This window comes from Tursiops truncatus, chromosome 10 (genome assembly GCF_011762595.2).
Source record: "Tursiops truncatus isolate mTurTru1 chromosome 10, mTurTru1.mat.Y, whole genome shotgun sequence".
Taxonomy (NCBI): Eukaryota; Metazoa; Chordata; class Mammalia; order Artiodactyla; family Delphinidae; genus Tursiops; species Tursiops truncatus.
The window spans coordinates 15,010,696-15,587,411 of NC_047043.1; the positions used below are offsets into that span (position 1 = coordinate 15,010,696).

General features: G+C 39.3%; 1 protein-coding gene, 2 long non-coding RNA genes and 1 pseudogene across 4 annotated transcripts; 2 read left to right on the forward strand and 2 right to left on the reverse strand.

Moving 5' to 3' along the window:
• Positions 1-13,252: 13,252 nt before the first annotated feature.
• LOC109551580 (uncharacterized) lies at positions 13,253-395,556 on the reverse strand. The gene is made up of 13 exons (XR_004528378.2): positions 393,882-395,556; positions 375,654-379,224; positions 372,925-372,986; positions 371,608-372,332; positions 359,722-360,334; positions 354,601-354,715; positions 345,592-345,719; positions 342,854-342,926; positions 335,517-335,577; positions 307,329-307,535; positions 268,900-268,965; positions 267,343-267,451; positions 13,253-13,347 (listed from the first exon to the last, which is right to left on the reverse strand). It is a non-coding gene; the product is annotated as an uncharacterized lncRNA (long non-coding RNA).
• On the reverse strand, positions 175,778-176,314 carry LOC101329722 (translationally-controlled tumor protein-like; annotated as a pseudogene).
• Positions 304,039-318,979, forward strand: LOC141279692 (uncharacterized). Its single transcript, XR_012334358.1, has 3 exons — positions 304,039-304,209; positions 312,338-312,413; positions 314,464-318,979. It is a non-coding gene; the product is annotated as an uncharacterized lncRNA (long non-coding RNA).
• A 316-nt stretch (positions 395,557-395,872) lies between the features above and the next one.
• On the forward strand, positions 395,873-399,239 carry ID4 (inhibitor of DNA binding 4). Of its 2 annotated transcripts, XM_019945211.3 has the most exons (3): positions 395,883-396,736; positions 397,127-397,185; positions 397,752-399,239. In XM_019945211.3, the coding sequence occupies exons 1-2, from the start codon at positions 396,296-396,298 to the stop codon at positions 397,169-397,171; spliced, it is 486 nt and encodes a 161-aa protein (XP_019800770.2). In that variant the 5' UTR covers positions 395,883-396,295; the 3' UTR covers positions 397,172-397,185; positions 397,752-399,239. The 2 variants fall into 2 exon arrangements, with proteins under 2 accessions (XP_019800769.2, XP_019800770.2); XM_019945210.3 differs by lacking the exon at positions 397,127-397,185 and having other exon boundaries at positions 395,873-396,736.
• The last annotated feature ends 177,477 nt before the right edge of the window (positions 399,240-576,716 follow it).

The window sequence follows — 576,716 nt, forward strand, 5'->3', positions numbered from 1 at the left end:
TTGCTTTTTTATCTTCCCCTTTTCACTACCTGGCATTCCGCCGTATCCCTGAGAAAGCCTGTCACAAAGATAGAACAAATAAAAGTAAGACAGTATTCATATTCCAGAGGGAGATGGAGAGCGGCCTGCCGCACAGTTTCTGGGAGACTAGTTTATCCCCCTGAAGCAGCAGCATCTGAATACACCAGCTGTCTGGGTCTGAATAGTCTTCTCCCCATGAATCAAAAGACTTATAGGTGCCGATGTACACACTTCCTGCAAGGTCTGAAAAATGACCCATTTCCCACAGGGAACTCAATCTCATTCATCACCCACAGGCCTCTCAGTTAAATATTTTTTATCTTCGGCATTTGAGAGATGCTTAGTTTCTCTGTTAAGGTGGAGTGGAGGTAACTCAGGTTCAACTTTTACTACACCCAACCAGGTACACAGTTCCAAAGAAATCTATTAAAGCAGTTATCTTTAGGCTTAGAATCTGTAAGGATGTGGGTCTCGTTACAATGAAGATTCCCAAATTCCTCCAAGAGAGGAATTTGTTACTCATTTTTAAATGAATAAGAGACTCCTTTGGCCATGGCCTCGAATCAACTTCAAGAAGTCTTGAAAGTGTAAAGTAAATCATGTACTTGAATAGTGACGGCCCCTCCAAAGAGCAGCAGTCCTGTTCTCCATGAAACCTGGGGAACTGCTGACTCGCAGGTGAAGACGAGAACACCAAATTTTGACCCCGATATGGGCAGCTAACATGCAAGCTAAAGCAAGATTATCACTGCCACATTTTCATGAGTTACCATTTATCCAGTTATTATTAATATTTGATAATACTCAGAGTTAAGAGCTAACATTTACTGTGTCCATTATGACTTAAAATAATTCTGTATTCCTCTTTTGCTTCCACTCTCGTATTTAATCTAATAGCAAGACCGGTCTACTCTGCATCCAAAATATATCTCAAAACCATCTACTTCTTTCCATATCCATTAGTTTAAGTCCTTAATTCCTCACCTGGGAGGTCAGAGTAGCTGCAGCAGAATGCGTGGGAGGCAGCTGGAAGTTCAAATCTGTGCGATAGCCAAGGACCAGGTTAAGTAGGGCCTTGTAAGCCTTCAACTTTGGATTTTATTCTAAATATGATGGGAAGTCACTCAAGTGTTGAGATGTCATGATCATCAAGATCTGACTCACCCTTTTAAAAGATTCATTCTGACAGCTCAATGGAATATAAGCTGTAAGAATGTATATAAAAATAAGTCCATTGTGAGATTAAATTCTGAAGTCACAGGACAGGATTTTCGAAAGGTACCCTAGCCCATTGTTAATTGCAAAATAAACATATATCCAAAGGGAGTGAGGAAGAGGTCTTCTTCTTTTGCAATTCTTTTGCAATTCATGGGCTACTTCTGACATGATTCTACCTAATCTTTATGCTATAATAATGCAATTTTTGATACATACTTTGAATTATATTTCCAATGATCACAAAGGTTTAGTTATCTTTTCTCTCCCTGTATTTTTTGAGAGAGTCTAGCAATGAGCTGCATAGTTAGATAAGATGGAATAACCACATAATTTGTGGGAGGATATTAAGTTAACCCCACAGAGTTTGTGGTAGACATCTATCATCATAAACTCCTATCATCCTAGGCTACCAAGGCAGAAGTTTTCATTAGTGGCAGGCCACTCACTTTCCAACCCATCCATTTTTTTAAAAACTGAGGGAGCTGGGAGAGGAAAGAGGAGCATAGACTATTCACAGGTCATTGGAGGAAGGCTCGACTCTCTTCTGTGATGACTGGACCTCGTCATAAGAGTACAGGGGCTAAAATTACACACGGATGGAATAAATGGGCCTCTCTTAAATAAAAATAGAGAAGATCAAATATTTCACTTCAAGTTAAAAGAGCAGAAGAAGATAACGGAGTCTACAATTCTATTTTGTAGTGACCCAGTTGTACCGATGACCCGGGGCTCCGTGTCAATTTACAAGTGTGCACAAATTTCAAACACAGCTTTCCAGCTGTACATGGACAAGTTAAATAAACCCTAACAGTCCTATTCTGAATGTAGCATTTCCCTGAAAGTTTTGCTTCTGTGGCAGATACTTTAGACCTTGAGGTTGTTCTTGGTTAGCTTCCAATTCAAACTCTTAATAATACACAAGACCAAATGTATATGTTGAAATATCCAAGAAATTGCCATTTTCTTTTGAGTTGGATTTCCTGGAAATCTCTCATGGATTTTAATGCATGTGCTATAAATGCACCAGCTTTTGCGTATTGTTAGGACAACTGCTTAAGCCCTGGGCTGCTATCTTTCTCCGAAGGATAGGTTATGGCCATATATATTAAGACACAACTCCTTTTAACCTTCTTAGATTCCCTCAGTACTGGATTTTAATAAAACACCACACCATGGGGTGCAGTATCAGCTTCTAGAGAAGTGGTGGAAGGCCCAGATGACACAGCCTAGAAGACAGAGTTAGCTCCTCATGGGGTAGAACCTGGCCAGTTGGAAATGGAAGATAGGAGAGAGCCGGACAAATAAGTTTCCCCTTCTTTTTGTGAGTTATTCTGGGGTGAAGTTTCTTTGCATAAACCTTCTAGAATATCCCCATGTACAAAATTAATGATGCTACTAAGTAATCTGCTATGGCTTGTTATAAAGTGATAATACATTGCTTCCATTTCACCTTGCTTTCCTTATCTTTTGCTCTCACCTTCACTGCCCTGGACATGTACCTCCAAGGAAAGTGTTAGCATCAGTTCCTTGTCTCAGGATCTGTCTTTTAGAGAACTCAAGCTAAGACACAAAGTTTTCTATAGATGTGGAGGAGGAAGGGAGCCCAACCAGCTTGCCGCAGCCATTAGGATCCTTAACTCCGAGTGAGCATCAGAGTGACTCGTTTATTAATAATGCAGTCCCTCTCACCACCTCCTCTGCTCAAGCCAACCTGAGACCTACTCGGTTTCTAAAGGTGGGGCACTCACAGACTGAAAAATCTCCTCCAGTAATTCTGATGTGATCATAGGTTGCCTTCAGTCTAGAGAACCAATACTACTCAGACCTCTGAAAAATTAAGGAAAATAGGAATGGGGACTAAGGAGTCCAGGAGACTGTTACATTCTTTCCCCACTAGAACCAGTCAGCTAGACAGGCTTTAGAAGTTTAGACTGAAACGCAAATATACCTAAGAGAACAACATATACCCTTCACAGAGTAATATACCATGTCAAAAATGTAATAAAACTAAAAAGTTAATTAATCTCATTTGCCTTTCTGACTAGAGAAACCCAGAGAAGTGGCTTCCTAAATATGACTTACATGCTTAGTAACAGACTTGAAACTAGAGGCTGCCTCACTATTTTTCAGGCTAAGTTCCCACTCTACTCCCCACTAGGATGACAAGTCTGGGATAAGAGATGGGTTGCCATAAAAGCTTGAGTTGAAGAAAGAGTAAGGTCAGAATGGAGAAAACTGGCAGCAAAATGGAGGATGAGACCCTTCCAAAGCTACACTTTTCTTATGTCATCTTTGGGTCTGGAGTTGGCTTGAATGTCACATCTCCTTAGTAGAGCCAGGTGACCGCCACACTCCTGGGCTTAATTTGACCTCTGACGCACAAGTTGTAGACCTCTCATAAGGAGAGAAAGACTGAATAACAGCAAACATTTATTTTTATCTCACTATCTATGGGACCAAGAAGAAGAAAGTTGGGTAACTTTTATGTGTCTAGGTTTCTTCTTTTGTGAGCTGTAGAGCAAAAACTGGAACTTTGATATAATAGATTTCACTAAGAACAAAATCTGGCATTAGATAAATTCATTCACCTTGGAGATTAAGATGAAATATTTTTCACAGAGTTCATCGTATCAGCAAGACTCCATTAGAATATATAGCTATCTATGAGGGTATTAAAAGAGTAAGGGTTAATGAGAATCCAAGAAATAGCTTGAGCATCAGGAAACAAAATGGAATTACGATACATAATGCGATTGCATGCCCACTATGCCATATCTACCGTTCTACACATTTCATATGCTTTCGATCATTTAATCACTGATACAATCCTATGATGAAGGTATTATTATCCTAATTTTGTAGATGAAGAATAAAGGTAGGTTGGGTAGTTAAGAAGTTAAGGAGTTGGATTTGGGATTCAGCTCCAACTCCAAAGTCCATTTTCTTCCTTTTATACTGTAAGGACTATGGGGTTATTTTAAATGTGAGATACATTTTTTTAATTTTAATTTTTTGGCCGCACTGCACAGCATGCTGGATCTTAGTTCCCCAACCAGGGATTGAACCCGCGCCCCCTGCAGTGGAAGCGCAGAGTCCTAACCAGTGGGCTGCCAGGGAAGTCCAAATGTGAGATACATTTTGACAACTTAAGTTACATATAAAATGGTATAATTAAGTAAATTCCTTAATTTAGAGATCTGGAAAAAGAGGTTTGTTTTTTGTTTTTCTTTGGTTTTGTTTGGTTTTGATTTTTGCAGACTATCACATAGATGGTAGATTTGCTCCTCATGTAGGAAAAAAAATAACTGGGGATGCATTCAGTCTTCTTAGAGTCATTTTCAGTTGCTTTTCCTGGCCAACTATAATACACAACCATAAATGGCTGTTATCCTTGTCCCACTAAAACTCGCTTTGTTTGAGTCTTGTCATGAAAAAGCCATTAGACATGAATTAGGCAAAGTAAGTAGAACACAGATCACTTAAAAATGAAGAGACTTCTTCCTCCACCAAGAAGCTGTGCAACAGATGTGACGTGGTCACCAGTTCCAAAGCACATCGATCACAGAGCAGTTATTAGAGAGTAGTCTGAAGCACATGTTCCATTATTAATCCGTGTTTAGGGGAAGAGCTTTCTCTATGCTCAGTCCCACTCTCTTCTCTATGGCATCAATTACAATGAACTATCACCTCCCCTTAGTAGTTCTCCCCACTGATGTTACAATATCCTGGCTTTCTTATCAGTGGACTGTCTTCCAATATCTTTTACCCAAACAAAATACACCAAAAGATACAAAAATAAATTGTTTTGTGTGTTTTAGTCAAACTTTACTGCTAATAATATAACAACTAAAACTTACTGAGCACTTAAGTGTGAACAGGCACATTACATACATTTCCTTCGTCAAATTGCTCAGTAATCTATGCATTTGCCATACATGACTTTTCTTTCTCTTCCCCTCCCCTCCATTCATTTCTCCTTCCCTCTCTTCCTCCTTCTTCCCTTTCTCTTAAAAATGTTGAAACTGAGCCCCACCAAGTTAATTTTTCTGTATTTGATGACACATGCACATGTAGGAATCATGCCTGCCTGATTTCTACCCCAGCTCCTTGTCACTATAAGAGAACATCCAAAGGGGGCTGGGTAGAATACATACGGCTGTGGTTCAAAGAAAACGGATTCATTTGGCTACTTGGAGGGTGATGGTGGTGGTAATTCTGTATTCTATGTTCCAGAAATAATTGACCTGACTTTAGGTTTCTTGAGGATTTGGGTAAGACAGTCAGGTTCTCTCTTTTTCTCACAAAATAAAACTAAAACATAAAGCAACAGAAAATTAAAACTTTTAAAAATTTGCAACCAAATGGATTAAGTGACCTAAAAGGGCTTGGCTGGATCTTTTTTCTCCAGATCATTTCAGATGGATTTTTTTTTTAAAAGAAAAAAGCACCTTTTGATAAATATTAATTATTAGTGAATAATGTTAGATTCCATTTTGTCTTATTATATTGAGTCTACCTGAAAGAAGTTTCCATGATCCTGAGCAATTACATCTTCCCTCTGTACTCTGGATCCTTTGGTGTATACAGTCTTTTGTAGCATTTGTCAAGTTGCACCCATTAAGGAAAAGTTAAAAGATTTTTTCAGAATTTTGGAAGCACGTTAGTGTCTGGGGTGTCATTACCCTCTCTCTGTTTGGCTTGCATCGCCTGTCTGGCACCTTGAGATAAACATATATGATAGAAGTAAGTCCTTCTATTTCCATGGGGTAAAACTCTGTCACTATAAGAATCTGCTACCAGTTAGAGCTCTGCATTCTCCTTGAAGACAGTTTAGGGACTTCTGATATTCACTCAGAGCTCCAGGAAGGAAGCTCAAAACAAGAGACCTCATGAAGGACTGGGAATGAAAACTAATATATATGAGAGTATTAGTCTAATTTCAGCCCAGGAAGAAGGGAGGGAAGGAAGGAAGAAAGGAAGGAAGGAAGGAAGGGAGGAAGGGGGGAAGGAGGAAGGAAGAATCAAAAAGAAAAAATGTTTTTGATAGGTTTTCTGTAGCTAGATCTACACAAACAAAGCAAGGTAAAGAGTTGAAATTAACTAGGTGAGTAAATAAGAAGATAAGACTGTAACAGATGCAGAGAGCTCTGCAATATCCGCTATCACGTTAGTATGGCTCAGAATATATATGACTGCTTTGGTCTAAAAAGCAGTGGGAGAAGGAGTGGTTAGAGTTGGGGAGTGTGGCTGGGAGGAGTTAAGGTGCAAATATCAATGGGGAGGGGAGGTTGAGAAAGAGAAAGTATGGAGGAAAAAAAATCAAACAAACAGGGGCTGAGTAGGGAGAAAGCCCACAAGGAGAGTAAAAACTACTCAAACTAAGAAATCCTTTCTTATAAGCTTAGCAATACTTTGAATCTCCTAAGTAGCTGTAGTGACAACTTCTTCATTATTGTTCGTATAAGACTTCATGGATCATAAACTTTCTAAGACCATCATCTAGGTCTCATCTATCTCTTCAAGTTCTTCTCCAAAAATTATAACTAAGTTATTTATTTAATGATGATCAATGTGTTGCTATGATCTAAGGATATGACTTGGTATCCCAAAGTATTAAACTTAACACAAATTTCTCTGTGGCATTAATAAGGAAAATATCACATCAAGTCTATATATATATTTTTTAATTAATTTATTTATTTAGTTATTTTTGTGGTACGTGGGCCTCTCACTGCCGTGGCCTCTCCTGCCGCGGAGCACAGGCTCCGGATGCACAGGCTCAGCAGCCATGGCCCACGGGCCCAGCCGCTCCACGGCACGCGGGATCCTCCCAGACCGGGGCACGAACCCGCGTCCCCTGCATCGGCAGGCAGACTCTCAACCACTGCGCCACCAGGGAAGCCCTAATTAATTACTTTTATTTTTTTATTTTTGGCTGCATTGGGTCTTCGTTGCTGTGTGTGAACTTTACACCTTTACATTTTCTCAGACAATCTGTAACTATCAATAACATTCTCACACGCTTATTTAGAATTAGGTAGGAAAGTTTTGTTGTCTGTTGTCTCAGAATAACAAATCTATAACTTTAAATATGAAACCCCAAATCATCCAAATGCATACATTATTGAAAATCTGGTCATGCTAAAGTTATGTTTTTGCATGTTCTGTGTGCCTATTATATGAAACAGAGTAAAACAGGCACCAAATCTAAAAGAATACTTAATGAAAAGAAAATAAATTTAAAATTTGACAGGTACTTTATTATCAGTGTATAGTACATGACAAAATTAAAATTCTTACCAAGGCCTAGTCACTGTGAAAATCTAAATTTATTGTAATTGTTTAAGCAACTGCTTTTAACCCAAATGGACAGGGCCTTAGTTTCATTTTCATGCTTACTATAAATGTGTCCATCTCTTTGTAACCAGTGATAAATGATACTGACTTGATTGTGTGACATATCATTTGAAATAAGAATAATGTCCTATACTTGCATATACTTTCCTCTTTACAAAACACTTTTAAACATTTTTCTAATTCTTATACCTATGAGTTAAATTGCTTTGCCCATATTACAGAAAATAAAACTAACGGTTAGAGTTACAAAGTGATTTGCCAAGGTTCACAAAGGTAGTTAAGTAGTAGATCAAGATTACAACCCTCTTTACCTGAGTCTCAGCCCAAGCAGCATCCTATCCTCTACAGAAGAGCTAGCTCCTTCCAGGTACTAAAAATGTACATAGATACTGATTCTTACCTTCGAGAATCTGTGAACCCAGCTGGCTCAGAGAACTGTTTAATCTAGACCAAGTCACCTGATCTCTTTCTCTTTCTGTTATCTCTTCTGTACCTGCCTTCATTTAAAGGTAAACAATAGTATCCAGGAAATAGAACCAGGAAATGGTTCACAACCCTTCAAGCAAATTGGCCTGTGAAAAGAATTAGTTCATATGTACTACATTAGAAGCATAGCAATTGGATTTATGCCTTATACTTTTCAGCCAACAATGGATTAAAAATGGCTGTTCCCTTTCCAAAGCTTCCAACCTTAAAACAAGGGATATTCTTCTGCTTCAAAGTTACCTTTCGGAGATTTTTCTCTGAACAGATAAATAAATATAAAGTTGAATTTGAGCTTTCGCATGATTCTTTGAACTGTTTTCCTTGAAAGGTCAATTTTTTTTTTACATGTAACATAACCAAATGAGGAAAAATATCAAGATTTAAAATTGGCACAAGGTTACTAGACCTCCAGAAACGTTTTTACTTAACAAATTTCTCAGTTAAAACATTATTTCCTGAAGATTACAAAATGCTTCTTTGCCTTAGAAAAGCTTAATATAAATCTGTACTTTTACCTCTTTCCAGACAATGCAAAGTCCTAAAAACATTTTAATTTCATTTAGCCCCCTCCCATCTTGTATGCTATTATTATTATGTATTTTAATTCTACATATTGTAAAATTCCATAAGACATTGTTATTATCTCATATAATCAATACCAATTTAGATTTAGCTGCATATTTACCCTTTTTGTTGCTCTCCATACCTATTTATTTATTTATATTTATTCGTATATATTTATTTTAATTTTCTAATTTTATTGTGATAAGACATTTAACATGAAATCTATTCTCTAAACAAATTTTAACTGTTGACTATGGATAACTGTTGACTATCTGTACAGCAGATCTCCAAAGCTTATTCGTCTTACTTAAATGAAACTTTATGCCTATTGATTAATAACTCTCCATTTCCACCCCTCCCCTCACCCCCAGACCCTAGTAACCACCATTCCAGTGTTTGATTTTATGAATCTATGTTAGAAATATGTGTATGGCTATAGGAGAAAAAAAAAAAAAACCTCTAAAATCAAGGCATTCTTCTCTGGTTTTCATTCTTCTCCCTGGTTTTGACTCTAATTCCTCACTACGTTGTTAGTTTTCTAACGCATCAGTAAAATATATTCTATACTTCGTCCAGGTTTTCTAGTTGGTCTGAGAAAATGAGTTAGTCATAATTTCCTAATCCATCATAAATGAAGAGGGATTCTGTATTGTTTTAAGAGAAAAATAAACCAATAGTAATGATGTGTCTATGGTGCATGGGAACTTTACATTTGTAGCTAAAAAGGAATTGAGAAATAATCACTTAATTTAACTCTCTTGTTTTACAGGTGACCAAAATAAGATAGCTGGTTAGTCAATCAAAGATAGTTGAAGTATCTCATTCCCAGTCCAGTAATTTTCCCCCTTTATAATGAAAAATAATAGATAACTAGAAACAAAAATGATTGACACTCTATTCACCCCTTTCCTCAGTATCAGGGAAATGGATATACTATTGTACAATTATATTGTACGTAATAGAATAAGATATAAGGGAAGAGATAGTGACCTCAATGCAGTATTAATCTGATTTACTTAAATCAGATAGAGAGCCAACTATCTATGTTTTTTCTTAAAGATCTCTAGGAAAGGAGATTCACCTAGGTATCTAGACTCATTATTTGAGAAGAAACAGGAAACATTATCTTAAATTCAATATAACCACTACTGTTGTAGCCATTTCTAATTTTTCTGCTCTCTTTGGAAAAGGAAACGCGTGTTTTTTTTCTTCCACTGAATGATATCTCAAACACATGAAAACTATTTTTAGGCCAGCTCACTGGAAACTTTGCTTTAGAACAATGGATTTTAAATCCTTTATACACTTTGTTCTTTATACTGTATTTCTGTGTCAAGACTTGACAAAGTATGCTCTTTTTCACTGTCATCACTGTTTGCCGAAATGTCTTTTTAGAGCCTCTACGTATGACCACACATGCTGCCAATTGAACAACTCCAGGGGGTCCCATTTACATAACCTATGTTGTTTTATAGACAAATCTGTGGCTTATGACCCTTCGAGTTACACATAGTTGTGGTTCTGTGGCCCTTCAAGTGAGTTTCTCTTTTTGTTTTCTAAAATAAATTGCTTAAGTAGTCCCATTAATTTGAGTCCAGACATCCTTCTTCCAACCCACTCTCCATAAGACTGCCAGAATGAGTTTCCTGAAATGTGTATGTACAACCAGAAAGACTAGAGTGGGCCCCAAGCTCTCTACATGTCCTTCCCAGAATGTGTAAATGCGCGTGTAAGGGACGTGAGGAAGCTCAGCAACAAGTAACAGCAAGAGAAGAATAGCAAACTTCCTTACATTTAAGTGTAACCCAACCCACATACCTTTACATTGGTTAAAGGTGGAAGCTTTACCGACTAAAAGCATTTAAGCACAACCTCTGACCAATTATTAATGGACACTATTATACAGACCGTAGAAAGCTACACTTAACTATAAAAACAATGATTAAAAAAAAAAACTGAGCAGAGACATCAGTGGCTGTACTCTGTGATGCGACAGATTCCACAAATTATTCCAAGCAAGTCATAAAACAAGGAAACAAATAAGCAAGCAAAAAAAAAAAAAAAAAAAAAAAGCCAAAGATGGACTGTGTATCTCTCTGTTTCTATATAAAAGAACACCAAGTTTCTACTACTTCCACTCCATTCGATGTCTGTTATTCTCTAGTTGGAATTAGCGAGTAGCAGGTACAAGTTTTGGGATTAGGGGCACGGGAGGGACTTTAGGAGTACGCTAAAGCTAATAACAAAACTAAAGGGAAAACTACATTAACAATTTACATATATATGTAATATACATTTTAAATATATATATTTCAGGAAAAGGCCTCTTTGTTATTGTAATTTCAGAACAGCAGCAAAGACTCTAGAGCCCAGGATTTCAAGCACTTCCCTGCTGGGTTAGTGACTTAATTTATTTCTTTAATTTGTTATAACCCACAAAAAAACGATATTCTTTGGAGACCACAGTAGCCTGAGTTCTGCACGTATTATTTGCTGTAAGAGATTAATGAGATAGCAGAGGCAATTTCTAATGGAGTCCCTTGGTTTTCATCTCCCGCCTACCCACCCCCGCCTTCAAACTCAGTTGCCAGTTCAGCATTATGAATCTACTAAGTGTTTTTGGCATGTCTGGTGGGGAAAGGGAGAGATGGTATAAACTGCTGGCTAAAAATATAAAAAACCCTTTCCTCCCTACCCTCCCTCTGCATCTGTTAGCTGCAATGCAATAACTGACTCTCTCATCTTACATAAGACATGTATGTTCACATTTAGCTCGAAATCTTCAGTCTTCCAAGACTTGTAATCTGGGGTTTTGGACATTTCTAGGGTCTGATTCGAGTCCCATCTTTCTGTAGAATACCTAACCCACCAGATTATGAAAGTCACCATTATTGCCCTTTCTTGATAATGTTACCTTTCGTATATTACAGTATTTCTGGTATTAAGACATACTTTTTAATCATAATAACTGAAAGAAAAGTAAAAGGTAATTCAAAGCATGGACATAAGAGTTTTGTGTTTTATTTACGAGTGTTTGAGGGGAAAGTTAAAGATAAGTCTGCTGCTGATGAGCTACAGGACACCCTATTTCCACTACAGAGAATAGCCCTGTGGATTCCCCACTGGCTAATAGCGCTACTAACTCTGTAGAATAAGTGACAGCCAGGTGATAAGAGCCAAGAGAATTTTTTGACAAAAGCAGTATTTCTCATAACAGCTGCGGAAAGGCTGCTACAAAAGAAAATTTAGGGATTCAAAACTTTCTCTGACTCTCATTGCAAATTTAAATGGTTACTTTGGCATAAGGTAAATTGGGCCCTAGAAATGTTCCTTGGTTGGAAAAATGTTTACTACATGATATTCAGTGAAAAAGAGAAAAATACGAAACTGAATGGTTTGAACTCAAATTTGGAAAAGGGCAGAAACAAAGACAAAGTAAAACAATGTGTGTGTATGCGTGTGTGTTTGAAAAGAGAATAAAAGTAATTAGACCAAAATATTAATAATGAGTATTAAGATTATCTATGGTTAGTTTTAATACTAATGTTTTAAAAAACATCTTTTTTGTATTTACCAGAAAATACAAAATACATATTTAAACACATTTTAAGTAGGGAAAAAAAAAAAACCTCTAAGGAATTGAAGCCTTAACTGGGTTAACATATTAACACTGCACCTTCTACATTTGCAACACCTTTCTATGAATCATTTTCTTGTCCACCAAAGTTTTCATCTAGCTTTTCAGAGGCTGAAAAATGAAGGCACTAATGATTCAAATGATCCGCCAAATATCACATAAGTGTATCAGAGTTAAGATTAATGAAAACTTTTGAATGCTTATTAAGGACAAAGTATCAGAGCTGGAAACCAGAGTTTCTGGGAGAGTAAAGGACTGACTATGCCATTAGGAAAACAGAGGTTAGAAAGGAGTGTTTCATGGTAAAAACAAAATTTAAAAGAGACCATAATCTGGGAGAAAATAAGCAGGGTAAATTAAATATCCACAGCTCTCACATTAGAGGTTGGGTCTCTGAGGATCGATCGACTCTCTGTTCCTCTTGGAACATGATCCACAATATATATTTTTTAACCAAGAGAAAACCTAAAACATGTACTCCGTGAGTAATAATTATTACTAATATTATTGTTTGCATACCATGTACCAAATATTCAGAAAACCTGTGATATGGTATTTTATAATATTATCATATTTATTTCTCCCCAAATACCCTATTTTTGTCATAAGATGAAATCATGGTTTAGAGATTAGCCTACCTATTCAATGTCACATAACTAAAAAGTATGTAATTTACACTTGAACCCAAGTCTGCCTGACCTTAGGGCCTATGCTTTTTCCAACATTCTATACCATCTTACATAGTATAATGGGAACACAGTACACTGTTGAAAAAGCTGGTTGCACTAAGGTAAAGCTAGTCTTCCTTTTAGGGAGAGAAATTTACCCTTGGTTAGGAAGCCACTTTAATGGGTATGTTTGGTGAGGAAGGTTAAATTAGTTAGGATATGACAATAGCAATTCAGTGATTTAAGGATATAGAAATTTATTTCTCGCTCACATGATCTAGGATGTTCAGAGCATGGCTCTCTTCCACTTGATTATTCATGAACGCAGGCTAAGGTCATCTCTTCCATCTGCAAAATGTGGCTTCTGATATAGTTCTTGTTGTAGCCATTCCTACCCTTGGGAAGAAGGAAAAGGCACAGAGGAGGACACACATATGAGTATCTCTAGGTCACGCTTGGAAGAGGCACCTGTCAATTCCACCCACCTTCCACTGGGGAGAACTCAGTTATGTGCCCATACCTCTAGAAAGAGGACTTGAGTTGAAGAAACACAGTGCAGAGCACAGATTCAGAAGGCATTAGAAACAAAAAACTGGAGCTAGAGCCAAAAGGGAAGGCCTTCATCAGTCTTGGAGATATTCTGGTATGCGTGGTGCCTAGAGTTTGGGATTGGGGGCATCCAGCCATTTTATTGAAATATTCACTGAAGGTAATCTCAGAAAGCATGAAACTTTGAGAATATTTCAGGTACAAATGGGATAGCTGTGGTAGAGAAGAAAGATCACTGGACTTAGAAGCAGAAATCGAGGAATCTTAATCCAGACCTTGCTACTAACCAGTTCTTTGATTTGGGGTAAATCTCTCCATCACTTCAACTCTCAACTTTCTTTTTTTTAATTGAAGTATAGTTGACTTACAATATTATATTAGTTTCAGGTGTACACTGCACTCAAAGTTATTAAAAAATGTTGACTGTATTCCCTGCGCTGTATATAACATCTTTGTAACTTGTTTCCAACCCTCAACTATCTATGCAGTTAAATAGGGAAATAATATTGTCCCACAGTGTTGTTGATCAATGAAATAAGATAATGTATGTGAAAAGCATTTGAACCTGTAAAGTACTATACAAATATAAGGTAAAACTATATCACTGGCCTGGAAAATGTACAGAATATGAACATTTCACATTTTCTGGGCTATGTGGTCACTTTGGTTAGTGATGGGATAGAAGAGCAAGGGCTGAAAAACACCATGAGGTTTAACCCTGTGACAAAAGAACTATTTGGAGTTAGGAGAAGATTCTGGTGCAAAAAAAAATCAGATGTCAGAATCAGTCTTACGTTTCAAAGGAATTTTGCCAACATTGTATGAAGCTCTTCTATAATATTTGGTACTTTGGGCCAATGAAAAGACCAAGATAATTAGAAGTGCAATGCACAAAAGAAATTGAGCACATTTCAAATTTAAAATCCAGTCAGCTACAAATTTTGCACGTGTATGTATGTGTGTGTCCGCGCAAGTGGGCGTGTGTGCATTTAAATGATGCTTTCTAATAGCTGTGATTGCTGTTTTTCCTTTAGAAATGGATTTTATTTGCCTTATGTTCTGTAGAGTTAATTAAATACCAGAGAAATATGTTTACTGTCTCAACTTCCACATACTTGTGAGGATTTTGTCGTTGACTTTGGTCCAAACAGAACACCTTTAGAAACGTAGCAACACTTAGCTGCTCTTGGGAAAACCTAATGAGTCATTAACGTATCAATACTGCTATTTTCTGCCTTAATATCCCATCTTCCTCCTTCACCCAGTCTCATTAAATACATATTTTATATATTTTATAAAATTATGTATATTCCTTAACACTAGGAAATTAATTCCTAGGTAATTTTAAAATATATCTCCCCTTGTAGGGTGCACAGAAAATCCCTCTACGTTTCTCTGCAACTTCCTGTGAATCTGTAATTGCTTTAAAAAATAATTATTTTCCCTAAATATTTGCAATACGTAAAAGAGCACAGGAAGTTTGTTTGGAGCTCTGGTTAAAATATTTCTATTGCCTTCCAAACCCACCAGATCGGGGTGCAAGAGGATTTTCCATTTATATGCCATCCAATTATAATAACGCAAAAAGGATTTCTTAAAAGTGAGGTTTCTTAGTAGAAGGCATCCCTTGATTTAGAAGAAGCCACCATGGGGAAAAAAATTACAGGAGTTAGAGCTGAGTCCTTATTTTTGACAAAACCTCTTAAGAGAAAAACGAATATTCTGCAGAATCATAAAAGTCTTTGGATGGGACTTCTCAAAGTATCAAGAGTCAACCAGAACACTGTTATTTGGCATTTTAACACTTCAAAAATATTTACTGAACACTTTTTATGTGAGAGCTACTGTGCTAGGCTTGTAGAAAAAGTCAAAGATGAAGATGTCATCAATACCCACCCAGTCATTGAACTCACACCCCCATCCCTTCATCCTTCTCTGCATCTGAATCCATCCTAAGGGCTATAGATTCTACCTTCTCAGTAACTCCACACCATTCTCTCATTTTCCTCTCTAATCCCAACAATACTTTTTAGTCATAAGACCAGCTTGTTCCTGGACTGCAAAAACTGTACTTCAGACTTGTCTCTCTCCAATTCTTTTCTAACCGCACCATCAACGCAATTCTTTTTTCAAATTAAAAAAAATTATCATGTTGCTCTTCAAATCCTTTACGGCTCACCATTACCTATGTTCACAATTTTTAATTCCTATCTTGTACAGGTGGGATACTGTTTGAAAACAAAATATTACCTCAAAGTAGTAAGTATTTGAAACTGATTAAGTATTAAGTATTGAAACAGGAATTTATTTTATGAATTCCAACTAGTTGGTTATTAGGTCAATCAATGAGAACATTGAGATTATTAAGATTACTACCAAAATTTAAAATCAGGTTTGTGAATAAAGTTTTAGTTGTGAATAAAATTTTACTCTTACATCAAGTTCGATGTCCAGTTTTATTTCTGTGTTTGGTTTAGAATTTTAAGAAATTCTGTTTTAAATCCTAATTCACACTGATAAGTACTTGAAATTAGGAACTGGTTTTTAATAGCTACTCTTGCAGTCTCATGATATCTTTCAATTAAATGGAAATGACAGGAGAAGCTTTATTTGAAAGCTGTGCAAAAGGATGTGAACGTGGCAGCACAGGTTCATTGTGTTGGCCATCTCTGGTGTGTTCAAATGTAGGGTTTTTTTTTTTACATATTTTTACATATCTTTTTTCTAATTAAGGCCCTTTATTCTTTTTTACTGATTTATTTATTTATTCATTTATTTATTTTTGGCTGCACTGGGTCTTTGTTGCTGCACGCGGACTTTCTCCAGTTGCAGCAATTGCAGGCTACTCTTCGCTGTGGTGTGAGGGCTTCTCGTTGCGGTGGCTTCTCTTGTGTATATATATATATATATATATATATATATGTATATATATATATATATGTAATATATATACTATATCACTTCCACCCTCAACTTTCTTTTTAATTGAAGCATAGTTGACTTACAATATTATATTAGTTTCAGGTGTACACTGCACCTGAGCATGGGCTCTAGGCACGCAGGCTCAGTAGGTGTGGCACGCGGGCTCAGTAGTTGTGGCTCACAGGCTCTAGAGCGCAGGCTCAGTTGTTGTGGCTCACAGGCTTAGTTGCTCCACGGCACGTGGGGTCTTCCCGGACCAGGGCTTGAACTTGTGTCCCCTGCATTGGCAGTTGGATTCTTAACCACTGCATCACCAGGGAAGTCCTGGGGTTTTCTTCTTTGATTAGTTATTAAAATAGTTTTACATATCACAATATAAAACTCAAATCAACAACCACGAAGCAGAAGCAAGTCCAAACTTCTTGCACCTTAGCATGGTCTATGAAATCCTCCATAATCTTGTCCTTTGTTTTTTTCTCCAATTGTTTATCTCCTCATCTTTATCCCCAGGCTTAGCCCAACCGTTTCCGATTTTTGAAAGTATCGTGATTGTTCAGCCCTTGGTTTTCTATCTCTTGCTTTTTCCTCTGCCTGTGATGCTCTTGGAGTTTTCTTCTCCATGAAATCTCCACTTCTCTCCAGGGAACTTGGCCGCTCCCTCTATGCCCCATCTACTCTAGAAAAGGAAATCTGTATTTTACCTTTTGAGACATTTATTTGGTTTTGGTTTTTTCCCTTCATCCCTCCAGACTTGAGGGAAAGACCCTATGTTACTCGTATTTGGGGTAGATGTGCACTTGGTCACATTAGCTTAGCTGAAACTGTGGTTCCAAGATCCCCTCTACTGGCCAGCAGAGAAGATAGTGTGAGAGTTTGTGGCAGAAGTAAATCAGCAACCATCCATCTCTGAAGGTTGGTGTCGGGCACCAATGGCTGCTGCAGCTCACAGGCATCCTCACTGATGCTGTGGTGGGAGAGCAGCTGAGCTCACAGCTCCTCCAATTCCTGCCAGATTTCCCCCCGTCACTTCTCATCCGGGTCCAGGCACTTTTGCAGCTCCATGGCAAAGGACAGCCCTTCTTCTGCAGGTTATGCATGTCATTGATTTCATGTGTTTCAGGTTGTTGTTTACAAGTTCCAGTTTGTCTTCACTCTCCTCTGCTTCATATGCATGTTTTCTTCCCAACTGCTGGCCTTGATGACCTGCCATGATTTCAGACTCATCACCAGATTCAGAAGTAATAGCCTTTCAAAGGCTTCTTCACCAGCACCTACAGTTGGTTAAGGCATAGTCCCTAGAATAAATTCCTTACTCTGTATCACTTGAAGTGTCTTTACTTTATGGGGCAAGACTTATCTTACAAAGTATTATACCCTAGAGCTTATTTCAATTCTTGGTCCTCAGCAGGTACGCATTCAATAAATACTGTTGCCCTCATTAACAATCAGCACTGGTCTATCTGGTGGCAAGAGTAGGGACAGGTGTGAACTGGAGGAGAATTAACAAGGACTTTAAGGTTTAGTGTTACAGCCGTCAAAATTAGAGGTCACTTTAGATAAGATTATGTTCAACGTGACTTGAGGGAAGATAAATGTGTATAAGACAGTGTCTGCACATTTTTCTGGGGAGACCGTGGGTCCACAGCTTTTAACATATCCCAGAAGAACTGGTGTTGTAGGATACTCCATTTTATAAACGTGAAGCTGGGGAATCCCACAAACGGTAATAACGGAATTCAGACAAGAACCAGGGTTTCTGATCTTAAGTCTTGTTTTCTCTCTATTCCAGCATGAAAAATTAGAGAAAACAAAGTTGTTAATGATAGAAGTGCTGTAGCAGAAGAGAGAGAATGAAAGAGACCAGGAATACTTCTGAGGTCTCTGCTGCATCAGCCTCACTAGTCCTTGTGGGTGCCCACTGACAACTGCACTCATCTGTCTGTCTAGCTTCTGCAAGCACGTGGGCACAGAGAAGAGTGTAAAGCACAGATGGATCTCAAGGAGCAATTCTGAATATGCTCAGAGGTTCCAAATGTTCACTGCCACCTTAGAAATGCCCTTCAGATGGCACAGTTCTCCAACATATTCTGCCAACTCAGACTTCCCACAATAATAAATGTTGTGCTATTTCTCTGGTAACTTGACCCTACTCTTCTGCCTGTCGTATAGCCCTCTTCACTGCCCCCATGCCATATATGGAGTATTAGTACCCGTGTATATAAGATGGAAAAAACATAAATGTTTTTGACTTTCTCCTTTTAGAAAGGGAAATTTAAATTAAGAAGGTTTATTGAGTTCTCACAGGACCAATACCCATGGGAAAGGGGAGGAAGTGGGATTGAGTACAGGGAAATATTGAACATCAACGATGTTGCTGCAAGAAAGGTCTCAGCTGATTGCCGAGGGAGCTCTGAAGCTGGAATGACCCTTCAGCATTGTCCTGAATTGAGGTAAAAAGTCAGACCTTTGTACCACCTATATCGACTAGTCATTGGATGCAGGCCTAGTCTTGAGAAAGGCAACTCCCATCAGCCAACGATTAATTCCGGGCAGGGATTCTTCTACGATCTATCAGCCACCAGCACTCCTGGCAGGTGGAAGAATGAGCGCCTGGGTCCTGAAGGGGGTTGTACAGTTCACCACAGTGCATCAAGAACCCACTGCTTGTGCCACTCAGATCAACTTGCTTTGTATATTAAGTTTATCCCATCTGGGAGCAGCCCCTTCAGAATTTCTGATGGTCTTGTGTTGTGGGGAAACTTACAGGAGGAAGGTCAGTGAGGTGAACCAGAGCCCCCACTGCTGCAGTGGGTCCTCAACCTCTGTATCACTCCCAATGCTCCTCTACTTCCCACCCAAGTGTCCCACCCTCCACTAACATCACTGCCAAGGTAGCTCTGTGATTCCTCTTCTTTAAGCATTGGTCATTGCAACATCCAAGCTCTACAAGCCATCCCAGCGGCATTTCTTTGGGCTTTACAAGGCTGTTAAATCCTGTGTCACAGAAGAGTGCTCCCATATCAGTACGCTCTCCCTTAACTAATTTTACGTCCTAACCCTGTGGTCTAGAACCCTCAGGATTCAGTTCCACGATACTCACCTCGCTCTTGCCAGTGTATGTTAATTAGGTTCTATGACCCTTTCAGAGTATAGTTCTGTCCTTCCCTACCAAGCCCAGCACTTCCCAGCATGTTATATAAAGACTTGGCCCTAATTTCTGGTCTAGTGGCCAGGAAAACAGAGGAGGGGTAGATTCTAACATGATTGAATGCTGTCCTGCAAGACAGAAGTGTCCTCATTGTCTTCAAGAAAGAAGGGAGTGTTGGTGCTTAATAGGGAGGAGTAGGCCACTTCTGCAGGTCCCAAGTTTTGTAAGTATCTGGGATTTTCATATTTTTGGGTGCATTGATTTAGATACTTCAGGGTTAACTCTTTCTCAACAAGGGCTCTGACCTTGGGAAAGCAGATTTCCCAGAGTTGAGAATGTAACCTTTCTGGAGCTTTGTTATCCTTATAATTAAGTCTTGGGGCTGATCTTTGGCCTGCTCTGCCCTCTGGCTCTAGGAGATAAGAGTCCCTTTATGTGTTGCCAGAGACCCTTTGACTTTCACACTTCGCCTTCAGTTGGTGATTAATCACTCTCACCTTTCACTGTCTCTCCAGTGCAAGAATTTCACTCAGCAACAGCCTTCGGATTCCTTTGTCTTTGTAATACTACTGCTCCATCCTCTCACATGCCTGAGATATTGCACCTGCCATTGCACCCCTTCCATCAATATCCCATCCCAGTTTACCATCAGTGGAATGTTAACAATCGCACAGCTGCCGCATGCCAGGGAGTGTGAGCGCTTCACCTACCACCCATGATAGGGTCCCCATCCCCAGCCAGCCCATACATAATCCAGCTTCAAAATCCCATTTTAGAATCCCACAGAACACTCCTGACACCAACTGTCTCAGATCAGGTTCCCTGAAAGATGACCATGAGATGGAGAGTTTCACTGCAGGAAGATAATCAAGGAAATGTGGTGACCATGGTGATGTCACTCAGATCTACCCACAGAACAACCAGCTACAAGGAGAGAAGTTGGATGAGAACCTCTAGATGACATGACTTTTTTTTTTCTTTTGTGCAGCGTTCACACTGTAACCATGGTCTCCCTGGGGTCCTCCAGGCCAGTTACTTACCATAGCAGGGGTACTAGAGCTAGAATATTTCTGCCCAACTCAGGACTCCTCTTATGGGCAGTCATTGCTCTGGGACCCCTCCTCAGCCTCGCTAAGACTTTTTGAGAATTATACTACAGTTTGAGGCTTTTCCTACTCAATCCTACTTCCTTTCTTCTCTCCTTCCGTAGGTGTCAGGCCTACAGCCCACACTGAAGGCCCTCCTGCTTCCTCCTGCTTCTTCTGCTCTTTCTCTTTCACAAGCATGTCTAATTCTAGTTTGGCATCTTCTTCTTGGAGGACATTAACTGACACTTGAGTGCTCTTGGAACAGCTCCTATCAGTGACTCAAGGAAGGAAAAGTTGGACCGCAAAGCAGTTCCAATAAAGGGATCCTCTGATTTCATGGGGAGTTCTGGGCCTGGGATGGCCCTTCAGAGTAGTCCCATATTGAGACAAGAGGGCTAAACCTCATACCCTGCATCCATGAGTCATTGGATAAAGGCTGCCACAAGAAATGGACATAACCTTGGGGGAATCAGCTCCTGTTGGCTGAAAGGCCCAGGGAAAGACTCAGCTGTGAGCCATTAGCAGCAGACACTCCTGGCAGGCTGAGGGAAGCAGTACCTTGGTCCCCAAGGGGATAATCTGGGTAGCACATAGCTTCTACTTCAAAGACGAAACTGAAAACTGTTGTTCTGATTAAAGGACAATGGTAATCCTTTCTGCCCTCTTTGTAAAGGGAGGATATCACATTTTATAAAACTCTGTAGATGAGCAGAGCATATTTCTGGGATTAGTTTTGGGGTCAGGAAGAGAATCCCATAAGCAGAGTAGTGTTGAGCAAGAGATACACCACATGCTGATGAAGTGAATTTTGTATGGATTGTATTTCTTCCTGATGTTCTGTGCTTCTGCGGCACATTGGGAAATGCTTCTTCCTCTTTTCCTTGTAAAGAGGACAGGAAAGATACCATCAGTTATTCAGCCATGCTAAAGTTATCCACAAGGACAGGCTGAAGGGAGTCTCTACTCTTTTTAGTGCCTATAAAGTATTTTCTCCCAACAAATAGAAACAGCAATATCTACAACAACAGCTAACCGAGTGTCTACTAAGAAACAGGATCCCACATGGTGCTTGCCACACCAAGTCACCTAGTCCCCAGAAAACCCTACAAAGTAGACATCACTATCTCCATTTAATGGCTGAGCCAACCGCTGGTTGGAAGGTTGATATTTTCCCCCAGCGTCACACAGCCAAGGATCAGTAAACCTGGGGTAAAACCCTGGTTCTCCCTGGTTCTAAGAGCAATTTTCTTTGCACTTTCCCATGCTTTCAAATCCACTTGGAAATCAGAATTCCAACTGTAAGTGCTTTTATTCTCCGTCACAACTCTCAATGTAAAGGAAAGGCAAAAGTCAAAGCCTCAGAGCCTCTGGACTGTCACGATCAAATCCATTGATAACTACGATCGAGAGATAATTGCACAGGTGTTTGGTAGCAGCACTAGCAGATTTCATCTAAAGATTAGGAAGTTATTCTGTGAGTTGTGTGCTTTTGTCTCACAGTACCTCCATTCTCCCACTGATTATTTTCCCCTCGTTTGGCCGTCCTCAGCGTAGGGGCTGCTGCGTGCATGTACACACACACGTGCACATGCACACAAAGATTCTCCTGCTCTTCAATGACCAGGATGCAGCAGGCTGCTAGGCTCTTTCATTCCTTTTCCATATTCAACCTTTTGATGTGTTGCCTGTACCGTTCTTCCCTGTGAGCTAACAAGGCTGTCTGCGACGAGAGTTTCACGGGCAGCCAATTATAGCAATGATGTGAATGTGATCAGAATAGTGCAGCCTGCTGGGAGACTGTCATTTACAGAAATAAAGGCAACGCAATCATTACTAAAGGGTTTAGTTTGGACAGGAGCTATAACCTTCCAGCCACACATCCAGTCATCTGAATTTGATGGGTTGTTTTTGTGTGTTTCAGGTTGTTTAATTTTTTTTTCTGTTTTGTAAGCAACGTATTTGTAAGCTCATATTTTAAAATACCTAAGAGTAATGGTAATCTCTTTGCAATAAAATATGGATGAAGGTAGCCTGCTGCATAAAATGCAATGCTGTGAAAAGAATCCAACAACCATTTGAATATATATATGTAAATGAATGAGAGTTGTGAATAGAATTTCAACATGCAAATGAAGAAAATGGAAGAAAATTGTGCCATTCTCTGTGTATAAAAGCCAGGGGTGATGCCATATTACAGTTGTAAATTTAGGGGCTCCCAAATAAGAATACGTAACATTTAAGTTTACAATAACCCAGCTAAGTCTCTATGATAGTATGTACTGTCCTCAAATGTACATAATCAGAGCACCCATGTTATTCTATAGATTGATGGCAAAATGGCGGAACAGAGTGAAAAAGAGTCTCTTTTATGGCTCAATGTATCCACAGTGAGAAATCAATCCTTATTTTTCTTAATTTACTTTAGTCGTGACAGGAAAGCTGACCTGATTTCTCTTAAGGAATAAGAAAAGCATAGAAAGAGAAATAGCAGAGGAGGGGCAAGAGAAAGGGTGACTGTCTACCTGCCACCCACCAACCCAACAAGTGATGGGCTCATCCAACCGCACCCCCCATTCACCTCAGCCATCGTCCCTAAGTGACCTAAGTGATGCTGGATTGTGCCTGCGACGATTTCCATCAATTATTAAGGAAGACACATACAGGCTTGACACATTCAAGTGTGTTTTCTGACCATGTTGAAACACGAACAGAAGAGTTGTGTGTTTAACCAACATAAGCAGATGTCAAGGAGTGCAAAAATATGCCTCTTTTCAAGTCAGTATGTCTGCGTATTTGTGCCGGCATATGCCCAGAACGTGTGTATTTTGAGTGGTAAACGTGACAAGGAACGAGGAAAGGAACAACAGCGCTCTTTCAAAAAATAAAAAAAAAAGCCTGTTGTAATGTCAGTAAGTTGAGAGCATTTTAATATCACAAGATTTTTACATCTATTCAGGAGGGTGGGAGATGGGCAGGTTGATGTGGGTACCGAAGGGAGAACCCTGAGAGAACGTGGGGATGTGGGCAGAGTTGGTGGCCTGAGTCACAGGTTCACTCTTTTGCTGGAAGGTGACATCAACTTTCCCTGATATAAACATGAGCTGATCTCAAGAAATATCCCTCCAGGGTAGAAAAGAAAGGTAGAAATGGGCTAAACTTGGAAAGAGACTTCGAAATAGGAGAAGATAGAATTCAGTTAGGAATCTACTAACGTAAAGCAGATAGTTCTGGATATTACCTTGGAAAGGAGGATGAGGTGAAATTCCTTATAAAAAGGATAAGAAACAGACTTAACAATGGACCAGGGGAATATTCTTCAGGCGACCTGAGCAAGGGAGGGCACCAGAAACTAATATTTAAATAGTTGCTTTGTGCCAGGTGCTGTACTAGGCACTTCCTACATGTATTATTTAAACTGCATAACAACCTTCTTGAGGAAGGGACAATAGTTCCCATTTTGCCAATGGAAAATCTATGGTGACACAGCTCAAATGCTTTTCCGAGGCTCACATCACTCAACTAATATTCAAGTCAAGCTCTGCCTGACTTCTGGGAGCTAGGACCTAAGAGAGCTTCAGGTACAGTCAACACACCTGCACGAGGTTGGGGGCGGACAACCTGGAAGTTGTCTTTGGGGGGTGATAATAGAATGTCCTAATAAGAAACAGAGATTAGGATGCAGATTCTTGAAGGCACTGAGAATTCTCCAGACTTTACAGTAGTGCCAACCTAAATCTAATGCAGACAGTCTGAGAAACTTGGACTTTATCAAAAGAAGATTAGATGGGGTAGACCCCAAATGGCTCTGAGAAGACTTCTGCAGGTCTTTGGTGAGCCACTGGGAACTCCCTTGAAGTGAGGAACTGCTGTGAGTAGAGTCAGCTGACCACCTCCAGTGCCACACCCTCAGGATCCGCAGAGGCACTCGCGTAGAGGTCCCATTCTTCCCAAATATTTGAGCTGATGTCTGAGCACGTTGAGAGTGCTCAAGTCAGGCCACTTCTGCCACTGCAGAAATGTTCTATTAGGCAGTCATGGCTCTCGGGCTCCCATCAGCTTGGCCGTGACTTTCTCAGAGCTGCAGTCCGAGGTTCTTTCTACTCAGTGTTCCATCGTCCTCTTGTTCTTTTAAGAGGTGTCAGCCCTCTGCCTCGTGGTCTAAGGCTCTTCTTGCCCACCTCTGTTCACTCTGCCGTTACTTTTCACAGACAGTCCTCCTTAAAAATCTCTTGTACTTTTAATTCAGTCTTGGCAACTGCTTCCCAGGGAGCTCAAAATGACTCAGTCAGCACTGGTTACGGTTTGAGAAAGCCAATGATAAAATGGGATGGGTGTTTTATGCTAAAGTCAGAGTCCTGCCTGGGAAACCAGGGCCCCTGCACCATGGAATAGGGTTACCCGACTGGATGCCTTGATGACTGTGTCTGCAGACTCACCTGTCCTCTCAGGATCCACAAGCGTGCCCCATCCCTCCCTGTTAAGAGTTAGCACTTTCCATGTGGAGGAAGACACCGCAGAGGTCTCTCCCCTAGAAGCAACAGGTGTCCCCTCAGGACGTGTCACCTCCTCTTCTGGCTGCCAAACTGATCATGACAGTTAAATCCCAGCATGACCCTTCTGGGGGATCGCTTAGACTGATAAGTGAGCAAGGAGACTGCACCTCAAAGAAGCTGAAAGAATTATCAGAAGCCGTTGTTGGATTTTACAGGTACCTGTTCAAAGGAACCAGGATGTGAAAAGCAAGAATTTATTGATTTGGGAGCACTTTCTTGGGACACAGGATACAATACTTTGGAAAGAATCCCCAGGACTGATGGCTCTTAGAAGCCCAAAGAAAGCAGTATTTGTCCCTGTTGAGCAAAGATGAAATGTCTGAGTTGCCATAACAAAAGGCACATGAAGGAATAAGAAACCTGAGAGCATGGGCACACTGGGGTGGATAGATCATGTAAGGTCAGGAGACCCACCAGAGCTGTAGCTCCCCTGGAGGACCCAGTGCACACACCATCCACTAAGATCATTGGGAATGTGGCAACGAGAGGCACCGCATCACTAAGAAGGTCAGTGGTAACACTTCTCTGCAGCTCAGGGCTGACAGTAGATGTGTTCACAGATCTTGGCAACGGGAGAGACAGAGGCTTGTACGAGCTGTGGAGGAGCTGCTACCCAAATGTGTATGAAGAGGTGGATCTGAGTGGTGCCCTGGATGGGCTGGTCTAGCCCTGGACGTGAGCTGCTCCCATCACCCACGAAGAGAAGACTGTTGTGAGTAGTGCGGCTGGTGGACGGTCTGCAACTGCTACACCTGCATGACCTACCTTAGTGTTCACTTCAGGGTCAAGCTTTTCTGCTCAGTGACCAAGCATGATGGGGTGGAGGAGGGAGGCATACCATCAGCAGCCATGTGCCCCGTGTGGGACTCGAACAAGGCGATCCTTGTGGCAGGCACACCCACTGGTCTGGTAGAGATGTTTTTGGAGCTGACTGCCATCTGAGGCTTTTTCTACTCAATCCTCCTTCGTTTCCCCTCTTCTTTCACAGATGTCACACCTGCATCATGATCTGAAAGGCCAGCCTTATTCCTGTTCCTCTTGCCCTTTATACTTTACAGTCATTTCCCTCAATAAATCTCTTAAATTTCTAATTCTGTCTTAGTGTCTTTTTCCCATAGAACCCAAAGTGAATAGATAAAGGAGATGTGGTACATATATACAGTGGAATATTACTCAGCCATAAAAGGAATGAAACAGTGCCATTTGCAGAGATGTGGATAGACCCAGAGACTGTCATACAGAGTGAAGTCAGAAAGAGAAAAATAAATATCATATATTAATGCATATATGTGGAACCTAGAAAAATGGTACAGATGAACTGGTTTGCAGGGCAGAAATAGAGACACAGATGTAGAGAACAAATGTATGGACACCAAGGGGGGGAAAGTGGCTGGGGGGCGGGTGGTGATGGGATGAATTGGGAGATTGGGATTGACATGTATACACTAATATGTATAAAATAGATAACTAATAAGAACCTGCTGTATAAAAAAAATAAAATAAAATTCAAAAATTTTTAAAATAAAATAATCTAATTTTTATCATTGCTATATTTTTGATTAACTAAAATTTCTGTTAGGTTTTTCACATACTGAAAATGTGACAAATTATGTCTGTCTGTGCTTTATTATCTTTATCATCTCGCTGCATCTGATCTCAATATCCAGGCTTTTCCCACAACACTAAGAGATGGTCTTGCCTCATTATAACCAGTTAAGTTACTTAACTTCCCTGAGTCTTCATTTGCTTGTCCATGAATCAATACTTGGAATGCATCTCATAGTGCTGTTTATGAAGACACAGAGAAAATGTATGTGCAAGTCTTTTGTAGTTTCTTGCATACAGTAGATGCTCAATATGTTATAATTATTATTAGTAGTAGTAGTTGTAGTAGTAGTAGACACCCTGGCATCAGGTACTGAAACGTGACATACCCTAAAATCCTTATAGGAGACTTGGAAAATACACAAAACTTAAGTCACTTAAGGAACAAGATGACTAATCTTGGTCATTTATTTGAGCCCACCTGAGGTAAACTGAGCACAGTCCAGACAAGAAGAACCACCAAACCCACTCATAGACCTGTGAGAAATATTTAATGATTGTTTTTAAGCCATTAAGTATGGGGGAATTTGTGAGGTATCAATTGCTAATGGATACACAGAATAATGTCATAAAATTTTGATAGACTACATTTTATATTGACGTTTTGTTACGGATTTTTAAAAAAATAATCTTTTCATTTTGCAAATTTTTTCATCTCTACTATTTACTTTTTCCAATCCCATCAAAATTAACAGCCTGATATATATCCTTTTCACAACTTTCTCCATGCTTTTAGAATCACATGTGCACTGATTTATTGGGTTTTTTCTAAAGGTTTTGTTTAAGGAATCATAGTGTATATAGTTTTCTTTGTCTTGCTCTCCTAACAGTGCAGTCTGGCAACAATTCCAGTCAATAAATATAGATATAGCCTATTCTTTTTAAAAGCTCCATATGAACATGCCACAGTTTATTCAACCATTTCCCTAATCGTGATTATTCAGGTTTACACCAATTTCTTGTCACTATAAACAAGGCTATAATAACCATCCTTTTATCTATCTAAACATCTTAGCTTTAAACTAATTCTCTCTAAATTATTTCTAAACTTCTAATATCCATATATACAGGTGCTTTTATTTCTAGGACATGACGAAGACCCAGAAGAGATAGCTAGGTCAATAGGTATGTGTATTTTTTTAAACAGATGTTTCTATAATAGTTTTCCATAAGCGTGAAGAAATTGACATTACCACCAGCAACGTGGGCTATGCCCTTCTCTCCAAAATTCACCCCTGCCACCATCTCCTCCAACTCTAGGTCTTATCATTGCATCTGAATTTTGCATAACCATACACATGGGGCCCGGATTCTCGCTCCAGGAACACCAGCATGAGACAAAAGTTCTCTGCTTCCCAAGCTCTTCTTTCTTGCTCCTGACATTAGGGAAGGGCTCTCTGACCACATCAATGGTCCATTCAGCCTAGCCTGCTGTGCTCCAATCTGGCTGTTGCCTCCCACGTGTGAGATCCACACATTCCACCTTCTCTGTCCTCTGGCAGGCTTGAGCAGTCCTCTCCCCAAAGAGGAGAATTGCCCTTCACCTCCACTTTCCTGGGACTTCTTGAGTTCCCAATATCTTAACAGATATTTATGGAATTCTTTGTTTCTCCTTTTAATTCTCTCTGCTTTTATTATCCAGAGTCTTCTCTACCTAAAGCTCTTTGGGAAAAAATCTGCAGGGCAGGACTTGAAGACGATCTGAACACTATACAAAAGCCCTATGTACTTAAAATACTCCTTTATTTCACTTGCTGCACATTGACTATGTTCTGGGGAAAAGCTTCCTAGATCATTCTTTTCCTTTAGGGTCCATGGTCTTAGCCCATAACTGAGATGTTTGGATTTGTAGTGTCCACAGTCTGGGATCCCCTTTAGAGCCAGAAAAGGTCATCCTTATGTATGGGTGCCAAGGAGGAGTGGCTTTTCTTCATTATCTGTTCTTCTCTAACAGGAATTTTCAATATTGACTAAAGAATGGTCCTCATACTAACATTATCTGATCCTATCCTACAAATGAGCACATGGTCAATTGTAAGAGAAACCTAGAAAAGCCTAAAAGAAAAAAAAAAAGATAAACTTGGAAAAACGTGAATAGTTTTTGCTTCTTCTTTCAAATATGATTTCTTTTTTTCTGGAAGACAGGGTAGAGAGGATGAAGAAGGTGGAATTTCAAAGCAGCATCTGCAGTGATACGCATATGAGTACAGGCTGTGGTCACGTTCTCTAGCCTCTATGACATTGGCAGTGGCAAGAGAAAATGTGTGTAACTGAGGCTAGAATAAGCCTTCTTCCTTTCAATCTGTCTTTGACCCTGAATTATTTACTATTCTTAGAAGAACAATACAGATCAATGTGACTGACATCACAAGAACCGAAGATTTTACTTTCATGGAAACCTTTCAAAAAGTCACAGTGGATGAGCTAACCCAGCTGGGGACACAGGTACAATTTTCCTCTCTCTGTATCATCTTTTCTGACTAGGCAGGCAGCTGAATGGCTCCGTAAGTGAGAGACCATTGTGATAGGAAACAAGGTGACGATTTGTCTCAAACAGGATGAATTGACACACGATCACCTTGTAGAGATTTAAGTGCCAAAAACACAGTTGGAATTTTGATGAGTAATAATTATTAAATCTGAATAATTGAGTATATCTATTCTTAGGGATTATTTGACCCAATAATTATTACCCAGGAAAATTAAGTGTGTGTTTGAAATCCACATTTTATCACCAATGATGAGCCTGTCAATTCCATCCCATTAGCCAGTTTTTCTCACAGGCTAATGTTAATATTTAAAAAGTCACTGGAAATCACAGTTTATAACCATATATACTTACAGGGTCTGTGGATTATAAACTATCAAAATAATTTACTACTTACGTACAGAACATCTAACAACCTAATTCATTTGAAAACAAATATAATCTAACCAGATAGCATTTCACACTTCTCATTCCAACATCTTCACTACAAGAAAGGAAAAAGACAAGGAAACAAGTCAACATTTCCCCTAAATTCTCACAACCATTTTATTCTTAGCCCTTGGTTATGAGTAAGATGAAGATTTGAGAAATAAAGACCCTTGCCCAGTTCACTGAGCTGATCAATGATACAGGCAGGATGGAACCCAGATCTGAGTCAGAGTCACTAGCCCAGGCTCTTCCTGTGTTTTCCAACATAAGGGATCTGCTTCACTAGGAGAGTTGACCAGAGTGCCAGGGACAAGGGCACCCATGACATAATTCAATAAAAGAAAAGAAAAACAAACCAAACCAAAATTAAGCCATTAAACTAATATTTCATTTCAAGCTATATGTAGAGTAGAATCCAGCAGTCACATGGATTTTTCAAAATAAACTGATATTTCAGTGATATTTCTTGCTTGTGACAGCTACTTTATGTTGTGTTTCCCCATTCACTGGAGTTAAAAAAATTTTCTGTTATTGCTACAAGGAACTTTCAAAGGAAAATTGAGAAGAGCACCAAGCTGGGGCAGAAACAGACAAGTCACTGGGCAGAGGCAGAAGCTTAGGAATAACCAAAAGCTGGCATGATGCTGGAAACAGCTGCAGCACCTTTCATTTTATTCAGTTCATCGTATTTCAGCCATCAAACCAGGTGGGCTAGAGGAACTGAAACAGAGTCCCCCCAAACCTGAATTCCCCTGCCAAGGTTACGTTTAATCTCTCTATCGAAAACTTTATTCCTTTCTTGTCCTGCCCCTCTTCCCCTCAGAATTAAGGAGTATCAAAGAAAAGGGGGGACTGAAACCAAGCAGGACCCCACCAGGCCTTCCCAGGTACAAATACCCCTCCATGTTCTCTGTTTCATTTTTGTAGGAAAAAGGCTTAGTCTCCTAGGCCGTCACCAGTTCCAAAGAGCAGACTCAAGCTCTAACTATTAGAACAATAGACTCTAGTTCCTCCTGAAGCGATATACATAACAATCTGACACGTATCTTTGAGTTGTTCTGCAGAAACTAAGACCCCCACTCAGGGGAGGATGGTAACTACATCCTGACCACAAGCATGTAGACCCCAGACTGGCTGGAACCAGAAGGCTGATGACTGAGATTCCCAAAACATCACCCTGTTACCTCACAACCAACTGATCAGAAGAAGGTCTATGAGCTGAACACGCATCTTACAGCCCCCCTCTCCTAAGACTGTCTTTAAAAACCCTTGCTTGAAAGCCACCGGGGAGTTCAGGTCTTTGGTGCGTGAGATGCCCAGTCTCCTTGCTTGGTGCCCTGCAAATAACCCCTGACTTTGCTGCAAATACCTGCACTGCAGGAACATGAGCCCTTGCTCAGCAACAGAACAAATAAAGTGTAAAGTTATCTTCAGGATTTTGCCAAATGTTTCTCTCAAGAAAAGATGATTCAGACCTGTTATATCATTGTGTTACTCACAAGGTCAAGATACAAAGGCAGCCCTTGGTGACATGTCAGACCAAGTACTAAGACTAGGGGTCCTGGACTGACGGCATGGACAACTTTCAGGTAAGCACCCTAAGTGGGTTCTGCTTGGCACCATGAATTTTATTAGAAATTAGCCCATGGGCTTCCCTGGTGGCGCAGTGGTTAAGAATCTACCTGCCAATGCAGGGACACGGGTTCAAGCCCTGGTCCGGGAAGACCCTATATTCCATGGAGCAACTGGGCCCGTGTGCCACAACTGCTAAGCCTGCGCTCTAGAGCCCGCGAGCCATAACTACTGAGCTTGTGCATCGCAACTACTGAAGCCCGCGCACCTGGACCCTGTGCTCCGCAGCGAGAGAAGCCACTGCAATGAGGAGCCCATGCACTGCAGTGAAGAGTAGCCGCTGCTCGCCACAACTAGAGAAAGCCCGCACACAGCAACAAAGACCCAACACAGCCAAAAATAAAATAAATTAATTAAAAAAAACATTAAAAAAAAGAAGAAATCAGTCCATGGTAAAGAACATGTAGATTTAAACTCCAAAACACTCAGAGACAATATTTATGTATAAGCAGTAAAAATAGATCACAGAGATTTTATTTAGGATGACCAGATAGAAATACAAGGCAAAAAAGGAAAAGTTCCAAATTCTAATTTTTTTGTCTTCAATACAGGTCTATTAGCATTTGTTTTTCAAATCACCAGTCATATCGTTCATCTAGTGGCACTGTCAACTATTATTTTAAAATAAAATAGAATAGAAAATAGTAGAGTATATTGCCCATAGTCAAAATAAGTATTGTTGTGGTAAAGTTTTACTTGTCATACATGTAAATGTGGAAGTAAATTTTTTAGTACTGGGTCAAACTCTCTAAGATTTCTTAGTGTGTGTTACAACAAAATTTGAAGGTTATGGACCTAGATGACATCTAAGGTGACTTTCAGCTCTGAAAACCACGATTCTGCTTTTGTCCAAATTGGTGGCATCCAGTTCAACTTTTTGCAAACCCTGAGTTTCCTGGAGGGTGGTTACAAGTGGCCTCAGAGGGACTGATATATCAGAGCTCTAATCCAACAAATCCAGGGCAGCTCCACTTTCTTCTCAGGCATATCTCATATTATTAAGCAAGATATGCATTGAAGAACAACACAGCTCCTAGAACAAAAAATATAACTCAAGACGTGTGTTCTGGGCATATGCCCCAAAATCTGGAGTCAGTGATCTCCCACGCAAACAGGGGAAGATGCTGAAATGTACTGAACTCCCACGATCGGCCAAATACATTATATATCCTATGTATTACAAGTTATACATATTATTTTATTTTCACAACCCTTTTAATTGATTATTATGTCTCTCCTCCCTCTTTTCATAGTTGTATAAAATAATCCTTAGAAAAGTAAATGAATAAGTTGTTTAAGATTATGGACTTGGATCGGGTGGATTTGAACCAGGTCCGTCTAATTGTAAAGCTTATGTACTTTCCACTGCACTGCTGTCTCCACAAACTAACATATTCCCCTCATCACCAATGCTGAGAGAAACAAATGATGCCAAATGCTTTTAGAAAATGCAATTTGAATTTTCTTTAAGATGACTAAGGGTTTTGGAAGCTGGGTTGAACCAAATACTACAGTTGGAAAATTTTTAAATGAGAAGTGGAAGAGAAAAGGCAAGAATGTAGAGAGAATTATAGACAGATAAGGTCCCTGATACCAGACACATCCTTTTAAAACTACACTCTGAAAAACAAAGTTTAAAAAAAAAGGCAGGGGGGGTGTGTGTGAAATGCTGAATTCAGCTTCACAAAGTAATGAACAGCTGGAGTGTTTCTGCATGATTTCCCCTAATGTAACAAGTTTGGAATTTTTAAGTTTTGGGGAGGAGAGATGAGATGAAGTTCATGTTAGTTCTTGGTTATCTTTGTAGCAGTTACCTTTTGACACCTAGAAATCTTCACCTTGAAAGTCTAGATAATTGCGAGTCATCCCCAGGGCTTAGAGCATTAATAGTCCCACCTCAGGACCCGTTACCCATGGAAAGTAGAGGCATGTCTTGGCTCCCCGGGCACAGCCCACACCTCTTCACCAAGCATTTCAATAAGGACAAGTTCACGGGAGACCTTCCTCAAACACTGAGCTTCTGGTTCATTCAAATTTCTATTAGGCGCTGCTGGAAGACACTGTGGAGACAGGACAGAGGCGCCAGCAAACCATGAACATCTGAAGAGTTTAGCTGAGTGCATCAGGATCTGCTCCAGAGGTATGATGACCTCTTCTCATTTGCAGTGACAGAAACTTCTATTTCAAGACTGGCAGGGGCCCCACCAATCTACCAGGTCACGTTTCTAGGCAAAAGATGAACGGTACTGTTACAGTCTTGCCACGTTTTAAAGAACATTGCTCAGGCAGTAAATTGGCTTGAGTAAAATATGAAGCTCCTGACTCTGATTCCAGTGTCCCCGTGAGATAGCTTCAGCGCCCATGGGGGGTGGTAAAGAGGGTGCGATTCTCCCCAGTCGAGTGACTAAATAGCAGCTGTTCCCATAGGCAAGCAATACAAATGACTCTGCTTCTGAGATAGGCTTACAACAAATCCAAGCTAATCTTTGTGAGACTGTGCCCTAAATGAGTAGTGTTAACAAGCATTTACTAAGACAGTTGCATTATTTTCTCTCCTCGGGATTTCAGAGCCCAGCAAACCCCTCTCACCCGCCCGTCTCCTTATTTTGTCATTCCATTGCAGCATCTTTTTTTCACTTCTACAAAGAAAATAATGCCAGGAATCTGCACAAAGATGTGGCTGTTAGAAGAAAGAAAGAAACCGTTCATTCTTATTCAGGGCATGGACTGTAGATTCTACCTAATTATTTAGTACAAATCAGTAGATGACTTTGATACACAGGAGTTATGTAGGCACACCAAATCCCTGAGTCCATCACCTCTTTAACATTCAGGAGGTGAGAGAATGAGCTAGAAAGTCCAACTCAAGGTCTCATGCTGCCTGTAAGATTTCTCTTCTTTCTGCCAGTGGCCTTCTAATTCAAATAGAGCTGCTTTCCTGAAGGGTTCCTGCCATTACCCAATTCAGTATTCAGGATTGCTTCCCCCAGCTTCCAGCTTCTACCTGATCCAAATCAGGCCCAACTTGGTCACTCTTGTAAGCTGATAAAGAATTAGGTATAGGCTGTGACAAATGACTGATAAAAGAAACAAAGAGGTACCAGTTATCTGCTCAAATAATATTGGAGAAGTATTGAGACACTGTGGCTATTATTTTTATCTCGCTTCCATAATATATATATATATATATATATATATATATATTTTTTTTTTTTTTTTTTGGTGACAACTTCCTGGTTGGGAAAGGAGGAAAACAGTACTTGCAGGAGCAGAAGACCATCAGAATGAAGTTTTGACCATCTTGATGAGGGAGAAAGGTTAGTTAAGAGCCTAGAACTGCAGAGGTTGGATGAATTACTGTGTGGAAAATGTACCCGCTCTCTTTTCCTTACATATTCCTTAGATGTCTGCCAATACTCCTTACTCTCATTCTGTTGCTCTTATGTTCTTTTCCTCTTCTCCCCACAAGCAAACAAATAAATTTTAAAAAGACAACTCAATGTCAGGGTCCCAACAAGAAATATATCAGAAAGTAGTACAATCTGAAAAGAGCAGGAAGTTGAGTGAGGTAAGGTGCCTGAGCTGGCATCCTGGCTGGGCCATTGTGACAGAGCTGCTATGTGAGCTCCTAAGTAATTAGAGATAATAATTTTTTGTTCAGTACGCCCTTCCTCCCCGCCAGTTTGGCACTATACCTACATATATGGTTGCCTCTGTCAAGAGAAATAGGGACAATAAAATGGTTTGCAGTGATCAAACAACAAAACATGGTATGATTTTTATCTCTTAGTTTCAAGGCAAGTATCAGTACAACGTAAACCTGGGCTGCTTCACTCATTGATTTCTCCTATTGAATGAATCTCTTTCATTCATTCCTTGGGGTTTGCTTCATCTCTTTTGACTTAATTTTGTGCCTACGCAGCGCTTCTCTGCATTTCACAAATTCTTTAGGCATGTCTCCCTATCTGCAGTTTTTGAATCAAGAGCAACCTGATGGGGACTTCCCTGGTGGTGCAGTGGTTAAGAATCCGCCTGCCAATGCAGGGGACATGGGTTCAAGCCCTGGCCCAGGAAGATCCCACATGCTGCAGAGCAGCTAAGCCCGTGCGCCACAACTACTGAGCCTGCGCTCTACAGCCCGCCAGCCACAACTACTGAAGCCCACGCACCTAGAGCCCGTGCTCTGCAACAAGAGAAGCCACCGCAGTGAGAAGCCCGCGCACCGCAGCGAAGAGTAGCCCCCGCTCGCCGCAACTAGAGAAAGCCCACGTGCAGCAACGAAGACCCAACACAGCCAAGAATAAAATAAATTAACTAATTTAAAAAAAACAAAAAAAATGAGCAACCTGATGGCTCTATTCACAAATGCTCTGACTTTTCTGAAAGGTTCAAGTACAGGGTTTCAACCAATTCCCTTTTACATTGAAATTGCTCCGGAGAGATCACGCTCCTGGGAGCTAAGACTCAGAGCAAGAGACAGACACAAGACTATGTTTGTATGACATAGAACCAGTCACCTTTTAATTAACTGTTCATCAAGAAAAATATTCTAGCCAGTGAAGATGTCTGTCAAAAAAGTTGTTTGGCAAATTATATGAAAAAAACCCCATCATGTATGTTAATTTTTTATTATTTGTCCTAGTAGATGTAGACTTAGAAATATAGACATTAGTTAGAGATATGTAGAAGAAATAACAGATAAAAGAAATTCACTGATTATTTCTCGGGATCTAGAAAAAATGTGTTTTCAGTGAACACTCTATGGAACACTCTGTTTTTTACTCTATGTAGTGAGTAAAAAATTATGTATTTGATATACATATTTCTTAATGAGATTTCAACAAAAGGAACAAGACATAAGAAAATTGACAGCTTTTTCTTTAAAAGTGAAAATTAGGTTTTCATTTATTTTTATTATTTGTCTATGATTTCCCTGTTTCTTCCTTTGCTTTTTGCCTCTAAAGGGCAAAGTAGCAAAATTCCAGAGTCCAGCTGTACTCTTTAAACTCATTCACTTAGCCCTTCCTGACACAGACTCCAATGTACAGGTAAACACCAGCTTTGTTTTTTCCAAGTTCTGTCCTTAATCTACCTTCATTTAAAATGTTCAAGGACTGATGATCCAAAGAGTGAAGTGTGCAGGGTTTGTAAATGTCCTCCCCCTTCCCTTTATTCCTAACTTTTACCCATTTTTTTTTCTCATTAGCACTGCACTCGGACCACAAATGAAGGAAGAGACAGTAAAATCTGTTCAGTGTTTTGGTAGGAAGATCAGCTGTATTAGAAATTAAAAGGCGTGTCTCAAATAAGGTATGGGATTCTCTGTGGTTTTGCATATTCGTGATTAAGAGTTAGCTGTATTCCACCATAACCACCAGCCGAATGAAAGCATAAGAACTAAGTCTCTGAGCTGCAACATCTAATTTAATTCTGGGGATACTCCAAAAAGGGCCACTGTGTAAAGCAATAAACCAGGGTCTTCTGTTTTCTCCTTTCTCCCCACCCACCTCTAATGAAGGGGTAGCCCCTCCACGTAAATTTTAAAAGCAAATTTGAATGTTCTTCCTCTGCTAATAAGCACCCAGATGATCAAATACAGACATTACTCACACAATATCAGCACTGCTGAAACTACAAACACATCATTTTCTATTGCAAGCTGAGCAAGAAACAGCTATTTTTACGAATCTGCCGAGTGGTTTGTTTGTGTACATAGGGAGAGAGTGAAAATCACACCAGACTGAAAATCGTATTACACACGAGGAAGATGACTTAACAGTCTGTGCACAAGTGTTAGATATGGAATGAAGTTCATCTGAGCCCTTAACAGCAGCAATAGACTCTAGGACTTTTCAATGGAAAGGTATTGTTAAGGAACAACTATTTTGTTGTTGATGTCATGATGATGATTTTTTTGTCTTGGTTTTCTGTATTATTTTAGATCAATTGGTATTGGGGCTTTGTCAAGAAACGTATTTGAGTAACTAATAACTGGTGACTACTCTTCTAGGAGTTAGTCCCCCTCTTATAGAAGCAAAAGCAGAATTTTATATATAACCACGTCCTTGGTATGGTCCACATTCATTATGGTATTTGAAAAGGTTAGAGAAACCCACGGGGTGTTGTTTTTAGAATTAAATGAAATAACGTCAAATAAATTAGAAGTGATGGGCACATATTAGTGTTCTATAAATGTTAGCTATAAAGGATAATATATTTCCAAAGTCTGATGTTTCTTCTTCCTAAATGGAATGTTCCCACATTTGCTTCTCCATCATTCCTCATTCAGTGACATTGGGATGAGTAATTAATTGGTCCAGCCCCTTTCAATTTTTGTCCATCAGTCTGTCTCTCTCTGTGTCACTTTCCATATACAAAATGCAAAATATAAAGTTCAAAATGAAAAAAAGAAGTTTACTAGTTAGAGAAGAACAATTTCTCAAGATTCTTGTCAGAGAAAAATACACTTACCTTTTTAGTTTTTTTGTTTGACTTATTAAATTTTTAATCATGTTTGGTGAAAGGGGGGGAGGGGCAAAAATAGAAAATTAAACCCTAGGCGTTTTGCATGGGCAAACCTCTCTCTGAGTTAAAATAACCAACAAGTTAGTCATTAAGATAAAATGAACTTAACTTCAGACACTGTAATCTCCACTATCTCAGTGTCCTCCATTTGCTTATGGCAATAAAACTGTGTTAAATATGTATTATTGGGGAAAACTCATATTTATCTTATATAGTGTGATTTTCGACTCAGGGGTGCCTAGATATCAATGATAAATGAAAAATATCTCGTATCTTTCTAATATACCCACATGTCTTTGCTAACACAAATGATCTGACAGAAAGCGATCATTTTAATATTTCAGGAGATTAGGTTTAGCTTTGCACGTGCATATATATGTACACATACACACACATGCACACACACATATATAAATATATGCATATATCCACATATACCTACACAAACACATATGTGCAAAGGAAGAAAGTTATACCAAAAATATAATGTCCTTTTAAAAAAATTAATATTTATCACAGATCTCACAGTTGATGTTTTTGGCAGTCCTATCTAAGCATGCAGATACCATCCAAACAAGTTATAGAACATTTCCATCACTAGAAAAGTACCCTTGAGTGCCTTTCCAAATTCCCATTCTCCAGAGACAACTTACTTTCTAAGTTCTATCACTGCAGATTAGTTTTGCCTGTCCTTGAAATTCAAATGAATGGAAAAATACAGTATGTTTTCGGCTTCTTTTACTCAACATAATGATCATTTTATGTTGTTGAGTTTATCATAATTTGTTCCTTTTTATTGGCATACTATATGAATAATCCACAAATTATTTACCCATGTTTCTGTTGATAAATATGTATTTTTTTATTTTCTGGCTATTCACAATGAAGCTCATATCAACACCTTATAAAAGATGTTGTATGGACATATGTTTTTAGTTTTCTTCTATAAATATCTAGGATTGAAATTACAGGATTAAGGGTAAATATATGTCTAACTTTGTAAGAAGTTGCCAAACTGTTTCCAGTATGATTGGATCACTCCTATCAGCAGAGTATTAGAGTTCCAAATGTTCCACATTCTTGCAAATATTTGGAATTGCTAGTCTTTTTATTTGGTCAACATAATTGATGTAAAATAGTATCTCATTATGGATTTAATTTGTTTTTCCCTTACAACTAATGATGTTGAGTATATATTAATGTTTATTGACCTTTTTTGAGAAGTATATTTTTAAGCCTTTTAATGATTTTATATTGGGTTTTTTTTGCCTTTTATTGTTGTTTTGTAGAAGTTCTTTATATATTTTAGATACAATTCTTTTGTGAAATATATACATTACAAGTATGTTTTTCTAGTCTTAGGCTTGCATTTCCATGTTTAATTGAGTGTACAGTAAGAAGAATATTTTAATTTGGATGAATTCCAATTTATCAATTTGTATTTTCTTTGTATTTTTTCTAAGAAATCTTTGCCTATCTTAAAATCACAAAAATACTCTCCTATGTTTTCTGTGAAAAAGCTAAATGATCAAAAATTAGTTATCTGTATGTGGGTGACCCTATTCCTGGACTCTCTACTGTGTTACATTGATCCATTTTTCTATCTGAATACAAATACCACACTGCCTTGATTACTGCAGCTTAATGTAAGTTTTGAAATTATATAATGTTAATCCTCCAACTTTGTTCTTTTTCAAAAGTGTTTTGGCTACTCAAGTTACTTTGAATTTCGTATGAAATTTAGAATCAACTTATCAATGTTAATCTCTAACAAAAAAACCCATAACTTCTGGAATACTGATAGGGTTGCACTTATACTATAGATGAACTTAGGGAGAACTGACAGTTTAAAAATATTGAGATTTTTGACCTGTGTACAAGGTATATCGTTCCATCTACTTAGACCCTCTTTAATTTTTCTCAGGAATGTTTTGTAGTTTTTAGTGTACAAACCTTGAAAATCTTAGGTCAAATCTCTCCTTTCACATTTTTGATGCTATTGTAAATGGTATTGTTTTTCTCATTTTCTATTTCCATTTGCTTATTGATAGTATATAAAAGTATAATTGATTTTTATACATCAATCTTGTATCATGCAAGGTTGTGAAACTCCCTTGTTCTAGTGGCTTTATATAAATTCCACTGGATTTTCTACATAGACAATTATGTCATCTGTGAGCAAAGACAGTTTTACTTCTTTCTTTGTCTTTTATTTCCTTTTCTTGCCTAAATGCACTGGCTAGACCCTTATGGACAATGTTGAGTGAAAATGATGAGAGCAAGCATTTTTATTTGTTGTCTGTTCCTCATTTTAGGAAGGAAGCATTCAGTGTTTCACTATTAAGTATCATGTTAGTTGTATGCTTTTCCTAGATGCTCTTTATTGGGTTGAGGATGTTCCATTCTATTCCTAGTTGGCTGAGGTTTTATAGAAATAGAGAAATAAGTGTTGGATTTTGTCAAACGCTTTTTCTGTGCTTACTGAAATGACCATATGAATTTGTTAATATGTTCAAGTACATTTAGTAATTGATTTTCAAGTATGAAAGCAACCTTGCATTCCTGGGATAAACTCCACTTGGTCCTGATGTGTTATTATCTTTTTAACATATTGTTGAATTCATTTGGTAAAAATTTGTTTAGAAATGTCACATCTATGTTCATGAGAAATATTGGTCTGTAGTTTTCTTTTCTTGTGTTTGTCTGCCTTTGGTAACAGAGTACGTCTGGCTCATAGAATGAGTTGGGAAGTATTCCCTCCTTTTCAATTGTCTGAAAAAGTTTGTGTAGTATTGCTATTAATTCCTTTCTTCTTTCTTTAGGTTTAATTTGTTGCTCTTTTCTTAGTTTCTTAAGGTAAAGGCTAAAGTCATTGATTTGTGAATTTTCTTCATTTAATAACAGGCATTTAATGTTGTAAACATTCCTCTTAATGAATGCTGCATTAGCTAGATCTCACAAATTTTAATATGTTAAATAATTTACTTTTAATAATTGCAATATTTTATCATACTTATGCAGTCTTGATTTAATGATTTCAGTTTTCTGTGCTCTTAGTGGTTTTTGAATAAATTTCTATGTAGATTATAATTGATTTGCTTCTAATTTTTTGTAGAGATTTGTTATTGCTTTTATAATTTTTAGCAGTTCTAAGACCATTTAAAAATCATTCTATTTCCAAATAAAGTAAAAGAATGAAACCTATTACTTAACCATTTTAAAATCATTCTATCTCTAAATATTAAAGGCAAGAATGAAACCTTTAACACACTTTTAGTTCCCATGCTTCCATTTAATAGTGCTTGGATGCATTATCTACAACTTTAAATACTATTTTTATGTATAGCATGAATACCTACTCTTTCAACAGTTGTTTTTTGACATTTAGATTTGTAATATTTATAAAACATTTACAAAAATTATTTTCACTTACCTTCACACTTAGCTGGCTTAATTAATCAATTCTTTACTATGATGATTTGCTCATTTTATGTTTTCTCTTTTGAATCATTTCTCAGGTAACTAGAGTAAGTCTTAAATAATTTTATTTCTAAAAAGTTCACTAAGGTAGTACATTTTAAGGCCTGTTTCTATAGCAAAAAATTTTTAAAAATCAATATATTTCTATTGCCTTCACAAGAGAAAAACTTTGCTTTTAAATTATTTAACCAAAACTTTTCCCCTCAAAACTCTGTAGATGGTCTAGAGAAATCCTTCACTGCTTTCCAATTACTCTTACACTAAAAGTTTTAGAAGAGATATCTAAAGTCAACCATGTTTAAAGAATTTTTTTAGATAACCAATTTATCTTTCTATCAGAATACATGTAAAATTTTTGCTCTTAATTTTCACATTTCAAAATTTTGCCAAGATGGGTTTTAGCTTGGCTCCTTTTAATTTTGCTTGGAATGTAAGGAGCCACTTTGATTTGAAGACACTGGTCATTTTTTCCCAGAGTATCTTCTTGGATAAATAATTGATTATTGCATCTATTCCTTTTTTCTTCTCTTTTTCAGGAATACCAATATTCTATGGGTATGACATAAGTCCTTTTTCCTCAATGTCTATCATCTTTCTAACCGTCTGTCCTATTATCTGTATTCTTAGAGGGTTTCTCTGGTTTGTTTGAAGATCAAAACATTCAGTCTCCTGACTATTCATTTGGTTCCTTACTCTCTTTGATGAAGATTTTTATTTCTGCTCTTGTGCTGACTGTGTCCTTGCGATTCTTTTTTCAAATCTCACAGCTTTTTCTCCATCACAATACATTTTGCTCAGTTCTTTGGTCTTTTTCTCACATGTTTCCTTCTGCATTCCACTGAGGCCATCCAGGGTTTTCTAAAACCATATTCTGGCTTCTCTAGAAAATAACATTAAAAGATGTGCTGGTGTTTTGAATGTTTGTAACGATGCTTGCTTTTTCTTTATTTGCCGTGCGTTTTTTGCATACCAGCCATCCTGTAATGAGATTTCTAGCCAGAAATAATATTTTTTAATAAAAATGGTTTGTAGACTTCTCTTGGTCCCACTCAGTGTCTTCTTGAGTATTGGTAAAATCCTTTTTGGAATTTGAGTCTGGAAAATATTCATGGTCACTCTTCCTAGTAAAAGTTCCAGAACCTAGTCCGCATTGAACTCATGTTATTCTGCTAAATTACTTGGAGTTAATTCTATCTGTGCTATTTCTTTCACACCCTGAACCTACTGAATACATGCAAAAAAAAACCCAAAAGTGCCAAATTTCCACTCTCAATGCTCTTTTTGTCTATATGCTAATCAGTGTGGTATACTTCTTGGAATCATACCTCTCGGGACACAATATACTATGATATACTGTTTCCCATCCACCCCGATTGCTGCCTCCTTACATGTTGTTCTCTGGGAATTGTTTCAAAGTGTACACACAAGACAAGATGCCAGTGGGCAAGGGGACACGTAGAAGTACTCTGCCTCAGATGCAGTGCTCACAAAGCAAACTACTTGCTTTCATTTGGTACAAACCCAGAGCCTCTGAATCAATGTCCTACTTTTACAGGCTGGCAGTCTTGGTTTCTAAAGAAGAGTTCACGGCATTCCCTGTTAAACTCCACAGTTATTTTAGTAAGTGGAATTTGCTCTCAGATTTGGCAAAAGTGGCCTTACAGTTTTTGTTTTTATTTTTAGGTTTTTGTTTGTTTTTTCCTATATCTTTCGGGAATTTTAGGGAAAATTCAGAAATGCTGTGTCACTGTTGGTGGGAATGTAAATTGATACAGTCACTATGGAGAACAGGATGGAGGTTCCTTAAAAAACTAAAAATAGAACTACCATACGATCCAGCAATCCCACTACTGGGCATATATCTTGAGAAAACCATCATTCAAAAAGCGTCATGTACCACAATGTTCATTGCAGCTCTATTTACAATAGCCAGGACATGGAAGCAACCTAAGTTTCCATCAACAAATGAATGGATAAAGAAGATGTGGCACATATAAACAATGGAATATTACTCAGCCATAAAAAGAAATGAAATTGAGTTATTTGTAGTGAGGTGGATGGACCTAGAGACTGTCATACAGAATGAAGTAAGTCAGAAAAAGAAAAACAAATACTGTACGTTTACACATATATATGGAATCTAAAAAAAAAAAAAGGTTCTGAAGAACGTAGGGGCAGGACAGGAATAAAGACGCAGATGTAGAGAATGGACTTAAGGACAAGGGGAGGGGGAAGGGTAAGCTGGGACGAAGTGAGAGAGTGGCATGGACATATATACACTACCAAATGTAAAATAGATAGCTAGTGGGAAGCAGCCACATAGCACAGGGATATCAGCTAGGTGCTTTGTGTCCACCTAGAGGGGTGGGATAGGGAGGGTGGGAGGGAGACGCAAGAGGGAGGAGATATGGGGATATATGTATATATATATAACTGATTCACTTTGTTATATAGCAGAAACTAACACACTATTGTAAAGCAATTATACTCCAATAAAGATGTTAAAAAAAAAAAAAGAAATGCTGTGTGAAGGACAGCTTATCAGAAAGCATTTTAAACTGGAAGACCTTTAAAGTCCTTCTTTGTGGCCATTTAAAGCCATCATTCATTCATTTCACATTAATCTGTCAGCAGCCACCTACATAACATGACTCTGTGACCCTGCCTTATTCCCATCTTCAGTGCTAAGTCTAATTAATCACTGTTTCTGAATAAGCTAGTTTCTGAAACTTTACTCAACTTACCACTGCAGAAGTCTTATAGGAAGAATACGACCTCTAAAACCATTTCACTAAAGTCAGAGAAAGAGAAAACTCATTCTGCAATTTTTGAGTGGGCTAAAATTGTAAATTTTCTCTTTATTATCTTTTCACTGTTTTTAGCATTGCCAGTAGAGACCTCTTGCCACCTTAATGAGGGATGAAAGGAACTAGCATGGAAGACTCAAAATGACATTGACTTAGGATTCTTGAAATTTAGGTTCTAATCCTGATTCTGTAACTAACAAGCTTTGTGACCTCGGTCAAGTCACTTAATCCCACTGGATCTTCGTTTCTTCATCTGTACAATCAATGTCTTTTTCAACTCTTTCATTCTACAATGAGAGAAAAACTTTACACAAACTTCCATGAAGTGAAAGCCATTGACAAGATACCTCAGAGTACCCAATTGTCTCACATGGCTCCACATTTCATAGTTTATATAACTTCCACCTTCGAGATCAACCTTTTCCTTCATCTGGTAGAATTCCTCTGAAGTCAGAGGCTACACACTGAATCAGACTAATCTCCCTTTTTCATGATGACACTATAGTGCACTTCTGGTTACCAGATTCTTTTCTTGACGTTTTCAGCCAATCACTGCCTGAATCATTTTTCTGTTCCCACAACCAGAGTCAGCTTCACGGACACTCAACCTGTGTGGTTGCCTGGTGTCCCACATTTGGCACACCAGTGCTCTGAGGCTGGAGTCCTTGTGGTCAGTCCTGCTACCTGCTGGTTGATGTCCCTTAAAACTGGACCTCTGACTCTTCTCAGGTCATTCCAATGTGACCTTCACCTTGCCAGTCACCTTCAGCTTCTGGGATGGTTATGTACCATTTTCCTACGTACAGAGTCTGCTTAGTCATCAGCTCCTGGACTTTGTAGCAATCAGCCCTCAATGAATTGGGCTCCAGTGTTTTATGTGGTCAGGGACACACAGTAGAAAAGACCCATTTGTTCTTTGAAACTGATTTTTGCTCATTTTATATTTTTTGAAGACAGAATAACTCAGAGCAAATTCAGATGTTACTAGTTTCAAGTACAACCCCGATTCCACCTTTTCAATAGACAGGCTATAACATCTCATCGAGTTAGCCCTGAAACAAAGGTCAAGCACATTAACATGTAATTCCTTTAGGTACTGATGAGCAAATGGACCCCCGGGGAGGATACGGGACCTGCCTATTATCACACAGCTAGGTAGTAACGGAACTGGAACTAGGATCTTCTGACTCCTAATATTTCTTCCACTACAGGTGATGTTTCTGATTGGGATTATAATATAGAAAGGGTTCAACCTCAGGTATCTAGGAGGGGTGGGGCAGAAAGGTATCAGTGTCATTTCAGAGCCCGTGCTTCTCAGACAACCACAACCATCACTACCAGACCTGGTGTTATTTCCTTTACCAACCCCTCAGCGCCCACAGCCAAATAATAGTCCAGGTCCCGGCCAGCATCTGCATCACCAGGTGCTGTTAGAAAAGCAGACCCTTAGGCCCCACCACCAACAGGCAGAATCAGAATCTGCATTTTAACAGGACCCCAAGGTGATTTGAAAAAACTTTAAAGTTTGAGAAGCATCCACCTCAATTAAAAATGCTATTTAAATGGAGGGAGAAAGAGAGAAAGAGAAAGACAGAGAGACAGAGACAGAGGAAGGAAGGAAGGAAGGAAGGAAGGAAGGAAGGGAAGGGAGGGAGGAAGGGAAAGAAAAGAAAAGAAAAGAAAAGAAAAGAAAAGAAAAGAAAAGAAAGAAAGAAAAACAAAGAAAGAAAGAAAGAAAGAAAGAAAAAGAAAGAAAGGAAAGAAGGAAGGAAGGAAGGAAGAAAGAAAGAAAAGAGAAGGAAAGAAAAGTGCCACTAAAATGTTCTCATTCCGTTCACGTTTAGTATGAAGCCAGGGACTTTGCTCCATTGTTTCCTTTCCTCTTCTTCTTTTTCCTCTTTTTTTCCCCAAGGCTCTCTGTTGCTGTTGCTGTTATTATACTGAAGAGCTACATGAGACACAAAGTTTGGCAGCCTTCCCAAAATCCTCAGCATGTGGGAATAGCAAGTAACAAAGTGTTAGCCCCTGCCAACTGGTGGTTCCGTGTAAATGTCTCTGTTAACAACCAACACTGCTGCTAGCAGCCATCAGAGCAAAGCGGCAAATCTGTTCCTCTCTACGATGTGGAAAACACCACCGGAAGAGTCACCTAATTACTTGATTAAGATGTATCAATCCTGGAAATTGTTGATCTAGAACACTGAGTGTCTGACATTTAGCTCATTCTTGATTAAACAGAATAGTTTCATCTTGACTCGTATGTATCGTCTCCCAGTACTACCTGTCATGCAGAGAATGATTACAGTGGGAACCTTTTTATGGGGGAGAAGAAAAACAGTTTGGGGCCAAATCCTGTCTGCTGTCTCAAGTCAACCCTTCAATAAGTCCTTGTGGCAAAAATGAGAAAAGATGGATGGTCCTGGAAAGATCAGGATTCCAGAAATCACTGATAATTCTAATTCTATCTGGTCCAAATTCTATTTTGAAAAACACTGAGAATTTGCACCCATACCTAAGATACAAAGACCCCACCTCACCTCTAGCCTGTTTAAACGCATTGTTAAGGACAACTCTACCTGTACAGCCTCACACCCAAATCCCTCTCAAGTTCTCTCCTCCCACCCCCCCACCCCCCAAGATGCAGTTTATCTGGTTCAATCATTACCTACTTGGGGCAGGAGTAGATGGAATTTAGTGACAAGATGCTTCTTTCGGTCATGCTGTCACATCATCACTTTAAGAGCAGCAGGTGGTCCACCTTAGGGGATCACCGGCACCAGGAGCTGAACAATAACGAAAATAATTCTTCCAAAAGATTGAATTTTCTTTGAAAGCTAAGGTGAGAGGAAAGAAGAACAAGATAACACCCCCAGGAAGTCATATCATGGCCAGTTATTTTAAAGAAATACTTTCTACTTTTAGCTGAAATAAATGGGTCCCACTTCCCTCCGAGAAACACCTTCCTTGATTTAAAAAGGATGGAAATTTGCTTTTATTATCAGCTTCCTGTTGACATTCCAGTAGAGTCATTTGCCGTAATTTCATGGTATCTTTTTCATATTACTACCTGGCCGTCGTCACATGTATAGAAACACAGGAATGACTACCTAGAATGATGGCAGTCTTCCTTCTGCTTCACAAACATGAAGAAATGAAACAGGTGGCAAGACAATATTCTTTGTGGCTACATGTACTTCCAGAAAAGTAACCCTGCCACCCAATGCTAACGCACTGCAACCAAGCCATTCATATGACCTCAGGTGTTAAAGAGAACGGAGTTGGCCTATTTGGTGTCATCAGAGTCTAAGAACTAGGATCCAGCATGAGGAAGAGGCTTCAGTGGCTCACTTTTAGCACCATAAGTACACAAATTTGTCTCTGCCGCCACACAGATGGATGTGCAAGCTGGAATAATTCCCATTTTGCCAAAACAATAGGTAGAATTTCCGGAGTCAGGCTCCCCTGTCCCACATGGAAATGACATGACAACAAGGTTTACTGTATCTTGACCAACACTGAGCAAAATCGAAGACACTCTCCACTTTAAATATTGTATCCTATTATCATCGTCTGTGCTCTTAACTATTGCAATATCACCTCCCTGTCTCCATAAATATTGAAAAGGTCTTAAGTGTCTAAAATACATTTCCTAGTCTGCCTCTCACAGTGAAAAATGACTCAACGTCCTCTTACAATGTGTTCTTATTTTGGCTTCAGAAAGGTCGTCATGGTATATAGGTCACTGGAAAAATAGCTGCTTGTCCTTTGCGGCAGTTCCACCGTATTTAAACAACAACAACAAACACAATCCATCCATTCCTAGGGATGGCAGCTGATAACTGCTGGTAAGAGGAAACATATAAAGTACATCCATCTGAATGGACATTGGATGGGAAATTACTGATGATTCTGAAACAAGGCAATTAGCTTCCAGATTTCCAAAGCTATTCCTGGCTATCTCTTCAGATCAAAAGCTCTATCCAGTCCAGGTAGGTCCTCATGGCTAGATCTGTGTCACTTGGCTGACCTCTGTCTATGAAGTAAGAACTAACCACCTACTGGGGGCAAGTTGTCTGGGAAATTCCTAGAAGAGTATTTTTTCCCCCAAGTTGTGTGTATTCCTTTCCTAGTAGAGGATTATTTACAGTAAAGGAAGATGCACAAAATAGAATCCAGGGGAGGAAACATATCTCCGAGCTTTAGTGTGATTTATAGCCCAGGAGATCATTCTTACACAGAAGCAAGGACAATGGAAGCTTTAAGTAAACCTCACACACCTGACTGCTCTCTATCGTTCTGACCTTTTTGTTTCCTTTCTTCTCCAGGGCTCTTCTCTTAATTCTCTTACCACATTTTTAACTCTCATATGTTAGACTCCTTTTCTCTACCCAGATACAGTACCGTTCTCTAGCATTTCATCTTTTAATCTCTTCTCTTCTATTTGCTCTCCTTGGACAATTTAATTTACTCTCGTTCAAATATACAGCATCAATTCCATTCTAGATCAGACCTCTCATTCATCTACACACGTACGAAAACCAAACGCAAAATCTCATTGTCCTTAAGCTTTCATCTCTCCGTCCCTATGTTTCTAAGCACAATCAACAGCATCTATATCCGAACTAGAAACCTGGGATCATTCAGGCTTCTCTACTAGACTCTAAGAGGCGTAGCTGACAGGACTTTGTTAGTAACCCTTGTACACCCAGTGCATAGCAAAGTACCCAGCACATTGCAGGTGCTTAGTAAATATCTAATCAATAGATTAATAAATTCTTGATTCATTCTTTTCCCCTGCTCTTATTATCCATTTGGTTACCAAATTGTGTAGTTCTATGCCAGAAGCATTGCTGGAGCTCATCCTCTTTTCTACATTTCTAGTGTCTCTGCCTTGGACCTTTCTTTTCTCGGTTTCTTACGTCCTCTCATGGTAGACCATCCTCCACATTGCCATAAGGGTTATCTTTCCAAAACAAATTCTGACCATGTCACTCACCCATGGGAAAGCTCCTGTTGGCCTTCCACACTCTTCAGCCCAAGAGCTTCTGACCATCTGCAATTTCTTCATGATAAACCTTCTGCCCTAGCCAATTGGACTTGCTTCCATTCTTAACCACAATGCTCATTTCCCCCTTTCCCATAGATTCACTCAGGCCTTCTTGTTTGCTTGGAATACTCTTCCACTCCTCTCGTCTCATGGCAGGGCAACTCAACACCATCTCTTCTGTGACGTTTTCTATGATCCCCATGGATGGCTCTGTGTGTGCACATTGCAATTTGTCCAGCATTCTCTCAAATAATTTTTATATTTTATAATGTCCATTTTGCCTGCTGCATGGTGAGTTCCTTAAAGGAATAATCCTGCTAAATTCGTTTTTCCTGTCCCCACTTTCAAACAGGAGTGTAGCATACAGTGGTCATTCAGCACATGTTTCAAAGTGAGCCCTTGTCTGGAACATTGAGAACAGACACTCTAAGTCTGAATTGACTAAGGAGTAGAAGGATGTTTTCACCAAATTCTGGAAGACTTTAATATACTATAAAAAACTAGTGATCAAAGCATTGTTACTATTAAAACCCAGGTCCACAATGGAACAGGGCAAAAGGCTGAGAGAAGAGACAGAGAGAGAGAAGTTAAGAGTTTGTTTTTATATCTGTGAGAATTACTTGGACAATTTTACTTTTCTGACCTTGAACCATAAGCTTCCAAGAAGTCCACCTACACATGCTTCCCTGATGAGGTCAGCATGAGGCACACTCAGAGTGCTTGCCACAGTTGTTTATCTAAGCAGGAACAAGTAACAACTGGTACAGTTTCAACACTACAGTTAAATGAAAAATGATTTGGCACAGACTTCAAACTATGTTACCATAATTGAGCACTTGGGTAGGGGTAGGGACAAACTTTATTCTACTTTTCTTCCTGGAAATTATTTACTTTTTCTCTATTGACGGTGTATCACAATCCTCTGAACAGGTAGTAATAGATAGGTGTATATATTCAGAATGTGTCATTATGTACATCTATCTATATTTCCTTCATTCCATCAGCAAAATAATTAAAAAGTTTCATTTCCAGGGGACTTCTCTGGCGGTTCAGTGGTTAAGACTCCGCGCTTCCACTGCAGGGGGGCAGGGGTTCGAGGCCTGGTCGGGGAACTAAGATCCTACATGCCATGCGGCACAGACAAAAATAAAATTAAATTAAAAAAAAAAAGTTTCATTTCCAATTGAATGAAAGTCAAATTGTTCTCAAAAATTGAAAATAGTGTAGTCTGCTTGAAATAATCCTATGTCTTCTGAAGATCTTTGAATTGAGCCTTTGTATACAGACAACAAAGGGTCATAGTTGTGTTTTTACAATTTTAACTCACTTCTGTTATCCTTTACATTGAGCCCCTCATGGTATACTATATCTAACATAACGAATACCTTGCTTGTATACATACATCAACTTGTATGCTTCCTTCAGAAGGAACTAATAAAGAACTCTATTATTTGATCTGAAAATGACCTGTGAAAAGAGCATTGCATTCACTAGATACATAGTACATTTCTTCTATTTGAATGAATGAATGACATAAAGAGACCTAGCATCTTTCATTGGGGATCTGGGGCTCAACAGTCACATGGGAGCCTTGAGGCACTGCTAAGCCACAGTACTTCTGCCATATTAGGATTGGGGAGGAGTCTCTCAGGTTCCATCAAGACCAGTCCTCTCAGCATTCATAGATATGGATCTCTGCCAGAGGTAATCTCTCCCCACTAATGGCCCTGATAGGACTTAAATTTGAGTCCTTCAGTTTGAGACAGATATCATCCTCTCACAACTGGAGAAAGATGTAAAACGCAACTGAGAAAAGAGCACATTGATTTAACATTATGATAAGTAGGAATTAGTAAACAGGGATCAGAGCTTTCCATAAAGACCTTTTTTTTTGGATGAGTAATATCAGGGAAAGTGAGAGTAAGAAGGAATAAAGAGAAAAACAAATAACCATATGCTAACACATATGTATGGAATCTAAAAAAAAAAGAAAAAAATGGTTCTGAAGAACCTAGGGGCAGGACAGGAATAAAGACACAGACGTAGAGAATGGACTTAAGGACATGGGGAGGGGGAAGGGTAAGCTGGGACGGAGTGAGAGAGTGGCATGGACATATGTACACTACCAAACGTAAGGTAGATAGCTAGTGGGAAGCAGCCACATAGCACAGGGAGACCAGCTCGGTGCTTTGTGATCACCTAGAGGGATGGGATAGGGAGGGTGGGAGGGAGATGCAGAGGGAGGGGATATGGGATATGTGTATACGTACAGCTGATTCACTTTGTTATAGAGCAGAAACTAACACACCACTGTAAAGCAATTATACGCCAATAAAGATGTTAAAAAAAAAAAAGAAGGAATAAACCTAGAAAGGATAGAGAAATTCCAACCTGAAGAGGGACAGTGCAATGAAAGAAGACTTAAACAAATGAAAATAAACTTTCATCTGTTTAAACCCTTTTCTCGTGTCTGATATAAATGATAAACATAATAATAGTGATAGCAATAATAATTGAGTGTTATTATATGTCATACACTGTGCTAACCGTTTTTCATAGGGTTATCTGATTTACTGCTCTTAAAAGCATCCTGGGGGGCAGGTAATACTATAGTCATTTCACAAATAAATAAAGGTTATAGATGTTAATTAACTTGCCCAAGGTCACGTAGTTAAGAAGTGGTGCAACTGGGACTGAAACTCAGGTCTGTCAGCTTCCAAATCCCACGCTCTTTACACAATGCTATGTTTATGTAGTGTTCTCCACATAGAAAGTTCTTCAATGTAGCCTCTCCTACTCCAATTACCACTATAAAGCATAATAAAATTTAATGACGATTGTGGCAAGGCTGGACACAAGCCAGAAACGAGTTTGGTCTTAAAGATTTTATAGAAAATAACACTTTGCTTATCTGATACCTAAGAGCACACTACCAGCTTGTGGTCATAATGAGGCACTTTATATGAACTCAGTGGACAGGGCAAATTGGAAATTTGCTTTGTGATTGGCTGCAGCTCCATTGGCCAGTTGACTTCAGCAAAGGAAATCAGTGACCCTAACTGTGAATTGGATGTGGCTTAGAGGTGCTTAACAAGCACCTTCCCTCAGCTAGCGAATTTTTCTAATTAGATTTGTATTTAATATTATCAACTACAACCACTCTGTCTGTAATAAGGATATAACAGGTAGGAGACTACCTCTTCAAACATCCCATGGAATAGAGCTGCCCATCAAATAATCTAGAAATCCTAAAGTTGCTTCTTTTATTCTTCCAAGATCATTGATTATTAATTGCACATTCATGAGTTTTGAAGAAAGAAACGCTATTAATTTGGCTTTGTGGGGGAACTTATAAAATTGTGGAAGAGTCAGAGAGACTGATGAGAGGAAAAGATTAATATCCATGTAGTGCCAAGAGGGTGACTAATGGGATTACTTTCTTATGAATCTGTAGCTCTCAAACTGTTGATTCTAATTTTAACAAAACAAAGCAGATTTGAAGCCCATGCATTGACTTTCTGCCCAAGAATATTTGAATATTGTTTTTACTGGAATTAGAAACTTTGTTCCAGTAATGAGGAGAGCTTTCCCTACACAGAATTAGATAATTATCATACTTGTGAGCAAATTGGCCTCTAGCCACAATGAATAATACATATGGGCACAGAGACTAAAATGTTACTACACAGTACTTTTCATTGAGTATTGAAATACTAATCAACCAGAAGTATAAAAGCATAAGGAATTCGTTTGTTATTGCAATTTCTCCATATTTATAATATTATAGTAATGAGTGTGTTTTGTGGTACTTACTTTGCTTCCTTTATTTGGATTCAGTGTGTCTGCATTGCTTTCATTTTTATTTTTTTGTCTTTTGTTTCTGTCTTCCTGACCTAAACACAAATATATATCTATTTATACCTATCTAATAATGAGAATACATTATTCAATTAATTTATCCCCAGTAACCCTCATTAGGGTTTCCTTTTAAATATAGCAGGAATTACATCTCCACTTCACTAAAATAAGCCTTTCATTTTGAATCGAAGATATATCTAACAATGTCTTTCAGCTCCTCCTAAGGGAACCCACCTGTCAATCTTCAATACAGTTAGAAGGATTCCAAGAGAAAAATGGAGAAGTATGAAAACAGAGTTACCCTTATACGACTGACAGGATAGACAAAGACTCATTTGAATGTATAATAAAATAGGCATTTAAAAAAAAAACCCTGATATCATTAGCTGTGTAACAACCATTCTAACACTTAAAGGTATTATTAACTCTCACATTTCTGTGAGTTGACTGGGCACAACTGAATGGTTCTTGCGTGGGGTCTCTTAGGCTGTTGCTCTCAGACTCATTTGGGCTGAATGACCAAGATGGCTCACTCCCATGGCTGGGAATTGATGCTGGCTGTTGGCTGGGAGCATATGTAGGGCTTTTCCATGTATCTTAGTCTTCTCACATCATGGCAGCTGGGTTTTAAAAGCAAGTGTTCCAAAAGACCCAAAGTAAAAATATATTAGTTATCTATTGCTGCATAACAAATTACCACAAACTTGGTATATAAAAAGCACCCATTTATCATCTCACAGTTTCTGTAGGTCAGAAGTCTGGACACATCTTACTTAGCTGGGTCCTCTGCTCAGGCTCTCAGAAGGTTGCAATCAAGGTGTCAGCCAGGACTACAGTCTCATCTGAGGCCCAGGGTCCTTTTCTAAGCTTGATGGTTGTTGGTAAAATTCATTTCCTGTAGAACTAATGGCAGCTTACTTCTTCAAGTCCAACAGGGAGTGTATTTGAGTTCAGGGAAGGTCTCAACTAATATTTTTTTCAAAGAACAGCTTTATTGAAATATAATTCACATCCCATGCATTTCACTCATTTAAGGTGCGTAATTCAATGGTTTTTAATATATTCACAGAGCTGTTCAACTATCACTACAATCTAATTTTAGAACATCTTTGTCATCCCCAAAGAAACTGCTCCCAATAGCAGTGACTCTCCATTCCAGCCTTATCTCCAGCCCTACACATCTGCTAATCTGTTTTGGTCTATAGATCTTCCTGTTCTGGCCATATTAATGGAATCATCCATTATGTGGTTTTTATGACTGGTTTCTTTAACTTAGCAAAATGTTTTCAAGGTTTGTCCATGTTGTATCCTGTATTAGTACTTCAATCCTTTTTAATGCTGAATAATATTCTTTTTTATGGATATACCCCATTTTATTCATCTGTTCATCAATTGATGTACATTTGGTTTGCTTTAGTTTTTGGCCGTACCATGCAGCTTGTGGGATCTTTGTTCCCCAACCAGGGATTGAACCTGGGCCACAGCAGTGAAAGCGCTGGATCCTAACCACTAGACCACCAGGGAACTCCTGGATTGCTTCTACTTTTGAGCTATGGTAAATAATTCTTCTGTGAACACTCATGTAGAAGATTTTCTGTGCATATACGTTTCCCTTTCTCAGGGTTTTATAACTAGGGGCGGAATTGCTGGGTTCTATGGGAACTCTAAGTTGAACAGTGTCAGGAACTGGTAAACATTTTCCAAAGTCTCTGTATCATTTTACATTCCCACTAGCAACGTACGAGCATTCCTATTTCTCCTCATCCTCGTCAACACTTGTTGTTGTCTGTCTTTTTTATTATACCCATCCCAGTGGGTGGGTAGAATCTCACTGTAGTTTTGTGTCTCATTTCCCTAATGACTATCGATGCTGAGCATCTTTTCATGTTTATCTTCATTGGGAAAAATGTCTATTCAAACTCTTTGCCCTTTTTTTTAGTTGGGTGATTTATATTTTTATTATTGATTTGTAAATGTTTTTTTATATATATTATGAACACAAGTCCTCTATCAGATATACAATCTGTGAATATGCTTCCCATTCTGTGAGTTGATTTTTCACTTTCTTGATTATGACCTTTGAATCACAAGGTTTTGATTTAGATGAAGTACTGTTTGTCTGTTATGTCTTTTGCCACTTGTACTTTCAAAGCTGTATCTGAGAAATTAATGCCTAATCCAAACTCATGAAGATTTACTCCTACGTTTTCTATGGGTTTTATACTTTTAACACTTACAATGATGTCTGTTATCCATTTTGAGTTAATTTTTGCGTATGGTGTGAAGAGGGATCCACCTTCACTCATTTGTATGGATATACAGTTGTTTCAGCACCATTTATTGGAAAGGCGGAGCCTCTTTTAAAAAGCCTACCTGATTAAGGCTGACCTAACCAGGATAACTTCCCTTTAACTCAACGCCAACTCATTAGGAACTTTAATTACATCTGCAAGTCAGTTTACCTTTTCCACATATGGTGAGATCTTGCATAGTCACAGATCCCACCCACAATCAAGAGGAGGGTGTAGCATAGGGCATGTACTCTAAGGGGTGAGAATTTTGGAGGACGTCTAAGAATTCCATCTGCCACAGGAAACTAGCATTGTCTTAAGGCTTGGACTTGGAAACTGACAGAGCATCATTTCCTTTATATTCTATTGGTCAAGCAGTCACAGAGCCCACCCAAAGGCAAAGGAGAAATCATATACTCCACCTCTTAATGAGAGGAGAGTCTAATCACCTGTGCCTGTCTTTCATTTACTACCACCTGCTGCCATAATAAGCGGCACTAGACAAGGTTATTTATTAAAAGATTTTACTTTTAGTTTTCCTTCTTCCGTCTCAAGATTCTAAAGAACTCTGAAAAGCAAGAAGATAGCATCTGATAAAGAAAAATTTGGAACAGAATACAATAACTACCTAAGTTCACTTACCTAGGAGGAAATAAAAACCCAGTTCTAATGGGAATTGAGCATGATTCTCTATCAGTGTGTACTTAGTCTGTGCCTAGATGAATCACCTTGGCTGTCCCATGTAGTACATGTTCTCCTTTGTGAGAAGCAGGTGGCCCATGACTGACCTTGGAAAGATGATTCAAATCAGTTTTCTCAGAATTAAGAATTCCAAAAAGACTTGATTAGAGCTGAAGGAGGTCTCATTCTGATTCTTGAGGAAACATTTATTAATCCACGTTTATTTCTGTGGCTCCAAGATCTCAGCTAGTGCTACCAACAACACTGTCCCTGCCAACGTTACAGTTTCTTCCCTCTCTCAGGTTACCTCTAATGATGTAATCTTTGCCAATTTTTGTTAAAGTATCCAGGAAAAATGAGACCTATAACAATATGTGAATTTCACAGTTATAAGCAGTCTTAATGGCCAAGGTATTGGACAAAGTTTGTCCTCGTGTAAGAGGATAATCAAAGTTTTCCTTTGCTTCAAGTAAAATCTCTGTATTACTCCATTTCTGTAGCATGTGACTAGGCCTATCTTGGATATATAAGAAATATACTATGGAAATATATGAAAAGCAACTTCCTCTCTCTCTCTCTCTCTCTCTCTCTCTCTCTCTGATTCAAAAGAAAAACTAAAGTGGAAATCTGGACATCTGAGGCAGGTTGGTAGAATGAGGAATAATTAGGGCATTAAAGTAGTTGTAGATTTTGCTTTTTTGTTTGGCAAGAACATACCATTGCATTTTTAACCTAGGCGGGAATGACGGTAAACTACCATCACAAGGTAAAAAGAAGTAAACCTAAGACTCAGAAAAGACCTAGCTGAATTCCAGAGCAGTTTCGGAAATTTATCCTGAATAGTAACCTGAGAAAGTTACTCCACATTTCTGAGCTTACATCCTTGTTTTTTAAAAATAATCATATCAGTCCTACCTACCTCACAGAGCTATATTGTAAGAATCCAGCAAAATATGCCTGTATATCATTAAGATGCTTTTGAGCAGCTTTGAGAAACCCAAACTTAAACTGGCTTGAAGAGTCAGATAACTTCTTGTCATGTGACTTCCAGAGGTAAGGCTAACTTCTGGGTTGACTGCTTCAGTAACCCCCTGACAGGAACACGTGTTCTTTTCAATGATCTTTTATGTTGTCAACAGATTTCGCTTAATCCATGGGCTTATTCTTCTACTTATTGTTATAAGAAAATCCTTACCTCTTTTGTTTATATCCAGAGAGAAAATAAAAGTCTTTCACTCTAAGCTGATACTCATTTGTGGACCAATAACAATGATCAGCAAACAGTGCTATGACTGACTTATACCTGAATTCCTGAAAGGTTCTGGCTTTGATCCATTAGGACCCATTCCTAAAGCTAAAAAAGGAGATTCTGATGAGTTGCAAGGGCTTTGTGTGGGACTTGAAGACACATGAACAGAACTGGGGGTTTTTTGAAGAGGAAACACAAGGAGGGAATGGAGGATGAGTAGACAATCAACAGTGTTCAATATAAACTGAGAAATCACTTTTTAAAAGCATGCTTTTACAAATATACACGTTAGTCATCAAATCACAAGATTAGAGAACAAAAGAGGAAAGGAAGAAAAAAATACATACAAAAACAAATCCGAAACAATTAACAAAATGGCAATAAGAACATACATAACGATAATTACGTTAAACATAAATGGATTAAATGCTCCAACCAAAAGACAGACTGGCTGAATGGATACAAAAATAAGACCTGTACATATGCTGTCTACAAGAGACCCACTTCAGATCTAGGGACACATACAGACTGAAAGTGAGGGGATGGAAAAAGGTATTCCATGCAAATGGAAATCAAAAGAAAGCTGGAGTAGCAATACTCATATCACACAAAACAGACTTTAAAATGAAGACTATTAGAAGAGATGAAGAAGGACACTACATAATGATCAAGCGATCAGTACAAATATACAAGAAAATGTTTCAAAATTCTATTTTCTTCAAACACATCTTCATCTTCCCCTAGTACTACACTGAAGTTCTCCTGAACACCTTGATGATGGTTGCACAACAATCTGAATGTAGACAATACAACTAAACTGTACACTTAAAAATGGTTAGGAGGATAAATTTTGTTATGTATACTTTACCACAGTTTTTTAAAAAACATGTACAGAAATGCTTAGTTTTAATATTTTAATCCTCAATTTTCTAAAATGTATTACATCTGTAACAAGAAAAACACTAATTTAATACAAATATCTAGCTCATGTGTTATCTGGTACCTCTTAAGATCTTCAGAAGGGTGCTTGAATTCCTATTCCACATCTGGTGGAATTCGAAAGTTCTTGCTGAGATTTCTACCAATTTTTAGGAGTGGAGTTTGTTTCTAGTTTTCAGTTCCATATTGTGTTGAATTATTCCATGTTAAGAATTTTTTTACACACTCTCAAGAAAGCTATGTCCCTCGACATTGTATCTACCTAGACTCTGCTCAATTTCACAAAAGCAAGATAAAGCATTAAAATGCCTCATAGACATGTGTATTTAGAGAGTTAACTGAAGTTGTGGCGAGATAGAAAGTGGGGCTTGTTTATATTCACCACTCAAACAAGTTCAAGTTGAATATTAGGCACCCAGCTCTTCATTAACTCATTTCAGTCTCTCCATCCTGGTTGCTTCACACCTGTAACAACCCCACCTCACACCACATCCAGCTCATACTAGATCTTCTCGATTTTTCCACACACTCTCTCCCACATTGTCTCTCCCTCAAGATTCCAAATTATTCTTTATCCTATAAGCAGTTTAGACCTCTTCTAGCCCCCACCCCTAAATCTAGCTATAAAACCCCCATGGCATCAGCAGAACTAAAGGACCCTTCATACACATCTTCCCCTTTTTAACAGGCAGCTGTGATCATGACAGGCATTTGTCCCTCCTTTCCAAACAAAAGGATCTGTCCTTTCTATACCATCCCATCTTTTTTCTCACCTAATTCACTATGGTTGGATTCACCTCCTTGAAAACAGTGGGCCATTCTTCTCTGTGGCTCCCTGCAGAGAATAACATTCATCTGACACTAGTCACCTTAAGGTCTGCTTGTAGAACTCTGGAAACCCCCAATTTTGAGGGCAACTTGTGGAATCCATTTACTAGGTCCTGCTCATATGTGCTGGGACTAATTGTTGGCATAAACCCACTGCAATGGAGTCTACTGGGAATTGCAAGATATTCTTCTTCCTCTTGCATCCCACAAAGGAATTCTATGGTGCTTGCTCAAGCCTTGAAAATGCAGAGGAAATAAGAGAAGAAAGATCTCACATTTAGCTGAACAAATTACTGTATAAAGCAAGATTCATTCATCTCAGGTGTGTAGGTTCTGTGAGGGCTTAGTAGTTAGTATTTATTGTGTATTTTAAAAGGAAAAATAACTCCACGTGTAGGAAATAATGTTTTAAAAATGAAGGCACAAAACATTTTGAGTTTCTATACAATACTGGGCTGGCTTGGCTTTTACTAATCAGTTACTCTGAAGAAACTTCAAAAATGTTTTAAGTGATATTTTTTAAGTTGGTGTAAATAGATGATTGCTGATCTCTTAATACAATATTTTAAGTTCCTTAGCCATCTAGCAACAAGAACAACAAAAAACACCCACTGTGTTACTCTGATAATGTAAGAGAATTACTTGTAAAAGAGTTTGAATCGCTGAGAGGGGGAAGATGACGGAAGAGTAAGAGGCGGAGATCACCTTCCTCCCCACAGATACACCAGAAATACATCTACATGTGGAACAACTCCTACAGAACACCTACTGAACGCTGGCAGAAGACCTCAGACCTCCCAAAAGGCAAGAAGCTCCCCACATACCTGGGTAGCGCAAAAAAAAAAGAATAAACAGAGACAAAAGAATTAGGGACGAGACCTGCACCAGTGGGAAGGAGCCGTGAAAGAGGAAAGGTCTCCACACACTAGAAAGCCCCTTCGCGGGCGGAGACTGCGGGTGGCGGAGGGGGGAAGCTTCGGAGCCGCGGAGAAGACCGCAGCAACAGGGGTGCGGAGGGCAAAGCGGGGAGATTCCCGCACAGAGGATCAGTGCTGACCGGCACTCACCTGACCGAAAGGCTTGTCTGCTCACTCGCCGGGGCGGGCGGGGCTGGGAGCTGAGGCTTGGGCTTCGGTCAGAGCGCAGGGAGAGGACTGGGGTTGGCAGCGTGAACACAGCCTGCAGGGGGTTAGTGCACCAGGGCTACCCGGGAGGGAATCCAGAAAAAGGTCTGGACCTGCCGAAGAGGCAAGAGACTTTTTCTTCCCTCTTTGTTTCCTGCTGCGCGAGGAGAGGGGATTCAGAGCGCTGCTTAAAGGAGCTCCAGAGACGGGCGCGAGCCACGGCTAACAGCGCGGACCCCAGAGACGGGCACGAGACGCTGAGGCTGCTGCTGCCGCCACCAAGAAGCCCCTGTGCGAGCACAGGTACTATCCACACCTCCCTTCCGGGGAGCCTGTGCGACCCGCCACTGCCAGGGTCCCGGGATCCAGGGACAACTTCCCGGGAAGAACGCACGGCGCGCCTCAGGCTGGTGCAATGTCACGCCGGGCTCTGCTGCCGCAGGCCCACCCCTCACTCCGTGCCCCTCCCCACGGCCTGAGTGAGCCAGAGCCCCCGAAGCAGCTGCTCCTTTAACCCCGTCCTGTCTGAGCGAAGAACAGACGCCCTCAGGCGACCTACACGCAGAGGCGGGGCCAAATCCAAAGCTGAAACCGGGGAGCTGTGCGAACAGAGAAGAGAAAGGGAAATCTCTCCCAGCAGCCTCAGGAGCAGCGGATTAAAGCTCCACAATCAACTTGATGTACCTGCATCTGTGGAATACCTGAATAGACAACGAATCATCCCAAATTGAGGAGGTGGACTTTGGTGGATTTTTTCCCCTTTTGCTCTTTTTGTGAGTGTGTATGTGTATACTTCTGTCTGAGATTTTGTCTGTATAGCTTTGCTTTCACCATTTGTCCTAGGGTTCTATCCGTCCGTTTTTTTGGTTTGTTTTTTCACTTTTTGAAAAAATTTTTTTTCTTAATAATTATTTTTTATTTTAATAACTTTATTTTTTCTTACTTTATTTTACTTTATCCTCTTCCTTCCTTTCTTTCTTTCTTCCTTTCTTTCTACTTTTTCTCCCTTTTATTCTGAGCCACGTGGATGAAAGGCTCTCGGTGCTGCAGCCAGGACTCAGTGCTGTGCCTCTGAGGTGGGAGAGCCAACTTCAGGACACTGGTCCAGAGGAGACCTCCCAGCTCCACATAATATCAAACAGCGAAAATCGCCCAGAGATCTCCATCTCAACACCAACACCCAGCTTCACTCAACGACCAGCAAGCTACAGTGCTGGACACCCTATGCCAAACAACTAGCAAGACAGGAACACAACCCAACCCATTAGCAGAGAGGCTGCCTAAAGTCATAATAAGTCCACAGACACCCCAAAACACACCACCAGACGTGATCCTGCCCACCAGAAAGACAAGATCCATCCTCATCCACCAGAACACAGGTACTAGTCCCCTCCACCAGGAAGTCTACACAACACACTGAACCAACTTTAGCCACTGGGGACAGACACCAAAAACAAGAGGAACTATGAACCTGCAGCCTGCAAAAACGAGACCCCAAACACAATAACATAAGCAAAATGAGAAGACAGAAGAACACACAGCAGATGAAGGAGCAAGATAAAAACCCACCAGACCTAAAAAATGAAAAGGAAATAGGCAGTCCACCTAAAAAAGAATTCAGAATAATGATAGTAAAGATGGTCCAAAATCTTGGAAATAGAATGAGAAAATGCAAGAAACATTTAACAAGGACCTAGAAGAACTAAAGATGAAACAAGCAATGATGAACAACAAAATAAATGAAATTAAAAATACTCTAGAAGGAATCAATAGCAGAATAACTGAGGCAGGAGAACGGATAAGTGACCTGGAAGATAAAATAGTGGAAATAACTACTGCAAAGCAGAATAAAGAAAAAAGAATCAAAAAAACTGAGGACAGTCTCAGAGACCTCTGGGACAACATTAAATGCACACCAACATTCGAATTATAGGGGTTCCAGAAGAAGAAGAGAAAAAGAAAGGGACTGAGAAAATATTTGAAGAGATTACAGTTGAAAACTTCCCTAATATGGGAAAGGAAATAGTTAATCAAGTCCAGGAAGCACAGAGAGTCCCATACAGGATAAATCCAAGGAGAAACACGCCAAGAAACAAACTAATCAAACTGTCAAAAATTAAATACAAAGAAAACAAAAGAAGCAAGGGAAAAACAACAAATAACACACAAGGGAATCCCCATAAGGTTAACAGCTGATCTTTCAGGAGAAACTCTGCAAGCCAGAAGGGACTGGCAGGACATATTTAAAGTGATGAAGGAGGAAAACCTACAACCAAGATTACCCAGAAAGGATCTCATTCAGATTTGATAGAGAAATTAAAACCTTTACAGACAAGCAAAAGCTGAGAGAGTTAAGCACCACCAAACCAGCTTTACAACAAATACTAAAGGAACTTCTCTAGGCAAGAAACACAAGAGAAGGAAAAGACCTACAATAATGAACCCAAAACAATTAAGAAAATGGGAACAGGAACATACATATCGATAATTACCTTCAATGTAAATGGATTAAATGCTCCCACCAAAAGACACAGGTTGGCTGAATGGATACAAAAACAAGACCCATATATATGCTGTCTACAAGAGACCCACTTCAGACCTATAGACACATACAGACTGAAAGTGAGGGGATAGAAAAAGATATTCCATGCAAATGGAAACCAAAAGAAAGCTGGAGTAGCAATTCTCATATCAGACAAAATAGACTTTAAAATAAAGACTATTAGAAGAGACAAAGAAGGACACTACATAATGATCAAGGGATCGATTCAAGAAGAAGATGTAACAATTGTAAATATTTATGCACCCAACATAGGAGCAGCTCAATAAATAAGACAAATACTAACAGCCATAAAAGGGGAAATTGACAGTACCCCAGTCATAGTAGGGGACTTTAACACCACACTTTCACCAATGGACAGATCATCCAAAATAGAAATAAATAAGGAGGCACAAGCTTTAAATGATACATTAAACAAGATGGACTTAATTGATATTTATAGGACATTCCATCCAAAAACAACAGAATACTCATTTTTCTCAAGTGCTCATGGAACATTCTCCAGGATAGATCATATCTTGGGTCACAAATCAAGCCTTGGTAAATTTAAGAAAATTGAAATTGTATCAAGTATCTTTTCTGACCACAACGCTATGAGACTAGATATCAATTACAGGAATAGATCTGTAAAAAATACAAACACATGGAGGCTGAACAATACACTACTTATTAACGAAGCGATCACTGAAGAAATCAAAGAGGAAATCAAAAAATACCTAGAAAAAAAGGACAATGGAGATAAGAGGACCCAAATACTATGGGATGCAGCAAAAGCAGTTCTAAGAGGGAAGTTTATAGCAATACAACCCTACCTTAAGAAACAGGAAACATCTTGAATAAACAACCTAACCTTGCACATAAAGCAATTAGAGAAAGAAGAACAAAAATACCCCAAAGTTAGCAGAAGGAAAGAAATCATAAAGATCAGATCAGAAATAAATGAAAAATAAATGAAGGAAACGATAGCAAAGATCAATAAAACTAAAAGCTGGTTCTTTGAGAAGATAAACAAAATCATTAGCCAGACTCATCAAGAAAAAAAGGGAGAAGACTCAAATCAATAGAATTAGAAATGAAAAATGAGAAGTAACAACTGACACTGCAGAAATACAAGATATCATGAGAGATTACTACAAGCAACTCTATGTCAATAAAATGGACAACCTGGAAGAAATGGACAAATTCTTAGAAATGCACAACCTGCCAAGACTGAATCAGGAAGAAATAAATATATGAACAGACCAATCACAAGCACTGAAATTGAAACTGTGATTAAAAATCTTCCAACAAACAAAAGCCCAGGACCAGATGGCTTCACAGGTGAATTCTATCAAACATTTAGAGAAGAGCTAACACCTATCCTTCTCAAACTCTTCCAAAATACAGCAGAGGGAGGAACACTCCAAAACTTATTCTAAGAGGCCACCATCACCCTGATACCAAAACCAGACAAGGATGTCACAAAGAAAGAAAACTACAGGCCAATATCACTGATGAACACAGATGCAAAAATCTTCAACAAAATTCTAGCAAAGGGAATATAACAGCACATTAAAAGGATCATACACCATGATCAAGTGGGGTTTATTCCAGGAATGCAAGGATTCTTCAATATACGCAAATCAATCAATGTGATACACCATATTAACAAATAGAAGGAGAAAAACCATATGATCATCTCAAAAGATGCAGAAAAAGCTTTTGACAAAATTCAACACCCATTTATGATAAAAACCCTGCAGAAAGTAGGCATAGAGGGAACTTTCCTCAACATAATAAAGGCCATATATGACAAACTCACAGCCAACATCATCCTCAATGGTGAAAAACTGAAAGCATTTCCACTAAGATCAGGAACAAGACAAGGTTTCCCACTCTCACCACTCTTATTCCACAAAGTTTTGGAAGTTTTAGCCACAGCAATCAGAGAAGAAAAGGAAATAAAAGGAATCCAAATCGGAAAAGAAGAAGTAAAGCTGTCACTGTTTGCAGATGACAGGATACTATACATAGAGAATCCTAAAGATGCTACCAGAAAACTACTAGAGCTAATCAATGAATTTGGTAAAGTAGCAGGATACAAAATTAATGCACAGAAATCTCTGGCATTCCTATACACTAATGATGAAATATCTGAAAGTGAAATTAAGAAAACACTCCCATTTACCACTGCAACAAAAAGAATAAAATATGTAGGAATAAACCTACCTAAGGGGACAAAAACCTGAATGCAGAAAAGTATAAGACACTGATGAAAGAAATTAAAGGTGATACAGATAGATGGAGAGATATACCATGTTCTTGGATTGGAAGAATCAACATTGTGAAAATGACTCTACTACCCAAAGCAATCTACAGATTCAATGCAATTCCTATCAAACTACCACTGGCATTTTTCACAGAACTACAGCAAAAAATTTCACAATTTGTATGGAAACACAAAAGACCCCAAATAGCCAAAGCAATCTTGAGAACGAAAAACAAAGCTGGAGGAATCAGGCTCCCTGACTCCAGACTATACTACAAATCTACAGTAATCAAGACAGTATGGTACTGGCACAGAAACAGAAATATAGATCAATGGCCAGGATAGAAAGCCCAGAGATAAACCCACGCACATATAGTCACCTTATTTTGATAAAGGAGGTAGGAATGTACAGTGGAGAAAGGACAGCCTCTTCAATAATTGGTGCTGGAAAAACTGGACAGGTACATGTAAAAGTCTGAGATTAGAACTCTCCCTAACACCATACACAAGAATAAGCTCAAAATGGATTAAAGACCTAAATGTAAGGCCAGAAACTATCAAACTCTTAGAGGAAAACATAGCTAGAACACTCTATGACATAAATCACAGCCAGATCCTTTTTGACCCACTTCCTAGAGTAATGGAAATAAAAACAAAAATAAACAAATGGGACCTAATGAAACGTCAAAGCTTTTGCACAGCAAAGGAAACCATAAACAAGACTAAAAGAAAACCCTCAGAATGGGAGAAAATATTTGCAAATGAAGCAGGTGAGAAAGGATTAATCTCTAAAATTTACAAGCAGCTCATGCAGCTCAATAAGAAAAAAACAAACAACCCAATCCAAAAATGGGCAGAAGACCTAAATAGACATTTCTCCAAAGAAGATATACAGACTGCCAACAAACACATGAAAGAATGCTCAACATCATTAATCATTAGAGAAATGCAAATCAAAACTACAGTGAGATATCATCTCACACTAGTCAGAATGGTCATCATCAAAATATCTAGAAACAATAAATGCTGGACAGGGTGTGGAGAAAAGGGAACACTCTTGCACTGCTGGTGGGAATATGAATTGGTACAGCCACTATGGAGAACAGTATGGAGGTTCCTTAAAAAACTACAAATAGAACTACCATATGACCCAGCAATCCCACTACTGGGCATATACCCTGAGAAAACCAAAATTCAAAAAGAGTCATGTACCAAAATGTTCATTGCAGCTCTATTTACAATAGCCAGGAGATGGAAACAACCTATTTGTCCATCATCGGATGAATGGATAAAGAAGATGTGGCACATATATACAATGGAATATTACTCAGCCATAAAAAGAAACGAAATTGAGTCATTTGTAGTGAGGTGGATGGACCTAGAGTCTGTCATACAGAGTGAAGTAAGTCAGAAAGAGAAAGACAAATACCATATGCTAACACATATATATGGAATCTAAGAAAAAAAAATGTTATGAAGAACCCAGGGGTAAGACAAGAATAAAGACACAGACCTACTAGACAATGGACTTGAGGATATGGGGAGGGGGAAGGGTAAGCTGTGACAAAGTGAGAGAGTGGCATGGACATATATACACTACCAAACGTAAAATAGATAGCTAGTGGGAAGCAGCCACATAGTACGGGGAGATCAGCTCGGTGCTTTGTGACCACCTAGAGGGGTGGGATAGGGAGGATGGGAGGGAGGAAGACGTGAGGGGGAAAGGATATGGGAACATATGTGTGTGTGTGACTGATTCACTTTGTTATGAAGCAGAAACTAGCACACCATTGTAAAGCAATTATACTCCAATAAAGATGTAAAAAAAAAAGAGTTTGAATCAATCATTTATTATTTTCTGAAATCTTTTCTGTTTATTCCTCTGTCCATAAATTGAGTGATTCATCTGTTTCCTTTTGCTCACTGTCATAACAATCCAAAGCTATACACATAATGTTGTAGTGTACGCAAGACAGGGCAAGAGGAATGTAAAGGTAAATGGTAGAAATCACCAGAATGGTGAATGGAAGAGATTCTAAGATTCATCAGCATAAGAAATCAGAAAAAGAACACACCATCCAAAAATAGCCAAATGGATCATTCTGAATGAGATGTTGATATGAAGCTGTTAAGCTTTCAAACCAGAAAAGAGACAAGAATTTAAGAACGGAGGAGAAATTATCTAAGTGTATGTAACTTTTGTGTTTTGGCAGCCAGAAGAATAGCAATATTTTTCCTAATGTTGTCAGCAGTTAGCAGTATAAAGTCTCTCTACCTGGGATTTCCCTGGTGGTCTAGTTGTTAAGAATCCACCTGCCAATGCAGGGGACACAGGTTCAATCCCTGGTTCAGGAAGATCCCATATGCTGCAGGGCAACTAAGCCCATGCGCCACAACTACTGAGCCCTTGTGCCACAACTACTGAAACCCCCATGCTCTAGACCCTGTGCTTCACAAGAGAAGCCACCTCAATGAGAAACCTGTGCACCACAACAAAGAGTAACCCCTGCTTGCTGCAACTAGAGAAAGCCCATGTGCAGCAATGAAGACCCAGTGCAGCCAAAATAAAAAAAGACTCTCTACTTGCATTCAGCAAAATGGACTCTACTTTATGGAAGTGCTCAAAACAGTATGATCAGCTCTGAAAATGACTGAGCTAGGTGCCAGGAAACTAGATTCTAAGATGAAGGTTGTCATGAACTTATCAAGAGACTTCAGGTCAGAGTCACTCACAGCCATCCATTCTTTCTTGTGTTCATTCAACAAGTATTTCTTGAAATGTTTATTAGTATGTGCTAACAAAAATGATAAGTTATAGATTGTAAGAATTAATTAGAAATGGCCAGTAGCCTCAAATATTTCCCAGTCTAGAAGGAAAGACAAATAACAGAAGTGTTTGTTGAACATCTTTCGTTTCAGGGTAGCACTACCTACCAGTATTGCTGAAGCAAGGAGGGAATCTTGCCTCACATTCCTCACTGTCCAAGGAAGTATCAGTGGAACTATTCCACTCAAGCATTTCAGTCACGATGCAAATACACCATTGAAGATGAAGTTTGGGGTAAGACACCAGACTACCCAGCCTGCTGGAGTAGAAGAAGAGTCTCCAGATTCATTCTCAGGCTGCCATGTCTGGTAGCTACCACAGCTACAACATGCAACCATGAACTTTTCAAGAGCCTACAAAACAGTTTGCACCCTGAAAAAGACAAAAAGCAAAAGACTATGTGGTGTACAATTTTTTTAAATTATAAAATCAAAAATTATAATTAAGTTCTAAAGCCAGAAAGTTATTTCAACTTATCAGTTGCAACATAATATATAAATAAAGTTTGAAGTGAGCTGTGTATTTTAACATATTTGAAATAATGTGGGCTGGGGTAAGAGTACCCAGGACTCACAAAGGTCTTTTGGATAGTCACTGTAGAACTGGGCATGGATTCAAATCCTGGCTCAGTCACTGGCTGGTTGGGGACTTGAAAAACTGCCTTCAATGTCTTAAGCTTTAGTTTACTTTCTATAACAGGGGATAATGATATCAAACTTAAAGCATTATAATGAGTAACAAATGATTTACTACGTAGAAATTGCCTAGCATAATGCTGACACATACTGGTTTTTCAATAACCATTGTTTCTGTTTTCTTCTATTTCGGGGAGGCGCTGCTGTTTATACAGTTCTGAACATGTATTTGTGGGTAAGGATGTTTGGAATCAGTCACCAAATAATACTTTAACACACGGTTGATCCATTCATACTAATGTTTGCTTCACTCTGTATATGTGATGGTTGCTATCCTCTCAAACATTGGGCCCTAAGGAGCTTGTTAGGAAAATAACGATCTATCTATAGATGTCTTGACTTCCCAAGGTGGTGCTAACGTAGTAATAAAAAAAAAGAGCTTTTGCCCGGCTGGGTGCTGTTTACTCAAGGGATACTCTGTCGTCTCTTCAGAGAATTTCTCAACGAGCTTCTCCCATTCTTTCCTTTTCTTTCTTTTGCTGAAACTCCGTGGGAAAATAATAGAATTTGCTTTTGAAAAAGTCATCCATCTTCACGAGAGATACACTTGACCGTATGATTTCTTTTGAAAATGATGAAGCCTTGAGTCATTTTCAGGGTTCACTTTTATTTTTATATTTGGTAGCTACAGTCCTGAAAAAAATCCCATCTCTGGAGAGATACGTGATGAGGAATTGAGTGAAATTTTCATAATTCAGCCTGCATTTTTCTTTCTTCCCCAAAGTTCCATAATTAGAGAATAAGATATTGAAGATTCATGCAATTTCATAATCTGTTTATTAAAATGACTGGTGATATATGTGTGATCATGGAGGTCACAGGGCAGCCAATGGGTATAGGTGTATATTGGGGGAAGGGAGGACAGATAACTAAACTCCAAATTGAAGACCTTTACTTGAATAACACCTTTATTTGAACAACAAGGTGAGCTTGTTGGAGTTGTGTCCCTAAGTTTCCATAAGTGGGAAAACTCATACCACCTCTCTCCACACACCCAACTACATTGGAATATAGCATGAGGAAGAAAAACCCTTGTTAGGTTAAGTCACCAAGATTTCAGAGTTTGTTATCCTGGTATAACTTAGCCCATCCTCGTTGATACTGTAATCCTGAGGCACTTGTGGCTTTTTGTTTTTGTGCGTTTTCTGCAATAAGAAGAAAACCAGAATTGGCAATCTACCTGCTTCACAAGTTGTCATGAGGAATTAGTCCTGGGATAATTATTTTGTAAATCCCTTATATGTAGATTGGAAAATGCACTGCAGGACTATATATGTGAACATTAGAGTTTCTATAGATAGAATCACTCAGAAAAATGTTAGATATTTTTAATGTAAGAGTAGAGATGGTCTGTTATTGTCTCAGTATTGCGCTAGCTCTTACTAATCAGAATAATAAACTCCAACAAGCTCACCTGATTTCTCTTTTTAGCATCATATGAATGTCCTTTTACTTGCCAATGAAATAAATATTTGTTGTCTTAAAATCCCCTCCCTGCATACAAGAAAAAAAAAAAAAGCTTTTAGTTTCAGAATTCCTTCTGGAAACTTATAAATATATTCCAGATTTCTCAGATAATAATTATGGCTCATCTCAAAATAGGCAAAAATAAATAACTAAATAAAATTAATTTCAAATCTACACAATGACTATCTTAGTGTCCTAAACCAATATCTGATGTCTAAACAAAAACCCTTTATGTGGAAATATAGCCCACTAAATACATTTTAGTTTTAGTCATAAATAATAAAATGATTGTTGGTTTAAAACCCCTCTTTGGAACTTGACGTTATTTCTCCAATGATTTATATGCATCTTTGCAATTTTCACACTGAATATCTAGTTCTTTTATGTAGTTCCTTTAAATATATAATGCATATATCCAAATTATAACCTGGCTGTATCCTCAAAGTTTGTCTAGGTAGGCAGCTTGACACCCAGAATATATTTTTGTCATAGAAACAATGCTGTAAGTTTTTGAGAGGTTCCCAGGGTAATATACAAATAAATACCTATTTGCCTTGTGGACGGAGCTCACAGCACTTGCAAAACTAGAAGGCTGTTTGGGACCCTGAGACTTGAGATGCGGGAGTGACGAAAACCCCAATAAAGGGCTTTAAATTAAAGAGAAAGAAGGGAAAGCTAAATGGTGTGAAGAAAATGGACACGAGCTGGAGACAGAAAGGTGAAGAAAACACGGGGAATGGTGAGGAAGGGAAAGAGAATAAGACAGCAAAAAGGAGAGTCTGGATGCTGTTTCCAATTTCACTTTCACTTTAACCCTCTAGAGGTTAGTGAAGAATGAAATAAAGGTCAGGATGAGAAGCTGGAGGTGAAGGAGAGCTTTCTCTTTTCCCCTCCCATCCTCCCCTCCCAGAATCAGCCCGTTCAACCCCCCTCCGCCGCCCGCCCGCCCCCAATTCTCTCAATCTGGCCACAATATGGTGAGACAAAAAACTGTACACAAATTAAAAAAGACTTCAAAAATAAAGGCTGCCCAGTGAATTTTTATGTAGATAATTATAATATTGGCCGCTGTCTTTCAGAACAATTCCATGCTGTGGTTACACAGCTATAATGAAGAGATCACACTGTGAAGTGAAAAGTCTCCTTATCCTCTGGGATTAGATTCAGATTTGCCTTCTTCCAGAAGGGTTTCCGAACGCGAGGAGAAGAGAAACAGCATAAAGAAGCAACAGAAAGAATTGTCTTGATCTCTGTTTTGCGAGCCTGGAGAAAAGGTGCCTTTGCAGGAAACTGGGTTTGCAAACAAGGAACATCTTTTGTGTTGCTTTTTGGCAAAGTAATTGATTCTAGTCAGAGATTGGCTGGGTGCCACCATGCAAGTAGTCTGTCTTTCTTATTCTGAAGACTACAGTAGGAAGAGCTGCAACTGAGGCTTTTTTATTCTTTTCTTATTATAGCCGACGTTACATACTTTCTTCCTGCTACCCCCTCTACTGTAACCAATGGTATGCAATTCATAGGTCACATTTTATAATATTTTTAAAAATTATAGAGAACAAAATAAAGCTTTTAAGACATTAAAAAAAAATAAGCTGGAAGAAGACAATTTCTTATAACCAGTATCCTCTCCCTTCCCCCACTCCGATTGGGATTTATGTTTACCTTTTCCATCCTAAGAAAGAAACCAAACCAAAACATTGTACTATGAGCAGAAAGGTAACAGGAATTTATTCAAACTTTATAAAGCTGATGCAGATAATACAAAGATGGATTTCACTGTGAGAACCGTACCAGGGGAGTATTCAGGGATGCAACCATTACATTTCTATTAGATTTGCTTTAATAAAAGTAAAAATTACTTAATATTAAGTTTTAATTAAATTTTGTTCTATTAAGAAAGAGATGGACATCTACCACTGATATTTCGTTTAGTAGCTTCTTCTGTTTAAGGGAACTTGGACATTTTATTATGACCATGAAAGGTATTATACAAATGATTTAATATTAAACAGTATCTAATAATAGGCTTTGGTGTAATTGACACTTTGAAAGCAACAGGAGTTGAGACCTTGCAGATGACCACAGAGAGGCTGAAGCCCAGAAGCGTGGCTTCCCTCCTCTCACAAAAGGGGCCACCACCAAGTTGGGGAGGGGCTGGGTAAATCCACTTCCCAGACACTCCTGCTTTCTTTCTTGAGCTGGGATCTGGGACCAGCTTTAAGCAATGTCCATTTTGAGGACCCACTTGGCTTGGGCTTGGAAGACGAATCCCATGTCTAGAAAAGAGGGAGCAGAAGTAAGCCACCTCCCCTAGATCTGGGAGGAGGCAGTTTGTCTGATTTCACACAGCGAAGGAAACATAAATGCTTCTCCTCTGTGACAGTAAAATGGGTTCTGCGAAATAAACATCCCAGCTTATTTTTCAAAATGCAATCCAGCAACAGATGCTACAAATCCAAACAAGAGGCCAAGCAGAAAAGGCTCTGATCATTGTTAGACTGATTAATTGTTGTCAAAGCCAAGGGTGAAAGAAGAGCCCTTCATTTTAGCAAATATCCTGATGGCAACAGAGGAATCTGTTAAAGGATTATTATGTGTATTTTATTAAAATTTCCTGGGACTTCCTTGGTGGCGCAGTGGTTAAGAATCCACCTGCCAATGCAGGGGACACAGGTTAGAGGAAGATCCCACATGATGCGGAGCAACTAAGCCCATGCACCACAACTACTGAGTCTGCGCTCTGGAGCCCACAAGCCACAACTACTGAGCCCGCAAGCCACAACTACTGAGCCCACAAGCCACAACTACTGAGCTCACGCGCCTAAGCCTGTGCTCCACACCAAGAGAAGCCACCACAATGAGAAGACCGCGCTCTGCAACGAAGAGTAGCCCCCACTCGGCAAAACTAGAGAAAGCCCGCATGCAGCAACGAAGACCCAATTCAGCCAAAAAAAATTTTAATTAATTAATATTTTAAATTTCATAAAATGTTTTGAAAATCTGGTATTAATCGAAATAGTTTTTAACCACAGGGTTATCAGATCATTGTTACACCTTAAAGAATTAAAGAATTGAAAACAAAGTGATCCCACTACATTCTACTGAAAATTTTAATTTAACTATCCAGGAATACACATCTGTAAAACATTCTTGACAGAAATAAGAAAGCAGTTTAGGGCAAAGAGATGAAATCACTCTGTGACTCAAATTTTACTCCTCAATAGGAAAACAGGAAGCTGAAGGAATTAATATTTTTTTTAATTTAAATAACACAGAGTCGTAACAACTTAATTAGGACTACTCAGAAGTAACTGATAGCTAAGCTTATTGACTTACTCTTCCTTTTATATGTGTGTATATATGGTAATGCATTTAACCTCTTTTTTAAAGGTTGATTTGTTTTCATTGTAAAAGAATACATGCTCATTAAAAAAAGGAAGTAAAGTAGAATAAGAAAAAAATGACCCATAGGTTTGGCACTTGAAGATGCTAAACATTTTAGCCAATTTCCTTTTATTTTTATTTCTTTACGTACATATATTTGTTCATATTTATGATATATTCATCTACAGGCACACACAATTTTGTTTCTCTGCTTTTTGATCCTTTCATACCTTTTCTCTTTAAACATTAAAGTGCATTTAATAAGACATTTTCTTTTTTTGATGATAATGGTAACCTTCATTATTTCCTAAAAACTATGGAAAGGATATATTAAAAAGATTAAAATCACCATCAATTCTATGACAGTGGACATAACCACATTCTGGTGTTTGTCCTTTTCACCCATAGTCCATGTACATCCATTCATTCATTTATTCAGATACACTTTTGGAGGAGCTATTATATTCCAGGCTCTGTTCTTTGTGCTAGGAACACAGCAGCGTATGAAACAAAAATCCCTACCTACATGGAGCTTATACTCTAGGCAAAGGAAACGGAAAATAAATAAATAAAATGCGCATTTGTCAGATGGTGAGAGGGTAAACTAGGAAAAAGACATGGGATGAATAGGATGATTTGCAATTTTAAATAAGGTGGTCAGGAAAGGACTCGCCAAGACTAGGACATTTGAGCCAAGACAGGAAAGCAGTGAAGAAGGAGAAAGATTGAATATCTGACAGAAGAGCAAGCGCAAAGGTCCTGAGGTAGGAGATTGGCCAGTGAATTCTAGGAATAGCAAGCAGCTGGAGCCCAGAGAACTGACAGTATAATGGTGAGATCCAAAGGCAAGGGGAGAGAGATTCCCTTTCTTTATCTGAGTGATATGGGAAGCCATTGGAGAATGTTGAGCAAAGACTTGACCTGACCTAGTGTATGTTTTAAACAGTTCATTCTACAATGGGCACAGAGATCAGTAAGAAGTTGTTGCAATAAACCGTGTGAGAGATGTTGGTGGCTTGGACTAGAGTTAGTGCTGAAGGTGATATAAAGTGTTTACATGACTTTTGAAGGTTCAGACAACAGGATCTGCCGATGGGGGATCTGAGAGAAATAGAAAGTTAAAGGTGAATCCTTCCGTCTTAATCCTTTAATCCTTTAGTCCTTAACTTTAGTCTGAGCATCTGGTAGAATGTTGTTGCATTTACTGAGATGAGGACTAAGGGAGGGACAGGTTTGTGGGGCAAACAAGGAATTTGGTCTCAGACACGTTAATTGAAAGGGATATGTGAGTCTACAACTGAGGGAAGTGGTCCAGTCAGTCTGGAGATAAAATTTTGGTAAATGTCAGAATATTTATAGTATTTAAAGACGTGATAGGATGACATCTCAGGAGGGCTTGGTGGAGGAGTTTCTCTTGGGCAGAGAAACGAACAAGAGAGGTTAACAACATAAGATCGGAGTGATGAGAAGGATTTTATTCAATCATGGGTTGGCCTAAAGGAGTGAAAAACCTTGTGACTTTGGATTTTTTCAGAAAATAACCCTAACCTGTCTAGATAATATAGTAGTGGTCTCCAATATAGTACACAGACCTCTGGAAGTGCCTCAAATAATCCACTGAGGAATGGGAAGAAAGCATTAGACATCACTCTTACAAGAAGTTAAAATTTAATATATTGTTATATTATGGGCTTTATAGGAATACACATGTATATGTACGGATGTCTATATTTTAGAGATGAGAGATCAAAAATGCTCAGAAAAGACTGTACTCTAGTGCTAGAATCAGCAGAAAGATGCAAAGGGCTTTTGGCCCTTTTTGTTATGGATCATATGGGAACATAGCGCCATCCCCCGTGCTTGGATGTGTGGTTAAAAAGGCCACTAAGGGTTCAACTGCGTGGCCCTGGCAAGGGTAGGCTCTGTCCTGTCAGCATCGATGTTGTTATCTCACGGGGTCCTCTCCCCCCTCGGAGGCCCCGAAGATTCGGATGCAGACTCGGATTCCACGCCAGTTCACACACTTCTTGACAGGATCCCGCAGTGCCGTGTTGGGCCTCAGCCGCCTCGGAGAGGAATATCGGTGGCAGAGTGAAATCGGAGGGCTTGAGAATATCGCCCTGCTTCCCTTTGTTGTGTTTTTCTGCAATTATTTCATCTGAGAGAGAGCCTCTAGGGTTCCTGCATTTGTCCTCTGAGGAGGGGGCCCAGCCCAGCAAAGTCTGGAGGCTGCTTAAAAACCCCGCATGCGGCACTGTGATCATTTCTCGCCGTTTATTCTTGTGGAAGCTGTGTACCTTTGATTAAACCTGGCACAGCACTTTAGAAGCCACTGATAGACATCAAAGAAGTTAGCTCTCTGATATCAAAATAGACTGAAGGTTTGGACCTAGACCAGCACTGTGTGAACACTGAGAACAGTCCACAGTGGGAGGCAATGGCTTTTGGACAAGAATCAGAAAAGAACCAAATGGATTTCCTCTATTTCTCCCTTCATTAGCTGCACGGCAAATGCCTTCATCCCATCAGAAGAGAAATCTTTGTTGGATTTTTATCCAAAATCCTGCGTGGGGGGGGGGGGGAGTAAAATTTGAGGTGAAAAATTTAAACAACCTCCTCAATTATTAAAGTTTGTTAAAAAGGTAGATATAATTTATGTCTGAGGAGTAGAAAAATTACCTTGATTGTTCCCTTTATTTTATATGCAATTGTAGGTGGAGCACAAATGTGTTTGAAGAATGTGGATTTACTTTGTCTTCACTTAATGATCTGGGAACAATTAAAAGGAGCACATAGATGCATCATAAGTAGACCAAGTGTAAAAAATTATACATGTAGATGTGCTTTTGAGAACTTTTTCCCAAAGGTATTTTGTGAGAATGAAGGAGCTGCATTTTTATACACTCTACCTTCAGGGATGAGTACCTGGTTTATTGGAGACATCTAATAAGTATGTGTATAAATGCTTTTAAATGTCTATTTCTAAATCATAACTAATATATATCAATTTATTAAATAGATCATATATCATCTACTTAAAAATAAACTCAAATTGGTAGAAGGACAATTACAGCTATCGGAACAAAATAACTAATAATCAGTAATTCTTTTTTTAACAACTAATAACTAATAATTCTGTTTGGTTTTTTTTTTAATAATGAGATTTCCAAATGCTGAGAGATTAACGACCTCATTTGTTCTTCACAATAGCTCTATGATGTGGACACTGTTATTGATCCCTGTCTACAGATGAAGCCACTGAGACTCTGAGAGTAGATTAATGCGCCTGGGATCAATCAACGGTTTGAATCAGGGAACAGCACGTTTCTTCTGTAAAGGGCCAAACAGTAAATATTTTAGGCTCTGTGGGCCGTCTGGCTGCTGTTGCAACTGCTCAACTCTGCCACGGCAGCAGGGAAGCAGCCATAGAGCATGCGTGAATGAATAAGTGTGACTGTATTTCAGGGCATTTTACTTATGGACACTGAAATTTGAACTGTATATAATTTTCATGTCATGAAATGTTGTTCTTCTTTTGATTTTCTTCCCCAAATGTTTAAAAATGTAAAAATTTTAAACCACAAGCAATTAGGACCAAAAAAGGTGGTGGGCTGGATTTGGTCCTCCAGCAGTAGTTTGCTGATCCCTGGTAGAAAGTGAGGGGGTCAGGGTGTCAACCTAGATCTTCTACCACAGCCCATATTCTTTCCACTACACCATGTGGGTTTGTTTCATCATTGAGGAGAGACCCTACTCAGAGACTTGAAATCTGGAGAGTTTTACTGCTGTTCGTACTTTTGAAATTAAGTACAAGACTCAAACATATTAAGCTTCTGCATCCAAAGAGAGAGAGAGAGTAATCACCGGCAGCAGAGCAATTAGCAAAGAGCGAGCCAATAGCAAGCCCAGCGAACACTTCATTGTCAGCTAGAGGGTTTGGCTAAAAGTAAATTTAATACTCATTAAAAAATGAATGCTGCTTTAATGCCACTTCAGAGGCTGGCAAATTGTAGCTAACTCTAAGCAATTCAGGAAGCAGTCCCATTGCTTCAAGGCTGACAAACAAATCCTTCATAAGACAGGAAGATTCGGAGAAGCCCCATCTTGGAAAGGTTAGGCGTCCCCTGAAACAGCAGACTTCGAATTCTGCTCCCTACGAAGTGCAGTGGGCATGGTCCCAAGCAGAAGAGAGAGTAGGCATTGATCCTGCTGGTATGCCGGCATGCAAACTTCATAAAGTACAACCCTACCGAGAAAAAGTTTTAAGAATTGCACCTGCCTAGGAAAATAGTGATTAAAAGCACACTCTTATCAAGGTTCATTTCATCATTTTTACATGTGTTCTCCTCCTCCCGTACCATGATTTACAGCAACCCCTCTGAAGCATGAGGCTGAAATCTGTCTCCTTAAACCTCTTCTTCCCTGAGTGCTTTTGCTGGGATAGAGTTGTTCCTGAGGGCTGGGCAATTGCTGCTGTGCTATGGAATAAAACTGTCAGTGTGATTTAAAAATACATATTGCAGAAAATAAGAAAATGCATTTGAAAAATCTTGTCATTTTGTCTTCTATGGAAACAAAGGCAGTGACACAGAGAGTTCAAAATAATGAAAAGTCTTTGTTAACTGGGAGGCATTTACAACCTCCAAATCACATCAGTGCCAGCAGAGCTAGCAGGTATTCAGGTGTCTCAGATCTAAAATAACAGGAGCTAATTGCCCCTGTGATAGACGACTTCAGAGAAATGTACCTGAATAAGTAAATTAGTGAAGGAAGAAAGGAAATGAGTGACTAACTACACCTATGTACATACATAGACTTTTTGGATATTTTTGGATTTTGGATGGAGTCGATTGATCATCTTTTATGCTGCCCATTTTCCTTTTGCTCTGGTTGCGTTTATGACATCACAGAATTAACCAAGAAACTCAGAAATTAACCTACAATGCTCGGCTTGGCTTTAAATTGCTGTTAGTTTTATATTCACCTACAGTCTATACTTGGAGAACGTCCTCAGCTCTGGAGGTTTGTATATGCACACATATGGGCTTGTGGGACATTCTTTCATCAGAATGGCATTAACATATCTTGTGTCTCATAATGAATGTTCTACTCTGTACTACGCTTTGAAGGAGAAATGCATATTCATGTGCTTGCGAGTGGGTAAGAGAGGAGAGGAAAAAGGAAGTATGCAGAAGGGAGATGATTTTACCCCCACCGTCTAGATAGACGGAGAGAAGATAGCTAGGTATTTAAGTACATCCTTTAAGCATAGACACAGATATTTGGAATTTTATAAGTGAGTTTTTCCCAGCCTCTTTTTTCCCATGAAGCACATAGAAAATGATAGTATTTTTAAAATATACTGTGGCAAATGGGAAGGAATTTGAGAATATCTATTTGGGGTTTGGTTAAAAATATTCTTTTATTTTAGTTATAAAATTGAGGTAAGAGAAAAAATGGAAAGTATTAGGAAAGATTAATTATTTTTTATAAAACCTAATAATATATCATAATATTTAAAGAGAAATTTGAGCTTGCTTCTGTGAATATATCCTTTTTATATCAGGTTTTAAGCTTGAAGTGGCTTTACATAAATTCTAGCTAAGGCTTTGCAATGATGGTTTCTCCAAATTCTTGCTATTTATGATCTATGAAATACTTCCATATGACTAAATAATGTATTTTTTAAAAATGTCTTTAAAACCTTTCAGCCATTTACAACAGTTGATTTTCTTAAAGGATCTAATCGTTCTTTTTCTTAAATTATCAACTATACTGAAATTTCTTGAGGTTGGATTTCAAACCCAAGTGGGCTTTTTAAATATCAGTTATGTCAGAAATAATGAAGCTCCGATTTGCACAACACGCATGCATCTGTGAGGGCAGTCACCCGCAGCCAGCTTGTGCGCCAACAGAAGGCGCGTCCGGCAAATGGATGTAAGTGTACAATATATGTACATACACATAAGGATTCAGGGTCTTTTCAGAAATGTACCCACCAGTAGCTCCCCCTCCTCTCATCCCCCGATTCCCTATTTCCCACCTACAGGACTCATTTGGGGATGAGTGCCACATACTCTGGCACTTGATACACTGGTTCTAAAAGACCGTGGTTCCTTGGTGACTAATGGGCAACCACAGATTCTGCAGCTGGTACAAATGCACATGTCTAGTGCTTCAGCATCTCCTTGGCTATGCTCAGCTGTTGCACTGGGCAAGGGTGCCATCTTGCTCATGGTCTTCTTTATTAGGGCCTCTGCAAGTGGACCTTGAAACAGCTCCACTGGAGGGTCCACGGAGGCGAGAAAGTGGTTGCCTGTGCTTTCCCACACCCAGCCAGGGCTCCATCTATGTCCCTCAACTTTCCAATCTCCCAACCAAAAGAGCCAATGGCCCGTCTTAGAGTACCCCTTCCCAACCTCAGATAAACCGGAACTCTGAGAATCTAGAGGCCACCTGAAAGTTTCTGTTAAAGAGATATTCTACCAAACTCTCTGAGTAACCGACATTAATAGCGGAGGTGTTTTCTGTGCAGCCCTGGGACCAGCACCTCTTTCGGTGCAGGAGGAAGTCAACTCCTTACCAGCCATTACAACTCAAGTTTTCCCCAGGAGACCACACTCTCAATCAAGGAAGCTATGGTTGCCTATTTCTGGGCTATTTTCCCTGCTTCCCCTGAACATGGGGCAATTGTGAAAACAGAGCCTGATCAACATCAGATACACAGTTGAAAGGTTCCAAAATTAGTTTTTGTTTTACATGTTGCTAATGGTTAAAAAAAGGCTTTTCTGTATATCAAAGAATATTTTTTGATTTGCTGATATTATAAAAATTGCAATCTTGGTGAATTCACTGAATTACAAATAACTCAAAAAATATATCTCTTAAATAATTACATCTCTTGCCGGAATTTTACCTTACCCAGAGATTGTTCATAGAAATTTTACTTTGATCTTGGTCAACGTGTTAAGTGTAGCATTAACATTAAAAAGGTATGTTTTGCATGAGGTAAAAATTAGATCACTAGTAATTCCAGTTTCAGAATTTTTTTTAGTATTTTTGTAATAATCATAAATACATGTGAAGTACTTGTTAAAAATAGTCTCCATTCTGGGGCTTCCCTGGTGGCACAGTGGTTGAGAATCTTCCTGCTAATGCAGGGAACACGGGTTCGAGCCCTGGAAGATCCCACTTGCCGCAGAGCAACTGGGCCCGTGAGCCACAACTACTGAGCCTGCGCGTCTGGAGCCTGTGCTCCGCAACAAGAGAGGGCGCGATAGTGAGAGGCCCACGCAGCGCGATGAAGAGTGGCCCCCGCTTGCCACAATTAGAGAAAGCCCTCCCACAGAAACGAAGACCCAATACAGTCAAAATAAATAAATAAATAAATAAATTTTTAAAAAAAGTCTCCATTCTTTATGTGCTCAAAAAATCTAAATATTCTTTTTTTATTGAAGTATAGTTGATTTACAATGTTTCAGGTCTACAGCAAAGTGATTACATTATATATATATATATATATATATATACACACACACACACAGAATGTATATATATTCTTTTTCAGATTTTTTCCATTATAGGTTATTACAAGATGTTGAATAAGTTCCCTGTCCTCTACAGTAGGTCCTTGATGTTTATTTTATATATAGTAGTGTGTATCCATCTCAAAAATCTAAATACTCTGATGGAAGGAAATTTAGGGTCAGTTTGACAGTATGAGATTTTAAGTCTGATTCTATGAGCCCAGGACAATTTGAGGGCATCAAATCAAGTGTTACAAAGCTGCTATCAGTGGACAGCTACTTGTCACGTCTGGGTAGTCATCCCAGGTACCACCAAAAATAGCTGAAGGAGCCAAGACTGCAAGGCTACACTCTAGTTATCTGGATTCCTACAGGCAGCCACAGTCCAGTAATTTAAGCAGCAGTATTTAATAAAAGAGAAAGCAAATTAAAAATGAGTTGTATTGATAAATGTGATTAACCCAATTTAAATTGCAAGGCTTTAATATTTTAATAGGTTTAGTCTTTTGTTCTTTGTCACATGCATAATTACTTTTCCTCATTCTCTTGAATTAATAACAGAAAAATCTGAATAATCTTTGTAGAAAAATGTTCTGTGGGAAAAACTGATCTGAGTGAGTACAAATGTTATCAGAGTCCTGTAGTGACATTGTATATCACCGAGGGGGGGAAAAAAAACCTTTATAATCACATTGATCATGGTTAGAAATATATAAATATGCTGTTTTCTCCAAGTATAATTACGATGGAGCAAGACGTTTTATTGAAATGATTTACTGCTGTCAAAGTTTCTCAATAAAAGCAAATCAAAATCGCCAGAAGAGTCACTTCAAAATACATATTTTAGTGCAGATAAATTAGGCAAATAAATAAATAACAAACTCACCCTTCCTCAGTCCACTCTAGTTTGGTGACCTCTTAAAGAGACCAGTAAAGAAATACTATTTATCCAGGGGTATTTTGAAGTTGTGTGTGTGTGTACACATACATGTATATATAAACATATAAAATCAGCTTCTCACCCTAGACCTCAGAGCCAGAACTGCCTGATTTGACTTTGGAAGCACTCGATTTCTGCAGACATCACCACTCCCTGCCTTTATTCTGGAAGGCATGGTTACGATGGGAATTTGCCAAGCATCCGTACTTCAGTTTCCACTTGAGGTATTATCGCTCTGACCACGCTTTCCTCCCTGCCATGGAGCTTATCAGGGCCCTGACTGGCAAAGCCAGGACCAGCATTTGCCCACAATAATTTAAGGGATTCTGTGACCTCCTTCAAAAACCTCAAGACATTCATGGAGTGGATGACAGGGAGGGGCCGAGATTTCTAGGAGCTGCTTTTCCTAGAAGCATAGGTGTCTAAACATTAGAAATAGCCACTCGGTCTTAATAATGTCTCCTATTTGTGGACAAATTCTGCAGATTTGTGTCAAGAAGAATACAGTCTGTGAATACTTAATTATTATGTAATTATTCTTTTCTGTTCTTCCCGCCCCCCCTCTTTCTTTTAATCTAACACTTTCCTCTAGGGAAATCAATTATACCAAACAAGCATTTACTAATGTGGTCTTCAAGCACTTTGAGATCACCCAGAGAGCTTTTCAAAATATAGGGGCCTGGGTCCCACTCCCAGAGGTTTTACTGTGATCGTCTGGGGTGCACCTGGGCACCAGGATTTTTTTTTTTTTTTTTTTTTGGTATGCGGGCCTCTCACTGTTGTGGCCTCTCCGGTTGCGGAGCACAGGCTCCGGACGCGCAGGCTCAGTGGCCATGGCTCACGGGCCCAGCCGCTCTGCGGCATGTGGGATCTTCCCGGACCGGGGCACGAACCCGCGTCCCCTGCATCGGCAGGCGGACTCAACCACTGTGCCACCAGGGAAGCCCTGGGCACCAGTATTTTTACAAACTCCCCCAAGTGATTGTTAATGTGCAGCCAAGATTGAGAATCACTGCTCTTCGGAGGAGAAAACCCTAGGCTGGGAGGGAGAGGACTTAAAAAATTGGAGGAAATCAATATGATCCAATGCTCCCAAAGAGAAAGACACCATTGCTGTAGGGGTAAATGATAGGCCAGCCACCTAATCCAGAATTTGCAGCTTTGTTCACTATTTTACAGTCTCTGTGTTATTAATTTTCTGTTTCATAAAACTGACAAACATAATTGTTAATTACATACCATACACTCCACCCTCCCAGTAATGGTTTCTCTCCACACCCTCACCTGATATAAAGCTATAGCACAATGCCCCACTATATTAAATTTCAATTTAATTATCTTTATTATAGCATCACCTCCTTGGAGGAAATGATTAACTCTGAGATGGACTTGAAGAGAAGAGAAAGATATTGCGGCGAGCTTTGCCCTAAAGCCCTGTGCTGCTATACAGGCTTCATTCGCAGGCACGAGAGCAACAATAAAATGGCTGAAAAATTAGCTTCTCTTCCATTTCCTCGGATCCCTGTGATGTGATCCCTCAAAGGTCCCTAGTGGCACACACAAAAGTGAATGGTATAAGAAAGGGGACTTTAATGCATAACTTCCTGTGTGTGTGTGTGTGCGTGTGTGTGTGTGTGTGTGTGTCTGTGTCTGTGTGTGTGTGTGTGTGCCTATAGGTGCACTTCGGTTAAAAGCAAAGAATGATTCTCAAATAATTAGCACAGGACAGAATAGTTAGTAGCCCACGGACAGTACATGTTCACTACTTAATAACTGACCTTCTGGAAGTTAAACTTTATTTAGTACCATGTAACTTTTTAAAAATCTCAGGGTGTTTTACTTTTAAACATTACTTGAGGTGACTCTTTCAAAGAATCTCTTTAACCTTGGTTTGCAAATTAAAAGAGCTAGAAGCTCGTGAGTTTATCAGAAGTAATTGTTTCCCTAAATTAACACTAAGGGGCTTGTATCCCACGCCACTACGATATTAGATGACTGAGAAGAAACCAACTGGAAAATGGGACCACAGGGCTTTGAGACTCCATGGTATTGCAGCAAAACAGTGAAAGGACTTTCATTATCACTAATTAAGCATTTATACAGCAAGTATTTACAGAAAGCACTTTGAGATCACCTGCTGTCAGGAGTGGACGAGCACCGTTCCACATACATGTATCCTCGCTCCCATTTTTGTGCTCTTTAAACATGTTTAGGAAATTCAGGTACAGGCTAATTGTCTTGTCCAAATCTCAAACAATGGGGTCTAACCTATGTGCAGATAATACCACAGAAACTTGAACTCTTCAGTAAATTGGGGTATTAGCATGTACTAGGGCTCCAGGTTGAACTCACTAGAGGATATTGACACATTTGGTGTGATGGGGGATGCAGGAAGGAGAGGTAGACAGCCAGGAAGCTTCTTTGGTAAGAACAAATGTTGAGGGAGAACATGCTGAGACATGGAAGGGAATAGCATAGCCATTCCCAGGAGAGAGAGCGTTTTGAGTACACCCTCCACCCCAGGAAGGAGTTGCAATAAAGAATAAAACTTGAAATATATATGTTACTAAAATTGCTGCAGTGGATTGGGGTGAGAGATCTACTGGGGGTTCTAACAAAGTGAAAGATGTGTTTCCAGAATTCGCAGATATTGGTCGCTAGAGGAGGAAGGAAGAGGCTTCGTAACATTGTGGCGGGCCTGCTTTTCACACGTGTTAATGTAGCTGATGGAATAAGACAGTGGGAAGTGCTGAGTATCAGGCAGTCACTCCGGGTGCTGTACAAATGGAGAAGAAAGGTGAAGGCCTAGAAGTGCTTATTTTTACCATTAAACTGGTGTGACCTGAGTAAAGATAAATAAGTAGTATCCAAATAAAATTGTTTTTGCATTATACATTGGCAGACTATATAGTCAAAATGCACTCTCTTTATATTCTTTGTCCTCCACGAACTTTGTACAGTGTGTTACCTTTGGAAGTTTCATAATATTTGCTTATTAACTGAGACCTTCATGAACAATCAAGGTCCCAGGATACAAGATGCATCGGTCAAGGCTCAGACAGGAACACAGAAACAACTTTAAGCATTTAAATTTAAATGGAGGAAACAATACAGGAAATCGGTTACTAAACATTGGAAGGGCTAAAGGAATTTAAAAAAAAAAAAAAGGAGGGTGTAATTGGTAATTGCAAGACGATAATTCCACCCCATTAGCAGGAAAGATAAAAGGGAAAATACTATCTATGAGCCCGTGACCTCTGTTATTAAACCTGTTGCATAATCTCTTGCTGCTGGTGGAGCTACCACCACTGGCACGACTTTGCAAGACCATAGGCGTACTCTAATTCTTTTGCTCCTGCTGCCAGAAGTGCTGCCTGAAACCAAAAAGAAAGAAAATGTTCTATCTCTTATTCCTACCTTATTATCTCTTAATCTCCTGGAGGGTTTCCTGCTAGAAGAATATAAGGAAGCTCCTTGGCAAGGGTGACTGTTAAATTAAGTTTGCAGACTTCCAACCTGTTTAAAAGAGAAGAACACAGATGCATGGAAATGGACCTGAGAGCCAACAGACAAGTCATTAGTACTGGCTAATCTAACTCAAATGCAAGAAGGAAGCTGACAAGACTGTGGTAACCTGATAGATTAAATTCCATCACCAAAGGGAATTTTTGATAGAAATTATACAGTGATTGTCTGCCACAGAGTATAACAGGAAAACCATCCATTTCTTCCTTTTGTTTTGTGATGGATAGATTTAGCTTAAAAACACTTACTTCTCTTTACTAAAATATAGGCTGGAAACCATTTATAAAAACAATAATATGCACCCTATATTACAATACGTAATATATAACCAACATAAACAACGGACATTTATTAGACCCTTAATTGGCACACGGTTACCTGTAAACACTTAGAAAGACAATGCAACAAAGGAAATTTAATGCCTGACACAGGGCCAAATACAGCATCTGAGGATGAGATTTGATGGAAATAGCTTATGAAAATTCACTCCCATTAGAGAATGGCTTTTTTATGTCGGCTCAATAACTTCCAGGAAATAAATGAAGCCATTTAAAAAATCAAAGTGATAGAATCATGTAAGTGGAGCCTTATAAAAATTGATAATGGCACAGCATACCAGCTCCAAAGTATGACAACATTTACCACATCAGGAGAAAGTAATGAATTGTAATAAGTCTGGAAACAAGCTAAGAAGTAATTAATATCTCTGAATCAGTTTCGTGAAGCTATTATCTTAATTTTGTGGTATTTTGAATAGAATGAAAAATATTGAGTAACAAAAGCAAGACATTAACTAAACGATGGTGATTTCTGAGGCTTTTGTTGATACACTTACTATGTCTTTCCTTGTCATTGGAGACTGAAGTGTTACATTTCATCTATATAAGGAAAGTAAATGTTTAAAGCAAGTCAGCAAATAGAACTTGAATGACAAATACCAGATTTCCTCAAAGGTTGTACCTACAGACAACATGTGTCCTACCAAGGAAGCGTCAAGTGCAAATTACTGTAATGTTATTTCACAGTGATAGCCTTTGCCATTCACTAGCAGACACTTCAAAACAAACGCCGCATCACTGGTCTTGAGGTTCTCGTCCTCCTTTATTTCTAAGAACTGTCTCCTGTTCTTAGACCAAGGATCCCAGCTATTCCCTGTGAAGAAGCTAATGTCAATCTCCCAAGCCCCAGAGATGGTTTGGTAGAGAAGTCAATCACTGAGCAGGCAAGACAGGTAGCTCCCAGATGCACTCCTCTCCCCAAGGCCGGGGAACAGCCACCAGGAGTGCCGCCCTAACGTCAATCTCGTGAAATTTAAGAACTTTGGCCAATCACTGTCATTTAGATGCCTATAAAAAAAAAAGGCAGCAGAAACTGAAGAGAAGGAGGAACTGTAATGGGAATAGGATATTGGATATGTGTGCCGAGCGTAGGCACAAGTAATATGTTTGTAATTCTAGGACAGCCTCTGGCCAAAGAATGTCTTAAAGCTTGGTGCCTGCCCATCTTCCATTTCCCTTCAGGTGGCCCATCTCAGCAGCGATCCTGATTTCCCCTTAAGAGAATATATGTGACTATTCTTCACAATATTTGTTTAGTTTATGAAAGACACGGGTGCAAGTTATATATTTCATGAATGAGAGGTATGTTTGTATTAATGGGGTAGTCTTACACTAATAATCTCTCTGAAATCAGGATGTGTCTTACTGTCAAAATGAATTCATAATTTAAAGTGGTAATGTTTCTTTCTGTCTTGTTGGTACATAAAGAAATGGTACAGTTTATAATCTTCGGTGTTAGAGATTACGTAAAATATAGCACTTAGTGAATGAAGAATATTGGATGCATTTCAGATTCCTAGTCTGTAAAATGTGAAGGCCACCACTTAACTAGAATGATCTCTTAATGTTTCTTCCCCCTTGCTGACTGGATTCTCAGCAAGGATGATTTGGTAAAGGAAATAAGTTGTTATTGACGAATGGTCTTGGAAGGAAACTGAGCTGTTGCCCAAAGTTAATAAGTAGGGAACAGTTTACTTGAGGACGAGACCACACCCCCTAAAAGGGAGAAGACCAAGAAGCCCAGAATAGGACTGCACATACAGTATTTAACGTTTTCCTATTTCTTAAACACTCTCTTGCCTGCTCTACTGGAGCACAGAGTAGCAACCACAAACCCTCTCCGTAGCTAATATTTTAAAGGGTCAGGAAGCTGTCTTCACAATTTATAAGTTAGAAAATTTCTGATGGGAAGAAAAGAGAATGAATTATTCCACACCAAAGGGGGGGAAAAAAAAAAGGCTGACAGTTTCTAATATGGAAGTGGCCCCAGAGAAACCTCCTAAGCCACTTATCTGCTGAAGGTATAATTATTTTTGATTCTATAAACTGTATTGAAATTTGAGTGTATTATATGGATGGTGACGACATGCCCTGTCCCCTTAGCCTTTTGAAGGTGAGTACATACATGCAGAAGGCCCCCTGGATGCATTACAGGGACACATCAGGCGTCCTGCCACCAGAAGATTTCCACTTTGATCTCCCAACAAGCAGCTTATGACAGTGTCCCCACAGAGCGGAAGTCACCGCACAGGAGGGTCTTTTAACTAACGTGCACAGAAGGAAAAATTTATGAGGTTCTTATGAAGTGGTTTGTTTTAGCTCTGAATAGAGGAAAAGACGGAGAGAGAAATAGGGGCAGAGTTTTGTGACATAAAGGTCCACTCGAGCCTGGTGTGATTTTTATCATCTTAAAACACGTCTGAGAAGACTAACCTCAAAGCATAAGACTGTTCTCAATACGGCACGTAAGCAATGGAAGGCAGAAAGTAGCTGGTCTGTAGACAACCCACAAAGCAAATTACCGGTTGATATTTCCTGCACTAAAATTCTTTGAGTTACAGTGGGAACCGCTTCTCAGTATACAAAGAGCATAAGTCCTCTCTTTGGTTCCAACGGGGCTTTGTCATGACTTGTAATAAGCTGAACATTGTAATGCATGTTCTAAAAAAAAAAAGTTGTCTATTACTGTGTGTGCAAAAAAACACAATGCCCATGCACCAGGATGTTAACAAAACAGCACCTGCACAAACTAAGATTGCAACTCTATTCTCAGCTTATCTTTGCTTTTCACTCACAGGGATCATTTCTGTTTCAATGGGAAAGGAAAGCCGCACATGCAAGCATAATTCATACGTTAAACTGGAGCGACCACTTTTGTATGAATCAGCGCTCTGTAAACAAAACAAAAATCTGAAAAATGTTTAAATCCAAATATTCTTTGTCAGATAAATATAACAAGCTTCCATGATGACAATGGTAACCGCGGTAGACTACAGGTAACGCAGGCTTTTAAAATTGGGATTGGAATTTAGGGAGCTACTTCGTAATTTTGGACTACTTAAAGAATTTTAAATTAACTATACTCTTAAAAAAGGAATAATTCAAACTTTATGTAAAGCCGTTCTTTAAAATAACTTGATTCACAGAATTATAGAATTAAGGTACAGATAGGTGAAAGGACATAAATAGCAATAATGATTATATGTATGCATCCTTTTAAAAATGCCAAGAATTAACAAAGCTCTCAAAATCAAATCCATCATCCATCTGTGGCGGGCAAGTGACAGATTCGCTGACTAATTGAAAACAGACAACCCGGGTGAATAGTAAAAACTACCACAACCAACAGGTATTGAATATTTATCATTATATTCCCTAAAGTGTCATGCCTTACACTAAATACTTAATTTTCTTATTTAGTCCTTCCAGCAGCCCTATTAGGTAGGTACTCGTTATGCTTTGAATCTAGCAGGTGAGCAACCTGAGGTTTGGGATTCATGAACCTTGCTCGTGTCAAACTGCCAGCCAATGGCAGAGCTCGGCAGCTGGGCTCTAGATTTGAGCCTCAGCCCCTCACTCCTCCCTCTGGGTCTAGTTATCACAGATTTCTGTTACTGTTGCTATCAAAGGGTCAGATGGCATCAAGATTGCTGTGACCTGGGAAAATGCACATTTTCAAATTGCAGGAGGGAGAGAGCTGACTACAAGAAGAAAAGCTGGAGGTGAAGAGTGAGCTTCCATAATATGAATCATTACCACCTTACAAAAGCCAGACTTAATACAACCACAGCACCTTAAACTGGGAGGTGATTTGAGAGAGTATTGTATTCCATCCAACACAGGGATTCTATCCACTGCATTCTTAGCAGATGGTCATCTAGTCTCTGCTTGAACACTTCCAGTGATGGGGTGCTCACCACCTATCAGGCAGTCTATTCCAATTTTGAATGATTTTTAGAAGGGGCATCCTTATATGGAGCCAAAAATCAGAGGTGCTAGCACTTCAAGGAATTCCTTTCACAACAAATCATACTCAAGTCTGTATCATGTGACGGTTAAAAGGGATACTGTTTCATTGTAAAATATGGAATGTGAAGTGGAGCTCAAAGGGCAGCGTAATTTCATAAATGGTGTGTCAAGGTTTGAATCCATTTCTTTCGATTGAGTCAAGGCCAGTAAAATCCAGTGGCAAGCCCAGATTACAGTGCATAACACTATATAGAATTTTCCAATAAGCCGAGGGCATTACATGTCACGAAACCATTGTGCTTTGTTGTACCAGCTTTGTACCGGGATTGTGTTGGTAAATATACACCTAATACCTGGTTGAACCAAGATTCAGAACTGAGCAAAGCAGCAGGTATACACGGTGGGTCTGTGAATAGGTAATTCCCACTAAAAATCCACTGAGAGAGGATTGTAGGAGGACTTGAGTATTCATGCTGATGGAGGGGATGATGGAGGACACAAGGACAGGCTGAAGGGTGGCCGTGGCTCTCCCACGACCAGGCTTCCTAGAGGGCAGGGCTTCTGATGGAAAGAACCAGGCACGGTGACCCGCTTCCCATGCCCACCTTGCACATCCAGCCAAACAGACTTAACTTCAGGGAAAATATTTGTTCTCAGAGCAAGCAGAATAAGAATACACTTTAATCTGTTCTATAGATACACAGCACTGCCTCTTAGCCAAATACCTTACTCCTGAGCTGTTCACTGCCCTCTGTAAACCAAATGTCAGACAGGACAGGAAAGTGTAACTCCTTCATTTCTAGAGGGAAGCATAAGATTGGCTATCACCTAATATTTTATATCCATTTTTGTCTAAAATGAAAACTTAGCAGCGACCCAGTCTAGATTTATTCTAAGTATTGAATAGGTGCTACATCAGAAGAATTGAGGAGTTTGGCACTACTGCCTTCCCCTGCCCCAATCTCCAAGAAAAGCTCCAACTGACCTCCAGAATTAGCCAAATTCTGTGGTCTCCGTCTGAAATGAAAAACGTGTTGCCGGTTGTACAGAATTTTCAGTTGTGCGATCTGTGTGTGAACGCGTTGACTGATTTTTAGGAGCAGGCATGGTAGTCTTTTTTAACCTTTTTTTTTAAGCTTTATTAACTTCAGATGCAAAAGTCCTACAAACTTACAAAGAACACTCTTTGTAATATTTATGGTTCCCTTTCTTTTCACTTATGCAGTTTTGCAAATTTTTATAATTTTTTTCATTTTAATCTTTTTCCAGTTCCTCATACTGAAGATGGTACACACCGGTTAAAAACATAACACGAAAAGATTATTCAAGATTCACGAAATTGCATACATATAAAGGAACAGAAGTAATTAATATTTCAAAAGATTATCATAAGGTAGCACATTTCTACTTCTGAAGTAATTAAGTATAAATGAACTGAGGTTTTTGAGACACACTGTAGGATGGCTACTGAGTTATGCTACATCTTGTGAGAAGACAGCAAGTAAAATGCCATCTTTGTATGTGTGCTTCTTTGCTCACTGCCTGACAATGAGCAGATATAATATAGAAAGAGGATTCTTGCCTTTAAGATGTCACTTTCCCTTTGTGAATGTGTACATGCCTACCTCGGAGATATTGTAATTTTTTGGTTTCTCAGTGCGTATAACGGTTATGTTTACACTATACTATAGTCTATTATGTGTGCCGTAGCCTTATGTTTTTAAAAAAAATACATACTTTAATTAAAAAATACTTTATTTCTAAAAAATTCTAACCACCATCTGAGCCTTCAGCGAGTTGTAATCTTTTTGCTAGTGGAAGGTTTCAAATATTGCAAGAATTATCAAAATGTGACACAGACACACAAAGTGAGCAAATGCTATTGGAAAAATGGCGCCTATAGTGCTCGATGCAACCTTCAATTTGTAAAAAATGCAGTATGTGTATAGCACCATGAAGCAAAGCACAATAAAACGAGGTACGCCTGAAAATGAATGGGGGGGCGTTTAGAAAGAGCATCTTCTCCGAGGAAGACTCCCGACCTCTGCCCCCATGGCACGTGACTGAAATTTGGAGAACATTTCACCCATCATGCAACTATAGAATCTAATCATAGTGAAAATGAGGAGGTTAAGAAGAGATTTTCTTTCTTTCTTTTTTTTTTTTTTTTGCGGTACGCGGGCCTCTCACTGTTGTGGCCTCTCCCACTGCGGAGCACAGTCTCTGGACGCACAGGCTCAGCGGCCATGGCTCACGGGCCCAGCCGCTCCGCGGCATGTGGGATCCTCCCGGACCGGGGCACGAACCCGTGTTCCCTGCATTGGCAGGCGGACTCTCAACCACTGCGCCACCAGGGAAGCCCAAGAAGGGATTTTCTTGATTGAACTTTCAAAATTGAAGCTGGCAATGAGCCTGTTTTGAGAAATTGTGCATATGTGCAGACTTGATTTGCTCTTTCCACTCCCTAGACTGGAAAAATACAGGAAAGTTGAACACTATGCTCCAATTTTCATTCCTGTTCTTTAGATCATTCCGCTTGCCCCTCCACTTCCCAATTTCCCTACAGGACATTGAATGTCACCACTACAGAAAAATCTAACTAGATTGTGAGGAAACCAAATTAGGCTTTATCACTCAACCAAAATGGGATAATGATCTTCTAGCCTAATCACAATGACTTATTTTGTGAACAAGGAAAACAGAGAGAACAGAGTTTTATCACACTGTGTTGAACTTATCTTGGCTAAAACTCCTCCCAGTAGATACTTTGTCTAACACACTGTTTAGATGGCATACGTTTAATTTCATTTCTCCCCCATACACTGAAAGCTACTTGAAGGTAGAGACCATATCTATTCATTGTTCTGTCAATGGCACAGAGCTGGCACATGGATGTAACCCACAGATGCTTAACTAAACGGAACTATGGAGATAGTACAAATTCTTACACAACAGCAAGATATTAAAGCATGCTCATCTTTGGCTTCCTGTCGATACTGGGTTGGATTAACAAACAAGGGTTCCTTTATAATAAAAGGATGATACTGTGTTCTAATGCTTGACAGACATGAGAACAAAGTCTAGGAAAGGAATGAGATTACCCCGTTCAAATTTTTAAAGGGAAAGATGGCAGACAAAGGACAAAGTGTGTTGAAACAAGTCTGGAAAATAGTCCAGAACAATGGGCAACTCAGAAGAGAACATGAAGAGATTACAGTGGGACTGGGACTTGGAACCACTTATCAATGTTGCTTTAAGTATATTAATTTTTGTGCAAAGAGCGTCTGATATCCTCATCCACCATCTCCATAAAAGACTGCAGTATCAGACACGGCTACCCCATGTAGATTTTGTTTCCCAGTCAGCTTTCTCACAAATGTCTCTGTATTTTCTGACAAAAGAATGTAACGTGTTCATTTGAACGAGAAGGGCTGATTGTCTCTATCTGTCTCTGGCTTGTTTGCTTCCTTTGCGGGGTGGGGGGGCTTCATGAAAAAGCAACATTTGGGCAGGAGGGAAAGGGCCTTGGAGTTGTCAAGAACCTCTAGTTAAAAAGCTTCAAACTGTTCTGCTGCTGTGTAACTGCTGTGGAAGAAAATGCTTGAAAACAAGACATACATTTTTAGTAAACAGAGACCTAAAAAATTATTTTTATTTTATCTGAGCCTGACATCGTTCTGTGCTTCTAAATCCCTTTTGGAAACACTAAAACTTTCAGTTCCCATGTTGTCTTCAAAGTGCTTTGAGGAATGTGACTATGGTGTAATTATCTTTTGAAAGAATGGAAAGTAAATGTTATTTTTTTAAAAAGAATAACCGCTCCTCAATCTTAAATATGCAAGAAACGCCTCATTTGTCACTTCTTTACCTGACACACTGAAACAGCACCAAGAATTTTCTAGGCTTCTTGCAGACATTCTCTGCCCCTCACACTATATTCAGAAGTTTCAGAAGTGTTCCTTACTTGAAGTTTAAATCGCTCTGAGTTAACTAGGTAAATTGGAGACTTCTTTGTTTGCAATTCTCTCTCAGTCTTCCGCCCCTAAATCATGGAACTGAATGTATTTAGAGACGCCCATCATTTTATAGATGCTACAGCTGAGATATAGAATGCCTGATATTTAAATGTCTAAGACCATCCAACTGGTTCCAAAGACCCCAAACACTGATTCTTCAGATTATCCACTCTTTCTTCTGGGCTATAATAAAATATACACTATAAAAAGGGGCTGCTGTTTCGGAGGCACTTTGCTAGATGCCTTAAATGTATTAAGTTCGTTTTCCTTGTAGGAAGATAATCCTACAAGGGTGTTACTGTTCTCTCCATTTAAATGAGAAAGCCGAGACCCAGAAAGGTTACATAACTCAGCTGACGTTTAAAAGCTGGCAAAACCTGGCCAAGAATATTGCTCAGACTGACTCCAAAGCCATAAAGGCTAAGCTAACTTATCCCTAAACCTCAAAGTCAAGTTAAAATCTGAATATGGAAATGGATACGGAGGAAGGGGTTTTCCTGAGTACCGTGACAAGAAAAAATTGTGAAAATCAAGCTGTTTCTTGACGTAATGGGAGGAAATCTAACCTAGATGTGGAAGACCCAGTCCCCGCTCCATCAGTCACTAAGTGATGGAACACTGGCAAAACCCAGCCCCACGGAGCCTCGATGTCCTGCTCGCTGAGACCTGGACTAACGTCCTCTCCACCTCCTTCACGAGGCTGCGGAGAGGATCAAGTGAGAATAATAAATAGGAAAAAACATCTGAATATTTATCAGCGAATTATCATCTTAAATTCTAAGCCCTGTGGAAAGTGTTTCAAATCTCTGCATTTGTCTTCATTATGTGGAGAAAAAATAAGTAGATAGATGACGAATCAAAAATTAAAAATGAACACTTCTCCACCACATTGTTCAGGGGGAAAAAATCACTGAAAAGATCTGCACCTGCCATTCAAGAAACTGCAGCTGTTTACATCGTTCTAAGAAACACGGAAAGCGAGTGACGGTGTAGTGGGTTGCATGTTACCTCCCCACATCCCACCAATCTTGTCCACTTGGAACCTCAGAATGGGAACTTACCGAGCTATAGGACTTTGGCGTAACTAGTTAAAGATTTTGAGATGTAGTCATTGTGGATTTAGGGTGAGCCCTAACACCAATGACTGATGTCCCTACAAGAAGAGGAGAGGACACTGCACACACAGGGAAGAAGGTCACATGACAGTGAAGACAGAGATTGGAGTGATGCTGCTATAAGCCAGGGAATGCCAGGCGCCACCAGAAGCTGGAAGAGGCAAGGAAAGATTCTTTCCTAGAGGCTTCAGAGGAGCCTGAACCTGTTGACACATTTATTTGGGGCCTTTAACCTCCAGAACTGTGAGAGAATAAATTTCTGTTGTTGTAAGCCACCTAGTTGTGGTTACTTGTTAGGGCGGCCCTAGGAAGCCCACAGAGAGGGCAATGTGCCTCCCTCAATTGTGCTCTATGCCATCAGCAAGACCCCCTCTCCTCCATCCCCACCCCCAGATGCTTCCTTGCGTGGGTGAGTTTCAGCAGGTGGCATACGTCAGGCTGTACCAGTTGTTTGTCGCCAACCTCCACTGCCATTGATCAGGGCTCGGCTGCCAAACAGGATACATACCTTCAGTATTATCCCTGCTCACAGGTATTATAGGGCAACGATATTCAGTTGCAAATATAAGATTCAGTCAAGCTGCTTATCTATTATTATGTTTGATATAATTTTGTGTTTAGAGCTTTTCATGAATAGACTGATGCTGGATGGAACCAGCATCCCATCTGGGTCGAGAATAAAAATGTGAGTGATAAGAATTACACATTAAAGATTTGGATATAGCTTACGGTCTCAGCAGAAAAGGTCCCGGTGGGTGATAATTACTTTTACTTCTCACCTTTGCTACAAAAAGAATGTGAAAGACAGGAAATAGGAAAGGGCTGTTTTGGTTTATAAAAGGATGTGAGTTTTTTTTTTGTTTTTTTTTTACCTCTGTTTATATAATAAAGGGATTGAGATCAGGGCCATGGTTCAAAGAGTCTGCAGAGGACATTATGCATGGGAGGCCCTCAATTAATATTTGATGGAAGAACAATAATAAATGATTTTTTACACACCTCTTATTAAAATTATTATGTGTTATACTGGAGTATGTTAAATTATAAAACATTTATTAGTATATAGGGGAGTTGGAGGTGGAAATTTCTTAGGGAGGGTCAGCTCCAGGGATCTTCTGCCCCTTTCTTCCTAATTCCTCCCATGTCACCAGTATTAACAACACCTAACAAGAGGCATAAAAGGTCTAAAGAACCATGTGGGGCTGTTGAGAAGACCAATAGCGCTCAGCTGTAATAAAATCCTAATGTTCAAGGCTCTTCACCTCGCTGATCTTGCAAATATAACCTAAGGCCCCACCCCACATATGTCATACCCAGCGATAATGCAGGCAGAAGAAATGGAAACAGGTGTTCCCCATAAAGGCCTGGCCCCTTCAGGCACCACCTGTGTCCACATAAATCCAAGGCAAACAGTATCCAGCTAAGTTGTGAGCAAGGTTATAGGATTCATCACATTCCCCTGCCAAGGCAGGAGGACACGGACAGGTAATTCGGCCCTTGGATGCCTCAAAGACACACTGCCAAACACAGAGAAGGGGACAAAATTCTCTTCTCTCCTGACATTCTTCAGGAAAGAAGTGGGACTCTTGGCCAACACAAAATGAAACCTTGGAAGATGCACTGAAAATATCAAAAGGTTCTCAGAGTTCAAGTGACTCTACTTCACCACTCATCTCATTCACAAGAATACGCCAAATTATACACATCAGGAACTGAGGACACTACCAGCTCCAGAAACGGGCAAAGCAGGCTGCTGGTTGGGAGTCAGAGTTCATCAGAGTTCATGATCATATCTCACTTTCTTTGGCAAAAGACCTGCTGGAGAGGTGACAGGTCAAGTGTAACTTGTATTTCTAGCTCCAGGGACCCAGCATGGAGACGTGGCAAAGTCTGCTCTTTTTCTGATCTTAACTTGCAGCCTGAAGCAGCCCCAGACGTGAATATCTAAGAGCAGGGGAGACATCTAGGGAAGACTGGCCAATGGGGCCACGGGGTGAACTGTGCCTGATCTGCCCCAACAAACTTCTCAGCATCATCAGGAACCACTTCCTCTCCCAGAGCAGACACACACTATTAAAATGCGATATTCCTCCCAGTATTCTGGAAAATCACGTTTACGTGCCCAACTTCCTGAGAGATTTTGCCTTCGCAGGACAAAAGCGAGACCTACTGTATTCCAGCTTGCCTGCTGAGTGGGTTGCTGCAAAGCTGAGAGCCTAGAAGAGGGATTATTACTTTAATGTGGAGAGAGTGCAGGACAAATCTAGACACGCCAGAAGAGGCAGTTAGAAATGGCACACACAGAGCCAGAGCCTCGCTGAGAACGCTCAGTCTTGGCTTTGCTGGATTCTGGCTACTACAGGTTACAGTGATAATTTCCCAGGGGCAATGTTTCTTATGAAATCTGTTAGTTCCTGGGTATTTTTGCATGGTGGATTTTATTGATGTAATGCTGGACCCAACACCTGGGCCTCATCAACTGCATTGCTAGTAATAATTGTGAATGCTTTGTGGTCTTTGGGCACATAAAGGAGCACTTCTGGGCAGGCTTTCCCTGTACCATCACATCCTCAGTGCAAGATCATCAGTATGTGGGGAATTCCTGGAGCCTCTCCCCCAGGTGCTTCATAACTTAATAAGACTTGTTGTTGTGAAATAAGAAAAGAATGCCCAAACTAGAGATACCATTTTAAAACTTTATTAAAGCTCAAATCTGTATTTATACATAAAATATTTCACGCACTCTGTTCATTAAATTTGGTTTAATGAATATTTCATTCGGGAATATTTCATTCTTTTAGGCAAAGATCAATATTTTGGGTTTACAAAATCCCCTTGAAACATGAATAGTCACAGTTTGATTCTTTTTTTAAATGAATTTGTTTATTTATGGCTGTGTTGGGTCTTCGTTGCTACGCGCGGGCTTTCTCTCTAGTTGTGGTGAACGGGGGCTACTCTTCATTGTGGTGCGCAGGCCTCTCATTGCGGTGGCTTCTCTTGTTGCAGAGCACGGGCTCTAGGCGCACGGGCTTCAGTAGTTGCAGCACATGGGCTCAGTAGTTGTGGCTCACGGGGCTCTAGAGTGCAGGTTCAGTAGTTGTGGCGCATGGGCTTAGTTGCTCCACGGCATGTGGGATCTTCCCGGACCAGGGCTCGGACCCGTGTCTCCTGCATTTGCCAGCGGATTCTTAACGACTGTGCAACCAGGGAAGTCTCCACACAGTTTGATTCTTACAGAATGAACAGCACAGTTAAAATATCTATTGTCATTTTCCCTGGATTTTCAGACATTTCTTTCCCATAACCAGGATGTCATCACATAAAACGAGCAGGTCAATGGTTTTCAAAGGTTCTCTCTTCAAGACTATAAATGATTTCCAGTAGCACTTTCAAAGCAAAAAGGATACTTGGATGATGATTTCCACAGCACATAAAATTTACTTTGTAAAATGTGTGCAGATTAAGAAACTAAAAGGAAAACGTGCTGGCCGAAAGCATCACTGAATACTGCAGAAATTCCATGTGCAAGAAATTCAAGGCACTTCATATAATCACGTGGCAAGTGCGGTTTGTCTGCCCCACTCCCACAGACGAAATGGCTAAAGTTCCTGTTTTGCAAATCTGATTTCTTGCCCAGAATGCTGCTAATAATTGGTTCCTAGGCTGGCATGCCCATTGAGATGTATGAAGTGGCTCTTGTTGATATTTTGATGTCAAAAAGGGTCTGTCAGATTTTTCTTTCCTGTAACCACTCACTTTGTCTTTGCCTCTTGTCACTTCCCCCCCACCCCCTGCTCATTTTACCCACATTAAAGCTGTAAGTAAATAAATGACAGGCTGTGGCCTATCAGCAGGTGACAGATCATCCTTCACTGGCTGTGAAGAACGGAGATGTTGTCATCTGTCTGGTCCCCCTCACATTCCCTGTCAGCCTCACCGCATCCGGGTGGCATGTCACAGTCATCGGAGCAAGATGAATGCAGCAGTGTAAACATCAGCTTGAGAGCGGAGTCAATCAAAACTACGACTCTGCACAGAAGCCCTTCTGCTGCCGGAAAAGAAAAACTTGCTGAGAGAAAGAAATGCCTTTTAGTGGCCTGCTTCTGCTGCTGGTAGTTATTACTTAATTGAATTTAACAGGATTTGTTTTGTTTTGTTTTCAAATTGAGGGGGGAAAGTCATATTTTTCCCCCATTGAGAGTGGGAGGCACAATACAAAATCTCTCCGTTCTAGAGCTGATCAATAGTTATTGGATTTCCCTAGTCATCCAATGAGACCTCTTCAGGACCGTGATGTTAAGGTCTCACAGAGCTTCACACCCTTACCCGTGATACAAGTGACAACAGAGGAGATGATGAAACATCTCACTGGTGAAGCTGAAGTGGCATTTGGAAGAATTTTTTGGAGGGCTGTTCCAAAACAAATAATGAGCCATGTATTAAAATAAACAAAGTCATAAAAATGTCAGGAGGAATGCCAGAATAATAATGACTTCCCACTGTGAGAAGAAATTCAAAGAAGGATAATGAAACTCCTTCCCAAATGAGAACAGCTGGCTCCGACCATCCTCGTGGATTTTCCATCTCCCTCCTGTTACTGTTTAAGAAGCTTTTTGGTGCTGCCACTTTAGAAGACCTTGTTCATGGCACATGAGGGAAAAAAAATTAATGTTCCATTAAAAAAAATCACTGTCAGCTACCATGTGGCTCTCTCGTAGTAGCTGGGGGTGAATGCGGGACAATTAATACCACAGCCAGCTTCTGCCATGATTTCTTGGACGTCAAACACTCCAACCCTCATGTTGAGAGCAGCCATTGACAGAACTTCCACCATTTGAGGCCATTTAGTCAAGCACTGATGATTTCTGAAAACTAGGTAGTTTTGTTGTTTATCAAAAGCCCTTATGTAGCTCTTCAGCAGTATAAAGCACTAAGCAATATTGCCAACAACTCTGCAATTTTCCCAAACCCTTAGTGATCTGAAGAAAGGAAACTTGCAGATTCTATCCATAGCATCAAATTAAAAGCCACTGAACATTGACTATTGATATCTCTACATTCTTTGATCTACTATTAAAGGCTCTGCAAATTCTGGTCCTATCCTAACTTTTCAGCTATATTTCTTTAACTTTTATTACTTTCCTGCTATGGTCTGAATGTTCGTGTTCCCTAAAAATTCATATGTTGAAACCCTAACCCCCAATGTGATGGTATTTGGAGGTGGGTCCTTTAGGAGGTGATTAGGTCATGAGGGCTCTGCCCTCATGAATGGGATTAGTGCTCTTATTAAAGAGATCCCATAGAACCCCCTAGCTCCTTCCACCATGTGAGGAGACAGCAAAAAGGCCCCAACTATGACCCAAGAAGAGGGCTTTCACCAGACACTGAATCTTCCAGCTCCTGATCTTAGACTTTCCAGGCTCTAGTACCATGAGAAATAAATTTCTGTTGTTTATAAGCCACCTAGTTTGTGCTATTTTTGTTACAGCAGCCCAGCAGGGCTTATACATTCCCCTATACCCTATTCTCCAAGCAAACCATATTACCCATTTCAGCCCATCCCCAGTGGCCTGTACTCTCCCATGTCTAAACTATTGTTTACATTATCTCCACCCCTGGAATATATCTTGTGCTTCTATGTATCCATTAAAAATATACAGATGGGGCTTCCCTGGTGGTGCAGTGGTTGAGAGTCCGCCTGCCGATGCAGGGGACACGGGTTCATGCCCTGGTCCGGGAAGATCCCACATGCCGCGGAGCGGCTAGGCCCATGAGCCATGGCCGCTGAGCCTGCGCGTCTGGAGCCTGTGCTCTGCAATGGGAGAGGCCACAACAGTGAGAGGCCCGTTTACCGCAAAAAAAAAAAAAAAAATACAGATGCATTGACCTGGAATTTCTACTTCAAGACATTCATCACTAAGAGAATGAATTCACTTCAAGGATTTCTTTCAGCATGTTTGTAATAGAATTAAAAAAACCCTCCAAATTCCAATATTATGGGATTAATTAAATAAATCATAATACATCTATATACAACATAGTATTCAGGCAATAAAAAGTGATGCTGTAGATTAATACTGATTTCCATGAATGATATCCATGGTATGTTGTTTGGTGGAAAAAAACATCATATACAAAATGTTTATGTTTTTATAAAAATAAACATATCTGGGCTTCCCTGGTGGCGCAGTGGTTGAGAGTCCGCTTGCCGATGCAGGGGACACAGGTTCGTGCCCCGGTCCGGGAAGACCCCACATGCCGCGGAGTGGCTGGGCCCGTGAGCCATGGCCGCTGAGCCTGCACGTCCGGAGCCTGTGCTCCTCAACGGGAGAGGCCACAACAGTGAGAGGCCCGCGTACCGCAAAATAAATAAATAAATAAATAAATAAACATATCTAATTATGTATATATTCATGTATAATTGTATCCCTGTTTTATATATCCATATTCATATTTATATCAAGAGAGAATCTGGAAATACACACCTATGTATACATGTGGATTATTTATGGATCAGGGAATCATTTTGTGTGTATCTGTGTGTGTGTATGTGTTAAGATTATCTGTACTTTATAATCTTTCAAAAGTAAACATGGATTGCCTTGGTATTGTTGACTGAAAAAAATGCACAACCTAAAAGTTGAGAATTACGTTCTTTTTGGTGGCCTTTCTGAGGACTTCAAGCCCGTGAGGCAGCATCTCAGACAGCTCTGAGGGACAGCTCCGCAGAGGTAAGAGAAGAGCCAGGATACATAGGAGTTTTGCAACCAAAACCAGGTAGTCAGAACATCAAAAGATTACTGTTAATTAGAGAACCAGACATCTCCAGTTAATGAATTTAGCACTTTCCTATGGATGGGAAGATGCAAGAGTCCGGACACACTGAAATCATTCCTTTGATATGCACCTTAGCTCTCTAGGGCCAGTATCCTGTGCTTTACCATCCTGAACGCCCTCAGGGTGCACCGTTGGAGGCCGCGGTAGTGGCTGATGCCTTGGTGGCTGCAGCGTCCTTTGTTTGCTGATATGGCAGGCAACATTTTTCATCCACGTATCAGAAATAATTTCAGTGTGAACCGTCTTCAAACTCCAGCTCGAATGCTTTTTCCACACAAAGTTTTTCTTGAAATTTCATCAGCAAGTTCTTTGTCTCAGTTGTATCTGTATCTATTTCATGTTGTTTAAATTTCATTGGGTTAAAAACATTTGTCTATTATTAGAATATAAACTACACGAGAATAGCAGTCCTTCTAATTTATCCTTGAATGCAAGCTTGTAGCAAGTGTTTAACAAATATCTTTGTATGAATCAATGTTATTGGCCTGATCAGTAATTAAAAATTCGAAAGCATACCAGAATCATTTGGAATGTACTTTTTTAAAAAATCTATTTATTTATTTTTATTTTTGGCTTCGTTGGGCCTTCATTGCTGCGTGCGGGCTTTCTCTAGTTGCGGTGAGCGGGGGCTACTCTTCGTTGCGGTGCGGGGGCTTCTCGATGCAGTGGCTTCTCTTGTTGCGAAGCATGGGTTCTAGGTGCGTGAGCTTCAGTAGTTGTGGCGCACGGGCTCAGCTGCTCCACGGCATGTGGGATCTTCCCGGACCAGGGCTCGAACCTGTGTCCCCTGCATTGGCAGGCGGATTCTTAACCACTGCGCCACCAGGGAAGTCCCGGAATGTACTTTTTAAAGGTACAGATTCCTGGGTCCATCCATTCTGTGAGCAATGCAGCCAGCCTCGCTTTTAGGTCAGAAGTGGAGAACTGCAGTCCTAAGGCTACTCCTAGACGATTCCTAGTTTAATCTAAGCAGTTCTCCTTCAGCCAGGTGTGGTCATTCTATCCACAGATTTGGGTTTGGGGCTGTTAATGCCCTGAATTAATCCCTGCCCTTGCAAAAAGTGTAGAAACAATCGTTAACTGATCAGACTTCACAATCAAGGTGCCAGAAACATTGTAAATGTTTAATACATGTTTGCTGCAGAATGGTCATATTCTCCCGTCATGTCCCTAACCTTCAGAGCCTGTAGATCCCCTGATGCCTGACTCCTGCAGGAAGTTCTCTAACTGCCCTGACTTGCCCTTTTTCTGTTTCTCCAGTACTCATCTAATTGTCTTGAGAGCTGATTCCCCTCTTAGCCCGATCATAAAATTTTTGCAAAGACAGATGTTTCAGCTGGCCTGGCACAGGAAAAGTAGACAAATGTGCACAACGGGGAAGCTTCAAGATCAGGATGAGAGGTTTTTGGGTGGGGAATGGGATCCACAGTTGTGAGTATTTGGTAGTGGGTTTAACCCGTGATCTCAGAGGTGAGCCCGGGCAGACAGGAGCAGGTAATGAGAATCATTATCAGGCAGCAGGGAGATGGGAGGGAAAGAAATCCAAACAAGGATATTCCTAAAGCATTAATTCAGGAAGAAGGCTACACAGTAGGCCGGTGGGAATTCCATTAAGAAGATTAAAGCAGGGAGATAGTTCAAAGAGTTCTGCCAGATACCTTCTGTACCCAGTACAAGGCAGCTAAGTGTTGGTCACTGTCACCTGTTGTCACTGCTGCGTATCAGCTTTGTTCTTTATTCACTGTTTCTCCTAACCTCTCAGTTGCCAGGTCCGAAATCCCAGCCACACATCAGTCTCCATAATTACGAGTCAGGGTCCACTCTGGGAGTGACTGTGTGTCTGACCAAAGAGATGAATATTGAGGAAGAGGGTAGGGACAGAAAGAGAAACAAATGTAGAACGGAACATGACTTGGCCATTTAGACTACTGCATGGCTGGAAACCACCCTTTATCTGTGTCATCATTATATTTAAACAATATAGCATATTGAATAACATAGACTGCAATGTTATCAGACTGCAAATCCTTCTTCACAGAGGTCAAATTTACCTTTTCTGCCTTCTCAGGAATTATAGGTTTTAAAAGCCCATTAGCACATATTGAGAGCTACTGTTTCAATCTTTCTATCTGAAACCAATATCTATGGTTAAAATAAAAAAGTTACAGTCTTTATTCAGTGGCAATGAACAGGATAATTTGGTAATTAGAATGTGTGTGAATGTGTGCTAATATCACTAGCACATTTTTTACTTTCTAAAAATCCCGTTTTTAATTGAAATGAAACAACTATCACACACTTTGGAAATCACTTTATAATACTTTTAAAGACATTTGTTCATAGAAGAAAACTGAGGCTTATTATCATACGATTTAAATATTTAAAATTAATTCTAGTAATTTTCAGAGAAATGAAGTAATTTGACATTTGGAGAGCCTCTCTCTCCATAAGCAGGTTATCTAAGGAATAATGTGTATAGAATACCATTTCTGATACTTTTTACTTTTTTTTGTAATTAATAGAAAGATGTGAGTTTTTCTTTTTTTTTTTTTTTTTTTGCGGTACGCGGGCCTCTCACTGTTGTGGCCTCTCCCTTTGCGGAGCACAGGCTCTGGACGCGCAGGCTCAGCGGCCACGGCTCACGGACCCAGCTGCTCTGCGGCATGTGGGATCTTCCCGGACCGGGGCACGAACCCGCGTCCCCTGCATCGGCAGGCGGACTCTCAACCACTGCACCACCAGGGAAGCCCCAAGATGTGAGATTTTCCCTTAAAAATCCATATATTTATCTAAAGTTATCCTCTGATACTTTCACTCTAGACCTTTCTTTTCTTCTTACCAAGCATCTGACCTGTGGTGCTCTCTCCCCCAACCCAAGTCTCAGTTTGACTTACAGTTACCCTGTGGGGATTTACCTGTGATTTCAGTTTTCATAGTAAACATACTGATACCTTGTTTTCTTTATATGGATTGTAATTTATAAAAGCCTTGAATTTTCTCAAATTTGCCCACCAGCTTCCCCTTTTCCCTCACACCAAGATAGAAAATACAATGAATCCGTGGAAACAACATCCATGATGATTATAAATTTATAATTCCTCTCCTTCTTAGGTGAAAGAGGAGCTCACAGAAAAAATGTCCCTTTAGCCTGTGCTGCTTGCGTGGTTTTTTTTTGTTGTTGTTGTTTGTTTGTTTGTTTGCGGTACGCGGGCCTCTCACTGTTGCGGCCTCTCCCATTGCGGAGCACAGGCCCCGGACGCGCAGGCTCAGTGGCCATGGCTCACGGGCCCAGCCGCTCCGCGGCATGTGGGATCCTCGCGGACCGGGGCACGAACCTGCGTCCCCTGCATCGGCAGGCGGACTCTCAACCACTGCGCCACCAGGGAAGCCCCTGCTTGCGTGGTTTGAGCCAACAGCTGAGCAGCTATGGTACACAACTGAGGTCATATGGGAGAAGAGTGTGTGTGGGTGTGTGACGGAGAAACAGAGAGAGACACACGTGACATAGGGAGGGAGAGAAAGACAAGGAGAGAGAAACAGAGAGAGAGAGAAAAACAGAGAATGACAAAAATGGAGAAAGAGGATGTAGCTACCTATGAACATTAAATCCAGAGGTCACCCTGAGAAATACGCGATTAACAGCAGTCCATTCTGAGGCCTGGAGTCCAAAAAAGGAAGCCCATGAGACTGATGGTCAGTGAAATGATGTTTGTACAACTATAGAGAGACTGGCTGTAACCTTTCAACAAATGTTTTCCTTTCTCCTGCATACCCCTCCCTGGCCTCCATCCATCCACACACACACATACACACACACACACACACACACACACACACACACACACACACTCACACATAGACTTAACACTCCAGAATAACAGAATGCACCCCTGCATTCAGCCTTTTAGCAAGATCTGTTGCAGAATTCCTCTAAGTAGCAAATACCATTGACACTTAAAACAACATTTCACTTAAAAACCATTTTTATCAAAACAATCCCAGCTTCACAAATCCAGGCACAGTTTTCCAGCTTTTTGGAGCACCTTCGTTTTCAAACCATACTTTTTTCTAATTTTATACAAAACTATGAAAAAATGAACTCCAGTGAGAATTATACCTATTCTTGTAAAGATTTGCAAAAGTCTGCTCCAGGTAAGTACTTTGGCTCTAATCTGCCATACTGTCTTCTACTTCCATCCTATGTAAAGATACAAAAGGTTACTCTGAGAATTAACATACTTAAGAGGAAAGAGGAATTTTAAGGAATTCTCCTCAGGAGTAGCAGACACATCTCTTCCGATAAACCCCTTAATGAATGTTCCACATTGTGCTAAAATTAACTAACATGAACTTTCAAAATGAAGCCTGTGCAGCGTGGATGCTGCTTCTCCGTGTTGACATGCAAAATGGAGCCTGCATCTGCCTCCATTCAAAAATTCCATCAATGGGCATGTGAATTTGGCTTGTCCCATAAGCAATTCAGAAGGTGGAACAGCGAAAAGATGAGGGTTCATTAAGTGATTAGAGTCACTGGAATCAAGAATTTTTTTTATCATGGAAGATTTCATGGAGAAAGTGAGATTTTAGGGACATTTGGATATATAGTCTTTAACTTTGCAGGGAAGGGAGAGGGTGCTGTTAAATTAAGGGAGATTCTCAAATATCAGTGTGGTCAGCCAAGATTCTTTTTTACGTGAAGATTTCCAAAACCTCCTGGGTTTCCTATGAAACCCTCCAAAGGGACGAAGGTGGCTTTGGGGCGAATCATTTGATCCAAGATGACCAGAATGAACTAGAATAAAAAAGGGAGATGAAGGCTTCCCCAGCCTCTGTTTGGATGCAGAACTTGTATCACGTTACCAAGGAATCATGCATGGCCCGGAAGGACAGTGCTTTTGAACTTGACAAAACGTATTTTCATGCAGTGTGTCTTCTCCCTCTGGCAACCTATCTGTACTTCCAAACACTTATCATCACCAACAGGAGAGAAGCCTCCTCCATCAGGGCAGCAAAGGATAGAAACAGGACGTTGAGAGGGGAGACGTCGTCAGTGACTCCTGCACAGAACATAAAGGGCTGGACATGGAACCAAGTATCTCAATGTTTACCGACCCACAAGTACATTTATACCCAAATCTCAGTGCCTCTGAGCTTTCCTTTCCTTAAGGAAGTCTATTACTTTAACAGATATTCCTAATATGTTTCTAGGAACATCCCCCCACAGGGCTCTACGAGTCATGCATCAGATCCATCTTTTGTGTACAGGTCTGATTGGCCAAGTCAGGGCTCTACTGCCTCAAGATGCAAGAGTTTTCCAAGGAGGCTGGGCTGTGCTGGGATTTCTCCCTCACTGCCTGAGGTGTTGTCATCACCTCTGAGTAGATGAGGAGAAGCTAGACCCTTACCATCACTCCAGCTGATGAACCTGACTTCAAATGCCCCAAGCCCACGATGAGTCAGAACATCGCTACAGCTTGGTGCTAGTGAGCCAAATGATAGAAATCTGTATCTTTGCTTTTGTAAAATAAAGAGTGCATTTCCTCTGTTACAATCAGTAGGAGACCCAGAAAAACTGCTCAAGCCCTTAAACATTACAGAAATCTTAGTTACACAATAATTTTGTCCCTGGGGTGCAAAATGCTCTTAGAAAGGCAGAGCCAGAAAAATTTTATTTTTTAATCACCATACCTAGTACCACCACACCACTACCCTCCAACAGAGGGTAGGCGGGGGGGGGGGGGGAGAAATATATATATATGGCAATAAACTCAGTAGACTGGAGTTCAGAAATAGTGCTCAACATTTACACTGATAAATTTTTTTTAAATAGGATATCAACCACACAGATAAATTATCTGGAAAGAGTCTAGGCAGAGAAACGAGGCAAAAGAGACCATGTGACTTGGACTTTGTTCTGAGTCCAGCCCTGCAGTTCCCAAATTACGTGCTGAGGTACCCTTCGTGCTGCAGAACATGCACGTAGACCGTTCAGCATATCTTCCATTTTAGAGGGAAGCATACCGTCATTGACCAAATACCACGTGAGCTATGACTTTTAAGCTGCTTGGACCTGAATGAACTTAATTTAAAAATTGGTTTGTACATAAACTAAATTAAATGGAACTGCTCTTTCTTTTGACCTAAGAACACTTTGAAAATTTACTGAGACACTAAGGGTGCTGTGAATAGTGTAAGTTTGGGAACCTCTGGTCTAGCCAGTTGATGATGGCTGGCATTCCTGTGCAAGAAAGCCAAATACAGCAAAGTCCTAGTCTTTGCGATGGTTTGGAAATAAGGTAATGCTTTTGCAAAACCTGATGTTGCTTAATATAAGAAATTTTGATTTGCCTGCATACTTACATTGAAAAATATTTATTTTCTAGTTTCACATAGACGGGAAATACACTCAACCAGTGCATCTTCCTTTTTTCTTACTCAGTGTGTTAGAACTCAGAAAAATTCAGAGTTCGCATATTGCCTAAATATCTTCTTTTGCCCATCTCTCCAAAACTGGTGGCTTTATAAGATGGTGGTATGAAAAAGACATGTACACTCACGGGAAATCATGTTGCTTTATATGACAGGCCATGACAGGAAGAGATGTCCTGGAGCATATAATACAGACTACTCAGAGTCGCCTACGTGAAAATTTGACTTTAAATATTTACTGCACTAAAGTCTTCGATACTTTGAGAGCCATCCGTCAATGATGAACTGTATAAAGATTGAAAGCTATAGGGTTTCAGTCAAGGCATTCCTTAAAGACTGTTGAACATATTCTAAAATCTTACTATTATTTCTTTCTAAGATACATCTTTATAAGACATTCTTTTTTATTCTAGGGGGTGATAAGACAGAGTAGAGATATTATTTTCCTATAGAATGTCTCTGTTCTCTCTGTTAAATACCATGGGAGTTTGTAATGGGTCAACTTGGATAAGCTGGAACTTCATTTCCTAGACGGCTCTTCCCTGCATGGCTCTGAGTTAAAGCTGGCCCAAGGAGGAACTCACATGAGATTTGGAAGCAGAAGTGAAAGAGCAGCCACTACTCCCTGAATGAAGGTCATCATGATTAGAAGTGGTGACAGAAGATGCAGAGATGCTGGCAGGTGCCAGCACATCCTCACTCTCCTCCACTCTGCGTCTCGTGAGTCTGTTTGAGCTGACCCTATTCACCACTGGAAGCCCGGGTCCACCACCTGACACCTGGCAGCAAACTCACAGAGGCAGCTACTACACAGAGGCACAGCTCCCCAAAGCCCTCCATGACCTTTCCCTTCCCCATCCACCTGGGTGACCGGCCGCGCTTGGCTTCTGACTCACGGCTTCTCCAATTCCCGCCTGGACCTCCACATCCCCCCACATCATGGAAGCTCCAATTCCTGTAATAAATCCCTTATCCCCTAACTCACAGTGGTTGGGCTTCCCTGACTGATGCAAGTATATACTATAGACATACCAAGTGACAAAGAAAACATGAGAAATGATTCTCCAGTAAGTATAATTTTTTTCTGGTAAATGATTTCCTTATGGAGACGTTGGACTGGAATACAAAGTATCTGTCATTCATCAGTTCTGTTTTTAGAACATCCTAGACTGTTGCTCTTGAAATCCTTAATACTTAAAGAAGGCTTGGGAATGAACCATACATGGACGGCTAGATTGTCTAAAAGGCATTAAAGTTACTCAAGTTTCTCATGGACCATTCCCTCTGAGGAAGAAGAAAATGTTTCCACAGTCAGGGAAACAGGTTGATTTGGTGTAACTTTCTCTTTCAGTCAGCCAGTTTCTCTCCAGATTTAATAAACAGCTTTCAAAAGGGGTATAAAAGTATCTGCTCAAAAGCCTGCAGTCTGTTATTTGTGGAAGTGTCTGTGGATTCGCAGACCTGTTTCCAAAGGAGTGGATTATCATCTTGTGATCACTCACAGCACAGCACTGAGTAATACAGTTCTGTGGGCAAACAAAACAGCCATTCTCTTTTGGTGACAAAGGATGAAGCTAGTTATTAGCAATTCGATACAAAAGAAGTAAAAAGGACTGAAAATGAGGAGTCAAGCCAAGTTTGGCATCTGTTATTCACACAATACCTTCTAGTAATGACAACTACCCAAATCGCAGAAAAATCCCATTCAGAGGATCCATTCTCTTGCTTCGCTGTCAAAAGTGTAGATGATAGATAACTTCCAATGACTGTCAAAATTAAAATCAAATCAATTTTAATGAAAGAAAATAGACTATTTCTGTTTGTTGGTTCCAGAGAAAATGTGTGATGATGAATTTCTGAAGTCTTTAATTTATCATTCCACCCTGAAAAGAATCTATTTTTTCAAACAATACTTCTCTATATGGTTGACATCCTTTTTTTTTTTTTTTAATAAAAAGTGTATTGGCTTAAATGTTGAGCACTATATATGAACTCCAGTCTACTGAGTTTTTCCCAGAGATAATTTTTTCTATATTATCTCATAGTTGCAGGCTTCATCAAAGGTCATCAAATCCACTGATTTTTGTCAAACATCCCCATGTTATTTCATCTGATAAATTATAATTTGTGATTGGCCTTTGGAAATTTCAAAGGATAGCACACAATAGATTTTTTTTTTAAATAAAGAACAACTGCAAATAAAAAGTAAACTCAAACAAATAAAAATCAAAAGGAAAATATTAGCAAATTCACAATTCAGAAGGCTTAATCACATGTAATAATTTTTCTGAGTTTCTTTTTATTTATTTTTCAAATGCACATGAAACCCAATTCTCATTTCCATAAATGCTAACACAATGGGAACAAAAGAGCACAGTGTGACAATTTCCAACTGAAGTTAATATTTGAAACGTGAATTTACCTCATAACACAGGAATCACACACTGTTCACAAACCTGGAAAACCAAAGCCAACCACGACTCTTAGCTAGACGTTATTTTAGTATTCTTTTAAAACAGTACTTATGCTTAATTGTATAACACTATTATGGTCCTTAAGAACTCTTAAGGGCATGAAAATATAATGCATTTTTCTGTTCTTTAAAATACGTTGAAAACGAAACAATAGGATCAGTTGGAATTGGATGGCTGAAACATCTCTTTGTGAGATGTGTCTTACACGCTAATCTGAAGCCTAAGAAGCATTTTATTTATTAGGTATCAATATATTACTTAGGGTAGTTCAACTCCGAGGCCAATAATCTAATGCCTTCATACTTCCACAATATATAAGTAACCAGCATGGTTTTTACCACATGATAGTTAGTCAATGTACATATGGGCTAAAAGAATGAATCAGAGAGATGAAGCAACCGAAATAAACTAATTTGACTAACACCCCGCATTGCACTGAACCATCTCAACGTCAGGTTTTTTCAAGGGTTTGTACCATGTTTATGGATAACTACATTCTATGCCTAAATTTCCTCTTTCCCCGAAGCTTCCGACAACAGACTGTGAGCACATGGCTTACATTAAAGATGTAGCAAAATGCTTGACTAAAAGTTTGTCTGAATCAGCTATTTTAGAAACAATTTATGAGTAAATATCTACTCTAATGTACATGGAATAAAAATATTTTTTTACTTGTTAGGAGTCTACCAAGGGCGTCAATGTTAGTGATGTAAAGACTTGAGCTTCAGAAAGCTCCTATAAATCTGTAAGAATGACACCAGCACTTCAGTAGGAAAAAGGGCAAAGGGTATTCATTAATGGATCAGTTGCTCAGCGGTAAAAATTACAATAGAGTTTCCCTATTATTTTTCTGTGTAGAAGGTACATATAAAATGAAACATAGTCATTTTTCCCAGTAATCAAAATAATAACCAAAATCATGATATAATTATTGAATAAGAAAATAGGAAAGTTCTTCATTTTTCCTTTCTCCTCCCTTCCTTTAATTTTTTTTTCATTCTTTTTTATTGGTAGAGGGAAATTAATATGATCTAAATTTTCTGAACAATCACTTAGCAGCATAAACCCAAAGCTTTTAAATGTCCATATTTGATGTGAAACTGGACATTCTAATACACCATTAGTGGGGAGTATAACTTGTAAAACTTTCCAAAGGACAATTTGAAAATAAATTTTAGCATTTATAATGTTTATGCCTCTTGCCTGAGCATTTCCACTTATAGAAGTTTACCTAAAAAAATAATCTCACAAATGTGTCTATACACATATGGAGAAAACATCATAACAATCTCAACTTCTATCAGTAAAGGAAGTATTAAACTATAGTTCATCTATAGAATGGAATAGTAGGCAGGCATTACAAAAATGAGATAACTGAGTACCTTGGTGGGAAAGTTGTCCAATACATGATGGCAAGTAGAAAAATAAAAAGTAAATTACATAACAGTATGCTAAGTATTGTCTATTTAAAAATTTTAATATTATTGATAATATATAGTAGCATATCTTTTCTGTAACATTTAAAATCTTAGCAAACTTATATTTTATTTATGATCTGGAGAAAAATATACATGTGTAAATGTGTAGACTTTGGCTCAGAAATTCCATTTCTAGAAATGTTTCCCAATACTGGATAAAATGCTACTAATTCAAAGAATGATTTAAGTAGGGAATGGGTTGAATATTGTACGCATATACACAACTAAATTTATTCAGTAAACTGAAAAGATATTTAAAGGTATATATTTTAATTGAAAATGTTTATATTTTCAAGTTTAGATGGATTATAAGCATCATGTACGGTACAACCTCACTTTGCAAACAACTTTTAAAAATGGTCCTTATGGGGCTTCCCTGGTGGTGCAGTGGTTGGAAGTCCGCCTGCCAATGCAGGGGACACGGGTTCGTGCCCCAGTCCAGGAGGATCCCACATGCCGCGGAGCGGCTGGGCCCGTGAGCCATGGCCGCTGAGCCTGCGCGTCCGGAGCCTGTGCTCCACAATGGGGGAGGCCACAACAGTGAGAGGCCCGCGTACAGCAAAAAAAAAAAGAAATGTTCCTTATGTTTGTAAGCAAAATATACGAATGAACACAAATGTATACACATATGCAAAGCAAAATGTCTGGCAGTATGTTAACAGTGGTTAGTGTTGTATTGTTTATGAGTGTTTATTTCTCTTTTTGTTTAATCATAATTCTAGTTTTTTCCTCAGAAGGCATATACAGCTTGAGAAGATAAAAGATATCTTTTAAAAAACCATATATATAAAAACTGACAATCACAGTAGCAAAATATATATGTCCAATAAACAAAAAGGTTTAGACTTACTAGGATAATCAAGGAAATATAAATTTAAGACAATAATGAACGCAAATTTTCACTGGCAAAGATTTTTAAGAGAACATTCACCGGAGGCAAGAGGTGAGAGATTACTCCTTCATTGTTCATGAAGGTATGTTTGTGTGACCTTTCTGGAAAACAATTCAGCTATAGTTAAGAACCTTAAAAGTGCTCATAAGTTGGACCAGTAACTTAGCTTCTAAGAATATACCTTAAGAACGTAATCAGAATTGTGGGTAAAGATGTGTGTCATTTGGCCATTTATACAAAAAGGCAGGAAAAAAAGCCAAGTACTCAATCATGGGGAAAATAATTAAACCATATTAATAATCATGTCTGAAGTATTGTGAAGCCATTGAATATTACAATTTCAAATAAATTAGTGAGCAATCATGCTACAGTGTGAAGTGGAAAGAAAAGAGAATCAGGATGCCACATGATATAAATAGCATAATTCCAAAGAGGAAAAGACTACGAGAAAATACATAAACATAATATTTTCTCACTCTTTGAGGGAGAATTGCAAGTAATTTGCATGCTCATCTTTATATGTCTTTCTGTTTTTAAAAATTATATCTTCAAAAATTACTGGAACATCCATTGAATGAGAGGCACGAACAAATACACCAACTGGCGTGTGAGTCAGGATCCAAGAAACAGACAGGTGGGGGAATTCCATGACTACACTGGCCCCCGTGCAGAGCACCCCACATATTTAGAGGAGTTGTGAAGGGCAGGATCACCCAATCAAGTAGGACGAACCTGAAGTTGACTGTTTACAGCCTGCTCAGTGGTTCTCAAAGTGTGGTCCCTGGACCAGGAATATCAGCATCATGGAAGGACTTAGAAATACAAATGTTCAGGTCCCAGCCCTGACTTAATTGAATCAGGTGTTCTGAGGGTGAGGGCCAGCAACCTGTGCTTTAACGAGCTTCGTGGAGAGTCTGAGGCATACTGAAGTTTGGGAACCACAGGTCTTTTAGATGCAAGAAATCTCCAGGCTTCAGATGCCAATCACTGGAAATTATGCATATCCTAACGGGTTTGGCTGCACGCGTTGAAGCCAGAGGACCCGAAAGGAAGTCTGGGATCATCGACTGTGGCTGGTCTTTGCCAAAAATACCATAGCCTCCAATGGTTTTGAAACCACAGGCAGAGAGCTGCTGATTGTGTTTACAGAGCTCCGGTTCTGAAACGGAATTTGGAAGTGGTCGGATCTCCACATTTTTGAAGATGAGAAGAAGACACTCAGTAAAATGAAGTGATTTGATGGGGCCCCACTATCAGTCAGAATCCGACTGACATCAGCCACCAGTCCACCAGGTTTACAACACGCGCTATTGTCTACCAAGCAAAAAGTCATAATGAGAGTCTCAAATTTATTCTGGAAAAAAGTCAATATTCTTTTATATCTCCAACGAACAAATAGGAACATTTACTCCATTTAATAACATCCCCAGTGTATCCTCCAGGCCTGCCATCAAACATCTGTGTATTTTGAATAGCCTTGGGAAATTATCGACTAGAAACAGAGCTAAACAGATTTTGTGAGTTGGGAGGAAACTGGGAGGCCAAATAATTCATCGTTTAGGAGGCTAAAATACATAGATATTATTAAATGATATTAATATTTTAAAATTGTGAGCCCTCGAGGCTCTTGTTAACCTTCATGTGGTCAGCGGTACAGGCAGCATCTGTGTCACCTGGGAGCTTTTTGAAAACATAATCTCAGGCCCCACCCAAACCTACTGCATCAGAATCTGCATTTTAACAAGATCTCTATATGATTCTTATGCACATTGACGTTTAAGAAATATTGCTCTAGGAGTTTCCCATTTGTCTTTAATGATGGGAAATTATTGTTTCTTTGGGGAAAATATAGTGCTTTCAATAGAACTGGCGAAGTTTTTACAAGGGCATTAATATCCAAGAAGAAAAAGTATCAGGGAGTCTGATGTGCATGTATTATATGCAGATTTGGGAGATACTACAGAAGGAGAGTAGAACTTATTCATTGGGATACATAACAGGGTTTTCTGGTCTGCAAGCAACGGAGTAACAAATCAATCTGTCCTACACAATAATAAAATTTCTTGCCTCATAGAGGTAGAAGAAGTCCAGGGTAGGATAGGATCCAGACATTATGCAATCAACAACTCAACCATGTCTTCAAGAATTGAAGTTCTTTTAGTCTCTCCACTTCCCAGACCTCAGGATCAGGGTCATCCTAAGACGGGTGTCCCTCATATTTTCAAGATGACTATAAACAGGGCTAAATGAATTTTTGTTTATATTCAGCGGGAGAGAGAAAGAAAGAAAATGTCTCCCCCAAGTATGGTTTATAATAAGAAAGAACATACAGAGGCACACCTCAAGAGATATTACAAGTTCGGTTCCAGACCACCACAATAAAGCAAATATTGCAATAAAGCAAGTCACATGATTTTTTGGTTCCCAGTGCATGTAAAAGTTATATTTTCATTATACTATAATCTACTAAGTGTGCAATAGCATTGTCTTAAAAAACAATGTACATACTTTAACTAAAAAATACTTTATTGATAAAAAATGCTAACCATAATCTGAGCCTTCAGCGAGTTATAGTCGTAACATCAAAGATCACTGATCACAGATACCGTGACAAAAAGCATAATAATGAAAAAGGTTGAAATATTGTGAGAATTACCAAAATGTGACACAGAGACATGAAATGAGCAAATGCTGTTGGAAAAATGGTGCCGAATAGACTCACTTGACGCAGAGTTGCTACAAATGTTCAATCTGTAGAAACACAATATCTGTGAACGCACTAAAGCAAAGTGCAATAAAACGAGGTATGCCTCTAATTTATTTTACAAACCACAATGCTTTTAAGAATGAAAGGGGGCAGTATTTATAGTCACATCAAGAAAAAAGGCAAACACCTGGGCTGCTTCAGACAAGCCAAGACATATGGTCACATGTCACCCTATGCATTAGATCTTTAAGTCTTTTCATTATCTGTAAGTCTTTTCATTCGATCAAATTAGGTCACATGCCTATCTTTTGGGCATGTAAATAGCAACTAGGGGAATATCATAATATAATTGCATTAGACTAAATCTGAATCCCATTCTATAACTGGAAGCAGAGTGGATACATAACTTTTAAAAATGGGAGAGAACTCCTATTAGGAAAGAAAAAAAGGAGGGAATTAGGTACTGGGCATACAACTGACAATGTCAATTATAGGAGGCCACTATGACTACAAGTGCAGGTGGAACCTTGCTGTTCAGTATCCACAGCACCATAAGCCAGGTGCCCTCAGGCATGCGATGATGCTCTGTGTTCATCACTAACACCCTGGTTGCCTCTGATGCATCATTAGGTATAATTTTTGGCGTTGAAATGGCCTTTTGTTTTGGAAAAGACTGTAATAGTAGACGGTGGATGCATTACCTTTCTTACTTGCAAATGTGAAAGCTAGCCCTCCTATGTCAGCTGTTCACATTTTTGTTTATAGTTTCATTGACTTGACATTTCAGTCTGGGTACAATGTTATAGGGCTTGATGATAACTTGGTCTTGTCTCAAATAAAGTATTTACTATTAACATTATTATTGTGAAACTTTTTCCAACTACTGATAGCACTATTAAAGAGGTTTCAAAAGTGAAAAATAAATCATGTCAACTTCCTGCCACTATCATAATAAATAATTTCACCTTGGGGATATTCCCTTCCAGGCTTTGCTCACACGCATACATATTTTAACACAGACGTAATCATGGCATAACTGTAATTTTGAATTCTGTTTTATCACTTTAGCACCATATTGTATACTTTGCAATTTGCATGCCATTCCTACAAGAAGTGCTCAGGTGAAAGATGTTAAAGAAATGAAACCCTTGAAAGGAACCGACAGCTACATGAAAATTTTCTGTTCAAACCTGTATATTCCAAATCATTATGGAATTGGAGAAACGGTTCCTTTTGCTTTAACTCTAGTTTTTATTGACAATCCAAAATCAGTAATCATAGACTGAAGCCCCTAAAAAATATGGCGCTGATTATCAAAGAGAAGATGCGAGAAGCAAGAGGCAACTGGGCCTTTTGGCTAAAGACAAAATTCTCCTAATTTTTTGCTCTTATTAGGGATTTTGTGATTACAACTCCCTCTGCTATTTGGTGATGTTTCATGGATCTGTAGAAACATTTGACATCTTACGATAAGTTCAGGCATGTGTTCATACGTACCATTTTTAAACGGAAAAAAGTTGCCAAGTGACAATGTCCTGTCGCTCCAATAGATGGCCTTGGGGGAGAGATAAGCAGTAAATAAGAGACTTGATGTTCCTCTTTCTGTGCTCACAAGAGGACAGAGCACATCTCCACCAGGATATACGTGGAGGAAAGAGCCTAATGTACCTGGTGAGGATTCTGCTGCCAGGTTCCTGAGTCTACTCTTCACATGTCCATTCCCCCATTAGACTGTGAGCTCCTAAATCAGATGTGAAGGTTTTATTCTTTCCTACACTCCGAACTCCAGGTATAGTTCCAGGCGCAATAAATATTGACTGAATGTCTAAACTAATCATGAAATAAATTCCGTGGTACTTTTTAAAGACAACAGTGTTCATGGCATTGTTTCTTTTTAAAGCTGTGCTCTCTATCTACTCAACCTCTCCAAGATGCTTCCTTTATATTTAGGGCATATTTATAAATTTCCTCTCTGATTCAGTGGGGCAATTTGTTAAAGCAGAAGAACACATTGCGACCCCTGGGGCATCATTTTATAAACTGCCCCTCTGCTTCTGCTATGGAAGCTTCAATGCACCTACTTACAGGCATCACAAAGCACCAAGTGTGTGACTGCATCAGGGAACTGTACCATTGTTTCAAACTAACTAGTCTGGATTAAGTGTTGTGTGATAGGGATGGAGGAAACATTTTCTGGGAAGCAGACACTTTCCTATACTGATGATGAGAATGTCTATAGGTACAACCTTTCTGAGGAAGCCGGCAATTTGCACAAAAAGATTTTGGCATAAAATTCCACTTCCAGGAATTTATTCTCAAGGATAATTGTGGAGGGACATAAGATCTTTTAAATAATATTTTTGGTACTGTAATGTGCATGTCTTCACTTATGAAATATGGAGACCATTTTTTTTAATATATGCCAGATACTGAGCTTCCCATAATCACAGAACTTTGATGGGATGAAGCCTGTGCCTTTTCTAACCTAAAGGGGATGCAACTGTATATTGGCCCACACCTGTAAGTATGGTTTACGAAGCCTAAAATATTTACTATCTGGTCTCTTTCAGAAAAAGTTCGTCAGTCCCTGCCTAGAGGAGCACATCTTGTATATAAAACAGCAGATTATTTTAGCCCAGTAGAAAAGAAGGAAGAAAATCCTACAGTCCTGTTCTGAACTCTGATCATCCCACAGGGTGCAGACAGTTGTTGACTCAAGAGGTGTAGCTCTCCTGGTCCATAAGCCTGTTTCACTCTGCTCTACCATCTTTGGAAAACCATCAGGCAATTATAGATGAGTCAAGCCATGCCACTTATACCAGATATGGAACTGCAGTCAAGAAAATCCTTGATTACTTCCCAGTTTCATGAAAAAAGCCCTTCAAAGAAATCAAGGTGGTTAAAACATTGCCATACGAAAAATTCACTTGAGACCTAAAGGGATTTCACCAACTTCAGAATGGTTTGTGGGTCACATTGTCTACTTTTCTATATTAGATATTTCCCTCTTATTATTCTCACTTTTCGCATTCTCTCCATCGTCTCTTCTTCTCAATGTGCTATTTTTCCCTTAATTATCCTCACCACTGCCTCTCCCCAAAGTCAATTCCTACACTTCAGTTTTCCCACATGTCACATTCATGTTATCTTCCCCACTCACCTCCCCATCTCCAGACACAATTATAAAAATTAGTGAATTAGAAAATGCAACAGCCAAGCTCTATTCCGGGCTTTGCCACTATCTAGCTTGGTATCTTAGGGGTGTCTTTTTATTCTACAAGTGTTAATATTAACCTGTAACTGAGTAGATTGACCCAGGACCTCTAAGACAGAAATTTGTGGGTAAGATAAAATTAAAGCTTATTTGTTTCTCAGCAATAAAAGTAACAATTACTCCAATAAAGATGTTAAAATAAATAAATAAATAATTTTTAAAAAAGTAACAGTAACAGGTGTTTTAGAAGCTATAAGTGCAACATTTCACAGCAATACACCAGATGTATATGGCCAGATTATCTGCAGAGCTGCCAAGAAGATGCACAAAGACATCTCCGTCAAGGACTACAAACCATGCACTAACCTCTTCTAGCCCTACTGCCAGACATGCTTGTAGGACCAAGAAAATTGGGTCTGATTTAACATAGCCGTCATCCTTATTTTCTAAGAAAATATATTCTGTAGAGTGGATATAAATAATTTTATATTATTATTATTGAATATAATATACAATTATACAATATACCACACCAATTCTATACTGTTTTGTTTTCAGTTCGCCCCATATCTGGCACCTGAGTCGTCCCCATCCACTTCCACACTAGACCCAGCTTCCTGAAGTCCAGCCGGGCCACAAATCAAGGCTCGCCCATTAGCTGGAGAGAAGTTCAGATAAATTCTGCAATAGCCCATGAAAAACATTTGTCAGATTTAATTCTATCAAAAGTAATAGAATGCTTGTGTAATACTAAAATTCTGTAGTGAAACAACCCTATGCTCACTGACTTTCAAGGATCCCTCGTTCCATTCATTCACGACTGAGAGAATAGAAAAATTTTATTTCGTGTCTCCATAGGTAACTGGAGAAGTTGAAGGTAATACAGGACTGGACTACAGTGCTGGCAATGGAAACGTAAAGGAAAACATAGAAACGAGAAAAGCTGGGGATGAAAATGTGATAAGGAACTACCTGTCATCTAAATCTCAAGGGCAAGGAAGATAAATATTTTGGTGATGATGCAATATTTCCAGCTTGAATGACTGAATTCCACTGGCAAATAGACAAGTGAAGAGGAGATAAAGCATAGAAAGAATTAATAGAGCCTATTATTTTAAAAGTAAAATAAATAACCAAATATATACTAAATTGTGTGTTTTTTAACCTATAAAGAATCTGAAAAATAATAGATATATATGTATGCATAACTGAATCACTTTGCTGTACCCCTGAAACTGACACAACATTGTAAATCAACTACACTTCCATTTAAAATAAATAAACAATTAATTTAAAAATTAATGTGGGTCTTAAAAAAAATTAATGTGGGAGTAGTCAGAGATGAATGGACAGATTTTACAATTTTCCTAATTTATTGAAAATTTCCCCCTCTAACTCCTACCATAAAACTTCCCTGACACTCCCAGACTGCAGCTCATATTTTAACCTATAATCCTTGGGCGTGGTTACCAGGAGAGAAAAAAAAAAAACAAGAAATGAAACGGAAAAGAAATGTTCAATGACTTAAAATAACCAAGCAAGTTCCATGTCATGGAAGCCAAAATATGAAAAAAAACCTCAAGGAGAGAGTGGAAAATAGTTCGATATGCTAAAGATTTTAAGAAGCAGAACTGAGAAAAGGTGATTGTTTTGTAATTAGGAGAATATTGGATAGCCAATAATTAAATACAGCAGGAGAAGGGAAAATGTGCTATTATTATAACACAAGAACTGACTGCCTCTGCTTTTTCATTCCATGGTGATGGGACAATTCAGATTTGGGAGAAGGTTCTATGTTTATAGGAAAGAAGAAAGAAAGAACCCTAGGGCCAAGGTAGGGGTTCTAAGAAGAGAGGAAGACAACATTCTATTCTCAGAAATGACTGAGGAATTCGTGAGGCTGTAATATTGTAACAGGGAAGCGCCAAATCTCACTACATGTTGGATCTGTTTATTTTACTTTAACCTTTGCTTTCTGCTGCTTTTGTTCACTAAAAGGATACTGTCTATACATAATGGCCTGCCTCAGGGAACCCTGCCCAAAGTGCCTTTGCTCAGTGAAGCATCCTGCCCCTATCCACCTGGGGATGGCTGTAAGAAAGAAGAAACTATCACATCCCCTCCCTGAGGCTGGCCATTCAAGGGGATATTTGCAAAACTTATGGCCTTTTTACTTTACTTCCTCATCTCCTCCCCATCTCCGTTCTAGAAAAGAAACTGGCATCCAAACCCCGATAAGATGGTTTTTTGGAGACACTGGTCTGCCATCTTCTCGGTCTGCCGGCTTTCCAAATAAAGTCATGTTCCTTGCCTCCACACCTCATCTCCGGATTTACTGTCCTGCCATGCGGCAAGCAGAGCAAGCTTGGACTCAGTAACAAATTTTAGTATTAAATTTAAGTTGATATCTACATGGTACTATATTTATAATCGCCCACCATTATTTCAAACCTTTGGAAATAGTCTGCTGTACACAAGACCATTACTGTAGTTATTCATGAGGGAATGAAGAAATCAGGATGGTGTCCATCATGGAGGAGAGTGGGCCAGGAAGAGAAAAAGAAAACCTAGGAAGAGCAAGTGATGTTTAAAAAGTGAATTACTTTGTGGGCCAATCAAGAGATTTCTATCCCCCTGAAATCCACAGAAATTATAAGGATATTTTCATCCTGACATGAGACGGAGTCTCAAGTTGCCATATTTAAATATTAAAACGAAGGGTGGGGATATCCCTGGTGAACATGATTGAATTTAAGCCATAGGAAAAGAAGGTGATACTAACAGTGTGAGTCATCAGGCACTTGGCATTGTGATAACTCAATCCTAGAATCTGACTATATACTTTCCTGGATTTTGAAGCTAGTCTCTGTTTAGTTCATAGACAACCCATCCAAATATAGTCAACTCTTCAGTAATGACATTCAGAGGATGGGCTTTGAGACTCATCCAAGAAGGAGAGGGTCACATTGTCTTCATAGTTTCATTTCTCACCTGTTTATTTGCTCTGAATAAAGTCTGTAGGGTTAGAAGAGAAATCACTTACTCTCTCCCAAAGAAGTTTTTTCAGCTACAGCAATACGTCTGAGCTCTCATCTTGAATTTTAATGATTATTAACTTCTCTATGATCTTCTATGTTGGTCTGAATCCTCTCCACGGAGAAAAGTAAGTTAAAATTTTTTAAGCAATGACAAAACTACTGCTTACAATACGTGTGAGCAAAGTATAACCCGCGGTCCAAATCTGCCCTCTTGCCTCTTTTTATAGGTTTTATTAGACCGCAGAAATGCTTATTGTTTACATACCGATTGTGGCTGTTTCCACACTACAACAGCGGTACTGAGCAGTTGTAACAGAGATCATATGGCCTTTGAAGCCAAAAATAGTTACTCTCTAGCCCTTTATAGAAAAAGTTTGCAGACTCCTGACTCTGCAGCATTACATCTTCCAGTACAGGTCTCCTTAAATTGGTATAGTTCTTTTCCATCAATCGTGCTTAACTGGTTTCCTGCTAAAAGGACATCAGTAACACGGGGGCTAGCTGAAGCATAGAGTAAAAATAAATATTTGGGGACTTCCCTGGTGGCACAGGGGTTAAGAATCCGCCTGCCAATGCAGGGGACACGAGTTCGAGCCCTGGTCCGGGAAGATCCCACATGCCACAGAGCAACTAAGCCCGTGTGCCACAACTACTGAGCCTGCGCTCTAGAGCCCACGAGCCTGAGCCCGCATGCCACAACTACTGAGCTCACATGCCACAACTACTAAAGCCCGGGTGCCTAGAGCCCGTGCTCCGCAACAAGAGAAGCCACCGCAGTAAGAAGCCCACGCACCACAACGAAGAGTAGCCCCAGCTCACTGCAACTAGAGAAAGACAGCGTGCAGCAACGAAGACCCAACGCAACCAAAAATAAATAAATTTATGAAAAAAAGAAAACTAACTAACTAACTAAATAAATATTTGAAGGATCCTCAAAGCTGCATGTACCACAGTCAGCTTGGCGATTCTTTTACGTCCTTTGACCATTCTGAACAGAGCACAGGGCTTCCAGAAATCTACAGATCTTCAGTGGAGTGTGTTCCAAACATTACACAAGCTCTTCAAAGGGTTTCAACTATTCCTGAGCCAGCTTGAAGCAACACATCGTTATGAGGAAGAATTTTGACTCATGAAGTAGTGCAGCAGAGCAAAAGGTATTAGTCACATCCGCACCGCAAGAGGTATTTATAACATCACCCCTATTGGCCCCCAAATGTCAAAACCTTTCAAACCACTTTAGCCTAGAGAGCATTTCAAATGCACTTTTAACTAAAGACCAACATTCAAAAGAACTTTAAAAAAACACATAAATTAGAGGACAATTCCAACCCTCTGGATTAGTATAAATATGGCATCTTTATACCTCCAATTATGCTTGATAGTCTCAGACGTTCTCATTCATTTAATATTTCCTAGGAGCAGCTCCCTTGATCACAATCTGAAATCTTCCCACAAAGTAAAAAAGAGTAATAGTCTTAAAAATAACATTCCTCTTTAAGAACAGAAACAAGGTTGGAGTATTTTGAGTATGAGATAAATAAAATTTGGAAAATGTTCTCATATTCCAGTTGACAGAATTCTCTAAGGTTTTTAGTCCCCTTCATCTGAAATTTTAATACCAAGACTTCACTCAAGACAGGCACTTCTGTGTCTGACTTTTTCTTAAGTTCTCATGTCTGTTTTTGACTTGTTTCTAAAGGCTATTTCAGACCAATATTAATGTGTGAGACAGCCCAGAGTTTGTAATTTTTGTACTCATTATATGTTGTATCAAATATTTTGTGAGGCTTAAACATCCAGAATTGCTTAAAAGTCTAAGAAACTCATTTTAAAATAATTTACAAGCACTAAGTTTAGAGAACCTTTAATTAGATGTATCTAGCCTATCTAAATGTAGCAAACTATAAAAGCGCAGTTCCCACTGGTTCCAAAGATGAGCTAGTCCAGAGTTGGCTGTCTTTCCAAGGTGATATGCCAAATCCTAATGTTTTCACTCCCTGCCTTAGGGGAGTTTGTTATTAGAGTTTGAGGAGGATTTTTGTGTTTAAGAACCTCCTTTCGACTGGTGCAAAGCACTAATTTTGGATGTGGCAGAAACGGTTTAGTGTTGATCTACGAAGTTCTTCTGCATATATTATCTCATTCATTATAGAGAAGAGGGTATTGTTATGACCCCTGTTTTCACAGATGTGGAATGTGAGTTCCAAGAGGCTAAGTTACGGGTTCTGCAGCTGGAAGGATACAAAGTTAGAATTCGAACCTATGTCTTCGAACTCCAAGATCAGGTCTTACAAACAGAAAAAAAAAGTCGTTAGAGTTTAGACAGATATCAGAAGTCAAAGCCAAAGAAGCAAGCTGTGCTCACCTTGACTAAATTTGGGGTATAACTGCTGCAAAGGCAGGTTACACTGTAGATTTAAAACTAGGAAGAAAGACACACATCATTACAATATAAATACTAGGAAAGAGGACTTCCCTGGTGGCGCAGTGGATAAGACTCCTCACTCCCAATGCAGGGGGCCCAGGTTCAATCCCTGGTCAGGGAACTAGATCCCACAGGCATGCCGCAACTATGAGTTCACGTGTCACAACTAATGAGCCCTGGAGCCTCAACTAAGAAGCCCGCCTGTCGCAACTAAGACTCGGTGCAACCAAATAAATGAATATTTTTAAATAAATAAATACTAGGAGATACAGTAAAACAGAAGACTCAATATATAGTGGGGAAATCAGGGAACCCTCAGAAGTTAGAAGTAAAAACAAAGTTGATGACCGAAAGTCCTAGAAGAGATGCAGCAATCAGAAAGTTACAGGAACTGGGAGAGCAAGGGAAAGCCACAGAAAATCTTCGACTCCTAAGCTTTCGTGGACTATTTTATTGCAGGCGCATTGCTTGGTACTGAGAATACATTAACAAAACACTGTCCTGGCCCTTCACCATTTCATAGTATCGTAGGAAAGATAGAAATATAGACAAGTAATTACCATATGATGTTATAAACCTTAGAGAAGCCATATACAAAGTACTGTGGAAGCACAGGGAAGAAATTATATAATGACACAACGATAAGAGATAATCTTAATGACTGCCTCATGTTAGAGGCTTTCGTCTCATCCTCACCTGTGTAGAATGAGGAGACAGTGGCTTCACTGAGGTTTGTGGAGCAAAATGGTTGAGAACTCTCAGCTGGTCTGAGGATGAAGAAGGCCAACAGGAATCTAGTTGCACCAACATTTAACAGCAACAAGTTAATAACCAGCTGAGACAGAATAAGTGAGGAAAACACAGAAGTTAAAAGACCCAGGGGTCAGAAAATTATGCTCCCAGGAACATCCCTCCTGGAGATGGTCTGAAAGATGATTCAAGAAAGGCCCGAAGACAAGCTCTCCCACTTTACAATTTTGCCTCAGATCAATTTTGGTGTTAATGAATTGGGAGGGCTATATAATATGTTGACTAAGCCTGGAGTAGAGAAGAAAATGAAGATCTACTGATAATTATCCAGGGAAACTGGGATAAATGGTCATCTTAGATCAGATCTGACTCCGCCAGGCCGGTGGGAATGTGGGCAAGCTATCTTTCTGAGCTTTCATTTAAGTGGGAGTGATAATATCTAACTTTAGAGTTGTAAGCTCTTGGAAGGAGGGGAGGGAGGGAGGGAGGGAGGAAGGAAAAAAGGGAGGAAACCATGTAAAGTGCCTGGTTTATTATAGGCAACTCAACAAAGCTAGGATCTGTCCCAATTCCAACTTTGGCCTTACATCAGTACACATTAACTGAAAGTAGAGACGACGAGAGTAATCATGACTTTTAGAAGCTTGAGAAATGAGTTGAGGAACACGCTAGTGTGAGAACATCCTTCATACATTTCTGCCTGCCGGGGGTGCTGAAACATACCTAGGCTTCTGCGGCAGCCAACACAACACTGTAGGGCTTTGTATTAAAAACAGAGGTCATCCTAGTGGAGTTATCTCAGACACAAAGCCAGACCAAGCAGACATGTCACGAAATAGCTTTATGTTCAGGTGAAACACCAAGCAATCTGTAAGTCCTTAGGTCTGAGCATCACAAGTGATCCCTTTTTCCGTGTAATCTTTCCTGTCATCTGTGCTTAGTATTTATAATGGCTGTCTGGACACAGAGAGCACCTGTTCCAAAGGAGCAGATCTAATGTTTGCTTCTCTCTTGTTTTATCAGAGCTGCCAAGTAAAAGCTGCAAAACTATACCAAGAAGCAGGCAGACAGTTCAGCAAAAATAGGGAAGAATATTATTTTCACTATTGTAGGTGATGATCAGGTACTTGGGAGGCATTCTAGGGACAAGTGGAAAATGTGTGCCCACCTCCTTTTTGATTTGTAGGGTTTGCACAGCTCAGTTTACAATAATGGGTCTAGGGCAGAAGGCACAGGTGCGGGAGAAGACAACAGTAATTGTCTCAGTCTGGGGTGGTCCTAAAAGCCCACACATGCAGCCCAAATTGACGACGATTTTCATGCAGGCTTCTCTCATTTTATGTATATATTGTTATTATAGGTTCTGCTACTGGGTGTCTCTTGAACTTGACCTTGACCTTGAATTTCTTGACCTCACAGTGTCTTTATGTGCTCCTGCCTAACAGCAACCGTATTTTTCCTGCTCTCTAGAACCAGTGTTATAAACAGTGTTTATAAACAGCTTAAAAAAAAAAAGAAAAAAAAAACCTTACAAGAATAAAAAATGGTAATAAAGGAGACCAGAAACAGGTTTCAAGTCTTATTTCTCCCATTAAATAGCTACATGGCCTTGGACAAGCCACATTGTATTTCTCATCTGTGAAATGAAGAGATTGGGCCAAATGGGTCCTAAAATCCCTTCTAGTTCTAATGTTCTAGGATTCCATCATTCTGAAGCCAAGCCCCTCAGACAATCAGAGTGCGGGGTAGAGGTATGCATTGCTTATACCCTGCAGAAATTTTTAAGAAAAAAAGAAAAATAAATATAGTACTTTATTCCTAAAATTACTAGTGGGCCTTTGGGAAACCAGAACTGGGAAGATTTCCTCCCTTTTGTAACAAAAATTTTTCCCTTTTTTTGAGGTTCAGAAAGATGTCATGTTCCTTTCTTGGATAAGCACTTCATTTCCAGAATTAGAATTGATCTCAATAAAATGAAACATTCATCACAAGTGATAAAACTCCAATGTATTTGTCACAGCTTTAATAACATATGGCTACATGTAAAGCACCTCTATTAACCTGGCAGTGACTTGGTGCCACTCTGCACAAACACAGAAAGTTTCCAAAGCAATAAGAAAACACTTTTGCTTTATACTCCAGAGGCAAATTTAATCCAAAAAATAATAATAATAAAAAGGAGGGGATCAAAGGTAACTATACATCACTAGGTAAATTAAAAAAAAAAAACCTCAAGAGAAAAAAATGTAAAAAACTTTATGCCGTACACATTTTGAAGAATTTCCATTTTGATACAGTAAATATGATTTCAAATTTTGTAAAGGTATACTTCTTAGTTTCAATTATCCAGAGTTGGAAGAAGCCTCCAGAATCTTTAACTTGATTTCTTACTTCTGAGAACCACCCCAGAGTTTGCTGAACAGAAATGACCTTAGTGCTGGTGATTAGAAATTGGGGTTCTTGTCTGGGTAGCAGCCAACTGACTTGAGGGAAAATCAGACTTATTTTCTGATCTGTAAAGCAACAAGTTCGAATGCCCCAAATCCTGTATTCTTTAAGTCATTCCAAATGGGTAGATATCTTTCCTTTGCTGAAACAACTATAGCCTCGAAAGGGCTGGGAACGAGAGCAAGAGGCATCTAAAAAAGCATATTCTATAAAACATGGCATCCGTAACGGACTGACTCAGGGAGAAAGGACTTTCTTAAACCTGATTCTAATCCATCCCTTTAGTTAAAGTCCATTTCTGTCCTCAAAGAAGACATATTTGCTAGTTCTCCTTATCTTATGCCAGGGTTTTCCATATACACAAAGACAGTTATTCATCTTAGCTGCCCTTCATCTGCTTCTACTGTCAAGTAGAAAGAATATAGAAAAAAAGTCACACTTCCCTGCATAGGGATGGAAGGCAGGGGAATTATAGTTTCTAGAAACACTTTTTTTTTTTGGCCATGCCACACGGCTTGTGGGATTTTAGTTCCCTGACCAGGGATTGAACCCGGTCCCTCAGCAGTGAAAGCGCCAAGTCCTAAGCACTGGACCACCAGTGAATTCCCTAGAAATACTTTCTGTATTTCCAACAGAACATTCTTAGAAATTCTAAACTGAGTCTAGATAAGAAAGCAAATGAATATCCTAATAAACCAGAAACAGGTAACCGAACGGATGAGATCATTTTCAGATATAAAAATCTGGTTTTGGTTCATCTGTTTCCCAGGGTTTTCTGGACAGTTCATGCTGGATCCCTTGTGCAGTGCTATCCTACAGTTTCTGGGATCATCTGTCTATAGATCCCTTTCCTTTCCTACTATTGCTATTTGGCCAGCAGTTAAAAGGCAAGCAAGCACTTTTCCTCTGGAAGAAATAAATAAAATTTAAAAAAAGAAGAAGCTAACAGCTAACATGATCCTGCTCTGTTATATCCAAAACTTCCACTGTGGCTCTGCCCTAAGACACTGAGTAGATGACATCAGTTCCACAAAAGGAGGAGTGAATTGGTGACATAACTAGGTAGAAAACAACTCCAACATTCCTGTCTCACCCAATCCACACACAAATCCATCTGACGCAGAGATGACACAGGACAAATATTTTTAAAAATGAAAGAAGTTTTCCCAAACTTTGCTGCCAAGAAGGGATCCACACCCTTTAGTTAAAATCAAGCAAGTGATCAAACAAAACTCGCTCTCCCTACAAAGCGGCGAAGTGAAGAAATCTAATGGTTACATCAAGCAGGAAGGTGATGTCTTCCTAAACACAAAGTTGTGGATATTTCTGGATGCTGGAAACATGTGATTACCTGGAAACACAATAACGCCATATGTGGGTCCTAGGATCACTGAACGAGAAGGCTGTGTAAGGCCTACAACTGTGAGATTTTAAGTTATTTGAACAGAATCTACATAATTATGTCATCATAAGCCTGCATGAACAGACATTACAGCCAACATCTTTACATCATGCACACATGTCTAACATCTCACTAACGCTTGTGAGCAGGAGAATAAAGCCTTTGTGTAACAACAAAAGGATCATACTGTTTCATTCATACAACACCCACATTGGAGTAACCAAACCGTCCAACACCGAAGCTTGTAATAAGATACTGCCCACAAATTAAAAGGGATTCTGCAATTCCATCACTAGACAAGAATGTGATTTCAGCATCACAAGGGTAAATAAAATAGTAATCCTACTTTATAAATTATGCATCTTTCATCTCAAAGGACAATAAATAAAGCATCTTTCATCCCTATGAATCCCAAAGCAGTTAACAATTTATAAACCAGCACATGGGAATCACTTGATTCATCTCTGAAAGGCATCCTGCCCTGGGATGCTGTGGTATTTTTTTTAATAGCACACACACAACTGTATTGAAAGATGAGAAGCAAGGAAATACTATGCCAGTGGCCTAGATTTGAGTTGAGGAGATAGGAATCTGATTGAAATCCATTTAGAACAGAAGTTCTTCTCTCCCATTTAACTCAAGGAGATGTTAGTTTTGAGACTTCCCAGACATACAGGTATAACTCTCCAAAGTCCTTGCTGACGTGCCCATTTCTTCTCACCAGGGTTATTACAATAGGCTTGTTTGAAGCAAATATTCGGCACATCCTTCACTTGTTGACAAAGCTTGTCACTTGCCTTGCCTAGCATGATGTGCCCAAACTTCTTAGAATAGCATGAAGGATCCTCCGACATCTAGTCATCCCACCTCACTTGGAGAGAAACACTCACATCAAAATAATTTGATTAAGGTGACTAACACTTGATGTGAGTGTTAGTACAAGGAGGAAGTAGATAATGTCTGTCCTTACATCACCATTACTTCAATGACCATACTAAACCATGCGGAAGTTAGATTGACTTATCCAAATTCAGATAGCCATATACAGACAAAGTCGGCATGATCCTGGAGGAGTTATTCCCAACTGGTGGGAGATTAGGATCCAGGTTAAAGAGACAGTGACCATCTTTCATCATTCAAACTAGGACACACATGAGAATAAAAGAGGCATACACTAATATTTTCACCAAGACAACAAGAATAAACTGGAACTGTCCAAGGCAAACCAGACTATGGCTCCCCAAGTTAAGGAAACCATATTAGTATTTCCAGAAGGTTGGTGCAGGGAGTCATAAGCAGTTTGATGAAGCATAATTCATACACTTAGTGCCTTTGTAATGGAGAATCTACAGCTGGTCAATATGTATTTGGCTGGCCTGGCTTTTCTAGAAGATAGAATGAGAAAGCATTATAGGAGCTTTGAATTCTGGAAAGCTGAGTAACACTGCTCTAGAGCCAACATGGCAAAATTCCTTCTGAGAGCCCACCACACTCTGTGAGCTGCATTTGAAGCCATGTGTTCTCAGTTCAGTGGGCTAGGGGGTATTCCTGAAGAGAGCTGACATATTCAGAAAGAGAAACTCTTCTCCCAAGCCCTCGTCTTCCGTACCAAAGGCTTTACAAAGGTTGTGTTTTCCTTATTGACACATTTGAGATATAACATTACGAGTGATTATTATTACCAAGGGTCACATTTTCACCTGCCAAATACAGCATCTCTTTAATGAACTAGTCATCTCTACTCCACATTTTAGACCCTGAAATTCATTATGATCAAATAGGACAAATATCATCTACCCAGCTATTAACATCACTATACAAATATTTATGGTTTTCTTAAAAAGGTATCTTTTCAATACACATTTGATGCTGAGATCTTATAATACCAGAATCCAGGGCAGCAGGCTGGATTGGCTTCTTAGAAGTGCTTTGTATCATTTTTTCCCCAGTTTTGAGCGCCGTCTGTGCGCTAGTTTGTTTGATTTGGCTTTTTTTTTTAACATAAACTCAACTTGAGCTGCACTATAAGGTACCTGAACGTATACACCTACATAAAGTAAGCTTCCTCCAAGTTTCCGAGTCTTAGACTTTGCAAATATTGACAATGTCAGCCCTATAAGGGCCTTTACACATGTAAGCATTCAATCAATACATGGACTGATACTTAGGATGTGATCTAGAGGCAGTTAAAAAGAGCCGTGTTTGAGAACAGTGAGGGGGAAAGACTTGATTTCTGAACACACTGCAGAGCTCAGAAAAGGGTAGGTGTTCAATAAATATTTGTGAGTTAGTGCTGAAAGAATGCCTCTAAATCTTTCTCTTCTCACAATGACTCAAACATATAAAGTAGAATGATAGCCCTTGGGCTAGGAAGGTTGGCCTTTGAGATCTCCCCATTTGCCTGCCTGATTCCGGGTGGTGACAAAGCACCTTGGATGCCTCTGCTTCAACCTCAAGCTCTCAGCTTTCCTACAGCCTTGTTAGATAACTCATCTTTTCTTCACTCTAAACAGATTCAGATACAGATGCCTATCCCACAGTGAAAAAGTAAGATTCTATTCTTGGGAAAGACACAGCTGTAAAGAACAGCCGTGGACCAGGAGAGACCAGGTGATTCCCAATACTTACCCTTCTCTGAACCTAACTAACCCACGAAAGCAGATTTTAAATGAAAAGAGATTCTGCTCTTAAACACTGGGCCTGTCTCTGTAAATGAATTCCAGGCTGGGACCACCACCTATTCTGCATTACAAAGTCATGCTGCCCCTATCCATTCACTTAAAGCTTTTCTTGCTCAGGTGGAACGAAACTCAGATCCCTAAGAGTACACAAATGACCAGGAGCTACGATTACCCACTGGAAGACCAAGCGACATTAGCTGAGGACAAAGCAGGTCCTTATGCATCTGGCATTATTTGGGGACAAGCTGTTCCACGTTTATGAATTTGCCAGATAAATGGTTTAGGAAATGGAAGACTCTTCATGCAGATCATATGCAAGGGACCACATGGCTCATGATCTGAATTAAAGTGTGCAAGAAGAAAGTAGGGGTCATAGAAGGCAAAGAAAACTAAATCCTCAAGAATTCCTAAAGAGCCTGTGGGGGAATTCTGGGTTTCCTACAACATGCAGAGATTTGAGCAAATACTGTGTGACTCAAATGAAGAGGGGACTTCCGGATGACACTGGAGATGAAGACAGTTGCAAATGTGGGACAAGAATCCAGGTGTTTTCAACCAGTCAGTGGCTCTTTCCAAAAATCATTTTACTCTTCACTATAGAAAAATGTGCTCCTTGAATTTGTCCAAGATTGAGAGGAATTTTAAAATGTAAGTGTATAAAGGGCAGGAGTTGTGTTTTATACATACATGCTTTACATAATGCACAGCACGGCTGGCTTTCCTTCCTTCTGCATGATCATGGCTAATCAGAGCCCTTTCACAGCACAGGCAGCCGGGGAAGAAGGACCATTCAGGGCCAAACCCAGCTTGTTCCCACTTGCCACACAGGTGAGGGGAAGTCACACTGCCAGCTGCCCTGACAGTGACTCTGTTTGCCCTGCTCCCCACCATTGCCCCAGGCCATGCCCACACCTCTCCAAGCCCAGCTGTAGGCCTTCTTAAAGGACCCTGAGGCCCCAGCGTTACCTGGCAACCACGCACCTGTGAGTTAGGTCAGCCAGGCGTGCTAACCTGTGTGTTGGGGCTTGCTGGCTCCCGATGTATTCTTATCCTCCCTTATTATAGCTCACTCCCCCAGCTCAGACAGGAGAACAGAGCTGATTGTTTTCCTTCTCGGTTTCCTAGAGACAACAGATCCTCTGATTAGCTCTCTGTTGAATGTGCAAAAAGGTATACACCACAGCAGTAACCTTGAAAATGTAGCTTTTAAGCAAGTGTCCAGTTTTATTTTGGGAACTATATCTCTGCTAGGAAACTAGCTCCTTAACCTGGAAAATTTAAGAAAAGAACTCTGAATAATAAATTATAATAAAAATTTTAAGAGAAAAAATTATTTAACAAGTGGGATTTTTTTTTTGTTTGTTTTGTTTTGCTTTAATCTCTGTTTCTCTCAGCCTCTTCCCACCAGAAGGGGTTGGTGTTGTCAAAAGTCCAAGGGAGACTTAAGGAGAGGCTCCGGGACTAGCCTTTCTGACCATTTCAATGAACTGCATTGGGGTTTGAGCAGCAGTAACCCTCCTACGTACCCAGAGCTCCTGTTCCTGGCATGGAAACCTGACATCGACCTCACTTCCTGTCTGCTGACCACCCTCCTCTAGGACACCATTTTCTGGAAGCAGATGAGCACCTGTAAGGACAGAGAACTAGGCTGTTACAGTGCCTCCTCCTTCCACTGCCCCAAGGGGAGTAAATCTGGGTAGGGAAGGACCTAGCCAGATGTGGATGTCTGCGTGCTGCTGGGGCAACCTCAATAAATATTTTGTAAAGTTTCTCCAGTCCCCCTTAGTGCATTAAGAAAAGGCACTGTTCTTACTTTTCTACGTACCATACCCCTAGCTTTGTAGTTTTAGGCGTGGATTAGGATTTAGTAAAATTTGACTTCCTTTGTGATCTAGTTTTCTTTTCCCTGACTTTTTCCCCCACTTGTTTCTCTCCTGTCTCATTCTCTTCGCATGTGACTTCTCATCTTATCCCATTTCTCATTGTTCTGCTCTTTCCTCCATCCCATCCATCCTTATCCCATTCTACAGCCATTGACTACTTGGCCTGAAAATGGCCAAGTTAAGGTGTTTAAGCTTCCATGAAAGGTGTTTTCTGAATCATCCTTTTTGATCAAAAAGTTGCAATGTAAAGGAAGCCAAAATGTGAAGTAAGCCAGCAATCCAGTGGCTTCCAAAGACTTCTTTTTAGGATCAGGCAAGCCTCATTGTGAAGAGGCAACACCTGGTTGCTAGTGCTCTAACCAGTTTTCATTTCTTCTATTAGTGGGGCCATTTCTGAATCACTCTTAAATCTTTTGTTGTTAAACTTTGCCCCCAAGAGTGTTTGTTTCCCAGCTACTTTATAGATACCACCTCCAGGTTTAATCCTCATAGGCTTTGAGCTGCTAGAACAGAAGGTGTGTTACTCCTCAGGGCTCCTTTACAAATAACTGAGCGCAAAGATGTAGAGGTCAGGTGACTCTGAGTTTCCTTCCTTTTCTTCCTTCCTGCTTTCTCACAAAGACTCAGACATTTTCTTCTAGTCAAGAAAACTGTTATGTTGCTATTGATGATTTTTCAAAAGTGTTACTTTTTAAAAAAAAATTTAAGTGTAGGAATGGAATACCAAACAAGCTGTTTTTTAAGAAAACTAAATCTCTCCCTTTAGGGGTCTTTTATAATTTACTTTGTTTTCCAACAATGGTATTTTACAAACCTCTTTCTCTCTTGCAATCTCACTTGGAAAAAAATTTCCTGTTCTTTTTGTTTTTTCCCTTGCTGATAGGGTTACGTTTTGAGTTTTCTTGTTTTAATGAGAAACATTTACATGTTTTATGTGCTGTGTGTATATATATATATATATATATATGTATATATGTATATATATATAATCATTAGCAGTGTCCAAAGTTAATAGCCTAAGAATGCATAGCATAATATACTGCAGTGTCACTGATAGAGTGAAAAAGATTTAACATAGGACTCAGGGGGAGAAAGTATAAATGGAATGAAACCATTACCACTCCAATTAGTTCTGAAAGAGCTCAATGTGAAACCAACCAGCAAATGATCATCCCACAACTATAAATATAAAGCACTAAAAAAGACAAAAGCTCTCTGGCATCGTGAAAAATCCAGAAAGACAAAGCACCCCCAAAAGCATTTGCTGGAAAAAGTATTTAGTGTGGTAATAAAAAAGAGTATTTGTTTTCTTTATATTAAGTGATTTTTTTATGGAATCTGTACAATTAAACACTATATAAGAACATAAGACTTGCGGGATATGTTTGGGACCTAGTTGAGAATAGAATCGGGAAGATGCAGCATCTGAAGAGGTTATGTCCCTTTACACTGTAGAGTCAAGGTTATCTGTAATGTCTTGTTAAATGAAAAGTGCTCCACACTGAAAAAAATTCATTCTTTGAACATACACATATACATATATACACATCAACATACAATATAAAACAGGGCTCTCTTGTACGGCTTTTATTTTGCACACAAATGTTTGAGTATATGCAGAGTAGCATTTTGAGGTAGAGATCTGCACTCCAAGAGATAATTCTATCAGGCCAATCTTCATATCAAATATATTTAAGGAATATATTATTATATCATTTTATTTTGTTGCTATTCATTAGGCTACATAAGAAAGAATGTCTTTTTTAAAAACAGAGTTACCTGTTGTCAGCTAAAAGAAAATCACAGTAGTCCCAAGCACTAAGCATTTAGAACCAAAAAGTAGAGAATTAAAGAATAAACTTAACAAACTACGCGTAATAAATATCATCTTGATTCACCCAGTCAAAAACTTCCAAGTCTCAGTCAGACATTAGGGATCATGGTATTAATAATGAAGCTAATAGTGAAGTAATAATAAAAGTAATTTTGCCTTGTGTATGTTTTGAACTTCCATGAGTCCAAGTGACTGAAGTGTATGGACCAGCTGCTTCACTCCTCACATTCACTCTGTGGGAGACAGAGGTTACCAGAGTATCCTGATTGGCAGGATGCTGGAAATGAAGACAAAGCAACAGAGGCTGGCATAACCTTAGCCTCCACCCCAGTATCCTTAGCAAAAGAATTGCTAATGCAGGGTCAAGTGGAATCATGTCCCATTCCAATGTCTGGACTGCCCTGGGGCAATCTGAAAGGGAAGGATCACCACTATTAGTCTGGACCATTTGCAGTTTCCAATAATTGCCTGAAAAAACCCCACAAGAATAGCAATTTCATATGGATTTAAACTAATAGTTTATAGACAGTACAGAACTTGATCCATTGAGAATAGTTTGCTGCAAAAGAGAGGTTCTCAGCTGGTCCAAACCTACTTGTTTTCACAAGTCTCTTCCCTCTGAGAGTGAGAACTATTGAGGAACTATATGCCTTCTTATCACAAAGATTCAATCAAGGGATGTCACTTCAGAATTTGTCAATAACTTACATATTACACATAGTAGCCTCTGTAACCCCCATAACAAGCCTTTGAGAAAGGTATCGCTGTCCTCTCTTTATAGACAGGAAACTGAGGCAAAGAGAGTTCAGCAACTTGCCAGAGGTTACAGAGGCACTAAGTGGTAAAGCCAGGACTCAAGTTCAAGTCTTCTGTTTCCAAATCTAGTCTTCTCACGCTATTCCAGTGCCTATCTCAGGAACCAAAAATGTCCTTTACACAACTGTAGTGTGGAAAATACTATGATCTACAATGATTCTCCAAGGAGGGAGGTAGATCAGGGAAGATTTAAAGCTGATTCCAAGGTTTCAAAGCTACACAGCCAGGAGGATTGTTCCTATATTAACAAAAATAGAAAACTCTTGGGGAGAAGCAGGGTTTGGAGGGAAAGATGATAGGTGTATTTGTAAGCTCAGTGTTCAAATTTTTGTACATTATGTACACAGTTGGAGGTGGTCAACAGAGAGTTCAGAAAAGAGGGTGAGAATTAGGCTGAGGTTCCCACAAGAAGTTGGATGAGATCCACCAAGGGAACAATTACAAATGGATAAGGGCTGTGAGTAGAATCTCAGGGAAACACGGCAGGTGGGGGAAGAACACATCTCTTCAGAAAGATGGGGAAAGTAAAGTCTCATGTCAAAGAACGGAAAAATTAGCCTTAACATGGAGAAAGATCTCTACTTCCTCAAAGATAAAAATGAAACAGAATGTAGTAAAAGCATAAAGAAATTGTGAAGTGCAAGGAGGAAGAATTAAGACAGTACATGTCTGAATAATCCCAATGTTCCCATTAAAGATAAATCAAAGAGCTGGGTAATGTTCTCAAAAGTAAAATTTTGGGGCTTCCCTGGTGGCGCAGTGGTTGAGAGTCCGCCTGCCGATGCAGGGGACACGGGTTCGTGCCCCGGTCCGGGAAGACCCCACATGCCGCGGAGTGGCTGGGCCCGTGAGCCACGGCCGCTGAGCCTGCGCATCCGGAGCCTGTGCTCCGCAACGGGAGAGGCCACAACAGTGAGAAGCCCGCGTACCGCAAAAAAAAAAAAAAAAAGTAAAATTTTGGGACAGCTACTGTGGGGAAGTTAGAAGAGAGGAACTAGAGCTGAATAAAAGTGAAGCTGATCTACAGGGAGGACCCAAGTGCTGTCAGACGAATTGAACATGTAGTGGGAAAATCATCATTGCTACCAGAATTTCTCTGGAGAGCAGAGAAATAGAAGAATTTAACCAGGAACTAACAAGAAACATATGCTGTAAGGTCAGAAGAATGAGAGGGATTTTAACATGATGTGAGAAGTTAGCTAAAATGGCTAAACATAGAGTCTAGGCTATATATGAAAGAGGGAATGGAACTAAAGAAGGAAAGATCACAATAAACATGGACAGCAGGTTGGCTGAGGGCGAAGAAGCAGAAGGATGCAGAGAAATACAATCTGTGTGCTGATCTGGTAGGCTGAACACAGAATCTCAAAACCACCGGGTTTTTAACACTTCTACTTCCATTTTCAACCATTTACTTTACCTGCCCATCCCTTGAGAACATTTGAGTTTGTAATCATCTGTCAAAATTTTCTATCTCCATTCTTTATATCCATTTGCTCCTGAATGCCCTTTGGATTCATTTCCTGCAGCAGCTATAACAAATCGACACGAAGAGTGTGGCTCAAAGGACAGAAATTGATTCTTTCAAAGCTCCGGAGAAGTCCATCAGCAAGGCCACATTCCTTCTGGAGGCTCTAGGGGAGAGTCTGTTCCTCACCTTTTTGAGCCTCTGAGGGCTGCCATGTGGACATATCTTTGGAGCCACCATTCAGTCCACTACATACTTCAACCTACCTTCTACTCACATCCACTCCAAGGCGTGTGTGCACACACACACACACACACTCCTCCTCCACTTAGCCAACTGTCACTAATAGCACTGATGGATGACCTCCTATTTTTTAGGTCTCGAGGTCAGTTTTCAAGAGATTTTCTACAATATGAGGCATTCTTAACAGCTGTGGACTTCTCCACCCTCCCTGCTGAACTTCTAGGATTCCATTTTCCTGATTCCCACTCTTCTCACCATTGCTTTAAAGGTTCATCTGCCGGTACCACTCCTCCTCCATTCACCTCTTAAAGTTTGGTACACTCCAGAGAACTTCCTCTTCTCTCCTTCCCTTTTTTTTTTTTTTTTTTCTCCTATTTCTTGGCTGCGCTCCTCGGCCTGAAGGATCTTATTTCCCTGACGAGGGATCAAACCCGCACCCTCTGCAGTGGAAGCATGGAGTCTTAACCACTGGAACGCCAGGGGAGTGCCCTCCTTACCTCTTACTCTCTCTGGGTGAGGCTATCCACTCACAGAACTTCACCTAAGTTTATGTGTTTGTTTCTGAGTCGGGTCCTTGGACCTTTTAATCAATAGAAATTGATGAAAGACCAGACAAGGAATTCAGGCAAGGCTTTATCAGGACTCATGCTGCAGCATGAGGGAGCGAAAACAAGTAACAGGTTCCCTTGCTCACTCACTGAGGGGGAGCTAGCTGGTTCCTTAAATCGGGTGAGAGTAGGGACAGATTGGTGGGTCGGGTGGGAGGGGCGGCTTAGTTGGTCTGCCCACCCCCTTGGTGGTGCTGTGCGCAGCAGTCATGCACAGTACCCTGCTTTTGCTCTCAGCACCTCAGAAATGACAGTTGGTTTGTGGCCTTTTTGTATCTTACTGTGCATAATTGCCCCAACTGCGCAGGCATGCAGTTATTTTTAGTCCCTTATAGTTTCTTTGTATTCTGTTGCTCTAGGAGAGGTCTGTCCAGGTGCAGGTGCGAGCACTCCAGTAAAGGGTCCCACGCCCCAGATCCCAGGATATCTCTTGTTGAGTATACGCCCATCTGTAACTCCATCCTGACTTCTGGCCGGATTTCCACACCAGCATTGTCCAGTGAAATTTTCGGCTACCGTGGACATATTCCATACCTACACTGCCCCACACAGTAGCCACTGGCCAGATGAGGCTACTGAGTACTTAAAATGTGGTTGGCTACTAAGGAACTAAATTTTAAATTCTTTTCCTTTTAATAAATTTCAATTTACAGAATGACTTTTTTTTTTTTTTTTTTTTTTTTTTTGCGGTACGCGGGCCTCTCACTGCTGCGGCCCCTCCCGTTGCGGAACACAGGCTCCGGACATGCAGGCTCAGTGGCCATGGCTCACGGGCCCAGCCGCTCCGTGGCATGTGAGATCTTCCTGGCCCAGGGCACGAACCCGCGTCCCCTGCATCGGCAGGCAGACTCTCAACCACTGCACCACCGGGGAAGCCCCAATAAATTTCAATTTAAATAGCCACATGTGGTACTAGCTACCTCATTGGATGGTACAAATCTAAAATCCCCTCTCCGCTGTGTGACAATCCTAGTGAACTTGTTCATTCACACAGTATGTTTTTCTACTGGGTGACTACCTTTCAGGACTCCGCTGTCACCTCCTCTGTAAAGTTTTTCAACAACTCCAGGTTAAATTATTTGATTCCACTTTTGTCTTTCCATAACTCATTTTCAATTATATTATTGTATATAATATTATATTCATATATCATAATAAAAATATAACATATGCTATATATTATATTTTATATAAATATATAATTTTATAGTTTTATATGCTTGTGTCACAAACTCCTTGAAAATAACGACTATATCTTATTTCATTCTGTAGTCTTTATAAGCCAACACAGGACCTGGTACCTGCCCATTGAATCAATGAAAAAAATGAGTGACTGTATGTTGCTTGGAGGTCACCTTGTATTATGAGAGACAGAGCTTAACAAGGTGCAGGCTCGAAAAAAACAAGCTTCTGCTTCCTTTCACAATCCCCTCATGAGAATGGCCAAATCCAATAATTCAGGAAGGTTTTACATCCATACAGTGGATGATCGATAATCTTGTTTTTTGTTTGTCTGGTTTGGTTTTGGTTTTGGTTTTTAATGAGTTGCAGGTTTAGCCATAAACACTGGAAGCTAACACGGTTGACTGGGTACCTGAACCATTTGGCTGTCACCCTCTGTGCTTAAAGTACAACTCATTCTAAGAATCACTCTTCTCTGAAATCTGAAATACGGTGATTTGGAGAATTCCAAATAGTGGTGCATAATTTTTCAAAACTGTAGTTAAAAGGAAAAAAGAGTTGATATTTTTGCTAAAGGAGAGAAAAAGCAAAACACATCCCTGATTTTGGCTATCGGATGTACATGGGTGCATGCAACTGTTAATGGAGTAAAGGACGGCGTTAGTAAAGGGTTAGGCAGGCATACAGGTTGCGGGGAAGGAGACTCATGGAGGTTTTTTCTGGTCTCGTGCGTTCAGCCCAGCCTTCATTGCCTGTGGCTGCTCTTTTTATGAGAACTGGCGCACATTTAACTGCTATAGCTGTTGGCTTCTAGGCTTACTTTTACCCACAGAGGAGGCATTCATTCACATTTTAGCTATCATTTCCATTAAACCATGAAAGTATTAATGGTACCTAATCTAACTGGATAAGGCACAACCAAATAAATATATCCCCTAAATACCCTAATTATAAGGTATCTAGAAACACAGTGGTGGCACTTATTGAAAATAAGCACATTAACTGGAAACTTAAAATTTTCCTTCCTAAGTATATGGAAAAACCAAATAATCTTTGTAAAGAAGGCAGGGAGTAGCAATTCCATTAAGATATTTCATGGGGAAAAAAAAGAAAGCACTAGTCCCATTTTGTCTATTTCAAGCTCCATTTTGCTCATACTGTAACTTATAGAATCATTCAGAGAGACAGAGTGGGGGGAAGAATATGAGGTACATTTCGTTGGAACCTTAGATACATTTTTCTTTCCTGTTTTATCTGAGCATGCAGGCGACATCTTCTTAATGAGGGTCTTCAAACTTCTCTGCCTTTTAGAAGTGTCTCTGGTGTGCCCGGGGACAACAGTCTCTGATTTTAGCTTTTAAATATGCTCATGATATAGAGTAATTTTTTTTCTTAGCGCTATGCATTGTTTTACCTGCCTCAGTGGGAATTATGGATTTGATTAATGGGCTGAAAGATTTGGTCCTTTTTAGGCTCCTTATCTCTATTCCTTCCTGATGTATGGTGCTTCCAACAGTCTCTGAATACTTGGGAAACATATCTGCAAGAGGAGTTTAAAATAAAAGTAAAAATAAGAGCAGGATGGTTTATCTATGATCCTGGCATTTGCGATGACCATTTACATTAAATATATTCATACATACATGTATCAATATATGTTTAGTTATATTTATTTATTCACTCAGCGGACTATTCTGCATCAGGCATTATGCTTGGCACTGGGAAGAACCTGTAGTGATTTTAGGTTCTACTAAATTAAAATGAGATGGTGGCCAACCATGGAGCTCTATTTTGAATGCGTCCATGGCTATGACAATGCAAATGGATATGCAAAGAGAAAGTAACTATAGCAAGGCTTGTTTATTCTGTTTTAATTTTGGTCACTATGCTAATCAAATAGCTAATCAGGAAACACTTCTGTTCAGTGAGTTAAAAATGTATGACACATGCTCCTGATGAAACAAACTACCCATCCTGGAATCCACAGGTGCTGCAAAAATAACTGCAAATAACCAGGCAACTAATCCCTCATCACTGGGAGTGGAAGCTTTGAGTCAAATGTGCATACTTATCACCCCAGGTAGCTCTTAAACGTGAACTAATGCTTATAGGTTTACTAAAGGTCTTGCAGAAGAAGGATTATCTAAGAACACAAAGTATTTGGGTGTGGGGAGTTAAAATACAAGATTTCAGTGAGACTTCTCCTTGATTTTTCTAACCAATAGAAATGTGCTGCTTGGGCACATGCACACCTTCACAGGCATGTACAAAACCAAACAAGTGTGTAATCCTTGGGGTGATCAGATAAAATAACAGTCTAGCACTAGAATGGTACTAACAGCCCCTCTTTGGAAAATAGTGTATTTTTTCTCCATTTGCGGAACATATGAGTAAGTTCACTAAAATAAGCTGGAAAATATTCCTGACTCGTTCAAATGCAATCTGTGAGCTCCAAAAATAAGTAAAGATTGCTCCTAAGAAGTCTAGAACATGATATGATGCAGAGCAGTGGTAACAGATTAAGTGCTCTCATGCTCCCAAACATCTGAATCAGCCAGTTCTGCCTGGTTAACATGAAAATAAGATGTGTGCAGAGATCTTAAATTATAACTTTTCTCACAGGTCCTCAGATCTGGAATTTTAAAAATGCATTTGATGAAACATAAGTGGTGGTGATAAAAGTGTGTGTGTATCCACTCTAAAATTAACATAAGCGCAAATTATTTCATACTTACTCATGGGCATAGGGAGCAGAGAACAGCACTGCTATTATAGAAAAAGTTCAATATTCTGCTTAATTATAAGATAAATACATTTCGCTTAATCATACACACACAAGCTCAAATTCCCCCCCACCCCGTGCCAAAACATCTCCTATGATCTTTAGTAAAGAAGAATTCAAACACAAATGAGAGTGGGTATGAAGTTGATGACAAAGCAAAACCGTGAGATGATGCAGCCAGCCAGGGAAGATGTAAATGTATTTCACAGGAAGTATGATGTCATTCATGTTTCTGCCCAAAGGAGGAGACGTTTTCAGATCAACTCTAACCAGGAAGTTACGCTTTGTGCCAAAAGAACATGCTTTATACGTGGCTGGGTGGACATACAGTGTTCAGACTCCAGAGAACTAGAGCAGAGGGGCCTTACCGTTCTGAGAGATGAGCACCATTTCTGTGATGATAAGTACTTCCTGGTAAAGGATTTTATCAGATGGCTCTGAAAGAGGAAAAGGACACCCAAAGCATATTATTAACAATGGACTTTGAGTGGATACGAAAGCTGAGCCTTGCCATTTTGTGGAAATAGTAACCAAAGTCTGATAGAAGAGCATAACCATCCCAGTACATGATGTGTAGAGCATTACTGTTATTACAGGAGGGGATGCAATAAGGAATAGACGGAAAGAGGACTCATGGCCCCAGTTCCTCACCCTTCCCTTTACCATCACTCTTTACGGCATTTCCTCCCCACCACCCAAAAAAAAAAAAAAAGAGGCAGAATTCCTCACTTTGGGTTTGATCCTGGGGTATACTTTCACCAATGGAATGTAAAGGGGAGTGATATGACCAAAGGCTTCTAAAGAGGTTTGAGTGACTGGGCGTTCTTCTGCCATTGCTGGAGAACTCAGCAGAAGAAGAACTTGCCCAGGCTGGAGGATGAGAGATAATGTGGGCCTATATCCTCTAACAGCAGCCGCAATCAGCCAAACTCCTGCCTACTCTTAGACCGGGGAGAATGAACTCTTATTTTGTGTGTCACCAAGAATTCTGAGGTTATTTGTTCCTAGGTAATACCTAACTGATAGAAAGAGAGTAATTCTCTTCAAGTGTATGAAGACATTTTCTTTCTTTACCTGGAAAGAGAAACTACTAGAAGAGATTCAGGTTAAAAATAGTATTGTTAGCACCTTTTTTTAAAAAAAGAGTTTCATGAATGGGAAAGATAAATGCTGAAGCCTCGATTAGCCTCTAGAAGAAACAAACCAAGTGATCTTTGCTCCTTCATACTTATTTGATCCCAGGCATAAAATCACAGATAAGCCAATAGAAAATAGAAATTTCACCTGATTAAAAACAGGCTTGGGCTTCCCTGGTGGCACAGTGGTTGAGAGTCTGCCTGCCGATGCAGGGGATGCAGGTTCGTACCCTGGTCCGGGAGGATCCCACATGCCGCGGAGCGGCTGGGCCCGTGAGCCATGGCCACTGAGCCTGCGCGTCCGGAGCCTGTGCTCCGCAACGGGAGAGGCCACAACACTGAGAGGCCCGCGTATCGCAAAAAAAAAACAAAAACAAAAAAACAAAAAAAAACAGGCTCTATAGCAGTTTCTTGAAATAGATAAGAAATCTTTCTTTTATGCTGACCTACTCTACATGATATAGAGGGTCAATCTATTACTTTTGTTAAGACATATGGTTTGTCTTGGTCCTCATTAACTTGAATCTAGTTTATCAGAACAAATGCTCTCTTGAGAATTTAAATAACAGAGAAACATGTCAAAACTAAAAACAAGAGAAAAATCGTTTAGTTAAACTAAACTTTGAGTTAAATTAGAAGTTTTTATTTTATTAAATTACAAGTTGATGACAACCAAGAAATTTCAAGAGAAACTTTATTTTCTTTTTTTAATTTTTAATGGAGTATAGTTGATTTACAATGTGGCATTAGTTTCAGGTGCACAGCAAAGTGAATCCGTTATACATATACATATATCCACTCTTTTTTAGGTAGGTCATTACAGAGTATTGAGTAGAGTTCCCTGTGCTATACAGTAGGTTCTTATTAGTTATTTATTTTATATATAGTAGTGTGTATATGTCAATACCAATCTTCCAATTTATCCTCCCCCCACCCCTTATTTAAGTTTTTTTTTTTTTTGGCCGGGCTGCGTGGCATGCAGGATCTTAGTTCCCAGACCAGGGATCAAACCTGCGCCCCCTGCAGCGGAAGCACAGAGTCTTAACCACTGGACCACCAAGGAAGTCCCAAGGGAAACTTTAGATGAATTTGCTTATGTGCAAATATCGAGTATAGTTGTTAAAAGTTCTTACTCTAGGGTCACACACATATAGTTACAGATCTCAGCTCTGACACTTAATACCTATGTGACCTTTGGTAGGAAGTTAGTTTCTGAGCCTGGTTGCCTATGGAGTAAGAAACTTATGCACAGAGTAAGTGTGCCCCTGCCACCATCATCATCAAAACCATCATCAATATCAAAATCATCATCATCAAAATCATCATCATCATCATTATCATGAAGAGTTTGGGGGAAGAAAGAATATGATCCAAGCTGTGCCTTGAGATGAATTTGGCAGGAATGCACAGAATGAATTGGAGAGGTCAAGCAAACTGAAAACACTAATGGTTTTATTTAGAATGTCTCTAACCTTTCCATCACCCTCTTGCAATATCCCATACACCCGCACACACCAGAGTTAGAGCAGAAAACCTAATACTAAAACACAAATAAGGTAAGGCTGGCATTGCTGCCTGAAGCGAGTTATAGGCAAGGATCCAGACAGAAGTATTTCCTATCCCCACTTTGCTCAGGAGCTCAGGACTAAATAACGGACAGACAGACTCCAGGCTTATGCCTAGAGATCTCGCCCTCAGCACTCTCATGCATGCTCCTCCACGGTCTCTGCTGCCTACACTGCTGGCCATCTGTTACAATGGCATCGTGCCAGCTTACAGGATAGCTTGCTGGCTTTGCAGAAGCCCGGAGGCCAAGAAATGGTTTCAACAAGAAGCCCTTATGAAACTCACAAGCGTGCCTGGAGAGAATTCCTGATTGCCTCTCCTTCTCCCCACACAGCACTGCTGATGGTGATTTTTGCTTCGCGACATTTTATCTCACCTGTTGATTAAACTAGTTGGGTCTCCCATTCAGTCTCTCCATCTAAAAACATGAACCATGTGTAGGTACCTGTGGCTGCCAAACAGACAGGTGGTGTTATTGCCTGCTTCCTGGCAGGGCTAATGGGAAGCAGCAGGGTTTCCATCAATACTCTCCTAGCGCCTCCTCTAATTCCCCAGGATTCTCTTCTATCCCCCAAGATACCTCCCTCTTTTTCCCAGTCCTTACACTATCTGTGAGATTTAGCAAATATTGCTTTGTTTTGCTTGTGTTCCACCTGTGTTCACATCAATTTAAATGGAAAGTATTAAAATATGTACATTTAAGTTATTCTCATAAGACACAAAGAAAGATATTTAAATACATCTGGTGTTTTAAACTAATGCTTATGCGTGACTATAACGTTTTATCATTACATTAAAGAACATATATCCTTTGGCAACCAGAAGAGTAAGTGTCACAATTTTAAGTTAATAAAATAAAAACCTTCAACCTAATGACCAAGAGCATTTTCAGTTTACATTCCGTTAGGTATTAGCGGGTTTTTTTAAAAAATAGAGAATGCATTCAAATATCTAGAGCATGTGGTAATAAGTACAACAAAAACACGTTAGTCCTTAACAGTAGGTATTTGCACCTGTTAGGGAGAAAGTGCAGAGGTAAGTCACCTGATGATGATGAAAAGGATGTTGATTTCCTAGGCTTGATTTCCACTCATTCATTCATTCAATAACTCTGGGTCAGGCATTGGGCTTAAGGTTAATATGCAGAAAGCAGGTCAGCCAGAATACCTCAGGTCAAGAATTTCACCATCTAGGTCATATGTGTATATGTGACCAGACAAACATAAAATAAAACAGAAATTCAGTGATGGGGACACACACAGGTATTACGAGAGTACTTACTCCAGCCTGGAAAGAAGTAGGGAAAGCTTCCTGGAAGAGCCCCAAAGCACGTTTCATTAAAAGTTTGGGTTCATAAAGTATAAGAAGAATTAGATCATCACTTGTCGTTATTTAACAGGTTGGATGATTCTACACATCTATTCATTACTCAAATCTGGCAAAAATTTCTGGGTTAGATTAAAAAGAATCTACGAAATGGGACTAATTCTTGTTCTCTGTCACCAGAGGGTGGATATAAGAATCCACAGAGATAAAGTATACAGCATTGTATAAATGAAAATTATTATCATTTATCTCTGGTATTCTTTTTCATCTACGGAAGGATCAAAAAAAACCCAAGAAAAATAAGAAAAAACTACAAGAAATATAATTAGTCTTTGCTCATTCATTTCAGAGATGAAGTTTTCTAGATGATCATGGAATCTTAGCACCAACAAAGGCTCTATGGGGGTCTGTTTGTCCACCTCTCTGGCTTCTGAGGGAGGACAGAAGCCCCAAATGGTGAGCAACCTTGCCCATTCCTTCCAGCACTACTAAGACTGTCTTCCTTTCTAGAAACGTCCTCCTCGTTAGGATGCCTCCTTGGTTACATTATGGGTGGGATATAGGATATGGGGAAAGCTGCAGATGCTGACAACTGCACTGAGTCCTCAAGAAACGAGCAAACAAAACAGACTAAATTTCTAATTCTTCTTTATAGATCATTACCATTGATATGTTTTCTTCCAAATAACTCAAGGTGCCTCGTGACACTCAGTTTATAGTAAAAGAAGGAGCTGTTTTGAAAATGTGCCTCGTCCCTGTCTGAGCAAAAGCAACTCGAAGGCTTAGAGTGAGTGACAGAAAAGAAATGGACAAAATGGGAAAAAGTGGCAATATTGGATAATACATTACCACTGGCCAGAAGAACAGAACCTGAATTCCAGCCCCAACCTTGTCCCTGCTTTACTCTGAGAATATCCACCAGGCATATGGTGGCAAATGAAGACCTTCATTTCTTCATCTAGTACATAAGGGAGTCGACCAAGCAATTCCCTGGCTTCCTTCCAGCTCTCAGCCAATCGAAATCTTGAACCAAGAAACTCCCCCCATAAGCTCCATCCACAGTACTAATGGTTTCTTCCACTATGCTCCTGGCACCGTGGAGACTTACTAATGTATATGAGAAGCCCATAACAGACTATAAACTTCTACGGGTCAAATGACAACTTTGTAGTTTCCCTTATTTATAACCTTTTAGGTAACTCCTCATAGATAAAGGATCTTATTTAAACGTGGTCAAGAGGTAAAATGATTAACTTTCCTAATATTTCCGGTGTTTGATTCTTTCTGTTACTGCCCAGTATTATTTGTATTGATATTTCAGAAGCAAAATAATGAAACATGATTTTTTCTTTCATTTTTTTTTTTTAGAGTGTCCAAGAAGAGTTAAATTCTAGGATTTTATTTGAGTCAACATTATAAGATTAGCTATCTCCCAGAAGGTGGGAGGGCAGGAGAGGAGGTGATATTTCAACATCTAAATATTTGAAATGAAAAACGTGTGTATATATCCACGTATACGTATATATCATCCCCAAGTATGTATGTATATTCTCCCCTGATATACAATCTCAGTAAAATATCAGAGAGAAAAAATGTCAGACATACATAGCATAGCAATCAAGGGCTAATGAAGATCCAGGTATTAAATCAATTAAGAAGTATCAAAAGCTACCTAATCATCAAGGAACGAAATTGGCACCACAATATGTAGTGAGTATGGGAAAGCCTAATTTACTAAACATACCCTGCAGTCACATAATTGCATGTAATTTTACCAGCATAATTAACTAATTTAATTACCACTTCTCAAGTGCATCAATTATTGACATTACAGAGTTTTCAGACAGCAGAATTACTGTGTGGTACATCCAGAGAATGCAAAATGCTTTGTATGCCGATTTTCCCAGTCACAGTCAACTACTGAAGAAGAATGTGGAGTTGGACGGACAAAATTTCTGTTGGGCAAGGCTCCGTTGGGCAGGTTGAAAGAGGGAGCTCCCCCAATGTGTCTGGCACGAGGCGGAGAAGGGGAGGAAGCCCCAAGGCTACGCTCCTCAAGGCAGTTCTTTGCCAGGGTGCAGAAAAAATGCACAGAACCCAGGCAGGGAAAGGCTACAATTTTTTTAAAAAGATGATGCAACAGCAATTCAAAATGCCTAAGAAGACTACTGGCAAGAAGGAGGGGAAATAAAGGAAACAGAAGTTGAACATTTCATTGAAGAATCGAAGCCAGCCTTTGAGAATAAGGTTTTTCTTTCATATATAGTGATAAAAAAGGCTACTATTGATTACATTTCTATGATATCCCAGGACATCTGGGAAGCCCCCTACATCTGTTATCTCATTTCTCCAAATGGTCCTGTGAGGCAGATATTACAGATAACATATATGTGTTTGTTACCCTACTTGTCAAATCAGTAAGATGTTGTATTTCACTCTCAGATGGGTCATAGCTTTACAGCTGTTTAGAAGAAACAGGCGTCATCAGTTGAGCCTGTTCTCACGTCATGAACTTTGTGAACAGAGATGGCTGGAACTCCAGGAGCTCTGGAAGAATTGTGTGTTTCTTTTACATTGCTCGTCTGCAGCTGACCTTTGCACAGCTGCTTCATACTATCCAGAGGTGGCTGAACTGTGAAATAGTGCTCACATTAGCAGAGTATTTTAATGAGACCATTTAATGTGGAGTAAGGGATGTGAGACTAGCATGCCTTTCTTACCTTTTGAGTCCTTGGATAGGTACATTGTCTTTGGATTAAAAAGGAGGTAACTCCTTTATTGGCTCTGGAAATAAGAAAGGAAGCCTTTACTACTTCTATCTTTAGGAGTTGATTTATTGCTTCCCTTGTAAGTGACTTAGTCAAGCAATTCAAAAATTAACTCAAAGAAAAGGAAAATATGTTTTCACTCACATGGTTGAAAATCAGATTACAGTCTAAAGATCTGAACCTTCTATTGGGGAAAAACTTTCAGAGCCTGGGAATAACTGGTTGCAAATTTACTGGGCCAGCTTTTACAGAGAGTCAGTTTCTGAGAATCATGTTTATTTACTTTATGTAATAAACTTTTTGGAACTGAGAGCTGGAGACCTAGAATTATTACCTCATCCTTGGTGTGTATCACTAAGCAGGGCAAAGTTGTCACGAGCATGAAGTTTCCTTCGGAGCTTTCACCAGCCCCTGTATACAGTGTTTTTAATAATATATAATGCTTTTTCCTCCCGCCACCATCTTGCAAAGTCACACAGCTCCTTTCTGTCTTCTTCTACCCTCTATCTTAAAGTGGCTTAAATTTAAGTCAATGTATTATCTCTATACATTGCATGACCTCTAATAGGGGTATTTAATGTAAGCTTCCTCTGTGATTTTCTATGCAAAGTTTTAGATCTTTTAAAACTATTAAAACTTTGTAATATGAATTCTAATGTTAATAATCAAGTGAGAAATGGTACTGGGGGCTTAGGGAGATGGGTGGGTAAAGAGTCTGTCCTGTGCTCCTAAAACCACAAAAGATTAGTAGCACTTCTTCCTCCATGAAAGGTTGTTTCCGGGATCCAGACACACTCCTGTGACTCAAGCCCACTGAATTTTTCAGTTCTAATCTAATTCTCTCTGAAATGTATTAATACAACCCATAGAAGAGTCAATAAAATATGTTCTGCATGAGAAAAGCCTTTCCATTTCAGGAATGCCTGTTATGAGAAGTTTATTAACTTAAGTCTATGTGTCTGTCTAGAGGAAGTCTGTACTAATTAGGCTTTAAATTAACCCCAGTCCTCAATTCACCCAAGCTAAAGATATTGACTCTTCACTTCCTGTTACCATTACCCACATGTATTGTGCTTTTGGTAACGTGGGTCCATGTGGGCAAGGGCTCAGGAAGACCAGTTAAAAAGGAAGAAAGAGGTCACTCTAGTTAGCTGGTGCTAAAATAATGCAGTTAGACCAAAAACACCCCTTACCATCATTAAGAAAAAGATATAGAAATAAAGACCCCATGGAAAGATGCAAGAGCTCCCGTAGAGAGAGCAAATACGTGTAAGGCATAGTCCTTCCAATGGCACTCATAATCTCGCCAGGCATTCGGAGCAGTCCATAAATAAGAATAGTACAAGAATGAATCAATATGCTAGAAGAGCCAGAAGGAGAGAACTGTTAAGAAGCGTATTCAAGGAAGTCTTCATGGGAGACATAAAATTTAAATAAATCTCAAAGGAAAGTTAGGATTTAACACAGAGGGTTAAGAGAAGAGTGTAGAACGAGCATAGGAAACACCACGATCAAAAGCACAGAGGTGGGAAGTTTGTGAGGAGACAGGCGGTATCCAGGTGGCCAGAAGCACAGTGGCCACGTACAATATCAGGAAGTGGCAGTGGGAGGAGGGGAAAGAAGATATGTGAGTGAGGTCCCAAAGCTCTAGTAAAGTCCCAGCCTTACTACTGAGTAGTCACAAGACCCAGAAAAGCTACTTCACCTTTCCAGATGTAAAATGAACAGGTTTAGTTGAACAATCTCTGTGCTCCTTCCCAAGTCTATACAAATCCTATGAGTTGACATTGAAGTTTGCCATTTTACATGCTTATAAATATTTCTTTGTTTTTCATCTTTGGCACACCTTCCTGGTCTTCTCCATAGCTACTACAATCTCTCATTGTAGTTTAGTTCCCATGCAGGACCAATTCATTTTATAGCAATCAAACTTATAATACCGCTTTCAACCACATTTTGGGGATGGGATTAGAGGACTCCCTACAGAGGATCCCCAAATAGCAGTCAGCTGAGTCAGGGAAGCCTGCAGATTGCTTCGGCCATCTAGGTCCTTTCTTTTCTGCCAATGCTTTTCAAGCAAGTGATCTGCCCACCTGGTCACCATATCTTCACAATCATAGTTTCACTCCTTATACTCGGAATTGGCTTCTGCCACCACGCAATTTAAAAGAACCTTATTTTACAAGATTACTGGCAACCTTCTATGTGAATTCTCTGCAGCACTGTTGATGTATGGCTATGGGCAGGGACCTTCGTAGCTAAGAGTCAGATATATGCTTCAGTTGGTCAGGACAGATTGCTGAGAATGGTGAATTCCCAGAACTGATTAATATTATTGATCAAGCTCAGCACCCTCCAGGACCACAGAGAGATTTTTTTTTTTCTCCTGACACCAAATATGTGGTGTCTTTGCAAAACACCCATCAATTCTCCGATTCTCTGACACCAACTGGGTGTACAACATTCAACTCAATTTTGGCATTAAATACCTGGAGTTATTATCAGACCCCAAAGGTTAAGGGCTCAGTCCTACAAGACTACTCTCACTTCCGACACGAGCAGCAAGGGGTTACCCAGGCTACTCACACTTCTTGACTGGCTACAAATTCAAGGATTCCCACCATCACCCTCTCAGGTTCGATAATTCACTTGAATTACTCATAGAATTCAGGAAAGTGCTTTATAATGAATACTGGTTCATTATAAAGGATGCAACTCAGGAACGGTCAAAACGAAGAAATGCACCTGGCAAGGTATGAGGCGGGGATGGACAGTGCGTGGCTTTCATGCCCTCTCCAGACACTCCATCCTCCTAGCAATCTGATGAGTTCACCAGCCCAAGAGCTCTCCAAACTCTTGTTTAGAAGTTTTCGTGGAGCTTTCATTATGTAGGCTTAATTGATTAAATTGTTGGCCTTTGATGACTGACTTCAATCTTCAGCTCCCTCTCCTTCCAGAGATGGGGGTTAGGAGAAAGCACTGAAATATCCAACCTTCTAATCATGCCTTGGTTCTGGTGACCAGTCCCCATGCAGAAGGTATCTAGGAGTCCCTGCCAGCAGTCATCTCATTAGCATAGGAAAAGCACTGTTGTCACTCAGGAGATTTGCAGTGTTTTAGGAGCTCTGTGCCAGGAACCAGGACAAAGATCAAATATTTATTTTTTATTATACCACAGCCACCTTATCTAATATTATCAGGGCATGTCATGATTCTACCTCCTGGCTCTTAAATAAGCATTTCTCTCTTTTGGCCCAGAAAGAAAATCCAGGATGACCTGGGAGAAATATTTCTTATGGTGATTCCTCTGTCCAGGACCGTATTCATTAGCTACTTGAAGTGTACAGAGACATAACATAGGCTAAAGGTGGCACCTCTGGAATATTGAGGATCGATCAGAAAGAGGATAATTATTCATCAAGAATTCACAGTTGTTTGGACAACATTCAGTCCTCAGCCCTCTCTGCTCATTTCACTCTCTGTATTTCCTTCAGATATTATCTCACAGCAAGGTTTCCACTGTGGAAATGGTGATCTGTATGAAAAACAACTCTCCAAGCCACATCTCTAACCCTCTGTCCTGAACCCAGGCCTTCAACATCAACTGACAACTGTGTTACCTACTGAATATTACAATATCATTTCCTTCTCAACACCCCAAACTACGCCTATCATCTCCCCCTGAAATAAAATTCCTCCCAATTGCTCTGTACTTCTTTTTTGTGGTAGGACTACTATGCACTCTCGAATTCTCAAGGTCAAAATCTGAACACAAACTTTAACCTTTCCTTTTCCCCAAATCTCACATCCAAGCAATTATCACTCTTGTCAATTATTTTTCAGTAGGCATTCTTATAGAAAAAGACACATACTGTACGATCTCACTTATATGTGGAATCTAAAAACAAAGCAAAATGAAACAGCTAGCTCATAGATACAGAGAACAGATTGGTGGTTGCCAGAGGTGGGAGTTGGGGATGGGGTGGGGAAAGATGGTCAAAAGTTACTAAATTCCAGCTATAAAATAAATAAGTCATGGAAATGTAATGTATATTATGGCAAGTATAGTTAATAATGCTGTAATGCATGTTTGAAAGTTGCTAACAGAGTAGATCTTATAAGTTCTTATAAGAAAAAATAATTTGTAACTAGGTATGGTAATGGAGGTTAACTAGACTTATTGTGATGATCATTTCATAATATATACAAATATCGAATCATTATGTTTTACACTTGAAACTGATATAATGTTATGTCAAGTATACCTCAATTTAAAAATAAATAAATAAAACGGAAAGGCAAGAAAACAAAAAAAACAAGAAGCACATATCATAATAAATATATTAATAAACTATAATTACTTTCTTAATAAACAGCATTATAGTACATGCCAAAAAAAAGAAAAAACAACACCATTCTTATATTTGTTCCTTTTTTCCCACTTCTGTGGCAACCTCTAGCCCTGAAGGTCAATTCAATGTTGGAATAAACTGAGTTGTCACCTTGTGATGGGATAGTGGCTGATCTGTTGCCAACAATTTCTCTGTCTTGAGCTCACTATGCCTACCATCACAGGATTAATTTCATTAATATAGTGCTCTCTTTACTAAGATTCCTCCCTTCAGAATGTAATGGTACCCATTCCCAAATTTCTTAACCTACTCTTCAAGAGTTTGCATAGCCTTACCCTTAACGAACTCTTTAGATACTTCTTCTACTTCTCTTATACATGAAACCCTCGCTCCAATTAGATTGCTCTACTCTGATATACTTGAAATCAGAAGTTCAAGTCCTGCCTCAGCCACCTTATTGCTGCGAGACTTTGAAAACTCATTTCCCTCTCTGAAAGTATGTTCATCAAAAAATGGGGGTAATAAATACCATCATCTTAAGGTTGTATTGATTATGTAATTAAACATCAAATACAAGAAGAGTTTCATCTGCTCCCCGCAACGAAAAATCTCTCATGCCGCAACAAAGATCCCGCGTGCCGCAGCTAAGACCTGACACAGCCAAATAAATAAGTAAATAGATAAATAAACAAATTTTGTTTAAAAGTTTAAAAAAATAAAGTAAGCTCTAAAAAAACAGTTTCATAAACCCTTCCATACCATACAAATTAATTATCTTTATTAGTTATTATTGAATCAGGAAATAGGAACTGTGCCTCACTCATTGCTTTATATCTAGCACTTGGCATAGTGCCTAATGCATAGGCCCTCAATAAATATTAGCTGAGTAAATGGATAAATGAATAATATTATAATTGTCTTTGCTATATCCTGAAGACTCACGAAGAACTTTAACACCATAACTTCCTTCCTCAGAATCTTATGTATTTATGGTCTGTAAAATGTTAGCTGTACTCTTACATGAGTTTGATTTGTCTTCCCAGCTAGATCATAGTTGAATTGAAGGTTGGGATTTCATTATATCTCTTTGTATTCCTGCAGAGTACCTATCATCTTAACAATAACTTTAAATCTCTTAGCAATACACAAACATTGTCAGTTTCCCTAATACAATTCTTTAAATTATCATGGAGGAGTGTGTGTGTATGTGTGTAGTTGTATGTACCAAATCTAAGTACGCCAGAGAGCTCAAGTCACTTCTGAATTAATTGGACTCTGAAACCAAACATCTCACCCTTATTAGCAAGTATTTCCACATGCAGTGTCTCTCTCTGCTACTAATTTGAGGAAAATGCCTTCCACTAACAAACCTTCATTCTCCCCATCAAAATGATGTCTAGGATGACATCCTTAGACAAATATGCTCCTCATTAGAATTTTCTACTTGCTATGTTTCCTTTAGTTTATTTTTATTCCTAAACATCTGAAATATTTAGTTGTACAGAAACATGAGCAGCTCTTATGCATAGATCACAGATTTATTTATTTATTTGTTTGTTTAAAACTAAAACCATTTGGAAGAGATAAGTGACAGAACATCCAAATAGCCATTCTTTGCAGTTTTAGGGTAATGAGAAAAAGAAAAAAGCTCTCTGGGCTTAGAGAATAAGGTTAACAACAATCAATCTTCCATCTCACAAATTGAAAATTTCATCCATACAACTGACTTCCTCACTTTAGCTTTTTACCATCACGATGACAGATCTTGCAGCAGAATCAGAACAATTTACAACATCTTGTGTCATTGTAGCAGCTTTTCATTCTGTTGGGGTTGAGACTGGGAGAAGCCTGAGAGTTAACTTTAATAAGACTAATCAGCCCGTCTTGACAATAGAGGGGAAGGAACAGGGACAGGTAGATGACTGTATGTTTTGACATCAAGGCCGTTAACATGCAAATCATATGCAAAATCACATGCTAACAAGTTTGAGCCTTTGTTTGTGGTTGGACACTTTTTCCCCCCAAATGGACAACAGCCCTGATTCAATTTTATACAGGAAGGCACTTCGCAAGTCACTTGCTGTGCAGGAGAAAAATATAAAATGCTCTTTGAGCACTTGTTCTGACCTCTTTGGAAGAGCAGGATTCCTTTAAATCTGACTTTATTGCCTGCTCACAGTAAGGAAGCACCGAAGCATGGCAAGGAACAGAAGCCCACGTAATGCCTGTGCTCACTGCACACAGTAAATAACACACAGTGAGAACACAGGGCAGCCAACGCAGACAGCGTCCTTCACATCACCCAGAGGGCACTGCAGAGCCCCCAGGGACAAGAAGCATTAATTATGGACTAATGATGCCATTTGCATGCACATTTTTAAAAATAGTAGTGAACATAACCCTAATAATTGAGGATGAGTGAGATGAGGCTGCATTAATGCTCTACTGAGTCTCTTATCTCATTTTAAAGAAAGACCTCTATCACCTTGGTGCTCATCAGTACACATTAACGTTGGATAACCATGAGACATGGAATGTTATGCTGGTTCTGTACAGATACAATTGCTTCATCAACCAGTTTTTGAAGTGTTTCCTCTATATATAATCTCTTATGATTATCAACTCAAGATTCTGGTGATGGGTAACAATAAAATATAATAACTTCTGATGTGAGTGAGAAGACAAAATAAAATATAAGAAATTTTGATGCAGGTGGAAAGATAAGGGTTACATAAATCATAAATCGGGCATCATTTTGTACGTATATTAGGATTATGTTCTGGAACAATCAAGTACCATTTGGTGTGATCCAGACAATTATCAAATTGGAGGACAAGAGGGGAAAAATCAGTTCAGGAAAGTGGCTCAAAGCCATGGAGGGTCTTGGTATTGTTATAGGCTCAAGAGTAAACTTTGTGCCCTCAGAGGAGGGCACCAGCCAAAGCAGGAGCTGAAGCTTTGCAGCTTAGGAAGGCCAGAGACCACGGAAGCCTGAGCTGAACTTGGTTTCCATAGGATTTCTCTGTCCACTGACGAAAGAGTTGCTGGTCAGCTAGGTCTTTTGTGCCAAGCTCTTTGTGTTCTGAATTGAGAAGAGTCAGGCAGATGGGCAGCTTGAGATCCCTTTAAAGTTTCTCCTTTTCAGAAATTTATTTTATAAAACACATTATATGCACCCTTTTAATTTCATTTGATTCACACTCATATGTTGTACAGAACCATTTGAAACAAACAAAAGTGTTGATTCTAAGCCCATTTGGGCAGCATCTCTCACTCTGACTTTCTACTTCCCACAATTCCTTTATAATAATACTATTTTTTTGAAATATTTCTCTCACAAAATAAAATTAAACCTCACTTAGCCAAAAGAAAAACTGATACCCCCTCGTTTTCCTCATAACAAATATCAATATTTTAATGTCCTCCCAATATTAATAAAACTAGAAACTGAATGATGGCATCTTAAATATTTACAACCTCCAATTTCAATAAGGCATCTTAATAAAAGTTACGGCATCAGGAATGAAGATCTGTGACGTGCTAGAGTTTTTAGAGGAGGTGCTAGGCTGATGTTTCAGGATCACCTGGACTGTCCATGATGTGGTTAGAAGGGGGCTCAGGAAATCAAAATAAAAGGCCCTTATAAATAAGCTATAAGAAAGTAAGTTAATGGAGGGACTTCCCTGGTGGTCCAGTGGTTAAGACTCCATGCTCTCAATGCAGGAGGCCCGGGTTCAACCCCTAGTCAGGGAATTAGATCCTGTACGCCACAACTAAAAGATCCCACATGTCACAGCGAAGATCCCACGTACTACAATTAAGACCCAGCGCAGCCAAATAAACTTAAAAAATTTTTAAAAGAAAGAAAGTTAATGGAATATTTACAACTGAAGAAAGCCATCGTGATCATCTATCCCTCTATCATTATTCTGAAGACGAAAAACCTGGGATCCAGAGGTTACTACTTGCCAAGAATTACAAATCATATTAGTGACAGACCTAGAACCAGAATAGAGGTCACCTGACATGCATTCCAGAGTTTGGGTTTGTTTCTCTTCCTCCATGTGAGATGGGGTATAATAAATGTTGTCACAGGACAATGGAATTGGGAAAGGTTTTGTCCCTTCAGTGTTTCACAGCACATGATGTGGGCAATTCTTACAACTTTTGCTGGGTATGTTTCTCTGCCTGTAGGAAATAGGTGTTAGGACCTCAAGAGGAGGCACTTTGGTGCTTATTATTATTAGTTATGTGAATAGTCACATTTTATATTGCTGTAGATTTATGCCTTTTCCAAAGGACTTTCATGAGCTTCATTCATTCACTCTACTATTTCATACTGTGCACTTTGCTAAACCTACATTATTTTATTAATTTTCATATCAAGCCCATATTGCAGGTATTATTAGTCCATTTTATAGGCAAGAAACAGGCCAACAAAGGTAGCATAACCTGCCCCAGGTTACTATTACTGGTCAACCACAGAACCAGGTATCAAACCCCAATCTCTCTGACCCCAAAGCCCAAGTTCTCAACCACATTACTAGGTAACCTCCACGATGACATGCATGTGCATGTGCGTCCACCTGGATTAGGTTATCTAATTATCACAAAAGTACCAGAAGGTCTATACTATGTAATCGTATTACAGATCACTTATTCATTCATCCAATAAATATATATGAGTGCCTACTGTTGCCTACAGCAATCTTCTACTCAAGGAGGTAGAAGGATGAACAAGATGCATAACATTCCTGTCCTCATTGAGCTTACTTTCTGGGGAAAACAGGCTATAAGCAAGCAAGTGTATAAACATATAACACAATTTCAGGTAAATGCCAAGAAGAAACTAAATAGAACAAGAGGATAGAATGGCACTGGGAGGGGAGAGGGGCACATTTTAAATATGGAGGTCAAGGAAGGCCATTCTCAGCGGGTGATCTCAAAGCAGAAACTTCTATCAGGAGAAAGAGTGAGCTATATCAAGCTCTGATGAAATGAATCCTTAGAAGATGATGGTGAAACCCAGCCACAGAAAAATAAAGTCACCTAGTCTAAGGTCGTATAGCTGGGAGTCAAGTCCAGGCCTCTCAGTCCTGCCCTCTTTCTACTGCAACCTTAACGTTTCTGCAGGTCAACCTTAAACCAACCAGTCATGGCATTTCCATTTCCTCTTATTCTCTACAAGTGCTTTTAAAAACAATTTTCATACAGAGACAAATAAAGGGAATATATGTTTTCCCTTTTGCCAGCTAGTTAACCAGAAAGAATTTGCTAAAAACCTCCTACAGAGCAGTTCTCAGAGGATATCACTTGTAAGAATTCTCCATTTTTATTATGAACAGGGGGGAAAAAGACATTCTCATCTTTGACATGCCTTCTTGAATACTAGTTCTTCCCACTGTTACGTTTATGAGCGGTTTTTATGATACACTCAAGTGTATATTTTATTTGTTTTTGGAATGGAACTGAATTGTTTTGCTCCCTACAAGCCAAAATTGGAAGAAAATCCCATCTGAGGCATATTATGGGGACCTGCCCTTACTTTCCTGAGATTATCTGAGAACTCTGGGCTGACACAGTCTGAGAACCCTGGACGGGGGGAGCTCTGGCTTGCCAGTTTCAGTAGCCTCCCCAAGAGATGCTCGTTGCCCACAATCACCTGGCACACAAATAGTTGGTTGGATGGCTCAGGTGGCAGTGTCCATACTTCTCAAGCCAAAGTCAGCAGCCAGGATCTTCACTGCCACTCTCAAGGCCACACATTTGGTGATCTGTATTCAGGTGTCCCCAGGGCCTCTCCTCAGAGGTTCTGCCACCTAATGGGCATTCCTTAGAAATGGGTGTCATTTGCCAACTACGTTCATCTCTTTGGGACAATCCAGCAAAATACACGTGGATGGGCTCTAAACACAAAGGTGATCTCCTCCCTCCTGTACTCCTTCTCACACTTTAGAGTTCATAAAACTCCCTGGAGAATTTAATAACCTAAATGGGAAAAGAATCTGAAAAAGAACAGATACATGTATATGTATAACTGAATCACTTTGCTGTACACCTGAAATATAAAATAAAAATTTTAAATAAATAAATAAAACAGAACACATAAAAGATCCAACAAAACACAGGGGGCTTCCCTGGTGGCGCAGTGGTTGAGAGTCCACCTGCCGATGCAGGGGACGCGGGTTCGTGCCCCGGTCCGGGAGGATGCCACATGCCGCGGAGCGGCTGGGCCCGTGAGCCATGGCCGCTGAGCCTGCGCGTCCAGAGCCTGTGCTCCGCAACGGGAGAGGCCACAACGGTGAGAGGCCCGCATAACACAGAGAAAAAAAAAAACCAAAAACACAGATTGCTGGTCTCCACCTGAGAGATCCTGCTTCAGTTGACCCGAGGTTGGGCCCAAGAACGTCCATTTCTAACAAGCTCCTGGGTGATGCTGCTGGTCCTTGGACCACTCTGAGTAGCACTGCTTATGTTACTTTTGCTTAAAGGGGAGAAAAACGTACCTTCTCATCCCTTTTGTGGAAGACTGTAGGGCCATAAAAAGGACAGGACCCCAATTAATTTTTCAGTAACTCACACTGTTACACTAATGGAAACAGAAGAGGGAGAAAATAATAAAGGAAATTTTATTTCCTGAAACACTGATGTGGAATGCTTTTCTGAAGGGGTCTTCACTGGTGGACCTCCTTACCACTGCTGCCACCCCACACCAGACAGATCTTGGCTGGCTGATAAACCTGCTCTCAGGTAGAACAGCTGCAAGAGGAACAGTTGGGAAATTTTTCATAGGCAAGTCTAGGCATTTCCTTTTCGGTACCAATTAACCAGCCAGAACTAGAACGCTCAGCTGCCCCGGCGCACAATGCAATCCACACAAAAACTCATTGTGTGGCAGACAGTGTCTCTCATAGCATCAAGAATTTCATATTGAAAGTGTAGAGGGAAATGAGCAGAAGGAAAAAAACACATACATGTGTAACACATTTCAAAACCCGAGAGCTTTTTCTCTCGCCACCATGCATTTTTCACACTTTTTTCCTACATGACACTGTAATCCTGTGTATGTTTGCCCTCTGCCTTCCACTATAACACCCTGCTGAGGCTATATTCTTTTCTTCTTGGCTTTCTGCTGGCTTTTGGCAAAGAAGTAGCCTGGAATCCTAGGCGAAAACACATTTATATCTAATACCTCTTTTCATAACTTGCACCTTTACTAACTCTCATTTTAAAAACTGGTCCATGGACACATATTATATGAGATCGCTTATATGTGGAATCTAAAAAACATGGTACAAATGAACTTATGTACGAAAGAGAAATAGACCCACACACATAGAAAACAAACTTATGGTTACCAAAGGGGAAAAGGGTGGGGGACGGATAAATTAGGAGTTTGGGATTAACATGTACACACTATTATATATAAAATAAACAACAAGGACCTACTGTATAGCACAAGGAACTATACTTAATCTTTTGTAATAAGCTATAAGGGAAAAGAATTTGAAAAAGAATATATATACATATGTCTGAATCACTTTGTTGTACACCTGAAACTAACACAACATTGTAAATCAACTATACTTCAATTAAAAATAAAACTGGTCCATGGATTCTGCAAGAAATACTATAGAAGCACATTGTGGTGCAAGGAATCAAAGAACTTGGGCAGAGAGCACGTCACATTATTTGGAAAGTCTTGCTTCCCCACAGCATATCTATGCTTTCATAACAAAGCTAGGCAAACTGGAATGAAGGTATGTTCTGGAAGTACTTAAAAGAAGCAACTTCTAAATCAACTCAGTCCCAAGTAGCTGTTTTCTCTAATGTAAAATAATCTCAAGCTACTCTGGGGAGCCTGTTCTGTACTTAGAAGCTATGTAAAGGAAGAGCCTGGAAAAAGTTACCACGATGCCAAGGCTAGGATAGACACCCAAGTATTGAAGGGATGCCTCGAAATTGCCATAGAACCTTTAATGGGCTAGAGGGAAGATGGAGAAAAATCCAGCAACAACAGCACTATTCACCTAGAGCACCCCTACGTTACTACGGCAGTGTGATCTCCAATTCAGTTTCATCGTGGACACACCAGAAAAGAAAAAGAAGGCAATGCTTGCACTTTATCCTATCCTGAGGCTATGCTCAATTTAGATATCCTGGCAAGCAAATTCTGCACTTTCCCTTCTTTGGCAGCCTGTATTATGAGAACACCAGCTATCACAATGCATCATTCATTAATTCATTCATTCTTTGACCTTTCTCTCCCCATATGTCATGGTGACAGCAAAATTCTTGAGAAGTAGAGTAAGTCAGTTTTGCTCAACAACGTGGATAAGACAGAGTTATTATCTATTTAAGAAAAAATAGAATATTTCTGATATTAATGGTCAATAAAATAACCTTCACAAATGTTAAAGCAAACATGGAAAAATAAAACAAAGGAACAAGTAGGACCATTTCCCCTCACCTATCAATGTAATTTTTCCCTCCCAAGGACAGTCATGACTTCATATCCTTTCTATATGTGAGAAAATGGAGCTGGGCATTCTAGCCACTGACTTGCTAATTAACATTCTAACCAAGAATGCTCTGCTAGAGATATTAGAAATCAAGTTACCCACAGGACTGTCATCTTGTTTGTAACCCAAAGCACTGATGCTTTGGCTTACAACTCTGAAGGTTTCATTACTGTCTGCTGTGTCTTCATTCTCTTTTGGAATGTCTCCAATTTCCCCAGGAACACAGGTGGTCTTTTGAATAAACAGAACTAACATATTGAGCTCCATAAGCTCTATGATGATATGCATTTCTCTCGTTCACAGCTGTTGCTTGCACAGTTGGAATACTGTGCAACTATGAGGTGGCTACTTAGTGAAATGGAGGTTGCTATTCAGAGTATAAATTCACAGAAAGGCATCTTCAGGTAAAGAAGGAACAGAAAATAACAAGTGGTGCTCTCTACAGGGATCTGTATATTTTTCGTTATCTACGTGAGGGAAGTGAAAACGTGTTTAGGATCCATTGAAGAATTTGATGGTATTCATCCTACTTCAGAGATATCCCATTGCTGAGCGGATAGCATTCTATCATGAAATAGTTGGTGTAGAGGCCCTGAATAGACAAGCTCCATACTTCTGGCATTTAATAAAACTCAAATGGTAGCTGTAATGAAATTATTTTACCACTTCTCATTCATCGAAGACTAAAAGTGAGGAATACATGGGATAATATAAGGTCCATTTTACAATGGCGCCAGTATCAACGTTCAAGGGTTTAAATAACACAAGCGAGTCAAAACTCAAGCAAAGACAATGATGTTTATACTGCAAAGCTGTGACACCTCACTTCGGGCACAGCAATCTTGAAATGTTCTCTCTATAATTCCTCTCCGAATGTAAAATTAATCATGAAGACTTTCAATAGCTTCACTTACTGAACTGCACCTTATTATTTACAACAACCCAAGGAAAGGCTTTAGCAACTGAGACAATGTTACTGCATGACAAAAGGTGGAAGACACGTCTAATAAAACAAAACCAAACCAGTGAAAAAAGACCAACTATTGACAACACAGAGGTAAACTTTTTAACAGGGGTTCTAAATTGACATATGAAATCTAAATTGGACTTTTTGTTTTGTTTTGTTTTTGTTTTTTGTGGTACACGGGCCTCTCACCGCCGTGGCCTCTCCCGTTGCGGAGCACAGGCTCTGGACGCGCAGGCCCAGCGGCCACGGCTCACGGGCCCAGCCGCTCCGCGGCATGCGGGATCCTCCCGGACCGGGGCATGAACTCACATCCCCTGCATTAGCAGGCGGACTCTCAACCACTGCGCCATCAGGAAAGCCCTAAATTGGACTTTTTATTTAAGAGGGTGGATTAAGCACAGAATGAAATCTTCTTTTTCATAAAACTCATAGAAATGATAGAAAAGAGCTAAAGAAAAATGATTAAACACATATTTATGCTTGGAAACCAAAGAAGAGTATCTCCGTAGATTAGAAAGACGTATCTCAAAATGGGAAACAAACAGGAAGCTACAGTGGTAAAAAGAGGCCAATGCTTTCAAAAGATTATATTGCTATAAATGCATATATCTAGATATATATGTGTACGTGTGTGTGTGTTTGTGTGTATGTGCTCATTTGCAGGAAAGATTTTGTCAAACATACTATCTAGTTGTTTATACTCCAAGGGTCATGTAAAATTTGAACTTTAAGTTCTCAAGATTTGGGTTAATGCTGCTACAAGGTGGTCTCCTAAGGCAGTCATTTAGAATCCATGATGGGCAAGAAGAAGTCATTCCTAGAAAATGAAAACACAGCAGCAAGACACCAAGCATCTGGAAATCTAACGTGTGAAGGAGGGAAAACAGGATACACTTATGGAAGAGTTTAAACTTTGAAGGACAGAAATAATAAAGAAATCTGAAAATATTTTAATATGTCTATTTAGTACCCAGGAAGATAGTAGTTATTTGTTTTTTACAGAATATGGAAAATATGCCATTGACTAATGCCTGACACATATGAAGCACTCTATGAATGCTAGCCATTATTTTCTGTCACTACAGTACTGGCTTCATGAAGGCAGAGAACTTGTTTTATTTACCACTATATTCTCCAGCACCTAGAAGAATTTCTTATACATATACAGCAAAAACTGAACAATTAATTTTTAAGTAAAAGAATAAATTAGGTAACTGCACTTGTGAAAAATGAACAGTAGATTACTAAACAAGAGTAGTGGTCATGAAACAAGAACAGGTTCTTATTTAGAAAAACCAATTAGATATCTTAGATGTGAGAGAAATCATGATTGAAATAAAAAATTAAAGGTTCATAATCAATGTATCACAAACGGTCATTGCTCCAGGGGATTCATCTTCTCACTATAACTAGGCCCTGGAAAAAACTTACACTTGGAGGTATCGTTGGTCTTACACAAGGTAGGAGCATTTTCCAAGAGAGCCCACAGAGAAATAAACATGAGCGTAGCCTGGCATACAGGGGCTGGGGTTTCTGAGGCTAACATCTGAGGAGTCAGGGTAGGAACACATAGAAATTTAGGCCAGGGTAGCCAGGAGCAGAGGCCACAGAGTTGAAGAAATGCGCTAGAGCAGAAGAGACTTGGCACTGGTAAACCAGAGAGGAACTAATATGATGGAACCCTGTGGTATGTAAGTCTGAGGTAAGGCAATCAGAGGCAAAGTGTGCTAAAGTCCCTGTATTGTTTAGGATGTAGATGAAGGTATTGTTTAGCTTTTGATTTTGTTATGTTTAATATACATGGAAAGGCCCAGTGCTACCCAATAAGAGTGATTAAAGGTAGAATGTATAATTTTGAATGAGAGAAAAAAATGAGGATGAAAAAAAGATCAAATATATTCCATCCAAAGATGGTAAGAGAAAAGAGAAATGGGGCAAGTAGAAACTAATAGAAATAGTTCATAGTAACAACAGTCAAGATAACCAAATGTACTAAACTCAAAGGTTTAAGGAAAAAGAAGTCACACTGGATTTAATAAATATGTTAGTCCTGAAGGACTCACCCCAATTAAGATCAAGTAATCAACTCACAAAGAAAATTACCAAAATCACTGCTATTAGCATCTGTAAGCATAAACAAGAAATAACAGATTTAGACTCACAAAAACTGCAGATGTTTAACTGGTTGGATGTATTTCATGGCTTCATGAAATGATTTAAAAAGTAAATATTTTATATAAAGCTGAGTATTCAGCAAGAAATTATTGGCAATAGAAAAAATACTAGAAAAAAAGGCTCCTAGAAATGAAAAAATGTATTTGTAGAAATCAAAAATTCTGTGGATGACTTAAAGATCAGTTTTATGCAATAAAGAGAGAACTGGTTAACTGAGAGGTATATCCAAAGATTTCATCTGGAATACAGCAAAAAGGAATAAGGAGAAGAGAAAATACAAAAAAGAAGTTAAGAGACATTAGAACATAAAATGATAAAGACCAATATAAGTCTACTTGCAGCCCCACAGACAGTGTGAAGGGAATGGAGGAAAGGCAATATTTTATCTCTCAGAAAAGATAAAAATCATAGATCCATAGATGTAGTGAGGACAGCTTGTCCCAAATGGGATATATCAAAAGAAATTCCCTAAGGCATATCTTAGTAAAACTGGAAGATTTCGGGATAAAGAAAATATCTTGAACACCCAGAGAGAAAAGACAAGATCATAGCTTGTTTAGGATAAAGATTAAGATATTTAGATTTTGTTATGTTAAATATGCATGATAAAATTTCAATGGTAATCAAAAAGAGATTAAAAGTAGAGTGTATAAATTTGAAGAAGAGAAAAAAATTGAGGAAGAAAGAAAGACCAAATATGTTAAATCCAAAAATGGTAAGATGAAAGAAAAATGATACAAGTAGAAAGTAACTGAAAAAGTCCAAATATTTTAAGAATCAGAATAACCAAATGGGCTATATTCAGAATTTAAAAAAATATATCAGTCATATTGGATTTAATAAATGTCAGTTTTTCCATAGCTAAAGACAATCATCCTCCCCAAATCCCAACCCCCCGGCCAAAATATAATGAAACAACCACAGTTATGGAAACTAGTTGTAGGAAAATTTTACACAAAACTGTGTTCTTGCTATTTATATCAGTCTGCCAAGGCTGCCATAATAAAATACTGCTGACTGGATGGTTTAAACAACAGAAATTATTTCTCACAATTTTAGAGGCTGGAAGTCCCAGAACAAGGTTTGGTGGGGTTCATTTTTGGGTGAGAGCTCTCTTCCTGGTTTGCAGACAGCTGCTTTGTCCTCACATGTGCTTTCCTCTGAGCACACATGGAGAGGGAGGGGGAGAGGGAGAGAGAGAAAGAGCGAGAGCGAGAGCAAGCGAGAGAGAGAGAGAGAGAGAGAGAGAGAGAGAGAGAGAGAGAGAGAGAGAGAGCACTCTGGCATCGCTTCTTCTAAGGATACTAATCCCATTAGTATCCAGTATTACCTTATTTAACCTTAAGTACTTCCCTACTTCAATTACAGCCACCCTGGGGGTTAGGGCTTTATATATGAATTTGGAAGGACATCTATATTCAGTCCATAATATTGTACCCCAGTCCCCCAAAATTCATGCCCTTCTCACATGCAAAATACATTCATTCCATCCTAACAGCCCCAAACATTTTCATTCATTTTAGCATCAATTCTGAAGTCTAAAGTTCAAAGTATCATCTAAATATTACATAAATCAGATATGGGTGAGACTCAAGGTATGATTCATCCCAAGATAAAATTCCTCTCCAGCTGTGAACCTGTGAAGCCTGACAAGTTATATGTTTCCAAAGTACAATGGTGGAACATTCTTATTCCAAAGGGGAGAAATTGGGAAGAAGAAACAAAACCCAGCAAGGCAGATTTTCACCAGATCTTAAGGCTGGGCTAAGATTCACTGGAGTAACAATATCACCCCCACCCCAAGGCTCTGTGAGGGCAGCCCCTCCCCTGAGGTACAGGGCAGTGGCATCCTAGCCCCTGAAAATGAAGAGCCCACCTTTGGAACAGAGGAGGAACTAGCCCTGCCCCCTGGGTCTGTGGTGGCAGTGTCAGCTCTGTTGATCTCTGAATCACCTTTGGGGTCATTCTTCCTTTTTCTTGAAGGATGAAGCACGTTTGCAGTAGGATAGCTTTACTGTATGCTCCTACACAATATAAGAAGTCTGACAGCCATCTTTTATTATGTCCTATTTTTTTCTGTCCCTTTTAGTAACGAGTTGGCAGTGTTTCTGCTGATATAATCTCGTCTCTATTCCTGGCTTCTTCTGAGATGGCTGCTTAAACTCATGGTTCACACCCATCTTAATCCCTTTATCAAATGATTGTTCAGCCATACCCTTAGTCTTCAGAAGAAGCTTTCTCATGTTTTGCAATATGGATAAGCTAAGAATCTTCCAGATCTTCAAATGATGGTTCCTTTTTGCCTATCAATTTATCTCACTCCTCTCACTTTTTACTATAAGCAGTCAGAAGAATCCAGTCCCCACCTTCAACATTTTGCTTAGAAATCTCTGCTAAATATCTAATTTCATCACTCATAAATTCTACTTTCCATGGAACACTAGAACACAGTTCAGCTGAATTCTTTGTCACTGGATTGCCTTTCAGGCAGGGGGGAGAAAAAGCTGATGTCCTAGTTGGAATGTGATCAGGCAGAAAAGAATTTTCTGTTATTCAGGGGAGGGTAAGCTTTGTTATATTCAGACCTTCAACTGATTGCATAAGGCCCACCCACATTAGAGAAAACAATCTGCTTTACTCAGTCTATGCAATTACATGTTAATCTCATGCAAAAATATGTCCACAGGAATTCTCAGAAGAGTGTTTACCAAATATCTGGGTACCCTGTGGTCCAGTCAATTTGACATATTAAATTAACCATCACACTATTACTTGAAGGCAGAGAATGCTGAAATTGCAAAATAACTGAAGGTATAAAAAGAAAACTCACCAAATCCCAGTGTTCAATCTCTCATACTACCTCTCCACTAACCTTCTCCACTGCCTCCAGCTTCAAGGCTTTGAGATGAACAAAGGCAGACCAAGGGAAAACAAACAAATACAACCTCATACAGATACTTTCCATAGAAGAAATAGAGAAAATTAGAAGTAACTACTGTACTGAGAAGCACCAGACCTAGACACAGTGGTACTCCAAAAAATCTTCAAACGCCAGATAATCCCAACGCTGTAGGAATTATTCAAGAGTACCGCAAAGGAAGGAAAAATTTCAAGTTCTTTTTTTAAGTAAATATGATACAAACTGATAGACCAGATAAAGACTGTGCAAAGAAGAAAACCAAAGACCAATATCACTAATGAATATCAGTACAAATATACTAAAATAAAATATTAACATGTAGACTCCAACATCACTTTAAGCAAATAATATGCATGCTAAGTTTTTGTTTTTGGAATATAAGTTGATTCAATATTTTAAAATAGGTTAATATCATTTATCTTATCAATAAATATAAGGAGGAAAATATGCTTATCTCCATAGATGCTGACAAAACATTTGACCGAATTTAACAACCATTAACCATTCATTATTAAAATACTCAAGAAAATAGGAACTGACAGGTACTTTCATAATGTAATAACATCTCTATCAATTTATAGATAGAGATAAAGATAGAAATACAGATAGACATAGAAATACTTAAGTCTGGAAGCCAGAATCTTATTTAATAGGAAAACAACTAGATTAGGAGCAAGGCAACAATTCTATCTCCAGTACTCGTCAACATTGTACTAGACTAGTATTAACCAACATGATTAGCCAAGAGAAAGCAATTAGTGGGGTAAGATTAGGAAGAAGAACTATCTCTATTTGCAGATATTATACCTGTAAACTCTCAGAGAATCAATGATAAAACTAACATAAACTGTAAAAGAATTCAATAGAATGTAAGAATATCAAATCAGTAGCCTTCATGTACACAAACAATAAATAGTTAGAGGACATATAGTAGAGAGAATTGCAACAGAGGAGATTAAGTATTTAGGATTAAATTTAACAAGAAATGTGCAAAATCTATATGATGACAAATTTAAATCATTCCTGAAAGAAACAAAAGTTGGTTTAAAAAAATGAATAGACACTCCCTTTTCTTGGATATAATGACTCAACATTGTGAAGATATCAGTTCTCCCTAAATTAATTTATATCAACACAGTCTCAATAAAGATAACAAAGACAGATTATAAGGAGTTAGACAAGTTGATACTAAAGCTCACATGGAAGAGAAATGCAAGAATAGCCAGGGAAACAATGAAAAAGAAAAACTATGAGAAAGGATTAGCACTACCAGATAATAAAACATACTATAAAGACTCTATAACTAAAACAGTATGGGGTTGGCACATAAATAGGCAAATAAATCAGTGGAATATAATATAGAAAGTCCAGAAATAAACCCAAATATATATGGAAATTTAGTATATGATAAAGATGGCAAATCATTGAGGGTAATGATGGACATTTTTAGAAATGGTTCTTTGATTAGTGGAAAAATGGATATATCTCTGTGTATGATAAAACTTTTTAAAAAGCAACTGAAAACTAAACACAAAATTGAGGACAGTTGGGTTGAAGAAACAGACACAGATAAGAGAGGAGCATATAGACACATGAAGTTATTGGATATGTTGCAGTTACTGACTTCGGTGGCATATTCATGGATGTCTACTGTATTTAAAACTAAATAAATGATAAATAAATTAAATTAAAAATGATACTGGCTAGAGCAATAATGTTAATGTGCCATGAACCAAGGATTCAAACTAACCCAACTTTGTGTACCCAAATCCTTAAAATAAAACCTCAGTACGTGGTCTTAATAGCTGAAGCGTAAATCGGTCACTAGAATGACTGAACTGAAGAATTATTTCAAATGTAGCACAAAAAGATGAAAAGCCATAAGAAAATTTAAAACATTTGGAATAAATACCCCAAATTTGATATCCCTCTAAAAATATTTCTAGAAGCAAATAACAGAAAGAATGAAAGAGGGGCAATAGTAGAAAAGACAATGGCCAATTATTTCCCAGAACTGGGAAAAAAATACACAAGTCTTTAGGTTGACACTACTCGCTAAGTGACAAGAAGGAGAATAAGTATAAAACCTCACTGCAAATACCATAAGCACAAACATAATGATAAAGAGAAAAATTGGGACCTCTCTCAAAGAGGAAAGAAAGATCAACTTCAAAAATAATACTTCAGAATGACATCAGATTCCTTATCAGTACCACTGAATGTAAGAAAGCAGTGGAAAAACATTTCTAAATCCTGAGAGAAAATAACTTTGAACTTGGAATTCAATACACAATAAAATTTCAAAAGTAAAAGTATACTATTCAAGAGTAAACATTTAAGAAAGATATTTTCATATGTTTAAGCACTCAAATTTTACTACCTATAGACTCTCCCACACAGAAGTAAACTTTATAAGTTTATAAAGAATATAAGGATACATTCTAACAAGAAAAAAAGTAAAACACAAAGAAGAATTTAGATAAAAATGCAATAAGAAGCAACTTATAAGCAGTAAAATCTATAAGTAATAGCTGAATAAATAGTATAATAAACTTTGATAATTGAAATTAAAATTCCAAAAGATAGCATGGGTTAGTTGGGTTGGGGGCAGGAGGGTTACTGAGTAGAATCCCAGAATAAAAAATATTCTAACATATCTATCTTCTTTGAGGGAATGAGAAATTAACTGAATAACATGAGACTTTATTAGGAAACTCTAATAAGCTTATTTATGTGTGATAAAAATGTGAAGATAATAACAGAAGGGTAGAAATTAAAAGTATAGCTTTAAACCAATAGAGGAAAAAACAGAGCAAAGAATTCTTGAGCAATTCAACAGAAGGCAAGAGGAGAAAAATAAATGAAACAATGAGAAAGCAAGGTAAACAGAAAACACATGGAAAAAGAAACTAGACATAAGCCTAAAGATCTTAATAACCATAGTAAATATGAATAACTTATCAGAAGACAGAAAATCTCAAAATGAATAAAACAACATGCAAATATAGGCTGTTTACCAAATACAGCTGAAACAAGAGGAATTAGAGAGGTTGAAAATAAGGAAATGAAAAAAGTACAAACCAGTCAAATACTAGCAAAAAAGAAATAAGATATAAGAAGATATAATGATATTAAATCTGTCAAAATAGAATCCAGGAAACACAGAAAGACATTTCATATATCAATAAATGGAAAAAATCTATTAATGAGCTGTAAAGTATTGAACTTGAATGAACCTGAATAAAGCTTAAAATATGTACAAAGCAAAATCTGATAGAAACATAAAGAGAAACAGACAAACCTACAATCATAGTACATGTCTCTCATATACTGACAGATCAAGTACACAAAAAAAAGCAAGGATGTGGAAGATTTCAACAATATACTGAACAAGTCTGATGTAACAGATTTATATAGAACTTTGCATCCAAAACCAGGGAATGTACATTCTTTTCAAACACACAAAGACCATTTGCAAAGACTGTTCTAGACATAAAGGAAGTCTCAGCAAATTCTACACTGTGAGTACCAAAATGGCCACATTCACATATAGTGAAACTAGAAGTCACCCTTTCTTCCCAACTCGGTATATCTGGTGGGGTTTTTTGTTTGTTTGTTTCTTCCCACATGTAAATAATTAATGAGCTAAGCAGGAAAACAAAATGGAAACTGTAAAATATTTAATAATAAGAAAAAAAATCCTATATTTCAGGGCCAGTGAGATAAGGGCAATGTGGTTCTCAGAGGATAATTTATAAACTTTAAATTATTTCTTAAAAACAAGAGAGATTAAGTAAATTTTTCTACAGAATATGCTAGAAAAGGAATAACAAAATAATCCCAAATGGGAAGATATAAAGGTAAAACCCCCAAATGATAATAAGCACACAAAAAAATTAGAATTGATTAAACAAAACAAACCTTTGCCTCATTTAAAACACTAATACTTTTATGAGTATATTAAAGAAAAAATGAAATAATAAGTTCAAAATAAAACATAAGCAATAAATGTAACTACAAATAAAGATATTTTTAATTTTTAAATTATAACAGAAATTCCAAAATTGCCAATAAACTTGAAAACCTGGATGAAATGGACAATTTTCTAGAAAAACATAAAGTACTGAAGAGAAGTAGAAAACCTGTGAACAAAACTATTAGCACAGAATAAAATGAAAAAAAAAAAAACTGGCCATTGTTCTAATATCCCAATGTTACTGGTATCATATCAAATAAGATTTTATCTACTTAAATACACTTAACCTGGCACTGTTCTAATTTCTAGTGGTAAGATTTTGTGGACACTAAAATGAACTATGAATCAGAACTTAAACAGCCCCTGTATCCCACGCCTATAGAAAACACCTGGTTGTTCTTGCAAATATGACAGACTTTACTAATTTTGCTCTGGTTTTTTTTAAAAATTAAAAACCATAACAATGGAGGTAATAAAAGAATTGTCTGAAGGCACCCAATGGCATTCATAATCACATTAAATTTATAATTTCCTTTGTCTTGAAATTGTTCATATTTCACAGAGACTATGCTTTTCAAGTTTCCAGATGTAATAACAAATGCCTAAGGTGTGCTTGATGAGGAAACCGTAAGAGAATAAACTTGCAGAAACATATGGAAAAGTTCTTCTTTTTGGTATTCCAGGTATCTAGATGAAATACAGAGAGAGAGGTAAAAATAGGTCATTGTTTCTTAAACTACAATTAATAGTAAGTCATTGGGGCTTCCCTGGTGGCGCAGTGGTTGAGAGTCCGCCTGCCGATGCAGGGGACACGGGTTTGTGCCCCGGTCCGGGAAGATCCCACATGCCGCGGAGCGGCTGGGCCCGTGAGCCATGGCCGCTGAGCCTGCGCGTCTGGAGCCTGTGCTCCGCAACGGGAGAGGCCCCAAAAGTGAGAGGCCCGCGTACAGCAAAAAAAAAAAATAAGTCATTAATACTGATAATCACTGTGGTAAGCAGGATAATGCCCCCTCCAATGTAACCACACCCTAATCCCTGGATTGCTGTATGCATTACCCAATATGAAAAAAAAAAAAAGACTTGCAGATGTAATTAAGGTTAAGAACCGTACCAGATGGAGAGATTATCCTCAATTATCTAGGTGGGTCCCACCTAATCACATGAGCCCTAAAAGCCAAGAATGCTCCCTGGGTAGAGCCAGAGACCCTGTAGAAAGGAAGGTCAGAGATTCCATGTATGAGAAGGATTTGACACCCCACTGCTGGTTCTGAGATGTAGGGCAGCCACATGCAAGGGTGGCAAAGAGGTTTCTAGGAACTAAGCCCCTGGCTGACAGAGCGAAGGAACCCTCAAATGCGAAGGCAGTCCTACGACCACAAGGAACTGAATTCTGCCGACGACCTGAGTGAGCTCGGACACAGAGTCTTCCCCAGAGCCTCAAGAAAGGAACGCAGCTCTGCCATCCCTTGATTTCAGTCGTGTAAAATCTCAAGTAGAGAAACTAGATGAGCAAAACTATTTAAACTTCTGGCCCACAGAAACCATGAGAAAACAAACAGAAAATGGGCATTGTGTCAATCACTGAATTTGTGGTCATCTTTATAGCAATAGAAAACGAATACAATCACAAACCGAAATAACAAATATAAAGATGCTTACTTTGTATCTTTAGACCTTATTCTGCACACACAAGAGTAACTCTTTTCCCCATGATGTGGAGTAGACATTCCCCAATACTGAACTCACCAAATATGAAGACACTTTCCATAAGGTCAGCCATATCTTTACTTCTATACGTGTCAGCAAGTTATGATGAAATGAAACCACTGCTTTGTTCTACTGGCATTTCCCCATATGGTAATGGATCTATGCTTTCTGTTAGGTGCCAGATAGCACAGGGACACCAACCACTTACAGTCTCATTTCAAACATGGAGGAAAGCAAAAGTTAAGGAATCCTTGACTTTAAATTAGAGACAAGAAGCTCCATGACCATATTAAGGTCCATGATGTTTTATTTGAACTGACCACACACCTGTGTTAGGATTCTTGTCCCACTGTGAATCTGTACCCTAAATTACATTGCTGCTACACAATACTGAAATCACCCTCATTATCTAGGACACATTTATCAGGCAGTAAAAACAATTTAAAATACTAAGGCTCTGAGCCATCTGTCATTAGAAGTGCCCAATTATATTATGCAAGTTCCTTGGAAAGTTTCCATAGTGTAGGATCTCCCTAACCCACATCAACAAACTGATTTTAAAAAAGCACCTATTTTACCATTTGACATTTCATATTGTTTTGTATCTGATACCAGGTGGACAATTTGGCAGGTAGAGGAACTTCCTAAGAAATTCAAGCTACTCATCTATAGTCAACAGTAATTATTTTCCTTAAATATAACTTTTTTGAAAGACACATATTATTTTAGATTTCTGTCACCACACTGTCTTGGTGACATCATATGCAAACCATATAGGAATATTTTTTAACTGGATGCCAAATGTCTGGGATTTTAGGTCTGGCTGTAAAGATGATATAAACAAATGAGTTCCTGATGTTTCTTATTACAGGATGCCAAGAATCAATACATTGCTCAATAATCTAGAACAAGAGTCAATCATTCTGAATTGACTTGCAAGCCTCGACAGTCTCAATCGACAGGGAGCTGTAGGTTTATGAGAATATCCAGTACCTACTCTGAGAACTTTTTATAATCCCTTTGCTGTTAGATAGAAAACTGAATTCCTGCCTTGGTACTGGAGGGTTCCAAGACTGTCCAGAACACAAGATGTGCAGTCTAAGACTCATGCTAACTATTTTTTAACTGAAAGTTAACCTCTCAGGAAAATTAACTGCAGAGCCATTCTTCTTGATGTAAAAAACTACATTCTGTTTCATCATCTGGCATTAACTTGTTTTCAGCAGCACCTATTGAAAACTAAGAACCCAATGCAAAGGCAACACATAGACCTAGTTCATTTTAAATTAAAATGCAGAATCACTTGGGATACCTCTACTCACAAGCACAGCACAGAGACAACCTAATAACAAAGTACAAATTAACTGGTTACAACTTGATGTTACTTTTGAAGAAAGAATTGTATATATGTGAAACAAGTACTGCTGGTCAAAGTTTGTGCATTTATTCATTTATTTATTTATTATTTATTGAATTCCTGCAGTGAGCTGATTAGCCAAGGGCAATCTTGCAGCAAGAAAATGATGAGTTGTTAAATAACTCTTCTTTCCTTTTCTGCTCAGCTCTGCTCATTAGCAGATTTGGGATGTACCTCCTGTGGGTGATAGAACCTAATAAACCTTATTCATTCTAAAATTAAAAAAAAAAAAAGTTGAATGCTTACCATGCACAAGATGACAGAAGATCAAAACAACAGAAGACAGAGTTTCCGATAACAAATAGTAGGATTTCACAGTTCCATAGCGACTCTGCATATACTTTTTATTTTTGAGTTTAAATGCATTTTATTTTTAGACAATCTACATAACATGTTTTTGGGGTTTTTTCCTCAAAAACAATGCCTCTGCTCCAAATAAATCAACATCAAAACGAAGGGGTCAGGATGACATCAATCCCCCATTTGTCTAAGTCCTGGTGTTGTGTAGATGAGAAGCAGCAGCCAGCCAGTTATGACGAGCAAGTGATCCCAACAGCCAAATGTGTTAACATTTTTCCATTTCTAGACCATCCTTAAAGGAAGTCACATATGGCGTCACGCTATCCTCACGGTAGTCCAGCAGAGCAGCCATGCCATCCGGATTCATGTTTTCACCAATAAAGAACTGATAGTTTTTGAAATTAGCAAGGATGTGCTTGATTTGTTCTGCAGCCCCTGTCATAAAAGGTTTTCCTCTTTCTGGTCTCTGTTCTTCAAGCTTCCCTTTGATTGACTTCATGTAATCTTTGATGTACTTCTTGTTGGCTTTTGTGAAGCTGGTTTCCTGCAAGTGATGGTTCATGACAATATCCACCCCACTGATTACTGTGCTTTCGGTACCTTAGCCCTTGGGGCCTTCAGCGGAGGCATTTCCACCGATGAGCAAGTCATCAATGTTACCCTCTGTTCTATGGACCATCTTCCCCTCCACCTCCAGACACAGCCCGTCGTCGATCTTGTAGATGTTGGAGAACATCTCATCATGGCTGATGAGGTCCCGGTAGATGATCATGATGGCGAGCGGAGGGTGTCACTAGCTTAGTAGGAGCCTGGAGCTCAGAGCTAGGGAGGTGCAGCCGGAGCGGCGCTCTGGGGGAGGAGGGACCGGGCAGAAAAAAAGCTGCATATAATTTTATAATGAAAAGAATACTTACAGAAATATCACGTCTCTATTTTTTTTTTTTAGGAGTTCACATAAATAACTTATTAGGGACCAGCCCACATTTTTTATATTTCATAATTTTAAAAAATTACAACACCCATTTCTACACACTTCCAAAGCATGCAACAATTCAAGGTTTTATAATTATTTTTTATAGCATCCATTTAAAAAAATAAAGGCTTATCACAGAGAAGCAAACATGCACTTTAATCACAGAGAAGCAAATATGCACTTTAATCAGAACATTCTCATCCTATAGGATAGATACCTTCCATGAAAGTATTCTATAGAATTTCCCTGTCCAATACTGTAGCCACTAAAGATATGTGGCTATTTAAATTTAAACTCTTTGGGGGCCTCCCTGGTGGTGCAGTGGTTAAGAATCCGCCTGCCAATGCAGGGGACATGGGTTCGAGCCCTGGTCTGGGAAGATCCCACATGCCGCAGAGCAACTAAGCCCGTGCGCCACAACTACTGAGCCTGCTCTCTAAAGCCCGCGAGCCTGTGCTCCACAACAAGAGAAGCCACTACAGTGAGAAGCCCATACATTGCAACGAAGAATAGCCCCCGCTCGCCACAACTAGAGAAAGCCCGCGTGCAGCAACGAAGACCCAAAGCAGCCCAAAATAAAATGAATAAAATAAAATACAATAAATTAAATAAATAAATTTAAATTCTTTTTTTATTTGAAGTCTAATTGATTTATAATGTTTCAGATGTCCAGCAAAGTGATTCAGTTATGTATATATGTATATTCTTTTTCAGATTATTTTCCATTACAGGTTATTATAGGATACTGAATATAGTTCTCTGTGCTATACGGTAGGTCCTTCTTGTTTATTTTATATATAGCAGTGTGTATCAGTTAATCCCAAATTCCTAATTTATCCCCTGCCTTTCCACTTTGGTAACCCTAAGTTTGTCCTCTATGTCTGTAAGTCTATTTCTGTTTTTTAAATAAGTTCATTTGTATCATATTTTAGATTCCACATATAAGTGATATCGTATGGTATTTGTCTTTCTCTTTCTGACTTACTTCACTTAGTATGATCATCTCTAGGTCCATCCATAAAAATTCAGCCCCTCAGTTACACAAGCCTCATTTCAAGGGCTCAAGAGACACAGTGGCTAGTGGCTACCATATCACAGCACAGAATATTTTATTCATCACAGAGAATTCTGTTGGACTGCACAGTTGTCACCATAATTATCTTTATCCACAAAGAATGATACTGTCTTGACCCAATGTCTTAGCCTTTTTGTACAATTGTAGACTGTAAAGATGTCTGAGAACATGTATATCAACACATTATTACCTGAAGGAACTAATGCTTGGAAAGTTTTAGGTAACAGAAAGATAGATAACTCAAGGTTTTTCTCTACATTCTGAAGTCCATCTTGCATTGAAATCTTTAGTCTTCCAGTCCCTGCCTGGAGTGTGGTGGCTGATTGAAATCTAGGGCTCAGGTGATCAGATTTTATCTACTATGACAGTGCTGATTGAATCATAATAGCTGCTTGATTCAGGCTTGTGAGCTCAGAGAGAAAAGTGGTTTGATGTATTAATGATGACTTGTAGGCCGAGAGCTGATTTTGTACTTGCAAGACATTTTGTGTTAACTAAAAATATTAGCTAGCAACTAATAAGCACACACATGGTGGTAAGGTGCACAAGCAGAAGTAAAGCAATTTTGAAGTGGGGAACAGTATATCTCACATCCCCCAGACTACCTGAAAATCATTCTTCAGTTTGGGCTCTGTAACTTTAGAAGGATATAGATAGAACGCTGCTGATAAAAGGAAGAACTTTAAATTACACTCACACATTTTCCAAGCCCTAGTCCACCTTCTCTCCACCTTTTATAAGAGATATGAGTCCTGGACTAAGAAAAACCTCTTCGGAATGAATCTAGGAAAGAAACTATAAAATAACCTTCCAAGAGAGTCTCTTATGGAGAAAAATAAAATGTCACCTCTCTTGCTGCCGCTTAAAAATACGTTTTCCTGAGAATCAGAAGACACATGGAAGGACTTCTTCAAGCCACATGTGTCTGCAGTAATCTCTGGAGAGATTTAAGAAATAAAATTTCTCATTCTTAGAATCTTGCCTGTCCATCGCATAAATTCCTACTGCACTCTGCCTCTAGAAAAATACTGTATTATTTAGCTCACCTGAAATTCAGTCCGAGATCGGACTTCCAATTTCTGTTTGGAAGGTTGAATTTTATAAAGGAGATTTCCAAGCTTATCCATCTAAAATCTCCTCGTTGAAAGCTCTAGTTCAGCCACTGTGAAGTTTCACAGAGGTTGAGTCCAGTTTGAGAGCTGTCTGGGAGCCTTACTTCAGCTTCACTTTTCTATAGAATTTTGGCTATACTCCCATGGAAAAAAAGAAAATGTGAATCTAATTTTTCCTTTGTTAGCAATGCTCATAGAATATATTGGTTAAAGCAGAAGTCCTTTTAATGAATTGTGAATTTTTCAATGGTCATCTGTGTGAAGTTTCCCCGTTCCCCACTCCCACCCCAGGATAACTGTGACTATGTAGTGTGAAAATGGAACTTGTTTTTAAAGAATATATTTTGAAGAAGAAATTCTCCAAAAGCCTCAATACAAGGTGGATGATTTGCTTCCTTTGTTATGATCAGACAGACCACATTTACACAAGAGTAAGAATTTAAACAGAAAAAATAATCTATAAGGAAAAGGATTCAATTTGATTCTTTTTGAAACACTTACATTATTAAGTGTTTTGGGGGGTTTTTTTTTGCTCTAATTTGTGTTTGGTACCACAATTCACACTGGAATCACCCTGGAAATCTTGTTTCAATTAATTTCTTAAGACAATTCACCCATTTAATGACAAGAATATCTTTGATGACTTAAGTCAAAGTATCAGGTATTAATCCATGTCAATATGGCTGCTGGACAAGGGGTTTCCCTGTACATTTTAAACATATACACTAGTTATGAAACCAGAGCAAGAGTGACACAGGCCTTCTACTAGTCAGACATTTCAGCATGCACAAAATAAATATCTGATGATTTAACTAATGAGAAGCTACTGTATAACACAGGGAACTATACTCAATGCTCTGTGGTGACCTGAATGGGAAGGAAATTCAAAAAAGGAGGGGATATATGTATACGTATAACTGATGCAATTTGCTGCAGAGCAGAAACTAACACAATATTGTAAACCAACTATACTCCAATAAAAATGAATTGTTTAAAAAAAGAATTAGGTAGAACATTTGTCTACATTTATCTACTAATATGTGTCTATTCCCTTCTTTATGCAGTATGTATATAATTCTAGACATTTTAATTCCTCCCATCTTCCTAAAAGAATTAGATAAATGAGCTCCTAACATAGTAGAAGATTTAGAAGATTATTTGGCAGGTTCCAAAGGCTTTTTGAGCCTTTAAAAAGATAATGAATTAAACAAAATAATAGTAAAGGCATGAGAAATAAGCCAGTGTTTGTTTGTGAATTGGTGAAGCACACAGCAACCTAAGATTTATTGTTTGAGAAAAACCAAGACAGGCCCTCTTCCCATACTTCCTTCTATAAATAGAAAGGTATAAATGCATAAATATATTCATATATCTCAAATATACACATTGCTTTTTTTAGGCTCCGGACGCACAGGCTCAGTGGCCATGGCTCACGGGCCCAGCCGCTCCGCGGCATGTGGGATCTTCCCGGACCGGGGCATGAACCCGTGTCCCCTGCATCGGCAGGCGGACTCTCAACCACTGCGCCACCAGGGAATCCCCCTCAAATATACACATTGCAAGAAAAATGGGAAACAAATGAAACGAACCGTCAAGAGTAGTTATTTCTGAATGGTGTTAACTATAGACAATTGTTATTTTCTTCTCTTATTTTTTTTACTCACTCCTTAAATTTCCTGTTATTTTTAATCAGAAATAAAAAGTATTTTGATACCACTAGTTTTTTTCTATTGATAACCCCCTGCATGTGGTCTTTTTAAAATTTTTAGCAAGAAAAAATGTTAAATAATTTTAGCATACAAGAACATCTATGACCTAAGTGCCTGCCTAAGAGCAAGAAATATGAAAAGTTTGATCCAAACATAGAAATTCACATGCCACAGATGGGGCACCTAGAACAACAACAAAAACAAAGTGTATTCCGGTTCAAAAGTGATGGTTGGTGAGCACAGTTTACATTTCATAGTTTACAGCAAAAGATTGTGTTTTGTTAACTTTGCAAGACCTATTCATTACATGATGCAATGAACAAAGAGGTAAAAACTATAAATTATCCACCGAGAATTTGTGGGATATTTATAAGGAACTGAAGCAGAATTTGGTTCTTTATTTTAATATAGTCAGACAACACGGTGAAAATTTGTTGAAGAAATTTACTAGATGTCTTCTTCAATTGAAGACACTTTTTCGACTCAGGATCCTCAGTAGCCTAATTTCTTAGATTCCTATTGGCCTTACGTATATGTATAACTGAATCACTTTGCTGTATACCTGAAACTAACACAACACTGTAAATCAACTATACTCCAATATAAAATAAAACAAATTTTAAAAAGAAATTATACTTATTAATGCAATAAGGCACAAACCAAATGAAACTGAAACTGTTGAAAACATAGAAACACATGATTGGGTTTCACGAAAATATGAACGTGTGCAGAGTCAATGTGGACACCTGGATTGAGCTTCCATTTCCTCCCCTTAGTGCTACACTTAAGATAAATAGGATCACAGTCTTAGAAAAACTGCAGAGCCAGACTGTGGAAATTAATTTGTAATTTCAGAAGAGAGCTACAGGTAAAAGGAAGAAAGTTAACGGCTTCTCCCATTTTTCCATAAGTTATGCGTCTTGACTGGAGAAGCAGAAGGTCAGAGAAACAGAAAGGATGGTGAAGGTGACTCTGATGAGTAGTTCCAGGAAACTGAATGAAGTCCTATTGTCTGGAGAATGTCATGGATCCCAAATCAACAGGTTGCAGGCACATTCTCAGAAAACGCGTATCTTGTTTTGGGTCAACGTGAATGACAAAGAAGAGTCAACTTTCTGTCACGATATGGGTCACAGAAGGTTTTTGAAACTTTTATTTTTATCATTGAAGATCTTATCCGAAGGATCAGAATGAGGAAGTACCCATGCTCCTGGATTAATCGGAGGAAATTTTGAACATCTATTGACTTCAAGTAAGTGTATGTTCAGATGTTTTCTGGGTTTTATCCTCTCTGTTTTGGGGTGGGTAAATCTCCAGAACAGGTGGTATTTTTTTTCCAAAGCAACCATTTATGAAAACCCCGTATAAGTTAGTGCTTTAATGTACTTTGATCACATTAATCCTCCTAAGGTAGCTATTACCGGCCTCATTTTTTCAGTGAAATGTCTGAAATCCAAGAGAGTGACGTGATATGCCTAAGGTCTCACAGATTGCAGGTAGAAAAACTGAAATGGAAATCTATGTTTTCTAGCTGTAAATTTCTTACTTTTCATATGTATCATGCTTCCTTCTCAAGTTTTATCTTTCTCTTTTTTTTTTAACTCATGACAGCTTCTAATTATACCAGAATATCATCAGGCTCTCCATCTATCTACCTATCCATCATGTTAATGATGGGCCCATTGTTCTGAGTTTATGAAGAGCTCTTTATGAAGAATGGATACAAAATGTTGTTAAATGCTTTTTTTCTTCCCATGGGTGGGAATGCTAAAGGATTTTTCTCCTCCAGTTTAAAATAAGAGAATTATGTTAAAATATTTCCTAATATTGATCCATTCTTAAATTGCTGGCATGAACACCATGTGGCCAAGGTGTTTTCTCTCTTAGTGTGTTGCTGCATTCAATTTGTTCTATTTTATTTATGACGTTTGCATTTATTCATAAGTGAAACTGGCCCACAGTTTTATTATATTATGTTGGTATGTGAAGTCTTTTGTGTCCAATGTCCACTTTAAAAAATGTCTTTGTCTGGACTCATGGATTCCTTTGTATTTGGGGAGAGAATTCAGCTAAGGGGGAAAAAAAAGAAAGAGTAGAGGTCCCCATATCTCTTGTCTTTAGCTTCCATGGCTGTCTTTAATGAGCAAACTTCCAGATGGATCTGGATCACAGAGCTCCTGCCTTAACCTCTCAGCCTAGACCGATAAGTTAATTTACGTTGAAGGGGACAAGAACCGCCAAGAAAGAACAGTATCCTTCTAATTGTGGAGACAGGTAAAAGTATCTCAGAGCTAGAAATTCCAGACCATTTGGCCAAACTGCTAAACATCACCTGCCTCTGTAAAAACATATTGTTTTTCAAAAACAAAGTGTTCCAGATAGAGGGCATCTCACTACCAAGGACTCTGGTCCTGCCATCTTTTCACTCTGTCATTCTCCGTGTGTTGGCAAGATGCTACAGTGATCCCGGGTGTCATGGGCTGACATGACTGTATCGTGAGAGGAAGGGAGATATTTCCTCCCGCATGCCTATTTTACTAGGTAAAATGTTTCCCAGGAACTCCTAGTGGACATCTCCTCCAGTCTTTTTCACTGGAATTAGATCTCATACCCACGTCATAGGTGCAAAGGAGATGAGAAGAAAAGTATAAGGTGTATTCTGCATCTACTGTGGGAGTGTGTTCTCCCGCAAGCAAGAAAAGAGAGAGAAGAGACTGTTCTGGAAGGAAGCAACAATATGGTCACAAAAGAAAAGGGGAGGGACTTCCCTGCACTCAGTGGCTAAGAATCCACCTGCCAATGCAGGGGACACAGGTTCGATCCCTGGCCCAGGAAGATCCCGCATGTGGCGGGGCAACTAAGCCCAAGCACCACAACTACTGAGCCTGAGCTCTAGAGCCCGCGAGCCACAACTACTGAGCCCACGTGCCTAGAGCCTGGGCTCCGCAACAAGAGGCCTGTGCACTGCAACAAAGAGTAGCCCCCCGCTTGCCACAATTAGAGAAAGGCTGTGCGTGGCAACGCATACCCAACGCAGCCAAAAATTAAAAAAAAAAAAAAGGGGGAGGATGGGCACCCACATAAGATCCTCTGGAGAGGAAGGAAAGAGCAATGAAGGAGGGAGTATTTAGGTGCAAAAGACAAAACATTGCTCACTTCCCAATGTTGACTAAGAATTGTACAGGAAGGTGCGGTTATCTTTTAGTATCTTGCATGTAGTGGTCTTTGAATCAACTTTTAATTTTCCCATGAGGTTGAATGGATTGAAAATGTAAAGTCAACAAGGGTTAGATGTATTCATTCACATGGTATTGAATCACCCACTCAAGATAGGAATATTTGGGGGCACATCTGATTTTTCTGATATTGAAATCAAAGAATAGAGTAGTTAGCTTTTACAACCATCGACAAAGACTGAGTCTAACCTTGGACCCTGCAGTGGTTCAATCATTGTTACACCTGCATGGGTATGTTTGTCATATGAGACTCCAGACTGCTATAGAGAACTATAATATTCCCACATTCCTCTTCATTTTATTAATCGATTGATACTATCTTTCATTATGGGGATGAAAATGACTGAAAGGGAACAGAGATTATTTATTGTGGAAGGGAAAAAAAAACACAAACGCTTTCAATATATCAATAAAGAGTACCCAATTCCTTTTCATTCTTTGTGTTAAGTGTGTGTTACTCAGTCTTACCTCATCTGTGTTTAATAGGCTTCCTTCATACTCTCTCCATGAAGCCAGAGATGTACATATTAAACACAGGAGTTTCTGACAGCTTCTCCTTCCCTAGGGCAAGACTGCTCAACTAGTAGTAACTAAGATATCTTTTGACAAGTGCGGCTAAGAGCTGGTAAAGCTTAGTCAATCTGTATCAGCCTTGTTGGCACTTTCTTTCCATTTCAGACCTGTATTGCCTTGAATGATGGGTACTGGAGAATGACTACAGAAGCTATACAATCCAAGAAGGGTAGTAGATGAAATCAGGCAGGGAGGGTTAGTGGGGATGAATGCAAAACCAGACTCATATTGATCAGAGCAAGGAAAATACTTTTTCCAACTACAATTGCAGCTGAAACCCATAAATTAGATGATTGAAGTAATAAGACACGTGAAATGGCTTTTAAGTCCACTACGCACTCTGTGTAATAAATTTCAAATGACATGGAGGCTTTTAGTGGAGAGAATGATTTATTGCCATCTGCAAGAAGGAAGCTTTCAGGGATTATCTCTAAAGTGGCAAAACACTATTCCAAATTTCACAAAATTAGCGAAGCTTAGTGAAGCTTGGTGACTGAACTGACAAGCAAGCTCAAAAAAAAAAAAAATTAATGGAACAAAAGTACTGCAAAGGTGCACTTTCACATCCCAATAGTTAGACATGTATTATCTCCTCAAAAATATTCAAATGAACACTTGATGAAAATCTCTTTTAATTTGTTAGGAAAAAATTCCTGAGAATATTTGATTTTTAAAATTATTTTTAATATGTGGGTATATTCCAAAATGATACATAGAAAAGTCTAAATATATTCCAGCTCATGTTCAGCATGGAATGGACTAAACCCTAAATGGGTTGGACTTCTCTTGCCTCAGGCAACATTTTCCATGATTCCTTTACTTGGGAAAACCCAAGACAGTTCACCCATGAACTCCTGAACAAAAGATGGACAGAACAGTCATGGCGCTCACCTTACATCCTGGTCTTTTAAGGAAAATTGTGATTAAGCAACTCAGGTAAAATCTGAGGGGCCTTACAAAAATATATTACTTGCCAAACAAAAAGAAAATAACAGAGAAGTCTGAGGACTGGGACAGGCAGAGATAGGAAGATGCTGTGAAGTCTGAGACCTGGAAAGATTTTCTGGATCTGGGATCTATCTCATGCTTTCCTCCTGTGCAACAAGTCTTTTAATTCTAGCCAATTGCAAAGAATGGGAAAGCTAGGAATCTAGAAGTATGTCTTTTCTGCAAATAACAGGTATTCACTGTCAGAATTTTCAGATTCCAATTGTGCAATGATCCCAGGAGATTTCTTTTCTTTTCTTTTCTTTCTTTTTTTTATCCTGACCTAGCAGCACATGGCTGTCAAGAGGGAGCAACAGTAGACTTACCCACATTTTGTCCCCTCCAGCTCCATTCCATCCCTTCTTTAACCACTAGTCCTCTCACTTCTGTAGGACATTCATTTGATCCTGACTGAGATATAATTGGCATCCACTAATTAACCATTTATTGCACCTCCTTGTTTTCCTTCTGTGTCACCTATTTTACCACCACAAAGACTCAGATTTCATTATTTCATCTGCCAAGACTACCGCCTAAGAAAGGAGATGTTTTGGATATTAATACAGTCTCCTGTTTCCCCCTCTAAATTTAATGGAACTGTATTCCAACTTTTAATGATTTCTCAATTACAGTAAGATTTTTAAAAGTAGCAAAAAAAAAGTATCTCTTTCAATTCACATAATTAAAGTGAGTATCTTCCTTAGACAATTTGCAAGTTGCCAATCTGAGAACTGTACATGGTTTAATTTTTAATAAGTGGTAGGACTAATGACTAAAGTGGAAGAGAACTGTACAGTTTAATATTGCATTTTTCTTCAAGTCCTCTTCATATAAACAAATTCCTCCTGCAAATGCTAATTAGTGATTAAAAGCCACAAAACACATTATATTTGAGGTAGCCAGTGTCTTTGCATACGGCAAGGCATACTCTCCCACTAATCAGTTACTAAAATGCTCTGTCTTACAGAATTAAGACATGAATATCAAATAAATCAGTTTTTTCCAACATTTTCATTGGCACTAAATCTGAAGATGAAGAGAAGTAGTTCTCATCAAAAGAAATGAAATATTCCTCAAGCAAGTAGACCCATAATTTTACAAATGCGAAGAAGTCAGGGAAGGGGTCCCAAAACCCTGTGATCTGCATTCAGAGATGAATTAGTGACCAAATGTTTTCTCATTTTCTGAGTTAACTGAACGACCTGCATCCAGAAATACTGGTACCTCACCATAAACACTATTCAGAAATAATATAATTCATTGTGAAGTGGTTCTTTCTTGGAACCCATCTATTCTAATTATCTATTGCTATGTAACAAACCACTCTCCACACTAGTGACATAAAAATAGCAACCATTTTATCATGGTCATGGATGTTGGGGGTCAGGATTTTGAATAGAGTACAGTGAGGCTGGCTTGTCTCTGCTCCAGGGCATCTGGGACCTCAGCTCAGAAGACTCAAGTGGGTTGAGGGTGACTCAATTAGTCAGGGGATGGAATTATCTGGAAGGTCCTTCACTCACGTGTCTGGTGCTTGAGTTAGGACAACCCAAAGGCTGGGCTCACGAGGTCTGTCGATCAGCATGCCTGCATGCAGTGTTTCCATGTAGCTTGGGCTTATCACAGCATGGCAGCTGGGCTCCAGAGAAAGCCCCCTGAGACGGAACAGCTGATAATTGAGTATTCTAGGAGATCAACGCTAACACTGCTTGGCCCTTTCTGGCCCAGCCTCAGAAGTCATGCAGCATCACTTCTACCAAGTTCTATTGGTTACAGGTGAGTCCTGGAGGCCAGCCCAGCTTCAAAAGGAGTGCCATGAGACTCTTCCCCTTGATGGGAGAGACTCGAGGTCACATTACTGAAGGACATGTGGGATAGAAGATATTGCTGCAGCTCTTTTTGGAAAATAAAATTTGTCACCCCAAGGAAGGAGGACGGAATATGAAATGCCTTTAGCATCTTTTAAATGCTATTCTCTCTGCTAGGCAATATACATGTAATGACATTGAGTTACCAACTACTTCATGTATCAGTCCTAGCACTTGCCACATTATATTGAAAATATCTGTTTTTAATCTATCTTGCTTACTAGTTGCCAAATTTCTCCATACCAAGACCACCCTTTGAATCTATTCCAAGTGTCTTGAGTATCTGGCATGTAATAGATGCGCAAGTATTTGTGAAATAAAAAGTTATCTCTGCAATTCATTCATTCTATCTCACGTATTCATTACTAATTATGTAGTAATTATTCATTTATACATGTTTTCTCTGCTAAATTCTCTGCCTCTTGCTCAGACTTTGTCTTATCTCCAAAACCTAACCATCTGCCTGGCACAGGGTAGGTTCTCAAGAAGCTTTTATGAAACTGAACTGGTCTTTTTTGGAAGATGGATCCACCACGTGGAAACCAATAACAAACCTGGTGGGAGGCTAAACTTTCACTTTATTCATGATCCTATAACAATAGAGACCAAAAGAATGTATTTCTTTTATCTTACTGCTTCAAAACAAACCACTTCAAAAGTTACTGACTTAAAACAATGACTGTTTTCTTTTATTTTATGATCCTCTGAGATTCTGTATGTTAACTAGGCAGTTCTCATATTGGTTGAGCCTGTAGTTATCTGAGGGCTCAGTTGAGCTGGAACCACCAAGACGGAGTCGCCCATGGCTCAGATGGGCAACAGACAGGAATGCCCAATGGCTTGGGCATCTCACAGCATGGGGCTGGGTTCTGAGAGGGAGTATCCAACAGGAAGAATTCCAAGAAAGAAGAAATGAAAGCTGCCAGTTCTTGTAAAAGCTAGACTCATAATTGCCCAAGTATGACTTGGGCCATATTCTATTGGTTAAACTATCATAGCACACATTCAAGGGTAGAGAAGATGAAGTTCAGTCTCAAAAGGGACCGGTCAAGAATTACAGGCACCTTTAACCACCACAGAATGGGAAGGGTGAAAATGGAAAAAGCAAATGAAGACTACTCTGGTACAACTTCTGTGTGTGAATAATCAGGTTAATCAGACATGACACAGTTGGTTAAATAAAGCCCAAGGCAAATGTTCTGACGCTTTGTGCAGAGTCAGAAACAGAAAACTTAATTTTTCCCCAACTGTCCAATAGGGCTGGGATGCTCTACAAAAAGGATTTATGTTATTTCTTTATGAAGCATTTGACATAACCTAAGTGAAGAGCACAAGTTGGTTGGACATATACCAGCTAACACCCTGAACATATGCTCATTTATTTTAACCAACGCAGACTGGAAAAAAAAAAAAAAGTGCATAGGAAAATAGTCATGATGTTAGTTTTTTTAAAAAGAGAGTTATAAACCTTGTATTTATAGTATCACCCCAATTATGTTTTTGTTCATACTCAAACAAATTGAGGTGTTGGCATTTAATACAATAGCACATAAAAACTCAAATTTATTATCTTTTGCTGCTTTTAGAAGAAGCTCCCTGTACATCCTTGGGGGATGGTTTTCCAGAAATTAGATGTCAAGACTGGAACCTTCTTAGCTCCTGGAATGTTAAATAGTCTAAGATGGGTGTCAGGGCTTGGGATCTGTCCATCGTAAAGATGGAGCTGTTCAGACGAACCTTAAAATACTGCGATAGAAATGAATGCGAAAGAAAGGCTGGGTATTTCTGAGGTTTAGAGGAGAGCATGGTCTGATCTGGGGATGGACAAGCAACAGTTGGAAGAGTGGAGGGGTCCTCAAGATCATGAGAAAAGGACGAGAAGGTGGCAAATACCTTCAGTGAGTGACTCTAGATGGCAACTTTAAGTGTGTCTGAAGAGCAAGCAGGAATGGTGGGACCTCCAAATGGTGTGTGACAATGGCCCTAAAAGCAGAATATTAAGCTCTGTGGCTCTGGAAGCACAGGAGGTCCCCACGAGGAACAGGGCAGGGGCACTGGGAGGCAGTCTCTAAATAAACGAAAGAACAGAAGGTCTTCCTAATTTCCTGGATCACAGAAATGCTGTCATTCTGTTCAAGCCTAAGAAAGGGGGGAGCAGGCGCTGAAAATAACAAAGATTGGACTTCAACCGTAATAGACAAGAACAGAGTCAGATGAAATTTGATTGTACCCAGTATTAAGAAATGTGAGATACTTTTATCTTAAGAGTAGTTTAGACCTTTCTCTCTCTCATACACACACACACAGACACACACGACACACATACACACACACACAAAGGCATGCACACACATACATATACACAAAGGATAGAAGAAAACATAACTATTAACAATGTTATTTATATGCTAGTAAATTATGGCTGACATTGTTTAATTTTTCAGGGGGTTTTTTGTGTTTTTTTTTTTTGCAGTGAATATACGTTAACTTCAAAACTGCAAAAACATAAGGAAAAAATAGAACCTAATTAGATGACAAGCAAAAACCCAAAGTATATCTTATTCCCCAGCAGTACCTCTTGATCTGTAATCAGGCACATGGCTCCAAGCAAAATTCAATGAGTTTACATGGTCAAAAATAGAGCAAGAAGACCATAGCCAAAATAGTTCTCCTAAGCAGAGAAGAACTAGTTGCCCAGTGTTTACAAATCCTGGCATAAACAGTGTAACAGCTCTTATTTTAGCATGCTTGCTATCTGTTTTCACTACTTTCAAAAGATGGAAGATTACTCTGAAGCAGACTCTAGAAATGTCTTTACTCGTATTTCAGTGAAATTAAGCTTTCTATGAAATAGAAAACAAATAAAACATTTGGAAAAAGTATCCATTTTACATTTACATCTCTGGAAGAGGTGAGTTCTACAGTGAGGTGAAAGGGAGAAGGCAGCAGAAGGGAGTGAGAATAGGTCAAGATATTGTTTTCAAAAAAATAACAAAAGGAAGAAAGAGAAAGAGGAGGAAAATAACTTATTGAGTAACAACTATAGTTTGGTGCTTTATATGCACTAAATTGGCTGGAATCTTTTTTTTTTTTTTTTTGCAGTATGCGGGCCTCTCAGTGTTGTGGCCTCTCCCGTTGCGGAGCACAGGCTCCGGACGCGCAGGCTCAGCGGCCATGGCTCACGGGCCCAGCCGCTCCACAGCATGTGGGATCCTCCCGGACCGTGGCACGAACCCGTGTCCCCTGCATCGGCAGGCGGACTCTCAACCACTGCGCCACCAGGGAAGCCCGGCTGGAATCTTTTTAGGTGCTGTTGAAGTGACGTGAGCATCTTTTACCACAGTGATATTTCCAGCCCATAATATGGACCAAAAAAACATAAATTTCTTTCTCTTAGACTCTATCAGCAAAAAAGATGAAACAGTGTAGAGGAAATATGTACTCTCTTTCATCAAGCAGTTGAAGGTTGAGGGCAAGGATGGCAAAGGGATTGGGACCAAGGCAGAAAAATATGACTGAGTGACTTCTGAGTTTATCAGCTGGATTTTTAAAGTATTGTATCAGAGCAGCTTAACCATGGAAAAAACCACTGAATTAGTCAGGTTTCTACAGAGAAACAAAATCGATAGGATGTCTCGAGAGAGAGATGTATTTTAAGGAATTGGTTCACATGATTAGATGAGCTGACAAGTTCAAAGTCTGCAGAGCAGGTTGGCAGGTTGGAGACTCACGGAAGAGTTGATGTTGCAGCAAGAGTCCAAAGTCAGTCTCAAGGCTGAAGTCCTTCTTCCTCAGGAGACCTGAGTCTTTTCTTTTAAGGCCTTCAGCTGATTGCACGAGGCCCACCCACATCATGGAGGGTCATCTGCTTTCCTCCATGTCTACTAATTTAAAGGTTAATCACATCTAAAAACTACCTTCACAGCAAGATCCAGACGGATGTTTGGCTACCACAGCCTAGTCAAGTTGACACATAAAATTAACCATCACAAAAACTAAACACTCAAAGGCAGAGAGAGCCCAAGAGAAAATAAAAGATGACTCCATTAGATAATGAAGTGGTCTATAATGAATATAATTTTGTCTAAGCATACTAAGTTCTAAGTTGGAACCCCAGCTTGAATGTAGCTATTCCATAGTGGGTGGAAGCTGAGCTTCCTGTTAAAAAGAAAGGAATCAGATTCCATCTGTTTTCTGATCAGGTGAACGTTTTAAAGTATCTTTTCTCTGAGTCAGCTTTCACTATGACATTCTGCTTTTTGGAAAAGACCATTAATTCCTGTGGTTACATTGTTACTGTGATAAATTTAAATTATACCTGGGTCTCAACCAAGACCCTCATCACTTGGGCACCACACTTAACCTTATTTTCTTCCATTCTCCAACTGCAACTTTGGTTGCAAATCAACAAGTCCCTTTGTTGTTGCACAGACTCTCTCTACTATTCACACTTTGCAGTCATACTTATTTTCTTCTCATCTACAGACTTCCCTTTTTTTTTCCTGCCTATCCAGCAAGTGTACCAATCCTTCACAGATCGAAGTAAGTTCTACCTAGTCTGTCATTCAAGTTCATCTATGAATTCTCTGACTATTCTTGCCAATAGTAAGTGCTCAGTAAGTCTCTCTTTACTAAATATTTTATAATATAATAATGTAACATAATATTAATAATACTATTGCAATGAATTCAATTTCATTATTTTTTTCTATGTTTACTGATACAAAAAGAGGAACAATAAATATGTCATCCAAGGAATTGCATTCCTGCCCAGTGAGAACACAAATGATTTATAGTTATAGAATCACAAAATTTTATTTTCAATAAACAAAACATCTACTGAACCCATATGATATGTACAAGGAACTGGGCTACGCTCTTGAGATAAAATGAGAAATGTGATCATAATCCAGTAGGGAAAAAAATTAAACAAAAATCAAATGTATTTTCAATATAACATGATGCCTGTTTAATAGCAGATGAGCAAAATGCTTAGAAACCATCTCATGCAGCTTCCTTATTTCAAAGCTGAAGACACCAAGGCTCAGGAAGAAGAAACAGCTTGTCCACAGTCATATGTATATTCAGGACTGGACTCCAAGCCATTCATTAGTTGATTCAACTAATTACAGTCTATGGAGAGAAAAATGTCTACAGAGAAAAGCGTCACCCAAATAGCACAGCAAATCAGCACAGCTCCAGATTTCACCTGAAAAACATCTCATCAAACTCTCAGGCCAGGGACTTTGTTGTTGTTGTTGTTATTGTAGAGAAATGGCCCAGCCAGGAACAGTAGAGCATTAATCTCACCATGAAGGCCCTGACATTGCTGAGATCTTTACCACCAGTGAGTAGCAAGTATTTTTGCAGTAGAGGTCCATGTCCAGAGAATTGATTCTCCAGTGCATATGCATATACCCTATTAGCCCCACTTGACAAGTGGGAGCTATGCTCATGCCTGCAGTGGAGGCTACAACTGCCCGGTCGAACAGTCTCTCTTCATGCATACACATGACGCCTGCTATCACTAATGGGAAAGGGTTCCACAGTGCTGAGGAAAATAGAGCCCACAGTCTTGTGGTAAATCAGTCAAATGTGACATGCTCCGTGTGAAGGGCAGCACCGCCGCTGATGAAACGAGCAAGCCGGCGTACAGTACAATAACGTGCCAAAGCGCTTCGGTGCAGACAGCTGGTTTGAAGCTCCGGGAGACAAAGCAGGGCTTAAAACATGAGTCATGAGAGGGAACCCAGGTACAAATGTCCATGCAGAAAACATCGTGGACTGCTCTCATTAACGTGCCCTTCACCTCCCTTCCCTCCTTGCCTTCTCTTGGTCACTCTCCTGGAAGCAAACTTGTGAGTCTGGACAAGGTGTTCTATCATGCTGAGTTGACAACACAGCTTATCTGTGGTCTGGTGGGATGAGACACAGGCCTACGACCAATCTCTGGCTGTCCTTTAACATCGGGACCACAGGACATGCTGTGCTTGACAAATCCGCACAGAACAAGGCTCTCCCCTGATGTTCCCCTGCCCACCTTTCTGCCTCCTTCCTACACCACACTGCGATATAGTGGCATAAGAAGAAATATGCTTTTGATGTCTGTCCCTGGTTCTTGGCACAGAGATCCTAAAACCCTTGGAATTTCTTGAGTGATGGGGTGAGAGAAGCACCTTCTGTTATTCATAATAAGCCCCTTTTAACCATACCTGAGTTTAAGCTAATGAGGTGATTCTTGGAGGATAGGGGGCTGGTTACCAGGGGAACCAACCATGTGATTAGAGGGTTAGAGCTCTCAGACCCACCCGCCAACGTCTGGGGATTTAATGACCAATGGCCAATGATTTAGTCAATTATGCCTACATAACAGAACCTCTGTAAAAACCCCTCAGTGACAGGGTTGTGAGAGCTTCTAGGTTGGTGAACATACCAAGGTCCTGGGAGGGTGGCATGCCTGGATGGGGCATGGAACTTCCATACTTCTCTATACTTTGCCCTGTGTCTCTCTTCCATTGGGTTGTTCCTGAGTTGTATCCTTTATAATAAACCAGTAATAGTAAGTAAAGTGTTTCCCTGAGTTCTGTGAGCCATTCTAGCAAATTATGGAAGCCGAGGAAGGCACCATGGGAGCCCTCAGTTCATAGCTGGTCAGGCAAAGGTACAGGAGGCCTGGGACTTCCCTGGCAGTACAGTGGTTAAGACTCCGTGCTTCCACTACACGGGGCGCGGGATCGATTCCTGATTGGGGAACTAGGAACCCACGTAACGCACGGTGCCGCCAAAAAAATAAACAAAGAAAAATACAGTGCAGGAGGCCTGGCTTGTTATTGACATCTGAAAGGGGGGGCAGTCTTGTGGGGCTGAGCCCTTAACCTGTGGGGTCTGTGCCAGCTCCGGGTCGGTAACGTCAGGACTGAATGAAATTGTAGAACACCTAGTTGGTATCTGTAGAGAACTGAAGAACTGCTTGGTGTAAAAAACACATACACTCAGTAGTAGAAAAATAGTTTTTCCTTTACACATGTGTCTAGGGCCCTCTCACCTCCCTACAAGCCACACCTAATGTGCACCAGGATCCTCTCTGAACTCCCAGCCCTTTGACATCTGCCCCAGGGCCTAGACTTGGGCCTTGCCTAACCTTGAATCTCCTTTCTCTTTGCCCTACCTTTGTCCTCCTGCCAAGCCTAACTAACAAGATTAGGAAAGGAAATAACCCTGTCTCAGAAAAGATAAATGTACTGCAGCAACGACCACCTGTATAGAAGTATCTTCAGGTAAAAGAACAGGAAATACATTCAAAAGATGCGAAGACGAGGGAAAGGGCGAGTGGAGGGTAAGAGATTGAGTTCTGTGCAGGGGACATTTCAGTTCTGCTTCAGACAATACCACATTAACGCTGCCAGCTTGAGGTCTGCAGACCCTGCACACTTCTGGGAAAGATTTCTTGCAACCAATTCAGAAAAATAGATTACGAAGGCAATTTGAAAACGACAGTCCTTGAAGACTTTTTAGATTATTTATTTTGTTTGTTTATTCATTCACTCATTCATTAACAGAAGCTCTATTTAGAATTCACTATATAGATATTGTGCTAGTCTCTAGGGGCCTAATGTCCGTAGCAGACATCTTTTCCATCCTCCAAGGAGTTTAGAGTCTATAATAGGGTTCAGTACACTTTTTCTGTAAAAGACCAGATAGTAAATATTTTAAGTTTTGCAGGCCATCCTGTTTCTGTTGGAACTTCTCAACTGTCACTGTAGTGGCAAGGCAGCCATAAATAAATATGCAAATGAGTGTGACTATGCTCCCATAAAGCTTTTTTTATGGACACTGAAATTTGAATTTCGTATAATTTTCACATATCATACAAGATCATTCTTCTTCTGACTTTTCTCAGCCACTGAAAAATGTAGGAACCTTTCTTAGCTCACAGGTCATACACAAACAGGAGGTGGGCCAGATTTGGCCTGTGGGCTCTAGTTTGTCAACCCCTCCCTGGTCTACAGGGAGAGACCCAGGCATCAGAAGATCCCCCTTTTCCCATCAGGACTGACAAGAAGAAAAGAAGCCCATGTAAATTATCGGGTTCAGAGGCAAGCTCTGGGGTTGACTGTGTTATCTATCAACAGAAAGCTACACAGTTGATGGAGGACCCAAAAGTATTTTTCACCAGAAATGGACCCTGCTCTTGGTGGCACTGTTCATCTGTAAAACGGGATTAAAACTTCCTCCCTCTTGGTGTCGGTGCAAGGATGAGAAATAACGCTCCTAAAACACTTACTATGCTGCCAGCCAATAGAATTCCTCTATACTGACTGCTGTAAACGAATCAGCTTTGCTGATCAGGATACACAGGACATTTGATAGACTGTTCTTCCTTTTTAATCCATATAAAGGTATTTCTTAGTGCCATTATAGTAAAGATTTTTGTGTGGTTGACTGGTGGGTCAATATTTTTAAGTTAGAATTTCATTATTACTATTATTATCACTTTAACATTTACTACCCGTGTTTAATTTTGGCTGTATTATATACTCATTCATCTTCTTTTAAAATTACTTTTAAAAGAAACAGAAAAGTCATACAAATGAGAATTAGTCCTGCCAATAGCTTATGCCTCGAAGAAGAGAAACATAAATAAAGGTCCTGCTTCTCGCCATTCCTTGGAGTGTCACAACCCTAAAAAGACCTCATGTGCTGGTTTGGGGTAGTATATCTTTGGCCTAAGAACAACCCTTTTGCAATACACTGAATGTTTGTGTCTCCCCAAAATTCCTATGTTGAAACCTAATCTCCAATGCGATGGTATTTGAAGGTTGGGGCTCTGGAAGGTGATGAGGTCATGAACTTGGAGCCCTCGTGAGTGACACTAGTGCCTTTGTAAAAGAGAACTCTCTCCACCCTTATTCCACCATGTGAGGACACAGCAAGAAGATGGCCATCTTGTGAAACAGGAAGCAGACACTAACCAGACATCAAAGCTGCCAGCACGTTGATCTTGGACTTCCCAGCCTCTGGAACTGGGAGAAATACATTTCTGTTGTTTATAAGCTGCCCAGACTGTGACAGTTTATTACAGCAGCCCAAACAGATTAAGATACCTTTTAAATGATGACTATTCCACCCATAAAAGCACAGATTCTGAACTGTTCAGCAATTTCCTCCTTTCCCTCCACCTTCCTCACTGCCAGCCCCCAAAAGGACAATAAATCAGTCCTAATTACAGCAGAAGACTATTCCTGAACCTATGAATTCTCCTTACTGAGGACATGAACTTGTCCTTCACGAGGGAAAGTGCCCACCTAAACCCACCCTGCCCAGCATCCACAACTGTTTAAACCTCAGCGAGCACCTAAAGAATTCTGAAATTAAGTAAAATAAAGTCTGTAGCCTTATTGCTCTTCTTTCATATTTTCAGTAACTTGATAAAACCCTCATACGAATTGGATGAAAGTAGACGGATCCCTAGAATTATAAAATTAGCAGAGTCCTTCATCTGCCAATGCAGTGGACTTATTAACACCAGCGTAGGGTAATATTAACAAAATAGCTGCACCTGGTGGGTAATGGTTGTCCGAAATAATACTTCGGTATTAGCTATGTTAAAATAAAATTAGTGTATTTCACAAACATTTTCCGCTTGAACAGGATATTTTTAAATAGGTCACCTTATACAATTACTGGGGAGAATATTTTTTCACTTAATAATTATAAATAACAGGTACTGAACTCCTAATTCATACTTGGCATTATGCTAAGTGCATTACTGTATATAATTCTCACACAGCATCCTGAACTAAGCAGTACTGTTGTTTTTACTTTATAGATAAGGGAAATTAGGATTGAGAGAGTGGCTTGCCCACAATCCCACAGCTGATCAGTGATGAACCTGGGATTTGAATTTTGGTCTGTCTGACTTAACCACGTGTGGGGCTAATGGCTAAACAACATTGTTTCTTATGAGCTGATTCACATGAGCCCCAAAGGGCATGCAGAGTTTTTCTAAAGTTAGGTGCTCTATGGGGCTCTTTGATGGTTTAGATGTTCAGTCAGTGACAACAGTGCTTGCACTTATTTTTCAGGTTAAAAACTTTTATCCTATACATCCAGAATGCTAGGATCTTCTCTGAGTACTTGTTCCAGCGTAAGAAGAAACTGAATTCTATTTTTTAAAAATAATAATGACCTTATTTATAACCTTTCTCACAGTCTACCCCCATAGGTAAGAATTAGGGTCGTGTCCATTTCACGTCTGTGTGTCTGGTAGCTAAAGCATATGGACTTCTTTTTAGTAAACAACGCAAAGCCTCTCCCCTTAGTCTGGTCTGCTTTAATCACGACTTCACCTTTGATACTGAAGTTGATTATAATTCTAATACTTGAACTAAAGGAGCAAAAGGAAAACTTTGTCTCTCAATTAAGTTTGGTCATCAGAAAGAAAGTACATCAATCTATTAACCTAGATTTTTAAAAACTGCCTTTTCTGAGTTACAATTTCATGTTATAACTTCAGCATTTATAGTCTATCTATACAGGCATACCTCATTTTATCACACTTCACTTTACTGTGCTTTGCAGATATAGCGTTTTTTACAGATTGAAGGTTTGCAGCAACCCTGCATTGAGCAAGTTTACTGGTGCCACTTTTCCAATAATACTGTTTTTTAATTAAGGTGTGTACATTATTTTTTAGACATAATGCTGTTGCACTCTTAACAGACTACAGTATAGTGTAAACATAAGTTTTATATGCACTGGAAAACAAAAAAAAATTGTGTGACTAGCTTTATTGCAATACACACTTTATTGTGGTGATTTGGAACTGAACCTGCAATATCTCTGAGGTATGCCTGTACTAGCTTCCACTTTTGGAAGGACTCTGCATCTGTTACAAAATAACTGAATGCATTGTTTATCATGTTACCCAATATCCCTTACATAGAGATCCAAATGATAGATTTCTTCCAAAATTGTAATTGTCTTTCCAAAATAACTTGTAGCCTCCCTAATTACCATTCAATAAATACCATCTAACCCACTGGGTTTTCTCCATCGTTTTTGTGCCAAGCCTATATTGTGTTTTGTCCTTTGCGAAGCACACAGCCAAACTCAGTCTCAACTATGGTAACCAATTAATCATAAGTTCCTGTTAAATGTCTCCTGTTTCTCTACATGATCTTGCGTATATCTGCTTTTTTTCCTTTTTAATGTTTATCTTTACTGTCCAATAGTATTTAGATTCCAGTATCATAAAATATTGCTTATACTACTGGATAAGGGCAATAGACAACTAGATGATAAGACCCCTGTAGGACACAGGGTCCTGTTCAAAACGTCCATAAGACATTTGGTCCATGCCAAAATGTCCTTGATATTTGGTCCTGTCCAATACCATCTGGCATGGACCACATACGCTCAAGGACTTTCTGGAAAGGACCATATTTCAAGGACATTTTGGTGTGGACCAAATGTCTGCTGGACACTTTGGGCAAGACCATATTTCAAGGATCCTTTGGCATGGACAAGATGTCTTATGGACCAAAAGTCTTATGGACATTTTGAGCAGGACAAAATGTCTGCTAACCAGATAGACGGATGGATAGTTGTACATGTTTTCATAATATAGGTAAATAATATACAGTCCTGGTAGTATGGTGAAAATGAGATCGAAAAAGAGGACTTGATTCATTAGTAAACACTTATCTTCACAAAAGAACAAAAAGACTCTCCTTCATTGTTAGATGCTGCCTGTTTAAACACTGGCCAGTCATTTGCCAAAAACAAGACGGAAGTATTAGGATGAGTATGTCCAAACTATCACTTCATCGGAAAAGCAGTTCAAAATACATATCACACTGATTAGTCCCCAGAGGAAAACACATTGTAAGGCAGTAAATGGAGAACGAGCAACATTTCTGTTTAGCTGAGAACACTATGGGTGTCCAATAAATAGGAGGTGATGACATTATTAATGTCTATGTGTTGCTCTTTGAATATGAGACTAAATTGTTTCCACAAATACAGAGCCTTGTATAAATTATTTAGTCAATTTTCAGACTATACTTGCCAGTCCTTTACCTTTATAGTATCTTGAAATAAAGGCCATATCTTAAAATAAAGAAAAAAGTTCTAGGTCAGTATAATACATTTGTCACTGATATAGAAATGAGTTTTAAAATTTGCCCTACCTACAAAGTCAGGTCACTTCTACCAAATGAATGGTGTTGACTATTTAAAATAGTAAAATTTCAACAGGTAGATATCTTCCAGTCGTAGATAATTATGGAAAGCATTAAAGCAGATTTTCTGCTCATTATACTACCTAAAATAAAAAATACAGCATTTGGGGTAACATTAAAATAGCATAGTCAACTCTAAAAATACAAACAAATAAAGAGATACATTGAAGAGCAAGGTCTAAAAGCTAGAATACATTTAAGTATGATGCGGCACTGCCTCCACCCAAGTACTTCTTTTCATTTATTCAATTAAATTTAACAAGCTTCTGTACATAAAGAATTCTTCTGGACATGAAGAACACGGAAGTAAATTAAACAGTCTTTGCCTTCAAGGATTTTGTGAGTTACTGAGCTTTTGTAACCCTCCTGGGTACAAATATTCCCTAATTTTAGAGTTAGAAGCCTCTGACTCTATACCTGGCTCCATCCATGCACAGTTGGGATGTTATACGCACAGTTTGAGGTGTTTTATCCACCCTATTTTTTTAGTGTTTTACAAGAGTCTATTCCTGTTCAAGGTAAGAAGCTTTATGCTTATTTCTCCATTTCTATACCTTGTCTCTTCATGGCCAGTTGACAAAAGCCTCCCAGGAAACCTTCCTGACCATAATCTGCACTTCTGAAGTCAGGTAGAAGCATCTCTAGTTACCCAGGAGTGACTCTTCTATACAAGACCCTCTTTGAAGGTCAGTAAAATCACACTGCAGTGAACAATGCCAACATGTTCAACATACTAATAATTGAGTGCTTTTGACACTTCAAAGGTTTTTTTTTTCTTTATTAGTCATTTTAAGAATTGTTTTAAAACAAATATATAGGGTAATGATCCCATATGCTGCAATGGACAACTTTTGACTTCTTTTGTCATTTCAGGCAACTAAATACACACCTAAGATGCCATTCCTGTATCACAGGTGTGCAAGTTGCCATGACAAACAGAAAATTTGTGGATTTCAGAGTTTGAGTAGGATAAGTTTCTACTTTTTTTTCCTGTTGACCAGATTAAGTCCTATTTAAATCATTGTCAGCCACATGTCAAATTATCTCAGAAAGGGTAAAACATAGGGAAAAAATAAGGAAAAAGAAAGACAAGAACTCTCAAAACCCTGTGTCAGCTAAGAGTGTAGTTTAAAATGTGATGGATTCGTTCTATTTCTTAGAATGAATTATTATTCGTTCTGAATTATTATTCGCTCTGAATTATTCAGCAGCAGGCTTGGACACTGGGGAAAATGCACAAATATTGAGTTTTTAAGCTTGGTCTACTTAATGTCACAGGTTCTGTATAATGTGACAGCACTGCAAAATGTACATTGGAAAAATACATGTTCTGTTCAACTTTATTCTCATAAAACCCTATTTCAAATCTTAAAGTGAAGGCAAATTTAGTGCCATTGTCCCTCTAGGCTGCTACCTGAACCTCTGTTACCTTGAGCATGTAATATAAGATTAATTAGTCTGCAGATCATAAAGGTATTCTGAAATCTATTTCAAAAGGGTTACTGCAAGATTTTCAGCTCCAGCAATATGGCCAAATAAGTCTGGAGGTTCTCCCAACACAGACCCTTAGAAACAGTGTGTACAAGATAACCAAAGGTCTTCTGAATGCTTAGCTGAGCTTTTAGGAATTCGAAGTAACCTCTAGAAGCCAGGGGAAAAAAGAACTGAAAATCAAAGTGGTAGGAAATGGGAAAACCCTGTGGAGGGGATTCTATCTTCATCACCTAGGGGCTGGATGTTAGTATCCATGTGATGACTGAAGTTAAGGCCATCCCCTATGTAAAAAGGGGAGTTAGTAAAGAAGTTAGCTCATAAAATGAGGATTTTTGGAGAGGATACAAGCGAGAGAGGACAAGGAGAAAATATCTGCCCATAGGCACAGAGAGAGAACAAAAAAGCAGAAAAGTTATCTGTCTTTGTCTAGATTCTGCTGGAAAAGCAAAACAAACAAAAAGCCCTCCTGAAAATGCAAATCCAGATATACTTTCTTCATTGTCAGATATTACCACATGGTCTAAGAAACTCCAAGCTGAGAATTAATACAAATCTTGGTCATGAACAACTGATAGTCCTTGGGCACCTAGACACTCCCAAAACTCAGACTCAAAAGATTGTCATGGGAAAAATGAGCCCCAGCTAAAAGATGTGATCACAATGAAAATTTCCAAACGTTAAAAAAAAAAAAAAAAATCAATCCAACATATGTAAGACTAAAAAGGGTTATAAGTACCAAAACTTCATATGATAAACCAACAATCAGAAAGTGAATTAAAAATATGTAAAAAAAATTAAAGGCGTAACATCCAATTGCCCAAGTTACATAGGCTAGAAATAAGACACTGAAAAGAAGCCAATTAGAACTCACACAAATGAAAAGTATAATCATTGAAATTAAAGTATAATCATTGATAAGTAAAAGAACAGATTAGAAATAGCTGAGAGAATGTGTAAACTGAAATATGGATCTAAGGAAATTGCACGGAATAAAGGACTGAAAAATCACAAAATCAGAAAATATTAAAAAGTGATGAAGAGACATAATAGGTAAAATGAGGAATTCCAACACACAGCTAATGTAGTTCCCCCCAAAGAAGAATAGAGAAAAGCAATATGCAAGGAGATAACTGTTGGAAATTTTTTTAGAAATGATGAAAAACATAAGTCTTCAGGTTGAAGATGTGTATACAATAACTGTAGAGCAGCATAAATAAATCCACACCCAGACACATTATTGTGAAAGCAAAGAATACCAAAGGAAAAAAAGAAAGAAAGAAAGAAAAACAAATTTAAAAGCCAACAGAAGGAAGAGTAAATTATCTCTAATGGGATAAAAATTAGACAGACAATAGAGGTCACATAACAATGGAACAGTATATTGAAAATATTTACAGAAACTCATTGTCAAAGAGGATCAATCAGGATGTGTGAAGGAGTTAATTAACATCCAGGACAGTGCTCAAAAGCATGCAGTCATCATATAAATCTCCCAGCCTCCCCCGTACCAAGGAAAAGATTTCTCCGAGCATCCTCAGGACTCAGCCCCAGTTCTCTACTGTGGTTATTTTGACTATTTGCAAACTTCACTGATTTTTCTCCCATCTCACTTCTCCGATTTTCTCATGTAAGTTTTCTGGCCTCACTTCCCCAAATAAATTGCTGCACCCAAATCTGAGTCACAGGGTCTGCATTGCAGGAAGTAAGCTGGAAATTAAAAACACAATGCTGTAAACAACAAACACATGTAATGAGACATAAACTAAAAAGAAAAGAAATGTAGAAGGGTCTATCAGACAAATACTAAACAAAAGACCCATAAATAGAAGGATGGATGGACGGACAGATGGAAGGAAGGATAGATGGATGATAGATAGATGGATAGATGGATAGATAGAAAGATAGATAAAGACCACTACAGAAGGATAGGAACAATTCTGAACTGTGTGCTCTCAAAAATATAATCTCAAATATATTATTAAAGAATTCCTAAAATTACAAAGAATCGACAAAATAATAATTATAATAGGAGATTGTAAAAGGATGCCTTTTAGAAATTAATAGACCACACTGGCTAAAAATTAATAAAGATGAAATAAATTTAGAGCTTAACCATATAAAGACAGATAGAACATACTAGGCCACAAATCAAGTTTCAACAAATACCAAAGTATATATATTATATCACCTAAGTTCTCTGTGATGCAGTGAAATTGAAATAATAATACAAATATTACTAAGTCTTCTTATATGTTTGGAAATTTGAAAAAGTATCCCTAAATTATTCATGAGTCATAGAAGACATGACAATGGAATTAGAACAAATGTAAAACTGAATGACAATGAGATATATGTAAAGCAGTACTTTGAAGAAAATTATAATCTTCTTAAATTGATTATACTAACATGAAAGGAAACATTTAAATTAATGAAATAATCATCCAACTGGAGAAAATGAACAATGGAATACACTTGGAAAAGATAGAAGAAAGAAAAATATAAAATAAGGCCAAAATATTATAAAGGAAAATGAAACATATTAGAATTAGAGCTAATTCTAATAAGGTAGCTGCTAACTTTGTGTGTCTCTTGAACACTTGAAATGTGACTAGTGTGACTGTGTTATTGAATTTTTTATTTAATTTTAATTAATTGAAATGTAAATTTTTTTTTTTTTGCAGTACGCGGGCCTCTCACTGTTGTGGCCTCTCCCGTTGCAGAGCACAGGCTCCAGACACGCAGGCTCAGCGGCTATGTCTCACGGGCCCAGCTGCTCCACAGTTTGTGGGATCTTCCCGGACCGGGGCACGAACCCGTGTCCCCTGCATCGGCAGGCAGACTCTCAACCGCTGCGCCACGAGGGAAGCCCTAAATGTAAATTTTAAAACTGAAGCAGTATGAAATATTTTTATTAAATATTATTGTTTTGATGGGACTTCATTGTTTTATCAGAACTGCATTTTACTTTAACCATTGAAAGATAATCAGCCAATTTGAGATCTCCTTTCAGTATAAAATACATACCAGATTTTGGTGACTTAACATAAAAAGAAGAAAATATCTCATTAATAAATTATATATTGATCACATGTTAAAAATGATAACATTTTTGATAAATTGTATTAAGTAGAATATCTTATTAAAATTAATTTCACTTGAAGTTCTTTCTGCATTTGAATGTGGCTGCCAAAAAGTTTTAAGTTACTTATGTGGTTCACATTACATTTTTACTAAACAATGCTGACTTACAGAGTGTAGCATTATTACTGAGTACAAGGTTAAAATACAAAATGTAATAGCATTTCTATGCAACCAGAAACAAATATAAATAAAATTGCATTATGATTCAATTTGTAATTGCCACAAACTTATTAAAAAACTAGGAGAAAATGTAAAGACATAGAAGTATACCTAGATAAAAGGAAAAATATTCCATATAATTAAAAGCTGCAACATCTTAAAAATTCTCTCCAAATAAATACATAAATTCAAAGCAATTCAATAATATTTTTAAATACTAGACCTGAACATTTGGAAGTAGAAATTTTAAAATAGTATCATTCATATGTAGATATAAATCTAATAAAATAAGTGCAGGGTCTGTAGGCTAAAACTATGAAACACTGACGAAAGAAAGCAAGGAACCCTATATAAAATGGAGAGGTATGTCGTGCTCATGTATTGGAAGACTCGATGTTAGTTATATGAAAATTTTCCTCTAGTTGATCTACAAATTCGACATGATCCACCTCAAAATCCTAGTAGAAATTCTGTGGATATCGACAAGTGAATCTAAAATATATATGGAAATACAAAGGAATTAGAATAGTTGAAACAATTTTGAAAAAGAAAAAGGTGGAGGGTTCACCCTTTGTGATTTCATGAACCACAGTTGTCAGTCTAGTATCAAAATAGAACCACACAAATGTGGCCAATCGATCTTTGTTAGACAAAGGACTTTGGACGTGTCAATGTAGACCCATTCCTGGTTTAAAAAAAAAACCAACCACCATTCTGGTGAGTGATGTTGATAATGAGGGGAACTATGCACGTGTGGGAGTGGGGGGGTATATGGGAAATCTCCTTGTTGCAAACATAAAACTACTCTACAAAAATGAAGTCTTTTTCGAAAGTGTGTGGGAAAGGTTCACACCAGTTTCTCAAGAGTGGAGGAAGAGAGAATAAATGAGAGTGAGGGTTTGGGTATATCAGTAGTTCTTGTATCAGAAGAGGGAGAGAGAGAGAGAGAGAGAAGATCTAAACTAAATGTGGCAGATATTAACTATTTAAACTTCAAGATGCATATATTTTCCGTTTGAATTTTTTCCTAATTTTTAAACAATTTCTTTACAGAAATAGAGTGTCTCATAATGTGTTAAAAAATATCAAAATTATGAGAACACCTGTCTTCCCAAATAGCTCCATTAAAGGGCAGCACTCACTTACTTACATGCTTCTGAAAAATAAACTTTATTGCTATTTTATATATATAGCCCTTGTTTAAAGATTGGAGAAAAACACTGAACTTTAAGCATATAGTGAAGAATTTCTCATGAAGGGAAGGGGTTATGGATTGAGGCTAAAGCTGTATCAATAAGGTCTGTCTCTTCAATGTTCTTACATATATTGAATTGGTAGGTATTGTACTTCTTTTCCCAGTAAATATCAGATTAATGTTCTAAGAATGTTTTTTCATTTTGCCCTAAGGGGCAGAGCCTGAGGTTAAGAAATGAGACTAGAACTGGAAACTTAAAAAGAAGTCAAGGTTCTAATTGCCTGCCCTAGCATAGTTGCTCCCACCACTGCCCACTATTTGTAACAAGTTGTCAATGCTGCACGCAGGAAATGATATTCAGAAAGATCCTCATGCTTTCTGCACTACCAGCAGGATACCATGAATTATTGAATCCTAGAATTCCTTAAGCTTCTTTTTACAAAAAAAAAACCTTTTTCATCTACTTTGACAGTTATATCACTCTTTTTTTCTTCCAGTGTCTTCCTGAAGCTCTTGATAGGAAAGCTTAGGCTTCCTAGACAACTGTTACTCAAAATGAAAAGCTGCGTGGATCCTGTCAGCCTCCATCTTACACTATTTAATTTTCAGACTAGAGTTCACAAAATGGCCATTTCTATAATGCATTCCATGTTGCCAGATAGAGAAGACTGCTGGCACAGTAAATATCCACCTAAGCCTTCTTTCTCATCAACAAAACATGTCATTTGTAGTACCCACCCAGCAACAGAACTTCCTCAAGCCTGCCTCATAATTATATTTTATAATCCTCCTTTACACACGAGAGCTCAATTCACTTCCTCCTACAATGCATTAGCATCCTCTTCAAATCCATTAGTGGTATCACAAACTCCACAGCATCATTCCCTCTTCAAAATATTTTATTATTAAGTTACTGTACTGCAAGCTGGGAGTCTATGAATATTTAAGCGAGGCATTGTATGTTTATTACACTCTGCCAAGACAAAACAAAAAACAAAAAAAACAACTATTTGCCCTAATATTTTGGCAGTGGTTTAAAAGTTGCTATGTTTTTTTAAGTGAGATGTTTGCTCAAGTTGAAAATGATTGCTATAAGTAAAGAATCTATTTGTTTGAAATTCTTGATGATTTAAACCTTACCTGTTTTTCAAACTGCAAATAAAATGTCAATGCTAGTTAGCAGCAGGAGTGGGAACACACACACTGACTCTAGTGCTTTCAGAAACCTGGAGCATTCCTTAGCACAACTAACTCATTCCAGTTTTGCTGGCTCTATATTCATGTTTTAGCATTTGAAACTGATTAGCCGCACATCTAACTGATGGTTATGGAGACTACTCCATTATTGTTTATAATTTTCTAAGTTATACTGCTCTCTTGAGTTAGCTGGGTGTATTATAGACATCGATAATCCATTATTTTCACCGAAAATAAAATTAATGGCATGATTTCATACATTGGATGATATATGACATAGCTGAGATGTAATGGCCAAAAAATGTCTGAAATGTGCATCTACAGAAGAATTGTTAAACAAATATGGTATATCCATGCTGAATATTTTTCTGCAATAAAAAGGAACAGAATACTGATATATTGTATGACACGGATGAAACTTGAAAGCATTGTGCTAAGTGAGAGAAGCCAGTCATAAAAGGCAACATATGAGGTGATTCCATTCATATGAAATGTCCAGAGCAGACAAAACTATAGAGGCAGAAAGTAAATTAATGATTATTTAGGATTGGTGGGGTGGGGATGGGGGGCTAGGGAACAAAGGGGCAATAACTAAAGAGTACAGGGTTTCTCTTTGTGGTAATGAAAAATATTCTCAAATTGACTGTGAGAATGGTTGCACATATCTGTGACTATACTAAAAGAAACTGAATTGCAGTTTAAATGAGCAAATGGTATCCTGTGTTAATTGTATCTCAATAAAACTGTTTTTAAAAACGAGTTAGTATTACCAGCCTCATTTCTCTTAACAAAAAAGACATTAGGGGCTTCCCTGGTGGCGCAGTGGTTGAGACTCCGCCTGCCAATGCAGGAAACACGGGTTCGTGCCCTGGTCCGGGAGGATCCCACATGCGGCAGAGTGGCTGGGTCCATGAGCCATGGCCACTGAGCCTGCGTGTCCGGAGCCTGTGCTCCGCAACGGGAGAGGCCACAGAAGTGAGAGGCCCACGTACCGCAAAAAAAAAAAAAGACATTAGACAAGCCTCTTAGATACCCTCATCCACCAGAGAGCAGACAGAAGAAGCAAGAACAACTACAATTCTGCAGCCTGTGGAAGGAAAACCACTTGCACAGAAAGATAGACAAAATGAAAAGGCAGAGGACTTTGTATGAGATGAAGGAACAAGATAAAACCCCAGAAAAACAACTAAATGAAGTGGAGATAGGCAATCTTCCAGAAAGAGAATTCAGAATAATGATAGTGAAGATGATCCAGGACCTCGGAAAAAGAATGGAGGCAAAGATCGAGAGAATGCAAGAAATGTTTAACAAAGACCTAGAAGAATTAAAGAACAAACAAACAGAGATGAACAATATAATATCTGAAATGAAAACTACACTAGAAGGAATCAATAGCAGAATAACTGAGGCAGAAGAATGGATAAGTGACCTGGAATGAGAATGGTGGAATCCACTGCCATGGAACAGAATAAAGAAAAACAAATGAAAAGAAATGAAGACAGCCTAACAGACCTCTGGGACAACATTAAACACAACAACATTTGCATTATAGGGGTCGCAGAAGGAGAAGAGAAAGAGAAAGGAACCGAGAAAATATTTGAAGAGATTATAGTCGAAAAGTTCCCTCACATGGGAAAGGAAATAGCCACCCAAGTTCAGGAAGCACAGAGAGTCCCAGGCAGGATAAACCCAGGGAGAAACACACCGAGACATATAGTAATCAAACTGACAAAAATTAAAGACAAAGAAAAATTATTGAAAGCTGCAAGGGAAAAATGACAAATAACATTCAAGGGAACTCCCATAAGGTTAACAGCTGATTTCTCTGCAGAAACTCTACAAGCCAGAAGGGACTGGCATGATATATTTAAAGTGATGAAAGGAAAGAACCTAAAACCAAGATTACTATACCCGGCAAATGATCTCATTCAGATTCGATGGAGAAATCAAAAGCTTTACAGACAAGCAAAAGCTAAGAGAATTCAGCACCACCAAACCAGCTCTATAACAAATGCTGAAGGAACTGCTCTAAGTGGGAAACACAAGAGAAGAAAAGGACCCACAAAAACAAACCCATTACAATTAACGAAGTGGTAATAGGAACATACATATAGACAATTACCTTAAACATGAATGGATTAAATGCTCCAACCAAAAGACACAGGATTGCTGAATGGATACAAAAACAAGACCCATATATATGCTGTCTACAAGAGACCCACTTGAGACCTAGGGACACATACAGACTGAAAGTGAGGGGATGGAAAAAGATATTCCATGCAAATGGAAATCAAAACAAAGCTGGAGTAGCAATACTCATATCAGATAAAATAGACTTTAAAATAAAGAATGTTACAAGACAAGGAAGGACACTACATAATGATCAAGGGATCATTCCAAGAAGAAGATATAACAATTATAAATATATATGCACCCAACATAGGAGCACCTCAATACATAAGGCAACGGCTAACAGCTATAAAATAGGAAATTGACAGTAATACAGTAATAACGGGGGACTTTGAAACCTCACTTACACCAATGGACAGATCATCCAGACAGAAAATTAATAAGGAAACACAAGCTTTAAATGACACAATAGACCAGATAGATTTAACTGACATATATAGGACATTCCATCCGAAAACAGCAGATTACACTTTCTTCTCAAGTGCACAGGGGACGTTCTCCTGGATAGATCACATCTTGGGTCACAAATCAAGCCTCAGTAAATCTAAGAAAATTGAAATCATTTCAAGCATCTTTTCTGACAGCAATGCTATGAGATTAGAAATGAATTACAGGGAAAAAACCGTAAAAAGCACAAACACATGGAGGCTAAACAATACATTAGTAAATAACCAAGAGATCACTGAAGAAATCAAAGAGGAAATAAAAAAATACCTAGAGACAAATGACAATGAAAACACAATGATCCAAAACCTATGGGATGCAGCAAAAGTGGTTCTAAGAGGGAAGTTTATAGCAATACAAGCCTACCTCAAGAAACAAGAAAAATCTCAAATAAACAATCTAACCTCACACCTAAAGGAACTAGAGAAAGAAGAACAAACAAAACCCAAAGTTAGTAGAAGGAAAGAAATCATAAAGATTAGAGCAGAAATAAATGAAATAGAAACAAAGACAACAATAGTGAAGATCAATAAAACTAAACGCTGGTTCTTTCAGAAGATAAACAAAATTGATAAACCATTAGCCAGACTCATCAAGCAAAAAAGGGAGACAACTCAAACCAACAGAATTAGAAATGAAAAAGGACAAGTAACAAGTGACATTTCAGAAATACAAAGGATCATGAGAGATTATTACAAGCAACTATATGCCAATTATATGGACAAGCTGAAAGAAATGGACAAACTCTTAGAAAAGCACAACCTTCCAAGACTGAACCAGGAAGAAACAGAAAATATAAACAGACCAATCACAAGCACTTAAATTGAAACTGTGATTAAAAATCTTCCAACAAACAAAAGTCCAGGACCAGAAGGCTCCACAGGTGAATTCCACCAAACATTTAGAAAAGAGCTAACACCCATCCTTCTCAAACGCTTCCAAAAAACTGCAGAGGAAGGAACACTACTAAACTCATTCTCTGAGGCCACCATCACCCTGATACCAAAACCAGACAAATATATTACCAAAAAAGAAAACTACAGACCAATATCACTGATGAATATAGATGCAAAAATCCTCAACAAAATACTAGCAAACAGAATCCAACAACAAATTAAAAGGATCACACACCATTATCAAATGGGATTAATCCCAGGGATGCAAGGATTCTTCAATATATGCAAATCAATCAATGTGATACACCATATTAACAAATTGAAGAATAAAAACCAGATGATCATCTCAATAGATGCAGAAAAAGCTTTTGACAATATTCAACACCAATTTATGATAAAAACTCTCCAGAAAGTGGGCATAGAGGGAACCTACCTCAACATAATAAAGGTGATATACGACAAACCCACAGCAAACATCATTTTCAATGGTGAAAAACTGATAGCATTTCCTCTAAGATCAGGAACAAGACACAGATGTGCACTCTTGCCACTATTATTCAAGATAGTTTTGGAAGTCCTAGCCATGGCAATCAGAGAAGAAAAAGAAATAAAAGGAATACAAATTGGACAAGAAGAAGTAAAACTGTCACTGTTGGCAGATGACATGATACTATACATAGAGAATCCTAAAGATGCCACCAGAAAACTACTAGAGCTAATCAATGAATTTGGTAAAATTGCAGGATACAAAATTAATGCACAGAAATCTCTTGCATTCCTATACACTAACAATGAAATATCAGAAAGAGAAATTAAGGAAATAATCCCATTCACCACTGCAACAAAAAGAATAAAATACCTAGGAATAAACCTACCTAGGGAGACAAAAGACCTGTACTCTGAAAACTATAAGACACTGATGAAAGAAATCAAAGATGACACAAACAAATGGAGAGATATACCATGTTCTTGGATTGGAAGAATCAATACTGTGAAAATGACTATACTACCCAAAGCAATCTACAGATTCAATGCAATGCCTATCAAATTACCAGTGGCATTTTTTACAGAACTAGAACAAAAAATCTTAAAATTTCTATGGAGACACAAAAGACCCCGAATAGCCAAAGCAGTCTTGAGGGAAAAAAAACAGAGCTGGAGGAATCAGGCTCCCTGACTTCAGACTATACTACAAAGCTACAGGAATCAAGACAATATGGTATGGGCACCAAAACAGAAATATAGATCAATGGAACAGGATAGAAAGCCCAGAGATGAACCCATGCACTTATGGTCACCTTATTTTTGATAAAGGAGGCAAGGATATACAATGGAGAAAAGACAGTCTCTTCAATAAGTGGTGCTGGGAAAACTGGACAGCTACATGTAAGAGAATGAAATTAGAACACTCCTTAACACCAGACACAACAATAAACTCAAAATGGATTAGAGGCCTAAATGTAAGACCAGACACTATAAAACTCTTAGAGGAAAACATAGGAAGAACACTCTATGACATAAATCATAGCAAGATCTTTTTTGATCCACCTCCTAGAGTAATGGAAATAAAAACAGAAGTAAACAAATGGGACCTAATGAAACTTAAAAGCTTTTGCAAAGCAAAGGAAACTACAAACAAGACGAAAAGACAACCCTCAGAATGGGAGAAAATATTTGCAAACGAATCAACTGACAAAGGATTAATCTCCAAAATATATAAACAGCACATGCAACTCAGTATTAGAAAAACAAACAATCCAATCCAAAAATGGGCAGGAGACCTAAATAGACATTTCTCCAAAGAAGACATACAGATGGCCAAGAAGCACATGAAAAGCTGCTCAACGTCACTAATTATTAGAGAAATGCAAATCAAAACTACAATGAGGTATCACCTCACACCAGTTAGAATGGGTATCATCAGAAAATCTACAAACAACAAATGCTAGAGAGGGTGTGGAGAAAAGGGAACCCTCTTGCACTGTTGGTGGGAATGTAAATTGATACAGCCTATATGGAGAACAGTATGGAGGTTCCTTTAAAAACTAAAAATAGAATTACCATATTACCCAGCAATCCCACTACTGGGCATATACCCTGAGAAAACCATAACTCAAAAAGACACATGCACCACAATGTTCATTGCAGCACTATTTACAATAGCCAGGACACGGAAGAAACCTAAATGCCCATTGACAGATGAATAGATAAAGAAGATATGGTATATATATATATATACAATGGAATATTACTCAGCCATAAAAAGGAAAGAAATTGGGTCATTTGTAGAGATGTGGATGGATCTAGAGTCTGTCATACCGAGTGAAGTAAGTCAGAAAGAGAAAAACAAATATCGTATACTAACGCATACATGTGGAACCCAGAAATATCGTACAGATGAACCGGTTTGCAGGGCAGAAATAGAGACACAGATGTGTCTAGAGCAAACGTATGGACACCAAGAGGGGAAAGTGGTGGGGGGGGTGCTGGTGGGATGAATTGGGAGATTGGGATTGACATGTATACACTAATATGTATAAAATAGATAACTAATAAGAACCTGCTGTATAAAAAATAAATAAAATAAAATTTTAAAATTCCAAAAAAAATAAAACAGAGAGGGAACAACAACAAAAAAGATGATATAATTTCTTACATCCTCTTGGACACTCACTATCAGCCCCTCAAGCTGATAAATGGAGGTGAGATGGGAGGGGAGTCAGTGTGGCTGACTGGCAAGGAAGGAATGACCCATAGCAGAATCACTTTGGAGTTTCTGAAACTACATAGAACTCTTCTTTCAACATATGTGCCGTCTCTATTCCTATGCCAGAAGCCACTGCTCTATGGGGAAGTGTAGAATGGTGATGTGATTCCGAGTCACCTACCTAAAAACTGGTTGAAAACAACTGCTCTAAGTAATGGCGTCAACAGGGTGCTCATAAGGACCCACAAGTGTGTTGGTCAACATTGAGGATTTACTTACGGAAATATGGCGATCATGTTTATCATTTAACAAAGATAATCAGGCTTCTTTGTCTTTAGCAATGTTTTACTTTATTCCATACAAGGAAATGTTTACAATAAAGAGAGGGAAAGAATTGTTTTAAGCCAAATAATCGGATACGGTTGGCAGTATTTGTTTTGTGTCAAGCCACATCTGTTGTAAAAGTTTCCAGAGGAAACTGAAATCACTGTATAAAATACATAAATACAAACTTTCTGAAAAACTGTGTATTGTATTTCCTTCCCTCTTTGGATTACTTCTAACAGTTTTACTTCCCTTTGACCATGGAAACTTGATCTGTGTGTCCAGATTACAGCACAGAACAGAAGCAATTTGGGACAAAATCGTTATTCTTTTTCATCTGTTGTCCTCCCTAATTTTCCTTTTATGTTTGCCACTGTCTTTCTTGAAACGATCCTCCCTTTATCTCTTTGATGCTGTACCTGGGTACTGCCGTCTCTTTTTTAAATGATACGTAACCCTTCTTAATATGTGTCGGTCACTGTTGTAAGAGCCTTATATATTTATCCCATGTAATCTTCCCAATCCTATGTACTCTACTTGATGTAGTGCTTTTAATTCCCCTTTTAAAGACAAGGAAATTCAAAGACAGAAGTGTAAGTAATCCTTCACTTACACTTTTTCTGCCCCATCTTGATATCTGTAGTATCTGACTCCTTCAAAGAGCGCAGGAAAGGGTAAGTTTTGACTCCGCTGACACCATTGTGACTTGGCATCCCACTCTCTGAGTCAGGCAGGTGGTGAGAAGTCTCTCTTTTGTGGGTCTTTTCACGGGTTCTTAGGAGAACCCATGAAAGTTCTCCCATCACTGGGGAACTTTCACCTCTAGTTCCTTGAAGCTGGGATGTACTGTCTCATTGATTACCATTGTCTCTGCCTCTGAAATGAAGGAATTCAATAGATTCTGTTTGTCTGTCTCTTCAGAGATAATCTGTTCTTCGACAGAATCTCAGAAGATGCCAAGCTGATATTCTGTCTTGCATTTGGCCCGAATTTAGTCCACAGGAAACACTCACATACATTTATCTCAGCAACACCAGATAATGCAGGCTACATAATACTGAAATCACTTCCCGCTCAACTCGTCCAACAGGAGTTGGTCAGTGTCTTTCACCCCTGTGATGCTTCTTAAGTAGGAGTTAGACCATCCAATGGGTCTCCCCATTGGAGAGATCACAGATCAACTCTCAGAATTGTCTCATTGAAAGTCTTCTTATTAAACTGAATAACTGAACTCCATAGTCTTACATTGAATTGAGGTATGGAAGGAGAACTCACAGAACACAATAAGGTCTCTCCAAAAATTCTCTCTCTCTCCTCATTCTCTCCTTTCTATACCCTTTTATATCCCTTATTTAGGAGAGGGAGTTAAAAGTTCTCTGAATGATTTTCGCTACCTACTTTTAAAATCTTGGTTTAGGGCTTCCCTGGTGGCGCAGTGGTTGAGAGTCCGCCTGCCGATGCAGGGGACATGGGTTCGTGCCCCGGTCCGGGAAGATTCCACATGCCGCGGAGCCGCTGGGCCTGTGAGTCATGGCCGCTGAGCCTGCGCGTCCGGAGTCTGTGCTCCGCAACGGGAGAGGCCACAACAGTGAGAGGCCCGCGTACCGCAAAAAAAAAAAAAAAAAAAAAAAAAAATCTTGGTTTAATAGCACCTCATTCTGGAATTTGGTATCTGAAACATTGTGTGTGTGTGTGTGTGTGTATTTATATGTAAAGATATATTCATTTGTTCTGATTCCTCTACAGAACAATTACTTCACCAATGGCATCAACCAGGTCTGTTATAGTCACCACAGCACACACAGCATTTATTCCAGTATGTGGCACTTAAAAGGCAGCCATACAATATTTGTACAATGAATGAATGCATGAACACATCTCTTTTATTTATTCATAAAAATATATTAAGATAATTCAGGAAGATCCCCTATTCAGTTCTAATCATGAAGCCATACAGGCCCTCAAAGCAATTACCGTTTGTTCCACAAGAAACTTTTTTCATTTTTGAACCTTTCCTGTAAATGCATCAGTTAAGTAATAAACATTATTTTCAGAGTTCTGCCAAAATGTCAATCATGCCATGACAGAAACAGCTATTTCTTTAAATAAAGCAATTTACAATACAATTGTATACTAAGTGCCAATGAATTCTCAGTTAGCTCTACAGAAATATCAGACCACTCTGCTAATGAAATGAAGGAAAACATAATTGACAGTTATCTTATGAGATTTCATTGTAATGCACATGATGTTATAATAAATCTGGTTACTGGAAATTCTGTGGTGTACTGTTTAATGTATATTAATTGATTGCCTTGGAGTCAGCTTATGTTGAAATTCCTGAATGGGTACTATGCATCTGAAGTATATTATAACAGGTCTTTACCAAATCTATTGCATATGATCAGTGGAGAAGGAGCTTTACAAAAACCTCTGTTACCATCTATTACCAATTTGTAACAGATGTTTTGGTAATAAAAATTCCAATTTGAAACAAAAAGATTCTCCATACTAGCCTTTCCGTGGTGCCTATTCTGGATTAGTAATTCCAGATCAAGTAAAGAAAAAGTAACTCGACAAAACAGAACCACCTCAAAATCAAAAAACAAAATGATTTTTCCATGTGAAATTAAATTTGATAATTATGTCATGAGTGAGAATTTATTTAACTTTTTAATGTGAGGGGTTTTTTTGTTTGATTTTAAGATGAGGAAAGTAAAAGCACTATTTTTCCTGTTGTTGATGTTTTATCATCAACACCCTAACAAGAGTCATTAACATGAAAGTCCAGTTGTGGTCTACAGAATGCTTCAGATAGCATCTTCAAAATGTGTGACCATCCAGTGAGGAAACTATGCTTCATTTATAATCTAAAGTGCTCAGAATATCTATAAAGTGAATATTTCATTCAAATTACAAATTCATTTTGAGGACTTTGTAGGAAAATATCCAGATTTTTTAATGAACCGTTTTTAAATTGAATTATTTGTTTTTTCTTATTGATTTGTAAGGGTTCTTTATTCTGGATACAAGTCCCTTATCAGATGCATGATTAGCAAATATTTTCTCCCATTTTGCAGGTTATCATTTCGCTTTCTGAATAGTGTATTTTGCAAAATAAAACTTTAAAATTTTGATAAAGTCCAATTCATCTTTTTGTTTCTTTTATTGATTGTGCTTTTTGTGGTGTCATATCTAAGAAATAAGCACCTAATCCAAGGTCAAGTTTATAGCAAAAAGTTGTTGAGTTTTAGCTCTTAGGGTTTGAAATTTGAGTTAAATTTTATATATGATGTGAGGTAGGGTCCAACTTTATTCTTCTGCATGTGGATATATAGTTATCTCACCATGTACCCAGCACCACTTGTTGAAAAGATTATTTTTTTGCCCATTGAATGGTCTTGGCACCTTGTAGAAAATCAATTGACCCTAAATATATTGTTTATTTCTGGACTTTAAAATTATATTCTATTGATATATATGTCTATCTTTATGCCAATACCACACTGTCTTGGTTGCTGTAACTTTCTATTAAGTTTTGAAATCGGGAAGTGTGAGTCCTCCAACTTTGTTCTTCTGATTTTTCAAGACTGTTCTGTTGTTCTGGGCCTTTTGACTTTGCACTTGCATATACATTTTAGGATCAGTTAATTAATTTCTAAAAAAAATGCAGCTGGAATTTTGATAGGGATTGCACTGCATTTGCAGATCCATTTAGGGAGTACTGTCATCTTAACAATATTAAATTTTTCTGTCCATGAACACAGGATGTCTTTCCATTTATTAAGATCCTTTCTTTCCAATATTATGTAGAGTTTGGTATACAAGCGTCTTAGTTCACTCAGGCTGCTATAAAAAAACCCCACAGATTGGAAAGCTTATAAACAATAAAAATTTATTACTCGCAGTTCTGGATGCTGAAATTCCAGGGTCACAATGCCAGCATGACTGCATTCTAAAGGCCCTCTTCCTGGTTCATAGCTGGTGCTTCCTCGCTAAGGGCTCATAGAAGGGGCTAAAGAGCTCTCTATAGCCTCTTTCATAAGGCACTAATCCCATTCAAGAGAGTTCCACCCTCATGACAACTCCCAAAGGCCCCACCTTCTAATACCATCCTGTTGGGCATTAGGATTTCAATATTTGAATTTTGGGAGGACACATACATTCAGATCACAGGAACAAGTTTCACAAGTCTTTCATAAAATTTATTCCTAAGTATTTTATTCTGTTTTGATGCTAAATGGAATTTATATTTATATGTATATATAATAGAGACTCTAAAGACTCACCAGAAAACTGTTAGAATAAAGTCAGTACCTTCACAGGATCCAAAATCAATATACAAAGATCACTTGTGCTTCTATACACTAACAATGAATTATCAAGAGGAGAAATTAAGAAAAAAATACTGTATAGAATAGCATCAAATAATACATGTGAATAAATTTAACCAAGGCCATAAAAGATCTATACACTGGAAACTATGATACACTGATGAAGGGAATTTAAAAAGACACAAAGAGATGGCACCTATTCCATGTTCATCAGTTGGAAGACACAAATAAAAGGAAAGATATTCCATGCTTATGGATTGGAAGACATAAATAAATTGAAAGATATTTCATCCTTGCATTTAATAATATTAAAATGTCCATACTACCTATAGCAATCTACAGATTCAACACAATCCCTATCCAAATTCCAATGGCATTTTTCACAGAAATAGAAAAAGCAATCCTAAAATTTGTATGAAATCACAAAAGACCCCGAATAGCCACAGCAATCTTGAGCAAAAAGAACAAAGCCGGATTTCAAAGTGTAATATACTTCCTGATTTCAAAGTGTATTATAAAGCAACAGTAATTAAAACACTATGGGATTGGCATAAAAATCGACACATACATCAATGGAACAGAATAGAGAGCCCAGAAATAAACCTGTGCCTATATAGTCAATTTTTGATAAAAAGTGCCAAGATTACAATGGAGAAAGGTTAGTCTCTTCAATAAACAGCATTGACAAAACTGATTTGCCATACGCAAAACAATGAAAGTAGACCTGTATCTAACACCATACATAAAAATCAACTCAAAATGGATTAAACACTTGAATAAAAGACCTGAAACCATAAAATTCCTTAAGAAAACATAGGGGGTTAGCTCCTTAACCTTGATCTCAGCAATGATTTTTTGGATTTGACACCAAATGCAAAGGCAACAAAAGCAAAAATAAACAAGTGGGACTACATCAAACTAAAAAACTTCTGCTCAGCAAAGGAAACCATTAATAAAATGAAAAAGCAACCTATGGAATGGGAGAAAATATTTGCACACTATATATGTGATAGGAGGCTAACATACAAAATATGCAAGGAACTCAAACAACTCAATAGCAAGAAAAACAAATAACCCAATTAAAAAATGAGAAAAGGACCTGAATAGACTTTTTTCCAAAGAAGAGATACAAATGGTCAACAGGTACATGAAAAGGGGCTCAATATCACTTATCATCAGAGAAATTCAAATCAAAAGCCCAATGGATATCACCTCACATCTGTTAGGATGGCTGTTGTAAAACAAACAAACAAACAAGAGATAACAAATGCTGGTGAGGATGTGGATAAAGGGAACCCTTGTACACTTTTGGTATGGAATGTAAACCGGTACAACCACTATGGAAAGCACTATGCAGGTTCCTCAAAAATTTTTAAATAGAACTAACATATAATCCAGGACCCCCACTTCTAGATGTTTGGGTTTCTAAAGGAAATAAAACCATTATCTTGAAGCAATATCTGTACTCTCAGTTTCATTGCAGCATTATTCACAATAGTCAAGGTATAGAAACAACTTAAGTGTCCATCAACAGATGAATGTTTTTAAATGTCTCTATGTAAACTGTTTTATTCATATTTTATTTTTAAACATGTTTCTTCATGTGAACTGACTGGAGAATTGGTAATTCAGACAAAAGCACAATCAGGAAGCAAGGAGTTTTGTTCTGTTTTTGTTTTTAAATTTTTGAATTTTACTTAGTTTTTTACACAGCAGGTTCTTATTAGTCATCAATTTTATACACATCAGTGTATACATGTCAATCCCAATCGCCCATTTCATCACACCACCACCCCCACACACACACACCCCCGTCGCTTTCCCCCCTTGGTGTCCATACGTTTGTTCTCTACATCTGTGTCTCAATTTCTGCCCTGCAAACCGGTTCATCTATACCATTTTTCTAGGTTCCACATATATGCGTTAATATACAATATTTGTTTTTCTCTTTCTGACTTACTTCACTCTGTAGGACAGTCTCTAGACCCATTCACGTCTCCACAAACGACCCAATTTCGTTCCTTTTTATGGCTGAGTAATATTCCATTGTATATATGTACCACATCTTCTTTATCTATTCATCTGTCGATGGGCATTTAGGTTGCAGGAAGCAAGGAGTTTTTATGTCACACACACTGTGGACAGATACATGCTACATCTTAAAAGCTTCACTTACTTTAGCCAATATTATATAAGTTTAATTAAATTCTGTTTGTTAGTGTTTTTTAAAAAAGTATTTCACAGGCCAAGTAAGATCAGTGTTAGAATTAGAACACAGATATTCTGCTTCCTAGTCTGGGACCCTTCCCACTTTACCACATGGTTTTCAATGCAGTATAACGCTAACAATACACAAATTGGAGCATTTCATAAGTTAGAAAGATTGTGTCAGATGACCAGGGTTCAAAGATAGAGACTATCCTTTGGATGGGTCCCTTATCCTCCCTGAAGCTCAGTTTCCTCATCTTAAAGTATTCCACACCTCATATTCTCATTATTTTTGTAGAATCAACTGAGTTAACACATATAGGGCTTAGCCCAATTCTTGGGAATACTATTACTAGTTATATGATAACCCCTTAACCTGACTAATAGAGCAACAGGGGCAGAAATAATTATTGGTACAATGATGTGCTCTAAAACAACAAAACTTGTTCTATTTTCTGAAATTTTCATTCTAAATGAATTTAAATATATCTATTTTTCATATCTCAAGGAATTTTATAATATGCTGTTAATATTTTGCATTTTGAACAAATTCAAACTAGAATACTTAAGAATTTAACTCAAATGAACATTAGTGTTGCCACTTTCATTGGGATGGTATAAAAAGTTATGATGTTGCTAAAGACTCAGATAGCTTCCTGTCAGTGCTAATAATGCTTGAATTTCATCAGCTATTGGAACAATTTAAAAATCCTTTCAGCATTTCCTCACAAACCACACCTCCTCCCAAATAATTGCTCTTGATCATTCCAAGGCATGTCTTTAGTCTGCTGACTTCACGAACTCATCAGATTGAAAAGGACAAACAAGGAGAGAGTGTTGACCCCTCTCCCAATCACATACCAAGTGTTCTATAAGAATGCAGAGCTTCTGTGTTCTCCAAAAAGAAGTAAGAAAGTTTACTTAGGAGAAATAATTCCCAAGCCTCTGGGTATGAGACACCCCAGTGGGTCTCCAATTATTACAGAGAAAATTAAGCTTTATTTCGTTTAATTTTTTCTAAATCCCTCACTAAAGTTTTAAGGTAGATAGAGTATATGCTATATAACAGGGTTGTGTTGGGGAGATGGTCAATAAGGAGCATATTATACAAATATTGATGAAGTCATCACTTCAAAATAATATTAAAAATCAAGCCTTGAAACAATGCAGTTCTGAATTTTAGTAATTAACTGTGATGAAAGTATAAAAATCAGACATCTCTGTAGTAAATTTTATATCTCCTCTAAAAATTCCCTATCATCCACTGTGACAGATCAGAAGAGATTTGGAATAGTGTATACAGCACATTAAATATAACAGTTGTCTGACTTCAAATAAAAATACTTTTAGATTCAAAATAATTCAACAATAACCCTTCAAATGTGATTGATCATTAAATCCATCGAAGTCACAGTTCAAGACTGAAATTTTTATCACTCTGTAGTAAAACTAGTCTAAAGAAACTAAAGTTAAAAGGACAATTAAAGTAGTTCAATTCTCTCTGGGGGAATGTATAAATGTAGGTCAATACATTCCAGTGGTCAAAAGGAGGTTAATGCCAGCTCTAGACTTATTCAATAAGGTGCATGCGAGGTTATAATGATTTCGATCGCATGGCAATAATTCCTGGACATCTCCCAACCTTACCATTTTCCCAAACCTTGAGAAAGTTTTCTGATTCTTCCCATATATGCCACTTTTACAAAGGAGCAGAGCCTTTGAAAGAAAAACATTTTTGGCTCTGTTAATGCTAGTGTATTCTTCCAGCCCATTATTCGGTGTTCAGGACTGGACAGGCAATTACATGCAAATTTGTTGGGAGCTAGGAGGTTCATTTACTACATTCAGCCCCATAGAGGAAGATCAATAGAAGTGCAAACCTAATCCTAGATGAAAGCACCATGATCAGGTAATGGTTATAGAGTTAAGGCCCTCAGAAGAATGTTGGGAATCAAAAGGGCATGCTAGAGAAAAGCATTATGCATAGTGCTTTTTTGAACCATATGGGAAAGACAACAGACACAGTGAACCAAAGAGTTGGAACACAAGAAGGTAGACATGCAGTTCAACACAAATTGTTAGGGTTTTTCAAAAGATATGAATGAGGATTGGACCAATTAAAAATGGCTGCCTCGAAAACCTTTTGTTGGCTTTTTAAAGAATAATGGTGTGCAAACCATTGCTCAAACTTAAACCATGCAAGTCATGCTTGCATTTAACTCTTAAGAAAAAGACAAACTCTTCACTGCTAGTTTTCCTGTCTTTTAATTTTTGTGGGGTTTTTTTTCTGAGGTTTTACCCTACCCAAGGCCACATACCCTGTTGACATTTAGTAAAAGTTATTGAATATTTCTTAATAAAAATTTAGAAGAATGTACATGCTAACAGTTATTGTTGATTTCATGGAAGAAAGATAATGAGAATGAACAGGGTGGGAACTAGTACATGTTGTAGAGGCTGGTAGTTATTCTGATTGGCTGTTAAGTAATTTGAATATCACCACAAGTCATGAATGGGTATGCAGCCTACATTATAAAGGGAAAAGAAAAGTTCTTAAAACATAATTAGTCCTTATCAATGCAGACTATCAATGTCTTCAGAACATACTGAGAGGATTCTTGACCTGGTGTGCAGTGGATTTTCAGAGGATCCTTGGATGGTTTACCAAGTTCCCATGCATCTGCTAAAACTGCATGTAAATTTTTATATGCATGTACCCTGTTGCCATTTACTGGAAAAAGAAGGCTTTAAGAAGATTATTAAAGAGTTTCTGAAACAGGAAAAAAAAACTAAAACTTTTAATAAATAAGAAAATTGGCCAGCAGTTTTTCTCTGTGTTAGTTTAGATCTTCTAAGAAGTTGATGCAAAGCAGGATTAAGCATGCAAGGATTTTATTAGGGGGAATGCCTGTGAGAGAAAATGGGGTAAGATTCAGGGAAGATGGGGAGAGCCATCAGACCAGGATACAAGTTTGACCCCCAAAGAAGGACAGAGAGAAAAGCATCCTAGACTGTCCTGTGGCTAAGGAAGGTTGGGCAAGCCTGGAGGGGTGTTCTTGAACAAAAGTTGGTCATCAGTAGAGTTCCACATCACACAGGAATGAGACTGCCTTGTCTCTGTGCCACACTCAGTCTAGCAGAAGCCAGTGGGAAGGGTGGTCTCAGCACAAACATAGCAATGGATTTCACAGCCCAGCAGCTAGGGCATTTGTCAGTTTTGTCTGTTCTAATTGAAGGTCTTCAAGGCACATGCTCATGGCTGCCATTCTTTGAGTCATGTTATCGGTCAAATCTGCTTTTCAACCTGCTGATAATCTTGTTCAGGAAATCAGACTGAATTCTAAGCAGTCTGGAGCTAGTCACTTAATTATAATGTTTCATTGTTCCGTTTGAAACTTATTTAGAGCTCTAATCCTTTAATGCATCCCAAACATAGTCATGTTTATGTTTTCATAGTTTAGATTGTTTTTATTCAAAACTAAAAATTAAAATCTTTCTTTTTCTACCTAATTGTCTTAGAATTGGTCATTCACAAACTGATAGATAATTCACTATGGGTAAGATAAAGATGCAGTGTAGAATGTGATTAAATATAAGCCAATAGCAGCCACAAGCTAGAAACATATACATTATTCCTCAACAGAATTACCTTGGGGAGTCACAATGCCATTTCAGAAAACTTGTCATATTACTTTGATACCAATACGTATGACACATCAAAATAAAACTTTTCTAGCTATAAGGCTTTGGTAATGCTTTGTCCTAATTCTGATTTTGAAGATTATAGTAACATGCTTAATGCTTATGTTACTGCTACTCAATGGAACCTATCAAAGATAGTTATTTCCATGAGAAAATAAAGTCCTTGCTTAATTCTCCACATTGAAACTTAAAGGGCAGGTATGGGGAGAAGAGAAACATAAATATAATTTAAAATATATAATAAACTAAAAAATATATTTACAGTATACATTGCAAATCCTTAACTTATGAAAACCTTTCATAAATCAACAATAAAACAAATATACCTATTGAAAATTGGTAAAAAATCATGAATAGAAATGTACAGAAGAAATACACAGTTTATAGATGAAAATATCAATGTCATTTATAATGAATGATATACAAATTAATAAGCTGCCATTTTCACTCACATAATTGATAATGCATGAAAATAATAAAATTCACCATTCACAAGGGTATTGGGAAGTGGGTCTCTCATGGAAATAGTTTGCAATTTCTCTCAAAGCCAATATAACACAATATACTAAAGCTTTTTAAAAACATATTTGCTTTTGACCCCGATTCCACTCTTAGAAATGTAGCCTAAGGAAATATTATAGATATGTACATAACACATAACAATATTCAGTAAGTGTATTCACAATTATAGAAATAAAGGCTTACTTAAAGATAAAATCTTTATCTTTATATGGGTGATCAAATGGGATATTATATAGCCATTAAAAATCAATTTTAGAGGGCTTCCCTGGTGGCACAGTGGTTGAGAGTCTGCCTGCCGATGCAGGGAACACAGGTTCGTGCCCCGGTCCAGGAAGATTTCACATGCCACAGAGCGGCTACTCCCGTGAGCCATGGCCGCTGAGCCTGGGCGTCCAGAACCTGTGCTCCGCAATGGGAGACGCCACAACAGTGAGAGGCCCGCGTACCGAAAAAAAAAAAAAAAATTCTGCCATAAAATCAACAGCTCCATACCTATTGCTGGAAAAAGCAGATTGCCAGACCATAGACAATTTTTTAATAATTTTTTTTAATAAATGTATTTTATTTTTGGCTGTGTTTGGTTTTCATTGCTGCACCCGGGCTTTCTCTGGTTGCAGCGAGCCAGGGCTACTCTTCGTTGTGGTGCATAGGCTTCTCATTGCGGTGGCTTCTCTTGTTACAGAGCACAGGCTCTAGGCACGCAGGCTTCAGTAGTTGTGGCACACAGGCTCAGTAGTTGTGGCTTGCGGGCTCTAGAGCGCAGGCTCATTAGTTGTGGCGTATGGGCTTAGTTGCTCCGCAGCACGTGGGATCTTCCCGGACCAGGGTTCAAACCCATGTCCCCTGCACTGGCAGGCAGATTCTTAACCACTGCTCCACCAGGGAAGCACCCTGGACCATAGACATTTTGACAGTGCAGCCTCACGTATTTCCCTTAAGTTTAAACATGTGGCAGAAATATTACTGAAATGTTTCAGTCTCAGACAAATGCCAGCCTCACTGTATGAAACAGACTACGGAGGATGACCTGCAATAAACTGAGAAAAGAGGGACCAGCAAGACTTGGCAAAGTGCAGAGACAGAGGGACAGCCTTGCCGTCGACAGATCCTAATCACACTCTGGTTCTGCCACCTACTAAGTTTGGGCCACGACAAGTTTCTTTACCTCCCTGGGCTTGAGTGGACTCACTGGTAAGATAAAGATACTCCTCACCTCAGAGCACTCTTGAGAAGATTAGGGATGATGTTTATAAAATTCCTCATTCTCCTCATATCTGGAATAGGCTGGGGATTCCTACAGTGCTGGTGGTTTTTGTCATCACCAATGGCTCTCCACATTTATAAGCAGCAGTCAGTCCCACTGAACTCCCAATAGAGCCACAATACTTTAAGAATGACTCAACCCTATCCAGCCAGCCTTAAATTAGGATACACAACACAAACAGTTGTATGACTATTCCATGCCAGGAAGACTAACCTCAAGAGAAAAGCCTCAAACTCTGTTTGCAGCCCTATCAAATCGACTTGGTTTAATTTATCAACCTTTATTTGGAGTTTGATTGGGAATGACACATACCCTGCAAATCTCATCAACACCTGTTGTTCTTCTCATTGTTTTTAGAAGAAAAATCTTCCAATGGCCCACAATGGCCTATATGACCATAATAATAGTAACCACTGTAATTTATGAAGCAACTAATATGTGCCAGGCCCTTAGATGCTCTAAAAGCATAATTTTATCTCAAAGCCCTGCAGAGTATATACTATTCTCATTAAATACATGGGGAAAGAATGTCTGAGGAATCAAAAATCTTGCCTTGCCTATGGTTACTTTAGCACTCATTGGTTCCTTAGCAGGGCGTACAAGTCTCTTCACAAATTTGTAAATAGGCCATGTTTTTCTCATGTGTAAAATAAAAAAGTAGCAATATGTGGGGAGGGTGAGGACAGTGGTGAAAGATGACCACTTTTTTTTTTTTTGCAGTACGCAGGCCTCTCACTGTTGTGGTTTCTCCCGCTGCGGAGCACAGGCTCCGGATGTGCAGGCTCAGCAGCCATGGCTCACGGGCCCAGCCGCTCCACGGCATGTGGGATCTTCCCAGACCGGGGCACGAACCCGTGTCCCCTGCATCGGCAGGCGGACTCTCAACCACTGTGCCACCAGGGAAGCCCCTGAAAGATGACCACTTTAAGCTGCATTATTTATGGAAAACTTGATGAAGGTAAAGTGGATCCTTCTATAGAGTATATGTAGAGAAGCAAAAAAAGTAAAATATGCATCTTTTGCATCAGAAAAAAAAAAAAAGGTATTTCTAAGCAGTACCAGTGGCCCACTTAAAGGGAGTCAAAGTGAATTTGTAGTGGGCCAGCTCCATCCAACTGGAAAGTATTCAATAAATGGTGTTTGTAATTATAGATCATAATTCTAGAAGGGCTCAAAATTAGGATCCCGACTGTAATACCAAATGTATAAGGAAAGAGAAAAGAGAAAAATGTACCTAAAATGCTGATCTTCTTACCAACTCATAATGAGACTAACAAGAATGCAAAAAACAATAATTTGAAGAATATGTTGATAGACTCACGTAAGTGAATATATCTATAATAGATTCAAATGAAAAAATTTTAACTCCATACTATGTTTCATCAATACAAATATGCATTTTTGATGTTTGGATATAGAGGTTCATCTTAGAGTCAACCGCACCTTAAAATCACTGTCAACCAGGGTGGGCTGTTGAGTTAATTGTCTTTGCCTATTGGTGTGCAAAGTTGACTTTTTTCCTGGTGGCTTATCTGCGGAACTGCAGCTTCTTAGTTTGTAGTCAAGAGAACATTTGAGGGCCATTAGAGAAAGGATACGAGCTACTTTTGTTGCCACTAGTCTTCTTGATGTACAGAGTAAAACATTTTGTGGAAAAACATAGATATAAATGAGTCCAAGTGAAAAAATAATTCAGAAGAGTCAAAATCTGAATTTGAAGCTATTTTGGGAATACTGTAATCAATATATGTCACTTCTATTTCCCTTCTTATGAATGTATGATTAACACATCTATCTATATCTGAAAAATTCTAAAGAATTCTTTCAACAAGAATTAAATAAAAATTGTTAATAAGAACACATAGTGTCAGGCTTAGTTAAACAGCATATTTTTTTTCTGTCTTTGTACCTAATGTAATGGTACATCTTACAATGAATGATGTTTCGGAATTGAGGAAATAAAGTACTCAGTGAAGAATACCTGTAAATGCTTTCAAAACTCCTTAATCCATACCAAAAGAGAAGAAAAACAACAGTGTTAAGAACAGTGGCCCATTAGATGGTAAACAGAATAATGCAGAAATTGTATCATATAATTATCTATCATTACAGTAGCAGTGGACTGTTCCTTTAGCCCCAAGGTGAGCAAAACGATAATGAATTTACACCAAAGTATATAAGGTAAGTAAGCAATTCTCTTGTAGCAAATGACCTGCTGCTATGAAGTAAATTAACTCTTCCTGACACCATTTAATAAATCACTTCTTACAGATTGTATCTTGATGTTCTGGGAAGTTAATCTGCCACACAGGAGAATTTTTCTCCTGCAGGGGATTTTATTCCTCTTATTTCACATCGATCACGTGGAGGCTGAGGAAGTCATCTAGATTACTGTGACACTTTAGAGTTTTGCCATTTAAATGAAATGCATGATGAAGTTCACAACAAAAATGAATTCAGTTCTGTGAGGGAGCTTGGTAGATTTTCTTTCAGGCAACAATTTCAGGGTTTGGTTTTGCTTTTTAGGGGAAAAAAAATTGGTAGGTTTAGGATTTGAAGCTCTTTATTTTTTTACCCTAGTTTTCTGTTGGTTCTCTGTTTTAATGTTACCTCTCCTCTTTCTGTTGCTAAGCAGATGGGACACATTGCTACGTGACATTTTACCCAACCACTTTTATGCAGCTTCAACGGTAATGACCAGAGGTCATGAAAACATAATCACGCACATTGAAAACTGGAGCACTCACCTTTTTGTTCCTGGAAAACTACAGCGAATGTATCCCCAAAAATGTTTTTTAGAATATAATAATAATAATAACATATTTATTAAATAAGTCTTTCTGTATATCACCCCGTTGGAGATTCACAAAAACCCAGGGCAATGTAAAGGGACAGCATCAGCACCATCACCACCACCCCCAGCAGCAGCAGCAGCAGCAGTAGCATCATATTTCAGGTGAGAAAAGTGAGATTAGGAAAGGTCAGGCCAGAAGATAAGTACATGGCAATGATGGGAAATGAGTTCTATTCATTTGACTTCCCACTCAGAATATACCAAAGTGCCCTCTGAAGCATAGGAAAGCTGGAAGTTTTACACTTGCAATGAAAGCTAATTTAAAGGTATATTTTTACTTCCCATAGCTCCATATTCTAACTTTGCAGCTTTCTTACTCAATAAAAAATAATAAGAGTAACAATAATAATAATAATGTTGATAGCTATCAATTATCTAATACTGAGTTCTACTAGGCACCCAAATACATGCTGACCCTATTCCAGCCTACAGAATACTAAACATTATGAAGAATCAAAGGCTCAAAAAGTAAATGACATGCTAAAGGGCATCATTTAGTACGTAGTAGAGCAGAATTAAAACTCATGTGTGTCCCACTTCCAAACCTGCACCTCTAACCGTTACACTGCATTATCCCAGCTGCTAGCTCTTTCAGATTCTTCAGAAGAAGACTTCTTTTTCATTTGTATTACAGGTTGCTTTTTCATAATTCCAGTTTTAATTAATGTTTTTCATTCTCAAGGTACACACTGAACATAGTGAACCTTAGTTCAAAATGCATTAAGAGGTTTGCATTCAGAAGGCATGGTAAATTAGCTGTGTGATTGAGAACTGAAAAGCAACTATCATACAATGACAATAAAGTGGGTAATTAATTGCTCTGTGATACACAAAACAGAGAAAAGCCAGTGACCATGTGCATAGTGCACTAGAATGAGCACTGCAACAGGGCTCAGAAACTCGGATTTGAGTCCATTTTTTTTAATTGCTTTTTTTTTTTTTTTTTTTTTTTTTGCGGTACGCGGGCCTCTCACTGTTGTGGCCTCTCCCGCTGCGGAGCAACAGGCTCCGGACGCGCAGGCTCAGCGGCCATGGCTCACGGGCGCAGCCGCTCCGCAGCATGTGGGATCTTCTCGGACCGGGGCACGAACCCGTGTCCCCTGCATTGGCAGGCAGACTCTCAACCACTGCGCCGCCAGGGAAGCCCTAAATTGCTTTTTAAAATATTGAATAGATGCAAAGAACATTTGTAAATATTTGTAGTACAATGAATCACAGTAAAATTCAGACCTGTATATTCACCATCCAGATAAAGAAACAGGGCATTACCTTTATCTATGGGGCCCCTGCTTCTCTCCACAAGTAACCGCTCTCCTGACTTTCATGTTTATTGTTCCCTCTGTTTCTTTGTAGTTTTACCAGGCAATTCACATAAAAAACAATGGATTGCTTCATTGTGCATATTTTGGAACATGTATCTTCTGGATTTTCATCTGCAGTCTTATGTGACTTGCTTTTTTCACTCAGCGTTACATTTCTGAGATACATTCAAGTTGTTGCTTGTAGTTGAAGTTCATTCTTTTTAATTGTTCTATGTATGTGGACATATTTGTTCTCTGTATGATTATATTACAATGTATTTATCTATGCTAATTTTTAAAAATTGAAGTATAGCTAATTTACAATGTTGTGTTAGTTTCTGGCGTAGAGCAAAGTGATTCAATTTTATAGATATATATGTGTGTGTGTATATATATATTCTTTTTCAGATTCTTTTCCATTATAGTTTATTACAAGATATTGAATACAGTTCCCTGTGCTATACAGTAGGATTTTGTTGTTTACCTATTTTATATATAGTAGGTTGTATCTGCTAATCCCAAACTCCTAATTTATCCCTCCCCAACCCTGTTTCCCCTTTGGTAACCGTAAGTTTGTTTTCTACATCTGTGTCTGTGTCTGTTTTGTAAATAAGTTCATTTGTATCATATTTTAGATTCCACATATAAGTGATATCATATGACATTTGTCTTCCTCTGTCTGACTTACTTCCCTTAGTATGATAATCTCCATCCATGTTTCTTTCATTATATTTTTTATGGTTGCGTAGTATTCCAGTGTGTGTGTGTGCGTGTGCGTGTGTGTGTGTGTGTGTGTGTGTGTGTGTGTGTGTATCTCTCTCCCACATCTTCTTTATCCATTCATCTGTCAATGGACATTTAGATTGCTTCCATGTCTTGGCTATTGTAAATAGCGCTGCTATGAACATAGGGGTGCATGTATCTTTTCAAATTAGCGTTTTCTCCAGATATATGCTCAGGAATGAGATTGCTGGATCATATGGTAACTCTATTCTTAGTTTTTCAAGGAGTTTTTTTTTTTTTTTACTGTTCTCCATATCTATGTTAATTTTAATGGGCATTTGCATTGCTTCTAGCTCTTTTGGCTAGTATAAATATTACCACTTTAAAGATTTTTCTATCTTTCTTCTGGTGCAAGAATTTCTCTAGGATATATCTACATACAAGTAGATGTGCCAGCTTATGGGAAATGCATATCGTCAGCTTTACTAGATAATGCCCAATGATGCTCCAAAGTGCCTGGACAAGTGTGTACTCATCCTGCAGTATGTAAAAGTTATGGTGGCTTCATAGACTTACTAACAACTGTTTTTGTTAACCTCCTTTTACCTGTCTGCTGAGTGCCAAATTGTATTTCATTATGGTTTTAATTTGCACTTCCTTAAAACTAAAGAAATTGAGTATCTTTTCATTTGCATATAGACCATTCAAGTTTCTTCTTCCTTGAAGTACCTGTTCAAGTCTTTTTTTTTTAATAAATTTATTTATTTATGCAAGTCTTTTGTCCATTTCTGTACTAGGTTGCTTTTTTCATTCAGATTTGTAGGTATTCTTTATGTATTCTGAATAACAATCTATTTTTAGCTCTATGTGCTACAAATATCTTCTCTCAGAGGCTTGCATTTTCACATTCTCTGAAAAAAGAAGAAAAGTTCCAAATTTTTCTGAAATCGAATCTAATTTCTAATTTGTACTTTTGCTTCTTTTTAAAGAAATTTGTCCAACACTGAGATCATAAAAATCATCTCTGAAACTGTCTTCTAAAAGTTTCACAGTTTTGCCTTGCACACTGCTCTTCAGTTAGCTTGGAATAGGTATCTGTGTATCTGGGCTCTACTTGGCTTTTGATTTTTTCATATAAATTTTAGGATCAGTTTGTAAAGTGTCAGAAGGAAATCATATTATGATTTTTATTGGAATTACTTTTCATCTATACAGAACTTTTGGTAGAATTTATATCTTTATGATATTAAATCTTGTAGTTCATAAATATCATATAGTCCTTCATTTGTTTATGGCTTTTTCAATGTGTTCCCACAAAGCTTTAATATTTTCTCTGTAAAAGTCATGTATATCTTTTGTAAATTTTTTTCCCTAAATGCTTTATATTTTTGAGGCTATTATAAATTGTATTCTCTTTTTAAAATTTTTCCAATTCCTTTTTCATTAATATATATATATTGATTTTTGTACATTGATTTCATATCTAGCCACCTTAATTCAAACAAACAATTTGCATAAATATATAAAGTTTACTATATAGACAGTTATATGCAAACAATAACTACCTCTTCCTTCACAATTCATATATTTAAACTATTTATTTATTTATTTTTCTTAACGTACTGGTTAGAAGGTATACTACAATGTAAAAAAAAATAGTAACAGCATGCAAATTTGTCATATTCCAAATATTAAAGGGGATAATTGCAATATTTTTTCATTAAATATGAATTGTTCCACTTAAATGATATGTGTTTCTTGAAGATAAAGTTTATCTACTTTCAGTTTAAGGTTTTTTTTTTAAATAAATTTATGTATTTATTTATTTTGGCTGCATTGGGTCTTCTTTGCTGTGCACAGGCTTTCTCTAGTTGCAGCGAGCAGGAGCTACTCTTCATTGTGGTGCGCGGGCTTCTTACTGCAATGGCTTCTATTGTGGCAGAACATGGGCTCTAGGCATGTAGGCTTCAGTAGCTGTAACACGTGGGCTCAGTAGTTGTGGCTCACGGGCTCTAGAGCACAGGCTCAGTAGTTGCGGCGCACGGGCTTCGTTGCTCCGCAGCATGTGGGATCTTCCCGAACCAGGGCTCGAACCCATGTCCCCTGCATTGGCAGACGGATTCTTAACCACTGTGCCATGAGGGAAGCCCCAGTTTCAGTTTTTATAATGGGTAAATTTGAATTTTATTAAAAGCTTTTTTCTCCAGCTATTGAGATGATAATATATTCTTTTATTTAGTAATATAATAAATTAAAGGTTAATTTTTTCCATGTAAAACCAGCCTTGCATTCGTTGTAGCCTGTTTAGTTATGTACTATATTCTTTATAAATTGTGCAATTCATTTTAATAATATTTTGTTTAGAAGATATTCATCCTTATGAGCAGGATAAGAGTTTTTCTATTCCCTAGATTAATTTGTATGAAATTGGACTAATTTATTCCTTGAATGTAACATAAACCTCACTGACTACAACATCTGGATTAATGTTTTATTTTATTTTTTGGTGTTTCATTTTTGTGTGTGTGTGTGTGTGCACGTGTGTGTGTGTAGAAAAGAGATTTTTAACTGCTGAATCTATTTCTTTAATGATTATACAATTATTATGATTATTCTTATTGTGTTAATTATGGCAAATTATATTTTGAGAATTTTTCCAATTCTAATAACACTGCAACACTGACATAATGTCATTCATTTTTTTTTAATGTATGCAGACATTACTGCAATGGCCTCTTTTCTTCCTATATTATTACTTTGGGTTCTCCTTTTTCCTTGGCCAATTTGACCAGTGGATTCTTTCAAAAAAGAAACTTTTGGCTTTGTGGATTCTATTATGCTTTTGTTTCCTCTTTATTATAATTGTCATTTGATCCACATTTTTAGGATATATTCTGTAGTTGCTTCCTTGTTTCTCACAGTGTAATAAGTTAAAATCTCAGCTCATTAATGTTCTTATTTTCTTTTCCAATGTAAGCATTTAAAACTAAACTTTAAGTATCAATTTTGCTATATCCATAAATTATGATACAGAGTATTTTTGCCTTTGTTCTGTTTTCAATATTCTCTAATTTTGTTATAATTTCTTATTTGGCCCATGCTTTATTTATAAATAATGTTTCTTGTTCTTCAAATGACTCTTGCTTTGTCGGTTGTACTTCGTTCTTAATTTATAACTCAGTTGTTTTTTTTTTAACATCTTTATTGGAGTATAATTACTTTATAACGGTGTTAGTTTCTGCTGTATAACAAAGTGAATCAGCTATACATATACATATATCCCCAAATCTCCTCCCTCTTGTGTCTCCCTCCCACCCTCCCTGTCCCACCCCTCTAGGTGGGCACAAAGCACCGAGTTCATCTTTCTGCGCTATGCGGCTGTTTCCCACTAGCTATCTATTTTACATTTGGTAGTGTATATAGGTCCATGCCACTCTCTCACTTCATCCCAGCTCACCCTTCCCCCTCCCTGTGTCCTCAAGTCCATTCTCTACATCTGCGTCTTTGTCCTGTCCTACCCCTAGGTTCTTCAGAAACATTTTTTGGTTTTTTTAGATTCCATAAATATATGTTAGCATACAGTATTTGTTTTTCTCTTTCTGACTTACTTCACCGTGTATGGCAGTCTCTAGGTCCATCCACCTCACTACAAATAACTCAATTCGTTTCTTTTTATGGCTGAATAATGTTCCATTGTATATATGTGTCACATCTTCTTTATCCATTCATTTGTCAATGGACACTTAGGTTGTTTCCATCTCCAGGCTATTGTAAATAGAGCTGCAATGGACATTGTGGTACATGACTCTTTTTGAATTATGGTTTTCTCAGGGTATATGCTCAGTAGTGGGATTGCTGGGTCATATGGTAGCTCTATTTGTAGTTTTTTAAGGAACCTCCATACTGTTCTCCATAGTGGCTGTATCAATTTACATTCCCACCAACAGTGCAAAAGAGTTCCATTTTCTCCACACCCTCCCCAGCATTTATTGTTTGTAGATATTTTGATGATGGCCATTCTGACCGGTGTGAGGTGATACCTCATCGTAGATTTCGTTTGAGCTTCTCTAGTGATTAGTGATATTGAGCATCCTTTCATGTGACTGTTGGCAATCTGCATATCTTCTTTGGAGAAATGTCTATTTAGGTCTTCTGCCGAGTTTTGGATTGGGTTGTTTATTTTTTGATATTGAGCTGCATGAGCTGCTTGTAAATTTTGGAGATTAATCCTTTGTCAGCTGCTTCATTTGCAAAAATTTTCTCCCATTCTGAGGGTTGTCTTTTCATCTTGTTTATGGTACAAAAGTTTTTATGTTTCATTAGGTCCCATTTGTTTATTTTTATTTTTATTTCCATTTCTCTAGGAGGTGGGTAAAAAAGGATCTTACTGTCATTTATGTCATAGAGTGTTCTGCCTATGTTTTCCTCTAAGAGTTTTATAGTGTCTGGCCTTATATTTAGGTCTTCAATCTATTTTGACTTTATTTTTGTGTATGGTGTTAGGGAGTGTTCTAATTTCATTCTTTTACATGTAGCTGTCCAGTTTTTCCAGCACCACTTATTGAAGAGGCTGTCTTTTCTCTATTGTATATTCTTGCCTCCTTTATCGAAAATAAGGTGACCATACGTGCTTGGGTTTACCTCTGGGCTTTCTATCCTGTTCCATTGATCTACATGTCTATTTTTGTGCCAGTACCATACTGTCTTGATTACTGTAGCTTTGTAATATAGTCTGAAGTCAGGGAGCCTGATTCCTCCAGCTCTGTTTTTTTCCCTCAAGACTGCTTTGGCTATTTGGGGTCTTTTGTGTTTCCATACAAATTGTGAAATTTTTTGTTCTAGTTATGTGAAAAATGCCATTGGTAGTTTGATAGGGATTGCATTCAATCTGTAGATTGCTTTGGGTAGTAGAGTCATTTTCACAATGTTGATTCTTCCAATCCAAGAACATGGTATATCTCTCCATCACTTTGTATCATCTTTACTTTCTTTCATCTGTATCTTATAGTTTTCTGCATACAGATCTTTGGTCTCCTTAGGTAGGTTTATTCCTAGGTTTTTTGTTGTAGTGGTAAATGGGAGTGTTTCCTTAATTCCTCTTTCAGATGTTTCACCATTAGTGTATAGGAATGCCAGAGATTTCTGTGCATTAATTTTGTATCCTGCTACTTTCCCAATTCATTGATTAGCTCTAGCAGTTTTCTGGTAGCATCTTTAGGATTCTCTATGTAGAGTATCATGTCATCTGCAAACAGTGACAGTTTTACTTCCTCTTTTCCAATTTGTATTCCTTTTATTTCTTTTTCTTCTCTTATTGCCATGGCTAGGACTTCCAAAACTATGTTGAATAATAGTGTGAGAATGGGCAACCTCGTCTTTTTCCTGTCTTAGTGGAAATGGTTTCAGTTTTTCACCATTGAGAATGATGTTGGCTGTGGGTTTGTCATATATGGCCTTTATTATGTTGAGGCAAGTTCCCTCTATGCCTACTTTCTGGAGAGTTTTTATCATAAATCGGTGTTGAATTTTGTCAAAAGCTTTTTCTGCATCTATTGAGACGATCATATGGTTTTTCTCCTTTAATTTGTAAATATGGTTTATCACATTGATTGATTTGCATATATTGAAGAATACTTGCATTCCTGGGATAAACCCCACTTGATAATGGCGTATGATCCTTTTAATGTGCTGTTGGATTCTGCTTGCTAGTATTCTGTTGAGGATTTTTGCATCTACATTCATCAGTGATATTAGCCTGTAGTTTTCTTTCTTTGTGACATCTTTGTCTGGCTTTGTCTGGTATCAGGGTGATGGTGGCCTTGTAAAATGAGTTTGGGAGTGTGTCTCCCTCTGCTATATTTTGGAGGAGTTTGAGAAGGATAGGTGTTAGCTCTTCTCTAAATGTTTGATAGAATTCACCTGTGAAGCCATGTGGTCCTGGGCTTTTGTTTGTTGGAAGATTTTTAATCACAGTTTCAATTTCAGTGCTTTTGATTGGTCTGTTTATATTTTCTGTTTCTTCCTGGTTCAGTCTCGGAAGGTCGTGCTTTTCTAAGAGTTTGTCCATTTCTTTCAGGTTTTCCATTTAATTGGCATATAGTTGCTTGTAGTAATCGCTCATGATCCTTTGTATTTCTGAAATGTCACTTGTTACTTCCCTTTTTTCATTTCTAATTCTATTGATATGAGTCTTCTCCCTTTTTTTCTTGATAAGTCTGGCTAATGGTTTATCAATTTTGTTTATCTTCTCAAAGAAACAGCTTTTAGTTATACTGATCTTTGCTATTGTTTCCTTCATTTCTTTTTCATTTATTTCTGATCTGATCTTCATGACTTCTTTCCTTCTGCTAACTTTGGGGTTTTTTTGTTCTTCTCTCTCTAATTGCTTTAGGTATAAGGTTAGGTTGTTTTAGATGTTTCTTGTTTCCTGAGGTAGGATTGTATTGCTATTAACCTCCCTCTTAGAACTGCTTTTGCTGCATCGCATAGGGTTTGGTTCTTTCTGTTTTCACTGTCATTAGTTTCTAGGTAGTTTTTGATTTCCTCTTTGATTTCTTCAGTGATCTCCTGGTTATTTAATAGTGTATTATTTATCCTCCATGTGTTTGTATTGTACAGATTTTTTCCTGTAATTGATATGTAGTCTCCTGGCGTTGTGGTCGAAAATGATACTTGATACGATTTCAATTTTCTTAAATTTACCAAGGCTTGATTTGAGACCCAAGATATGATCTATCCAGGAGAATGTTCCATGAGCACTTGAGAAGAAAGTGTATTCTGTTGTTTTTGGATGGATTGTCCTATAAATATCAATGAAATCCATCTTGTTTAATGTGTCATTTAAAGCTTGTGTTTCCTCATTTATTTTCATTTTGGATGATCTATGCATTGGTTAAAGTTGGGTGTAAAATTCCTCTACTATTATTGTCTTACTGCTGATATCCCCTTTTCTGGCTGTTAGCATTTGCCTTATGTATTGAGGGTCTCCTATGTTGGATGCATAAATATTTACCATTGTTATAGCTTCTTCTTTGATTGATCCCTTGATCATTTAGTGTCCTTCTTTGTCTCTTGTAATAGTCTTTATTTTAAAGTCTATTTTGTCTGATATGAGAATTACTACTCCAGCTTTCTTTTGATTTCCATTTGCATGGAATATCATTTTCCATCCCCTCACGTTCAGTCTGTATGTGTCCCTAGGTCTGAAGTGGGTCTCTTGTAGACAGCATATATATGGGTCTTATTCTGTATCCATTCAGCCAGTCTATGTCTTTTGGTTGGAGCATTTAATGCATTTACATTTAAGGTAGTTATTGATATGTAAGTTCCTAATACCATTTTCAGACATTTGGTGTATGTGCTTGGCTGAGGAGCCAATGGAGCGAAGCTACCATCTGTGGGATTTTGACTGAACACCTCTAAGTCAGAATCCCTCCCAGGTGGAACGATACGGCAGCGCCACGGGAGCCTCAGTTGGCCAGTTACCATTTTCATAACTGTTCTGGGTTTGTTATTGTAGGTCTTTTCCTTCTCTTGTGTTTCCTGCCTAGAGAAGTTCCTTTAGCATTAACTAATGCTAAAGCTGGTTTGGTGTAGCTGAACTCTGTTAGCTTTGCTTGTCTGTAAAGGTTTTAATTTCTCCATCAAATCTGAATGAGATCCTTACTGGGTAGCATAATCTTTTTTGTAGGTTTTTCCCTTTCATCACTTTAAATATGTCCTGCCACTCCCTTCTGGCTTGCAGAATTTCTGCTAAAAGATAAGCTGTTAACATTATGGGGTTTCCCTTGCATGTATTTGTTGCTTTTCCCTTGCTACTTTTAATATTTTTTATTTGTATTTAATTTTTGATAGTTTGATTAATATGTGTCTTGGCGTGTTTCTCCTTGGATTTATCCTGTATGGGACTCTCTGTGCTTCCTGGACTTGATTATTTCCTTTCCCATATTAGGGAAGTTTTCAACTATAATCTCTTCAAATATTTTCTCAGTCCCTTTCTTTTTCTCTTCTTCTTCTGGAACCCCTATAATTCGAATGTTGGTTTATTTAATGTCCCAGAGGTCTCTGAGACTGTCCTCAGTTCTTTTCATTCTTTTTTCTTTATTCTGCTCTGTGGCAGTTATTTGCACTATTTTATCTTCCAGGTCACTTATCCGTTCTTCTGCCTCAGTTATTCTGCTATTGATTCCTTCTAGAGAATTTTTAATTTCATTTACTGTGATGTTCATCATTGTTTGCTTGCTCTTTAGCTCTCCTAGGTCCTTGTTAAACATTTCTTGTATTTTCTCCATTCTATTTGCAAGATTTTGGATTATCTTCACTATCAATACTCTGAATTCTTGTTCAGGTAGACTGCCTATTTCCTCTTCATTTGTTAGGTCTGGTGGGTTTTTATCTTGCTCTTTCATCTGCTGTGTATTTCTCTGTCTTCTCATTTTGCTTAACTTACTGTGCTTGGGCTCTCCTTTTCCCAGGCTGCAAGTTCATAGTTCCCTTTGCTTTTGGTGACTGCCCCCAGTGAGTACGGTTGGTTCAGTGGGTTGTGTAGGCTTCCTGGTGGAGGGGACTGGTGTCTGTGTCTGGTGGATGAGGCTGGATGTTGTCTTTCTGGTGGGCAGGACCACATCTGGTGGTGTGTTTTGGGGTGTCTGTGAACTCATTATTATTTTAGGCAGCCTCTCTGCTAATGGGTGGGGTTGTGTTCCTGTCTTGCTAGTTGTTTGGCATAGGGTGTCCAGCACTGTAGCTTGCTGGTTGAGTGGAGCTAGGTAGCATTGAGATGGGGATCTCTGGGAGAACTTTCACCATTTGATATTATGTGGGGCCGGTAGGTCTCTGGTGGTCCAGTGTCCTGAACTAGGCTCTCCCACCTCAGAGGCTCAGGCCTGACACCCGGTCAGAGCACCAAGACCCTGTCAGCCACAGGGCTCAGAAGTAAAGGGAAAAACGGAAAAAGAAAGAAGGAAGAAAGGAAGAAAGAAAGAAGGGAAGAAGGAAAGAAAAATAAAATAAAGTTATTAAAATAAAATTTTTTAAAATATTATTAAAAATAAAAAAGTAATATAAAAAAAGAAAGAAGAGAGAAACCAAACCAAAAAAAAAATCCACTATGATAACAAGGGCTAAAAACTATACAAAGGAAAAAAAAGCACAGAAGGACAGACAGAACCCTAGGACAAATGGTAAAAACAAAGCTATACAGACAAAATCACACAAAGAAGCATACACATACACACTCACAAAAAGAGAAAAAGGATAAATATATATATATTTAAAAAAGGGGGGGGGCTTCCCTGGTGACGCAGTGGTTGATAATCTGCCTGCCAATGCAGGGGACACGGGTTCAAGCCCTGGTCTGGGAAGATCCCACATGCCGCGGAGCAACTAGGCCCATGAGCCACAATTACTGAGCCTGCACGTCTGGAGCCTTTGCTCCGCAACAAGAGAGGCCACGATAGTGAGAGGCCCACGCACCGCGATGAAGAGTGGCCCCCGCTCGCCGCAACTGGAGAAAGCCCTCACACAGAACAAAGACCCAACGCAGCCAAAAATAAATAAATTAATTTAAAAAAAAAAAGGAAGAGAGCAACCAAATCAATAAACAAATCTACCAATAATAATAAGCTATAAATACTAAACTAAGATAAACATAAAACCAGAAACAAATTAGATGCCAAAAGCAAACCCCAAGTCTACGGTTGCTCCCAAAGTCCACTGCCTCAATTTTGGGATGATTGTTGTCTATTCAGGTATTCCACAGATGCAGGGTTACATCAAATTGATTGTGGAGAGTTAATCTGCTGCTGCTCCTGAGGCTGCTGGGAGAAATTTCCCTTTCTCTTCTTTGTTTGCACAGCTCCTGGGGTTCAGCTTTGGATTTGGCCCCGCCTCTGTGCGTAGGTCGCCTGAGGGTGTCTGTTCCCCACCCAGACAGGATGGGGTTAAAGGAGCAGCTGATTAGGGGGCTCTGCCTCAGTCTGCCTGGGGGAAGGGGGAGTACGGAATATGGGGCAAGCCTGCGGCAGCAGAGGCCAGCATGATGTTGCAAGAGCCTGAGGGGCACCATGTGCTCTCCCAGAGAAGTTGTCCCTGGATCACGGGACCCTGGCTGTGGCAGGTTGTACACACCCCCAGGAGCGGAGGTGTGGACAGTGACCTGTACTTGCACACAGGATTCTTGGTGGCTGCAGCAGCAGCCTTAGCATCTCATGCCTGTCTCTGGGGTCTGCGCTGATAGCCACGGCTCGCGCCCGTCTCTGAAGCTCGTTTAGGCGGTGCTCTGAATCCCCTCTCCTCATGCATCCTGAAACAATGGTCTCTTGCCTCTTAGGCAGGCCCAGAGTTTTTCCTGGACTGCCTCCCGTCTAGCTGTGGTGCACTAGCCCCCTTCAGGCTGTGTTCACAAAGCCAACCTCAGTCCTCTCCCTTGGGTCTGACCTCCGAAGCCCGAGCCTCAGCTGCCAGCCCCTGCCCGCCCCGGCAGGTGAGCAGACAAGCCTCTCAGGCTGGTGAGTGCTGGTTGGCACCGATCCTCTTGCGGGAATCTCTCCACTTGGCACTCCGCACCCCTGTTGCTGTGCTCTCCTCCGTGGCTCTGAAGCTTCCCCCCCGACCCACCCCCCATCTCCAGCAGTGAAGGGGCTTCCTAGTGTGTGGAAACCTTTCCTCCTTCACAGCTCCCTCCCAGAGGTGCAGGTCCTGTCCCTATTCTTTTGTCTCTGTTTTTTCTTTTGTCCTACCCAGATACATGGGGAGTTTCTTGCCTTTTGGGAAGTCTCAGGTTTTCTGCCAGTGTTCAGTAGGTGTTCTGTAGTTGCTGCTCTACATCTAGATGTATTTCTGATGTATTTGTGGGGAGGAAGGTGATCTTCAGGTCTTACTCTTCCACCATATTGAAGGTCCCTCTCTCACTCAGTTGTTTTGTGCTCAAAAAAAATGATCTGAGTGAGCTCAATCCTTCGAAGTTTGTTGAGCCTTATTTTACGGCCAAATATATTGTCTATTTTTTCTTCAATGAATACTTGAGATAAATATGGTGTTCACAATTAACACTTATTAATTCTGCTCTCTAGATCTTCTCTAGCTTTACTGACTTCTTTATCTGCTTGATCTAACAATTACTATGTGATATGATGTTAAATATCCCACAATAGTGATAGATTTGGCAAACTAGAAATTTTATTATTACACAGTCAACCTTTATCTCTAGTTAACTATTTGACTCTCTCAACTTTTTTTAATATAACTCTCTCAACTGTTTTTTCACTATTACTTATCTGATTACTTCTTTACATACAATCTTTTTCTGTCCACTTTAAAATCTTCTGTTTGTCTTTGGTGCCTTGAATTTGTCTTCTAATGTCTGCAGAGTTGGTTTCTTTTAAGTATCCTGTGGCATTTGTTATGGTACCTGGCTCTGAAGACTGGTGACCTTAAACAGTTCTGGAAAATTCTCAGGCATTATTTTTTTTTAATGATTTCCTCTCCTCCATTTTCTCTCTTCTTTCCTTGAGAAATCCAATTTATTTTAACCTCTTTCTTTTTTCCATCTGCTTTTCCTTTTTCTGGATTATTAATACTCCTCAAATATATCATATCATTTTACATCCTAATGTGTATAGACATGATCTTGTTTCTACCTTTGTTGACAAATGTTTAATTTCAAATTTTGATTAATTTTTCACTTCTAAAAATTATACTTGAATTTTTAAAAAGGATTTACTCATTTTCAATCTCCTTTTTACCTCTTTAAACATATTGATAGTATATATTTTATATTTCCTGATAATTCATATACTTGAAGCCTTTGGGAGTCTACTGACCTTTGTTTCTGCTGTCATTCATAGTGCCGTATTTCCCTGTATGTTTTGTTATGGATATGAGCTTCTCTTCCTTGGATGTTCATATATGGGAATTTTTTGAGACCTGGGTTGAACATGGGATTTGCCTTTGCTTCTCCCAGATGCTTGGTCACATTGTTAACTAAGGTTCACTTTAAGTTAAATTATTAACTTGAGTTTACTGAGACCACCAAGGTGTATAATTCAGATATGAACTCTCAGGGTGGACTTACTCCCTTTTCCCAGGCCAACACTGAGTTTTGAGATGAGAAATTTTTATTGCTATCAATGCTACCCTCTTCCACACATATAATTCAGGACAGGAACCAAGTTTAATTCTAGTCACCTAAACAGTGAGGGTGTAGTCATTTGGGATCCTAGTTTTATTCAATGTATCTTCTATTACGTTCCCTTCCTCTCCCCTCTTCTGTGGGAATGGAAAACCCAAAGTTCAAGGTCATCTGGATTCAGCAAATACCTTCATTGTGAAAACAGTCTCAGTTCCAGTTTATTTCTCCAGATTCCTGCTTTCACCTAGTTTTTAGCCTCTGAGTAGGTTGTCAGAGTTAGCTACAGAATGCCCAATTAAATTTGAATTTTAGATAAACAGTGAATAATTTTTTAGTATAAGTATATCCCATGCAATATTTGGGACTCATACTGAAAAAGTGTTCATTGTTTTCTGAAATTCAAATATAACTGTATTTCCTATATTTTTTCTTGCAGCACTCCACCAATGGGATTATTATTTTCTTGACAGTTCATTGATGCATCGAAAGAGGCTTTTAGAAAACTATACTAAGCAGCACTTTCAGTTGTTTGCTGCAGGAAGGTCAATCAGGGTATCCAGTCTGCCGTATTGCTGGAAGCAGGATTAGTTCTTGTCCTTCTCCTCCCACTCACCAACCTTTATGAAACTGGGAAAGTCATTGGCCTCTGTGAACCTTAATCACCCACAATATTTTTTCTGCATATCCTGGAATTTGTAAAGGACCTTAGAGATCATCTCCTATAATCCTCTTATTTTAAGATAAAGAAAACCTACACTCAGATAAAGAAAACAATAAGGCCAATATTAAGCCTGATACAATGGCAGTGTGGAAACTAGAAATCCTGTCTCCTCACTCCTTCAACTTTCTTTCCACTCTACCATGTTGACTATGAGGCTCAAGTAAGCTAAGTGATATCAGGGCACCAGGGAGAACATCAAGGCACCAGGGAGAACATAAAGTATTCAAAGCACATGATGTATTAGAATAAAAGTAAAGAATTGTAAAATGATTTTGATTACAGAGTCTAACAAAAAAAAATAATTGAGCAAATTGAAATATGAGATTTACTATGGAATAACATTTATGGAAGGAACCCCTTAGGAGTACAATAACATATTTACACATTCTTTCCTTCCAGGAATCTTAAACATAACAATGAGAATTTTCTATGAATATTTAAAGATAATAAATGAATGATATTAAAATAAAATATCTGACTGGAAATGTACTGTATTAAACAAGCATTTTTGACCTAGAATATAATATATTCTCCATAGCGAATAAAAAAAAAGAACTTAATTAACAAAAGCCCTCTCTTCTTTTCTCCTTCCTCTTTTCTTACAAAGAAATGCTTTCAGAATGCTTAAGACTCTCACCATGCCACATTCTTTGCTACAATCAGTGCATGATTGCCACTCAAATTGCTATACTGGTCCTTTTTCCTCTAGCTCTGCATAAAAAGAAGATGCAGATGAATGGATTTTCTGTGGGTTAATTTATTAGGAGTGCAAAGCAATTATCAGCAAGGTAAATCATGGAACATGAAGTACACTGTTACATGCTGGTTGCTGTATAATGTAGGTCCCTTGGCCACAAATGCAATTAGAGTGTTATATTTTATTCCTTTTAATTTTATCTCCTAGTCTCTCCTTGGCTTGATGCAGACAAGTTTGACTGTCCATCAGTATGTGATCAATAAGTAGAAATGTAGAGCTACAACAAACAATTTTGTATTTTTGATGCTATGGGATACATGTTCATGATATGATAGCGTAAATCTTCGAAATGAGGGTTGGGGAATTTAACTGAAGGACTCAGTTTCCAGGGCATCAGGTGGTCAGTTTCTTGTGTGGCTATAATCGGATGAAATTATTTTACTGTCATGTGACCAGAGACTGATGTGAGATAAATTAAGCAACACTTGCAAATGCCTGTCATATTCATAGTGTCCAAATCTTCCATTTTTAATTTTAAAGGGCAGGTCCTAAGACATTCATGTTTACTAGGCTTTTAAGACTCATAAAAGAAATCCTTGACAAGAAAAGCAAGACTTCTCCCTACACAGACCAGTACAAATGTGAATAATATGTGTTTCAACAAAGAGAGTGGAACTAATATCCCTGCTCTGCCACTTACCAGCTAAATTTGGTCAAGCTTCCTAACCCCTCTTTGCCTCAGTTCTTTTATTTACAAATTAGGAATAATGACAACTTCCTGGTGGGATTATTAATAACGTATGAAAGATATCTAGCTTGTAGCAAAGGCTCTATAAAAAATAAGCTGCCGTGATGGTGTTGCTTATTCTTTATTTACGAAGAACTGCAAGCCAGTAGCAATATTAAAAATTGCACATCCAAAGCAATACATCAGGAAATACCTAGTTATAAGCCATAAAACTTGAAGAAAGTCATAAAATGGTACAGCAAAGTGAGTGATCAGGATGGGCAGGGTTAGAAAGAAAAGATGATGGAGTGAAGTGAGTCTGTATTCTGAAACAACAGACACAGATTTGAGGAAAGATGGTGGCAATTGTGAAACTCCAGGGGAATGTGGGGATTTAGTGGGTGTTAGCTTGGACAATGTAGAGAAATGCAGTAGGATGAAAGGGGCTATTCACAGCAGTTGAAGAAGAAGCTTCAACTATCAACGGGTTTGAAACACTCCAATTTGTCCTAGTGGACCATTAGAAGCTCCTGAGTGAGGTGGCAATTTGAATAGTATTCTCATACATGCTTTAAAATTTGTTTTAGCTTACTAGGTCCTATTATGGGGAAAGGCTAAAAAAAAAAGACCAACCGAAAGACAGTTGTCCTAATATAGACAAGAGGTGAGGAAGGTGGTGGGGATAGCAGGTGACTGTATCCATGATGTGAGCTCTGGAGTGAAGGAAAAATCAACACCTGCTAAGACTTTCTTCCCTGCACTAACTGGAGCCTAAACATCCAAGCCAATGCCCTTCTTGTAGTTAAAGGCTCTGCCCTCAATGAGAATGTAAATTCTCTGCACAGAGAGAGTAAAAATTAACCTTCTCACATTTTAGCACCTCAGTGTGAAACCATTTGCTTTTCGTTTTTCCTAGAGCAGATGGTCATAGGGGATTGTCGGGGAGGTGGTAAGAGCTCTGAACCCCAAGTGGGCGGCAACCATGACTAAAGCAGAGAAGGACTTAAAAGGGGAGCCTAGGGTGCTGAACCTTGGTCTTGTATACAATTTTGCCTGGGGCTGCCCTTGGGGATGTAATGATGATGGCACCTATACTGTTCTGAACAACTGCATGTGATAGTGGGAGATGATCTTAGTTACCTTGGGAATTAAAAACCAATGTTTTAATGTAATATGCTGTAAATAAACAGTGATGTTAAAACAGCGTTTCTCCAAACTCACCCTCTTGCTTTTGGGGGAGTCCTTGTGCGTGTCCCTGCTCCTTTGTGTGAACAAATGTTAGCTTCCATCCAGTTTTGCCTTATACTTCTATTACCCAGATGTCTTTGTAGCTTCATCTCCCTTCCTTCACTTGATATAAGCCATCATTATCGCCTCAGTTTATCTATGAAACATGTCTTACGTTTAACTTACATGTACAAATTGAAATGACTTATCAACATGACTATGGATTGATACAGTCTAAAATAAGTACATGCGATGATACTGCCCCTGTGTTGTAAGCACCCTCTTTGCATCTGCAGCCATCCCCTCTAACGCTAAATTGTGTTCTGAGTAATTTCATGCTTTTGTTCTTTAAAATGTGATGTATTTATGCTCTGAGTTCCCACCTCCAGTGAAAGCTCTCTAGGCTTTATTCCCCTCTGCATTCCTCATAGCGCCCACAGTAGTCTCTTCACTTTGGAAAAGACTTGAGTTTTCTGGGCTTAACCACAAATTCCTCGGTCATGGATGGTATTGCTTACTCTATTTTGGAAATGATCACTTTACACTGTATGACACTTCAAGTAATCATGTTTATAATCAATTAATGGAGAAGGAGGAATGAGGGACACTCAAAGCCACTTTTGAGTTCATAGTGAAACATGATGAAATCAGATTCCACAACTTGGAAGTTGGTATAAACTTGAAAAAGATTTATGTGTGTAGCTCTTGAGTCCCTACTCACCAACTTGTGGTACAAAATAAGGTCCCATATTCCAAATGAATTGGATTGAGCACCCAGGTCCTCCCCACCCTGCTCGTAGCTGCATTCCATTCTGCTCCTAAGATGCAGCCCTCTAAGTAATTTCTGGGGACCTCGAGGAACTCAGTCACCATTCCTGACTCTGTCCTCTCCACTGCTTGCCTTTTGCCTGTGGTCACATGGCTTCCAGCACATCCTACTGCTATGACTGCATGAACCACAGAGTCACGACACCAATAGGTCCTCTTAATACCACCTCTGAGGTCTGGGCTGCAACTACGCTCCTTATTTCTTCTCCCAGCTCTCCTTACTTCACCACTCTGTGCATTTTCACACATCTGCCATGGCATTTAAACGTTTATCACTTCACATATTCTGTTCCCTTTGCCTAGAATGTCCCTTCTCCTCTGCACCCCTGTTGTTCACATGGACAGCCATTTAAATCTCAGCTAAATTGTAATCTGCTCCATCACATTATCCCTGACTCCCAGAATCAGCCGTACACCCTCCTTCCTCCAATCCCTACAGTGCATCTCCAACATAACACGGACCACACTGGATTATAACTGTGCCATTTTTTTTTTCCTTAACTAAATAGATCATGAGATCCTTGAGGGCACTGAACGAAGTGCAGCTTTGTAGGACTCTATGATCAGCTAGGCAGACCCATTTAGACATTTTACTAGCTCACTAATAACCCTTTTGTTCATTAGCTTTTTGTTGTTGTTGTTAAGGATTTTCATGGTCCTTAATAGAATGAGCTTTATACCATGATTTACAATTTGACCTTGATTCAGTCCAAACCACATTCTGAGAAAATCTGCTTGAAGTGAAGTATTACGTGGTTATTAAATTCGTGTATTTGGGAATAGCAGAGAGGATAGGGCTATGGATATTTAAGGTCAGTTGCGTGGAGGATAAGAGAGGTGGGTAAAATTAACTCACCTATTTAAATGTTTCAGAAAATTGGGAAAACTAAGTTATCAAAAAAAAAAAAGAGCAAAAACACTGCACATCGCTACTCAGCATAATTTTGCTTAGAAAATAGCATTATTCCTGCTTGATCTGATTCCGTGTGGTTAAGCTTGGGAGAAATGTTATTTGTTGTATACACAGCTAAGCTGATGAAATTATCCTCAAATATTCTAGTGTGGTACGTACAGCCAACAACACGGCTGCTTGTTGCATCAATTTGGAAAAGAGAGAAAAAAATTAGCCATGTAATAGTTAATTCAATTTATAAAATTAAATGTGCATTGAAAATATGCCTGGTAAATATGATGCCATCTGCACATGCTCCAACAGCGAGCCTGGTTAATATTTTATAGTTTATCTGATAAAGTTAACAAAAGAATTTAGTCAGAGTGGAGACACACACTGAATATTTCATCACCTTCTTAATTGCAGAATACAGACAAGACATTTTTTTTACCTTTGGGAAAAATAAATTTTAAAAGTTATTACAGATGGAATCAGTTTGGCAATTAGGTTGAAATCCAACTGAAACCAAGCAGAAATTGACGGCTGCAAACATCACAATACCAAAGTATTTTCAGCCAACTCCATCAATTTACATGATGAAGCAGAAATGTTGATAGCAATGCTGTGTTAGGCGGCTAGCAGAGGTTATATTAACACAGAGGAAAAACTGGCTTTGTGCCTTTTTTTCCCAATAGTTAATTCACAGCCATCAAGAGCTGTCATTCTTATGCACAGCAGACAATATGATATACCTAAGGCTTTTCATTCTGACTTCTGATTTAAAGGTCTTCAGCTTGTGCTGTGGACCTTAACCTTGAAGCCAAGTGCAAATTAGCTTTAAATCAATGAAGCTGATTAAAGCTCCATTGTAGTAGAGCCCTTAATAGAAGAAGGGAGGGGAAAGAACCACTTGAAAACAGTAAAAGATTGGCCTCTCTTAACTTGGAACATATGTAATGCTTTTCAGCTCTCCTCTACCCTGACAGAACCATGAATGGTTTTAAGGCTATTTACCTACTAAGAGAATGGAACCAAATTTTCCAATTCAGTGAAAGAGGCCAAGTGAGAATCAAAGGTATTTTTCACAAGCTCTAGAATATAAAAGGTTATTTTAAAAAGACGTAAAGAGGAGAACATCAAAACAGTACAGACCAGTACAGACCAAGAGAATCAAGTTTCTCTTGTGCAAAAACAATCCTTATATTTTAAAGGTACTTTGGGCTTCTGCGTTTGTTTGTTTTGTTTTGTATTTTAAGATATACCATTTCTCAGAAACAAAAGGTAGTCACCAAATTCAGACCATCTAAAGAAAATTTTTTTCCTCCCTCACAAATGAACAGATCTCCCCAAAATATGCCTAAGAAGTTCTTTGCTTTGGAAGTGGCCAGAATAAACTCCAGCCAACAGGCAGGACCATTTGTTTATCTACACCCCACCACCAGCACCACCCATCCATCACCACAGAAACTTTGCCCAAGGGATTTACCAATTCTCCCCAATTTCCTCATGGCTATCAGAATCTAGAAAAATTCATTCTTTACCAAAGAATAAATTCTTTTCATAACATCTTCAGAAATACTAAAATCATAGACTAGAAAGAATATTTTAAATAAAGAAAGGCTCATTGTTTTACCTAATTTAGTTGTTTAATGCTGCAATTCAATTTACCCTTCATGGGAATACCATACCACTATAATAGTGACTTTATCCAATGTGTGGGATGAATACTTATCTTTATATTTCAGTTTTCATGAGCTTGAAATTATGGAAAAGAAATTTTTGCCAAGAACCTCAGGGGAAATTAAAGCAAATACAAAAAGGCAGATCACGCCTACTTCCTGCATTAGTGGATGTAAAGTGCTTTCAACAGGGCTTGGCCTTTAGCATGTGCTCAACAAACATGGGCTACTGGCTATTATTCTACTGAATTGGATGCACAAACTTAACCATGAGGGAGCCCTCAATTTTTCCTCTTACCACCCCCTTGAATGTACCAACCCCAAAGCCCTGCCTTGAAACTCTCAAGATTTCCTCTCCTATTCTAAATTCTATGGAAACTTAATGGAGGAAAAACAAGGGAACTGGGCTAGAAGAAAGTCACTTCCATCTAACTAAGTGGCTAAAAACATGCTAATAGTCACCAAAGGTAGAGAAATATTAATTTAAAAAAAATGTACACTACAAACAGCAGAATACAACCTTCCCCACTTTTAAAAGTTAAAGAGCTGTTCTTTATATGAATCTCTAGGTACATATTTTATCTTGCTTAAACTTCCAAGGCAGGACAGAATAAGGAACAACAGAGATCTGAAAGGGCCAGTGAAAATAGAAAAAGAACAGAATGGAGATAAGGGAGGCAGTGGAATGCTAGGAGAAGAGAGAGAAAGAAAGAGAAAAAGACAAATGACTGAGGGAAAAAAAAAATGGTGGGGGACAAGAAGACAGTCGAGAATGAGCTGCGATCAAGTATAATGTTCCCTCAAGATGCGGGTGGAGTAGCAACTGATGGAGGATAGACAGCTCTGCTCTGCACAAAGTCAAGGTTATATGTTTCTTTCCATCCACTGAGCTGTGGCTACACAACTTCAGGGGGAGAGAAAAGACAAGGAGAGAAGGCTGAGGCATCAGCACAACCAGACAGCCAGAATGTAGAGAGTGATAATCATCAGGGTTTCTTAAGCCACAACTGCCCTCTGTCATCAACAAGACGTTGTGAGAGCAATCAAATTATCTGTGAGACGCTGACATCTCTGGAAAGAGGTACCATTAAATGCAATCGGTTATTATCGATGGTGATGACGACGACAAGGAAGATGACCGCTTCCATTCGGGATCTCTAGCTAGAACAGTCTGCCTCACTGAAGCCCAAGCTGTTTCCAAACCTCATTAATGCTTACCTGTAATTAATCATCATTTAAAATAACCCCTGGAAAGCATTTTAGAGGTTCCCGATAAAATGAAAAGCAAAATTAAACAAGAGTCACTTTCATCTGACCGTGGGAAAATCACAGACACCTTGTATACCTTCATTTTGTTTGCTAAAAAGCCATTTATTTGAATGCATTACATCTATGACTAGGACTAACCTTACAAATAGATAAAGATAGTGTGCCAGAGTGGCATGATTCAAGAAACTTTCCTTGCCCCAAAGTATCTCCCTTGCCCGGATATAAAAATACTCAACAATGTGTCATTACATTTCTGTTCCTCTGGATTTCTCAGCAAGTAGATCTCCATTTCTATAATGCAAATGCTTCTGGATTTTATCAAGAAATTCAGCTGTCAAAAAATAATAAAATAAAATAAAAATCTAGTTACTAACTCAACAAAATTTTATTGAGCACTGAATGTGCTAGGCAATTTTCTAAGTGTGGGAACAGGACTGTGAATCAACTTGACAAAAATTCCTACCTTTAATGGATTTTAGATACTTAAGGGACAGAAAATAAATAAACAAAATAATTAACTGTAATGTCATTTAAAAAAAAAAGTTATTCAGCTATCTCTGTATCCTAAAAATAGCTGTGGTTTTTTTATCTGATGTTTTTGACCAGTTTGAGGAGGGATTCCTGGCTACATGGAATAATTAGTCATCTGAAAAAGTGGGGTGGCACCAGAGTAAAAGGCATTTTAACAATTAAAACACAAGTAGGGCTTCCCTGGTGGCGCAGTGGTTGAGAGTCCGCCTGCCGATGCAGGGGACACAGGTTCGTGCCCCGGTCCGGGAAGATCCCACATGTCGCGGAGCGGCTGGGCCCATGAGCCATGGCCACTGAGCCTGCGCGTCCGGAGCCTGTGCTCCACAATGGGAGAGGCCACAACAGTGAGAGGCCCGCGAACCGCAAAAAAAAAAAAAAAAAAACACAAGTAAAAGGGAGTAGCAAGCCCCCCAAATGAAAGTCATTCATGTCAAGATTTTGCTTAAAACTGGCTAACCCAGGGTTGTTCTAAAGATCTAGTACTGGAATAGGCAAAACCGCAGATTCAAAAAGAACTCAAAGTAAAGCATTTTCTGCAGCTCCAAAGAAAAACAGCATCCAATGAGCCCCACTAGGCAAAGCTCAACTTTCTCTTGCTACTATTCAAAACAGGGGGATGAAAGATCTGTCTTCTCCCATTTATTTCTGGCTCTCAGTTTTGCGGCCACAGAACTGGAAGAAGGAAGCAGCTCTGGAATTGCCAGCAGGGAGCCCAGGGCCTATGGCAGAGGGACCAAGACACAGGCCCTCCATCCAGTTATCGGCACCGTTGTTGCTAAAATTCCTCCTTCGTGGCCATATTGCTCCTCTAGAGTCAGAGCCCTCCTACCTGACAGAGGGCACACACAGGATGAGCATCTTTCCAAGGACCAACCGTACTTCCAAATAAAGGTGTCAGCAAGTTCTCAGAATTTTTTTAAACTCATGGAAAGCAAAGAAAAACTTGTTTGAGCCTTGAACTCCTACAGGAGAACTAGCTAGCCTTCCACTGACTTGGACAGAGTTCAACACTTGGTTAAAAGACAATTATTTATGAGTCAGCTGCACAGGCTGAGATGGGTCATCAGTTCACCTAAGCTTCTCACCTCAGCAAGACCACCCAAACATCAGCCCAGGGCACAGAGCATCCTCCACGCCTCAGGCACCCTGCCAGTGACAAATAAGACAAATAGGAAGTATGTTCTGACCACTTTTCTGTAGCATCTTGAAAATCCCTGTGTGTCACCACCAAGTGGTTTCTGAGTGTGTGTGTGTGTGTGTGTGTGTGTGTGTGTGTGTGTGTGTGTGTGTGTGTAGATGTGTGTTTGTGTATGTTTTGATATCTAATTACATGTAGATACATACAGGGATATCCCCAACAGGACCACTTACTGCATTACAAGGACTCATCTACATCCTGCCAGCACTGTGACGTTGTTGTGCGCTCCTATGTGACATGCCCTGTTGCCCACACCAGTGGATATGCACTGTCCAGGGAAATCAGACTGAATCATGGCATGGAAAGCATCATTTCAAGTATCTTTAAGCTCATAATCAGCAAAGCTTATGTTAGCAGGGTTGGAAGATGCTCTTCTGAGTCTATTTCTCATCTCCTTACACTATCTACATCCCTATAACTCTCCCCTCTCCCTACCCCATATGTAACTCTGTATTTCCCAATGTCTATTGTTAAGTTAATCTAGGATTTATGTTTCTGGACAGGTTTCAAATGTGGTTCAGTTGATGTTGAAATGCCCATGAATCCTCCCAGATCTTGCCTCCCTCTCCTGTGGTCCACATTTTCTCCTCCATGTTTCTGCTGAGAAAGCTTCAAGCATGTCAGTCAGCATTCAGCTTCTGACTTTGAAAAATCCTGATGAAGCCACAATGAACTCCAATCTGATGCTTGTAGCAGGTCACTTGTTTCCTCTCCACAGTAAAACATGTTCACAGGTGACAAGGGCCACCATCCAAGGAGGCAACTGTTTGAGAGCAGCAACGGGACCACAGAAAGTTGGTGACTTGTGGTCATATTCTAGCAGATGGCAAAGGTGTGGATTACTCTTGGAAGCCACTGTCAGGTTGGATGGCATTTTACTCCCTAGTGACACTGAAGAAGTGAGTTCTTCTATCTATTCTCTGAATAAGAGCACTACGAATCCCCTGTGAGATGGTTTTTCAACAGTACAAACGCACCATCAATCTGCTCATAAGACTATTTAAAGTTAATATGTGTTCTAGTCTATACAATTCTTCAGGAACAAGGGGCCATTTTTAAATGCAGGGTGACTGACAAAATCTCTTCCCAAGTAGCTCATGAAAAGAAAGGGAACCAACTAAGACGACAGTGCAGTGCTTTTATAAGTCAGCAACAGGAAAACAAAACAAGTTGATTTTCAAAGATAAAGCTTCTCTTATAACAAATTCAGTATATAGCTATTGGAATAACAGACTTTGTGGTATGCTCTTAAAATAACGTGAATAATACAGATGAAACATTGAAGCAGGAAGCCTTCCTTCACAGATGCTGCTTAAGAACCTTGAAGTCCAGAATTAAAATGTAAACATATTAGTACCCTTTTTCCTTCCCTTCTGCCCCATACCAGTCTTCAAAAAAAAACATGTTCCTATAAGACAGGAAAAGATACTGTATAACATCAAAATGTCTCAACTTACTATAATTATTATTAGCTAATTAGGTTTGGTAAAAGGTTTCTTATGTATATTTGATTTTTGTGTTGGTGTTTATGACTATTGGGTAGGAATTTTCCAACACTTTCTAGATATCTTTCAAACATTTTAAATGAATTCAAATCAGCTACAAATGTTAAAGGTTGTTTATGTGATCAAACACACGATGGAAAATAAAATGACTTACCTCCTAGCCTACATAAAATATAGAGGAATGTCAAAATATAAAGAGGAGGATAATTGCTTGCTCCTGATCTGGGAGACTGTTAATTGCTCTCTCCTCACTCCATCCCAGTCCCAACTCAAAATAGCATTTAAAATAAAGTAAACCACACTGATAGTACAGCAGAGTATGGATAATTTTTTTTTTCTCAAAGATTCTTCAAAGTGTAGGTCAGGCTGATCACCTGTTTCATTTTCTTAATCATTTAAAGAAATTTTAAGAATATGACCAAAATCTAAGTCAACTCTGCTGCAATTCGATAGTTATAACAAGAAAAATCATCCTATTTGTGTACAGGGCAACACACAGGAAACATTTATTATAAAAAAAAAAAAAAGACTTGAGAAAGATTTATATTTAGGAACTATATAACTAATAAATTTTAAAGCTGAGGAAAATAAAGTATGGGTTTTTATTCCCCTGGAATTGTGAACAACCTCTTTACAAAGTATCCCAAAAGCTTCCTTTATTTTAAAATGGACATTCTTGGGACTCAAACACAAGTCAATCAATGAAGAATCATATGTTGACAGTACGAGAAAGGGGAAGAAATTACCTTTCGTTGGTAGAAAGTTCCATCCCCATGAAAGAAAAATAAAAGTGCTTGGAGGAGGGGAAGAGGGAAAAAAAGCTCCAGTGAGTTTAATAAGTGCCATTATTGCAGAGAAATTTTAAAGGGTGATAATATGAATCACGAGAGAAGCGCAATAGGGCAGCTATTCGAAATTTGTTTTTCACATATTTAGCGCAAAAACAGCAGTTCTCACAAGAAAGGTCAATCAACCCACACGTTCATCTCCAGTCAAGCAGCACTTTGAGATCCAAATGTGATTGCAAATCTCTTGCAGGCCAAGACGAAGGGGTTTTTCATTTCAATCTATCTATTACTACCAGCATTTTATACTCATTATGGTCAGGGGTTGAAGTGCATACTAGGCATTTAGCTGGTGCAGAATTCCAGCACTTCCCTCATCACACTAGAGTAGAATTAACATGTGAACATGCACATGCACGCACGTGCACGCACACACACACACGCACACACACAACTATGCTACAGTAACATGAAGCATCTGACTTTTGCCCAAGTAATCAGATTCAGACTTAGGGCTTCCTTTCAAACCTGACTTCACCCCCCTGAAACTCTTGCAGGGGTCCTCTCAGCATGCCATAGGTTGCTGCATGTGCCGTAATAACAGGCACAGCAGGATGAGTAAAGAGCAAAATGCAATCAATCAGCAGAGGCCGTCCTTACTTTTGTAAATTTAAGTCAGTCCCTGAAACTTCCTTTACACGAACACCTGTGGTTGTGCCTTAATTTCCTTTTTAAAAACAGTTCGAGTACTTTCTTTTAAATTATCGTATATAATGCAAACAGAAAAATGCATAAAACAAATGTACACTTTAGTGAACCCTTGAACAGCAACATAACCCACACTTGTGGCAAGAAATAACAGAGTCCCAGACTTGCCCCTTCTTGAATATAAATACCTCCCTCCCTGCATCTATAACCAACATCCCTGAAATGCATTCTATCTACTTCCTTGACTTTATTTAAGGTTTTATTATATAATTATGCATACCTAAAGTATGGTTGAATTATGCCTGTTTTTTATTGATGAAACTCAATTCTTATAGAATATATTCCATCAGGCCTGGCTTTCTTTTGCTCAATATTTCATCTTTAAGATTGATCTACATTCTTCCATGTATGTGTAGTTTATTCACTTTTTATTGTTGCATACTATTCCAAGGCATGAATATGTCACAATTGACTTATTCATTTCAATTTTGATGGGCGTTTGGAATATATATATCTGGCCCACTGCAATGCAACTTTGAAAAGTCTTAGCCATATTCTGGTATACATAAGCTGAAACTTATAGGGGATGTATACATAAGAGTGGAGTTACTGGACCATACCACACATGTATGTTTAGTTTTACTAGAGATGGGCAAAAATTTTCCAAAGTTTCCATCCCACCAGCAATGCCTAAGAGTTCTTGTTCCTTCACATTCCCAACAACACTTAGGTTTTTTGTTTTTTTGTTTCTTTGCAGGTCTGGTTGGCACCCCTTTCCTTTATAAATAGAATAGTTGGAGAGAGAAGCCCTCATTGGACTTTCTGAACCTCTTATAATCCATAATTGTTGACCCATTCTTTTTGTTGTTTTTGTTGTTGTTGTTTTAATTTTGGGCCACACTGCATGGCATGTGGGTTCTCAGTCCCCACTGACCCATTCTAAAGGTCATCAAAACTTCCTCTGTCTTATTGTTATGCACTATTAGAGAGCCTCTTAATTTAGAACTTATTGAGGTAATAACCTAGATTAGTTCTAAAGGAGCTATTACACTTTTTAAAAGCTGGACAAAAGTCCTGAGAAAAGAGACTAAATTTACCAAAGACCCAGTAGACAGGAGACCTATAACTAAGATGGAAAAGAACAAGCAGTTCTGTGTTATCTGTAAATCAAACAAATAAACATCAGATTCGGTAGGAAAAAAACAGATCTCACTAATGTGACTGAGAAAGTTAATCACAAAGAAAAATAATTCTGAGGAAAGCAGTGTGGGAACATGGGAATTAAATAAAGAAAAAGCCTCCTGGGGCTTCCCTGGTGGCGCAGTGATTGAGAGTCCGCCTGCCGATGCAGGCGACGTGAGTTTGTGCCCTGGTCCGGGAGGATCCCACAAAAAAAAAAAAAAAAGAAAAAGCCTCCTCTTCCTTCATTTCTGTCTTCTCCTACACACACAGATACACACACGTACACACAAATTATTTCACTCACCACCTCCAGCACTAATTAGTGAGTGACTTTCTTTCCCTGGAAATGCTGACAAGTTCCAGCTGAATACATTTTTTAAAAAAAGAAAACTGAAAATTATTTGAATATGTGTTAATATTTTTTCTCTCGTGATCGAGTTCCATATATACAGAGCTAAACCCCAAATGGGCAATTTCTCCCAAGGTTCCAGGAACCTTGGGCTCTGTATGAAGATCCCAAATATGCTTCCTAAGCAATTCTTTTGTTTTCTGTTTAGAAAACTGACAAGAACAATAAATTTTTACATAAAGGCATAGAAACTGGATATAGTCAGTGGACACCTCTTCATCCTGATGGAGCATCTGCTCCGCAGGCTTTTAAAATCAGGCTATGACTTTCCTTACCTAGATCTATTTAGACATCAGAATTAATCAAAAATTCAATGTATTCCTTATTTTGGAGATGATTTACGATGGTGTATTTCATCTCTCTGGCAAGATCCTACAATGTGTAGGTTAGATCAATAGTTAACTGGGAGATGTAATATGAATTGACTGCTCTTCTGACATGAACTCATTTGCAAATACAAGTAAGAGATTTTAGGTGGTCTTATTAGGAAATGGACCAGTGGTTCACAATTATCATATTTATCTGGAGGAGCTTTTTAAAATACACATATCCTGAAAATTCTGATTCAACAGCACTGGAGTATCATATCTACTTTTTAAAATTACCCTAGTGACTATGAAACCTAGACAATGTTAAAAACCAATGAAATAAGGAGGAAGAAGAAAGATGGAAAAATCAAATGCCAAAGGACCAATTTCTTAAGTCTGAGACTTTTTAAACGTTATTAACATTGGAGTTAGTATTTCAAATTTATGGTATGATGTGCTCATAACACTCCTCCCACTTTCTCCTTTACCCTCCCAGCCACTATAACAAAGAAATATGACCATGCGTTTGTCAGTCTGAACCCTATTTCTGTTGACAAGGGCTATATTTCAGTTGAGCTCACTTTCCCCCTTTCCACCACACACAGGACTTTATTTCTCAGGGTTTATTAAATGCATTCCACTATATTCTGGTTTATGGTAACTTTGTTCTACGTAGTCCCATTATATCCAAACATTTGTGCTTTTTCAAATATGAAAGAACTGAGGAACCAAACTGATCAAATGTTACTTTTTTAAAAGCTGCAATAGTTTCTGATGCACCTCTTTCTTTGAGGAAAGATATTATTGTGTACTCTATTAAAAATGGGACAGTTCACACAAGAAACAAGCAAACATTGAGTAGAAGCCTGTATATTTTAGCAGGCTTGAAGATTATCGAAATTTTACTGGGATAACATATACCATTACTAGGTAAAGTAAAATCAGAATACAAGTTAAACTTTATTCAGACATACACTGACCAGTTCCAACCCAGACTGAAAGCAAGGGGTCTCTGTTCAGTCCTGCCTAAACTAACCCCAGCCTATCCACTCTAAGGGAGACATTTCCAAAGCTAAACACATAATAACAAGAAAAAAAATAAGCCACTAAGTTGTAAAATAATTCACTATAATTTTGCATTTTACCTTTTCAAATAGTAAATATAAATATTTTGTCTTCTAGACCAAATGGCATGGTTTCTATTAAACTAGCACAAGCTAAAAATGAGGTCATTCTAAAAGACTATAAAGAACAAAGCATCAAATGATCGCACATAACCAAACTAGAATTTTATGACCAATTCTATAAAAATAATAATTAATCTTCTGAATTCTAAGTGGCAGACACTATGCAGAATAGAAGATGACAAGAAACTCATTGATAACAGATTAAGAGGCAATTTGCTTTTCTTGAATAATATCAAAATGTCATTTCCTTCTCACTAAAAACAACAAAACTATTAGCTAGAGCATTATTTGAATGGCCTATTAAAGCCAAGGAACAAATAAAAAACATGAGGTTATTATCTTCAATGATTAAAAACTGTCACCCATTATAAATATATCCAGTAATCTGAAATTGCTTAAAAGGAAATCGGATATAGACACAATTTCCCTAGGATAAAAGCTGATTTCTTTTCCTTTACTGCCAAGTACTTTCGTAAGTAATCTCCCTGTCTTTTTTTCCTCCAATAGAGAAATAAACACAAACATTTGGAGAGATTTACAAACCAGTGCAATGATATCCAGTCTTCAGAGTAAATAATATGTTTTAAAGAAACAAGACATTCGTCATTCTCATCCTTTCCCCTTTTTATACACATGAAATATACAAAAGCTAAGCCATTATAAGTGAAATATGATCAAAAAACACTCAAGATAAGAATTTGATTCTCAGAATTAGAATATAGACTTGTTTTTCCCTAACCAGGTAAGAGTGCTAAGTGCATTGTTCTCCATGTGGTCAGCAAATTGGGAAAATTTTAATTTTTTTCACCTGCATTTGAGTCTCATGGGCCTTCTCTATAATCCTTGAAAATATATTTATCATAGCTACTTATACTCCTAAATGGAAACAACAGTAATAAGTTCAGAAAACAGTCTTCAAATTATTATAAAATGTATTTGTCATCATAAACATGATTGTATAAACTAGTAGCTAAGAGCTAGTGAATTTCTCTGAACCATGTAACATAAATTCAAGTCTTAATATTGGCTTTTCACTTTGTGACTACTTCTTTAAAAAAAAACTTTGTGCGAGAGTATGGCAGAACTAAATACCACGAAAACTATTTCAGGTACAAAAGTAAAAATATATATATATATATATATTTCTTTAAAATATATATATAAATATATATTTCTTTTTTTTTTTGGTTGCACCGCGTAGCTTGTGGGATCTTAGTTCCCTGACCAGGGATTGAACCTGTGCCCTTGGCAGTGAAAGCTCAGGGTCCTCACCACTGGACTGCCAGGGAATACCCCTAAAATAAATATTTTAAATATTTAAATATACAGCCAAGCTTCCCCCACTCCCCCTCCCAAAAAAAAGATTGGATGGCTATCCCCAAAGGCTGAAAACATCTAGAAATCTTGAATCCAGAGTTAATCATGCATTAAAATGAGCAGTGGTCTTAGGACAATCTGCCAACCCATGTCATTTAGCTCCATTCTTTCATGGAGAGCAGGAGACAAAGTCTACAGTTGGTTCCAGAATAGAAGCAAGATTAGATCCTCCTGGGACGAGATAGCAAGGAGTAAATTAGGAGGAAAAAAAATCCACAGAGGAAGATGGTGTTGAAATTTGCCTATCAGTTTCTCAACTTGAGATAGAGGGGGGTAAGTTCATTAAGCTTTCATAAACATAAAACAGTGTTCATGTAGCATTTGGGTTAGAATTCATACTATTTATATGATTCTTAAAACTCCAAGCTAAGAATTGTTTTCAAATGGTGCTTAATAGGTAGTGACTTCAGGAACCTGGCATAAACAAAGGTAAATCCACATTTAGAGGAACCATTTTCAACCCAGGTCAACTACAACATCCACAATCAAAAGTTAAATTCCCAGAGGGGATATATGTATATGTATAGCTGATTCACTTTGCTATACAGCAGAAATTAACACAACATTGTAAAGCAACTATATTCCAATAAAAAAATTTTTAAAAAGTTAAATTCCCACAGTTAAAAAGGAAATACAGGATGGAATGAATTGGGAGATTGGGATTGACATATATACGTTATGTATAAAATAAGCAACTAATGAGAACCTACTGTATAGCACAGGGAGCTCTACTCAGTGCTCTGTGGTGACCTAAATGGGAAGGAAATCAAAAAAAGAGGGGATATATGTATACGTATAGCTGATTCACTTTGCTGAACAGCAGAAACTAACACAACATTGTAAAGCAACTATACTCCAATAAAAATGAATTAAAAAAAATAAATACAAGTTATATCAGCCATGAACTTGAACTTGGAGAACAAACAACCAATCAGACCCACAAAACTACAGACATCAGAATGATCAGATACAGAACAGAATGTAAATTAACTATATTTAACATGCGTAAATAATAAGAGGGTATTGGGATTATTTCAAAAGAAGGAGAAACTATCAAAATGAGGTATATTTGAAGATAACCACATAGATCTTATAGAAATACAATATATAAGTGAAATTAAAAATTTAATTAACTAGTTAAACAGCTGGAAAGACAAAGCTGAAGACAAAACCAATGCAGCAGAAGACAAATCTGGAGAAATTATACAGAATGAGACCCTGAACTATAAAAAGGGAAAGAGTATGAAAGAGAAGGTAAAAGGAATGGGTGACAAAAAGAGATAATCTAATGCCCCGTAATCGACATACTAGAAAGAAATAAAAGGAAGAATGTGGGAGAGACAATATTCAAAGAAATACTAGCTAAGGTTTGTTTCAGAATTAAGAAAAAAATGCAAATTCTCAGAATCCCAGTATATCTAAAGCAGAATAAATAAATGGAAATAAATGGAAATGTAAAAATCTGTAGAGCATCAAAGACAAAAGAAGATCTTGAAAGAAGGCAGAAGTTAAAGGCAAATTAACAAAAATTAAAATTAGACAACTGAGTTTTCAAGAGTAATAACAGAAGTCAGAAAAGAGCAAAATAATATCAAAATGTGCTAAGGAAAAAAATAATTGTCAAGACAGAATTCTACACTCAGTAAAATTATTATTTAAGAACATGGGCAAAATAAAGGCAACAGACAAGGTCTGAGTATATACTATTAATAGAGGCTCACTGAAGATGTAAGTACAGGATTTAATTTAAGAAAAATTAAAATGAGCAAAAAAGAAGGTCTGAGAGACAAGAAAGGATGGTGAGAAATTTAAGAAGGGAAAAGACAGTAGTAAACATAGATTAAACTGGAAAAAAAGATATTGAATATGTAAAACTATAGTATCTATTTTGTGCGGTTTATTTTTTTTAAAGCCACTGGAAAATAATAGCAAATAAGACAGTAGGAAAGTAACAGGAGTTCAAATATTCTAAAATCACTACATTGTTGAGTGAGAGATTAGAATTTTTAAATTAAAATACAGAATAAGCACTGAAACCAAAAGAAATACCACAGTAAAAATAGAATAAATAGCGGATACGCAATAGCATATTTGAAATAAATCCAAATGTATCATTAATCACAACAAATTCCATGTTAAAAGTCAAGGTGTTTCAGAGCAGAATTTTTAAAATCTAGATATACGTAGTTTACATTAGACAACATAAAATAACAAACTGATTGGGCTGTACTAATGTTAGAAACTATATACTTTAAGACAAAAAATATTCTAGAGTTAAACGAAGCACAATAGTATAAAAGATTCACCAGAAGATATAATAATTTAAATTTAAATGTACCCAAAATACAGTTTCAAAATATATAAAAAGAAAATTGAGAGAACTATCATAGTAAATTTATAAATCTATCATCATAATAAGCATTCTTAAAACGTTTCTTATCAATAAACAAGTGAAAAAATGAATAAGAATATCGAACATAGCCTCAATATTCTGAATTACATAGGATATTCTTAATAATTGGAAAATACACATTTTCTTAAACATATGTGTATCGTTTGCAAAAATATAAAATATTCTTTCGTGAAAATATAATAATCATTACAAAAGTCAATAGCAACAGAAAACTTGTTTAAATGCTCATATATTTTGAAAATTAAAATATGCTTCTAAGTAACTCAGGAGTGCTAGTAAAATGATATTTAGAGAAAAAAGATTAATGCATCTAACGTGTATATTAAAAGCAAGGAAAGCAGATAATTTTAGAAATTTTAAAACATAAAATTGACTCCAATAAAGTATACGGAATAAAGTAATAAAAATATAGCAGAAATTAATGAAATTTTAAAAATACAATAGAGGATCACAGAAACCACCTGACCTTTTAGAAAAGAGCAATTAAATTGACAAACCTCTGGCAAGCTTGATTAATAAAAGAGAGAGCATACTAATAAGTAATATGGAAATGAAAAGGGTGCATAGCTATAGATGCTGCAAACATTTTAAAAAATTGTAAAAGAATATTATCAACTTTATGCTACCAAAAAAGTTGAAATTGATTCTTAGGAAAAAAATACATACCTTGCCAAATGGACTTAAGAAAAATAGATCACTTGAATAGTTTTAAAACCATTAAAGAAATTTAATCAGTAGTTTTAAATATTCCCACAAATGAAATACCAGGCCCCAGCAACTTCTATTCACTATTCAAGGACAGATAATTCCAATCTTACATACAATGTTTCAGAAAATACAAAAAGAAACACTATTGAACTCATTTTATGAGGCTAGTATAATTCTGATACAAAACCAGGAAAGGAAAATATGAGAAAGGCAAATTACAGGCCAGTTTCACTCATTAATACAGATGTAGAGTATTCCTTAACAGAATATTAACAAAATAAATCCAGCAATTTAAAAAAATAACAGTTTTACACCAAAAGCAAAAAAAAGTGAAAATAGACAAATTTGATTACATTAAAATTTAAAACTTCTTCATCAAAGAACACTATTAACAGAGTGAAAAGGCAGCCTACTGAATGGGAAAAAATATTTGCAAATCACATATCTGATAAGAGGTTAGTATCCAGAGTACATAAAGAACTCCTACAACTCAACAACAACACAACAAATAGCCTGATTAAAAAATGGGCAAAGAACTCGAATAGACATTTCTTCAAAGAGGACATGGAAATGGCCAACAAGCATATAAAAAGATGCTCAACATCACTAATCATTAGAGAAATGAAAATCAAAACCACAATAAGATATCACCTCATACTCCTTACTGCTACTATCAATAACACAGAAAATAACAAATGCTGGGAAGGATGTGAAGAAATGTATAAAATGGTGCAGCTGCTATGGAAAACAGTATGGCGGTTCCTCAAAAAATTAAAAATAGAATTATCATATAATAGAGCAATTCCACTTCTGGGTATATACCCAAAAGTTTTGAAAGCAGGATCTCAGGAGATATTTGCACAGCCATGTTCACAGCAGCACTATTCACAATAGCCAAGAGATAGTAGCAATCCAAATGTTCAGACAGATGAATGGACAGGCAAAATGTGGTCTATACATAGAATGAAATATTATTCCATTTAAAAAGGAAAGAAATTCTGACACATGCTACAACCTGGATGAAGCTTGGGGACATTATGCTAAGTGAAATAAACCAGTCACAAAAGACAAATACTGTATAATTCCACTAATATGAGGTATCTAGAATTGTCAAATTCATAGAAACTAAAAGTTGGACGGTGGTTGCCAGGGTCTTGGAGAATGGGGTTATGGGGAGTGTTTAAAGGGTACAGAGCTTCAATTTTGCAAGAGGAAAACGTACTGGAGATCTCTTTCACGGCAATGTGAATATGCTTAACATTACCGAACTGTACATTTAATAATGATTAAGATAATAAATTTTATGTGTTTTCTTAATACAATAATTTTTTTAATATTAATTTTAATTTACCCCAGGAATGTAAAGTTGGTTCAACTTTAGGAAATCTATTAATATAATTTACCACATTAGCAAATAAAAGGTAATAATGTGAATGTCTCAAAAGATGAAAAAAACTGATAAAAATCAATATTCATTCTTAACTGAAAAAAAGACCTAAAAAACCTCGTTCTCAAATTAAAAATTATCTTCTGGGACTTCCCTGGTGGTCCAGTGGTTAAGAATCTGCCTACCAATGCAGGGGATGTGGGTTCAACTCCTGGTCAGGGAACTAAGATCCCACATGTCTTGGGGCAACTAAGCCCTCGCACCGCAACTACTGAGCATGCAAGCCACAACTAGAGAGCCCGTGTGCTCTGGAGCCCACATGCCACAGCTAGAGAGAAGCCCACACGCTGCAATGAAAGAGGAAAGATCCTGTCGCAACTAAGACCCGACGCAGCCAAAATAAATAAATAAATAAAAATTTTTTAAAGGTTATCTTCTACACACACACACATCACACACACAGAGCTTACAACTAACATATTTAATGGTGAAACATTAAAAAGATTTCTTCTGAAATCCAAGGTAAGGCGTATTTGCCTGCACTTCTATATAATACTAGACTGCAGGTCTAACTAGTACAATAAAAACAGTGGAATAGGGTTAGGGGAAACCCAGAAAGGGAAGGAGGAGAGAAAAAAAGAAGGAAGGGAGGAATACAGGAAGAGATGCACGGAGGGGGAGAAGGAGAAAAACAGAAGAGAAGAAAAAGGAAGGAAAAGTTAAAGGCATAAGGAAAGGAAAACGTATAACTATTGCTTTTCTCATATGATATGATGGTATATAAAACAACCCAAGTGAATGTACAGATAAATTATCAAATTTAGTAAGACAGGTCAGCAAAGTTGCTAGATGTAGTTGTTACATAAAAGTCAATCTCATTTAGGTACAATAATGACAAATAGAACATTTAATTAATTTCAAACATACCATTTGTAATAGCACCAAATATTAACTATTTAAAACAAAAGTCATGAAGACCTGTTAGAGAAAATTATCAACTTCTGTTTGAAGACATTAAGGAATATGTAAATAAATGGAGAGATTTATCATATTCATGGCTTAGAAAATTCGATATTATAATACTGGGACAATGTCAATTCTTCCCAGACTGAGCAAGGGTCTTTCTATAAAACTTCAGAAAAGAATTCAGAAATAAAAATTCAGAAAAGACTTTATGTGAAAATTAACATGCTAATTCTAATGTGCATATGAAAGAGCAAGAGACCAAGAACAGTCAAGACACTCCTGAAGAAGAGTCAAGTCAAAGTTCGTCCTCTGCCGGATATGAAGACTAGAAAGCCATTTTTAATTGAGATGGTATAGAATTAGGGCATAGAGAATCAAGTAAACTAACAGAACACAAATGAGAACCACAAAACAGACCCAGGTAAATATGAACATTGAATATACGATACAGGTAGCATCACACACCAACAGGAAAGCAGGGACTACTGAATAAACACACAAGAATAACCAGCTACCCCTTTAGGAAAAAAACAGACTTGGATCTCTTCCTCACATCTTCTAAAAAAAACAATTTCAGATTGGTTGAGGGCTTAGCACTTTTAGAAAAAGAATGTGATATAACATCTTTTTGATAAAAAGATGCATTCTTAAACAGGACACAAAGAGTGAAAACATAAAGAAAATGATAAGTCATTTAAAGCTAAGAACTTTTCTGTTTATCAAAAAATATCTAATAGAGGATGAAAATGGCAGCCACAAAGTAAGAATGATTATTTGCAATAGCATATAATCATCACAAGATTAGTATGAGAATGTTCCTACTAATTTTTTTTAAAAAAGAAGGGTAGTGAGACTTCCCTGGTGGCGCAGTGGTTAAGACTCCACGCTCCCGATGCAGGGGGCCCAGGTTCCATCCCTGGTCTGGGAACTAGATCCCACATGCATGCTGCAACTAAGAGTTCACATGCCACAACTAAGGAACCAGTGAGCCGCAACTAAGGAGCCCACCTGACACAACTAAGGAGCCCATCTGCTGCAACTAAGGAGCCACGTGCTGCAACTAAGGAGCTCGCCTGCTGCAGCTCGCCTGCTGCAGCTAATACCCAAGGCACCAAATAAATAAAGTAAAAAATAATAATAAAAAAAATTAAAAAATAAAAAGGGTAGTAAATTACATTTAAAAAAGACAAAACATGAATGAACAATATATGAAAAATGATCAACCACATTAAAATAATCAAAGAGAGGAAATTAAAAACGACAATGAGGTAAAATTCTGACAATGTAGTGTGTTAGGAAGGATACACGGCAACAGGAACTCATACACTGTGGTAGGAGTATGCAGTTTTTGGAAAGCAATTTTGGCATTAGCTTGCAAAGCTGAAGAGCTACATACCCTCTAATGAACAATTCTACTGTGCAAACACATGAAATTGGCTTGGGGTTACTACTTTGTTCATAAAAATTATAGACAGAATAGAAATTAATAACGCATCACAAAATGAATATGCCTTAGAGATAATATGGCACCTTTGTACCAGGAAACAAGCACAATAATGAACATAGCAGCATTATTTATAATAGCAAAGATAAATGGAAGCAACGCCAATGTCTGCAGCAGGAGAACTGGTAAATAAAATGAATATACAATGAAATAATTGTATTCAAGCCTTACCGTTCTTATCTAATGGAGTACCCCTGTTCCAGAGACTTCTGCTCTGGTTAATTCTCCCTTTCCCTCTGGAGAATAAAATCTGTTATTTCTGGCTATCTGCCCTCTACACCGTATTTATATATAATTGACCTATCGGATTCAAACTGTGGTTTTATTTCAGAACTAGTAAGTACCCGTGAGCCTTATTTACTCTATCGTTTTCCACTTTCATTCCCCCACCCCACAATACAGAGACACAAACACACACAGATTTCGTGTCCCACTCTTCACTCGACCTCCAAAATAGTCAAGTCTCTTACAATACCTGAGGAAATGTCCGCTGCCTCAATAGCTGTGATGATGGCTTAATGCCCTTAAAACCCTGACTCTATATTAAGGACCAAGAAAAGAATTTTTTAACACCTGAACAAGGACAGAGGATGATTAAGATACAAATTTTATATGCTAGCTTATTTTATTTCTAATTATATTCTTAGTAAATGACGTTAATATTCAACAGGAATGACTTTGTCACTCAGTGCTTTTGCCCAGTAAAAACCAGAGCCCCTAAGCATTTTATTGGCACTAAAGCAGTCAGCTGTGACATACGATAACGGCAAGGGTAAAGAAATTCTGCTCCGTTTCTAAATTAAATGTCTCTTCGATGACTTGAATGTAGGAGACTGAACATATGTAGAGGAGATCACAATAATTTTAAAAGGTGTTGACAGTATTATCATAATAGTCACCTGTTTAAACCAATGCTGACCCTCATGCATGTGTATGTATTATACGGTTTAAGTAACCCAAAGCAGATGCTATACGTGTAATCCAGAAACAACTATAACGATCATTCATATCTCATGCTCGTAGATGAGAGAAGGGTAAATGACTTACTCAGCAAATTCTATTTCAACAGCATCGCCCTCCATCCTCAACACCGAACATCACAAAACTAGTTACTGGTGAGGCTCACTTTTCAGTGTTCTCCAGCACGTTATGGTGCCTATTAAACAAAAAATCAGTTTTAGGTGTTTGTTTATCTTACAGAATGATTTACATATGATTTATTGAGCTATATATTAATGCACATAAAGATATGACTTGAGAAAAATTTCTCCTGTAATTTAAATTTACTACTGGTCTCTAACTAGCATGACATGTGTCCATGGTCAAGTGACTTTATCTAGAAGATACATTTTCATCTATATATTCTAGTAGCATGTAAACAGACCCTAACTTCATGTCAAGCCACTTAATGAGACATCATCGTCATTAAAATCATTTGTTTTTATGTATCTGCACCCATGTGGCTCCATACTAAGCACTATGAAAAGTGAGAATTAAAATGTCTCTCCTTCACAGGATGTGCAATTTAAAATAAAACAGGAAAACGCATATTGATGACACTAAGATCAAACACAGACACTAAACATAAGCATATAAGTATGTCTGATTACATCAAATGGTTAGATGAATGAGAAGGGGTTTTAAGATTTCATTTTAAAACAGTTAAGAGTTCATGAAAATCTCAACTTCTCTGTCTTGAAGGCTTATTTCAGCACTTGGGTTTGAAGAGGGGTCTTAGTAAGATAAGGACCCTGTAGTCTAGGGTTTCAGAGAAAGAAAACACTCCAGAAAAGGCCATATCATAGGGTAATTCATAAGAGGGGCAAGATTAGTAAGATGACCAAGGGGCAAGTTCCATATACCCGAATATCAGAAAAAATATATATTTAATTAATATACCACCACCTGCTGAGAACCCATTCATCTGGCTAGCAGGGCCAAATAGTGTTTTTCTAACACTATTCAGAAAGACTTCACTTTGAGCTCCTAAATAGGCCAAGCCAATAATCTTTAAAAACCCAGATCAGGGCTTCCCTGGTGGCGCAGTGGTTGAGAGTCCGCCTGCCGATGCAGGGGACATGGGTTCGTGCCCCGGTCCGGGAAGATCCCACATGCCGTGGAGCGGCTGGGCCCGTGAGCCATGGCCACTGAGCCTGCGCATCCGGAGCCTGTGCTCCGCAGCAGGAGAGGCCACAACAGTGAGAGGCCCGTGTCAGTGAGAGGCCCGCATACGGCAAAAAAAAAAAAAACCCAGATCAGAGAAATGTTTAAATTTAAGAATAGTTCCTCAATCTTAATTCCTAGTAGCAATCAGTAGCTATTCTTTTTCTCTATGCTATTCTTACAAAGAGGAAACTGCTTTATCCTATTAGGTTCTCTCAAAATAATACAGTTCTGATTCTTTTCTGCTAGTGGTTCTCCAAGTGTGGTCCTGGGAAGAGGGCATCAGTATCACCTGGCAACTTGTGCGAAATGGAAATTCTCAGGCTCCACCCCAGACCTACTCCATCAGACAACTGAGGGGGGTGAGGACCAGCCATCCGGTTGAACAAGACCCTCAGGTGATTCTGCTACGCACTCAGGTTGAACACTACTGCTTTGTACCTGTCCAATAATAGCACCATCCATGCTTGCCCTGGTCCCACCGTCAGGACAGGTATTTCAGTTCACCTGTAGAAATAATTCAAGAAAAAAATGGTTTTGTCACTTAATCTTCACACTGAAAATGGCATATTTATGTTGGTCAATAAATACTCCCCAAATGGAATAATACTCTTAAACACTCCATACTCATAAACTTTCAGTGTTACAGGGATTGTAGATTGTAGTGTTTACAAAACATTTTCTAATATATTATCAATGAAGCCAATAGATTTAACAAGCTCCCAGGGGTCTTCATTCTCTCCTGGGCCTCACACAGAGAAGACCCTAATAGGCGGAGATCTCACAGCATCGCATATAAGAGCTCTCCTTTGTGTGCCAGGAGGGAGGGCTGGAAAAAGTCTCCTGGAAGGTCTAAGAGTAAAGACAAAAAAAAAAAAGCCTGAGATTTCCTTCTTGCTGATTCAGCAGGCCCTGAGGGTCATCCTTCCCCCCTCCCAGCAGAGCTGAGACACTTCCAATGGGCCAGGCCCAGTTCTCAGTGTCAAGATCTGGAAATCAATGGTTTTACAGTGAGGGAATGGCATTCCCTAACTCTTAGTCTGAGGTTGTAGCTAAAACCAGACAACCCTTTTTGAAACACCAAACCATTTAAGCCAAATCGAAAAAAGTTCAGCTTCTTTGACAAGCACACTGAAAGACACTTTTACGCGTGTTAGGCTAAAATCCCACCAGGTCCCTGGAAAATCCTCTACCTGTGTTAGCCCCATGCTCAGTTCCCATAGTCCCCAGGAATGAAGACCTTCCTGCCCGTCACCAACACCAATTACCTCCCACCAAACTTCACGATGAAAAAGGGGGACAAAAATAATCACTATTTCAGCAGCGGTCATTTTAAAAAACATGATAATAACGTCGAACTCCCTCCAAAATTAGCCTCCACCGTCCTATAAATTGGTTTTCTTTGTGATCTAAAATTGACTCGCAGGGCACCAGTTAGAAAATAGTCGCTGAAAAGCCGGGGCCTCCGAGCTTTCGGATCCTGCCGGCCTTTCATCGTGTAAACAAACGCATCAGATTTAAAGCTTTCCCATAATTGTTATGCTAACCTTGGAGCGAAACCTCTCCATTTGCATTTGAAGGAGCTAAATATTAGGCAGGAAAGAAAGTGCTCTCTTTGAAAGCCTGAGAAAATGTCCCCGCTCGGGGCTGCCGGGCCATCTGGGCCGCGGGCTGGGGCGCAGCTCCCGCCCCCCGCGCCCTGGTAGCCGCGCGCCGGGAAGAAGGGGCGCCCCGAGGGCCGTCATCTGGCTGCAGAAGAATGCGGATGGGCCCCCGGAGCCTTAGGGCGCGGGCCGGGCTCGCTCGGGGCGGGGGCGGCCCGGGGATGTGGGAGCCAGGCGTGCCTTGGGGATAGATCACGCGTCCTGGGATCCTTGCCCTTTTCCCAGGGCGCATCCCCCGGGCCCACCGCTTCCTGGATGCTGGGGGAGAGGGGCGTCTCCGCAGCAGGGTGAGGGGCTCGGAGGCGCGAGGCGGGGTGTGGAGAGCGTAGGCCTATGCTGGGAAGGAGAAATGCACATTCAGTAAGCGCTCTGACCCACTTTGAACTTGATCTCCTGGAGTCTCCAGATCCAGCCCGTTTAGTCGAGGCCAGTAAGCCCCCCTATGCACACCAAGCTTGGAGTAATTAAAAATAAAAACGCTGCACCGTTGGGGGTTTCTTATAGAAAGGAGGGAAGGCTCGAACTTCCCATCAGCCTATTCTGGGGCAATCAAGAAAAGCCTTGCAGCCCTCTACCTTTTCCTGTAAACGGAACCAAAGCGTATCTAGGATGAGTTACGGAAAAATCATTCCTGGGGGAAAAACATCGAGGGCTTCATACACCAGGAGGACAGAGCTGGAGGGGATAAGATGCTCCTAGATTCGAAGCATATAATTATTTTCTTGCACCACTTCTCATTTTAATCTCATTTCGAATATAATTCAAAGGTGCTTTGATTTTTAAATGACTTCACTGTTGTCAGAATTAGCATTTTTCACTAGTCCTAGGAGACATTCCAGAGGAGAACGGTATTTTTATTTTCCTTTTTTCCCCCCCTACGGTTTGACAAAGGCTTCTCATGCATCGCTGGACTGTGTTACAAAGTTAAGGGATTTTTCCCTCTCTCAAAGGAAGATCGTTGAGGCTGCAAGTAACCCTGGTAGCTGCTAGGAGATGGAATTCTTTAGGCTAGAACAGCATGTTGCACAAAATAACTGGCAAAAGAGGAATGCAGGCCAGCACTTGAGTTCTTTACAGGGGCAAAAGGATGCAACAGTGACCCAAGGTCTACATGGGAAGAGAAGATGAAGTATATTGTTTTTCCTAATCATAAACTAAGTATCAGTGTTTGACAAGCTTCTAAAATGCATCAACTGCCATGTATTCTATTTATTTCATATTTATTAAATGGCTACAAGTTTGGTTTGGGGGTTTTTTGTTTGTTTTTTAAGATTTAGGACCTTGGCCTCAGACAGACCCCAGTTCCAGATCTGGCTTCTCATACTTACTACCTTGGTAGCCCCAATCAAGTTACTTTGCCTTTCTAAATCCCAGTGTTCTTATCCATAAAATGGGTGTATTGAAATAAACACAGTGCCTAACACATAGTAAGCACTCTATAAATCATAGCTGCTGCTGAGTACGTTATTATCATCATTGTAATCACTGTCTCTTCCCTGAAGATTCTAAATCTTTTAAAATCTGTATTAAATGAAGCAATTGAATGGGGTCATTCAAAAATATTTATTTGTTGCCAGGTTCTGCTCTAGTGCTAGAGATAAATAGATAAATGTTCCTTGCTCTTATGGACTATAGGTTCTAGTCAGGGAGATAAACAACAGATCAGAAAAGTATTAAATATGATCATTGTGTAAACGAGCAGGAACTTATGAGAGGCCTCCCAGGACAGACCCCTTCCCCATATCCTCTGCTGTAGCTCCTCTCTGAAGTACCCAGATAATAGTATCTCATGCATATTTACTGAGTTTTTCAGATGCTAAAAACCACCACCAAATGTAAGAAATTAACTATTTGATGATCATGAGCACGTAGTCCTGGACCCACACCCTGTTACCTCATAATCAACCAATCAGAGAATTGTGCATGAGCTGATCACATACCCTGTGACCCTCCTCCCTCACCCGGCCTTTAAAAATGCTTTGCTGAAACCCTTTTGGGAGTTAGGCATTTGCAGGGGGCATGAGCCCCCTTTCTCCTTGCATGGCCCTGCAATAAACATTTCCCGGCTCCAAACTCCAACGTTTCTGTATTGTTTGGCCTCACAATGCGTCGGGCACGTGAACTTGCATTTGGTAACAATTTCAGAGAACAATAGATTCCATAAAGAAAATAAACCAGGGAATTGGGAAGGGGAGTGACTGAGAAAGGTGCTGGGGGAGGAGAGAAGGGCTGGTTAAGATGAGAAGGACGGGGCACCTCGAAGAGGAAGTGACAACCATAGGTGTCCACCAGGCAAAAGCAGACTGGAGAAACATTCAGGGCCAGATCTTATACGGTCAGGAGCTCCAAATTCTTCAGAGCAATGAGAGATGATGAGAAAGTTTCAGGCGAGGGAATAACATAATCTGATTTACTATTTAGAAAGGTCACTCTGGCTCCTATGTGGCGAGTAGACAATGGGAAGTGGTGGAAGAGGATAGGGTAAAAGTGGTCCTCAGCCCTCCTTGCCCTTGGGAAACTTTTATAAAGCCAAGCTCTATTTGTGGGTGTGGAGTAGCGCCTAAGCATTGCTTTTCCTGGCTTTTTTTGTTTGTTCGTTCTAAACTCCCAGGTGATTCTACTGTATTGTAAGAGTGGAAAAAAACACTAATTTGTAAGTCATCTCAGTTGTCCCGTGAAAGAGGATGTGATTGACGTGGAGATGCTAAGCGGTGGTCATAGGCTATGTCTTAGAGGTAGAAGCAAATCAACCTGCTAATGGATTAGAAGTGACGGGACGGGTGGGGAGAGAAAGATAGGAATGAGGAATGACCTCATAGTTGGCTCAGTAGTATAGATGGTGATCCCATTTACCGGGATGGCAAAAATGAAGTCAAAGTAGACAGAGGAATGAAGACTGGAATCAAAAATACTGACCATGTTGTGTATATGATGATAATTTGACATATATTAGTATAACAATAATATAATTATTCAGTTGAAACATCTAGCAGAAAGTTGATTTGAGAGATAGGAGGACAAAACTCTAAATGTCATCTGTATCAATGTTGCCCAATAGAACTTTCAGCGAGAATGGAAATGTCCTATATCTGTACTGTCTACTGCAGTATCACTCACCACATGTGGATATTAGCACTTGAAATACAGCTAGGCTGGTATAACTGAGGAGCTGATTATTTTTTTTAATTAATTTAAATTTAAATAGCAATATGTGGCCAGTAGCTATCCTATTGGACAAAGCAGACATGCGTTGATGATTCCCATGTTTATATATCTGGCCTGAACTTGATACCTTCTCACTACTTCCCCTGGTAACAAACAGATCAAAGCCACTGTCCTCTCCAGCTTAGATTATTGCAACAGCCTCCTATCTGGTCACAATGTTTCTCCCCTGACCTTTTATTGTATATTCTCAAAACAGCAGCCAAAATCATCTTCACAGCTTGAGTTATATCATGTATTTCTTTGCTTGAAGCCTTCTAATGTTTCCTCATCTCAATATGATAAAAGCCAAAGATTTTTCAATAGCATACAAAAAAAAAAAAAAAGCAGCCCTAAATCATCTGACCCCTTCTTTGCCTCTCTAACGTCACTTTCCACTTTTCTGCCACTCCTCTGTCCCTGCCACAGCACTTATCACCTTCTCTTGTGCGATATACTCAACTCAGTTATATTGTTTAGTGTCTACTCTCTTTTAGTAGAAAATAGGCTCTGTTGGGGTGGGGATTTAGGACTATTTTGTTCACTATTGTGTCCTCTACTACCTAGAACACAGTAGCCTGGCACATGTTAAGCACCCAAGAAATACTTATTGAAAGACGGATAATATATGTTCACCTCGGTCACCCAGAAAGACTGTACATGGAGAATAAAAAGGGCTTCAGGACTGAGCCCCAGGCCACTCCTGCATTTAGAGTTGCACCATCCAATGTGTTGGCCACGAGTAGCCATATGTGGCTTTTCAGCTTTCAAAATATGCTACTCCAAACTGAGATGCACTATCAGTGTAAAATACTCACCAGATTGTGAAGATTAAGGATATATATAAAGAATGTAAAGTAGCTCATTAATTATTTATAGCGATTACTTACTGAAATAATATTTTGGAGATTTTGAGTTAATTAAAATGTATTATTAAAATTGATTTCACCTCTTCTTTACTTTTTTTAATGTGGAAATTAAATACTAGGAAATTTAAAATCACATATGTGGCTCAGGTTATATTTCTATTTAGACAAGTTGGTTTAGAGATTGAGAAGAAGAAAAGCCAGCAGGGTTTACTGTGCAGTGAGTAGGAGAAAATATCAGGAAAGTGTGGTACATGGAAGATTAGAGAAACAATTTTTTAAAGTGGGAAGGAAGAGTTAACTAGGTCATATGAGCAAAATAAAGACAGCGAATTAAGCAAAAGATTTGGCAAGATGGAGATCACTGTCAACTATGACAAGGGTGGTTTCAGCGATAGGTGTGTGCAGAAGCCCAACTGGAGAGGGTTTAAGTCAGAATAGAAAGTGGGGAAGGAGAGACAACCAATACAGACAACCCTCTCAAGAAGTTTTCTATGAGAAATGGGGTGACTGCTGGTTTTCCAAAAACACTGGTTTTCCAAAAAAAAAAACAACCCCATTGAGTGAGAATTATCTTATGTACCACTAGTATAGAATGACAGAGTGTCTCCTTTGGAATAGCTTCAATAATTCTAAGTGAATTGGATAAAGCTTATGAAAAGATTTATCATCAGGGATGAAAACCTTTCTGTGCTTTATACCTAGAAAGTTCATACCTGTAACCAAGTATAACTTCTCTACCATAGAATAAAAATCAACTCTGTACTGTTTCCCTGTACAAAATTTAAATTAACTGGAGTGCTCAGAGAATGGTGAAAATGAGAGGTTCTGACAAATTTTATTTTCTGCTTAACCTGAGGTCAACCAAACAAATACATTGTATTCTAACTCCACTGAAAATCTTTAAATGCTTAGCCCTTCTTTCCTTACTGTGTAGGAAAATGACCATAATTTGATCTCTCTTTAATGATCCAGTATTTTTCTGTGCCTCAGGGTATCATGTTCAATAACATTTTACAATATCTTCCTAGGACTTTAGGTACAGAGAGTGAATGAGGGAAGGAAATTTTGCAAAGTTTCTTTCTGTGAACTTCATAGGAACATGTTTATCATTTGCCTCTTTTTTGCTAAAGGTTGTGTAAAATAAAACTTCAAGTGATGAGGTTATCTGTTAATTCAAGTTTTATCACCCTGTTTTCATTTCTTGTACACTAAGATAATACAATACCGTTAACTCATAAAAAATACAGTATGTGTTAAGGGGCTTTGGTTTGAAGGTTTTGTTATTGTTGTTATAACATTGTTGATGGGTTTGTGATGACCTTGACAAACCCCTCACTTAGAGATTGTTATGAACAATGATACTCATTCATAAGAAGATTAATCTGGGGTGAGTCAGTCTGGGGCCACAAAGAGGCAAACTTTCACATACAAGTGGGCTGAGATGGGTAACACAGTCTCACAGATGTGTGATGGGGTTTGCATGTGGTATGTGATATGTGAACCGCATCACATGCCTCCTTTCCGTTCTACATTCACATCAGTACCTATCCTTCTCCAAGTCCAAGGCTAATTCTTAAATTCTACCTTCTCTGCACGTTTTTCTCTTCCTCGGCACACAGCCTTGCTCGGCTCTCACCAGTTACAAAAGTTCCTTATCCCTTACTCTACCTCTTACCATTCTTTTGCCTACCAAGCTTCAAAATAAGTAGTCTGCCTCCGCAGACTCTTATTCCTCCCAACTGTGCATCTTCAGGACTTTCCATCATTATTTTTCTTAGCTGCCCAGGGGTCTCTAACACAGTTGGATCCTTCCATCTAGAAACTTGCTTTGTCAAACCACTACTTTACCTTTTCCTATTTTCTCTCCTCCTCCCCTCTAAATACTTCTTCTTGGGTTCCCTCACTAGTTCTTTTCCTTATGCCCTCTGAATGTGTGTTCCCAGACTTTCATCCTCAGCTTTCTCATTTTTCCTTCCATTTCTTCCTTCTGCTATTTCATCTGTTTCCCAAACTCTAACTGCTGCTAATATACTGGTAACTCAGAAGTTTGATATCTTTCTTGAGCCTGCTGGGCAACTCCACCTGGATATTCTGGAAGTGATCTCAAAATTAATACATCCCAAAACAAACTCATTAGCAAGATTTTTCATTATCAGTTAATGGGGCCAAGCAGTTACCTAGTCACACAAGTCAATTCGCTTGACTCCCACTTTTTCCCTCAATCATTCAATTGATTTTGGCTTAAATACATATAGCAAATCTGTGCATCCCTCAAATCTGGTGAGCAACCTTAATGTAGCTTCATGGCCTTCCCCTCTTTTAAGTTGTTTATCGCTCCTATCCATCCTGCACTATGTTCTTTCCAAAACATAAATCCGAACTATTATTGCTGCTCCTTTGGGGATAACCTCCTCCACCCCCATCATGGAATAAAGTCCAGAATACTCTTCAGAGCACGTCATGTCCTTCACATCTGACCTTAACCTGTCACCCCCAATGCCTTTTCAACCATTTCTAGCAACCACCACCTCTTCCCTTCTGTTCCACACACTCCTGACTGTCTCATCCATCTGCAACTCCTACTCAGCCTCCAAGAGGCCTTGTCAGTATCTCCTAAAATCACTTGTTACACGGAATGATAATTAATTATTTACATACCTCCCACTCCATTGTGTTATGATTATTAAATAATATGTTCCGCTTAACAATAGGGATCATGGTGTTTTCACCACTGTATCTACACCATCTAGCATAGTACTTAGCCTTAGTAGGGGCTCAACCTATGGATTGGAATTGAATGGTTTAGAGGTAAACTCAGTCTAAATGAGATAACCAGTCTGTCCTAATGAGCTCATCTTCATTGTCTATCCCTGTTGACAGGTATCATCCTAAACCTAAGAGACAGGTGATTTCTGATTTCAGACACAGGGTGTGTCACCCTGATTTGGGAGGAAGGGAATGCCCCGCCGCCCCCCACCCCTTTTCTTCATTCTTCCTGGGAGAACAAATTGCATTCTGCAGTTGTGGCACCAACTTGCTTTTTAAGGGCACACTTTGCTGTTCTGTTTGAATATCCCTTGTCTCTCCTGTTATTCTTTCTCTGAGCCTGTCTGCCCTTTTCCAAAAGTGAAAACATCACCAAGCATTTCTGTAATAATATGGTGTATATTATCACATTAGCTACAGTTCTAATAAAAGTAGCTACATTATCAGATTATGCTTTGCCTCAGAGCCACAGAAATAATGGTGCTTTATCAGGAAATTTTTTATAGCGAAATGGAAATTCACTAATGCAATAGGAAGTTATCAAACATAATATAATTCAAGAGACCCAAACTGTTAGTGTCTCAATAGGTGAAGGGGGAAAACATCTATTTTATTGTAATGAAACTCTTAACAGAGACATACTTATTATCTTTGTAAAAATGCTCAACATGTTCTTTTTCTCTCTGTATAATCATTTCTCGTTTCTTTTTTTAAAACTTGGATTCTTTTTGTGAAAAGTCTGTTTGAATGTCAGAAGAAAATAAAAGTGAAGGACGTCCCTTGTGGTCCAGTGTTTAAGAATCCGCCTTCCAATGGGGACGTGGGTTCGATCCCTGGTCGGGGAACTAAGATCCCACATGCCACAGGACAACTAAGCCTGTGGGCCGCAACTACTGAGCCCGTGCACTCTGGAGCCTGCATGCCACAACTAGAGAGAAGCCCACTTGAAAGATCCCACATGCCACAACAAAGACCTAATGCAGCCAAACAAATAAATAAATAAAATACATATAATGGTGTCCCTCAAAAAAAGAAGAAGAAGGGCTTCCCTGGTGGTGCAGTGGTTGAGAGTTCGCCTGCCGATGCAGGGGACACGGGTTCGTGCCCCGGTCTGGGAAGATCCCACATGCCGTGGAGCAGCTAGGCCCGTGAGCCATGGCCGCTGAGCCTGCGCATCCGGAGCCTGTGCTCTGCAACGGGAGAGGCCACAACAGTGAGAGGCCCGCGTAACACAAAAAAAAAAGAAGAAGAAGAAGAAAATAAAAGTGATCGGTGATCAGGCAGTTATTAAGTAGAAAAAATCATCCAAAAAATTTAAAATATGGATTTATGCTATCAAACTGCTAAGAGAGTTTCAGAAAGGCTTCCATAAACATAAAACACACAACAAAACACCAGTGTGCCTATGTATTGTGGAGAATGATAAGCTGTCTGCTCACATGCACAAACTAATGAGCAGGAAAATGTCAATACATAGCATGTCAAATAGTCAGTGCTCAAATTCCATCCAAACTTTTACCTCGATTTCCATCTAAAAACAGTGAACAAACATGCAAAATCTAGGTAGCTGCAATTTTTGCCTTTACTAAACAATGGTTTCATGACAGTCAGAATATCAAATTCAGAGAAAAAAATTAAATGGCTTTCCTGCTTCATAATACATCAAATTCTTGCTAGAATTCAAAGGAAGGATGAAGAGTTTTTTTTTTTTCTTTCTCCAAAAAAAATTTCCCTTAGTCCAGGACTGGGGGGAAAGTGATTACCTAAAAGGGCATGACAGAAATGCAGTTCAAAGACATATTCCCATGCTGTCATTATGTATGTGTGTGTACACGCATGTTAATATACAGTATGTGTGCATTAGCATATAGATGGAGATATAAAAATTAGATAGATAATAGATAATGGGTGATCTATCATTCTGGAACCTTTGAAAGGGAGATGTTTGTTTAAATGATCTTTTCAATGGTGTACTCTACTGAGGTGTAGCTATTTCTCCTTTTGACCTGAAATTCTAACCGTTTGGGAAAACACAATGATTAGATAACAATTGTGAGCCATAAAAATGCACTTAAAATAGACTGGAAATACTCATTTTGACCACTTGGACATATTGGCTATTTTACATTTTGATCAACGTTTCCCATCCAGTTTTGTTTCCAACCAAGATATTCCTACTTTTCAGTTTCAGGATCTGATTTGTGCATGGGGGCTATAGCTGTGTACACATCAGCACCTCAGCTCCCCCTCCATGGATGACACATTCTCCTCTCTAACATCTAAATGTAGCACAGAAGGAGGATATGATCTGGGAACAATACAACCAGATACAATTACTGATAATTTTTTTTAAATCATACTTTCTAAATATAGTGCAAACCCATTTTTGGTATGTTTTCCTACACAGCAGGATAGAGATTGGTGGGGGTGTTTGGAGGATACAGGAAAAATGGGAGCCAATTTGGAATGGGGACAGGCAGTGTTAATTCAAAATTACATATTTAGGAAAAAAATCATCTTGGTCTGCAGTTTGAGGACAAAACTAAAGGAGTAAACAAACCTGCAGAGAGCGTCTTTGTAGAGACAGAATCAAGATAAAAAAACACAGTTTTCTGTCTTCCCTTCATCCTAGCAGGTGGCAAGTAATCAAGTTTTCATAAAGTGTGCAAGGCCTCCAACAGTGTTCTGAGTGCTCAAGTTCTTTTCCTTTGCCACTAGTTACTGTTGCTTCAGTCACTTAAAGGTATTTCTGTCCAGAGGTATACTCCCTGCCCTCCTTTACCTACACATTTGACGGTCTGTTTCTCAAAATACTGTGGCCCAATGGGGAAAAGAGGAGTAATGTGACAGCTCATGCAAGTGACATTATGGTCTTATTCAAATGACACCATGCTTGAATATCCTAATTTGATGAAGGGTAGCGATTTGTAATGAATCACTCCCCCTTTAATAATACTGGTTTTTTGTATCTCAACCCTGAAGTTTTGAAATTCCTGTCAAACTTACAAGCTCTTACACAGCAAAGGAAACCATAAAAAACAACAACAAAAACAAACAAAAAATGAAAAGACAACCTACAGAATAGGAGAAAATATTTGCAAATGATGCAACAGACAAGGGCCTAATCTCCAAAATATACAAACATCTCATACAACTCAACAACAAGAAAACAAACAACCCAATCAAAAAATGGGCAGAAGACCTTAATAGACACTTCTCCAAAGAAGACATACAGATGGCCAGTAGGCACATGAAAAGATGCTCAACATCACTAATTATCAGAGAAATGCAAATCAAAACTACAATGAGGTACCACCTCACACCATTCAGAATGGCCATCATTAAGAAGTCTACAAATAACAAATGCTGGAGAAGGTAAGGAGAAAAGGGAACCCTCCTACCCTGTTCATGGGAATGTAACTTGGTGCAACCATTATGGAACACAGTGTGGAGTTTCCTCAGAAAACTAAAAATAGAATTACCATATGATCCAGCAATCCCACTCCTGGGCATATACCCAGACAAAAGTATAATTCAAAAAGGTACACGCACCCCTATGTTCATAGCAGCACTATTCACAATAGCCAAGACATGGAAGCAACCTAAACGTACATCGACAGATGAATCGATAAAGAAGATGTGGCACATATATACAATGGAATATTACTCAGCCATAAAAAGGAACGAAATTGGGTCATTTGTAGAGACATGGATGGACCTAGAGACTGTCATACAGAGTGAAGTAAGTCAGAAAGAGAAAAACAAATATCATATATTAACACATATATGTGGAATCTAAAAAAATTGGTATAGACAATCTTATTTACAAAGCAGAAATAGAGACACAGATGTAGAGAACAAATGTATGGATACCAATGGGGAAGGGAGGGATGAATTGGGAGATTGGGATTGACATATATACACTACTGATACTATATATAAAATACATAACTAATGAGAACCTACTGCATAGCTCAGGGAACTCTACTCAACGCTCTGTGGTGACCTAAATGAGAAGGAAATCCAAAAACAGGGGGATATATGTATACGTAGAGCTGATTCACTTTGCTGTATAGTATAAACTAACACAATATTGTAAAGCAACTATACTCCAATAAAAAAAATTGAAAACCATAAGACTCCTAGAAGAAAGCATAAGGGGTGAGCTCCTTGACATCAGTCTTGACAATGATTTTTTGGATTTGACACCAAAAGCAAAGGCAACAAAAGAAAGGTAGGACTACTCCTAACTAAAAAGCTTCTGCACAACAAAGGAAACAGTCAACAAAATGAAAAGGCAAACTACCAAGTGGAAGAAAATATTTGCAAACCATATATCTGAAAAGAGGATAATATCCAAAATAAAGAACTCATACACATGGCCAACAGATACATGAAAATGTGCTCAACATTACTGATCATGAGGGAAATGAAAATCAACACACAGTGAGATGCCACCTCAGACCTGTTAGAACGGTTGTCACAAAAAAGACAAACGATAACAAGTGCTGGCAAGGATGTGGAGAAAAAGGAACCCTTGTGCACTGCTGGTGGGAATGTAAACTCATACAGCCACTGTGGAAAACAGTATGGAGGTTCCTCAAAACACTAAAAATAGAAATACCATATGATTCAGCAGTCCCTCTTCTGGGAATATACTCAAAGGAAATGAAATCACTATCACAAAGAGATCTGTAGCCCCATGTCCTTTGCAACATTAGTTACAACAGTCAAGACATGGAAACAACCTAAGTGTCCATTAGCAGATGAACGGATAAAGAAAATATACACACACATATACACACAACTGAATATTATTCATCCATAAAAAATAAGGAAATCCTGTCATTTTCAACAACATGGATGGACCTTGAGGGCATTATGCTAAGTGAAATAAGTCGTGCAGAGAAAGACAGATACTGTATTATCTCAGTTATATGCGGAATCTAAAAAAACCGAGTCATAGAAACAGAAAGAAGATTGGTGGTTGCCAGGGGAATGGGGAATGGGCGAAGGTGGTCAAAAGGTACAAACTTCCGGTTATAAGGTAAATAAGTTCTGGGTATGTAATGTACAGCATGGTGACTATGCTGTTCAGTGTATCTGAAAGTTGTTAAAAGAGTAGATTTTAAAAGTTCTCATCACAAGAAAAAAAAATTTTAACTATGCGAGGTGATGGATGTTAACTAAACTTATGTGGTAATTATTGCACTATATATATATATTAAATCATTATGTTGCATAAACTAATACATGTGTTACATGTCAGTTATATCTCAGTAAAACTGGGAAAAAAGATTATAGGAAGCCAAGTCACAAAGACACAGACCTCCTTCTTCCTATCTTTATTATGCGCAGTATAAATTTCTTCAGCACATAAATCATCCTTTGAGAACCCTTGCCTGGTATCATTAGCCCAGAGAGTCAGCGTACAGGTCCTGCAATTGTAATGCTTCAGTTTGGTACCCAGCTCATGGATTTTCAAGGAACAAGAGCTAGGGCATTTTATTTAAACTTTATACACTTCAGTTTTTTCATCTGAAAAAGAGATATAGTAATAATAATAGCCATATGGAATTATTATGAATATTAAATGAGTTAATATGTGTGATGTACTTGGTATAGTGCAGGGCAAATATTATATATGGTATATTATGATTATTATAAGAAATTAATGTGTGGCTAGTTAATAATGGCTACTATGTGAGTTAATAATTCATATTAAGAATAAGTATAATATTAAATCTATTTAAAATGTTAGTATTTTGCTAAAATATGTATCAGTCTCTGTGCCATTTTAGCTGCCACAAAGGATATATTTTGCATACTCATTCTAAGGAAACAAAAAAGATCAACAGCTGCGGGATATAAGCTTCAGGATACCAAACAGCTTCACAGACTCACATGTTGCTGTCATGATTTCCCATCACTTCTGCTGTGTCTGCTGCATTGTAAAAATCTTGTCAATGGACCCATGTCGTATGTGGACCCAAGTTTCCCCTGGCACCCCAGGATCTTTAATCACTGTGGTTTGTAATAAGCACAGGCTTCTGGGATAGAGGAAATACTTGCACTTAGCTTTTTAAAAAGTATATTTTTCTGATCCCAAAGAGAAATAGGCCCAAATATAGCAGGAAGACCATGCATTGCAGCAAGAATATGGATAAGCTTCCCCTAGGAAAAGATGAGCTGGCTGAGAATGGGAGGATGGACACAGGTAGGAAGTGTCGTAGAGTCGTAGGCTCTCAGCAGGACCTGTCCTTGGGAGATGAGGCCATAGTAGGGGAGATAAATTGGAGGGGGTCTTATGCAGAACTTGGAGTAGGCAAAAGAATGATGTTATTATACATTAGATACTTTGGTCGAACAGATTCTATAGTTGAGACAGGCTCCGATGACAAGGTAGATAGGGGTATTCATTAACTAGTTAAGCTAGTTTTAAAAAGTGACCAAGTAAAGACAGTTAGTACTTGGATCTTGGCTCAAATGTGGAGCACTGAATTGCCTTTAGGATGCTCTGTTCTTCCCTAGATGTGTGTGGAAGCAATTGCCTGTACAACAGTTTTAATCATACACCGTCGATCATTCTGAGAAGATTCCTAACCAGCAATTTAGAATAAGTTTTACTTCTATTTAAAGGTGGTAAGAGTGATTATTGAATCACAATACTGGGACATTCTGCTTGACATCAAATGCTCTAATGATAACACACAGATTTTTCCTTCCTTACTTGAAAAAAAAAAAAAAAAAAAGAAAGCCAAGAGGCATTCACGCCATCATTTGAGAGTTCTCCTTTCTTCATTATTCTACTTTAATGATCTATTCAGAAATCAGACTCACGTCTACGGTGTTAGATCACAGCAGGCTTCATTCATTCACACCTTTCCGTGGTCCTTCTACTGTAATTTTTATTAAGGACAACCGTGGCTCTCTATGGAAGGGATTTGTAAGATTTCTACGATGCTTTTGTTTGGAGAAGGGAAAATAGAAGTCAAAACTCAGAGAAGACTTTATGAAGTCAGAGGAGTCATGGGGGATAGCTGAGTACACATGCTCTTCATACAACCTCACCATCTTATTTTCCATTCCATACTTCCTACTCACAAAGTGAGCTCTACCACTGTCTCCATTCTTGTCTCTTTATGCTTCACATGAAAAACTGGGGAAATATGTTCATGACTTTGCAAACGACCTTGGCAGCTTTACTTCCATTGGCTTCTATAAGTTTTAAGAATGAGGCCGTGGGGCTTCCGGGAAGATGGCGGAAGAATAAGACGCGGAGATCACCTTCCTCCCCACAGATACACCAGAAATACATTTACATGTGGAACAACTCCTACAGAACACCTACTGAACGCTGGCAGAAGACCTCAGACCTCCCAAAAGGCAAGAAACCCCCCACGTACCTGGGTAGGGCAAAACAAAAAAGAATAAACAGAGACAAAAGGACAGGGACAGGACCTGCACCAGTGCGAGGGAGCTCTGAAGGAGGAAAGGTCTCCACACACTAGGAAGCCCCTTCGCGGGCGGAGACTGCGGGTGGCAGAGGGGGGAAGCTTCGGAGCCGCGGAGGAGAGCGCAGCAACAGGGGTGCGGAGGGCAAAGCGGAGAGATTCCTGCACGGAGGATCAGGGCCGACGGGCACTCACCTGACAGAGAGGCTTGTCTGCTCACCCGCCGGGGCGGGCGGGGCTGGGAGCTGAGGCTCGGGCTTCAGTCGGAGCGCAGGGAGAGGACTGGCGGCGTGAACACAGCCTGAAGGGGCTAGTGCACCACGGCTAGCCGGGAGGGAGTCCGGGGAAAAGTCTGGAGCTGCCGAAGAGGCAAGAGACTTTTTCTTCCCTCTTTGTTTCCTGCTGCGCGACGAGAGGGGATTCAGAGCGCCGCTTAAAGGAGCTCCAGAGACGGGTGCGAGCCGTGGCTAAAAGCGCGGACCCCAGAGACGGGCATGAGACGCTAAGGCTGCTGCTGCCGCCACCAAGAAGCCTGTGGGCGAGCACAGGTCACTATCCACACCCCCCTCCCGGGAGCCTGTTCAGCCCGCCACTGCCAGGGTCCCGGAAGCCAGGGACAACTCCCCCGGGAGAAGGCACGGCGCGCCTCACGCTGGTGCAACGTCACGCCGGCCTCTGCCGTCGCAGGCCCGCCCCGCACTCCGTGCCCCTCCCTCCACCCGGCCGGAGTGAGCCAGAGCCCCCGAATCAGCGGCTCCTTTAACCCCGTCCTGTCTGAGCGAAGAACAGACGCCCTCAGGCGACCTACACGCAGAGGCGGGGCCACATCCAAAGCTGAGCCCTTGGGAGCTCTGAGAACAAAGAAGAGAAAGGGAAATCTCTCCCAGCAGCCTCAGAAGCAGCGGATTAAAGCTCCACAATCAACATGATGTACTCTGCATCTGTGGAATACCTGAACAGACAAAGAACCATCCCAAAATAAGGAGGTGGACTTTGAGAGCAAGATTTATGATTTTTTCCCCTTTTCCTCTTTTTGTGAGTGTGTATGTGTATGCTTCTCTGTGAGATTTTGTCTGTATAGCTTTGCTTCCACCATTTGACGTAGGGTTCTATCCGTCCGTTGTTTTTTTTTTTTTTTCTCTCTCTTAATAATTATTTTTTTATTTTAATAACTTTATATTTTATCTTAATTTTATTTTACTTTATCTCCTTTCTTTTTTTCCTTCCTTCCCGCCTTCCTTCCTTCCTCCCTCCCTCCCTCCTTTCTTTCTTTCTCTCTTTCTTTCTACTTCTACTAATTATTTCTTTCTACTTTTTCTCCCTTTTATTCTGAGCCGTGTGGATGAAAGGCTCTTGGTGCTGCAGCCAGGAGTCAGTGCTGTGCCTCTGAGGTGGGAGAGCCAACTTCAGGACACTGGTCCACAAGAGACCTCCCAGCTCCACATAATATCAAACGGCGAAAATCTCCCAGAGATGTCCATCTCAACACCAGCACCCAGCTTCACTCAACGACCAGCAAGCTACAGTGCTGGACACACTATGCCAAACAACTAGCAACACAGGAACACAACCCCACCCATTAGCAGAGAGGCTGCCTAAAATCATAATAAGTCCACAGACACCCCAAAACACACCACCAGACGTGGACCTGCCCACCAGAAAGACAATATCCAGCCTCATCGGGCAGAACACAGGCACTAGTCCCCTCCACCAGGAAACCTATACAACCCACTGAACCAACCTTAGCCAATGGGGACAGACACCAAAAACAACGGGAACTACGAACGTGCAGCCTGCAAAAAGGAGACCCCAAACACAGTAAGATAAGCAAAATGAGAAGACAGAAAAACACACAGCAGATGAAGGAGCAAGATAAAAACCCACCAGACCTAACGAATGAAGAGGAAATAGGGAGTCTACCTGAAAAAGATTTCAAAATCATGATAGTAAAGATGATCCAAAATCTTGGAAATAGAATAGACAAAATGCAAGAAACATTTAACAAGGACCTAGAAGAACTAAAGATGAAACAAACAACGATGAACAACACAATAAATGAAATTAAAAATAATCTAGATGGGATCAATAGCAAAATAACTGAGGCAGAAGAACGGATAGGTGACCTGGAAGATAAAATAGTGGAAACAACCACTGCAGAGCAGAATAAAGAAAAAAGAATGAAAAGAACTGAGGACAGTCTCAGAGACCTCTGGGACAACATCACACACACCAACATTCGAATTATAGGGGTTCCAGAAGAAGAAGAGAAAAAGAAAGGGACTGAGAAAATATTTGAAGAGATTATAGTTGAAAACTTCCCTAATATGGGAAAGGAAATAGTTAATCAAGTCCAGGAAGCACAGAGAGTCCCATACAGGATAAATCCAAGGAGAAATACTCCAAGACACATATTAATGAAACTGTCAAAAATTAAATACAAAGAAAACATATTAAAAGCAGCAAGGGAAAAACAACAAATAACACACAAGGGAATCCCCATAAGGTTAACAGCTGATCTTTCAGCAGAAACTCTGCAAGCCAGAAGGGAGTGGCAGGACATATTTAAAGTGATGAAGGAGAAAAACCTGCAACCAAGATTACTCTACCCAGCAAGGATCTCATTGAGATTTGATGGAGAAATTAAAACCTTTACAGACAAGCAAAAGGTAAGAGAATTCAGCACCACCAAACCAGCTTTACAACAAATGCTAAAGGAACTTCTCTAGGCAAGAAACACAAGAGAAGGAAAAGACCTACAATAGCAAACCCAAAACAATTAAGAAAATGGGAATAGGAACATACATATCAATAATTACCTTAAATGTAAATGGACTAAATGCTCCCACCAAAAGACACAGACTGGCTGAATGGATACAAAAACAAGACCCATATATATGCTGTCTGCAAGAGACCCACTTCAGACCTAGGGACACATACAGATTGAAAGTAAGGGGATGGAAAAAGATATTCCATGCATATGGAAACCAAAAGAAAGCTGGAGTAGCAATTCTCATATCAGACAAAATAGACTTTAAAATAAAGACTATTACAAGAGACAAAGAAGGACACTACATAATGATCAAGGGATCGATCCAAGAAGAAGATATAACAATTGTAAATATTTATGCACCCAACATAGGAGCACCTCAATACATAAGGCAAATACTAACAGCCATAAAAGGGGAAATCGACAGTGACACATTCATAGTAGGGGACTTTAACACCCCACTTTCACCAATGGAAAGATCATCCAAAATGGAAATAGATAAGGAAACACAAGCTTTAAATGATACATTAAACAAGATGGACTTAATTGATATTTATAGGACATTCCATCCAAAAACAACAGAATACACTTTCTTCTCAAGTGTTCATGGAACATTCTCCAGGATAGATCATATCTTGGGTCACAAATCAAGCCTTGGTAAATTTAAGAAAATTGAAATCATATCAAGTATCTTTTCCGACCACAACGCTATGAGACTAGATATTAATTACAGGAAAAAATCTGTAAAAAATACAAACACATGGAGGCTAAACAATACACTACTTAATAACGAAGTGATCACTGAAGAAATCAAAGAGGAAATAAAAAAATACCTAGAAACAAATGACCATGGAGACACGACGACCCAAAACCTATGGGCTGCAGCAAAAGCAGTTCTAAGAGGGAAGTTTATAGCAATACAATCCTACCTTAAGAAACAGGAAACATCTCGAATAAACAACCTAACCTTGCACCTAAAGCAATTAGAGAAAGAAGAACAAAAAAACCCCCAAAGTTAGCAGAAGGAAAGAAATCATAAAAATCAGATCAGAAATAAATGAAAAAGAAATGAAGGAAACGATAGCAAAGATCAATAAAACTAAAAGCTGGTTCTTTGAGAAGATAAACAAAATTGATAAACCATTAGCCAAACTCATCAAGAAAAAAAGGGAGAAGACTCAAATCAATACAATTAGAAATGAAAAAGGAGAAGTAACAACTGACACTGCAGAAATACAAAAGATCATGACAGATTACTACAAGCAACGCTATGCCAATCAAATGGACAACCTGGAAGAAATGGACAAATTCTTAGAAATGCACAACCTGCCAAGACTGAATCAGGAAGAAATAGAAAATATGAACAGACCAATCACAAGCACTGAAATTGAAACTGTGATTAAAAATCTTCCAACAAACAAAAGCCCAGGACCAGATGGCTTCACAGGTGAATTCTATCAAACATTTAGAGAAGAGCTAACACCTATCCTTCTCAAACTCTTCCAAAATATAGCAGAGGGAGGAACACTCCCAAACTCATTCTACGAGGCCACCATCACCCTGATACCAAAACCAGACAAGGATGTCCCAAAGAAAGAAAACTACAGGCCAATATCACTGATGAACATAGATGCAAAAATCCTCAACAAAATACTAGCAAACAGAATCCAACAGCACATTAAATGGATCATACGCCATGATCAAGTGGGATTTATTCCAGGAATGCAAGGATTCTTCGATATATGCAAATCAATCAACGTGATACACCATATTAACAAATAGAAGGAGAAAAACCATATGATCATCTCAATCGATTCAGAGAAAGCGTTTGACAAAATTCAACACCCATTTATGATAAAAACCCTGCAGAAAGTAGGCATCGAGGGAACTTTCCTCAACATAATAAAGGCCATATATGACAAACCCACAGCCAACATCGTCCTCGATGGTGAAAAACTGAAAGCATTTCCACTAAGATCAGGAACAAGACAAGGTTGCCCACTCTCACCACTCTTATTCAACATAGTTTTGGAAGTTTTAGCCTAGCAATCAGAGAAGAAAAGGAAATAAAAGGAATCCTAATTGGAAAAGAAGAGGTAAAGCTGTCACTGTTTGCAGATGACATGATACTCTACAAAGAGAACCCTAAAGATGCTACCAGAAAACTACTAGAGCTAATCAATGAATTTGGTAAAGTAGCAGGACACAAAATTATTGCACAGAAATCTCTGGCATTCCTATACACTAATGATGAAAAATCTGAAAGTGAAATCAGGAAAACAGTCCCATTTACCATTGCAACAAAAAGAATAAAATATCTAGGAATAAACCTACCTAAGGAGACAAAAGACCTGTATACAGAAAATTATAAGACACTGATGAAAGAAATTAAAGATGATACAAATAGATGGAGAGATATACCATGTTCTTGGATTGGAAGAATCAACATTGTGAAAATGACTCTACAACCCAAAGCAATCTACAGATTCAGTGCAATCCCTATGAAACTACCACTGGCAGTTTTCACAGAACTAGGACAAAAACTTTCACAATTTGTATGGAAACACAAAAGACCCCGAATAGCCAAAGCAATCTTGAGAACGAAAAACGGAGCTGGAGGAGTCAGGCTCCCTGACTTCAGACTATACTACAAATCTACAGTAATCAAGACAGTATGGTACTGGCACAAAAACAGAAAGATAGATCAATGGAACAGGATAGAAAGCCCAGAGATAAACCCACGCACATATGGTCACCTTATCTTTGATAAAGGAGGCAGGAATGTACAGTGGAGAAAGGACAGCCTCTTCAATAAGTGGTGCTGGGAAAACTGGACAGGTACATGTAGAAGTATGAGATTAGATCACTCCCTAACACCATACACAAAAATAAGCTCAAAATGGATTAAAGACTTAATGTAAGGCCAGAAACTATCAAACTCCTAGAGGAAAACATAGGCAGAATACTCTATGACATAAATCACAGCCAGATCCTTTTTGACCCACCTCCTAGAGAAATGGAAATAAAAACAAAAATAAACAAATGGGACCTAATGAAACTTCAAAGCTTTTGCACAGGAAAGGAAACCATAAACAAGACCAAAAGACAACCCCCAGAATGGGAGAAAATATTTGCAAATGAAGCAACTGACAAAGAATTAATCTCCAAAATTTATAAGCAGCTCATGCAGCTTAATAACAAAAACAACCAAACAACCCAATCCAAAATTGGGCAGACGACCTAAATAGACATTACTCCAAAGAAGATATACAGACTGCCAACAAACACATGAAAGAATGCTCAACATCATTAATCATTAGAGAAATGCAAATCAAAACTACAATGAGATATCATCTCATACCAGTCAGAATGGCCATCATCAAAAAATCTAGAAACAATAAATGCTGGAGAGGGTGTGGAGAAAAGGGAACCCTCTTGCACTGTTGGTGGGAATGTAAATTGATACAGCCACTGTGGAGAACAGTATGGAGGTTCCTTAAAAAACTACAAATAGAACTACCATATGACCCAGCAATCCCACTACTGGGCATATACCCTGAGAAAACCAAAATTCAAAAAGAGTCATGTACCGAAATGTTCATTGCAGCTCTGTTTACAATAGCCCAGAGATGGAAACAACCTAAGTGTCCATCATCGGATGAATGGATAAAGAAGATGTGGCATATATATACAATGGAATATTACTCAGCCATAAAAAGAAACGAAATTGAGCTATTTTTAATGAGGTGGATAGACCTAGAATCTGTCATACACAGTGTAGTAAGTCAGAAAGAGAAAGACAAGTATCGTTTGCTAACACATATATATGGAATTTAAGAAAAAAAAAATGTCATGAATAACCTAGGGGTAAGACAGGAATAAAGACACAGACCTGCTAGAGAATGGACTTGAGGATATGGGGAGGGGCAAGGGTAAGCTGTGACAAAGCGAGAGAGAGGCATGGACATATATACACTACCAAACGTAAGGTAGATAGCTAGTGGGAAGCAGCCGCATAGCACAGAGAGATCAGCTCGGTGCTTTGTGACCACCTAGAGGGGTGGGATAGGGAGGGTGGGAGGGAGGGAGACGCAAGAGGGAAGAGATATGGGAACATATGTATGTGTATAACTGATTCACTTTGTTATAAAGCAGAAACTAACACACCATGGTAAAGCAATTATACTCCAATAAAGATGTAAAAAAAAAAAAAAAAAAAAAAGAATGAGGCCTCTTAAACCCTAAAGAAGGATTTCCTGTCCTATGAGATGAGTCGTGAGACTGTCCCAAGACTTAGCAAATGTATGAAGTCTCCAGATCCTTATTCACTCTCTTGAAAGGTGTTAGAGGACTGTGCTTTTAGGAGGGTTTGGAGCATATTTAGTGACGAATGGTGAGTCCAGAGTTGGGCTCATGTTAACAAACTTGAACTTAGCCTCTCTCAAGTCTTTCTTTCAGACAATGCTGTAATCAGTGTCATTCAGTTAGTGCGCTTTGTTTTCCTCACTCCCGATAGTTTCTCGGCATTTTCAGAGAGTTCTCACTGCTGTTGCTGAGTTTTCCAGTCCCAGGAGATCCAGCAATTTTCCTCCATGTCTTGCTTCACTGGTGCCAGGTGTGCTGAAGTCTTCACTGAAAACTTGATGGTCAAATCTACAGTGTCCATAGGGTCAGTAAGGGTAGAAGCCCTGGTGCAGTCAGACAAATCCCCACAGCAAGGAGGATTTTCATTGCACTGATGGGGATCTGTACAAGTCACTGTCATTCTTTAATTCAACAAATATTTATTAAATAACTACTACGATTGAGGCACTATGGAAGATATAAATATGACACAGTTTGTTTTTAAGAAAAAACCTAATACTTGTTAAATAACTACCATGTACCATATTTTACGTATGTTATTCCAATACAACAGCATTTTGAGCTTGGAAATATTATCCCTGTTTGACAGATGAAGAAACTGAAGCTTGAAGAATTTAAGTAAGGCTCAAGATCCTACAGTTGGTAAGGAGTAGAGACGCAACTGTGTGATTCCATGAGATAAAGTCATCTTAATGTGGATGAAAAGACAGTTGCTTGGATAACTAGAATTCAAGGCAACATGTGATAAGTATAACAAGAAACTAAAATGTTTAATGTCATAAGACTTCGGAGGAAAGAGATAAGAACCTGGCCCCACGAAAAATGAGCCCCTTCTTTCCCACTGGTTGGTAGAGAGAAGAAACACCTTTGAAATATATTGGAATTCAGTGTTGCATTTACTTAGGTTAAAGGTTTGTGCATAAGATTGTTCACATTTCTCTGCTTGGTACTGCCACACGTCGGTTTATCAGATCTCAAAATGCCCTGGTCAGGAGACCGGCTGGGGATTAGTGGTGCCAGGCCAACAAGAGCCCTCCTAACCCCAGGATAGTTTTCTGGTATCAGGAGCCAGTCCTGTTTTCTCCTCCTGAAAAACAGATATCTACAAATCTGAAGGAAATTTTTCATTTTTCCATTCCAAATGAAGTAATTATTGGTAAGTAGGTAGTAAACAATTGGCTGGCTATGTGAAAAAAAAATATGCAAACTATAAAATGTACTGAAATAAAATCATTTTTCCACATTGGGTAGCAAACTTTAATTACCTGACATCTTTTGATATCTAGTTCTCATGTTGGAACCCAAAATAATATAGTAATGAAACACATTTTATACAGTACATCACGGTACAGTACAATTCCCTCAGTCCCTCTGAGATAAGTGGGAATTATTTTCCCCAATTAGAGAATATAAATATATATACATATATATATATATATATATATATATATATATATATATATATATATATATTTCTAAGGTTAAAGAAAAGTAACTATCTTTCCAGGACCACAGGGCTAGTGAGTACAAAGCTAGACTTGTAGCCCAGATCACCCAGTTGCAAGTTGCATGCTCTTTCTATGCGTGATGTGGTTTCACAGTGTGTATGAGGATTGACTCTTTACTTTTCATCATCAAAGGTGGCACTCTAAGATGGCGATTTCCTTTGCCAACCTTGCCCTCAGCAAAATTCACATTAATTCACATAAATCTCAGCATTTCTTCTTTTAACATGGAAGTCTTGCATTTCACGTGACTCTATATCTATATTACTGAATTTCCATTATTATGACTTTTTGTTATTTTCTAGAATCTGTTATTCTGCATTTGTTATTTTCAGATTTTAAGTCTTTTTCTTCTGTCTATGCTAGATAACCATGCATAGGAAATGACACAAGTGAATAGAAGAATTGGATCCACATCTAGACATAGTAATGGGTTACTATTTCAGTAATAACCTTAAAAAGCCGATCAAAAAAAATCACTCAAGGAAAGCTTAGTTTGTTTGGGTAAAACCCAAATTTAGTGATAAGTTTTCCACACAAATATCTGAAATATTGGCATCCCCACAGTTCCAAGGAGAAGCGCATAGGCAGGTAAAGACGATATATATATATATATACTTGCATCTGCAAATAAGAACAAGTGAATACAGAAAATTTCATAGTATTAAAAGATTTCCTGTATACGCCCAGTTTTTAAGCAAAAATTTAAGGTGTACAATATGATGATTTGATATACATGAACTTTTTACTGTAATCAGGCTAATTAACATATCTTCCCACGTCAGTTACCATTTTTATGTGTGATGAGAGTACATGAAATCTACTCTCTTAGCAATTTCCAATATTGACTACAGTAATATTAACTATAGTCATCATCTTGTACATCAGACCTCTAGACTTATTCATGCTATATAACTCCAACTTTGTACCCTTTGGCCAACATTCCCTCATTTCCCCCACCTTCCCGTCCTTTGTCACCACTGTTCTACTCTCTGCTTCTACGTACTCAACTTCAGATTCCACACATAAGTAAAATCATGCAATTTTTTTTCTGTGTCTGGCTTATTTCATTTAGTATAATTCCTCCAGGTTTATCCATGTTGTTGCAAATGGCAGGATCTCCTTCTTTTTAAGGGTGAATTATATTCCATTGTATATGCATACACCGAAAGTTCTTTATCCATCCATCTGTTGATAAGCACTTAGTTTGTTTCTATATCTTGGCTATTGTGAGTAATGCTTCAATGAACATGGGGGGTGTAGACATCTCTTTAAAGTACTGATTTCATTTCCTTTGGGTATATTCCCATGAGGAACTGCTGGATCATATGTTATTCTATTTTTAGTTTTTTGAAGAACCTCCATACTGTTTTCCATAATGGTTATATGACTTTATAGTCCCACCAATAGTTTACAAGTGTTCCCTTTTCTCCACATCCTTGCCAACTTCCTTCCTTCCCCCCTCCTTCCCTCCCTCATTCTCTTTCTTTTTTTCCCTTTCTTTCTTTCTCTCTTTCTTTCTGATAGTAGCCATCCTAACATGTGTGAGATAATATCTCACTGTTATTTTGATTTGCATTTCCCTAATGATTAGTGATGTTAAGTACCTTTTCATATACCTGTTGGCCATTTGTATGTCTTCTTGGGAAAAATATCTATTGACATCCTTTGACCATTTTTTTAACTGGGTTGTCTGGTTTTTAGTTATTGAATTGTAAGTGTTCCTTATATATTTTGGATATTAACTACTATCACATAGATAACTTGCAAGTATCTTCCTCCAGTTGGTAAGTTGCCTTTTCATTTTGTTGACTGTTTCCTTTGCCATACAGAAGCTTTTTAGCTTGTTGTAGTCCTACTGCTTAGTTTTGCTTTTATTATTATTTTTTCTTTGCCTGAGCTTCTGTTGTGACATTCAAAAAATTGTTGCCAAGACCAATGTCAAGAAGTTTTCTCCCTATGTTTTCTTCTTCAAGTTTTACAGTTTCAGGTCTTAAATTAGTCTTTAATCTGTTTTGTGTTGATTTTGTGTATGGTATAAAATAAGGGTTCAATTTCATCCTTTTGCATGTGCATATCCAGTTTTCCCAACACTATTTATTGAAGAGACTATCTTCTCCCCATTGCATATTTTTGATGAAAAAACTCTGACCAAATATGCTTGGTTTTATTTCTGGGCTCTCTATTCTGTTGAATTGGTCTATGTGTCTGTTTTTATGCTGGCACCATACTGTTTGATTACTATAGCTTTGTAATATAATTTGAAATCAGGAAGTGTAATGCAGCCAGTTTTGTTCTTGCTGAAGATTGTTTTCATGATCTTCAGTACTTCCATACAAATTTTATAATTTTATTTCTGTGAAAAATGCCATTGGAATTTTGAGAGGGATTGTGTTGCATCTGTATATAGTTTGGGGCAGTATGGATATTTTAACATCATTAATTCTTCCAGTCTATGAACACAGTATATCTTTCCATTTACTTGTGTTTTCTTTAATTTCTTTCATCAGTGTTTTTCAGTTTTCAGTGCACAGATCTTTTGCCTCCTTGGTTAAATTTATTCCAAACTATTTTACTCTTTTTGATGCTACCATAAGTGGATTGTTTCCTGGATTTCCTTCTCAGTTGGAGCATTGTTGGTGTAAAGAAATGCAACTGATTTTTGTATGTTGATTCCATATCCTGCAACATTACTCAGTTTTTAAATTAGTTCTAGCAGGTTTTTTACATGTGTGGAGTCTTTAGGCTTTTGGGTATATCATATCACATCATCTGCAAACACAGATACTTTGGCTTCTTCCTTCCCTATTTGGATGCCTTTTATTTCTTTTTCTTGTCTGACTACTCTTGCTAGTACTTCCAGTACTATGTTGAATTGAAGTGGTAAAGTTGGGAATCCTTACTTTGTACTGGATCTTAGAGGAAAAGCTTTCAGGTTTTTCCTCATAGATTATGATGTTAGTTGTGGGCTTGTCATACCTGGTCTTTTTCGTGTTGAGGAAATTCTCTTTTATGCCTATATATGGAGAGTTTTTGCCATGAATGGATGTTTAACTTTGGCACATGCTTTCTCTGCATCTATTGAGGTGATCAAGTGTTCTTTGTCTTTTATTCTGATATGACTAGGTTTAAAATTTCTTATTTTTTTATTCACAGAACTCAGTACCACAAAACCATTGATCTGCATTTATGACTATTATACCATGAAAAATAATTGTGAAAATTTAATCCACCCCTACCCTGTCACACTTTGGGAACACATTTATGTTCTCAAGACACTGGGCTTCAGTATCTTCACTTCTCCTGCTGATATGTATTGGGTTTAGCAATGTGTTACCAGGCCATGAGCTTATCAGTTGGAGATAGTCTAGAAGGGCAGTTAAAATGGCCAAGTTTATGCAAAGTTGCAGAAAAGAGAACCTGCAGTAGGGAGGAAAAAACTCATAGAAATATGAACTTTTCAATCCCTCTTCCTTCAGCTACAGGATTCTGCAGGGGCCACTAGAACTCTGTTCTCATTTTTCTAATACTTGGCCTTAGCAGATTCAGAATGGAGAGAGAAGCTTACATTGCAATAATAAGATATATGAACACCATATTGAGCACTTCCTATTTGTCAGGGACTGTGTAATTTTTTACCTACAAATAGTCTTTTATGGAGCAAATAACATAAGATTCAACTTGTGAGGGTATATCTGAGGCACAGCGCTACTTCATGGAAATGGGTACACACAGAATTCCCCCTTCATTGCTGCCTCCTGCAAGAATGACCTTTGCTGAGACATTTAGCATCTTGGAAAGACAAAGTACAATAGAAAAATACTGGGTTGTTCAAACCCCTCCATCATTTGAGAGCTTTTAATAATTAATGATCAGATCATTTAAGAGTGTGTCATTTATCACTCTCCTTACCATCTTGTCATAGTTTTTAAAAAAATGGAAAATCTAAAACCAAACATGTAAAAATAATTTTCTTCCTTTAATTCATGAAAAAAACTTTTAAAAACTTTCGTCATTTTAAGAAAACAACTAAAAATAAATAATCAGCAGGACCCAAAATATTGGATGCAACTTTCTAACTTCTCTACCTCAGCTTACCTATCTGTGAAATGGGATTAACAATGGTGCACTACACCTGCAGAGGAGTATAAATTTAATAAGCTTTTCAAATCTCTGCTTTGTAATTCTCAGAGGAAAAGGCACTCTGTAAATATGAAGTAATCTTATTATCATGCCTCATTATCTGAGCTAATATTAACTGTAGAAAAGTTATGTCAAATAACATAAAATGGATATTGGAATAAAACTGCAGTCTGATTTTGCTGTTTCACTGTTTATTCTGGCAAGTGAGGATAAAATAAGCATGAAGGAGAAATAGATGGCAAACCCTCTGATCATATTTTGCCACCAAAATTCCAACCTAGAAATAACAAGTAATGATAACATAGCACAATTCCTGGTTCTGCCAATGTCTGAAATAAAAATCAACTCAGATTGAGCATGCCAGCTGAAAATAAATATCTTTTTTAAAAAATACCCTACTATGAAAAACCATAATGCCATCCTGATAATTGGCCAGTAGCATCATTTTTCACTACTTAATATTTAGCACATCATTAGCAAGAGTAAAAATGTCAAGAATCTCATACAGATATTGTTTCCATTATTGTGAAATGTTCAAGTGATTCTCATGCAAGGACAGCTTACTCTGTAAGTCAAGTGCATGGTTTTTACAGCAAACTAAATATGTTCTATGACTGGTTGAAAACATTGGGCAGAACAGGAATGGTGCCCACATCTCACGACCTTCTAGTTAATGTTTTATTCTTTGGACATTTATTTTGAACAAACCTCAAGTCTCTTAGCCCAAGGATAAGCATCTGAGCTTTTGCAAAGTTGATCTGCAAAATCGAATCTGAAGCTCATCCCCAAACACAACGATAAGCTAATCCTTTGTGTTGGTACAGCGCAATGCGATTTTTAACACTTTACAAACTTTCTCTCATATACTTCCTTCAAACCAGGGGAGTATCTTCTTTATCTCTATTTTCCTTTTGCAGTTGTGCTGATGCTTCTGAGTTGAAGGAATAGCAAGTAAAACAATTTGTAAGTGTTCTTCATTGTCATCATAAAGAATTTATTAAAGACTCTTGTGGAAAACTGTGCTATGAAGTACTTTAAGATTATATAAAAACCATAGGTGGCCAATGTGACCAAAGACCAGATTGTCACCAGGAGTTCAAGACAATGCAAGAACAACACTGGATCATCTGCCTGGAGATCTGGTTTTAAGAATAAGTAACAAATTCTCTAAGCCTAGTTTCCTCATTTATCTACCTCCAGGGACAGATGTGAAGAGCTCAGTGAGATTAATTTATAAATGGTAAAATTTACTCATGTAAGACTTTTATACCTTCTCATCCACCCATATTTACATTGAAAAAGAGAAATAGGTAGAAGTAAAACACACAAGGGAAGTCGAGAAATGTTACAGGGGTAGCAATAAATCTCTGCAAGACTTCCTTTGACATAGTTCTTTAACAAGATATTCTTCTAACAAACATTTCTTTCAGAAAGTTTCTAATCTCCAGCCTAGAGCCCTCATCATGAAGTAATGTCCCAAACATCATACCTAATTTGTTTTGACCACTAAATAGGCCACTACATGGTCCCTACAATAAGCCCCAAATTATATTATAACCCTAATTAATACCTGCAATGATGGGCAGACATTAGTTTGGTATGTGATGACCAAGGACTGCAACCCTTAACTGGCAATTTTGCCATACTCAGCAGTATTTGTTGCCCTCTGTCATCCAAATTACTTTGTTCCAACCCTGTCATCCCATTGGGCTTTAATGCCTACAGTGTCAGAAAAATCCAGCCTAATGCTTTCTTGGTGACTAGCTCTAGTTCAAGGGTCATAATGTCCCCCAGGATGTGGAGGGTCTCAGATCTACCAGGAAGGCATCACCCCACATTTTACAAGAGAAATTATGATTAGAGAATTAAATATGAAGTCCACTTTCTCAGGAATGGGGTTCAGTGGAGGGCACCTAGGTTTCCTAAAGCAAGTTCACAAGCCTTAAAGCTTCGGCCCTATGAACAATCTGTCTTTTGACATTTTTTTTTTTCTCTCAGAGGTGTTCTGGAAAGCAGAGCATGTGGGAGCATAATAAAAATGAGTCATATGGGGGTGGGGGAGCTCCCCACTAGGGGACTGGCATTTAGAGATAAATAGACTGTGAGAAGGTTACTGAAATTGCATTTTCACTGGCCAAGTTCGTTTTTTCAGTGACGTAGCGATGTAAAATAAAACACAATACAATGGCTACGGAGAATTGTTAGTGATAAATAGCACAGGAGACAGACTCACATGTACTATGTTTTTCCCACTGCAGATTAATAAAAGAGGCAATTATCTAATAAAAAAATGACTGTTAATTGCTACCAGTTAAGTACTACTACCGTTAGTACTATTAAGTACTATTAGTATTGGCGAGATTTACTTCACCTTCTGCTGCTTGGAAATTTGACATCATTCCTGGCTTCTACCTCTCCCCCCAGTTACAATCCACTGGAAAAGAGAAAGTGACAAGAGCCATTTAATATGTCACAACACAGAGTGAGGGGAAGAAGTGCTGGAAGTGGGGCTTTTCAAAGAGAGTCGAGGAAATAATCCAGCATGATGATTACAGAATATGCTTTTTTCCTCCTTTCTCCCTCCTTTTCTGTAGGGGTTTATTTTGGTTTTGTTTTTCTCATTTTATTGCTGATGTGTTATTCCTGAAGGGTGTGTTCTTGCAGGTTTATGGCTCAGACTAATGAAATTGCTCTAAACAACATTTTGATCTTGGAAGGTCACCCAGAGTGCCATACCTTTCCTTTAATGATTCAGGTCTGGACCAGGCATTTCCCAGAATTGAGATGGTAATGAAGTCATTAGTTTCTTCCTACTTGAAGCCCTGGCTAGAAAGCAGAATTCTATGGGCAAAGTCTGAGTGGGCTTTTTTCATAAATCTCACACCCAGCTGAGCTGTAACACCTGTTACATTTTCCCAGGAGTTCGAGCCATAAGACCATTTCCAATCTATTTGCTCTTCTTCTTGCACAGGACACTGACAAAGGCAGGGGTCCCTGTTTTCTAAGGCACTGCTAATTGAAAATCTCTGGCTGGTGCAAATGTGAACTCAAACCCACAAGAGTTCCAAATAAGGCCCCCATGATTATTTCCTGCTCTTTTTAAAAATAGCCTTTATAAATGCAGGTTATACAAGATTAATTTGTTTGAGGGAAAAATAGTCGTTGAACCTCTTGCCCCCAATAAACTTTTACTTTCCATGCAGTTTAAAAAAAAAAGAAAAAGAAAGAAAGAAAAGAAAGGGAAAATAATAAAACCCAGAGATCAGCTAACCCTACAAGCCCTGTGTTTGTGAGAATTAGAGGGTGGGTGTAGGGTAGCATTAAAATGTATTTGCTTTTGTTTTGTGCTTTCAAAGTCTTCTCTATTTATTAGATTTGCACACAAGGATTGAGAAGAAAGTTGAGTCCAATGATTGAGCAAATGTAAAGTGATTACAATGGCACGTTTTTTAAAAAAAAAAACTAGTCTCAAAAACCGAATAATTAAAATGGGAGGAAATTTTCCTGTAGGATCCTTGAAAGGAAAAACAAAACACATTCGTCTGTAGAAAAGATGAGCATTTCTGGCCCTGATAACAGTCTGTGGGAAAAAACCCTGAAAAACAATGTTATCAGATCTCAGACGACATTTGACAGAAAAAAGAATGACTAGAAATAAAGTTGATATAAACCCATTCACACTTATATATTCCTCTGGGAGTCAGAGCACCTTAAGAATCTGAATCTTAAAGATAAAACTTTGGGGACCATAACCCACAAATCAGAGCCGGGAATCAAGCTGTTCCCTGTGGTCCTACCAACCGTGTTCTCTTCACCCAAAACCACTAAAGAAATGGACTGCCTTTGAATTCTGTACTGTGGCTTCATTGATGTTTTGTGGTTTGGTGGTTTGTTTGTTTGGGGTTTTGTTGTTGTTTTCAAGTGCATTGCTTGTGGTCATTGTTGTGGTTTGAGTTGGGTACCTTTGTATGCCTCACTCTTAAGGCACATCCTCATTAACTACAGTCCTCTTAGCCTAACAATTGAGAATATGGCCTCCCACTCACTTTCAATTATGAAAGAGGAGTATGCATCAGCAGGAAGAGGGCTATCATTTCAATACAAGAGGAAAAACATAGCAAATACATTTCAGCAAATATGTTTTTAGGAAAAATGGTTGAGGAACTGTATTCCTACAGCATGTTGTTTTAGCTCTACTATGAAATCTGCATGCAGTTCTAAATCTGATTTTGAAGAGAGCTGAGACACTCAGAACCTTCAGAGAACACTTATTCAAACAGTTCCTAAAGCATATATGAATCCATTAAAAATAGATCTGGTTGCCTATTTATTGAAGAGGAAAGAGGTGCACAATATGTCACTAAGTGAAAAGCTTTTAAGTTGATCCATTTGTAAATTGCCATTGTTTTGGTAGGTCAAAAACGGTCAAGTATCTATAATTTCAACTTAAATACTATTCAAGATAATATGATCTCATTTTGTTGTTTAATATACACTCTAAAAAGTTATTGGTAGTTTTTCCTGGTAAGGAGATTGTGGGTAACTTTTAACTCATTTCTTCTATTGGTTTACCTATATTTTTTGCTTTTTCTGGAATAATCTCTGGGTTCTCCCTGGAGCTCCAGGCTGAAGATGAAATACTTCAGAAACATTAGCTATTCTTTTTTGGCTTCTGTTAATCTTCAGCCCAATTCTCAGACTACTTGTACTAGTCATGAGTTTTTTGTGTTTTTTTTCCCAACCCATATCTCACCAATTCTGACTTTATCTATCACCAATTCTGACTTTATCTATATAAGCTATAGAGTCAGACAATTTAGTAACTTAAGAATTAAATTGGATTAGTGAACAAATCTATAATCGACCTTGCTTACTTTTTTTCTCACCTCAACCTGCTATAAAAACAATGTGTCACAATTCTTTTCAGAGTATTTTATGTTCCCGTCCACTGCACTGAAAATTAAAGATATGTTCCTACAAAGGAAAAGTCAAGCAAAACAATGATTCTTAATAAACTGAATCTAAATTTCTAGAAAAAAAATATGATCAAGGTGCCGGCCTCTTCTTTGTTAAGAAAGCAACACAGATTCTGTCAGAAATATCTTGTCTCATTTTCAGAAGTTTGAGTTATTTCTAGATTCTTCTATCTCCTTTCCACCATTTGCTTCTTTCGACTCCCTGCTTGTCAAGGGAGTGATTTTTTGACTCTGCGTGCATGATTGCCAAGTCTTACACTTGTTCCTTCTTCCTGTATTTGGTTATTGATGTCCTACAGGACTTTGCTACCCTGTTTCACCAGTAGGTTCTGCCACATCTATTACAATACTTTCTGTATGATAGTAGGGCCTCGTTTGATCAATATTCTATTCTGTATGTATTGGTGATGAATATTGGTATTCGTCATCTTCCTAAGAGCTCAGGGTTTATTTTATTTTTATTAATTAATTAATTTATTTATTTATTTTGCTGTACGCAGGCCTCTCACTGTTGTGGCCTCTCCCGTTGCGGACGCGCCCAGGCTCAGCGGCCATGGCTCGCGGGCCCAGCCGCTCTGCGGCATGTGGGATCTTCCCGGACCGGGGCACGAACCCGTGTCCCCTGCATCGGCAGGCGGACTCTCAACCACTGCGCCACCAGGGAAGCCCTCAGGGTTTATTTTAAAAGGAACTATTACATTATTTAGGTTGGCAATACTGATCTATATTTTAATTAGGGAAAGTTGAGCAAAAATAATTTAAAACTCTCCCCATCAAGGGAGGTAGCATGAAGCAGTAGAAAGAAAATTGCCATCAGGTAAGGCTGTAGCCCAGATTCTATGACTACATGTGACTTAGAGCATATGTCACTTAACCTCTAGGGGCCTTAAGTCAGTATCTGTAAGATAAAAGATTTTCAAGAGACAGAACTTAGGTCTTTCTGTTTATACTTTTGTTTGACTCTCAATTCATCAATCCACAGATCCTCTTTGAATTCCTATGTGGCTCTGAGGCAACATCAATTTTCCACGATGACCAATAACCAAGAGTAGTTGATCCACCAATGCTGTGGTTCCCGCAGTTCTGGAACTCCGTTGAATCTTCAGTTGCCTAGGCAGAGAGATTTAAAGTTTGTTCTTTACTATGTCTTCATGGCTCTTCTGTTGACCAAGGCTCAGCGAGAACTGTGCTCCTGACAGATAACTTGGTGGGTACAGGTAACCCTGCTGAATAAACTCCTCCTTAGAAACACCTGGTAGATTTGAGTTTCATCGTGTGCACTGATGTCCTGTACCATATTCAGGAATTTCCCAGACTCTCATTCTTCCCTAAATTCCCACCCAAATTGCACCCCACTGGAATAAGAATGGAAATCAACTTGGAATGTTGTCTAGAATCAAAAAGGAATTTTTTTTTCTCAGTTTCAGGTAATAAAAGTAAAAGGGCAGGGTGATCTTTGAATTTTCCCGGAGAAAAATTAAAATGTTCTTTATTAGTTGCTACAGTGCCCCAGGAAGGGATTCCCCACTCCCCTTTTTTTAAAATAAGAGCTTCCCCTTCCCTATACAGCCCTTTTGATACAAGTGAAAAAATTCCAAATTCCTCATTTGTTTAGCCTGAAAATCCCCTGCACATTCCCACAAACTACTTCCTTTTCTCTCTTTTTAGCAAGACTCCCCTCTCTCTCTTTAATGAAGAGAAGTTCAGAGGGTTTTTCCCATGAATAGATGGCAGGCACCTGGGAGTTATGAATTTTAAAGTGATCATTTTCTTTCAGCCCTGCCGGACAATGGGCATCTCCTTTTGACTCACTTTCACAGCTTTGAGAGGCTCTCAGATCAGCCACATTCCGATCGGACTGGAGTCAGATCAGAGCTGTGCTGGACCGCATCAAGGTCTCGCACAGAAAGACAAGGAGCAGATGGCCGGCACCGAGCTCTCCTCCCCTTTCAGCGCGCAAAGGCAGGCAATGTGGGAAAGCGTCTGCCCGGCATTGCCTATTGATCCCTGAATAGAACCACCGCATGCCACCAGCCTGTAGGTATGAACCTCTGTTAACAGATGGTGAGATCATTATGAGCAATTAATTCCTTTAATGTATCAGTGGGAACATGTTGGAAGGGATGATGCAAGCATTGAGTGAATAGTGAACTTCTCACTCCTGGGGGAGCAAGCAGGAGCTACCTTCGGGGGCGGCTGGGAATATCTTCCCAGCCTGCAGCCTTCTGGCTCCGGACAGGAGCTGCGAACGGGCTGCACAGAACTGAGGTGTGGTTTTCATTAACTAATTGTGACTCCTTCCCTTCCGCGTCGTGATTAATGCCAGATTGGTCTCTAGATCATTTTTATACACAAGAACTATCCAAAAACACAGCGAGAAACAAAAACAATATTTGTCAGTTAAGTCCGACATGCATAGGGAATTATTTCACAGAAATCAGCAGAGTATCAGGTTATGGGTCACTTTCGCTAACCACAACTATAGTTGTGACAGTTCTCAGTTTAAAATAACGGTTTCTTTCAACAATGTTATAGCGGTGGTAAAAGTATGCTCATCCCACTGTCTGAGTCGGAAAACTGAATGTTTGGATGCATTATAAATGGGTAGATTTAAAAGAGGGTATTTTAAAAAATACAAATTCACATGTAGGGTGAATTTGAGCAAATGACACATGTAGCAAATTATCCCCCCTAGTATAAGATGGAATTTTTTTTTTTTTAATTTCAGTAACAGTGTGAAAATGACTGTCAGGGGCCAACTGGAAAAAATGGTCACCTTCTTATTTAGATATTTCTCTGATTCATTATCAATGAGATGATGGCATTTTTTGCATGTTTTCCTACCCTTAAAAATAATATTTCGTAGTAGGGGTGTTTTTCTTTTACAGGCAAAAGAATCTTAGGACACAGTACAGATCATAGGGTAGCCCTTAGATTTTAAGAAGATAGAAAATACAGGAACAGGAAATACTGGCAACTATTCACTTAATTCATATTTAAATGACACTTTTTGCTTGTAATTAAGACACTTAAGTAGTGTCTCTGTTCATGAAATTTACATAACTGTACAATAGCTTGCCTAAATGAACAGCAAATGGCAGTTAACCTTGAAGTGTATTATCTTAATGAATAAATCTGGCTTTAATTCAATAAATTAAAAACAGAAATAACATTGCAAAAGACTTTTAAAAACAGACTTGCCATCCCCCATAAATACAGCATGGTACTGTTTATAGTTGGGTTGGAATGCTCGGACATTTTCCAGTATGATTTTAGAGCTCTAAAAGCATTCCAGTACACATTCACTATTTTTCCATCATTGTTTCCAAAGCAAATCAATGTCACTTTCTGGAAATCATCGATAAGAATATCTGAACACTGAATCAAGACACCTAAGCATGCTTATTTGAGATGGGTCTTCATCTGGGCTCCCAATTCCTCTACCTCCATGGGAAATTTGGAAAATTTTTTTCCAATTTTATATCGCGGAGGGTCCTATGACATACAGAAAAGACTAGAGGAAAACATATTTCTTACATAGGAAAGAGACATTCCCACTACTTTTCCATTTAAATCAGATTTCCAAGGTCTGCAAATCCCTTCAGCATAAGAGAACCGACAAAAGATGCTGAATGCTTCCCTCCCAAAGTTTGTTGCATTAATCAGCGCGATCATGTTTCAGTGATTATATAGTTAAGGAGAAGAAATCATGCAATATGTTTTTATTTGCATGAAATAAGTTAATGAGGCACCACCTGTGCCTTGTATCAGTTTACTGGGGGAAAAAGCAGAACACAGGTGTTCTAAGAGCATCTTGGTAGATTTTATACATTAATTTAAAAACACTAAAACCTAAAATCATTTATCAGAATCCAGCAGTGTATATTGCTCAGGAATAACCCATATACACACAGTCATAAATAAAAATCATTGTGAAGAAATTCCTGGTTTCTTGGCAGCAAGGGGGAAAAAAAAAGCTGTAATTCATTCTTTCCTCGTTCTCACAGTGTTCTCTATTGTACCATCTGCAATATACAATGTACATGCTCAGCCATAACCCGTAAGGCTGGAAAAGAAGCATTCACACTGTGAATTACCATTTTTCCCAGCATCGAGCTCTAGTCAAAGACAGCACAATAATAAACTAGAAGCTCCTTTGTCTGTTAACATTGTTCTTCATTACTACATGAAAAGCAAATTGTCTCTGTACAGAGGAAGAGTGGCACACACAGCCATGGGAGTAGGGGGAGGGATTTGCCTCTCTCGCTGACTGCCTCACATACACAGAGGCCACTCATCTATCTTTCCCCACCGGCCCACCCAACTGCGCCTTCCCAATCATTTCATCTGCAGGCACATTGGGAAGAGATCCCTTGTTCAGTTGGGTGAGATGCTGGATTAAAGACTCCTGGGATGCTTTTACACTGCATATCCTGAAGCTTACATCCACAGATTTCTTTCTTTTTTTTTTTTAAGTCACTTCAGTGTATCCCTTTATAATATTTGGGAGAAGTGATGCTTATCAGAGATGCTCTTTTTTTCCCCCAGGGCTAAATAGAGTCTGCAAGTTATTGTGGGTTATGGGGGCTCTTAAGAGCCAAATGAAAAGGCAGCAAGCAAACAAACAAAACATTAAGAGCAGAAGATGTATATATATATGTATATATATATAGTAGAACAAGTACATGGTAACAGTTACTGTGAAAGTTAAGAAAATACACAGATTAGACCAGAACTACCGGAAAGGGTCCTTATAATTGAAATAAGTTACTTATTAGAAATTAATGATCTTCTGAGGGTTTTTTTTCTTTTAGATGTAATAGATTCCAACAAATCTTGCAACACAAGCTTGCTTACAAAAACTATACTCAATTAAAAGATCGTAACTATCTTCTCATATGGAGGCCAATGGCCAAACCCAAGTCCATGATTTTTTTTTTTGTGGTATGCGGGCCTCTCGCTGCTGTGGCCTCTCCCGTTGCGGAGCACAGGCTCCAGACACGCAGGCTCAGAGGACATGGCTCACGGGCCCAGCCGCTCCGCGGCATGTGGGATCTTTCCGGACCGGGGCACGAACCCGTGTCCCCTGCATCAGCAGGTGGACTCTCAACCACTGCGCCACCAGGGAAGCCCCATAATTTAAATCTCAAAGAAACTTACCTCTTCATGACATCTGATAGGAGCCTCAAGGGATCATTTCCAGAGTGTGTTGCTAGAGAGGTCTGCCAGGAGAGGCTGAAGGGTGCTCTGTTACACAGGACGTGGGGAACCGAAATCATGTCTGCTAACTCAACTCTACTGACCAGAGTCTGGCTGCATGAACTCAATTGCTGAATATCCGTTCCAAAGTAGTTCAATTTGTGTGTACTGTTAAAAAGAAGTTGAGATCTCATCAGACAGGTAAAAATCATTGGGAGAGGAATGTCCAAATCAACTCTGGACATAAAACAGCTGTTTCTACACTGTTAGGTTTTGCAGTATCATTTTCTGCATGATTGCTAGTTTTTCTTGCTTGCCCATGGGAATAATACCTGGCTCACTAAATTGTCATGAGGCTTTAAGGAGATCACATCATAAAATAACTATAGTAGTTCTCTCTAATATAGTATGTTTTCAGTAAATGCCAGTTGTCTTTTCAGGTATAGATGAACATTTGATTTTAACTTAGGGGGGAAAATACTTAATTGCAAAGTAGTATATTCGCATTTGTTTTGTCCCTAGGAGACAACTTTTGTGTATTTTTAATGTGCAATACTTGAAAGACCACCTTGAGAAATGGTAAAATGTTTGTGGAGGTAACTGTGACAATCTTTCTCTACTCTGAAATTCTGTTATTCTAGAACATTCCCAAATATCTAAAGTTCATGTATTCAACCCAGAAATCGAGTCTATTCCCCTAGAGCCTGCAACTATATTCTGTCTAAAGAGAAACCCGCCTCTGTATTTTTACCATACACCACATGACTTAGGGCTAGTTTTGACTTAGGCTGGCTCATCCTGTGTAAACAAGACACTGACATCACCGGGACACAGAAAGGAATAAACTCGGTCTGTGCCCATGAGAAAGTGGTAAAAATACATGAGTCACATCAGAAACATCTGTCTTCAATCCCAAGTTAAGGACTTCCCAGGCTAAGGGGCAATTTGTGAATCACATGATCTACTCTCCAACTCAAACTGTGTGCTCATTTGTCTTAATCCTACTAAAACGTAAAAGGATAACTGATGGTGTCTCTTTTTTAATAATACTGCTTTTCCTTGAAAGTTTGCATGCTGGTTTCCAAATTGTTACAACAAATATATTTTTTCTTTTCTAATTTTAAGCTTGAATGCTCCCTTCTTAATTTGGAGTAACAACATTTGTTCCTAAACTCATAAAACACAGCATTGACTAATAGTCCCTATAGTTCTGCTTTTTCTGCAGGGGAGACGAGCTGAACTTCCTGACCGTGGCTCCTCACATTAAGACCCTTCGTTTTCAATCTCTTTTCTCACTCCCTCTCCAGGGGCTCTTTCTCCATCATTTCAAACAACACAGGTCATCTTGGTCTAAAGCATCTGTTCTCAAGTGGGGGTGACTTAACCAGGGGACATTTAGCAATGTCTAGAGATAATTCTGGTTGTTAAAACTGGGTGGAGGGGGTGATACTGTCATCTAGTAGGTAAAGGCCAGGGATGTTATTGAACATCCTACAATGCATAGGGCAGTCCCCTCACCAGCTCCCATAACAAAGAATCGTCTGCCCCAAATGTCCATGGTGCCAAGGTTGAGAAACCCTGGTCTAGAGGGGAAAAAAAAACACAAGAAACTAGTTTTATATCATTTTGTATCTAGCTACTCCCCTAACCACTCTCCTTCATCCCTAAACTTTTTCAAAATATCTCCCCTCTATCCATTTCCTATTACCCTCTTACTCCTTCGTCATCTGCAGTTTGTCTCCCAAACAAGTCACTGCCACTGTTCTCTTCAGGATTACTAACCTCTTTAATGGTCAAACCCAACAATCCAATGAACACTTCCCTCTCCTTTACTTTGACATCTCAATGCATTTGAATTGTTGACAGTTTTCTCCTTCTTATAACTCTCTCATCCCTTGGTACCGTTCACGCCACCCTCTTCAACTCTTCAGCAGCAGAGCATCTCACCCATCATCACAAACGTTAGCATCTCATGCCTCACTTCATTCTGTTCTACACTGAAATATCCTCCCAAAGAGCCGTTTCCCTGCCTGCCCTGCCCAAAGGAGTACCATCTGATCTTTCTATCTCCTTAATTTGCTTTGCTTTATCCATAGCATTTATTGCCACCTGAGATTATATTATATATTTATTTTGAATTTGTTTCTTGTCTCTCCTCACCCCACTCCCGCTTCCCTCAGAATATAAGCTTTAGGATGGAGCAGGGACTGTGTTTTTGTTTGTTTGTTTTTTGCGGTACACGGGCCTCTCACTGCCGCGGCCTCTCCCGTTGCTGAGCACAGGCTCCGGACGCACAGGCTCAGCGGCCATGGTTCACAGGCCCAGCCACTCCGCTGCATGTGGGATCTTCCCGGACCAGGGCACGAACCCGCGTCCCCTGCATCGGCAGGCGGACTCCCAACCACTGCACCACCAGGGAAGCCCAGGACTGTGTTTGTTTTGTTTACTTCTTCGTGATGAGCACCTGCCACTTAGCTACACATGCGTATCTGTAGAATGAACGGCTGGATTAAAGAATGAATGAGTGGCACCATGAAGTGTTTTTCTACCTGCCAGCCCTGTGCTTAGTACCATGTCCAATACTGGTTGTATCTGTCTTCTTAAAGCGTTTCTTTCTTTGTCTCCTAAGACATTGCCCTAAGCTGATACATCCCATTTCCATGACCACTTCTCTTTCGATGTCTCCTCTAGATGCTTGGCTGTTACTGAGATTCACTCCTCAGTGGCACGCCATCACTTTGCCTTGCACTCTCCTTGACAGCGTGTTCCAGTGTCCCACTGGAGTGACCCTGCTAGGATGCTGTGTATCACACTCCACATCTGTAGAACAGCTGTATCATGGGTTGTCTTGGCAGACCAAACATGTTCTAGATCAATGCTGTTTCTGGTGACTTTTTCAACAAAGTAGAACAATTGCAAAGGCCTTGATACAGGAGGGGAAACTTGAATGTCTGGGGGAGTAAAGAAAGGCCTGTGTGGCTGGAATGAGGGGATAGGGGGGCACAACAGTGATAAAATATGACTGTGAAGACATTTTCATTGGAGGCTCCTTTATGTGCATGTAACTACCCAAGATGCAGAGACAAAGAAATTAAAGATGAGCTGAGGTTCCCTTCATCACTCAAGTTCTGTGATTTAGTCATCGCAAGCTTATGTTTTTGTTCCTATCAAACACTTTCATTTCACCCTGCAAATTCCCCTCTCCCCTGCTTCTTTTTTGAGGTTCCCTATGGTCAATTCCTCTGACCCTGTTTACTTGAAAAAATAAGTTATCACTTATTATTTTTTCAAATAGTGATCTATATTTAACGTGAATCAGAACAAGAAAATTTACTCCAAAATCTATTCCAAAGTACTGAGAATTCACATGGAGCTTAAATTATACATAGTGGAGAAAGGCACAAGTTTTGGAAACACCCATATAACTAAAAGAGATGTCATTTGCTTTTCCCTCTTTTACCCAAGTACGTTTTCTTCAATTTTTTTTTTTTTTTTCCTTTCTCTGATTCATCTTTTTTTCTATCCAGCCTCTTGGCCTTTAAAGAAAATTCCTTGGGACTTCCCTGGTGGTCCAGTGGTAAAGGATCCTCCTTCCAATGCAGGGGACGCGGGTTAGATCCCTGGTTGCAGAACTAAGATCCCATGTGCCGCGGGGCAACTAAGCCTGCATGCCACAACTACTGAGCCCGCAGGCCTCAACGAGAGGGCCCGCATGCCACAAACTACAGAGCCCATGTGCTCTGGAGCCCTCACGCCACAACTAGAGAGAAGCCTGTGTGCCACAACGAAGAGCTTGCACGCCGCAAAGACTTGCCGCAGCAAAAGATCCCACGTGCTGCAAGGAAGACCCGGCACAGCCAAATGAATAAATATTTTTTTAAAAAAAGAAGGAAAAGGAAAACTCCTTAATGGTGGGCAACCATTGAAAGCAATCACATATAATCTGAGTTATCAAGGGGGATTTGAGAGAAAAGTAATTTCTGACCAGGAATACCAGCCAAGACAAAGATAAAGAAGCAAAGTGGATATACGTGTGTGTACGTGTCCATGTGCGTGCCTATGGCAGTGTTTATGCAAAACCCTGGAATCTGAACTTCATGGGTGCCCTTAAAAGTCATCTACTTTTTAAATTTTCAAATACACACGAATCAAACAAGTATTACATGAATGAAAGATGAGTCCTATTATAAAGGTGAAACAATTACACAGATCATTTTTTAAACCTGGATGGAAGTAAGCAGATATTACTAAAAAGAGTGAGTTTAAACACTCTGGAAACTGTAAAACATTAGACACTCGTAATATATTGTTGCTATGAATAAATAATTGCTTGTATATTTATTTCTTTGCACATTTAGATACACTGTGTGATTTAAATAGGATTATTGGGGGCTGCTTTAAATAGGAGTGGGAAGCCAATTCTAGAGAGAAACTACAGGGAAAAAAATTCCTGTTCTCTTCCTGAACTTGTCCCAGGAAGTTTATATTTGGAGTTTTTATTTAAATCACTGTTTCCTTTCTAATTATCTTCTATATTCATGTATTTGGACATTAAGATAGAGTTTTAATATTCTGCTTAGAAAGAGTCTTATATCTGTCAAGCTACACAATGAATTTAACTGGTTAATGAATTAACCAGCTGACAACCATGGGTGTTTCTATTACCTGGGTGTATTTTAGCATGTTTTCAACTAAGAAGGATAAAAGAGGTATTAGAGACCACTTGGGAATCATTAATAATAGTAGCATACATTTAGATGAAGGAAATTTGATATCAATTTTCAGAGAAAATAGTAGAAATCTTGCGATCTTTTCTGGGGGAAGGGGTGGTAGGTGGAACCCAGAACCTTGGTGGTTTGATTGGACGGTGTACTACACGGTCTAAGTCTGATCCTTACAGAAATTGCTTGGTTTGCAAAATTGTCAAGGAACTAAATGACTTAATCAACCTTTCCCATTTTTATCTGCAGTCAATCTAAGCTTATTATTTATCAAACCACTCAAGTGACGGCCCCTGATTGAACAGAACATTCCACTGGGAACAACGTGAGTAGCCTTCCCTCCTGGGAGGGGGTATTCACAGACATCACAATGTTCTTTTTTCACCTTCAACCTCTATACGTAGACACTTAAAAGCCATTTTGAACATTATCTCATTATCCCTTCACTTTTCAACTAGGAGTTGATTACCCTTAATTTACAAGGGGACACTGTATTGGGAAGGAACCCAGTTTCTCTACTGTTACATACAAAGCACTCTGTGTGGGGCTAAGAACAGAATTCAAACCTTCAGGTCATAATTTAGCCTCTGCTTCAGCATTTACATAGCATAATATTACGACTAGGACCCTCTCCACCTCTGAAAAATAATGGGGTATTATTGACAAACAGAAATCCCTTTGTGCTCATTTAAAATCCTATTTTTTAAATCAAAGGTGGCTGTTTTTGAAAAGAAATAAATTCAGACTTTCAAATATAGCAGTAGCTTTATTTTATTTATGTTTCTAGTTAGAAAACTGCTCTGTTTAGTAAGTATTCACCCAAACGGGTGACTACATTCCTCAAAGAGACAAACTAAGGTAACCCTGATTGTTTTGTTGACTTTGCTAAAGGCAATGGCCCACAGCATTAGTAATTAAAATCCATTTAAAATTAATTTACCTTCAGGAGCTCCACAAACCCATAAAATCAGATGCATGCAAAAGTAACAGCTACAGATGCATTTTTGAAATCAGTGGTTTTCAAAGTGAAAAGGTAGACAACGGAAGGAAGGAGAGTGCAGGACAAAGAAAAAGGAAAGAGAGACAGAGAGAGAAAAAAGAAAGTGCTTAGTATTAGCCTGAGAAGCTTGCCCTCTGAGCTCAAGCCCACTGTTTCAAAGACAGGATGACTTCACTTAGTAAGGTTTCAAGTTACTGAAGCATCATTCCCCAGAATGGAGCCAAACTAGATTGAGACATTTGAAAATGTTTATCTGAGCAAACATTAAATTTTTATCCATTTCTCAAAACCAATCAGAGATTCCACTGACTACCATCTTAACCTCACAGAAATTAAGCAAATACTTTCTGCATTGAAATGTCATCTAAGCTTTGCATCGATGGAATCTTTGACTACCTGCTCACAACTTCAAGACACGTGCTTTTAGATAATCAGATGTTGGTGTTTGGGGGAGGGATGGTAAATATATCTAAACACTGTTCAACTCTTATTTAGGAGGGAAAGTGTGGAAACTGCTTTACCAGATGCGGAAAAGAATGTCATCTACAGTAAATTTGCAAGTGTAGGGATTTGAGTGTAAGAGCTAGAGGTGGGGTAGGCATGTGGGAGAGCAAAGGACAAGAAGATGAAAATAAGAGTCTCCTTTTTCTACCTATTTCTTTCCCTTGCAAAGTATACACTTCTGATTAAGTGAATGGCCCAGTACTGAAAACAAAAGTGCCTAAAAAAAGATTTAGACTATTTATAGAACCCCATTCTTGAAAAAGACTTTAGAAATAACCCAATCCTACCTCTAATTACATGTAGTAAATTCAGCTATGCCTCCCTGACAGTGTTTGTTACCTTTCACCAGCTCACGTGTAGCTGAGGCAGACAAGTCTACTGTGGGCACAGACCAATTCCTAAAAGGTTTTCTAAATCTGAATTCTGCTCTCTTGAGCAACATAGGATACAATATTGGGCTCCACCATCTGTAAGCAATAACATGACAGTGGGGCATGGAGCTCTAGGGTCAGACAGACATAAGTTCATGTCCAGGGTTAACAGGGATAGCTGTGTAGATACAGGTAGGTTACTCAGCCGCTCTAAGCTTCAGTTTCCTTACCTGTAAAGTGGAATAATAAACATTTCCCACCTCATTGGCTTTTTGCAAGGATTACATGGATAACACATTAGAACAATACCTAGCATACAATCAATGCTTAGATAGATTAACTACTATCATGGTGTTAAAGGCTCAGTCAGATGGTCTTGAGTTCAAATCCTAACGCCACAGGTAAGTGGCTGTCCTTAGGCTAATTAACTTCTCTGAACTTCAGCTTTCTCATCGCATTTATTAGTGGAGCCTAATGTTGTATTTGCATTTCTCTTTCAGACCCTCAGAAATAAGAGTATGAAAGAGAAAGTATCCTGGATGCCCAGGAATCCATTGGTTCTATTCCACGTATTCAGAACAAACCAGTAAAAACAATGTATAGCAAATAAGAATGCTAATGGTGAAGGTAGGTCACATGAAAATTTTCTTTAGAGAAAGATACAATTACATTTAATTCATTTACCCACTGATGACTGTTCTACAAACACTTGCCAAGTGCCTACAGATTGCACCAGACAGACCCCGCTCTTTGGGGTCTCATGGTTTCATGGCATCTGGGATCCTCCAACCTGCTTATCTGAATCCTATTTCTCTTAGATGGTCTTAAAATGGCCTCTAGGCGATTCATTCTACATAATCATTCATGTTCCCCAGAAAGGTAAAATTATATACTTCTTTAAAGTCCAGATGTCAAATTGAAAGAATGAACTACGTCCATCAAGATGGTAGCACATAACTGATCAATGTACAGATCATTTAGACTTTTTGTTCATTTATAGTGTACAGGCATGACACTAAGTAACCTAAAACATCCCTTCTAGCTGTCTAGTTCTACAACTTATAATTGCGTTATTCTATTATTAAGAACTTTCTGTAGCACCAACTATCCAAGGCTATACATGGCACTCGGACAGCATCTCTTGGCTCAGTCATAGAGGGACCCCCTCACGGAGGGTTCATCTCTCAAACAAACACTCATGAGGAAATTCCTAATGTCCCAAAATATACGTGAGCAGCCTTTAAAAAATTCTTGCAGCACACACTATTGCTTTTGCCACCTGCTGTCTCTCCTACCCACTCTTATTTCTTCCAAGTTACAGAAACCCATTTTGTTCATATATTAATCACCATGTGCCTCAAAGAAGACCAGGCTCCTACCTGGTCCCAGAGGTTAAATGTTCATTGTTCTTAGCCAATCATCATTATTCTAATCCTTTTGCCAGTTATTGGTTTAGGAATGGGCAAGTGATTGAAATTCTGGACAATCAGATATGAGACGTATAATGTGAAAGGAAATGTACTAAGTGGCTCCTGGAAACTGTTTCTTTGCTGTTAAAAAGGCACAGGTAAGAGGAAGCTTCCTTTTTCCTACCCCTTCACTCGGCTGCTCAAGGTGATGCCTGGAGCTTCTGCAGCCATCTGTGACCACAGGAAGATAAATCGGAGGATAAAAGTAAACACACTTAGCAGAGCAGAGCAGAAAAATAAAGAATACCCAGGCCCTTCTTGACATTGTTGAGTTGCTGAATTAACCAACCCTGGAACTGCCTACCTCTAGTCGACTTGGTCTCTGAGATTTAAAAAAAAAAAAACAGAGCTCTCGTTTAAGGCTGGGCTTCTCCAACCATAATGTGCCTGCAAATAACCTGTGTGTCCTGTAAAAGTGCAGATTCTGATGCAGGTCTGGGTTGGGGCTGTGGATTCTGCAATTCCATCGAGCCCCCAGGTGATGGTGATGGTGATCCTGGCGGTCCTGAGCCCAAGCTATGAGTAATAAGGGTTGAAGTCACTTGAGATAAATTTTCTGTCATCAGTAGCTGAAATCATCCAAAATGATACAATCCTCAATCTAGCATTCTTTCTCATCACCTCTTGCCTGTGTTGATGAAATCGAATTGAGAACCTGAAAATTTAAACATTAATTTCAGTTGATGTTAACCCGCAGTTCATGCTTTGACTCAGTTCCACACGTTTCAATACCCCACAGTCACCAGCACCTTCTCCTTCTGTTCTGCCTTAAATAAGGCATTCATGGCCCCCGGCACCCAGCGTGTGACAAAGGCGCCTGTGAATGCTGGGTGCATTCGCCCTGCTCCACCAGGGAGTGCTTGCCAGTGCACCTGGCCCAAAGGTGAAGCAGCTGCGTGCACGTCGGTTCCTTCCCTGCCATCTCCAGCTCTAAAGAGAAATGCTTGAGTGCTTTTGCAAATCAAAACCTTTTCATCCTGAATTTGGTGATTCACCCTGAATGGCGTCTTCTTGGAAAGTCTGTAATGCACGATTGTGTAAGATGGGTAAAATTGGCCTGTCTCATTGACAGCACTCTTCTTCTCGTGGCTCAGGCTGGGCTGGGGGAGGTGAAAGAGTCACAATAAAAAGGGTTCTTCACAAAGGGCCTCCCTCCCTTGTTGGTGCAGCCATGCCTGTGTACCTGCGTGGGCTGAGCTGTCTGCATGCAGTTGGTATTACTGCCCCCTTTGTTCATTTCCTAGCCTCTGGATGAGAATTCGGTTTCAGCAGGTATGAAGATGGTGCTTGTTTATAAAAGGGCGAATTTACAAAGCTTCCGTACTAAAAAAAAAAAAAAAAAAAAAAAAAGTTGGGGAGAGGCAGTCATTCAAAGGCCATGCCAAATTTGCTTTTCCCCAAAGCAGGGAGAGACAAAGGAAATCTCAAGCATACCTCCCAGACACAAATAACATGTGTTTGCCCTCCAAATTCAAGCGGGTGAACTCAGCTCATTATCCCAGAAGCTGGTCACTAATTCTATCCAGTTAAAAAATATATCTATAGTCCCTTTCAAATAGTGAAGAATTATCTTTGTATTTAGGGTCAGCTAACATTTCTTTTAGTGCCAGACAACCCTACACTATGAACTTTCTTATATATTATCTTATTTAATCTTTTCGACAGCTCTGTCAGTTAGATATTTGAATTAGTAGAAGTCCAGAATCTGAAATGTACATATTGAGCCCAAGAGACCTTTACAAGAGGAAAAGGTAAAATTGCTTTGGAAAACTATGTTAAATAGCGCTAGAGCAATCTAAGAGCACCAATACTTTTTTTTTTTCTCACAGAGCTGAAACAGACCTCCCCTTGGCTTCTGCCTCAGTAGAACAGTCATGGTCTTTGCAGACAGAAGGACTGATGGCCAGAACCTTCCCCTGGTACCTTGAAGCCCTGGATTTACAACCCACACTATACTTCCTGGGACAAAACTGTCTGGGTCAGAGCTTGTAGGTAGCCACCCAGAAGCCACGTGCAGCTCATGGTCGTCTTTTTTGTGGCTCTCTCAACTTTGTTCATTTGGATTCATTGCTGGTATTTTTAAATGTTCATGTAAAAATCTGGATTTCAGAATTCTCCAAAGAAGTCAGATTGGTCTGTACTGGGTCGTAGGACAGTACTCTTGATTGCTAAGTAGGTGAAATTCCTTTACTCAGGGAAGGTGGTTGGTCTCCAACTGGCACACTGAAGCTCTCCTGCTGTCTCTCCAACATGGGGGCCAGTGTCACTATCAAGTCTCTGTCAGTCTACACCAAGGTTCCTCGACCCTGGAACTCTTGGCATTTGGGGTCAGATAATTCCTAGCTGTGGGGGACAGCCCAGCATCCCTAGCCTCTACTCACTAGATGCCAGTGGTAACCTTCACCCCAGTTAGGACAACCAAAAATGTCCCCAGACGTTAACAAATGTCCCCTGGGTGGGTGAATATTCCCTGGTTGAGAACCATTGCTTTACATACACCCAGTCCTCTTTGCTCATTTAAGTCACTAGCCAAGCCCCCATCCTCAGCAGAGTCTGCATCTCCAACTGCCTCCAAGTCGTCCCTTATTCCACTGATGATGAAAAGTCTACAAATACACACTGATTTCCCCTAACTTAAGGTTTTGTGTCCCTTTAGAATGAATGTCAGTCTCAGTCAGGCAGTATATTATCAATTATTTATATCTTGGATTTTCCAGATCTTTTCTTAAGGGCAAATTTGTACAGGGAAGTGGATGAAGAGAGCATGAAACCACTGTGTCCTGAAGGAAGGTTGATAAGAAAAGGCTATTTTAAAAAGAAAGGGCGGGCTTCCCTGGTGGCACAGTGGTTGAGAGTCCCCCTGCCAATGCAGGGGAGACAGGTTCGTGCCCCGGTCTGGGAAGATCCCACATGCCACAGAGCGGCTGTGCCCGTCCGGAGCCTGTGCTCTGCAACAGGAGAGGCCATAGCAGTGAGAAGCCCGCGTACTGCAAAAAAAAAAAAAAGACGGGGAAGGGAGTAGTAGATGGGCTACAACATTTTCTTAACCGCCAGCCCAGCAGGCATCCACGTGAAACAAAGCTTTATGAGGCTAACCTGTGCTCACACTGAACTTTCCTGCTCTGAATGAGTAGGAGAGTGGATTTACACACGCCCAGCCCCCAGCCGCGTGTCATGCTCCTGTTTTAACGAGTTGTTCTGGCAAGGGGTCCTTCTCCAGAACTCATTTCCTCATGTGGGCAACACGGTTAAGAAAAACACACCCATTTGCCAGCTCCCCTCATTGTCTGCCCTAATTAGGGGGGATTTTGCTGTTCTTTCAAAATGGCTGTGGAGGGCAAAGGGATGCTGCAAGGGGAGTGACCCTCTGCAGGGGTGACCATTCCAAGTTCCTCTTAGCAGAGACCTCAGACTCTGTGCAGGGCTTCTGCGTGACAGGATCTGAAGAGAGACATTGGGAGAACTTTGGGGTTAGATAAACCTAACTTTACAAATTGGTCATAACTGAGCAACCACAAAACCACCTCCTACACCAAAACCTATGAAGTGTGGCTAACTTTCCTTTCCTTCAAAGGAAATGTGTTGACCTAAAAGAATGTACTAGAGCTCAAGAAAGCTGAAAATTAATGAACTCAAAAAGCTAGAAACAATAGAAAACTCACTTTTTAAAAGTAGAAAAAATGGATAAGAATAAAAGCAGATGTAAACAAAAAAAGAACCAATAAAATAGATAATTGTTGATGAGTATAGTAAAGAAAAAGAGATCAGAAAAGAAGTCATAAATAAATAACATTAGGTATGAGAAGGGACCCATAAATAGAGTTACAGATGAGATTTTTTAAATTCTAAGATACGAGAGGCCCTCTCTGCTCTGCACCAAACCCTTCCTGAAACATATTACTTGCTTCTGCACAAAAAAGCAAATTATTCTCCCATAATATCTTCCATGCATATCTGTACTGTAGCACTTATCACAGCATATAGTTCTTTCATTTGTCTCATCCACTAGCCCCAGAACTCGTTCATGGAAGGAACTATATCTTATTTATGTTGGTACTTTAGCTCTAAGCATGCCTGGCCTGTAGTTAGTGCACAATAAATCTTTGATAAGTGAACAAAGTCAGAGAAGAGTAGCGGGATGATGAAAGGGCTGAAAATTTTGCGATGAGGAAAGCCTGAAGGAAAGACGGCTGTCTGATCCTCAAAAGAGATGTTTACAAAACACACTGTAGCTGCCTTCAAAAGTGGGAAGGGCTGTCATGGGGAAGAGGGTTACATTTTTCTGTATAGCCCCACAGAATAGACTCAGAGCAGCGGGTACAACGGAGATAAGATTCAAGAGGCAGAAGAGCCAGTTGGATCACTTGACTTAGAAGATGCCCCTCCTCCCAGAAAGTTTCTGTTTAACTTATTTAAAGGTAAGAAATACGTCTCATTTCTCTTAAACGGATCATGAATCTTCCTGCTTTTCTTCCCATATACCACCCCCCACCACACCCCCAGATCACCTGTAGACAGCCAAGGACGGTGGATGGTCAAGGACTATTTTTTGTTCAGCTTCAGGATATAACCATGTATACACCGCTTCCCATATCTCTGTCAGATTTCCAATTTCGGAAATGAGCCTCGTCAGGTTAGTATGAAGCCTGATTCTAGCAAAACCTAATATTCCACTGAGCTGCCTGCCAGACACTGCTAGTATCAACATTCTGTTCTTCACTCTGAATTGCAATTTAAAATCAATTGGGCTTTTCCCCAAATATCTCAGCCACCTGTTTAAATCCTTTTCCTCTATGCCCAGCATGAACATATTTCTCCAAAACTTGGTATTAATGACTTCATCAACTGCATTAAATGTAGAGTTTAGACTGACTTTTTCACTTGATCACAGCTCACCAGCTATCTGCAAGGGTTTTATTCTTGATGCACACTGACTCTTGAGAAGCTCACCTAAAGTTATATTTTCTATGAAGACCACTTTCAGACAAGAAATGCAATTACTAAAATTGCATCTGCTATTTGTAATTACTTAGGTCTACACCTGTGGTGAATTGGGAAGGAGGGCATCTTCTAAGTCAGAGAAGGGTAGCAGGATGATGAAAGGGCTGAAAATTTTGTGATGATGTTTGCAGGTCCTTGGCCATCTGTTCACAGAGTGAGGCCAAACACCGATGGGAAATCCAGTGCACGTGGGAGGACCCACACCCTCCTAGGTTTCTCTTTAGAGTGAATGGGGCGAAGGTTCACTGCATATTGGTAAACTCCTAAGTTCATGGAAGTTCTTTTCTTCCAGGGTAGAATCCACCAATCTCCCTCCTCAGGGTAAAATCCTGACTGCTGACCCTCAGGGAGAGGCAAGCATGCCAGGGCCAACTACATGAATTACAGGGCCCAGTGCAAAATGAGAATGTGGGCCCTTTGTTCCAAAAGCAGGAAAAATTCCATTAAAGTTAGTAAAATAGAAAGCTTTTCCCCCTCTTCTGCAGTCTCTCTCTCCATTGGTCACGGTGTTTTTTAGCTGCCACTTAAAGTTGTTCTAAGTAAAAAAAAATTAAAATTTTACATTATTAGCATGAATTTTACTGTTCATCTTTATATTGTGCAATGCCAATTTTACATGCAATTATAAGAACATTTAACTCAGGCAGAATCACTAAAATTACACAATTTTTGTTGCATAGTGTGTACTTGCATGTATATTTCATTCTTACCAAAACAATGGCTGGACACACACATACAGCTGTTTTCATTTCACTTCTTGATAGGTTCTACCAACATTCTCTACCGTGACCTTACTGCTGAGTAAGTTAGAGCTGGAAGGAAAAGGAACTATGGCTTTGCCCTATCTTTCCCTTTCCTTCTTATCTTCGTCTTCATTGTAGGTGGTTTGGCTAATACAGGAAAGCAACAGGAGTAAGAAAGGGTGGGGTAGGGATCCTTGGTGGCCATATTTCTTAGACTGCAATTGCCCTAGTTCTGATTTAAACAGAAAGCGTGGTCCCTTGGGGTCTGTCAGTGCCTCAGTGTCCTCTCTTATAGACGAACACACTTACCTTGAATTCATTTTGAGGCTTGCTCAACTACCACACATCTGGATCCATTGGAATCCTGTGCTCATGGGACGTTGCAAACACTATTCTCGAATGGGGCAGCAAAGAACCATGGACGTGCACATGGCACCTGTCTCCTCTGCTCACAATCATGCTCCACCATCCCATCGAACTTCACTTACAAAACACAAGTTCAAAGATACAACTCTTAAGAACTTCAAGATGGCGGCAGCAGAGCGTTCAGTCAAGCACTGGGCCTTCCTGAGTTCTGTGTCTGAGAAGCCAGCCCTGTGGGCTAGGCATCGTTAGGCACACTTCCGCTCAAAACCCTCTTTCCAATCCACTGCCTCACCCTCACCCATGCTAATGCCTGGTTTCTCTGAGTCTGAACCTCTCCTGTTCAGTTTCTTCAGAGAAGAAATCTGCTCTATGTTTAAGAGCCAATCCACAAGGCACGGGGGAAGCAGGCCCAGCGTTGATAAGGGTTTCAGTGGGACAAACACAAATAGAAAGTTGGGGAGGTTCCTACAGCCTGAGTGCGGCAAAGGTGGGGGGTTAGGGAAGAAGAGGGTATAAATACTAAACCAGTTAATGGCCATCAGGTCTTGGAAAATTAATCTATTATCGACACATCAATTTCTTTCTTTAATTGAAGATTATTGCTTCTATTAAAAAATATTTTGCACCTTAAAAATGTCTTTGTTAAGTCTGGCACGTAAACATTTGTGATTTCTCCAGTGCTTTTGTTGGAGTAATGGGAAATAATGGATTCTGGAGTTTACAGACATGGCATTGAACCCTGGTCCTGGCACTCCCCAAGCATAGCTATAGATAAATTATTTAACCTCACTGGGTTTTGCTTTTCTCTTCTGAAAACAACAGAGGTAACAATATCTATTCTCAGGCCATGCTTGCAAAAATGAAATGAAAGTTGAAATCATATAACATAGTGCCTAATACTATTCTTGACGTGCAATGAATACCAGTTTCCTGCCTTGCATTGTATATTATAAGAATCTCTTACGAATACATTTAAGTGAACCAAATAGTGAATTGAGAATGATAGACGGCAATATAGATTTCTTATCCTCCACAGACAATGGATAACAGATGATACATAAATACACAATTCTCCTTATCACACTGATGACTTTGCCTTTATAGGTGGGGTTAAACAATAACGCATAACTGACTTTTATTTCCACATCGTACACGGGTAAATTTGATAGGATTTGATCAAGTATAAGTTATTTATTTGGGTTTTCTTTATGAGCTTGTTTTCATTTTGTTTTTATTGAGATAATGTTGGTTTATAACATTATATATATTTCACATGTACAACATTGTATTTCTACCTCGGTATACACTACAGCGTGCTCACCGCCAAAAATGTAGTTTCCATCCATCACCATACAGCTGATGGTGTATGGTGTCCTTAAAGTTTGCTCCAGGTGTGCTTAAAGTGTTTCTTTCTATGCTACTGTTTGCAGTTATTCCATCTCAGGTCACCAAACGATGGCTATCATGGGGCCATGTTATAATCCAACCATGAATCAGGTCCCCATTGGGTACTTGTAGGCATGTCTTCAGTGCTGGTGTGCTGGGTTCATCCCATATCCTCCCTTTAAGCAACTGTGTTTTGCTTTTTTAACATTCATGATAGAGAATGTCAGGGATGCTAAAGAAATTACTCGGGAACCTGTACGTGTATATGTGACTGGTCCAAGGCTTAGAGCCAAGTAGGGAACTGAAACATCACAGGTGTCAGACTTTCAGTTCGACCAGAAGAATAAAACCCTGCAGAAATGTCAGGAAGTTACAATGTGTATCCAATACAATGTAAAATGGTAAAAACTGTAACAACACAAACTTAACACAAACTAGTCCATGACCAGGTGGTAGGTATGTGATAGTGGGAGGAAGGGATGTTAGAAGGTGATCGCTCTGCGTTGTGCAGCTTAGCAGGGAAGGTGGCTATCTGTCCAGATAGAGAAGGTGAAGCAAAGCCATTACCTAGGCAGGAGACTATCCGCATTATCTCACAGAAAAACACCTTCATGATTCTCAAAGTGAGGAGTAATCCTGTAGTACCTATCCTTTATGCATAACAAATTTTGGTTCTGTGCCTTGCTTTCGATATTATAAAAATCTCTTATGAGAAACAATGGCTTAAAGTGCAAGGAGTAAGTAGGATGGAAAGACTTGTTGACTCTCATTGAAAAACGTGGGAAAGCTCGTTTTGCTCTTGTCTACACCCATCTGCTCTGCAGGAAAACAAATGCCCTGGTACTGCTACTAAGCGCCTTCCAAGGAATTGATGAGAAGGAGAGGAAGCTTTTCCAGATGCTCCGGAGCTTCAGAAAGCAGTAAGGAAACGTATATCATGCCTTGCCAGAGAAACAGGACATCAAGTAAAAGTCTAAAGGATCTCCAGGAAAAGTTCCAACCAGGACGACCCACGAACCCATGAGCAAATTAGAATCTCTGCTTTTAATTCTGACAAGAATATTCCAGAGTTTGCCAGTGCTTGCCGGTGAAATCATCACCATCTTTCAATATATTCTTGGATCCAAGACTGGCCTTAATAGTAGATGGTGTAAGTGATCGATTATGAGTTTGAGAGCGCTGGAAATCCCCCTACCCCTTGTACCTGCCATTCTATCACTAGAAATTCCTATATTTGCCCTCCTATCTGCAAGAGCACACAATAAAACTTTAATGCTGTTTAGAGGGCTATCTAGTGTTGGTATTGGCTAACCCTCAGAGGACATTGCCCTCCACTGGTGCTTTAACCTAAAACAAGTCTCAGACTTTCTGAAAACCAGAAGAACAAAAGGCTCCAAGGGAAGCAGAGGATGGTCAAGATAACCAGGACTTCCTTCTCCACAATACGCTGTCCTTGGGCCTCCTCTTTAAAAATAAAAAATAGACTTGCTTCACTTCTAGCAGTTAAATTTCCTTGTAGTTTTTCCTGCAGATACCTTGCTCAACAATGACTCCATTTCGCTAATAAACTACCCAGTACTCCTATCGTTGCCACTCACTGCACAGCTGGAATAACCGGGTCACAAAGAAACACCTGCCTAAAATTCCATGGGTCATCAGATGCCCAGACAACTGCAAAATTCCCAGTCCACGGACCCAGAATCTCACGAGCACAGGAAGAGCAAGAGGGTAACTGTCCAGGTCTATTACCAGCCCTTGCTTTTCAGCTAGCTTTCTTGGCACACTTGTTTACAGAGAAATATGGCTCCCATCGTGTGTGTGCGTAGAACATACAAGAAGTAGTCTTTTTTTTTTTTTTTCCTCCTTGATAAACAAAAATAACCATGACTACATCAACGCAAAGTAACTGCACACATTTTTTTTTTCATTCTTTAGATTTGCCCTTAGAAACTGCCATCTACTAATAATAGCAGTTGAATAATTTTTTTTTAATGGACTGGCACAGACAATCTTGTATTTGACTCCCTGGAACTGACAGTATTTTCTTTGGTTGAGGACCAAATGGAAAACTATGCTTGGTTTCTGAGACACAGGAACTCTATTTTGAGAAGGAATCAAACACCAAGGGATATAACAAGTGTTCTATGGCAAATCTGAGTCAGATAAGCCTTTTCTTAACTCCCCAATTTCAGTCCAAAATAAACTTCTCTAAGGGTTAAGTCAGTATGCAGTGTGTGATGTACCTCTTCCTTCCAGCATCCTCTCTACTTGATGAGGCAAAAGAAAGAAGACCAAGAGTGTAGCTGCCTCTTAGAGGATATTCGTGGAAATCAGGAGGAAAATAGAAGAGGACATGTATAGAGAAGGTTGAAGAAATTAGTATTCTTATGTCAGAAAAAAAAATGGTGTAAATGGGAATTTAATTCTTAGGTTCCTCACATATGAAAACAACAATTATGACAACAACAATAATAATAGCAACAATTTTTTCACGATTAGGAAAAAATACCAATGGGCATACAGAGCAAAGAGTATTCTGAAGTCCTGGGAAGCAGCTCAGAGCAGCCTGGGAAGGCAATATGGAGGCTCTGGGCAGAAAGACTGTGGTCTAGAATGAGAGGACTGTTAGCTCCGCTTGAGCGTTAAAAAAAAAAAAAAAGCCAATGGAGTAAATTCATCTTTGAGTATGTAAGGGATAAATAGCTGCAAGATGCCATCTGATGTTCTGTAATAAGGGCAGAACACAAATTACTGCATCTGAATTGCTGCCACTATAACAAAATAATGCAGTCAGGAGAGTGTAACTGGAAGTTAAATCAGGACTCTTCATATCTCTCTTCAAGTGAGGTGTTGATACCCTTTAGATATCAGATACCCTAAAGAGTATGAAACAGCTCCCCACACCCAGAGTTTACAAAAGAAATTTCTGAGAATTGGTACTGTACCTCCTTAGCCCCATCACTTATTTTGAAAATATAAAAAGGATGGACAAAGGGGAGAGAGAGAGAAACAGTTAAGAGACTCAGTGGAGAAGGTGGTTACCTTGAGTCTGCCCACTGAAAGGGGTGGAGGGGAAGAGAGAGCTTCTTCTGTCCTCTCAGCCTAGATGGGGTGGGGGTGGGGGGGCTTCCAAGGGACCATCGAGAGATCTGGAAATGGGTTTCCCTCCGTCAGGCAACACAGAGGATTGGTTCCTGCATCACTCCTGAGAAAGCTGAAACAGTCCAAGGAGGTATGATGGAGGGTGATATTGGGATGGGCCCGCATTCCCTAGTAAGGATGTGTCAATGATCGCTGTGGAGCAGATGTAAACCAAAGGGCTTTGCGTCGGGTCCTGTACCTGAGGGTGGGCTGTGGGGGGAGCATGGTGGTGTGGTGCAAGGACCAGGATGCTGGAGATGAAATCCATCAGAACTACATTCTGCCTTGGATTTGGTTACGAAGATTGAAGGAGGGACATCTTGGCTCTAAAAACTAAAACAACGTTGAAAGATTTAAGTAAGACGTAAGAAAAAGAAGGAAACAACTTGATTGTTCAGAGCAAAGCAAGATGAGGAAAATTCAGTTATAAACTTTAATGTAAGGTGTATACTACTGAAAGAGAGAAATTAAGAGTTTTGAGACAAAACCAGCTGTCAGACAGGTAGAAAATATGATATAGCTGTTGAGAAAAGAGAATGCTCCCGGAACAGATGGGTGCACCTCTGAGCTTTACAAAGCATTAACTAGCTGTTTAAATAAGTCCTTAGCAGATGTTTTCAATGTAATTTTGGAGGTGAAATGGAAAAAAAACAAAGTCCAAAGCACAAGGGGAATTGATATCACAAATAAGAGACATTCTTGAATGCAAGTTATTGTCAAACGTTTTTCTTTTTTTTTTTTAAGACTAGCCACAGTATTTGTAAAATTGGAGTACATTACCAAATTCTGCAATTAAAATCATGTATATTGCATTATTAGCCTTTAAAAGAAGGAAAGAGACACATTGAAAGGAAAAGATGGCTTACCAAGGAAGCTACGTGGTATGTACAGCTATTCATCTTGAGACCAAAAAGGGGAGGAAACCTCCATACCTGCATTGCTACTTGTAAAAGGTTTGTTTTTGTAATGGTTCCCTGTTTATAATGAATAAATTCATTAGGAAGGAGATAGACCACAAAAGGAGAAAGGAAAAAATGCTCACTGATCTGTGTTGAACATATTGATGTTCAATACTGTGTTAAGAATATATGTATAAAGAAGAGAGTCGATTACATTGCACAGACAATAAAACAGGGCAGTGAGTTTTCTTGTAAGATGGCTCACATACATATATACACACTTAGGTATATCAGCAAATGTTTATCAAGTGCCTCTACATGCCAGGGAGTGAACTAGGTGATGTACGGAGAAGATAAATAACACCTCGTCCCTACCCTCAAGGAGCTGACCTTCCTTGCTGGCTGTTCTTATCACTACTAGTATCTATTGTTATCTGACTTTCCCTACAAGTGCTACATACACCCACACCTTAGCCATCAACCTGTAGGGATGGTGAAGGGGGAATTAAATACGGGGAGCTAGAGAGATGAAGTGGAGGCATCTACGAAGACTCAGACACCACACGAGAGAGGCTAGAGAGGAAAATGTGTAAGATCATCACTCCACTGGGATGGAGACCCATATATCTAACCACTCAGCCCATTTGCTTCAATACCTTGACTACATGTCATCATTTAAAGTGGAAGGAGAGAAGGCATGGGAGAGGGAAGGGAAGATAGCATCCGTGCCTGTAAAATCTAGGCATATGTGTTGAGAAATGATATGAACAATCCAGGAATGAAAGACATAGAAATGGAAGGAGGAAAGAAAGGATTAACTTATTTAAATTGTCATTTTCAGAATTCACTTCATTCAAGGGGTCATTAAATCCAGCATGGTGGTTTAGAGCACGGGTTTTTGCCTTTAAACAACCCAGGATTAGAGCCAAGGCTTTGCCACTCACCAGCTGTGTAACTTCTAAGGTTCACGTCCCTCATCTGCATAATGGGAATAAGAACAACACCCACAAAGTGTTGCTATAAGGATTAAATCAGACAGTGCACACAAAGAACATTTATCCCAGTGCTTGGTACTTATAAGAACTCTAGGGACTTCCCGGGTGGCACAGTGGTTAAGACTCTGCGCTCCCAATGCAGGGGGCCCAGGTTAAATCCCTGGTCAGGGAAGTAGATCCCACATGCTGTAACTAAGAGTTCGCATGCCACAACAAAGGAGCTGGCGAGTCGCAACTAAGGAGCCCATAAGCCACAACTAAGACCCAGCGCAACCAAATTAAAAAAAAAAGGGGGGGGGGAGGGAAAAAAAAGAACTCTACAAATGTTTTCTACTATTATGATTATCAGAGCATCTTGTTTGTGTGGCACTACAGAATTGATCATTGATGCATTCAATAAGAAGTTATTGAGCATCTATGACATGGCAGACACTGTGCTCAGGATACAATAAAGGATAAGAGAACCTAGTTCCTACCTCTCATAGAGCTCAAAGTTTGGGAGGAGAATTACTCTATAAATGTGATGTTCTTGGCAACGTTCTTGGCATCGAAAATTTCAGAAGAATCCTTCCAAGACTCGTGATGGATCAAACAACTCTTACAAAATAAATAAGAAAATCTTCCCCATATGAAAACTAGAAGGGGAAAAAAATGAATTCAAAACACATGAGCCTGAGACATGATGGAACATTTATCTGACACTGGATCTTCTGGATTAATTACAATGACCACGAGCCTTGCTCTTGCATACTCGATTCCTCTGATGGTTCCCTTCCTCTTTACCTTCACTGCCACTCTTCTAGTTCCTTTCTCAGCATCTCTAGCAAGTACTAGACTCTTTTCTGGGTTTCTGACATCCGGGCTCAGTCCCCTCTAATCGTTCCTCAAACATCCCTCGACAGTCATTCACGTCATTTCCAATCATCTCATGCCCCTGTTTAAAACTCCCCGACACCCTCCTGTTGTCCACAGGGTAGAAGCCAATGGCTGTGCGTGGCATACATAGCTGTTCATGAACCAGACCCTTCTTATAGCTCAGGTCTTGCCAGGTCCTCTGCCAAAACTGGTATTGTCTTAATTATTTAAAGGTTTCAAAAGGACCATATTATCTCATCTCCGTTCTTCCACATGCTGTCCCCTCTGCCCAGAAGACCCCCTCCCGCTCTGTGGGATTCCTCTCATATTATCAGGGCTCCTCAGACCTTGATGATTCGGGGAATCTTAATGGTTTGTCACATTTTGTTTGTTTCTGTGTCCATCCCTCCAACTGAACTGCAAGCTCCTTGTGGGCCAGTTGTCTTATACTTTGGTACCCCAACATCTATAATATTATGTACCTCAAAATAGATGCTCAGTGGAAAAGTATCTATTTTTTCACATGCTTATTTACTTGATATTCATAGAAACTGTGCCCTTTAGAAACTATGGGAGATTGGAAGAGTTGGTTTGGGACTTGTGTCCCACTGTCAAATGATAAAACCAGAATTAAGAAACATTCAGTAACAAGTTGTTACTTAAATTCTTGCAGTGTCTTCATGTTCTCTCTTCGTTCTATTAGTCCACGTGACCTCTGAGTACAGGGATGAAAACCAAGAAAAACTGAATAATAAAAGTAAAAAACAACAGCAAGAAAGCAAAAGGGATTTTTAAGTGTAAGCTGAAAATGAATCTAACTCATGATTCTCTATTTGTTAATCGCCTCTCAGAAAATGTACTCCCAGGGGCTTCCTGGTGGCGCAGTGGTTGAGAACCTGCCTGCCAATGCAGGGGACACGGGTTCAGCCCTGGTCCGGGAAGATCCCACATGCCGCAGAGCAGCTAGGCCCGTGAGCCACAATTACTGAGCCTGCGCGTCTGGAGCCTGTGCTCCTCAACAAGAGAGGCCACGATAGTGAGAGGCCCGTGTACCGCGATGAAGAGTGGACCCCGCTCGCTGCAACTAGAGAAAGCCCTTGCACAGAAACGAAGACCCAACACAGCCAAACATAAAATAAATAAATAAAATAATGAATTTTTTTAAAAAAAGTACTCCCAAAGAAGAATTTTCTACATTGTTTTCCATCCTCAAACCAAACAAAAATTTTCATCATTGATGACCTACTCGCTCTTCAAAACTTTAATTCTTTTGCTATTTGTAATCAACTTTAAATTTCCAAAACGTCATTAAGTATTACACTTAGTGATATAACAAAACCACATGCCAGGTAGAACATTGCCTGTAGGACTCATGGTTGGTGATGCCTGGATGATCCAGACAAGGAAGCAATATTGCTTTAAGCCACAACAGCTCTCAACAGTGTCACTGGTCACAGGGAGAGAGGCAAATTCACAGGCAGCACCGTGGGAGTTAATGAATGGCTGACCAGATGGTGCCTGTCAGAAGGTGTTGACTCTTTAGACAACTGGGACTGTTTCTTGGAAGTAAATGAGAGGTGCAACAGAAACGGACTGCATCTCAATCACACAGAAGCAGAGAGGCCCACTGTTAATGAAAATGATCACATTGCTGGCATGTTTTTCTTCTTATGATTTTTTGTTTGTTTTACATGATAGACATGGAGAAGGGTCTAGCTGAAAATATACTATTCATAGTAAGTTATGCTATGGAGTAAATATGAAAAGCTATATATAAACTGCATATTGGTATTCTTAATTAGGAAATATCAAATAGAACAAGGAAAAACTCTGAAATAATGGTAAACTTGCCTGGAATTAATAAGGGTATTTCAATGACTATACCATGCACTGCTTAGAAAGAAGTAATCGTGGAAACACAATGACCTGCCGATGTTACTGGAAGACCTTCAAACGGCAGAGCTCACGAAGGACACGCCGGCACTTCTGACCTTCTAACATAACACAAAGAAACCACTCCTCCCCGTTTGACCATTTTCATTTGTTGCTTTTTGCAACAGGTGAAATTTTCCTATTACATGCTCACTGATGTCTCTGATGGGTAAACCCTGACACTCAGTGATAACTTCCTAGCAGGTAGAACCAGAAGGAAACTTCATTGACTTTTTGTTGTGATCCGAGAACATTCCATCTGTTGTGTTACCGTCAGGTACTGCATGAAATCAACTATATAAATGCCAACCCTAAACTACGGGTAGGCAGTTGGATCGAAGTGAAGAAGTCAGCAGATCGGACGATCCACTTATTGGCTATATGACGTCAGACAGGTGCTTAACCTCTCCGTGCCTCGTTTCCTGGTTGTAGTGAAGATTATGTGAAATGAATGAAAGGAACTTGACGTAGAAGCTGGCATGAAATGAAAGTTCATATGAATTGCTCTTCCTTCCTGACTACAGAGAGCACTCCGTCGCGTTCATTCATTCATTTCGTTCTTGTTTTTCCATTCTCCTTGACTGCCAACTGTGCATCTGTTTTCAACCTTGCATCACCCTGAAAAGCCTTCTAGAACTTCAGAGATGTATCCAGAAATTTGCCTTGTTTGTTATCTAGCAAAGGAAGCAACGACTATATGAGGATGATATGGAGATACTGACTATCAATACTATCATCTTTTGCTGCTAGACTCAACCCCCTCAGCAGGGGTCGATGTGGCGGGTTTTTCCATTACAATGTCCTCTGTGCTGGGTATTGAGCAATTCTTGGGGGCAGAGCTTTCTCGCAGAGAGTTTAAACAATGCAGTCAGCAGAAATAGGTAAAGTTAGCGCTGACCAAGATATGTGTCATTTCTTTTCTTTCTCTTTTAGATGTGTTTTTTTTATTTGTTGGTTGTGAGATGTGCATCTGATTACATACACATACACATTTCTCATGGCATAGGTTTACCCACTCACTCAGCCTCCACCTCCACCTGCATGAAAGACTGATGTAACTATCAAGATGTGGAACCAGTTGTTTTGATCACAATAACAATGGCATCTTTTTGTTTCCAATAGACTTAATAATGAAATAGAATGAATAACAGAATGAGAAAGATTTTGACAATTTGTACATGTGCATTCTAAAAGCAAAGGAAGGCAAACTGAACTCAGACATGAACATTCAACGGCACAACACAATTAGCATGGCTTAGAATACAGAGGTGATGCTGACGCTGTTTACAACACTAGTTCAGCCAACCTGGAATATGATGTGTAGTGACCACTGTTTAACCGTGGACTTGAAAATGTTATTGTATCTATCTCAGAAAAGTCCCCAGCTTTTAAAACTTACCTAAATTCCAACTTCAGACATTCAACCATGAGGCAAATATCCTAAATGCTAATTCTGAGAGACCAGAATTCTCCTGATACTATTGGTGAGTTTGAGTTGAGTCAGTGCTTTTGCAGACAATGACCTGTGGACAGTATTACTAATATCAAAAAGCAACAATATTTCTACATATTTGTCTCATGTCACGCTTCTCTCAATACCATCCTTTTATCTGTCTCACCAGTGTCACTAGTGAGACAAGAATTAAGACCAAGTACATTCAGCACTGCTGAGGATTTTCACTTTGAGAGCAATGCATGCATCACTGCAAATCAGTTGGCCTCCTAACTCTAACCCAATAGACTTGTCATATATCCATAAGTACCATTTACAGAACTAAAAGTGATTCCCTCACAAACATCTGCAGACCACCTATATCTAGTTATTTAGAACGATATGTGCACATTGCTTGTGAGATGGCCATCACAAACATGAAACTAAGATATATATGTGTCAAATAGAAGTTGAATTTTAATACAGCTTTCCTCCCTAAAGAGCCGTGATTTTCACATTTCAAGTTCCAAACCAGGTTTAGCTCCATCTTGATTCCTAATTTCCCATTAGGGCAACAGCTTGTCTCCATTGGGCTAAAAAGACAGAGAATTGAGACAATGCTCTGGATCATTTGGGCCAAAATCCACTCTAGCTTCATATATTTGTGCCGAAGAGCATTTTGGTCTCATTTCTCTTTTTCACTTTGCATTTGCAGACCCAAGTAAAGAAGAATTAAATACTGAGAGATGATGATGTCAGTTAGAGTATTATTAGGCCAGGCTGTAAGAAGACACTCAAATTAGCTAGTGTATATCATTCATCACGGCTCATCGAATGAGACTGAGCAATTTAAATACAGGAATTTCTGGTCTTCTGCCCCACGACGGTAAAGCCACTTATATTTAGGTCAAGTAAATGTCTAACTTCTAAGTCCAGTGACTAGAGTAAATGTCCCTGTCACCCAAGCCTGTCCTCATCCCCTGCTCCCTGAAATTTTCCCAAACTGCCTAAGAATTCCTAAAATTCCTTTCACGTGGGGCAAAGTTTTTCATTTCAAAATGTCACTGGGAAGAAGCTATGTGTTTACTCACTTTTATATTAAGGGATGGATATCCGTAGGGGGGCAGCTCCTCCTTATTACAGTGTAGAGCTGTTAAAACTCAGCACTGGAAGAACAGTATCCTAGTGAAGAAGGTTGGCCTCTCGGGGTGTTGGTTCTCCCTCACCCCACCCTTCACCAGAGTTTCACCTCTTTGAAGTTCTCTTCTTTCAGTTTCCATAGCCACCCCCATGCTGACCCCCAGAAATGCCATGCTCCCCTTTGATATTCTAGGCCACGCATGACTAAAACCTCTTTTCTCAGTGTCTCTTAGCATAGCTGATACTGACTAGCATACTCAAGTCTTTATTCTATATTAAAGTTCAATGCTGATGAGGGCAGGGGAAATGGAGGAAACAAGAAATGGAAGGAAGAAAGAGAACGAACAGTCTAGGACTCTTTGTCTAGGAGGTTTCCATGCCTAGGAGCTATGTCCTTTCATTCTCACATCAATCATATAAGGGAGCTTTTATTTTTCACGCTTTATAAATGGTACAACAAGATGCAGAGAGATTTAATAACTCGCCCAAGGTCAACCGTTGGTAAATGGCAAAGCTGGACTCCAAACCCAGGTGTGCAGGACCTTAGGCGCATACACCTGGATCACGCAGAGCCCCAAAGGATGCCCACAGCTTCCAGGTTAAGTTGCTTGGGATTCCTAACTCCCCATACCCACCCTATTCTGTAAGGAGAGTACCTCGCCAATATCTGGTTAAGTTCATGCGTAAAACCAAGAGAATCATCCTGCAGCTGCCCTGGATGTGACTCTCTGGTTTCTGACTGTCCAGCCTGAGACACTCCTTTCAAGGTGACTGGTTCTCACTTAAATCCAGTAGGTCCCTGCCCTTTACAAACAGAACACAAAACAACAGCACCTTTTAACCATACAACCTTCCACATGACTTCCACACAAGAGTTACACACAAATGTAATAATAGAGTGCTTCCCCTCAAACAATAGTCTTGTATTGTTTTCGGAGGCAGGTACTGGGTACAAAAAGGAGGAAGAATGTAGTGGAAGCCATTGTAAGCATATACAGGTTAAAGGAAGAGCAGGCTGGGGTAATGCTGATCAGTCCCTTTCCCCCTTTCTCTGCTAAGAGCCTGCTCATTTCTGAAGGCTCATCACAGATTCTTCCTCGTCATGGAGTTTTTTTCTGATGTCTCCATGTGGTCCAAATGTACCCATTGTCTCATCTTGTAACATTTTGTTTATACCTTTATTACTGCCCTAGAATTATGCTGTATCATGGTATTATTAGCTGTTTTTGGTCTTCTACCCCAAGTAGAGTAAAAAGCTCCTTTGAGGAAGGGCTGTGCCTTATCTCACATAGTTCTTGAGGCACGTTAGAGCCAGTAACAGCAGTAATAATACTAACAGTAATGGGCAGCATTTATTGAGTACTTACCTTGAGTGTCCCAGCCTCACAACCCTTAAGATAAGGGTCACAAGTCCTTTTTTAGATGTAGGAACCAAGGTTCTAAATAGCTAAACAATTTCCCCAAAGTCATGCAACAATATATGGCTTCAATCTCACATCTGACTAATCCCCAGAGGATGTGTTTTTTTTTTCCAGTGACCACTAAATAAGTGTTTACTGAAAGAATAAGGATAGTAAAACTTCACCTGCTTCCCAATTTTGTTCTGTAAATGGCCCAAACTAAATCAAAAGGCAGAAGAGGTGTTTTGGTTGTTGTTTTTACTATCTAATATGGCCCTAAGTGAGCCCCATTTCACAGGCTTGTATTTCCAAGATGCTCAAACATAAAAGTGTATGAATATTACGAATATAAAAATAAAGAGGAGAATGTAAGAAAAGGTAAAGGTGATCAAAGTGTATAAACTTCCAGTTATAAGATAAGTAATTCCTAGAGATGTAATGTATAGCATGGTGACTATAATTAACAACATTATATATTTGAAAGTTGAAGAGAGAATAGATCTTAGAAGTTCTCATCACCAAAAAGAAGAAAAAAAATTGTAACTATGTGTGGTGATGGATGTTAACTAAACTGATTGTGGTGATCATTTTGCAATATATAAATCATTGCAAATCATCAAATCATTATATTGTATACTTAAAACCAATACAACGTTATATGTCAATTATATCTCAATAAAAATAAATATGTATCTAAAGATATAATTTTTTTAAAATTTTTATCTCTGTCAGGATTCAGGTACCCCTTCTTATACTGAAGAGACTCTTATCTCCTAGCAAGCCAGCCAACTCACCAGTATTACATGATGGTCAGTCTCTGTCAACTTCTACAGATGCTCTGTAGATGCTCAAATCCTGTGGGAAAGGGTAAAACGAATCTGAGAATTTTCTGAGATCCATATTAGTATGTATTAAGTGATGCGAATTCAGTATTGTCATTTTTTAATGGAATGAAAAGTCTGTAAGGGAACTAAGTAGTCTTCAGGTTATTTACTGTGGGAAAAAAAATAATTCTTCATCCCTCAATGAATCTTCATGGCACTGCACACAAAATCTGCTTACCAGAGGTCAGTGCTATGAATGTTAAATGACTTCTGTGTGAGAATCCTTAGATTTATCCTTGCTTTCTATACAAAGACTGCCCCTGTTCCACTGAGGCAGAGACGAGTCTTATACCTGGTGATAATATTAATCAGACGTGAACAGATGAACAGTGAGGGATATGGAACTGCCATTACTAATGGTGGAGAAATTAGAAGCAGAGAAAGAAAAATACAGGTAATAAAGTCACACCAACACACATAAGCACATACTTGGGAGAGGAGATAGGAAAAGAGTTACCATGTTCATTATATTGTGAACAGGGCAATTGGTAACTTATATAATAGCCAAAATGATGATTAATCTCAATTGATATTATAAGGTTAAAAAATGGTTTTTGCCCATTTGCTCAATCAACTAATCAAATTAGTTTGTTCTAACAACTTATCTTGGGTCATTAATTATTAACCGTGTTAGGCTGTTGCGAGGGAAAAACTAAAAGATACTTATTTTCCTCATCAGGCTTTCAGTCTCCTACACTGCACATTTTTTACATGCTTACCCTGTGCCAGGCACTGTTCCCAACTCCCTTTGTCCCACTAGACCAAGAAATCCTTGAGTGTAGGAATGTGAAAAAACCATTATGACGCAGCATGGTCAGTACTAATCAGAAGGATGGCCTTCTGGGAAAGCTTCCCAGAAGAAATATTGATTGAGATGATCTTGAATAACGGGTAAATGTTATGTATTGGAGGCAACAAGGGCCTGAAGACAGAATGCCACTTTTAGAAAACAGTAAGAGAGTCCACATGATGGAAGAGCAGCATCTTTGAGGAAACAGAAGTTGAGGTAGCTGGAGTCGGGGGTAGGGGCCATGCACAAAGGGTCTCAGATGCTATGATCTGGAACTGGGACTTTATCCCATCAGTGATGGAGAAATACTAAGGAAAAAAAACACATGCACAGAAAAATACAGCCAAGAGCATAAGGGAGCAAAACTATGAAGAGCTAATGATTAAGAGCTAAAAGTTCAGTGGGCCTGTCTTGAAGGTTGAATAAACAGAGAAATGAGAAGATCAGTCGGGGCAGACACAACAACCATTCCCAAATCCCCTTCTCTTGTCTTGCTTTCCTCCCGCTATAAAGACAAAAAATCAGGATACTGGCTTTCTAGCCTCCTTTAAGCTAAGGTTGGCCATGTGACCAGTGCCCATGAGATCCTGATCAGGCCACTGAGCTTAAGAGAAAGTCTGCAAGAGCTTCTCGCATACACAAACACAAAGGAATTGGACAAGCTACTTAAAGATTTTTCTTTCCTAATAAAGGGAAGGACTTGGGCTTCCCTGGTGGCGCAGTGGTTGAGAGTCTGCCTGCCGATGCAGGGGACACGGGTTCGTGCCCCGGTCCAGGAAGATCCCACATGCCGCAGAGCGGCTGGGCCTGTGAGCCATGGCCGCTGAGCCTGCGCGTCCGGAGCCTGTGCTCCGCAACGGGAGAGGCCACAACAGGGAGAGGCCCGCATACCGCAAAAAAAAAAAAGAAACTATTACCTAATTAGCTCTAGACCAGTTTACCGATCTTAAAAGGTCGGTAAGCACTATGTTAATAATAGTGAGTAACAAAGTCATACTGAACTAATACCACAGCAGCATTGGTAAATCCATTTTGTAACACCCTCCTTGTATTGTTACATGCTTTATTGTTTCCTTTTTCTGTGGTTGCTAATTGTTACATAGTTCTCTGCTGGGGGCTGGAATCCCTTAATACATCTCTTAGAGATTCTTAGTTTCACAGTTTCTGAAATGACCACAGAGCTAAAACAGAAGGAAATACAGTATCAAACCTCTGCTGCTGTGATTTCATATAGCTTCCTGAGAATGGTAACATTGTGTTTATCCATTTGCATATCAACTCCAACCTGTGCAGGAATATCAATTGCTCTCCATAGCTGCTCTCATCTTTGTTTTTCTGAATGTAAGGCATGCCAGTGGTGCATGCTGATGAGCTAGTATCCTCTCGCCCACACACACAGAGGAATTGTACTCATCATTGAACTTCAATCTGTTTGAGAAACAGATACCTTTTGATTTGAGGATTTGAGAGCAGGTGTAAAGTTTTCTATTAATAAAAGAAATGACAAATCAATACAAGATTTTATTTAGAACTAATGTATTTTTAATAAGTTTACTTTGACAAGTATATAATATGCTCTCATCACTGATTCTGATGAATACATTGATCGGCAAATGAGATGCTGGAATGTGGAATGCATTAGCTCAGGCGTCCTATTTCAAGGGCTTGAATTTTGATAATCAGAATCTAATCATTTAAATGCCTTTTAATTGTCAAGATCTGATCGACAAATATGATATATGCCTGAAAATACGCATGCTAAACAGAGCACGGCATAAAATCTAAAAAAAACTGGTAGCTTCTATCTGTAGGAAAAGAATCCAACAAGAGAGAAGCACTAAAAAAAGATGGCTTAAAAAATGGATCCAAGTTCTGGAACAATATAACTATAATGAGGAACAAAGGTTCAGTTTAGAGAGGACCATACCCACAGCTGCCGCCATGAAGGCCGGGACATTGTAACACTGTTCTATATTCTCAAGGCTGATAATGAGTGCTCTGGGTATCCACGTTGTGGCTACAAGAACTGCAGTTCTTTGTACATCCTGTGCAAGAAAGAATCCTTTGACTTCTGGTTGCAGCAATGATTAGCAGAATCTAGATCTGGCATCTGCTCAAAAAGACCCATCCTATTTTTAATGTGACACACTGGGATCCTGATTGCCTTATGGCCTGACATGCCCCATTACTTTCAGGATCGAGGACTCAGCATCAAAAGTGTACTCACATTTCTAAATGTTTTAAGAACTATCTGAAATAGGCTAGGACTTCTAACATAATGAGCATATTTGTACAAACAACCTAGAGTTGCATTGGACAGAAGTGCTAAAGGAATAGAGGATAAGCTTGAAAGAGAGGTGCTCCAGCCCCACTCCAGGTAAAAAACATATTCATATTGAGAGTTCCTCTTACATTCTGGATAAAAATTCTTTTTTGACAAAGTTCAAAAGCTGGTTCTAAAGTTCATGCATAAATACAAAGGACCTAGAATAACCAAAACAATGTTGGAAAAACAACAAATTTAGAGGACTAACATGGCCTGATTTCAAGACTTATTGAAAAGCTACAGTAAGAAAGTGTACTATGGTGTCAGTGTAGAAAATTAAATGGATGCAATAAAGAATCCACAGAGAGACTCACATATCTATAGCCATTTGGTTTTTGTTTGTCAATACCGGTGTAAGAAAAAATTGAATATCCATATGCAAAAAGGTAAAACTTGACTCACGTCACATCTAAAAATTATTTCAAAAATGGATTATAGGGCTTCCCTGGTGGCGCAGTGGTCGAGAGTCTGCCTGCTGATGCAGGGGACATGGGTTTGTGCCCCGGTCCAGGAAGATCCCACATGCCGCAGAGCGGCTGGGCCTGTGAGCCATGACCGCTGAGCCTGCGCGTCCGGAGCCTGTGCTCCTCAACGGGAGAGGCCACAACAGTGAGAGGCCCACGTACCGCAAAAAAAAAACAAAAAAACAAAACAAAACAAAAATGGATTATACATTCAAATATAAAACCTAAAATTATCCAACTTCTAGAAGAAAATCTTACTGACTTTAGGTTAGGCAAATATTTTTAAACTGGGACTCAAAAAGAAAAACTTGATAGAATAGACTTCATCAAAACTGAAAATATTTGCTAAATTTGCTGTTCAAAGGTACTGCTAAGAAAATGAAAAGGTTGGCTACAGACTGAGAAAATATTTTCAGAACATATATCTGATAAAGGACTTATATTCAGACTATATTAAAAATTCTTATAACTCCATAAGAAAAGCAAACAATCCAATAAAAAAGGCAAAAGATACTAAAGAAGACACAAGGAAGACAAATAAGCACATGAAAATTTTCAACATCAATAGTCATTAGAAAAATGTTCATTAAAACCACTAGATACCCACTAGAATGGCTAAAAGAAAGAAAATTTTCTAAAAACAGAAGATGCCAAGTGTTGGTGAAGATGTCGAGCAACTAGATTCTTATGCATGGCTTGTGGGGATGCAGAATAGAACTGCCACTTTGGAAAATAAATTGGCAGGTTTTCTTATCAATTCAAATACACACATACAATATGGCCCAGCAATTCCACTCCTAAGTACTTATCCAAGAGAAATGAAAATGTGACCATACAAAGAGTTGTACTCAAGTTCAGAGCTGCTTTATTCATATTAATAATTGTCAAAAACTGGAAAGAACTCAAATACCCATCAACTGATGAAGGGATAAACTATTAGTGGTATATCCTTACAATGAAATATTGTTCAGCAATAGCATAGATGTTCTCAAGAGGCTTATGTTAAGTGAGAGAAGCCAGACACAAAAGACTACATATTCCCTTTAGATGAAATTCTAGAAAAGCCAGACAAAAGGATAAAAAACAATACATACATACTGCAATGATTTTGTAATATGCACAGGAAATCAAAAGATATACATAAAAAATGTTGACAGGGATCGTCCGTGAATAGGTTGGTGATTCTTTTCTTAATTATTTTCAACAATTTCCAAATTTGTATGAGAATGTACTACTTTCATAATATGGCCTTTAAGTATACAGAAAGGAATGCAAATAACACATACAAATACCTTTCCAAGGAAGGGACTGCTAGCAAATTTATCATGATAGGTAATTTGTTCCACTCTATTACATCTACCTGTTTAGTTCATGTTTTTCTTATTATTGAAGAACTTTTCAAAAATGTTTCCTCACCGTGGAAGTAATGGTCCGAATAGCTCAGCTTCCACAAAATGCAATTCATTTCATCAAGACAACAATGGCTGGGAATACTACCTGGGCAGGTAATTCCACAACTGAATATCAGTATTGCTCAGGTATGGAACCTTTCTCATTGTAATTGGCTTCTTCAAATGCTACATTCAGTTTGACACAAAGATAGTTCCCTGTGACAACCAGCTTGTTAGTGTAGTTTTTTTTTTTTTTCTTTTCTTGCGGTTCGCGAGCCTCTCACTGTTGTGGCCTCTCCCATTGCGGAGCACAGGCTCCGGACGCGCAGGCTCAGCGGCCGTGGCTCACGGGCCCAGCCGCTCCGCGGCATGTGGGATCTTTCCGTACCGGGGCACGAACCCGTGTCCCCTGCATCGGCAGGCGGACTCTCAACCACTGCGCCACCAGGAAAGCCCTAGCGTAGTTTTAATATGAGTTAAAGGTACAAAACTATACAAGTCATTTTCTTGAAAGTAATTGCAGAATAAGACATTATCTGTTATCAAAGCATAAGAAATGTGTTGAAAAACTAACAAAGCGGGCTTCCCTGGTGGCGCAGTGGTTGAGAGTCCGCCTGCCGATGCAGGGGACACGGGTTCGTGCCCCGGTACGGGAAGATCCCACATACCGCGGAGCGACTGGGCCCGTAAGCCACGGCCACTGAGCCTGCGCGTCCGGAGCCTGTGCTTCCGCAACGGGAGAGGCCACAACAGTGAGAGGCCCGCGTTACTGCACACACACAAAAAAAAAAACTTACAAAGAAAACTGATGCTGTGGGAAATTTTAAGAACATTTCATATTGACAACTCAAAATATGAGAAAAATGCTTGGTGCATGTTTTGGGGAATGTTCATGCAAGATAACAGACTTTGAATATAAACAAGTACCTAGAAAACATTTTTGAATTACTTAAAAGGATATCTGTTCTTTTGAAAATGTACGGATTTGTGAAGTAACTACCAGTAAATACCTGAGGGGGTATAGTTATTGAGCCGAGCTACAAAGCTATGCATTTCTCCCAAAATACTCTACTTTTGCTGACAAAAATACACAATGGAAAAGGTAAAAATTTTTTGCAATTAAAAACAGCCTGTGTGAAATCAAACTCAATCACCAAACATTATACATTATATAACATTCATTTGAACCACTAACTAAAACACAAGCCATTGCTTCATCGAAGAGATAATAGCAATAATATCGAACATTTGGTGAATTCCTAGTACATACCAATAACTATCCTAAGAATTAATGTTTTGTATTCATTTATTAAGTGCTTAGACTCAGAAACAATACTTTATATCTGACTTTACTCAGAAACATTAAATTGTATGATTGGCTTTTCTTGACCACCTCTTCCTAAATCCATTATCGAAAATATTTAAATTAAGTGACAATGTGAACACTACCTTAATGTGCCTCTTGTGGAACAAATGATCTCTTTCAGACAAAGTTACCATTAATATCAGAGGAAATACACTTACCAAACATTGCTTGGTACGATTCTAATCCTACCTGATACTTTTCGACTGATCGTTGCTCTACATCATACAGTACATTTTGTCCCGTTTTTACAATTCTCTTTTATTTGCATTACTTATTCTATTTATTGTCACATATTAGTGTCTATCTAGGATGTCTACTTGCTTCGTTTGAAGGTGATGGTCCCTCCAAATCTAAAAGCTCCTGGAGAATAAGGGACAGTTCTAATTTATCTTTATTTTCCTGAGGCCCAGAAGAGAACACTGTAAGTGGTTCAGTTGCTTTGAGCTGAAGACCGTTAAGCACTAATGCTCAGAAAGAATTTTCCTCACCTTAGGATGCAGTCTAATAACCTTGGGAGAGTCTCAGGTGTGAGGCAATATTAAAGTGCAAGGCTGTCTGCACAGGTAATTAATAGAAGGCAAGCAGGACCGGGCTTGTTCCCTGAGAAAGTTCAATCGCGGCGTCTTTAGTGGGGCAAAACCAGTTTCCAAGTACCGTATTAAATGACCTTCCTTCCTGCCCTGGCTCAAAGTAGGTGGAATTAAGAAGCATCAGACTTCTACGTGGCATGCCCAGGCCCTGCTCTGGCTCATTACTAAGTAGATAACTTCAGGCACCTCCATTTACCTTGCCTAGTCTCGTTTTCCCCTTCTGTAATTTTGAAATAACCTCAAAGGTCTTAATGAAGCAATATAAGTAAATCACTTCCTAGCCTAGGAAGCACTCAATCAATGACAACTATTATTATTACCTCTCTGTAGTCCATTGGTAGAGGAAAGCAAAGCGGATGTTTCATTTAACCGCAGACTGGTCAGCAGATGGTTCTGTTAAGGAAGAAAACAGAGGACCTCTCAAAGGCAAGTACGGCTGGATTACTTTCACCTGGTGAACCTGTAGGACACGGTAAGCCTATCAAGGGCTTCCTGTTACTGAACGCAAGTTCATGTGCCCCATGACGCACAGTGAGGCCAAACAGCAGAGAAAGGTTTACCGCAGGGCCATGCAAAGGAGAAAAGCGGCTCCTGCCCAAAACACCCCAACTCTCTAAAGGATTTCAGCAAAGCATTTTTAAAGGCAAGGTGAGGGAGGGCGTGGTTAGTTGTTGCAAATTTCTTGGCGTCAGAATCCTTTGATCTTGCAGCTGTCCAAGTAGGTCAGGTCACGATGTTCCTGTAAACCTCCAACAAGACAAATGTTATTCTCTGTTGTGGTGCTTTTTATCTCTGTATGAAGGGACTCTTAAAGGTCAGAGCCCTGAGAATAGGCTATCCCATATATTTCAGGCTATAGGCAACATTCTTTTACAAAAGGGGCAGAGCCAACATGCCCAAGCCTGAGCAACAAAGCACAAAGGTTAAAGGAAAAGGAATAGATCCAATATGGAGTCAGATATGTTCTTACATTACTATTCACAAAATAGTTTTTTTTCCCTGCCCCCTGGAAGGACAGTCACTTTTTCTGAGTTGGTGGGCGTCCTGCAGGCTCCTCTTCCAGCAGCTCCAGGTGGATCTGAGCCACACAGGCACCAGCCCAGGTTCAGCTCCAGCTGCCGTGACCTTGAGCCTTGAGCCTTCTCCCAAAAGCCCGATGGTTATAGGGTGGAGGATCCCCTCCAGGCTCCTGGTGAAGCCACATCTAGCTCAGGAGTTGGAGTTAAAGGTGGATATTTCAGGGAGAGGGGCTGGTAAAGGCAAAGAGGTGAAAGTCCCAGCGTTTAAGTAGTTCTGTGCTGCGTGGGGAGTGGGATGGATGTGGCCCAAGATCTCTGGCTTCCAAGGTTGAAAATTGGTGTCTTCCAACTCTCTGAGCCTTGGTTTCTTCAGCCAGGCACATTTTCCATCACAACCCTTGCCTTGCCTACCTCAAAATACTATTTGATAATCAGAAAAACGAAAAGACGCACAAAACTGTATTTTGGAAATATAAGTGCTCATGATTTCCTCAAGTGCCTACTTGAGAAATAGTCAAGAGATGTTTCTCTCAGGCTACTTGAGGCTCTTAGACAAGTCACTGGACTCAGCTTGTCTGGAAAATGGGAAAGACAACTCCATCTCGCTAGATTTGTGGGAGATATGAAAATACAAATACTCTCACAGCCTTCTGCAAATTCCTAGATCAGCAAAAAATGCACCTTAATTAATTAAATGTTTCTCCCAAGAGAATACCTCAAGTTTATTATATCTGAGGCATACAGAAAGAGCCAGAAATGTTTCTGATGCAGTATCGAAAAGCAGAATGGGCACTGCTGTCTCTCTCCCTGGTCCCTCCTGGCTACATCTTTGGGTTTGTGTTTTCTCTACTCCCATACATTTTTTTCTTTAAATTCAGTTGGAGTGTGGAACCCAGTTTTGCCATTCCTTGCTCCCCCTTTTTTCTTTAGGCTGTTCTTTTCCTAACGGATTCTCCATACTCCATTAAACCCCATACTTTAGGATTAGAAAGACCAAACATTTCTCCAGGGGACCAAGCTCTGTGCTCAGCTTGTCTGGCCCTGATCCCTCCCAGGTCTGCTCTGGATGTGTTTGCTCACAGGTGGCGGAGACCTCATTCAGTTCCTGGTTCCCTTAGGGATTAGGACTGAAGGTTCGCCAAGGGTGCATTCAGCTCACACATCCCTTCAATCTCCGTAAACATTAAAATGCAGCAGGTATTATGCCTGCAAACATCTGTGCAAAAATGTTCTGCCCGTGCTGACCAAGGAAATCAAGTCCATTAGAGCCACCAGAGCTCATTCTCACTTCCAAGAAGAGAAGACTCATAAATACTAGGCAGCTGTAAACAACAAGCAAAAAATTTTTTTAAATGCATTCTCTTTGGCTTTTAAATCTCTTTGGCTTCTGAATATGAGCAAAGTCTTATGGTCTTTGACATCAGAAGAATGAAATTGAGCCACTGAGAAATGAGTAGATGAGGATTTGAATAGAACAAAATATTCCAAACCTTATCAGAAAATGCTGGACCATCCCACTCTATTTTTCCTCATATCCAACATCCCCCAAACCGTATATTCTTCCCAACAACACAAAAATGGGGGGAAAGTCATTTAAAAGATGCTTAGACATTTAGCATCACACAGAGTATGAATATTAAAGCTTTAATTTATATCTAATTAAATCCCAGTGTTTTATGGGGAGGCAGCATAGCATAGCTGTTAAGACCTTGGTCTTAGAGCCCCTCTGCTCCCCAGTATCTAGTGACCTTGAGTAAAGTATTTTAATCTTTCTGAGGTAGTGGTATATGATCAGGGACATACAATGGCAATAATTTGAGTAATTCTTTTGCTATATCATTCCATGGACGGCCTCGTACCAATTCAGAGAACTCATCCTTAAGCTCCCGTTCTTCTGGAACCACTTCTAGTATCAAAATCCGTATCAGTCAGTGTTCCATTAGAGAAGAAGAACCAGTGGGAGATAGATGATAGATAAGCAGATAGGTAGATTATAGATGATAGATAGATAGATAAGTTATTACAGAAAATTGATTTACATTTGTGAGGGCTAAATCAGCAAGCCAGAAATCCACAGGCCAGGCCATCAGGACAGAAGCATCATGAGTAGAATGAAACTCCGTGGGCACAAGCCAACACCGTCATCCAGGAGCAGAATGTCTTCTCTCTGAAAGGAAAACCTCAGTCAGTCCTGACTTTAAGTCCTTTCAACTGATACAGTCGGGCCCAGGAGGGCCAGATTATCCACGTAATCTCCCTCACTCAAGGTCCAGCGATTACAATAACTAATTACATACACAAAATACCTTCACAGCATTGGTGTCTGACTGAATCACTAGTCCAGTGTAGGAAGGACTAGTCTAGTGGACTCTAGTCAAGTTGACACATGAAAACATTATCACAAATGTTTAAAAACTCCAATACCTTGGGCTTCCCTGGTGGCGCAGCGGTGGAGAGTCCACCTGCCAATGCAGGGGACACGGGTTCGTGCCCCAGTCTGGGAAGATCCCACATGCCGCGGAGTGGCTGGGCCCGTGAGCCATGGCCGCTGAGTCAGTGCGTCCGGAGCCTGTGCTCCACAACGGGAGAGGCCACGGCAGTGAGAGGCCCGCATACCCCCCCAAAAAAAATCCAATACCTAGGTATAAACCTAAAAAAACACAAAATTTACAAGACCTCTGCATTGAAAACTACAGAATTACTAGGAGAACTATGTTAAAAGATGTAAATGAATGGAAAGTTATACCATGTTCGTAAATTGAAAGTCTCAATATTGTAATGCTAACAATACTCCCCAAATTTAGTGATAGGTGAACACAATCCTACTTAAATCCTTAGCAGACCCATATATATATATATAAATTGACAAATGAATTTTGGCAGAGGCAAAAATCACGAAAACAATCCTGAACCACAACAAAAAGCTGGATAATTTACATTCTAGATATCAAGACTTATTATAAAGATATATTAAGACAGTATAGATTGCCATAAATATCAACAGAACAGAATAGAATTCAGAAACTGAAACATACATATGAGGTCACTTGATTTAGGACAAAGGGGCCACTCACTGCAATGCACTGGGGAAATGATAGAATTTTCTACAAATGGTTCTGGGTCAATTGGATAGCCATGGAAAAAAGTAAATCTTTATTCTTACCTCATATTATACACACACAAAAACCTGTCCCAGAGGGACTGTAGATCTAAACGTGAAAGGTAAAACAATAAACCTTTTAGAAGAAAACACATGAGAATATCTTCATGACCTTGGAGTAGGACACGATAAGCACTAACTGTAAAAGTATGTATATTTTTACATTTGTGTGTGTGTATATATATATATATATATATATATATATATTAAATTTAAGAATTTCTATTCATCAAAGGGCACCATTAAGAACAGAAGAGAATGTAGAAATAGACCCACACCTATATAGTCAATTGATTTTGGCAAATATGCCAAGAGAATTCAATGGGAAAAGGAAAATATTTTCAACAAATGGTACTGAAATTATTGACTCACCCTATGCAAAGAAAAAAAAAATCAACTCCTACCTCACGCTTTATTTAAAAAAAAAAAAGAAAAAACCCTCAGGATGTATCATACACCAGATGATAATGGCCTAGTTTCTGATCTGAATGCTGATTATAGGGTTGTGTATGCTTTGTGAAAATGTTTCAAGCCATACACTACAGTTCTGCGTGTATACTACACTTCTATAAAAAAATATTGTGTGTGTGTGGATAAATAGACGGATTGTATATACTTTACTTAAAGCCCTAACCTACGTGCTATTATTATAAACTATCTCTAATCCACACCCTGGTTCCACAAGGAAGAAATCTCCCCTACCTTTAACTTTAGTAGTATTTATTTGTGTCGTAGACATTTGGGCTGCTATAACAAAAATGCCACAGACTGCGTGGTTTATAAACAACAGAAATTGATTTCTCACTGTTCTGGAAGCTGGAAGTCCAAGATCAGGGTGCTCACATGGTCGGGTTCAGGGACCCAATCTTATCCATCTTTGTATGTCCCATACCAATTGCACATCTTTACTTTGGGTGTACACACAGTACTCACAAATTATATATAAACCCAGATTTTTGGTAGATAAATAAATAAACCTAACTGAATACTTTGAAATCAAAAAAGCATCATTTTAAGCCTATCCTTGCTTTGAACTCACACACTGCCAGAAAAAGTGAGAAATTTCTTCTCCTTCTTTCCTCGTTCCCACCCTTTCTACTAACAACAATAACAACAACAATAATATTGCTTAGTAAATTATAGACAATTTCTATGTTTAATCATCTTCATATCAACATACTTTCTCTACTTGTCACACACTAGATTACACATGATCATATTCCATCACAAAAGTGACATCTCTTTTGTGGAAAATTTGTTTCTTTTGACTCTTCTGTGCCCTGGTATGTTTGAACATAAATACTCATGATCATCCAGGGTTAATAGGCCCCAGGTAAGTGTCATGCCCATTATTAACCCTGCCCTTTTGCTTATGAATCTCTCTAAATATTTCAGGATTGCAAATACACTTTCTTTCACATGAACTCCAGTTGATTGATAGGGATATATTGGGGTCCTGTACTGAGAAAGATTCTAAAGTTACCTTCAGTAGCAGCAATAAAATTAGTAAAGGAGATTGGACAAGTGGTACACATACTACATATTTGCCACCCCTTTTCCACGGCCTTTAATTATTTAATCCCTAAGTGAAAATTGAAATAGTCACTCTTTTATTCATTAGTTCTTCCACTCATTCAAGATATACTTTTGAGCACTGACTACACTAGGCTCCTAAGAGCCAGTATGATTAGAGAATTAGCTAAGTGCTCTAGAACATTACCTCATAGGGCCTTATAAACAAGATATTCTTTTTATGGTTTGTACCATCATTTTAACAGTGTCGATTAATGATATTTCATAACACTTCTCTTTGTTTAAAAAAATGTATTGTGTTTTAAACATTATGATATCTCATTCACCTTATATAACATTCCTGTTAATTGCAAAGACATATTCCTATACCCATTTGACAAATAAGAAACTGAGTCATAATAGAGCATAATGTACCAAACCAGAGAGCTGAATCTGGGTTTCTCTAACCATAGAATGTTAGATAAGAAAAATGTGCTGATGATCATTCTAGTATTTCTACAATAATGTTTTGTTTTTGTGACTTCCCAAGAGAAGTCCCTTTCATGATCTTTTTCTGCTCATTCACTGCATGCTTAGACTTTGCTAAGTATGAAAAGGCCAGCATTCAAACACAGGCAGGGAGTAAATTCAAATAAAATTGAGAAGCTGGCCCCAGAATTGTAATTTTAATTTTCTCCTAGAAATGCAGAGCTTAAATAGTTGTATTTTCTCCTTTCCTTCCCTTCAAGTTGAGTTTGCTTTTTGATATGTGTTCAACAAGCATACACACATGCTGATTACCCTTCGTACCTGCTAAGTTGGAGAAGAGGAGTATGTGAGTGAGTGTGTGTGTGTGTGTGTGTCCAATAGGAAGTAAAGAGAGAAAGAAAACTTATACAGAAATCACACAAGAACATAGCTTGGTGTTGCTGTTCTCATTTGTTTCTCTTTTTTTCTCTTTTCTTTGTGGCATGGCAGCCACAGGACACTAGGAATGGCTAGAGAGAAAAGTTTTTGGTTCCCTGTGACCCTCAGTCAGAAGGCATGTCATGTAGATGGACAAAACCCTAAGATTTGGGTCATTTATTTTGAAAATCTGGTACATTTTACCAGCTGAGCATTGGTTACTGCTCCCTGAAACCAAATACATTTTCATTTTCTAGCTCTATTTTCCATGCAACTTCCCATGAAAAGAAATATCAGGCTCTCAGGAGTGATTATTTGGATAGGTAAAGGCTAGTCCCACATCCTAAGACCAAATGACATCTCTACTCTAACCTAAATTAGACCAGTTTTGACTTGTGAATTGCAGGGTTCTGAATATTATTTTAGGTCCTCTCTTTAGATTCACTCCTTTCAATTAAATATCTTTCCTCCACGTTGAGAATTTTAAAATATTGCCCAAGTATTTCCTAGTAAAGCATTATCCCCTAAGTATTTCTTAAAGAATTGGCTAACTCTTAAAATTGTCACTCTACCAAACATTTGTGAATTTAATTAATTCATTTTCTTGACTTCATAGGTGTGATATCACACGTACAAATTATAATATACAGATCTACTTCCTGGCAGGGAGCACCTTGAGTTTAGCACAACAATCTCTTACACCACACACACATCATTCATTAGCATGTGCATGAGACCCCACTCATTAATTGGAAAATTAAACCCCCTTGTGTATAAATAAATCACACCCCTAGCTATAGAAAGGCACTTATTTTTATCTTGACATTTGCATTTCAGTACTGTCTAATAAATGCAATTGGACAGTTCTATAATATCTTTCATTGTAGCAAAGATTTGGCTTTGCTGGGAACAAGTTCCATATGCTGAACTCTGTCCATTTCAAGCCCAACAGAGTAGTGTTAGAACCATCATTATCCTTTAGTCGGTCACTAATATTCCACGTTAAAAGACGCATGATCAAAGTGGAGGAATGTTGTGCAGGCACATAGGTCCTACTAGGAGGGAAAACTTTTGGCTGAGTCTCAGGCAAAACGGCCTCTTGAACTCCAAATGTCACCCTTACCTGCTTCTGTCTGTCTGAAATAGTGCATAAGCTATCATCAGTCTCTGTGATCTGACTTCCTCAGCTGTAAAATGGGATAATAATAAGACTGAGCTCATTAGGCTGTTGGGGGGAGTAAATGAAATAACAGACATGAAGTATTTGTCACAAGACCTGCCAGAGCAGAACAGAAGCTAGAAAAAAAAAGCTGAGATGATCCACCAATTAATTGGAGCCACTTAAATCTTGATAATGAGGCCCTACTGTGTGTCAATCACTTTAAGGGGTGCTTTTCTTACATCATCCCAAGCAATCCCCACAATTCTGTTAGACAGTTACTATTCCCATTGTACACATAAAACAATGTTGCAGTTTATAGGAACCTGGTTCAGAGAGTTTCAGCAGTTCTCTCCAGGTTGCACAGATTCTGATGCAAGGATTCTGGGATTAAGGTCTATGCACTTTCTCTGATTAAAAAAAAAAAAGCTGAAGAACAAATGCAGGAGAACTTTTTGTGCTAGAAAAATACCAAAGCCCCATAAATGTTTTTTCCTCAGAGAATTTTTATAGATAATATTTAGTTTAATAAAACAGGAAAATTTTTTTTTTTTTTTTTGCGGTACGTGGGCCTCTCACTGCTGTGGCCTCTCCCGTTGCGGAGCACAGGCTCCAGACGCGCAGGCTCAGCGGCCATGGCTCACGGGCCCAGCCCCGCTGCGGCATGTGGGATTCTCCCGGACCGGGGCACTAACCCATGTCCCCTGCATCGGCAGGCGGACTCTCAACCACTGCGCCACCAGGGAAGCCCAGGAAAATGTTTTTAACAATATCATCAAGTATGGAGAGATTCAATGATAGAAACTAGAATATTAGGCATCTTTAGCATTGAATAAATGAGTTTCAGAGTAACTCTGTTACCTTGCCAGCCATCTCAGCTCAAACTTGTCCTGCTTCACACGTGGGGGATAAAGATAACCAGTCAAATTTTCTATTTGTCAAAATTTCCTGGTAAAACTGCCAGAATGCCTAACTTAGTTTAAAAAAAGAGAAAGAAAGAAAAGGGTTGGTTTGGGATACAACCTACAAAAGAACAAGGATGCTTTTATCCGCATTTATACAGAGATTTTTTAAATGTTTACTTGTAATATGATTAGTGTTTGAAAAGATTTATCTAGTATAAAAATAGTTTTAAAGTTGTAAAAAATGTTTTAAATAAATAAGAGGCTCTGAGAACCATCTAGCATTTACAACATTGTTAAGTACTGATTGAAGTGTCATTTTAGTAAAGCTCCTAACATTTCTTGCATAAACTAGTGCCCTTATATGTCGACATAAACACTTTCTCCATTGCAAACAGTATGTAGTCTTGGCTCTTAACAAAGATGGATACCTCGAACAAGGGATTAGTATTAGCATTTCTTCACCAAATGGTGAAAATTCATTATGACCTTTTCCTCTAATATATCGTTGTATAATCTATATTATATTTAGACCCAAGAAACTAGTATAAGAATTTCCATGGGGAGAAAGGTGGCATTTTATTGTAAGTCAGAGAGATTTTTCCATACAGGCACTGCTACCCTTCCTGTATGTATAAATTAATAGAAGATTTTTTTAAAACTTAGTTTAAAATATATATATATATATAAAACATATATAAATATATAAAACACAGAGAGGACATTAATACTATTTTGTATTTTTTCTCCAACTCAGTGCAGTCCTGTTCTTTGATTTGTATGTTTTTGTATCTATCACCACTCCGAGTACCTAAGATGCTAAAATGCTGGATTCTGAGACACAACCATTAGGATAGTTGTTACATATTTAATTTCATGCTCCACTCGGCATAAAGCAGTGGTGGGACTACAGACCAAAGCAAATTAAGTGGCTTCTTAGATAATTTCCTGCTTAATTGAAAGCAGGTAGCTTTTTAAAAGTAATAATTGGCATTGTTTCAAATGATTGTAAAGTTCTTTCTTTTTTTTTTTTCATACATGGTTATAGGGTAACATTCTACTTAGTCCAAGCACAATGGGTTGGGAGTCTCCCACTAAGTCTAAGGGACAAAAATGTGACCTAGTTCTGGTGACAAATGAATGGAACACTCCATGGAGGCGTGTGGATAAGGAGCAAGGTGGAGGAGAAGAAGAAAATACACACATATACACATATATGTACACATAGATATATCTTTTTTTCATTAACATGTACAATAAATTAGATTTCCTTTCTATCACCCTGCTTTACTCTTAGCATTGGTTTAATGTTAGCAAGTGGTCAGTTATGAGATTGGTAGCCCCAGTTCATATCTAACAGACTGGGCTTCCTCATTACAGTATAAAACTAACCTTCAGCTGTGCTATACTCTATATGACTATAGGAGATGCAGTCCTAGAGTGAGTGAGTGTCAGCATACTAATAAGGAAGACATAAAGGAATTAGTTTTGATATAAATGCCTCTATAATAAGTAGACTATGGAGTTCCGTTTTGCCAGGAGTCAGTATTCAGAACTTTTCAAATAAATTAGATCTGCTAAAAACCTTTTAAGTTACAAAAAAGAGGGAATGCTTTCTTGTTGCCTAGATGTAAGGGAAAAACAGAGAGTCAGAGAGAAAGAGAGACAGAATGAGGCAGAGAGAGGAACAGGTGTTCTTCAGAACCAAACATTTTAAAACACTACAAGGGAAATGCACACACTGAATTTTTACATTCAATTGCCAAGACGACTCATGCAACTGCTAATGGTGTACATCAGCACCCTAGAGCCATGGGATAAGTGCTAGAGGTGCATTTTTGGTATTTACTAAAATTCTAACTTGTCCGAGTCTCTCTCTCTCTCTCTCTCTCTTTTAAAATTGAAGTTACAGTGGATTTACAATGTTGTGTTAGTTTCAGGTGTGCATCATAGTGATAGTGATTCATTTTTGTTTTGTTTTTTGACAGATTATATTCCATTATAGGTTATTACAAGATATTGGGTATAATTCCTGGTGTTATACAGTAAATCCTTGCTGTATAAGGATAATAATAAGAGGATATGAAGTTCTAGAAAGAATATGAAACTGAAAATTCAAATACTGGCAATAACTGCTCTAGACACTAAGGATGGTGCTAAGAGAACTCCATCAGGTACCTCATAAGTTATAAAGATAGTCTTAGGGAATATTAGTTTTGAAACTGGTTAGGTTCTCAGTTTCTTCTCATATTTTGGCATATTTGACATATTTTGGCATTCTTCCAACATTACTCTCCTCAGTACTCAATACAATTTTTCAGAGATTCCTAAAGGAAAAATCAATAGTTGGTTGTTGCTTGAAAAGATGATGCCTGAGTTTCTGGCTTGAGTATCTGAATTAATGGAGATGCTGTTTAATGAGACAGAGAACACAGATGAGAGGGAGAATTTAGGCCTGTTGAAATTGAACAGCCAGCGACACATCTAATTGGAGATATCCAGTGATAATTAGAGACCCAATCCATGAATCTGGATTTAAGAGAGAGATCTAAAGACATACATTTGGAATCTTTTAGTTTTTTCATACCGCTTTGAATTGGACAACATTATCCAGGGTCAGTACATAAAGGAAGAAGAGTGCAGAACCCCACATCACATGAACATTTAAGGACTAGGTAGAAAGAAAGAAAGAGAGAAAGAAAGAGAGAGAGAGAAAGAGAGAGAGAGAGGAAGGAAGGAAGGAAGGAAGGAAGGAAGGAAGAAAGAAAGAAAAGAAAGAAAGAGAAAGAAAGGAAGAGAGAGAGAGAGGAAAAGAAAGAAAGGAAGAAGGGAGGGAGGGGGAGGTGGGAGGAAGAAAAGAAAGAAAGGAAGAAACTCTCAAAAGAAAATGAGAAAGTAAAGAGAAGTAGGAAGAATTTCACTTAATGAAATTTCCAGGCCCTTAACCTCTAACTTTCTTCCAGCCTTTCACTTACTGTTTGTGCTCTACTGCCTTCCCTATTCAATCCCATTACAATCACTTTTACCTCTCCTTTGCACTGTCAATAGTCTTTCTTATTGACTTAAACCACTACCCTACCATACTTTCTGCTTTGGATCAATTTTTAAAAATCCACATTTTTATAATATATTTACAACGATATCTTCCCTATAACTACCTTTCTGGCTGTTACTGAGCCTAAGAATAAGAGACTTCCAAGGTACGCCCTCTGGCTCAAACACCCAGCCCAAGTATTTAGCTTGCATAATCACTGTATAAGTGCTATATTGAGTATGACAATGGGAAGAAATACTAATATTTAAACATATATCATTTGTTAGTCTTGCTCTCTGATACATCTTTTACGTATATTTACTCTTAAAAACCATGAATTAATTTTACTGGCTTTTAAAAAGCTAAGAACCTTACCCCAAATCTCATTAAAATACAGATATCCTGCTTCCAGAAGTCTTGTCCATGCCACCAGTCTCAGCTGCCTTCCAAAGAATAAGAAGGTATTATTCCCTCCATCAAAGTATTTTCTCTGTTGGGAAAGATGAAAATCCACTTATACTAAAATAATTTGAAAATGGTACAAACCTAACAGAAATAGATACTGAGACCCCTTCATAATCTACAATGTACCACAAAGAGGTATAGCTCAATGGTTCTCAACTCTGGCTGTACTTTTTTAGAATCACCCATGGTGGTTTTAGAAAACATTGGGTCTTTCCAGAAAGATGCACCAGAAGTACTTTTCCCTAGTCTTTCTCCTAAGTACAACTAAAAACACATTGTGAAAAATAAGCATAAAATGACTGAAGACAAAGTGAAAAGAAGTAGGCAAACCAGTAGGGAAACTACAAAATGCTAAGGAAAGGAATCAAACAAAGTCTAAATAAGTGGAGAGACATACTGTGTTCCTAGATTGGGAGACCCCATATAGTAAAGTTGTCAATTCTTCCCAAATTGATATACAGTTTAACACAATTCCTATCAAATATCCCAGCAAGGTTTATTCCAAAATGTGTATGGAAAGGGAATGGAACTAGAATAGCTTTTAAAAAACGTACAAAGCGAATGATATCGGAGGAATCAGGCTACCCAATTTCAAGGCTTATTACATAGCCACAGTTGTCAAGACAGTGTGGTGTATATGGAAAGATGGATATATAGATCAATAGAACAAAACAGGGAAGCCAGAAATAGACCCCCACGAATACTACCAACTGATTTTTCCAAAGGTACAAAAGCAAGTTAATGGAGAAAAGATAGTCTTTTTCAACAAATTGGACATTCACAGGCAAAATATGCACCTTGATTTAAATGTCACACCTTATATAATAATTAACTTAAAATGGATTATAGACTTGAACGTAAACTGTGAAACTGTAAAACTTTTAAAGGAAAACATAGGAACAAGTCTTCAAGATCTAGGACTTGGTGGAAATTTCTTAGACACGACACCAAAAGCATGACACATTTTTAAAAATCAAAATATTGGACTTCCTCAAAATTAAAAACTTTGCTCTCCAGAAGAGTCTTTTAAGAGTATAAAATGACTGGGACAAACTACTTGCAAACTGCATGTCTGATAAAAGACTCATATCTAGAATTTATGAACAACTCTCAAAACTCAGCAGAAACAAAACAATCTAATGAGAAAATGGGCAAAAAACATGAAGAGAAACTTCACTGAAAAGAATATGTGGATGGCAAATAAAGACATAAAAAGATGTTCAACATCACTAGTATTAGGAAAATGCAAATTAATAACATCATGGTGAGAAATCACTGGACACATATCAGAACAGTTAAAATAAAAAATGCTGGCAAGGATGGGAGAAACTGGCTGTCTCATGCATTACCGTTGGGACAGTAAAATAGTACCGCATTTCTGGAAAATAGTTTGGTAGTTTCTTAAAAAACTAAACATATACTTACCATATGAGCCAGCAATCACACTCCTGGGCATTTATCCCAGAGAAATGAAAACTCATATCCACAGAAAAACCTATACATGAATGTTCATAGCAGCTTTATTTAGAACAGCCCCCAAGAAAGGAAACAACCACAATGTCCTACAATAGGTGAATAATTAAACTGTGATACATTCATATGATGAAAAACATCTCAGTAACAGAAAGGAATAAACTATTGTTACATGCAACAACTTGTAGGGATCTCAAGGGCATTACGCTGAATGAAAAAAGCCAATCTCAGAAGGTCACAAGCTTGTATGAATCAATTTATATAACATTCTCAAAAGGACAAAATAATAGAGATGGAGAATAGACAAACGGTTGCCAAGGGTTAGGGATGGCGTGTGTGTATGGCAGGAGACTAAAAAGGGACTACACCAGGAAGATCTTTGTTGTGTTGGAATAGTTCCATGTCTTGACTGTGCTAGTGGTTATAAGAATCTGCAAGCGATGAGAAGACACAGAATTATAGGAACACTTTATACCAATGTCAATTTCCTGATTTTATAACTGTTCTATAGTTATGTGAAATGTAAACAATGGTGGAAACAAAGTAAAGGATATATGGAACCTCTTTGTACTATCTTTGCAAATTCCTGTTAATCTATAATTCGAAATAAAGTTAAAAAAAAAAATAGATGTCCAGGCCATACTGCAGGACAAGTAAACAAAAATCTCTAGGTAAGGAACCTAGCCAGCTGTATTTTTTAAAAGTTCATGGGGTAATTCTAAAGTATGGCTAAGGTTTGGAACCACTGGCAGTTCATGCTATTACTGAAACTACAGGGACTGAAACACCTGTGATTAAGTCTAGTTGAAGATAGGAAGGAAGAAAATAAATATGCAAATCTATTTTAGGTCTCTTGAGGGTCTCCCCCCACAACGTTGAAACCTGGCATTTAAAAGAATCCAAATAATGTGGATGGGATAATCAGTCATCTATTATGTTATAGACCATTTTATACAAAAATGCCAACCCCAATAGACTGTTCTTTTGATTCTAAAGCATTTGGTATCGATGTTACAATTTTCAAACGCTAAGGAGCAATTACAATCACATTTAAATATGCAGCAATTTTAGAAAATTAATGTTTCACTAACTCCTCATTTTTGATGGGTAACAAAATGAGTTCGAGGGTTTAAAAAAAATAATTTAACAAACTGCTGACTGCTACCAGCAGTTTCCTGGGAAACGTGAAAAGTAAATATTCCAATCTTGAACGTGAATTCTAATATATTAGTTATTTTTACTAACGATCATTAACTACCACGTAGTAGTCTCAGAACTGTGCCTAGTGTGGTTAGTAATCATTCCTTAGCACCATCATGAAAAGATACTCACCGTGTATCTATTCAATTGGGTCAGGAGATTGAAAGTTTAGGAAAGAGTCCTTCTCTGCCTTCGAAGGGTTTAAAATCCGTTTGAAGACAGAACCAAATATATAAACAATAAATAAAGCAAAGATGGATATGCTGAAATCTGGACTCATAAAGGGGCCAAAGTGCTTGTTTTTACTGGAGGTATTTTTGCAAGAGCTAGAAAGGGAATTTGTATCCTCTGGGCTCAAGAATCCCGCAGATGAGCAGCTTCGGCAATGCAAATTTATGCTATCCGTGGGAGGGTTTCGCTTAGTTCTCAGCTGTGGACTTACTTCCAAAAATGCAGCTGTTCTGAAGCAAGAGGTTTGTCCAAAAAAAGTGAAATACAGCATAAGGTATTACCTTCCATCCAACCCTGGTCAATAGCTAACTACTTCCCTCCCTTCCGCCCTCCCACACCCACCTCCGCCACCTTCAGGGCTTAAAGATTTTTGTATGGGGGGGGAGGGTGGAAGTGGGTTGCATACTGAACTATTTGCCTTACTTCGAAAACCACCGGCCTCTTCCATCTCTCCTCCTCTCTCTCTCTCTCTCCCTCCCTCTCTCCTTTTCTCCTAACCTCGCTCCCTCCAAATACGACCCTCACGCACACTCCATTCTAATTTACAGCACTACAACTTCCCAGATCTGTTTTCTCTTCTGGAAGGATTTATCCTTTTGGAAGCGTTCAGTTCCTAACTGTCGTGAAGTCTGATTTAAAAGCAAAATAAGAAGCACTACGTTTTAAGAGGGGATAGTGCAAATTCTTATTAAAAAGTTGTTTTGTGATTGTGGGAGATAATCAACACCTACCCCGGCATTCTCTAAGACAGCTGAGGTTTACCATTTTCGCTATTCCGGCAATAAATATTTCCTCCTTTTGCTCTACGCCTTTTGGCAGGAGTCTTGACTCTGCAGGTGTTAGCGCTGCAAGGGCTGAACCCAACCGCCAATAGGGCTGCCGAGGCTAGCATGGGATGCTGCCCAGCAAAACACAGAGCCCAGGGAGACCGCGACGGAAAAGGGAGGCTGCGAGCACGCTTCAGAAGAGATTGGGACTAGAGCCCTAGAAAACTAGAGAGAGTGCATTTCCCGGCAGGGGGAACCCGCAGGAGCCTGGAAAAAGAGAAAGAGACAGAGAGAGAGAGAGAAAGAATGAAAGAAACCCACCCCCGCGCTCTTGGGCTCAGCGCGAGCGAGAGAGCGCGCGGGCTGCCGGGGCTGCTCCAGCTGGAAGTCATTGCGCCGGGTGGCGTCGGCGTTGTCACGGCGACCGCCCTGCCGGCGCCAGCGGAGGGGGGGAGGCGGGCTCGGTGAATGGGTGACGTCACGCGGCCGGCGCCAGGCAGTCTGGGCGGCCGAGCCAATGAATCAGCTGTCGGGGGAGAGAGCGCGGCGCGCGGGAGGAGGGTGCTGGAATGCGCCGGGAGCCGCGCGGCCCGGGCGCAGGGAGGCGCTCCGCTCCGTCCCGCCCCGCCGGTCCCGGGGCGATTGGCGCGTTCCTGGCGAAGCTGGGCTGGCGCTCCCTTTTCCTCGCGCCGGGGCTGCCGCTGGGACCCCTAACTTTGTGCCAGTTCCCCCACCAGCGCGCGCTCTGCAGGGAGGCCCGGGAGCTGGGCCTGGTACGGTTAGAGAGGACTTGTTTTCCAGCTATTGTGACTATGCCATTTACTCATTAAAAAAGGGAAAACAAAATAAAACTTGTCCTCGTAGATAAAGTGGACTTTGAAAGTGTTGAATTGCTTCACTGTGGCCTTACTGTGTGCTCTGCATTGTGCTGGAATCACAAAAAAAAAAAAAGAAAAAGAAAAAATCAGGGCTCACAAGAGTTTAAGATTGTACAGGGAAGAACGAAATGTAACAAATTCATGATTCAGGCCTGGAGCCGACTGCATTTTCTTCCATTATTGCATTGTGCTGTACTATACAGTGTCTTTAAGCGTCTGGAAGGTGAAGGCTCCAATTTTTCAGTGCTTTTGTTTTGTTTTTCCTCTGCCCTGTCTTGCTGTCCATTAGACAGTGACCTCCAGAAAGCCAAGTACTGGGTCATGGCTATTTTAGCAGCCCCAGCGTTTAGCACTCTCTCAGACAGGGTAAGCAATCTAAATTGTGATGGATAATCTACAATGCAAGAGCAAATAATCTTTGAGTAAAGGCTTGCGTCAAATGAATACCCCTGAATTCCTAAACATCTATTTTGGGTGCTTACTTGTTGGCTTTTGGTGGTGTCAAGAGTGGTGATGCATCGTTACTGAAACTGGAAAACTAAAGAGTATGGCCTGAACGTTAGAGAAGATGTCCAATCTGCTGCAGTCACTCCCCTCTCTGGGTTTCTTCATCTGTAAAAGGAGTAGATGTGGTGAGATGTTCTCTTAAGACCCCTAAAGTTCTATAAGCCCATCATTGTATTTATCAACCATTAAAACTAAATTTGAGTTTACTATTCCTATTCCATTGTGGTAAACACAATGATCATTCATTCAAACACAATGATCATTCATTCAACGAACAGTTCAGGGTGCCTGAACTCAGTATGTGAGTACTAGAAGTTTTGGTTGAATTTTTTTTTAAGTTAGAAGATAGGATCTCTGACCTGAAAATCTTTAAAGATATGCAAGTAAGAAATAAACTAGAGGACTTCCCTGGTGGCGCAGTGGTTGAGAGTCCGCCTGCCGATGCAGGGGACGCGGGTTCGTGCCCCGGTCCGGGAAGATCCCACATACCACGGAGCGGCTGGGCCCGTGAGCCATGGCTGCTGAGCCTGCGCGTCCAGAGCCTGTGCTCCGCAACGGGAGAGGCCACAGCAGTGAGAGGCCCGCGTACTGCAAAACAAACAAACAAAAAAAACAAAACAAAACAAAGAAATAAACTAGAAACCAAAAGAAGACGCTAATAAGCTGTTACAGACCAGTGCATCTCAAAGTTTGATGTGCATTCAAGTCACCTGGCATCTGGTTGAAATGCAGACTCAGGTGCAGGTTGCAATTCCAGATGTATTACAGGCGTCCAAGTGTTGCTGGCCCATGCACCACAATTTGAGTAAAGAGCATCTACACTACAAAGTAGTAATCATGTCTTAAGTAAGTATATGATGGGTGTAAGGTGGTGTTATTTCCTGAAAGCCTCTGGAGGAGGTGAGTTTGAGCCAAGTGTCTGAGGATATGACAGGCTGAGGGGAATGAAAACACTTTCAGGAGAAGAAACAGCATAAATAACGACAGACACTAGAGGGAAAGGAGCAAGAAATTAGTAGGGCAGTGGAGAGGATTTTGTTTGACTTCAATTAAGAAATATTTTGGAGAGCTACAAAAGATGAGATTGGATATTTGCTGCTGGGGGATGGGTAGTATGATAATGAAATAGGGAATTTACAATTTTAGAGCTGAAAAGAACCTTAGACATTATTAGCCCCAACTAATTTGCTACAGATGAGGAAACTGAGTAGCAAAATGATTGCATTAGGTAATGGCAGAGCTCGGAGTGGAAGCCAACCTGAAAATTGTAGATTGCATATATTCTGTAGATAGCAGAGCTCTTGATGGAAGGAAAACCATTTGTTATTGTTGGGCAAAGTGGAAATATGAAGGAAGAATGAAAGCAAGAGAGACAGACCTATAGGAAATAATTTAATAGTCGAAGCATGGAGTTTCAGATAAGGTCTGGGAGATGAGGAAATAAAGGGAAAGATTTAATCTGAAAAATTTTGGTTTTATATAAGTTATAATGCCTGAAACCAGCTGATTAAGTCATCTTTTTTCCTGTAAGAGAATTCCCTCCATCCTTCTCATATTCCAATCCAATGTTTTTCAAACCTGACTCACATAGGCATCACCCCAGTAACTTAAAAAAAAAAAAAAAAAAAGAATGCCTGGGCTCCACCCCACATGAATTTAATCAGACTCTCTGGGAGTAGAGTCCCGGCATCAGAATTTTTAAAAGCTCCCCAGGTGATTATAATGTCCAGCCAGTGTTGAGAATCCCTAATCCTAATATATAGTCAGCAGCTCATTTCAGAGACTTCATTTCTGCTCCTGAACATTTCCCCTAGTGCTAACTATTATACGGTAGTTACAATATCATTTTTAATACTTGGTAGATTTTGTGGTGGATTTTGATGGTTTATAGCACATTCTCTATGCTCAATGTCTTCTATCCCTCATTACTGTCATGGCTTAGTTGTGAACATATCCTGATATCTCTCATTGGCAAGAAAAGGAAAAGTGATTTGGCACATTATTGGATGGAAATGATAAACCCGGTCTATGAAACTATATGGTACCATAGTGTGGCAGTGTGTTGCCTTATAGTTATTTTATCTTAGCTTTAACAATCTACATTAATAGCCTCTTTAGGATTACAGCTGATGAAAGAGGTAAGTACGTAAAATACCTACTTGGGGGGCTTCCCTGGTGGCGCAGTGGTTGAGAGTCCGCCTGCCGATGCGGGGTACACGGGTTCGTGCCCCGGTCCGGGAGGCTCCCACATGCCGCGGAGCGGTTGGGCCCGTGAGCCATGGACGCTGAGCCTGCGCGCCGGGAGCCTGCGCGTCGGGAGCCTGTGCTCCGCAACGGGAGAGGCCGCAGCAGTGAGAGGCCCGCGTACCGCAAAAGAAAAAAAAAAAAAAAAACCTACTGGGACCCGTGGAACTTTTATTTTCAGTCTTCACTCGAAAAAGTTTTAGTTTTTGCTGAAAAGATAATCCAGAAAGTGAAAAGTCCTTGTGGCTTTTTCTTTGGTGACTAACTTAACTTTTAAACTTGCATGGATTCATTCATTTCCCTAAAAATAATTGAGTACCTACTATGTGCAGGTATTTTTTCAGGTATGAGGATGCCAAGAAAAGAAAAGCAATTTTTCTGTCTTCAAAGAGGAAAGGATAAGCACAATTAATTTAAGGTATTTTATTTATTCAGTCTGGACATTTAAAAGGTACTTGACTTTTCCACACCATCTTACAGCTGCATTCTGTATTTTTAAAAATTCAATTCATTCAGTTAAAAAAAAAAATCTAATGCATCTATGTGTTCAAAAACCAGATGAAAGAGAATTTTCCCGTTCATTCTTGTCCTACATCTGCCTAATTTCCCACTCACACCCCACAGAAGTTGCTATTGTTAATTTCTTGTGTACCGTTCCAGAGTATTTCTATGAATATACAAGCAAAGAGAAATAGATTCTTATTTTCCACATTTTTACATTGTTTTGTAACTTTAAAATATTGCAAGGTTTTTTTTCTATATCGGCCACATTCTTTTTCATTTTGTTATACCTCCATAATATTCTATTGTCTAGAAGTACCATAACTTATTTATCTTACTCCTATTGATGGTGACCTACGTTGTTTACAATCTTTTATTACAAAGCTGCATAAATAACCCTGTATCTGTGACATTTTACACGTGTGAGTTTATTTGTAGGAGAAACTCCTGCAAGTGAAATTACTTGGTCTCTAAAGAGTGTATTTAACATTCCTGACTCTTTCTTTAAGCTAAATTCCTGGGCACGGGATTGCTGAATTGAAAGGCGTAAATATTTTTAAGGTTTTGATATTTACTGACAAATTGCCATCTGAAAAGTTTGTGTTGATTCATATTCTCACTTGCATAGTAAGTAAGTACCCATTTCTCTGAAACCTTGCCAGCACTGGAAGTGAATTTTTTTCTTTTTTTATAAATCTTTGTTCATTTACTAGGTAAAGAATGGTTATATATATATATATTTTTTTTTTAACAGGCATTTCTATAACTCTTAGATAGTTAAAATTTGATTCCATTCGCCACTGCATGATCAGGGACTTGTTTGTTCATTTCACTTGTCCAGTTTTGAAGAAGTTTTATTTTTCTTACTGATTTTCAATAAATGGCTTATATTTATTAATATAACTAATAATAATGGCACATATTTATTAAACCTCTACCTTGTTCCAGGTGTTGTGCTGTGCATCTTTAATTGGTCCTGTATATTGTAAATATTTTATCTGAGTTTGGTATGTGTCTTTAATCCTTATTCCAACAGTATTTCCACCTAAAAACTTACAGAGGCTTTAAAAATTATGTGATAAAATAAATTAATATTTTATGTTTTTTGTCACTTTCCTTTAACACATAAAAAGTCTATGCCATTCGAAAATCAGATTAGCCTTCATCTTTATTTTTTCAAATTCCTGAAGGATTTTGAATAATTTTTTTAAACCCAGATCATATATACACACATAAACATGAGTATTTTCAGTTATCTACCTACAATGTAACTATCTTTTCTGTTTTAATAAAACATTTATATCCTTTTTTTAAAAATTATTTAAAAAAATACAGATAACTAAAAAAGGGGGGGGACTCAGATTATCCACAATCTCACGAACCTGAGACAGTCCTTATTAACATTCAGAGTAAATCCAGATGGTTTTCTATACACAAATATCTATGTATAAATATATGTATATAAATACATATATATACACACATATATATTTTACAAAAATGGCAGTACACTCTGCATATATTTTGTAACTCACTTCCCCCACTCCCCTTAGCTACACACAGGTGAATATCTTCCTATGTCAATAGCTCTACATCCTCATCATTAGTCATCCATTGTATGGAGGAGAGCTCTCTAATGAGATAATTTGGAAGGCAACCTGGGCAGAAGCATTCCAGGAGAAACCTCACCTGCCTGTTCGATGTTCATCTGATCAGAATTTCCTAAGGCAATTTAATTCTATTGTTTCTCAAAGACTTTCAGTTTCACTGAGGGCCTAACTGCCAGCAAAAATGGCTAACATAGCGGTCAATCATTAACCTACCCCAACAAGAGACAGCTCAGAAAGAAAACGAAAATCCTTTCTTAGCAAGGCATGGCTCAAAATAGTCCTCTAGACTTGTTTTCTTCAGTTTGCTTTCTCTCCTCTTTCCCACACTTCCTTCTCTTTCCCCTACCCACTTGACATGCATGTCTCCTTTTAGATAATTTTAAACTTATGCCCCTTATTCATTTCATAACAAAAGTAATGACAGGATTTGCTCTCCCAGAGATCTGACCTTAGGTTTGTTCTAACTGCAGCAGTAGCATAGACCCTTCCATCAATTATGAATGTATTCATGTGTGCAGAGGCTATAGTAGGCCAAAGGTAATGTTACCTTATTCTGGAGACTTACCCTTATAAATAAATAATGAAATGTTTCTGTGAAATGCCTTTAGCAAAGGCAGGAGAAAGCATTACTTCTCAAAAGACTAAACATTTTAAAGATTAAAAACTTTAAAACACCCAGAGTTCCTCAAGAGAATATAAACCATTTATATGAAAAGAAAGAAAGAAAGAAAAAGAAAGACATGAACTGGAAACTCTATAATGCTCAACTGAGTAGCCAAAGTTCTCTAGTTGGCAAGTGTAGAATCTAAGTGAACAATCAGGAATTCCCTGGCGGTCCAGTGGTTAGGACTCAGTGCTCTCACTGCCAGGCCCCTGGTAGGGGAACTAAGATCCCACAAGCCACTGGCGGGGCCAAAAGAAAAAAAAAAAGGGGGAGTATAAGTGAACAGTCAGAGAACCTAAAATAGATTCTTGGATATGCAAGGACACATCTCTGTACCTCCAAACATTTTCTTACATTGTACATTTAAAAGAATAAAATCTCTACACTTAAAAATCTTCACTCCCTAAAAAGTAATTCAGATAGAAGGCAGAGACTGAAAAAAAAAAAAATCTTCACTCCTATCTATTAAGCATAATATTAGAACATGGCAATAAATAATTTCAATGACAGTGATATAACCTAGTGGTATGTATGATAGATTTTTATTATTAAACATCTTTTTTCTCTGTTTCAACTAATTCATGTTAGGCTTGTGTATTAAGCTAGATATTCAAGTCTAGGTAGTAATTCAGAGAGCTTCACGAAGCACAGTTAAGCGGTAGCTTCCAAATGATCTGTTCTGTACTGTGTATTCTAGTCCTCTTTCTAGCAAAGTAGAAAATACTTTGTGGTTGCCACTAGAGGGCAAATAGCCTCCTGGACTCCTCTTTGACCAAAGAGTTTCTCAGTCCAGGCAGTCAGTTTTCAGTTTCTCATATAACCTAGTCTTAAATCTTACATTGCCAACTCTTAGCCAACCCACAGGCTCCGCAAGCTAAGAAGTTTAAAAGTCGAGATTTAAATGTGCTCTTTTACCATTTTACCAAATGGTCCCCTTTGGGATGATAGATCTCTTCCCTGATCACTTCCCTTCCAACCTTCTTATCCTAACCCTTTCCCATCTAGATCTTAAACCACACTGCTCTGCCAATAAGGTAACCTAACCTCACAGCACTCAACAGCAATCTTAGACCTTAGAGTGGCAAAAAATGCACTCTCCAGTCTGATTGATTTCTGCTTACCTTTCCCATCTCATATCCTACCACTCGCACTGCACCAGTTCAGAATTGCTCACAGTTCCTTAAACATGCCCTTGTTCATGCCCTTGTGTCTTTGCTTGGGCTTCTATCTGAGATGCTGGCGCTGCCCACCACACATTATTGAAGACTCAGCTCAGACGTTACCTATGAGAAGCTTTATAGTCTCTGCTGATCCCCTGCTCACCCCTCTTCCTTTTTCTAAGCAGTGGATTTCGTTTCTCCCTCCCGTTAGCTCCTCCGTGTGTACAGAGACATCTTGTACACACCTCTGTTAACAATGCTAACTCTGCTACTGTGATTATGTCTAGTAGAATATGAATGTTCAATCTACTTTGAAATGTAAACTCACCTGTTTTGTCTTTTCTTCGCTGCATTAGAAGTTGTTAGGAGTTCTAGAAGAAAGATGGAATGCAAACAACCCCCCTCCTCTCCAGGAAGCAGACACCAGGCAATTGTGGTTTTTGAAGACTGGGTTCTCTCTGCCCTTGAGTAAGGAGGTACAAGATTTCTGCTGATAAAAATTTGGATTCTGTTGCTAGTTAAAAGAAGCAATTAGGACTTTAAGCATAAAGAAATATTTGGAATCTGGAGAGGCTGAGGTAGACCGGAAAAGGTTCAAAGAGGCCGAACATCATTGCCCAGAGTTAGGAAAATGATCTGAAATACAGCTGCTGCCTGGAGGTGCCCAGTGAGTGAGCTTAGCAAAGAGCCCCATGACAGGCAATGATGAAGTACTCAGGAGTGGTGCTGAATAAACCCTGCACAGCCCTCACCAAAGGACTGTCTAGTTGAGTGGGAGTTCTACTTCAACTAGAAAAATAATCACAAGATGTGATTCTCAGCCTATGATCAAGTATTTTTGTCTTTTTATTTTTCAGACCAAAACAAACTACTCCTAAAAACTATCAAAGATCACTTGTCATGGTGATCATTTTGTAATGTATATCAAGTCACTATGTTGTACACCTGAAACTAGTAATATTGTAAGTCAATTATACTTCAATTAAAAAACACAAAAACCTTTTAACAATCATTAAAAACAAAGGAGTGTCTGAGAAATCATCACAGCCAAGAGGAATCTTAAGGAGACATAGCAACTAAATAAAAAGTGGTGTTCTGGATGGGATCGTGGAACAGAAGAAGGACATTAAATGAAAACTAAAGAAATGTGATAAAGTGTAGACTTTAGTTAATCACAATGTATCAGGATTGGTTTGGAAATTACATTTATATATATAATATCAAGGTAAAATGTTAATAATAGGGGAAGCTAGTGTGGGGTATATGGAATCTCTCTGTTCTACCTTTCCAATGACTTTGTAAATCTAAAACTGTTCTAGAGACTAAAGTTTATTTTCAAAAGAAGGAATAGGAGGAAGAGGGAGAGAAGAAAAACACAAACTAACCTGTGAGAATGTCTCCTCCAAAACCTTTGGAAAGCTGGACATGCCCAGGGCACCTGGACCCATGAGTGCCTTGAGTGCAGGGACTGGTCAGGTCATGCTAATAGATATCCCCAGTACCTGGTTTTAATAAGCGATCAATGCATAACATAATTATTAAATTAATATTTCTTTCCAATAAGAGAGTAGCAAGAGAGAATGTTTTTCTTGTGATGATAAATAAAACTGCAAAATGTATTGTTTGCTTAAGTTGAAAAAAAAATTTTGTAGGACTATCCAGTTCAACAATGTTTGTCCTGACAGTTAGAAAGAGTATTGTAAGACTACCTAGTATCTTAGCACAGAAAATAAAACAAATTCCATTCTTTAAGAATATTGCCATTTTTCTGATGTTAACCTGGAAGAAAACCATACTTTTCATAGTGAGATGTTAAAATTGAGTCAGAAAATACATAAACAGAGATCAGGTACAAAACATCCAAGTAGTTTTAAGTAAAGAACAAAGGTTAAATTTGTTTTTCATATGAAAGGAAGCAAACATGTTACAATTCTCCTAAGTACTAATATTTGAAGTACATAGACTGAAAATAGAATGTGCTCATATATTTTTATATAAAAATTGTTGTCTAATATGTTTTTTTAGTTTAGTGCAGGTCTCTTGGCAAATGATACTTATCAAATAGCATTTTATCCAGAGGGGTATTTCAAAATAATTTGGAATAGAAACTGAAAACAATTTTTTTGCATAGCTCATGATATTTGTCAATATCAATATGGTAAGGTATAGTAGAAATGTACACTCAAAGGAAGAAGGTGTGGAAGAAAAGATGGCCAAAAAATAAAGGTTTCAGATAATGAATTCAAAAGCTTTTCCTCTGCCAGCATTCTGTGCAGTGACTGAAGCAACTGGGGGTCTTGCTGATGACTCAGGACCCTGCTAAGCTGTCTTGCTTATCACAAGGGAGGCTATCAACCACACAAATATAAGGCTGTAACCCTCTCTCCTTGGCAAGGAGGAAAAAAGCCTAATAGATTTTTAGTTTGAACAGGCAACTCCCACTCATATTTTATTCTGGACATATTGTGAGAAAGGTAAAAAGGTCAATTTTTTTTGTACTTTCAGAATATATTTAAATCAGTGATGTTTTAAAATACACTCACTTCCAGATATATATTAAAATATATTCAAGATAATATATTAATTCCAGATGATGATTAATTACATGAAGTAGATTCTATTTCTCTCCCAAAATAAAATAAGAGGAATGAAGAAGAGGAGAGAATGAAGAAATACATGTGATGGGAGGCAACAGGGTGGAAAGGGCTCTAGGTGGTTTAGAGAGGAAAGAAGATTGGGTGGAGATATCTCTGTGCCAATAACTCTATGGTTCTACTGTGCTTGGGAATTTCACATTCACTTTCTAATTTTCTTAACAATTTCAATAGATCAATTCTTATCCATAGTTTAGACATGAGACATTCAGAGAGTTTAGTAACTGGTCCAAGGTCATTCACCCAGTAAGAAGCAGACCCAGGTATCAAACCTAGATCTACTTGATTCTATAGACTATGGAACCTACCATACTATCTCTCAGCATTTTCCTGTCAAAACTTTTCAGGTATGATTTGGGGTTGGAGGTTTTGATAGGTTAATTCCCATGTATCAAAGCTACTGGAGGTCCAAGTCATTGTTGAAGCTAATGGAACTTCATCAGTTCTCTCAACTTTTTTTGATATCTATAATCTTTGCTATGCTTTGTGGTCTACAAAGAAAGATTTCATTACTTCTGCCAAATGCTTTATGCTATACTATAAATCAGGACAATCTTCAATTTATTGCACTGGTACCATTCATGCTACATCTGCACTCACAATGTTTAGAGCAGTGCTCAAAATCTAATATTCTGGTTGTTTTTTATGGCTCAGATAGTGTTTTAATTCTGTACATTTCTTTTGGTTCATTGTTATTGTTTCTAGTTCTCTGAAGACACTTTTCATCTTGTCTTTTAATTTCTTAAAATAGGAATGGTGGTCTGTATCTGAAAAGTCCGTTATCTGGATCCCATGTGGTTCTGTTTGTCTTGTCCATTTTTCTTTTGGATTTTGGTCACATCCTGTCTCCTTGTTTACCTGGTTATTATTGATCATCAGACGCTGTATATGATAATCATCAAGAGATTTTGTATGACGCTATATGCCTCCAGAGAGAAGGTGCATATGCTATAGGCAGACAGCTAGGTTAGCGGCACTAATAACCCCTAACCTCCTTAATCTAATCAGCAAATGGAGGCCATCTGAAGTTGGGTTTCAGTGAGAATCGGTCTATTTCTAGTTCACTGTTATTCCTGGGTATAGCCCTTCTGGGTCCAAACTGACTGCCTGAGACATTTACCAAGATCTCTACTCCTTGGCTAACACTACATCCAATTCTGGGGCCCCTACCTCCATGTGTCTGTGTCCAAAGCTCTCAGTCCTCACCGTCTCAGCCAGAGCTTTCAGAATCAGCAATCACATTTGAGAGAAAAGTGGACCCAAATACCAGGTTCACCTCTGTGGACTTCCAATCCTCTCCCAGATCTTGACTTCACAATTCTTCACAGTCTTGCTGGCTTTGCACTGATTTTATACTTTTTTTTTTTTTTTTTAATATTTAGTCCAGCTTCTCTAGCTGCTCTCAGTGGAAAGGTTGGTCCAAAACAATCTATGCTGTGGTTGCTGGAAGAGAATTCACCCATACAGTATCAATCATTTTAAAATTTATTGTCAGTGTAAAAATACAGTTTCTATGAAAAAGTTGAGATATTTGGCTTCTCAAAAAAAAAAAAAAAGAAAAACCTACAGCAAACTGACCCTAAGTTCCTGCATGTCAGCTATCTGTTGAATCAGAGTAAGGGCTGTCACTTTGAGATGGGTCAGGCATGATTCTAGTTCACAAGTGTTTCCAACATTCTACTTTATTGCACCAGCTGCCTTTGTTCATTTCTGCTACTTACCTGGCTCCTCTAGGCATTTGCTTTTGTGACCCCCGGTTCAAGTGACTATTTATAAGTTAGGCAACAGAGACCCAAATAGGCTAAATCGAGTTCTTTTCCCAGAAAATTAGCACCCAGCAGCAACAGAGATTTTGCTTACCCCCACTAATAACCCTCAGAACTAAAGATATTTCTGTCCACATAATACAGTTGAGGTAGATCACACAACTTCTTTTTTTTTTTTTTTTTTTTTTGCGGTACACGGGCCTCTCACTGTTGTGGCCTCTCCCGTTGCGGAGCACAGTCTCTGGACGTGCAGGCTCAGCGGCCATGGCTCACGGGCCCAGCCGCTCCACGGCATGTGGAATCTTCCCGGACCGGGGCACGAACCCGCGTCCCCTGCATCGGCAGGCGGACTCTCAACCACTGCGCCACCAGGGAAGCCCACACAACTTCATTTTTATAATATATTCCATAATGAGTTTGCATCCATAAACATTTCTCTTTTTTACTTGCTAACTCACAAATTTTGATTATCTAATCATGACCAAGCAATTCTAATCTATATCAATTGCTTAAAGACTTACAGTTTCTTCTTTGAGTCTCATTTCCTTGTTTCCTCAGTTGGACTAATTAAATGATCGTGCATGGCATTTTGCAAAAATTAATTTGGGTAATAGTGAATATTCAGTTTGGGGGGAAAGATCAACTTTCTCATGCATTCTATCCATGATTGGCAAATGTTCATTGTCTCTCACTCATCAAATATTTGAGCAGACACCCTGTGCAAGGCACTGTCCTAAATGCTAAAGATGCCAAGATGAATAAGACAGGGGCCCTGACCTATAAAACTCACTGTAGTAGGGAGATAGACACGACAAGCAATCATACAACACTCAGTGATAAATACTATAATTAAATTATGAGCAAAGAGCTATAGGAGTGAGTGACTATGTATGTCCTGAGGAGTAGGGAAAAAAGGCTTCTCAGAGGAAGTAGCATTTCAACCTATTCCTATATGGATGATTTAGATGTTGGTCAAGCAAAGAAGAGAAAGGAGGGCTTTGTAGTTTCTTGCATAAACCACACGGCCCCATAAGTTCCCTCTGCTTTCCCTGCTTCAAATTCTTTCCTCCAGCAATCCATTCTCTACACTGATCTTTCCAAAGCAAAATTTGATTGTTGGTTCCCCATCCTCTGCATGATTAATTCAGACCCCTCAGTTGGCATCCAAGGTCTTTGTCATCCCAAGCCCCCAACCACACATCCAGTTCCAGTCCCTGCCATGTTTCCCAGGCAAGGCATGAACACTCAAAAGGCCATGCTACCTCATGCTTCCATGTCTTTTGCATGAGTTTCCTCTCCTCCGTGCAGGTCTTCTATGCTTCTTTCCCCAGCACTCTGGGAATACCTCTATTAGCACTTATCCACTGTACAATAAAGCCTGGCTATCCTGTCTCGGTTCATGCAAAAGACTAATGGGTCCACAGAGCTCAGCTCAGGGCTTAGCACAAAGTAGTTCTCAATACCTGTTTTGGGTGAATGAACAAACTAAAGAAACATTGTGATGCTTACTGTAGCTACAGGTCAAGGGATAAGGGATAAACTGGAAGGAGATAAGATACATAAGATAGTAACTAGGTATGAAGATAACTATATCTCAGAAGATTATATACACATTTTCATGTAGATGATACTGCTAAATCTCTGATACTGCCCTTTGCTTAAGTCCAGGAGTGTATCACAGTTAATAGGGTTTTCAATGTTTTGACTTAAAAGAGCCCTTGCTAAATTCTGACAATAAAGGGGAATACCAGATGACCTGAGATTTCCATCAGATATATAAATTGCCTGAAGTAACACATAATGATGGCTACATCTTTGAAGTTAAGGTTTTTCCAAGGCTTATATCTGTGCTATTTCTATTTATTCTTCCTGATTCCAAACCTAAGTCTCTATCCATTAGATCTGAGGTCTTTATAGCTCTAACACTGGTCCTAATTTTCCTCAAAGGTTGGAGCTCTAGATGCAGTTTGGTATCCTGGATTGGCTCCTGGAAAAGAAAAAGAACGTTAGTGGAAAAATGGGTTAAATTCAAGTCAAGTCTGTAATTTAGTTAATAGTAATATAACAAGGTTAAGTTCGTAATCATCACAAATGTACCATAGTTATGAAAGATGTTAACATCTGGGGAAACTGAGTAAAAGGTACATGGGAACTCTCTGTTCTATTTTTGCAACTTTTCTGTACATCTAAAATTATTCCAAATGAAAGTTTATTTTTTAAAAAAGTTGGAGCGGTAAGAATTATGTTCATATATATCACCTACAGAGAAATCAGATTCACTTAAAGATTGCCTCATGATGTAACACTACAACCTGATATGACTCAGGCACCCCAAAATGCAGGATATTTATGGCTTCCTTTATAAATATATTTCTGTGCTGCTTTTTGCCTTCCAGACCAGTTGGATTTTATATTTGTATTCTAGGGGAAAGGCATAGGTAGCTTGTTTTTTATGCTTATTGTCTTCACCCAGAACTGATATTCCCAGGATCCCTCATTAAGCTAGAAAAGTCACTAGGAATTAATCCATAATCCTTTAGTAATAACACTAAACAAAGAACAGCAAAAAAAAATTTTACAGTAGAAATTCTTTGGTGGTGTATTTCTTTTTCTCTTTATTCGTTGTTCCAATAATTCATGTCTGTTGTAGAACATTTAGGAAATAAAGACAGAAAATTATTTTGTTTTTATTGGTATAAATAATACTTTATTGTGATAAATAAGGGGAAAAGGAAACATTCAATGTACTGCCATTACATGGCATTTAAGGTGACTGTGGAAACAATAAAATGCTAAATTATGTGATGATAAGCAGATGCTTCTAGGTAATGTCAAGTAAACAGTGCACAACTTAACATAGCAGGCAGCATGTTTCACTGGGTAACTCCCATGGTGCGTACCTATACAAATACAATCTGAATAATTGAAAACCAAAACCTTTAAACATCCATTGACTTGAAATACCAGATAATTAGGAAAACTAGCGAATCTACACTGTAGAGAATGTAAGTTTAATGGTGATGTTATTGAGTCACTCTTCTCCAAGACCACAGGCCAGGAAAGGGGCCTCTTCTCCCCAAAGCCACTAAGAAGAGCATTCTCTCTGAGCATGTGAGGAAATATTATCCTTATAAATGTGATCATGAAAGCCACAGGCAAAAAGGATCAAATAGAGGAGGGGCTAGTGGGAATGATGTAATCATGAAAAATTGTATTTGATTCCTACAAAGCCACTGGACAAGTGAGGAGATTAGACTCATAACCAGAGTTTCTGGGTAGCTGTCAGAGCTGTTTCCTGCCCACAGTTGAGGAAGTGAAAACATACGGTGCCCTCACAGACCACCTGGAAAACACCTGATCTGGGGTAGTCAGAGCTGAAAGGAGGGTAGCAAATAAGAGGTGTTCTAAATGACAGATCTTAGTGTCAAAGGTGCTGGCTGAAGGGACTGCTCAGAAAGCTATGGGCAAAGCACTGTGAGAAACTGAGCCTAGAATGTGTCCCTTAATCAATAGACATTATGTTAGAGCTCATTCATTCATTTCATGTATCTTATTTACAAGGAAATCCAGGAATACATTCATATGATGAGTACAAAAAAAGAAGGAAAACATTTTTTTTCACTTAGAGGTTTTTGAAAAAATCCTTTTACAGTGCATTCTTCCCATTGGAAAGTAGGCTCTTTGGATAGTTTGCATCATTGAAAACACAGAAAAATAAAATTTCTTCTTGGAAGAAATCACTACATGATGCCCTAGCAGACTGAATTTGGAAACAGGTGATTATATATATATATATATATATATATATTTTTTTTTTTAAACCCAGATTGATATGTTCCTATCCGTATTTTAAATATATCTAATTAAAAAGTCTTCCTTCTTTCCTATGCTTGCTGTGCCAAGGTACAAAGAATTACCTGGAAGTTGAGGCCGATAAAGTAGTTTCCATTGCTACTGGATTTTTCCCTTGCAGGCAAGGTTTCTTCCAGCCTGTACCATATTAAGAGCGTTTGACCTGTCTGAGGCACTCCCTGCTCTTTGAAACTATTTCTTCCCTTCACTTCCCCTTTTCACTGGTCTCTCTTCTCACATTCTTTTCTGTTTCTTCCTCATCTCCCCAACCTCTGAACATTGAAGTGATACAGAACTTGATCCTTGGACCTCCTTCTCTAGCTATCCTTTCTCCCTAGAACGCATTATCCAGTCTTGTGGTTTTACATACCATTCACGTGGAGACAATCACTCCCGAACTTATAGTTCGAGTGCAAACCTCTCCCCCGAACTCTAGATTCAGATATCCAATTTGGGTCCAGTTTGGATCCTTAGTAGGCATTTCAATTTAATATGGGCAGAACTAAACTGTCATTCCCCCAGCCCGACCATCAGTAAATGCCAACTCTGTCCTTTCCGTTGTTTAAGACCAAAAACTACAGAAAATTTTGACTCCTCTTTCCTCTAACAACCCACAGGCCATAGTTCCAAAATATATCCATTTACTTCTCACCACGTCTGCTGAGTCAGCCCAGCCAGAGCCTGGATTATTACAGTCACCTCCTGCGTACCTCTGTCCTTGTGTACAGAATGGTGTCAACACAGCAGCCAGCGGCTCTCCCCCTATGTCTCTCAGTATCCCATTGACCCTTGCTTAAAATAGCTTGAGGGCATTGCTATTATTCTTGGAGAAGGTAAATCACGGCGGCTTACAACATAACTCTTTTTGAAAACAAGACCCCAAATGAACTAATTAATTAAACACAAGCATACACTATTGGAGTTGGGCAGAACCCTGTAGATCAAGTGGTTCTAGCCTCTTATTGCATTGACAGATGGGGGGAAGCTATAGGGGAGAAGATTACCTGAGTCTCACCCAGTCAGTGGTAGAGTTAGGACTGCAGCCAGATTAGGCTGCAAGTCTGAGCACTTCTCCAAGGCTAATTTTTATTTTTTGTTGTAAATATTTAATGTCTACAACTTGATGAGTTTGGTGATAAGTATATGTCCATGAAACTGTCACTACAATCTATGCTATAAACATATTCATCACCTTCAAAAGTTTCCTCCTGCTTTCTTTTTTACTATTATTATTATTGTTGTTGTTGTTATTCTTGTGTGTGATAAGAACACTTAAGATCTACCCTCTTAGCAAATTCTTAAGTATGTAATACAGTATTGTTAACTACAGGCAACATGCTGTCTTCTATCTGTAAATCCTAGAATTTATTCACCTTGCATAACTGAAACTGTACCTTTCGATTTATCTTCAGATAACGTTACAGAAGTTACATAGTTCAGCTTCATAAAAAGATACATTAGGGCTTCCCTTGTGGCGCAGTGGTTGGGAGCCCGCCTGCTGATGCACGGGACACGCGTTCGTGCCCCGGTCCGGGAAGATCCCACATGCCACGGAGCGGCTGGGCCCGTGAGCTATGGCCGCTGAGCCTGCGCGTCCGGAGCCTGTGCTCCGCAATGGAGAGGCCACAACAGTGAGAGGCCTGCGTACCGCAAAAAAAAAAAAAAAAAAAAGAATACATTATATGTAACTTCAGTCTTAAAATAAAGTACTACAGTTAATACTATGTTTTTCATGACTTACAATTCTGTTGAATTTTGAGATCTTTTAAAGAATGAGCTCACGTTGTTCTCACTGAACTCTGGGAAGAGTTTTCATTGTCAGAAAAAGGGCTCCACACTCCCCTGTGCTGGCTATGATAAACAGCCCTGCCAAAGCTGCCAAAGCTGGTGGTTACACTGTATTGGGAGTTCTCCTCCAAAGTGAAACTTGGCTGGGGAAACTCCACTCCTCCTTTCACTCCTAAGAGTCTATATTTGGAAAACTAGTTTACCCTGCTCTGGTTCTTTTTGTATTTACTTTTTGACAATTTCTTCCCTTAACCATCCCTGGCTTAATTCTAAGCTTTAAATATAGCATGCACATGAATGATTAGTGATTAGACTTCTGAAAGTGAGTATATATGTATATTTATAGATATTTATATAGTTAGAGATAGAGATTATTAATCTCTTTGCCTCTGATTGACTTTTTGCTTTTTTAACTTTCTTATTTTACATTTACTCTGTTGATTGCAACTGCTAAATAATTTCACTCAGTCCTTCATTTTGAGGTGCTACCTCTCCGGATCGTAAGAATTAAATGACATACCTATAAGTGAAGCCATTTCATAGTGCCTAGAATATAGTCACAATTCAATAAATGGTAGGTACTATATGCTATCACATCATCATCACCGACATGCATCTCCACTTTATTCCCTCCGCAGTTCATTTCCATTCATAGTGTGTCACCTCCTGTGATGTCTGCACAAATAGCACTCAAAAAATCATGTCTTGAATTATCTACCTTTACCTATAGACTTGATGAAATTTCATATATACAGTGTTTGCTTTTTTAAATTTATTATTATACTTACTATTGAGGACACCAGTATTTTTCAAAATGTGGTCCTTAAATCACTGCATTCGAATCACCTGAAGCAGAAAAACTAGGGGTGGTTCCCAGATATCTGTATTTTAGGCAAGTACACAGAAGATTGTTTTGCACACCAACATTTGGGAACCTGTGTTAGTCTACTTTCAATCCCTAGCATTTTATCAATCCCCTCACTTTGCCAGTGATTTTTAAGATGGTAAAAGAGATTTATCTTATGACATCCTTAAAGTAACCCATATTTGCAGAGTATAATTCTCTAGAACCTATTGATCAGAATAAATATACATACAATAACTATTATACTACTACTATTATTATTATTATAAAAGTTTAAATCTCCAGGGGACATACAGAAGGACCAAGTACAAAGTCATAGATAATGAATGAATGATAATACAATAGCTTCAAGCCTCCTCAGGTTTAGGTACCTTAGGTATTTGAAGAGATAAGAGAGTGAATGCATGCACTTCCCTAAATTGTGAACTCCAAGTCATATAGTCATAGGGGAATGGCTATTGATTTCCCTGCTTTAAGTAGAAGGCTGAGTTTGACAATGCACTGTTGTATATGTTGCAAATCCTTTTTAGAATTACATAGACTCTACTTCCTGGAAAAAAGTCAACAAAAATGTGGAAGATAACCAGAATTCATCTTTGTGATAGGATAGACGAGTTTTCTTGGATGACGTACGGAAATCAGAATTGATAATACAAAGCCATACTGTGTATTTCAAAAACAGCCACTACGTGAATATAAATATCTTCCAAGTTGTAGGTGAGACTATTGTGCTAGATGGTAACGTACAAGGCAGAGGTGCAAAGCAAACGGCATGCTTTAAAACAAGTGCTGAATCTCTTGCAAGATGAAATATTAGTATTATTGATATAGGCCAAGTACCTTTATCACCAAGGTACCTGTTTATCTCTTTGTTGCCTGTAGTAAAGTGGTATTAGGCATTTAGAAGTGAACACCAGTGAAGCATTTTACTAAAACTATAATTGCAAAGCTAACTGGAGATTGCAAATTAAGTGGGAATAGCACGCACAGTGATGTAAGAATGCCATGGAATCATAGAAATTTCCATTTGGAAGGGACCTAGATAATTTCCAGTCCAACCTCCCACCCAGATCATTATATTCTGCTTTCAGTACGTGAATACAGGAGAAATTCTACGTGTTTATCTAGTAAATATTTATATCACGTTCCAGAGACTCTCGTTAAAATAGATAATTGGTTCAAAATACCTTCTCTCATATGTTTTGCCTCCTTGTATTTACTTTCCTAGATGTCAGACCTGGATTCCCGCCCCCAACCTTTGTATTTTCTTTTCTGTGTTGTCACTGAAACATTGGTTCAGAGATATTTATTTGTTCTGTTAGTACCCACAGACTTCCCAATCACTAATCCAAATTCTGCTGGCTACAAAATAGCCTTTATTCAGCGTGTATTCCAACCATGGTAGAATTATAAGAATGAAATGGCCTAGAGAAGAAGCCATACTGTCCTAGACACGTGATTTTTACTCATGACAAGGGAACAAGAACTAACAGGGAGATCTTCAGCCAATTTACCTCCTCTGCCATGTACCATCCCACTAGCAAGGTGATGGACTATTGAGTCTTTGGAGCTGGCTACCACACTGCAGGCTGCACCTGTCTACTCACCCCCAAAGTCTGGAATGGTCTAGGTATTTAGTAACGAGAACAGAGATAAAACTGTGACTACTACTTCTTCCCATTTTTGGAAACAATTCTAAACTTGATTATCAAGGCATAAGACAGATGACGCTTTTTTTAGGTTATCCAAGACCAAAGGAAGGAAGAAGCCCCTTACAACACCTGCCATAAATATCTTAGAACCACCATTTCAATAAGATGCTAACCACTCTTCTTCATTTCAGCGGGGCAGATATGAAGGTGCCCCAGGAGCCTGATGGCTCAGCAAACATGTTACAGCAGGATGATGGAAGAGTTCTCCACTCTTGTTCTTTCCTGTCCCTTCAGAAATTAAATAACAGATTTCTGACCTCCTGGGTTACAAAAGTGTTGTCTCATCAACAAGTTAAAACACTTATCATATTCCAATTGAGAAAATAAAGAATCATTTTTATACTAAGGACGTTTGTATTCCAAGATGGATTTTGCCAAAATAAAAAAGTTATAATGTATAATGTTATACATTATTATAACAACCCTTTCTAAACTCTTATTGTTGAATGGGACCTTATACCTACTTAAGTTACATAGTTCTGTGTTTGGTTGTTCAATAAAATGAATGAGCACCTGAATGTCCAAAAAAAACCTCTTCATTTTAAAAATGCCTTTTCTATTTACTTATTCCAGCTTTACATTTTTATCAATAGAATGGGTGGTTTACCTTTTGCCATTGGAGTACATTATGGTGGTCACTACAGAAGGCTGGTAGTGTAGCCCTAGGGGAATAAAAAGGTTTGGGTCAATGTGGGTGAATATAGTGATTAGTTGCTGTGCAGAGGGAACATAAACTTCATTGTCAAAGTTGTTTGTAATTGTACCTAAATTCTGGCTGTAGGATATAATTGAGCAAGAAAATAAAGAGTTGAAAGAAAGGAATGAGAGGTTTTTCTACCCCTAGGACCTCTCTTTCCCACCACTTCCGTCACCTGAGAAATCCCCAGCAAATTCGTAAGTTTTAGCAGCCTGCCTAAAGCTTTTTGCTAAGTAGACAAGAACCTTCCTGGATGTCAGCCGACCTGGTGGATCTACCACTACTCTGCTCCAACCCTTCCTCTCTCTCATTTCAACAGGCTAGCCACACTCTCAATACGTGCAATATCTGAAGGTCACCTCTGACCAGCCCTTCACCAGGATGTCATCTGAGATTTTGCCAGTGCCCCTGAGCAGCCCTGTGAGCACTTACTCTATGAATAACTCTTTACTACCTATAAAAAGTAGCAAAAGAGAAGGAAGAACTGGCCTTTCCTCTAAGATGCTTTTGACAGTTGAAAATCTAAAACACACAATCCTGGGAATTCTCTGGCAGTCCAGTGGTTAGGACTTGGGGCTTTCACTGCCAGGGCCCCGAGTTCAGTCCCTGGTTGGGGAACTAAGATCCCACAAGCCATGAGGCGTGGCCAAAAATAAAATAAATAATAAAATAAAATAAAACACACAATCCTGACATAGCTTAAGGAGAATTGCACAGTAGCGTGCCAACAAAGGCAAACTGTCATGTACGATTGATGTGATAAGAGGACACAGCAAAAAATTGGAAATAATAAAATACCTATAATAGTTTGTTAAATAAGTCATGGCATGTCCATATAATAGAACACTATGCAACCATAAAAATTAGGACAAAGACAAGTAACTGTTGACATGGAAATATATCCATGCCATATGAAGTGAAAAATTAGATTTCCAAGAAGTATGCATTGCACACTAAAGTCTCTGTTCAAGAAATAATATTTATATTCATGGGAAATCTGCACAATAAAATATAAACAGTGGTTATTTCTAGGTGTGGGTTTGTGCATGACCTTTATTTTTCATCTTTATGTTTTTCTTTATGTTTGGAATTTCTTTGCAATTTGTATATACATTTATTATAAAATGGAAAATGAATAAAGTTACTCTAAAAAAATTACAGTGAGGGAATGAATAACAGATGGCTTCCCAGATGAAGAAATCATGTTGCACTAAGACCTACAGTGGTTTTTGAAAGAGTTGGTGGCTGTGGATTGGAAGAAAGAAGAGTGGAAATTGGTTTAGATGGGAAGATCATGAGATGAGGAAGAAAAGTACTAGCTGACTGTAAGGAAATGAAAGTTGAGTGTTTGGACTGAAGCAGAGAGAACAAGGGACACCCTTGGAGCTTCACTCCTCCAAGCTTCTGCACTAGTCTTCCCACTACCTGAAAAGCCTTCTTCCACTGACGAAGTCGTTTTTCAAGCTTGAGTAACTTGGGTAACTCTTGATCCAGCTTGAGTAACTCTTCCTCTTTGAAGTTTCCTTTTTGACTCAGGCTTTGGTTTTTGCTCCCACTGTGCCCCATCCATGCCTGTACTATTGCACAGAATGCACTGTACTGCACTAATTAATTTTTAATTTGTTTAAACCATTTCCATTAAATAGCAAGCTCCATGAGGTACATAAGGGGCTTATTTTTCTTGAACACAGCCTTGTCATATGATAGCTGTACAAGACATATGTGTGCAGGATTGACTTGAATAGAACTGAATTGAATTGAAACAGTTTTGGAGAAGGATAAGTTAACAGAGAGCCTTAAAAGGAAGGCTGGGCTTCCCTGGTGGCGCAGTGGTTGAGAGTCTGCCTGCCGATGCAGGGGAAGCGGGTTCGTGCCCCGGTCCGGGAAGATCCCACACGCCACGGAGCGGCTGGGCCTGTGAGCCGTGGCCGCTGAGCCAGCGCGTCCGGAGCCTGTACTCCGCGCAACGGGAGAAGCCACAACAGTGAGAGGCCCGCATACCGCAAAAAAAAAAAAAAAAGTAAGGCTGAGAGTTGGGTTTGATATAATTCTAATATAGAGGTTTTAAGCATATATCTCTTTGGTACATGAGGATGCTTCTAGCAGATGGATAAAAAGAAAGCATTACCGTTCTTCCAACCATGTTCACCAGAAGTTAGAGTTGGCAGTTCTGGGAAGTCTGTTGATGGACAATGGCCATTTAATAATCCACCAAGGGGCAAAATCATTTTATGTAGTACAGGTTGTAGATTCCTGATAAAGACAGACCAATGGGTGGATGACCAATGTTAAAGTATTTTCAAGAAGTTTCTTTGATCTCATATAACTCCAGTCTTATGCCCAGAAGCCTCAATGACAATACATGTAGCATTTTTACAATGCTGTCACAGTAATTGTCTTATTTTTCCTGATAATATGTGTTTTACTCATCTTTTAGATCATAATGCAAAGAGAATTATACCTTAATGTTGACCTAATGAACAAGATGTTTTTAAAATGGTAAATATGGTTCAATCAGACCAAGTATTATCTAGGGCTTTATCAAATTTTTAGATTATTTGGTCAAACAGTTGTCTTAAGAAAAAATATTTCAGATTCTTTATCCCCCACTATGCCACCCTTGATATCTGATCATCCTGGCCTGCCTTTAGCAAGAATCCAGGAAGCCAGAGAGCAGCGAGTCTGGTGCCTTGCTGTGATATAGAAACTGTCTGGGTCCTGGAACCAAGATGGCAGAGTAGAAAGACGTGCTCGCACTCCCTCCTGTGAAAACACCAGAATCACAACTAGCTGCTGGACAATCATCGACAGGAAGACATTGGAACTCACCAAAAAAGACACCCCACATCCAAAGACAAAGGAGAAGCCACAATGAGATGGTAGGAGGGGTGCAATCACAGTAAAATCAATTTCCGTAACTGCTGGGTGGGTGACTCACAGACTGGAGAACACTTATACCACAGAAGTACACCCACTGGAGTGAAGGTTCTGAGCCCCACATCAGGTTCCCAACCTGGGGGTCCAGCAACAGGAGGAGGAATTCCTAGAGAATCAGACTTTGAAGGCTAGTGGGATTTGATTGCAGGATTTCGACAGGATTGGGGGAAACAGGGACTCCACTCTTGGAGGGCACACACAAAGTAGTGTGTGCATCAAGACCCAGGGGAAGGAGCAGTGACCCCATAGGAGACTGAACCAGACCTACCTCCTAGTGTTGGAGGGTCTCCTGCAGAGGCGGGGGTGGCTGTGGCTCACCGTGGGGACAAGGACACTGGCAGCAGAAGTTCTGGCAAGTACTCCTTTGGCCCTCCCTGAGTCTGCCATTAGCCCCACCAAAGAGCCCAGGTAGGCTCCAGTGTTGGGTTGCCTCAGGCCAAACAACCAACAGGGAGGGAACCCAGCCCCACCCATCAGTAGTCAAGTGGATTAAAGTTTTACTGAGCTCTGCCCACCAGAGCAACAGCCAGCTCTACCCACCACCAGTCCCTCCCATCAGGAAACCTGCACAAGCCTCTTAGATAGCCTCACGAACCAGTGGGCACACAGCAGAAGCAAGAAGAACTACAATCCCACAGCCTGTGGAACAAAAACCACATTCACAGAAAGATAGGCAAAATAAAAAGGCAGAGGACTATGTACCAGATGAAGGAACAAGATAAAACCCCAGAAAAACAACTAAATGAAGTAGAGATAGGCAATCTTCTAGAAAAAGAATTCAGAATAATGATAGTGAAGATGATCCAGGACCTCGGAAAAAGAATGGAGGCAAAGATCGAGAAAATGCAAGAAGTGTTTAACAAGGACCTAGAAGAATTAAAGAACAAACAAACAGAGATGAACAATACAATAACTGAAATGAAAACTACACTAGAAGGAATCAATAGCAGAATAACTGAGGCAGAAGAACGGATGAGTGCCCTGGAAGACAGAATGGTGGAATTCACTGCTGTGGAACAGAATAAAGAAAAAAGAATGAAAAGAAATGAGACCTAAGAGACCTCTGGGACAACATTAAACACAACAACATTTGCATTATAGGGGTCCCAGAAGGAGAAGAGAGAGAGAAAGGACCCGAGAAAATATTTGAAGAGATTATAGTCAAAAACTTCCCTCACATGGGAAAGGAAATAGCCACCCGAGTCCAGGAAGCGCAGAGAGTCCCAGGCAGGATAAACCCAAGGAGAAACAGGCCGAGACACATAGTAATCAAACTGGCAAAAATTAAGGAGAAAGAAAAATTATTGAAAGCAGCAAGGGAAAAACAACAAATAACATACAAGGGAACTCCCATAAGGTTAACAGCTGATTTCTCATCAGAAACTTTACAAGCCAGAAGGGAGTGGCATGATATACTTAAAGTGATGAAAGGGAAGAACATACAACCAAGATTACTCTGATTACTCTACCCGGCAAGGATCTCATTCAGATTCGATGGAGAAATCAAAAGCTTTACAGACAAGCAAAAGCTAAGAGAATTCAGCACCACCAAACCAGCTCTACAACAAATGCTAAAGGCACTTCTCTAAGTGGAAAACACAAGAGAAGAAAAGGACCTACAAAAACAAACCCAAAACAATTAAGAAAATGGTCATAGGAACATACATATTGATAATTACCTTAAACGTGAAAGGATTAAATGCTCCAACCAAAAGACACAGGCTTGCTGTATGGATACAAAAACAAGACCCATCTATATGCTGTCTACAAGAGACCCACTTCAGACCTAGGGACACATACAGACTGAAAGTGAGGGGATGGAAAAAGATATTCCATGCAAAAGGAAATCAAAAGAAAGCTGGAGCAGCAATACTCAGATAAAATAGACTTTAAAATAAAGAAAGTTACAAGAGAGAAGGAAGGACACTACATAATGATCAAGGGATCAATCCAAGAAGAAGATATAACAATTATAAATATATGTGCAACCAGCACAGGAGCACCTCAATACATAAGGCAACTGCTAACAGCTCTAAAAGAGGAAATCAACAGTAACACAATAATAGTGGGGGACTTTAACACCTCACTTACACCAATGGACAGATAATCCAAAATGAAAGAAATAAAGAAACAGAAGCTTTAAATGACACAATAGACCAGATAGATTTAATTGATATTTATAGGACATTCCATCCAAAAACAGCAGATTACACTTTCTTCTCAAGTGCGCATGGAACATTCTCTAGGATAGATCACATCTTGGGTCACAAATCAAGCCACAGTAAATTTAAGAAAATTGAAATCATATCAAGCATCTTTTTCTGACCACAATGCTATGAGATTAGAAATGAATTACAGGGAAGAAAACGTAAAAAACACAAACACATGGAGGCTAAACAATACGTTACTAAATAACCAAGAGATCACTGAAGAAATCAAAGAGGAAATCAAAAAATACCTAGAGACAAATGACAATGAAAACACGATGATCCAAAACCTATGGGATGCAGCAAAAGCAGTTCTAAGAGGGAAGTTTATAGCTATACAAGCCTACCTCAAGAAACAAGAAAAATCTCAAATAAACAATCTAACCTTACACCTAAAGGAACTGGAGAAAGAAGAACAAACAAAACCCAAAGTTAGCAGAAGGAAAGAAATCATAAAGATCAGAGCAGAAATAAATGAAATAGAAACAAAGAAAAGAATAGCAAAGATCAATAAAACTAAAAGCTGGTTCTTTGAGAAGATAAACAAAATTGATAAACCATTAGCCAGACTCATCAAGAAAAAGAGGGAGAGGACTCAAATCAATAAAACTAGAAATGAAAACGGAGAAGTTACAACAGACACCACAGAAATACAAAGCATCCTAAGAGACTACTACAAGCAACTATGCCAATAAAATGGACAACCTGGAAGAAATGAACAAATTCTTAGAAAGGTATAGCCTTCCAAAACTGAACCAGGAAGAAATAGAAAATATGAACAGACCAATCACAAGTAATGAAATTGAAACTGTGATTAAAAATCTTCCAACAGGGCTTCCCTGGTGGCGCAGTGGTTGAGAGTCCGCCTGCCGATGCGGTTCGTGTCCCGGTCCGGGAAGATCCCACATGCCCCACAGCGGCTGAGCCTGTGAGCCCTGGCCGCTGAGCCTGCATGTCCGGAGTCTGTGCTCTGCAACGGGAGAAGGCCACAACAGTGAGAGGCCAGCGTACCACAAAAAAAAAAAAAGTCTTCCAACAAACAAAAGTCCAGGACCAGATGGCTTCACAGGTGAATTCTATCAAACATTTAGAGAAGAGCTAACACCCATCCTTCTCAAACTCTTCCAAAAAATTGCAGAGGAAGGAACACTCCCAAACTCATTCTATGAGGCCACCATCTCCCTGATACCAAAACCAGACAAAGATTTCACAGAAAAAGCAAACTACAGGCCAATTCACGGATGAACATAGATGCAAAAATCCTCAACAAAATACCAGCAAACAGCATCCAACAACACATTAAAAGGATCATACACCATGATCAAGTGGGATTTATACCAGGGATGCAATGATTCTTCAATATATGCAAATCAATCAATGTGATACACCATACTAACAAATTGAAGGAGAAAAACCATATGATCATCTCAATAGATGCAGAAAAAGCTTTTGACAAAATTCAACACCCATTTATGATAAAAATTCTCCAGAAAGTGGGCATAGAGCGAACCTACCTCAACATAATAAAGGCCATATATGACAAACCCACAGCAAACATCATTCTCAATGCTGAATAACTGAAAGCATTTCCTCTAAGATCAGGAAAAAGACAAGGATATTCACCCTCACCACTATTATTCAACATAGTTTTGGAAGTCCTGGCCATGACAATCAGAGAAGAAAAAGAAATAAAAGGAATTCAAATTGGAAAAGAAGAAGTACAACTGTCACTGTTGCCAGATGACATTATACTATACATAGAGAATCCTAAAGATGCCACCAGAAAACTACTAGAGCTAATCAATGAATTTGGTAAAGTGCAGGATACAAAATTAATGCACAGAAACCTCTTGCATTCCTATACACTAATGATGAAAAATCTGAAAGAGTAATTAAGGGAGCACTCCCATTTACCATTGCAACAAAAAGAATAAAATACCTAGGAATAAACCTACCTAGGGAGACAAAAGACCTGTATGCAGAAAACTTTAAGACACTGATGAAAGAAATTAAAGATGATACCAATAGATGGAGAGATATACCATGTTCTTGGATTGGAAGAATCAATATTGTGAAAATGACTATACTACCCAAAGCAATCTACAGATTCAATGTAATTGCTATCAAATTACCAACGGCATTTTTTACGGAACTAGAACAAAAAATCTTAAAATTTGTATGGAGACACAAAACACCCCGAATAGCCAAAGCAGACTTGAGGGAAAGAAACGGAGCTGGAGGAATCAGACTCCCTGACTTCCGACTATACTACAAAGCTACAGTAATCAAGACAATATTTTACTGACACAAAAACAGAAACATAGATCAATGGAAAAAGATAGAAAGCCCAGAGATAAACCCACGCACCTATGGTCAACTAATCTATGACAAAGGAGGCAAGGATATACAACGGAGAAAAGACAGTCTCTTCAATAAGTGGTGCTGGGAAAACTGGACAGCTACACGTAAAAGAACGAAATTAGAACACTCCCTAACACCATACACAGAAATAAACTCAAAATGGATTCGAGACCTAAATGTAAGATCAGACACTGTAAAACTCTTAGAGGAAAACATAGGAAGAACACTCTTTGACATAAAGCACAGCAAGATCTTTTTTGATCCACCTCCTAGAGTAATGGAAATAAAAACAAAAATAAGCAAATGGGACCTAATGAAACTTCAAGGCTTTTGCACAGCAAAGGAAACCACAAACAAGACGAAAAGACAACCCTCAGAATGGGAGAAAATATTTGCAAACGAATCAACAGACACAGGATTAATCTCCAAAATATATAAACAGCTCATGCAGCTCAATATTAAAAAAACAGACAACCCAATCAGAAAATGGGCAGAAGACCTAAATAGACATTTCTCCAAAGAAGACATACAGATGGCCAAGAAGCACATGAAAAGATGCTCAACATTACTAATTATTTGAGAAATGCAAATCAAAACTACAATGAGGTATCACCTCACACCAGTTAGAATGAGCATCATCAGAAAATCTACAAACAACAAATGCTAGAGAGGGTGTGGAGAAAAGGGAACCCTCTTGCACTTTTGGTGGGAATGTAAATTGATACAGCCACTATGGAAACAGTATGGAGGTTCCTTAAAAAACTAAAAATAGAATTACCATATGACCCAGCAATCCCACTACTGGGCATATACCCAGAGAAAACCGTAATTCAAAAAGACACATGCACCCCAATGTTCATTGCAGCACTATTTACAATAGCCAGGACATGGAAGCAACCTAAATGCCCATCGACAGACGAATGGATGAAGAAGATGTGGTACATATATACAATGGAATATTACTCAGCCATAAAAAGGACCGAAATTGGGTCATTTGTAGAGACGTGGATGGATCTAGAGACTGTCATACAGAGTGAAGTAAGTCAGAAAGAGAAAAACAAATATCGTATATTAACGCATATATGTGGAACCTAGAAAAATGGTACAGATGAACCGGTTTATAGGGCAGAAATTGAGACACAGATGTAGAGAACAAACGTATGGACACCAAAGGGGCAAAGCGGCAGGCGGTGGTGGTGGTGGTGTGATGAATTGGGCGATTGGGATTGACATGTATACACTGATGTGTATAAAATTGATGACTAATAAGAACCTGCTATATAAAAAAATAAATAAAATTAAATTTAAAAATTTTTTTAAAAAGAAAAAATATTTCACTTAAGATTATAATATCATTTAATTTTATTCAAGGGAAAATAGTTCTACCTGTAATGCCTCCCAAAGGGATGGTTTGTTCAAACTGAACTTTTTTATATACAATTACCAACGCTGATAAAGTTCAAAGTTAACTCAGTCTCTTTCCTTTAATTCTGCGTCTTTAATTCCTTTGGTGCTTTGTTGCACTAGGAGAAAAATGTACTCGTTTAATTATTCTACATACAAGTGAGTTTTCATGCTGTTCATCTACTTTCCACACACTCATTTTCCACCGCAGGTACACAGTTCGCTGACACTGTGAGCCATCCAATAACCAATGACAACTGCGTGAGTTCTACAAAAATGTCTCCAAAATTCCTCATCAGGGTAAAAATAATGCAACTGTTTCTTTTCATAAATTTATTTATTTATATTTATTTTTTGCTGCGTTGGGTCTTCATTGCTGCACGCAGGCTTTTTCTAGTTGCAGCAAGCAGGGGCTACTCTTCGTTGCAGTGCACAGGCTTCTCATTGAAGTGGCTTCTCCTGATGCAGAGCACGGGCTCTAGGCGCACGGGCTTCAGTAGTTGTGGTACATGGGCTCAGTAGTTGTGGCTTGCAGGCTCTAGAGCTCAGAGACAGTAGTTGTGGCACATGGACTTAGTTACTCCGCAGCATGTGAGATCTTCCCAGACCAGGGCTCGAACCCGTGTCCCTTGCATTGGCAGGCGGATTCTTAACCACTGCGCCACCATGGAAGCCCCAATTCAACTGTTTCTTGAACATTCTATCTGTTCTTAGGAACCTTGACCTAGAAATCAAGAAAATGGGAAGGTTTTTTCTCAGCGAAGGCAGATTTTCTGTGATGGATTCCTATTCAACATTCAGTTCCAAGATGTGAAGCAAATTACTGTTTATTTGGTATCTTTCCTCTAAGTAGTTAAAACACATTTAATTGTGCTCTTTCTATATTCTGAGATTATTTTGTGTTCACTTTAAAAGAAAGGGAAATATAACGAAACCCCTCCATCACTTAAGTCTAGCAATGATTTGTGCTATGAGCAGAACATTTCTTGGCAAAGTCTCACATTATTACCTGCTCCAAGAAAGAATGCAGCAGAGGAATATATAGATAAATATTTAGGGCTTCCCTGGTGGTGCAGTTGTTGAGAGTCCGCCTGCCGATGCAGGAGATGCGGGTTCGTGCCCCGGTCCGGGAAGATCCCACATGCCGCGGAGCAGCTGGGCCCGTGAGCCATGGCCGCTGAGCATGCACGTCCGGAGCCTGTGCTTTGCAACGGGAGAGGTCACAACAGTGCGAGGCCCGCGTACCGCAAAAAATAAATAAATAAATAAATAAATTTACTGGCACGAATTTTTAAGTAATAAATAAATAAGCAAACAAACGAATAAATAAATTTTGTTTTGAATTTCTCAAAAGGCTAAAGCATAACGATAAGCTAGAGCAGGAACTTGGTCTCTTTGGCATCTTCATAACCATTTTACCTATTACAAGCCCCTTTCACTAATGGCACAGACATTAATGGACATTGAGTATCTATTATGCGCAAGTATACTGCCCCCTATTGTTTACTTACTGCCTTTCCTCTGGGGCTTTCAAAGCAGCTAATCCTCACTCCATCCCTGTAAATCCCTTCTCTTGCCAGATGGAGAAGCTGAGGCTACAGATTGAGCCACAGGATTTTAAAGGCAAAAATATGGTGCCTATTGGGAATTTTTGCTCCCTGCTCTGGAAATGAATGCATTTAATCCTGTTAGATTGTTTATTTTCTTGGGAAGGAAATGGGGAAGAGGAAAAAATCCTAGGCCATCCTGAAAACAGAACGATGAGGCTGCTTATCTTCTCCACTCAGTGTGCATCTGTCCCACGGCAGCTGCTAATTTGGGGTAATTGAGACAGAAGAGGTCACAACCGGGGTGAAGCATGGAGATGAGAGTCCAGAACATAGCTTTAGTTTTTGCAAAAGGGAAAAGTATTCCAAATAATCAGGCTGAGTCCTCCTCAGAACCTCAAATCCCTGTCACATCAGAACAATACAAAACAGGGAGGAGTGGATGTGGTTTTAGCAGAATCCACTTCTGGCAAGTGACTGAATATGTTCATGCATAACCGTGACAGCTGATACATTGAAGCAGTACATGTCTCATGCCTGCTTTGGAGGGCATCTCACCAGAATGCAGTTAATCCTGAAATGCCTGCTTGAGAGCAATTTGATACAGAGTTTAAAAGAAAGAGAAAGAGTGAGACTATAAAATGCCGTTATGGAAGATAGAAAACAAACCCTGGTGGATTCATGGAAGGGACTCTTCTGAGATCCTAACGTTAATTTTTAAAATTAATACTTTTAAATAGTTCTATGGAGATATAATTGGCATACAATAGGTATAGATACAGATATGATGTACAACTTGATAAGTTTCAACGTATTATGTATCAGTGAAACCATTACCACAATCAAGATAATAAACACATCCATCATTCTCATGTCCCTTCGTGGCCCCTGGATATATGATTTTATCTCTCTTGGATAAATGCCTAGCAGTGGAATGGATGGGTCATATGATATGTGTACGTTTAACTTTTTAATAAACTGCTAAACTGTTTTCCAAAGTGATTTTTCTCCGTTTACATTCCCACGAGCAGTGTAGAGAGTTCCAGTTGTTCCACATCTTCACCCGTATTTAGTATGGTCAGCCTTTTTAATTTTAGCAGTCCTGACAAGTGTGTAAGTGGTATCTCATTGTAGTTTTGAAGCGCGACCCAAATGATCAGTGACGCTGAGCATCTTTTCATGTGCTCATTCGTCATTTGCATATCTTACTTAACTGGATTGTCCGATCGAGTCTTGCGTCCACTTTTTAACTGGGTTGTTTGTTTTCTTATTATTGAGTTTTAAGAGTTCTTTACATATTCTGGGTATACGTTCTTTATATATTTTGGGTACAAGTCCTTTTTTGAAGAAATTCACAAACTGATTCTAACATTCATATGGAAATGCAGCATCTCCAGATTAGCCAAACAACTTGGAGAAAGAACAAAGCTGGAAGATCCGCCAATCAGCACTACCTGATTTCAAGACATTATAAAGCTATGTAATCAAGACAGTGTGGTCAGAGTGTAAAAACAGACAAATAGACCAACAGAACAGAATTCAGAGGCCAGAAATAGACCCATACATATATACAACCAACTTTTGACAAAGGTGCAAAGGCAGTCCAATGGAACAATTGGATATGCATATGCAAAAATATTAACTTCAGTCCATATCTTGAACCACATACCAAAGTAACCTCAAAATAGATCATAGACCTACACATAAAACCAACACTGGCTACATATCACGTGGGCCCAATGCAAAATGAAAATGCAGGTCCTCTTGTTCAGAAATTACTGAGAATTTCAAAATGCTAATAGCTGAGCATTAAACCAAGCATGGGGCCCTTCTATGAGCAGGACCCTGTGTGAGTGAATAAGTTGCAGGACTGTGAAACCAACCCTACCTAAAAATTATAAAACTTCTAGGAGAAAACCTTTGTTACCTTGGGTTATGCAAAGATTTCTTAGATAGATCAATACCAAAAGCATGATCCTTAAAAGAACAAATTGATTAACTGAACATCATCAAAATTAAAAACTTCTGCTCTCAAAAGATTGAGTGAATGAAAAGACAAGCCACAAACTGGGAAGAACTATTTACCAAAAATAATAATAAATGTTAACATTTTTTGCACACATTATATGCCAGACACTGCTCTAAAAACTTTACATAAGTTTGCATATATATTATAAATACCTTATGAAGTAGATAGTTTTATCTTCATTTCATATATAAAGGCACAAGAATTTAAGAATCCAGCTTAATGATATAAAACTAGTAAATCAAGGAGCCAAAACTGGAGCCCAGGCTGATTTCGAGCCCATGTTCTTGATGACTCTTAAGGTAAAAACAAATGACACCTTTGTCTTCTCATTTTCTGTCCTTAATCTGTCTAAGGAGAGGTTTTGTTTTTTGTTTTTGGTTTTTTTGGCTGTGTTGGGTCTTCGTTTCTATGTGAGGGCTTTCTCTAGTTGTGGCAAGCGGGGGCCACTCTTCATCGCGGTGCGCGGGCCTTTCACTGTCGCTTCCTCTCTTGTTGCGCAGCACAGGCTCCAGACGCACAGGCTCAGTAGTTGTGGCTCACAGGCCTAGTTTTCCCGTGGCATGTGGGACCTTCCCCGACCAGGGCTCGAACCCGCGTCCCCTGCATTGGCAGGCAGATTCTCAACCACTGCGCCACCAGGGAAGTCCGAAGAGAGCTTTTAAAAAAATCACCTACATCTTATTTCAACAGACTACCTTTCAAAACTCCTGTAGTAGGCATTTTTGATGGCCACAACTGCCCGGCTATGTTCAGTATATAAAGTCCTCTTCCTATAAGCCTTTTCCAAGACCGGGCAAACCAAGAGGTCATCAGTGTTTCCGGGACTGGTATCAGCAGTCCAAGGGTAGCACAAGTAAGTCTGTAATGCTTAGTACCAGATAAAGCAGCCTTGAGTTTGAATTGCCTCATTGCCCAATTTACTCTTTTGGAGCAAGGGACTTTCCTGCAGCAGCGTACATAGGGGTTTCTTATGCCCGGAACGAATGCATGTGCCTTGTGCAGTGACCACTTACATCCAGAGAGGGACCAAGGCATGGGAACGCTCATGTTTATCTGTGAGCCTGAGCCCACCCACTGTTTCACTGCAGGCCATGGAGAAAGAAGTATCAAGTCCTAAAAAGGCATTTGGGCTGAATAGCACAATATGCTTGGATACCCTTGCTTCATGTAAACACAGGGCGATTGTGAATTCTAAGAGCCCGGGTGTTGCAGTTCAGCGAGGGTCTGATTAGCATCTAGAAAGCAACCCCAGAAAGGGCTGCAGACCCCTTTGTCTGGAGGAGGGGTGTACACATGACTCTGGTCACCAGGACTCCCTAGCAATTCTCCTATGAATATTTCACCCCCGTTTCCCATTGAGGTACATTTTGGGAGTCTCTAGCACTTTCATGGCAAAGGGCTTTTGGCTGGTCTGCCTTACTTTTACAAGCGCGAGGGAAGCAGTTTGAAGTAAAAGGAAGAGTCGTGGGAAACTGAATTTCTTTTTCTACACGGCAGAAATAATGTCGCTTGTAAGGTTTTTCCAAAAGCTGGCAAGTGCTGAGTAACCTCTTGTTTTGAACTATCAGTGCCTGGAGTCTTTCGTGACTTTAGCTTTGACGTCATGTAAGTGACTGTGTCTAAAAATCAAAAACATAACGCTGTGTAGCTCCGAGGACTCTCGTTTCCTGGGCCAAAAAGCACAGGATGTATACCTTCTTTCCACTGTATCGTGTTTTATGTAGAACTTTGATTTTTTTTTTTTTTAAATATCTTCCTGCCTTCCCACCTTCACAAAGAGGGATACAATAACTGATTCTACCTCCTCTGCTGGCAGGATTTGGAGATCACATTTTTCCTGGGTGTTCTTGATCATGTGGCCAGAGTACATTCCTTTAACTTACCCCCCAGAGTCCCAAAGTCACTCAGTCTTTCTGACTTTAAGCCAGTCACACACACAGCAACCCCCCAAAAACTTGAAACTTTGGTATCTGGCACTGGCCACACCCAGGGCATGGCTCTCTGAGGTTTCACCAAGTCCAAAAAGATGGATACGACTGTCCCTTTGTGTCACCTATTTCAAACTTAAATTTTAAGCAACCTAGGACACGTAAAGTTCTGAAGTGTGAGTGTGCCCTAGGCATATTAGCATACTTACATTTTGCCAAGCAGAGAATAATCTTAGGTTTTAAATTTTGGAGCAGTTTTTAAACTCTAGGAAGGAGGAAAAAAAAAATCAATGGAACAAAACATCTGTACATATATCCTTTTATTATTATCACCTATGCTGATGTGATTGGCACCAGGGGAATAGCTTACACCCAGCAGGGCTCCCTTGCCCAGCTTTCTATCAAAATTGACAATATTCACTCTGTGTGTATTTATATCAATTTAAGCCTATATAAAACTATGCCTGTATTTAGAAGAGAGCCTTCTTTTGGGTTTTCTAATTCTGCTTTTCTTGATAAGTGTGTATGTAGACCATCTAGGTATGCTCATGAGTAAATGAGACTGTCACTCGCTTCCCAACAATTATTGGAGGCCTTAATGCATAAGGATTAGGGGAGAGGAGGGTTGTTGCATCTACCTGTGAAACCAGCATTAAAAGGTCACTCCTCACTTCATCAGGAAAAAGGAATGTGCTCTGGGGAAATAGCAATGCAATAGTCATAAAGTACCCACGTGGTTAAACAAAATTCCTGCCTGATTCAGGTATTTCTGTTCTGGGAAGGAAGGGAGGGTTTCCTTACAGAGGGTAGACAAGAAGAAATGAGGTCCATATCTCTTTCTTTCAATTATCTATAAAAATGAAGGCATCAATCCATATCATGTATATAAATTAAGAAAATTCTTGAGTTAATTCATCTCCCAGCTTGTCTAAAGGTGGGAGGTTTGCAGGGTAAAGGCACACAAAATTCATGTCCCCACTGACAGAGTTTTTATGCTCATTTCTTATCTGAAGGGCTCAAGTTTTTCTTGCAGAGTACACACAAGGCCCTATCAAAGTTCATTGTGCAATTTTGTTTTGAGCCATTGAAGGACAGCTTTCCCATTAGAAATCTAACACAGAAACGTCTTTAATTAGCAGACTTTTCTGCAGGGTGGGGCCCAAGCAGGACTCCAGGGACTGGAAGTGTGAATTTTAATGCTTCGTTGCAAAAGGAGGAGATTCTGGACATTCTCAGTATCTTATTTAAAGCGGGGTACGTGAAGCAGTGCATTAATGGCCTACATTAAGTTACAGGTATGAATTTTACATAAAACAGATTAATATTATATGTCATGGTGAAATTTTAAATACTCCGTGCCCATGCATTTTTAATATTTACGTGCCCTAATTTAATGCTGAAGGCAACTGCATTTCTTGAGCCCACTTTTGCATCTAGATGGGTAAAAGAAAAACCCTACGACGTTTTGGTTTTACTTACACGTCCCTTCACCAAAAATCTGCATTTGGCCTTCTTTTTCTTTTTTCTTTTTCTTTCCCCCTAAGCTTTAACGTTTTAAAAACAGGAACGGAAAGCCTCCGCATTCCATTCCATCATTATGGTTTCGGCAATTGTGAAAAGGCGAATAAAGAAATGGAGGGGAAAAATAGAGAGGAGAACGAACGTGCCTTCTTGAACAGCGTCCTTCTTAAGGCGCTGGAATCCCAGGGATGGAGTGACTGGTGGCGGAGGGTCCCTGGGTGCCGCGCTGTTCGGAGTAACAGGAGAGCCTCGAGCAGGGCCCAGCGCTCCCTCAGCCGCCTAAGCCGGGGGTAGAGTAAATTCCAGCCGCACATTCCCGCAGTTCTTCGCAGGAACTTCTCCCTCTCTTTTCCCCTCCCTAAGGCACTCACCAGCTTGGCCCGACTCCCACCCAGCTCTCTTTTCTCAGAGCCCCCACCCACGGCGTTGACGGAATGGAGCGCCCTTCCCATTGGCCCGAGCGCCATTCCCTGAGGTGGCACCGTCCGCCTGATTGGCTGGCCACTCCAGAACCCCGCCCACCCCGCCACTCGGGTTGCCCAGCTCCCGCCCCCCAGCATCTCCCGGAGCCCCAGCCCTCGTCGCCTCCCTCCGCGCACCCGCCCGCGAGCCCAGCCCAGCTCTGCTCCCTCGCCCGGCGACACGGCCAACGCGTTGGCCCCGCCCCCGGGGCGCGCGGCTTATAAATACAGCTGCGCGGCGGGCCGTGCGAGAGCGTAGCGGAGGTGCGGTTGTGGGTCGGTTACCGGAGCGGGGAAACCTTGGGCTAGGGGGAGCGGAGCGGCGGCGGTGGGGTTGGAGGTCCGAAGGGAGTGACTAGGGAACCCGGTGGGCTGCTTTCCTTCCGGTGCTTTTGATTTTTCTTGCCTTTTGGTCTCGGCCGAGTGTCGCCCATTGAGCAGAGATCCCCTCGCAAAACCCGGAGCGACCCTCCTGTCAATTGTTGGGCGCGGGATCGCCGGGAGCTTCGCGGTTCCCCAAGCGCGGACCGAGCGCGCGGGGCGCAAAGGCAAGAGGAGCGGAGCCGGTCGCGGGCGGGGGCCTGGAGCTTGCCTGCCTCCCTCGCTCGCCCCACCGGGTCCGCTCGCGCAGGGCGCGCGCGATGAAGGCGGTGAGCCCGGTGCGCCCCTCGGGCCGTAAGGCGCCGTCGGGCTGCGGCGGCGGGGAGCTGGCGCTGCGCTGCCTGGCCGAGCACGGCCACAGCCTGGGCGGCTCCGCGGCGGCGGCGGCCGCGGCGGCGGCAGCGCGCTGCAAGGCGGCCGAGGCGGCGGCCGACGAGCCGGCGCTCTGCCTGCAGTGCGATATGAACGACTGCTACAGCCGCCTGCGGAGGCTGGTGCCCACCATCCCGCCCAACAAGAAAGTGAGCAAAGTGGAGATCCTGCAGCACGTTATCGACTACATTCTGGACCTGCAGCTGGCGCTGGAGACGCACCCGGCTCTGCTGAGGCAGCCGCCGCCGCCGGCGCCGCCGCAGCACCCGGCCGGGACCTGTCCGGCCGCGCCGCCGCGGACCCCGCTCACGGCGCTCAACACCGACCCGGTGAGAGGCCGGCTGCCGGCCCGGGGCGGACCCCGTGGGAGTCCAGGAGGGCGGTGGCGGGGTGGTGGGACGCGGGCGCTCCCGTTTCCTCGGGGCAGGGGCGAGAATGACAATTGCACCCTCCTGCTCCTCCGGCGCCGGGGGCCGCCAGCGGCGGGCTGGGTGCAGCGAGCACAGGCCGGGTGAATGCGCGGGGCGGGACTAGGGCTGTGCGCACCGTGGGCTGTCAGGTCCAGCCTGTGCTCGGGGAAGGGGGCGTCCCCAGGGCTGTAGGCTGGGATGGGGGCGTCGGCGGGCCAGCCTGGGTTCCGAGAACGAATCAAGGAAGACCGTGGCGAGTGCGTTGTTCGCGCCTGCTCACCTTTCCCTTGGTGTTCGTTGCTGTTCCAGGCCGGCGCGGTGAACAAGCAGGGCGACAGCATTTTGTGCCGCTGAGCCTAGCTGTCCAGGTGAGCGCGCGTTTCCCTTCTCGTGTGGCCGGTCGCCAGAGACGCCCGTCCCCGGCGCCTTCCACAGCGGCGTTCTTTGCCTCCAGCATTTCTGAGGGCAAATTCCCAAGGAGGTGGACACCCCCCCTCTCTCCCTGCCACCCAGTTAGTAAGTGAAGCTTAGCTTCAGCAGCTGGGGGTTCACTCTAAATGGAGAAGGATCAGCTCACGCTCCCGCCACCCCCCGTGCCGCCCCCAGCGACCGGCGGGCTCTTACTGCCCTCTCCCCGCCGAGGGAGGGTACCCTCGTGGGCGTGGTGCCCGATGCCCCCCCCCCCCCCCGCGCACTCTGACACCCACGAAGGAGGACGCAGGGAGGGCCCGGGAGTTCGGATCCCCTCTTCGGGCTTCCCGGGGGCCCGCAGCTGCCTGCTCGGCGCCTGGCCGGGCGGCGGACTGCGAGTGTAGTCTGACCCGGTGGTTTGTTTTGGGTTGTTGATCAAGCATGTCTTGAGTTTGGTCGGTGGCGCCAGTTAGTCTGCAGCGGGAAGGTTCACACACCCCCTCTATTCATTCCTCTTCCACAGGTGTGCGGCCGCCTGAGCCCGAGCCAGGAGCACAAGAAAGGGAGGGGGAAGAGCAGAAGTTAGAGAAAAAGCCACCGGAGGAAAGGAAAAAAACATCAGCAAATCCTAGAAACGTTTCACTCGTCATTCCAAGAGAGAGAGGGAAGAAAAATAAAACTTTCATCCTTTTTTTTTTTTTGCACGTTCATAAACATTCTACATACGTATTCTCTTTCGTCTCATTTATAACCGCTGTGAATTGTACATTTCTGTGTTTTTTGGAGGTGCAGTTAAACTTTTAAGCTTAAGTGTGACAGGACTGATAAAAGATCAAGAGCAAATCTGACTTTTAGAAACCTACTTTGTGACCAAGGAGCTCAATTTTTGTTTTGAAGCTTTACTAATATACAAGAGCATTGTAGATATTTTTTTTTTACATCTATTGTTTAAAATAGATGATTATAAGGGGGCAGGGAACTTTCTATTCCCTGCAGGAATGTTACATATTGTATAGATAACTGAGTGACATTTCATACCGTGTATATATAGAGATGTTCTATAAGTGTGAGAAAGTATATGCTTTAATAGACTACTGTAATTATAAGATATTTTTAATTAAATATTTTTTTGTAAATATTATGTGTGTGTTTTTTTTAATCTATGGGAATATTTCTTTTGGAAAATTATTTTCCAGCTCAGTTGAAGAGCTCTTGGTATCTTGAATGTCTTTTCTGTTTGGCCTGGCTTTTAATTTGTTTTTGTTTTGCCCAGTGTCCTGTAGACTCGGAAGTAACAGTTATAGCTAGTGGTCCTGCATGACTGCATGAGATGTTTAATCACAAAATAAACTTGTTCTGAGTCCATTCAAATGTGTTTTCTTTAACCTAGATTGAAATCTTTGTATTTGAAGCATACATGTTGATAATATGCTTTATCAGTTTCTAAGTACAGGGTTTGATAGTGTAATATATAAAGAGTAAGTGTGTGTTTTTTGTTTTTTAACTGAGGTCAAAATGGATTCTGAATGATTTTGCTTACAGGATGGGGAAATGCTTGGATCCTTATGAGTTTAGGAAATCTACTGTTTTAATCAAAGTGAAAAAATACTTATCATTCTTCATTTTACACTAAAGCTTAATGTCACTAAGTTTCATGTCTGTACAGACTATTTAAATCATAGAAATGAAAAATGTTCTCTGCTTGCTACCAAAGGACAAACTCTTGGAAATGAACACTTTCTGCTTTCCTTCCTCCAAAGAATATTAATAGGCAACAGTGGGAGAAAAAAATTCGAAAGGCATAATGGCAAATCCTTCAAGCAGGGGTAAAAGTCGATCTTCAAACATTAACTTTAAGTAGACCAAAAATTCTGATGACCGCATCTAGATTATTTTTTTATAAAAATGATTTTCACTATAGCTATGTTAGTTAACTGCTAAACTACTGTCCAATCTCTTGTGATGTGTAACTTTTACATGTGAATATTAAAGTAGATTTATCTGTCTTGTACTGTGATTTCTGGTCTCATTTCTTCAAAACCTTACACTTATTTTTAAGACTTTCTTTTCTCTTTAAGGAAGGTAGTGTTTTCTAGGTTAGGTAGGACTTTCAGGGCTTGTGAGCATTATGCATTTAATGTGATCAGTACTCTACCCACCAGTTAGATGGAATTTTTAGAGTGAGAGAGAATTAAGTAGGATTTAATTGGGTGCTTTGTAAATAGTCAACTGTGTGTGTAACGTGGTCTGTTTGATTTTTAAAAGGAAAGGATTTGTTTTAGGTTATACAAGAATAAAAGTATTATAGACCCAAGGGACTTTTTATGAGGTCAAAGTCAAATATTTATATGAATATGAAATGTGGCTTCTCGTAGTCAGTTGAAGTGGCAATATCTCAACAGAAATGAACAAAGTTAATGCTAATAGTTTCAAAAAAATTGAAAGATTTAAAAAGTCTGTCCCCTGTCTCCAGCGTGTCATCCCCTCAGCTTTGACATTTCACGGGTCTTAGGTAGTTTTAGAATTTGATGTATTTGATGTTGAGGCTTATAAAGTCAGAGGACTGCTTGTTTAAATGAGGTTTATTTTTATTTTTGATATTACTCATTCTTGTCACACATCAAGAGGAAAACACAAGAGCTGTGCTCGAATTCCAAACCTGAAGAATTCTAACGATTGCGTTCGTTGTTATTAAGAAAGGGGACAATCCCTCCTTTTTATTTGGCAGTTTAATTTCAGTAGGAAGCAAGTCACATGTGCTCTGTTGGCTGGAGTTAGGCGTCTGTCAGGCCTGAGTACCATATCCCACCAAATCTAAGCACACTTTAAACTTATGCTGGGAGACTAGGTACCTCAAAATAAGTATTTTTGATTTTTGAAGATAGGTGTTGCTCCTTAATTAATTTCATATGTGGGCCATGGAAAACCACTAAAAGGCAAGAAAAGTATTATGCATGTTACATTTGAGAGACTTGGCATTTTCCCCTTGGCCACTCACACAGCATTGGATGTCTCTAAAGAAACAAAGTCACTGTTTATTTTTTCTTAATTATATGCAGTTGTATAAGATAGTTCATTCTATTAAATTTTGGCTGTGTCCTAACCAAGTAACCAGGTAACAAAAACATTTTGAGTCATTTTGTAGGTAGTTCTAATTATTCAGATATTTGGTTTAACAGAGAAAAATATCCTGACTTACCTCATTTAATTTGTTGTCTACTTTTCATTGTATAGGCACAACCAAAGAGTAAGAATCATTTAAAACCTACAAAGGAAAAAAAAAATCTCGCCGTGGATTGTTGTTTCTCGTGTGGTTTTAAAATCCTGAACATCTCAGACATTTTGTGTTAAAGGAGGGAAAAGAAAAAACTTTTCATTTTGAAGAACTAATATACTTTGATATTGTGTAAATCTTAAGTTTATTGTCAAGATTTAACTGACTTTTTAGAACTTAAAAAAATTTTGACCCCATAATCGATTGTATTAAATGCCTCTATAATAATAAATCTTCACTGAGCAAAGGGTTGTGAAGTTCGTGGTTTTTAATTGACTTCTACTGAGTTATGCAATTTTTCATTATCAAGAATGGGTCTCTTGATGGATCACCTCAATTATTTACAGTGTTTCTTACCAGGTGATGAAAAATGTGTCTTGAAAATGGTGATATGAACGGAAAGAAAATCTAGTTTGAATGCTAAGGAAATCTTGTCTACTCTTTGGTGTCTGCTAGGAGAGGAAGCACGAATCCCAAGAAGGCAGCGGAATGATATTAAGGGAAACTAGACTCCCCTCCGCCACACACACACACACACACACACACACACACACACACACACACACGCACGCACACACGCACACACGGTAAATAATGTAGACAGAAAAATTATTTCACAGTAGTTCGGAGCCAAATAGAACTGGCTCTGCCTTTCTAGCTGATGCACTTTAATTATATGTATGGTAATCAGCCCAGATAGTCCTTGGGCCTCAACAGGGCCAAAGACCAACCCCTCCAGGTTTCTGAAGAGGGAAAAGCTTCCCTTTGCTGCTTTGCAAGTCCAGGAAATTAATTTACCCACCTCAGAATTAATCTTAATAGGGCTGCCCTCAGTAGGTACTCTTCAGACCCAGATGATTTCTTTCAATTACAGCCCATGACATTTTGCTAAAATATTAATTATATTAATTGGAATCATTGCCCAAAAGGTTTTAAAATTGTAATTTTACTTAGAGTTCTACCTTGAGCACTGACACAATAGATACTTGAAAAGATAAAACTTAAAAAGGGAACTAATTTGTTCAAGAGAGATGAACTTCGGTCGTAGAAACTTAATTGAAAATAATTTTTAATGAATTTTTAAAAATGTGTTCTTGCGTTCAGGTGCCTCCTTCATATTGATTTATATCCTGGCCAGTTCTAAAAAGTTTCGCTTAAGTGCTAAACTCGGGTCCGAACCACATTGCCAAAGGTTTTCTATACTCACCCAAGCAAAGCAATTCTATAGTCAGCTGCTGAAGGTGGTTCCATCATTCATAAGTCTGCACAGTAAATTCACACATGGGATATGAAAAAGGGGCCATAAAAATTGAAGTTAATTTGAAAAGCCCCTTTGAGTCCATAAAAGAGTAAACACATCAGTTTCTGGGGGAAGAACAAAATGTGGTACGTGTATGCCACAGGCTAAAATGTGATTGAAGAGGAATTAAAATGTTTAAATAAAGAGACCAAAGACAAATTTTCTATATGAATCCACTGTATCTGAATTTTTTTCAATAAGAAATCTCATACTTTAGAAAGCGATTTTCTAAGATATTACAAAATTATTGACAAAATATACAAATTTCTGGTGAAACAAGATACCATTACTTGCTTTAAATTACCGTTTCTCAATTTGTGATGCTATAAAGCGCATATCAGCACTTTTAGCATGCCTATTAAATTCAAATTCTAAAATTTTATCTTTTATTCCAAAGTTTAATTTCTAAAGGAGCGTACAGCAGTCCTGCAGTTGTCCTTCATGCAAATTCATATATTTTAGAATATTCCTTAAATATTTACTTATCTGTTTAAATATTTTCTTAAATATTTTAAGCATTTTCTTAAATATTTACTGCACATTTCATAAGCTTTAGCAGTCAATTGAGAGACTGTAGCTGCGTGTGTGTCTCTGTGTGTGTGTGTTTACCTAAAAATAGTTAACCAACATACAGGAAAATATCTTTTTAAAAGGTGTTTTGCTCTAAAAAGTAAGTCAACTGTGTTAACCTTCCTCCATTCTCTCTCCACTTTAATTCCTGAGATTGGAGATTTTCGTAAAGATGCACCCTTTATTTTTTGCACAGCTATGATTTAACCATGTTATGTTTAAGCATAAAGTAAGATAGAAAATAAAGAGCAAGTAAATCAATTCTCATGTTTATCATATCCTAGAATTTGGTTTAATCTCATAAGTAATCCGAAGAAAAAAAAAGAATGAAAACAAAAGGGGTACGTACTTATATGTCAAACCTCAGAGAAAGCCAGGGAAACAGACCTAAACTTGTAGACATTAATTTTACACCTTACTTCAGCAATACTTCTTAGAAATACTTTTTGTACATATTGGACCTGAGTCCATGGCCATAATTAAAACAAAGTAGGCTCCTTAAGATAGAAGCCTATGCAGAATTCATCTTTGCATGCCCTACAGTGCTTAACCAGGGCATGGTAAAATATTTGTTGCTCTGCATTAAGAATATCCCCTTAACAGCGTATCTATCTTCCCAGAGCGCTCAGTGACTCATTTGCCCCTTCATCTACACTGACTCACAGCTGAGCTTCAGCCCAATATATCCAACTGCCTTCTTGTCCTCTCTGCCTCTCAAGTGCAGTAGATTTGAAACAGCATTTTATGGTTTCTGCAAACACGTCACTCTTTCCGAATTCCTTATTGTCTTAGTGAATTGGGGCTGCCATAGCAAAGTACCATAGACTGGGTGGCTTAAATGACAAACACTGATTTCTCCCAGTTCTGGAGGCTGGGAAATCCAAGATCAGGGTGCCAGCCATTCGGTTCCTAAAAGTCACTGCCATCGCTGGATGAGCGCAGCAATCCACGTGCTTCCTTCAGATCCCCCCAGCACACGGGGTGCGTGGCTTCCTCCTTGGAGCTGCGCCGTAAGATAGAAGAAGAACCCAGGGCTAGGCAAGGTCCTTTTCCTGCCCCCATGACCTGGGTGGAAGGATCCTTCAACTTTCATTTCCCACCAGTCCTTTCTCTCCTTACTTCTGGCTGCCCTTAAGCACAGTCTATGCTTCAGCTGCACTGAAGGTCTCGTCCTGCTGGTGCTAGACAGCAAGGCATGCTTATCTCTCTAGTCTTGACAGAGTATGATTGATTTCCTGAGTGTTAAGAAGAGAGCAGGCTCAGGAAGGACACACGTGGAAGATGGTGGTGGTGGGGGGAGGGGCACCCCCCCAGCCAGCCAAACCAGCTAAGGCAACTTGCCCATCTGTGGGTAGGGCTGATCTGTCCACATCCAAAATGGCACGCTTTTTGATGCTTCCCTTCCTCTGTACCTGGATCCCTTCACCCCCACTCCCAGTCTAGGCCTGTTGTTGACCTCCTCACCATCCTGTGAGACCCAACTGTCCCCTCTTCTGCAAGAAGTATATGATGCCTCTCCCCCTCATTCCCCAAAGAGCCAACACACCCCTTGCTATAGTATAATTATTTTCACATGTCTGTGTTTCCTGTAGCTTCCTGACCCTCCAGGGATTCCAGACCACAAAGTACTAGAAGAACATTCCTGTAACTCTCTGTGCCAGCAAATCTAGCAAATTCTTTGCAACTCAACAGTGCAGTTGAGAGATTTTCATTATCTTTTAAAGCCTTTGGCTGCCTTAAACATGGAAAATAGATAAGCTGTGTGTTCTTGAGAGTGAGGGAGTGTGGTCAGCCTTGGGCAGAGGGAGTTGGAAGGAGAGATTGAGAAGGAGAGAAGAGAGGCTGAACGGATCCTGTATCTCCAAGAAAGAAAGAAACATTCCTGATCCCAGCTGGGATAAGTAAACAAAGACACCTCAGTGTCAGAAATGAAAACATGGGGCTAGGAGGGATGGCTACACAGGCTCAGGATGTGATGGGTCTGGGACGTAAGCCGCAGGCAGGGGGTATTCAGGAAGATTGCATGATCAGGTCTCTGCGTGTGTCTTAGGCCTCTGCTCTCTGGGACTGGTGAAGTGACATGGGTATCATAGATCAGCCGCAAGAAATGCAGTGAATCCTCATGAGTCAGTTCTGAAAGAACAAGCTTGCTGCCAGAATGGGAAACCCTTTTCCAGATGGAAGTTTCACTACCCTTATTATGATCTGGGGCCCTCGAAGCAGAATCCTATGATGAGTAACCTTATTAGTAATTACCTTACTAATCATATGATAAGTAAGCATATGTTTTGCAATATCCCCCCAGTTTTCCAGTGAAGGAGACAAGCCCAAAATGTGAATGGTGGAGTCAGGTCTAGAACCTGGTTTTTCTGTCTCTAATCCAGGGCCACAAACCTCAGTACGGATGGATTCTGTTCCAATTCACCCTTAGGGGGTTTAGGTCATATTCTCATCTACAAATTACCTCATGTTCCTTCCTAAAAGGATGGGGTCCTAATCCTAAACAAATAGTCATTACATTTAGGACTGACCTGGCTGCCTTTTTTTGCGGTACGCGGGCCTCTCACTGTTGTGGCCTCTCCCGTTGCGGGGCACAGGCTCCGGACGCACAGGCTCAGCGGCCATAGCTCACCGGCCCTGCCACTCCGCGGCATGTTGGGATCTTCCCAGACCGGGGCACGAACCCGCATCCCCCGCATCAGCAGGCGGACTCTCAACCACTGCACCACCAGGGAAGCCCCTGGCTGCCTTTTAAAAAGGAGAATAGAAGTAAAGTACTTTTACAACAAGGATCAAAGCTCTTTGACAAAGGAGCAAAGGCAATTCTGTGAAGAAGGGATAGTCTTTTCCACAGATGATGCTGAGACAATTGGATGTCCATGTACCAAAAAATGAACTTGGACCCAGAGCTTACACTTTTCACAAAGATTAACTCAAAATGGATCATAGACCTAAATGTAACATGGAAAACTGTAAAACTTCTGGAAGAAAACATAGGAGGCAATCTATGTGACTTCGGGTTTGGTGATGAATTTTTAAGTCCAAAACCAAAAGCATGAAAGAATTTGAACCCTGTATTATCCTCCACTGTTATATCCTCTGTTAAATCCATTCAACAGAGGCCTCATGGTGTGGGGAGGGGTCACAGACCATGTGGCCAAGGCAAAAGACTTGGGTGCTACTCAGAGCTCTACAGCTAATTAGCTGTGTCTCCTCAGGCAAGTAACTTTTGCACGTTCCAATCACCTCATCTGTAAAATGGGTATATATTAATAATTACCTAGCACAGAGGGCTCTTGAACAATACAAAACAGTAACATATATGAAAATATTTTATAAGACAATGGTTATAATTTTGGTATATATTAAAAAATAATCGGAAGAGAGTTTTAAGTTTTAGATTCCTGAGTTCCACCCATCCCTCCCTCCCCTCCACTGAGATTCTGATTCATCAGGTATAGGGGGGGAACTAGGAATCTGCATTTTAGCTTTTCCCTGGGAATCTAAGACAAGTCCCCCAGGAACCCCATTTTGAGAAACAGTATTTTGTAAGCTGTAAAATGTTATGTAGGTTTCGGCTATTGTTGTCATGACACGCGTGGTGTGTTTCTCCTTCTTTTTCACCACTTTCCAATTTTCCAGGAGCTCTGATCAAGTAAAGAGGACAGGGTAATACAATATCAACAAAAGGTCATGGGAATACTATCTAGTGGGAGAAGGGAAGTTCTTACTAGCAGAGGATGCATAGGAGAGAGGGCTTCAAAAGTGAGACTGTGGATTGCGGCTGCTGGGACAAGACTACAGGCAAGATGCTGAGTCCTCCTTCACCTTGGTTCTCATTCCAGTCTGTCCATGACTCAAGGCACTCATAATAACCTACTTTGCTTTACCCATTCCATTAACTCTTAAAATTTCTAAGGAAAGACATAAAAGAAAGAGGTCAGTTTCTACCCTCTTATACATCATTCTAAATCGTTACATTCTGTCATTATATCTATGTGATGACCCAAAAAATGTTTGGAGAAGGTGTGCCTGCACAGGCAACAATGAGCAGTATTACTTTAATGGTAAAGAGATTCTTCTGGATAAACAAATTTAGAAAAAAATATTTCGTTTCTCCTAGTATATTATATCATCCTAAGGGACTGCCTTTAACATGATGCAGAAAAACAGTCTAATTGGGCTTGCCCCAATCTGTTGTTTTTGCCTTGGAACTGTCCTAATTCATAGCTAGCAAATGTTAAAATACCATATGCGTGTAAAATTGGGATACGATACAATTGTACCTTCATTTCATGTAATAGATTTCTTCTTGCTAAAATTATACACGATTTTTATGAATTTAAAAGCGTAGAGACACCAGCTTCCCTTTTTTCAAAATTGTGAATAAGAACTTTATAAAAGGAAACACTAGCAAGTCTGTGGAATTAGATTCTGAACTCTGCCACTTACTGTGTGGCCTTAGGCAAGGTACTTAACCTCTCTGAGCCTTATTAAAGCTTTCTTTTATAATGGGGTTACAATAGTTAGCAGTAAGAGTTTTTATGAGGATCATGTGTGCAAAGCCCCTAACATAGTGTCAGCCATATGAACTCTTCAGTATATGTTAGTTCCTTTCTTCTAATCATTCTTGCCTCTATTCATATTCTAAGGCCTAAAAATGTACTTGCCCTCTTCCAGTATGAAAATGGGGTTATCAAGCATGCAGGAGCAAGGGAGGTGTGCGCACTTGGGTCCTCAGTAGGGAGGACAAAGATTTCAACAACGCACAAACCTTTCAGGGAGACCAAGATTTTAAACCTTTTAAGTGCAGAAACTGCTTTCTTTGTCATTTCGTTTTCTCCAGAATAATCCAGGGGTACTCTGCATATAGAAGACATAAATGACATAAATGTGGATGGATGAAGAAGGATTTGAGAAAAAGTGGGAGTCTGAAAAGCAAGAAGGAGCTGCAGTGGTGAGAAGGCACTGCAGATAGTGAAAAAGATAGATGATGGTTTACAGGAAATTAAAATGGTGGCCTTATAGCTGTTGATTTTGCTGTTAGCATGGTCAGGCGGAAGGCTTGTTTGCTTTTTGATCTATTTTCTGATAGATAGCTAAGTGCTACAGGACTGAGAGAGATGCTGAGGATGGGGGCAGAGGGAGGAACTCCACACATAAACTCCCATGCTCAGGGCTCAATAATCTGGCACCCTAATAATATTCTCCTGGTAGAGAAACAACTTTGAAAACCAAAGACATAACACTGGAGTGGTACACGGGATTCCAGGTGGTATTTAAGAGAGAAACAAAAGTTAAAAGCAGCATTAAACTTTGTCTATTTCTTCATAGCTTAGAAAAGTCTATCTTTATAATGTATGCTTAACATAATTTCTGGTAGCTATGCTTTGTCATAAACTAAAGCCAAGATTAATTCAACAAGGGAAAGAAATCAGGGTCAACTGCAATACTTCAGTGAATCATAAGATAAGAATTTTTAAGTAAATTCAAATGTCCTTACTTTACCAAAAAGGAAACCAAGGCTCTGAAATGTAAAAATGTGCCTTTTGTAAGATGACCTAGTGGAAGGTCAGAGCTGCCAGCAAAATTCAGGACTTCCAAACTGCAGTCTCCTTAACTTTATTAAGTTCAATAGATTTATGGTTATTTATATTATCAGGTTCTTATTTGTTGTGATACGTGTATTTCTTTTTTCTTGTGGATCATTTTCTTCCTATGAAAATTTTGTAGATACAGCCATTTTCTTTTTGCATTTTTTATTAATTAATTTTTACTGGAGTATAGTTGCTTTACAATGTTGTGTTAGCTTCTACTGAACAGCAAAATGAATCAGCCATACATATACATATATCCCCTCCCTTTTGGATTTCCCTCCCATTTAGGACAGCACAGTACATTAAGTAGAGTTCCCTGTGCTATACAGTATGTTCCCATCAGTTGTTGTTGTTGGGTTTCTTTTGCATTTATAATTTGAGGATTGACTGGAGTCATTCCTGAGAGAGCTATGTTCAGGAGAACAAAACTGTTTTTCTGAAATTCTAGAGATGACTTCTCTGGAAAAGAGAAATGTATCATTTTGCCTAGAGTTATTTTGAGGTGAAAGATCTCGTGATTACTCTGGATTATATTATTCTACAAGTAGACTCCAAGGATACCTACAAGAGCCCCAGAAGTCCTTAATGACCCTATGGGGCACTAGAGACCCTATCAATTTGTTTATCAATTTGCAGCTCTAATTCCATGACATGTGAAACACTAGTAAAAAATAATCTCCTGCCTCGATATTTTAAAGAATACAGAGAAATACACAATCACTGTAGACCAGTTAGCACTTGCCAAGTCTGGTTTTTATTATAATACAGATGAAGAGAATCCTCTGTTTGCCAACATCTGTAAAGGGGCTGATTTCCTCAGCTCCATAGTAATCGTTTAATATTAAATCAGTCCACAATTTTAGGGCATGTGTTTCAGAAACCCTTTGTCTAGCATCAGTTGTGTACCTAGACAGTATAGCAGCTGTTAATTTTAGGTTATGGAAAAAAAAATAATGTGCATTTTCCCAAGTCTCAATGGACATTCTTCACAGTGTAATCTAACTTGCTGATGGAGTAAAAAACCTTTAATGCTTTCTAGAAATCAAAAATGTGCTCAAAATAAAGAAGGTTCAACTTTTAAAAGGCAACATCTTCTAGATTCTTTACGTATTTGATGCTTTCTTGGTAGATGACATGATTTTAAAATGCTTTTCGTAAAAAAAAAGATCAAGAATGAAAATAATTACTTAAAGCCAGGTCAAATGTTTTTAAAAGACTATTATGAGCCTTGCAATATCATTTCACGGTTGATTTTAAAAAGAAGATTCCTTTCTGTTCACTGTTTGTCCCTGCCAAATGACACAGAAGAATTTCTCTGGGAGGCTGTGTTTGGAATCAACACCTGATTATCACTCTTTTTAGGAAGCAGGATCACAAAGAAATGATCCAAGGGATGAAATCCTAACACTTTAACTCTGCAGGATTGGGTTGAGGACTGTGCTTTGCTTTTAATCCAAGTGCTTCCGGCCTCTTCCCCTTCCGCAATGTTTTCTCCTTCTCCACCCCACCTGCCCCCAGCCTCCCTGAAACCCCAATCTCCCGGGAGCTGGGGCCTGTCCTTCCCATCATACACTTTCTTCTGGAAGCACTGGAAAATCTCAAAGAGAATAAGAGAATCACTTTTTTCCATACTCTGGGAATCTCAGTCCCTGTGGAATTTACCAGGTAGGAAGAGACTGTGTACACTCCGTCCTGCTCATTTCAGAATATCAGCAAAAGTACTTACAAGGCAGCAAAAGCATACAGGCAGTCTCTCCACCTCACCCTCATGGCCATTTCTCCTGTACTTCGGCATTGACTTTGCTGACATCGGCATCACAGGTTTTAAACCACTACATAACGTGGTATGAGGCTGCCGTGGTGGGCAATAGGCCCACACTTGCCCTCAACATCACCAAAGCTCATTAGATCCCATGAATCAAATATTTGCTTCGACGTTAAACACACAGTTCCAGAAACACAAATTTCTGGCTCAGCTAACCCTTGCAGGACGTGAGTTTTGATAAACCAGCAGATTTTCCTGCTGACATTCCTCAGGTTACACACTTTCCTGGTCCTACAGGCAGTGTCAGTTATCTGCTGCCCTCTTTTGAATTTTAAGGCACACTACACTCATAAATAGGGCCTATCGCCTGCAGGAACTTCTTCTGCCTGTCTAGGGGAAGGTGCAACCTTCTGGCTTAGTTTTCTGATGACCAGCAAGGGCTGTTCCAGTGCGGCTAGAATAGTACTTTAACCACTGCGGCTGGTTTTCTTCTGTGGCGACAGCAAAAACCATTTTCTACAACAAAAGCAGCAAATGAATAAGATATGCTATTGCTCTGTTTGGTTTTCTTTTCTTATCTTAACTGAATTTATCACCTGGACCAGTGTCCCTCGGGGCTGATCTATTTATTCCCCGATAGTACTCACATACAATTCTGGCTATAAGGATACTGAAAGGAAGACATATGCCTGAATACATTCCATATGCCTGTCCAGCTGAACACGTCTGTCCTTCTAGGACAATAGCCAGGTTGACGTCCTCACAAAGGTGACAGGGTCACAGAGAAATCAGAAGGTCTTGAAGGAAGGTAGACCTGCTGGGCTGGGTACAGCTCACTAATACCACCTTCATCCTGTCCCCCTCCTACCTGTCCACCAGCTGCTCTCTGCTGTGATTACATCATTCCCTCAAGCCATTTGTATAATGGTTTCTTCCCCCAATCCTCTCTGTTAGCATGTCACCACTCTGTCCTCATGTCTCTTGGTCATCTCTCCTGCTTCCTTGTGCCAAACTAAATATGAAGGGATAGGTGAGAATATGCTCACTGAAAATAAAACAAAAGAAATGATTGCCATCTTTTCCTTCAAAATCACAGGAGTTCTTTGGAGAGCAAGGAGATGGCAACAATGTAGTGCTCAGAAAAATCATGAGAAACTATGTCTAAGGATAAACGTTCTATCAGGAAGTTGATTTCTGTCTACTCTTCTATGGCAATCTCTCTGTCTCTCTGTCTCTGTCTTTCTCTGTCTCTCTCATGCTTTTCTGAGCTCCCCCCCCACCCCCATAGCCTTTTCAGATTTGATCATAAAACATCTTTCCCCTTCAACCTCTTTGCCATGGCAGTCTCATATTGAGAATGGCTGCCCTCTGACCATGGAGATAGGAGAAGTGACCCTACTGTAGCTCCAGGTGGGAAAAGGAATGGATAATAGTATATTCCCCCAGCCAGAAGAAATCCTCAATTTGTCTGATGGCCCAATCAGGCCACTAGAACAGTAAAGTGCACCAAACATTCAGAAGCCCTCACAAAACATTGAGCAAACGTCCCTCTGCACCAGGGCTGGCTTCCTGGGTGTGCAGCCTGTGGGGTTGTTCAGGGTTCTGCCCTTAGAAGAGCCTACACTTAGTTTAATGCTTTGCTATCACTGTCTTGAAATTCTTCAGAATTTTTGAGCATGGGGCCGACATTTTCTTTTGGCCCTACCAATTGCATATCTGGTCCTGCACAGCCTAGTTCTGAGGCATCCTATTTCCTCCTGAAATGGTGGGTTGAGAAACATTTTGGTTTATTTGGGGGGTGGAATGACATGAGCTTTGCCTTGTACCTGCATCAGTTCTCTTAGCTAGAACGCCCGCTTGGAAGGGTAATGCTGCGAGGCTGACTGGTAGTTCCACTCCCAGGGCCAGCAGGCTTGGTCAGTTGTGGAAAGAGAAAGTTTCCATGGAGAACTGTGTGATGCACCTGGAAGGAATCATCATGGCAGGGAGAAAGATGCTGAGAAATTCTGCATCAGGGAGATAGTTCAGTAAAAAGAGAGTTCACAAAAAACTCCCAGGGGTCATCCTATTGTGCCTAGAAGGGAGAGACAAGAAAAACCGTTTCTTCCAGATTCTTCCTTTTCAACTGAAGCCACAAGGCCCCTGGCAAATACTCAGCGATGTTTTTTATGTCTCCTACTGTTTACTCTGAATTCTTCCTGAGCTGTTGCCGAAAAGCACTATATCAACAATTTATTCCATTACGATGCCATGTCATATCGTATATCTTCTGTTCACAGTAGGTTGACATGGCACTGCTTTTGTGTAGGAGCATATATGGATACATATTATCACAATTGCTGGGGAATAGTATTTATTGAGTGCCCACTACCTCATTAGAGGCTACAAACAGAACTGTGAGGACACATATAACAATTTAATAACAGGCAGAAAAAAAAAGATACTTTCTATTTAATTCAGCAGGCAGAAAAACAAAACAAAACAAAAATACTTGATATTTCCTCTCCATGCCTGCTGGAAGGTGGCAAGAAAGACCTCTACAGCACATAGAGCTCTTATCTTTGTTCATTCCCCGAAGAATAATAGATCAGTCAGAGCTCTGATGCTGTTTTAATAATGTACAATTTACAATTCATTGGTTACCAAGCACTCACAGTATAATTAATTTTACAGACCTGTTCAGCAAATCCACGTGGTTTTGTACAATATGCGGGGAGGGGGAGCGGTATCACCAGGAGGAGGGGGGCTGGGGGGAGGAGGCTGCAAGGAGAAAGCCATCTTCCTTCCTCTTTCAAAGTAGCTGAGTCCTGCACCAGCTGCGCAGATGGGCAGGCAACTGTAGTCTGCAGGAGAGATTGCGTTTGATGCACAAATATCTCCCCACCAAAAAGTTTTGGACCAGCAAAAAATACAGCTCTCGTGGGTACCGTGTTCAGTCCTCTGGGAAGATCTCACTAAAGAAGCCTGGTGACTAAACCACAGAGCTACACAAAGCATCACACTTAGGAGGGAAGCTACCTACTTCTTAACTATACTTTTTCCATGAATAAAATTTAAACTGCACGTGATCACTCTCTCCCTTCCCAAAGTGTGTAGCAAAGACAGGAGTACCAACTGGGGGTGGAGAGGTTGGGGGAGGAGAGACAAAGATTCCCTGACTGTTTTCATGACTCTCCAGAGGGCCATCATTTACTTGAAGAGGCCTCTGGAAATTCACAGAGAATTCTCAAAGCCAAATAAAATTCACATGAAATGTAGCTAAGTATATTTCTGATCAATGACCTGCTTTGTTTTTAAATCTCTGCTCTGAACCTTTTGGATTTCCCCAGAATATACAAAATGTTTCAGCTTAGAATCAGTCTGTCCAAAAAGGAGAATCTGCTCAATTGTTTATTGCTGTCCTTAAAAACAGAACATTAAAAAAAAAAAGGTGCAGATGAGCTCAACATACTTCTGTTTATTCCTGAAGTCTGTTTTTCTCCTTATCGTGCATTCTAAGGCCCCCCGCGTGGGACACGAACACACGCAGGGCAGAGATTCTGCAACCAGCACCAAGTCATAACCACTTGGGTTATCATGTCCCGTGCACTATGGAGGCCAAGAACTTGGGCTTTACAGGTGCGCAGACTGGGTTTCAGACCTTGGCTTTATCCCTTGCTAGCTATGTTGTTGGAAAAGTCATTTAACCTCTTGAGGCCTTAGTTTTCCCATTGATAAAAATACAGTTGGAAACATTTATATACCTCACAGACTTGTTGAAGGACTAAGGGTGATCATTTGCATACACTGGTCAGCATAATGCCTTAGTTTTGGTGGGTGTGGATAGTAAATGGTCATTACGATTCTGTTGATGTTATTCAGTCATGATTAGTCATTTTGCTATGTTTAGCTTTTTGCTCTTTTTAGCAGCCCAGATAATAACCATAGGAGACACCGATCAACACTGCTTCCATCTGAGCTCTGATGCTGACACAATGGCCATGCTTTCTAGTCTCCCATCAGGTTAAATGGGGGGTGAAGCTCTATGATCATTTCGAATATTCACGCCTAAAATAATCCCACTCTGAGCAGCCTGAACTTCCCTTCATTGGAATTCCAAATGGGTTGATTAACAAAGGTGGGATATCGTCTCCATTAGCACATTAAAGTGCTTTCCACACCTGAGACAAAGCAAGGGAAGGAGGAAGTAGGCAGCATAATAAGGGTGTTTGGTCAAAGACATGTTCCAGAGCCTCCTAGTCGGTCCCCAACAAGGCTCCTCCTGCCTGGTGTTGCTGGAGCCAACAGAACGAGACCGAGTTGTTTCAGAAGCAAAGAAAAGCTTCATTCTTGAATCCGAGAATGGAGAAGTGCGCGCCCAGCTCTAGAGCGCATGCTCCCCCAACAGGCCGTGGGTGGGGCTGCGTTATAGGGCTTCCGGCAGCGGGAGGTGGGGCAGCTCGCAGTGCCGGAGCAGCGTCTCTGCACACGGCCCCCCGCCGCCGTCTTGCGTTGAGGTGTCCCATGCAGCACTTCTGCACACGGCCCGCTGAGCTGTGTCTGGTGCAGCCATTTTGCGCTAGGAACTGCCGGTCTGAAGTGCCAGCTGCGAGGCCTCTGCGCGCGGCACCCTGTAAGCAAGTTAAACCAGAAGGACAAAGGAAAAGAAAAAAACAGGTTAGACTTTATTACCCAGATTCTATTTTTACTTGCCGGGAATTGTTAATAGGCTTTGCTGGTGACAATTAGGCCAACCGTAAAGAGAGAGCTTCACCTCTGCTGGGCGTTCAAGTTAGGGAAGTGGAGATAGGTGGGTTTATAAAAAGAATGGAAGTCCCTGAGAGAAGAACGGAACGTAGGACACAATCACTTATGTCTATTGAGTTTAATAGTTCCTGGATACGCTCCTAAATGCTTTGCATGTGTTAATTCATTTAATTTCTCATAATTATGGTTACGATTCCCATTTTACAAATAAGGAATGTGAGGCACAGGGAGGGTTAAGTCCAAGGGGACAGCTTCTTTTTTCCTGTCAACCCAAGAGTCAGCTCTGCAGCTACTAAGACCTTCAGGATAGGTGTTCTACTCGGGACTGGGGCTGAAATGAGCAATGGCTTAAAATATTATTGTGAGACTATAAATTATAGCAACCTGTAGTTGGAAGCCTGGGGAAAGCTGGTAGAGCACTGTCAAGCCAGGATGGTGGGAGGGGGGCTCTGAAGAACTAAAGAACAAGTAGTCCTGAGAAGATGCCCAGAGCCCCACTGTATAGCACTCGGGACCTGTCCGATGGGGACCCATTAAGGATGTTGAGAAGAGGGGGGATTCTTCTCATGTGCCTGTTTACTAGTAGCTCTTCCCCCTGGGGGCTACAAACTAGTTTGTGCCCTTCTGTTTTAGTTGGATTCCTGTGGTTAGGGCAAAAGAGCCCCATTCAGAATACAAGAAAAGGGGACAGAGTGTTGTTGTAGGGATACCCACAGACTGGAACTGGACAGTGAACTGCAAAACGCTTTAGAAATCAGTGAGGCTCCAGGGATCAGCTACTCCTCCGTTGAAAGGCAGTATCATCTGTTTCTGCCCACATCTCGTCATTTCTCAACACATCTCTGCCATCTCTTTTGCTATTTCTTTTCTATTATTTGCTGCCTTTGCTTCGTCAAGGTTTCCAATCCCCCTAAACATGACCCACCTGGGCGTCTCCTGCCCCAGCTCTACCCCAAGCAGTCCCCCTTCCCACCATTTGAACATACTTGTTACAATGTCTTAGTTCGTATTTCCAAGAGAGAAAATCTGATTGACTCGGTTTGAAGTTTTTCTGAAGAGTTATAGGTGCTGTCCAATTTGAGAGTTCTCTGCTCTGCAGTAGGATACCCACACCTGTCCCAATTAGCTGTGAGACAGGCAGTGTGGGTAAGGGTTAGGGTTATGGTACAAAACATGGGCCTGGAGTCTGCTCCTTCTGCAGTGGCTCTGAAGAAGTCAACTTCCATTCAAAGAGTCTCTGTCCAAGGCAGGCATTGCAAATCATCCTGGTGCACCTCTAGACCCGCGTCTGTATCTAGCAGTGGGACCATACTCTCAGAGGAGGGTCACAGGGGCCTGGAAGGAGGCTTCAATTCAGCAGAAAGCTGCCCAGCAACTTCCTCTGGAATTTTAGCATACATTCCCAATTTCTTCTTGTTTTACCTACTCCTCAATGCCTGCTGAGTGTCACCTGGGATCATCCTCAAAATACACACATGTACTCAAGTGCACACATTGGGGTAAGCCTCTGCTCTTCTCCATCAGTCCCTGACCTCAACCCAGCTCTGGATCTGCTCACACTCTTCTTAGGGGGCTTTGGTACCTGCTCTGGATCCTCCCCCGCATCTGTTTTTAGCCTAGCTACTCTCTTGTCAGGGCCAGTGCCTTGGAGGAATTCTCATTTTCTGGACTGTGCAATCTATGACAGATGGACAAATACGTTTTGCTGTAAGGGCACATTGGGTCACAAGTAATACGGATCTGACGTCTATCAACTGTCTAGAGTGAGTTTACTCAACAGCATATGTTAGTATGATTTCAGCCAATTTTGTCACTAGTCCCTCCTCGTTGCTGCTTGTCACTCACACACATCACATCCTTAGGGTTTGTTTTGGTTTGTGGCAAACATAAAATACAACAAAACAAAAATATCTCCTACCAAGCTAAGCTTCATTTGGGTTCAATTAATCCTTCTTAATATTTTCATTCCCATCCCACTCTTTTTGTGGAATCTTTTTTTTCCTTTGTCCATTTTTTTCATGTCCAACCTCTTTCTCGCTTTGGTTGTCTAGATCTCCTGATAATCATTTATCCCATGGCAACTCCCTCATCTACCCATCTGGCTCAGCAGGATACAGTTTTATTCTTTTTTTTTTTTTAATTGCCTTCAATACTGTACAGTCACATCTGATTTTTTTTCCCAAGGCAACTGTCAGGGGCATCCTAAGTGTCTCCAAACTATAAGACCCTGATTTACGTTGGGCAGCAGATAAATTTGATCCTGTGTAGAGAGATGCGATCTTTTCCTGCAGGAACCAAGCATCTCATATAGCTTTATGTACAGGCACGTTAGGACTCTGGTGTGATGTATAAAGTGCTAGGATGACCCATTGCTCCTCAAAAGACCCTTTTGCATGTCTTCTAACTCAGTGATTATCTCACAGGGAGGTTTAAAAACTGTGGATGCCAGACCCCCACCCAGACCAGTTAAGTCAGACTCTCTGGGGTTGGGGTCCAGACATAAGCATTTTTTTTTTTTTAGTTCTCTCAGTGGTTCTAATGAGCAGTCTTGAGAACCCTTCCTTAGTTCAATAGTTTATAAATTTGGCTGTACTTTGGAATCACTAGGGAGCTTTAAACAATACTGATGGCTGGGTCTCACCCTTGGAGATTTTGACTTAATTGTTTTGGGTTTTGGCCTGAGTTTTTAAAAGCTCCCCAGGTGATTATAATATGCAACCAAAATTGAGAACCAGTACCTTAATGGATGCCTAAAATTTCAACATTAGGCTATCCACCTATAGCCTAAGTTTCTGATTGACACACACAAAAAGAGTTGTCCTTGGGAGAAAGATGATGCTTTTCTTTATTACTTATATCTTAGTGTGAATGTGTTCCAGAAGTAGGATTGCCAGATTGAATACAGGACTCCTGGCTAAATTTGAATTTCAGATAATCAAATAATTTTTAGTATAAGTATATTCCATGTAATATATGGGCCCCATTATATACCAAAAAAGATTATTCATGGCTTTATCTGAAATTCAAAGTTAACGGGGCATCCTGTGTTTTTATTTGCTGAACTTGGTCAGTCCTATCCAGAAGGCTTTCCAAGAGCAGGTTGTAGGAGTGGGGTGTAGAAAAACCACAGAGAGAAACATAGAGACCCCGAGGGGGGGGCACGAGGAATACTGTAGAAAGACCACAAAGCAAAGAAGGGCTATGCCGAGCACAAAATTACTTGCCTTGTCAAACTCGCTCAAGTACCGTTCTTCCACATCTTTGTAAAAATCAACATAATCTTCCCTACTTTATCAGCTTAGGTGGCGGAAGGGCCTGAGAATACATTAGCCCTCAAGACTTCACTGGGACCATGCCCAGCAGCAGACATCTTCAGTCTAGAATCCCATTCCTGCTCAGGCAAGAGCAAGACAGAAGTACAATGCATGGCTAACTTATTCACTAATGTTCTAAATTTTTAAATTTAGAATTCCCTATATTTAGAATTATAAATTTATGAAAATTCTAAATATAGAATTAATTAAGAATGTAATTAAATCTCAGTATAAAATTTAATTATACTCAAAGCTTTCAAAATGTCTGGCTTTGACTTACGATAATTGTAACCTGCTTCCAGAAAGTTAGACGGAAAAAAAAATGCCTTCAGAATTAGAGAAAGAAGGTAGATATGTAAATAAATATGATAAAGGCTTCCTAAACTAAATTCCCAGTAAACCTATTATAAAGTCTTATATTCCTAGGTACTGTAATCCCATCCTCCACATAAATTCACCTGTCATTTTTTTTCAAGGACATTTTTTATTTTACTTTTCTTTTGAACTCTTCCCTTTACATTTGTAAGTACCTAGGAGGTTTTCCTCCCATTGGTTTCCAAGTTATCCAACAGACTATTTCACATCTGGTAACATGAAATGTCGGTGCACCTAGGAGAACTGGGTCTACGTCCACAGATCCCTCCTTAGATTCCTGAGATTCAACATATTTTACCCTATTAGGTTACCAGGGTTTAGAAAGACAAATTTATTTATCCATAAACATCTTTTCATTTCCCAGTTAAGATGGTATTTAGATTGTTAAATCTGACTAAGCATGAAGTCAATATCCCAGAAGAAAATGGGAGACATTCCTTTGTCTAGAGTAAGTTCCACAGAATACCTGGGTACATAGTGAGCTCTTCTTAGTACATCCCTCCACTCCTCCCAGCCCCCCTTCCTACTCCCAACCAGCCCTTCCCACTGTTTATGTTCCTCGTTTTCTGTTACAATCACCTCATTGTCTTATCTGACAACTCCATGGAATGGCACTTCCCAGGTGTCTTTGAGGTCAGTCAGGCCTGGGTCAACTGCTGCCTGAGACACATATGGCCTTGTGACCTTTCCATAGCCTTCTCTTAAAATGGAAATGGTATTGCCTTTCCAAAGATCATCCAAACAAGAATGTCAGGAAAATGCCCTTGGCTTTCCAGCAAAACTAAAGAGACTAGTACTCTATTTTGTGGCAGGGCAATGCAAATTAAGTGTTTAAAACAAGGGACATTCTTCTTTCCTTTTGCAGTGGGCATGCCAAACCTCCCACTGACATTGCCCCATCCCAAGGATATAGCTAAGTAGATAGGAGCTCTTGGTTTGCAACGAGAACATCAAGTAACATTGCTGTCCAGCTTATTGATACCTCCCAGATCAACTTCTTGCAGGATCTCTTCCCATCCCTCCCTCTGCATAAAATTTAACCCACTGGAACTCAGAGGTGCAGACCTAGGAGCGGAGCTAACCACCAGGAAGGGTGCATCTGCTCAAGTAAGGAGATGCCAATCATTTTAAGACCTGTTGGGCTAGCTTATCAGGTTCCAGATTTCTCCAGTGTAAAATGCCTGGCGGTTTCAAGAATTGAGATAAGCACAGCTGTAATCTACTATGATCCAGAGCTTATTCACAGATCACAGCTGTGTAATTTCAGGTAACATGCTTCCCTTGTTTGGATTTGTTTAACATTGTTAAATATATAGTCAGACCATCTGCACAGTATTTTTTTTAAATTGGAAATTACAACCATAACTTCCGTTTTATATATCAATAAACTAAACAGCAAAATTTCAAAGGGATCCTTCTGCACCAAGCACAGAAGCAGAATGCCTGTCCCACGCCACACCACTGCCTAATTGCATACTAATTGGACAAACGTGATTAAATATTTCAAGATCTTTACTAATTGCCTCTATTTTAGCTTTAAAATTTGCTTGCCACCAACAAATTTAATGACACTGGTGTCTAGTCATCAGCAAAAAGCCCAAGAGTTGCTCTTTAAAATGTACCTAGTCAGAGTATTTACTGATTGTGCATTGTTTCCAATGTAGCTTAATTAGAAATCCAATCAGTTTGCTAAGTCTAATTATACTTGATTTGTAGATTCAGACTATGATACATAATGAAGCCAAGCAGCTAACAGTAAACGTGCCTGAAATGTAACAATAAGAGAAATATTTTTTTAATGTATGTCTTCTCACTTTAGAAAATCAAGTAATACACACGATCTTTCACGATGGGGATTTGGGAGGTTTGAGATTTTCAAAGTTTCCATGAGCCGGATTCCAATTCTGTTGGTAAAACCTGCTTGGAAAAATGATGGTCAGAAAATATTTCTATGTTTCCATATTAAAGATTAAAAAGAAAAGAGAGACAACTGCTTCCTTCACGTTGACTCTGTGAGAAACTTTCGTGGAGTTATTTCACAGAAGTTGCCTTGATGAAACTGGTATGATTAAAATGGACACATTCATGTAGTTCTTATTTTTTTAAAATTTGCCTTCCCAGATATTTGAGTTGACTATCTCAGAAAATGCCTTATCCAGTACCTAAAAACCACAGTGTTTATATAAGCATATATTCAAATATGTTGAGGGTATAATTTTGTATGTACACAAAATTTTACTGGGAGGAAATACTTCTAAATGTATTCTTGCAGATCTGCAATAATTTGCAACCGATTATTGGTCTGTGAAAACAAGCCATGTGAAGTAGAAAAAAGAAAAGAAGCTTTAAAAAAAAAAACTTAATGCAGATTAAGATGCCAATTACCACTGCCTCAATCATCCAAACAATTTGAGGCAGTGGAAGTTAGAAGGCATTGAATACCCACCCACCTCCCTACATCCCAGAATCCACGCATTTCCATGTTGGCACGCAGGATGCAGACATGCTGCAAATACAAAACGGGCCTGGTGCCGAGAACTGTCCATCTCACCTTACACTTGTCACCTACCAAAAATGGCAGTGTTTTGGAACTGGAAGGATGCCAGTGATAATGCTGGTTCAAAACAAACCTCAAGAGTCATGGCCATTTCACTCTCACTTTGAACACAGTTGGGAGAAATCGATAGATGAATTAGAATGGAGGGAAATGGGTAGAAAAGAAATGTGATTTTTAAGCTTTTGGGATAATATTATAAACATTAATGAAGGATGATTCAAAACATCCTGAAACTCTAAATTAATTACCGTTGACTGTTCAACAATAGACTATTACTTTAACACAGTTATCTTTCCTTTAACGTAAAGCTTATCTTTTTATAACAATGTAGCCTAAAAGAAACATTGAAATATTCTTAGATGAAAGGCTCTGCAGAAGTGCAGTGTGAGCGGTTTTAAGTTTTACATTAAAAGTTGATCATTTACATTTATTTTGGTGTTGCTTTTAAAAGCTGTGCAATAAAATTGCTCCACTGTGAGGGTGTGTATGTGTGTATATGCATGTATGTGAATGTGTGTGTATTTTAATACTCTGACAGATACGTAACTTTTTTCTCTTTCCCTTTTTGAAAAGCATCTCATAGCGTGTACTGAGCCTGGAGTGTTTTCCTTTGCTCTCAGTTCTTTGCCTTTTGACACAATTGCGAATCAACACGGCCTCTAGCCAAGATCCTTATTTTTACTGTTTTGTGTGTAGCTCTTACTTTCCCTGTACTCTGGTGTCAGGCTTTATTAATTTCTCAAAATTTAAGCAAAATGCCAATTATGAAGTTGTTTTTCTCCAATCAGAATTCATCACAGTGACCTTTGGGTTAACAGAGAAAGTCCTCATTGGATGTGACACTATGCAAAGCCTCTTCTTTACCTTCCTTTCTAAGGAAGGATTGCTCTTCGAATATTGCCACCGAGCTATTCAAACACAGTGAGGCGTGGAAGCTGGGGGGAGTCAGAAATCCTCTTATTTCTGAAAGCCGAGGCAGGTTATTTCCCCATCTTCCTTAACCTGATTGTGGTGGGAGAAAGTAGAGGTGTGAATGCACAACCTGAACTTGACTCCGGAATGGCTAATCAAAAGCATAAGTTGACAACCATCTCACTCGCCTAGAATAACACGGTTTCTGTTATTTATTTGACATTAACTGAACCAGGATAATGTTTTTTACATTAAGGCAAAAAAATAAATAAAGGGCAGTGCAGATCTTCACAAATGTCTAGAAAATCAGGAAGGAAAAGAATCACCCAGTGCCGTCGTCTTACTTTTTAAATACTGGAGAATTTTTAAAGGAGTATTTTGTTCCTTTTTTTCCTCGCAGCTTAGTTTTATCTTTTCCTCGTCTTATTAATAAGGCCTGGCCCCTCGTTACCATGCAGCCAGAGCCTAATGAGCCTTGCAGACTCCTGTAATTTCTTCACTGTTGAAAATGCCTGACACTAATCTATGCCATTTATACTAATAAGAGGTGGATCAGCTGATATTTGGTGCAATGAAAATATGCTAAATATACTTTATTGAATTGCACTAGTTAGTTCTTCCCAGTTTGCTGTATTCCAGCAACAGATGCACAATCATTACCTCTGCGCCCTGTGTGGAGCAAAACCTTTGTTTTTTCAAAAACAGAAAGGATTCAAACCTGGTTTGAATAAATGAGAAAAGTAAGACATTTGAGATGTTAGCTTCCTTTTTTTTTAAAATGCTGGTAATACTGACTTTCAAACTCCTACCTCAGAAAAAACATCTTTCCTGTGATTTTCAAATCACAAATATAGTGCTTCCCATTGAAATGGCAATGAAATGAAGATCTGACCTAAAATATGACATTTTATATTAAGTGCACTTTAAAGAAGGCTAAATTTGAATGGATTTTGCATAGAGCTTATTAATCACATCCATAAGGAGCTTGTGGTGATGAACAATTTTCTAATGAATACTGAAGAAACTTTTACCAATTTTAATATATGTTGAACATCGTGTTATTATTCTATTAGGCAAATGCAAACTTCTTTATTTTTCCATTATCAGTCTAATTTTTTTTGATGACTCTGTTGTATCTGCGTTTCTTTTCTTACTTGCCAAGAGACACACGACTGAGGAGACTGCAGGTGTTAGTAAATGCTTCCAACACTTGTGTCGATACCTGGTTTTGGCTCAGATATCACAAACCTGAGAGTGCTTCTAAAAACCTTGTTTAAAATCTATGTATTTATTCAAAACAGTCAGCTATGACTGCATCGTCTGAGATGTGCTGTAAATAAGGTGGGGACTTAAGGGACTTGAGCTAAACGTTTATACCTTCGGACCCCCGGTGCACGACTGCCTGAGGTCCTCCAGTAAGTGAGTTCAGCAGGGGAAGCGCAGTCTTTGGAGGGAAGCTGATTACAGAATTGAAATTTCTCATTCGCTTTGCTCACATTTGACCAGAGATTTAGAAGGAGAATAGCAGAATGATCCGGAAGGCAGAGATGAAGTGAAGATGTCGAATGCCATCCAGAACCTCAGTTCCTCCATCCCATCCCAGTTATTTTTCTCCTAGTGGGACTCACGTTTGACAGTAGGCCCAAACCACTCAGTGACGAAAAGAGAAGGATGTAATATGTAGTGCTGCTTCAATGTATTTCACACGCATTTGACTCTCTCTCACCTGTTAGCAAGCCCCTTGACTGTCTCCTGGTCAGTATTTCCTTGGAACATGTTTTATATTTGTTTGGGTGGCATACCTCACACTTATCTACGAGAATAGTTCTCAGATTTCAAAATGTCCGTTAATTTATTCCCTAAGAGTATTATGGGTCCATTCTTTTGCTACCTCTTCCCCTGGTCAGTTGCTCTATCTGTGCCTTCTAGAATCTCTCGCCTCTCAACCTTTGCCAGTGCAGGTGCCGTAACTCCTCAAAGATTAATTCTGGTTTGTAGGTGTGATTGAAATTAGCTTGGCTTGCCTTCAGAATCCAGTGCCCTAGCCTACTAACTCACCTCCTATAATCTTGTGCATTTAGGCAGAGCAAACAAACTAATCTGCCAGGAAATACTAATGGGACAGTGTCAACACAGACATCCTTTGTATTAACTGTTCCAGTATTATTACCCTGCTCCTGAAATCCAATCAGACTTCACTTCCCTCTCTGTAGTTGGAAGTCAATTAGAAAGGATGCGTGTTTGTATGTACCTACGAGTACACACACATGCCCCTTCGCACACCCATATACCCCTCACCCATGCATGTGTGTGCCTGTGCAGACACAGGTCCCATTACTAATTAAATTGCAAGTGCTACCCCATGTTTCCGGTTAGTTGTTCCAACTCACGAAGGCATACATTCTGTGTGCATGTCTTCTGCCCTGCATCTCGACATTTTCCAACAGATGTTAGCTAATGTCGTTGTAGAAGGTTCACAGTGGTTGCTGCAAGCCCAATAAATCTTCCTCTTAAATGCAAGCACTCCACCATCCCAGCATCTTATACCTATAATACATTTTAATTACTTGGCTATTCAAATTATACTAAATTAGATCTGCACGGAACAGCACCACGGATTTCTCAATTTACAGTTAGGCCACCACAAATAGCATAAAATCGGCAAGTGCACTTTTATTGGAACTTGCAGGAGCCACTGAAGTCTGATAACTTTAAAATTATTAAGTGACAAAGATTACTAGCTCTCTGATTCTACTTTGCTTCCCCATTACCCATTTAGGTGACAGCTGCTGTATTACACATAAAGATGAACCATTCCTTAAGGGATGATAGCGGTTCCGCTGTGACACTGCTGGCATAAAGCATTATCAGACCATGGCTGCACTTGGAGCCATCACAGTCTCCTAGGCACTTATCAGTACCCTCATTATCTGCATCACGGAGTGCCGAGAACGAACACTGCCAGGCCTCACGGCTTCGCAGCTCATTTGAGAAGCGGAAATTAAACGTCCCAGGAGAGAAAACAGGCACACTGTAACAGCACCGACGCTCTATACCAGTAACATGTCGACTGCTGTAGCGCGGACTTCTATCTCATTAATTTAATAGGCTCCTGGAATGAGGATGGGAAGGTGGAGAGGCAGGCTTGACGAGATTACTGAGCAGGGTTGGCATTGTGTGTCTTACAAGCTCATAACACAACGAGGACTTACTGTGGGTATTGCGGCTCTTCAGATATTTGTTGGGGCTTTTAGAAGCACTGAACTGGCAAAAAGAAATGAAGGGAGGGAGAGAGAGAAAGAGGGAGGGAGATCACCGAACAGAGGAAAAATTAGCTGATCATAAACATGATCTATGTTTATATTATGCAGCATCCCACGTGAGGCGAAGGCAGCTTTGGAAGGCTATGGATAAAATAAAGGTGTTCTTGCCACACAGGGAAAGAATCCCTAATAGTGTGTGTGTGTGTGTGTGTGTGTGTGTGTGTGTGTGTTTGAGAAGCCTATTTAACAGAAGCCCTTGCCCTGCTGAAAATGGTTTTTCATAGCACTATTTCCATAATATTTGTAAATGGTTTTGCTCCAAAAATATCAAATCCTTTATGATCACAGTGGCATCAGGCAAAACAAAGCTAAGAACCAGGGGATTATCCAGATAAGCCAGACCAAAGGAAACTTCTCTTAAGAAAAACAAAATGTCTGAAGTCTCCAGGTGATAGAAGCAATAGTGTTTTTTCACCTTGAATAATCTGATTAATGGCGGCAGTTCTCAGCTGGGTAGACCTGCCCATTTGGGTCCCTACAAGTCCAAAGAGATTCAAGACAGTCCAACTCTGAGATTATCTACACAGATTTTTGTACACTGAATTTTAACTTTTAGTGACAGTTCTCCATTGTTGTCATTTGTTTAAAGGCCTCAGGAGAAACCACAATTAAGAAATCTAGTCCCCTGCACTTTTGACATTGCTGACGAAGACCATTCTTGGCCTCAGTTTCTGTATTAATTAAATGCAACTGCATGGTATGATGTAGAGACTTACGTGGTTATGAAGAATTATTAGTGGTATATAACAGACCTGGTAAATCTCTGATCACTGTGATCTTTGTCTTCATGCTCCAGCCTGGCAGGATTATGGGGTAGTTGAAAAGACAGCTTGCTGTTCTCAGGATCAGAGGAAAAGGTTTTGTGTCTCAGCACAATATTTACTTGCTGTGTGTCTTTAAGCAAGTCACTTAACATCTAGTTCTTAGAATAGTTGTGAGAATTAAGATAATGTAAATGAAAGCCATTGGTATGGTATGCTAGTGTTCAAAGTTGTTTGGATGGAATCAGACTCTATATTATTGATATATACTCCTCTGTGTTCTAAAGTGGATTTTTGAGAGAATATTCAAATTCAGGAGGGGAGCTTTTAAAAAGAGAGGAAAATGAGGAAAAGAAGGGGTGGTGACATGAATAGAGAAGTCTTTCTCTATCACGTATCAGGCTCCCAGGATCCTGCTACTCACATCACAGCTATTTTTAAGCTACATGGGTCACAGATTCGTTGGGGATCTGAAGACAGCTGAGGACCTCCCTGCTAAGAAAAAAAATTTACTAGTGCTTACAATTTCAGAGTCACAGATTTCCTGAAACCCAGCCGTGGAGCTCAGGTCAAGAACACTTATTTCAGAGAACAGGTATATTGTGAGACTTTATGTGATATCAGAAAAGAAATCACTTGTTCTTCTTTCACACACACACACAAGCACACACACACACAACGATAATCCAAGCACTCTTATGCAAGGATACAGGTGATTGAGAAAGCAGAGTTCTGAGAATCATAAGCCATCCGCATTCTCCTTTCTCTTTCCTCTTTTGTTCTATACTGCTCCGCTTTTCGACATTTAGGACATGGATATACTTGGATGTTGGGTTCTGGGAGGCTTGAGACCAGTCCTGCTCCTGGACCACCGGAATGTTGGAAGCAGAGATCAGAAGCTGAGGTAGCTCAGAAGCAATCAGCCTTACTTTACAGCCAGTGAGCAGTAGCAGAAGCAGCAGAGGTGTTTACCTGTGATCAGAGTGTCCCTGCCCTTAGCAAGGAGCTGGGGTCGTGGCCAGCTGGGGACTGGCCCCATCCAGTCCCTGTCACTGGCCTCTGGCTTATTCTTCTCAGTCTCTGTATGGATAAGTTGCCTAGGACCCCAGTTCTTTCAGGAGAGTTCCCTGTCAGGTCTTTTTTTTCAGTAGGGGACTAGATTCCTGACCCCAATTCAGGCTAGAGAACTGAGGCTGGGACTTCTGCCCATCTCCAGCTGCCAGCCTGCTCTGGGCATCCCGCCTGCCTCTCCCAGACCCCTCCCTCTCCTACTGCTGCTACCTGCCCAGGCCACCTGTACTGCCTGGTGGCTTGAGGGCAGCATGGGGTCTCTAGGTACCAGCAGTCCTTGGCCTGACAGGCTCTGCACATAATAAATACTCAATAATTATCTCTTGAATAAATAATGTGACAATATATAAAGAAAAGAAATATATAAAGAATAATGTGACAATATATAAAGAATTCCCAGGGAATGGGAAGAAAAAAGGAATAAAATGTGGACAGAGGTCATTAGGGGGTGGGGTAGGGGGAGTTGTATCAACACACTTATTACCTGCTAAGAATTAGAATAAGTTGAAAATTCTTCCCCAGATCTCAAACTGTTGTGCTGCCTTTTCATACGCCACCTCAAAGACAGGTCTCCCACATATGGGAGGGAATGAAAGAAAAGAAGAGGTGACACCTTGCAAGAGAAAACCTACAGAGGGACACTGGCCTGCCTCCACACCTTTTACTGTCCCATCCTGTCCCCCATGCAGAAGAGAGTCTGTCTCTTGTGAGAGTATTATGATCACACTACCTAAGAACCAATATTTCCCTAAAATATACTGGTCGCCCAATCCAAACTGCTTATTAATTGCAAATATGTTTTCCTCCTGGAGTTAAAAGATGACATCTGTGCCTTCATCATCCTCCTTGAAGATGTACTGCATGCTTTTCAGGAATCTCCCCCTCCACATGTAAAAACCTGCTTTGCCAGAACTTGTCTCCACTCCCTTCCACCTAGAGCTCTACTACACCCACAGAGCACCCAGAAGCTGCCGCTTTTGATGAAAAAAATGAGAGGTGCTGTGTGACTACTTCCCGTTGGTGTGGAAAATTTGCACACTCCCAATGGAAGACCTCACTGCTCTCTATCAACTGATCCTACCTAGAAAAACAAGAGCAAAAAATCAACTAGGAGTATTTGATTCAAACTACTGTCCGAGCAGGATATTCTGAAATTATCCAGAAATTAACTCCATGTCTCCCACACAACAAATAGAAAAACATCCACATTGATAACAGCCTGACTCTCTAACCCAGTGGTTCTCAACCAAGGGTAGTTTTGCCTCCAGTGGACATTTGGCAATGTACGGAGACATTCCCAGTAGTCACAAGTAGGAAGGTGCTATTGGCGTATGATGGGTAGAGGCCAGGGATGCTGCTAAATGTCCTACAGTCGCAGGACAGCCCCCGCCTTGAAGACCTCCCCAGCCCCAAATGTCAGTAGTGCCGAGGCGGAGAAAGCCCCTTCTGGATGAACTGCATTGCCCAACTTTTAATGTTTCCGGTACCTTCCTACCCCTCCTCTCTTCATTTTCTGGCTTCTCTTGTCATTAACCATATCGCTTTTCCATTCTCTGATCCAGGCTTGAGCCAACCTACGTACCTACACATTTGGCCCCTATGTAAAATTATTTGTCTTTTTGGCTCTACCAAATATTTAAACATAAATGCTCTCTGGGAAGGAAAGCATAGTAATTCATTCTCAGGCATTCACAATGAAGATTAGCTTCTAAAGTCTGTAAGAGCCACCAGGAATGGGATACCTGGATGATAATTTGTGATAAATGGCCAGAGGTCTGGGAAGTCCATGAGCAAGTCTAGATAACATCCCACATGGCATGGTCCTCAACAGCTGGGAGGTGACATGAGGGATCTTCAAGCTAAGGGGAGAGAGAAAGGCTAAACCAGGAGGGATTAAGAGCCCTTCTCAAAGGAGAGAAGGAGAAAACTGAGGTTACACTGAACTTTTCACAGTTTTGCCCATGGGTTGTTGGCCCAAGCCTCTAAGCTTCCTTGCTTCAGAAGCAACTTGCCATCCTCTAATGTAATCCTCCCCAAACCTGCCACACATCCCCCTTTTCTCTTTCCCAGTCTCACCTCCTCCAGGAAGTCTTCTTTGACTTATTCTACTTTTCACTGCCTGTCCTTGACATTTAATCACTCGGTTGATTTTGGATTCATTTCCACTTTTTTAAAGAGGTTTTCTTTTCCACTTATTTTTAAATGAAATTTTCGTGTATATTCAGTCTGTCTTACTAAAACAGTTCTTTCAAGAACTGAATTTCTTTGTATTGATCTTTTTTATTAGACTTAAAATATTCGTCTATAAAAACTGTCAGTTGGGGTTAGTTTCATGACATAAAAAACAATACCCTGTCTGATAGTGATAGTTCAGGATAGGTATTATGAAAAATAAGGAAAGCACTGTTTATTAATTGCCTTCTATATGCCAGGCACTGTGCATTTTATATGTCTTATCTCATTTGATTCACTTAATAATCCTGTAAAGTAGACTGTAGCATCCCGGTTTTTAAAGACGTAGAAATTGAAGTCATGGAAAGAGAATACAAATTTTGAAAGATCTTACAGTTAATAAGTGATAGACTGGGTTGATTTCCCTCCTTGACAAATACCCCAAAGATAAAAGATTTGCATCTTATATCTCTGGCTTCCTGTAACATCACATTGTGTGTCTATCATTTATTAACCTAAATAAATACTTCTAGAATATATTTATATATTTTTAAATACACTTTTTATTTTGGAATAATTTAAGATTTATGGAAAAGTTGTAAAGATAGCACAGAGTATTCCTGTATAATCATTCAGCTTCCCTTAATTTTGATGTCTTATATAACTGAAGCATAGTTGTCAAAACTAATTAACATTGCTACAAAACTATTATCTGAACTCCCAACTTTATTTGGATTTCACCAGTTTTTCTTCTGTCCCAGGATCCCATTAGAGAGACCACATTGCATTGAGTTGACATGTCATCTTAGTCTCCTCTGGTCTGTGAGTTTCTCAGACTCGCCTTGTTTTCCATGAGTTCGGCAGTTTTGAAGGGCACTGGTCAGGTATTTGGTAGAATGATCCTCAATTTGAGTTTATCTGATATTTCTTACATTATTAGACTAAGGTTGTAAGTTTTGGGAAAGAAAAACAAAGGATAAGGTGCCCGTTTCATCACATGATATTAGGGGTACATGATGTCAACGTGGCTTGTCACTGCTGAGGTTGACCTTGACCACTTAAAGGTTGTGTCTGCCAGGTTTCACCACTGTAAAGTTTCTCTTTTTCATTCCCCATGTTCTATTCTTTGGAAATGAGTCACTAAGTCCATGCCACACTTCAGAGGAAGGTAATTAAGCTCCCTTTTCCGGAGGGAAAGTATTCACATATAGTATTCAGAATTCTTCTGTGAGGAAAATTTGTCTCTTTTTCCCTATTTATTTATCTAGTCCATCATTTGTTGTTATCATTATAGACTCATAGATATTCATTTTATTCTTTGGACTATATTCCAATACTATATTATTTATTTTTTATATTTTCAGCCTACACAATTTTTTAAGAAATTAAGATTTAGGATTTTCTTATCAGCTGTGCTAGATAGAAATTATTTAATTTGTCTTAAATTTATATTTTTCCAGCTTCAATGGTTGCCCCCTAGTTGAAGGACTCTGAGATTTATTGTACAAATGTATGCCATCTCCAGGGTCTCCACACTGCAGAGCCCCAGGGGGTACTGAACACAAGGCAAATGATGCATGGCACCCCTGGAGTTATGCGACATGGAAAGACAGGTCAATTCTGTTTCTCATGATTTTTATAAAATTTAACCAAATCTTCTCCTCAAACATTTATTTTAAATGCTTCAGATTAAGAACAGTCTGAATTTCTTTTTACTCTATCACAACATCATAAGACATAAGGTATATTTATATAGACATAAATTCTCAAACCTGAAAATTCATATTTTAGCTTCTATTCACTACATAGATCAACAGTAGTCTTGCCACTAAGGCCACCTTCTGTGGATGTCTTCTTCCAGAATGTTGCATAAACAAAATTGCAGCTTGCCAATTTTTATCCATCAGTAATTGAGGCAGCCCCAGTTGGTGACTGGGGTGGGGAGGGAAGAAAGTGGTGCTGAGGGCCCAAATATTAAGAGATGTATTCATGACATTGACTCATACATGGAAACACAGGTGTCGCCACATGGAAGTTAATCTCTTTTGTTACTCTTCTCCGCATCACCGCAATGTCTCTAACTTTTCTATATCTTTCTTGAAACCAACTAGAATTGCACACAGGGGACACAGAGATGCTTTCTGCCCCACTGTGTGCATACAGGGTCACCACAGTCTCTGTTACTGTGTTTTGAGAGAACAGTCTACAGCTCTTGTGCAAAAGGCCATGGCAGGTGCCATCACCCCCAAGAGGCCTCTCAAGACCGCTCTCTCGGCTTAGTTCAGAGCCCCCAGGAGCTCTTACAACACCCTGTCCTGTCGTAGCATGTGTCATGCTCTACTGCTATTATTGATCTGCTTCTGTGCATAGTGGGTGACTTTCCTATCTACTTTCTCTTCCAGGTATTTTAAAACTATGTTAAGTCATTATAAAACAAGCAAAAGTCTAAGGATTCTGTAACCAATAATGTATACAGAGAAGTGTTGATTTATCCCAGTCTTCTGTTTGCTGCTCTGAATGATGAGTATTAATAAATAACTCAATGGTAAAATGATCCTTATTTTAAAAGATGTTTGTTCACTTCTAATACGCCAGCCCTTCATAAAGAGGAAGGAATTGGCTTTAAGATCCTTTTGCTGTGATCACTTTCACACAACTTTGTACCACATGGCCTAAGTGTCTGAGAGATTCAATATGAAAAAGAAAGGCTCTTGTTTAGAAGGAAATTTGGTATATAAGTGTATGATTTAAACAAACAAAAGAAAGATTTTGTATTTAGAGCAGTTTTAGGTTCACAGCAGACTTGAGTAGAAAGTACAGAAATTTCCCACGTACCACCTGCCTCTCACATGTGGAGCCTCTCCATTATCAACATCTCCCACCAGAGTGGCACTTATATTAATAGATGAACCTACATCGATAAAGCATTATCACCCAAAGTCCCTAGCTTACAAGAGGGTTCACTCGGTGTTGCATAGTCTACAGGTTTTGACCGATGTGTAATGACACGTATCCACATACAGAATAGTTTCACTGCTTTAAAAGCCCTCTGTGTCCACCTATTCATCCCTCACTGCCCCCTAACTCCTGGTAACAGCAGCTATTTTTACAGTCTCCACAGTGTCGTTTTGTTTTGTTTTTGCCTTCTGTAGAATGTCATATAGTTAGAATCATACAATATATAGCCTTTTTCACTTGGCTTCTTTCACTTTGTAAGATGCATTGAAGTTTCCTTCATGTCTTTTCCTGGCTTGGTAGCTCATTTCTTTTTAGTGCTGAATAATATTCCATTGTCTGGATGTACCACAGAAAGTAGGATTTTTAATAAAGCATGACATACCTACAGTAAAGAACACAAATCATCAATGCAGAGCTTGATGAATTTTCATAAAATAAACACACCAGCACCCCAGATCCAGAAACAAACCATTTCAGCACAGAAGCCCCCGGTATCTGATTTCAGTCAATGGCCCCCAAAGGCTAACCACTATCTTGACCTCTAATATCATATATTAGTTTTGCCTGTTTAAGCCAGTTCGGTTGTAGACTTTGGAAACATTTCTTTCAGTCAGTAACCTAGAAGGCAACTAGTGATTTCCTCTTAGAATCTGGCATAAGTCTAGATTAAAGAGGAAACCTGGAAGATAGTGAGTGGAATGGTATTTCTTCCTTGTTTTCAGAAAGGACACCCACTAGTGCCCTCCTAGAAGTGAAGGATGAATTCAAAGTGCTTGTTCTCCTCAAAATTATATGGCTGAACTTGTACAGTACCAAAGTGAGCTGTTGATAAGTGGCAAGTTCAAGAGTATAATTTATTTGACATTGTCTAGGCCAGAGAGCAGTTGTTTCTTTGAAACTAACATTTTAAAGTAAAACACTATCAGATGGAATGTGGATGGGATAGCTGCTTTTTGAATTAGTTTGCTCTCAGGATTCAAGGCACTCTTAGTATGTGTAAGAGCTGGCCAGAGCAGACCTATCTGAGGACACTGCAGATATTTCAGGCCCCCTGACTCTTACCACTTGAAAGCTGAAACGTTAGCCAATGTTCTTAAGACAAAATATGGAAAGATCTTAAGAGTGGACTAGAAAATGTTGCAATACGCACACACAGGCATGCTCACACCTATACACACAGGGAACACATACCGTCAAAAGTAATCCCTAACCTTTCAGGTGCAATGGGGAAAAAAGCAACAGATACTTCTTTTTATTTATTACCATAGTAAGTTATTTCATAACAGAGAAGATCCATATAGCTTCACCTACATAAACATTAGAACTGCAGCAGCTCAAAATGACCACCTAGGTAACCCCCACCCACTTAGAAATCACTCTTATGGAAGAGTGGGCTGAATTTTTAAGCATAGTCACATATTTATAAGGATGTAAAGTAACACATCATGAAGAGTCAGCTGATATTTTCTGCATAAAATTCAGGTTCTGTATTTGACTTATTGGAGAACTCAACACTCGCCACTTGGCCGCTCTTAGCAGGGAGAGGCAAAAAACATGAGAGAGTCCACCGGAAGGCCCAGAGCCTCCACCGCATCCACGCAGGAGGGAGTGAGCACTGCCTCTCACTCTGCTGTATAACACAGACTCCTAAAATGGGAAAAAAGAAAAAACCCTTAATAATAACAGCTGTCGGGTTTTATTGAGTATTTACTACATGCCCAATATTGTACTAAATGCTTACAAACATTCTCCAGTTTAATCCCCACAACAATTATAGGAGCTGGGTCTTACTGTTATTTTCATCTTTTTTACAGGTAGGGAATCTGAGCATTTAAAAAGAGTTGTAACTTACTCAAGGTCACACACTGTGCAAGTTGCAGAGCCTGCTTTGTCCTGCTGGACACTATGTGATGTGGTCTTTCAAGTCACAGGCCAACATATATAGTATGTTACTGTGACACCAGGAATGCTGGATGATTAAGAGACTTGCTGGAGACAAAAAAGACCCTCATGTTAGAGCTAAAATAAGGATAATTTGCGCTTTAATAATAAAGTGATCCTTTGTCTTAACCACCTGATCCTAATGAAAAATAACCAATAATTTAAAACAGACTAAAATCCCAAACCTGAATTGATTACTTTCCTTGGACAAGCCTAGAATTGTCTGCAGATATCCTTACAGCAGTGATGAGTGCTAGCCCTATCTAACACGTGAAATACTCATGAAGGCTATAGGTGGCAACCCCACTCTTCCCATGGACTGTACCTTTTCTCCTTGGACTTTGGTTACTCTCTTTCCCCTCCCCTTGAGGCCCAGAGTTCTCATACTCTGCCCCTTCCTTCCCATTAATCTCTGGTCTCTATGAAATAAAACTATTCATCACAAAAAACATAAGTAGTGACAATTATCCCAAGTACAACCAAGAGGATGTAAACTGATGAATTCAAAATTACTTTGAACTTGGCTAATCTCCTGGTGTTTGTCTGATAATTTAAAAAGTCTAAGAAAACATTGTGTTCTGTATAATTTTGTTCTGTGTGTTTCAAAAACATATTGACATGCCCAGCACCCATATCTTGGTTTGTAAATACCAGTTTCCAATAAAAAGAACCATGGCTCATCGGTGAAATGGCTGATTCTAGAGCTGTGTCAAGGAAAATACAAAACGAGCTTGGAGCATGGTCTAATGCCAGAAATTAAGGTAGTGCACAAAAAACCAAAATAGTGGAAGCATGTCAAAGGGAGATGGCCAAAGTAAGACGGATTTGAGCAGTAGAATAACTAGCATTGTATTGGATTACAATCCAAAGTATAAAATAAATATACATCATTTCATGCTGATACAAATAGATGAGCTAGTAAATAAATAAATAAATAAATGGGGGAGAAGAGAAATTTTCCCTACAAAAACTTCCAAATCATATGTGTAGTTCACCCCCTCTAGGTGGCAGTAGGCTGGACTTAATACTTCCAAAGAATAGAGTTTGGAAAGCAGAAAATAGTACCTTTACAACGGAGAGGCTTTAATTGACCAATTTTAACCTCACCAGTGATGTCATGTTGATATCATATACTCCTTGATACAATGTGATGAGAAGGGCATCTCACCCTGTGGTATTCTTTCCAAAACTCACAACCCCAATCTTATCATGAGAAAAACATCAAACCCAAATTGATGCACATTCTATAAAACATGTGACCAGTCAAGATCATGAAAACAAGGACAAAGAAATTGTCACAGAGCAAAGGAGACTTGAAGAGTAAATGCAATGTGGTATCTCTGATGGGATCCTGAAACAGAAAAAGGGCTTAGTAGAAAAACTCATGAAATCCAAATAAAGTTGGGAGTTTAGTTAATAAAAATGTAAGAATTTAGTTTTGACAAATATACTATGGTTTTATAAGATGATAACTATACAGAAATTGAAACTGGGTGATATTGATAACTTAGTGAAAAATCATATGAACAAAATAATAACATAGGAAAATAGGAATAATAGGAATAACATAATGAACAAAATAATAACAGGAAAAATAACATAGATGAGAAACATGACTCATGCTATGTTGGTTCAAAATGAGGATTTGTTTCAGGCATTATAGATGTGTCCCAGAAGCAAAATCTTTTGAATGAACAGGGAAGTCCTTGTCACCTGAGACGTTCATGAAGATTTAAAAAGAACACTTAACAAAGCTATTAAAATTGTGAATCAGTTTAGGGCAACCTACTGACATGTTGAATTATTTTTTCAACTAGGCGAGGAGATGAGCAGTGTCTGTAAAAACATATTGTCTCATATTGATGCTTATTGCCAAGAAAATTTCTCATTCACTTTACTGAGTCACAGTAAAAACTTCAAGTGATTCTGGATGAAACCTTCAATCTGGGGATGGCATACATGATTTAACATGGCTTTTCAAATTAGCATCTTTTGCCTATCCTTACAAAGTAAGCTCCCTTCAGTATTCCAAGTGTAAGTCAAAGTAAACACAGTAATTCTAACCTGGCTGTGGGATATACACTCTAGGGAGGTTAGTTGGGCAATTTCCATGGTCTGGACCTCCTGGTTATATACTCATCTGTCATATTTGTTGGAAATGTGTTCAACCTTGTTGAGAAAGCCTTGAAGGATCAGATGAAAGATCTTCATGAGTAGTTTCCCAGTCCAGTCTAATGGCAGAGAAAATTAGATAAGCAGCACTTTCCCTACTACTTCATAGATATTACCAGATAATTTGATACCTTCTGGAAGAATAGATGCTGGAGATCACTTTGAATAGCTCCTTGAAAAACAGTCACCTGGAAACATTTGATTAATGCTGCAAACATTTGTCATTTTTGGCTGCCAACATTTTTGCGCACTTCTCATATTTTGTTAATTTTCTACATAGGTGGAAGTTCTGTAGAATTCACATTCCCAGAATGCCTTGTAGCTAGGGTATAAAGATTGACCTGGGCCAGCCAATTAGAACATCCATGAGAGACTTCAGTTCAGGAGTAACCATCATGAAGAAGTGGCTGCGTAGAAGTATCAACCTCTGCCCAGCTCAGGGACAAGGAATGTTGTTGCTTCTGAAGCACCAGTACCCAGTGTTAAGAGGCATGTTTGCTCAGCAACAGTGGTAATTTTTTTACAAGAGATACCTTAGTGTGGTTGGGTATTTATTCATGGCTGTATAGCCTCAAAGTCTGGCTTTCTGGCCCTAATGAGCTTCTGTGAGTTACTCAAAACCCTTTAATAAATTCCTTGTCTGCTTAGAGTAACCACAGTGAATTCTGTTGTTTGCAACTAAAACCCCCACCTAGACTATTCACATCAATTAAATATCTTTCTTTTTTTGATTATATATACATGGGAGCTGGGATGTGCTTAACATAAAAGTCTAAAGTTACCTTACTCATCTCATCTTCACCTTAAACGAAGACATATGGAGTCAAATATCCCTTATTCTTGACTAATAGAAACAATTTTATACTTTTCATGGTTAACTTATTTTTGTTACATGTTTCTAAAGATCCATTTTATTATAGTTTATATTTCATTTTTACTTGTTTTAATTCTTAAATGTAACAACATGATTTTGTTTTCATGGAATTTAATATTTTTCTTAGGAGAAATAAGAAGTGGACTAGCATATGTGGTATACAATATTAAAAAATCACGAAGGTGATATACAAAGGACAGAAGTAGAGAAAGGAGTTCCTAAATCACCCTGAAGGAGTCAGGGAAATGATCACCAAAAAGAGAGCACAATACAACTACTGAGGCAGGAGATTTTAGGCAAAGAGGAATGAGGGAACTCCAGGCAGAGTGACTAGAAAGTGAGAAAACGAGAGGGTTGGAACAACTTGATCCATTCAGGAAAATTCTTGTAGTACAGAATGACTGGAGAATAAGGTATTAAACCAAAGGGAAGGTCTGGTAAGAAAAGGTAAGGACTCAGGCATGGGCTCTACTCAGAAAGATCCTCACATGACTTGTATAAGATTTTTACATCATAAAGAATAAGGAGCAAATGAAGAATTTTAAGTGCTAGAACATAACGTCAGGTTCACTTTTTAGAAATATAATATTTAAAGTGATATCCTAATTTCAATAGAGACCAAAGCATTATAAAAGAGAGAAAGTGCTCTAATGGTGGAATCTTAGGCATCATTCAGAAATGAGAAGACAGTTCCCAGACAGCCTAACATTGTACCTTGTATTCTTGGAAATGAAAATGGAATGTTAATTCACTGTGATCCAAAAGTAGCTTGAAACAATGAATACATTCTCCTGAAAATTAGCTCATATTAGAACACTGGCTAAATTGCCAATATTGGAAAATGCCGTCTCCCTACTGACATGAGTTGTAAGTCTACATCAGGGACCACGAGTGACTTAGCGCTCTCTGTCTTTTTTGCCCACACCAGGTTCCTTCTCAGGTCCCTGGTGTGGTCTTAGGACAAGCCATCTTTCACAAAGAGAATTCTCAAAATGTAAAACAAAGTCTAGGGCTTCCCTGGTGACGCAGTGGTTGAGAGTCCGCCTGCTGATGCAGGGGACGCAGGTTCGTGCCCCGGTCCGGGAAGATCCCACATGCTGCAGAGCGGCTGGGCCCGTGAGCCATGGCCGCTGAGCCTGCGCGTCCGGAGCCTGTGCTCCGCAGCGGGAGAGGCCACAACAGTGAGAGGCCCATGTACCACACACACACACACACAAAACAACAAAGCCTACTTTTTTCCATCAAATCCCAGACTCAGTACTTGTATCAATATCTTGGTTCTAGACGTTAACTCGTAGTTTAGTGTATTTTTAGTTATGTTGTCTTTGAAGATTGAGAAGCAAGCTGTCAAATTTATCTCAAGTTTTCAAGCAAATTTTTAGGATTCTTCACTAAGTGCAGGTGGGATCACAGTACCTTCACTATTACATGGACAAGGACCTGAGCATGACCAGAAGCCAGATTAGAAGGGAATCAGAGCACTTCCACAGCCCTTCTGTGTCCATGATTCTTTCTTCTGGGAGCCTCATGGCCGGGGATTCTGTAGTCTGGCTTTACTTTCCATGGCCACTCTAGGTAGTCTTTGTTCAGCCCAACACTTTTCTTTCTCCAACTATTTTTTCTAAAGCTGAACGAAACTGCTAGATTTATCAAGACATCTTGGGCTGCTTGCGAGAGAGAAGTAGACAATTCTGACTGTGTGTATGTCTTTCTGTTTCTCTAACTCTCTCCTGTATCTTCAACTGCTGGTTGAACTGTGAAATACTCAATCATTTGATTTGTCTACAAGGTACTAACCAACCACTGAGACAAATTTTCTTATTCTGCTGAATTGACGTTAATATTTATTTATAGATATAGATGTACATGTACATACGGATAGCTAGAGATACTTGGGAATGAGTGAACTAGCTGGTTTTAGCACTACGATGATATGTTACTAATGCCGAAAGTGTAATGATGACAGCTCCCACCCAGGCTTTTCATTCTGCCTTTGTCTAATTACTATAAACTCTTGAAGCAAATCCAAGTGATTGAGTGATTTGTTATTCTACTACTCATTTGTTCTTTCCCATTAAATTTGAAACAGTTATACTAAATATCTATACCAGTCTACATTTGAAAGCTTCTAAGCTAGGTGTTCCTAGCCTTTTTTATGTTTAGTTTCTGTGGGCCTGAAATGTTTTAACTAAGATCCCAGATGTTTACAAAGTGCCGAGGAGAAGAGCCCCACTGAGGGGAGAAGCATGCAGTTGCTACACGATAATTGTATATTGCTGTGGGTCTTCTGCCTCATATTTAGCTAATCTTCACTATTTAGATAAATATTTTGGGCTTTGATCCTGCCCCACTGAGGAGTAGGATCATTGATCTTTGATCTGTTCATCTAGCTTCTGATTTTTAACTTCACAGTTTTCAGTGTAGTGATGTGCTCTCAGTCTGCATTATGCACAATTTCCAGCAACACGTTGTCAGAACTGTGGCACAACTCTCTTTCCCGATGGTCCATCTTGCAATTGGACTATATTACTGTCCTATCTGATCGTCTATGCCAAAGTGGCTCTTCCTCATTGGAATGATTGATAACTAAATTTCTTTGCAGACACAGGGATGTATTTAAAATCAACTGGACTCACAATCAACAGATACAATGTATAGTAACAGAAAGAAAATTATAAGGTTTTAGGTGAAACTCGTATAAGTTTAAACCATAGACAATAAAAATAAACCTCCGTAATATCTCATAATGAGTTCCTAGAAATAAAAAAGATAAACTATTTTTACTAATTAGAATTCAAATATACAATGTATAAATTAAATACATCATCATTGTTTATAATTATTTTAAATCTTTTTCACTAACTCTAATTTCTTTTAGAAATTTTTAAATTAAAAAAAATTACCATAGTTTTAAAAGATTATTCATGCTTCTTTTTTAAAACTAAGCAACCTGAAGTATAAGAAGTATAATAAAGAAATCAACAAAAGACCTCAAATCCAAACACCCAGAAATAGCTGACTGACATTTCATGCCTGTCATTCCAGACATCTGTCTTATATGTAACACACAAATGGTCCTGATAAACAGAAATAATTTCAAAACATTTGGAGCATACTATACTTGTTATTCATTTGTTTTATTTTTCTGCCACAGGGTAGCTGATTATCCTCATGTTGGATAATTTTTGTTGGTTCTTCATGTCAATCATTATCTAATACTTAAAAAAATTTTATTTCTTTATGTTCTTCCAGTTCTATTGAGATATAATTGCCGTACAGCACTGACCAAGTTTAAGGCACACACCATCATGAGATGACTATCACAGTAAGTTTAGTGAACACACATCATCTCATGTAGAAACAAAAGAAAAGAAACAAATATTTTTCCTTGTGATGAGAACTCATAACAACTTTCAAAAGTAACATACAGTAGTGTTAATTATATTAATCATGCTGTATATTACTTCCCTAGTACTTATTTATCTCATAGCTGGAAGTTTGTACATTTTGATCACCTTCGTGACCATGCAAAGATATCATATTATTATAGACCATATGCCCCACACTGTACGTATCATCCCCATGACTCATTTATTTTGTAACTAGCAGTTTGCATCTCTTAATCTCCCTCACCTATTTTACTCATTCTCCCACTACCACTGCCCGCCATCCCAGCAACCACCTGGACTCTTTGTTTTCTGTATCTATGACTCTGTTTCTGTTTTGTTACGTTTGTTCATTTCTTTTGTTTTTTAGATTCCACATATAAGTGAAATCATACAGTATCTGACTGACTTATTTCACTTTGTATTTCTGTGGTGTCAGTTGTAACTTCTTTCGTTTCTGATTTTATTGATTTGGGCTCTGTTTCTTTCTTGATGAGTCTGCCTAAGATTTATCAAATTTTTTTTAAAATCTTTTCAAAGAACCAAGTCAATTTCATTGATTTGTGTGTGTGTGTGGTATTGCTTGTCTGCAAAACTTTTGGTCTGTCTTTCAAATCTAAATGATAGCCTTGCCTGGTAGAGTATTCTTGGTTGTATGTTTTTCCCTTTTATCTCTTAAGTATATTATTCCATTCCCTTCTGGCCTGCAGAGTTTTTGCTGAAAGGCAACTGATTATCTTATGGGAGTTCCTTTGTAAGTAACTTGTTGCTTTTTCCTACCTACTTTCAATATTTTGCTCTTTCTCTTTAATTTTTGCCATTTTAATTACAAGATACCTCGGTGTGATCCTCTTTGGGTTGATACTATTTGGGATTTTCTGTGCTTTCTAGACCTGGATATCTGTTTCCTTTCCCAGGCTAGGGAAGTTTTTAGCTCTTGTGTCTTCAAACACGTTCTCTCTTCTCAGTCTGTGACCCCTATAGTGCAAGTGTTAGTATGCTTGATGCTGTCCCAGAAGTTTCTTAAACCGTCTTCATTTTTAAAATTCTTTTTCCTTTTTCCTCCTCAGCTTGAGTGATTTCCACTATTCTGTCTTCCAGTTCACTGACCCATTCTTCTGTATCTTCTAAGGTACTGTTGATTTGTTCTAGTGTATTTTTAAATTTCAGTTGTTGTATTCTTCAACTCTGTCTAGTTCTTCTTTATATTTTATAACTCTTTGTTTACCTTCTCACCATCTTCATCCATTCTTCTCCTGAGTTCTTCTTTGAGCGTTTCATCCAGTAGATTTCTTATCTCAGCTTCACTTCGTTCTCTTTCTAGGGTTTTATCTTGTTCCTTCACTTGGAGCATATTCTTCTATCACCTCATTTTGCCTCATTTGCTGTTTTTATTTCTATATATTTGGTAGGTTTGTTACATTTCCTGACCTTGGAGAAGTGGCCTTATTTAGGAGGCATCTTATGGTGGCCAGCAGCACACTCGCCTCTGGTCACCACAGCTGTGTGCTCTAGGGGTGCCCTCTATGTGGATTGCCTGGGTCCTTCTGTTGTGACAGGCTGACTACTATGGATATGACAGTAGGTGTGGCTGGTCCCCTGTCCAGTTGATTGCCTGGCCCTGCCTTGTGTGGAGGTTGCTGTACATTGGTGGGCTGGGCCAGGTCTTGGCATGGTTGACTGCGTGACCGGGGGAGTCCTAGTCCTGGTGCCAGCCTACTGGTACACGGGGCTGGGTCATGATGTAGCTGGCTACAGAGCCCTGGGGCACCTGTGTCTAGTGCTGACCCATTTGTTGGCAGAGCCATGCCCCAGGGTGGCTGGCTGCAGAGCCAGTTGTCCCGGAACTGGTGTCAGCCCATTGATTGTTGGGGCCAGGGCCTAGGGGGTTCTGGGGCCAGTGAGGCCCAGCTGGTGGGCAAAGCTGATTCCCAGAGTCTCTTGTTGCAGGGTCTTGGTGTTCCCAGAGCTGGTGTTTGCCTGTGATAGGCAGGCTCAGTTATCAAGGCATCCTAAGGCTAGTGCTGGCCTACTGGTGGGTGGAGCCAGGTCCTGGGTTTCTGACTATCAGGATCTGGGGTACTGATCTGGTGTTGGCCTGCTGGTTAGTGGGGCTGGGTCCTGGGCCCTCTGGTGGGCAGGGCTGGACCCCAGGGTGGCTGGGGGCTCAGGGAGTCCTACTGGCAGGTGGGGCTGTATCCCCCTTCCAGCGAGCTGCTTGGCCTGAGGCATCCCAGATCTGATGCCAAACAGCTGGTGGGCAGGGCCAGGTCCAATAAGCTAGAGGGGAGGTTTCCAAAAGGGCATTTGTCAGCCCCAGTGTTCTCATAGTAGGATGAGCTCCCCAAAATGGTTGCTGCCAACATTTATGTCCCCAGGGTGAGCTCCAGTTGCCTCCTGCATCTTCAGGAGGCTTTCCAACATCAGCAAGTGGGTTTGACCCGGGTTTCTTTCAAATTACTGCTTCTGTTCTAGGTCTCGGAGCATGTGAGATTTTGTGTGAGCCCTTTGAGAGTAGTGTCTCTATCTCCTATAGCCCTCTAGCTCCCCTGAAAGTAACTCCCACAGCCTCCAAAGCCAAACATTCTGGGAGCTCATCTTCCCAGTGAAGGACCCCTGGGCTGGGTAGCCCATTATGGGCCTCAGACCCCTGGCTCCTTTGGGAGAACTTCTGCAATTATATTTATCTTCCTATTTGTGGGTTGCCTACCTGGGTTTGTGGGTCTTGACTATACCAGATCTCCACCACTCCTACCTGTCCTGTTGTGGTTGGTTCCTTCTTTACATTTTTAGTTGTAGAAGATCTCTTTTCTACCAGTCTTCAGGTTGTTCTCATCAATAGTTGCTTTGTAAATTGTTGTAATTTTGGTGTGCCCATGGGAGGAGGTGAGCTCAGGGCAGCTATCTTAGCCACCTGTCCCTTCAGATTGTTTTCAATTTCAGATTGTTCATTGCTAGTATAGATATACAATTGATTTTTGTACATTGATCTTATCTCCTGCAACCTTATTAAACTCACTTATTAGTTCTTAGTAACATTTTTTTAGTTCGCATCATGTTTCCTATTTAGACAATCACATCATCCATGAATAAGACAATTTTACTTCTTCCTTCTGAGTATGGATGATTTTATTTCTTTTCTTGCTTATTTCCTTAGATAAAATAGAAAAATATTCTATTCTACAGTGATGAGTATAGGTGGTAAAGCAGGCATCCTTGTACTGATCCTAATGGTAGAGGGAAAGCATTCATCTTTTACCATTAAGTATACTATTATCTGTAAGTTTTTTGTAGATGGGCTTTGTCAGGTTGAGAAAGTTACTTTCTATTTCTAGTTTGATAAGAGTCTTTATTGGGAATGGATGTTGGTTTTGGTAAAATGCTTTTTCTATGTCTGTTGAGGAGACACTATAGTTTTTCTTTTTTGGTTTGTTAATACAGTGAATTATATTGAGTTTTAAATATTAATCTGCCCTTACATTCCTGGGATAAACCCCACTTTATCATGATGCTTTTTACATGTTGGATTCAATTTTCTAAAACGCTGTCTAGAATTTTTGCATCTGTGATTATGAATGATATTGACCTTTTCTTTCCCCTTGTATGTCTATCTGATTTTGATACCAGGTAATGCTGGCCTCACAGAATGAGTTGAAAAATAGTCCCTTTTCCTCAACTTTCTGTAATACTTTTGTGGAATTGGTGATATTTCTTCCTTAAATGTTTGGTAAATTCACCAGTGAAGTCATAGGGACTGGAATTTCTTTGAAAGTTGGTTTTTAACTGCAAATTCTAGGTATTTAATACATGTAGGACTAGTCAAGTTACCGATTTTTTTCTTAAATGAGCTTTAGTAGTTTGTGTCTTTCAAGGAATCTGTTCATTTTATCTAAGTTGTCGAATGTATTGACATAAAATAGTTTATAAGATTCCCTTATCCTTTTAATATTTGTTGATATCTATATAGAATATCAACTCTATTCTATATAGATATCAACTCTCATTCCTATTATTGATAATTTGTGTCATTACTCTTTTTGCCCAATAAATCTGTTTAGAACTTTCTCAATTAAAAAAAATTCATTCAAAGATCTAGTTTTGGGGTTAATTAACTTTTCCCCTGTATTTTCTTTTTCTATTTCTTTATTTCTACTTTGGTCTTTATTATTTCCTTTCTTCTACTTTGGTTTTCAGGTATTCTTCTCTTTCTAGTTTTTAAAGAAAGAAACTGAGATCATTCATTTGAGGCCTTTCTTCTTTTTCTAACACGGGCATTTAGTGTTATAAATTTCTCCTTAATTACTGCTTTAGGGACATCTCACTCACCAGTTCTGATATGTTGTATATTTGTTTTATTCAGTTCAAAATGATTACTACTTTCCCTTGTGATTTCTCCTTTGACCCATTAGATTATTTAGAGATATGTTACTTAATTTCCAAATATTTGAGGATTTTCTAGAGAACTTTCTGTTAATGATTTCTAATTTAATTCCATTGCAATTAGAAAATGCTCATAGTATGACTTGAATTCTTTTATATTTGTTGAGTCTTGTCTTATGGCCCAGAATATAGTCCATTACAGTAAGTGTTCCATGTGTACATGAAAAGAATGTTTATTCTGCTCTTGTTGAGAATTTTCTACAAATGTCAGTTAGATCAAGTTGGTTAATAGTGTTGTTCAAATTTTTAATATCTTTACTGATTTTCAGTCCAATTATTTTATCAATTATTGAGAGACAGACATTGGTATCTCTATTTTGAAATAAATCCAGCTAGAGACACTTAGAGGCAAATTGAGTGACAAAATTAAAGAAGAGGACCACATAATTATATTTTTAAAGAAAGAATTTTGGGAGTGGGACATCAGTTAACACAAAGGAATGAATTGCTTGGTGTAGAATTGAAGGCATGGGAGGAAATCATTGCTGAGCCCTGAAGCACACTCAGATAGGTAACAACTACTCTACTTCTGCATAAAGATTGGACCCTTCTATTAGTGTCCGTGATGAATTTTCTAATGAAACACGTTGAGAATATACATGAAACTAACCAACATGTAAAAAGAAGAATTTGTCCAGTAATGACAGTCTTTAGGGACACCCTTAGCTGCAATCACAAGCAGCAATATGTAATTGTCATTAACCTTATTCTTCTCACTCTGCAAAAGGTCACTTTATTCGTGAATTGTGCATCCACACACTCACACAGATAAGAAGCCGTTAACAAAGCACAAGCGTTGGCGGCCCCACCAGCTCTATCTAACCCAGTTAGCACATTTTGTAACATTCTGTCATAAAGTCATTGGCAGTGCTGGTGTTCGAAAACTGCATGGCTCAGATGTTTCTAAACCCTTTTAATCCATGACAAAGGCCTCCCTTTATTGTTGTTTTGTTTTCCTTTGCTGCCCTACAGCATGGCAGCCAGTGTGTGCTCCTGATAAGCAGTGAGCCATGCAGATGTGGTTCAGTTTCCTTGTGCACACTACCATGCAACCTGCCAAGGCCCAAACGTGGGAGGCAGTATGGCTTCCCCTCCCCCCACCCAGAGCCAGTGCCAATGGTACCCTGCACAATGGTTAGCAGGCCAGATAGCTTCAGAAGAACACAAAATTAACTTTTCATGTCACAAATGACATTTACCATTGCCTAGTTTGGAGGATATAATATAGCTAGTGTAAATAATTTTATTCTAATCCAAGTTAGGTAGCAGCAAGCTTCAAACTTAGAACAAAAAGGGAAAGAAACTGCTGCTATGATCATGAATTTTTTGAAAGTTCTTTTTCCTCTTTCTCTTCCTGGGTTTGCACAGCAGGGATAAAGAAAGGACGATACTGGTTCAGGACACAATGCTGATATTTGCTATTGTTAACAAAAGAGGCCCCTGTGTGTCCAGGGGAGTGTGACAAAGGAAACAAGAAAAGACTCTATAAATGGCGGTAGCCTGAATAAACTGAGTTCAGAAAGAAATGTGTGAAGGAATTGACAGTCAGGTGACTATGTGACTTGAATGACTCTCTCAACTGCCACGTTTAGATGAAGAGCCAAGTCAGGGTACACATGGGGAGATTCTAAGGGATATCCCCGAGCTGCTGGTAGCTGAATGATGGTCCAGGGTAGACTCATGTTCCAGATGAGCTAGAAAGTAGTTGGGACAGAGGGATCAATGGAGAGGGCAATTCAGAATCCAATGGAGAAGGCCAGTTGCTTAGGGAGTATTGAGAATCAAAGAGATTAAGAAATGGAGGCCTATTTCTTGGGTAAGAGGTTAATAGCTAAGTCTGGATTTGAAGATGAGAATCAGCAGGAGGACAACTTCTAAAAACCCACCACACAGAAACAGAGACACAGATGTAGAGAGCAAACGTACGGACACCAAGGGGGAAAGTGGCGGGGGTGGTGGGGTGGTGGGATGAATTGGGAGATTGGGATTGACATACATATACTAATATGTATCAAATAGATAACTAATAAGAACCTGCTGTATAAAATCTAAATAAAATAAAATTCAAAAAAAAATAAAATAAAACCCCACCCCGCTGTGAGCATGTACCTTTTAACTGTAATGGCAAGTGCCTACCAGCACCCCTGGTTCCTAAAGGAGCTGACAGGATTTTGAAAGCAACCTCAGGTTCTGTGTACACTAAAGATCTGTATTTTTGAACAGTTCATGACTGTTCGTGTAAACTTTCAAGGCCTTTCCCGTTCTCCGCCTCAGTTTTCAAATGATCAAGAGCTACTGAAACTGAGTGGGGCCCTATGGGGCTCCCGGGCATGGAGGTCTTTTTTTGTCCCCCATTCCTTGTAGGCAAGACTCCAGCCTCCATGACCTTCCCTGAGTTCCAAAGGGTGGATTCGAACAGTTGCTAATCAAGGGAGGAGCAGCCACGAAATGACCTGAGGGAGATTCAAGGGGCCCCGAGAAGCTCGTCAAGATTAGGAGACCCCCTGAGATGAGATTAAAGGAGTGCAGGCCCTGCGCACACCCTGGTCTTGTCAGAGAATACAAGAGAATCGTCTCTTCTCAGCCTGGGACGTGAGAGCCCGTTTTCCACTAAATCTGTAGTAGACAACTCTGAGTTTCTGTCTGTCTGTCAATCTGCTTTGCAATACGGTGTTAGGCAAGTAACTGAGAGACACCTCCAACCCTCTTGGGAATTCAGCAATCACCCACTGTATCCCGCCTTCAGTTTGCTTCCTAATCCACCCCCTTCCTCGTCTCACACTGGTCCCTACAATTTCACACAAGCCCTGAGTTTCTTTTCCCAAAGCCCCTCAACCTGCCACTTCCCCAGATCCACTGCCTGTAACAGCTCTTCTGAACTTGGGGTAACACCCAGTGGGTATACTCTCTCCAGTATAACTGATTGTTCAGAGGTTCTGACTAGAAAATCTGCTTCTCTTTCTCCTACCAGCCGTGAAACCACACCTCTGACATCTTTTAAGGTGTAACTCAAGTCACATCTCTTAGTTTGCCCTGACTGTGCAAGTCAGCACTAATATCTAAGGTCAGCTCTCAGCCTCTCCTTTCCTTCCTTCCTTCCTCCCTCCCTCCCTCCCTCCTTTCCTTCCGTCCCTTCCTTTCCCTTCCCTCCCTCCCTCCTTTCCTTTCTTTCCTTCCTTTCCCTTCCCTTCCGGTAAATATTTAATGAGATCTTACTGTACACCAGGCACTCATTCTTTTTTTTTTTTTTAACATCTTTATTGGAGTATAATTGCCTTACAATGGTATGTTAGCTTGTGCTTTACAACAAAATGAATCAGTTATATATATACATATGTTCCCATATCTCTTCCCTCTTGTGTCTCCCTCCCTCCCACCCTCCCTATCCCACCCCTCCAGGCGGTCACAAAGCACCCAGCTGATCTCCCTGTGCTATGCGGATGCTTCCCACTAGCTATATACTTTACGTTTGGTAGTGTATATATGTCCATGCCTCTCTCTCGCTTTGTCACAGCTTACCCTTCCCCCTCCCCATATCCTCAAGTCCATTCTCTAGTAGGTCTGTGTCTTTATTCCTGTCTTACCCCTAGGTTCTTCATGACGTTTTTTTTCTTAACTTCTATATATATGTGTTAGCATATGGTATTTGTCTCTCTCTTTCTGACTTACTTCACTCTGTATGACAGACTCTAGGTCTATCCACCTCATTACAAATAGCTCAATTTCGTTTCTTTTTATGGCTGAGTAATATTCCATTGTATATATGTGCCACATCTTCTTTAGCCGTTCATCTGATGATGGACACTTAGGTTGTTTCCATGTGCTGGCTATTGTAAATAGAGCTGCAATGAACATTTTGGTACATGACTCTTTTTGAATTATGGTTTTCTCAGGGTATATGCCCAGTAGTGGGATTGCTGGGTCATATGGTAGTTCTATTTGTAGTTTTTTAAGGAACCTCCGTACTGTTCTCCACAGTGGCTGTATCAATTTACATTCCCACCAACAGTGCAAGAGGGTTCCCTTTTCTCCACACCCTCTCCAGCATTTATTGTTTCTAGATATTTTGATGATGGCCATTCTGACTGGTGTGAGATGATATCTCATTGTAGTTTTGATTTACATTTCTCTAATGATTAGTGATGTTGAGCATCCTTTCATGTGTTTGTTGGCAGTCTGTATATCTTCTTTGGACAAATGTCTATTTAGGTCTTCTGCCCATTTTTGGATTGGGTTGTTTGTTTTTTTGTTATTAAGCTGCATGAGCTGCTTATAAATTTTGGAGATTAATCCTTTGTCGGTTGCTTCATTTGCAAATATTTTGTCCCATTCTGAGGGTTGTCTTTTGGTCTTGTTTATGGTTTCCTTTGCTGTGCAAAAGCTTTTAAGTTTCATTAGGTCCCATTTGTTTATTTTTGTTTTTATTTCCATTTCTCTAGGAGGTGGGTCAAAAAGGATCTTGCTGTGATTTATGTCATAGAGTGTCCTGCCTATATTCTCCTCTAAGAGTTTGATAGTTTCTGGCCTTATATTTAGGTCTTTAATACATTTTGAGCTTATTTTTGTGTATGGTGTTAGGGAGTGATCTAATCTCATACTTTTACATATACCTGTCCAGTTTTCCCAGCACCACTTATTGAAGTGGCTGTCCTTTCTCCACCGTACATTCCTGCCTCCTTTATCGAAGCTAAGGTGACCATATGTGTGTGGGTTTATCTCTGGGCTTTCTATCCTGTTCCATTGATCTATCTTTCTGTTTTTATGCCAGTACCATACTGTCTTGATTACTGTAGCTTTGTAGTATAGTCTGAAGTCAGGGAGCCTGACTCCTCCAGCTCCGTTTTTCATTCTCAAGATTGCTTTGGCTATTCGGGGTCTTTTCTGTTTCCATACAAATTGTGAAATTTTTTGTTCTAGTTCTGTGAAAAATGCCAGTGGTAGTTTGATAGGGATTGCATTGAATCTGTAGATTGCTTTGTGTAGTAGAGTCATTTTCACAATGTTGATTCTTCAAATCCAAGAACATGGTATATCTCTCCATCTATTTGTATCATCTTTAATTTCTTTCATCAGTGTCTTATAATTTTCTGCATACAGGTCTTTTGTCTCCTTAGGTAGGTTTATTCCTAGGTAGTTTATTCTTTTTGTTGCAGTGGTAAATGGGAGTGTTTTCTTGATTTCACTTTCAGATTTTTCATCATTAGTGTATAGGAATGCCAGAGATTTCTGTGCCTTAATTTTGTATCCTGCTACTTTACCAAATTCATTGATTAGCTCTAGTAGTTTTCTGGTAGCGTCTTTAGGGTTCTCTATGTATAGTATCATGTCATCTGCAAACAGTGACAGCTTTACTTCTTCTTTTCCGATTTGGATTCCTTTTATTTCCTTTTCTTCTCTGATTGCTGTGCTGTGGCTAAAACTTCCAAAACTATGTTGAATAAGAGTGGTGAGAGTGGGCAACCTTGTCTTGTTCCTGATCTTAGTGGAAATGCTTTCAGTTCTTCACCATTGAGGACGATGTTGGCTGTGGGTTTGTCATATAAGGCCTTTATTATGTTGAGGAAAGTTCCCTCTATGCCTACTTTCTGCAGGGTTTTTTTTTTTTTTTTTTTTTTTAATTTATTTATTTATTTTGGGCTGTGTTGGGTCTCCGTTTCTGTGCGAGGGCTTCCTCTAGTTGCGGCGAGCGGGGGCCACTCTTCATCGCGGTGCGCGGGCCTCTCACTATCGCGGCCTCTCTTGTTGCGGAGCACAGGCTCCAGATGCGCAGGCTCAGTAGTTGTGGCTCACGGGCCTAGTTGCTCCGCGGCATGTGGGATCTTCCCAGACCAGGGCTCGAACCCGTGTCCCCTGCATTGGCAGGCAGATTCTCAACCACTGCGCCACCAGGGAAGCCCTCTGCAGGGTTTTTATCATAAATGGGTGTTGATTTTGTCGAAAGCTTTCTCTGCAACGATTGAGATGATCATATGGTTTTTCTCCTTCTATTTGTTAATATGGTGTATCACGTTGATTGATTTGCGTATATTGAAGAATCCTTGCATTCCTGGAATAAATCCCACTTGATCATGGTGTATGATCCATTTAATGTGCTGTTGGATTCTGTTTGCTAGTATTTTGTTGGGGATTTTTGCATCGATGTTCATCATGATATTGGCCTGTAGTTTTCTTTCTTTGTGACATCCTTGTCTGGTTTTGGTATCAGGGTGATGGTGGCCTCGTAGAATGAGTTTGGGAGTGTTCCTCCCTCTGCTATATTTTGGAAGAGTTTGAGAGGATAGGTGTTAGCTCTTCTCTAAATGTTTGATAGAATTTGCCTGTGAAGCCATCTGGTCCTGGGCTTTTGTTTGTTGGAAGATTTTTAATCACAGTTTCAATTTCAGTGCTTGTGATTGGTCTGTTCATATTTTGTATTTCTTCCTGATTCAGTCTTGCACTCATTCTTTAAGGAACTGGGTTACAGGAGTAAATAAGACGTACAGGGTCTTGGTTCTTTTGGAATTTACAGTCTAGAAGGTGGAGACAGACAATAAACTATTAAATAAATGAGAAAATGATCACTCAAGATATGCGATAGTGGATTGTGGATAATGAATGTGTTGAGGAGTGCTCATAAGTACTTTCATCTTAATCGGGTGGTGGGAAGCCCTCTTTGAGGAGATAACATTTAATCTATGATCTAAAAGGCAGAAGGAGGAATCCATGATCCGAACTTCCAGGGAGAAGATAGCATTCCAATTCGGGGAAATTACCAATGCAAAAACCCTAAGATAAAGGCAAATTGGGAAAGTGTAAACTTTTCCTCTATTACTTCTCTGCCATAACTATACATGTAATATGTAATATAATATACAAAGAATATGCAATAAACTTTATATAATGCTGAGGAATATCTGCCTGGATTATATGTTTATACATGTTTTCTTCCCCAGGGAAGTCTCTCCAAGGCACCTAATAAACTTACCCAACATAGTAAACTCTCAGTCATTTGAGGATATATATTAGGAAGCGGATCCGTATTTAGGAGGAAGAGTGGCAAATGTGGGGGTAATAGGAAGTGAATTTCTTCTACAGCTGCTCTCTATACTGAATGATGCTTAAACTCAAGAGAGAAATTAATACACATTTCATCAAGGTTTACACTTAAGCACATGCCTAACTCTTGACTTTTTGTCATTCACTTTTACGGTGCAAAGTTCTTTTAGCTGCCCCCTCACAGAGCGAGCCCACGCGAGCCCACGCCCCACATCATCCAGTAACCAGCTTACCCTGGCTCAACCCTACACACTGTAAAAGTACTTTCAGTATGAGTGAGAACCCACCTTCACATTTTATGACTTGTACAATAAAAAAAACAAGAAAAACATGCAGATTTAAAATTATAATGTGCATAATATGGAGTTTTTAACTTAATGGCACATACAGGGAATGGTGTCATTAACAAGAAAAAAAAGAAGAAGGAAATGCATAACTGTGCACTTAGTGCTGCCGCTGGCTGTGTTTGGGTCCACAGTGCAAAGAACGGAGCAAAACCTCATGAAACAAGGGATGTGTATGTATTGTCACTTTGCTCCTTAAAGTCTAAAGTTCTCTGAACTGAAAAATAATGTAACAGCACAGCTTCCATCAGTGAACAAAGGTGTGTGAACCTTCTTGTCTTGGCTTTCCAGCAGCAGAAGTACAACCAGAAGACCCAGATTTCAGTAAGGCTGAGTCACCACAGCAGTCACGTTGGGATGGATGGAGTCCAAGGCGGGATCCAGCAGCCTCCAAAACAGGTGTGATTTGTGAAGGAGGCTGCAAAGAGCGGATCAGCTGTTCTGCAGTCTGGTTCAGGTTTCACATAGAAACAGGAAAGTGGTGATAAATTTGCAAGTTACACAGGCACAAAAGGTTCTCAACCACAGCTGGTGCATCTCGTTCCACGCTTCACAAAATCAAGGACAACACTGGTTGTTAAAAAGCCTTGGGATTTTCATCTACTGAAAACTGCTCAGAGTAAGCAAGATATAGGAAAGTGATGACAAATTGTGCATTTGTTACCAGTTTTCTAGTACAAATATTGAACTACTGATTACAGGGGAAGTAATCTTCTTTTAGTAATAAAGGTTCAGGAGCCAAAATGCCTGAGGGCAAATCCTGCCTCTAGAATTTACGAAGTTAAATAACTTCGGTCAAGTTATTTAAATGTGTTAAATGTGAACCTGAAAATGTTATGTTCAGGTTCCTCATCTGTAAAATGGGACTATTAGTAGTATATACCATATAGAGTTGTTGTGAAAATAAGAGAGGTGGTTGAAGCACTTAGAGCCCTGCACAGCTCATATTAAGGACTCAGTAACTCTCTGCTAGTGTGCTAACAGGAAACCATGGCTACATAAACTACTAAGGCCCTGCCGGAACTCTAGTCCCTATGAGTTAGTTATTCTACAGCAAGAAAATCAATCTCTCTCTCTCTCTCTCTCTCTCTCTCTCTCTCTCTCTCTCTCTCTCTCTCTCTCTCTCTCTCTCTCTCTCTCTCTCTCTCTCACACACACACACACACACACACACACACACACACACGATAACAAACTTTAGTTGTGATACCCACCCAGTCTCTGAAAAGAAATCGATTTAGAATCAGAATGACTTACTTATCCTATGAGAAAGGCCTGGGAAAAGCCACCCTGCTCGTGAATCGTTACTATGTTAACGTGGCTCAGAAAACTCCATGCAGCACCTTGTTGCTTCATCCTTCATCCAGTAAAGCAACTGCTGTTTTCCTTTTGACATTAGCTTCTCAAATGGCAACTGAAGCACTGGCTGCTTACTTTCTTCTTCACGTGGCGTGTAAAACAGCCTTGCAGACACGTCACATGGAGGGCTGCTAATCATTGGTGGAGGGCTCCAGATAAGCAGTCAGCTCCAGAGCTGTGCCCATAGCAGCATCACCTGGGGAGCTTTAAATAACCAAAGCCAGGGACCCGCGTGAGGGTCAGACTGGGTGGGCGGGGCCCAGGCACTGGTGTGTTACAAATACTCCCCGCTTATTCTGAGGCTCAGTGACAGTTGGCAACCACTGAACTGACAAATGCTCTTATTTTACAAAGTGACATCTAGGACACTAAAGTGATAGCCTAGGGGCTCATGAGTGGCAGTCAGGAGTAGTCCAAGGCATCTTTAACCCAAACAAAATGCTAGTAGCCCTCAAATAGAGGGGGGATTGCAGGAGAAGAATTGCATATCAGAATCACATGGAATTCTGTTTGAAGCATCACATCACATCACCATCACCACCACCATCACCTCTGCCTTGTCCCATGTCCCACCCCTCCTGTTGTCCCGGGATCTGATACGATTCTAATGCTTCCTTGCTACTCAGCAAAATTTCCCAAACATCTAGACCTTCTGAGAAGTACAGATCCTACCCCATCGTGAAGTTGTGGCCCAGAATCTTTACTTTTAAAAAGCTCCTCAGCCAGTTCTTACATGAATCTAGGTTTGAGAAATACTCTTTAGATGCTCAGAGGGTCAGTTCTTGAGGTAATAGCACACCAGGCATCATTAATAAGACTTGGATTAAGGATGGGCAATGATGAAGGTACCTTGAAAGGAGGTACTAAAATGAGGATACAAAAGCCCAGGGGGCTCAGGTCTGTAACAGACATCCCGGATCTGCCTCCCAGGTGTGGCCAGGGTTTGGTATGACCTCCTATAATCCCTTTTTATCCTAGAAAACTTAGTTGGAGTTAAGATTCCTTCGTTTTCCCTTATTTGCTCTGTCTGTGAAATCTTGGTGTTCATTTCCACTGTATTTACACTGGACATTGTGGGTGGACATGGATATTTTTTTGAGTACAACCCCTGCTGCCAAAGCAGAAGAATCCTGACACACAGGGGCTTTTGAAGACTTGCTGATACTGCATTTCATATAATATCAAGGTTCGTAAGAGGAAAAACAAACACTGGCTGAGACCCTGAAAGCAACACCACCGGCATGCCCTCCCCTTGTTTCTTAATAAGCGTTGATCCTGCTTGTGACGGCTGTGTCGATCGTTTGGGTGATGGTATATTTGGCTGACGGTGCTGCTAAACTTGGGGCATTGTGAACGGTTTTGTAATTTGGAAGGAGCTCAGCATATATGAGTTTGTGAATTGGACTTAAGTCTTTTTAACGCCCATTCCCACAGCGCAGGTGAACTCACGGTCAGTGTCTCCTAGGATTCTTTCAGCCAGACTGTTGCGCTATCTATCTTCCTAACTGCCCAATGAATATGGCGAACTCTATCTCACCAGTGGTGGCATCTTTCTAGAACAACTGGACGGACCGGTGCAGCCACAGCTCGCTGCCCTCCACAGGGACCTTCTGTTTGTGCTGGGGTCTGCGGGAGACGGCGGCCTGGATGGGCTTCTCCCCAGAAGTCACAGATTCCTGCTTCTCAGGGCAGCAGCCTTACGTTCCAAGTGTGCTACAATATAAAAACTAGGCTTTTGCTGAAAGCCTTCCTTTGTCTGCTTTCTAGCCTAGTTTGCCATCCAAAAGATTCCACAGAGTTGATGTTTCCGTTTCTTTAATTCAGTGTTTGGGATGACACAGCCTCAGCCCAGCTGTCTCCCAAGCAAAGGGGTGTGTGTGTAAATGTTACCCAGTGTTCTCGGCCTCTTTTCTTTCTTTGGGTCGGAAGCAAGGCTGTCACACTGTATGTTGTTATTTAAGGGATATGCTGAGATGTTTCCTTTCTGTGGTGGAAAAGATCTTTTCAAGGGAGCCTCTTTATTCCTCTGACATTTCCACTCTTGAAAAGCTGACCCAGTTCCCGCAGAATAACAAAAGAAGCACACAGAGAAAACAGATTCCCCTGGGAGACTGATAAACTCAGGTGAACTCTGGCCAACTGAGTTTCCCTCAGAGAACTGGGCAGACTGCCAGAAAGCTGAGGAAGAGTCACATCTCAAAGATATATGGACACATTAGGATCTGCTCAGCTTTGAGCTGCCTTTCAGAATTTGCCTTTGATATGAGTCCTTGTGAGAGTTCAGTCAATCCCACATCAAGCCTGTGTGCAATGATGTTTGGACATCTGGTCTACCGTGTGTCTTCCTTTAGTCCTAGAGGGTCCTACCTGGGGCCTAAGGACTCACCCTTACACCTGGGTTTCTGAGCCAACGTGAACAAACCACAACAGCTTCCAAGGCTCTGGAGACTTGAGTCAGCTCACATTCACCACAGGTATTGGCCTCTCCAGAAACTAGCACCACTCTGAGTTGTAGAATCTGGGAAGAGGAAGGAGATAAATGGACATAGCACCACATCCTGTACACCTCACACAGCTTTAAATATTACAATTATTTGTCTAATCATCGCTCCGAAAATTCTGAATAGAAGTTGGTTCCTTTATTTAACGTATTTTCCACTCTTCCCAGATCCTCTGTGTTTACCAACATTTCAGCCTTTTTCTTCCTTGATAACTAGAGAGAGGCTCAAGGCCTAATTTCCCTCTCCTTTGTCTCCTCTTTTAAGGGTGAGTCTGAATTATAAAACCACGACTATATTTGTGACTGGCCTGTAATTAGCTTTTCTAAGCCATGAGTTATTTTTTGGCATTTTTTTGGTACAGAGCAAAGAGGAATTCTTCTTTAGGATATGTGTTCTTTTCATCAGATTCTGTGAACAAAGAACATCAATAGATGTATCCACTTGGCTTATCTAATTTGTTCCACATCTTTTCTTAGATCATATTCCCTATCCTTTACATTTTCCATTGAATTTCATTGACTCTTTGCAGCTATCTTTTTTTTCACGTAGTCATTCAACAAACAGTTCCTGTAAGTATCTGTAGGTATTGCCCTAGGGAATGGAAAAACAAAGAGGCTCCCTGCCCTCTAGGAGGTAATGGTTAAGTAGAAGAAACCAATGTAAGATCATCACAGCATCATCAATAACAGAACCAAGTACTAGAAGAGAGGCAGATAAAAAGTGCCTCAGGAGCAGAATAAATAAGAATCGCTTATTCTACCAGGGAGTTCTAGGTGATAGCAGAACAGTGGGTTAACTTGTCCTGTCTACTCATTCATAGTCCCTAGGTGAAGGTGAAAGTGAAATCAGGGTTTTCCTCTGTTTGAACTTGAATTAATTTTTAAAAATTGTGCAGAATTCATGTTTAGCAGAAGGTGATAATGAGTTCAGTGGCATCAAAGCTATAAAATATCTCCAGTGAGGGCGTCTTGGCAATAATGATGGAAAACTGTATTACACACACACACACACACACACACACACACACACACACACACACACACACACACACACACACACACACACACACGTGCCTGAGCGTGCATTTAGTTACACATACATATCCATTCTACCCTAGCAGCAGATTTGTGAGTGGGAGAGGCAGGTGTGGAGCGATGGCTCTATAGTCATAGACCCTCTGATCTACCTGTGTGTGCACCGGAGCCCCCTGCCTCAAGCGTCAGGAAGAGCCGTCTCCATGCCCGTGCCAGCTCCACAGGGACCAGGACCATCATGCCACCTCTGTCTCCTGCCAGCACATTTATCACTCAGTCAGTTTTCTGCGTGCCTAAGATGTGTTCAGCCCTAAGGAGGAGAAAAAAAAATATTTAATGCCTTCTGTGTGCCAGGATCATGCTTCTGCCTTCTTGTATTATCATTCCATTTACGCCTCATAATAATCCTACGAGATAGACATTGCCATTTCTAAATTTTTCCGGTAAACTAAGTCTCAGAGGGGTTAAATTGCCTGGCCAACATCATATAGCTTATAAGTTACCATCCTTTGCCATAAAAGGTTTATGGATCAGGACTTAAACCATGTGTGTTGCAGTTCATTCTTACATCTGTATCCTAGCTCTGGGATAGAGATATAATACTGGGCCACCTTGGAGATATTTCTTATTCTTCCTTAGCCTCAGTTACTTTATCTGTAAAAGAAAGATAATAATAATTTCAGAGGTTTATTAGGATTAAATGAGACAATGGTTATAAGGTGATTAACCCTTTGCCTGGTACCTAGCAAACACTCAATATATTCGATATAATAGCTGTCCTAAAAATGGTTAAATTGGGAGTCCAGGGCTGTCTCTACTACATCACTTCCATAGGAAACCTTGGTGAGTTTCCTTTTTCATTTTTTTCAGTTCCGCCCTTAATATCAAAGAGATGCCACCAGTTCAAGGCCAGAGCCTAATGGACCATGAAAGAACAGCTTTCAGGTATAAGCCACCAGCTGGGATGCTTGTTACTCATAATCTGATCCTCTCTCTCTTTCTGCAGCTTAGTCCCTAGTGGCTCTTAAGGATAAAAAGAGCAGCTATTCTGGGGCACACATAGCATGTGAGGAAGTTTTTTCTTTATTGAGTGGCACAAGCAGCAATCCAATTCCAAATAATAAATAAAGCTAAATGATGGAGCCATGTGAGTATACCCAAAAAGGCCAAAATTCAACCAATGATTATTAAATGCCTACCTAAGCTAGACACTAGTCATACAAAGAATTCACAGTCCTTTCTACAAAGGGCTCAGTGTCAAGTCAGGAAGACCAACAAGTGCACAAGTTCCACGTAGGGCACAGAGTACTATCAGCCTTGCACAAAGGGTTGCAGGTTGAGGCTGCAAGTGTCCCACCCCAGCATTCAGGTTGCCATGCGGACGGCACATGAATGGTACTGAAGACACCTGGCCAAGCCCATCAACCAAGCCATCCTGTGACCGAGCTCCATTCATATTAAAGAGTGAAAATTTCCCCGAAGTTCCTTGACCATTTGTCTTGTCCTATTTGTATAATTTCCTCCCACTTAGGTACTTAAGCAAACTTTAAATACGAAATAAATGCTACTGGTAATTTCCCACAAAGTTTCAAAATATGAAATCCTTGACAGGATTATGAGGCTTCCTCTGTTTACTCTGGTGGAGGATCAGAAGTGAGAATCAGATGGAGAGGCACAGAGGGGAATGCAGGGCCAGGACCTGCTAGCGTTGCCCGAAACATGAATCCACTTCATCTGGCTATGGGGGTGGCTGAAGGAAGATGCGTTCCAGGACAGAAGGGCAAATCTGAGCTTTACAATGGGAGTTAGAAAAACCTGCATCAACATTATTTAGATTTTTTATAATTTCTCCTTATAAAGCTTTGGATGTATCTAATATGCGTGTGAATGTATATATTTTTCTTTTGAGAATGGTGAAGCCCCAAGATGCTTGATAATACGATGCATCAGGACCCTTGGGTAGGGGACTTGGCTGCTATGTTTTAGTCTTTGCGAATACAATGACTATTTTGGAGATAGTTCCTTATGCCTAGTTCTGTGCCTGGCTTTGTGCTGGATACTGGAGGGCCGTGGAAGACAAGATGTGTCTTCTGGGCGGCTTGTGTTCAGAGGCTGACACGGAGATTTCATCTACAATTGAAAAAACTTGGAGCAGGTATATAAATCAAATGATGAAAAAGAATAGCACTCTGAACCAGCATGGGGTAAATGCTGCATATAAATCTTTGCATTACTGCAAACCTCGAAGGTACTGCAACTACCCTCAGGTGCTTTGGAACAATTCCAGAATGCATAGTTTAGTTAAATGCGCCTATCCAGATGTCGAGATAAAATTAAGGCCTTTCCTGGACTCCATACTGGAGAACTGCGTACACATCTCTACATGACTAAGTCACTTCCTAAAGTAGTTAGTGTGATGTGAAGTGCCTGGGAGAGAATTTCAGAGAAGCTGGAAATGGCTAAAAAGTTAGAAAAGAAGTATTATAAGAGAAAATGACTAGATAAGACCATTCTATTTATAGAAGAGAACTGAGTGAAAATAAAATCTCTTCTTGGGTGGATTTAAACAAAAACCTGCACGAGACCCCTAGAAGCCAGAGGGAAGCGGGTGCAGGAGTAAGTAACTTGACGTGAGCTAGTGGGAAGGACCAGAGCATGAATCCAATTTTGTGCTTAATCTCCTGGTGATGGATCCTCAAATCCCTAGTACTTTTCTGCAGGTAGTTGGAGAATTTGGCTAATATTTGCTCCATTTTCCACCGTACAGTGCCAGAAGGCAGATAAGATATTGGGTCTCTCCCAGCACACTAGTTCAGGTTCTCTGGAAAGTAAGTAACAAAACCTGACTTTGGCTGAAAGGGAGCGTACTTGCAGGGACTGGGGTAACTTATTGAATGCAATAAGAAAGCTGAAGTAACCAAATCAAATCAAACAATTTTGGGTAAGGGCAACACCCTTAAACCTTCTCTCCAAGGCCCTGACTTGAGCCAAGGAGACCCAAGTCTTCTGTTCTCAGGCATGTCTCTCTTGCCCCAGGGAGAAAGAATCTGTTGGGTCTACGAGCAGCCCTGCATTGATTGTGAGACCAAGAGCAGGAATAGGGACACAATACAGACATGGCAGCTGGGCATCAGCTCCTATATTTTAGGAGTAGTTGCCAGAGGAGAGGGGTACCCTGTAAGCCATCCCCAGAGATGTCTGCTGTTCCCAAGAAGGAGCTCTTTGTTACAACAGCACATGGAGTTTCCAAACTCCATGCGTCGGGTTGAGGGTGGGGAGAGAGAGAGAAAGAGAGGAAAGGAGGAAGAAGCATTTAGGTTTACTCCAACAGAGAACGTTGTGATGGAGAAAACTGTTAAATATGGAATGTATTACTCCCCCCAAAATGAACTGATCATGCTTGGAAATAGGATATATTCTCCTCTGCAAAAAATGGCTAAGTTGTGATTCTCCCGAGGTTCCTCTAGTTACTAAGATTTTGTGATTTTGTGGTAAAATGTTACCCTATTGCAGAAGAACATTTATCAAATTATGTCCATTAGATGTTAATCATTACATGTTCTATGAAATACAGATTTACAGTTTCAATCAGGTTTGAGAACTACTAAATTAAAGTTCATGTTTGCTGTTGTTGTTTATGTTTGCTTTCCTTTTTGTGGCTGTAGAATTTCTCCCGATATTAATATATACCATAACTCTTAAAGGGGAATAAGATTATAAATTTGTATACAGGAAAGACCCCTAGGTGGGATTTGGGCTGGTTGCTAGGCAGCCAACCCACAGTACTGCTTCAAAACCCTAATCCAGTTTGGGGGTTATGGTTGGCTTCCGCCAGGCTGAGCTCAGCCGACATTGGAAGAATGTGGAGGAGTTTGAGATAGGTAGGCGAAGGGAGGAAGGTATGGAGGAAAAAACATTTCATGTGCTGGGGACAGCCTATTGGAAGGTCCCAGTGCAGGACAGAGCTGTATGCACTGAAGTTACTGAAGGAAGCCCAGTGCAGTCGGAGTGTATCAAGGGAGGTAGACAGGGGTCAGAAAGGACTTTGGGAACAAATTAAGTCATTTGGATTGCTTCCTAAAGTCAGTGGGAAACCATTAGTGGATTCTAATCATGAGAGTGACCCCGCTCCTCAGTCTTACTCTATTGGTCTTTCAACTCTTCCTCGTGGATTTTGTGATCTTACGGTATCGATAATCTCTAAGTTCATTGCCAGACTCTTTTGAGAGAAAGTGAGCTATTCTAGAAGTTAGTTCGAACAACTATCTTAGAGAGTTGCAGGCTGAGGGAAAGCAAGGGACTGACTCCCTCATTTGGCACTTTAACCTCTCAGGGGTGATACTCAATGGTGAAAACTTGAAAGCCTTTCCTCTAAAATCAGGAACAAGACAAAGAGTATGATGTTCGCTGTGAGTCTGTCATAAATAGCTTTTATTCTGTTGAGATATGTTCCCTCTATACCAGCTTGGATGAGAATTGGTATTGAATTTCATCAAATGCTCTTTTGTGTCTATTGAGATAATAATGTGATTTTTATCCTTCCTTTTATTAATGTGGTGTATCACATTCATGAATATTGAACCATCCGTGCATCCCTGGAATAAGCCCCACCTGGTCATGGTTTATGATCCTTTTTATATATTGTTGAATTCAGTTGCAGATATTTTGTTGAGGATTTTTGCATCTATATTCATCAGAGACATTGGCCTGTAATTTTCCTTTTTTGTAGTCTCTGTCTGGTTTTGGTGTCATGGTAATGTTAGAAATGTTACAAATGTTAGAAAGCTAAGCAAGCAAACAAAAATATATTTTCTAAACTCTTGCAACAAGGTCTGGACATAGTCTGTGTTCTGCCGAGTAGATGCGTCAGCAACAGACTTGGCAGAAGTGAGCCGTGAAAAGCAGTGCTGGCAGGGGCTGCGGCGGGGCAGATGAAGGGCACTGGGTTTGTTAGCTCTTTCTGCAAGCACGACGGCAGAGACATTTGGTCCTTTTGCGGTTGCGGTTCTGGTCAGGGTTTGAGTATCCCTAACATCAGAGGAACCTTGTGATGAGTAACAAGAGGAGGCAGCAGTGAGATTTCCACTAGAGCCGTCCAGTAGGAGATTGGATGTTTCTTCTGGCTGCCCTAATTCCTGATGGTTCCATCCTAGCTTGTTTACTTGTCCCTCCTGAAGTTTCTGTAAACTTCTTATTCTCTAAAACTCCTTTTCTTCTTAGTCTAGCTAGAGCAGATCCTGTTTCTTGCAATTAACTGAGTAATACAGATCTCCTGTTCTGTACCCCTATTGTTCACTATACTTTTCCTTCATAGTATATATCACAACTGCAGTTAAATAGTTGTTTAATTTTAGTGTATATCTGTCATCTCCACTGGATGATAAACTCCTTGAGGGCCAGAATTGGGTTTTATTTTCAGCACCTAACATCGTACCTGGTACATAATTGGTGCTCAGTAAGTACTGGTGAACACATGAGTGAAGGAGCGAATGAGTGGCACTTTGTCCCAGCTCTACCCCTTATTAGCAATTTTACCTTGAGTAGCTCAGTTCCCCTACCTGAGCCTCAGGGTTCTGCAGAGACAGTGCTCTAATTCATTATGTAGATCAAATGGGAGAAGATATTTGGAAATACTTTATGAACATTTTATTCAAATGTCAAAGGTTATTATTCTGGGCTACCAAGAAACAAAGAGTAAAGAAGACAAACATAGTCTAATAATTTTTCTGAGCCCAACTATAACAGATCTTTTATTTTCTTATTTTCTTTATTGCAAGTCTATGCAAGTCCACATATATGGGACTACTGTTCGAATTCCAGAGTCATCCTAAGAGCTCCCAGATGTCCAGAACTCATAATATAAACATTAGAGAGTGATATTAAATTATAGCAAGGACATGGCACTGCTCTTTATAGCAACCCAAGGTCAAATAAACATATACTGGGACACATGGAGATTCTTCACTTGGAAGATTCCAAAAAGGGTTTGGGGAAATAAATGTTTATACAAAACAGAATAAGAACTCAGAATATGTAAGTAGAATTATATTACCACTTTGGAACCCAGGCTTTAATTCAAATGATACTTAATCCTGAAGTAAGTGCAACAAAAACTCTCCCATTCCTTTGTTTGCCTGTTGTGTGCACCAAGTTGAATCACGAAGGACAAAGTGCAAGTAGGCATCAAGTCGTGATCCTGGGGGATTGAGCTGGATTTATTGATTTTTCTCTCATGTTTTTCCCATGAAGATAACTTCAGTATCTGCTTTGACCCAAATCCCCTGTTGACCTGCTTTGAGGGCTAGGTGAGAGAACTGAGGACTGAAAAGTAAAGAAGGCAAAACATCTTCATCTGTAAGAGGGAAGGAAAAAAAAAATTGTAGCAAAGGAAAATTGAACAGGCTTGTAAGGTAATTAGCAATTTTCAAATGCAGCAATGGGCAAAGGAAACAAAACGTAGAACATGTATTAAAAGTCAGGCGGTTGGTTTAGAAAATACAGCTGTAGGATCACACAGATTTTGACCATCCAAACCAAATTCAATTATCATGTCTGTGCTGCTTTTCTATTTCCGCCACTGAAAGGCTATTATTAGGTGCTCTTTCTCTTTTCTGCATCTCCAAGTATTGCCTTCCTAAAACATTCCAAAAAGTAAACATTAGCTTTAGGCCATTTGATTACTGGTTTCCCAGAACACTATGTTCTGTCCTGTTTCTCTCCATATTCCTTTAATATTAAAAATAGGAAGTGACTGAAGGCAGTTGAATGGCTCTGCCTTGGAGGCTGTTCCCCCAGCCAACCTCTCAAGCATTGTTGGGTCTTTACCCTCTAAAACCCATTTCGTCCTTATTACATAGACAGCCCTCTGACAAGCAGAAAAAACCAGAAACTGAACATTTCTTTCCTCTCCACCAATTGCTAATTTTTTCAAAGTGCTTTTTGCTTTGTTTAACAAGACTTCTTAGCTATGGCTCGTTTTAAGTAAGGCTCATTTTATTTTTCGTGCTAGATTAGCATCTGAATTGGGAGGAGAGCTGGCTATGAAAGTGTCTTTGAACAGGTGAGATAAACAGAACCTGGGATAAGAAGAAAGCACTACCTGGCCCCCTGTGGGCAGTACCCAGGAAGTGATCCGGGCTGATAGAGGTATCAGTTATGTTTACCACAGATGGCACTCTTATTCACATGCTACTTCCAGCTCTGAGCTGACCCAGCAGAAATGATGTGTGACATGCCTTGTAGTAGGAGCCATTCCTGGGAGTTTCACAGGGAAGAGAATCAGCTAGGAAGCCAGACCCGTGTATTTCTTTGGTGGTGAACATGGATATAAGATGAACATAGGAAGCTGTGTTCTGCACAGGAATTACTCCTACATGCCTCAAAAGAAACAGGGAGCAAAGTTTGTCCCAGTTAGATTACTTTCCCTCATCACATACCTGTAAAGCAAAATGTAAAGCAAGATGTGGGAAAAAAAAAAAGGTCACACAGTTAAGCCAAGGAAGAACTTAATCCTGAAACCAAATTCATTGTAACATAAATTTAAATAACATTTCAGAAAACCTTAAATCATACATCACTTTACGTTCTTTTTTGGGGCTTCTGTAACATTCAAAAATACATTTGTACACAGTTATAATTGTTGGACACAGACAACCTTGTCTTTTTCTTCTGAAATTTAACATTATTTCACACATTTTCATGAATTATGTACCACCATTACCCGTGAACTTATATGTAATACTGACATGGAACACATTCTTTCATTTGTTTAATTACTCATCGAATATTTATGAGTGCCCCTAGATAATGAAGACCTATATATAACCACAAAGAAGATTCTGAAAAATAACACACTAGGTTGCTTTTCAGTAGGCTTAAAACCAAACTCTTTATATTTTATTTATTTTGCAAAGTCAGACTTCCACATCACTAAATTAAGACATTTTTTCCTAAAGAAAAAGTGAGCACTTATCTGGGCCTTAACTTCTATGCAAAATGAGGAAGGGATAAATTTGATACTTAAGCTCCCTTCCTTCACTGGAATTCTATGATCTGGGTTTAAGGAAATAGTAGGAACATAACACGCATTGTGTCATCAAACATCTTACAATTGCCCTTAAGAGTCATGGTACTTTCTCTAAATCACCAGTGACAATTAAGCAAGAGCATAGATTTTACATCTTAGAGCCCCACTACGAGTTTAGTTGAGAGTAGGCATCCTCAGGAGCTGAGACCAGGAATTTAGGAACTGGGAACAGAGGGGCAAGTATAAGGAGTACAGTTTACTTTTCTATTTCTTTCACTTGGATGAGGGAAGACCAAGGAGGGCTTTGAGAAAACCAGAACAATCCCATTAAGTGATCCAAAGAGAAGAGCAAAACATGTTCCCTCATTAATAAATGTGATTTTATGTTCATGCCAGCCACCTATTAATCCAAATTAAAAAAAACCAAAAACGTTCTTGGCCTTGGCGACTCCTGTCTGAGCACATTGCTGTTCTGATTTCCCACTAAGATCTACAAATGATCAAGAGCTCAGTAATTCCAAGTGGTGTTTTCACAGGACCACCTCCTTCCATAACGTATAAAATGCTCTTTCATGAAGACAGATGGACATAGTCTACAGGACCCTGCTTACTCCAGAGAAACTGTCTTTGAAAACTTTTGACAGCCAGTGGGGTTGCACGTCTGTCTCTATTTAAATGAGCACGTTATAGTTAATATTTTTGTGACTTTCAGCCAGTTGTTCAATCATTTCTCAAGTGTGATACATTTTAATAAAAAATGAAACACTTTATGATACAAATATTGTTAAAATCCCAAGTTTGGCTATATTCTTTTTGAAAAAAATCTTCTGGAGTAAGGCACCTTTTTTAAAAAAAAGGGGGGCATAGAGCTTATGATGTTTGTTTGCTGAAATCAACGTAAATGGAATAATATACACACCCAAGTTACCTTAAGAATGGCACAGTGCCCCTTTTTGCTTTCATAGATCTGTTTCTTTAGGAAGCCATTTTCTGGTCTGGCTTAGAGGATTTTATTTTATTGACTAGTAGTTTAAAAGATATAGTAAATCTAGTCTATCTAACATTTTATTGACCAAAATTATCTAGTAAATGGCACTTCTGAGTTTACCAGCAACATGATAGTTGGTACTTACAATTATGATAGAGAGAGCAGTAGATGATAAGTCAAAAAGTCAGATGGCAACCAAAATGGTTGCTCTGAGTCAGGAAACATCAGAAAGTGACACTCGTTGAAGAGAAGAAAACTCTATTGTAGGACTTCAGGGTGTGATTCTGGGGCATTTTAATACTGGAATTAAGAGGCCCCTTTAGATGTTATTAGGAAGTGAAAATTTAGTCAGTGTACACTTGAAATGTTAACCGATTTGAGAACCATGTGATAAGGAATTGCCATGGCAATGGACCTGAGAGGCATGGCTCTAAAAGGAATCTAGCAACGAAGAGTTGGAGAGTAAGACATTTTTAATTGCTTCTTCTCCAGTGCAAAGATAAAGCTCACTGGAATGCTGCAAGTGTTATGATGTTTGCCAATTACATGCAGGTACTTCAGTAAGTCACCACCAATGCATGGAAATGACCTAGAGATCACTCAGCTCCCTGTGTTCCATAAGCCAGCCATAGAATCCTAATCTGGCTTCCTGATAAAAGAAGGGAATACATTGATGGAATCAAGCAAATAGGTCATTCAATTTGGTGGTAAATTATGACTCATTATAAATTAGTAGATTGACTTTCAGGTACAGCTTCACCTTATATTGGTTGGACGACCACTGAATGATGTAGGGACTTAAGAGTCCTGATTCCTATCATGCAGTGAGATCCAGCGTAAATCGATGTTGACTCCCTAACAGAATTATGGTGTTGCCACCGAAGTATTGCAAGCCTCTGCATGCATTATCCAGGAAAGATTAAATCACGTTCAATGGAAATTATGTTATATTTTTATTCCTTGAAAAACATGATTAAAATAATAATAATATTAATACCTAATAGCCATTGAGTAAGTTAGTTATTACTATAGTTACTGCTTAGTGTCATGTACTCTTTTAAGCTTTTATGTATGTTATTTTTTTAAAATCCTCATCACATCCCTAAGAGTATCCCCATTTTACAGACAATGGAGGCAGAGAGAGGTTTAATAAATTACCCAGGATCACACAACTACCAAAAGGCATGGTCAAGATTTGAACCTGGCACTTAAGCTCTTCAGTCCATCCTCTTAATCACTAGACAAGCTCTCTATTAAATAAATGCTTCATTGAGTGGCCTGTGCCATTTTCCAACCAAGCCAGACAAAATTTTTCCTAAGTTAATTAAGACTTCCCCATTCGTAATAGTGTTCCCTAGCATTTCTTCACCCTGCTTTGACTTTGTTATTCAGGAATATATCTTTCTTCACGACTCCAGTGTGTCTGAGATCAGAGTTTTCGCATGTGATACAAACACTCTTTGCCAGATCAACCTCTTGACTCCCAACAGCAAGTTTACTATGAGCCATTAAATACTCTGCAATGCGAAGATTACGGTTGGGTCAGTGAAAGCAGGGGAGGGCGGAAACTGGCTGCAATTCTTGTTTGTTTTTCAGTGTGAATACCGAGACTACAAGGCCAACAACTTTCACCTTTTATATCATTTTTCTCCTTTGCCAATGATTGACCCTGGGAGTGTTAAACAAAAACTTTTCTTCCTTGCTGTTCTTGAAGCAAACACACAATTAAAACACAGGTGTGTTTGTCTCACTGGAATCTTTGCCACGGAAATTCTAAGATACTACCCAGGGAGAATAAGGTAACCTCACTGTGTCGATGAACGAGAGAGATGGGAGCCCTAAAGAGAGACACTAATCTCAGAGCGTGACCTTAACAATGCATTCTGAATAGCTTGCAAGGGGCACCTGCACAGCAAGGCGTGTAAAAAAGTGCTCCAACCACAGGCATTGCCTAAGGGGGTGGACATTTCCAATGAGGGGGACTGAGGAAGTCAGGCCAAGCCAAGACAGTGGAGACCCCAAGTTGTTTCTAACTGGTTTAACCCAAGGGTTTAGGCAGTAGTAACACCAGGTTGGTGAGACAGGGATGGGAGCAGGAGACACGCTAGCCTGAAGGGGTTGGAAATCTTCCACAGTACGCTCTTTATTCAATCACTTACTTATTCATAAAAACATATTATTATTGGAGGCCAACTACATTCCAAGCACTGAACAACACGGGAGTTACCTCCTGCTCTCAGTAAATGTATAGCCTAGCTCAGGAGCCTAGGTTGGCCAGAAATCAAATTCCAAACAGCAGACCCACCTGGGAGAAGTGGAAAGAGAGTGACAGTGATATGGACAAGGTGAACAGTGTGAGGTGGAAAGTGGTCAGAGCATGTCCAGTCCGGGACCTGTGTTTGCAGGAATATCTGCAAAGACAAGAAGACCACTGGCAAGGCTCAGAGGCTGCAAGGTCAAAGACAGTTACATTTAAAATAGCTAGTCTGTCACCTAGGAGCAGAGGCTGATCTTAAAACAGCCTCTATGTTATCAGCCCAGACTCAGTTCCTGCTGCAGGGCAGTCAAGGCTCCATAGACCTTGAGCCTAGGTTAAAGATGGTCCCACACTTGCAGGTAAACTGCCTGCTGATCCAGGGGCAGGAGGGTTGGGGTTTGCAGGCAGTGCTAATGGTGCATTTGAAATTCCTGTGGGATGATACGTATTCTTGGCATCGGATGAACTTTCCTTTAAATGTTCATCTCGTACCGATGTTAAGATAAGCTTGAATTCTCTGAGACTATACCAAGTCATGGCAGACGAATGCTGCATGATGAGAGAAATGGACAAATTAACTCACCTAGCATTCAACTAGTAATGAATTAATAGAAAATTTAAAGGTCAGTGATGCTAAACACAAATTCATTTTTATGTATGATAAATAGGTAGAGATACAACTATATGTATATATGATATATATAGAGAGATATAGACAAAGATATAAATATATAATCTCCAAATAGATTTGGCTTCTACTGTGAGCTTGACAATTCTTGCTGGCATGTGACTGACCATAGAAAGCTATTTAACCTCTCAATAAACTAAATTTTTGTCCATTTTACAGATAAAGCAATTTGTTTTTTAATAATGTTAACTTGTCCACCAAAGATGTGCAGAGAGGATTAGATAGTTGCCGTATGTTAAGCAAGTAGCATGATGCTTGGCACATAGTAAGTGCTCAATAAATGCGACTAATTACTCAGTCATCTCAGCCAGTAACAGTGAACTTGGAGAGGGTTAGCCACACAGAATCCCCAGTCTCAAACTTTGCAGTTTATTAGGAAATGTAAAATCCATCTCAGAAGCAAATAGTGGACTTCACTTAGGCCCAGGTTCTTTTTGCATCTATGGTGTAGCTCTAAGGATGAGGCCAGGTGCCAGGTGTGACTTGGGGATCTGTGGGAAACATGTTGCTATGCTCATCTGGCAATGGCAGTGAATTCTAGGACTGACAATACAGACCCAAGCAAATGGTATTAAACTGAGCACTTGAATTATCCTGATACGAGAGACTGGGTGCAGGACTATCTCATATCCTGTTGTAGGTGCTTCTTGGATTTCCATCCTCACCTTAGCTGAACTGTATGGAAAACTACTTGATACCTGTGAGGTGAAGGCAGCTAGGTAAAGAGTTCAGTGGCTGCAAATACGAATCTCAGCCCAGGTGCTGAGCACGGAGGGCTACAAAGATGCAGGAACCCAGGATTCGGGTTTTTTGTCAGAATTATTTTTCCCCAAGGTTTGTTGCAGTTACCCCTTCTTCCTGGCTTTATTCCCCTGTGAAATAACATTGAATAGTTCTCTCACAGCTGTTCAGGTTGCTTATCCACCCTCCTAAGTTGGAATGTCCTGCATGCTCCTTGTTCTTCCTTGTAAAGTGCAAACCCATGGCCCTCTGTAGCAGGCTCTTTATTTCCTTCTGTTGTGCTCATCAGAAACGCCTTAGCTGCTTTCCCGCTCACATGCTGAATTAATAAATTACAGATGCCTGTTATCAAAGATTTGGAGGTTTTGACAAGTGATTTTGTTGATCACAAATGCAAGGTTGTGTTAGGGAGAACTTGCGTTTTCGGGATATAGAAGGTAGATCAGCCCTGAATCTGAAAAATAAACAGGCAAGTTTGATGAGCTGAAATTCATGGCAGAGCTTCTTAATATTTCCTGAGGTTCTAATCAAAGGAGCATCTTAACTGGTCCCAGAGGGAACTGGAAGATGAAAGGCGCTGACATTGACGCCCACTGTACCTTGCCTCATCACAACTTTTTTTCCCTCCTTCCTTTTGCCTGTTTCTAAAAATATCTGGGCAGGTAAAAATTAGTGGTAGGATGTTATTTAGACAAAAAACAAAAACCCACTGCATAATGCACCATATCGTTAAAATTTTTAACATCTATTAAATTAAAATCAAGGAAATTGACATAGATAGGATGAAAGAAGATACAGCACCTCTAGCTTATGCCAACTAAAAATAAGAATTATTAATGAAGCTCGGCTTTCTTCTGCTGTGCACATTAATTATTTATGATAATAATACTCTGCACTGCCATATTAAAGAATTTTCTTCACCCAGCTTCCCAGAAAACTCTATCTTCTTGGGAAAAACAAACAAAAAAAAGGAACCTCAACATGTTAAGCCCACAAAAGAATGCATTCCTCTCGGTGTATTTATTATACAGGAAGATGAATATAGTCTTGGGTTATTAAACTGGAATGAAAAACACATCTTATTAGAACTTACATGGTGATTTTTATTCTCACTAGTTTCATATAAACTTAATGATGCAGACTGCATTTTTATGCTCATCTATTTTAAAATGGTGCCTGGAGCAAAAAAAGCTTCCATTAATGCCAGTTTGGTATTTCAAATACAATTTGATGTAATTTACTTCAAATATATGTGAACAGAAAAGGATAATGCTAAGTGTGTTTTCTAGATTCAGATGTGGGTTAGCTCATGGCAATGATTTGTCAACCCTAAGCTTTTTGCAAAAAAAGAAAAAAAAGAGAGGGAGAGAATTTCTTTGGTTTATAAAATACAAAAAAAAAAAAAAAAGAAAAAAGAAAGAAAGCAAAAAAAAAAAAGAATACATCTCTACTAGTGTTAAGAGTGGGAGAAGAAAAATGCTGGGTTTTATGATAAAAGACTAGCTTTAACTTTATTTTAGGTTTTAATATTTATTAACTGTAAATGAATTATAATGCAATTCCCTCCAGTGATATGCTGAACTATATAAACCCACTGCTTTTTATACTCACATATATATTATATATGGGTATGACAACATGAAATCATGCAGTTTAGAGAGGTTTGGTGTATTTCAATCTTGGCAGATAGATATTAAATAAATGCTTAGATTTCCCAATCTACATTTTTCTCTCAGTGATTTTTAGAACTATATTTTAAAAGAACTTAAAAAATAAGTTTAAATATCACTTCTCTAACAGTTACTTACAGAAATAAGTCAAGACTGATTTTCTCACGTGAATCTCAAGAGGAGAGTTCACATCACCTTCTTTTTTCTTGTGATCTGTGTGTTTTCACATCTGTTCTCTGCTGCTCTGTGTCGACGCTGGGTCACCCTCCACGTGAGGGATGGCTGGTGCATCTGTTAGAAATGCCAAGGCATCTCGAAGCACCATGGTTGTCCAGGGTTCCTCCTCTACAGTAGCACTTTCTAATAAGATTATCGAGCCTTTGCTGAGTAATATTCCATAAAAAAGAATGGAATAATGCCATTTGCAGCAACATGGATAGACTTAGAGATTATCTTACTATGTGCAGTAAGTCAGACAGAGAAAGATAAATATCATATGATACCACTTATATGTGGAATCTAATTTTAAAAAAAGAAAAGAAACAAATGAACTTATTTACAAAATAGAAACAGACTTAAAGATATCGAAAACAAACTTAAGGTTACCAAAGGGGAAACGTGGAGGGGAGGGATAAATCAGAAGCTTGGGATGAACACACACAGACTATTATACAGAAGATAGATAACCAACAAGGACCTACTGTATAGCACAGAGAGCTCTACTCAATATTCTGTGATAACCTAAATGAGAAAAGAATCTAAAAAAGAATGAATATATGTATAACTGGATCACTTTGCTGTACACCTGAAACTAACACAACATTGTAAATCAACTATACTCCAATAAAATAAAATTTTAAAAAATTAAAAAAAAAAAAAAGATTACAGAGCCTTTGCTAATTTGAAGGATTGACTCTTCCGTGGTGGCATTTCAAAAACAAATAGTGGGTCTTGCCGTTCTATCTTTACTCTGCTTCCTATTTGAAACTGGTTTTTAAAGGCCCAAACAGTCATTGCTTCTGAGCCCTAACATATCCCTTCCACTGAAACACAGTGTACTGAAAGGAGTGGGTCCAGTATTAGAACCTCTATTAATTTTCAGCCCTGTGGCACATCCCTGTGACACAGAAATTGAGTCTCTTTAAACTTGGGCTGCATTTTCCCTTTCTTGTTGCTTGGGGAGGGCGTGGGGCACAGAGCGGAGGGCTGGGCAAGAGGCCTGCCAGGCCTGCAAGGGGTATGAGGTGTGAACAGCTGCCCTCACTCTTCCCTTCCTGATTTCTGCAGAGAAGCAGCCTTGCTGGGAAGTGGCTGGGATTGCGAGGGGAAGAGGAAACACACCCTGCTTCGCCCCAGGGTGCTGAGGAAATGACAGGAGGAGAGGGACCTGCTAGCGGTGAAAGAAACCCAGGAAATTCTGGCGGCATCTCTCCCAGAACCTCTGAAACATAGCCCCTGCAGGTGGGGTGTCACCATCAATGACGAGGCTCTCTGAGAGCAGGGTGTATTCTTCTAACAGGTAAGAGACTGGGAGGGAGGAAGATACTGATCAGGAAGACTGTCTGTCACTGGCTTCACTGTGCCTGGGTTTAACCCAGTAAGTAACCTGGAATCTCTGGAGTCAGTTTCTCTGATCCCAGGGAGTTGCGGATGGGAGTGGAGAGTGGAAGAGATGCTTCAGTGGAGAGAAGGAGAAGGGAGAAGAGTTGGCCTTTACATTTCATAAGTGTGTCAGTAAGCAGTAACTAGTCCTCCTTTGCTGCACTAATAACGGCAGTTCTTAAGAAAACTAAACAAGCCTATATTTAGGAAGATCCGTACATTTCCAGGAGTCCTGCTTGTGTGTGTCTGTGCCAAAGCTCACCCCCCTCAGATATGCAATCGTCAGTGCTATCCCCTTTGTCCTTGGACAGAGAAAAAGAACAGTTTTCTTAAAGTTCTGCAAAAACCTGAAGAATTATTTAATGACTTTTAAAGCTACACCTTTAAAGTTTTCACCTTCAGACTAGAAACTAGAAATGATCAGCAACATAACTGTGTCCAAAAATCTGGGTTTTAGTGTGAGCCCAGTAAGAAACTGACCTAGAAGGATTCAGGCAAGAGTGTTCCCATATCCGTGTTCACTTTCCCTTCTCCTCATTAGCTGAAAGATGAGGAAACTGAGGCTCAGCAGGTCAAAGAAGTGTCCTTCAAAGCTTAAGAGACACTTTTCATATTGCAACTCAGGACACACACAACAGAAACAAGTGAACCTGAACACAATACTTACCCTTCCTATAGATAGGAATATGCTGCTATTTTCTATTTTATTCTATTCCAACTTAAAAAACTAAAATGAAGAACTGAATGATTGCTCATCCCACTACTGGTTTATATGCCTGGTTTGAAAGCCATGGGATCAAAAAGCACCAGCCCCAAGCCCTGTAGTGCTTTAAGCTTTTCCAGAGTCCTGTGATCGATTTCCTTGTAATTGGGAAGCAAAGCGTCATTGACTGTCTGGCGAAGATACCTTTGGGAGAAGAAATTGTCTTTCTTTCACTACTTTGTACGGGGAAGGGAAAAGCTAGTATGGAAGGAGATAGAAAGAAAAAGCCAGCTCACTGTTTTGGATGAGGGATGGTAAGGAACTGGGGTTGGAAAAAAAGCAGAAAAGGGAGACTGATAACATGGCAGGAGACTGGAGCCTGAGGAGAAAGACGTCTAAAGGACCTTTAAGAACAGGAATGTTCAGCGTCTGTTTTACGTTGTTTGCCTTACTCCAATGTAACCCTTTCCATATCCTTGAACCACAGTAAAGGCTGACACATTTAAATAACCACGTTCTGGGTGGAAAGTGAAGGACCCCAATTGTTAAATGGAATGCAAACTCTCCCCCACCTACCCTCTGTTGAACCTAGCGTGCAGGAAGCAGAAGCCTACCGAGGGGTCAACATCCAGTCCTTCCAGAAAGCGACCACTGGCAACATAAGGCGCTAGCTGCGTTCAGGAAGGGCAGAACAGGAGGAGACTGACACATTGATTATCATGTGGCTTTGGCAAGCATGCCGATTTTCTTAGTGAGAAATCTGGCATACATTTATTTAAATAATTAAGGGTTTATGTGTTTTATTTTATTTCTTCGCGTGGTTACCATACATCATAAATCAAAAGCTCCCATCTTTAACCCAACTGAAACATTCTTTATTTCAACAGATGGCTTTTTCTTTCTTTCTTTCTTTTTTTTTTTTTTTGCATTTTGGTATCAAGTAAGTCATTTTCATTTTATTTCTTTTATTTCATTAAGATATAATTGACTTATAACATTGTGTAGGTTGAAGGTGTACAATGTGATGATTTGATATACATATATATTGTGAAACAATTACACAGTAAGGTTAATTAACCCGTGCATCACCTCACATAGTTATCATTTTTTCTATGTGTGTGTGGTGAGAATTTTTAAGATCTCCTCTCTTAGCAACATTTAAGTGTACAATACAGTATTGCGAACTATAGTCACCATGCTGTACATTACATTCCCAGAACTTATTCATCTTATAACTGGAAGTTGGTACATTTTGACCACAGTCACCCATTTCCTTCAATCCCCACCTCCCTGCTCCTGCCCCTGGCAGCCACCAATCTCTTCTCTGTTTCTCTGAGTTCGGTTGTTTTAGATTTCACGTACAAGTGAGATCATACAGTTTTTGTCATTCTCTGTCTGACTTATTTCACTTAGCATAATACCCTCCGATTTCACCCATGTTGTTGCAAATAGCAAGATTTCCTTCTTTTTTAATGGTTGGATAATACTTACTGTGTATTATAATACTCCATTGTGTACACATAGATACATCACATTTTCTTTATCCATTCATCTGTCAGTGGACACTTGGGCTGTTTCCATATCTTGGCTATTGTAAATAATGCTGCAGTGAACATGGTGGTGCAGATACTGCTTCAAGACAGTGATTTCATTTTCCTTCAGAAGTAAGATTGCCGGATCATATAGTAGTTCTATTTTCAATTTTTTGAGTAATCTCCATACTGTTTTCCATAGTGGCTGAACCAATTTACATCCCCACCAATGGTGCACAAGGGTTTCCCTTTCTCAACATCTTCTCTAGCACTTGTTATCATTTATCTTTTTTATAATAGCCATTCTACGAGGAGTGAGGTTTTGATTTGCATTTCTGTGATAATTAGTGAAGTTGAGCAAATTTTCATATACCTATTGTTGGCCGTTTGGATGTCTTCTTTGGAAAAATATCTGTTCAGGTCCTTTGCCCATTTTTTTTTTCCTTGCTGTACGCGGGCCTCTCACTGTTGTGGCCTCTCACTGTTGTGGCCTCTCCTGTTGCGAAACACAGGCTCCAGATGGGCAGGCTCAGCGGCTATGGCTCACGGGACCAGCCGCTCCGCAGCATGTGGGATCTTCCCGGACCAGGGCACGAACCCGTGTCCCCTGCATCGGCAGGCGGACTCTCAACCATTGTGCCACCAGGGAAGCCCATTTTGCCCATTTTTTAAATTGGGTTATTTGTTATTTTGCTATTGAGTTATATGACATCCTTATATATTTTGAATATTAATCCCTTATCAGATATAAGATTTTTCTCCCATTGCACAGGTTGACTTTTTGTGGATCATTTCTTTTTCTGTGCAGAAGCTTTTCAGTTTGATGTAGTCCCACTTGCTTATTTTTACTTCTGTTGCCTTTGCTTTTTCAACAAATATGTATTGAGCGTGTCTTCGCTATTGGGCACTATTCTAGGGGCAGCAGAGATAAACAGGGTCTAGTTTCTACACATAATGATGATTGTATTCTGGCAGAAAAGATACGTTTAAATATCCAAACTACTAAAAAGTAATAATTGCCATAAACAGTGCACTGTGAAGTTTCAAAGAATAGGTTATTTCTCAACTTTGAGATCGGGAAAGACTTCGTAAAGGACTGGAGACATTATGGTTGGATTGTATTTGACAGTCAAAGACGAGAGGAAAGAGAGAACCCACACTGGCAAAGGAATTAGAGCAAAAACATGGAATCAGTGTGATGAGGTGTAAAATTGTCTTTTCATCTTTGTTACCCTAAAGCCTGGCAAAAAAATAGGCATTAAATAAATTATTTTTGAATGAACTAATGAATAAAAGTTTGAAACCTGACCTTAGGGCATCATTCAAGGCAGGCTTAGGTGCTCAGACGTTATCCTGTAGGTTTTTGGTACAGCAACAGGACCACAGTCATGCTTTAAGGAGAGGAGTTAGGCAGCCTTGAGAAGGGAAGAGAAAATTAGGAGTTGAAGGCTATCATAACAGTTCACTAGACTTTTACCAAAACAATTACAACGTAGGGGTAAAGGATGGATTAAAAATACATTTTGGAGGTAGAATTATCAGACATTGTAAATATCTTTATGTGAGGAGCAAGTAAAAGAAAGAAGTCTTAGATTTTGAGCTTAGGTAACTTATAAAGAGAATTCCCATTGGAGAAGTTAATTTGATAGTTTAGATGTCATATATGGAATATGGCGTACATATTCATAGCAGTATAGAACGGCAAAGTCCTACAGCACTGTGTTTCTCTATAGGTATTCCCCTTCCTGAATTAATTCTGATTAACTATCTGTGGGAAAAATAACTTTGAACTGTTCTCCCAGGAGAAAGTGATAGGTTTACGTGATTTATCCAATAATTCGTATATACTTATGTACCGAAACTAACTAGAATTAGGGGTGTAGTCTGAGACTATCAACAAGCAGAGTTAATTTAGCCCACATAGAGAAAGAATTCTAAACCCTAACTTCTTCATCCTCAAATAGACAAGCCACAGTCTAGTGTTAAGATTCCAAAAACAAATGAAAGAAAAGTGAAAAAGTTACTTATTGAGTCAAATCTAAGTTGTTAACTGATTATTTCACCTAGTTTGATAGATTTTTCTTTCACTGATGATTTGGCCTCCCACATCTGATTTCTCATCAGAATTATCTGGAGAGATTTTTAGAACTACAGATTCCCTGGCACCACTCTTGGAAATTCTGATCCAGTAGGTCCCTGGTAGAGCCCAGGAATCTGAGAAGTGAAAACTTCTTCAACAGTCCTTCATTTAACATAGTAATATAAGTTAATTTTGCATACTCAATTTTGCCGTAGTTCTTTATCAAACATACTTTTGTTTTATTTACTTTTTTTTACACACTGTCCAAGTATGCTCTGAATGGAATAGAGTAAAATTTGGCATTATAAGTAAAACTTGTTTAGGTAACTGAATTTTGTGAATGTGGTCATAGGTAAACGTTAATTACCCTGGGGGCCCACTGAAACTACTAAAAACTGAAATCAGGTTTCCAGTTTTGATTTTGCTAAGGACTTTTCCCCCTGGGACTTGCATAATTAGTTATTTTTGTTGTTGTTACAGTTGTTGAAATAACAAATTGTACATTTACCACAGCTAAATTGTATTCTGTTGGATTTTACTCACAAATTGTAGAGTTAGTAAATTGTAGAGGTTTTGTTGATTCCCTCTGCTATCCATTGAATTTGTGAGCTCGCCAGGCTTGTCGTCATCTGAAGACTTGACAAGAGTACCTTCTTTGTCCTCATGCAAGTTTTTAATTAAAAAATGTGGAACAGAACAGAGTGGAGAAAAGCATCCAATGGGCATGTCTCTAGAAATCTTTATCTAGAGCCATATCAAATCTTTAGCCAGCACTCTTTGGAACCTAACATTCTACTAGATAATCTACCTTGGAGCTAGTGGATAGCTTGCCCTTGGAGAGCTCTTGCTCCATCCTACTAGTAATTATCTTTGCAAATAATTGTTTTAATATTCAAATCTAGAATCTGATCTAAGATTTCAGTCACAAAGGCCATGCTCTTTCCAGGATTGATGCTAACTGTCCTTAGTTCAACCATACTTTTCACAGATAGTCCGTCCAGCTCTTTTGAGAGTTGAATTGAGTAAAGATACAGATTCTTGCCATGCCGCAGTGTTTTCCCTTTGTGTGAAATTGTCACACCTATCCAGAGATCAGACTTCAAACCTTGACCAGTCAGTGCCGTTCTCCATCAGTTGAACTGGAATCCATCCCTACAAACAAGACTCAAGGAACATGTGTGCCTTGTTCCACTGCCAATCTCAGTCAATGAAAAGATGCTAAGAAAGTATCCCAGGTTTATTCAATTTCACCTCTCACCACAATGAACTCTCATCATTCCATCCATTTTTGTTGATTATTGCTCAATATTTCTATTACACAAACACATAGTATTTGCAAATTTTTCATTATCCTCCATAGAACAACACTAATGTATGAAAGGAAATAAAAATATACAGAGGCTATTGGTTTGCTCAATGACAGAAACTTTTTTTTTTAAGCCTCTGATTTAGAACCAGACATTTAGCTTGCTGGCCAGATTTGGCCCACAGTCCATTTTTGTAAGCTTCATGAGCTAAGAATAGTTTTCAGATAGTTCTTATATCTGAAAACTATAATAATTCAGATAATTCTGATTTTTATGTTTTTTTCCTCAACCTACAAAGCCTAAATAGTTACTATTTAGTAAATAGTTCTGATTTTTTTCCTTACACAATAATTCTGATTTTTTTTCTTAGCCTGCAAAGTCTAAATATTTACTATTTAGCCTTTTATAGAAAAAGTTTGCCGCTGCTGATTTAGAATAGCCAAACTGATCATGAAACTCTCACAAATGCACTGAAGTTTATTGATAACTTAAATTTTACCTTTAAAAAAAAAGTACTGCATCTCGAGTTGAGTGTTCTGTGAGGAGCTTCAGTGCACCCCCCGAGCTGAGGTTTCAGCTCAGCCATTTCACGAGGAACTCTGGTCTGAAGGGCCGGGGGCAAGGCCTCTGCACGGGGCCTGCTATAAGGAAGTGAAACAGACTAAACACAAATGGAAAAAAGGTGGCTGGGCTAGGCCTGAAGTGAGATTGCCAGATTTATGTCCTTTCCAGATGAAATGTGGATCCTCTAGCAATAGGAAGTGTGAAGAGAGAGGACCTTCCAGATGGCAGAGGAGTAAGACATGGAGATCACCTTCCTCTCCAAAAGTACATCAAAAATACATCTACATATGGAACAACTCCTACAGAACACCCGCTGAACACTGGCAGAAGACCTCAGAGCTCCCAAAAGCTGTGTGGCAGACCGGGTCTTGGTGCTCTGGCCGACTGTCAGGCCTGAGCCTCTGAGGTGGGAGAGCTGAGTTCAGGACATTGGTCCATCAGAGACCTCCTGTCCCCACGTAATATCAATCAGCAAGAGCTATCCCAGAGCTCTTCATCTCAATGCAAAGAGCCAGCTCCACTCAATGACCAGCAAGCTCCAGTGCTGGACACCCCATGCCAAACAACTAGCAAGACAGGAACACAACCCCACCCATTAGCAGAGAGGCTGCCTAAAATCATAATAAGTTCACAGACACCCCCAAAACACACCACTGGATGCAGTCCTGCCCACCAGAAAGACAAGATCCAGCCTCATCCACCAGAACACAGGCACCAGTCCCCTGCACCAGGAAGCCTACACAACCCACTGAACCAACCTTACCCACTGAGGGCAGACACCAAAAACAACGGGAACAATGAGCCTGCAGTCTGTGAAAAGAAGACCCCAAACACAGTAAGTTAAGCAAAATGAGAAGACAGAGAAATATGCAGCAGGTGAAGGAGCAAAGTAAAAACCCACCAGACCAAACCAATGAAGAGGAAATAGGCAGTCTACCTGAAAAAGAATTCAGAGTAATGATAATAAAGATGATCCAAAATCTTGGAAATAGAATGGAGAAAATACAAGAAACGTTTAACAAGGACCTAGAAGAACTAAAGAGCAAAGAAACAATGATGAACAACACAATAAAATTTAAAATTCTCTAGAAGGAATCAATAGCAGAATAACTGAGGCAGAAGAATGGATAAATGACCTGGAAGATAAAATAGTGGAAATAACTACTGCAGAGCAGAATAAAGCAAAAAGAATGAAGAGAATTGAGGACAGTCTCAGAGACCACTGGGACAACATTAAACACACCAACATTCGAATTATAGGGGTCCCAGAAGAAGAAGAGAAAAACAAAGAGACTGAGTAAATATTTGAAGAGATTACAGTTGAAAACTTCCCTAATATGGGAAATGAAACAGTCAATCAAGTCCAGGAAGCACAGAGAGTCCCATACGGGATAAATCCAAGGAGAAACATGCCAAGACACATATTAATCAAATTATCAAAAATTAAATACAAAGAAAAAATGTTAAAAGCAGCAAGGGAAAAGCAACAAATAACATACAAGGGAATCCCCATAAGGTTAAGAGCTGATCTTTCAGCAGAAACTCTGCAAGCCAGAAGGGACTGGCAGGACATATTTAAAGTGATGAAAGAGAAAAACCTACAACCAAGATTACTCTACCCAGCAAGGACCTCATTCAGATTCAATGGAGAAATTAAAACCTTTACAGGCAAGCAAAACTAAGAGAATTCAGCATCACCAAACCAGCTTTACAACAAATGCTAAAGGAATTTACCTAAGGAGGAAATGCAAGGGAAGGAAAAGGCCTAAAATAACAAACCCAAAACAATTAAGAAAATGGTAATAGGAGCATACATATTGATAATTACCTTAAATGTAAATGAATTACAACCCAGAAAACCTTCACTACTGGACATATACCCTGAGAAAACCATAATTCAAAAAGAGTCATGTACCAAAATGTTCATTGCAGCTCTATTTACAATAGCCAGGACATGGAAACAACCGAAGTGTTCATCAACAGATGAATGGGAGGGAGATGCAAGAGGGAAGAGACATGGGGACATATGTATATGTATAACTGATTCACTTTGTTATAAAGCAGAAACTAACACACCATTGTAAAGCAATTATACTCCAATAAAGATGTTAAAAAAAAAAAGGCTCAGAAAAAAAAAAGTAAACAGATTAAATGCTCCAACCAAAAGACATAGACTGGCTGAATGGATACAGCAAGACCTGTACATACGCTGTCTACAAGAGACCCACTTCAGACCTAGGGACACATACAGATTGAAAGTGAGGGGATGGAAAAAGATACTCCATGCAAATGGAAATCAAAAGAAAGCTGGAGTAGCAATTCTCATATCAGACAAAATAGACTTTAAAATAAAGACTATTACAAGAGACAGAGAAGGACACTACATAATGATCAAGGGATCAATCCAAGAAGATTTAACAATTGTAAATATTTATGCACCCAACATAGAAGCACCTCAATGCATAAGGCAAATACTAACGGACATAAAAGGGGAAATGGACAGGAACACAATCATAGTAGGTGACTTTAACACCTCACTTTCACCCATGGACAGATCATCCAGAATGGAAATAAATAAGGAAGCACAAGCTTTAAATGATACATTAAACAAAATGGACTTAATTGATATTTATAGGACATTCCATCCAAAAACAACAGAATACACTTTCTTCTCAAGTGCTCATGGAACATTCTCCAGGAGAGATCATATCTTGGGTCACAAATCAAGCCTTGGTAAATTTAAGAAAATTGAAATTGTATCAAGTATCTTTTCTGACCACAACGCTATGAGACTAGATATCAATTAGAGGAAAAAAACTGTGAAAAATACAAACACATGGAGGCTAAACAATATACTACTAAATAACCAAGAGATCATGGAAGGAATCAAAAAATACCTAGAAACAAATGACAGTGAAAACACAATGACTCAAAACCTATTAGATGCAGCAAAAGCAGTTCTAAGAGGGAAGTTTATAGCAACACAATCTTACCTCAAGAAGCATCTCAAATAAACAACCTAACCTTACACCTAAAGCAATTACAGGAAGAAGAACAAACAAAAAGAACCAAAGATAGCAGAAGGAAAGAAATCATAAAGATCAGATCAGCAATAAATGTAAAAGAAATGAAGGAAACGATAGTAAAGATAAAAAAATTGATTAGCCAGACTCATCAAGAAAAAAAGGGAGAAGACTCAAATCAATACAACTAGAAATGAAAAGGGGGAAGTAACAAGTGACACTGCAGAAATACAAAGGATCATGAGAGAGTACTACAAACAACTATATGCCAATGAAATGGACAACCTTGAAGAAATGGACAAATTCTTAGAAAAGCACAACCTTCCGAGAGTGAACCAGAAAGAGATAGAATATATAAACAGACCAATCACAAGCACTGAAATTGAAACTGTGATTAAAATTCTTCCAACAAACAAAAGCCCAGGACCAGATGGCTTCACAGGCAACTTCTATCAAACAATTCGAGAAGAGCTAATATCTATCCTTCTCAAACTCTTCCAAAATATAGCAGAGAGAGGAACTCTCCCAAACTCATTCTACAAGGCCACCATCACCCTGATAGCAAAACCACACAAAGATGTCACAAAAAAAGAAAACTACAGGCCAATATCACTGATGAACATAGATGCAAAAATCCTCAATAAAATACCAGCAAACAGAGTCCAACAGCACGTTAAAAGGATCATACACCATGATCAAGTGGGGTTTATCTCAGGAATGTAAGGATTCTTCAATATATGCAAATCAATCAATGTGATACACCATATTAACAAACTGAAGGATAAAAACCATATGATCATCTCAATAGATGCAGAAAAACCTTTTGACAAAATTCAACACCCATTTATGATAAAAACCCTCCAGAGAGTAGGCATAGGAGGGACCTTACCTCAACATAATAAAGGCTATATGTGACAAACCCACAGCCAACATCATTCTCAGTGGTGAAAATTGAAGCCATTTCCTCTAAGATGAGGAACAAGGCAAGGTTGCCCACTCTCACCACTCTTATTCAACATAGTTTTGGAAGTTTTAGCCACAGCAATCAGAGAAGAAAAAGAAATAAAAGGAACCCAAATTGGAAAAGTAGTAAAGCTTTCACTGTTTGCAGATGACATGATACTATACATAGAGAATTCTAAAGATGCTACCAGAAAACTACTAGAGCTAATCAATGAATCTTGGAAAGTAGCAGGATACAAATTGATGCACAGAAATCTCTTGCATTCCTATACACTAATGGTGAAAAATCTGAAAGAGAAATTAAGGAAACACTCCCATTTACCATTGCAACAAAAAGAATAAAATACTTAGGAATAAAGCTACCTAACAAGACAAAAGACCTGTATGCAGAAAACTATAAGATACTGATGAAAGAAATTAAAGATGATACAAACAGATGGAGAGATATACCATGTTCTTGGATTGGAAGAATCAACATTGTGAAAATGACTCTACTACCCAAAGCAATCCACAGATTGAGTGCAATCCCTATCAAACTACCAATGGCATTTTTCACAGAACCAGAATAAAAAATTTCACAATTTGTATGGAAACACAAAAGACCCCGAATAGCTAAAGCAATCTTGAGAAAGAAAAACAGAGCTGAAGGAATCAGGCTCCCTGACTTCAGACTATACTAAAAAGCTACAGTAATCAAGACAGTATGGGGCTTCCCTTTTGGTGCAGTGGTTAAGAATCCGCCTGCCAATGCAGGGGACACGGGTTTGAGCCCTGGTCCAGGAAGATCCCACATGCTGCGGAGCAACTAAGCCCGTGCGCCACAACTACTGAGCCCACGTGCCACAACAAATGAAGCCCACGCACCTAGAGCCCAGGCAGCAAGAGAAGCCACTGCAATGCGAAGCCCACACACTGCGACAAAGAGTAGCCCCCGCTCACTGCAACTAGAGAAAGCCCGCAGACAGCACCGAAGACCCAACACAGCCAAAAATAAATTTAAAAAAAAAAAGAAAGAAAGAAAACAGTATGGTATGGCACAAAAACAGAAATATAGATCAGTGGTACAGGGTAGAAAGCCCAGAGATAAACCCATGCACATATGGTCACCTTATCTTTGATAAAGGAAGCAAGAATATACAGTGGAGAAAAGACAGCCTCTTGGGGGCTTCCCTGGTGGCGCAGTTGTTGTGGGTCCACCTGCCGATGCAGGGGACACATGTTCATGCCCCGGTCCAGGAGGATCCCACATGCTACAGAGCGGCTGGGCCTGTGAGCCATGGCCACTGGGCCTGTGCATCCGGAGCCTGTGTGCCGCAACGGGAGGGGCCGCAATGGTGAGAGGCCCGCGTACTGCAAAAAAAAAAAAAAAAAAAAGACAACCTCTTCAATAAGTGGTGCTGGGAAAACTGGACAGCTACATATAAAAGAATGAAATTAGAACTCTCCCTAACATCATACACAAAAATAAACTCAAAATGGATTGAAGACCTAAATGTAAGTCCAGACACTATAAAACTCTTAGAGGAAAATAGAGGCAGAACACTCTATGACATAAATCACAGCAAGATCCTTTTTGACCCACCTCCTAGAGAAATGGAAATAAAAACAAAAATAAACAAATGGGACCTAATGAAACTTCAAAGCTTTTGCTCAGCGAAGAAAACCATAAATAAGACGAAAAGACAACCCTCAGAATGGGAGAAAATATTTGCAAATGAAGCAACTGACAGAGGATTAATCTCCAAAATATACAGGCACCTCATGCAGCTCAATATCAAAAAAAGAAACAACCCAACACAAAAATGGGCAGAAGACCTAAATAGACACTTCTCCAAAGAAGACATACAGACGGCCAAGAGGCACATGAAAGAATGCTCAACATCACTAATCATTAGAGAAATGCAAATCAAAACTACAATGCGTATCACCTCACACCGGTCAGAATGGCCATCATCAAAAAATCTACAAACAATAAATGCTGGAGAGGGTGTGGAGAAAAGGGAACCCTCTTGCACTGTTGGTGGGAATGTAAATTGATACAGCCACTATGGAGAACAGTATGGAGTTTCCTTAAAAAACTAAAAATAGAACTACCACATGACCCAGGAATCCCACTACTGGGCATATACCCAGAGAAAGCCATAACTCAGAAAGAGTCATGTACCACAATGTTCATTGTAGCACTATTTACAATAGCCAGGACATGGAAGCAACCTGAGTGTCCATCGACAGATGAATGGATAAAGAAGATGTGGCACATATATATACAATGGAATATTACTCAGCCATAAAAAGAAATGAAATTGAGTTATTTGTAATGAGGTGGATGGACCTAGGGACTGTTATACAGAGTGAAGTAAGTCAGAAAGAGAAAAACAAATACCGTATGCTAACACATACATATGGAATCTAAAAAAAAAATGGTTCTGAAGAACCTAGGGGCAGGGCAGGAATAAAGACGCAGATGTAGAGGGTGGACTTAAGGACACAGGGAGGGGGAAGGGTAAGTCGGGACAAAGTGAGAGAGTGGCATGGACATATATATACTACCAAATGTAAAACAGGTAGCTAGTGGGAAGCAGCTGCATAGCACAGGGAGATCAGCTGAGTGCTTTGTGACCACCTAGAGGGGTGGGATAGAGAGGGTGGGAGGGAGAAGCAAGAGGGAGGGGATATGGGGATATAAATATGCATATAGCTGATTCACTTTGTTATACAGCAGAAACTAACACAACAATGTAAAGCAATTATACTCCAATAAAGATTAAAAAAAAAAAGAACTGCATTAACATTTCTCACCTCCTTGCCACTGAGCAATATGTTGAAAGTGACCCAATATATTCAGAGCTTATTTAGGGGATAGCAAGAGACTCAGAACCATAGGGCATCAGGAACCCAAGGTCTCTGCCTCCTGATTCTATGACCTCCCCTGTTGGGCATTCATTTGATGCGAATTAGTCAACAAAGCAAAAGAGAGATTCTGCCATAAAAGAGCAGCCTTTCTCCATGGTTACCAAGAGAAAGTCTCCAAAGAGGCTAATCAGCTATATTAAAATGAAGATGACACAAATCATTCATGTAAGTAAGCAAAATCAAAGAAGCAAAAATTTTCTTTAAAAGAAGCTTTCTCTTTCACCATGATAATTCAAACTATGCTTCCAAGCTTCTTAACCCTAAAAAGTGTAACATGAGGAAAAACACAAAAGCTATAAAATTGGAGATTATATAAATAAAAGACATTCTCCTAACCTCGTATTTCCTACACTTCTGCTACCACACAGTGATGGTGAAGCCCAAGTCGCTGTGCATCCTCAGCTAAAGGTTAAGGGTGAAAAACACGCACGTCCCCCTTCGTGGTACTGTTGTGGAGTTAGTGTTGAGACCAGTTGCTGTCAGGTCCACTGATTTGGGACCCATCTTTCAACGAAGTATATGTGCTGATGAAAAGCTGCTTTCGTTGCAGAGAGACTGCTAATTGTTTGATTATACAGGTCTTCACATTAATGAAGCACTAGTCCATGGGTTTGGAGCATGGTGTGCAACCAAATTACCACCCCAGCACTCACGCTGTGAAATCTGATTATTCATTAGCCAGTCAGTGAGTGGCACCAACATCTTTTCTTCTTTCAAACTATCAAATGAGAAGGACTGCTGTTTACCACTCCCACCCCCACTTTAAGAATACGAGGATTTAAATCAGTTGCATCCTGGGGAAGGGGAGCCGCAGAGAGAGATGGGGTTTCCATAGGAGTTGTTACACACGTTTAATGCGATGTATGTTATGACAAACAAGGAGCCATATGGATTGGCACTTCCTGCAAAAATGGATCCCTGCTTACATCATCCAGCTTTACATACACTCAGTCCTGGCCCTCCTCGAAACAAGGTCTCAACCACCCAGATGTGGTTGCTTCCGTGATCTGAATTTACCACCTCAGAACTGCTTGGTGAGAATTACCATAAGGCAAGTGTTCGACGTTAAAAAGGGGAAGGAAGTCTTGTGTGTGTGTGTGTATGTGTATTTTGTGTTTGTTTGCTCTTTTGTTTGCTCCTAAGTACTTTTATCCCCACAAAGCAAAGCTGAGAGTAGTCACAAGAAGACATAATTACCAGATTAATTTATTAAAGTCCCTTACATTTTTCGTAAGTGAACAAAACACTTGCTTCATTTGAACTGCCAACAAAACCGTTTTTTTTTTTTATGATGCCCTTTCTGTCTAAAGCCAAGACTGATAGAAATTTAGTGTGACAGATTTAAAGAATCCATCTCATGTATTTCAATGCCAATATCAAAAGTCAGAGGAAGAATTCAGCCATGATCACTCTCTTTATAACTCAAGCTGGACTGGGTTTCCGAGACAAATGATAGGAATCCCTTCCTCTGTACCCAGGAAAGATACTGACCCTGTGGCAAACGGGATTATCTCTAATGAGATTACACTCAGAGTGATTAAGATGTGAATTGACACTCCCTGTGAGGGACAAAGAGATTCCTAAAGAAGCAGAAACAGAAGTGAGGGAAGTATAAGAGGAAGAGCCATTCCCCGAGAGAAGACACCCTTTTCTCAAAGACCGGAAAAGAACAAGGGACCAACCTTGTTTTCTAAACCCATCCACAAGAAAATCAGAGTTTGTGACCATCAATAAGAGGGTCTCAGAAGTGAATGAAAACTGGCACCAAGCCTGTTGTAGACCATTTTTAATAACAGAACATTTAGAGGCTTCTCTTCCAAACTGGTGAAGAAGCACCTCCAGTAACTTTTGGCCTTGTTATGCCTCGAATGTGAACACTGACCTGAAGAAGCCCTTTCCAAGAATTCCCCTCTCCAGAACCATGGTCTTCCATTGTTAAAGGAAATGTAGAGATGCTGAAGCGAGTGTGCCCATTAATGGATGAAGAGACTGAGGTCCAAGGGGCTCAGGGCCTTGCCTGCGGTCCCACAGTTAATTCATGGCATTGACAGCTGGGACTGGGGCACAAGTGCTCGATCAAAGGCTGGAGAGCTAATACACAGAACAGGAAGGAAACAATGAAAAGCATGTCAAACCCACAAAAGGAAAGACAAAGGTAGGGAAAGAATGGCAAAGGGAATATTAGCTGCTTTCAAAAGTTCTTTTAAAATAAAAACAAAGCAATAGGTCTATCATTTTGCTCCAGCAACTCCTCTGAGGCCACCGTAGAATACTGTATTTCTCTGTGTTACCTTAAACATTCCATCTGCACCAGAGCCCACAGATCAGTTCTAAAAGGAAGGGACTCCTACGCTACAGGCACGAGATGAAGTGGAGTTGGGGGAGAAGGGGTTTCCAAAAGTTACTTTAGTTTCTGTTTTTATCTTGCTATATGACCTTTAGACACTCTTTTATCTAAAGGTATGAAATAGGTATCATAATACTTAACTGTCTCACTAGGGTGTTGTGAAATGTCACTAATTAATGTTTATAAAGCACCTGGAGACTTTGGAATGAAAAGTTCCACATACAATAATTATGAGTATTAACATTATTATTAACTTGCAACATTAGTTACCAGCTGCACTGTCGTTCATGCTGTAGGTTTTTTGCTAAGAAAGACACTCCTAATATTTCTTGTATCTGCTCCTTTCTTCTTCTAAAACAGATCCTCACAAGGGTTTTTAGGCATGCCAGTACATGAGTCAAGAAACCATCTAATTGAGACACATTGTTACAATTTCACATGTTTTTTTGCTAACTAAATCATTTCTAAGAAATCCTCAAATCAACCATATTATAGGTAAGCATAACAGTGGTTTTAGAACTGGTTTTGATCACAGTTCCCTCTGATTACCTAATAAAAGCGATGATATTGCTTTCTGGAAAACTGCATACATATATTTTGCAATCAATCTCAAGATGCTTATGGACCTCTGAATGAAGGAACTATTTCTTTATCACCTGCTATAGGCCAGACACTGCTCTAGGCACTTAGGAAACCTTGGTGAATAAAATACACAAAGATTCCTACCATGCTTGATCTTACATGGGTGAGAGAAAAGAGATAATAAAAAATAAATGTAATAAAATAAAGTTTATTATGTTAGAAGGGGGTAAGTTTTATGCAGTAAATAGAGCAAGCGAAGAGGAATAGAGAGCACTTGACAGGGATTCTCTTTACAGCTTGAGATAGAGGAGTCAAGATAGGTGTCACTGAGAAAGGGAGTTTTGAACAATGATTTGAAGGAAATGAATGAATTAGCCAAGTGTATGACTGCTGGAAAAATATTCCATGAAGAGGAGAAAGCCAGTATGAAAGCCCTAAATTGGGCCAGTGTGCTGGAGCAAGTAAGCAAGGGGAGGGGCAATAGGAAATGATGTCATTATTGCAACGATGGTGGTTTTAACCGGGATGATAGCAATAGGGACAAAGTGGTCAGATGGTCAGATTCTGGTTAGATTTGAAGAAAGAGTCAACAAGGTGTTCTGATAGTTTGGAGGCAGAGCATGAGAGAAGGTGTGATGAGCAGATCAAAGCTGATTCTGAAGATTTTGGTCTGAGCAACTGGGAAATGGAACAATTTGGGGGGTAATCCTATTCAAGGACCCTACACCGCCTCTGCCCTTCAACATTAAGAACACGGTACCAAGAGCATTTCCTTTCTAAGAGAAAGAGTTTCTCTCTCTGTTAATTGAAGTATAGCTGATTTACAATATTATATTAGTTTCAGGTATACAACATAGTGATTCAATATTTTTATAGATTATACTCCACTTAAAGTTATAGCAAAACAATGGCAATATTTCCCTGTGCTATACAGTGTATCCTTGTTGCTTATCTGTCTTGTACTTAGTAATTTGTGTCTCTTAATCACCTACCCCTATCTTGCCCCCCACTTCCCTCTCCCCGCTGGTGACCATCAGTTTGTTCTCTATATCTGTAAATCTGTTTCTGTTTTGTTATATACATTTGTTTATTTTTAGATTCCACATATAAGTGGTAACATAGAGTATTTGTCTTTCTCTGTTTGACTTATTTCACTAAATATAATACTCTCTAGGTCCATCCACTTTGTTGGTATATATATATATATATATATATATACCACATCTTCTTTATCCATTCATCTCTTGACAGACACTAAAGTTGCTTCCATATCTTGGCTATTGTAAATAATGCTGCTATGAACATTGAGGTGTATGTATCTTTTTGATTAGTGTTTTTGTTTTCTTTGGATACATACCCAGGAGTGGAATTTCTGGATCATATAGTAGTTCTGTTTTTAGTTTTTTGAAGAAACTCCATACTGCTTTCCATAGTGGCTGCACCAATTTACCATCCCAACAATGTTTAAGGGTTCCCTTTTAGCAGCATTTCTCTTTTGTTCACTGTTGAACTGTTAGAATTTAAAACATTGCCTGACACATATTAGGGATTGAATAAACATTTATTGAATAAATAAAAGAACCCAACAATGGAGAGAATAACCTTCAGAGAAATGCCTAATCATTCTTCCAATATCACTTTCTTGACCTTTCTAAGATTTAGATTAAGGGTGAATTTGTAGGGTTTTAGCTACAGTTTTGCTTTCCCCCCATCCCATTCCCTGCCGTGCCAACTTTATTATTATTATTTAAAATAAGGTGTAACAGGGACGCTCAGAAATATAGAACCAAATAGCAGTAGGAATGGCAAGAGGTTGTACTTTCTTGTCCATCATCAAAGCCCAGGTAGCTTTATCGCTAACGTCATTAACATTAGTTAGTCCCCCTCTCTTCTCTCTAAAGATGGCCACTTCAGTCCAAGAGAGGTGTTTCAAAGATCAGTGAGAAAAGAGTCCAAGCCTAAGGGACACATGGGGTAGCAAAAAAAGCTGTTTAGGTGAGGGTTGCCCTGTGCTATTACTGTAGCACCAGAGAATTCAGAAGCCCCCAGACAAGCAAATATTCTGCTCTGCTTTCACAAAGGACTGTCTAGTAGAATACATTTAAATAAAACATATGAGAAACTGCACCATCAGAGGCAACTCCAAAAGCATCGGGAGAGCTGAAGAATGGAGAAGGCTGAATAAAGCTATATTATAGTCAAGTCTTTTCCGCAGATAGCGTTACAATTCACTTGTTCGTCATGCCTTGAAGTTGAGTTAACTTCAAATTGTTGATCTGCCACCACCCTCTATATATAGACAGTCACGATGTGCTCTGTGATGGTGACAGAAATATTTTATTTGAGCAAATAGCTTTGGATTCCACATACACTTATTAAATTCACTCACCTCCCTAGCTGAGCGGTTGGGTAAGATTCTCATCCCATTAGTACATTCTGTTGCATCTTCACGCTAACTCCTACCCACAAGACTCAAAATGTCCATTGAGTTTGAAATTGACACAAAGGGTCAGGCTTAGAAGCTGAAATGTTAGAGTATGAAAATACCAACTAATATAGTTCAGTCATTGAAAAGTGAGAAAGCTGACATTCAGGGAGGTGAACTTGCTTAGGCTGAACTTGCCCAAGCCATAGAGTCAGGCAAAAGCACAGCTGGATCCCATGTTCCCAGGGAGGGCTCTTCCTACCACACATGTGGACTCAAACTCTTCTTACTGACAATCCACATTTCTGTGAACAGGCAGGCTGAGAAGCTCCTACTTTTTTTTGCTTTCTGACTGAGCCACACCGCTGGTAACAATTACTTCAAAGGTTAGGCAGTGAGCTGAATGCTAAAGAAAAGTGCTTTCTCCTTTTGATGTTTGTATAATTGCTAGGATCAGGGGGCTATAAACCTGGTTCTGCTGTTGGCTGGCTGGATAATCCTAGAGAGTCAGGAAACTCTGTGCCTCAATTTCCTCTTCTACAAAAGAAGAGCATTGTAATCCACTCACTCAAAGGCAGGCTCGCAGGTTTAAGACTCCATGAGTCAACGAATAATCTCACTTTGAAAGAGGAATACCTTTCTTTGCTTATTTGAAGATTTATAGCAATTTAGCACCTTCCTTACCTCTGTAAAAATAACCTAATATTAGGAAAACAGATCTGCAAATTTTGATAAGGGAATATAGTGAAATAGACAACAATTTTAAACAATCCCTGTGAAGAGTTAATAATAATACAGCAAATACTTCTGTTATGCTGCTAACTGAAGAAATCAGAACAAGATTGTATTTATGACATTATCCCAATTATAGGTGTTTTCTAACTTGCACAGCAGCAAAACATTGCTTGGCTCTGACAGGTGGGAGCATGGTGAATAGCTGGCTTTTCATTTTCTGCTTTGAGAGTTTCTTTACTTTCCATAAAAAGAAAAACCACTTTATTTTCGAGGAAAATAAATAAGCTTTGTTTTTTTAAAAAGATTTATGACCTTGGCATTTTGCAAGTACCTGAAAATTTACGGATTTAACAAACATAGGCCACTAGACTCTGCTCAGAATGTAAATGAGCCTTGATAGGATAGAATGTATTTCATGCTTCTTTCAGATTCCAGCAGTTACTTAACAAATATTTTTGCCCTTGACTCTGGTGCTAGAAAAATCTAATCACAAGAATATGAGGTTAGAGCTGAGAAGTGGGGTCTTTTGCAAGAGCCAAGAGCCATATGATTCTCAGAAACCAATTTGAATCCCTACATAGTATAAGACACATGTCAGACAGTAAATAAGACTGACTGACTTATGGCCAAAAAGCATCTGGCTTCAGCTTTCCCCTTATGCCATTTGTCAGGCCTGCAACTCTGGGCCCTTGTCCAGGCCAAGTGGTATTTAACCAGTGCATGGGCTCCTAATTAAGGATGTAGGCTTGAAAAGCATGAGTCAGGACACCTAGATCATAGATGACAAATACATATGTAGTTCATGAGCTGCCTACTACTACTTCCATTTCCTTAACAAGTATTACTGTTGGATAAAGGTTTGCACCCTTTATCCTTGGAAACAAACTTAGAGGCTTGGAAACAACATTATCAGTCACTACCAAACAATGGGGACTGATGGGTAAGAAGAATCCAATTCACCATCTCTTTCTTGGGTGAGGTCTTAAGGTAACCATACAGCAATGACTTAAGAGGAATAAATGAAAAGTATTGAATGGATGGACAGAGGATCGATGGATGGATGGATGGATAGATAGATGTGAATCTTGTAAAAATGTTTTGACAGCTCTAAAGTTTAGGCTTCAAAATCTTGACTGAGGATGGGGGGAAGATCTATTTCAAGGTAGCTTATTCACATACTTAGCAAATTAGTGCTGGTTGTTGGCAGGGGACCTCAATTCCTTGCCGGATGGACCTCTTCATAAGGCTGCTTATGCATCTTTACAACATGGCAGCTGGCTTCCTCCTGAGCCTGTGAGCACAAGACAGATACCGCAATGATTTTTATGGCCTAGCCTCCGAAGTTACACCCTATCCTTTCCTCAATACCTTATTGGTTGTACAGGTCAAGCCTATTCAACATGGGAGAGTATTACTCAAGAGTATGAGTACAGGAGGTAGGGAACATTCAGAGACATCTTGGAGCTACCATACAAGTCCCTATAGCAGATTTTAAGAAGCCAATCCTTGCTCTCACAGAGCTTATAGTGTAGTTAAGGGGACCCATATATGCAAAAACAAGCAACCCATTTAAGGGAAAAAACCCCCAAACTACGACAGACTACGTAAGGACTCGCCAATATGTATATTCTCTGCTTCTTGCTAGATATACTGCTAGACTCCATTTCCTATCCTTCCTGGATTTTAGTATGACCATATAACTAACTCTTTGCAATGGAATATAAGACGAGGTGATATACGTTACCTCTAGGCTGAGGCAGTAAAGAGCAGCTTTGTCATCTCCATGTTCTTTCTCCTTTATTTGATGATACTAGGACATAGAAAAGTGGCTTAAGATAGAAATACAAATTCATTCTTTTGCATGTGAATATCCAATTTTCCCAACACAATCTATTGAATAAATTATTCTTTCCCTATTGAATATTCTTGGCTCCCTTGTCAAATAGTAGTTGACCATATATGAGTGGGTTTATTCCTGGATTCTCAATTCTGTTCCATTGGTCTGTGTCTCTGTTTTTATGCCATTACCACACTGCTTTGATTATTATAGCTTTATAGTATAGTTTGAAATCAGACCGTATGATTCTCCAGCTGTGTTTTTTCTCAAGGTTGCTTTGGCTACAAGGGGTCTTTTGTGACACCATACAAATTTTAGGATTGTTTGTTCTATTTCTATAAAAAAATCCATTAGAATTTTGATATGTATTGCTTTGAATCTATAGATGGCTTCAGGTAATATGAACACTTTAACAATATAATTCTTCCAATTCATGAACATGGGATATCTTTCCATTTATTTGTGTCTTCTTCAGTTTCTTTAATCAGTGTCGTATACTTTTCAGTGTACAGATCTTTCATTTCCTTGGTTAAATTTATTCCTAGTTACTTTTTTTACGCTATTGAACTTTTAAAATTTCTCTTTCAGATAGCTCTTTATTAGTGTATAGAAATACAACTCATTTTTGTACATTGATTCTTGTATCCTGAAAATTTCCTGAATTTGTTTATTAGTTCTAACAGGTCTTTTTGGTGCAGTTTTGTGCTAGTCTCATTTATGATGATGCTATCAGGAATGCCTGGGTCATTCACTTGGGCCCATACTATTTGTGGCAAGCCTTAAAAGACATTTACCTGACTGGAACCAATGTTTTGGCTGGACTGGCCCTTGTGGTTCTTATTATGATTGCAAGATGCACCTCAACAACAACCATCAGAGTACTTTGACAAAAAAGGTTTATTATTCACAGGTTGTGAAGAGTACATGACATGCCCAGGGCCACAGAGACAGGTAGCAGAGGTGGGTGGGGAGAGAGAGAGAGCATACAGATCCGGGTTTCTGCATTTATTGGGGGGTAGGGTGGGGTGCCTAGGGTTTCACATGTTCACTCTTTATTGGTGAATTTAAAACATTATAGCAAGAATTAAAGCATGGAAATGGGAAAAGGCGGGGGGGTTGTATATCACTCAAGTAGTCAGTTATCTAGGTTACCCAGGGCTTTCTAATATTTCTTTTTTTAAAAAATAAATTTATTTATTTTTGGCTGTGTTGGGTCTTCGTTGCTGCGCGTGGGCTTTTTCTAGTTGTGGCGAGCGGGGGTTACTCTTCGTTGCGGCGTGCGGGCTTCTCATTGCGGTGGCTGCTCTTCTTGCAGAGCACAGGCTCTAGGTGCGCGGGCTTCAGTAATTGTGGCTTGTGGGATCTAGAGCGCAGGCTCACTAGTTGTGGTGAATGGGCCTAGTTCCTCCATGGCTCATGGGATCTTCCCAGACCAGGGCTCAAACCCATGTCCCCTGCATTGGCAGGTGGATTCTTAACCACTGTGCCACCAGGGAAGTCCTCATTTACTTCTTCTGATGTTACTATAGATATATCAGCTTTCTTTGGGTTAGTGTTTACACATTACGTTTTTTACATCACTTTGCTTTAAATTTTTTTTTTAAATCTTTATTGGAGTATAATTGCTTTACAATGGTGTGTTAGTTTCTGCTTTATAACAAAGTGAATCAGTTTTACATATACATATGTTCCCATATCTCTTCCCTCTTGCATCTCCCTCCCTCCCACCCTCACTATCCCACCCCTCTAGGTGGTCACAAAGCACCAAGCTGATTTCCCTGTGCTATGTGGCTGCTTCCCACTAGCTATCTATTTTACGTTTGGTAGTGTATATATGTCCATGCCACTCTCTCCTTTTGCCACAGCTTACCCTTCCCCGTCCCCATATCCTCAAGTCCATTCTCTAGTAGGTCTGTGTCTTTATTCCCGTCTTGCACCTAGGTTCTTCATGACCTTTTTTTTTTTCTTAGATTCCATATGTATGTGTTAGCATACGGTATTTCTTTTGCTCTTTCTGACTTATTTCACTCTGTATGACAGACTCTAGGTCCATCCACCTCACTACAAATAACTCAATTTCATTTCTTTTTTATGGCTGAGTAATATTCCTTTGTATATATGTGCCATGTCTTCGTTATCCATTCATCTGTTGATGGACACTTAGGTTGCTTCCATGTCCTGGCTATTGTAAATAGAGCTGTAATGAACATTTTGGTACATGACTCTTTTTGAATTATGGTTTCCTCAGGGTATATGTCCAGTAGCGGGATTGCTGGGTCTTATGGTAGTTCTATTTTTAGTTTTTTAAGCAACCTCCATACTGTTCTCCTTAGTGGCTGTATCAATTTACATTCCCACCAACAGTGCAGGAGGGTTCCCTTTTCTCCACACCCTCTCCAGCATTCATTTTTTCTAGATTTTTTAATGATGGCCATTCTGACCAGTGTGAGATGATATCTCATTGTAGTTGTGATTTGCATTTCTCCAATGATTAATGATGTTGAGCATCCTTTCATGTGTTTGTTGGAAATCTGTATATCTTCTTTGTAGAAATGTCTATTTAGGTCTTCTGCCCATTTTTGGATTGGGTTGTTTTTTTGATATTGAGCTGCATGAGCTGCTTGTAAATTTTGGAGATTAATCCTTTGTCAGTTGCTTCATTTGCAAATATTTTCTCCCATTCTGAGGGTTGTCTTTTGGTCTTGTTTATGGTTCCCTTAGCTGTGCAAAATCTTTTAAGTTTCATTAGGTCCCATTTGTTTATTTTTGTTTTTATTGGCATTTCTCTAGGAGGTGGGTCAAAAAGGATCTTGCTGTGATTTATGTCATAGAGTGTTCTGCCTATGTTTTCCTCTAAGAGTTTGATAGTGTCTGGCCTTACGTTTAGGTCTTTAATCCATTTTGAGTTTATTTCTGTGTATGCTGTTAGGGAGTGTTCTAATTTCATACTTTGACATGTACCTGTCCAATTTTCCCAGCACCACTTATTGAAGAGGCTGTCTTTTCTGCACTGTATATTCTTGCCTCCTTTATCAAAGATAAGGTGACCATATGTGCGTGGGTTTATCTGGGTTTTCTATCCTGTTCCATTGATCTATATTTCTGTTTTTGTGCCAGTACCATACTGTCTTGATTACTGTAGCTTTGTAGTATAGTCTGAAGTCAGGGAGCCTGATTCCTCCAGCTCCATTTTTGGTTCTAAACATTGCTTTGGCTATTCGGGGTCTTTTGTGTTTCCATACAAATTGTGAAATCTTTTGTTCTAGTTCTGTGAAAAATGCCAGTGGTAGTTTGATAGGGACTGCATTGAATCTGTAGATTGCTTTGCGTAGTAGAGTCATTTTCACAATGTTGATTCTTCAAATCCAAGAACATGGTATATCTCTCGATATTTTTGTATCATCTTTAATTTCTTGATCAGTGTCTTATAATTTTCTGCATACAGGTCTTTTGTCTCCTTAGGTAGGTTTATTCTTACGTATTTTATTCTTTTCGTTGCAATGGTAAATGGGAGTGTTTTCTTAATTTTTCTTTCAGATTTTTCATCATTAGTGTATAGGAATGCAAGAGATTTCTGTGCATTAATTTTATATCCTGCTACTTTACCAAATTCATTGATTAGCTCTAGTAGTTTTCTGGTAGCATCTTTAGGATTCTCTATGTATAGTGTCATGTCATCTGCAAACAGTGACAGCTTTACTTCTTTTCCAATTTGGATTCCTTTTATTTCCTTTTCTTCTCTGATTGCTGTGGCTAAAACTTCCAAAACTATGTTGAATAATAGTGGTGAGAGTGGGCAACCTTGTCTTGTACCTGATCTTAGTGGAAATGGTTTCAGTTTTTCACCATTGAGGACGATGTTGGCTGTGGGTTTGTCATATGTGGCCTTTATGTTGAGGAAAGTTCCCTCTATGCCTACTTTCTGCAGGACTTTTATCATAAATGGGTGTTGAATTTTGTCGAAAGCTTTCTCTGCATCAATTGAGATAATCATATGGTTTTTCTCCTTCAATTTGTTAATATGGTGTATCACATTAATTGATTTGCATATATTGAAGAATCCTTGCATTCCTGGAATAAACCCCACTTGATCATGGTGTATGATCCTTTAATGTGCTGTTGGACTCTGTTTGCTAGTATTTTGTTGAGGATTTTTGCATCTATGTTCATCAGTGATATTGGCCTCTAGTTTTCTTTCATTGTGACCTCTTTGTCTGCTTTTGGTATCAGGGTGATGGTGGCCTCGTAGAATGAGTTTGGGAGTGTTCCTCCGTCAGCTATATTTTGGAAGAGTTTGAGAAGGATAGGTGTCAGCTCTTCTCTAAATGTTTGATAGAATTTGCCTGTGAAGCCATCTGGTCCTGGGCTTTTGTTTGTTGGAAGATTTTTTAATCATAGTTTCAATTTCAGTGCTTGTGATTGGTCTGTTCATATTTCTATTTCTTCCTTTTTCAGTCTCGGCAGGTTGTGCATTTCTAAGAATTTGTCCATTTCTTTCAGGTTGTCCATTTTATTGGCATAGAGTTGCTTGTAGTAATCTCTCACGATCCTTTGTATTTCTGCAGTGTCAGTTGTTACTTCTCCTTTTTCATTTCTAATTCTATTCATTTGAGTCTTCTCCCTTTTTTTCTTGATGAGTCTAGCTAATGGTTTATCAATTTTGTTTATTTTCTCAAAGAACCAGCTTTCAGTTTTATTGATCTTTGCTATCGTTTCCTTCATTTCTTTTTCATTTATTTCTGATCTGATCTTTAGGATTTCTTTCCTTATGCTAACTTTGGGGTTTTTTTGTTCTTCTTCCTCTAATTGCTTTAGGTGCAAGGTTAGGTTGTTTATTTGAGATGTTTCCTGTTTCTTAATGTAGGATTGTATTGCTATAAACTTCCCTCTTAGAATTGCGTTTGCTGCATCCCATAGGTTTGGGTCATCGTGTCTCCATTGTCATTTGTTTCTAGGTATTTTTTTATTTCCTCTTTGATTTCTTCAGTGATCACTTGGTTATTAAGTAGTGTATTGTTTAGCCTCCATGTGTTTGTATTTTTTACAGGTCTTTTCCTGTAATTGATATCTAGTTTCATAGCGTTTTGGTCGGAAAAGATACTCGATACAATTTCAGTTTTCTTAAATTTACCAAGGCTTGATTTGTTACCCAAGATATGATCTATCCTGGAGAATGTTCCATGAGCACTAGAGAAAAATGTGTATTCTGTTGTTTTTGGATGGAATGTCCTATAAATATCAACTAAGTCCATCTTGTTTAATGTGGCATTTAAAGCTTGTGTTTCCTTATCTATTTTCATTTTGGATGATCTGTCCATTGGTGAAAGTGGGTTGTTAACGTCCCCTACTATGATTGTGTTACTGTCGATTTTCCCTTTTATGGCTGTTAGCAGTTGCCTTATGTATTGAGGTGCTCCTATGTTGGGTGCATAAATATTTACAATTGTTATATCTTCTTGTTGGATCGATCCCTTGATTATTATGTATTGTCCTTCTTTTTCTCTTGTAATAGTCTTTATTTTAAAGTCTATTTTGTCTGATATGAGAATTGCTACTCCAGCTTTCTTTTGATTTCCATTTGCATGGAATATCTTTTTCCATCCCCTCACTTTCAATCTGTATGTGTCCCTAGGTCTGAAGTGGGTCTCTTGTAGACAGCATATATATGGGTCTTGTTTTTGTATCCATTCAGCGAGTCTGTGTCTTTTGGTGGGAGCATTTAATCCTTTTACACCTAAGGTAATTATCGACATGTATGTTTCTATTCCCATTTTCTTAATTGTTTTGGGTTTTTTATTGTAGGTCTTTTCCTTCTCTTGTGTTTCCTGCCTAGAGAAGTTCTTTTAGCATTTGTTGTAAAGCTGGTTTGGTGCTGCTGAACTCTCTCAGCTTCTGCTTGTCTGTAAAGGTTTTAATTTCTCCATCAAATCTCAATGAGATCCTTGCTGGGTAGAGTAATCTTGGTTGTAGGTTCTTCTCCTTCATCACTTTAAATATGTCATGACACTCCCTTCTGGCTTGCAGAATTTCTGCTGAAACATCAGCTGTTAACCTTATGGGGATTCCCTTGTGTGTTATTTTTCCCTTGCTGCTTTTAATATGTTTTCTTTGTATTTAATTTTTGATAGTTTGATTAATATGTGTCTTGGCGTGTTTCTCCTTGGATTTATCCTGTATGGGACTCTCTGTGCTTCCTGGACTTGATTAACTATTTCCTTTCCCATATTAGGGAAATTTTCGACTAAAATCTCTTCAAATATTTTCTCAGTCCCTTTCTTTTTCTCTTCTTCTTCTGGGACCACTGTAATTCGAATGTTGGTGCATTTAATGTTGTCCCAGAGGTCTCTGACACTGTCCTCCATTCTTTTCATTCTTTTTTCTTTATCCTGCTCTGCAGTAGTTATTTCCATTATTTTATCTTCCAGCTCACTTATCTGTTCTTTTGCCTCAGTTATTCTGCTATTAATCCCTTCTAGAGAATTTTTAATTTCACTTAATGTGTTGTTCATTGTTTGTTTGCTCTTTAGTTCTTCTAGATCCTTGTTAAATGTTTCTTGCATTTTCTCTATTCTATTTCCAAGATTTTGGATCTTTACTATCAGTATTCTGAATTCTTTTTGAGGTAGACTGCCTATTTCCTCTTCATTTATTATATCCAGGAAACAAAGAGGGAAGAAAAAGTCCCTTGCCTCTACTGCAGCTCCAGTCTTTTCCCTGGACTCCCTCCCAGCTAGCTGTGGCGCACTAGCCACTTCAGGCTGTGTTCACACCGCCAACCCCAGTCCTCTCCCTGTGCTCCGACCGAAGCCCGAGCCTCAGCTCCCAGCCACCGCCCGCCCCGGCAGGTGAGCAGACAAGCCTCTTGGGCTGGTGAGTGCTGGTCGGCACCGATCCTCTGTGCGGGAATCTCTTCGCTTTGCCCTCCGCACCCCTGTGGCTGCACTCTCCTCTGTGGCTCCGAAGGTTCCCCCCTCCGCCACCCGCAGTCTACTCCCGCGAAGGGGCTCCTAGTGTGTGGAAACCTTTCCTCCTTCACAGCTCCCTCCCACTGGTGTAGGTCCCGTCCCTATTCTTTTGTCTCTGTTTATTCTTTTCTGTTTTGCGCTACCCAGTTACCTGTGGAGTTTCTTGCCTTTTTGGAGGTCTGAGGTCTTCTGCCAGCGTTCAGTAGGTGTTCTATAGGAGCAGTTCCACATGTAGATGTATTTCTGATGTATCTGTGGGGAGGAAGGTGATCTTGGCATCTTACTCTTCCGCCATCTTGAAGCTCCTCTCTTTCTAATATTTCTAATACAAATATTGTAGCTGGCAATATTTTTATTTGAGATAGATGTCCTTGAAATGGATACTTCAGCAATCAAAAGCTTATTGTCAGGTACTTACACTACAAAGGTTTTCTATATATAACATCATGTCATCTGCAAACAGGGACAAGTTTGCTTCTTCATTTCCAATTTGGATTGCCTTGTATTTCTTTTTCTCGCCTGATGGCTCTGGCTAAGACTTCCAGTACTATGCTTAATAGGAGTGGTTGGAGTGGGTACCCTTGTCTTATTCCGAATCTTAGGGGAAAAACTTTCAACCTTTCACCATTGAGTATGATGCTAGCTGTGGGCTTTTATTACATTCCTTCTGTGCCCAGTTTGTTGAGCATTTTTATCATGAAAGGATGTTGAACTTTGTCAGATGCTTTTTCTGCATCTATTGATGTAATTATATGATTTTTACCTTTTATTCTATTAGTGTTATATATCACATTTATTGATTTGCATATGTTGAACCGTCCTTGCGTTCTAGGGATGAATTCCACTTGATCATGGTGTGTGATCCTTTTGATATGCTGTTGAATTTGGTTTGCTAGTATGAGAATTTTTGCATCTATATTTATCAGGAATATTGGCCTGTAGTTTTCTTTTCTTTTAGTATTCTTAGCTGCCTTTGGTTTCAGGGTAATTCTGGCCTTGTAAAATGAGTTTGGTAGTGTTCCCTCCTTTTCAGTTTTTAAGAAAAATTTGAAAAGGATTGGTATTAATTCTTCCTTAGATGTTTGGTAGAATTCACCAGTGAAACCATCTGGTTTTGAGCTTTTCTTTGTTGGGAGATTTTTTTTTAATTACTGATTTAATCTCCTTACTCATTATAGGTCTGTTCAGATTCTCTATTACTCATTATTCAGTCTTGGTAGGTTATATGTTTCTAGGAATTTATTCATTTCTTTTTCTAGGTTGCTCAATTTGTTAGCATACAATTGTTCATACTAGTCTCTTATAATCCTTTGCATTTCTGTGGTATCAGTTGTAATGTCTCTTCGTTTATTTATAATTCTATCAGAGTCTTCTTTTTTCTTTGTTAGTCTAACTAAAGTTTTGTCAGTTTTGTTTGTCTTTTTAAAGAACCAATTCTTGGTTTTTAATCTTTCCTATTGTTTTTCTATTTTAGTTATTTTACTGTAATCTATATTATTTCCTTTTTTATGCAAACTTTGGGCTTAGTTTGTTCTTCTTTTTCTATACTCTTAAGGTGTAATGTTAGGTTGTTTGTTTGATATCTTTTTTCCCCAACAAATTTATTTATTTATTTATTTTTGGCTGCGTTGGGTCTTCGTTGCTGTGCGCAGGCTTTTCTCTAGTTGTGGTGAGCGGGGGCTACTCTTTGCTGTGGTGTGTGGGCTTCTCATTGCGGTGGCTTCTCTTGTTGTGGAGCATGGGATCTAGGTGTGTGGGCTTCAGTAGTTGTGGCATGTGGGCTCAATAGTTTTGGCTTGCAGGCTCTAGAGCGCAGGCTTAGTAGTGTGGCACATGGGCTTAGTTGCTCCATGGCATGTGAGATCTTCCTGGACCAGGGCTCGAACCCGTGTCCCCTGCACTGGAGGCAGATTCTCAACTACTGTACCGCTAGGGAAGCCCCGATATCTTTCTTTATCTTGATGTATGCATTTATAGCTATAAACTTCACTCTTAGAACTGCTTTTGCTGTAACCCATAAATTTTGGTATGTTGTGTTTCCATTTTCTTTTGCCTCAATATATTTTTTATTTCCCTTTTCATTTCTTCTTTGACCAATTGGTTGTTGAGGAATGTGTTAATTTCTATGTATTTGTGAATTTTCCAGCTTTCTTCCTGTTATTAATTTCTAGTCTTATATCATTGTGGTTGGAAAAGATGCCTTGATATAATTCTATCTTCTTGAATTTGTTGAGACTTGTTTTGTGGCTTAACATATGATCTGTCCTAGAAAGTATCATGTGTGCTTGAGAAGAATGTGTATTCTGCTGCTGTTGAATGCTTGGTCAAGTCTACAGTTGAAACTCTCTGTTGAATTCTTCAGTTCAGTCATTGTATTCTTCAGTTCTAGGATTTCTGTTTGAGTTTTTTTGATGGTTTGTATTTCTTTGCTGAACTTCACGTTGTTTTCCTAATTTTGTTTACCTATCTGTGTGTTCTTATAGTTCACAGATCTTCATTAAGAAGATTATTCTGAATTCTTTTTTTTAAAATAAATTTATTTATTTTTGGCTGCCTTGGGCCTTCATTGCTGTGTGCGGGCTTTCTCTAGTTGCGGCGAGTGGGGGCTACTTCATTGCCATGCAGGGGCTTCTCATTGCAGTCATTTCTCTTGTTCCGGAGCACAGGCTGTAGGCACACAGGCTTTAGTTGTGGCACATGGGCTCAGTAGTTGTGGCTCGCGGGCTCTAGAGTGCAAGCTCAGTAGTTGTGGTGCACGGGCTTAGTTGCTCCATGGCATGTGGGATCTTCCCAGACCAGGGCTCGAACCCATGTCCCCTGCATTGGCAGGCAGATTCTTAACGACTGCGCTACCAGGGAAGTCCCAAGAAGATTATTCTGAATTCTTAGTGAGAGATTTCATAGATCTCCATTTCTTTATGGTCAGTTATTGGAGCTTTATTAGTTTCCTTGGGTAGTGTCATGTTTATCGGAGTCTTCTTTTTTAACATAAAGCTCATGGTCACCTGCTTGGGGTTATATACTAAATCGAATGCAATCTTAGACTTTTTCTTCTCTTTTTTTTTTTTTGTGGTACACAGGCCTCTCACTGTTATGGCCTCTCCCGTTGCGGAGCACAGGCTCCGGACGCGCAGGCCCAGCGGCCGTGGCTCATGGGCCCAGCCGCTCCACGGCATGTGGGATCCTCCCGGACCGGGGTATGAACCCGCATCCCCTGCATCGGCAGGCGGACTCTCAACCACTGGGCCACCAGGGAAGCCCTTAGACTCTTTCTTGACTGTAAATTCTTCCAAGGAAGGGAGAGTGCCCTACTCTATTTATCATCTATATTAAATCAAATGTCACCTTTCAGATGCCTTTATAGACTATTCCATCTAAATGAGTGCTCTCCTCACTGCTACCAGTTACTTTCATATTATTCTGTTGAATTTTCTTTATAACACTCGTTGCTACTGGATGATTATTTTTGTTTGCTTATTTACTTGTTTATCATCTGTCTTTTCCCACTGGAGTAGCAGCTTCTTAATATCAGGAGTCTTGTGTTTCCCGTTCACCTCTGTGTCTCCAGTGTCTCAAACAGTGTCTGACACATAGCTGGTACTCAGTAAATGTTTATTGGATAAATCAATAAATCTTCATATTTCCCACTGTGCTTAATGACTGGCCTTAGAGGGATCAATAACTATTTACTAAATGAATGAAATTTGTAACTCCCCCAATACATGCTAATGTAGCTAAAATACATTTTTATTTATAAAATTCTGATTATAAAAATCATTTTTCAGGACAACATTGATATTGCAAATCAAAATGACAAACATGGTGTATTTTCTCCCTGTCAAGCAGCTGACTTAACTCCCTAATTATGTTTTCTTCCTATTAACACTGGAAAAAGTCAGTGTTCTCTGAGTCCACATCAGCTGGCTATGTGATGAAGAAGAAGAGTGGAAACAGAGGTAATTGTCCCAGGTGCTGAGGGGATCTGACTCATGCTTAATCAACAAACCAAGCCACTGAGATGTGCCTGAGTGGTCAGATAATATAAAGACTGGCATAGGATGAATCAAGAAAGAAGGAAGAGAGAGAGAGTTGGCCAAGGCAGCCAACTACCTAAACTTGAGTTCAGTATGGGAGACCCATTTTAAGCTACAGGGAGCATTTACCCAGATGGGAAGGAAAGAAATGGAAATCTGAGGAGCAAACAGCAATCCTTTCCCTGGACTGGAGAGTTGATAGAAATTTGGACTTCTTTCCTGGGTTGTTTGGTAAAAATTATCAATGGCTGACATTTAAGAGAAATGAAATCTGATGAGGCAAAGTAAATGCAGTGTGAATGATTTGCTTTCCCCATAACTGAGTGGATAAACATGATTATTTACCTAATAAAGAATTCTTTGATGTTCCCAAAACAATCCTATTAGTTTAATAAATGGTTGAAAAATTATGATTTATACAAGCTTGGTTAATAAATATACTGTGCAATCTCTGCCCATTTATCATTGATTTCCATATGTTTGTACAGACAGCTGAGTTCTTTCTTTTCCTCTGAATGCTGCATTTGCAGAAAAATCAGGATTGAATTTAAAACATGAAATAATCATTGTAAACCTTCTAGGTAAATACTACTAACTCATTACTCATATGCTGAAGAATCAGGGCCAGGCCAGCATCCAATAATGAGAATTTTCCTGCTTTCTCTGTATTTTAGACGAGAGAAAACTGTCCCAGGGTATGCCTTCACCCCAAACACAGTGCCAGAGTTGGGGAAGATAGGAGACAGAATCTTCACTTCATGATCACTTCTTGCCAAAAGCAGTTTTGAAGGCATCAGAGATGAGCTCCGTAAAAGACTAAGAACAAAAATCCCTTATCTGCTCTCAGATATAAAAAGCAGTTCTGAGTCATGTTATAAGTTGTGCTGTTGACTCAGTTGTGTCTTGTTAATATTCATATTTTGAAATCCTAACCCACAATGTGATAGTATTAGGAGATGGGGGCCTTTGAGAGGTAGTTGTGTTTATGAGGTCATGAGGGTGAGACTCTCGTGATAGAATTAGTACCCTTATAAGAAGAGACACTGGACAGTTCTCTCTCTCCCTGCCAAGTGAGAACACAAAGAGTAGGTGGCCATCTGCAAGTCAGCAAGAGAGACTTCATCAGAAACTGAATCCTGCTGGACCTTGATCTTGGACTTGCCAGTCTCCAGAACTTTGAGAAAATAAATTTCTGTTGATAAAAGCACGTATTCTGTGGTATTTTGTTATGGCAGCCTGAGCTGACTAATCCAGGCTGCCACAGTATAGTTATATATCTCATGAGCTTGCTGTCTCTGATATGTCAGGTTTCTAAAATAAAGAATTGTTCTTTTAATAGAAAGCTTAAATACCTTCACATGGCAGTAAGATAGTGAGCCCCTTTCAGTAGAAGTGTGCAAGCAGATACTGGAGGACTGTGAGAAATGCTTTGAAAGAATTTGTAGAGCACGTGGAAGATTGACTTGTGGATCATGTTGATGCTAGTAAATATTGAGAACATGCAATTAAAATAAGTAAGTTAAGGTAATACAGAAATTAGGTGAAAGCATCTGGACACTGAGTGGGAAGGTGAGGGAAGAGGACATGAAATGTATTTGGGAGGCAGTCTACTCCACATGCTGAGATGGTAGGGAAAGTATTCTTCCTGGAATGACAGATCAATATTTCAGGAGTTTTTGAATGATGGGAGATGTGGCAGAGCTGTCATTGCTCCAGCCACAGCCGCCTAGGTCTTATTACATCAACATCTGCCTACCCAACTTACAACTTCCAGCATCTCCCAACATCCACTCTTTGTCCTTGAATGAACTTAGTGACTCACTTCTAATGAATAGAATATGATAGAAGTGACAGTGGGTGACTTCTGAAATTAGGTCATGAAAGGTTTTGTGGCTTCCTTCTTGCTCCCTCTCTCAGATTAGTCATGCTGGGAGAAGCCGGTGGCCATGTCATGAGGACACTCAAGCAAGCTTATGAGGAAACCCACCAGGTGAGGAACTGAGGTCTCCTGCCAAGAATCTTGTGAGTGAGGCATCTTGGAAGCAAAACTCCCAGCCCCAGTCAAGCCTTCAGATAATTGCAGCCTCCACTGACATCCTGACTGCAACCACTTGAGCCAGAACCACCTAGATAGCTGCTTCCAAATTCCTGACCCACAGAAGTTGAGAAAATAAATGTTTATTGTTTTGAGCCACTGAGTATTGTTGTTACACAACAATAGATAACTGAAACAGTGAGACTGAGCTAAAATACAGAGAATGAGCAATAACGTCCAAGGCCTGAGAGATGAGGAGCAAGACCAAATTGACTTACGATTTTTAGACAAAAATTAGAATCACTGTATGTTATTTTCTAAATGACTTTTTGAAATGAAACTCAGACGGACATAATTTATTAATCATAATTCTTTTTCACCATTGAGTATACTCATCCTTCCTCTACCTGTAGCCCTCTCTTATTTTATTTTTAGTAATATAAGGTACACTCATGAACCCTATATCCAACCCAAGAATTTGAATATAAGCATTTACATTCACTGACACATAGTTATATGCACATGGATGATACTTTTTTACTTTAAAATTATTTCCTCATTGCATTAAATATATTTCATCATAAATTTTTTTAAGTCTATACAGAATTCCATCATGGATGTATCAGGATTTATTTAACCAGTTCCTTATTGTTGAATATTTAAAATATTTTCAGATTTTGTTATTAAAAATAAGATGGTGATGAATATCCTTATTCATAAATTTGTGTGCCACAGTGATTAATTCCTTAGAATAAGTTCTCAAAAGTCTCCATGAGAAGCCAAAATCCAGCTCTATTGCTATCACAGGAGCAGATATGCCTGGCATATTAGAAATTCCCCATCTCCCCACATGAATCTTCTGGACCACAAGGCCTCTGGACACACCATGGAGCCCACTTTCCTCAAAAAGACCATCAGAACTAAATTCAAAATGCTCCACATCCCTCCTTACCTCAATCAGCCAGAAACATACCTCTCCAGTCTTTATCTTCTAATCACTCATCCCCAAACTGTGCTGTAAATCCCTGAATCTGTTTCACCCCTCCCCCTAAGAAAACCCCACAAAACCAAGACAAAAAAAAACAATAACAAAAACCCTTACACTGTGCATTCTGGAAATTTCTTTTCAGTAATGTATCATAAATTTTACTCCTTTCTGAACTACTACCCCCACCCACCTCCTTTCCTTAATGGAAACTGGACTCTCCCTTAAGGATACTGCTTCTCCTACAGCCCTCTCAGGTGGAAGCTATTTTCTCAACTTACTCCTTTGAGACCATTACTATTCCTCCATCTTGAATAGCAATCATTCTGCTATATATGGCAATTTCCTCCCTTCTCACAAGAATCATCTAGCAATTTCTTGGTTATTCCCCTCCTTCTATAAAACATAAGCATGCGTCTTCTTCACCCCAACTCCTGACATCACTTGACATGACCTCAAGTTCCCCATGAATGACCTGTTGAATAGCTTGGCCTCTCAAATCTTCGGTCTTCTCAACTCCAATGTTCTTTTCCTCTGTGTTACACTGATTACATCCTTGGTCTCATCCTCACCAGAAACTATACCATGTAAGATTGTAAATTCAAATGATAGGGACCAAAAAATGGAAGCTACCATGCTTTGGTTGTACTGATCCAGATAATGGGTACAGCTGGACAGAACAGAGCAAGGCTTGATGTGTGTTATAAAGGGCCTGAAGCTCTTCCCTGTGGCGCACAGGGGATCTGGAATATAGAGATAAAAGGAAGAGGAAAGCCCTGGAATTGCAGGCTGAAGTTCTAGAAGAAGATGGTGCTGCAGCAGAGATGAGAAGGGAGATGCTGGGGAAACTGATAAGCAGAGGGAATTTATACTGTTTTGCTATGACAAGAAATATAATTTGCCTTTTCAGGGCATTTCAGTAAAAAAAAATTTCTTTTAAGGTTTTTACGCTTCCTCGCATGTAGGCCTGATACTTCTTTTGAATGCAGCACCATATTGAGATTGGTCACTAGGCAACCCAACATCCTTTGAGGTACACAAACATTCCCCTCTCTGGCCCCACTCACTTTGCCTACAAGGAAAATTCCTTGACTTCATAGAGATCTCCAATCCCCTCAACCTCCCTCTGTGTTCTCTGAATTCATCAGCTCCTTTCCAATTTTCTTATAATTTATTCTCAACTTCTCATTCTGTGTTCCAGCAGTACAATTACCCTTCGTCTTTATGACCCTCTTGAATAAACGTCCACTAAAGACCTTCTCCAGGTCAGTATGATGTAGCTGAGTGATACTGGAGAAATGTCCATAATGCATATTTTTGTCAATATATATGTATGACCATCACCTTCAGATGGACACTCAGTACTCCAGTGATTACATTGGTTTGCTGAGCTTGATTTTACTGTCTGAGGAAGGCCCATTTCACACCTATTCCACACTACCTTGACCCCAGGCTCTCTGTCTGTACATTATTGAGGAATGGAGGTTATCACTCAGGAACTCACTCATCTTCCCATCTCCAGGTCTATGCAGCTGCCTCCATTAACATCTATCACTTTTCCCCCAATTAGTTTCAACAGAAAGTGTCCCTCCAAGTATACTCGCTCTGCAACCTCTTTGTTGTCAAGTCTCTCTTTAGCCTCTTCAGTCACTCGTCAGCACTAGGCTATGAGAATGGTACTCTCTAGTGCTGGGCACTGTGAACAGCCTGGGTGCTACTATCTTCCCACCATTAAAACAAAAGAAAGAAAAACAATAAATCTTTGTTGAATCCACAGTTACCTCCATGTTTTATCATCGTGCTATCCCTCTTCATGGTCAAACATCTCAGAAATTATCTACCCAATCTCATTCACCTTTCATTTAAAAATATATTTTAGATATATTGATACAAAAATGTACGGAGAACAATATAGGAAACACCCATGTACCCATAACCCAGTTTAAGAAATAAAACATTATATATATTTCAAAATCCACTGCATATCTTTCCTAAATATCAACTCCTTTCCTTCCTCTAGAAAGTAACCACTATTCTAAAAAGAGTGTTTATCATTTTCATGTATTTCTTTATTCTTTTACCCCATGTGGTGGTGTTGAACTTTCACATATACTTTATGTAAATGGTGTCATATTGGATATGTTCTTCACCTTGTCTTCTGCATTCAGCATGATGTTTGTGAAGTTCACCTATGTCTCTAAAGATGAGCTAGCTTTCTCATTTTGCCTGATACGTAGTTATCCATTTTCCTAATGATGGGCATCATGGCAATTATTTGCTGCTACAAGCAACGTCATGTTCACATGTTCATGAACATTCTTGTAACTGACTCCATGAGCAAATTTACAAGAAGTTCTTTTAGGATAAATATGTAGAAGTCGGACTGCTGGGTGGTAAGATGTGTGCATCTTAAACTTTACTGAGTAGCGCTAGGTTCCTCCCCCAGCCTCAGAGAATGTCCGTTCCCAATGATCTACATCCTCACGAAGCAGTGTAGTCAGACTTGAAAACTTCTTCATTCTGATGGGAATGAAAAGTATCTCATCATTTTAAACTGGATTTTCTTGAATGTTGAAAAGACTGCATCTTCTCATATCTTCATTGACAACTTGGCCAATTAACCGCCTATTAAGATATTTTATCCTTTTTTTCTATTGAGTTGTTTGTATTTTTATTATTGATTTCTATTTTTATATATTCAAACACTAATCTTTGGACTGTTATATATGTTACATACATCTCTTTCAAGTCCATTATATTTTTAACTTTTTGTGGCTTATTTTGATGCTTAGAAGTACTAATTGTAATATAATTGTATGTGTCCTTTTCTTTGTGGTTCACCCTGCTTGTATTTTGTTCAATATACCCTACCCCAAATTTTGTTCCTTGCCTTGAAGTCATATATTTTCCCACTTTGCCTTGTAATAATATCATAGTATTCCTTTCACAATTAAAGTTTTTCATGCATATGAAAGTCTTTCATTTTTGAAAAAAATCTTTCATTTTTTATTGTAGATAATAGTATGGATTTTTGTTATTTTGCATATATAACAAATTGTTCCAGAATGATTCATTGATTTATCCATCCTTTCTCCATTGAAGGAATACTAATACTGTCCAGTATTATGTCTCTGTATATGTGTGGTATCTGCATCTTGTCTTTATTTTTCCCATTGATCTTTTTGTTTATTATTTTGTTAATACTAAAGTATCCTAATTACTATATGTTCAGTTCTGTGATGCTGCCAATATCTTATTGATTGACAGAAAAGAAACAGAAATTTTGTGTGATCCAACCTAATAATAAGTATTGATAACCATAAAGTATAATATTTGGTAAAAGTCCTTAATCACGAAAGAATATACTTTTCTATTTCTGGTCATCTAGGGTACATTTAAAGGTGTGTTGAATTTTGCCAACTGCTTTTACAACGTTTACCAAGAGGTATTTTCTTCTTAAATTTGTTAACAGAAAGAATGGTGAATTACATTAAAAAAAATATTAAGCCATTCTTTAATTCCTCAGATAAATCAAATAGTTGAATACATTGCTGGATTTTTTTCTTTTAATACTTTGTTGAAAATTTTAGGATCTATGTTCTTAAGTAAGACTGGCCTATAATATTCCATAATTACACTGTCATTTAATTTAAGTGAGTTTAGTTTTAAAATGGGTTTCGGGGCATTCCTTCTTTTCTTATTCTATGGAAGTGTTTCATAGGATCTGAATCTTGGATCTTTAGATGTGTTTTAGAACTTTTCTGTTAAAAACAACTGGGTCTAATGTTTTTGTGTAAAAGTTTAGAGAAGGTATATGTTTAACTCCCAGTTCAATTTCTTTATTGGTTGTAAGTCTTTCCAGAGTTTTCATCTCTTCTTAAGTCAGTTTTGATATTCATATCTTTCTAAGAAATTGTCTATTTTGAATGTTTATATTTTTTAACCTAACGTTAGTAATACAACGTCCTTATTTTTTATTACTACATCTGTAGTTTTGTGCCCTTTTCATTTTTAATACTGAGTATGTGTGCCTTTTTTCTTTTTCTTATCAGAAATTAATTTTATTTGGTTTTTCTAGAAAACCAGCTTGGGACTTTATGGATGCGCCCTATCATATCTTTGGTTATTATTTATTAATTTCTGCTATTTATAATTTCTTTCTTTAAACTTACATTGGGTTTTCTTAAGTTGAATTCTTAGCGTGTCATTTCAATCATTTTTTTTTAAAGCAACCTTATTAAGGTATAAATTACATACAAGAAAATGCACACATTTTATATTTCATTGAGTTTTAACAAATGTGTAACTACCACTGTAATCAAGATATAGATCATTTCCAGTACGCCAAAATTCCCTTATGTCCCTTTGCTATCAACCCATCACCACCACCACAACCTGGCCCCAGGGAACAGCTGATCTGCTTCCTGTCAATACAAATTTACCTTTTAAAAAATGTAATACAAGTGGGATCATACAATATATTCTCTTTTGTGTCTGGCTTCCTTTGCTTAGCATAACGTTTTTGACATTCATCCATGTTGTCACATATATTAATAATTTATTCCTTTTTCTTTCTGAGTGGTATTTCATTTTATGAATTATATTAAATTTCTTTTATTTATCAGTCAATGGAAAGTGGGGGTTTCCAGTTTAGGGGTGTCATGACTAAAGCTGTTATAAATACTTGTGTGCAGATCTCTTTGTGGATAAATGTTCTCATTTCTCTTGGATAAATATTAGAATTGGAATTGCTGAGTCATATGTTAAATGTATATTTAATTTATAAGATATCACCAAACTATTTTCCAAAATAATTATATCATTTTTTAGCCACTTTGGAAAACATCAGCAATGTTTGAAATTTCCAGTTGCTTCATATCTTCACCAATACTGGGTATTGTCAGTCTTTCCATGTTAGCACTTCTTAAAGATGTGTAATGGCATTTCACTGTGGTTTTAATTTACACTTACCCAAAGCCTGATGATGTTAAGCAATTTTCTATGTGCTTATTGGCCATTCAGGCATCTTTTTACCAAGTGTCTTTTCCCCATTTTTTGTCTCATTATTATTGAATTGTAAAAGTTATTTTCATAGTCTAGATCCAAAGCCATTTATTATATATATTTATTGATTATATATTTATGTTATATATTGCTATATTTAAAATTATGTATATGTTAATTTTCATGAAACTAAATTCCCATAAAGTGTGACTGAAGTGGGCTCAGCTTCACCATGCAGAACCATCCAGTCCTGTAAGGGAAAGATATGTTTTTGCTGAAGAGTGTGGACTCTGAAGCCAGACTGCCTCTGCTCAGTCCCCCACTCTGCCACTTCCTGGCTTTATGAACCTAAGCATATCGCCTAACCCTTCTCTGCTTTAGGTTCCTCATCTATGAAATGTAGGAAATAATAGTACCTACCTCTTAGAGTTGTCAAAGGATTAAGCATTTACTGCAGTCCCTAGCACACACTGCCTTTTACCTACTAAGATTGTTTTCTATTGTTACTTTGGCTTCTATACTCTCTTATACTCAGCCAGCTACACCTAATCGAAGTAGAGTATCCTGAACTGTACAAATATTTTTGACACAAAGATTGGTATAACCGACATTAGCTCTGACTTCCACCCCAATAAATTAGATAATCTCAGCTACTTCTGAGTTAGTTGCTTGCTAGATGTTTTGGAAACTCATAAAGAATGCAAAGAAACAAAGAGAATAACTAGTAAGTCACTAACTTTCATTTATTCTAGTGAAAATTATTAGATAATGGAGTTGTTTAGCAGTAATTAGGTAATAGCCTGAGGTAGTGGACACCTCAGTTGACTTATAATGAGAGAGGGCAACATGGTCAAAGCTAATGAGAATTTTCTAAGGTTAACTGGTCCTCCAAGACACTTAGCAGAGATGTTCCTAATTATTTCAATCCAGGGTTTTCTGTGGGACACTGGCACTTAAAGATAGCTGAGGCCACATGCCGCCAGTTTCCATGGTGGAATCTGCCACAGCAGAGCAGCAGAGGACTCTTAGGAAGTCCCAGCCGTCTTTGCTTGAGTACCAAAAGGCAGTACCCGGTGGTTGCCACTCTGAGTCCATAACCCTGGTAACTGGGGTAGCTTGAGAGTTCTGGGAGGTTCTCCCTGAGCTTTCAAACTGGTCTAGCATAAATTATGAGAACTTCCAGATGACCCAAGTCTCCACAATAATCCCTGTTAGGTAAACACGGGTTGCGGGGAGGGGGCAGGTCACTTCTGTACTCTACAGCTCCTAGGGTATCTAGGCTACCTCAGCTGTGAGGATCCATTCCCAAAGAAGAGGGCTCCCAAACAATGCAATTATGAAGAGATATGAAGAGAAGTGTCCCAAAGCTGTAAGGAACCTGGTACAGACACTCTGGCCCTAAAAGAACTTATTGGCTTCAGGATGTGCTTATAGGGGACACCAAAAAATTTTAGAAAAAAATTGCACATATAAGTGCCTGCAGGGTCAAGTACTTAATGTAAGACACTAAGGAGAGGTTAGGTCAGTGGGAAATTGGAAAGAATGTCCTATCTCAGGGGGCTGTACCTGATGAGCTACAGAAGCCTTCTACAAACAGAGGCCCAAGGCTAATCTACTTCTTCAAGAGAAGCCAGCAGTCAGCTTGTTCATTGAAATCTTTTAATTTTTAAATGTTGGCAACTAATTTTTTTTAAAAAAAGCTAACCCCAAACTCATAACTGCAGGTCATATTTGACTTGTAGCTGCCAATCTCCACTTGTTTTAGAGCATATGGATTCCTGACCCTTTTGTAATCCATCATGGCACAACAGCCTGGGAAACGGCCATGGTGCCTGTGACCAGTGGGCAGTTACTCTGGTAATAAGCTGAAGGAAACTGACAAATGTAGCAAACGTGATATATATTGTTAAGGTTGTAGACGGTCAACACAAAACACCCCTTTCTTTCTCTACAGAGTTCGGTTGCACTTGAAATATGATACAGGAAACAGACAAAATGATGAAACTATCAACTTTCTTAATGATAAATAATGTGGTAAATCTCCATGGCTAGACATGATCCTAGTGTCTCCAAGAGTTAGACTGACTTGCCCCTGAATCACTGACACAAGTGGACAGCTATGGGCTGCACCTGTGAGGCAAAGCCCACCCTGCTAAGCTCACCCGCAGAGGACACCCGCCCATAACAGGAAGACGAGAAAAGAAAAGCTCATCACTGTGGCTTAAACATGCTCAGCTCCTTCTTCCAAACTTACCAGTCAGAAGAGGAATGACTCAGAGGGTGAGGAAAAGACAGATATGTTCCCATTTTTAAACAAAAACGTGCTCCCCCAACGTAGATCTGGGGGGAAAAGAGTCATTTCAGCTTGGAATGGGTTGGGGAAAGCTTCAAAGCACAAGGAGAATGTGACCTGCTTCTCAATGAATGAGTAGATATTTTTTCTTAAATTGTGTTAAAATACACATAACATGAAATTTCCATCTTAACCATCTTTAAGTGTACAGTTCAGTAGCATTGAGTACATTCATATTGTTGTTCTACCATCACCATCAGCCATCTCCCAGACACTTCATCTTGCAGAACTGAACTCCATACCTGGAACTCAAACTATTGAGCAGTGACTCCCCCGTCTCCCTTCCCCCAGTCCCTGGCAACCACACTTCCATTTTCTGTCTCCATGAATTAGACTGTTCTGGGTACCTCATACAAGTGGAATCATACAGAACTTGTCCTTTTGCGACTGGTTCATTTCACTTAGCATAATGTCCTCAGGGTTCATCGATGTTGTCACATGTGTCAGAATTTCCCTCCTCTTTAAGGCTGAATAATATTCCAATGTGTGTATATCCCGTTTTTTTAATCCATTTATCTGTGGAAGGACACTTGGGTTGCTTCCACCTTTTGGCTATTGTAAATAATGCCACTATGAATATGGGTGTATAAATATCTCTTGAAGTACCTGCTTTCAATTCTTTAGGGTATATACTCAGAAGTAGAATTTCTGGATCATATGATAATTGTATTTTTAATTTTTGAGGAACTGCCATACTATTTAATGTAGCAGCTGCACAATTTTACACTCCCACCAGCAGTGTACAAGGGTTCCAGTTCTTCCACATCCTCACCAACACTTGCTACTTTATGGGTTTGTTTTGTTTTATTTTGTTTTGATAGTAGCCATCCTAATGGATGTGAGGCAGAGGAATGGATAGTTTCTTAACATGAATGTATAAGACATTTTAGGGAGGAGGAAGAATGTGTGTAAAGATACAGAAGTAGGGATCCCAAGGAATATGAAGGGGATAGTTTAGCTGGGAACAGAGAGGAGTCTTTGTAGAAAACACTGGAAAGATTGTGAAGGGCCTTGGATGCCAAGCTTAGAAGTTCCAAAATTGTTCTATAGTCAGTAAGAGCTCCTGGATGTTTTTAAGGGAAAATGACAATATGAGAGCAATATTAAAGAAGAATTGGAGGAGAACACCATTTCAAAATCTGCAGTAGTTCAGGAGGGGTCGGGGCTGGGGCAGTAGCAATGGAGATGTGGAAGAAGGGAAAGAAAAGATTGAAACAGCACTTTGAAGAAAGAACTGTCAGGTCATACTTACTGGTTAACTATGAGAAATAAATAAGAGAGAAAGAAGAGTGCAAAAAGAAATAATTATGTTATTTCTCATCCCCTCTGCACACATTTTTTCCCCTGCTTCTTGTTAATTACCATTCTTCCTAAATTTTCTTAGAAAGAAAAAAATCCCTCTTATTTCTATGTCTCTATAATTTTATTTATTTATTATAGCTAAACTTCTATGTACCTGTCTCTTACAGAAGAGCCTCTTTGAGCATTTAGAATTGCAAGTAGCTCGTATCTTGTCCAGGCTCTGGGCTAAGGATGGCAGAAAACTAAATTAGAAATAGCGAGAGTCCCAGTTCAATATGGAGCCACTGCACCAGTCTTCTACTGCCGGACCTCTAATCTGTTCCAGGTGAGAGAATGAACCTTGTGTGGTTAAGACATTGGTTTTGGTACATGTGACCAAATCTCACTCTTGTTTATGTAACCTGATCATTCTCTATTACTAAAAAAATAAAAGCCTTTCTAATGCATCTTATAAAGTAGAGACTCTTAGATGTTTTTTCTTTTTTGATATAGAAAAATTCAGGGAGTCAGCAAGGGCCAGCCATAGGCTCTGACTTTATAGGCTTCAGTAAATTGACTGCTTTCTTCAGTCATTTGGGAAAAAGCTTCGAATTTAGTAGATTTAACTGAAGTGGCTAGTGAAATGAAAATGATGTTTTCTGAGGATTTGGAAACATTCTGTTATCAGCTCTCATTGAATCTGCAGAGTTGACCAGGAGGTAGGTCGATACTTCCTGCTCTTCTTTCATAACTTTCAGGTTCCTTCTTGAGACTCCTATGTTTATAACTGTTAACATGTTTTGCTAAACCTGAAAACGATAATTCAGAACTGCTTTTGATTAGTAAATCAATATCTACACCCCAAAGGCTGTTTGTTATTTTTCCTTCCACCGCAGAACACAGGTTCCCTGAAATAAACATGCCCATAATACTTAAAATGACCTGGAGCATTAATGTGAACACAGACAAATGACCTTAGCAATTATGCCAGAAGTGTGATTTGTGCAAGAAAAGTGATTCTGTGGTGGGAACCAGCTGCATTTATTCTCAACTAGTCAAAGCAGAGATGTAAGACTGTCAAAAAAGTATTCAAGGCAAACAAAGAATAAAGCAAGCAGCACAGTCCGAACTTCAAAAGACATGGACGAAACCGCCAGTAAAAATGAAAACCTCCATACAAATAACCCAAAGAAAGTTCAGTATTAGTTGTTCTTTTTGTTTGTTTGTTTGTTATACTGCAGGTTCTTATTTGTATGGAAATATGTTAATATAAATGTTTCAGACATTACAGGAAATTTCTAAAAATCTTATATGTTCTGGTATAATGTTATAAGTCATAATTCTAGTTATTACTTTAAAATGTATATCTCAGAAACAAAAAAAAAATTAAAACTTCCACCATTTTAATTCATCACATTCAGTGATCTAAGAATTGTTATAACGAACTAGGCACTCCAATTATCTGAAGCTAATGGTTCATGTGGATGGTTTCGTGCTATAAATACACTGAGACTTTTCACAGGTATGCCCTGTTGAAGATACGAAGGTATATGTCCTCTTTCCCTCACCCCTCGCTTCCTGCTGGGTGAATCCAGGAGCTTCTAGATAAAATGCCCACGCTGAAGTTTTCCAATCCATTTAATGAGGCATCATGACTCAACTTGGCAAGGCTTTTTTCCCCTTGCTTCTATTCCACCTCAAACTGTTTTGATTCATTTGTGAGAAATTTACTTTTGCCAATTGAAAAACCCTTTTGTGGCTGCCAGTCACTAATCTCCCCTCTGACACATTCATTCAACCAGACTAGATCCAATATTGACATTTGTACCTAGAGGAAAAGAGGTTAAGCATTGAGAGGAAAAGCAACTCCTGCACCCTGCCAAATGCCGTGCGGCATCTAAATGAGCTGTGGTGGGTTCGATTCACGGGGGAACCCCAGAGAACTGAGGGGGGCTTTGATCATATCCAGGGGCCGTCATTCCTTACCTAGGCAGCCGAATGGAGGTTGTTTGATGCTATCTGTAGGTATCTGTAGCAGCCTAATTTAAATTCTCCCTAGCTCTCAGAAATCATTTTCTAATGATTTCTCCAGGGAAATCATCTCAAGGGAGTATCTTGAACACTTTTACTAGACTTTGCTTTCTCTGGCATAAAAAAAATCCACCACTGTAGTCCCTTGAACATTCTGCCCACTTCTGGGACATTCCCTTTCTTAGACTCTTGCCTTAAGGTAACAGGGGGGCGATAACGGTTCCTCCTACCAAAGCTATGAGAGGTGTTCTATTTGGTTAGGACCCTCTCACACCTCCCCACCCCCACCCAGGGTACATGACCCTGTCTTCAGGGTACAGTGATGCACAGTGACAGCTGCTTATCTAATATAGGCATTACTAGAAAAATATTTCTAGTTTAGTGAGAAATAAAAAATACAGATTGGATTGAAATGTAGGAAAATAAATATATGTCATGTAAATCAAAAGTAAAAGGGTGAACTTGAAAGTGACTGAAGGAATTGAATGAAAATGGAGGTGAGAAAGTCAAAGTTCAATTTGCAGACAAGGGATACGATCCAGTATTATTTCCACCCAATTTCTTTAATATCTTCTTTCATCATCCACCTTGCCTCATCACTGAGGCATTATTCCTCTTTCTTTATGTTTCTTACCAAATTAAACGAAAAGGAAAATATGATACAGAGAGGGTGCAATCCTTACAGCCTTCTAGTATTCACTGAGCATCAGTGTTTTTTTTTCTTCTTAATTATGAATATTCTCTGGTAGATAATATGAAACAGCAATAACATGGAACCGCTTAGACTCTATGCCTTCTTAACGTATTGCTATATTCTGTTGCTTTAGGAATGTGTTAATTGTGTCTGAGTGGCTGATGGGGTGCAAGTTTGTCCACAGAATTCTAACACAATACTTTTTTATGTCTTTCTGCAGTTATTTACATATTCTTATTATTTTAAGAATGCTACACTTTAAACTGTGGGAGCACATAACATAGTCACACATCTCTTAAAATATTTTTATATGACAATTTACATTTCATCTCCTATTACGTTTCAAAAGAAGGTCATCAGTAGTGAATTCCCCTATTTTTTTTTATTTTAAAATTTTTTTTTACAGAATGGTTTTAAATTTTATTTATTTATATATGGCTGTGTTGGGTCTTCGTTTCTGTACGAGGGCTCTCTCCAGTTGCGGCGAGCGGGGGCCACTCTTCATCGCGGTGCGCGGGTATCTCACTATCGCGGCCTCTCTTGTTGCGGAGCACAGGCTCCGGACGTGCAGGCTCAGTAGTTGTGGCTCACGGGCCCAGTTGCTCCGCGGCATGTGGGATCTTCCCAGACCAGGGCTCGAACCCGCGTCCCCTGCATTGGCAGGCAGATTCTCAACCACTGCGCCACCGGGGAAGCCCCCCTCTTTATTTTTAAACCAAGAGTGTTTAATCTTGTTTCCCCCCAACAGTTTATGATTTTAGTCTACCTCGCACCTCTCACATCGCAAGCTGGTTTCATTACCTATTAATTGTCACGTCAGCTTCCCTTTGCTCCTCAGATTCAAGCCAGACATACCAACTCCCTAGTCCCAGCCTGCTAGGTTCTCTTTCTTACCCACCTTTTAGTTGTGCTGATTGTCAAGCTCCGTTAAGTAAGTTTTTATTATGTAAATGTTATAGTGTGCAGGATCAGCTGTTCATCACGATTGCCAACAACTCCCTGGATCAGCCAGAAAAATGGTGGCAACGTATAGAAAATTAATTGTTTGAGGCAGGCAGAAGAAAACTGAAACTTCAACATGTATCGAAATGAAAATTCAATCTATATTAGGTTGGTTTCCTTGAGAGTGTAATCTTGGTTTGGGAGTACAGATATGAGGTAGAGATCAGCATAGACTCTGAAGAGTTGGGAGGGACTATTGAATATCTTCTAAGCCAATATAAGTTTTCTACGGGGCCACTTAATATAGTTTAGCAGACAAATTTGCTGTCAAACTATAATTGTCAAAAAGTTAAAACCATGACTCTCAGACAAATACAACATGAATCTGTGTTAAAAAATTTTTCAGCTGATTGTGTTTAGCCATTAAAATGGTAAAACTGATTAAAATGAAAATAAGAGGAACAGATATATTACTAGGAAAAATTTTTTAAATAAGTTTACTGAAATAGAGAAAAAACTGGTTAATGTTCTATGGAATTATAAAACCATAGCCTTTGGGATTATCCTTTCTACTGGGCAACAGTTATTTGCATCTCTCCCTGAAAAGCTTTACGAGTTATCATGTACTGTCCAGTATCTGGATCTTTAATTAATAGTCAAGGGCTTCCCTGGTGGGGCAGTGGTTGAGAGTCTGCCTGCCGATGCAGGGGACACGGGTTCGTGCCCCGGTCCGGGAAGATCCCACATGCCGCTGAGCGGCTGGGCCCGTGAGCCATGGCCGCTGAGCCTGCGCGTCCGGAGCCTGTGCTCTGCAACGGGAGAGGCCACAACAGTAGGAGGCCCGCGTACCGCAAAAAAAAAAAAAAAAAAAAATTAATAGACAAAACACAGGTATACTCCTTAGATAATTAAGTAATACTGGGATGAACCTGTTTTTCTTTTTTTAAGCCTCAGTTTGACATTAAAAGAACATATTTCCTAACTTTTTGCATTATTTCCAAGCTTTAAATAACAAGAATAATAAATTTCTAGTATATTCAGGGCCTGTGGTGGGCTGAATAATGTTTTCTCCCACCAAAGATGCACATGCCCTAATCCCAAAAACCTGTAAATATGTTACCTTACATGGCAAAAGGGACCTTGCATTAAATTAAGGACTTTGAGAAGGGAAGATAACTGTGCATCATCTGGGTGGGCCCAGCGTAATCATGAAGCTCTTTACAAGAGGGACTCAAGAGGATCAAAGGCAGAAAAAGATGTGAGGACAGAAGCCAAGGTTGGAGTCATGAGCTGTGAAGATGGGAACCAAGGAATGCAGGCAGTCCTAGAAGCTGCAAAAGGCAAGGAACTGGATTCTCCCCTAGAACCTTCAGAAGCAGGGCATCCCTACCAACCCACTTCAGACCTCTGACCTCCAGAACATAATAAATTTGAATTGTTTTAAGCCTCTAGGCTTGTAATAATTTGTTACAGCAGCCTTAGGAAACTATTTCAGGGCTCAAAAGGAGAAATCCCATAGCATACGAAGTATGAGACTAGGTAGAGAAAGGACAAAATCTAAAACTCCAAACTGTTTTCATCTGTAGCTTGCACACCTACAAATAGATCCAGAATAGAGAAAAGTTGGCTTAAATTTTTTAAAAAACAGTTAAGTTCAAAGAACTATTTTTACTGAGTTAGAAAACAATCTGGTTGATCAAAAATAAATCAACAAACTGAAAATCCCACTTTGTTGAATTTGCAAGTTTAAAGAAGAAAACCAAAATGTGTTTCATTATGCATGATTAGCGCAGTCAGTCACTCTTCGACTCAATACTTGTGGCGTAAGTTTTTAACTCTTTCAACTGGCTCCATAAACTCTGTGTCATTATACCCTATGTTCTATTATGTATACACAGCCATATTTCAGAGTTTGTTGTTTGAATCTCTTTTTGATATGGATTTCTAAAAGTGACTAAACTTAACTCTCAAACCTTATCAAAGTTCCTGTTTCGTTTTGTTTTGTTTTGTTTTGTTTTGAAATCCAGACTCCCCAGTTCTCTGAACAGCAGATCTGATCAGCAAGGTTTGGGAATGAGTGGCCTGCACGTGTCACTGCCCTCCGTACCACCATTCACAGTGTTCCATTGCACACTGCTCACTTAAGGCTGGCAAGACTTGGCATGGTCTGGACCCTCTTGCTGCTCCAGCCTGTCTGCACTTCCTGGCCTCACACTCTGGCCTAGAACCCACTGCAGCGCTGCACCCAGGAGAACTCACCTTGCCCCATCCACTCGCAATGCACAGGAACCATCTCCTCACTCTTCAGACCCAAGCGTGACATGCCCCTCCTCCCCAAGCCTCCCCTGCACTTCCACAGGTGAGATAGAGACCCCGTTGCGTGCTCTGGAGCACCTCCGTCTTCCCCATTACACTCTTTGTTTGCTTATTGGCTGTAAGGTCGCTGGAGGTGGGGACAGTGTCTACCAGTTTGTCCTTTGTTGGATTCTGAACACTTACTTTAGCATCTATGCTTCTCTCATCTAGACTAATAGTGTGCAGCCCAGGAACGGTGCCTGGGCAACACTGAGTAGCACTGGCCACTGGAGTAGTGGTGGCCCCAAACCTGCTCCCTAACCCAGCCCCTCTTACTCACTCCCACCTCAGACACACCTGGAAAGCTGGTGAGTTTTGGAAAGAGAGAATTATGAAATAAATGATCTTATGGCATAAGACTTTTGGAGCCACGTGTTAAAAGAACTGATCCCCAAGTATCTCCCATGGAGAGCTTTATTAAGAAATTATGGGTGAGATTAGGGATCTGTATTTTTCATGGAGACTCAGATGAATGTATAATTTGTCAAGTACAGGCACACCTCAGAAATATTGCAGGTTCAGTTCCAGACCACCACAATAAAGTGAATCTTGCAATAAAATGAGTCACACAAATTTTTTGGTTTCCCAGTGCATATAAGAGTTATGTTTTCTCTATCCTGTGGTCCACTAAGTGTGAAATAGCATTATGTCTAAAAAAAAAAAAAAAAAAGCAATGTGCATACCTTAATTTAAAAATACTTTATTGCTAAAAACGCTAATCATCATCTAATCCTTCAGCAAGTTATGGTAGTAACATCAATGATCACAGATCACCATGACAAATATAATGATAATGAACAAGTGTGAAATATTGTGAGAATTACCAAAATGTGACACAGAGACATGAAGTGAGCAAATCCTGTAGGAAAAGCGGCACCTATAGTCTTGCTCAATGCAGGGTTGCCACAAACCTTCAATTTGTGAAAAAAACACATTATCTGCAAAGTACAATAAGGTGAAGCACATTAATATGAGGCACACCTATATAAGAAATATCAGGGGCTTCCCTGGTGGCGCAGTGGTTGAGAACCTGCCTGCCAATGCAGGGGACACGGGTTCGAGCCCTGGTCCGGGAGGATCCCACATGCTGCGGAGCGGCTGGGCCCGTGAGCCATGGCCGCTGAGCCTGTGCGTCTGGAGCCTGTGCTCCGCAATGGGAGAGGCGGCGGTAGTGAGAGGCCCGCGCACCGCGATGAAGAGTGGCCCCCGCTCGCTGCAACTAGAGAAAGCCCTCACACAGAAACGAAGACCCAACACAGCAAAAATAAATTAAATAAATTAATTAAAAGAAGGCATATAAAAAAAAGAAAAGAAAAAGAAATATCAGCACAGAGGAAAAATTGTATACTAAAAGCATGACGGCTCTGTGGAAAAACCCTCCAAGAGCACAGGCCACATGAAGCAGAGGGACATCTCTGATGGTCAGAGAGGGAGACAGCAGCAAGTTTTCAGTCTAGCATGGATCAGGCAAGGACAGGATGGTGGGCAGTCTTTATGAGTTCAGCAGTATTCTTGGGAAGAGGCTATAGAGGGGACACCAGGGCAGAGAGACTCCAGAGGGGCAGGTGAGAGCCCCTGTTATGAGGACACTTTCCGCTCCAGGCACTCTAGTGGGTCAGGAGAACTGGGGTTTGGGCTCTGCCCCTCAGTGCGAGACAGCGGTACTTCTGGGAGAGAAGCCTATGTCTTGCTAATGAGAATACCCTGAATCATGACACTTGCCGCATCCCACATAACTTTCCAGTTTACACCAGCCAGGCTACATCCCCAAGTTGAAGAAGCAGGGCCAAACTAGTGCTTGCACAGCGGGAGTCCCTGACTGGACCAGGTTGAGTGCCTCACCCCAGGGGGGCCCACTTGTGGGCTGGCTGTTGATCCATATATGAGACCTGGCACATAACAGTCTACCTGACTGGGAGAGGTTAATCTCTGGGCCCATCAGTTGGGTTCTCTCCAGAAGATACAGAGCAGAGTGGTCAGTGAAGAAAAAGAAGCAGAGGGGGCTGTCACTGTTAATGTAACCCAATTTTTGCCCTCAGACTAACGAGATTTAACAAAACACAGGTTGTATATGTTACATTTATACTGCAGTATAATTATTTTCCTACCTGTCTGTTTCCTAAGCTTAGAAAAAAATCTACCTTATTTTTGTATCCACAGTTCTTACCACAGTGGCTGGTATGTACTAGGAGCTCAATTAAAAAAAAAAATGTGTTTTTTTTGAAAGAAAAAATAGATCTGAAAGAGATGAGGTTACACAAGGAATGAGTTGTCAAGCAAGGAATAGGAATAAGTTTATCTTGCAGACAGAGGAGTATACTGGATGGTTTGAGGGCGTGGGTGTGACAGTGGTGTGCAAATGAGGAGGAGAATAGAAAGGCTGGAGGCCGAGCCGTGAAGACATTTGCCAGGCAAGAATCTGGACAGGAGAGCTACGGAAATGGGAAACATGGCACAGATATGCATGAGTGCATAAGAGATTTATTATTTCATAGGAAACAATATTAGGTCGTTAAGAGGAGTGTGACTGCCTCGTAAAGTTAAATCTGATGGTATTAATGGAGTAAAGAGTGACCATTCCTTCAAGAAATGCTGCATCATCAACGTTCTTTTTGTTGTTGTTGTTAAATTTATTTTTACCGCGTTGGGTCTTTGTTGCTGCGTGCGGACTTTCTCTAGTTGTGGTGAGCGGGGACTACTCTTCGCTGCGGTGTGCGGGTTTCTCATTGTGGTGGCTTCTCTTGTCGTGGGGCACGGGCTCTAAGCGCACGGGTTTCAGTAGTTGTGGCATGTGGGCTTCAGTAGTTGTGGCACATGGGCCTAGTTGCTCCGTGGCATGTGGGATCTTCCCTGACCAGGGCTTGAACCCGTGTCCCCTGCACTGGCAGGTGGATTCTTAACCACTGTGCCACCAGGGAAGCCCCATCAATGTTCTTAATGGTACAGGGAATGAAACTAAGGGGAGAAAGAAAATATAAAGATTTTGAATAGACTGGATTCTGGACCATTCAGGCAACTGTCAAGAATCAGATTTCCCTATCAGTGAGTCAAATACAAAGATTTTGATGAAAGGACTACTTACAAAAATGTGGTCCCACCAAGAAGCCGTTACTACCCCTAAGACTAAGGAAATAGGGAAGGAAATCTTAACAGAAACTCAGTGAGAACTGGAGAAGATATAGTCCCAGAGGGTCACAGCTACTACCAGAGACACTGCCACAGCTGGAAGAAATGCCACAACCTCCCCTTTCCTCATGTCCTGTGGTCTCCAGATGGTGCCTTTCATTGGTTGAACCAACCAGCATCCATTTGGCACTAAGCTTGGAAGATCCAGTCCACAGGGGTCAGCCCCACAGGGCACAGAGCCAGGCAGAGGAAGGCAGACACGCAGATCTGGGGGGCCAGAATGTGAAGGAGCTTTAGAATATTTGACAAATTTATTTCACTGACAGTTTCCTTTTTAAGTATCTAGGCACTGAAGTAGTAAATGACAAACACAAAAGTCTAAATATGTATAAAAGAGCTTTTGCAAGAAATGTAAAACAAAATTCTAAATAGCAAACACATTGTGTCAGTTTCACTGGAAGCCTTTTTACTTTCCTCATAGTTTATAAAAAACTGGTTAGTCATGTCAGTAGCATCACTGCTGCTCTTCAAAAAAAAAAAAAAAGAGTTTTTGGTAAGTTAGGGTACTCCTCATTGCAAGTAAATCCATATCTAGGTGGACTTCAGAGTTGTGTAGATTTGGTAGCCCAAGGATGTCATCAAGCACGTGGTCTCTTCCTGGCTCTCTGCTGTGTTTTCCACTGTATCATATTCGCCCTGGAGCTGGCTCCCTTCTTGTGGGTGAAATAAGGCTGCAAGCAACTCCTTGAATTGTCTCTCTCAATATGCGTGGAGAGAGGAAGGGTGGTTTTGCCAAGGGCAAATGGATGCTTGGGAGGTAAGTGCTGTCTCTGCACTTACTAAAAATTTTTCCATTACTCTTAATTGCATTAGAAAACATGTAACACCTGTGCAATGGTTAAGAGTCTTACTAGCAAACAAACCAAAAAATCGCTAGTGGGAAAAGAAATGGATTTTATTAAAGGATGTTAGGTAGCTCCCAGAATCTTCAGAAGGATTGGACATCTAACCAGAGAGAGCTGGTCAGTCACGCAAGTTCTCTGCTATGGAAATACCCGGTAAATACCATTTGGAAATATGGCATTCAGCACTGGATGCCAGAAACTCTGCCAGCACCAACACCAAGAAACAGAACACCTTTGCCACCATGCTTGCCAAGATAGTAGTCTCCAACGACGCCTTCATCTGTGTTCAGATCTTACATGTGGAAGTCTGGTTGGCAGAGCCCTGGCCATGTGCCTGAACCCTAGCTTCCAAGGGAGTGGAGTATGTTGATGGGGTGTCTGGTGTCTGCTTGGGAAGGTAGGATTTAGTGTGGGTAGGGTTGAAGATAAGAAGAGTATCCAGAAGATTTTGTATCCACAGACACAAGTGACACTACAGCGTGCAACATGGCTCCCTGCTCCTGGAGATGCAGGAAAATGTACTTGAACGCAAATGAATCACAGACCAGAGAAAGAAGGGTGTGTTTATCAAACAACCCACACAGAATGCCTCACACAACAATTAATAAGGCGGCATTATGAACAGAGTGCCGGGGAAGAAACACTTCTCAGAAATGTTAACCTCTACCTCCATCAGGCTCAAAATCTACTGCATTATAGGGCCAACGCTGATCCCTGACATAACATAAATACTATATTTTAACACTTCCCATGTATTTTCTCTGCATCGCTTAGTTTCTCAATTCTTTCGGACAAAACCCTTATCTTTCATAATACACTGCAGATATAAAAACCTACTAAGAATAGCAAGATATATTTAGGGTTCATTTCTCTTTTTCAATGTGGCATGTTCACTATTAGGGTTCTTGAAAGTAGGCAACCATGCGGACAGGCTAACTGGGATTGCCCTTACTGTCGTTTCTGTAAGAATGACATAATCACTTATAAAGAATTACAATAATGTTATCATGTAATTGATACCAACCATGTGTACCTGTGTTAGCCATTCTACAAACAATATCTCATTTAATCTTCCCAAGAAGAAGAAGGTAAGTATTATTTTCCCCATTTACCAGAGAGGAAACTGAGGCTCAGAGACATTATCTGTCTTAGTCACACCATCTGCCTCCTAGCATCATCCACTTTCAAAATCTTGTCACATAGAGATGGCCAGCCTCAGAGATGAGAGTAGGATTCTTTTGTAACGCGTGCCTCCAACAATTGTTTTCTCCCGTCCTAAGATACCATGTCTGGTTTTAGCCAGCATCTCAGATGACAGTTTCACCAACCCATCTGGCCTTGGTTTCTTCCAGCCTTCATTAACTCTAATTTCATTATCACCTGTTCTGGTGTGACCCTGAGTTCCCCGTGCACTTCTCTCCTTTCTCTTGGGAAATGAATTTCTGTCTCAGCATCAGCTCTCTATGCAACTGTGTGAGCCCTGAGGCAAAGCGCTCATTTGTATGTGAGTGCTGTCCATCTCTGCTGTCGTTGCCTGCCGCCTCCTAAGGCTCTGACTTTTCAGTCATCTCTGGGTGCAGATGAGAGCAGGGGGAATTTCTTAACCAGCATGGTTTTATGTGTGTGTGTGTGTGTGTGTGTGTGTGTGTGTGTGCGTGCGTGTGTGTGCATGTGCGCATATCTCTCAGATAATTTTTGTTTCATTTATGACCTGTATTTTTGCATTTTATTTAAATCTCCTGTCACCCTTTTAATTTCATTTCAAGAATTCTCACACCAGTACCTAATATAGCTCGTGTATCCTTTGGGAGAAATAATAATTTTCTAGTTTGGTAACAAATTAGGTGTTGTTTGGCAGCATTATCTGATTTGTTCAGAAAAGCCAAATTTCTCAAAACAGTACGTAAGTGGGAAGCTCTTCCAGCAATACCAATGGAGTACACATCAAAAGCTCAGAAGTCATACCAAATGGGAAAAAGATGTGAAAGCCAAGAAAAGGAAAACAAGAGCCCTGTTTCTTCTTTCTCCTCTTCCCCACCTAACCCTCCCCGCTCCCCCACCCTGCCAGCCTTCTGCAGGAACGTCCTCTGATTAGAGGCCAGAGAAAATAGCAGGGCAGTTAACATTTTACTTCTGTTCTGTTGCCGATGAGCTTGTGCTATGTCTCTCTGATCTTCTCTCTTCACATAAACATCTCAAGCAAAAATGGGGCAGTGGAATGAGAGAGTGTGAAGTCAGGGAACACACACACACACACACACACACACACACACATATATGTATACGTATGTATACACATACTATTCCTCTCATTTTCATTCTTTTACAAATTCAAGGCAGTACTTTTTGTGATCTAATACTTTTAAAAATAAACTTGAATAAAGTAAACTACTACTAAACTTAACATTGGGTGATATTGTTACATATGTTACATAGAGTCCCCATTATTTATTACTTTTTGGGTTTTGTATTTTATTTTTTCCTAGGAAGTAAATGTTATTATGACCATGGACTCTTTCCATTTAGTTTTAGTGGGCAGAAGAGGCATCATGAAGGCCAGCCAAGAAAACAAGGATAAATACCATTGTTGATTTCAAAAAATAAAAAATAAACAGAAGACTGTGCTCCTCTGATCAAGATAGAAAACAAAAACAAGTACAGTATGTCAAAAGAGAGAAGTCATAGCTATTTGGCAAAGGGACTGGCTAAAACAAACCTGAATCTCTTTAAGAAAAGTTATGTTTGATTAAAGTTTTTCCTCTGATTCATCCTAAGAAGTTATTTTCCCCTAAGGCCTGGAGTGGACTTTTGAAGGACACATGTCTGTTATCGATATTGAATTCAGCCTCAGTACACTATTTTTAAAGCAGTCACAGTTGTAGCTTATGCCAGTATGTGTAGAGCCTTCAGATAAGCAATTGACTGTGAAATAATAGTACATGGCTTTTAATATATACCCTCTGGTTATGGGTGTGCATACTAAACATACAGTATTTTTAAATATATGCATATACATATAAACACACAAACCCTGTGAGTTAAACCTCTCTATATCTAAATGGACTGGCAGCTGCTTGAAATTTCCCTTCTACTCTCCCTAAGGTCTCAGGTGAAGGATTCATGAGCCAATGTCTCAGCTAGAACAGGTGTCTATCGCTGGGTAAATAGCAATTAGGCCCAAATTTCAGACTTTTTTTTTTCAAATCCCTTTCGGAGGAAAAGCCCAGGAATAAATAGTTGCTGTAACGGCCAGGGGTATTGTGTAGCATTATAGCCTCCAGCTGGTCTATTACATACTATAGACAGGCAAAGAATACGAGCACCTGACAGATGTGTTCTGTTAGCTTCATTAGGAAAGAAACAAAGAAACTCCTCAATTAATAGCAGCGGAGCCAAATGAGGGTGGGGGGGGAGCTTGAGGGGAGAGGAATCATAGCCTGTTATTTAAACAGAGTCAGGGAGCCTTTCTCTAGTGGCTTAATATGATTCATTAATAAAAACAGCTTTTTGAATGCCCAGTTTAAGTCAAAAGAAATCACCAGCATTTTTTTTTTCCCCAGCAAAGGAAGGGCAAAATGACAAATTGCTGCTGTTAAGTTCATTTCATGTGGGGATGGCCTTTCTCAAAGATCTCTTCAACTGCAAGGCTGGATGTTTGTCACATTAAGTGGCAGAGCAGTTCTCAAAAATCGACTGTGGGGCACATCAGGGTCTCAGATGAACGGCCAGCAGGGCCCATCCGATAATTTTATATACCCAGACCAGGAAGCATTTAGTGTTGTTTAAATGAACGAGGATTTTTAAAGTAATAAAATGCAGCTCTTACCCTAATGAAAGGAAAATCTGTCCACAGACTCACTTTTTTTTCCTTTGTAGAACGGTGTGAAATACAGGGGAAGCCCTGTGACAGTGGGTATCACTCCTTGCAAGCAGAAGTCGGGTTGTTTCTCCTTTTATATTTCCTTTGCTGAAGATGTGTGGTGAACTTATCACATAGTATATAATTGTGAAAGGGTGAGCTACATATTGTGTTAGTAATACATGAGTTCTGAATGAAGATGATTCTTTTTCCACAGAAGTTAGAATCTGCTGTAATAACCCAGCTTTTATAATAATAATTCTCCAGCTATGACTTTGGTGTGATATTTCTAAAAAGAACACCGTTTGCTTCCAGGAGGCTAAAATAGACAGTCTGACCCAGTTACTGGGCTTCAGGAGAGAAAAGTGAATTCTCGACCCCTTCCTTTTTATCCCTCTATCACCACCACTCAATTTACATATCACGGAGTAAAAAGGACTCAGAGGCAGGAACCTAGAGAATTCAGGGAAAATTCTGGTCAACTATCCAGGTAATTCAGGCATAATCGAGGTCAAATTACCAAGAGTATATTAACCACCTGCATGGCTTTCTTATATGCTAAGAATTTGTGGATAGCAGGATTATAACTATCAAGGCACAGTTGGGGGAGAATAGCCATTGGAGCCCTGGAGTAACCTAGGCCAGCAAGGATGTGCTCCAAAATCAGAACTGAATGCTCATCTGTCTAATTGGGGTGTTGTCCCGCCAAAGAAATAGAAATCAAAACATAAATGGTCATGGCCAAATATGATGGGCCAGGGTCTTTGTGATGGAAATGTAATTGTAAATCTTTATGGCCAACTCAGGCTGTGATGTCTTGATGCTCTTCAATTTTTAAAATATACTCTTGGCTTCTATTTGTGTTTTCCCCCTCAAATAAAAGCCTCAGAACAAGAAGGGCTAATATCTACTCCCAAATGAACAGGAATAAAAAGGAAAAACAGCAAGCTTTCCTGGAAGCAAAGGCATTTTTCACCCCATAGTCTCTTTGTACACTGCTAATATTTCACATTTGACACAAAGAATTGAAAGCATGAGGGAAAAAGTTCAGAATGTGGAACTGTTATGTTTCGACTTTAAGTCTTACGGATCTTAATCTTTAGAGACTGGTAATAGCTCCCGTAGTAAGTTACCATTCATTACAACTTAGAGTTTCTTTTCAGAGACCTAATGAAAGAAACCGTCATTAATTATCAAAGGTTGGCAGAACTTCATGAAGCGCAATCTTTCCAACCTGAAAGCAGTTTTCATGAGAGCGCAGGAAATGTACAACACCGCCCCCCCCCACCAAAAGATGAGGTCAAAACTCAAAATCATGCAAACAATCACTGAGGACAGGCTGACAAATTATAATCCCATCTGTGTGCTTGAATCATAAAATACAGTGTGCATCAGCTCATTTAGAAAAAGTGCTTTGGATTTTTATTATTTTTCTTTCTCACTTCAGTGTCGAGCGCCATTTTCCTCTTTTGGTATTTTAAACAACTCAGAAGCACTGATGTCCATTTGGTCTCACACTGTAAGCTCCTGGCAGCCAGGCATGGTGTCTATGTAATTTCCTTTGCTCAGTACATTTGCAGGCAGAATCCATGACTGTATTTTATTATAATCTGATATTTGAAAAGTATAGCATTTCTGGTTTTATTTCTCTTTCTCTAGAATTAACGTTTGAAAAGAAAACTTTAAAATAGAAAATACTGTCATAGAAAAATGTCTTGCTTATTGAAATTTGTGCTTGTGACCAACTATGTTTGTTGGGGGTTACAGAATTTGCTACAAAGCGTGTTGAGGTAGCTTAATTGGGACAGTAATATGAGAAAGAATTTCATTCTGTTTTCCTGTTAGCTGAGGAAGAAACACATTCTTGTAGATTTTTTTCCATTGGGAAATCACTCATCTCTCTTTATCTGTTCACAGATTCCTGGGGCCAGATTCAGTTAGATCTGTCACAGGCAGGCTCAGACAAATGCAAACGGGAAACATGTTTTTGAGTAGCTAAGTCTGGGTAGATTCTGCCACTTACTATATTGTCTCTTGTTGTCTCAAATACCTCCTCGTCTGTCAAGCCTGCTGGTTTTAACCTTCCATTTTGTTGTCGGCAACTCTTCCTAGTTTCTCTAATCCTTGAATGAAATTTTATTTGCATTTGGATTTAGAAAAAAACTTACAAATCTGTTCTACCATGTTTGAAGTTCCTATTTCCGATCTCTTCTCCCATTCTGTCCTTTAGTTCCTTCAACTAGCATCACAAAAAAAAAAAAAAAAGGAAGAAAAATAATGGACTTTTTTAGTACAGCATAGAAACCCTTTGGTTGGCAAAATTTTCAAAAGAAAAATAAGTAATAACCTCAAGACCTTCTCTTAAGGGGTAACCTTGAGAGAAAAGAAACATTCATGAGAAAAGAATAAATGCAACTTTAAAAACTTAAAACTAATTCCTTATGTGTAAAACAAGGTAAAAGATAAGGTAGAGAAATATCATCAGCAAGTGTGACCAAGTGTTTATCTTTTCTGTAGAGAAAGTGCACTTAAATGGATCAGAACATCTGAGGGTCCCAACAGTCAAATGGGCACAGGGTGTGAACAGACAATTCAAAAGAGGAAAGCATTCAAACACAATAATAAAGAAATGCAAATTAATATGGTAAAATACCATTCTTCACTTTTGTAAAAATTTCTGTATACTGCTACTCAGCGTTAATAAAGTTAATGGGAAACTGAGATTCTTACCTTACTGGTGATATATAAATTGATCCGATTCTATAAGAAATCAGTTTGGCAGTGTTTCAAAAGTCCTAAAAATGTTCATATTCATTTATCCTGAAATTCCTTTATGGAAAATACTTGAAAATTATGTAAGTTTTTAAAAATATTTATCTCAATGTGAATTTCAATAACACTGAAAATATGTTTATGACACACATATATATAAGTGGAATACACAACCAATAAAAATTATATGTGCCAAAAGTTTTTAATACTATAAGGAACGTTAATAGTATTATATTCAGAGAAAGAAAAATAGAATATAGTATTATAAATATTTTACTCTCATTTGAAAAGGTGACTGACTTTAGAAAAGATGCTTTCCTGCTTTAATCATATGTATATATAATATCTAATGTAAAAATACCTTTAAAAGACTATTATAAATGCAGTGAATTGTTAACAGACAAATATTGAGTGGTAGATTACGATAATAATCTTTTTTGAATATTTTGTATTTTAATTTTTTGTACGATTGTGTATGGAAGCAACCTAAATGTCCATCAACAGACAATGGATAAAGAAGATGTACATATATACAATAGAATTTTACTCAGCCATAAAAAGGAACAAAATTGGGTCATTTGTAGAGACGTGGATGGACTTAGAGATGGTCATACAGCATGAAGTAAGAAAGAGAAAAGCAAATATCGTATATTAACACATATATGTGGAATCTAGAAAAATGGTACAGATGAACCGGTTTGCAAGGCAAGGCAGAAATAGAGACACAGATGTAGAGAACAAACATATGGACACCAAGGCAGGAGAGCAGCGGGGGGGTGGGGGTGGGATGAACTGGGAGATTGGGATTGACATGTACACTGATGTGTATAAAATAGATAAGTAATAAGAATCTGCTGTATAGCATAGGGAGCTCCACTTCGCTGTACAGTAGAAACTAACACAACATTGTAAAACAACTATACCCCAATTAAAAAAAAAAAAGTATATGTTACTTTCATAATTGGGGGAAAAATGGGTTTTTAAAAAGCCTAGCTAGAATTTTTTGCTTTTCCTATTTTAGACCTTTGTGATAAATGGAACTTATCTAAATATTAATCCTTAGAAGGGAAATTATTTGTAACCCATATGTGTCAGGCACTATGATAAGCAATTGGAAATATCTCATTTAATCTTTACGGTAACCCTGAAAATAGATATTCATCCCAGTTTTATGTATGAAGAAACCCTGAGATTCAAAAAGTGTAAGCATCTTGCCCAAGGTCATATGGCTGGTAAGTACTAGAGCTGGTCTTTGAATGTCGTATTATTTCCACATTGCTACCGATGCTAGACACACCTAAGGTGACCTCCCTTCTAGGCTAAACCATTTATTAGGAAGAAAAATAATTACAAATTTAATTATCTAAGGAACAAGATTAAAATGCACTTTTAATTTGAGCTTTCACATTGCCTTGGTTTGTTTAGAGATTTAACAAGCAGGAAAAGACTTCAATCAGTGTCTTTTCTAAAATCAGCCAGTGTTGTTTTAGCTTTTCAAAGGAGAGCAAAACAATTAGCAGTCTATCGGAACAGTTGTTTTCATTCAACATGTCTCATCTGGCCATACCACCTCAGGTTGGAAAATATGTTCTTCACTGATAAAATGATAAAGGCACTCAGAATCTTTCCCACAGACCTTTTCTCTGTGACTGGTCTAAAAAGAATGGGCAAAAGACTACCTTCGGGTCTGTATTAAGTGACTGAGTTCCTATTTCTTCTGAAGCTTCTCGCACATCTGTGCATCAGAAACAACTCATGGATATAGGTTCACCGGGGAAGTCTGAGATAGCTTTGCTCTTGTTTTCTTGTTGCTTTGGTTCCTGTTCCTAATTTTATACCTAACTGACTACTAAAAGCCATTTTAAGCACCTTCACTCTTAGGGCAAAGCTCACAGGTGAGTAAGCCAGTATGCTTCAGGTTTGTTTTCAGGTATGTCATATGCTTAAGCCAGAAGCCAGAATCTCATTCATGCCCCAAAGAAGGCTCTACCCTCTCTTCCCTTCTATCAACTTTCTCAAAAACGAGAGGAACATATATGATTCCTCCCCACTCACATATCTTCCCTTGACATTGGGGAAAAAATTATAGCTGAACCTTTGTACCCTTGTTTTATTTATGCAATTTATGGGCAAATTCTTATAATCAAGGAATTAATGCAATCAGAAGAGTCTGTTTTAATCTCCATGCATATTTTTTATTTTATTTATTTATTTATTTGCAGTACACGGGCCTCTCACTGTTGTGGCCTCTCCCGTTGCGGAGCACAGGCTCTGGACGCGCAGGCTCAGCAGCCATGGCTCACGGGCCCAGCCTCTCCGCGGCATGTGGGATCTTCCCGGACTGGGGCACGAACCCGTATCCCCTGCATCGGCAGGCGGACTCTCAACCACTGCGCCACCAGGGAAGCCCTATATTTTTTATTTTTTAAAAAATATTTTCCTCTTTCGTCTTTGCTTCACACACTACCACAGATTATGCTGGTTCTCTTCCTCTAGTGCATTCAGCTAGCGTACTGCTATGTCCCAGCTCTCTATGTGGGTTCCAGCATCAAAGCCTTAGGCCAATTTTATTTCATTTGTATTTGCTGTCAGAACAATGTCTTTATTCTAAAATGCCCTTCTCGAATCACCTCTCAGGTGGTTTGATAGAAGCAATCCACAGCAGAAAAATAATATCTTTTTAAAAATCCATGTTATTTCTTTTATGTTTATACTGAATGTGAATACTGAACGCACAGCACACTTAGTTAAACAGCATCCTGAGTTCCATTTTTAAGATGAAAAGTACCTTTCGTTTTAAATCTCCCAGAGACAACTGATCTGCTCTCCTTCTATGTAAGGGATTCGGGGAGGGAGGGGGAAATGGTATTCAAATTGCTGCCCAGCAATAAACATTTCTACAATATCATTTGTTTTAGGCTGTCAGATGACACCTAGATTGCTTCTAAAATTCTCACAAAATAAAGATTGAAGTGCATTTAGGGAGTTGACAAGGCTGTAGAATTCCATCACGTCAAATTAGCATGAAAAGGAAAATGAGGGCGAGGGTGGACTCGCGGACTCAGAACCGTATCACCTTGCCTAACCACACTGCGTAATTGTGGGGCACTTGCAAGAAAATGCCTTACCTTTAGCGCACACATTGTAGAAAGCGACAGGGAGGGAGAAGAAGAGATTTAAGGAGAAATTGCAGTGAGCTGGCGCAAGTGGACAGGGGATCAGTCCAGTTTGTTACACTAAGGGTTGTAAAGAATCCATCTCAGAATGACGTTGATGGTTCAGGGTATTAAGTTCAGAATAAGGCAAACTGCAGTAGTAAGCTGAGAAGTAAACAGGGAATTCAGACCTAGAGCATACTGAGAGAAGGGGAGACCAGGCACAGCATCGTGGCCAATTCTGAACGGCTCTTTCGCAAAGGAGTTAAAGCTCTCCACTCCCCTCGCCGTTTCTTTCTGACTGTTATGTCTGCCACCCTCAATTACATTTAAACAGTCAATGGCTGGCCTTTGCAGACGTCAATCAACTGGATGCTGACGAGAGTAAACTGTTGTGCATACTTGTGTCTGTGCAGGGCTAAGGGGAGGAAAACTTGCAGGGGCGCACAGCCCATGTGCTTTCCTGAAGAAGTCTGGGTTGTGAGCCCAGCGAATACAAACCACCCCGCACCTGCCATCACTTCCGGCTTCTTCAGAAACAATTGCTCATTAACTCCCGTCAGCCCCCCTGAGGGGGTGTATCCTCAGCCCTTCACCAACTCCTTTGACCATCTATCTACCAGGTAACTGCTAGGTGACAATTCCTCTTTGTCCTTCTTTGCACTTAGCCTAATTAGCAGGTATATATTTATTTGTGTGTTTGTCTAGTTTCTGTCTTACCTCCTAGGGTGCAAGCCCTGTGAGGCATGTCTCATTACCACTAATCCCCACCACCTTGCACAGCGCTTGGCACACAGGAGGCCCTCAGTAACTATATGTGGAATAATGAATGAATGGTTGGATGGATGAGTACATGAATTTAACAAATATGTTTCTAGGAAATAGAATATAGAGTTTCTATCTTACAGACCTGGTCAGGTCAGAAAAGAAAGGTATTTTGTCACTTTGCTTCAATTATGAGGTTTTCTCATATTTTAACACCTCTCAAATGGGATGAATCTTTACGGACCTTTAAAATTATAATCAGCAGAGTTGGAATTTTTTTCCTTTCTTAATAGTACCTAATACAAGGGTGCATTTTACAATCACTGGTATCTTAGCAGAGTTATAATCATAAACCATAGCCAATATAAAGGCAAATAAGAACACCTGTTTGGATGCTGTCACTCCTAAGTTTCCCTGGGTTCCTTCAGACCCAGGCTTATCAAACTTTACATCAGAATCACTTTGTTAAAAACACACATTTCTGGGCTTCCCTGGTGGTGCAGTGGTTGAGAGTCCGCCTGCCGATGCAGGGGACATGGGTTCGTGCCCCGGTCCGGGAGGATCCCACATGCCGCGGAGCAGCTGCGCCCGTGAGCCATGGCCGCTGAGCCTGCGCGTCCGGAGCCTGTGTTCCGCAACGGGAGAGGCCACAACAGTGAGAGGCCCGCGTACTGCAAAACAAAACAAAACAAAACAAAACAAAACACACATTTCTGGGATCAACCCCAGCGATTCTGATTCAGTAATTCTGAGGCAAAGCCCAGAAATCTGCATTTTTAAAGCCTTCCAGTGTTTGGGATCTACATAATCCTCTGCTGCCATTTGATAAAAAGTTTTTAAATGCTTCTCCATTCCTAGCAAGGCAACTGGAAAGCTGTCAATAATTCTTTACAAATCACTGAAGGTCTAGTCTTCAAAAAAGGACTAACCATTGAGACATACGTCTTCCTGCCTGAGGTCATTTCTACCTGTTCCTACGGGAAGACACATTTAGTAATTGCTGGGCAGATTAATCGACTATGGTACCACTAGAAAATGCAACTGTGTTCCAGGTTGGACAGTCCCTACAACGAATTCACATTAGAAAGTATAGTAGCTGGCGGGAGACCTTCAAGATAGCACAGGAGTAAGATGTGGAGATCACCTTCCTCCCCACAGAAATACATTTACATGTGGAACAACTCCTACAGAACACCTACTGAACGCTGGCAGAAGACCTCAGACTTCCCAAAAGGCAAGAAACCCCCCACGTACCTGGGTAGGGCAAAAGAAAAAGGAATAAACAGAGACAAAAGAATAGGGACGGGACCTGCACCAGTGGGAGGGAGCCTGTGCTGCTGCAGGATCGCCCTGAACTTTGTACCCCTCCCTCCCACCGGCCTGAGTGAGCCAGAGCCCCCGAATCAGCTGCTCCTTTAACTCCTCCTGTCTGAGCAAAGAACAGATGCCCTCAGGTGACCTACACGCAGAGGAGGCGGGTCCAAATCCAAAGCTGAACCCTGGGAGCTGTGCGAACAAAGAAGAGAAAGGGAAATCTCTCCCAGCAGCCTCAGGAGCAGTGGATTAAATCTCCACAATCAACGTGATGTACCTGCATCTGTGGAATACCTGAATAGACAGCGAATCATCCCAAAATTGAGGTGGTGGATGTTGGGAGCAACTGTAGGCTTGGGGTTTGCTTTCTGCATCTAATTTGTTTCTGGTTTTATGTTTATCTTAGTTTAGTATTTAGAGTTTATTATCATTGGTAGATTTGTTTATTGATTTGGTTCTTTCTCTTTTTTTATATATAGATATATATTTTTTTTCCTTTTTCTCTTTTTGTGAGTTTGTGTGTGTGTGTGCTTCTTTGTGTGATCTTGTCTGTATAGCTTTGCTTTTACCATTTGCCCTAGGCTTCTGTCTGTCCATTTGTTTGTTTGGTTTTTGTTTTTTTAGTATAGTTATATTTTTTTTCTTGTTTTTGCGGCACGCGGGCCTCTCACTGCTGTGGCCCCTCCCACCGCGAAGCCCAGGCTCCGGACGCACAGGTCCAGCAGCCACAGCCCACGGGCCCAGCCGCTCTGAGGCACGCGGGATCCTCCCAGACCGGGGCACGAACCCGCGTGCCCTGCATCGGCAGGCGGACTCCCAACCACTATGCCACCAGGGAAGCCGTAGTATAGTTTTTAGCACTTGTAATCATTGTTAGATTTGTTTTTTGGTTTGCTTGCTCTCTTCTTTCTTTTTTTTATTACTTTAAAATTTTTTTATTTTTAATAATTACTTTTTATTTTAATAACTTTATTTTATTTATTTTTTCTTTCTTTCTTTCTTTCCTTCTTTCCTTTTTTCTCCCTTTTCTTCTGAGCCGTGCAGCTGACAGGGTCTTGGTGCTCCAGCTAGGTGTCAGGCCTGTGCCCCTAAAGTGGGAGAGCCAAGCTTAGGACACTGGTCCACCAGAGACCTCCCGGCTCCACATAATACCAAATGGTGAAAGCTCTCCCAGAAATCTCCATCTCATCGCTAAGACCCAGCTCCACTCAATGACCAGCAAGCTGCAGTGCTGGACACCCTAGGCCAAACAACTAGCAAGACAGGAACACAACACCACCCATTAGCAGAGAGGCTGCCTAAAGTCATAATAAGGTCACAGACACCCCAAAACACACCACTGGATGCAGGCCTGCCTACCAGAAAGACAAGATCCAGCCTCATCCACCAGAACACAGGCACCAGTCTCCTCCACCAGGAAGCCTACGCAACCCACTGAACCAACCTTAGCCACTGAGGGCAGACACCAAAAACCACAGGAACTTTGAACCTGCAGCCTGTGAAAAGGAGACCCCAAACACAGTAAGTTAAGCAAAATGAAAGACAGAGAAATACACAAGAGATGAAGGAGCAAGGTAAAAACCCATCAGGCCAAACAAATGAAGAGGAAATAGGCAGTCTACCTGAAAAAGAATTCAGAGTAATGATAGTAAAGATGATCCAAAATCGTGGAAATAGAATGGAGAAAACAAAGAAATGTTTAACAAGGACCTAGGAGAATTAAAGAGCAAACAAACAATGATGAACAACACAATAAATGAAATTAAAAATTCTCTAGAAAGAATCAATAGCAGAATAACTGAGGCAGAAGAACGGATAACTGACCTGGAAGATAAAATAGTGGAAATAACTACCACAGAGCAGAATAAAGAAAAAAGAATGAAAAGAATTGAGGACACTCTCAGAGACCTCTGGGACAACATTAAACACACATTAAACAGACCTCTGGGACAACATTAAACACACCAACATTCAAATTATAGGGATCCCAGAAGAAGAAGAGAAAATGAAAGGGACTGAGAAAATATTTGAAGAGATTACAGTTGAAAACTTCCCTAATATGGGAAGGGAAATAGTCAATCAAGTCCAGGAAGCATAGAGAGTCCCATACAGGATAAATCCAAGAAGAAACATGCCAAGACACATATTAACCAAACTATCAAAAATTAAATACAAAGAAAAAATATTAAAAGCACTAAGGGAATAAAAAACAAATAACATACTAGGGAATCCCCATAAGGTTAACAACTGATCTTTCAGCAGAAACTCTGCAAGCCAGAAGGGAGTGGCAGGACATATTTAAAATGATGAAAGGAAAAACCTACAACAAAGGCTACTCTACCCAGCAAGGATCTCATTCAGATTCAACAGAGAAATTAAAACCTTTACAGACAAGCAAAAGCTAAGAGAATTAAGCACCACCAAACCAGCTTTACAACAAATGCTAAAGGAACTTCTCTAGGCAAGAAACTCAAGAGAAGGAAAAGACCTACAATAACAAACACAAAACAATTAAGAAATTGGTAATAGGAACATACATAATGATAACTACCTTAAATGTAAATAGATTAAATGCTCCAACCAAAAGACATAGACGGGCTGAATGGATACAAAAACAAGACCCGTATATATGCTGTCTACAAGAGACCCACTTCAGATCTAGGGACACATACAGACTGAAAGTGAGGGGATGGAAAAAGGTATTCCATGTAAATGGAAATCAAAAGAAAGCTGGAGTAGCAATTTTCATAACAGACTAAACAGACTTTAAAATAAAGACTATTACAAGAGACAAAGAGGACACTACGTAACAATCAAGGGATCAATCCAAGAAAAAAATAAAACAATTGTAAATATTTCTGCACCCCACATAGGAGCACCTCAGTACATAAGGCAAATGCTAATAGCCATAAAAGGGGAAATTGACAGTAACCCAATCATAGTAGGGGACTTTAACACCTCACTTTCACCAATGGACAGATCATCCAAAATGAAAATAGATAAGGAAACACAAGCTTTAAATGCCACATTAAACAAGATGGACTTAATTGATATTTATAGAACATTCCATCCAAAAACAACAGAATACACTTTCTTCTCAAGTGCTCATGGAACATTTTCCAGGATAGATCATATCTTGGGTCACGAATCTAGCCTTGGTAAATTTAAGAAAATTGAAATTGTATCAAATATATTTTCCAACCAAAACTCTGTGAGACTAGATATCAATTACAGGAAAAAATCTGTAAAAAATACAAGCACATGGAGGCTAAAGAATACACAACTAAATAACCAAGCGATCACTGAAGAAATGAGAAAATACCTAGAAACAAATGACAATGAAAACACCACGACCCAAAACGTATGGGATGCAGCAAAAGCATTTTAAGAGGGAAGTTTGTAGCAATACATTCTTACCTCAAGAAACAAGAAACATCTCAAATAAACAACCTAACCTTACATCTAGCACAATTTGAGAAAGAAGAACAAAAAAAAAGAAAGTTAGCAGAAGGAAAGAAATCATAAAAGATCAGATCAGAAATAAATGGAAAAGAAAGAAAGCAAATGATAGCAAAGGTCAATAAAACTAAAATCTGGTTCTTTGAGAAGATAAACAAAACTGATAAAACATTAACCAGACTCATCAAGAAAAAAAGGGAGAAGACTCAAATCAGTAGAATTAGAAATGAAAAAGGGGAGGTAACAAGTGACACTGCAGAAATAAAAAGGATCATGAGACATTACTACAAGCAAGTATATGCCAATAAAACCTGGAAGAAATGGACAAATTCTTAGAAATGCACAACCTTCTGAGACTTAACCAGGAAGAGATAGAAAATATAAACAGACCAATCACAAGCACTAAAAGTGAAACTGTGATTAAAAATCTTTCAACAAACAAAAGCCCAGGACCAGATGGCTTCACAGGCAAATTCTATCAAACATTTAGAGAAGAGCTAACACCTATCCTTTTCATACTCTTCCAGAATATAGCAGAGGGAGGAACTCTCCCAAATTCATTCTACAAGGCCAAACCAGAAAAACATGTCACAAAAAAAGAAAACTACAGGCCAATATGACTGATGAACATAGGTGCAAAAATCCTCAACAAAATACTAGCAAACAGAAACCAACAGCACATTAAAAGGATCATAGACCATGATCAACTGGGGTTTATCCCAGGAATGCAAGGATTCTTCAATATATGCAAATCAATCAATGTGATAAACCATATTAACAAATTGAAGGAGAAAAACCATATGATCATCTCAATAGATGTAGAAAAAGCTTTTGACAAAATTCCAACACCCATTTATGATAAAAACCCTCCAGAAAGTAGGCATAGAGGAAACTTACTTCAACATAGTAAAAAGCCATATATGAGAAACAACAGCCAACTTTGTTCTCAATGGTGAAAAACTGAAACCATTTCCTCTAACTAAGATCAGGAACAAGACGAGGTTGTCCACTCTTACCACTGTTACTCAACATATTTTGGACGTGTTAGCCACAGCACTCAGAGAAGAAAAAGAAATAAAAGGAATCCAAATCGGAAAAGAAGAAGTAAAGATGTCAGTGTTTGCTGATGACATGATACTATACATAGAGAATCCTAAAGATGCTACCAGAAAACTACTAGAGCTAATCAGTAAATTTGGTAAAGTAGCAGGATACAAAATTAACACACAGAAATCTCTTGCATTCCTATACGCTAATGATGAAAAATCTGAAAGAGAAATTAAAGAAACACTCCCATTTACCATTGCAACAAAAAGAATAAAATACCTAGGAATAAACCTACCTAAGGAGATAAAAGACCTGTATGCAGAAAACTATAAGACACTGATGAAAGAAATTAAAGATGATACAAACAGATGGAGAGATATGCCATGTTCTTGGATTAGAAGAATCAACATTGTGAAAATGACTATACTACCCAAAGCAATCTACAGATTCAGTGCAATCCCTATCAAAGTATGAATGGCATTTTTCACAGAACTAGAACACAAAATTTCACAATTTGTATGGAAACACAAAAGACCCCAAATAGCCAAAACAATCTTGAGAAAGAAAAACGGAGCTGGAGGAATCAGGCTCACTGACTTCAGACTATACTACAAAGCAGTAGTAATCAAGACAGTATGGTACTGGCACAGAAACAGAAATATAGATCAATGGATCAGGATAGAAAGCCCAGAGATAAACCCACGCACATATGGTCACCTTATTTTTGATAAAGGAGGCAAGAATATACAAGGGAGAAAAGACAGCCTCTTCAATAAGTGGTGCTGGGAAAACTGGAAAGCTTCAGGTAAAAGAATGAAATTAGAACTCTCCCTAACACCATACAGAAAAATAAACTCAAAATGGATTAAAGACCGAAATGTAAGGCCAGACACTATCAAACTCTTAGAGGAAAACATAGGCAGAACACTCTATGACATAAATCACAGCAAGATCCTTTTTGACCCACCTCCTAGAGAAATGGAAATAAAAACAAAATAAATAAATGGGGCCTAATGAAACTTAAAAGCTTTTGCACAGCAAAAAAAAAACCCATAAAAAAACCCCATAAACCATAAAAAAAAAACCATAAACAAGACGAAAAGACAACCCTCAGAATGGGACAAAATATTTGCAAATGAAGCAACTGACAAAGGATTAATCTCCAACATTTACAAGCAGCTCATGCAGCTCAATATCAAAAAAACAAACAACCCAATCCCAAAATGGGCAGAAGACCTAAACAGACATTACTTCAAAGAAGATATACAGATTGCCAACAAACACATGAAAGAATGCTCAACATCATTAATCATTAGAGAAATGCAAATCAAAACTACAATGAGGTATCACCTCACACCAATCAGAATGGCCATCATCAAAAAAATGTACAAACAATAAATGCTGGAGAGAGTGTGGAGAAAAGGGAACCCTCCTGCACTGTTGGTGGGAATGTAAATTGATACAGCCACTATGGAGAACAGTATGGCGGTTCCTTAATAAACTAAAAATAGAACTACCATACAACCCAGCAATCCCACTACTGGACATATACCCTGAGGAAACCATAATTCAAAAAGAGTCATGTACCACAATGTTCATTACAGCTCTATTTACAATAGCCAGGACATGGAAGCAACCTAAGTGTCCATTGACAAATGAATGGATAAAGAAGATGTGGCACATATATACAATGGAATATTACTCAGCCATAAAAAGAAATGAAATTGAGTTATTTGTAGTGAGGTGGATGGACCTAGAGTCTGTCATACAGAGTGAAGTAAGTCAGAAAGAGAAAAACAAATACCGTATGCTAACACATATGTATGGAATCTAAAAAAAAAAAAAAGGTTCTGAAGAACCTAGGGGCAGGACAGGAATAAAGACGCAGATGTAGAGAATGGACTTGAGGACACGGGGAGGGGAAAGGGTAAGCTGGGACAAAGTGAGAGAGTGGCATGGACATATATACACTACCAAATGTAAAATAGATAGCTAGTGGGAAGCAGCCGCATAGCACAGGGAGATCAGCTTGGTGCTCTGTGACCACCTAGAGGGGTGGGTTAGGGAGGGTGGGAGGGAGACGCAAGAGGGAGGAGATATGGGGATATATGTATATGTATAGCTGATTCAATTTGTTATAAAGCAGAAACTAACACACCATTGTAAAGCAATTATACTCCAGAAAGATGTTAAAAAAACAAATAGTATAGTAACTGAACCACAGTGACATATCCAGGAGGTCACATTTGGGTGGATTTGCAGAAGATGATTTAGTAATTCTCAGGTGAATAAGAGCTGAGAAGGAGGGTATTCTAAAACCTCGTTTAGAGGAATTTAAAGGAGGAATTTAATTCCTCCTAAGGAGGAATAACATTTGCAAAGCAGGTGGATCTGGATGTCACCTCAAATCTTTTTTGGAAATAGAGTATCAACCAATAGTTATAAATGAAAATATGGTGCCACTTTCCTTTTGTAAAAGCTTTTGATTTATTAAGGCAAGTGTACATCTAACATCAAATGCTTTCCTTGTAACTACTCATAAAAATGAGAATACTGCATGCGGTAGGAGCCTCTAGATGGCCCCCAGTGGTCCTCATCTCCGGGTATTCATGACTTGTGTGATCTGTGCCCCTTGAGTATGGGCTGTACCTAGTGGCTTCCTTCTAATGAATAGAGGACAGCAAAAGTGATGGGATGTGATTTCCAAGATCAGGTTACAGAAAGACTTGCTTCCATCTTGCTTTTATTCCACTGCCTTCTGACATCCTTGCTCTGAGGGAGCCAGCTGCCACATTGTGAGCAGTTCTATAGAGAGGTCCACATGGAACTGAGAAAGGCCCCCAGTGAACAGCCTGCAAAGAACTGAATCCTGACAACAATCACATGAGCAAGCTTGGAAAAAGACCTCACCCCACACCTCCCAAGTCAAGCCTTCAGATGAGACCAGAGCTCTATGGACTGACTACAAGCTTATTAGGAATGTTGAGCCAGAGGCATCCAGCTAATATGGGTCCAGATTCTGGATCCACAGAATCTATGAGATAATAAATGTTTATTGTTTAAGCTTCTCAGTTTGGAGTAATTTGTTACACAGCAATAACAAATAATCCAGTACTCTTTTCTTGCATTTTTATTAGAAACACATAATATCCTTGAAAGGTAAATAGAGCAGGTATTATGAACCCTATTTTACAGATGTAGAACTGAGTTCAAGGACTTTGTTACCTGAAAAGGTCATTTAGCTCAGGTAGTTACTACTGAGACTCAAACCTAGACTCCACATTTATTGCTTTCAACTACATTTCCAAGAGTATTAAATTAAGAATCTGAGAACTGAATCATGATCCTTGCTCTACCAGTACTATCTGTGCCACCGTGTAACTCAACTAACCCACTAGATATTAGATTCTTCATGAACACAATGAGTTGGTTGAGTTGGGAGTCATTAAAGTCTCTCTTAGCTCAAAATTTCTCCAGTTTATAAAAGGAAGACAAAACTATGTAACTGAAGTTATTTTGATGATTAGGGGCATAAAAAAAAAAACACTTTCTCAGCTCCAGGCTCTGTCCACTGCTCCTGTGCTAATCATGATGTGGTGTTCTTGTTTCCAGCACTGCCAGCTCCAGGAGGTGTGTGGACCTTCGTTATCCTGCCCTTGACCTTCCTCTTTCGGGACAGTCCCCTACCATGACCTTCACAGCTCCAGTGATGCCCAGGTATGGGGGCTATAAATACCAGGTGACATTTAAAAGGCTGATTTTTATTAGTAGGTTCTACTCACTAAAGTATTGAGCCGCCCTTTCTCAGAAAAGCATAATCTCATTTTTGTAACTTACCTCTTTTAGTTAATGCCTAATGATCTGGGGAGCCAGAGGCATCACCAAGAAAAAAAATCAATATAGAATATATTGCTTGAGTACGCTCTGAAAGAAATTCCCATTACATGATGAGTTAACAGCAAGTTATTGGAAATGTGACTACCTTTATTGTAAACGTTTTTTTTTTTATCTACACACAAGAGGAGTGGGAGAGTAAATGTACTGTGCCGTTATGAGCCTGTCAATCACATACGGATGAGACATCAGCTCCATCTAGAACAAAATTTCCTGCCACTCAGAAATCATGTTTAACGTTAATCTGTTATTCTGATCTGCACTCACTAGGCTTTTGATGGACAGATGAACTTCATGAAATTTTTAATACAATTATTTTCTAAAAAGCTAAAACTTGGAACTAAATTTATTCTTTGGTAAGAACTAACCATCATTCTCTAACGTCCATTACCATAGTTTGTGCTACTCCAACCCATCCTACCATGATTAAATAGCTAGTGAGACTCTGCAGAGATACTCAGAGTATAGACAGTCTGCTTAAGATTGCGGCCAAATAATTGCTGGCGGCAAAATGAGGAGTGAGAAGGTGCACTCTGGCACTATCACAAATACGTGCTAAGTTTATCTACTCACAGATGCAGATGACAATGCATTTTAAATACTTGTTTTCCCTCAGGCAGGATAAAGATGGATAAATAAATAAAAACCAGCAATACTGTGTCCAGGGCACAGAATAAAAAAAACTATTTTTCATGGGATGACATCCTAAATTAAAATAAACAACAAAGATTTAAAACACAAATGGGAGGCCAAAATGAGCTGATGAACAAACAGGAAAAAAAAAGGAAGTAAAAGAAAAGACATTTTAAAAAAATTACAGGAAATATATAATTCACCTGAATGAGGAACAATACCATCATCTTAAATAATAATAACCCCAGAAGTTTCTTTACCATTTACACAGGTGGACACTTTCTTTTGTAGACCCCCTCCCCCAAACCCACCCCTGATGAACTGCAAGGACTAGCACAACTTGATGATTTCACAGAATGGCACCACCTTCAATGCTTAGAATTCAAAAGTAACCTCTCGGAAAAGGGTTATATACTGTTTGTTCTCCCAAATCACTAGGGGTCACCCACAAGTCAAGAACACATTTTTAAACAATGCAACCACTTAACATTTCATACCATTTGCATATTTCAGGATATTTTAACAACCTATCTCAGAATGGGACATACTTATAATTTTAAAAGTCTTTGTTACTTATTTGAAATTCAAATTTAACTGAACATCCTGCAGGGTTTTTTTGTTTTGCGGTACGCGGGCTCTCACTGTTGTGGCCTCTCCCATTGCGGAGCACAGGCTCCGGATGCGCAGGCTCAGCGGCCATGGCTCACGGGCCCAGCCGTTCCGCGGCATGTGGGATCTTCCTGGACCGGGGCACGAACCCATGTCCCCTGCATCGGCAGGCGGACTCTCAACCACTGCACCACCAGGGAAGCCCCATCCTGCATTTTTATATTCTAAGTCTGACAACCCTATCCCTAAGCCCTGAAAGGAAGCAGAGCAGTTAGCCAGCTAGTTGATGCACAGCTGAGATCAGAACTCAAATCTCAAGGCACTTAACCCTGAGCACCTTCCAAAGAAGAGTTAACCTAGGTGGAAAGTTACAGCTAACCCAGTCTGAAGTGCAAGTCATTAACCACAAAAATTAATGGGTCAGGAGGAGAAGAAGAGGAAATATATCTTCCCAACTGTCCCAGAAGAAAAATTTTCAAGGCAGCTGCAAGTATTTGAAAATTATTTTAAAACAAATGTCTCTTATTTTCTGAAAATGTCTCTCCAAAAGTCAGTCTCCAAAAACCACATTAGATTCTCTTCACAAAAACTTTGATCTTTGCCTAGATCTGAATTCCTGGGAGAGGTCAAGTCAAATAGAAGTCACCAGAATCCAAAGGTAAGATATATAAGTATGTGGTAACATGCAGTGAATATTCAGCACCGTGGACAGTGGTTGCTATGGTGGTAGGGGATACATTCTCTTCGTTCTCACTATTCTTGAGTACTGTGGCTTCGGAAGATTAGCTTTTCCCTCTGTGTAACCAGCTGCGTGTTCTCTCTAGTTTCCAATCAGTATAATGGGTTAGGTCACCACTGTGGCAGAAAAGGTTTTCAAACAGATGTAGACACCAACATCCAAGGCACCTTCTATCACAACTATAGGCTCTTCCTTTGGTCTTTTCTTTTCTCCTGACCCTTTCCTCCTTTTTCAAATTCTCTTACTTTTTTTTTTTCTCATCCTTTAAAAAAATTCTTTATTCCATCCCTTGTCATGTACCTTGTGCAGTCCTAATGGGGACCCTCATAACTAAAACAAAATTGCCCTTCAGTAATCAAGATGGTATAGAAGAAGTAAAGGCAAGATCATAGAAACAGACAATGGATTAGTGGTTGCCAGGGGCTGAGGATGAAGGGTGGGGTTAGCTACAAAGGATGGAAAGTGATGAAATTCTTCTATATCTTGATTGTGGTAATGGTTGCACAATGGTATGCATTCATCAAAAATCATAGGACTCTATAATTATACTGCATGTAAATTACACATTAATAAACCTGATGATTAAACAAAAGGATATCAGAGAAAAGAGTGACATATGTTTGATAACTTCAGTGCAGATCATGGTCAGCCCTGCCCACCTGCTACATTGCTTTAGGACATCAGCTGAATTGAATTAATTGTTTGCTCTGGAAACTTCATTTAGAGAGGGACACTAAGAAACTAAAAACAATACAGGTGTTGGTGACTATGACTACAGAGCTAGACCTGTCAGTTTGTCTCCAGAAGGCAGAACTTGTGCTAATGAATGGAGTTGAGAAGAATATGGAATTGAATTATCCAGGGATAGAATGGGTTGCCTTCCTACAGATAAGGGGGAAGATATTCAAATAGTAGCTGTATAACGTTCCATCAGAGATTATACTAAAGAGATTTGGAGTTAGATGGGAGGTTAGACTAGATGTCAGGTAACATCCCTTAGAACCCTAAAATTCTGTGAAATTTACCTGAAATCACATTTGTTTGTCATGCTTCATTTTTAGTATTCCTTCACAATGTGTTGCTTTTCAGAAAGCAATTTAAGGCACACTTTCTGGTAAGCAATCATGACTTTTCTCCTTAGAAGACACAAAATATATTTATTATTCCAGATTAATTCCTCATTATGTCAATAATTATTACTTTTATATAAGAAGAACAATATTTGCTTTAACTTTATTAAAAGTACAGAACAAGTTGTTCTGTGAATAATGATGATCTATTAAGAACTTGTTTATTTGTTCCATGATTTCTACAGAAATACTGCTCAACTAATACCTTAGATTGTGCAAAAAAAGTAGCCATCCATACCTCAGACCAAGAAAACCTTAAAACACATGGAACTTCGAGTGATTTGAAATCTTAACGGTGACATTCCAACAGCCGCCAGGTTTTTTTCTTTTCCATTTTTCCTTATGTGGAAAATGGAGTCATTAACCTCCTATTCTGTAGAGCCCCAAAATAAAAATTTTTGAATGTTTAACATGTCACAGTGGATTTGAGGTCCTTTGATGCAAACTTTTGACTGTCATAAAATTGTCCGTGGTAGGGATGTTAAACTGTTGCCCTTTTAAGATGATTATCAAAAACAGGATAGACTTTTCCTTAAGTTAACTACTCATTTAAAGTAAATAACTGGTAATCGCTTTAATATTAAAAGTACTTGAATGACAAACAACACATATAAGTCTCATGACAGTCATGTGCTTAGATTTGCACAGTACTGCATTCTAGAAAAATCACTGCAAGAATTTTTGAAGGCTCTGAAGAAATCAGCCTTCTCTGAAGAAACCACATATGTCATTCAACCTTTGTTCTTATTTTGGATATTGGCTAAGTAACTTATTTTTTTAGCAGTCTATATGTCAGTACTATGTAAAAAACAGAGTCTGGATTTCTTCCCTAATTATTATACACGGTATATATCATATTCATGGTGAAATCTGGGCAGAATTTTAATAAAAAACATTTTTGCTCTCTCTTTAAAAGTTTTAAAGCTCTATTAAGGATTCCAACCAGATTAGAGACTTTCTGGAAGGAGGTAAGAAAGATGCATTTTTTGTTAAAAATTCCGGTCACTGTGCAGGGAAAATTCTACTTGTTCCTTATAAATGAGTTAAGTAAAAATATAAAAATAAGTGTAAAAACAAGTAAAGGAACAAAACCAATTAAAGTTCTTAAGATAATAAGATGCATGGCAGCAAATTTCAGGTTTGTTAGTTCTCTTTGCTGGAGTGGAATTTCATATACAGAATATAGAAATCATTGAATATTGATGGAGAGATGTAGGCTTTCTCACCTTGTTATATAATCACATAATATATAACTCTGTTAAGACCACCTAGAGGGGTGGGATAGGGAGGGTGGGAGGGAGACACAAGAAGGGAGGGGATATGGGGATATATGTATATGTATAGCTGATTCACTTTGTGATACAGCAGAAACTAACACCATTGTAAAGCAATTATACTCCAATAAAGATGTTTAAAAAATTTTTTTAAATAAAAGGAGAAAAAAGAAACTCTATTAAGCAACAGCATGAACAATATAAGAAGCAAATGACAAGTGCAATATTCACTCTAAAGCCATGGTTCTCAAACATGAGTGTGCGTCAGGATCACCTAGAGAGCTTGTCAAACCACAGATTGTTAAACACCACCTCCAGAGCTTCTGATTCAGCAGGGCTGGGTGGGGCCCAAGAATTTGCATGTCTAATAAGTTCCCAGGTGATGCTGATGCTGCTGGTCTGGGCCACACTGAAGAACCACTGCCGGAAGAGAGAAGATAATGGTTACCCCCGTAGCAGGAAGGGCACTGGTATGAGAATCAGGAAACTTCAATGCCAAAGGCAGGTTTAAGGGTGGAAGATCTGGAGAAAGATGCCTGTGTTTGAATCCCAGCTTCTAAGCATCACTTTTTTTCATCTATAAAATGGGGACAATGATAACTCCAATGTCATTAACTTATATCATTAATTTAAATTACTTTGCATAATGCCAGATGTTCTCAAGAATCATCAGCTAGAATTATTATTAGCTGTGACTTTAGGAAAGACACAGAGCACATATCAGTTACAGTTTCAATAGAAAGAGAATTGTATTAAATGATGTTTAAGAACTTATCACTCTGAAACCCTATGATTCTAAATATATTTTCCATTCTCCTTAAGACAATTTAATATTAATACAATTTAATATATCTTATGCTCCTCTAAGTGATTGGGAGGCATAAGAATAAGGGTAACACAAGTTCCTGCTTTTGCCCTTGAGAGGCTCCCAATCAGGTTGGAGAGAAAGACCGCATATACATAAAACAGTTAAATAATAATAATGATGGTATATGAGGAAGTGCCATGGTTAGTGGTTCAGACAGTTCAGAAAACAACGTAGCCTCTCCAAAGTTAAGAAAGGACTTGGGGGGACTTTCCTGGAGGTGCAGAGGTTAAGAATCCGCCTGCCAATGCAGGGGACACCAGTTCGATCCCTGGTCCGGGAAGATCCCACGTGCCGCGGAGCAGCTAAGCTCGTGCGCCACAACCACTGAGCCCATGTGCCACAACAACTGAAGCCCTTGGGCCTAGAGCCCACGCTCCACAACAAGAGAAGCCACTGCAATGAGAAACCCGTGGACCGCAACGAAGAGTAGCCCCTGATTGTCCGCCACAACTAGAGAAAGCCTGCTCGCAGCAGCGAAGACCCAACGCAGCCAAAACTAACTAAATAAATAAATATTTTTAAAAATAAATTAAAAAAAATAAAAAAGGACTTGGGCCTTAAGCTTCATACTGAAGGATATGTAGGATTACAACAATTACTATTACTGCTACTACTACTACTAATAGTTTAGTTCTTTTTATAACTGTAATAATAATATAGTAATATTAACATAATAATGTAATATAATAATTTACACAGCTTCCAGGACAATCTATCTATGTCACTGCAGATATTATGTCATTTCATAAATGACAAAAAACAAGACCTAGAGATAAGTCATTTAACCAAAGTTACACAGCTAATATCATTCTCAGCTCTTCAGACGTCATATAATCTTTCCATTATACAATGGAGTAGATGGTAATTTAACCAAGGGCATGGAGAAAAAAATGAGCCTATGATATTCAAGGAATGAGTTGATATATCTTGACCAGGAGATTTAATTTAGTAATCAATAGCCCACAAGATTAGTCAGAGCTAGAGCTGGGTAGGGCAGATGGTAATTATGGGAACCCTTGAAATTCATTTTGAGGGTTTACATTTTATTTTGAGGTCAGTGGGTTATTACTGAAAATTCACTATTTATCTGGGTACAAGTTAGATTTAAGGAGAAGCAAGGTGATCTCTTTCATTCATCCATTCATTTATTCAACAATAACTTATTGGGCACTGAATAAGTGCCAGGTTTTGTGCCAGGTCCTGGGACTACAAAGATGAATAAGATATGGAGATCTTTGTCTAGTGGGTGAGAAAGAAATGTACATTGAACATTATAATGCCATGTGATAGATGTAATACTAAAAGTAGAAATCAGTCTAATGCAAACCTACATTTGACTGCCAAAAGTTTTATTTGTGGTGTTTTCTCCATTTAAGTAGTTTTGGCATTAAATCAGTTACTAATGAGAGTCTCTAATTCATGTAAAAGAACTCCAAAGCATACTTTGGTATGAATCCTAGGACAGCAGATACAATTTCTACTTGAAGAGGAATGAAATTCCTCCAACAGGGTAAGGGAAGGAGCAAGAAGGACTGCATATAATGTGGTATACTTAAGTGGATCTTAGAAGATGAATAGAAATACATCCAGCAGACTAAGGGGAAAGGCATCCCTGGCATTACAAAAGCCTTGGGCCCTGAAATAGCCCAACCTATTAAGAGATTTGCAAGAAAGTTGGCTTTGCTGGTGCCTGGACTGTGGAGATTGCAATGAATATATATAATAAATAAGTGTGCTTCTTAGAGAATTTAAATGCAATTATCTATATTAAATGCCTAACAACCTCCCTGGCACATCCTAGACCCTCAATATATGTTAGTTCTTTTCCTCTGTCTTCACAGCTACTTCTTTTTTAAAGATACACATAGGTTTGAATCAAAACACCTTTCTATTCACAAGTGTCACAACTCAAAAATGGCAGATGTGATCGTGACCAGATATTAGAGCATCCTTTTAAAAAAGTCTACTACTATCTAAACCTTCAAACTTTCTCCCCTCAGAGTGCATCTTAGAAGCCCTGGAATTTACTGTGAAATGCAGGTTCCTGAACCGCACCCACAGAATCAGAATCTTTGGTGGTAAGTCAGACCCAGGCATCCTGCAGAATACAAGCTCCACAGGTAAGTCTAATGTGCTGCCAGGTTTGAGAACCACAACCACAGCACCAGGAATTCATAAAATATCCTCCAGTTGTGCGACACTGCAGTCACATTGGCTACTAATTTATATATATATATATATATATATATATATATATATATATATAATGTTTGCAGTCCATTTTAAATTTTGAGAGAAAATTTGTATCCCGTGAAATGCAAAATCTGAAGTTTTAAGTTTGAGTTTTGATGACATTTGACAAATATAAATCCCGTGTCACCCATACCCCATCAAGATATGGAACAGTTCCATCACCCTAGAAATTTCCCTCATGCTACTTTTTAGTTGATCCCTACTCTCTGGTACCCAGAGTCAACTCTCTTCTGATTTCTATCATTAATGATTAGTTTTGCCTGTTTTGAACTGCGCATGAATGAAATCATACAATATGTGCTATTTTGTGTTTGGCTTCTTTCACACAACATAGTCTCTGTAAGAGTTATCCGTGTTTTTTGTATATCTGTAGTTCATTCCTTTTTATCGTTGAGTAGTATTCCATTATACAAATATATCAATTTATTATCCATTCTCATCGATGGGCATTTGGACATTTCCAGCTTTATGAGTAAAGCTATTATGGACATTCTTGTAAAAGCGTTTTTATGAACAAACTTTTTTTGTTTATCTTGAGTAAATACTTTTGAGTGGATTTGGTGAATCATAGGGTAGGTATAGGTCTAACTTCATAAGAAACTGCCAGACTTCTTGCTGTTGACTTTTGAGTTGTTCTGTGAACCTCACAACTTTTCCCTTTGACCAAAGATTGCATTACTATTCCTACCTCCCAGGAATGAATCGGAACAAGAATTGGGACCTTCCCACATATAGCTGTGAGACTGCTGTTTGCTGATCATGGCATGTATGCATGAGATATTTTAAGCCCCTTCCTGACAGCTGCAGCATCCTGTGATTCGTGAGTGAAATTTACATAGTCACAGAAAGAAAACTTAGCAAAAAATCCTAAAACCCTAATGCTGTAAAATCAACCTTTACACTGTCAATGGACAAAACCCTAACAGAGGACCATAACAATGGTCCTCTGTTAATTACGTTAATTACCATTAATTACAATGGTAATTCATGTATACGTTACCAATTATATGGTACATCTCACATAATACATCAAATACCACGATGGGGGCACATAGCGCTAAGAGGAGCAGAACTCCAGTGTCACCTCTACCATAACAGAGGACAGTATCCTTATGAAGTGAAACTTTTGGAACTGAAAGAATTGAACTGGAACAAGTGATATGTAGCTGCCAGATAAAGTAACTTTTTAAAAAGATAACAAAAAGTCCAGCCTAATTTCATTATTTTATCAGCTTCAGGTCCCACTCCGCAGCCACAGTTTTTTTTTCATTTGTTCCAGAAATATGTTTTATCACATGATATGTGAGGGTGGGAACGAGAGGAGCAAGAAGAAACGGCTGTGGTGACAGCAATTACTTCCTTCCGAGACATGATAGTTCAGTGACAGTGACAAAACGCTACCACTTTATCGTAATTCCCCCTTCCCAGAGGGTGGACACATTACCTGAGCTTCATTTCCCCAAAGTGCACCCCTCAGCGCTTCAGTATTGTGCTGGAAGCATATTTATTTTCTACTACAGTATACTCAAATGAGCCAAAAAAGAAGAAAAAGGTCCAGCCCGTCTGCCAGATTTGGAAGAGAAGGAGACATATAGGAAGAATTTGTGCATACCTGTCAGAGAGAAAATAAAAGGAGAATGTTCTGGAAATATTAAAAGGTCATAAGCGTGAGGTGTTACTAATGGTAGTGTATGAAGCAGAGCCTGCATCCTCCATGGTTCAGGGGGCAGGCGCAGCGGGAGGGGGGGTGAATGAGCTGAGGTAGAAGAGAAATGAAAAAATAAGCATCTGAAGAAAATCTGTGGCAGCACCGTATACTTTAATGGCCTCACTTTATAGGTCTGTGTTTTAAGGTAGCTTTTTTGCAGTTGAGTTTCCTGCCCTCTTCCCTAGGTGATGAGCCTCAGCTTCTCCCAGTTAAGAGAAAAAGAAAAAAAATGATTTACAGCTACCTTCTGGATAGCAATACAGAAAGCCCACACGGCAGGTGACCATGCTCAAGGTATGACTTGCAGAGCAGAAATAGCCATGAGCAGCTTCCTTCCTGGAAGCAGAGGGGAAATTAAATAGATAGATAGAATGTAAATAATAAAATGTGTATATATATGAAATAACATACATAATATACATAATTAATGTATACATTACCAATTATATGGTACATCTCACATAATACATCAAATACCACGATGGGGACACATAGCTCTGAGAGAAGCAGAACTCCAGTCTCACCTCTACTATGAGCTTCAGGGCTTTATCTCAGCATGAGGAAAAACAACAACAAATGAAGTGCACTTTCCATCCTTTCGAAGGACAGTTGTCAGGGAAGGAGAGCTGAGTTGCCAGGTGGGGGGAGAGAATTGGCAGGGAGAGACATTATAGGAAATTCAGAAATGAAACATTCTTGACTCCTCTTTTCCCTGGTATGTCATGTTTGATTCAGGAAAGGAAAAGAAAGTTGACCTTGGATTAGTTACTTCCTTGGATTTTCCTCCCACCAAATTCTCCCAAGCTAGGAGCAGCTGCCCGTTCAGAGCTCAGGGTAGCCTCTTCAACCATTATTGGCCTAACCTGGCTTGTCAGGAAACCAGCAGCCCCCTCCAGATCAGGCCTGGCTGCTCTATTCTGCACCAGTTCTGGAGAATAGTGTCAAGTTCTTAGCAGCCCTTGTAGCTCCTACTCTAGATTCCCATCCTGTCACTGCAGGGGCCAAACCAACTCTTTGTCTGCTGCCACCATGTGTATTTATAGCAGCACCTATAGCAGCACTGGGAGAAGTGATTGAGGGGCTTTGAACATAGCTGGTGGAGGAAAGTAATAGGGGCGGATAGAGCTGTCTTTCCTTCCGGGCTGTCTCCATCTGTCTCTACCTCTACCATGCCCCACCCTACTCCCACCAAAAAGTGGCGGCGGGGTGGGGGGGGGAAATCAGGATGTTTTTTACTGTCCATTGCTTTGTGTTTTATTTAAAAAAAAAAAAAAAAAAAAAAAAAAGCCCTGTCAGAACCACAGGGCCCTCCAGGGTTCCACAACATCATTCCCTGTGCCTGGATCCCTCCCCGACCCTTTTTTTTTTTTTTTTTTCCCCGTCTGGTCCAGCCTCATCTGCCCTCCTCCTGCTCTGCCTGGACAGCAGTGCAGGGGCAGCAGCCGGAGGGGCGGGATGATGAATTCAGAAACATGGGATAAGCAGAGAGATTAGGCTGTCAGCCTCCGAAGCACTTTCCTGCTGAAGAGGAGATAAGCACAAAAAGGTGAATGAGAACACTAGTCACAGCAGATGGTGCATGCGATTTGGAGAAGAGAGATGGGGGAAAGGGAAGGCTGTGGGGTGTGGGAGACTGAAAGGGTTTAGGGGAAGAGCTGGTGGGGAGAGGAGATCGTCAGCAAGCAGTATCTGGGTGGAGCCTCTGACCGTGAGACCAAAATGCAATACCATCTCCTTACGCATTAAGATGGCTACTATAAAAAATAAATTTTTTAAGAAAGGGAAAAAAGGTAAAGAAAAAACATTGGTGGGGATGTGGACAAATTGGAACCCTTATGCATTATTGATGAGAATATAAAATTGTGCAGCCACTATGGAAAACAGTGTGGCAGTTTTTCAAAACTTGAGAATCAAATGATCATATGATCCAGCAATTCCACTCCTGAGCACACACCCTGAAAATAGGGATTCAAAGAAATATTTGTACCCCCATGTTCATAGCAGCATTATTCACAATAGCCAAAAGGTGGAAGCAACCCAAGTGTCCGTTGACAGATGAATGGATAAACAAAATGTGGTTATATACATACCGTGGAAATATTTAACTTTTTAAAAGGAGGAAATACTGTCATATGCTATAATTAGAATAAACCTTGAGGACATTATGCTAAGTGAAGTAACCCAATCACAAAAATACTATATGATTCCACTTACATGAGATACCTGGAGTAGTCAAACTCATAAAGACAGAAAGTAGAGGTGGTTTCTACAGGCCAGGGGGAGGAGAGAAAGGAGAGTTATTGCTGAATGGGTTCAGAGTTTCAGTGTTGCAAGATAGAAAGAGTTCTGCAGATGGATGATAGTAATGGCTGCACAACAATGAAAATGTACTTAATACACTTAAAAGTGGTTAAGTTGGCAGCCTGGGATACCCAACCTAGGGTCTCCCGAAATGTATGCTGGGCTAGAACTTCTTGCAAATCCTAGCATGTCAGTATGCTTTTACGAAGATTGCTATATCACAGCTTATATTTTTATCATTGCAATAATAATACCAGTTAAAAAGTATTCAGAGCAAGGTTTTTCTCTTCTCAGTGTTTTCCTCTCTCTGAATTGCCTCTTCCTATTAATAAAAAGAAGTTGAAAACACCACCCCCCAAAAAGGGTTAAAATGGTAAATTTTATGTAATGAGTATTCCACCGGCACTTAACATTTTTTTTTAAGTGGGGGCAGGAGCGGGAGGGAGATATCTGAATACCATGGGATCAGGACTGTTTCTGCTGTTTGTGCTATGCGGCTATTTTTCATGGTTATAGTCTCTAACCGGAGAAACTGTAGAAGTAATTCATTCAATGGTCCCAACTTTCTGATCACACCCTTCCTCACACTCGACGTCTCAGAGGCTGAATTTGAATCTGTTGTTCGGATTCCATTGCTGACACCAGCTGCCCACATGTGGACAGAATTTTAATCCTTCTCATTTTAGCTTTATTCTAGCCCTTTCTTCCTGCTTTAGCAAACCCTATCAAGCAAGCACATAGGAAGGATCACGCAGACAGGTACTATTTTAGCCGCAGTCTCCTTGTGCTTCTTCCCTCGGGTGGTCTAGATAGGCTGTCTCCCGAAGAATATCCGTCAGCCGTTTCTGCTCACTCAGCCTGAGCAGAAGACTAAGTATGAGGATTCCAGCTGCTCTTATACATTCTATTAACATTATGTTAATTAACTGAGAAGCCACACATTGATTTTCCTTGCGAGGTTCCAAGGATCAAATATCAATGAAGGGACCCAGCTAAGCCTAATTTACTAATGGATTTTTAACTTATGTAGAGAGAAAAGCATCATGGGAAAAGTCATTTTCCAATTGCCGGAAGAAATGAAGAACCTACCTTTTCCAACTGGTTTAGAGAATTTCCATATTCCAAGAAAGCCAAAATTAATTTTTATACCTAAGCCTTATGTTTTTTCTTTAACTATTGTAGAAAAGGTCTAATGGAAAGAATCTCAAACCGAGACCCCAAGTTCAATTAATTATGGAATATCCGGGAACTGTGGATCGAAATGGACATAATTTGCTGAACTTGGGCATTAGTATCTATTCTGTCCAGGCTCTTAACAGCGCTGCATATCAAAAAACGTTTAGTGCCTGTAAAATGCCTACGTATTTAGGAAAGTAAAAGGAAAATTCTAACAATCTAGTATAGCACCCAGCTGGGCACGGGGACCCAAAAGTAAATGAGACAGTTAACTCCTGGAGCAGACAGTCTGATAAAAACAGGCACTGGGAATCCCTTCAGTGAATGGCAGCAGGGAGAGTTTAGTGATCTGATTTTGCAAACTTCTCCCTAAAAATCCTTTTACTCACAGTCAACATTATCATCATCATCCCTTAGACGGGTTTCCAGGCAGTTTTCCTTAAACCATGGTGGTGTGGGAGGTATAAACAGTAAAATACTAGTAACAAAACACACCCACAATACATCTCTTGTGCCACACCCCCAAACATCTTCTCTGGTTCAAGAGGATACTGGGGCTTCCCCAGGAGCCCCTGATGGCCTTTCAGTGCCTTCTGTGGTTCCAGCAGTGTTGTCTTGCCATACTTGTGTCACTCCAGTCCCAACTAAAGGAAAATCCTGTCTCCTCCTGTGTCAGAGAGTACTGTGGTTTACCAAAATGTATTTCCTCTTTCCCCTGGGCACAGCTATACTACACTTCCCAGCCTCCTTTGCAGGTACATGGCCCCATGATTGAGTTCCAGCCAGTAGACTACGGGAAGAAGTGAAGTTCCACTTCCTGGGCTGGCCAGTAAAACCTCCCTCATGATCTCCTGCTCTCTCTCTTGCCCTGTCTGACAGCTAGTTGTTCATGCCCAAGGCAAATGTTGAAGATCCCAGAGCCTCTGTTGGCCTGGATCCCTGAATGACTGCGTGCAGCAAGGTTTTCCCTACCCTCTGGCCACGACACACCACTCCAGTCAAATTCACTACCACCACCCACCAACTGGTGAGTGTCAACAAAATGTGGACTATTACTTGAAGCCACTGAAATTGGGAATTTATTGTTTCAGCCAGGGATGTATTTCCTGAAAAGGTAATGAAGCTTAAGTCTGAGAACCCCTCATTTTCATGGTCCCCTTCAAAGAACCAGGAAAGGTCCCTGGCAATGAGTTCATGTGATCATGTTTTTTGCTAAGATTTGCATAAGTAAAATATTTTAGCTACAAGTGGTGAAGACCACGCTCTCTTTCCTCTTTGATTTCCCCTCCATTATACTTCACTTTTTCTCCAATGGCATTGGAGTGGCCAGGGGGCATTTTTGGAATCTGGTTAAGGGGAGTTTATTTTGCATTTAATGGGATCATTTATCTGGTTCAAAGTCACTTCCAGGTATATTTAAGTTATTGCTAGCTGTACCAATATAGAAACGCCTTTCCAGGAATTCTCCTACTGCCCTCTGGGCCAACTCACCTGATGTTCAAACATGAAGGAGCAGGACCAGAGGCCCTAACTCAACATTGTACAGATTCTGTGGCTCCTGGCACCAGAGGGATGAGTAGTAGAGTACAAGGTTTGAAATGTACCCAGTCAGAAGCTTCTCTGTGGGAATTCCTTCTAATCATTAGGTATGTAAATGTGTAAGCAGACAATTTGGTTCTCGTCAACACCTAGTCAAAACAGAGATTGTCTTTTGTGAGTGTATACAATTATAAATGTGCCGTACGTTTTTTCCCTTTTATTATAGCAATCACTCAAAATAGAATCTTTCAGAAATCTTGCGTTTGTTGAGCACAAGCTGTAGGAATATTACAAAGACTGCATCGTTTGCATTGTCTTCATTCTTTTACTCATCCTAAAAATCAATAGTTGAGAATTAATTCTGATTAACAATTCCAGAAGAAAGACCAAATTATGTTTTCATTCTCTCTGTAGAAAGTGATATCACAAAATCATTGTCGTATGAAGAAATGATCAAAAAGTATGCCACCCAAGAAAGTAAGGAAAAAAGTCTTAAAGAGACGGGTCAGACAGCTAGTAAAAATATGTTGTTATGTGTCTGGGCTTTGCACTATTTATGAGCTTTTTTTAAATTAATTTTTATTGGAGTGTAGTTGATTTACAATGTTGAGTTAGTTTCTGCTATACAGCAAAGTGAATCATTTATACATACACATGTATCCACTCTTTTTAGATTCTATTCCCATATAGGTCACTACAGAGTATTGAGTAGAGTTCCCTGTGCTATACAGTAGGTTCTTATTAGTTATCTATTTTATACATAGTAGTGTGTATATGTCAATCCCAATCTCCCAGTTTATCCTCTCCCCTTTCCCCCTTGGTAACCGTAAGTTTGTTTTCTACATCTGTGACTCTATTTCTGTTTTGGAAATAGGCTTTTTAAAAGTAAGTTATTGGGATTTACCTAATTCTTCTAAAAAAAATAGTCCATTTTCTGCCAAGTTTTATATTTGTAACTGTGTATTCTTTTCTTAAAGAGCCCCCCAACATCTTATAACCTTCAGGCCCCACTAAGTGCACCCCTGACACAGCATCTAGCATTATTCTACAGATACATCTTCAGCGCCACCCAGGTTACTATGTCTCATGGGGAACGTGCTCTCAATCTCAGTACTCTAGGGCATCTCCAGGGAGAGGCCTCTTTCCCTTGGCCCACTCTCATACCAGTTCCCTCTCTCAGGGAACATGGGGCAGGTCCCCTGAGGCTGGACAGGAAGACAGTGCAGAGGCATTTTCTCATCTGTGCTCACAGTGACCGCTGCCTCCTTCCAACCAGCATTCCTGGACACAGCATGAGCACCTGTGTTCTAGCTCCCCATTGGAGACAGTGCCGCGCGTTACTCTTGGGCTCCAATTGTCAGATTTAATCAAACCAGTCACTGTGGCTCCCCTGAGTTGTCAGGCAAGCCCAAACTTGGCCAGCGTGCCAATTAACCTTCCAGACTTGCCCAAACACGTCAGAAGTCACAGCCGCTACCCAGCTCGGGTACTTGACTTGCAGTCCTTCTAACCAAAGACATGTTTCTAAGTAATGCAATCTCATTTGATCCTGTGAGTATGTGAGTAGGATTCCGCCCTATGTTATAGACCAGGGAACTGGATTTGGAGAACTTCAGTGACTTCTCCATGGTCACAGAACCTACGAGTCACAGACTAAGTGCGGAAACTCAAACCTTCTGCCACCTGAGTCTGTGCCCTACGGCCCCTCAATCCATTAAGATAAAAAGCACTGGCTACAGAAGGACTGGGCAAGGTGAAGATGCTAAAACCTTAGCACAGCTGCTGAGAGTTTTCAGGAGATTTGGGGCTGTGGTTTGTCTTGTTTTTAAAGCAGATACAGAGAAAAAAGAGTTGGCGCTTGCAGCAATAATACATATGAAATGGACTATTTCTTTGTTGACCCACTTGATTCTCGATTGAGAGGGAACCAAATAGATGGCCCTGTAATGCTTTTCTATCTGAAATAGTCATCAGTACTACATAACCAGGACGACAAAGTATGTCTTTTTTTCTCTTACCATCGATATTCATGTTACACAAAAACACCAAAATGTACTCTAAGCGATTGTAATATCAATTCATCTACATTGCACATGAAAGAATGATCCCTAAATCTGTTGTAGAGAGCTTATAAGAGGGGAGATGGGAGAAAAAGACGAGGATCTGACCTTCAACAAAGAGACTGAACAGCTCTCACGCTAGAGGCATAATTCACAGCAGAGATGACTGTGTCGGAACTATTTCTTGACGGGTCTTTGGTTGAGGAAAGTGAGCCTCGCCCCCACCTGCTACTCCCAGGGGCCAGCTAGGAGGAAAGATGCGACTGGAGAAGAGCTACATTCCTTGCTAAGAAAATAACAGAATTAGGAGTTGTTCATTGACGGCTTGAGAGAAACTGGGGTGAGGTAGAGGTGGGAACCAGGAAGGAGGAAGGAGGAGAAATAGGAGGAAGGTCTTGAGGAAAAGAAAGGGGTCTCAGTAGAGTCCATAAGCAGAAGCCAAAGTGGGAGATGGTGGCTCAGTAAAAAATGCCCTGAATTAAGCAAAGGCCATGGAACCTTAAGCCAGGGAAGTTTACGTTGCAGTTTAACTATTTTTCTTGTAGTGTACTCTAATGTCATCACCCCCCATCCCTTCCCTTTCCCCTAAAACCTTCGGTCAGAATCTGCTCTCCTCAACAGTCCTTGCTGGGACACTTTAGAGAGAAGGGACTGGGATTGGGTCCTGCATGAGAAGGCTGATCCAAGAAGAGAACAGTCTCAGAGCCAAGAGCAATGACAGCTGCAGCCCTGGGAGCCCTGGAGAGTGAAGGTCGTCAGAAAAGGCAAGCAGTGTCAGAGGATCCTTCTAGCAACGTGTGAGATGGAGACTCAAACCATATCATCTGGATATTAAAGGATGACCACGGAATTTTGCAGAAATTGGGGATGTCTGCGATTCATAAGCATAATATAAAATAGGTCACTCATAAGGCTGATATTAGTCTTTGAGTCTTAGCGTGAAGCAAAAGACATCGTGCAGGAACAGAAGCCAAGAGATCTAAGGCTAAAAGCAAGGGACACGGCTAGTGGCAAGGCTGGGATTAACTCAGCGATCTACCTCCCTGTTCACAGCCCTTCCCAGAATGTCATCTGTTATGGGCTGAATTCTGTCCTCCCAAAATCCATAAGTTGAAGTCCTAACCACTAGTACCCCAGAATGTAACTGTATTTGATTGAATATAGGGTCTTTAAAGAGGTAATTAGAGTAAAATGAGGTTGTTAGGATGGACCCTAATCCAATGACGAATGTTCCTATAAGAAGAGGAGATTAGGACACATAAACACACAGAGGGAGGGCCATGCACAGGAGAAAGCCATCAACAAGTCAAGCAGAGGGGTCTCAGAGGAAACCAACACCTCAATCTTAGACGTCTAGCCTCCAGCACTGTGAGATAAATTCTATTAAACTATCCAATCTATGGTACTTTCTTAGAGCAGCCCTAATAAGCTAATACAACCCTCCCTCCCTTGGTCACAGGTCACTGAGGTCAGACAAGTCCTGTCCCCACATGCCAAGGTGGCCAAAAAAAAAAAAAAAACCAAAGCATGAACAAAAATACTGAGATAATTTTCACTTTGTATTTTGAGTAATTTGATCCAAACTGAATTTACTCTGTATATACAAGGTATTTTTTCACATAAATGTGTAGTTTCAACAAATAAAACCCTATTGCAGGCTAAAACCAACGAAAACAAGCCATGCTGTCTTTTTTGCTCTAATATCCAGGAGAGCAAAATATTTGCATTATGTAGGAATAAAAAATATTTCTAAATTATTTTGTATTAATCATAGAAAAATTATTTTGCAGTTCATTCAATGTTTGATTCTATATTTCTAGGAGTTTTTACATAGCATCTAACCTTGTGAAACCTAGTTCATCATCTGGTAGTTTGGGGCAGTTGTGGAATAGTCGGCATTTATTCTTTGTCACGTTGCCTTTAAAGTATTTGTAAGTTTGGAGTCAGTGTAATTGCTTTCTACACTTTAAAGTTGACCTAGTAATCATTATGATCTTCAGCCTTTGTCAGTATCAAAAAGACAGTATGAGAACAAGAGGTCACCCACAAAACTCTACATGTATACAACTCTAATTGTATCCAAAAGGCAACATGATATATGACTTGGAAAATGTATCAGTTGTCACTTCTGTCTGAAAAACTTTGGTCCCACTTATAAGAGTGTACAGTTGACCCTTGAACAATATGGATTTGAACTGCAGTGGGACCACATATACATGGATTTTTTTTTTTCACTAAGTACATGCTATAGGACTACATGATCTGTGGTTGGTTTAATCTATGCACGTGGAACCTTGGATAGGGAGGAACCACAGATCCAGAGGACTGACTGTAAAATTATAACCAGACTTTCAAATGTGGGGGGCAGGGGGCATCAGTGCATCTAACCTCCAATTTGCTCAAGGGTCAACAACATTTAAAAGTTTTCCCAAAACCAAATTACATGCATCCCAAGCAAATTATCCTTCCTCTCTCCTCTGATTGCTCCCTTAGAATTCATGCACATGGTAGACTCAGTTTTTAGAGTTTCCTCTTTGATCTCCTGGGTACTCAAAGCAGAGATTTCAACTCTCTCAGACCCACTTTCACCTCCTCCACACTGGCTCTGGGGTTGTTGAACAAAAGTGGCAATCAATCCAAAGAAATGCAGAGCTAAATGGTGTTGGGTCAATTGGATGCAGAAAAAACAAAACATAATATATCTTTATCTCACAAACAAAATGATTTCCTAGACCAGCGCCTCTTAAACCTTAATGTGCATAGGAAGGTGTTGTAAATTGCTGTTGGAGGACAGAGGGGATGAAAGTGCTCACCAAACTGAGAAGGTGTCTTGAGACCAAAAAATGAGGGAGGCAGTTCCATGTAAACAATGGATCCATTTATTACAGAGCAACACACTCACAGGGTGGGATTGGGAGGACAAAGATCTGGAAGCATCCACAGCTGCACTCTGCACCAACAAGGGGCCACTGGGACCATTTTATAGTTAACCTAGGATATAGGGTACGTGCTCGGAAATAGTACGTGCATTCCTAAGTCAAGATTTATGAATGGGTAACTAGTCTCGTGGGTGCCAGGAATACCTCAGCAAATGTCTTCATCATTGTTTGGGAACTAACAGAACACAGAGGCCACCTGGTCCTAATGATTATTAAACATCATCTATTAACTACAAAGCCCTTCACGACAGAGAAGTGATTTGCTACACAGTACAGTCCTGGGTAGGGTCAGTGGAGGGACAGGAAGGACTGTACTGGCCCAAGATGGCATCAGTTATGCTAAGAGCCATACAGTTGCAGACATGAGGGGGTCTGGGATGGGTCCTGAGATTCTGCATTTATAAAAAGCTCTAAGGTAACGTTATGCTGCTGATTTATGGAACACACTTTAAGTAGCAAGATTCTAGATATATATATATATATATTTCTAAATCTATAGAGATGTAACTATATAAAGCATTAGAAAAATGTAGGACAACATTTTTATAATTGGGGGGTCACAGTTTCCATAGTATGTTTAAAGAAAAAGACAATTAGGTTTAATGCATAAAAAGTTTAAACCTTTATACAATGAAAACTTCTGTATGATAAAGTTGAAGGACAGTGAAGAAACTGATAGCATATTTCCAACACATATAACAAAACTTCCTATTCAGAATATATGAAGAACTCCTTAAAATCATAAAAAAAGATTGAAATCACAGAATTACCATTTAGCAATAAACATGTGCGAAATTGCGTCAACCTTTCTTGTAATGAAGGAAATGCAAATTGAAACCACATGAGATATTTTCTAATTAACCAGTTGTCAAAAATTAAAAACAATGCTTTTTGGCATTTTATAACCTGTCATTGTTAAGGTTAAGGCAATACAGCTCCAAAAACGGGAATATTTTTTATCATAGATTCCAATTTAAAGATGAGGAAACTGATGCTTAGAAATGTGAAAGGATTTGCCCCAAATTACTCACTGTAGTAGCCATTTAGAACAGTAACCTCCTGGCTGGCAGTTTAGCTGTGGAGCTAAGAGATTATCCGAGTTAAAAATTTCAGTGGCACGCCGCAATCCATAACACAGCAAGACTCATCATTCTATCCCATTTACCGTTGTTGGTAATGGCGCCAGTGCTTTATTTTCTATAATAGATGATGAAAATGTAGCATTCAGTTCTGTTTTGATCATATCTTTCTTATGTATATAGTATAGTATACATACATATATATAAACAATTGAGATTACATTGTGAAATAACTGTATAAAACATTACATAAAATATGTATCAGCACTATATAAAAATACTTTCAGGGAATTCCCTGGTGGTCCAGTGGTTAGGACTCTGCGCTTTCACTGCCCAGGGCCTGGGTTCAATTGCTGGTCAGGGAACTAAGATCCCCCAAGCTGTGTGGCAAAAAACTTCACTCTTAAGAAAATACAATGTTAATGATTTCTTAATGGTTCATCACATGGTAGAGTATGTCATAATTTATTCAACATGTGTCCAACATTGGACATTTGGTTGTTTCCCCTTCTTCCTTGCTTTTACTATTCTAAAAACCATCTTGATAAACAAGTAAATCTATGTTAACAACTCAATTATTATTTCTTTAGGAGAGTCACCGAAAAGTAGAAAGTGAATCAAAAGGTCAAAACATTTTAAAATCTTTTGATATATATCAGCAAATTCCTTTCCAGAAAGATCATGTCAATTAAGGCACGCACCACTGGTGTGTGAATATTATCTTTTTAAATGAATAATGTGATTGCTAGAAAAAAAATAACTTTAAATTTTTAGTTTGTTTACTAGTAAGCTAAACATTTTTGCAGGTTTATTAACCCATTTGTGCTCTGTCTATGAGAATTTTCCATCTACTTCCTATGCCCTTATGGGTCTCATAGTTGGGTCTCAGTGTCTTTTTTGCCCATATACACTTTTTAGACATTTAGTATTCACTTTTTTCCGTCATATTTGTGGCAAGTATTTTTTTCCCACATTTTGCCCATTTTTTCTTTTTCATTGAGGAGCTTTTTTGCAAGGCCAGTAGTTCTATATTTTTCGATCTGTAACAAATTCTTCTTCAGTCCCAGTGCTACCATTGCAGGTCCAGGTTCTCATGATCTTAATATTAAATCGCAGGGAATTCCCTGGTGGTCCAGTGGTTAGGACTTGGTGCTTTCACTGCCGAGGGCACGGGTTCAATCCCTGATCAGGGAACTAAGGTCTTGCAAGCCGTGTGGAATGGCCAAAAAAAATCGCAAGAGCCTTCTAATGGCCTCCTCTTTCACCCCTTCCCTCCCAAACCCATCCTGCTGGACAGCACCAGATTTCTCATCCTAAAACCTGTTCCGAATCATTCTACATGTGAAAGGAGACGACTTGCTTGCAGACAGTATACATGAGTTCATGCTGGTGAACCTGCCTTTGCCTATGGAGAGAATCAATACCTTTTCTAGCCTTATCCATATCAGGAAATGGTAATTACTTAATTTCCTCTGGGTACCTCTATTAAGGACTGAAGCCCAAGCTATTCTCCTCCCAGGGTTATTTTAAGCAGATTTCAAAAAAAAATTCTGTCTTTATTTCCAAATCCACTTATTGATTGGTCCAAATAAGCTAGCATTTCCTATCAAGCCAAATTTGCTCCTGAGTTAAAACCTTTTGCTTCCTGATCATTGTCCCTCAAGCAGCGTGGGAGTCTTGTTCTGTTCTGAGCTACTCTTTTCTTAAATCAGTGTTTTAGTTCAACATCTCCTGAATAGCTAGACAGAGGCACCCATGTGCCTGTGTTTCCCCATCGTCTCTCCTCGCTATTCTTGAGAACAGACCATAGTTGTCTGTTCTGCCAAACACCAGAGACACACTGTCTCCTTCAGAGGGTCATTTCTAGGTCATTCTCATGAAAGGAGGGGGTTACGTTGAAATGAGTGTAACAGCCAGAGGACTGGTCTCAAAATGAGATATGAGTCCCTGGGGTCAACTCACCAGGGTGCCTGCAAGTGTCTAGAGAAGCAAAAAAAAGTCTCTTCAAGGACAGAGATGGAGTCAGCAGCCAGGGTCCTTCAGAATGAGTGCCCCTACTCTGCAGCCCGTGAACTTTTCCTCTCCAGAGACAGTGCCGGAAGGGGTCATAACCCATTCTCTCACCATGAAAGACACAGACTTTTCCAGCTCCCAGAAGAATGTGGGGCGGGAGTGTGAGTCTCCTTCAAGTTCATTGCCCTGTCTTCTCTCTCTGCAGCCCCTCACAATTTGGGGGGGGGGGTGTATCTGACTAATAGATTTGAGTCCTGTAACTTTCTGAAAATGCTAATTAATGAGCAAGAGAAGGGCCCCAGGAAGCATCAAAATGCTGACATGACTAGGGATGCCTTTGAACCTGTGCGGAGAGATGTGGCATATTTATCAGGCAATTTCCCAAGCACGCTGTGTCTCCTTGAAGATGCCACAAGCACATGAGCTCCTGGGTATCACAACTCTTGTGTTAACGGCAAGACTAGTTTCAGTTTAAGTTTTTTTTGCTCCACCATCTACTGCTACCAGTTGTCCAAATAAGCACCAATCTGCTTTTTCTTTGGAGATCGTTTCTGGAGGAAGGAATGATAACGGGGCAAGAAAAGCAGTAACTATTTTTAAGCTCCTCTTTGCTTTACATATTTTACTCAATCTCTGCCTCTCCTCTTTCCCTGCACTAACCATGTCCTGCTATCTCACAGAATTATAAATTCAAAGAAGTGAGAATTGAGAAGGACCTTGGAAACTGTAAGGCCCAACCTCCTCATTTTATGGATAAGGAAACTGAAGCCCAATGAGGAGAAATGAGTTGCCTAAGATCACACTTCTACAGAGTGGAGATCTCCCCAGGCAGAATGCCTTTGCCACCATCCAGGTTACCTAGAGACCACCACACCTCCCCAACCTCTCCACTGCTCTGCTTTTCCTCAGCACAAAGTCTACACGGCCTAGGCGTCTCTAGAGCACGTATGATGTGATGGAGTCCTTCTCCAGTTGTTTCACAAATAAGAGCAAAACCAAACTTTCATCTTGGACAGTCCTTAGAAATCTTCCCACCCTGAACCCTCAGGTTCCTAACCTGTGCTGAGTGTCAAGAATTATACGTGATCCCCAGGGAGGACAGTGCTTCTGTATACAGGTCTTATTTTCCCAGTTAGACTGTAGGAAATTGAAGCATTCTTCCTTCCCTCCTCTTCAAGCCATATTCGGTTTGATGGCTGAATTGAAATCTGCAATGAAAAGAATCCAGGCAAATGAGCTCAGACCACTACACAAAGGAGGGAGTGCAGGAGGGAGATGATGAGAGGAGGGGGTATGTGTAGGGACCATTCTGTAGAAAAAGGAGGGTTTAATTCCAACTTCGTTGGAGTCCTGCTGTACATACAGTCCTGCTGTCCTCACAAAGATGGGTTTTGCTTCACCCAATTTTTGTCAGCCCTCCATCTCCGGCCTGGGGCTGAATCCCACAGGGCACATAAAAGGCATACCAGGACTCGAGGACTCCCCATCCTGGAAACAAGTCCAAAGCTGCTGCATCCTGTGGCCAAAGCACAGACCGAAAAATGGCTGCCTGGTCACCCCTTCTCGTTCTGTTCAGGCCACTGGACGCAGCACTTGCCAGCTCCAGACTCACTTTTTGTCCAAAGACTCAATACACCTATTGAGTGGGTGTCCAGGAATGGCCTTTCCTCCGTCCTTTTCTGCTGCCTCCAGGCAGAAAGCCCAGCAGGCTCTGTTTTGTAAGCTGAGCCCCAGGCAGGGGAGGACCGGGCCACGTCGGGGACTCCCCCTCATCTGCATTTAGCTCTCTTGCTTTGTGTCCTTGTCCTCTGCCACAATAGTGCCCCGTTTACTGAGATCCACCTGTGCACAGCACTGTGCTGATTCCTGAGAGGAACGGGGTAAAGAGAATGGGAATCTTGAGTCATGGTAGGATTTCCAGATAGCAACAACCAGAAGTCTTGTGTAGACCAAAGAATCCAATCACCAGGTACCACCAGCAGGCATCTTTCTGAAGGGGGTCTTCTGCCTACAGCCTGTGGGTAAACTGTTTCTGCCACCAAATCTCTCCAGTATGTATAGTTGAGGATTGCCTAGAGTCTACTTGCTATTTATTTGCTTGTTTGAAATTTGGGTGAATTCCCTCTTCTTATTGATTTATATTCCCTCTCACCCCCTCTCTTCTCTCTAGCATCACCTCCTCCCAGTTTGCAGTGTTAAAGACACATCTTTATTCATAGTCATGTGAACACATACAAATATTTATAACCATACATAAGAAATTTTCTTTTTGTATTTTTTTTTATACTAGGTACTTTTCCTTGCTATTTGATTTCTCACTTTGGAGTGCATGAAAAACATTACCCCTGGTGAATGGATGTAGTTCTGACTCATTCTTTTCAAGCGGTGCATTGTATTCCACAGTTATGTGTACCTCAACTCATTCAATCATTTCTCTACCAATGGTCATTGAGGTTGCTTGCACTACAAATACTGCCGCTATGAACAGTGTTGCTGAAAAGTCCTTGTTCCTATGTCCTTAAATGTTGAGTTTGTGTTTCTATAGGATAGCTTCTTAAGAGTGGCATTCCTAGGCCAATTACATGTATTTTAAAGTGCAAGTAATTATAGTAGATATATTTTAAATACATGTAATTTTAAACACATGTAATTGTAATTGAAATAGATGTTGTTAGATTGTTTTCCAGAAAGACTACAGTGTTTCCTATTCCCACCAGCAATAAATGAGAATGCCCCTTTCCCCACTTTCTAGCCAGCACTGAGTTTTAGTGCTGTTTCTTAACTTTTGGCAAATAGTTGAGTGAAAAACATTTTATTACACTGGCACATCAATTTGCATTTTCCTGATTACTAGGAAGATTGCTCATTTTTTCACAGATTTATTGGACATTTGGATTTTTTTCTCCTATAAATTGTCCACTCATGCCCTTTGTCAATTTTTCTACTGAGATGGTAAATTTTTTTTGCAAGTGAATATGAGCTCTTATATATTTTGGATGTTAACACTATGTTATTTTTTACACATCATGTAATTTATCATTTGCCTTCCTTTTGTCTTATAAGTAAACATAATCTTATATTTCTTTCATAGCTTTTAAGTTTGTTGTCTGACTTAAAAGTTCTCTTCCCTACCTGAAGTTATCTAATATTATTTTATATTTTTTCTAAATTTTAAAATTCTTTTGTATTTAAGTATTTGCTCACATATTTTTTAATGTGTTTTTTTCCTAAATTGCGTGAGGGAGGGGTACAACTTCCTTTTCTTCTTAATGGATAACAGTTTTGCCAGCACTATCCTTTAGTTGCTAAATTGAAATATCACCACTGTTACATACTTAATTAGCCTTTGTCTGTATTCCGTTCCACTGATCTGTCTTTTCTCATGCCAGTATCACAGTGTTTTGATAACTGTGAGTGATTTGAATTTTTTAAATATACACTAAGTCTAGTTTCCTCAACTTTTCCTTCATAATTTTCTTGCATATGCATAACATGTAATTGGCATTCCTATGTGGCACTTCTTGTGGCCTTCGGCTTCTGTCAAGTTGACCTGCATATCAGTGACTTAATTTCTAGCTGGAAAGAGATACCATCTTTATAAAGTAGGGGATAAAATCTAGAGTCCCAGGAACAGAGTTCATCATGAAAATTTCTGGGCTGAAAGTTATCCATTTTGAAAACTGTTGCATCTTAGGTCCAAATATAATCTTTCTTCTTTATACTTATTGGAAAAATTGTAGAACACACAAATGCCTGGGGACATAGTCCATACCACACAGCAAGTAGAGTGCTGTGGGGATTCAGACAGATGAAGGAAGCAGAGTAGGGGTAGAAGTCAGGCCAGTTTCTTGGTGGGGAGTCTTGCAAAGTGATGTGGTTTGGGTTCCACCAGTAATTAGCTCAAAAAACACCTTTGAGGGCTTCCCTGGTGGCGCAGTGGTTGAGAGTCCGCCTGCCGATGCAGGGGACGCGGGTTCGTGCCCCGGTCCGGGAAGATCCCACATGCCGCGGAGCAGCTGGGCCCGTGAGCCATGGCCGCTGAGCCTGCGCGTCCAGGGCCTGTGCTCCGCAGCGGGAGAGGCCACAACAGTGAGAGGCCCGCGTACCGCAAAACAAACAAACAAACAAAAACCACCTTTGACAAGCTACTCAATCCGGGCTCCGTTTCTTCACTTACAAAACAAGGTGGTGTCACCTGGTTGTTTTCAAATAAATGTGTACTAGAGCACTGTGATTAAAAGCGCAGGCTCTGGAATCACCCCAGGCTGGCTGCAAGTCCAAGCTTAGCCACTCCTTGAATTAGTTTGGAACTTTTATTTACTCTCTCAGTTAACTCACACTTACATTTAAGATGAAAATTGGTAACTATTTCGCAAGGATTTGTGAGTTAGATGAACGAGTACATATAATTTGCATAGTGCCTGGCAAGTAGGAAGCACACAACAAATGTTAGTTATTACCATTTCTATTATTATATGTCTAGAGATACTCCCCCCCAGCACCACCCTTCTGTTTGGCAGGGAGGTCCCGGGATATTGTGCAGGTGGGGTTCCTGGCTCCACCTCTACTTGACTTAGGAGTAAGCCTTAGAAGGGTTATTTATCTGTCCAGTTAGGGTTCTTTGATCTATGCCCTAAAAATAGACTGAAAGCCAATGGACTAAATGATCACGAGCATCACTGCCAGTGCTAATGTGCCAGTTACCTGTATCCGTCATTCCTAGTTGTCCACCCATGATGAGGCCTAAAATCTTGACCTGAGATATTTTATAGAATCACCATATTATCACCATAATTCACCTAATGGCAGCAACGCTGAGTGGACTTAGGATGTTTAATTCATCTCCACAGACTAGATTTATGCTCTGTAATTTTAGAAGAGGCAGAAATGTCACATACTCCAATAAAAATAACAACAACAACAATAACAACTAACACGTCTATAGCACTTACTGCCAGGTACTATTCTAAATACACAAAACCCAGGAGACGGGTGTCTTTCATTTTCACAACTCAGGGAGGTAGGTAGAAATTGTAGTATAGAGCAGCAAAGTGACTTGTATCAGTCACACATCTGTTAAGTAATAGAACAGGACTTGAACTCAGGCAGTAGGGCTCAAGGGCGACTTCTTTGTCACCCTGCCTCTTCCACAGTTTTTACTTGGAATCAACCATTTTCTGTATTTCCATCTGACCTGGAAGCTCTGTTTCTGGATACCCTGCTTTTCTACTTGTCCCCACGGGCTGCAGGTGGATTGCTGTTTGTACAGTTTTTCCTGTATGTGTGTTACATGTGTCATGAGTTGCTCTTACTATTTGCTGAGGACCTACCATGTGCCCTGGGTCAGGCACTGTTTAAATGCTTTACATATATTATCTCATTTATTCTTACAACATCCCTATGAAGCACTATTGTTATCTCCATCTTTCAGCTAAGAAACCCAAGGCACAGGTACAGTGTCAGGGACACACAGTTAATAAGTGGCAGGAAAAAAATTCAAACCTGGGTCAGCCTGATTCCAAAGACTGCTCTGAGCCATGACTCTACACTCCCCCCCGCTTACAAAGCTATAGAATGCTTTGATTACCGTCTAAAAAGAACTTGGCCAAGAGGTGAGCCTCTCGTCAACCAGCTTCCTCACCCAAGGGAGCAACTCTGCACCCTCATCCGCCTTCCAAGCAAGAAACCTTGGTTGATTCCACGACTGCTCAATACCTCCCTGTCCCCAGGTCACACAACTCATGCGCCATGAAATTCCACAGCTGCTTCTTCCTTCCTTTCCTCCCAGAGCTGAAGCTTTGGTCCCAGAGCTAGGCACGTCTCCCCTATACGGTCAAAAGCTACCTCTCCACGCAGTACCGGAGAAATGTATTTGATATTGATTGTGCTGTATGACTAAGTAATATTTATTGATTTACCTGGTGGCTGCTTACGCAAACGCACTCTACTGTCTTTTCACTGACGTGTTTTCCAGAAAACATTTTATTTCGCAAGTAGCAAATCTGGAGGATTAATTCGTACCTGGATGAGACATTAATCCCTCATGTGGATTTCTTTAATACATATCTGGTTAAGACAATTTTGTAAAAAATCACTCTACTGAGTCTTTCAAGAAGTTATCCTTCTCAAATGAGTATTGAAGAGTTAATTCTATAAATGTGTGCAATCATGATGCATTCATTTTTTTAAATCTCATAAACACAAGTAGAACAGCTTTTACATCTTTTTATCACTAAATGTTTGTCCTTTTTCCTTCTGCTTATCTAGAATCTTACACAAAAATGCATAAACAAATATTTGAAAGTTCCCGATGGAAACACATTAAATGGTTTTACACTGAGAACTTTAACGAACTGGAACTTATAACCATATTTTCATGTCCAAAAGTTCAATTGTTCTGAACAAATTCCAACAATCGTAAGCTCTGGAATGAAAGCAGTCAAAACTGAAACCTTGGATTTCTGTTGTCTGTACTGTATTCAATATGGACTCCCTTAGACTTAAAAAAAATTTTCCCACTCCACTGCGTGATGGCCCCATGCTTTATATCTGATGCTGGTCAGAGGGGACATGCCCTGTCTGTCCATGGGCATGACCCTTACACCTCCAAGATAGGCCCAATGATTTCCAGGCCTTCTCTATGAGGTTGTCACAAACATTCCTTTTTCCCTTCCAGATCTATTATATTTTAATTTTTATTAAGGCTAAATATAGATGCTAGTGAATCTTAAAATTAACAAAATAATGATTGGTATGGTAATAATAAGCAGTAACCAAACCAATACACTTACTAGTTTATTCTCACTCACAGGTGTTTAGAACATGACATTGTTGTTTGCATTTCATGTTTGAGTTTTAAGTGTTATATTTCATACCAGAAGCCAAGATGAATGAATGAATGAATGCTTTTTTGACGGAACCCACGCTGCATTCTCCCTTCTGATCCTGAAATCCCTTCTATAGAACTTCTAAGAGGTGGTCTCCTCTTCAAGTGGGCTTGAATTCTTCCAGTAACAGAGAATTTACTACCTTATTATTTGCCACAGTTTAGTGAGTTAGTATTTACCTTCTTGTACCCCCTACCTAGGGCTAAAAAATATGCATAATCTTCTTCCCACATAAGAGCCTGCATGACTAGTACCAAAAAGAATAGCAGTATTTACACCTAATGTTGAAAAAAATTCAACAGACTTGTTTAAAGTTATTTTGTGGTAATATCTTAGAACAACAGAAAATGAGGCCATTAGTCCACAAAGATCACCAGAAGTCCACAAAGGTCCATGAAGGTCCACAAAGATCCACAAAAGCTTTATGTGTCTCAGAATGTGGCTTCTCTGGTTTGTTTTGCTCTCTGATGGATACAGATGCAGCTTCTAATGTTTCCTCTGTGTCTCGGGCTTTCCCTTTTCGTGTCTCTCTTTACTTTTC

What these genes read in the sequence shown, in the direction of transcription:
- ID4 (XM_019945210.3), top strand. Translation starts at nt 396,296, where the DNA reads ATGAAGGCGGTGAGCCCGGTGCGCCCCTCGGGCCGTAAGGCGCCGTCG. An exon ending in CGGCGCTCAACACCGACCCG is followed by an intron (nt 396,737 to 397,751) that starts GTGAGAGGCCGG and finishes CCTCTTCCACAG; the next exon opens with GTGTGCGGCCGCCTGAGCCC.